Source organism: Biomphalaria glabrata, chromosome 10 (assembly GCF_947242115.1).
Source record: "Biomphalaria glabrata chromosome 10, xgBioGlab47.1, whole genome shotgun sequence".
Lineage (NCBI taxonomy): Eukaryota > Metazoa > Mollusca > Gastropoda > Planorbidae > Biomphalaria > Biomphalaria glabrata.
In genome coordinates, this window is record NC_074720.1 from 36,343,129 (window position 1) to 36,910,038 (window position 566,910).

The 566,910-nt window shown below is 36.1% G+C and overlaps 20 protein-coding genes and 1 pseudogene across 50 annotated transcripts; 11 read left to right on the forward strand and 10 right to left on the reverse strand.

Moving 5' to 3' along the window:
* Positions 1 to 6,332: 6,332 nt before the first annotated feature.
* On the forward strand, positions 6,333 to 19,645 carry LOC106066542 (putative ammonium transporter 1). 2 transcript variants are annotated; one of them, XM_056043317.1, is made up of 13 exons: positions 6,333 to 6,514; positions 8,194 to 8,378; positions 8,937 to 9,026; positions 10,122 to 10,349; positions 10,896 to 11,002; positions 11,152 to 11,289; positions 12,419 to 12,585; positions 12,872 to 12,935; positions 13,349 to 13,487; positions 14,558 to 14,652; positions 15,852 to 15,978; positions 16,725 to 16,832; positions 17,791 to 19,645. In XM_056043317.1, exons 2-13 carry the CDS (start codon positions 8,258 to 8,260, stop codon positions 18,507 to 18,509), a joined length of 2,103 nt encoding a protein of 700 aa, XP_055899292.1. In that variant the 5' UTR covers positions 6,333 to 6,514; positions 8,194 to 8,257; the 3' UTR covers positions 18,510 to 19,645. The 2 variants fall into 2 exon arrangements, with proteins under 2 accessions (XP_055899292.1, XP_055899293.1); XM_056043318.1 differs by lacking the exon at positions 6,333 to 6,514 and having other exon boundaries at positions 8,237 to 8,378; positions 8,789 to 9,026.
* A 1,278-nt stretch (positions 19,646 to 20,923) lies between these two features.
* LOC106059986 (uncharacterized) lies at positions 20,924 to 35,710 on the forward strand. Of its 3 annotated transcripts, none has more exons than XM_056043321.1 (6): positions 20,924 to 21,045; positions 27,079 to 27,171; positions 27,867 to 27,893; positions 27,999 to 28,117; positions 33,941 to 34,081; positions 35,659 to 35,710. In XM_056043321.1, exons 2-6 carry the CDS (start codon positions 27,102 to 27,104, stop codon positions 35,704 to 35,706), a joined length of 405 nt encoding a protein of 134 aa, XP_055899296.1. In that variant the 5' UTR covers positions 20,924 to 21,045; positions 27,079 to 27,101; the 3' UTR covers positions 35,707 to 35,710. The 3 variants fall into 3 exon arrangements, with proteins under 3 accessions (XP_055899296.1, XP_055899297.1, XP_055899298.1); XM_056043322.1 differs by having other exon boundaries at positions 20,960 to 21,045; positions 27,091 to 27,171; XM_056043323.1 differs by lacking the exon at positions 33,941 to 34,081 and having other exon boundaries at positions 20,974 to 21,045.
* A 14,473-nt stretch (positions 35,711 to 50,183) lies between these two features.
* Positions 50,184 to 52,605, reverse strand: LOC129928569 (uncharacterized). The gene is made up of 4 exons (XM_056043224.1): positions 52,588 to 52,605; positions 52,247 to 52,495; positions 51,523 to 52,114; positions 50,184 to 50,275 (listed from the first exon to the last, which is right to left on the reverse strand). The coding sequence occupies exons 1-4, from the start codon at positions 52,603 to 52,605 to the stop codon at positions 50,184 to 50,186; spliced, it is 951 nt and encodes a 316-aa protein (XP_055899199.1).
* A 24,800-nt stretch (positions 52,606 to 77,405) lies between these two features.
* LOC129928570 (alpha-1A adrenergic receptor-like) lies at positions 77,406 to 88,881 on the forward strand. The gene is made up of 6 exons (XM_056043225.1): positions 77,406 to 77,963; positions 83,779 to 83,920; positions 84,862 to 84,978; positions 86,702 to 86,795; positions 88,117 to 88,471; positions 88,873 to 88,881. Exons 2-6 carry the CDS (start codon positions 83,791 to 83,793, stop codon positions 88,879 to 88,881), a joined length of 705 nt encoding a protein of 234 aa, XP_055899200.1. The 5' UTR covers positions 77,406 to 77,963; positions 83,779 to 83,790.
* LOC129928598 (QRFP-like peptide receptor) lies at positions 88,867 to 94,281 on the forward strand. Its single transcript, XM_056043320.1, has 3 exons — positions 88,867 to 89,099; positions 90,577 to 90,707; positions 93,306 to 94,281. Exons 1-3 carry the CDS (start codon positions 88,916 to 88,918, stop codon positions 93,426 to 93,428), a joined length of 438 nt encoding a protein of 145 aa, XP_055899295.1. The 5' UTR covers positions 88,867 to 88,915; the 3' UTR covers positions 93,429 to 94,281.
* Positions 94,282 to 94,321: 40 nt separating this feature from the next.
* LOC106072325 (paramyosin-like) lies at positions 94,322 to 146,122 on the reverse strand. Its single transcript, XM_056043312.1, has 24 exons — positions 145,886 to 146,122; positions 142,447 to 142,486; positions 136,337 to 136,560; positions 134,498 to 134,638; positions 132,647 to 132,754; positions 129,983 to 130,108; positions 129,364 to 129,494; positions 127,651 to 127,795; positions 124,955 to 125,149; positions 122,854 to 122,991; positions 121,880 to 121,941; positions 119,212 to 119,309; positions 117,391 to 117,473; positions 116,025 to 116,216; positions 113,703 to 113,864; positions 112,743 to 112,838; positions 111,581 to 111,772; positions 109,874 to 109,979; positions 107,844 to 107,961; positions 105,145 to 105,250; positions 98,933 to 99,061; positions 98,216 to 98,311; positions 97,239 to 97,363; positions 94,322 to 95,586 (listed from the first exon to the last, which is right to left on the reverse strand). Exons 1-24 carry the CDS (start codon positions 145,946 to 145,948, stop codon positions 95,448 to 95,450), a joined length of 3,015 nt encoding a protein of 1,004 aa, XP_055899287.1. The 5' UTR covers positions 145,949 to 146,122; the 3' UTR covers positions 94,322 to 95,447.
* A 10,967-nt stretch (positions 146,123 to 157,089) lies between these two features.
* On the forward strand, positions 157,090 to 223,328 carry LOC106072326 (ras and EF-hand domain-containing protein homolog). 12 transcript variants are annotated; one of them, XM_056043995.1, is made up of 21 exons: positions 157,090 to 157,733; positions 179,857 to 180,104; positions 184,264 to 184,416; positions 199,243 to 199,392; positions 200,313 to 200,403; positions 201,483 to 201,578; positions 202,614 to 202,807; positions 204,257 to 204,325; positions 205,650 to 205,752; positions 206,251 to 206,274; positions 208,175 to 208,266; positions 208,872 to 208,981; positions 209,647 to 209,786; positions 209,918 to 210,139; positions 210,407 to 210,548; positions 211,483 to 211,564; positions 212,889 to 213,003; positions 213,250 to 213,261; positions 215,950 to 216,069; positions 217,101 to 217,177; positions 217,676 to 223,328. In XM_056043995.1, the coding sequence occupies exons 2-21, from the start codon at positions 179,905 to 179,907 to the stop codon at positions 217,773 to 217,775; spliced, it is 2,292 nt and encodes a 763-aa protein (XP_055899970.1). In that variant the 5' UTR covers positions 157,090 to 157,733; positions 179,857 to 179,904; the 3' UTR covers positions 217,776 to 223,328. The 12 variants fall into 12 exon arrangements, with proteins under 12 accessions (XP_055899970.1, XP_055899971.1, XP_055899963.1 ...); XM_056043996.1 differs by lacking the exon at positions 213,250 to 213,261 and having other exon boundaries at positions 157,093 to 157,733; positions 208,872 to 208,954; XM_056043988.1 differs by lacking the exons at positions 157,090 to 157,733; positions 179,857 to 180,104; positions 184,264 to 184,416 and adding exons at positions 188,729 to 189,030; positions 193,609 to 194,945.
* Positions 223,329 to 223,781: 453 nt separating this feature from the next.
* Positions 223,782 to 241,799, reverse strand: LOC106072336 (phosphatidylserine synthase 2-like). 2 transcript variants are annotated; one of them, XM_056043866.1, is made up of 13 exons: positions 241,542 to 241,799; positions 238,255 to 238,424; positions 237,791 to 237,892; positions 236,949 to 237,031; positions 235,968 to 236,035; positions 235,296 to 235,427; positions 234,009 to 234,059; positions 233,020 to 233,133; positions 232,484 to 232,602; positions 230,677 to 230,791; positions 229,711 to 229,856; positions 229,041 to 229,227; positions 223,782 to 228,745 (listed from the first exon to the last, which is right to left on the reverse strand). In XM_056043866.1, the coding sequence occupies exons 2-13, from the start codon at positions 238,398 to 238,400 to the stop codon at positions 228,611 to 228,613; spliced, it is 1,398 nt and encodes a 465-aa protein (XP_055899841.1). In that variant the 5' UTR covers positions 238,401 to 238,424; positions 241,542 to 241,799; the 3' UTR covers positions 223,782 to 228,610. The 2 variants fall into 2 exon arrangements, with proteins under 2 accessions (XP_055899841.1, XP_055899840.1); XM_056043865.1 differs by having other exon boundaries at positions 238,255 to 238,427.
* Positions 241,800 to 249,687: 7,888 nt separating this feature from the next.
* LOC106072327 (SCY1-like protein 2) lies at positions 249,688 to 278,316 on the forward strand. 6 transcript variants are annotated; one of them, XM_056043468.1, is made up of 19 exons: positions 249,688 to 249,827; positions 250,432 to 250,472; positions 256,959 to 257,192; positions 257,703 to 257,860; positions 258,756 to 258,897; positions 260,487 to 260,636; positions 261,170 to 261,385; positions 262,143 to 262,259; positions 262,678 to 262,803; positions 263,485 to 263,661; positions 264,722 to 264,844; positions 266,660 to 266,683; positions 270,346 to 270,459; positions 272,262 to 272,394; positions 272,539 to 272,657; positions 273,892 to 273,992; positions 274,447 to 274,516; positions 274,968 to 275,084; positions 276,315 to 278,316. In XM_056043468.1, the coding sequence occupies exons 3-19, from the start codon at positions 257,040 to 257,042 to the stop codon at positions 277,083 to 277,085; spliced, it is 2,811 nt and encodes a 936-aa protein (XP_055899443.1). In that variant the 5' UTR covers positions 249,688 to 249,827; positions 250,432 to 250,472; positions 256,959 to 257,039; the 3' UTR covers positions 277,086 to 278,316. The 6 variants fall into 6 exon arrangements, with proteins under 6 accessions (XP_055899443.1, XP_055899442.1, XP_055899445.1 ...); XM_056043467.1 differs by lacking the exon at positions 250,432 to 250,472 and having other exon boundaries at positions 249,690 to 249,827; XM_056043470.1 differs by lacking the exon at positions 250,432 to 250,472 and having other exon boundaries at positions 249,692 to 249,842.
* Positions 254,155 to 256,093, reverse strand: LOC129928628 (craniofacial development protein 2-like; annotated as a pseudogene).
* A 2,351-nt stretch (positions 278,317 to 280,667) lies between the features above and the next one.
* LOC106072328 (CD151 antigen-like) lies at positions 280,668 to 299,709 on the reverse strand. Of its 6 annotated transcripts, none has more exons than XM_056043473.1 (10): positions 299,584 to 299,709; positions 299,223 to 299,407; positions 291,395 to 291,463; positions 290,288 to 290,479; positions 289,535 to 289,609; positions 288,168 to 288,266; positions 286,754 to 286,910; positions 285,996 to 286,153; positions 284,963 to 285,046; positions 280,668 to 284,824 (listed from the first exon to the last, which is right to left on the reverse strand). In XM_056043473.1, exons 3-10 carry the CDS (start codon positions 291,440 to 291,442, stop codon positions 284,729 to 284,731), a joined length of 909 nt encoding a protein of 302 aa, XP_055899448.1. In that variant the 5' UTR covers positions 291,443 to 291,463; positions 299,223 to 299,407; positions 299,584 to 299,709; the 3' UTR covers positions 280,668 to 284,728. The 6 variants fall into 6 exon arrangements, with proteins under 6 accessions (XP_055899448.1, XP_055899449.1, XP_055899451.1 ...); XM_056043474.1 differs by having other exon boundaries at positions 299,186 to 299,407; XM_056043476.1 differs by having other exon boundaries at positions 299,650 to 299,665.
* Positions 299,710 to 300,751: 1,042 nt separating this feature from the next.
* On the forward strand, positions 300,752 to 317,180 carry LOC106072338 (F-box only protein 47-like). Of its 2 annotated transcripts, none has more exons than XM_013232697.2 (10): positions 300,752 to 300,807; positions 302,455 to 302,642; positions 303,676 to 303,843; positions 304,557 to 304,633; positions 305,135 to 305,321; positions 306,630 to 306,800; positions 307,765 to 307,926; positions 308,629 to 308,771; positions 313,367 to 313,526; positions 313,707 to 317,180. In XM_013232697.2, the coding sequence occupies exons 2-10, from the start codon at positions 302,465 to 302,467 to the stop codon at positions 313,805 to 313,807; spliced, it is 1,347 nt and encodes a 448-aa protein (XP_013088151.2). In that variant the 5' UTR covers positions 300,752 to 300,807; positions 302,455 to 302,464; the 3' UTR covers positions 313,808 to 317,180. The 2 variants fall into 2 exon arrangements, with proteins under 2 accessions (XP_013088151.2, XP_013088152.2); XM_013232698.2 differs by lacking the exon at positions 300,752 to 300,807 and adding an exon at positions 300,899 to 301,107.
* A 1,688-nt stretch (positions 317,181 to 318,868) lies between these two features.
* LOC106072332 (uncharacterized) lies at positions 318,869 to 331,924 on the reverse strand. The gene is made up of 5 exons (XM_013232692.2): positions 331,761 to 331,924; positions 328,669 to 328,839; positions 323,407 to 323,551; positions 322,106 to 322,240; positions 318,869 to 320,105 (listed from the first exon to the last, which is right to left on the reverse strand). Exons 2-5 carry the CDS (start codon positions 328,745 to 328,747, stop codon positions 319,910 to 319,912), a joined length of 555 nt encoding a protein of 184 aa, XP_013088146.2. The 5' UTR covers positions 328,748 to 328,839; positions 331,761 to 331,924; the 3' UTR covers positions 318,869 to 319,909.
* A 2,716-nt stretch (positions 331,925 to 334,640) lies between these two features.
* On the forward strand, positions 334,641 to 340,076 carry LOC106072334 (uncharacterized). The gene is made up of 4 exons (XM_013232693.2): positions 334,641 to 334,785; positions 335,413 to 335,515; positions 336,808 to 336,869; positions 338,979 to 340,076. The coding sequence occupies exons 1-4, from the start codon at positions 334,701 to 334,703 to the stop codon at positions 339,197 to 339,199; spliced, it is 471 nt and encodes a 156-aa protein (XP_013088147.2). The 5' UTR covers positions 334,641 to 334,700; the 3' UTR covers positions 339,200 to 340,076.
* A 2,132-nt stretch (positions 340,077 to 342,208) lies between these two features.
* Positions 342,209 to 400,806, reverse strand: LOC106072329 (DNA-binding protein RFX6-like). The gene is made up of 21 exons (XM_056045292.1): positions 400,626 to 400,806; positions 398,568 to 398,840; positions 385,629 to 385,824; positions 370,679 to 370,802; positions 364,793 to 364,854; positions 362,459 to 362,536; positions 361,224 to 361,251; positions 360,176 to 360,283; positions 359,334 to 359,411; positions 358,638 to 358,751; positions 356,390 to 356,439; positions 355,148 to 355,307; positions 354,411 to 354,567; positions 353,844 to 353,938; positions 352,398 to 352,515; positions 349,143 to 349,262; positions 348,027 to 348,238; positions 347,154 to 347,319; positions 345,111 to 345,659; positions 343,831 to 344,070; positions 342,209 to 342,650 (listed from the first exon to the last, which is right to left on the reverse strand). Exons 2-21 carry the CDS (start codon positions 398,668 to 398,670, stop codon positions 342,529 to 342,531), a joined length of 2,880 nt encoding a protein of 959 aa, XP_055901267.1. The 5' UTR covers positions 398,671 to 398,840; positions 400,626 to 400,806; the 3' UTR covers positions 342,209 to 342,528.
* A 19,843-nt stretch (positions 400,807 to 420,649) lies between these two features.
* On the forward strand, positions 420,650 to 445,752 carry LOC106072339 (serine-rich adhesin for platelets-like). 2 transcript variants are annotated; one of them, XM_056044865.1, is made up of 15 exons: positions 420,650 to 421,197; positions 424,153 to 424,358; positions 427,566 to 427,658; positions 429,428 to 429,572; positions 430,576 to 430,802; positions 433,392 to 433,469; positions 434,485 to 434,624; positions 434,891 to 434,928; positions 437,146 to 437,257; positions 438,522 to 438,692; positions 440,084 to 440,216; positions 440,947 to 441,078; positions 441,794 to 441,848; positions 442,845 to 442,994; positions 444,135 to 445,752. In XM_056044865.1, the coding sequence occupies exons 1-15, from the start codon at positions 421,101 to 421,103 to the stop codon at positions 444,581 to 444,583; spliced, it is 2,226 nt and encodes a 741-aa protein (XP_055900840.1). In that variant the 5' UTR covers positions 420,650 to 421,100; the 3' UTR covers positions 444,584 to 445,752. The 2 variants fall into 2 exon arrangements, with proteins under 2 accessions (XP_055900840.1, XP_055900841.1); XM_056044866.1 differs by having other exon boundaries at positions 424,165 to 424,358.
* Positions 445,753 to 451,936: 6,184 nt separating this feature from the next.
* Positions 451,937 to 473,126, forward strand: LOC106058770 (bifunctional arginine demethylase and lysyl-hydroxylase JMJD6-like). The gene is made up of 10 exons (XM_056044530.1): positions 451,937 to 452,004; positions 453,663 to 453,735; positions 455,421 to 455,632; positions 456,752 to 456,904; positions 458,132 to 458,232; positions 462,272 to 462,367; positions 462,548 to 462,695; positions 470,309 to 470,497; positions 471,778 to 471,941; positions 472,655 to 473,126. Exons 2-10 carry the CDS (start codon positions 453,681 to 453,683, stop codon positions 472,893 to 472,895), a joined length of 1,359 nt encoding a protein of 452 aa, XP_055900505.1. The 5' UTR covers positions 451,937 to 452,004; positions 453,663 to 453,680; the 3' UTR covers positions 472,896 to 473,126.
* A 5,146-nt stretch (positions 473,127 to 478,272) lies between these two features.
* LOC106058771 (U-scoloptoxin(05)-Er3a-like) lies at positions 478,273 to 483,092 on the reverse strand. The gene is made up of 3 exons (XM_056044187.1): positions 482,933 to 483,092; positions 480,328 to 480,507; positions 478,273 to 479,572 (listed from the first exon to the last, which is right to left on the reverse strand). The coding sequence occupies exons 1-3, from the start codon at positions 482,979 to 482,981 to the stop codon at positions 479,364 to 479,366; spliced, it is 438 nt and encodes a 145-aa protein (XP_055900162.1). The 5' UTR covers positions 482,982 to 483,092; the 3' UTR covers positions 478,273 to 479,363.
* Positions 483,093 to 486,323: 3,231 nt separating this feature from the next.
* Positions 486,324 to 518,609, reverse strand: LOC106058768 (uncharacterized). The gene is made up of 3 exons (XM_013216265.2): positions 518,222 to 518,609; positions 489,196 to 489,348; positions 486,324 to 487,995 (listed from the first exon to the last, which is right to left on the reverse strand). Exons 1-3 carry the CDS (start codon positions 518,286 to 518,288, stop codon positions 487,754 to 487,756), a joined length of 462 nt encoding a protein of 153 aa, XP_013071719.2. The 5' UTR covers positions 518,289 to 518,609; the 3' UTR covers positions 486,324 to 487,753.
* Positions 518,610 to 524,507: 5,898 nt separating this feature from the next.
* On the forward strand, positions 524,508 to 539,845 carry LOC106058767 (zinc finger protein 271-like). 4 transcript variants are annotated; one of them, XM_013216263.2, is made up of 4 exons: positions 524,508 to 524,980; positions 531,371 to 531,644; positions 533,941 to 534,100; positions 535,300 to 539,845. In XM_013216263.2, exons 2-4 carry the CDS (start codon positions 531,371 to 531,373, stop codon positions 536,285 to 536,287), a joined length of 1,422 nt encoding a protein of 473 aa, XP_013071717.2. In that variant the 5' UTR covers positions 524,508 to 524,980; the 3' UTR covers positions 536,288 to 539,845. The 4 variants fall into 4 exon arrangements, with proteins under 4 accessions (XP_013071717.2, XP_055900821.1, XP_013071718.2 ...); XM_056044846.1 differs by lacking the exon at positions 524,508 to 524,980 and adding an exon at positions 525,183 to 525,413; XM_013216264.2 differs by lacking the exon at positions 524,508 to 524,980 and adding an exon at positions 525,185 to 525,394.
* Positions 539,846 to 540,205: 360 nt separating this feature from the next.
* Positions 540,206 to 545,878, reverse strand: LOC129928804 (uncharacterized). The gene is made up of 3 exons (XM_056044852.1): positions 545,753 to 545,878; positions 543,252 to 543,380; positions 540,206 to 542,749 (listed from the first exon to the last, which is right to left on the reverse strand). The coding sequence occupies exons 1-3, from the start codon at positions 545,805 to 545,807 to the stop codon at positions 542,481 to 542,483; spliced, it is 453 nt and encodes a 150-aa protein (XP_055900827.1). The 5' UTR covers positions 545,808 to 545,878; the 3' UTR covers positions 540,206 to 542,480.
* Between the last annotated feature and the right edge of the window lie 21,032 nt (positions 545,879 to 566,910).

The window sequence follows — 566,910 nt, forward strand, 5'->3', positions numbered from 1 at the left end:
TTATTACACTAACCACTCGTATCAATTTGTTTAATTAACAATAGGAAAAAATGTATTTAGTATACATATAAGTCCAATAAAACTTTAAACAACATTTAATAAGCAGTATGTCCTTTCTATAAGCATGTCAACGAAAATCAATATTATTAACGTTTAAAAACATATATATTCATTAAGGCCTAAAATAAAAGATTGGCCTTATAAAAAACATCAAATCAGATATCATTCAATAGCGTCAATTGGGCACCAGTACGTAAACGGTATAATATCACTGCCTGGTATGGCAATCTGAGCATTAAAAACAAAAATAAACTTCATTGAATGTTGCTGGTATGGTAAAGTCATTGGCAAAAAACCAAACCCCATTTGGGCAGCTGTTTGACACAAGCATCCATAAAAAAAGCTAAAAAGATTCTAGAAATAAAGAATCACCTTGTGGGTCAGGATTTAGTTATTTTACCATCACAAAAGAGATACAAGACACCGATAGACAAACAGACACAAACACTCTTTTGTTCCCCTGGCAATCAAATCATTAAATAGAAACAATCTGATATAAACTTTGTCACATGTAAATTATGAGTGAGTCTGGTGTGAATGTACATTTTGTTTTTTTATAGTTACAGTGTTTTGTTTGGTGTAATGCACAAATTGTAAGACAAATTTCCATACGGACAATAAAGAATATTATGATTATTATATTATTCTTATTATAACTATCCCTACATTGAATACATATTAATATTAACAAAGTAATACTAATAACATTAATAAATCTACATATCTTGTGGTATCGTGTCGTTAGTCAAACTAGCAATAAAATAGAATGAATATAAGTGTTTTGTTATGTATATATTTTCTTTTTATCGACGGAGTTATGGTTATAGTTGTAAGTTTCTACTTCGTAGTTTCTGATATTCTTTCTGAAAATATTGAAACCTGCCTTTTTACCTGCCTGAGCGGACCACGTCGGGGGTCGATTTTGAGTTTGCGCTTCCACACAAACTATCTTTGTTACCTTGATTTTTTATCTGCGCTTATGTAATATCTGTAACTGCAGATTTTTAGTTCTAAAATGGGAGAGCTCCACAAACATCGCCATTGAATACATTCTTACCCATAGACCTATATAATACTTCTTAGCATGGAGGAGATTTCAAGACTGTTTCACTAATGATGTCCCTTTGTTTAAAGGGAACTTCACTACTGAGGTCGTTTTTGTTTCTTAATTCATGGTGCACTCTCTAGTGACGGTCTGGTTAAACAAACAAAAGTCTTCCTCTTACTCGACTTGCTTGAACGAAGGTCAAGTTTAAACTAGAAAACTGACAGTCTGAGTGTCCAGGCTAAGACCAGGTCAAGGTGACAGAACGATTGCAAACGTTACAAAACCAGACAGAAACATGAAAGTTATTGATAGACATAATTCTAGATCACAACTCACATTAGTTATTGTTCCTTGTCCCTCTTTACTCCTATCAGATCTGATCTTTATACACTAGATATTGGGCTTGAATCCGTAATTAAAGAGTTAAAGCCTTACTTACACAATCTTTCCAATGATACACATTTCTTTAGAGAGTTTGCCTTGAGGTCACCAGTTATAGTCATGTATTTCTGCTTTTAGTAATATTTTTTTTATATTAGTTAATTACTACTTCACATTGGCCAACGATTAACGAGCAGGGCTAGCACAACGATCAACCGCCTTTACTTTCCCCAACTAAATCCAGGTGCCCATTAGAGTTGGGTGGACTTGAGACGCCTTAAAAATGTCGAAATTAAAAATCCCAGTCTTCACCGAGTTTCGAACCCTGAACCCCAGGTTCGGAAGCCAAGCACTTAACCACTCATCCACCGCGGCACTCATACCAATTTGTATACAGTTTAAAAAATGTTTCATTTACACAGTATTTTTTCTTTCGACCCCTGTACAGAAGTCTACCAGGCGAATGAAAGTGACAAAGGCAACAGTGATAAGTGAATGCCTTCGACATTCTTTTCAAAATTTTCTGAGAACAGCAGACGACAAATCACAAATGGCTTTAATTAGCAAGCGGGTAAAGACTCAAACTGAGGAGATTGGTAGAACTATGACCGCAAGGTCAAGGTTATAGCACTGTCCAGATATTTTGCGATTAAGTTACCTTTAGGCTTTGTTGGCATATTTTAAAACTTTGAGCTCAACTTAAAAGTAAATAAATATATTTAATTAACCCCATATGTAGTTTAATGTCAAACTACTACTATGCCATTAAATGATCACAGCCTTAATTTTGTAGTGGGGTCTAGACTAACAATAATAAATATTTGCGATTATAAATATTATTACCGATTGTTTTTGTTTAGCGTGAATTTCATGCTTGTAGCTTTCTCACTGCTCTATGAATTAATGTAGTACAAAGTAAATGACTATATTAGCACATTATCGTCTGGTAGATCTGGTCCCTTAACTCATTTTGGTGTTTTGGTAACTAAGACTGAGAAGAACACTATTGACTAGCACTAACATAATTAGAATGTATTTTTCGCTTAAAATTCCATTCTAGATAAAAAAAAATTAAAACTACAAATTTCGTTTAGGGTTAGACACACATGAATATACATCAACATTTAGAAAAGCAATTTAGTGGATTAATGTTATTACTGCGAGAGGAATATAAAATAAAAGCTAATATGTTTTCAGTTTTTTTAATGTAACTCTTGTGAGGTGAGAAAAACATTTTGTTGGACTAGAAACTCAGATACTTCAAAAAAATATCTTTAAAAAAGTGTTGAACTACAAGGAGTCTTAGACTGAGCAAGTTTCCTAACGACCCAACATGTACATCCTGTATTACTTTTGTTTGATCATAATCACAGACAAATAAAATAAATTATTAAAAAATTCTTTAAATATACAAAGCTTATATTCACTGAAATCGCATCAGTTATTTTAAATTAATCATGTAATTCTTGAATTAATTTGTATTTTATTTTTTGTAATCTAGGCTAATACATTTGAGCGATTGGGAATAGTTTTATAAATTGTTTTGGTTTAAGCAGCTTTCATGTCCAGTGTCGTAGCATTTATGGCTCGAAGGGGTTCAATAAACCCGGGCCCACGGGTACCTTGCTACGCCACTGAGCATGCCCAGTACGATATGGTCCAATTTCTTTTGTGGACCAGTGAGAAGGGAAGAGTTTGGTATCTGGTAGAAGGTTGCCGTTCTGCTATTCTGCATTTTTTTTATGTAAGTTGCTCGATTCTGAAATTGAACTTGATCTCCACGATGTAAGGCCGAGCTCTCCAAGTTCTTATAAACGTTGAATGTATTATAGTCTATGTTAGTTTTAAATTATGGCGAACTACCTAGTTCTCTAAACAAAGCTTAGTGTCTCTATATGAGCTTCATGAACTAATTACGATTAATTGATTAACTGTTTGTTGTTTTTTTTTCATTTATTCGTGTGTTGTCATTGTTAATGAATAATTGTGCAAAGTTTCAGCTTGATCCGAGAATGAGAAGTGGGAAATATAAAGTGTACCAGATTGAACCCAGACAGACAAAAAGACAGTGAGTTGATGTAAATAGGCTGTTTCTGTCACATTCTTGTATCGTGAGGGGATTCAGAATAATGTGACATGGCTTGTTCTCCATGGAACTTATCTCTACTTCAGTGTTCCCCAAACTTTCGAGAGATGTGAACCCCTTCAATCATTTTCATAACTCTTAGTATCCATCGCCCCCCCCCCCCCCCAAACTAAAAAAAAAAGATAAACGTATAATAAAATTGTTCATAAAAAAAATATTGCGGTCCATTATCCTTTGACCTTTAGAAAAGATTTCTACCAGGCGTGGATCGAGATCTCTTCACCCCTGGTCCTGTCTGAAGATTTCACAATGGCAGCGACTATTATTAATTAAGATTGGATCGTTCCACATATGTAGTGCGCAGACTGCGGTCCCAGGCCCGCTTGCTACAAGCTGCCGAAGGTCGGGCTAACCATCATTCCTCTTCTGTAACCGCCACAAAGCCACGTAAGCACCTCAACTCCAGTCGCTGTCGAAATTTGGATATTTTTTAAATCTCACTTCGGTAGGCCCGTTTTTTTACATCAGCCGGGCCAGTAGCCCCCTTGTCCTGCCCAAATCCGGCCCTGGGTAGTAGACTCTTTATTATGTTTATTTTTAAAACTCCGACGTTTGCTCTTCTTCCGTATGCCAAACAAACTTTCTGAGATGGATCTTGTGTTTATGTTACACGGATATCTGATCCAGTCCATACTTTTGTTCGCTTTTCAAATCCATTAGCAAATTCTTCAACTGCTATTTTAGAGTATCAGCATCAATGTTAGTAGCCAAAATTGCAATCAACTCATGGAGAGATGGGAACGAGTCTACTTCTATATAACCTACTCGCTTTTGTCATAAGGTTTAGTTCCGTTATAATTTCGTTTTCTCCGTCTAGAGTTACTCTAGAGCATAAATCCATTAAATTTCTTTCTCTTGTAACGATAGGCTGAGGCAATTTAAATCACAGAATATATCTGCTAAGTATGCAAGTTTACAAAACCATTCATGCAACAATTTCTCATCTTAAATCTGCCATTAAGTTGACACACAGGTACATTGCCGGATAGTAGTGATGGCTTCTAATAGATTTCCCCTAGATAGCTAACAAACATCGGTATGGAAAAGAAGCTGGGTAATACTTCCCAATTCTTCATAAAATTGCAAAAAAGTTAATTTTTAAAAAAAATCAGCATAGCTAATGAGTTGTTTGTTTGTTAAAATGTTTTACATGTTTCGGATGTTCCTTCAGAGTTGACTATAGTTTACTTCCTAGTCCTAACCTCCCGCAGGACGACGGGGGATGGGAGCGGGAAGGGTTTGAACCCGGGACCATCGATAAATCCAAACGACAGCCCAGCGCGCAAACCTCACGACCAGGCAGCCATGGCATACGTACCCTATTCAAATTCTTCCCTCTAGGGGTACTCGTATCCCCAGTTTGGGAAACACTGCTCTACTAATCCTTTCATGTCGTTCTTGTTCCGCTTTAGGTTTATGTGAGTTAGGATTATCCAGAAAGAACCAGTTCTGGCTGGATTTACCAACTAGCACGGTGACTAAGATAAAAAATGGAAGATGAAAAATCTGGATAAATTGAGGGGGGGGGGGAATCCCCCTTTTCGTACATGCCATTAAAACATTTTTCAAACACATATTTCGTTAAAAAATCAATAAACAGTAGCTGTATTATCATAATAACTAATTAGCTGGGACACACGCACACACATACAAAGATACATTTAATTTCATCCCTTTTTTTTTACCATCTAACATTTTACAATTTTACGATTTTGCTTTTAACAGATCCTCACCTCTCCTTACTTAACAAAAAATACTTTTTAGAACTTTAAAAAAATAATTTTTGTCACTTAAATGTTCAAAATAAAAGAAAAACAATAATTAGCCTTCAGGTACACTCATGTCCGTGACAATAGACGAATCCATAAAAAGACAACTATTTAGTTAATTAGATGTAATTAATCTTGTTCTATAGGGACTCTTTTTTTAAGATTGTTAGAATTATTGTGATTTGGACTGTTTGTAATGTATACAATTTGTCTACAGCTTCACAGGCACTTGTCATCGTGTTTACCGCAACAGCCCCAGTTCTCTCTGCAGACGTCCAGCTATGCTGCCAATAAACTCCACTCTTGTGATGGCTAACAACACGCCGAACACGGTCTATGTTGACGTCCTTATACTTAGATATGATTTGAGAGTTAATTGTGATGAGGGGTTAGAGCTCTATAACAAAGTGCATGTTTTGATTGCTTCCAGAAGTTTATTTAAGCAGCAAGGATTCTGACGTCATAACCAGAATTATTGACTTCAGGGCTGCAAGGAATCACATCGACGAGGTTTTAAACTCGGGACCATAATAACCACAGTTTTGTATCTACTCGTGCGTGGAAACGTAACTGCTCGAATCGCTTGCTTATGAACTGCGTTAATACTTTTAAAAAATATCTATCTTACCTTCTGTCAACAAAACTGTAACGAGAGTTGTGCAATGAACCAGAACTCTAAGACTTGTCTGGTTTAAAACCTTTGAGGAATGCGTATTGCCAGGCTCAGCCAACGTCATACAGACCAAACAACGCTATCAGTCTATGATACTTCTTGTCGCTTTCTTTTAACGCGGCTTGATAACAATGTCAATCTACGTCACACACCCATCTACCCAACCACTGTGTCGATCTACCCCCTTCTGGTCTTGTTTACCTTTTCTTCTGTCTCGCTCCAATGGTTCACGTTTGTTTGGGTCACTCGTGCACGTGACTGTGCGGAACCGGATCTGACTGGTACGTGTAGGCCTCCGTCACTGGAGCTTATATCACAAATTGACCACTTGTTCTGTGTCACTAGAGGTGGATTTAATTCACGAGTGTCCCCATTTGTGACACACAATTCTTAATCTCGCATTTTATTCCAGGAGTCCTGGTTGTGAGGTCTGATAAGTAAGTACATTTTATATGTAATTTTTTTTTCTGTGAGTTTCTCTATAGATATTTTTAATAATTAGCTATCTGTATTATCACTTCTATCTATCTATCTATCTATCTATCTATCTATCTATCTATCTATCTATCTATCTATCTATCTATCTATCTATCTATCTATCTATCTATCTATCTAATCAGTCTATCTTTCTATCTATCTGTCTAAATCTCAAATTATTATTCGTTATGTTTTGTAGATTACACTGGTAACATTTTGGTTTAGGAACTTAATTAATTTATTTTTTTTAGTTTTGCAAATTCAATTAATTCTGTCAGAAATAAGAGTATCCTCTTCATTTAACCCTTTCCAGACGTATTTTCTTAAATAAGTTGCCATTTGTTAAATTACTTTTTTAAAAAATAAGTAGGATAGATGTCAAAATGTTGTTGTTTTTTTTCATTCCTATTCTCACCACGTTCAAATTATAATGTCCGAATAATTTTTTAGCGTCTCCCAGATAAGAACAAAAGGCTGTATAATTAGTTTTGTGTTGTCCGTCTGTCTTGTTAAAATAGCAAAAACTAGAAAGGGCTATTGGAATTCTGATTTCACCATATTTCGTGGCTTGCAAGTTTTAGGTACAGAGGCTACTTTGTAAGCGAACCGATATATTTTGTAATTGATTATGCAATAAGTCAGTTCATAAAATACTCTTTTAAAACTATAAGGGAGAATTTTTTTAAAAATATCTTTAACATTTCTACATATATCAAATTTTGTTAATTATAAAAAAAATGTATATATATTGGTATGCTAGCAACTAACAGAACGTTTAGTTTCGCCTATAAAGACGAATAGTGCACATTACATATACATGCATTGCATAAAGTTTTCATTATAGAGAACAGATTTAATACACAGCGGTTGGTTAAGATCGCTGACTAGACCTGCTATTATCTTGCTGCAATGCTACTTGTATCAATCGCAACGAGACCATGGCCTTAATATTTCTTGTATTCTACATCTATATATTTTGCAAAACAAGTTTTAATTATAACAACTTTGAATATTACATTGCCTTTAAGTATCAATAAAAATATTCTTTATTATCCATATGGAAGTTAGTCTTACAATTTGTGCATTACACCAAACAAAACATAATTATAGAAGTATCATCTCGTTCTTATTAGTACTATTATCTTAATTGCACGGGCCCTATTTGAATGTAGGCATTTACTGTGGTATGGAGTAATGTAGAACTAGAACCAATTAATGAAAACTAGACAAGGGCTTGAATAATCATTTGCCGTTGCGGACACGTCAGGGCCGCCTCTGAGTTTGGTAACACGAACTCGTGTAATCTTGTTTTATTTTAAATCTAGTGAAAAGTAAAAAGCGTGAAAATACGTTTTCGTACAATTTCAGAAAACTCAAAGTGTGGGAACCAATTTTTAATTATGATTTTACCGTTTCAAGTTTGTCCGTCCGTCTGCTAAAAATCTAGTACACACCAATGCTTCAACTTTTCATTCTCGGATCTAATTGAAACTTTGCACTATATTTATTGTCAATGACAACACATAAATAAAACAAAAGTTAATAAGATGTAATTTTGTTCTATAGGGACTCTTTTTAAGACTAATTAAGAGAATTATTGTGATTTGGACTGTTTATAATGCATACAATTTGTCTACAGCTTCACAGGCACTTGTCATTGTGCTTACCGCAACAACCCCAGCTCTCTCTGCAGACGTCCAGCTATGCTGCCAATCAACTCCACTCTTGTGATGGCTAACAACACGGTCTATGTGGATGGCAACTCAACGCCGGCCCATTACGCTGACCAGCTGTACTTGCTGACCTTCGGCATCATGATAGTTTGTATGTACATGACAATTTGACCATTATAAATGTTAAAAAAATTATTATACAAAGCTCATTTTCTTGTACAAGTAAAATTATTCCTTTTTGTGCTTGGGGAAGTGGAAAATGTTTATTCCTGTCTTTAAAGAGACACATCAAAGTAAATTAACTTTTGAAGAATAGATCTAGAGATTCTTACTTAAGCCAAACGCTATAACAAAAAAAAAAAATCCTTTTATAGCATTTAAGGGGAAGCTAAGAGGCCTTATTATAAACATTGTCAATTCTAACAAATACTCACAAATTGAAGACTAACATTATGTCAGTGATAACCGCTATAACACAATCAGTGTCGCTTATGGAGCTAACAAGCACATGTGAAGATATTTGTTTATATTTGTATTACCATTATATATTTCATCTTCCAGTGTTCAGCTGTTTATACGGTGGACGGTGCAGTTCATTCAATGCTCGGATGACAATGGAATACTATCACTTGTATGTATTATAACTTTTATGTGACCAGGTGGTTTGTACCCAGAAATGTCAACAGAAATTCTAATTTCCCTTTCGCAGTTATGGATGTCGGCTTTGGACTTCTGGAAGCAGGCAGCGTGAGAACTAAGAACACCACGCACATCTTAGTGAAGAATATTCTAGATTCGCGTAAGTCATTGCTATTGTTAAATTAACTTCCTCTGGTCTACAAGCTATTGAGTAGAAAGAAATTGTTAAAAAGCAGGGTGTCGTGTGGCCGGCACAATGACCAACCGTATTTACTTTCCCCCAACTAAAGTCAGAGTTGGGTGGACTCAGTGGTGCCCTAAGAGGTCCGAGATTCGAATCAAGGACCCATTGTTCGGAAGCCAAGCGCTTAACCTCTCAGCCACCGGGCTTGTTCTCGGACATGGCCTAAAGTGTCCCGATGTGCCAAAAAAAGCTCAAAACCCGGGTTTGTTCAACCCTAACAATATACAAATCAATTTCCTACTCTACAAGTTATGAACCATGACAGTACATAAGTACTTCTGTAAGGGACACTATCGTCGTAAGGTTATCTTTTACATTAGCAAGACGTTTTGTAGAACGAGTCTAATTTTCGTCGTACAAAAGTCGGCCACAGAACGGTTTAGGGGGAACAATTTCATCATTTTAAATTGAGAAAAGCGGGTAGAATAGCGTTGTTGGCTCGGTGTTGAAATGTCTTCTTTACAGAAAATCAAATCTTTCCCTTATTTCAAAGATGGAACTATGTATTTCTTAGTGATAATAATAATGAGTATCAATAAAGATTGATAATTACATTGCAATGCCTTCTCCCTTGCAGTTTGATAAAAGTTGTACACTAATACATGTTCAGAGGACATGTGGGCTTCAGAAAGTTTTTGTACTGACTTGAGACTCACAGCAAACACATTTAGAGTTAAATCAGAAATATTATAGTCGGGACTATTAAAGTTCCCCTTTCAGACCTTGTGGTCTATAGAGCAGATGATGTAAAGGTCATCTGATTCTGTGACCTACAGTTAACATGTGGCCAGCACAACGACCAACCGCCTTTACATTAATGTCAGGTACCCATTAAAGGTGGACTCAGAAGATCCAGAAATAAAAAATCCCAGTCTTCACCAGGATTCGAACCCCAGACCCCGGTTCGGAAGTCAAGCTCAGTCACCGCGCCTAGTCGAGACTAGAGATAGAAATATTTATGCCATTTTAAACCTATTTCTAAGATTATTATTGTTTTTTTTTTATTGACAGTGTTGGCTGGCATTGCCTTTTGGCTGTTTGGCTACGCTCTGGCTTTTGGGAAAGGCAACGGCTTCATTGGCTGGACCAACTGGGCCATGGCTGAGATCAAGGACACCGAAATATCCTTCGCTGTTTACCAAATCATGTTTGCTTCTACGGCGACGACCATCGTGGCCGGAGCCGTGTCGGAACGCTGCGAGTTTGTCGCTTACCTTATCTACAGCTTTCTTCTGACAGGTAATGTGATCGATAAACATAGACGAGTGATTCTAAACTTAAGGCTCGCGGGAAACATTTCCTGCTCTTGGCGTGGTGCTTTCTGGCACCAACGAACCTCTGCCCATAGAGAATTAGTCCTATTTGTGGCGGTGATACGGTCCAAGAAAAAAGTTTGTTACTGTGTATTTTGTATCAACACAAAATGTCTTAACAACATATAAACAGCATTATATAACAAATATGGCGGCGAATAAAAGATTGTTAAACTATGCCTAGAAACAAGAAAATGAATCTGGTAAAACTTGTACAATGTTGCTCACATTTTAAGTACAGAAATGAAGCCATTTTCCGACGCAAATAGTCAGAATATTAAATGGAAGTTTCTAATAAAATAATTTTAGGTCGATTTCATGTCGTTTTTGTACCTTATCATGTGGTCGAATTAAGTTGAACATCACTGGTTTAGACCACTGAGAAAAAAAAAAAGGTCATGTTATGAATCAACCCAAAAGATTTGCTTGAAAAGAAATGTTTTCACTTGTAAATTTTTTTAAATTTTCACAGCATTTATCTACCCTGTTGTCGCCCACTGGGGGTGGTCTTATGAGGGGTGGCTCGTCAACGGACACGACTTCGTCATAGATGGACAGACAGTGACCATCAAATACGAGGTAAGACATTGTGGACGTTTCATTAGTAGCTGGTCAGGTTTGGGCATGTAAACTAGTATTAAGGTCATTATCACATTTGTTATTGTCAAAAATTATTTTACCTCTTTACTTTGTTAATAATAGAAGTTTCGATTGCAAAAACATTACAGGATTTTGGTGGCAGCAGCGTGGTCCACTTGGTTGGAGGTACGGCAGCATTTGTTGCCACTTGTTTCTTAGGGCCTCGTATTGGAAGATTTCACAAAGAAACAGGAAAACCTATTCACATAGAGGGCCACTCTGTAGCTGTAAGTATATATGCGAGTCTTTCTTAGTTTGAGGACTTAACATTTTTAAAAATTTGGCATAAAAGGTAGCGGATGAGAAACAAAAATGGGATATTCAATTAAATGTTGATACGACAATAACTTAAGTGTAATAATGGTTAAGTCGTAAGGGAAATGTCTCTTTAAGCAGGTATTTTTTGTGTTAAAATCGGATTTATAAAGAAAATAGTGCCTGGATATAATAAACATAAAGACAGCACTGGGGACCAAAAATTGAACAATCTGAAAGATTATTTTCTTTGTGGGATCTAGATGGTCTTTTTTTCCTTCTTGGTACTGCGTTGCTTTTTAAGTTTTCAGTGTCTGAGGTTTGCCATTGGTCAGATAAAAAAAACTTCCAATTTCAGACCTTGTGATCTATTGGGCAGATGATGTAAAGGTAATCTGTTTCGGTGGCCCACGATTTATGAAGGTGTTATGTGGCCAGCACAACAACCAACCGCCTTTGCTTTTCCTGTGACGAGCTATCGGAAGAGGTCGGTCAGTCAGTCGCTAGTCATCAGTTCCATATGCTAGGACAAATATGTACAAATGCTCCTTCTTCCCTAGTGCTATTAGAGCATGGAATGGGTTGCCTGAGCCAGCCAGGAAAACCAGTGACTTGGCAGAATTTAAGTCATTGGTTAACTGTTTAACATGCATGACTAGATGCATGACGTGTAGGACGTAATCTTTTTTTTTTTGTTGAAGTAACGTCTGTATTTTATAAGATTAATGTGCTTTTGCTTTTTATGGATCGACTGCGATTTCACAGTCACATTTCAACATTATTTTACATCGGCAACTCATCATTAGGATTGATATTTTGTATCAGTTTCTTGAACGGAACTTAAAAGAATTAAAGAAAATGATATTCAACGCTGTTTCTTAAGTGTATCCAAGGAGTGAGTTGTAATAGATTTAGGGGCACCTCCGAATCCGTATGTCATGATTGAGACAACACAAGGCTCTCTCCAACATAACATCGTGACAAATGGACCATACAGACGATTCCTGCTCATGCTATTAGCTCCTATGACTGCTTCAGTGAGGGCGCACCGAACCTCTGCTATCGATTCTTAAAACGCATTGATTCTATGATTTATTTCAGCTTTGCACCGTTGGCATATTTGTGCTTCTGTTTGGGTTTATGGCCCTGAACGCTGGCTCGCAACATCATATCACCTACCCAGGAGACGCCCCTGCTATTAGCCTTGCTGTTTTGAACACGCTGATATCTGCCAGCGTCGGAGGTGTGGCCTCCCTATTGACACACAGGTAATGGCGCCCTTCATTTTCTAACAGTTAGCATAGAATTAGGATTTCAATGTTCGTATCTGATATGTATCTACTACAGAAACAGCATGTCATTGAATACTCTGTTTAACGGCGTCACATTTGAAATGTTTAGTTCTTATAGCAATAGACATGACGTAGTGGCATTATTCGGTCAATAGTAAAATCATAGCCATCACGGCAATTTTGAATTTGAAATTCCACAATAAATGTGTTAATACCATGAATATACACTGTAAAATTTCTTCTTTTTTTTTTTTTTTCAAAGATTTGGCATATTCGGCAATAGTTGGAGTTTGCATGGAGTTATCAACGGAGCCTTTGTTGGCATGGTATTAGATTTTTTTTATTTGAGCTTCTAGCGTAAACCTTTTTTATTTCATAACACTATTTAACTTAATTATATTGTTTAAATCAATAGCTATAAAATGCTAATAATACTAGCCTCAGTAACACAGGCCCTCCCCCCCCCCACTTGGTAAACGTTATAAAGATCAACTAAGGCGCCATTTTGCCCATAGAAGAAAGTAGCTGGCAGCAGATGGCCTCGGAAAGAGACAGAGAGCTCTCGTGAAGGCTGTGAGACACAATTTCACTGAAGTCCAATGAAAAGCCCCTATAGAAGACATGCACATAAGTCGTAAAGAAAACTCCCTCAACCGAATTCCCCTCAGTACCTACCACCTGTACAAGTTGCTCTCAATTCATAATTTTTAATCCCCAAACACGTATCTTCATTACACAGGTGTCTATCTGTGGAGGCTGCAACAACGTCCGCCCTTGGGGCGCCGCCGTGGTGGGACTTGTGGCCAGTTTCATCATGAAAGGCATTGAACTCCTGTTGCTTAGGTACAAAATCGATGATCCTCTGAACGCCTGTGGAAGTAAGTCTTTGATATCTTGTCTTAATGTATACATTGAATCTTGAATGACAATAACGATGGCAAGTCTATAACGAATAAGAAATAGCAATTAATTATAATTAGAGCTTGGTGGACACATAGGCGTCCTAAAGATCCGAAATTAAAAATCCCAGTCTTCATCAGGATTCGAACCCGGGATCCCTCGGTTCGGAAGCCAAGCGTTTAATCACTCAGCCTCCACGCCATTTAAGCTTATAGGTTAGGTCTTACCAGCTACAGAAGGCGCATTTCTTATTCCTTATGCTAGGAAACATTCAAGTGCTCCTTTTTTCCCCTAGTGCTATAGTAGATGTCTGAATCAGCGACGAAAATCAATGACTTAGGAGTTAAAGTCTGTAATTCTAATTAAAATGCATGACTAGATTATCACATGGATAAGCGTAGGACGTAATTATTACCCTCTCTTATAAGAAACGTGTGCAAACATCATTAAAAAAGCATCAAAAATTACACTCACAACATTACCACATTTAAAGGAACTTTTTGAACAAACGTGCCTAAGAAAAATCGAAAAAATCTTGGAAGACAACGGCCACCCGCTCCATCAGAACTACGCCAGGTCGTCGCGAAGTGGGCGACTGCTGTCAATCAAAACAAGAACGGAGCGGTACAAAAACTCGTTCGTACCTCACTCGGTCAGACTCTATCACCGCCACTCATTGATCAGGGAACATGAAATGCACCAAGATACCTGTGTGTAGTCGCTGAATGAACTCTTTATGTTGTCTGTTGTATTTATGTGTATTTTTCTGTTGTGTTGTCTTTATATGAGAAACGAGTCCTTGTAATCACAACAAATTTCCGTAAGGATCAATAAAGCAGTCTTAGTCTTAGTCTTAGTCTTAGTCAATTGATAAGAGAAGTTACAGAAGTCCTGCAAGATGAAAACTTTAGTTTCCCGCAATGAGTTTACTAAAGACCGGATCATATTTTAAAGTTTTTCTTTTTCATTTCGTCCATATCTTCCTTCTGATTGTGTTTGTTTTTGATACTTTGTACTTAACACTAATATTTTGTTTCTTTCCAAACAGTTCATTTCGGAGGGGGCTCATGGGGCGCTATAAGTCTGGCATTTCTGAAGTACGACACGGGTATTTTCTTTACTTGGTCTCAACGATCTGGAGCTGTGAGTTCAAAGCGTCTTAAAGGGAAACGCCGATGGTTTTTCAAATTTGAATTATTGACATATTTAAATTATGCGTAAAAAGTTGTAATAGTAAACTGTTTACCATTTTTTATTTAAATGCTTAGAAACATTTATATTTAATAAATAAGACACTAAATTCTTGACATCTCCAAAAAAAAAAGGGGTACATTGAGATTTTGTTTTAAGGTTAGGCATACGTCACTTCCCTCAACAATACTGAAAAGGAAACTAGATTTAACCAATCGTATCGCTTCATTCTTACAGTAGCTGTTAGGCTGTTAGGCTTAGTGACGGCCTAGTCCTGAGCTATGGTACAGTTATATATAGATATAGATAGATTTAAAAGCATTAGGATAACCAACTCGAGAAAAAAAGTAACATTTTCATCTAAGCCTCTTCCTGTCCCAAGAAGTAAATATATCGTGTGTCTCATTCGAACAAACTGGTTAGTGTAAGGCTAGTCTAGACTACTTGTAGTCGGTCATGACAAGACAACCAAGCTATAGTTTGTTGTGTGTTGAGTGGTCGGGCGATAAAATTCACCTTGCCGCGGTTAGTCAAGCTTGTAAATCTACTTTTAAAACGCATTTATTCTTTAATTATAAGATCTAGATCTAACTGCATAGGAGAAGATATATATCTCTTACCAGAATGTTAACTTTGCTGTACGGTTTTCCGTTATACAATAAGTCAATAGATTAAATTAATAGGTTTGTGTGAAACCCGATGAAAGTCTGACCGTTCTGGATGCGCAGGAAAATTACGTCAGAAAAACATCAATTACTAAGTTATTATAGCAAATAAAAAATAGAATAATATATTTATTATCTGTAAATCAAAACACATATTATATCAAAAATTCTCAAAACCATTGGAGTTTCCCTTTAAACACACTTTTAGTTTATATTTATGCACAACTATGTTAAACTTTTATATTACAATTTCTTTTTTGTAGAAATAAAAAGGATAATTAATTCTTCATAGTAGGAGTTTGTTACAAGATTTGAAAACAAAACAGATATTAATGATACCTAAGAGAAACGATGATTTCTCGCCAGTAACTTCCATTGGCAATACCTCATTGCTCGAGCCTTCCATGATAGACTTCTCAGATAAAATTATTTTTGAAATGTTCACAATTTGGGAAACGATTATTATCATGTTTCTTGTTTCAACAGATGCTAGCGTGGCAGTTTGCTGGAGTGTTGTCCATCATCACCTGGACTGGAACATTGGCTGTTTTAGTTTTCGGCGCCCTCAAATTTTTCGGCATATTTCGAGTCCCAGAAGAAGTGGAAATTAAAGGTAACCAAACCATGGCGCGGTGTCAGGAGGAGGTGGGGGTTGCTTGGGATAAGAATAGAGTGTTGAAAAGAGATCAGATGACCCCAACATCCGCTCAATAGATTGCAAGGTCATATATGAGGTACTATGGGATAGGCATCAATTAATGGAAGGACCCAATCTTTGCAATCTCATTGAGAACTGGCAATGGACATAGCTTAATGGCATGAAGTTAGAGAAGAATGAACACTGGTGCCCCAATGTCACTGATATATGGGATGGCTGCCTGGTCATGCGGTTTGCACGCTGGACTGTCGTTCAGATTCATAGATGGTCTTGGGGTCAAACCCTGCCCGCTCCCATCCCCCGTCGTCCTGCGAGAGGTTTGGACTAGGAAGTAGTTATCTTTAACTCTGAAGGAACATCCGAAACATATAAAACAAAACATGTTACAAACATATATGTAGCAAGTTGAAATAATTTGAACTATTTCGTCTGTGACACTTAAATTGTATGGGATAGAAAAAGGAAAAGAGCATTTAAAATATATTGAAATACAATTCTAAAAGAAATATAATTAGAATAAAATTTTGAACAGAATCATCTCGTCGATATAACTTTGCTTTTGTTTAGGAAAGATGTGTGTAGAATACTAGTGTACGGTTAGTTCTGAACTAAAATGACATATGAAGTGAAGTATTTATAAGACCCTTATGTGTATCTATAAAAGACGGACGTCTTCTAATGTCTTTCAACGTTATTTTTAGGTCTTGACGTCACACGGCACAAGCAGCACGCCTACCCAATAGAGCTCCATGGTCAGCTGCACATCATGTCAGTTGGGGAGCACACAAAGGTCTTGGCTCTAGAACAAGGTAACTGGGGCTCTCATTATATTCTGTAGTGTTACTACTAGCTAGATATATGTCAGGTGCATTAACAAAGAAAAGCTGACCAGCTGTCACATAAGTGATATAGATCATAAACACTTTTGCAAATTTAATGTTCCACATTTATGAGATAGTGCAGATGTCTCTTCTTACGCCCATTAGCGAGTCTGTTAAAATACCAAAAAATTGAAGTCATTCAATCATAAAACAACGAACTAAAACTTACAAATACAAAAAAAAAAACAAAAAAAAACTCAACCTAATAAACCGCTTAGAAAGACACAAAGATCAAGGCACATTTCTTACTCGTGTCGTAGCAAGGTAGGGGGGGGGGTGTCCAAAGTCGAATTTACCCCAAGGACCCCTCAATGTAATTATTTTTTTTTTACATTAATATAAAAAATTACGTCACTGTCATGTAATCTTGTTATTCACGTGGAGTAAAAAAAAAGTACTAGGCTGCTTTAATCCACATGTTATAAACGCCTTTGCTGCACAGAAAGCACAACGTGAGGCGATATGAATTGAGATTTGTCACTTGTGCTTTATCTCGCCAATAAACAAAGGTATTATTCATTAAAATTCACTATTTTTGTTTATTTTACTTATATACTTTACCAGTTGGATATAAATACATTATCCCGTGTCATAATGCAGAGGCCCCTAAAAAAGGTCACCCCCCCCGTACCCCCAAGTCCCTAAATACGCCACTGTATTCCATGTAAGTGCACATTCGTACAAGAACTTATTCTTCTCTGGTGCCATGACAGAATAGAACGAGTTGCCTGAATCAGCCATGAAAACCAATGACTTAGCAAAGTTTAAGTCTCTAACATGTACGACTAGGTGTATTGGCTTAGAAACGAATTATCTTCTTCTTTTTTTTTTGGAAGAGATGTTTGTTATTTAAAAGATATTTTAAAACTTGTGTTGTCTCTTTCAGGTTATGGGCATCAGGTGTTCGTGTCGAACGACGACGATAAGAGCATCCAGTCCAACATTCGAGCTTTAACTCCAGTGCCCTCGATGGTGGGAATGGATACTGAAAAGCATCCCAGCTCCCTGCTGGCTATTGAGTCTGCACCACCTGTAGTTGAAATGGACAGTGATAAGCACCCGGGTATACATTTAGCCATTGAGTCTGCGCCATCAACAGTCAGAGAGAACGCAAGTAACAAACATCCTCACTTTTACCTCTCCGTTGAGACAGCAACGTCTGGGATTGAACGAAAACTCTCCAGCACCATTCTAGCAATAGAATCCACATCAACGAACCATGCAGCGGACCACGAGACCCACACCAACACCATCATAGTTATTGATCAAGCATCCTCGATTGACATCGAGAACAAACGGCCCCACTTCTACATTACGAATGACTGCAACTGCACATCTTCAGTAGTTGAAATAGAATGCAAGAACTGCCACAACAACTTTCTGTCTAATAGATCTATGCCAACGATTGTTGAAATAGAAAATGACTCCCAGAGCTCCTTGCTGGCAATAGAATCATCCTCATCACTGGGAGAAAGAGACCATTATAAAGTTTCAAAAAGCTTTTCTTGTCCTCGAATAAATGTGGAGAATGTTGATTATATAAATAACGAAGACTCTGGCATTGAACTCGCGACATTTGGTGAAGAGCAGAGATTGATGAAATGACAAAAACTTCTCCATGATCTGAATCAATGTCCATGCCCCAATGACGACACGGAAACACAATACTCTGGGATTGACTCAATGATCGAAATCCGCTTCGATACGGCAACTGACAAAAACCTAATCAGAGGAGAGAACCAAGCGACAATTTTTCTGAATGAGTTCTCCGAATCTCTAAAAGTACCAGTAAGCTCTGAGCTTAGGTTTAACTCCGGAACTGAGGAGGCATCGGGCGCTTGCAGGAGACCGGAGATTTCAGCAACCCTTGCGAACGACTTCTCCGGAGCATTGGAAGGGCACACCCAGATCGATTTGTTGGGATCAAGAAGTGAGTTCGCTGTCAAAGATTTAAGAGAAATCAACATAGTCAAGGCACTGAATGAAAGGCCCTCTGAAGCATTGGAAGTGCTTACAGACAAAGCACAAGTCGGAACAGACTATGATTGCTCAGCTGACGGTGACAGGTTTGAGAAAAAATACTTGGCTTAAGACTCTGCTAGAGATGGTATGCAGTTAGTAATCAGTCTTGGTTTACTTTGCTTAAAATAGAAAGTTTGAATAGCTTCCGATCAATAAGATCTCTAACATTCCAACAAGGATTCCTAAAAGATTGGGAAATTTTAAGAGATTTTCTGCCCTTGTTCTGTTTTTAACATGGTCTGCCAGTCTAAATATGGATGTATTCTTTTTTATTTATTCCCTTCATTTTATCTTTTTATTTCTTTTTAATGGCTTAACATAAAAAAGGGTGTAACTTTTTTTTTAAGAATCTTGTATTTTGAATCTTTTATAATCTTATATTTCTTATATAATATAAAACCAATTATTTTAAATTGTACGATGTACATTTATTTACTTTTATTATAACATTGGTGGCAGTTTTACACTTATCATTATAGAATACTTACTTATAGTTGTTTTAGAAGACAATGAAGTTAATGGTTGGGGGGGGCCAACTACCACAGAACACGTGCACACGTCTGTTTGTTTAAATTAACGACGCGCGCGTTTTTTTTTTGTTTTTTTTTTAGACGTAACTAAGCACTGTAATTAATTTCATGTCTAAAATTTTAATATAAATGATTGTTTAAAAAAAGGCTTAGATTTGTATAGGAAGGAAATAAATCGTGCAATCTGAAGCCTGTGTTTTTATTCTTAGTTTTGTTAAGTGTGACCATTTGTGTGAGTACTAAACCATCAGATTACTTGTTTTATATTGAGACAGAAGATATTTTCTTTCTGGATTGGATCTAATTCCGGGTGTTCAAATTAAATGTTAAAGACGAGGAACGGAAGGTACGGTTTATGACATGATAGTACTGGCGATGTTTTGTTAAAACAAAAAGAAAACTTGCTTGTTGTCCTAGATGAAAGACATTATCAAATCGATAGAAAAAATATAAATGCACGGAGATTTAAACAACAGTGAACAAGCGACGTTTCCTTGTCTTATCAACCTACAGAGATGTCTGCAAGCGAGACATGAGAACCACGGGCACCGACCAAAGTATATATATATATATATGAATATAATATAAAGAGAAACATTTAAACATTCAAACCGTATAAGTGTAGTTCTATCAATTAGCGTGGATCAGTCATGTAATTAATCTAGACTGACAATAATACATCTGTGCGGTTAGAAATATTTTTACAAAGCTTAAATCAACTCTGTGTCTGTCTGTCTGGTAAAAAGTTTGCACACGTTATTTCTCCCACTGTCAATCTTAGATTAAGTTGAAATTTTGCACAAGCGTTTCTTTCACCTGACAACACAAACATCGACACAAAATAGAGCCAATAAATTAATTAACTATTGGTAATTAATTATTTCGTTTGGTATTTTGAACAAGGAAAAGAAATCGTACTTGGCAGATGTGATGGCATTAGTCAATTAGTCAATCATATAGTTCTAATTAATCCATTTAGTTTTTAATCAGCAGAAAGGAAGCTATACCCTGTAATTTTCAGATAAATGGTAGCAATACGCGCTTATTTCCCCTTAGATAAGCTTTGGTTTTTAAAAGTATTCATTTTTTTTATTACTTGTTGATATCAGTGTCATGAATCTTCTTGTGATGGTAAAATATTAACATCTTGACCCTAGATTGTATTTTTTTTTAAACCAAATAGCCCATTCTCGTATAATAAGACTTGGTTCAATAAATCATGACAATCCTTTTATCTCTACAGTGTGAGACTGAAACTATTTCCTCGACCCAAGTACAATCTCCCCAAAAAATGTCCCTCTATTAATACTGTAGCGCCGCTTCTGGTATGTAGTATTAATAGGATTCCCGATTACAAAACATCCAGCCTCGAGCTCAGGAGAATCTGATACAGGACGTGGCGCGTATTCAGGTCACCCTATTGGCACCTCAATAATCAATAGCCAAAACTTGAATCAACGTGATTGGCTTCGATTACCAGATCAATTTGCATTTATGCTATACGGGGTAATGGAAGAGGTTTTAATTCTGCATCACTTCGTATAGTTAAACTGAGGATTAGAACACAGAATTGAAATCAAATCGAAACGGTAAACGTAATTTATTGTCTTTATATTTCAAATTAAATAATTGTGTTCCTTTCAATTTTGCTTTATGTATAGAATAAGTAATAAAGGGAGAATAATAATCTTTTTATAAAGTATTAGGTTTAAGTACTAGTTTTTAATGTATTTAATATTTCATTGAAACCCTGGGCAATGCTTCTCAGCCTCAACTTGGCTCACTTCATTTCACTTAATTTGACCTTTTTTTTTTCAAAGATTTTATCAACTCCTTCTGTCTGTTTGGCCAAAAGTTTGTACAGGTTATTTCTCCGACACCCACTCTCGGATCAAGCTGAAATTTTGTCCATTTATTTCTCTTACCTGACAACACAAGAACTAATATTACAAATTAATAAATTAGGAAATATTGGTAATAAATTACTTTGTTTTGTATCTCAAACAAGGGAAAGAAATACTATTTGACTGAAGATGAATTAATCCTCCTCATATTAGGCTGCCTTCTCAGGCTTAGTGAACACAAACATGAAATAGAAACAATATTCCATGTTCATAGACTCTTCGCTAGCAGAGTGGTTAACGCGTTGGCTAGAGAAGCATGAGAAAGCTTTAGCCCACAAGTTCGAATTCAGCTCGTTCCCTTTAAAAAATACATTTAAAAAGCGATCACCCAGATACCCCGTTCTTTCTACTCCTTTTGAACTGGTCCATACAAGTGATAAGATTATAGCGTATTGAGAACGTTAAAAACATGAAATAGCGCTAAACAAATACAATAGGTAAAAAAATATTTCTTATCGCACATATTTATTATTGTTAGTCTAGATCTATTACAAATGTATTTACATGACTGATCGAACTCATTGATACACATTAATATAAGCTTTGTTTTTTTGAAGTTTTTTTTTTTATTTTGCTTGTTAATAAGATGGATAGTGAGTGGTAGACGTCAGGACAATGGGCTTATAAGTTTAACGATGTAAGAAAACGCTTGGCCCGGCCCCGGGCTAAGTTTTTTTTCAACCTCAAGGTGGCGCTCGTTAGAGACACTGGGTTTTACAGAAGACGATAAGGCCGAGGGGCAAAATAGAACTTCCGTTGTGTCCATTGCACTGACTAGTCCCAACAAGCAAGCCCCCTATCCACACACCGTCATCATCGGCCGTTTTACGTCGGACAACTGCACGACTGGTGTGTTAGAGAAAAGAAATATGGGGGAGTTTCCCCGGTTTACTCTGCCTTTGGCCTCACCTCGAATCCGAGCGTCTTGAATTACGAGCCATCGCAAATAAGGATTTTAAAAATTACATTATTCCCACACGGATATAGTTTTTTGTTTAGACAGGCAGATGAAATATAACAGTTGCTGAGTATCACTGAGCAAAGAATGACTAGCTCATTGGCCACATGGGAAATACTCAAGTTTGACCGTTACAGTTTTTCAAAGTAAATAATAAATGAAAGTTTGGCTTGAGCACTAGACTTAGATCTAGAGCCAAAATCGGTTTTGAAAGGACTATCGCGTTCGGGAATTTTCTGATGTAAGGCTTTATTGATTCAAGAATGTATCAATTAATGTTAATTGTTCAGGAAAATTGATTGTGCGCATCGTCATCGTCAACTAAGTATAGATTAAAAAGCCTAGATAAGGGGTTCTCAACCTGTGTATTATAATAATAGTGTAGGTCGATAGACGATTTTTTAGGGGTCGCTTAAGTCCATTGAAAATATGGATTTTTTTTTTGTCAATTCTAACATGTAAAGCTAGACACATGCAAAGTTTTTTATTATTGTAATTTACTATTTTTATTGTTATTCGAGGACAGATGTTGCAGACAACTGAATCAGAATTGATTTCAAACATTTTAATTATCGAAACAGAAATAATTTTAATAGTCTAAGTTAATGTGCATTTATGCATAACCTTTCGTTACGCCTGGTCGTGTAATTAAGCTCTGCACTGTCATCTGTAAGGTCAAAAGTAAATATCAATCTTCCTTAATCTATTCAACATTAGTAAAGTTTAAGGCCCGCCGAATATGCGATAAGTAGTTACGTAGTGTCAATCAAACAAACATTGTAAAAATGTAATACTTGAACTAAATTGTGTACGTTCTGAAAAAGGTTGAACAGTGCATCCATAAATTTCAAATTTCATACTCAAACTTTGTATAGAAATGCATAACGTATTGGAAAACATGAACCTTGGTAGTAGGGCAGGAAAGGCCTCCCGTAATACTCTGGTGAGTGACTCTGTTGTTGAAGGTAGTTCCTCATAGCTTCCATGCAGTTCAAGTGACCCCTTCAGTTGTCTCCCCCTCAGCTCTTGTACACTTCTGTAAGACATTCACCTCTCTTTCCTCTGCCTGCCCCATTAGTTGAAGCAGGAATTGAAAAACTCCAGTCTGTCATTTGTAAGGAAGTACTTTAAGTCTATGGAGAGAAATAACTTAAAATGTCATTTTGATAGCTAGCATACGAAAATAGTCGTGATGGATACACAGTATTTTAGACTTATACATGTTGGCCATTTAAAGATTTTTTGCAATCCTCGACATTATGTGTTAATGTTAGTGTAAGTTAGTTTATTTTTTAAAAGTGTAAAAATAGTTTTTTGAAAACTATTAGTGGTGTCTGGACCGATGGTGCTCCAAGTATCAAAGTATGTTGGTCTGATATTTCAACAGAATGAGTCACCAAAAGTCATTGGAATTCAGTTTTTGATTCATAGTCGGCTATTTATAACGAGGTCAATGTTCTTAAAATTACAAAAAGACACTGAAACAAGTCACTGCAAGGATCAAGTGCAATTGATAATTTTGTGAAAGAACATTTGCTAACACATCAAACTATCCAAATCTATTTAACATTCCATTTGCACTTGTTAAAGTTGAAAGTTTTTAGGAGACAGAATAGCAATGAAAAAATTCTCTATAATTACACAAATCTGGATCAAGTGTTTTGCAGTTATGTCCAACTTTGTGTCGCACTTTCCGTTTGGAATAATACATTATTTGTATAACAACCTGTTCATTATCAAGTCTGAATACAAAAACTCGTCACACTTGTATGACATGTGGATACTGTGACTATGAAATAGAAAGGTCAATAAATGCATGACATAAAGATATTATTTCATTTATTTGTAATTGGATGATGAAAACTGATGCATATTTGAAGACTAAGATATATTGTAGCATATTATAATACTTTGTTTTATGATAAAACATAAAGGTTTGGCATTGGAAATCAGAGATTTACATTGGCCTACATCTATAATATTGTAGGCCTAACATTAGCGAAAGGGCACAGTTACTTATACTTATGAACGAGAATAATTTACTGTTGGGGAAACGCGGCATAGTGAGGAATTATAGAAAGGTTGAGAACCGCTGGCATAGAGCTCAATCATTGGAATTATTCAATAAAAACTAAGCGTTGATTATTAAATTTAAAGTTGCTTTAAGTTTCTTGATAGATTATGAAATTTTGGCTTATATGTTTACCTCAGCCTAAGATAGATTTACGTGTAGATTATAGACGTGCTGGGATTCATTCCTTATACTTATAGCACCGTCCAGGTATCTGGCAGTGTTCTGTTGGGTTTGTCTGTCTCCATATAGGGAAAGGCCCCCGCATGCACCTTTTTATCAGTTCCAAGACTAGTCGTATCTTCGAATGTGTTTCTGAGCACCCTGCAGTCGCTGAGTATGTGTTCAACTGTCTCGTCTTCCGTGTGACAGATAGTGTGACATCTTGTTCTCCTGGATCCTGGTGTCCCGTGCGAAACCGTACCCAAAATTACCTGATCCTTTCTGTCTAACTCCCACCATTCGACTTTCCTCTTTGGGAGTTTGAGAACCTTCCAGACTTCGCGTCCCATGCCACAATGGTCCCAGCTATCGTACCACTTGGACTTGATCCATTCACAAATCCTTGCTTTTGCAGTCTCGTATTTTTGCGGCTCTTCTGGTGGGTCTAAAAGCGTTCCAAGCTTCGCCATAATGTCTGCCTCCTCGTTTACTTTGATTCCACAATGCGAGGTGGGAATCCATTGCATCGCCATACATACGTTATGTTCTCTATCTAGGCGCTCCACACACGCCATTATTTTTGCCATTGGGATAAGCTACGTATGTAAGCTCTATGGAGAGCTTGCAGGCAGGAATGTGAACCAGCTCATGGGTCTACCAGTTCATCGCTTTCTGTTGCATCGGGGAAACTGACTACCTCTCTATAGCCCGTGGATCCGTCCATATAGACCTTGATGGTATCTTTCGGGTATGTCACAGTCTCAGGTGACATTGCATGATCTAAAGTTCACGTCATGTTAATAGTTTAAAAGACACGTGGAATTCCTGATGTAGAAAACAGGAAGTAGAATGAAAAGTTGACTTTGAGTTCAGTCAAGTCAAGTCAGTAAGGTCTTGCTCCCGGTACAGGAAGGTTGGACGTTCCCTCCTGGACTGGTGGATATGTATGCATATAGCATGAGAGTCGAAGGACTAGTCATTGTTGATTAATAATATTTGAGAGTCGATTTCATAATGTGCTTATTGGATATTAAGGTATTATTCGTATTTCAATGGACATCTATAGTTGAAGCTCCAGTGTCACTAGTAATTGTTCTTATTGTTACCCGCTGAGATGCGGACGTGATTTGTTGTTAACGTATTGGATACTTTTGGTACCGCTGTTATGCGGATAGGATTATTATTTCTTGACTTGTAGCACTAACAAGGAGTGCAGTATATTATTATTATGTTGTAAATAAAATCTTCATGTTGTCTGCTGAACGGACTTGAGTCAGTCGTATAATGTTTGTCTCGTCACGTGTCTAGAGCACTTCAGGAAGTAAGAACCCAGTATTACACCATTCAATCAGTCTCTAATATTCAACGTTCATTGACATTCAAACGGTCATTTACAGGGTACTGGACTATGGTTTCTCTCGCAGTGGTGTTTAGTAGATTTTGTGTACATTTCTTGTTTACCTTAGGGTCAATCAGCCTTCTCCGCACCTCCGACAGCTAATGGGTACCTGACACTAGTTAGGGAAAAGAAAAGGTGGTTGATCGTTGTGGTGGCCACATTACACCCTCGGTAACCATAATCCACAGAAACAGATGACATCGCATAGTCCAGAAGGGAAACTTTACTTACATTTTAATGGAGTTATTGCATTTTTAGAAAATGTTTATATTTTAAGGCTTTTCTTGTTACCAAACGTTTTTGTTTAGCGCACATTCATGCTTTTAGCTTTCTCAATGCGCTATGACCCTACCACGTGTCTGGACCAGTTGGGAAAGGGGGTATCTGGGTGAATATTACCGTGAAAGGAAAAAAATATAAGTGGGCGGTAGGTCACAAACTGGCCTAGACATTAAAAATTAAACACATGAATGCTTTAAAATAATTAATTCTTCCTTTCATTTACATGTTGGAGGGTTCAGACGAGTAGTCAATCTATGATGAACTGTGTGGTGGTGTCCAGATTTGACAGCTCTTCGAATAGTTTTTTTTTTCATAGATTTTTTCGGGGGCCACTATCGGACCTCTCCACAAGGGTAAATCTCACTAGTTCCTATTTTTAGCTTCCGGATCGTTTTCTCATTCTGTTGGGTCCAGTTCTTAGATGGAGTATTATATATTGCTCATGCCGGGACATCTTGAAATAGGCATATTTTTTTTTTATTTGGGTGAAAGTTGGTCCATGTCTCATAATTGATGAAATCTGACTGAATGTAAGGATTGTTTTTGAAAAAAGTATTTTTTTTTATATTTTACTTATTATCGTTACCATCACCTTTATTTTCACCAATGTCTGAGTGACAAAATATGTGGGTCACAGGTGGATCTATGTGTGGACGTCTAATACATACACTCTTCATTCCTTTTTATTAGCCTCATTATCACGTACAACTAACTTTGCTTCCAAAATACCATTTGATTATATTATATCTTTTATTGCATGAAAAGAATGTTTATATTGAAAATAATAAATTGAATCTAGCAGGACTTGTATAAAGAGTTTTTTTTAATTCCTTTTACTTTCATTAGTGAATGTTACAGGGGAACAGACCATGGAAGGAGACCAGATACTTGCGTTGACTGTTCTGATGTTTATTACTAGTGGAGACTTCAGCATTGTCAGTGAGTTATACATTTATTAATGGTTCCATCTTTTAAAGACAGGTCTTACAAGTCTGGCCCACCTTCCAAGAGTTGCCTCTAGTGTATAGTTTTTTTTTTAAATCTTAATAATTTTGACTTTGTTTAGAATTAAAAATTGTAAAAAAAAATGCTTGTATAGTCTTAGAAAAATTGTACACTCCTTTTTTCTTCGTGCTATATATCCCAGTATATACCTAAAATTAAAAGTAGATTTTGATACGAATGTATATGATCAGTTCATTCTTCTTTCCTAAATAAAATAATAAATTAAGTATTATATAAGTATTACATCGCGTTCATCATATCACTGAAGACTGCGTGCTGCGCTCTGGTTCACATTTCTATTTTAGACCTGAGGACAGAAAAAGCAACTGGTAGAAGGTTTCTGTGTGAACTGTGGGCGTTAGGCTGCCGATATCTTCAAGTAAAAATTTCTTCTTTTACATAGGGATTCAAACTTGTGGCCTTTCAGTATGGTAACATGCAGTTTATTCCATCTAGGTGACCCAGCCACACGCTGTTTAAGTTTCTGATTAAAGTTTAAATCGTCCGTTGTTTATTTGCTGTTCAGTGGACGGACAATTTGTTTCAATATTTCTGGCCTCACCTGAGTTTGCTTAAAAACACAAACTCACTTAGTGATCTTGTTTTTTTTTGTTATGTATTTCTTTCAGATTATATGACACAAGCTCAGCCTTATGGTAAGGAACTAATACTCTTCCTTAAACTTAACAGATAGTTTCGCATGTGCACCTTTTATTTACTGCAATGTATTTCAAAAATATTGTATGTGGTGAACATTACAGCTGGTTGCGAGTGTAGCTGTGATTACCCAAACTTCACAGCTAGTAACGCAGCCGAGAGCAAGCACAGAGCTGAAGTGGATGCCCAGAAAATTGAAAGAGACCTGGCAGTTGATACGACGGTAGGTGTATAACTAGGAACATGTTAGTTTAAAGATTGCTGTTAAAAATTGTTAATATAATTTTATAGTATTTGTGTTAACAGCCATTAAGAAACAAGAATCTTTTTTTTAAATTTAATCGGCTATCAGAATGCGATCACCTTCACAATCACCTATCCCTTAGTTTGTTTAACCGTTGGGGCACCACAACTGAATTCTCCACCTACTTATAACCAATGACTTACTAATAACTAAGCACATAATATACTTATAACTAAATCTATAGGACTCTGTGGACATAAGAATTGTTTAAAGCGTGAAGACCCAATGCAAGGGAAGTAAGAAGTAAAATATTAGAAATTATCGAAGCATAGCAGGTTATCTTATCTTGAAATCTTAATTTTCACAGCTCTGGTAGAACAGAGCTATTGATTAGTACTCCCGATGACCAGCAGAGAATAAAAATCAATCAAATTTACCGAAATTGATTCTTTTTTTTTTTAATGTATCCTGGCGTGGTTCGATTAAGCTCCAGCAGTGCATATACAATAATCAATACAAAATATATTCTATTATTATTTCTATTTTTTTGTCGTAAGCTCCGCATGAAACTATTGATTCGTTAAGCTGATACTGAGCTGCCTGTGTTTAAAAATTGTTGTGTTCAGTATTGTAGACTCTATACAAATGTGATTGATGTGATAAAAGGTTCTCAATTTATTCTCCTTGTCTTTTGTATTATTTTTTTATTTTTATTTATTTATTTTTTGTTTGTTTTGTTTTTTTGTGGGTAAACTTTTTAACCAATTAAAAAATATATTAATGGGTATTTAAAATGTTTGTTAACTCTTTCTCTCCGTAATTATATATCACATTATAGTGGAATCAACGTTGGTATCGTCAGTTAGGAGAGAAAGAGTTAAACCGTTGTCATGTTTCGCAACCATAAGTTCAGTTGTTAGTATTAATAATAACAATAATAGTAATCTTTATTATCCGTAAGGAAATGTGTCTTATAATGTGTGCATTACACCAAACAAAATATTATAGCTATAGAAAACCAAAATGTACATTCACACCAGACTCACACATATTTTACAGGTGACAAAGTTTATATTTAATGATTTCATTGTTAGGGGAACAGAATAGTTTATGTGTCTGTTTGTTTTTGCTATCGGTGTCTTGTATTTCTTTTGTGATGGTAAAATCTTAAAATCCTGACCCAAAAGGTGATTTTTTTATTTCTAGAATCTTTTTAGCTTTTTTTTTATAGATGTTTGTCTCAAACTACTGCCCGAATGGGTTTTGTTTTTTGCCAATGACTTTACCAGAAGCATTTATTATTAGTACTATGTATTATGTAATGTTCTTATAGAGATCGTTAGTTACAAAAATAAAGTATTCGTATTCATTAAACTCCACATTGCCGGCTAACTTGTTACCAAATAAAGGGATTAAAAATTCCAGTATCTACGATTTACTTTGAACACAAAACTACTATAAATCTAGTGCACTGATTCATGAAAAATCCGACAATACTTTCAGGCCAGATAGTGATTCTATGGTTTGGCTGTAAGTCTAGAGGTAGTCAGTAATTGTAGGGATAGGTTGTAAGTCGAGGGTTAATTAGTGATTCTGAGGAAGACCCAAAGTCTAGGGCTAATCAGTGATTCTAGGAATAGCCCAAAAGCCGTTTAATCTAGAGCGAAATAGTGATTCTATGGATAGGCCGTACGTCTAGGGCTAATCACTGACTCTAGGAATAGCCCAAAGACCTAAAGTCTAGGGCTAATCAGTGATTCTAGGAATAGCCCAAAAAGTCTAGGGCTAATCAGTGATTCTAGGAATAGCCCAAAAACCTAAAGTCTAGGGCTAATCAGTGATTCTAGGAATAGCCCAAAAAGTCTAGGGCTAATCAGTGATTCTAGGAATAGCCCAAAAACCTAAAGTCTAGGGCTAATCAGTGATTCTAGGAATAGCCAAAAAAACTAAAGTCTAGGGCTAATCAGTGATTCTAGGAATAGCCCAAAACGTCTACGGCTAATCAGTGATTCTAGGAATAGACCAAAAACCTAAAGTCTAGGGCTAATCAGTGATTCTAGGAATAGCCCAAAATGTCTAGGGCTAATCAGTGATTCTAGGAATAGCCAAAAAAAACTAAAGTCTAGGGCTAATCAGTGATTCTAGAAATAGCCCAAAGACCTAAAATCTAGGGCTAATCAATGATTCTAGGAATAGCCCAAAAACCTAAAGTCTAGGGCTAATCAGTGATTCTAGGAATAGCCCAAAAAGTCTAGGGCTAATCAGTGATTCTAGGAATAACCCAAAACCTAAAGTCTTGGGCTAATCAGTGATTCTAGGAATAGCCCAAAAAAAAACCTTAAATCTAGGGCGAAATAGTGATTCTATGGATAGGCCGTACGTCTAGGGATAGTCAGTGATTCTATGGATAGGCCGTACGTCTAGGGATAGTCAGTGATTATATTGATAGGCCGTCAGTCGATGGATAGTCAGTGATTATATTGATAGGCCGTACGTCTAGGGATAGTCAGTGATTATATTGATAGGCCGTACGTCTAGGGATAGTCAGTGATTCTATGGATAGGACGTACGTCTAGGGATAGTCAGTGATTCTATGGATAGGCCGTCCGTCGATGGATAGTCAGTGATTCTATGGATAGGCCGTACGTCTAGGGATAGTCAGTGATTATATTGATAGGCCGTACGTCTAGGGATTGTCAGTGATTCTATGGATAGGCCGTCCGTCAATGGATAGTCAGTGATTCTATGGATAGGCCGTGCGTCTAGGGATAGTCAGTGATTCTATGGATAGGACGTATGTCTAGGGATAGTCAGTGATTCTATGGATAGGCCGTACGTCTAGGGATAGGCAGTGATTCTATGTATAGGCCGTACGTCTAGGGCTAATCAGTGATTCTATGGATAGGCCGTACGTCTAGGGATAGTCAGTGATTCTATGGATGTGCCGTATGTCTAAGGATAGTCAGTGATTCTATGGATGTGCCGTATGTCTAGGGATAGTCAGTGATTCTATGGATGTGCCGTATGTCTAGGGATAGTCAGTGATTCTATGGATGTGCCGTATGTCTAGGGCTAATCAGTGATTCTATGGATGTGCCGTATGTCTAGGGCTAATCAGTGATTCTATGAATAGGCCGTATGTCTAGGGCTAATCAGTGATTCTATGAATAGGCCGTATGTCTAGGGCTAATCAGTGATTCTATGAATAGGCCGTATGTCTAGGGCTAATCAGTGATTCTATGAATAGGCCGTATGTCTAGGGCTAATCAGTGATTCTATGGAAAGACCTTAAATCTTGAGATAGGTGGCACTGCTAGAGATATTGACTTGTTCTCCCCTCCCCACCACTCCCCATCCTTCACCCTCTCTCTCTTTATACGTCAATACTTGAAAGGCCACCTTCTATGTAATATTTACCTTTGTATCAACGAGTCACCGCTGGTTCTTATTAGCTTCAAGTGCATAGTTTCTTGTGACGTTAAACTGCATGTTATATGTTACAGTTTGGGCTACCCAATGTAGCCTCATTTACAAAATGATGCCATTGAGAGAAAAAAATTAATTAACTTCACAAAAAAGTTGCCAATCAAAACATTTATTTAGAGAGTATTTTAATCCATTCGTTTGGTACTGCAAAAATGATGTCCTCTGTTTACTCTGAAACGTTTTCATCAAGTATTTAAACAAATGCACTTGTGACTAGTTTAAAGGGAAATAACTCATTATTATGTGATCACAATGCTAAGAGATTAAGATTTGAATTATCTCTCTTACATCAATCGCCATAAACTTGACGGACACGTTCCTTGCACCAGTTAACTCAACTGAATCAACAATGTCAATCCAAAGCTGATAAAATGAGTGTTTTATATTACTTTGGTTTAATTTATATCTTCCAATAGGATTGCCAGACATCTGCACCTACGTAGGAGAAACAGGTAGCCACAGGTAGCCACATGTAGCCACAGGTAGCCACAGTCTTACAGATCCTTACACACGAAAAAAAAACAACATAAATAAGTCAAAATAAACTTAAAAAACTAAACTTACAAGCTCTTCAATAAGGCATGTCAGTAAATCAAAGGCTTTAAAACCAAGGTTTCCTATATTCTTAAACGAATCGATTTCTTAATGTAATTGTGCCGATTATTCGGGCAAAAATAGGCGTCTACATCTGTAGCTTCATGCACCTTTTCTTCACATTATGGAACTAAACTTCATGCGAAAAAATCTATCCCACTGTGAACATAGAGAGTTTATTTCTTTCTCTTAGTCGACAGATCATAGGGGCAAAATGCAGTATGTTCAGAAACTCTGACTAATCCTAAATATACTAAGATTAAAGATGAGTGCAGTGTTTCTCATGGCTACCCAGACTCAGTTAAGACCTGCATCTGTTGTAGACAAAGCCTTTGTTCGCCCGAGGTTTTATTTCAGCTTCCTTTACGTCTTCTGCGCCTTTCTTATACAAAGTGTGTCCCGCTGCCTTCGTGTTCTCTCTCCAACTGTCTCTTTCAGAGGCCAGCTGCCAGCTACTTTCATCTATGCCAGAGAGGGAAAAATGGCGCCTGAATTGTTTTTTATAACGCTTACATCGTCTTTCTTTAAACTCGTCAAAAATAGATCGCATTTAGAGTGCGGTTGTCCCCCATATGACACAAGTGTCCGACCCAGTGAAGCTGTTGAATGACAAGTAGTGCTTCTATACTGTTTACACAGGCCTCCAGCAGAACGTCGTTATCTGAATCAAAGACATCGCCATGAAGTATACGAACAGTTGTTTCTCTTATGCATGATTTGAAGTTTAAACCAGGAGATATGAAGTAAACAATTCCAGGGATGGAAAATAGGCAATTGTAGTAAACAACAGACTGCAAGCCGGACATTCTTTTACTTAAGGCAAAAATCTGCCGGACGAAGGATACGACCCTTAATAAAGGACATTCTTTTACTTAAGGCAAAAGCCTGCCGGACGAAGGATACGACCCTTCATAAAAGACATTCTTACACTTAAGGCAAAAGCCTGCCTGACGGAGGATACGACCCTTAAAAGAAGGACATTCTTACACTTAAGGCAAAAGTCTGCCGGACGAAGGATACGTCCCTTAAAAGAAGGACATTCCTTCCTTTTGTCTAGACGTACGGTATCCCTATCATCAAAGTAGAAACTATGTGTCTGGGCTTGAGGGGCTCATTTCTTTCTCTTAATTATTGATTCCATTGAAATAGGACATCTGTGTTCTTCCTACCAACTCTAAAACCAATTTCAACTCTATAATAATACCAAGGAAAGTGTACTTGAGAAACACGTAGACCGAACAAACATTGGCTTCGCTCTTAGAACGAGGATTACATGGGAGAAGAGAGACAAATACAAAAGCAGCAGGAAGTTTTCACTCCCCCTTGCACTTGTTCTCCTAAAAACCCCAACATTTTGAATATTGAAAAGGCTTGCTTGGATGGCTGCCTGGTCATGCGGTGTGCGCTCTGGACTATCATCTGGTTTCAACCCTGTTTGCCGCAATACGGGAGGTTTTGGCTAGGGCGGGTAGGTCGTGGTAATCTTCAATTCTGAAGGTACATCTAAAACATGTAAAAAAATAGTCTTTCTTTTCCTTGACTATTTTTATGTGTCCTATTAACCTTGAGCCAAGAAGACAGTATCACCTCTTATAGTTTTTATTTTTCTTTACTTGGTCATGTCTGTCCTGTTAATCTTGGAACAGAATGCGCTTTTGTATCTAGAGGTACTACACAGCTTCGTACAAACAAAATAATCGATAAATAAAATGTACATTTCAGAAACTATCAATTGAACATTGGAAGAAGGCAAGCGTCCCTGACAACAGGCCGACTGCTAAAGGAATCGGCTGCGTTGGAGTTGTTACCCTTGTTTGTGTGTGTTTGGTGATTGTCATCTCAGACCTACCACGTTTTGCTAAGGTACATGTCTATCTAGATTACACGTTGAGACAATGACCTTTTCACAGCTTACCCTTAACCTTTACCTTTACCTATCCCTTAGTCTGTTGGACCGTTGGGGCACCAAGCAAGACTCGTCGACCGTCTTTCTCCATTCCTCCCCTTTTTTTTTTTGCCTTGTTTAGAACCTCTCGCATTGGCAGGCCCGTACATTCTTTAATGTTGTCCTCCCATCGCTTTTTCTGTCTGCCTCTTCTTCTTTTTCTGGCACTGATCCCTGAAGGAAGGTCTTTGGGAGCCCCGTAGATCTTGTAGTGTGGCCATAGGTTTTAAGCTTTCGTCTTTTTACAATAGTTAGAATATCAAGTTATATGGGTCATAACTATGTTTGGTAAACAAAATATATCTCGAGGTTGCTAATTTTCGATGCTCGAGGTTTAATGTCTTCTACATTTTACATTTTTAGAAAATAAAATAAAAGCTATTCCATTTTTTTTTTCACATGATTTCATTATTATCTCCCTTTTCCTGCCTTGTGATCTTTTAAATTTAAAATCATTTGTGGCCAGGAGTCCCAACTTTCACATCAATTGAGAAACTGGTGACAAATGACCTCGCAGACATCATCGTAATCCTGAACATTCCTAGGAAGATTTTTATTACTTTTCAGAAGGCGGTACTGCTGCAGATCTGCTATATTAGAAAATTTCAAAATGGACACTCTTTAATGGGAAACTACCATCATTGTACTTGCCTTTTTATAAATCTTGATTGCGGCAGCGCCAGAAAATACGAAAGACGTCAATAATAATAATATCAGAATCAGCCTACCTAGTCGCAGTAAAGTTAATACACCAACACTTGGTTTTACACATAATTTGATCGATAAGGATACTCCTTCTTATTAGAGATACTCTGCACAAGAGGTTCTCCAGTCTACTTATCATCTGTTGTACTGGGATAGGCCTATTTTAACCAACAACACGATAGATTTTAATCACTCTGATCTTCTGTTCATTGATTTAAAAAAAAAAAAGGTACCATTATTGACATCGCCGTACCACTGTCTCATAATTTAAGAAAAACTGAATTGGAAAAACAACGAAGATTAAGCGTTTGTGGAAGTTGTCTAAAATAGCAATAGACCCCCATTCACATTGTCATATCAACCGAGGGGATAATAACAACTGACCTCACAGGTACCTTCAAGGCCCTTAACATTCCTAAGAAGATTCTCGTTGCCTGCCACACCACTAGAAAATTCCTCAGTGGAAACTGTTAAAGGGACTACGATGAATTTTGTTCCTCTTTAGCGAAACTCGACCCTGGCAGCGCCAGAGAATGAATACTCATTCGTTTCTAACATAATAATAATAATATACGTTTATTATCATTAAAATAATTGTATTAAAATTGTAAATTACACATACCAATATATTATAACGGTATTTAATGTAATATACATAAAGCTCTGCTCCAATCGGGGCACAATCACAACAGCAATCGAAAGATAGTTAAATAATTGACACTCCATTGCATGTTTAAATCTACTATAAAAGATTTTTTTATTTATAAATATTTTTTTTTCTCTTTTTCAGATGTTGAGTTTCTCCTGGAAAGCTTTATTCAAATTAAAACATTCTTAACGAGTTTAAGAGTCTCTTGTTCTTTAAATGGACACATCCAGAAACAAATCATGCCGAGATTATTTACTTATCAGAGAGACTAAAAGTCATCTTCAGGAAACATCACATAGAGAAATTTAGACTTAACACTTTTTCTAATATTAACTCACTATGTCAGTCCGGTAAAAAAAAGTTTGTACACGTTATTTCTCCCACATGCAATTTCTGGTCAAGCTAAAATTTTGCACAATTATTTCTTTAACCTGAAAAAAAAATTCAATTAAAAAAAAAAACTATTAATTATTTTGTTCGGTATCTCGAACCACGGAAAGAAAGTGTACATGACTGATGTGGTGGTATAAGCCTAAAATTCGAAGCTAACAAATGATAACGATAAAACCTCTCTATTTTCATAAGAGATTCGCTGGCAGAGTGGTTAGTTTGTTGGCTTGAGAAGGCTGAGCCCTCGAATTTAGGTCGATCATGGATGCTGGCGGCTTCCGATCGAGACAGCTGGAGATCACTTACAAAGTCAGGATACACATTTGAGAACTACAGCGAATCTAAATCTTCAACGGCAGATAATGTTTATGTCTGCCTTGGGTTGTGGCAAAATATTGTAGGTCGCAGCTCTGGCTGCGCAGCCACGTGAAATACAGCTCTCCTTATAAATCTTTAGACTCCAAGCAGAGCCGGATTTAAGAAAGGAGAAGGAGGGCTACAGACAGGGCGTCCACAAGAAAGGGACGTCCACAAAAAAGATTTCGATGGATCATAAACTTTTAAACATATACAGTTACGGAATTTCGACAGTGCGTCTACTCAAAAATGCTTATTAAATATTACATATTTTGAAAAGGAACTTGAGATCAAATTTACAAAAACTATATTTTTTTCTTCTAAAATATTGAATGCTTTTAGATATAACGTTTTTTCATGAATATGTGGAACTTTATATAATAAAGCTTTCGAAAAATTGTAGGGGGCCTCCAAAAAAATCATGCCCCGGGGTCTCCTCATGCTTAGATCCGGCCGTGACTTCACAGCAAACCTTCTTTTATTGCTTAAAAATCATAAGCCAAACAGAAAAAAATTATAAAAAATCACATATGATATATATATAAATAAATAAATATATATATATATATATATATATATATCTTTTCTCTCTCTCTCTCTCTCTCTCTCTCTATATATATATATATATATATATATATATATATATATATATATATTCTCTCTATCTATCTATCTCCTCTCTCTCTATCTCCTCTCTATCTATCTATTTATATATCTAGCTATCTATCATGGTTTTGCTTGCCCTGGATGTGGCAACATATGTAGGTCACAGCTGGGGCTGCGCAACCACGGGAAATACAGCATTCCTCACTAATCTTCGGACTCGAAGACAAGCCTTAGTATATAGATCTATATATAGTTTTATCTTATTAGTTAAATCCATAACATACACAATGGGTCTCAAGTACAGCTCCAAGTGTTAAGAGTTAATCAGTGTCGCGTTGACCAGCAAATCCATTACCCATTTCTGCTTTATTAAATTTGCCCATTGCCCTACATCTGAACGTTAAGCTGGAGTGCCCTTGGGGCAGTACATATTTGACACTTGCCCAGAGAAATGTGCTAAGTAATTAAGAACTATTGATCAGTGATGTTGTCCAGCTGAGCTTACTAAACTCAACTATACGTACCGGCGTTGACTAGAAAGGTAGGTTCGTTGTGGGAGAAAGACGATGGGGGGGGGGGAGTTGCATTTATGAAAAGGTCTGGACTTCAGGTATGTCTCAGATGTGCTGCTGTTACATTACGAATTTTTAAAAACAATATTCACAATTCACAGTTCTTTTGGGTTTTTTTTTTTTTTAGGATAAATAAATTTCTATGATTAGTTATATCTAGGTCATGTCTTTTCAATGTTTCTATAGATAACAATCGCACTATGTGCAACATTATATGATGACAATAGTGGGAGTGATACGTTATATTGATTTTATTTTATATTTAATTTGTTTATTAATCTTTTAAATCATCATCATCATCAAACTCCATTTGAGTGAGGGCTTGAGAGGCGCAAATCTTCTCTTGCAAAAGCCCTGGACAGAAACCCTGCTGTCTAGCGTAGTGCACACATGTCACCATACAGGTCGAGAGTTTTTGGTTTCCCAGACCTGTCGAGACGGAGATCAGCAAGTCTGGGGGCAGTCAAACAGAATATGAGGCACGGTTTCCTCTTCTTCCCCGCAGCGGGGACACCGTGAATCAAAATTTGGCCATAGCAGTGAGAAATATGAGCCTCCACTACGGGGAAGTGCGGTCAGGGCGCCTCATGCGCTCCCAGACTCCACGGGCTTTTTGGGACTTGCCCAGCACTCAAACCACTTTTCCATTTCTGTTTTTTTTTAAACTATAGCCAGAGCATGATGAAAACTAACAGCCTGTTCGGTAGGTAGAATTTGCCCTTCCTGGTGGGCCAAGGAGACTGCAATAGTGTTGCCAGTGACACCTATGTGTCTTGGTACCCACTGTATTATTATAGGGGGGGGGCCTTAGCGTTGCTTTATGTTGTGTGAGGTCATGATGACAGTGTCAATATTGGGGGGCCATGATCCAGGGCTTTGCAAAGCCTGTAGTACAGGTTTTGAGTCAGTGACCACAACAATCTGTGTTGCTCTCAGATGTCACTCGCCGAGTTGAGAGTCAATGACCTTTAAGGCTTCACAGACTGCCATGGTCTCCGCATCAAAACTGCAAATACTACCACATGGTCGATGTAGGCTCCATAGCCTGCTCTTCCAGAATCTATCTATGCCGACCCATCAGTGTATGCAAAAATAGCACTGGGCTTGGAGGCATTAACTCTTTCTCTCCTGATTGACGCTAATATCGTTGATTTGACCTCATTAAATTAATATTTGATTTTTATTAGCTTTACTTTGTGTTCTATAATTGGAGTTTGCTTTGCCCTTTAACCCAATATATAAATAAACAACATTTTCTGATAACAAACGAAAACGTTATTCAAGTAAAAAAGGGAATATTTCGTCAGAACGTGGAAAATAATACGGAGAGAAAGAGTTAAAGGTCTACAGTGATGGAATTAGAAGGTCGTTAGATGAACGACTTAGCTTAGTGGCATTAGGGTCTACTAGTTTTAAAGTATGTCTGGGGTCGTTGGGCGACACCAAGGGGGAAGGGGATGAAAGCGTTGAATGTTTTGTTGGTTGGTGGAGAGGCCAGCTTTATAAGATAGTCTAGTGGCATGATGCATAAAAGACTGCATTTGGATAGGTCTTCTGCATCTCCAACCATCCACTAGTTTTCTAGCTGGGAGGTATTCATCCAGCCTTTTATACCGCTCAAAGCACGTCATTACTGACCTTTCCCTCCTAAGGTTTAGTGGACCTATATTAGCCATTATTTCAGCCGCATTTACTGGGCTTCTCCTAAAGGTTAAACAGACAAATCTTAGTGCTTGGGACTGTATTTTATCAAGTTCTTCAAGAGCTCTCCTAGAGTCATAAATTTGCACAGGTAGGCTGTAGTCTATCTGTGATCGGACTGCTCCTAAATACAGTAATCGGAGCATGTCTGCTCGGGCTCCCCACTTTGTGGATGCCAGCTTCCGCAGAATGCAAAGTTTCCCTGAGGCCTTTATTGCAACTTCCTGGATGTGCTCATATATTTTTAGTTTGCGATCTAAAGTTATACCAAGGTACTCGGGTAGCTTTTCCATGCTGAGAGCCACTCCGTTAAGGGAGAGCCATTTTGGTAGTCGATAGTAAATCTAAAAGGCAGATCTACTGTAGATGGCTCGTAAAGTTAATTTGACGGCGATTTTGTACTCACTAAATCGTTTCGGATAGGGCCCCGTAATTTGTAGGGCCGGTCCTTCCTACAATCTTTAAAAAACTATAATAAAAATAACTAGAGAAAAAAATACATTTTATTAATATTGCAAGGTAAATAATATTTTTTTAAAGAAAATGGAATCCATTTTTACTTTAACATTTCATTTTCATCTAAATAGAATTAATTAAATTTCAAAATGGTGCATCATAATTGCTTTTGTATAGTGCCTCTTCCGTGTTTATAGCACGCTCTTATCTTATCTTATATAATACAGAAGTTACTTCAAAAAAGAAGATGATTACGTCCTGTCATGCATTTAGTCATGCATATTAACCAATGACTTAAATTCTGCCAAGTCACTGGTTTTTCTGGCTAGCTCAGGCAACCCATTCCATGCTATAATAGCACTAGGGAAGAAGGAGTATTTGTAAAAATTTGTCCTAGCATATGGGACGAGGAATGTGTTTCATCTTTGTGTCTTTCAGAGTATTTTATCTTATATTTTTTTGTATTTGAAGATTATGGTTCAGTGTCTTATGTATAATTGCTACTTTACTTTTGAGTCTTCTATCAGAAAGGCTTTCTAAATTTAGTAATTTTACTAAAATTGGTACTCGAGTCAAATGTGAATATTCGTTTGTTATTAATCTCACTGCTCTATTTTGTGTCTGTTCCAGTTTCTTAATGTTTTCCTTAGTTGAGGGGTCCCAACACTGACATAAACAAAAACCTCCGGCATACTTTAAACATGGGGTCATTGGATTTCACTTCTGAGATGGGGGAGGGGTTTAATGAATTAAATTCCTAATTCCACTGTAACGCGTATACTAATCAAATGACCAGTTTAAACCGCTGATTAACAAGCATGACTAGACTGACACATGAAACGCGTAGGACGTAATTATCTTCTCTTTTGAAGTAACGTCTGCAATGTATAAGATAAGGAGATAAGGTATCCCCCCCCCCCCCCAAGCCTGGCATCGATGCGACGTTTCAATGCATTAGCGAATCAATTCGCGATATGGCCATTTAACGTGTCTCTAAACTAACTGGTACATGACCTAAATGAGCGTACATACAGGGCAATCACATTCATTTTCATCTGGGTCAGGTCATGTTAAACTTTTGGAGGTTTCTTTTTTTCATTGTTTGAGAAGATTTTGTATTTCCTTGATTGTTTACTGATGACGTCACTACACGAATGGGCGTGAATAGAGGCACAGTGGGTGGTTCCCATTGCAAGAGTGCAGATAGTTTTGTCTTGATTTAATTTTAATCAATTAACTTAAATACAATTTGCCAGCTTGTAATCGAAGGTAGGCCAAATGTAATCTATCTATCTATCTATCTATCTATCTATCTATCTATCTATCTATCTATCTATCTATCTATCTATCTATCTATCTATCTATCTAACTATCTATCTATCTATCTATCTATCTAATCTATCTATCCTTGCATAGATACATAGATGGATAGATATATAGATACACAGATGGAAAGAGTGAAAGAGAGAGACAGAGAGATAGAGACAGAGAGACAGAGACAGAGAAAGAGAGAGAGAGAGAGAGATTATAACTAAAACAAAAAATACGAATGTATTGTTTTATTTATATAAATATTTTCTACATCCTTAATTTTTTGTATTTACGGGTAAAATGTTGTGAACATTTGAAGGTCACAAATGTTACTTGGACACCTGGACACCTGGACACTTGGACCACATTGATTGCTAGTGTGTTTGGGTTCAGATCGCGATGTCCTGCAGCAGATTCAATGTATGAGAAGGATTTCATGCTGGTTATGTTAATTATATTGATACATATCGAACATTAGTATTCGTCTGAGTGAGGACATTCAATTGGATAATTAGAAAGTGTTCCGAAATCTGGATTATTTGTTAATGTATGTAGACATTTAGTTATATGTGGGGGAGGGGGTAAATAGTATGCAAATGTTTGGAAAGAAAAGCAGATAACTATTATTTCTAAATAATTGTAACTAACATAGATTGATAGAGTTAGTTTGAAAATAGAAATATTTCTCTGTTCTACATTCCTTGTATATCATCCCGTAGGACTGATTGTCAGCCTTACTGTTGGTTGTCCAACTTACTTTTGATTGTCTATCTTAATGTTGATGGTGCACCCAAAAGCAATATTAAATTATAATAATAATAATAATAATAATAATAATAATAATAATAATAATCATCTTTATTATCCGTAAGGAAATTTGTTTTAAAATTGTGCATTAAAAAACGCTACATGATTGGAGCAAACAGTTGTACAACAGCAGACAAGTTATACGTTCATACCCCAGTTTCTCTTTAACATTACATGCGACATTCTATGGCAGACGTGCCCGCTAGGTAGCTCGCTCTAAATTTGTTAATGAAATGATCGATTCCTGGAAATATAGAGTAACAGAACCACACTTGGCGCGCCTGGGCGACCAGATCACGACTCAGTGGGGCATGGCGTTCGCGCCCTTCCTGGTAGGAGAAAAAAAAAAGTAATTGAACGAGGCGGTCATTGCCGCTGTCACGTTGGGCGTGTGTATGTGTGCGCGGGGGGATGGGTACGTGAAATGATTTTATGTCTGCTAAGTGCCACTTTTAGAACATATCATGACCATCTGATAAATGGAGGCGGAACCGTGAATCAGTGTTGAATGGCCTTTAGTGTAATAGAAATATTTGAAGGTCTTAGACCAAACCAAAGGCTGCGCCAAACATACACAAGCATGCAAAGTACTTGACCTTTGTAAAAAAGTTCATAAGCATAAATAATGAGAGTCAGCATCACGGTGAAGAGAATGTAAATAGTTATCCTATTTTAAAACTCAAGTCTTTTTTTTTTTAAACCCCGTTACTTCACTAGGCCCGAAACCACTCGTTATAGAAGGCCTCAAAACTGACCTGCAACGTCACAACCTACGGGCAGTTTAGACCAATAGCTCGCGGCCAAGTCACAGGTCTGTACGTCGTGGCAACGAGCTATTGGTAAACTGCCTACAGGTTGTGATGTTGCAGGTCAGTTTTGAGGTCTTCTCTAACGAATGGTTTCCTGCTATTTTCTCTCTTTTTCTTTTCTGTCTCTTTCTTCCTCTTAACTCTTTCTCTCTTGCTCGCTCTTCCTCTCTCTTTTCCCCTCTTTATCTCTTTCTTCTTCTCTATCTCTCTTCCCACCATCTCTCTTTCTATCTCTACCTTTCTTTCTTCATCTGTCTCTATTTTGCTTTTTCATTTTCTTATTTTATCTTTTTTCCTCAGTTTTTTTTTCTTACTCTGTGTCTGAAAACGTTTTTTATCTCTCTCTCTCTCTCTCTTTCTCTCTCTCTCTCTCTCTATGTTAATATCTTTCTCTTTCAAAGTCTGAACTGAACAATGTCATCATTGTCTAGCAACTTTCTTTACTCTGTCCCTTTGTTGTTCTATCTTCATCTCCTTTTTTCTCTTCCTCCCTCTTTTTCTCTCCCAATCTCTCTCTCTCTCTCTCTCTCTGTCTCTCTCTCTCTCTCCTTCTCTTTTTCTCCCCTTCTCTTTTTCTCTCCCCCCCCTTTTTTTCTCCCACCCTCTCTGCTTCTATCCATCCCTCTCTACTCTGTCTCATGACCTTTCTCTCTCTCTCGCTCTCTCTGCTTTTCTCTCTTTCTCCTTCTCTCTTTTTCGCTTCTTAATTTTTGTTTGTTTGTTTGTTGTTTTTTTGCTTTGCCTGTCTTCTATATAGAAAAATCGAATTATCGTGTTGTTTTGTGAATGTGTGTTAATATTTTGAAGACAAAAGCTCATTCAGAGGAGGATATCAACAATGACCCCACACTGGTTGATTACAAGATATAGATATAGACCCAAGGGCCGCCCAAGACTAACCTATAGAGATGTCTGCAAGCGAGACACGAGAACCACAGGCATCAACAAAAGTATGTGGGAAGAAATAGCCCAGGACCGGAGTGCACAGAGACAGACTGTACGCGCCGGTACGAACTTCGCAGATAGCAAATGAATCGAAGCTGCAACAGTCAAGAGAAAGTAAAAAAATGCTGCCCTGTCAGCTAGCCCTAGGACAGACGCATATACATGCAGGAATTGTGGCAAACTCTGCCGCTCCAGATTTCGCTTGAGTAGTCACACCAGATTCTGCCCGGTCTCAAAACCAAAACCGGCGACTCATCTGGGCGAATCCATTGTCTTCCCAGAGACAATCCGTAATTTTATTTTCTTTATAAACATATATATTTCTTTTCTTTTTTCTTTTTTTGACTTCTTTCTGAACCTTCACTAGCTAACGATTCCTGTCTTGCTTGTTACTTTTGTAAGAACTATTTAATTCAGCTCAAACATAAACAGCACAAATACAGAAAAGAAAAAGTTTCGCTTGGGTTAATTCCCGTGACGCACGCTCTCTGACTCTCGTGATTTGGAACTTTATACGCCATTTGTGTAGCATTAGGTTATAAACAGGGACATTACTCTCTCGGACTGCACTTAAAGTAAATGGCGAGACATAGTTCAGTGACATTGCGGGATTTTTTGTTTAAACATTTAAATGTGTATTTACTTTTTGTAGCGGGTAGCTTTATCTGGATGTTAAATTAACGTTAGTGCATGTTTTAACCAGTGACTCTCAATATAATTACTTAGTAGGAATCTTTTCTCAATGTGTTATACAGCGTTTCTAAAATTATTTATTACACAACGTCCCGTGAAATAGGCAAAATAGTGACCGGAGTTTATTGGAACGGGGGTGTAATTCGGTTGATTTGTTTATTAATGTTTATTTTTTCATTTGTCGTTATAAGTCGATGTTTGAATGTATAAAAAAATTAAAATATTTTTTTTTATAACTAGGGTATTTTAAAATGATACCAGATTTTCGAGAGAGGAATCTTCAACATCGATTTCAAACGTTTGGAAGAAGACATGCTAAGACGTCTCCTCTAACGCGATTCTTCTCGGCCAACCCTCAGTCAGAACAATCAGCTGTCGTATGTTGATGACTTTTACATAACAAAAAAAATAAGATCCGCGACCTAACGTCTTACGTAACACGAAGGTGATCCAAAGACGATCAGGCCCATCGATACCTCGAATGTACATTGAATAAAAGTACTGGCCAGTGTATTTCTTTTTAAATATGACACGCGTATTGGTCCGTCCCATCTTTTTATTTACCAGTAGTTTAATCATGTTCGTTATGGACTTGTTGTTTCTTTAAATGATAGTCTTGATCTAACAGAAGACAGAAGAGCTGCGGGTCGCTCACTTTAAAGGTATACTGATGTATGCAAACGCCACATGATGCTTTTCAAAATTGACACTAACTGTTGGGTAAAAGAGGCACTGGATATATCCACATGGAGAGCAAGTATACAGGAAGAATCCTATATTGCAGATGGCGTTCACACCACAAGCAGAAAGAAGGGTGAAAGTGCAACAGCCCCCGGTGATTACAGATGCCCAACCTGTGACGGCAGCTGTGTATCAAGGATTGGCCTCAGGAGTCACATGAGAAGTTGCGAGTCTCGCGAGACTTAGAATGCCACAGAAAGAAATGAATAAACATTTGCACTTTCTTTGTCGTACATTGGAAGCTTAAACCTATTGCTGTATCCAGGGCCTTCCTGACGTCCATAGGCCACTGCAACTTATGCGGCCGCAATGGGCCCCGCACTTTCGTAGGCCCCTCGCTAATTCTAGGTGTAAATTATTAAATTAAATCTGTAAACCTTATAACAGGATTCCCGTACCCTAGTGATTCTCTAGGAGCTCATAGAAATCTCCTGAAAAATAGACAAAATTGTTTTTTTGTGTGTGGGTGTCTTTCAATATAAAAAAAAAACTAATCCAACGCGCGATTTAAAAAAAAAGGGCATTGTCTGATTTCATTTAATAAAAATGTAATGCAGAGACTAATTTATTTTCTAATACAAATCTTAATTTTCACTAATCATCCTTATCGTTACCCAGAATGTGCCCCGCTCAATCCGTTTGGCATAGGGCCCCGCAATTGTCAAGGCCGGCCCTGGCTGTATCAAATCAGAGCTAATTATCAAACTGACTTGTCTAACAGTATCTAAATCTTTTTTTTTTTTTTTTAACGATGCGTTTTTTTTTTTTTTTCATTTTTTTTTTGGGGGGGGGGGGGGGGCGGGGGGCCTAGTTATTATTTTATTATTGGACAGTTAAAATTTATCTCCCTGGAAAATTGTATGCTTTCAAAAACAAAAACAACGTCTAGCTACTGCATGGTCATCCAAATAAAAGAACAACAACTCTAGAACCACTCTCTGTTACATTTTATCAAAAGATAATTATTATTTTATTCCATTAAAAAAACAAATGCCATTAAGATAGCGCAAAATCAATCGAACTCAAGAAACCATTTCTATCAGAGAGTTTGAGAGATTGTTTAAATACTTCACTAGTACAAGGACGACATTAGTGCTCTGGTCAATGACCATGGAAATGTCACATTCTATTTCTATTATAACCAAGGTCTCTGTCCATTTGACAACGATCGGTACACTCGAATTCTTATAAGATTAATTTTGTATTAGTGTTGTCATTTTTTTCTTGCTTATTTTTTTTTTATTTCCTCTTATCAGCTTGCAAATTCATCATGAGGTCAAAAACTAAAGCAGAATCCTGGAACCTGGACTCGTATGTCAAAAACGGTTCTAACGATTTTCCTAGACATTTGACAATGTATGTATATCTTGGGGAAAAGAATCACTAGCTAATTTGCCACACAGGAAAATCTCTATTTTTACTTTTATAATTTTAAAAATGTTAGCTTCTTAACATCAACTTTAGTCTGGAGGTCTAGAGAATCTATATCTTGAACACACGTACGTCAGCGGGTATTCCCACGACAGGAACATATTGCGCACCCTCTTCTAAGCCAGGATCTAACAAGCTTAACAGCAAACTAGAATCTTCTGTACCATATATCTAGGTTCAGTATTCTATTGTTTCCTTTCTGCCATGTCTGGATCTGTATCACCCAACCAGAATTTTGTATGCATATACTTTGAGTAGATTTATACATGGCCTTAACCAGGATGTTTTCTGGGTGGCCTGGGGGAATTAAGGCGGGAGGGGGGAGGGAATATCTTCCATTTTTACAATACCTCTATTCAAGTCATGACTTCATGGAGACCTGGACGCTGATCTCAAAAACGGCTCTAACGATTTTTTCTAGAAATGTAACAGTTGATGTATATCGCTGAGAAAAGATTTACTAGCTCGTTGGTCACACGGGGGGAAACTCTAGTTAGACCGTTATCATATTTCAAGTAAAAATGAAATAAATTTAAATTTGGGTAGAGATTTAGATTTAGGTCCAACATCGGTTTTGAAAAAAAAACAATTGCGTTCTTTAAATGATTATCGCTTTCGGGAATTTCCGAATGCAAGGCTTTTCTGACTGAAGGCTTTACTGGTCAGGAACAGTTTGCGCATCGACTTCTAAGTCTAGATCTAAATGCTTATCATTGGAATATTATAAAGTCTGGTAGATCTATACATTTACTTAACTTGGATTGTAGGGAGGGGCGGGGTAAAAAATGTCCCATTGTTTTTTAATTTTTAAGAAAAAAACAATACGTTTCGACAGTCATTCCCACAAACATCAAGGTAACGATTAGAGATGGGTAGACTCAGAGGCGCCTTAAAATCCCGAAATTCAAAATCACAGTCCTCACCATGATTCGAACCCGAAACACTAAGTTCGGAAGCCAAGCTCGTTACCACTCTGCCACCTCTCCTCCTATCACTATTTTACTATCATTAATATTTTTAAAAACCTGGCCAGTGGATGATGACCCGTGGAAAAGAAGTTTCATTTAATTGACATGCTCAACAAGAATTTGAAATTATTAATGGACAAAATCTTTGCTTTGATCTCTACTCTCTATACCATCAATGAATTATTGATGAGCCCGTGTCGACAAAAACTTGAAGATCTGTCTGCCGTCTAAGAACGTAATCATTTCTACAAATGATATAATCGTAACGATACATCATGGATGTTTACATAAGATTCAGTCTTATATTTACAGCATGAAATGTGAAGTATCCAAGAAGAACACAATTAAATTGAAATTTTGAATTAAGTAAATATAAACTTGTTTCTTCTGCGGTTAAATTAATAAAAGTACCTGAGATCTATAGAGGAGATGATGCAAAGGTCATCTTTTTCTGTGGCCGAAAGTCATCGAGGGCTTCGTGTGGCCTGCACAGAAACCAACCCCCTATACTTTTACCCAACAAATGTTTGGTTGGTAGGACTTCGCGAAATTCAAAATCTCTGTCCTCACTCAGATTCGAACCCTACACTCCTCGTTTCGGAACCTTTACTAGTCATCTCCCACCCGTTAAACTCGACAAATTATGAATGTATAAAAAGGGTGGAAGGGGTAGAAATTTCATATCAGGATCAGTGTCTAAGTATGTCACTAAGAGAGAGAGAGAGAGAGAGAGAGAGAGAGAGAGAGAGAGAGAGAGAGTAGGTAATCCTTTCATACCTTGCAATCTTTAGAGGCAGATAAAGTTGAAGAAAATGTGTGAGTTCTCTGCCTTGGAGACATTCTGTTGGCTGCTGACTCTTATCTTATATAATACAGACGTTACTTCAAAAAAGAAGATTATTACCCTTACGCGTCATGCATTTAGTCATGCATATTAACCAATGACTTAAATTCTGCCAAGTTACTGGTTTTCCTGGCTAGCTAAGGCAACCCATTCCATGCTCTAATAGCACTAAGGATGATAAGTGTGCTTTTATTTTTGTGTCTTTCTGAGTATTTTATTAAATTTTATTTTTGTATTTGAAGATTATGGTTCAGTGTTTTATGTATAATTGCTATTTTACTTTTGAGTCTTGTCCTGAAGGCTTTCTAATTTTAGTGATTTTACTAAAGGTGTTACTCTAGTCCAGTGATTCCCAAAGTGGTCTATATAGACCCCCATGGGTCTACGAGGACTTCCAAGGGGTCTACGGAAGTGAAAAAATAAATTGGGGGGTCTATGGCCTGTTAATGGGGGTCTACGAAGGCGGATCTCATTAAAGCATGACCATTCATGAAATTGACTCGTTCACATATGATTTGTACCTTAGTTAATCTTTTGAATTTCAACCCTGTTAGTGGAATGATTTTTTTTTATTTAAAGATTTTAACGTATTATTTTAAATACCTTAATTGTGTCTACATGAAAGTAATAATTTACATGGCCGAGTCTATAAAATAAAATGTTGACCGTAATTTGTTGGTTATTAAAAATTTGGCTTCATTCTTTCTTTGTTGAACAACTATTGCAGTTGTTCTTTATTTTTATGTAACAAAGTTTGAAGCTATGTCGCTATGAAACCATCGAAGCTGGAATATCGAGAAAAGTCAACATGAAATAAAATAGATTAAGATTTGAAATACTTTTGAACACTTTTAAATTCAGAATTAAGCCACAGTAGAAAAATGTTGATTAAACATCATAGAGCACAATAGGTTTGTGAGCGTCTTACAATAAATTTACTTAGGCTTATATCAAACTCTAAAAAACTGCACACTATAAGCAAAATATTGACTTTGCCAACCATTAAAGAGGTTTTACAATCTGTTTTACACAATCCTATATCTGATATCATTAAAAATTCCTCTAAGCAACAATACAGTTCAAAGGTGTAATGGTGAAATGAGTTTTGGACAATGAATGGTTATCGTGTTATTACGATTTACTTTTTTAAAAAGCTGGACTAGTTAACCTTGTCTGATAATGTAGTGGTATTATTATATTTTTGTTATGAATCAAAAAATTCACTTGCTTTTTGCCTAAAATTTTGATCAATTGCTCCTTCACACTGAAGTATGATAGTTTTCGAAAGGCTTATCTTTGACACTATTTTTTCTGAGTTCTTGGTTGCTAAGATCCTATTTTAAAACATAGAAATTAAACGGGAATCGGACATAGTCTATTTCACAAACTTGTTTCATAAATTGAATGAGGTTAACTTTCAGCTACAATGTGATAACCTAAATTTGATCAACACGAAGGCATAATCTCAGTGTTTCATGTGAGGATTAAATTAATAAAGCATACAATGACAATGATAAATTTTCTTAATTTCCAAATTTAACTCAGTCAGACATCATCTAATCGAGAAGATAGAATGTTAACCCGAACTAAATTGAAGCCCAAGATTGACATTTTATTATCAAAGCTGCCCACCAATAGGCGTTTTTTTTTTGTTGTTGTTTAGTTACTTCTTGTAATGCATATTAATTTTATTTTGCTTTATTTTGCTTTGAATGTCATCAATAAATATATATCGCATAGTAATCAGTGAGAAAGCACATCTGAAGTTAATGAATTTTCAAAAAAATGCTGGGGGGTCTACCGAAAACTTAAAAACATGGCAAGGGGTCTACGAGACAAAAAAGTTTGGGAACCACTGCTCTAGTCAAATGTGAATATTCGTTTGTTATGAATCTCACTACTATTTTGTGTCTGTTCCAAGTTTCTTAATATTTTTTTGAGTTGAGGGGTCCCAAACAGAGGATGCATGTTCTATTATTGGCCCGTCTATTATTCGACTCCTAAGTTGAAATGAATAACTTGTGTTGATTTCTCATCATTGCTTCTGTGCAGAATCTACTGTGATCAAACTGGATAATTCCATTGTGTCTCGAAACAAGGAGCCAACTTCTCTTAACTCTTTCACTTCTGCTTGAGCTCATAAAACTTAATTTGCAACTAGGGTTACTAGATACCTGCGTGTCAGGCGGAGGACAAGAGTTAACTTACACTGTACTTGATGGAGAATATTTGTGAATCATAGACTGTAGCACTAGTATATTAAGAATGATATTTCAAAGACCAAGCGAAATTTTCGCAGTATATCAACATTTCCGAAAACAAACGTTTTAAATGAAGACAATTGAGGAAACGGTGTATGGATTGCTACACGGCTGTAGGGACTCTCTTTCATCCACGCCAAAGTTCTTTGGCCGCCCCATAACGATGGTCTTGTTTTGCTTCCCTATTGGCCTAATAGCCTCCTTTAAACAGAAATTCCGAAGGTTTTTCAAATTTGAGTTATTGATATATTTAAATTCTGCGTGAAAAGTTGTAATAGTAAACATTTTACCATTTTGTATTTAAATGCTTAGAAACATTTATATTTAATAAATTAGTCAGTAAATTCTTGACATCTAAAAAAAAAAACGGGATTCTCTGAGATTTTGTTTTAAGCTATTTCAAACGTCACTTCCCTCAACAATACTGAAAGAGAAACTACATTTAACCAATCGTATCTCTTCATTGATACAGTAGCTGTTAGACTGTTAGGTTTAGTGACGGCCTAGTCCAGATCTATGATACAGTTATATATATATATATATATATATATATATATATATACTTGTATAAAAAGATCTAAAAGCATTGGATAACCAACTCGAGAAAAAAAGTAGCATTTTCATCTAAGCCCCTCCCTATCCCAAGAAGTAAATAGATCGTGTGTCTGACTGATTCGAACAAACTGGTCAGTGTAAGGCTAGTCTAGACTACGTGTAGTCGGTCATGACAAGACAACCAACCGATAGTGTTTGTTGTGTGTTGAGTGGTCTGGCGAGAAAATACACTGTCGTGGTTAGTCAAGCATGTAAATCTACTTTTAATACGCATTTTTTCTTTGCATACAAGATCCTAGATCTAACCGCATAGAGGAAGATATATTTCTTTTACGAGAATGTAAACTTTGCTGTATGGTCTCCCGTTATACAGAACTCAATAGATTAAATTAAACGTAGTTGTGACGTCACATAGAAACCCGGTGAAAGTCTGACTGTTTTGGAAAAATTACGTAGGAAAAACATCAATTATTAAGTTATTATTGCAAATAAAAAAAAAGAATAATATATTCATTATCTGTAAATCAAAACAAATATTATATCAAAAATTGTCAAAACCATCGGAGTTTCCCTTTAACGGTGTTTCCTCCAGGGTAATACGTTGAGGCTGAGAAGCATTGCCCAGGATGATACGTTGAGGCTGAGAAGCATTGCCCAGGATGATACGTTGAGGCTGAGAAGCATTGCCCATGATGATACGTTGAGGCTGAGAAGCATTGCCCTGGATGATACGTTGAAGCTGAGAAGCATTGCCCAGAGTGATACGTTGAGGCTGAGAAGCATTGCCCAAGATGATACGTTGAGGCTGAGAGACATTGCCCAGGATGATACGTTGAGGCTGAGAAGCATTGCCCAGGGTGATACGTTGAGGTTGAGAAACATTGGCCAGGGTGATACGTTGAGGCTGAGAAGCATTGCCCAGGGTGATACGTTGAGGTTGAGAAGCATTGCCCTGGATTATACGTTGAGGCTGAGAAGCATTGCCCAGGGTTATAAGTTGAGGCTGAGAAGCATTGCCCAGAGTGATACATTGAGGTTGAGAAGCATTGCCCAGGGTGATACATTGAGGCTGAGAAGCATTGCCCAGAGTGATACGTTGAGGTTGAGAAGCATTGCCCAGGGTGATACATTGAGGTTGAGAAGCATTGCCCTAGATGATACGTTGAGGCTGAGAAGCATTGCCCATGGTGATACGTTGAGGCTGAGAAGCATTGCCCAGGATGATACGTTGAGGCTGAGAAGCATTGCCCAGAGTGATACGTTGAGGCTGAGAAGCATTGACTAAAGTGATACGTTGAGGCTGAGAAGCATTGCCCTGGATGATACGTTGAGGCTGAGAAGCATTGCCCATGATGATACGTTGAGGCTGAGAAGCATTGCCCAGAGTGATACGTTGAGGCTGAGAAGCATTGCCCAGAGTGATACGTTGAGGCTGAGAGGCATTGCCCAGGGTGATACGTTGAGGCTGAGAGGCATTGCCCAGGGTGATACGTTGAGGTTGAGAAGCATTGCCCTGGATGATACGTTGAGGCTGAGAAGCATTGCCCAGGGTTATACGTTGAGGCTGAGAAGCATTGCCCAGGGTGAAACGTTGAGGTTGAGAAGCATTGCCCAGGGTGATACATTAAGGTTGAGAAGCATTGCCCTAGATGATACGTTGAGGCTAAGAAGCATTGCCCATGGTGATACGTTGAGGCTCAGAAGCATTGCCCAGGATGATACGTTGATGCTGAGAAGCATTGCCCAGAGTGATACGTTGAGGCTGAAAAGCATTGCCCAGAATGATACGTTGAGGCTGAGAGGCATTGCCCAGAGTGATACGTTGAGGCTGAGAAGCATTGCCCTGGATGATACGTTGAGGCTGAGAAGCATTGCCCAGAGTGATACGTTGAGGCTGAGAGGCATTGACAAGAGTGATACGTTGAGGCTGAGAAGCATTGCCCAGGTGATATGTTGAGGTTGAGAAGCATTGCCCAAAATGATACGTTGAGGCTGAGAGACATTGCCCAGGGTGATACATTGAGGCTGACAAGCACTGCCCAGGGTGATACGTTGAGGTTGAGAAGCATTGCCCTGGATGATACGTTGAGGCTGAGAAGCATTGCCCAGGGTGATACGTTGAGGCTGAGAAGCATTGCCCAGGGTGATACGTTGAGGTTGAGAAGCATTGCTCAGGGTGATACATTGAGGTTGAGTAGCATTGCCCTAGATGATACGTTAAGGCTGAGAAGCATAGCCCAGGGTGATACGTTGAGGCTGAGAAGCATTGCCCAGGATGATACGTTGAGGCTGAGAAGCATTGCCCAGGATGATACGTTGAGGCTGAGAAGCATTGCCCAGGATGATACGTTGAGGCTGAGAAGCATTGCCCAGAGTGATACGTTGAGGCTGAGAAGCATTGCCCAGGATGATACGTTGAGGCTGAGAAGCATTGCCCAGAGTGATACGTTGAGGCTGAGAAGCATTGCCCAGAGTGATACATTGAGGCTGAGAAGCATTGCCCAGGGTGATACGTTGAGGCTGAGAAGCATTGCCCAGGTGATACGTTGAGGCTTAGAAGCATTGCCCAGGATGATACGTTGAGGCTGAGAAGCATTGCCCAGAGTGATACGTTGAGGCTGAGAGGCATTGCCCAGAGTGATACGTTGAGGCTAAGAGGCATTGCCCATGGTGATACGTTGAGGCTGAGAGGCATTGCCCAGAGTGATACGTTGAGGCTGAGAAGCATTGCCCAGAGTGATACGTTGAGGCTGAGAGGCATTGCCCAGAGTGATACTTTGAGGCTGAGAAGCATTGCCCAGAGTGATACGTTGAGGCTGAGAGGCATTGCCCAGGTGATACGTTGAGGCTGAGAGGCATTGCCCAGAGTGATACGTTGAGGCTGAGAAGCATTGCCCAGAGTGATACGTTGAGGCTGAGAGGCATTGCCCAGAGTGATACTTTGAGGCTGAGAAGCATTGCCCAGAGTGATACGTTGAGGCTGAGAGGCATTGCCCAGGTGATACGTTGAGGCTGAGAGGCATTGCCCAGAGTAATACGTTGAGGCTGAGAACATTGCCCAGAGTGATACGTTGAGGCTGAGAGGCATTGCCCAGAGTGATACGTTGAGGCTGAGAAGCATTGCCCAGAGTGATACGTTGAGGCTGAGAGGCATTGCTCAGGTGATACGTTGAGGCTGATAGGCATTGCCCAGGTTGATACGTTGAGGCTGAGAGGCATTGCCCAGGTGATATGTTGAGGCTGAGAGGCATTGCCCAGGTGATATGTTGAGGCTGAGAGGCATTGCCCAGGTGATATTTTGAGGCTGAGAGGCATTGCCCAGGTGATATGTTGAGGCTGAGAGGCATTGCCCAGGTGATATGTTGAGGCTGAGAAGCATTGCCCAGGTGATATGTTGAGGCTGAGAGGCATTGCCCAGGTGATGTGTTGAGGCTGAGAGGCATTGCCCAGGTGATATGTTGAGGCTGAGAGGCATTGCCCAGGTGATACGTTGAGGCTGAGAGGCATTGCCCAGGTGATATGTTGAGGCTGAGAGGCATTGCCCAGGTGATATGTTGAGGTTGAGAAGCATTGTCCAGGTGATATGTTGAGGTTGAGAAGCATTGTCCAGGTGATATGTTGAGGCTGAGAGGCATTGCCCAGGTGATATGTTGAGGCTGAGAGGCATTGCCCAGGTGATATGTTGAGGCTGAGAGGCATTGCCCAGGTGATACGTTGAGGCTGAGAGGCATTGCCCAGGTGATATGTTGAGGCTGAGAGGCATTGCCCAGGTGATATGTTGAGGTTGAGAAGCATTGTCCAGGTGATATGTTGAGGTTGAGAAGCATTGTCCAGGTGATATGTTGAGGTTGAGAAGCATTGCCTAGGTGATATGTTGAGGTTGAGAAGCATTGCCCAGGTGATATGTTGAGGCTGAGAGGCATTGCCCAGGTGATACGTTGAGGCTGAGAGGCATTGCCCAGGTGATATGTTGAGGTTGAGAAGCATTGCCCAGGTGATATGTTGAGGTTGAGAGGCATTGCCCAGGTGATACGTTGAGGCTGAGAGGCATTGCCCAGGTGATATGTTGAGGTTGAGAAGCATTGTCCAGGTAATATGTTGAGGTTGAGAAGCATTGCCCTGGATGATACGTTGAGGTTGAGAAGCATTGCCCAGGTGATATGTTGAGGCTGAGAGGCATTGCCCAGGTGATATGTTGAGGTTGAGAAGCATTGTCCAGGTTATATGTTGAGGTTGAGAAGCATTGCCCAGGTGATATGTTGAGGCTGAGAGGCATTGCCCAGGTGATACGTTGAGGCTGAGAGGCATTGACCATGATGATACGTTGAGGCTGAGAGGCATTGCCCAGGTGATATGTTGAGGTTGAGACGCATTGCCCAGGTGATATGTTGAGGCTGAGAGGCATTGCCCAGGTGATATGTTGAGGTTGAGAAGCATTGTCCAGGTGATATGTTGAGGTTGAGAAGCATTGCCCAGGTGATATGTTGAGGCTGAGAGGCATTGCCCAGGTGATACGTTGAGGCTGAGAAGCATTGCCCAGGTGATATGTTGAGGCTGAGAGGCATTGCCCAGGTGATACGTTGAGGCTGAGAGGCATTGCCCAGGTGATATGTTGAGGTTGAGAAGCATTGTCCAGGTAATATGTTGAGGTTGAGAAGCATTGCCCTGGATGATACGTTGAGGTTGAGAAGCATTGCCCAGGTGATATGTTGAGGCTGAGAGGCATTGCCCAGGTGATATGTTGAGGTTGAGAAGCATTGTCCAGGTGATATGTTGAGGTTGAGAAGCATTGCCCAGGTGATATGTTGAGGCTGAGAGGCATTGCCCAGGTGATACGTTGAGGCTGAGAGGCATTGCCCATGATGATACGTTGAGGCTGAGAGGCATTGCCCAGGTGATATGTTGAGGTTGAGACGCATTGCCCAGGTGATATGTTGAGGCTGAGAGGCATTGCCCAGGTGATATGTTGAGGTTGAGAAGCATTGTCCAGGTGATATGTTGAGGTTGAGAAGCATTGCCCAGGTGATATGTTGAGGCTGAGAGGCATTGCCCAGGTGATACGTTGAGGCTGAGAGGCATTGCCCATGATGATACGTTGAGGCTGAGAGGCATTGCCCAGGTGATATGTTGAGGTTGAGAAGCATTGTCCAGGTGATATGTTGAGGTTGAGAAGCATTGTCCAGGTGATATGTTGAGGCTGAGAGGCATTGCCCAGGTGATATGTTGAGGTTGAGAAGCATTGTCCAGGTGATATGTTGAGGTTGAGAAGCATTGCCCAGGTGATATGTTGAGGCTGAGAGGCATTGCCCAGGTGATACGTTGAGGCTGAGAGGCATTGCCCATGATGATACGTTGAGGCTGAGAGGCATTGCCCAGGTGATATGTTGAGGTTGAGAAGCATTGTCCAGGTGATATGTTGAGGTTGAGAAGCATTGTCCAGGTGATATGTTGAGGTTGAGAAGCATTGCCCAGGTGATATGTTGAGGTTGAGAAGCATTGCCCAGGTGATATGTTGAGGCTGAGAGGCATTGCCCAGGTGATACGTTGAGGCTGAGAGGCATTGCCCAGGTGATATGTTGAGGTTGAGAGGCATTGCCCAGGTGATATGTTGAGGTTGAGAAGCATTGCCCAGGTGATATGTTGAGGTTGAGAAGCATTGCCCTGGATGATACGTTGAGGTTGAGAAGCATTGCCCAGGTGATATTTGAGTCTGAGAAGCATTGCTCGGGGGAAAACAGTAATGAGGAAAATATTAATTGTACTAGAAGTGGATTCAGCCCCTATGTCTTCAGTTCACTTATCAATCAGCCAAATTAGAAGTTAGAACTGCTCAAGGGAAGCAAATAAGTAAAACAATTACTCTATATTACTTTTTTTTTCTGATCAAATCAGAACACACAGTTTCTGCCACTTGAAACTGACTATGGTAGATTAGTCAATTCTCTCACGGGTTCGCATTGGTTTATCATGCGAATAAATCATTTCGTTTAACTGTTTGCATCCTACGGGATGGATCGAAAAGTAATTAGTCAATACATTAATGCTTCGTTAATTTATTTCTTAAACGATTTTTTCTGGACCTGACAAACCCGATACACCAGCCTCGTTCTGGTCCCTGAAGAAAACTAAAAATTAAGAATGACTTTATTATTCTCAGGGCATTGAAAAACAATTTTGATTTCTGATAAATCAATTTCATCAAGAGATATTCAACTACACGCCTTTTATAATACTTTTGATTCTTTAGAAAAAAAACACATGAAAACTTAGTGTTTGGTGTCTGTGTGATTTGTATGCTACTCTAGTTCTCTAGTTAAGTAAATACAAACTTTAAATTTCTCAAGTTCAATATAGTCCCTGACATCTTATTTTATTGAAGTATCATCATGTTCACTTCTGAGCCCAGCTTACAGCAAGTCATATTAGTATGACACCAAAGAGCAAAGCGGACTGGCCATGAAGGATTTCGGGCTAATATTCTTCCGGGCTAATGTTCTTTCGGGCTAATGTTCTTCCGGGCTAATGTTCTTTTGGGCTAATGTTCTTCCGGGCTAATGTTCTTTCGGGCTAATGTTCTTCTATACTAATGTTCTTTCGGGCTAATGTTCTTCTAGACTAATGTTCTTTCAGGCTAATGTTCTTCTAGACTAATGTTCTTTCAGGCTAATGTTCTTCTGGACTAATGTTCTTCCGGACTAATGTTCTTCCTGTCTAATGTTCTTTCGGGCTAATGTTCTTTCGGGCTAATGTTCTTTTGGGTTAATGTTCTTTTGGGCTAATGTTCTTCTGGACTAATGTTCTTTCAGGCTAATGTTCTTCCGGACTAATTTTCTTCCGGACTAATGTTCTTTCGGGCTAATATTCATCCGGACTAATGTTCTTTCGGGCTAATGTTCTTCCGGACTAATGTTCTTTCAGGCTAATGTTCTTCCGGGCTAATGTTCTTCCAGACTAATGTTCTTTCGGGCTAATTTTCTTCCAGACTAATGTTCTTCTGGGCTAATGTTCCTTTGGGTTAATGTTCTTTCAGGCTAATGTTCTTCCGGACTAATGTTCTTTCGGGCTAATTTTCTTCCTGACTAATGTTCTTTTGGGCTAATGTTCTTTCTGGCTAATGTTCTTTCTGGCTAATGTTCTTCTGGGCTAATGTTCTTTCAGGCTAATGTTCTTTCGGGCTAATGTTCTTTCGGGCTAATGTTCTTCTGGACTAATGTTCTTCTGGGCTAATGTTCTTCTGGGCTAATGCTCTTTTGGGCTAATGTTCTTTCGGGCTAATGTTCTTTCAGGCTAATGTTCTTTCTGGCTAATGTTCTTCCGCGCTAATGTTCTTTCAGGCTAAGGTTCTTTTGGGCTAATGTTCTTTCGGGCTAATGTTCTTCTGGACTAATGTTCTTCCGGAATAATGTTCTTTCGGGCTAATTTTCTTCCTGACTAATGTTCTTTCGGGCTAATGTTCTTTCAGGCTAATGTTCTTTCGTTCTAATGTTCTTCTGGACTAATGTTCTTCTGGGCTAATGTTCTTCCAGACTTATGTTCTTTCGGGCTAATGTTCTTTCGGGCTAATGTTCTCTTGGGCTAATGTTATTCCAGGCTAATGTTCTTTTGAGCTAATGTTCTTTTGGGTTAATGTTCTTTTGGGCTAATGTTCTTTCGGGCAAATGTTCTTTTGGGTTAATGTTCTTTCAGGCTAATGTTCTTTTGGGTTAATGTTCTTTCGGGCTAATGTTCTTCCGGACTAATGTTCTTCCGGACTAATGTTCTTTCGGGCGAATGTTCTTTTGGGCTAATGTTCTTTGGGGAGGGGAACAAAAAATAAAAGAGAAAAAGACGGTGAAAGAGAGAAATATGATTGGAAGAAAAAGATAGATAGAAAGAGAGAGAAAGAGAGAGAGAGAAGGAAAGAGAGAAAGAAAGAGAGAGAGAAAGAAAGAGAGAAAGAGAGAGAGAGAGAAAGAGAGAGAAAAATAAAGAGAGAGAGATAAGGGAGAAAGAAAGAGAGTGAGGGAAAGAAAGAGAAAGAGAGAAAGAGATAGAAAGAAAGAGAGAGAGAAAGAGAGAGAAAAATAAAGAGAGAGAGATAAGGGAGAAAGAAAGAGAGTGAGGGAAAGAAAGAGAAAGAGAGAAAGAGAGAGAAAGAAAGAGAGAGAGAAAGAGAGAGAAATAAAGAGAGATAGAGAGAGAAAGAAAGAGAGAGAAAGAAAGAAAGAGAGAAAGAAAGAGAGAGAAAGAGAGAGAAAGAGAGAGAGAGAAAGAAAGAGAGAGAGAGAAAGAGAAAGAGATAGTAAGAGAGAGAGAAACTCCATGATTTCAGTGCTCCTACGAGTTTGTAGTGAGTAGACCTATGTATGAACTGCTCACGTTTCACTTCCCCAGCTCAGCTAATGACCAGGACCTAACATGTAGTCAACTGCTCACGTTTCACTTCCCCAGCTCACCTTATGACTAGGACCTAACATGTAGTCAACTGCTAAATGCCATGTCTTCCTTGTACACTACGACTTTCTACTCATCAAGTCGTTGTTTTTTTTACAATACTATTTTACGTTCACAAAAAAAAATAAGAGTAAATAAATCGATGAATTACGACCATCCCCACTTCACACACACACACACACACACACACGCAAGCATACACCTAAAACTTTTAAGTGTACTATTGCTCTAAAGAGGTTGGAAGTCTTTTGGGAACCAGAATAAATTCGATTGTTACTTAATCCAGACATAGCTTGTTTATTGTTTGTATTGTTTTATTTTTATTTTTGATGCCTTATGGTAAATTGTTTTGCTTTCGGACCGAGAAGTCTCAAGTTTAAAAACTAGGCTTTAAAACTTTATAATTTTCAGTACTCGCCAGAGTCCAACCGACTTAAATGGATAACTGACATACATTGGGGATACCTGGCATACATTGGGGATACCTAACATACATTGGGGATACCTGGCATACATTGGGGATACCTGGCATACATTGGGGATACCTGGCATACATTGGGGATACCTGGCATACATTGGGGATACCTGGCATACATTGGGGATACCTGGCATACATTGGGGATACCTAGCATACATTGGGGATACCTGGCATACATTGGGGATACCTGGCATACATTGGGGAAGGTACAGGCGGTTGGTCATTGTCCAGGTCACCGTTATTCATCGGCCATAAAACAACATCTAAAATCGTACATATTGTAGGTCTAAAAAGTATCAAGTTCTTTTCTTGCCCTTTACATGGAACGATAACTCTTTCACAAAAATATCAACTGAAGCAGACGTAAAAAAGATGTGGGTGAGCATTACGATGCACAGGGTGCACAATTAAAGGCAGGGGTTCTAGAAAGAGAACATGAAGAAGAAAGAGAGAGAGAGAAAAGGTGAAAGAAAGAGATAGAAAGAAGAAGATGTAGAGAGAGAAGGAGAGAGACAGAAACATAAAGAAGAAGGAGAGAGAAAGAAATAGATAGTGAGAGGAGAGAGAGACAAGAAGAGAGAGAAGGATAGAGAAAGAGATAAGTAGAGAGGGAGAAGAGGAGAGAGATGTAGAGAGACAAAGAGAGGACAGAGAGATGGAAAAAGAGAAAGAGCGGTGTGCTCCTATTCAATTTTAAACTCTAAATTTGTTAGCATTGCTATGAGGAGGATGTACAATAAAAAGAAGGAGAGGAGAAAGAGAGAGGAGAGAAAGAACGAAAATGGAGAGGGAGAGAAGGCAGACAGAGAAAGAGAAAAATGTGAGAGTGTACCAGTAACCGATTTGCATTACAGCGAAATTATTCATGTAGAGTAAGACTTAATTTAGGTAAGTAATTACAGGTCTTTTATGTAAAACATTAGATTTTTTGTTTTGCTACAACGGCAGTCGATAATGTCATAGATTTATAAACTAGCCCTAATGACTATCTTTTTGGACTAGCAGGCTCAAAGCTTTAAATAATAAATAATAAGGTGTTTGACTCTAATTACTTATAATTGACATTTAGGAAAATTGTACAGTTTGATTTTTAAATGGTTGTAAAATACTCAAGCAGTATTCCAGAAATGGGGTTGGTGATATTTGATATTGTGTTATTTATTTTAAGATAGATAATTGGGATAGAGGATCCTTGTATCATTTTTCTGTCTCTAGTGGTTTCAATAGTTAGGTAGTATGTCTTTGATATTAAATAATATTTCTATTACTATTATTATATTTTTAGGTTAATCACTTTTCAATTGTTTATGATTTAATACTTGTGAATTATGAGAACTTACAAATAAAAAACTATATAAAAAAAAATGTAAAAGACCACAAAAGAGGCAAGAGGGCCCATAAAAGAGGCATATAAAGCCCAAAAAAGAGGCAAAGAAACGAGGCCTAATGCCCAAGGATTCCTATGAAGACAAAGCTAAAATTGAATAGCGCAAATTCTGAGGTTTCCTATAATGGCTATCTGACACTAGTTAAAAATTAAAAGGCGTTCGGTTTTTGTGCTGGCCACATGACACCCGCGTTTATTGTGGGCCACATAAACAGATGACCTTTATATCATCTGTCCTATAGTTCGCAGGGTCTGAAAAAAAAAAAGGGGGGGGGGTCAACAGAGGCTAGGCAATCTTGATATTTTTTTTTTATTAACAAAGACCAACATTTATGTATACGGTTTGGTTATTTGTCAAAATCAAGTAATATATCAAGTCATGTATATTTAAATAATTAATATGTTTTCTGTGGTTCGGGCTACTAATTTCTAAATATGTTTTTTTTTCCTTTAAAAAAAAAAAGAGAAGAATGAATTGTGTATTCACATAAGTGTACGCATTTGTAAAACTAAAACTGAATAGGTAAATGTTTATTAAATGTCTCGCAAATTTGGTGCATACCGAATGGTATGAAAATGATTGCACCCAGTGCCGGCCCTACCAATTACGGGGCCATGTCTGGGTAGGGATTAGGATAATGAGTGAAAATTAAGTGTTTTTTTTTTTAATGATAAAGTGAATTCGTCTTTGCATTTTATTCATTCTTTACTAAGTAAAAATCAAGATCAAATTAACTTTTTTTGAGGGAACCATGTTATAATAATATGTCATAATGGTTTAAGTTATTGATTTACAACTATAATTATTATCGCGGGGCCTATGAAAGTGCGGGGCCCACTGCGGCCGCATAGGCTTCAGGGGCCCACTGCGACCGCATAGGCTGCAGGGGCCCACTGCGACCGCATAGGCTGCAGGGGCCCACTGCGACAACATAGGCCCAAGGCTCCCGAAGATTGACTGGGGACGGAGGAGGCCAGATTTCTTGCGGACACAGTTTCGATAGATTCGCAGCCTGGGCGCAAAAATTTGCGAAGAATCTCAAGCTTTCTATAAAACATATGTATTTAATCTTCGATTTTTTACACACACACACAAAGCCGCAGTCTATTTATAAAGTCCAGATCGTGCATACCCCACGATCAGGCAGGCCATTCTGTAAGGGGAAGAAGAGTGCTGACGGATGATTATCTTCCATATTTACATTAGCCAGCTAAACACTACAACTACCTCGGTAAAAGTTTGGTCCCACCCGTGCGTGCATTGTTGTGGTGGTGATAGTAGATGGTGTCAATGTCAATTTAAACTGTATTTTAGTGTGGTGGTGATAGTAGATGGTGTCAATGTCAATTTAAACTGTACTTTAGTGTAGTGGTGATAGTAGATGGTGTCAATGTAAATCTAACTGTACTTTAGTGTGGCGGTTATAGTAGATGGTGTCAATGTAAATCTAACTGTACTTTAGTGTGGCGGTGATAGTAGATGGTGTCAATGTAAATCTAACTGTACTTTAGTGTGGTGGTGATAGTAGATGGTGTCAATGTAAATCTAACTGTACTTTAGTGTGGCGGTGATAGTAGACAGTGTCAATGTAAATCTAACTGTACTTTAGTGTGGTAGTGATAGTAGATGGTGTAAATGTCAATCTAACTGTACTTTGAAAATTATTAAAAACTCACACTCAGGCCTTGCGGTTTGCTAACACTCACCACACATATACATTTAGAAAAATGACTTGCTAGAGCTTGTTCAACTTAAAATATACTTATAATTCATAAAGAAAGGGGCACAGTCCATTGACATCAGTCCCTAATGCAAACAACGTCTTGACTCAGCTAGAAGAGTGCGTCTCCAACTGCCGTTACTATCCCAGAACTACTTCCGTCCAAAATAATGTGCAATTAAAAGTCTCGTCGCTAAAAGGAAATTTCCGATTAAACTAATCCTGCCCCAAACCTATAACAGTATGTGTGTATGGAGTGAGGACTGTGATTTGGAGATAGGAATCGAACCCATCTTTTAAAATTCGGGTTCGGTTCGGTCAGATTTTAAGCTCGAGTTCGGTTTGGTTCGATGAGGGGTACAGTTCGGGTTCGGTTCAGTTCGGCCGTAAGTGAGGGTCGAGTTCGGGTTCAATTAGTTTCCCATCTCTACTGTGACTGTTTGTATTTCCACACTTCATTGCTTCTTATAGTCGTGCTCAAGCCCGTCACTATTACCCTGCATTGCTTACCCAGTGACCCAATGATGGAGCACGAGGGCGTCGCTACCGAGATTGTGTTTAAATTTTCTTCACACTATGCAGGTAGTAACTCATTGACATTCTATTGTTCTTGATTTTTTTTTTAACCATCTCTATAACAGGTTTGAAATACCTTGAATAATGAGGTTTGAAAAATAAAGAAAGAATGTCGCAAACTGTCTAAAACAGATTCGACACACTTGCTGACCAGTTAACACAGTGATGCTCAAAATAAGGCCCGTGGGCCGCATCCGGCCCGCGACGTGGTTTCATCCGGCCCGCCGAAATGTCGGCACAAAATGTAGAAAATCGCTCATAAAAAAAAAATTTAAAAATGAAAAATGTATCTTTACCTACGTTAGGGCCTTTACTTCACTAGCTACATTGTTGCTCACATTTAAGTAGAAAAATATACTTCAAATTGCTCATTAATTAATGTAAGTCTTACATCCACGAGTTTCTTATAGGCCTAGTCTTTTCGGTCATGTGGCCCACGACATGAGTGTCGGAAATAAAAATAGCCCGCAGGTTGAATTAGGTTGGGCATCACTGACATATACAACTCGTTTCGTGTAGTAACGAGGGTTGGTTAGAAAACACTGATTCCTTAAGATATGCCAGTTTCTGTTTTGGTGATGGAATTTTGATAATTATGGTATACTTCACCACCTTAACCTATCCCTTAGTCTTAAGCATCACACAAGATCTGTTGACCGTCTTTCTCCATTCCTCTCTGTCTTTTGCCTTGGACAGAATGTCTTTCAATGACAGGCCCGTTCATTCTTTTGTTTTGTTTTCTTTTCGCCTTTCGCTGGTAAGAGGTGGTAGAAAGGGAAGTAATCGAACAAATGCGCGTATTTAAGGAAATACGGAAATAAGGAAAAATAATGATAAACCGTATTGCCGTAAAAAGTCAAATGGGTGACATATTGTGTTATTTTAAAAACAACATCGCCATCTTCCAGCGTTTCTCAAACTGTCTTTTTTAAGGGTGCAACGTTTTAACAAAAGATAGGTAAGAGAGTATAGGTGATAATTTGTTTTTTAATTACCAAAAAAAAATGTTATATTGACGTCGTGGATATAAATCCATTTATGAATGTTCGGTAAGTAAAAGTGACATTAGTACCAATGTTCAAGAAGTTTATATAGGCTAGTTAAATTAAAAGACGTCTTCTATCATCGAAAACAAGAAGTTGTACGTTATATTCTCGAGAGACGTCTACAACGAGATTATAAACATAATTTTGCAAAAAAAAAATCATGTTAGTAGGTGCACTCCCTAGTGATTCTATTCGTCTTTCTCACGACGGCTTTACGTAACAAAAACAGGCCCACTACAAGACAGAGATCATCACAGGACGATGACGACAGGACTTGCGATAAATGGATCTTGAATGTTCATTGCATTTTAATAGCAGCAAGTGTACTGCGCTTTTTTTTTTACTGGGTTACTGCGGTGTGCACTGTGGACACCAGGGAAATTCGTTCTGCAGCTCTCTCTCTCTCTCTCTCTCTCTCTCTCTCGCTTTTTCTCTCTCTTTCTTCTTCTTCTTATATATTACAGATGTTACTTCCAAAAAGAAGATAATTACGTCCTACGCATTTCATGTGTCAATCTAGTCATGCATGTTAATCAATGACTTTAACTATGTTAAATCGTTGGTTTTCCTGGCTGATTCAGGCAACCCATTTCATTTTCTAATGGTACTAGGAAAGAAGGAGCACTTGTACGAATTTATTCTAGCGAATGGAATAACAAATGTGTCTCTATCTTTGTGTCTTTCTGAGTATTTCATTGGGTTTTGTTTTTCTATTTGTAAGTTATGGTTTAGTGTTATATGTATTATAGCTACTTTACTGTTTATTCTTCTGTCCTGAAGTGTCTCTAAGTTTTAGTGGTTTTACTAATGGTGTTACTCTAATCAAATTAAAATATTCGTATGCTATAAATCTCACTGCTCTATTTTGTATTTGTTCTAGTTTCTTTATGTTTTCTTGAGGAAGGATCTCAAACAGATGCTGCATATTCTAATATATTAATTAATAATAAGGCTTTTCTTTTGAGTCCGAAGATTGATGAGGAATGCAGTATTTCTCGTGGATACACAGCCCCATATGTGACCTACATACTTTGCCACATCCAGGGCAGGCCTAATATATATTCTTTAATTTTCTAGGCGATGTATTTTTGCTCTAGTTCTACCATTACTTATCATTAAGGCCTTTGACATACAATCACTGACCTGATTCGTGACAACAGTTCGATTCTAAGCGTTAGATCTTCCACACCTGTTAGTGCCGGCTTGTGGCGCCTGTATTTTATCTACCCTTGAGAGTTAGTATTTTTAGATCAAAGTGCTAGGTAACGGAAGTTTATCACGCAATCAATGGGACATAACTCGGATAGTGGATAAGTGACAGAGTGGAAAGTGAATAACCTCCCCGTCCTGACAGTTTCCTCTCGTTCGACAGTAGATGGAACAGAACAAAGAGAAGGACTGGATAGAGAAAGGGCAAAGTAACTATGAATAAGGTGGGTAATGACGTCAAATAGTGTTTTTCTTTATAAACATATATATTAAGTCAGTCCGTCTGTCTGTCTGGTTGGCTTCTTGAACACATTATTTCTGCCTCTTCCTGTTCTCAGATCAAGTTGAAAATTTTTCACTATTATTTATAGTCGATGACAACACACGATTCAATTAGAAATTAACCAGTCAGTTAATCAATCAGTGGTTATTATTAATTTTTTCTTTATATAGAAAAGAGGGAGATGTGATTAAGAGCTACTGCAGCTTTCGAACGATGCTTTGCCTTAGCTCATTACAAGATTTCCTTTTTAAAAAGTATTTTGCATATTTTGTTTGTTTCTGGCTGCAGTACTTGGTTCAGATGGTTGTGATCAGGTGATTAGACCTAGATTTATAATTACATATGTCTTCTTCTGATTTGTGACGGATCAGCACTAACTGTCTGGGGGCTGCCCAGGTTGAGGCGGGCGGTAGCTGATCAGTGAGGCAGGAAGACATCTCCCAGCGTCAGAGACAACCTGTGGCGTCCATACAATACGCCAATCAAGTTGGACTTATAACTCGTAACTGTTGTCTCCCGTGTTGTTTAAGCCGCTTTGCAGCAGCACCAGAGTTTCCTCTTCGGGGAGCATTCCTGGGCCTTAAATAAAGGTGTCATGGATGGTCAATGCGTCATGATCCCTCTCTCGACCTTGCTGATGTGATCCAAAGGAACATTTACATTTGGCACCAACTCAGTTTCGGAATTTCATAGTTGATACTCTCAGCGCATAAGGGGCTTCACTCCAGATTTTTCCAGCTTAGTTTGTGCTGGGAGCAAGGAATAGTCCCGCAGGAAATGAAGGATGCCAACATAGTAAAAATCTACAAAATAAAGATGGCCGCTCCGATTGTAACAGTTATAGAGGCATAGTTGGGAAGACTTATGCCAGAGTAATACTGAAGCGGCTGCAGATCTTGGCAGAACGAGTTTACCCAGAATCGCAGTGTGGCTTTAGGGCCGGTAGATCCACAACAGATATGATCTTCTCCCTGCGGCAGCTACAGGAGAAAATAAAAATATGTCTCCTTCTGTGTCCAGATCAAATGGAGAAGTCCAGAGGAAGAAATGGCCCAATTTTTCTGCAGCAGCACCAGAGTTTCAGTTGAAGTGGAAATATTTGAAGGCCTTAGTCAGGGAGCATGGGTTACCTTTCTTCTGTTTAGTATAAAAAATAGTAACTCCTTATTATTAATAACCTCTTTTTTTTTGTGGGGGGGGGGGGGGGGTCTGATAACATGTGTGTTTAAGATATAGATTGTTTATTATTAGATGACTATACTTTGAAAAATCATATAGGTCAAACCAGAATTTTCACTTTGTAGCCAATTAGATAGTATTTTCCCCCAAAGTTATACATATCCTATTAGAGCTCTAGAAAAATTGTCAGAACCGCTTTCGAAATTCATGTAGATCAACCCTTTGTTTTTTTTTTGTTTTTTTTTTTTTGTTTTTTTGAATCGATTAAGAATTCGCTAGCTGATAAGAGAAACTGTAATAAGATTTAAAAAATAAAAAGAATACAAGAAAAGCTGATATAGAAGACAGGCACAGAAGACGGAAGAGAAGCTAAATAGACCGCCGGCAGACAACGGCTTTGTTGATGTGGAAAAATAATAGATAACAACTGGGTTTGCGTAATCATGTCAAACACTGCACCCTTCATTTTTGGAATCGAAGACATTGCCATATGTATATATATATATGTGTGTTATAATAATACCGTATCCAGAGGGGTCCTCGAACTAAATGCAAGGTGGTACACGTCGATCGGTTGTATCGGTATTGTGGAGAGGAGAGAGGAACAGAGTCAGTTCGGGACGAACAGACATAAGAAGGGGGCAGTGTAATGACCATGTTCTGTAGTGACTCTATAGCTGCGCACCAGCGCACGAGGATGGACGAAATCAATGGGTGGAGAGAAAGAGGAAGTGGGAGAAGATCTATTTTGATTAAACTTTGTATTGTCTTTGTTCCCATATATATATATATATATATATATACACCATTTGCGCTGCCTGTAAAAGACTTAAGATCACAGACTTGCTAACATGGACCAAATGAATAGGAAAAGCATTATGCTATGTTGAGAAATAATGCATTTATTTAAACGAATCACGGTATATGAGCATCAAGCCTAAACAATTTTATCGTCTGTAATTATGCTAATAAGTCTCTTTGGTCGTTTTCTATCATCAGGCTATACTACATCCCTTTCATAAGTCTGACAGATAATTATACTGTCATTGATTGACTTGTACTATCGAGTCCCTTTTAATATTATCAATGAAGCTCCGTTAAAAAAAAAAAGCACAATACACCTTTCAGACTTTGCGAGCTGTAGGGCAGATGATGTAAATGTCATCTGTTTCTAAGTTCGACGGTTAACGAGGGTGTCATGTGGCTAGTACAAAGACCAACCGCCTTTGCTTTCCCCAACTAATGACAGGTACCCCAATTAGAGTTGGAAGTCCTAAAATTTCCAAGATTCAAAATGTCCACCTTCACCGAGATTCAAACCCAATACCCCTCGGGTTCGGAAGCCAAGTGCTTTATCACTTAGCCACCTCTCCCCGGGTTCTCCGTTATTGAGATAGTTTTACCGTACGTCGGTACAAAACACACACACAGAAGATGTCTTTCTCAAGCTCCTTATAAGCTTTCTGCAACTACGAAGTCGGGAATACAAGAACTCTAAGCGAAGCCGTGGAACCAGATTCGTCAGTGCGACGTTAACAAAACCAACCCTGCTCCTTGGAAGGGTGGCCAAGGGTACTGGTTGCTCGCTACTGATGAATGAGCAGTCAGCAAGTTTAAAATGACATTAAAGGGGCTATGTCCAGCACCCCCCCCCGTGAGGTCCCGGTAAGTAAGTGACCTAACGGGATCTCTGAAAAGAGCATAGCGCTGGACACGAACTCGAGGGTTGGTCGGGATCTCCTGGGTCCCGGCTGATTCGCGGGTCTCTCTTTGGGCAAAGACTGGACTGACTGGCGCGGCCTTCGTGGGCTGTGTCGGGCGGTCTGGTTGACGCCCACGAGCTAGGCTCTAACTAGCCCGTTCCCTGGTGCGCTAGTGGAGGAATACGCCGCGATAAATGGTAGTTCCAGTACTGGGAATATCAAGATTCGTGTACCACCCCACTCCCGCCCTGCTGGAAACTATTTGGCTCAGATGTAGAGCATAGTGGACCATAAACCCTGGAGTCTATGTGACCAGAGATATAGTTCATTAGTTGACCACCTGTCTCTATCGAGAGGTCAAAGGGTGATAAACAATGATAAAAAAATAAATAATTTGAAACGTCTGATAAAATGGACATCACTGTGGCTAGGGTTGATATCTGCTCAGATGAAAATCAATAGAAACTTTATCTATTATCTGTGAGAAATTTAACTAGTTATTAAGAAAATGAAACAAGAAAACTAGAATTATTAGAAAAAGAATTTATCAAAGTATGGTATATAGTCATATACTCAGCAATCTTACTTCTATAAGTCACCGTTTTATTTTATTCAAACCCGGTGTTTTGGTCACCGCTAGGCTAAAACGCTGGAGGTTGCGAATCGCATAACACAGGCAATTTGTGGCTTCAAAACGTGAAATTTAAATTGCCATCTGGACGCTCAAACTTTGCAGTTAATGAGACGACATGCGATTCGAAATTCCTAGAATCTGAGCAGTGGAGAATGCGACGTTTTCAGTTGTGTTGAGTACTTTTGTATTTTAATTGTAGCATATATATTTTTAGAAGGGAAAAGGAAAAAATAAACCATTGTTAATAAAGAATACTGCGCGACAAATGAAAAATGTGGACTTAAATTAGAAACTTATTAGTGACATCCAATAGACTATTTTGCTTGTTTAGCCTGAAAAGTCGAATAGTTCTGTAATGTCTAAAGTTCTGACAATGTGTATTTCTATCTTTCTGCAATATTCGCCTTTCCTCTATGTATTTCGACCTAAGTCCATACATTTGTCATCTTATGGCGTTTGGCCTGTTCATTCACAGATGCTGTCATCATAACTTTGGTGATTCTCTATTGCTTGCGAGAAAACATTAATAATTTTACTACATTTTATTATTTTATTATTTATTTTATTTTTTTGCACAGGATTCCAGCAATAGTTGCGTTTTATCTGACTTATTTTCTGCTCCTTTTTTTTCGATTCTTTTGCATTTGCATTCCAATCAACACATTTCTACAATGTTCAATAATTATGCTTTGTGGCTTCGTAGCGGCTACTTGAGATCATGCCACAATTCCACCAAAGCAATAAAAATTGGTATGTGACTGGACAGGTCATCTATAGGACGTGGAACGTTGTTGGTTTCTTTATAGATTCATCCGAATATATTCACACCAACATCGATGTCTATCAGAAATATAAGGAATTGACGTCCACTAGAAGCACTATATACAGATGTAGGGTATTTACGGCAATACTTTAGGTTAGTATTAGACTTTAAAGTGTAAAAAGATTTTTTTTGTTAAATCATGACGATCAGAGTGTTACATTTAAAGAGAATGTTATAAAAATCTTTTTAAAAAATTGACTGACATTCATACGGCCCTTTTGGTGGCCCTACCGGGCTAATTGGGTACAGGCCCACCGAGCATTTGCCCGAGTGCCCATATAGTCCGTTCGCCCCCTGTTGTTAACGCCAGCGGTGTCAATGTTCTAGGTTTATCTGGGTGAGAAATGGAATTCCACCTTGATGGAGTCCATTGGACTGATAGCACCTGTAATCAAACATTGCAATCTACGTTGATTTGGTGCAACTTAGATCAGAAATAGCCAGGTAATTGAAGCTGATTGACGGAAGACTCGTTGAATACACACACACACACAGACGCGCACAGCCATGGTGATGTAGAGGAAGCGTCAGCCATGGTGATGGAGAGGTAGCGTCGACAATGGCGGCAGAGTTGGGAGGTAGTAAGGATGGGAGGAGGACAGGTGAAAATGTGTGACGTGTAGAGTGATAATTTTTTTAGGAATGGGGGTAAGGTAGATCCGTCTTCGTAATGTTTAGTACAATAGTTTCATGGCTTTATGTGTCTGTCTTAGTTGTAGAAGTACACTGTCTCTTGACTCCATGTGTCTTTGTTGTAGAAGTACACTGTCTCTTAGTTTCCATGTGTCTTAGTTGTAGAAGTACACTGTCTCTTAGTTTCCATGTGTCTTAGTTGTAGAAGTACACTGTCTCTTAGTTTCCATGTGTCTTTGTTGTAGAAGTACACTGTCTCTTAGTTTCCATGTGTCTTAGTTGTAGAAGTACACTGTCTCTTAGTTTCCATGTGTCTTAGTTGTAGAAGTACACTGTCTCTTAGTTTCCATGTGTCTTAGTTGTATAAGTACACTGTCTCTTAGTTTCCATGTGTCTTAGTTGTATAAGTACACTGTCTCTTAGACCCCATGTGTCTTTGTTGTCTGTCTGTCTTTCTTTGTAGTGTTACGACAGTTTCATTGCTTTTATTCAATGGAAAACAACAACATTTTGATGATTTTTGTTTACTGTTTCATACCTTAAGAAATAAAATTACATTGAAACGGATATGGTGTACAATCCAGAAGGGGAAAAAAAGGGCGGTTTCAATGACGTCATCGGACCCCTTCAAAATCATAATGTCAGTTGTTTTGTCCAGCTTACAGTTAGGACAAATGTCCTTGGTGCTGATTGATTTTCAACTTTCCAAATGTGGCGTAGGTGTTTTGGGGTGGTGGCGGGAGCAGGACGGAAGATAAGGGGGCAGACCTGTAAACATTGTGTACATTCGGTAATACATATTTGTCCCAGACTTACTGATCACAAGTCACTGGCTTTCAAGCGAAGTCATTTACTGACGTCATATCGGACATATTTGTTTACTGGTTTGCCCTTAGCAACAGCTTGAATTAAGAGAGGCAGAGCGGCTGTGTCATTAGGAAATGTTAAAGAGGCTTGTATTGCAAATGAGAATGGTTCTGAAATGCTAAGATTTTTCTTTCATTCTCTCTCTCTCTCTCTTCTCTCTTCCACTCGATCTTTCTCTGACTCCCTTTCTTTCTTCCTCTCTTTCTTCAACTCATCTTCGCCCCCCCCCCCTTGTTGACTTGTAGCGCCAAGCTAGACAACTAAACCCCTGAAGGCGTATTATACATTAAATTATACAACTTCAAATAACTTGAATAACTTATGTGTGAACAATACTAAATATAACTTTTATTACAATAGAGATAAAATCAACTCCAGATGAAATGAAACAAACGTCATTATATAAAATGGAATTTTGAACAAAATCTAGCTCACTACAAAAACATGTCTTTTCACTCTGGCAATCTGGAGTCACCTCTTCTACCTAGGACCGTGACGACAAAACTGCTTGTCTTGCATCATTTACGCTACATATCCAACAACCAATCGCCAACTTCTTCCCACCGTCACCATAGACACACACACACGCACCATAAACCCTCTCTCTCTCTTCTCTCTCTCCCTATCTCTCTACTCTCTCTCTCTTTCTCTCTTCTCTCTTTCTCTCTCTTTCTCTCCCTCTTTCTGTCTCTCTCTCTTTCTCTCTCTCTCTCTCTTTCTCTCTTTCTCTTTTTCTCTCTCTTTTTCTCTCTCTCTCTCTTTCTCTCTCTTTCTCTCTTTCTCTCTCTTTTTCTCTCCCTCTTTCTCTCTCTCTCTTTCTCTCTCTCTCTCTCTTTCTCTCTCTCTCTTTTCTCTCTCTTTTTCTTTTTCTCTTTCTCACTCAATCTTCTTTTATCCCTTCCTTTATTTTCTGATTCCCTTTATCTTTTCCTCTCTATTTATTCCTCACTCTTTCTCTCTTTTCTCTCTCTTTCTCTCTCTCTCTCTCTCTCTCTCCGTGTAGGTAAATAAAATCAATCAGGTAAATTAAAACTGTTAACTATCAATAGGATTTACCTGTAGCAAGTATCAACTATGAATGAATGATCATAGAAATAAAATCAATACACATCAGTATGTAATTAATGGAAGAGATCTCTGGGCTGTCGAGTATTTGTTCACCACTGCCCAGTAGTCTTCAATGGACTCCTGATGTAGACTGCCATTGTCACTAGAGATTTAAACTCCTAACATATTTTGATTTTGATCAAATCTCACTACATTAAGTGTTAAATATATGACAAGTGTGTGGTCATTACTATGAACACGTTATATCTACTATCCTGTTATTAAGGAAGTCCCGTTCTTCATCTGTCCCCAAATGATTGTCATTAGTTTCAATATAGTTTGGTAGCTTTATTTACTTTGAGAGACTACTTGCTTCTCTAGATGAAACTATATTGTTTTATAATGCGCTGTTGTTGATGCGGTTGAAACTATTGAGTCTTCAGTCGAGGCATCAAAGCCTCGATATTAGCTCAAGGAGTTTGTGATTGAGATTGATGTCAAGGAAACGCTAGCTTTCGGTCACCTCTCATGGCGTGAAGTCGTGAGTGTCGGAATACATGAGATTCGAGGCAATGTGATGGACCGTCATGAAAAAAAGGAAATCTTTTTTAAAAAAAAAAAGGCTAAGAAGTAGTCGCTGAAGATCCAGCCTACCAAGGCCATGGTCTGTGGTCATAGTTATAAAGTGAGGCCTGGACTCGGGGGCCATGAGAAACGTGCTCATCTTAGACCTGGAAGGAGGTGCTACATCTTGTGGGAGGCTCAAATGCCCATTATTTTAAGTGGCCATTTGATGCAGAGGGACTAGTGTCAAAGAAAAAAAGGAGGGAAGAAAGAAACGAGAATAGAGAGAAGAAAGAAATTAACACAAAATAAAGAGAAAGAGATTAACTAAAGAAAGAGGAGAGAAAAACGAATTAACAAAAAATAAAGAGAAAGAGATTAACTAAATAAAGAGGAGAGAAGAAAGTATTAATAAAAAAGAGGAGAGAAGAAAGTATTAATAAAAAAGAGGAGAGAAGAAAGTATTAATAAAAAAAGAGGAGAGAAGAAAGTATTAATAAAAAAGAGGAGAGAAGAAAGTATTAATAAAAAAGAGGAGAGAAGAAAGTATTAATAAAAAAGAGGAGAGAAGAAAGTATTAATAAAAAAAGAGGAGAGAAGAAAGTATTAATACAAAAGAGGAGAGAAGAAAGTATTAATAAAAAAGAGGAGAGAAGAAAGTATTAATAAAAAAGAGGAGAGAAGAAAGTATTAATAAAAAAGAGGAGAGAAGAAAGTATTAATAAAAAAGAGGAGAGAAGAAAGTATTAATAAAAAAGAGGAGAGAAGAAAGTATTAATACAAAAGAGGAGAGAAGAAAGTATTAATAAAAAAGAGGAGAGAAGAAAGTATTAATAAAAAAGAGGAGAGAAGAAAGTATTAATAAAAAAGAGGAGAGAAGAAAGTATTAATAAAAAAGAGGAGAGAAGAAAGTATTAATAAAAAAGAGGAGAGAAGAAAGTATTAATAAAAAAAGAGGAGAGAAGAAAGTATTAATAAAAAAGAGGAGAGAAGAAAGTATTAATAAAAAAGAGGAGAGAAGAAAGTATTAATAAAAAAAGAGGAGAGAAGAAAGTATTAATAAAAAAAAGAGGAGAGAAGAAAGTATTAATAAAAAAGAGGAGAGAAGAAAGTATTAATAAAAAAGAGGAGAGAAGAAAGTATTAATAAAAAAAGAGGAGAGAAGAAAGTATTAATACAAAAGAGGAGAGAAGAAAGTATTAATAAAAAAGAGGAGAGAAGAAAGTATTAATAAAAAAGAGGAGAGAAGAAAGTATTAATAAAAAAGAGGAGAGAAGAAAGTATTAATAAAAAAAGAGGAGAGAAGAAAGTATTAATAAAAAAGAGGAGAGAAGAAAGTATTAATAAAAAAGAGGAGAGAAGAAAGTATTAATAAAAAAAGAGGAGAGAAGAAAGTATTAATAAAAAAGAGGAGAGAAGAAAGTATTAATAAAAAAGAGGAGAGAAAAAAGTATTAATAAAAAAGAGGAGAGAAGAAAGTATTAATAAAAAAGAGGACAGAAGAAAGAACAAGAAATAGAGAGAAGATGTTTCATTGTGCACTTCCATTTTAAAAGTAAAGTAAAAAGTAAAGTTCGCCTTTCAGACCTTCTGGTCTATAGGGCAGATGATGTAAAGGTCATCTGTTTCAGTGGCCTACCGTTAACGAGGGTGTCATGTGGCCAGCACAACGACCAACCGCATTTACCCCAACTAATGTCAGATACTCAATAAAGCTGGGTGGACTCAGAGTCTTCACCAGGATTCGAACTTCGGTCTCCGGTTCGGAAGCCAAGCGCTTTACCGCTTACCCACCGAGCCTCCTTCTATTTGAAAAGAAACATTTCTTTTTAAAGTTTCTGAATTTTACGTAACGGCTGGGAGTTTCTTTATTGATCATCTGTCCACCTACCTGCAGTTCCGACTTGTTTGTAGCGACTTCCTTTTCAGCCTGGTCCAGGTAAAGAGATACTTTACAGGCAGACAATGAGAAGATTCTCCTGGCACAGACCAGGGTCAAAACATCAAGATAGCAGGCCGCATTTAGGAAGCTATTCGACTTTTCAAAAGTCAATAATGAAAATAGCATTGAGAGGGGGGGGGGGGGGGAGGAAGACTTCCGTAAAATAAAAAAAATCAGACAGTAATTTCATTCAAAGAAAAACAATAAAACCGGAAAAAAGGAAATAATGAAATGACAGTTTGACACAGATTACTTTCTCACACAAACAATTATTTTATAGAACTTTTTCAAACTGTCACGATTTGTTTTGGAGAGCAGTGTTACATAACATATGCCAGTTTAAAGGTGCCTCTATTTAAACCAGTGGTTTCCAAACTTTTTTTGTCTCGTAGACCCCTTATCATGTTTTCTGGTTTTCGGTAGACCCACTGCTTAACTTCTTTTTGGCAAATTCTTCGACATTTTTTTTAAACTGATTTCTAACTTTAGTGAGTTGAAGAGTGAAAAAGTAATTTAAAGCTGCATTATAAGTTATAGAGATCTATCTTTTTTATTGATAAAATTCAAATTTAACCCAATTAAAATAACAATTAATATGTAGCACTGGCGTACTGGAATCACCAAAAACAATGGAAATTTTTTTTCAGTTTTATCATCTGTTACTACATATATTATGTTTCATTTAGGAATCTGTAGTTCTATGAAGTAGTCCTTCAAACATTATATATTAATTAATTAATTTGTCTTATGTATCATTTTAAAAGTTTTCACAAAGAGCAGTTTCTACTATGTTCAGTATGCTCTTGTCTAAAGTCTTCTGTGGACACTTAGGTGATGGGAATGTCTAGGAGAAGGTCTTCACAGCTCAGCTGGTCAAATTCATTTAAAAATTCCTTTTTAACATCAGAATTTGAATTTGAGTTCCCATTTGTCAGATAGACGTGTGGCTTATGCCAGTTCAATGGATTTATAGGTGAAGATCCGAAGCTACGTTTGACTAGCATTTGGATGTGAAGCTTAAGGGTCTGATATCTCATCATTATTATTATGGTTATTGTTATGCTTATTGCGTATGTCAGTAAGTGACATATGACTATTAAAGATTATTTATTGTTTAACGAATGATCGACAATCCTGGTGAGGTGACTGTAGTGGTGTGAGGGTGTGAGTGTAGTGGTATGAAAGTGTGAGTGTAGTGGTGTGAGGGTGTGAGTGAAGTGGTGTAAGTGTGTGAGTGTAGTGTAGTGGTGTGAGTGTGTGAGTGTAGTGGTGTGAGGGTGTGAGTGTAGTGGTGTGAGTGTGAGAGTGTAGTGGTGTGAGTGTGAGAGTGTAGTGATGTGAGTGTGAGAGTGTAGTAGTGTGAGTGTGAGGGTGTAGTGGTGTAAGTGTGAGAGTGTAGTGGTGTGAGTGTGAGAGTGTAGTGGTGTGAGGGTGTGAGTGTAGTGGTGTGAGTGTGAGAGTGTAGTGGTGTGAGGTTTTGAGTGTGTGAGTGTAGTGGTGTTAGAGTGTGAATGTAATGGTGTGAGAATGTAAGTGTTGGATTGTAGTTGTGTGAGTGTGAGAGTGAAGTGGTGTGAGGATGTGTAAGTGTAGTGGTGTGAGGGTGTGAGAGTGTAGTGATGTGAGTGTGTAAGCGTAGTGGTGTGAGGGTGTGAGAGTGTAGTGATGTTAGAGTGTGAGTGTAATGGTGTGAGTATGTAAGTGTGGGATTGTAGTTGTGTGAGTGTGTAAGTGTAGTGGTGTGAGGGTGTGAGAGTGTAGTGATGTGAGTGTAGTGGTGTGAGGGTGTGAATGTATGAGTGTAGTGGTGTGAAAGTGTGAGTGTATTGATGTGAGTGTGTGAGTGTAGTGGTGTGAGGGTGTGAGTGTAGTGGTGTGAGTGTATGATTGTAGTTGTGTAAGAGTGTAAGGGGAAGGGGGGGTTGCATGGCTGAAACGAGTTTGTGCGGAAATGTTCTGTGCCTAGAAGTGATTGGGTGCGCTGTGATTCTAATGGAACTCATGTCCCGACCATCTTTAAATGGAATCGCATAAAAATGTCACGGAAAAAAAAAAAAGAAGCCTTAAAAAAATGTACTCTGCACGCTAATGGGGGTGATCGCTTATAAAGGTGCCGCGTATCATCAATTCACCTACGCGACCAAAGACCGTGAGTGAGTGGAGGCAAGGAGGGTGCAGAATTCATGACAACATTCCGCGTGACGCCGCTGTTGTCAGGGCAATCAATGCCACGATACGACTCTTTAGACTTTAGATCTAATTCACGGTGCAGCCAGCCAGGAGTTAAATGTCATGTAAGACTGCCCCCACGACCTGCAGATCACTTAGTCGGAATGTTTCTCGCCCTAAATGTTCACGCTGAATTAGTCAAGGCTCCAGAAAGTACTGTTTTAGTCGTAGCAGTATTTAACTTGGCTTCCTGGATATACACCATGATGGAGATTCGTTCAAACGTTGGTATATCTGTATGCAATGTTAGTATATTTAATATTAGTATATTTAATGTTAGTATATTTGATGTTTGTATATTTAATGTTTGTATGGGCCTATTTAATGTTTGTATATTTAATGTTGGTACATTTAACGTTAGTATATTTAATGTTCGTATATTTAATTTTTGTATATTTAATGTTTGTATATTTTATGTTAGTATATTTAATATAACTATATTTAATGCTAGTATATTTAATGTTAGTATATTTAATGTTTGTATACGCCTATTTAATGTTTGTATATTTAATGTTTGTATAGGCCTATTTAATGTTTGTATATTTAATGTTGGTACATTTAACGTTAGTATATTTAATGTTTGTATATTTAAGTATATTTAATGTTTTTATATTTAATGCTAGTATAATAACGTTAGTATATTTAATGTTCGTATATTTAATTTGTGTATATTTAATGTTTGTATATTTTATGTTGGTATATTTAACGTTAGTATATTTAATGTTTGTATATTTAATGTTTTTATATTAAATGTTTTTATATTTAATGTTAGTATATTAATGTTAGTATATTAATTTTTGTATATTTCATGTTAGTATATTTAATGTTTGTTTATTTAATGTTTGTATATTTCATGTTAGTATATTTAATGTTTGTTTATTTAATGTTAGTATATTTAACGTTAGTATATTGAAGATATCTGTGTAAAACTTACCGATTTGTTTCTTTATGAATTGATATCAATATATTGGAAGATTGTTCTAATTGGATTTTCTCGTTACTTTGTGTACACAGTGCACCGATTTTTGTTTATCTATATTATCGCCAGTGGGGATTTGATGCAACAATGTTCACAGCACTTCTAATTGTGCACACGTGTGTGAATCAACATTCACAGCACTTCTAATTGTGCACACTTGTGTGAATCAACATTCACAGTACTTCTAATTGTGCATACCGTTGTGAATCAACATTCACAGTATTTCTAATTGTGCACACGTGTGTGAATCAACATTCACAGCACTTCTAATTGTGCATACCGTTGTGAATCAACATTCACAGCACTTCTAATTGTGCATACCATTGTGGATCAACATTCACAGCACTTCTTATTGTACACACGTGTGTGAATCAACATTCAGAGCACTTCTAATTGTGCACACGTGTGTGAATCAACATTCACAGCACTTGTAATTGTGCACACGTGTGTGAATCAACATTTACAGCACTTCTAATTGTGCATACGTGTGTGAATCAACATTCACAGCACTTCTAATTGTGCACACGTGTGTGAATCAACATTCACAGCACTTCTAATTGTGCACACGTGTGTGAATCAACATTCACAGTACTTGTAATTGTGCATACCGTTGTGAATCAACATTCACAGTACTTCTAATTGTGCATACCGTTGTGAATCAACATTCACAGCACTTCTAATTGTGCACACGTGTGTGGATTTAACTTTCATTCAAAATCTGAATTTGTGTTAGTTTCTCTTTATTGAATGTTTGAGAGCCTCCGACTGTATTTAGATACTTGTTCTATTATCAATTAGGATGTCAAATAACACGGCTGTTTAAGTTACAACTCCATTGTATTGACCAGACAAAAAAAGTTAAAAAAACTAACAGGAGATTATAAAACACACTAATAACATACTTGAGAAAAACATGCGAGCATGTGAACATACTGAACAGTAGGACAAGGAGACAACAAGTAAACAAACAAACACACAACATACATACACATAAATACACATAAATGTAACAATACTTATATACCATTTAAATAACATGAACATTTTGTTCAATTTAGGAGCACTTTAATTAACACAAGAGTAGCGTAAGATGAGGAAGATTCTTACTTATATTCTCATTTACAAGATAAAGCCATTACAGTCAATCCTTTGTCATTCGAAAGCATGTGTCTTTGAATCTGAGCTAAGATCAAAGTGGAGACGTCTATTACAGAAGTGATATATTTTCATCCAATATCTTATTTAGAAAACATTTTATATCGAAAAATTAATTCAGGCAAGTAAATTAAAAATAATAATATAAAAGGGTTTACTGGCAGTTTCTGGTGAATTACATACTTAAAGGTCATATTTTTCAAATAGTTTATTACTATTGTTCTACTTTTTTCTGTATTCTGAGCTTAAGACGTCTAAACGCTTCTAAAAAGGGATTGGTCGAGTCGATTTTGAAGCGTTTTCTTGAATAATAGCGCACTATTGACTGGCCAATACTATTATGCGAGGGATATACAACAGAAGAATTCCCTATATTCTGATATGAAAAATGGCAATAATGATCACGTGAGCAAAGACATGTACAAATGCCTTCTCCAAACGTCTGGCGTCGGTATTGATTTAGACGATTTTCTCTAAAAATGTATACATTTGACAAAAATCCTTATTGAAACGACATGTCTTATTTTAAATGTTTTAATTTTTGAAACAATGGTAATAATCTAATTTTAATTGATTAACACTCTCAAAACATGGATTGATTACTAAAATGAAATTTATTTTTACTTTTTTGGCTTGAAAAAAAAATTATTAACCAGATCCTCCCTTTTTTATATTGCACTCATAGTTTGAGAAATGCAGTAGTAATGAATGTCCAGGGCCGGCCCTAACTCTGCCTGGCCCTAGGCGAAAAGTATTAGGCGGGGCCCAGTCTGGGTAGGGATAAGCATAATGTCAAAATTAAGATTTTGTGTTAGAAAATACATTCGTCTTTGCAATACATTTCAATTAAATTAAAGCTGACAATGCCCCTTTTTTATCTCTCGTTGGATCGGCATATATAATGACAATTTTGTCTAATTTTCAGGAGATTTTTATGAGTTCTCAGTAGTTTTTAATCATTTCAAAATATTTCCAGGACTTTTTCGTATATTTCGCAATTTCAAGAGATTTCCAGGAGGCCACAGAAACCCTGTTTTTATATATGTTATAACTGTCAAATTTAATCATTTACACCTAGAATTAACGCAGGGGCCTATGAAAATGCGGGGCCCACTGCGGTTGCATAGGTTGCAGTGGCCTAAGGCCGGCCCTGTAGATGACTATTTGTTAGAAATGTTTCTGACCTTTTTTTAAAAATTTTGTATCTTAAGAAAACTATCTTATAAAAAAAAAGCTAGATTTTTTATGAATGCAGTCTGTAAAGTTAAGGAAGTCTTGGTAGACTTTGTATAAAAATATAAATAAAAAATTGAGTGCACTTTTTACAGAGCTTGTATCTACTCACTCTATCTGTATATCAGTCTACCGTTTGTCTGGTAAAAAATGTGTACACGTTATTTCTCCCACACCCATTCTCGGATCAAGTTGAAACTTTTCACAAATATACATTGACATAGACAAGACATGAATCAATAAGAAAGAATTAACCGATTAGAGAATTAATTACTAGCAATTAAATACAGGTAGTCCTCGACTTACGGCGGTGTTCCGTTCCTACGCGGCGTCGTAAACCGAATTTCGACGTAAGTAGGATCATACATTCATACAGAGTACTGTACTGTAGCATAATAACAGTACTTTACTGTACTACAAACACATAGCCTATCCATACACCTATTCTAATACATAATTATCAATAAAAACAGTAAAATATTGTGCAGAAAAGTAATTTTAATAATGAAATACTGTACTGTACTAAACAGTACTGTAAGTGCTGTAACAGTAATAAACAGTGTACTGTAATAAACAAAAATAACAATGCCAAAGAGAGAACAAGCTTATTGGGAGGGAGCTACAGAACTTGCTGGAGATACTGGGACAGGTGAGTCAAGAGGGGCAGGTGAGGTAGAGGGTACAAGTACAGGATCTGTTGGAGGCTCTGCTGCAGGTTCTGTTGCAGGCCTGTCTCCCTTCTTGAAGTACTGCTGCAGGTTACTTTGGAAGGAGACCATCTTCTTCTCCTCCAATATCTCCTTGTAACACCTAAGGGAAACCATGACTCCTCTGGCAACCCTAGTGTACCTCTCCATGTTGGGATCCTCAGCCTCAAACCTTGACAACCCTTCCTCTATCAGGGCAAAACCTCCTGCCAAGCCCTGCCTAAGTCGGACTGAGCCGTCGTAAACAGCGTCGTAACCATGAAACGACGTAAGTCGAGACCGTCGTAACCCGAGGACTACCTGTATTTTGTTTAATAGCAACAAGGGAAACTAATACTTCAATATTCACTGATATGACGAAACTTGTTGGGTTTATTCCCCTAAAATAATTGTTAATGCTATTTCTCCCTCACGCATTCTCCGATGAAGTCAATCTTCAAACAATTATTTATTCTACCTAATAAAACATGAGTTAATAAACAAAAATACTAAATTAGTTAGTCAATTAATTATTGGTAATTCATTATTTTTTAAAATATGGAATAAGTGAAATAAGTTGCAAATTATTGGTAGATATAGTTTTAAGGACAGGGTTTTTCGCAAATGTTCAAAGTTCTTTTGTTTGTAGCACAAAATAGTTGCAATAGAAAGGAAACCGAGGATTTAAACTCTATGACTTCAACGTATTGAAAAAAAAATAGGCGATAATAATAGCGGTAATAATGAGATTTGATACCAAAAAAAAATGGGCGACTAAGTAGCGGTAATAATGAGATTTGATACAAAAAATATAGGCGACTAAGTAGCGGTAATAATGAGATTTGATACAAAAAATATAGGCGACTAAGTAGCGATAAAAATGAGATTTGATACAAAAAACAAATAGGCGACTAAGTAGCGGTAATAATGAGATTTGATACAAAAAATATAGGCGACTAAGTAGCGATAATAATGAGATTTGATACAAAAATCAAATAGGCTACTAAGTAGCGGTAATAATGAGATTTGATACAAAAAATATAGGTGACTAAGTAGCGATAATAATGAGATTTGATACAAAAAACAAATAGGCGACTAAGTAGCGGCAATAATGAGATTTGATACAAAAATCAAATAGGCGACTAAGTAACGGTAATAATGAGATTTGATACAAAAAACAAATAGGCGACTAAGTAGCGGTAATAATGAGATTGATACAAAAAACAAATAGGCGACTAACTAGCGGTGATATTGAGATTTGATACAAAGAACAAATAGGCGACGAACTAGCGGTGATATTGAGATTTGATACAAAAAAACAAATAGGCGACGAACTAGCGGTGATATTGAGATTTGATACAAAAAAACAAATAGGCGACGAACTAGCGGTGATATTGAGATTTGATACAAAAAAACAAATAGGCGACGAACTAGTGGTGATTTTGAGATTTGATACAAAAAACAAATACAAAACACTGAATGGTGTTGAAACTTTAGCTCAATTCTTCATTTTAGTTGGCATCAGTAGAGTTCAAGTTTAGGTCCTTGGCATTGTGTAGTGGATCGTGAAAATCTTCAATAAAGTGCAGACGAACTTTCGGGTGAGCAGATACACAGTGTGTAGTCTTGCATGGTGATTGTAAAGTAATCACAACTCATGATTTCAGAAGACATTTATTAGAAGACTTTCGTAAATACGAATGTCGGTTGTTTTACTTTGTTTTGTCAATTAATTTTTTTGATGTCACATCTTCAGATGTTTCAATTAAGTTTTTGATGTCACATCTTCAGAGTGAGTAAAAACTGTCTATTGCTTCAATTAAGTTTTTGATGTCACTTCTTCAGAGAGAGCAAAGACTGTCTATTTCTTCAATTAAGTTTTTGATGTCACATCTTCAGAGAGAGTAAAGACTGTCTATTGCTTCAATTAAGTTTTAGATGTCACAGCTTCAGAGAGAGTAAAGACTGTCTATTGCTTCAATTAAGTTTTTGATGTTACTGTTTCAGAGAGAATGAACAATGCCATTCATGATGGACGACGATGACATGTACATCTCCATGCCACTGGTCATCGGTATTTACATCGCCATCATCGCCTTCTGCCTGCTGGGGAATCTGGCAGTCATAGTCATTGTGGTGGCCAGACCAGGTAGGACTAGTTCTGTTTTCTTCAACGTCTTCTGACCAATCCTAAACATCCGGTCACTAAAAGCCCCACCAACTATTCTCATTTCATTTCTTGATGTTCCAAGCATGAACTGATGGGCGATGAGCAAAGTAAACGTAATTTGTAATAACAATTAATATTTACACATCTAGCCAGGGGCGGACTGGCTAGATGAGCATTTGGGCAAATGTCCGATGGGCCGATAATTAAATGGGCCGGGAGGCAGGGCCGGTCCTACAGATTGCGGGGCCCTATGCGAAACGGATTGCGCGGGGCCTATTCTGGCTTGTGCGAAGAGCAATAAGTGAAAAGATTTTGTATTAGAAAATAAATTCGTCTTTGCATTTTATTCCTACTTTAAGTACAAAATCCCTGACAAATTAACATTAGTTTTCCAACAAAAAGCCGATAAACATTCAGATCTGTCTTTCAGATTTACTATCGACTAGCAAAATATCGCTTTTGTTTAAGAGGTCGAGAGACCAGTGACTATTAAAATTCGCCTTATTATTTTGTTTTTATTAAACGAAAGCTGACAATACCGTTTTTTTTTATCGCGAGTAAGATTGGCGTTGTCCATATTGAATGACACCCCGAAATAATTTAGTCTGTTTTTAAGGAGAAAGAAATGGATGGTATAGAAATGCCAAGGGTCGATTTTGACACCCAGTCTGTCCCTAAAGGTTGTGGTATATGAAAGAAGGTTTTGGTGCTGCCTATAGGCGCTCAGCAAACGCAACTCTCCTGGAGTCGGATCGTTCCTTTGGAACACATCAGCAACTTTGAGAGCAGGGGAGGGTGACAACCTTCTGGTCATAGTTGATGCCCAGGTTTCTAAGCACCGAATGGAAAGGGATTAAACAATCGATTAGTTAAAACTGACCGAAAGAAAAAAGTTTTTTTTTTGTTTTTTGTTTTTTCAGTGCTTCATACCTCTACCAGTTACTTCCTGATCTCTCTCTCCGTCGCTGACCTCTTCGTGGGCGGGGTCGTGGTGTCCCTGACATTGGCGCACAAATTGAATCTTCATTACGCTTCAGGTAACACAATAAATTGTTTCTTCGTTGTTGGGACAGAAGTGAAATAAAAATGTCTGGAAGCGGACGATTGAAAATTGATAGGAGACTGGACGTTTTGAGGTTGAGAGATGGTTTGGTGGTGAAATTAAAAGCTGAGACATGATTTAAAATCAAAATTACGTATCATTCTCAGCTCCTTGGGGATCCGATCATTTTGTTGCTGGGAAACAAAATGGCAACGGAAAATGGTCGTTGGAAACTAGACAAGGGAAATTTGGCACATTTGGATTAAACGTATGTGCCCTTTTTTCTCGGTGGCCAAATATTTTCTGATGGCCATTTACTATTTTACTCGTGCTTCTATTTCCCATAGTCCAAATAACTGAAGGTCCCAACGTTCAAACTTCGTCCAGGCTCATACTTTTAGAGTTAGACAAACTTCGAGTTTTTTTTTGTTAGTTTGCTTTCAGTTATTACCCCATCAAATTACAGGAAGTAACTTTTTGTTTCTCTTTCTTATTCTCTCTCTATTTCTTTCTCTGTCTCTGTCTCTCTCTCTGTCCTCTGTCACTCTATTTCTCTGTCTCTGTCTCTCTCTATTTTTCTTAGTCACTGTCTTCCTGTCTCTCTCTCTGTCTCCGTGTGTATGTGTGTCTCTCTCTCTGTGTCTCTCTCTGTCTCTATGTATCTCTTTGTCTCTCTTTGTCTCTGTCTTTCTCTGTGTCTGTCTCTGTGTCTGTCTCTGTGTCTGTGTCTGTCTCTGTGTCTGTCTCTGTGTCTGTCTCTGTCTCTGTGTCTTTCTCTGTGTCTCTATCTCTCTTTTCTCTGTGTGTGTCTCTCTGCGTCTCTGTGTATGTGTGTGTATGTGTCTCTCTCTGTGTCTTTCTCTCTGTCTCTATCATGTCCTTGAACACCTGGACTCAGAACTAAAAATGTATTCAAGTTGAGAGGTAATGCCTGTTCAACTTTAGGTCATCAAAAAGACTTGATTAAAACACAGCTTATATAAGGGAACGAACAAGGCTGGCTGCCTGGTCGTGCGGTTTGCGCGCTGGACTGTCGTTCAGATTTATCGATGGTCCCGGGTTCAAACCCTGCCCGCTCCCATCCCCCGTCGTCTTGCGGGAGGTTTGGACTAGGATGTAACTATCTTCAACTCTGAAGGAACATCCGAAACATGTAAAACATTTTACAAACAAACATTTTTACGCCATCATTTCCATATCTCAAAATTCACGTCACATGTCAGTACGACGTGAAACGAGCTATTGGTCTAACCTGCCTACAGGTTCTGACGTTGTAGGTCAGTGCTCAGGCCTTCTATAAAGAATGGTCTCAGTGTAACCCCCTACGCGTTTTCCTTTAAATTTATTCGAGCTGGACTTTGACTAATTGGACAAAACAAAATATAGCACAACGCAAAGGTTCCTCTGGGAACTAACATCCATACACGTTGAGTTGTTCTAACAGAATGCAGATCTGGATCTAACTCTAGTAATGTGAAGGTACTACTCAGGAAGACGTTTTATTAGTCATGTGAAGGTACTACTCAGGAAGACGTTTTATTAGTCATGTGAAGGTACTACTCAGGAAGACGTTTTATTAGTCATGTGAAGGTACTACTCAGGAAGACGTTTTATTAAGTTCTTACTAAATCTATTTTTTTTTCACAAGCTTTTCTTGTTGTTTCAAGTAGACAAATAAATATTTCATTAGTTTTGTAAAGTTTGATCTGTATCCCCAGGATTTGGTCGACTTGCATGTGTAGTGCCACCGTACCTTGAACTGACCTGCATCACTGCCAGTGTCTACTCTCTTCTTTGTGTCAGTATTGACAGGTGTGGTAGCAGTAGAAACATTGCTTTAATAGCGGCTAATCAACTCAACTGTCTTTCCCATGCTATTTCTGTCCATATCAATTTAATATGTTTTTTTTCTTTATTGAATGATTACTTCAGCCTTCCTACATGTGAAGTGTTTCTCTCTTTCTCTCTCTCTTTCTTTCTTTCTCTCTCTCACTCGTTTTTTTTCTCTCTTTCTTTCTTTCTCTCTCTCTTTCTTTCTTTCTTTCTCTTTTTCTCTCCCTCTCTTTTTCTCTCTTTCTTTCTCTCTCTTTTTCTCTCCCTTTCTTTCTCTCTCTTTCTTTCTCTCTCTCTTTTTCCCTTTCTCTCTTTCTTTCTTACACAGTTTTTGTTTACAGACATTTGAATTATATTGACACAATCATAATTTCAATTTTTTATTTCCTTTTACCAACTTCCAATTAGGCAGCATCAAGAATTTCGAGCATTTCAAAAGTCATTGTGACCTTTCAAACATGAAGTTTAGATTAAAGACTGTGTCACGTGTCAACTGAGCATAATATATATATATATGTATATTCCTTTCTATCTACCTACCTACCTATATCTATCTATCTATCTATCTATCTATATATATATATATATATATATATATATATATATCGATCTATATATTTATCTATCTATTTATTTATTTGCTTATCAATCAAAGTAAAAAAAAAACTATTTAAAAAAATAATTTAGCAAACTTAAAGAAAGGAAGGAACAAGTTTTATTATGAACGAAAAGAACAATGGAACTAGAGACTTACATCCATCAGGACACAGAGATCAGTTTCTTATTTCTATCTTCAACACACAACATGGGCCTAATCGCTCACTGCTCACCACAACATTCCATCTATAATAATCTATATCCAGTCTTGAACAGTGCTCTATTGAGCACCGTAAACTTCGGCGCAAACGCAGTCATTACAATATGTTTAGTTTACACGTGAAGCTTGCAGATGTGTGAACTCTTTACACATTGTTTCATGTAGGTCACTGGTTCTCACCTTTTATATCGCCCTGAGGGTCGATTAAATCTCCGACGCACGGGCAGTGTCCTATGAAAACAGTCCTAAGTAGTTACATTATGCCTTTGTGGGCAAACGTTTAGAGGGGCCAGATAGCAACGCGTCAGAGGCCGAATTTTGCCCACGGGTCGTTGTTTAGGGATATATGAGGGCTGTCCATGACTATGTCTCGATCTTTATAGCCACCTGTTTATTCCATGATTCTATCGCCAACACTCCATTCTTTAATCCCCGATAACGTCAGTGTATTCCACAGTCACACCTCCTTGATATATTCCACAGATACCGAGCTATCGTCCTGGCCAGAAAGCCTGCAAGGGACGGCCTCATCATTCTAAGCTTCGCCATGGTATGGGTTGGGTCACTCTTGTACGCTGCCAAGGTCTTCCTCCAAGACTACTTGACAGTCAACAGCGGCGACCCAATCAGTGCATCGGACACAACCCCTGCTTTTCAGACAGCAGAAACAGCAAGCGGCAGTGCATCCAACACAACATCACCTTATGTCAAAGCAGAGACAACAAGCGGTGGCCCTGAAGACTTGTATTCACTGGACACGTCTTTCTGCAGTCTTCTTGTGGAGGAAGACACGGCTGATTTACCGTTTAGGTCATTGGTCACTTTTAGACCTCTCTCTGTCTCTCTTTCTCTATCTCGTTCTAAATACAGATAGATAGATAGATAGATAGATCATTTTAAATATGGTTAAGTATGTTGATATACGGCGCTTTCACGGCTTTCAGGTGTGTATTTAATCATTCAGTGTAAGCTAGACAGTGGGTTTTGAATTTCTGCATAAGTGTATTCTACAAATTGAACAATGAAAAGAGAAAGAGACAGACTGACAGACAGACAGACAGACATGCAAAGTAGAAAGAATGAGTAAATGGCAGTGATAGGCAGAGATAGACAGTGATAATATATATTTTGATAGACAGAGATAGACAGAGATAGACACAGAAGACAGAGATAGACAGAGATATATTTTTTAAATGATTTTTTATTTGTCTTTATTGCTTATTTCCTTGTTCTTTCTAGAATAGCTGATCTCGTAGTCCTTTTGATCATTCCTGTGGTCATCATGACCTTCATCCTGCTCCAGATACGCCAGCGACTCTGGGGCTCCAACATTGGGGTCACCACCAATGTCAGGAGGAAGAGGGCTGTCATTCGCTTCCTGGCATTTGACATCCTGATCTTTGTCTTGTGTTGGCTTCCCTTCTACACGACTGACGTCATCTCTGACACTGTCAAAATCGTTTCCGGTGAGCCTTTTTTTCACCCCCTGATTGGCAGCTCGTTCATAAACCAGATCACAACGGACTGCACATCAACTGTCAGGCATTGCATTTATTCACTGAAGAGTTGACCGATTAGCTATACAGATTTTGCTAAACAATACAGAAAAAAAAAAGATCTCCACTAACAAACGCAGATAAATTTTACCTTTATGAACAGAATCACATCCTAATGATTGTCCAGTATCTCAGATCTACTTTAAGCCACGCGGTTAAGATCATGCAAATAGCGTACTGTGAGTGGTAAGGTGATTAAGATCGATAAATCGGGCTGAAGGGCATGTCAGAGGCGTAGTGAGCAAAACGTGCTCCCGGGGAAGGTACTTATTGGCGCACCCCCACCCCCATTTTTCCTTTTTTTCAAAAACCATCACATAAAGATAAAAGCTTAGAAATAGATATATTAAATAATAATATAATACACATTACGTTCGAATATATGACCTAACTAAAATATCTGCAATAATTTCACTGCTACAAAATACTCGCCTGTTTTAAATGCTAAATGACCTAAAGAGGATTCGTGAACCTATATGATCAGTTTACATTACCTATTAGCAGGTATAGCTCTAAAGGTAGTCTATGAGATGTATCGTCAACAACAGTCCCCGTGAGACTTTATTGGTAATAACGAGCTCCCATGAGACTTGTAGCTAGATTTAGGTATTTTAGATCAACAGATCAGTGTTAAAGGTGTGCTGGTACATTGGTCCCTACTTGTACTGCCTAGGTTATAAAGTACCCATATTCATGTGCGTAGCCAGGGGGTGAGATTTTAATACTAAACTATCACTTGCCCCAGCACAACCAAGGGGGTTTTGAGTTTAAAATCCCCCTACCAGGGGTTTCGAGTTTTAAACACACTACCAAGGGTTTTTGCAGTTAAATCCCCCTCTTCTATAAAACAAAACAAACAAAAATCCCCAAATTCCAAGTGCACAGCTAAGGAAGATTTTGATTTTCAACCCCTCTCCAAAATTTACGATAAGCCTCCTCTTCAATATAAAAAAAGCAAACTGCACACTCAAAATTCTATGAGCGTAGCCAAAAGGGGTTTTGAGTTTACCCCTTCCTCTTCAGTAGGGTTTGCAGCTAAAAAAATACCTCTTCAATTAAAAAAAAAAGCAAATGACGCACTCAAAATATTATGAGCGTAGCTAAATGGGTTTTGACAGTTTTGAGTTTAAACCATCCTTCAGCAGGGTTTGAAGGTAAAATATACCTCTTCAATAATATAAAAAAAAAAGCAAATTACTCACTCTAAAATCTATGAGCGTAGCCAAAGGGGTTTTGGGTTTAAACCCCCCGCCAGTGAGGTTTGAAGCTAAAAAATACATATTCAGTGTAAGAAAAAAAGCCAATTACGCACTCAAAATGCTCTGTTCAAGCATATTTTTCGGTTGATGTCAATGCTCTAACAATGTTGTTGTTTTTGTCCATTCAGATGAGTCTGAGAGAATAGATGAGAACGAGGCGTACAGCGTTCTACGTTTTAGCTTCATCGTGCTAGCGCTCAGCAACAGTTTCCTCAACCCACTTATCTACGCCTTCTTCAACAAGAACTTTTTGAACGAGGTCAGATTCATCCAGTCATTTTGAGTATGCTTGTGACGATATATATATGTTTGAGGCCAGTGGCGTCACTAGGGTGGGTGTCACCCGGTGCGGTAAGATCAGGGTGTCCCCATTTCCTCCCCCCCCCCCCCAGCTTTCCACTTATTCTTCCCAATTAAAAACTATCTTTGTTTAGTTCTTTTTTGCACAATTATACAGTTCGTTAGATTACTGTTACACAACGTTCAAATGAGTGTTAAAATGAGTATTGATTCTATTTTATTTCTCTGACATTTTATCGTTAATTATTACATATATTAACATCTGCGATTTTAAAATTAGAAACAAATTAAACATCAAGTGAACATGCTTTCCTAAGTAAACATTAAACAGCTCTTAGTGGAAACTTTTAACATTATAGTCACATATAGTGGTAGTTTCCTGAGGACGTCTAATTGAAAAAAAAAAGCAACTTTATGAAAAGTATATTGATCGGTGCTAAAACTTAAAAAGAAAATATTTTTTTAACATTTAAAAGTTTACAATAACTTAAGAAAATAAAAACTTAAATTTCCTATTTAGGATTTCAACTTTGAAAACTTAATAACTTTAAACTCAATATATTTTGCGACTTCGTTTTCAATGGACAAACTTTTGGCTTGATTTGACATTCATTTTTCAAAAGCTATTAATAGTTGTTAATTAACTTTAGTTTTGAAAAGCTTCTGTTCACATGACGCCACGTAGACATGTATGTGCCAAGAAACAGTTCAAGATTTAAATCAAAGGCTGGTAGAGATTCGTTGACGTCCTTCCAAACTTTGCTGTATTCTAGTTTTGGTATTTCTGTTCACACATATCTTGTCGTCTGGCCCAGTACAAAAGAGTTTGATGCACTCAGTATGAACCTCTTGTTCTCTAATTGAATAGTGAATCCGGCATCTTAAGATTTCTCTCCTGATATTTTCATATTGTTAAAACGTATTTTTCTGTTGCAACTACATGCTAGTTTGATTGAACAAAAGTGATCTCAATAACATTTTGAGCTAGTCGCGCATTTCGTAGAGTAAATGTTGAAGTGCTCTAGCCACCACTTCGCCAAGAATTAACACTTTAATTTGAAGGTATTCTTGTGTTGTGTTGACTTTTTCCTCAGTACATCTGCCAACAAGAAAGTCAAGCAATGAAAGGTTTGCATGTATTCACAGTGAGCTGGCAACAATCTTTTCGCTGCTCCTCTAGTGTTTGTATTTTCAGAGCGACCGCAAAGATTTTCACCGTCACACTTTCATAAACTCGTTCTTTCATGGCTCTGCCAGCCACACGATGAGCACACCAGATTGAGGCTGTATGTGATGACGTATTTAGTGTGTCAGATGGCTGTGATGCCTCTTGATGTTAGGTTGAGATTGTGTTGATCAGACAATGCGTTTTAGATGCTATAATTTTGTATTGATTTCTCCTTTTAAACAAATGACTGAACACCTAAACAATATCGTGATGCCGGAGATACAAATGTAAAGTATAACTTTAAAATAACAGAGACTATCATACAATAAATACAAAGCTTTAATTCTGGCACAAGGAACCAGTTTCATAATATACACACCGTACTACTGTACAATATGATTTAATTAAACAAATTTACTGTCGTCGTTCTAGCCCCAACTGAATCTATCCGTCCTTTTAATACCTTTTTTACTTCCTACGGTTCTCCGCATTTGGAAACAACCGATCTTCTATTTCACGCGCTGAATTTTATAGTTTTCTATTATCTCGCTGTCTTAACCTTCCGATGCAAACATTCAACCAATGAAATTTGTTATTCTAAATGGCCTTGCGCTGCAGGAATACAATCTAAAATTAAATTTAATGCAACAGCTGCTTTATGTTAAGTGGCATGCTTTATAAATTAAATAACAGATGAGATGATTTTAAATGCATACATTGTATTCGGTGCACACCACTTATAAGGGAGGTAAATATGAAATCAATGGGTGTAGCAAATTATCTTGAGCTAGTTCCCTTTGACTATGTTTCTTTAGATATTTGTCCAAATGCAAACAAGTTAAATGTAGATAAACTTAAAGGTTTAGACTGAGTAGCTCGTTAATGAATGGAGCTTCAGTCTGACATATCAGAGCTGCAGCATACATATTGGCAGAGTTTGACTAGATTGACACTAGACGTCTACAATTTATAAGATAATATTCAGCGCAAGGAAGACGTAAGGCCTAGGACATGATTTTCTCTTAACGTCATCCTTACTGTTGTTCCGACAAATCAGTTCCGGAAAAACAAGAAAAAGACAACATCTCAATCTATATAAAAGTGTTATATACGATATCTGTTAAAGCCGTTTTATGTAGGATAAAAGGGCCAAGTATTTCCCACCAAAGGGCCTTAATGATCCAACTAACAACTTTTCAAAGTGTCTATGTAAGTTTAATAGGTCTTTAAAACACTAAGTAACCTTGTTCCGACATAGATCTCAAAAAATATTCTTGTATTATCGCATGAGTTACTTAAGAAAATGACATTGTCAGTTCTTTCTACTATTCAAAAGTCTGCTAGCTCTAATTCCTATTTTTTCTGGATTTTATTTTCTTACATTCTCAGGTCCGACTCATGATGTCCAAGAACAGGTTCTGCCACTGCTTCCTAAACAAAGTGGGGCCTGTCACTACGGAAGATACGCAAGCAAGCGCCGTCCCTGACGTGAAGACTCTAGGGGTCACGTGACTACAGTGTAGGTCATGAAAATAAAAAAGACCTAATCATCTCCCAATCTATTCAACGCGTACAGCGTACAAGAGAGATTATAATGAGCAACTTTTACAAACAGCGATTATCCCCTGACCTCTGACCCTGAGCAAGGTCAAGTTCGTGTGGTGACATTAATCACAGTGTTTTCCGCACCCAGTGAAGGGGATGGTCGAGATCTCCAACAATCTCTGCTGCTTGTGTACTGGCTCTGTTTCCAACAATCTCTGCTGCTTGTGTACTGGCTCTGTTTCCAACAATCTCTGCTGCTTGTGTACTGGCTCTGTTTCCAACAATCTCTGCTGCTTGTGTACTGGCTCTGTTTCCAACAATCTCGGCTGCTTGTGTACTGGCTCTGTTTAGTCCATTTCCAGGACTACAATGGAGATTTGGCTCATGATGGCCTTCTAAGCACTGTCAAAAAACTAAAGTTAATGACTGTACGGCCGTATAATGAGATCCTTAGGGCTCGCAAAGACTTTCCTGCAGGGAACAGTAGCTGGGAAAAGAAAAAGAGAGACAGAGGACGCAATGGAAGAACAACATTTAAGGAACGGACGGTCCTGTCTATGAAAGAGACTTGAATCTTGTCAATAGAAGAGAGAAATAGAGAGATAGACGGTCGACCATTGGATCAACAGACTGATGGACACAGGCAAAGGTGAACACAGGTCAACTCTATGTGTTTCATTTTAAGCAACCGTTAAAACCAGACTACAGGTCAGTCAGTCAGTCAGTCAGTCAGTCATGGTCACTGATTGAGATACGTGATTGACACGGCTTCATAGATGAAACCCAGCTTGTAGTCGCACTCTTGTGGTAAGTGAGATCGCAGCCAGGAATCTATTTCATCGAAAAGCCACACATAAAAATACTTTCATAATAATATTTAATATCTAAAATTGTATATAAATTGTGTAAATAAATATTTGTTAAAAAGTTCCATACAAAGAAAAAGAACAAAATAATTTTTTTAAAATAATACAAAATGGCAATATTTCAGTACATTATATTTTACAAAGAATGCATGATCGAGAGATATACTAGAAAACTAGATGAAATGAAATCAAGTCCATCTTTCTATTATAGGCATATTGACAGCTGTCTTACAGGCTAAGATATATACAGTGTAAAGTTACTGAAACTTCCGTAATAGAATAACTCTCCCCCCCCCCCATTCAATCATAGTCTCAGTCACAACGATTGACTTCTACTTCAACAAATCTACCAATTAAACCAACTGGACTATGCGATCTCTCTTCTGACGATCGACTGAAAAGCAGTTTGTAAATAATATGTCGAATGTCTAGGAGTCTGAAGATAAAGAAAGAGTGCCCTGTTGTAAGAGACTACCCATTGCGACAGCGACAAAGATGTATTATTTAAGAGAAATTTAAAGAAATAATCAATGAGCGTAGCGTGACAGAAAAACCTGTTCTATAACACAGATTCATTGATCTTAAATGTCTACACAGTATTATATGCGGACACATACACATCATGGCGCAAAGAAAATTTAAATGACTTTCAATCGGAGGAAACAAATGTTAGGTTATTTACTTAAAACAATACCGGGTTTCCCTGTTTAGAAAACAATTGGTACACGATTTTATATTTATAGGCCCTATATATAGTTTTAATTTAATTTTACGACCGTTGTAAAGTAAGATGTTTTCGAGGTATTGATAGGATGCACCTTCTATATACTACGGTAAAAATTTCATTGCGCAGATTAATTATTCTGAAATCCAGCAAATTTGTATTTCGCAAATTAATTGCACTCCCTTAAAGACTCTGCCACTACTTCTTAAATAGCATTTGGTTGAGCGCCTTTTTAAACACAATCTGAACTTATTATACTTAGACATAAATGAAGATGACATAAATGAAAAAGAAAGAAGAATAAGATTTCAGAGAAGATCGCTTCCTCGGGAGAACTCCACAATAAAAATCGACCCCCCGCAAGTGTAGCCAAGACAAAGCCTTCCAGCGTCTTTCTTACTTTGAAGTCAAGTTCAATGGGGTCAAGGTCGATGTGATCAAATTTGGCTTCGTGACATTCAACGTCAAGCACCCGCTCAACAGTTTCCTCTTGGACAATTCTGCGGATTGCTTGACACCCAGAGCAGGCATATTTCTGACCAACGAAATGAAAGTATATTTAAATGAAATGAAGTTTAATCTAGTAATAATTAAAACAAGAAGAAGGATCTGCCCGACAATGGCTCCAAAGTATAATACATCAACACCCAGTGGCGTAGCTATTGATTTGAGGGCCCGGAGGGCTTAGCCTCTTTAGGGCTTTAGGGGACCCTGCAATTTGACATCATGACATTATGCACATTATGCACTTAATAAATAACATGGCAGTGGCTAAATATTTAATGTATAACGAAAATGCCACACTCATTTGCTCGAAGGGGCCCGGGAGGACTTTGAAATTTGGACCTCCCACTTCCCGAGCCACGCCGCTGTCAACATCCGGCCTTGACACGTCCCCTTATTATAAATTGTCGCCACAAAATATTCTCGAACCAACCCAATATCTACTCTACCTGGATAGACCTATTTACACTAATGAGACGGTGGATTTTCATCAATCAGATTTAGCCTTTAGGGACTAAAAATAACATCTGCAATAGTCATCGACATCGCAGTACTACCGTACAATATTAAACGAAAAACTAACAGAGAAAAAAAAATGTCCAAATTCAAAAAGCTCAGCGAAGAGATAAAGCCGCAATGGAAGCAATACACGGTATTTTGTTATATCAACCGAGGAGATAATAGAAACTGGCCCTACAGACACGCTCCAATCGGTCCTAATAGGATTCTTATTATCTGTAAAAGGACAATACTGCTGCAGACCTGCCGCATTATTAGAAAATTGCTCTGTGGACACTGTTGAGGACACTACAATACATTTTGTTTCCCTTTAACGAAGCTCGACCCTGGCAGTGCCAAAGAATGAAAATGAATTCATTCAGGGGCGGACTGGGTGTCAACATCGGCCCTAGCATTTCTATATGATCAGGCCCATAAACTGTATGGGGATCCAATCATAGGTTTACCTGTCCTCAAGTTCATTTTGTTAACTTTGATAATGTACACGTGCATATAATGAACACTATATCCTTATAAGTATTGTTTTTTTTTTTTTTGTAAAACAATAGGTACCGGTACTCATTGATGGATTGCCTAACTTAAAACTACTAATAAATTAATAATAAGCGTTAAAATACAAGAAAAGTAATAATTTTTTCCCCACATTGAAAAGGTGCCGGTATGTATTTTCTTAAATGTGTTAGATTAAATTTGTATGCCCTATTACACTGTAGAGTCTGTAAAAGATTTTTAAAAAATAAATACTCGCTCAAAGGGCCCCTTTTATAAGAGAATATTATAAAACCTTTAATAATTTAATACGTGCCTTACTGACATCCATGCGGCCCTTATCTTGTAAAATACAGACGTGACTACAAAAAAGAATATGATTACTGTGGTCCTGCCAGCAAACCGTTTATTGTCCGAATGCCCATATAGCCAGTCCGTCCACTGAATTCATTTCCATAGTAAGAATAGATGGAAGAACAATTAATCCATTGATAGGACTCAAAAGCTACAAATTCGCTTCGATGGGTCTACAATGTATAAATACTACTCAACTGGCGGCTGTATCAAACTCTTCTAGAGCACACATACAACGTCCTATTTGGTGAAGGGAGGTAGCCAACATTTTACTGGCTACATTCGCTACATCAATGCTGCTAGAAAAGTAAAATGCCTTACACTGCTCTGCGCTTGTACTCGGCCAGTTGCCTCTTGTCACTCCTCATCTGGGCAAGTAACTTCTCCAGCGCTTGTTCCTTGCTGTGGATTTCATACCTTGAAGCGTTCAGCTCCGCCAGAAGAGACTAAAAGAGATAATACTAGGATTTCAGACTCAGGCTGACGTGGGGGGGGGGGGGGCTGTGTCGTACGAAAAGCGGAGTGAGAAAGAGGAGTTAAAAAGAAGGGGTGTGTGTGTATATAGTGTATAGAAGTGTGTGTGTATATATATATATATATATATATATATATATATATATATATATATATATATATATATATGTTTCTGAATTTAATGAGCTAACTGGCTGAACTAGCAGAGAATTATTAATAACACGGTTTGGTTGTTGATATTTGAATTACTATTTTTTCTGTTTCTACATGTTCTATGTACATTCTATTTGTCCATTCTCTTCTCTCTATATTTTCTCTCTATACAATCTCTTTGCAAATGCTCTTTGTAAATTCTCTTTGTACATTCTCTCTATATTTTCTTTCTAAACATTCTCCATGCCTCCTCATTGTACATATTCTTTGTACAATCTCTTTATACATTATCTTAGTAATTCTTTCTGCACATTCTCTCTATACATTCTCTGTATACATTCTCTCTATAAACATTCTTTCTGTAAATTCTTTGTGTACATTCTCTCTATACATTCTCTCTGTACATTCTCTATATACATTCTCTCTGTACATTCTCTCTGTACATTCTCTCTATACATTCTCTCTATACATTCTCTATATACATTCTCTCTGTACATTCTCTCTGTACATTCTCTCTGTACATTCTCTCTATACATTCTGTAAAATCTCTGTGTACATTCTGTTTGTACATTTTCTCACTACTTTCTCTCTACACATTGTCTCTGTACATTCTCAGTGTATATTGTCTCTGTTTTGAGCTGTTTCATTTCGTCTGCAAACAAGAGCATCACCTTTATTTCCTTGTCTTTCTTAGCCAGAAGACTTTTAGTGGCCCTCAGCTCACCGTAGCACGCAACGCCAGGTCTTTTAGCCAGCAACAGTTTCAACTACAGAGTGGACGAACATAAAATAGTTGAAATCTTGAGTGACCATTCCATTAGTGAGATGGAGAGGGGGAGGGAAGTTTTTTTTTTTTATCTATGGAGGGTAATCTATAAATATATAACCCTTGATGACCTCAGGAATGACCAAAGGTGACCAATGTGTTTTAATCTGTTTAAAATGATCGAAATACAGACAACCCTGGAAAAGCAGTCCCTGGCACCTTATAGACCAGGAAGAGTGGTTTATTTTTATGTCTGTCCTTGAGATTACAATGCATCCCCCAAAATTTGAGATTACAGTGCATCCCCCAAAACATACATATTCGCCCCCTTTAAAGTTTGGGTTCATTGAACATTTTAATAATTTAAATATTGCAAAGGTCAGTAAAGTACTCATTAGATTCTGGCTGATTTATTTATTCATTATTTATTTAATTTTTCCATAAGAAGTCAGAATTTCAAAGACACGTACCCTTAAACAGTTATGACATTATAGATTATATACCGTAACTTTAAGATATATAAATACATAATGCAATTACTTTCCATCTCGAAAGAATTAAGTTTTTAACATGTTACATATTTTTTATTAGTTTTAAAATAGGTTTTTAAAATTTTGAATACCTCAAGAAGCGCTTTATTCCTGCGTTGTATAACATTGTCTCTCGAACTGATTTCTTTGTACTTTATAATCAGCATCTTTTGCAGTTTTTGAATCTTTTGAATCATTTCATACTCAGACAGTCTAGCTTGCTGTAACCAGAGTAGGCAAACATGAGGAATGATTTAATCTTGGAAAAATCTCCTACAATGAGCTACTGGATTAAGACATCAACAACAGGATAGCTAAGGCAGTGTGCTCTATGTAAGTGCTACAGAAAAGAGTGTGGGGCAATACCAGAGGCGACCTTAGCAGAGCGTGGGGCCCTGGCAAGTGTCATATGCGGGGCCCTGAGCCTCAAACACTGTAGGTTTTATTTTTGCTACTATATATAGTACCTTCCGTAGGTACAGTACAATTGACCTTTTCGCTAATTACATACTGCGTTGTAATTGTTCTGCATGAAAGACTGGCCTTAAAGGTTAATAAACGTAACGAATGGTTCAAAAACATATTGAAAAATCAACAAACTAGATAGTAATAATTTCTGCTAAGCTGGGGTCGGAAAGTAACTATTAAATACAGAGGAGAGACAGAACTCTTGTAATAACCAAATAGTCACTTAGATGGCAACACACAGAACTCGTGTAATAACCAAATAGTCGCTTAGATGGCAACACACAGAACTCGTGTAATAACCAAATAGTCACTTAGATGGCAACACACAGAACTCTTGTAATAACCAAATAGTCACTTAGATGGCAACACACAGAACTCGTGTAATAACCAAATAGTCGCTTAGATGGCAACACACAGAACTCGTGTAATAACCAAATAGTTGCTTAGATGGAAACAGACAGAACTCGTGTAATAACCAAATAGTCACTTAGATGGCAACACACAGAACTCGTGTAATAACCAAATAGTCGCTTAGATGGCAACACACAGAACTCGTGTAATAACCAAATAGTCGCTTAGATGGCAACACACAGAACTCGTGTAATAACCAAATAGTTGCTTAGATGGCAACACACAGAACTCGTGTAATAACCAAATAGTTGCTTAGATGGCAACACACAGAACTCGTGTAATAACCAAATAGTTGCTTAGATGGCAACACACAGAACTCGTGTAATAACCAAATAGTTGCTTAGATGGCAACACACAGAACTCGTGTAATAACCAAATAGTTGCTTAGATGGCAACACACAGAACTCGTGTAATAACCAAATAGTTGCTTAGATGGCAACACACAGAACTCGTGTAATAACCAAATAGTCACTTAGATGGCAACACACAGAACTCGTGTAATAACCAAATAGTCACTTAGATGGCAACACACAGAACTCGTGTAATAACCAAATAGTCGCTTAGATGGCAACACACAGAACTCGTGTAATAACCAAATAGTTGCTTAGATGGAAACAGACAGAACTCGTGTAATAACCAAATAGTCACTTAGATGGCAACACACAGAACTCGTGTAATAACCAAATAGTCGCTTAGATGGCAACACACAGAACTCGTGTAATAACCAAATAGTCGCTTAGATGGCAACACACAGAACTCGTGTAATAACCAAATAGTTGCTTAGATGGCAACACACAGAACTCGTGTAATAACCAAATAGTTGCTTAGATGGCAACACACAGAACTCGTGTAATAACCAAATAGTTGCTTAGATGGCAACACACAGAACTCGTGTAATAACCAAATAGTTGCTTAGATGGCAACACACAGAACTCGTGTAATAACCAAATAGTTGCTTAGATGGCAACACACAGAACTCGTGTAATAACCAAATAGTTGCTTAGATGGCAACACACAGAACTCGTGTAATAACCAAATAGTCACTTAGATGGCAACACACAGAACTCGTGTAATAACCAAATAGTCGCTTAGATGGCAACACACAGAACTCGTGTAATAACCAAATAGTTGCTTAGATGGCAACACACAGAACTCGTGTAATAACCAAATAGTTGCTTAGATGGCAACACACAGAACTCTTGTAATAACCAAATAGTTGCTTAGATGGCAACACACAGAACTCGTGTAATAACCAAATAGTCGCTTAGATGGCAACACACAGAACTCGTGTAATAACCAAATAGTCGCTTAGATGGCAACACACAGAACTCGTGTAATAACCAAATAGTCGCTTAGATGGCAACACACAGAACTCTTGTAATAACCAAATAGTCACTTAGATGGCAACACACAGAACTCTTGTAATAACCAAATAGTTGCTTAGATGGCAACACACAGAACTCGTGTAATAACCAAATAGTTGCTTAGATGGCAACACACAGAACTCGTGTAATAACCAAATAGTCACTTAGATGGCAACACACAGAACTCGTGTAATAACCAAATAGTCGCTTAGATGGCAACACACAGAACTCGTGTAATAACCAAATAGTCACTTAGATGGCAACACACAGAACTCGTGTAATAACCAAATAGTCGCTTAGATGGCAACACACAGAACTCGTGTAATAACCAAATAGTCGCTTAGATGGCAACACACAGAACTCGTGTAATAACCAAATAGTCACTTAGATGGCAACACACAGAACTCGTGTAATAACCAAATAGTCACTTAGATGGCAACACACAGAACTCTTGTAACAACCAAATAGTTGCTTAGATGGCAACACACAGAACTCTTGTAACAACCAAATAGTTGCTTAGATGGCAACACACAGAACTCGTGTAATAACCAAATAGTCACTTAGATGGCAACACACAGAACTCGTGTAATAACCAAATAGTCGCTTAGATGGCAACACACAGAACTCGTGTAATAACCAAATAGTCGCTTAGATGGCAACACACAGAACTCGTGTAATAACCAAATAGTCGCTTAGATGGCAACACACAGAACTCGTGTAATAACCAAATAGTCACTTAGATGGCAACACACAGAACTCGTGTAATAACCAAATAGTCACTTAGATGGCAACACACAGAACTCTTGTAACAACCAAATAGTTGCTTAGATGGCAACACACAGAACTCTTGTAACAACCAAATAGTTGCTTAGATGGCAACACACAGAACTCGTGTAATAACCAAATAGTCACTTAGATGGCAACACACAGAACTCGTGTAATAACCAAATAGTCACTTAGATGGCAACACACAGAACTCTTGTAACAACCAAATAGTTGCTTAGATGGCAACACACAGAACTCTTGTAACAACCAAATAGTTGCTTAGATGGCAACACACAGAACTCTTGTAACAACCAAATAGTTGCTTAGATGGCAACACACAGAACTCGTGTAATAACCAAATAGTCGCTTAGATGGCAACACACAGAACTCTTGTAACAACCAAATAGTTGCTTAGATGGCAACACACAGAACTCTTGTAACAACCAAATAGTTGCTTAGATGGCAACACACAGAACTCGTGTAATAACCAAATAGTCGCTTAGATGGCAACACACAGAACTCGTGTAATAACCAAATAGTCACTTAGATGGCAACACACAGAACTCGTGTAATAACCAAATAGTCGCTTAGATGGCAACACACAGAACTCGTGTAATAACCAAATAGTCGCTTAGATGGCAACACACAGAACTCGTGTAATAACCAAATAGTCGCTTAGATGGCAACACACAGAACTCGTGTAATAACCAAATAGTCGCTTAGATGGCAACACACAGAACTCGTGTAATAACCAAATAGTTGCTTAGATGGCAACACACAGAACTCGTGTAATAACCAAATAGTCGCTTAGATGGCAACACACAGAACTCGTGTAATAACCAAATAGTCACTTAGATGGCAACACACAGAACTCGTGTAATAACCAAATAGTCGCTTAGATGGCAACACACAGAACTCGTGTAATAACCAAATAGTCGCTTAGATGGCAACACACAGAACTCGTGTAATAACCAAATAGTCACTTAGATGGCAACACACAGAACTCGTGTAATAACCAAATAGTCGCTTAGATGGCAACACACAGAACTCTTGTAACAACCAAATAGTTGCTTAGATGGCAACACACAGAACTCTTGTAACAACCAAATAGTTGCTTAGATGGCAACACACAGAACTCTTGTAACAACCAAATAGTTGCTTAGATGGCAACAGGCAGAACTTTCCAGGCTTGTCACTTTGCACTAATAATACCATTAAGTATCACCTCTGCCGATGCGCGGTATGAAAGGTCGAAGCCTAATTGATGTTCTTTAAGAGCATTGACGTTCGCAGATCCGACTTTCGCGGCAGGTCTATAGCACAGGTGTTTAAAACAAATAAGGAAAAAAAAAATACTCCCGCTGTTATTTAGTTACTTTGTTTGTTTTTGGTTGTTGTTTTTTGTTTTGTTTTTTTTAACACGTGTTTTCCCACGGTCACTCAACGTATATGCACAAGGAAAACAAGGTTACAAAGACAGTTTGTGTGGAAACACAAACTCAAAATCGGCCCCCGAAGTGGTCCACCCATGCAGGTAAAAAGGCAGATTTCAATATTTTCAGAAAGAATATCGGTATTAAATTCTATCAGAAGTGGTCCAGCCAGGCAGGTAAAAAGGTAGGTTTCAATATTTTCAGAAAGAATATCGGTATTAAATTCTATCAGAAGTGGTCCAGCCAGGCAGGTAAAAAGGCAGATTTCAATATTTTCAGAAAGAATATCGGTATTAAAAAAATTCTATCAGAAGTGGTCCAGCCAGGCAGGTAAAAAGGCAGGTTTCAATATTTTCAGAAAGAATATCATAATGAAATTCATTCAATTGCAAATGACAGAGAAGAATGGAGAAAGAAAGTTGACAGACCTTGTGTGGTGCCCCAACGGTCCAGCGGACCAGAAGATATGTGAAAGTGAATGTAAAGTTTGATGTAAACCTGGCCTAACTGATGTTTGATAATGGTTATCTAATTGATCTAATTGTTTTGTAATGGGTTAATCTCTTTTTCAAAGCCTCAAGGAAAAAAAGAAATTTCCGTAAAAAAAAAGAAAAAAAAATTCCTTTAGTTAAGTTTTCCATAGTAATAGTGCACTACTGCAGTTCAATCGATAATATGAATAATTGATTATTAATTGTTGTTTTAAATTATTATTTTCCACTTATATGTATAATAAATAATTGTTTTTCTCTTTAAAAAAAAGTAAACATTTTTTTTGTAAATGTAGTAGTTAGCATGACAGAACTTACAATTCTAAATAAAAATTTATTTTTTTTTCCAAAAAATCTAAAACCGAATGCATAAATGTTTTAAGAATAAGGTAAATCGTCATTTCCCTTACTAAATAGCCTCCCGTGTTTGTTACTATTAGTAGTGAATAGTTGTAAAAATGGTGTATTTTTATGAAAAAAACAAGTAAATACATCTCAGGATTTACGATTGTGCGTCTACCAAAGAAAACAATACACTATTGAAAACTAACGTATGCATATTAAATTTTTTTTTTTTAAACTGGAATTTCATTTACAAGAACACTCTTCTAAAATAGAGCATGCTTTTAGATATACGCTTTGGAGAAATTGTAGGGGCCTCCTAAAAGTCCTGTCCCGGGGCCTCCAAATCCGGCCCTGTTTTTAAATCCAGGTGTCTCCAATTAAAACACAAGTAAATAGGAAAATCTTAATAGATGCTACAGATGACTCTTCAGTGCTTACCTGATGCTACAGGTGACTGATCAGTGTTTACATGATACTGTAGGTGACTGATCAGTGCTTACCTGATGCTGCAGGTGACTGATCAGTGCTTACCTGATGCTACAGGTGACTCTTCAGTGCTTACCTGATGCTACAGGTGACTGATCAGTGTTTACATGATACTATAGGTGACTGATCAGTGCTTACCTGATGCTGCAGGTGACTGATCAGTGCTTACATAATGCTACAGGTGACTGATCAGTGCTTACCTGATGCTACAGGTGACTGATCAGTGCTTACCTGATGCTACAGGTGACTGATCAGTGTTTACCTGATGCTGCAGGTGGCTGATCAGTGCTTACCTGATGCTACAGATGACTGATCAGTGCTTACCTGATGCTACAGATGACTGATCAGTGCTTACCTGGTGCTACAAATGACTGATCAGTGCTTACCTGGTGCTACAGATGACTGATCAGTGCTTACCTGATGCTACAGATGACTGATCAGTGCTTACCTGGTGCTACAGATGACTGATCAGTGCTTACCTGGTGCTACAAATGACTGATCAGTGCTTACCTGGTGCTACAGATGACTGATCAGTGCTTACCTGAATGTAACGGTGGAGGTGGGGAACCTGCATCTTCATCTTCTCTATGGCAGCACGCTTGTCTTGCTCTAGTTGCAACGCACGACTAGCATCGACCAGTTCTATCCTGTTGAGGGTTAGTGAACAAGTGAGCACTCTTAGGCAGTCAGTAGTCAATAGTTGTCACAGTCTCAGTTGACTCTGCCTGATTTAATGTTCACGTCATGTTAAGAGGTTAAAAGACACGTGGAATTCCTGATGTTGAAAACAGGAAGTAGAATGAATAAAGTTGACTTTGAGTTCAGTCAAGTCAGTCAAGTGGTATACTTTGGACCGGGTGGTCAAGTAATATATTTTGGTCCGGGATGGACAGTAGCGACTTAGAAAAGATTGTAGTAAATACAGTTAGATAGTAACTTTTAGGCAGTTGTTGCCAGTGGTCTTTTTGAGACATGTATTATTATTCTGGTTTATTCTGTATAGTGTTACGCGCTGAGATGCGGACGTGATTTGTATTATACTCTGCAGACTTTAACGCATTGGATATATTTGATACCGCTGTTAAGCGGATAGGATTGTTTATTGTTTCTTGACATGTAGCACTAACAAGGAGTGCAGTATTATTATGTTGTAAATTAAACTTTATATTTGTCTGCTGAAACGGACTTAAGTCAATTTGTGGTGTCTATGTTTGTCACGTGTCAAGAGTACTCCAGGAAGCAAGAACCCAGCATTCCACGACATTCGCATTTTTCAACACTACACCATTTAACCTTTTACAATAGTACATACTCTTAGGCATTCAATTGTCAATAGTACATACTCTTAGGCAGTCAATAGTCAATAGTACATACTCTTAGACAGTCAAAAGTCAAAAGTACTTACTCTTAGGCAGAAACAGCAGACGAGTAACAAAATGACTGATAGTCTGACATAGTTCAGTAGACTAGCAAATAGATTGTGTAATGACTAAATTGTTAGACGCGTAGAAAAGTAAAGCTCCCCTTTCAGGCCTTGTGATCTGTAGGGCAGATGATGTAAAGGTCCTCTGTTTTTGTGGCCCACGGTTAACGAGGAAGTCATGTTGCCAGCACAAAGACCAAGAGCTGGATGGACTCAGAGGCACCCAAAGATCCCGAAATGTTAAAAATCCAATCTTCACCAGGATTTTAACCGGGGAACACGGTTCGGAAGCCAAGCGCTTTACCCCTCAGCCACCGCGCCTTAAGACGCGTAGAAAGTGGGACCGATCGGGGATTTCCTTAGAAACGCGACGGTAAATTAAAAACTTAGAATGAAAATACCTTAGAGACACAGACAAGGAGCTCTCTTGTAGTAGTGCTTAGGAAAGGACGTTTTTTTCTAAAGCAGACGAGTTGTGTGTCCTTCTTTTTGTGAATTAAAGTTTTTTTTTTTTGAAAGAGGATTTATTTATTCTATCTGTTGAAGCTGTATTCGTTTAAATGATATATATATATATATATATATATATATATATATATATATATATATATATATATATATATATATATATATATATATATATAATATATATATATAATGCTAAGATTTCGCGACTACAAATAACACCATCTCAAGTCAGCAGACACAAACAACCTCTCAACCGTAGGTAGCACTTACACGTAGGTTTTGTTATAATAACAGACGTACAAACATCTAGGTAGCAGCGCAGACAAACATCTAGGTAGCAGCGCAGACAAACATCTAGGTAGCAGCGCAGACAAACATCTAGGTAGCAGCGCAGAGAAACATCTAGGTAGCAGCGCAGACAAACATCTAGGTAGCAGCGCAGACAAGTAGATAGGTAGGTAACACTGTATCACGTAAGCCGGTTCCGGACCAATTTCGATGCCCGATGCCGACACCGAGGACAGTCAGTGGAAACTGGCGCACATCTTGCAAGAGTGTCCGCAGCTCCGAGAGCTTCGGGGCAATGTGTCTGCAGAGTCATTTGACCTGTATGGGAGCTATGAGGCACTACGCCGAACAGCAGAGTTTCTCGCCAAAGGCTCTACGGGAGGACTGGAAAACTTGGTCAAAAGAAACAGAAAGGTACTTAAAGGGAGGTAATGAAGAGGTCTTGTCATCAGAAAACTTCGTCAAAAGAAACAGAAAGGTACTTAAAGGGACGTAATGAAGAGGTCTTGTCATCAGAAAACTTCGTCAAAACATACAGACAGTGTTGTGGACGGTGGTAGCACCAAACCTGGGGTACACAACACAACTAAACCTGTGGTACACAACTAAACCTGTGGTACACAACTAAACCTGGGGTACACAACTAAACCGCTGTGGGCGTATTAGAACTTCACTTGTAAAAAAATGAAAAAACTTGATTAATTTCTTTGTGAAATATATTAAATATAACTTGTATTATTATATAAACAAAATAAACTTGCCATAAAATGCCAAGAATATAGTACACTTTAGTGATAATTTAGTATAGTATTTTGAACAAAAACACACTCACTACAATAAAACACATCCTTTCAGTTTGGCGTTCTGGAGTCGTCTCCCCCTATGCCTAAGACCGCTGACGTTTATTCACAACCAATCGCAGGCCTTTTCCCACCTTCGCCATAGAAACACACACGCACTCCATAACAGACAGGTAGAAGGGGAGAGCGAGGGAGAAAAGAAGGTATCGAGGTAGGTAGGAAGACAGGTGGGCAGGTAAGTTAGTAGGTAGGTGAACTGACCTGAGCTCATTGTTGATGAAGTTGATGCCTTTATAAGCTTGAAGCTTTCTCCTCAGATTCAGTATCTCCAACTTTAAGATTCTCATGTCCATTATTTGTTGTTGTGACTCTAGGAAACCTGGGCGCAAGCGAAATATAACTGCTATAGACATAGCACACGGCAAGCTACTAACATCTTCTTCTAAAGTGGCGAACTAAAAAACTCGTATTTGGTGGCACTATATTTGCATATTCTTAGTTTGTAGGATATTTCATTAATCCATTGATCTACTACATAACAGAATTAATTTAGAAAAGCTCAGTCTGTTTTTAGCCACTTACTAATGGTCTAAACTCTAAATTAAAAAAAAATGGTGGCACTTTAAAAGTGTAAGATATATTAAATGCCGTAAAACAGGTATTACTACACAGTTGTGATCCTGGTTGCCAGATTAGAACAATGTAAAATAATATTTAAAAACATTTCTAATTTACTTTGGTTAGATATCAAAGTGATATTTCTAAACTATCTAGGCATGTAACAAAAGGCGACACACACACACACACATATGCGCAGATAATAACTTACCAAAAACTTTTATTTTAAAAAAAAGGTAGGACATTGTGTAGCTATTAATTTGTATTATTTTTTAAATAAAATATTTGAATGGCAATTGTTCTTTTTTTTTTTTAATAGTACACTATTGGCTCTAAAAGAGACCAAAGCAGAAGGCCCAAGAGATACATGACCAGAGGCCATGATTGGCTATTCACCAATCCTTCCGCCCTAGCATCTCGCTTAACTTGATGTTCATTTACTGGCATACGTTTTGCTGGGACCAGAAGCATTTTGAAATTCGTGTTTAACATGAGCTTTATAAAGGCTACACAAGGGAACAAACGTCGATTGTGTCTCATAACTGTATCATGAACAGCGTCAGAAATAGCAACAAAATTGGGTTAGTTCTCAAAATGCGCAAGGTCCCAGTTGGTACTAGATCTCAAATATTAATACATCTCAGAATACACTAAGTCTCGGATCATCGAATAGCACTGATTCTCAGTTGACTCTAGAACTCATCTCTATCTGTAGACCACCAAGCTTTCTCCTACATTCTGAACTTCGGAAATTATTCATTCTCCTAGATGTGGGACGTGCCGATAGTGAAGTTTGAGCAACAGGGAAGCAGCAAACGTATGTTTCAGGTGGACCTGAGTGTCCTTAGAGTATAATCGTGGTCAGCAAGACAGTTGAAAGCGGATTAGCTGTGCTCAAGCTTGATGGCAAGTCACTCCTAAAGATTCCATCTCCCAAAGATAGAGCTCCCATACTCTCAACGTGTCGCTATGAAGGAAACGTCTAGAGATTGAACCTTGGTAGGCCAATGACGGGTAGCGAACACAGCCTATGTTACCCTGGCTGAACTGATTGTCTTTTTTTTTCTATTTGAGGGTAATGATGGAACAAAGACCTGACAACCTAGCCTAACAAGTCCACCACGCCGTTCCACAAAGAGGACCGTCTTCACGTGGGCTAGTAGGTATGGTGGTGGCTACTGAAAAGGAACATGAAGGAACTCCACATGATTAGAGCGGCTATGGACCGTTTATAGCGATCGGGCAGGACACGGAGGCCTTGATGGTCAAATATGGTGCGACCTAAAAACCACAATGGTTTCCACTACAGGGCCGGCCTTAGATAATCGGAGGCCCTAAGTGAACTGAATTTGGTGGCCCCAAATGATATAAAAAAAAATAAGCAGCAAAAACAAAAAAAACTAAAATTAAGCATTTTATTAAAACCTACTACAACAGTAATACTAAGGAAACGTTTCGATTTTTACTCTAAAAAAATGTAAAACATTCTGTACGAGGCCCACCACCAATGGGAGGCCCTGGGTAGCTGCCTAGTTTGCCTATGCCTAAGGCCGGCCCTGGCTACCGTTATGGAAACTTTAGACAGGATTTGGAGAGAAGAGCTCCCCGTCCTCGCCTGTTCGTTGGATGACCAAAACAAAAGGTCAGCGGTGGGTATTTAGAAAACTATCTACCTGCTTTTAGCAAGGCGTACACCGCATCCATTTTCTTGGCCAATAGATCGTTTCGAGTTCTGCCCTGAATTACCATGACGCCAAAAGCATCTCTCTCTTGCAATAGCTGCTCAGTTCAGACATTGTAAGAAATTATGAAACAAAATAAGCGTTTAAAAGAAGAACACTAGATAAGCGTTGCATAATTGTGTTATACAAGATAAATGTAATACAAGATAAGCGACATATGAGATATTACACAAGAAAAAAATAATGCAACATAAGTGTAATATAAGAAAACATATACAGGTTGCTAAAAGTAAGTTCCTTTTATATGGTTGAAAGTTTTTGCTTAGTTATGTTAAAGAATGTTGCAATGATGATGGACCATCATCTGAGTAAGTTGTATGTCTATGTGTGTGTGTGTGTGTGTGTGTTTGTTTTAGCATTTTAAATGTATTACAGAGAAATCTATATTTGTAAATCATTGTTTCTAAATAAGTTTTCTATATATTCATAATATAGAAACTATGACGGAATCGACAGTTCTTACTATGGATAAAAAAAAAAGAACAGAAGAATAGAGTGAGATCATTAGTCCGGGGGACAACTGAAGGGGCAGATGCTAAAGCTGCTAAATGTTTATGATAATATATTGAAATCAATACATTAATGAGACATTTTTGTAGATAGATAGATAGATAGATAGATAGATTGATTGATTGATTGATAGTGTTGTAAACTTGTTCCCCTTGACTGACCATTTTTCCCACTTGAGAACTTTTTGAATTTTGTTTATGTTTGTAGGAGAAACTGACCTGAGCGAGTGTGTTGATGTGTAAAGAACTCGAGTTATGATCGCGGATTTTTCAATGGAGGATTGTTTTTTTTAATCGGTTTTTGTGAATAGTTGTATGTACATTTGATTAGGAGAACTGTGAAATTATTTCTATTACTTGGATTATTGACTGTTCGTAGTGGATTGTGCTTCTGCAACCAGAAGGAAATCGGCGACCTGACAATCGGTGAGTTAGCTTTCTTTAGTCTACTCCAAAGTCGTAACGACAGACAGACAGACAGAGACAGACAGACAGATAGACAGACAGATAGACAGACAGATAGATAGACAGACAGATATACAGACAGATAGACAGACAGATAGACAGACAGATAGACAGACAGATAGACAGATAGATAGAGTTTGAGTTTTGAGTTTAGGCACATCGGCACAATTTAGGCCATGTCGTGCCCGTAATCCTTTAAGGATCACTCTCCCTTTATATAACAAGGGCTAAATTCTATACAGTTAAATCATTAAAAACAAGGTCTATTCACAGTTAAAATAGTAAAGGTAGTAAAAATTTAATATTTCGGTAAAAATCTTTTGTAAATATATGTTCACAATTCATAAATCAGATCTTCGTAGACAACCCCACCTCCCGGACAAAGCCCAGTACCTTCCCAGGGTCGACATTGTCAAATAGATAGAGGGAGAGATTTGAGATTAGGTAGATAGATAGATTTGGTAGGTAGAAGAGAGAGAGGGAGAGAGAGAGATGGGATATTCTTCCCCATTCCTAGAAAAGAACAAAAGGCTTAAGCGCTTCCAAATATTTTCTCTGTTCACGCCTTATAACAAAGCCGATCAGACCCATGACGCTCATGTCAAAAGCTAAAATTTGCGAAGTTTCCGACTTTGAGAAAGTTCACGGAACCGCCTGGTCTTACCGCGTAGTAGTTCCTCTTCAGGCCCTGCTGCTCAATGTCCGCTTCGTGCAGCATCTGGATCAGGTGGCTATTCTCGTGCTTCTCATGCTCCAGAGTCTTGACAAAGTTCTTGACCAACATCTTCTGGGCGTAGACGTCTTCCGAGAGCTTCAAAATCTCGTGCATCCTTTTGGCGCTCTCCTGCTTCAGGAGCTGTAAACCCGTTGGGAGTATAAGGGAAGTCAGATGGCAAAAACATATAACTGATATCTATAATCAGTTGCTATGCTCTGGTGCAGGGGTTCTCAACCTGTGGGTCGCGACCCCCTTGGGGGTCGATTGACGATTTGCCAGGGGTCGCCTGAGACCATCGAAAATATGGATTGTTATTGTCTTCTCTTCAATTGCTGTATGTTTGTGTGTTTGGGGGGGGGGGGGGTCGGCAGAGTGGGGGATTGTAAAAAGGGTCACGGAGCTTAAAAGGTTGAGAACCGCTGCTCTGGTACGACCTGTGTACAGATTATAGTAAGTGTTAATCATTTAGGTATCTTCAAATGTGTAAGCTTATTCTTGTATGTGTTCTAGGATTTTTCAAAAACTTCTTTACTTCCTATAAAGTCGACGAAGGACAGGAATTAAAAGATGCCTCACTCAGTTCATTATATCGCCCTTGCTATGCTCTCACTTGCTATCTATTCTGTATTCTGTTATGACTTTATTAGTTAGCTCGCGCGAAAAATTATTTGTTTCATAAAGTGGTCAAGTTTTGCGTAGAGACTAAGACTAAGACTGCTTACGGAAATTTGTTGTGATTACAAGGACTCATTTCTCATATAAAGACAACACAACAGAAAAAATACACATAGATACAACAGACACAACATAAGTAGTTCATTCAGCGACTACACACAGTGACCGTGACACGATTAGTAAAAACACAAAAAGACTAGGATAGAAGCCTTAGAGTCTAAGGTCGGCCTTAGTTTCGGAAGTCAATTGTTAGATAATACGACATTCGACATTTCCCTTCACTGTGTATTAAACGTCTTGTTCGACATCGTTTAAAAGCGTCAACTACCTTTATGTTGTTGACCTTTGACCGGTGTGTTCTCGTTATTTTCACTGTTACCTCCCTTTAGACTTATCTGTACAAGACACTGCGCAGTGGCGTAATACTACTCACAATGATAGAATGGTCTGCTTTACAGGCAATCTTGACTGCTGTATCCTTCTCCGTCTCTGTAAACCTGAGCATGTATTTCAACATGGAGAACAGCTCCTGGAAGTCAACGCAAAGAAAATTTAACAAAGTATCAACTCTAGTCTGTTTGCACTCCTAGTAAGAACAAATTCTTGAAAGTATATCTTATTTTATTTTCAGATATCTTTTGGCATTACAAAATTTAAACAAATATTAAGACAACTTCATAGAACTATAAATTGTAGTTAATTATATGATGAAGAATTTGTTGAAAAAAAAAATCGAAAATTAAATTGCCACAAAAAAAAAAAAAAAAATAGAATTTATGTTCTTCTTTTTATTATTGGTATTACATGATATGCCTGATTATGGGGAAGGTTTGCGGAGCTACTAATGAGGGGACTCCAAAAGAAAGGGGCCCCCACAATAGAGATTTTAATAAAATCATCAACGACTTTTCATCGTAAAAGCTCGCAAAGTTTGATTGTTTAATTAAATTAAGGCAGTAATTTAGTTTTTAATAAATTGTATTGAACTTCTTCAACAACATACTACATTCTTCGTTCAAATAATTTTATTGGCAATACATTATTGATAGACTGGTAGGAAAAAATGTTTGTTTTATTGGGTAAATAATTTGGGGCCTCCACTCCTTCGATGCCCCAGAGCCTACGTTCCTTTGTTGCCGCAGAGTCTCCCATTCTTCGATGCCCCAAGGCCTAAAGAGTTAGACATCCCTGTTTACATTTTTTGAATGTTTTACATGTTTCGGATGCTAGTGGATCTTGGCCCAAACCTCCCGAAAGATTCCGGAGATAGTGACGGGAGGGATCTAAACCCAAAACCTTCAAGACAACATTTCAGAGCGCATATTACACGACCACTTGTTTTCCATCTCCTAGCCCTACCCTTCTTAAATAACAACCCTCTGCCTCATATTACCGCCTGAAGGTGAGCCTCTGTCGCCGCTTCTGCGTTCTTCTGACGCAGCACTAGCATGTTATCGTGGGATTTCCTCAGGAGCTGCTCCAGTTTCTGAGAACTGATGACCAGTGAGTCATTCTCTGAGTCCTGAATCCTAATCACGTTCTTGAAATTGTGGCACTGGAGAAAAAAAAATGCAGATAAAATAAATTCGTTCAGTATTGTGTAAAAATGAAATTGTCATTATGTATTGAGAAACAGACATTGAATGTATCCCCGTTCTTTAAGCAATACAGCTATTACTAATGTTTACATATTAAATTAATCATTGCGATTCAATCAGTAGATCACCTACACCCCGTGGAAATTTTTGATCCCCCACTGTTAATTGTGAGTGAAAATTATCTCTCTCTAATCTTAAGAACAGTAGCAAAAAGTATAGTTCCCTTTTCAGAACTTGTAATCTATAGATAATGTAAAGGTCAACTGTTTGTTTTGCCCACTGTTAATGAGGGTGTCACGTCGCCAGCACAACGACCAAACTCCCGAAATTAAAATTCCCAGTCTTCACAAGGATTTGAAATCGGGACCCCTCGGCTCGGAAGCAAAGCTTTTTTACTTTTTACTGCTCAACCACCGCACAGAAGAGGCCTTTGTTTATACTAAAAATCTATTCCTGTTATTTCTTTATAAGTAATTCTTTCACGACAGCACTTAAAAAGACCATTTATACTACAATTGTATTCAAACATTGCATGTTAAATAGTTTATTCAAGAACTCAACCACCATAGGAGCCAAATTATGGAATAACGTTTTGTCATGGTTATGGCCCTTGCAGTAACTAAATCCAATCAGCCATCATTCCGTGTCTACATCTCGGCATTTCCTTCACCTTCACCTAGCCCTTAGGCTGTTGGACCGTTGGGGCACCACACAAGATCTGTTGAGCGTCCTTCTCCATTCCTCTATGACTATGTCATTTATTTTATTTTTGCATGGACCAGTTATATACTTTTCACTGTCACTCTTGTCTGTGACGGCAGACGCGGCCCTTGGTAACCCGGGCGACGGCCCCAGCCGGTGTGGGTTTAGTTATGGTCATAATATCGTGTGGGGGATAACGAGGGCTTTATATTTTACTTTGCGGCGCCCATCCCTTTCCATGCCTGATCACGGCCGAGTACCTCCAATCAGTTGGTTCGCCTTTGTATTGAACTCGTGATCAATTAAGTTAAAATAGAAACTGATGAAATGTAGATAGTTTGTAAAGCAGAATAGGTCTATGTGCTTCGAGGGTGATATGAGATCCGTGAAGAAGACGCGTCTTATGTTACTGTAAAAATTATGACGGTTCATGTGCATACACATGTCATTGCCGATGCATGTTCTTACCTCGGGTCAAACAAGATATTTCTTACATGCTGCCGGCCATGTGGTGACAGGACCAACCTAACAGACTTATTCTTCTTGACTCCCAGTGGAGCATAGACTCGCAACAGCACTTCTCTCTTATGTGTTTGGTCCATGTCCGTCCTACCGGAAGCAAAGATTTTCAGGAGGGACAGGGAGACATTTCACTTATTCATTTCCCAGGACATCCTAATTACTTTTTCCGGGATGTTCTAATTATGTTTCCCGGAACGTCCTAATTACTTTTCCCAGGACGTCCTAATTACTTTTACCGGAACGTCCTAATTACTTTTACCGGGAAGTCCTAATTATTTTTCCCAGGACGTCCTAATTACTTTTACCGGAACATCCAAATTACTTTTTCCCGGGACGTCCTAATTACTTTTACCGGGACGTCCTAATTATTTTTCCCAGGACGTCCTAATTACTTTTACCGGAATATCCAAATTACTTTTTCCCGGGACGTCCTAATTACTTTTACCGGGACGTCCTAATTACTTTTCCCGGGACGTCCTAATTACTTTTTCCAGGACGTCCTAATTACTTTTACCGGAACGTCCTAATTACTTTTACCGGGAAGTCCTAATTATTTTTCCCAGGACGTCCTAATTACTTTTACCGGAACATCCAAATTACTTTTTCCCGGGACGTCCTAATTACTTTTACCGGGACGTCCTAATTACTTTTACAGGGACGTGCCAACAACTTGGATGGCTGCCTGGTCGTGCGGTTTGCACGCTGGACTTTTGTTCAGATTTATCGATGGTCCCGGGTTCAATCCCTGCCCGCTCCCATCCCCCGTCGTCCTGCGGGAGGTTTGGACTAGGAAGTAATTATCTTCAACTCTGAAGGAACATCCGAAACATGTAAAACATTTTCCAACTTACAGCGAAAAAGTAAATAACTTTGTTGCTATGGAAACCTCTTACCAGTGCATCCATATGTCGAATGATGTTTTTTTTCTCTATGTTCTCATTGGTGCAACTGGTCATTCGGTAGTACACAGCCTTCAGCTCCGTCAGAAGATTCTGCATATTTTTACCCAGGTTTTCAGCGTGGGTTTTAGCCGTGTGGAGCATGTTTTTTTGGTGATTTAATTCCGCCACTCCGCTATTGGCTTTCTAGTTAGAATATGCAAACAGACAAAAACTAAAATAACAAAAAAAAAATCAATAGGAATGTCTTCGATTTCGCAGATAAAGGCGAGATTCGCCATGGCACATAATCGCTCAAACCCAGCTTCGACCTGCATATTTTGCCACTCTAATGCAGACAAAACCGTTACCCTCGTGTGCCTTTGTACAAAGATTATTTTAACTGACTCTTGTTTATTGTAGTATTATTAAAGACTCTTTTGATTAATTTTAGAACTTTCGGCAAGATTTGGTAATACTGAAAGAAAATAAGGAAGAGAGAAAATGTGAGATAAGAGTGGTAGAGAAAAAAAAAGATTGAGAGAGAAAGAGAGAACGATCACAAAGCAAAAGATAATGTGAGATTATTAGAAAGAGAAGCTAAGAATAAAAAAGAGAGAGTAAATGTAGATCACTACTCTCTTATATCAGATTTAACCTCCGACTTTCAAAAAACTTTCTGTACCGTGATCTGTTAGAAGGCAGGAGAGACTCCCGAAGCCCTTTCCATGTTTGGGTGTAGCTGCAAGGCAACAGAGGTTTGCATTCAGAGCTTTCCTATTTCTAGGTGGGTAGCCAGCCAAGGCTAACAAGCCCCTCCTTCTCGAAGCCTACAGGTTTAGAGTCATGCCTGAAGGCCAGCAGTTGTACTAATTTCAAGAAGGCATTAAGAACGCATGATATTGGAAACATTATAAGTAGCGGGATGCTTATTTTCATTAGTACTTCCAGCAAGGTCAACCTTATATGTTTGCATGTATTGCATGTAAGAGAGAGAAAGAGGAAGACAGAGATGATACCTTACTGCAGGGGTTCTCAACCTGTGGGACGCGACCCCCTTGGGGGTCGATTGTCGATTTACCAGGGGTCGCCAAAGACCATTGAAAAAATGGATTGTTATTGTCTATTCTTCTATTGCTGTGTGTGTGTGTGCGGGGGGGGGGTCGCGGCTAAGTGGGGGATTGTAAAAAGGGGTCGCCGAGCATAAAAGGTTAAGAACCGCTGCCTTACTGGGTGTTTTATATTGTATTCTATTTTTCAATTCTGATAAGATACATGGAGATTTTTTATACGGTAGGGATGTTTTAAAAAAAAAAAAGGTGTCAATGTTTGATGCTTGGCCACGCCATGCTACTGTTAGTAGAGACGTTCAGTCACTTACCGCTTCGCTGATGTACAACTTATTCTTGAGAGACAGTATTTGTTTGTTTGCCTTGTCCAGGACCTTTGCCATGTTGTCCTCTACTGCTTGCCAGGACAGAGGAAAACAAGAAAACAGGAAGAAAAAGGGGGGGGGGGGGAAACAATGAGGCGTAGTTTTAGAGCTTGATGAAAAATACAAAAGTTCAAACATTGTCTACATCTAGTATATATTTCTAAGTTACCCCTGACTGTCACATTCATTCATCAGGAGTCTCGTAAGACATTTCAGTACACAGGTTCCTTTTAACAGATTCGCAACCCAACGACCGCAATTCGCTAAAAACCGCACGCTCTATCAAACCTTTGTAATTTAATTTCGGTATTCCCCCCAAAAGGCCAAAGACTATTTAGAAAGCATACATAGAAATATGTCACAAATTTCGTATTTTTAAAGCAATTTTTTTTCTCTATTTCCCAAAGGCTGCTAATTTTTAGTATACCTTCCGTCATTTCCACTTCTATTTAGACGCATTAATTAATAAGATAGATCTAGAGTCTTTTTTTTTTCAAGAGAGAGAGAGAGAAAAAAAAAAAGAAAGAGAGAGAGAGAGAGAGCAATGAATGGTAATTTTAAACATTGTCAAAACAACTAAATCCTAACAGCATTGAAAAATTACATCGAAACCTATTGTCATTTCGCCATATTCAAAAGTGGCCAAATGAACAATTACAATTAACTAAACCAAATTGATATTTCTTTTTTTATTTAGAGAGAACAAAATACCAAGAGAAACAAAGAAAAGGGGAACGGGAATGTGTACGAAGGACTCACTTTTTGTTGTTGGCCGGGAGGGGGGGGGTCGGATAAGTAAAAGTGTTACTAAAAGTAACGGGCCCATAATATGAGAGCGTGTATGTGTCGGGGGAGGGGGGCATTATGAAGCGGGTCTTATCAAATCAAGTCAAAAGTCTATGTTGGAGAAAGTACAATGCGCATGTAAGAAAACAATGGGGGGGGGGGGGGGTTCATGAGAGCGAAAAAGAGAGAGTAAATGAAAGAGATATCGAGCCTTGTAACAGATACACTAAATCACGGGGTTAAAAAAAAGTCTGTAATTTGATCGTTAAAACATGGCCCGCTAGTTTAAGTTAAAAAGAAATAACCGAAGGGAAAGTTTCGGCCATTAAACAAATAAACACTATAAAGCCTAGGGACATATCAACTGGCGTAGCCGGTGTGTACTGCTATATATACACACATAACATTGTCTAAATGTAAAGATTTCATTTACAAATTATTCTTGTGACATGGTCTACACTAGGCGAGTTTTATAAACAAGAACATAAAAAAATACTTTAAAAAAAAACACAAAGCTTTGATTACGTGTAATTGTATTAATTAATTTAACGCTTATTAGCTTTCTCTATGCTCTAAGATCCTATCAGTTGTTTGGAACCAGCTGGAAAATTTAAAAGGGAGTGGAAGACGGGGGTATCTGTGTGAATGTTTCCGTGATCGTTTTTAAAATGCATTAAATAAAAAAAAATGTTCGACTTGATTTCGCAATCAGGGCTCAAGCCTCCTCAAGGGGACTAATTCAGCTTATACCACCACATCTGTCAAGTACAATATATTTCCTTTGTTCGATACCAAACAAAATAATGTATTCCCAAAGTAAATCAATTAATTGTTTGTTTTTTTTTATTCTTGTTTAATCAAGTACAAGAAATGTGCTAAATTTTGACCCGAGATCGGGTGCGGCAGAAATGACGTGGGCTAATTATATATTCATACAGACAGACGGAGTTTATATAAGCTTTGTAAGAAACTAATTCTAACATTGCCTGGATGCAGAGAGTTCAAAGAACAAGCGGTTAATCTCTGATTGTAAATCTTTATTTCGGACTTCTTCCTGGTACACTTTTTTGTTCTGGCTCCTAAGGAGAGATAAAATAAAATAGGAATTACAGACTTTGCATTTACAGTTAGAATAGATTTTGACAGCAAACGTTAATTAGAGTAATCTGCTCTTTGCTTTGCACTTTTGATTTCTAAGATCCCTAAATGCCTTCCCGTTTCAGTTAGGAAAATAATACTGAAGTTAAAAACTAGAAAAATATTTTTTAAAATACTTTAAAAAAAATGAATTTAATATTAAGTGTAGTATCGGTTAATTTGTCTAGAGTCTAGACTAACACTAACACTAATAAATCTGTGCGAGTAGAAATATTTTAACAATTGTTTTTGTTTCGCGCTATTTCATGCTTTTAACTTTTGCAATGCCCTAGGATCCTATCACGTGTCTGGACCGGTTGGGAAAAGGGTGGATGGAGAAAGAAGGTTGTATCTGGATGAAAGCTAACGTGATCGCTTTTTTAAAATGCGTTGTACAAAAATAATGAATTCGAACTCGAGGGTAACTAACCACTATGTCAGTGAAGTGCTTATAAAATAGAAGGTTTTATAATTATATATTGATAGTTTCAAACAATCTAATTCTCTACACAATTAATAAAGTAGACTAATTCAACTTATACCATCAAATCAGTCAAGTATCTTTCCCTTTTTCGATACCAAATAAAAAATTAATTACCAATAGTAATATAGAAAGCTATGGACAGCGAAAGAACATGAGCCTCGGCTCTGGAAGAAAAAGGTACAATGCGAAAAATGACCAGCTCCTCTACCACCGAAGCGTAAGCCACCTTAACCTGTGATATTTATGGACGGCAGTGTCTCTCCAAAATAGGGCTCCACAGCCACATGAGGAAGTTTGCGAGATGAACCATAGTCGTTCTACGACTGAAAGAGGCCCTTATATAATATATATATATATACTTATATATATATATATATATATATATATATATATATATATATATATATATATATATATATATATATATATATATATATATATATATATATATATATGTATTGTATATGAGTTTAACATTCTATGCATCCAAAAATAAGATAAAATAAGATAAGATAATTTTATCGATCCAATCAAATGGAAATTCAGTTTGACTACAATTAACAGCCTCAGTTGGCACTGTCATAGTCCGACTTATAAAGTGCCCTATAACTCAAATAGCTATGGCCTTGGGGCCTATCAAGTCTAAATCTGATGTTATCAGGGTCGCTACGAAACCAGAATTCGTAGCTACTTTGGATTAAAGAGACTTATCACATTCTGTGAATTTTGTCTTTAGGTGTGTAATTTTGTAAATCGGTTAATCATTTATCGTAGCTACTTGGGGTGTGGGTGGAAGAGGACTAACAGTAAAACAAAATGGCCAGGAGGCAGCAGCACTCAGAGAAAAAGTAAATCTTATAGGGTACGGTATTGTCCAGTCCTAATGTATAATAGAAATCTCTCGCTACGCCTCTGCATATAAATGTCGCCATTGATTTTTTTGTGGTATGTTTCACGTCCATATCATTTGACTTCATTGTTTTTTTAATTAAGTTAAACTCTGCCAAGGCACTGGTTTTCTTGGCTGATTCAGGCAACCCACTCCATTCTCTAATGGTACTATGGAAGAAGGTGCACTTGGTACGAATTTGTTTTAGCATATTGATTCTAGAACTATCTTTTTGTAAAAGGAATGCCTTTTATAAATAAGATAAGATAATATAAGATAAGATAATTTTTATTGATCCAATCAAATGGAAGTTTTGTTTGACTACAATTGGCAACCTCAGCGTAACTATTGCACAATAACAAATATAGATGCAAATACGAACAACATTCACACACGAGAACACATACACACTCATAACCAGCGCTTTATAAATTAGACTTCTATGTACTTCTCGATGACGACAGCTGATCTTGTAATACTCTGACCGAAAGTGGGATGAAGGAGTTTTTAAATCTTTTTAGTCCTCATGGAAAGGAGACTACCACTTCGTTCAGATCTTATGTAACAGTGGTTTAATGGGTGCAAGTTGTCCTTAAGCATCGAGAGTGTTTTGGAAAGGCATCTTTCTTGGACAAGCTCTTCAAGAGATGGTAGCTGTGTTCGAGTGATATACTATGCTTTTTAATTAGTCTGTTTAGTGTAAGTCTTTGTGCCAGCAGGTGATGTCAAAGTTAATTAGACTGCTGATGGTTGCTGTATAAGTTTAATTATTGTTTTGTCGATGTTAAACTTCCTTAGCTTTCGAAGATAGAAAAGACGTTGGTGAATTTTGTGTAAAGGTTTTGACAGTGTTCACTCCATTTCAGTTTGTTGTTGATAGTTGTACCTAGGTATTTATATTCTTGCACTTGGTCTACGGTTTGGTTATTTATCTGTATTTCTGCAATATGGCATTTATGTTTCCTAAAACTTATTGATACAATAGTATGGCTTGATTCGGTTTTTGTCATAGGAGTATTCATGAACCCGAGGCCACAGGGACCTAGCTACGCTTCTGTCTTTACGAAATAAAAAAAAAACAACTTTTGTCTGTAAACGTTTAAGACTAAAGTAGGCCATTAAAGTGTCCAGATACTTACTCAGCCTGGTTCAAAATATGATATTTCTCCATCTCGCACTTTTTTAAAGATGCTTCCATTTTCTAAACGATAAAAATATTTTTTACTTATGTAAATTAAACAATAACAGAAGCAAGAAGTAGATAAACATTAAGAGTTAAAGGGTGAAAATGCCAAATATAATTACTTATATTTTTTTAGTTACACACTCAAAGAAAATCTGGCCTGAACAAAAAAAAAACAACAACAGCAGACGAGAGCGCTAGCTGTAGGAAATCAAGTCTTCTCAAGACAATCCATTTCAACAATCCTTTCCTTTATGTATTTATAAACGCCGGAAGCGATTTTAATAAAAACTAATGTCATGCGAAATATTAATTACAAAACAGACGTCTTCGCAAGAGCTGTGAATCTAAGTAGCCTTTTTAATTAATGTTATAAGCTCCAACTTCTTTGAACAATATAAATAAATCTTAGATATACGATGGCAAGGCAAACCAAATACAATTCCACAGGGCACAGTGCTATGCGGAGAATAGACACAGAAGAACAGCAGATTAATATAATACAAAGTTTTCAAAACTTGTTTAGTATAACGCGGCTGCCTTATAATTTCTATATATCTATATATCTATACATGCTTAGAGTCTAATCCCTTTTGTACATATACGGTGAAGTCACATCTGGGTGAAGGTTTCCATACGGCGTTAGGCTCCAATAAAAAAAAAAAACAACTTCAGAGTCGACTCTCGACTGAAAATTTCTGATCTACATCGGGATATGAACTCGAATCCTTTGATATGTAGCCAGGCTGTTTCTGCTACCCAGCCACACTTCCAGAATGGCGCAAAGTAGTGAAAGAATCACCATCGGCGCCCTAAAAGCTAGCATTATGTAAAACAGAAAAGTTTCCTAATGATATGAGCAAGGTATCTATGTGGTTTACTTCATGGACAAACATTTGGGCAACATTCGGGGTCAATGGGATAACTTACCTTATAATGTATGCCTCGTCTAGTGTTTTCTGTGTTTAAATTTTGGGCTAGTTGGGTTAATTGCTCCCTGTTATTGTCACAATGTTCCAGACTCTGGTTCACTCTGCGTAATTTATCTTCCAGTCTCTTACACTTGAGCTGATCAGAAAGTATCAATAATCAGATGATTACCTTTCTTTTAAATTTATTTCGTTTATCTCCCTTTCGGACCTCATTCACTCTTCGTAAACAGATGAGCCACGCCCTTTCCTATCTCTTCTATACAACGTACCAGGGCCGGTCTTAAGTCTCTGCAACCTATGCGGCCACAGTGGGCCCCGCACTTTTATAGGCCCCGCGCGATGCGAATTCTAGGTGTAAATTATTAAATTAAACCATTTTAACTTGTTATTAAAGGTTCCTTGAATTCTCCTGAAATTATAAAATATACGAAAAAGTCATGAAAATCTCCTGAAATTCTTAAAAACTTCTGAAAACTGACTTCTAACAAACACAGTTGTCATTTCGGGATGTCATTCAATATGAAAAACGCCAATCCTACTCGCGATAAAAAAAAAACGGCAATGTCAGCTTTCATTTAATAAAAATGTAATAATAAGGCGAATTTTAACAAAACAAGAAGTTCAAATACTTAATATACTTTAATAGTCACTGGCATACAAATATAAATCTAAATCTATCTCGACCTCTTAGAAAAAAACAACAAAATCGATATTTCGCTAGTCGATAGTCAATCTAAAAGGCAGATATGAATGTTTATCGGCTTTTTTTTTTTTTTTTTGGAAAACTATTTACTGTAGATGGCTCGTAAAGTTAATTTGACAGTGATTTTGTACTTAGTAAAGTATAAATAAAATGCAAAGACGAATTTATTTTCTAATACAAAATCTTAATTTTCGCTTATTATCCTTATCACAAGCCAAATTGGGCCCCGCGCAATCCGTTTCGCATAGGGCCCCGCAACCTGTAGGGCCGGTCCTGAACGTACAACCCAATTCGAATCATCAATGGTTATCATGTGACCGTTCGTTTTGGTAAATGAGGTCCATGCAAATATTTTATGGCTATTGTCTATACTTTGATAGTGCTGTCTGAATATAAAAAAAAAAACAAATGGGGACCAGCCATCCTTGACTATTTAGGCTATTTACTTAGCGCCCACATAAAATAAAACATTTAGTATAAAAGAGTGAAAAGAAAAAGAGAGGGCGGTGGTGTGGTTTGCGCTCTCTTTTTTTTTAAACTAATAACATGTTAAATTCTCCTTTTTTTTTTTTTTGTCAAGCTTATAGGGAGAGATTGTGATGATGGTGAGTTAGCCAGGTTTTTTTTTTAACATACCATAGGTTTACTAAAAGATTATTGACTATTTTCTTTTTACCAAAGGCGTATCTCCTTTCAGTTGTAAGAACTATGACATTCGACCCAAAAGTTTTCTTCTATTTTTCCTGGTGAGAGGGGGAGGGGGAGCAGGGCCGGCCCTAGCATTTGCGGGGCCCTATGCGAAACGGATCGCGCGGCGCCTAGTCTGGGTAGGGATAAGCATAATGTCAAAATGATTTTTTTTTGAATTAGAAAATAGGCCTACTTTCGTCTTTGCAATAAATTTTTATCAAATAAAAGCTCGCAATGCCACTTTTTATTTATTGGCACCCCAAAATGTCAATTTTGTCTATTCTTCAGGAGATTTGAATAAATTAAAAAAAAAGTTCAGGACTTTATCGTATATTTTGCCTTTTCTTGAGATTTCCTGGAGGCCCTGGAAAATCAGGAGGTCGCGAAAACCCTGTTATTTTATATACGTTATAATGGTTTAATTTAATAATGTACACTTAGAATTAGCGAGGGGCCTATGAAAGCGCGGGGCCCACTGCGACCGCATAGGCTGCAGTGGCCTAATGTGTCGTCCACAGGAACTATTCACCTACACCTTCATCGTGCCATGTAGCCCATAAAATCCAGGGGGTTGGATAGACCGCGTCTAAGGTAGAATATAACCCGCCGGCCGTAGTTAGGGCATCACAGACCAAAGAAAGAACAAAGAAGCGAGTGCTTAATGAACGCTTCACACACACTCACACGCATGCACACGCACAAACACCTTTAGAGTGGACAAATTTTTCCTGAGCTCGGACATGTAGGTCTGATTGGAGTGGATCGTCTTCTCCAAGTTCAGGATCATCTTCCTCTTGTCGGTCAGTTCCAAGTGATATTTAAAATTCTCCCTCTTGATCACGTCCAGCTGATGGCGTGTGTCCTCAATGTCCATGTGGGTGACCACTGGAATTGCATCGAGCTAGTGTTTGAATGAAATATTAGAAGAAAATATACATGTTAGTAAAATGTAAGTAAAATGTTTTTAATATGTTTGTAAAATGTTTGCAAAATGAAGTTTACTACTGAAAAGACCACAGTCGAGTCTCTGCCTGTAATACGAAGTTATCCCCTTCAAGCCCTAACATCAACTGACTAATAATAACATAAATAAACTAGAACCCACTAATCAGTGACGTCACTAAATGATGCGTTCAAAGTCAAATTCACCAAATATCGAGTTATTCACCTACCTTTACCAGCAATCGAGCTATTATCTTATCTTATCTTATCTTATATAATACAGACGTTACTTCAAAAAAAAAGATGATTACGTCCTACGCGTCATGCATTTAGTCATGCATATTAACCAATGACTTAAATTCTGCCAAGTCACTGGTTTTCCTGGCTAGCTCAGGCAACCCATTCCATGCTCTAATAGCACTAGGGAAGAAGGAGTATTTGTACAAATTTGTCCTAGCATATGGGACGAGGAATGTGCCTTTATCTTTGTGTCTTTCAGAGTATTTTATTAAATTTTGTTTTTGTATTTGAAGATTATGGTTCAGTGTTTTATGTATGATTGCTACTTTACTTTTGAGCCTTCTGTCCTGAAGGCTTTCTAAATTTAGTGATTTTACTAAAGGTGTTACTCTAGTCAAATGTGAATATTCGTTTGTTATGAATCTCACTGCTCTATTTTGTGTCTGTTCCAGTTTCTTAATGTTTTCTTGAGTTGAGGGGTCCCAAACGGAGGATGCATATTCTATTATTGGCCTAACCAAGGTTAAATAACATTTTAGTTTTATGTTCTTATTTGATTTATAGAAATTTCTTTTAATAAATCCTAATGCTTTGTTTGATTTTTTTGTAGTTTCATCAATATGTGGATTCCATGATAGTTTTTCATTTATTATAACACCTAGGTATTTTGCGTTTTTAGTCTGTGTTACTGGTTTGCCATGAATAAGATAAGTGGAATTAATTTGTTTTAGTTTTTTTGTTACTCTTAACAACTGACATTTTTCTGGGTGGAAAGACATGCTCCAATTTGATTCCCATTTCTGTAAGTCATCTAATTCTCTTTGTAAAATATCTGTGTCTTGTGTTGTTTTTATTGTTCTATATATTATGCAATCGTCTGCAAATAATCTGACTTTTGTTCCTGAACTAATGCAATTTGGTAAATCATTTATGTAAATTAAAAATAGTTGTGGACCCAAGACTGTTCCTTGAGGTACACCTGAGTTTACTGTTATCGGTGTTGATTTAGAGCCATTTATTATTACAGTTTGTTCTCTCCCTATCAGAAAATCTTTAATCCACTGATGCAGTGGACCATTAATGCCGAAATATTTTAATTTTTTAAGCAAACTATGGTGGTGAACTTTGTCAAAAGCCTTAGAAAAATCTAGTAAGATAGCATCTATTTGTTCACTATTATCTAAACCTTTTGAAAAATCATCAATTAGTCCTATTAGTTGTGTTTCACATGATCTATATTTCCTAAAGCCATGTTGGTATGGTGTGAGGACATTATGTTTGTCTAAGTGGTTTATGATGTTGCTACATATTATGTGTTCTAGGATTTTACATGTGATGCTGGTAAGTGATACTGGTCTGTAGTTTCCTGGGTCAGATTTTTCTCCTTTTTTAAATAGGGGGGTGACATTAGCTTCTTTCCAGTCCTTTGGTACTCTGCCCTGGTTAAGTGAAGCCTGAAAGAGTATTTTGAACACTGGGGCTAGCTCATTGCTTAGTTCTTTGAGTAATCTAGCTGGAATACCATCAGGTCCAGAAGCTTTATTTGGTTTGGTGTTGGCTAATAGTTTTTGAATTCCATTTTCTTGTACTACTATATCTTCTATGTTTCTTACGTGGTTCAAATTCAGTAATATGTCTTTGTCTCCTGGGGCTGAGAATGCTGATGCAAAGTATTTGTTTAGGATGTTTGCTTTAGTTTCATTATCATTATGTATTATGTTATGTTCATCTTTTAATGGCGCTATGCCTGTTGTTTCCATTTTCTTAGACTTAATATTCACCTACCTTGGCCAACAATCAAGCTATTCACATACCTTGGCCAATAATCGAGCTATTCACCTACCTTGGCCAATAATCGAGCTATTCACCTACCTTGATCAACAATCGAGATATTTACCACCTTGGCCAACAATCGAACTATTCACCTACCTTGGCCAACAATCGAGCTATTCACCTACCTTGGCCAACCATCAAGCTATTGATCTACCATTACCAAAAAGAGTGCTATTCATCTACCTTGGCCAAACATTCAAGCTATTCACATACCTTGGCCAATAATCGAGCTATTCATCTGCCATTACCAACAAGCTTGCTTTTCACCTACTTTGGCCAACAATCGAGCTATTGACCTACCTTGATCAACAATCGAGATATTTACCTACCTTGGCCAACTATAGAGCTATTCCCCTACCTTGGCCATCAATCGAGCTATTCACCTACCTTGGCCATCAGCTCATCTTTCTCTTTCTGAGAGTCACGCTTGTATTCATAGAAGGCGTCTTTGGCAGCTTGCATTGATTGGACGAGCTCCCCAATCTTCTGCTCCTTATGCATGCTCAGTTCCTCCAGCTCTTCCATCTTTTTCCTGGGGGGGAGATATTTTTTTATTTTTTTATTTTCCTCCCTGTAAACTACACATAGTCAAAGCTGATCAATTGAACTTCAATGGTCCCAACTCAATGTAAAAAGTAAGTCGCTCCAAATACAAGAGCTTAGAACATTTGTTTCTGCATTGCTTAAAATGCACATAAATTATCATATAGCTTTTGACAGGCAACGAGAATCTTCCTAGGAATGTTAAGGGCCTTGAAGGTATCTGCAAGGACAGTTGTCTTCCCCTCCATTGATATAACAATGGGGTATACTATTTTGGATAACTTCCATAAACGCTTGTTCTCCAAGGCTAGGTTTCCATATTACTTGTTCTTCCATTTCAGTTTTCCTTTAATAATGAGACAGTGGTAAGGCGATGTCATGAATGGTAGCGTTTTTTTCCTTTTTTATCAATGAACAGCAGATCAGGCCGTTTAAAATCTACCGTTTGCCTATTATTATTATTATTATTATACCGTACCGACAATTTTGTTGAACGCTGAAGACATATGCCTAAAATAGCACTCAATAAGTCTCTTGGTCAACAGGCTATGAGGACTTCTGCGACCAGGAACAAGACCAATCTTACTTTTCAGCTGGATGTGAAGTGCTCACTTAAAATCAGCTTAGATGGACCCAAAAACCAAAGCTATTATTGAGACAGACCCACTAAGAGATAAAAAAAACAACAACAGCGAATGACTTTGAAATATAGCATTTCAAAAACAGAGTATAATTAACATTGGCATAACAACGACTATTGTTACTGCTCATTGCGCTATGGTTCAATCGTTTTTGTGGGCCAGTAGGTGGAGGTGGTATCTGGGAGAAGGCTTCCGTGCTGCCTTTAGACGCTCAGAAAACATAACTCTGCTTGAGTTGGGATTCGATCTCGAGCCCCCTAGGTGGTCAAGCAGTAGTCACGTAGCTGAAACCCATCACGCCTATGATCAAGACTAAACTTACAATTATACTCATCGGTTGCCTTTAGTACAAGATAAATGCTTAAAACGAAGTTAAAGTTATGCGATGCAAAGGCCGGATTTAAGGGAGGACAGTAGAGGAGCTAATTTCCAGGGACTCAACAAGAAAGCCATCCCCCCCCCCCCCCCCACAATAAAGAAAAGATCCATATTTCAACCGGTCAGAACTTTACGTTTTTGTACTACATTTTTGTCGCATTCTTAGCTACAACACTTTAAAGCTTAGAGTTGGAAACGTTGTTTTTTTTTAAATGTCCGCTTATAGTGTGCTTGTTTATTACAACAACATTGCTTAGATCCTAAAAATGTACTTTTTTGTTACTAAAATACGTATATTAAATAATTTTAATGTTTTTAAATGAACAAGCTTTAAATGTACTGTTATGTTACTCTCTTTCTTTGATAACAATTGTGTTTGATTTTAGATATTACTATTTTGTATTACTAAGTAGATTTTTATAAGAAGCTTTCAAAAAACTGTTATGGGAGGGGGGGACCACAAAAATCTGCCCTGGGGCCTCCACAAACATAAATCCGGCCTTGATGCTTTGCTTAGTTCCATTTAAATTCTACTTACTCTAGTTTTTTCCTAGAATCGAGCTCATCCGTCAGTTTCCGGTTGTTTTTCCTCATGTTGGTAAGATTTGTTTCCATCGTCCGGATGTCAGTTCTGATACTGTTCAACTCCGTCAGGTATTCATTCCCAATCTGGGCAGTTCAAACAAAAAGTAAACGACATATTGTTGTATTAAATATAGAGAGGGGCGGCCTGAGTCTAAAAAAAAAAAACAAGGTTACAAAGACAGTTTGTGTGGAGACACAAACTCAAAATCGGCCCCCGAAGTGGTCCACCCAGGCAGGTAAAAAGGCAGGTATCAATATTTTCAGAAAGAACATCAGAATGAAATTCTATCAAAGACAAATGACAGAGAAGAATAAAGAAAGAAGGTTGACAGATCTTGTGTGGTGCCTCAGCGGTCCAGCAGACCAAAGGATAGGTGAAAGTGAATGTGAAATTAAATGCGAATCTGGCCTAACTGATGTCTTATAATGAATATCTAATTGATCTAATTGTTTTGTAAAGGGTCAATCTCTTATTCAAATACTAAAAAAAAAGAAAAAAACATTTAAGTTATAAAAAAAAATTCCTTTATAGCTAGGTGGGGCCGCTAAACAATCTAGATGGACTAGATTACCTCCTCCGCTTCTGCCTTCTCTTGCCGCCAACGATGCGCCAGGAACAAAACTTTGGCCACTCTGGGATCGTGTTTCAGCCTCGCCGCCAGCTCCTCCACCTCGTGCTCCCTCTTAAACAACTTTTTCTGTAACATTACAAACAGGAAATTAGAAGCCAGTCTAGCAGCATGGTGCCTGGTCGTGTGGAATGTACTCTGAACAGTCGTCTTGTTGGATCCGAGTTCGAGCCCTGCGCGCCGCCATCCCCCCCCCCCACCGTCATGCGGGAGACTTGAGCTAGAGTGTAATGATATTTGACTACGAGGGAAGGTCCGAAACAAATAGTAAACTAGATCAGTGAGAGTGTACCTTGGCTGTATTAAGAATGAACAGAACACACGTATCAGGTGACTAGGGTGTAAAAAAAAAAGTAAAGTTCCTCTTCCAGACCTTGTAATCAATAGGGCAGATGATGTAAAGGTCATCTGTTCCTGTGGCCTGTGGTTAACGAGGGTGTCAGGTACCAATAAGAGCTGGGTGGACTCAGAGGCGCCCAAAGATTTTGAAATTAAAAATCCCAGTCGTTACCAGGATTCGAACCCGTGACTCACGGTTCGGAAGCCAAGCGCTTTACCGCTCAGCCACTGCGCCTCCGGTATCAGATGACTGGGGTGTAGTATTCCAGTAGATTATCCAACTTGTGCACAAGTCAGTGGAGGGGAAACCTTTATTCACGATGGAATCCCCTTCCTTATTTTGACTAGACTAAATGTAATAGGTAGAATGTAAACTACTTTAAATATAGGGCTTTTGTAGGTCCCAAATGGGGAAGTGGTTACTGAGTTGTTAAGCACTTGGCTACCGAACCCGGGGTCATGGGTTCCTATCTCGGTGAAGACTGGGTTTTTTAATCTCGGGATTTTTAGTGCGCCCCTGAGTCCACTCAACTCTAATAGGTACCTGACTTTAGCTGTGGGAAAGTAATGGCGGTTAGTCGTTGTGCTGGCCAGATGACACCCTGCTCATTAACCTTTGGCCAAAGAAACAGATGACCTTGACATCATCTGCCCTATAGATCGCAAAGTCTGAAAGGGGCAACTATTTTTACTATACATCAACAAACTCGTCTCTACATATAGGATTGTGTCGAAATCAAATTCCTTGTACATTGTCTTTAACACTAGTCTTCAAAATGCAGAATGAACACATAGAAGGTTAAATGGATAGAAGAGTACGTGAAATAATGCACATTTAACTTAAAATCATTATTTTTCATATCAAACTCACTTGGACAATCTTTTTGGGCCCCTTCCCCCAAGGCCCTTAAGCTATAGCTTGTGTAGACAATACCTAAACCCTGAGGAGCTCGTTATGTTTAGAGCCGACTTGTTTAATTCATAATGATCAACTCGTTGAAAGCCTAGTTCTCAACTTACAGGCAACTGTTTCTTCAGCAATGAAAAGTTACAACCATCTTCCTCTACCTTATAATTTAAACGCTAGATCTAGATAATAATAATAATAATAATCTTTATTGTCCGTATGGAAAATTGTCTTACAATTTGTGCATTACACCAAAGAAAAAACATTATAACTATAAGAAACCAAAGTGTACATTCACACCAGACTCACTCATAATTTACATGTGACAAAGTTTATACCAGATTGTTCTTATTTAATGATTTGATTGCCAGGGGAACAAAAGAGTGTTTGTGTCTGTTTGTCTTTGCTATCGGTGTCTTGTATCTCTTTTGTGATGGTAAAATCACAAAATCCTGACACAAAGGGTGATTCTTTATTTCGATGATCTTGTTAGCTTTTTTTTATAGATGTTTGTCTCAAACAACTGCCCAAATGGGGTTTGTTTTTTGCCAATGTTTTTATCTGCAGCATTTAGGATTCTATAAAGTTTATTTTTATTTGTAATGCTCAGATTGCCATACCAGGCAGTGATATTGAAACTTAAAATATTGCAGATGTGAGCGTGATAAAACATAGCCAAGGCCTTTTCGCTAACATTAAACGAGGATAGTTTTCTTAGTAATCGTAACCTTTGCTTTGTAGGAAAAGAGGTTTTCAAAAATAGTAACAGAATGCGGTTAACATTATGAGATCTCTCCTTTCCGCACACACTTAACACGTTTTACCCTCTGTTTCAACAATTCTTCAATTTGTTGTTATGGTAAAGCTAATGTGAAATAGCTTGCCCCAGTAAAGCACAATGGAATATTTATTCTTCTTTGTAATTGTTCTTAGAGATCAGTTGAAGAATCTTAAAACTCTAGACCCATAGTCCAGTCTAAAAAAAAAAACTGGTCTGTCAGGGAAAGATCTAACAAATGTACATTTGTTACGATATTACCGATGGCTTGTATCCCAAGACGTACGGGTTAGACGCGAGGCCGAGGGACGAGCACACTGGGGAAACAACTCCATGTTTCTTTACTGTATTACATCAGCAGTGACGGTGTGCACCATAAAACGGCTCCTTGGGGAAATGTATATTGAAAGTGGAATTTTTGCTGGGGCTCTCTTCTATCCACGTCCGTGCATTGGACTAGGCAACCCAAAGTGGGTTCTATTTGGCTTTAGAGGAAAATAAAACACTGCAACGACTTTACATTATTTCTATTGAGTAATAACAGAAAATGCCAAGTTCTGACACGAAAGACTAAAACGTTCACCTTCAGCTCCGCCTCGTTACTTCTGGCTTCGTTGACCACCTCATAAATCTTCCTTAACTCTGACCTGAACACGTCCAATGTAGCATTCTTGGAAATTCTGAGATTGGCCTGTACGATGTTTTGAAAAGAAAGATGTTACTTCACTTTTTTTATCGGTTGATAAATAGACAGACAGACAGACAGATATATATATATATATACTTTTGGTACCTTGGCTCCATCATATCCAACAACACTCTGCTGGATAAAGACATTAACAACAGGATAGCCAAGGCAATGGCCACCATGTCAAGGTTGCAGAAAAGAGTCTGGGACAACATATTGCTGAACAGTACTAAAGCCCAAGTCTACCGGACCTCTGTGTTGAGCACCTTGCTGTACGGAAGTGAAACTGGGTCAACCTACTCAAGGCAGGAAAAAAGCTGAATGTCTTCCACCTTTGATGCCTAAGGCGGTTCTTTAAAATAAGGTGGCAAGATAAGATAACCAACGAGGAAGTGCTACGAAGAGCAGGGTGCCAGGACATCCGCTCTGTTATCAGCATCAGACGCCTTGGCTGGCTTGGCCACGTTCGTAGAATGCCTGTAGGTTGACTTCCACAAGACATTCTGTATGGCGATCTAATAGAAGGCAGGAAAGCCGCTGGTCGCCCACTTTTACGTTCTTTGTATGTATGCAAAAGCTCTTCAAAATGGACACTGGCAACTGGGAAGAGGTGGCACTGGATAAATCCACAAGCAGAGAGAGCATGGGTCACGGATTGCAGATGTCATACACAACAGAAGCAGAAAGAAGGGTGAAAATGCAACGGCGCCGGGTGATTACAGATGCCCAACCTGTGACCACAGCTGTGTATCAAGGATTGGCCTCTTTAGTCACACAAGAAGTTGCAATGGGAAAAGATAATCTCTTGAGACGTAAAATACCACAGAAGATATATATATATATATATATATATACTAGACTTATATTACCCGCGGCCCTATGCATTAACGTGCATACAGCATATATATATTTATTTAATTTTTTATGTATTTATTTTAATTTAATAAAAATTTTTGCACTTTTATTTCTCTACTCGTTGTTTCTACATGGTAATTGTAGAGAGTTCTAATCGGTTGCAAAGTTTTGGTTCCAGAAAAAGCCCCCTTTATTTTAGTGCTAGATTCTCTCTGATAATCCAGCTGTATTTAGGTCTTCCTCTTCTTCTTCCCTTCGACTTGACATCGCGAGCTGTCGGCGAGCTGTCTTCGCGAGCTGTCTCCAATGTGTCCCCGTATTGTGTAGAGGGCTACTATCTTTTTCCAACGAGTTTTCTTTAAAAGAAAACAACTTAGCGCTCTAGTCCCTTTTTGTGATAGATGAAGAAAGAAACGTGAGGGTTAAGTCCAAAACATCGAGTTGCTTGATGCCTGACGTAAATGTCACTAGCATCAACTTGGCAATGTAGATGCACTTGAACAAACTTAGAGAGAGAAATACAGAAATATAATAGAAATATTAAACATTCATAGAGGCGAGTTGATATGAAAATCATCCGATCGGATAAACTGTTTTTTTTTAGAGAAGAATTTATTTTTAATGGTAAGTAGTTTTCATTATCCTGTTGACCCCTTCCGATCGTCTCGTGGACCTCTGGTGCTTCGCGGATCACAGTTTAAGAACCACAGATCTATACCATAGAATAGCAATGGCTCATGAGATAAAAATGAGAAGCCAGCAGTTTTTTACACCTGCTTTTATCCGCCTGAAGACCTACTCACCTTTTTCAAAACTCAATTCCACAACCATATCAGGGTCAACCTTCAAGTATTCCCTGGTAGTAATACCTGCAATGTATATTGTGCCTACCTTTTGATACATCTCGTCAACATCTGGGTACGGCGTAACGAAGGGTGGGTCACTTGTTACCTCGTAAATTCCTTCGTCGAAAATTTCCTTCAGCTCTGGGGCTTTGATGAAAATTTGAGGCAGCTTGTAACTTGCCTTACGCTGAAGGGAAAGAAGAGATGAAAGGGGTGAAAATTTTGACTCAATGTCATGACGCACTGATTAATGTCATGGCCCACTGTTTAATGTCATGGCCCACTGTTTAATGTCATGGCCTACTGATTAATGTCATGACACACTGATTCATGTCATGACACATTGATTAATGTCATGACACATTGATTAATGTCATGGCCCACTGATTCATGTCATGGCACACTGATTCATGTCATGGCACACTGATTAATGTTATGGCACACTAATTCATGTCATGGCGCACTGCACAGTGTCATACATTTTGATTCATGTGCTGGCACACTGATTATTCTCATGGCACACTGATTATTCTCATGGCACACGGATTATTGACACGGCACACGGATAATGTAATGACACACTGATTAATGCCATGGCACTCGGATGAATGTCGTAACATACTGCTCAATGTCACGACACAATGCTCAATCTCATTACACGCTGATTAATAACACGGCACACTGTTTTTTTGTCAAAGCACATAGATAAATGTCATGACACACTGCATATTTTCATGGCACTCTGCTCAACGTCATGGCATACTGATCTTACTTCTACACACTTCTCCGTGTGACTACACACCATTACGTGTTAATGCACACGTCTCAATGTTACTGACCTTTTAAAAAAAATGTTCACCGCACACTGTTCAGAGGCACAATACAACTTTATGTTAATTACAGAAACCTCAACGTTGACGCTAATTTATCATTTGATATTTTTAATTGCTTCTTCGTTTCTACAACACATACACTCCATACCGGAATCACACATAGTTTTCTCTTGAGTTAACTCTTTCTCTCCTAAATGACGATACCAGCGTTGATTCCACCAGAATAAATAATATATAATATAAATAATTACGGAGAGAAAGAGTTAAGAACTACAGCTATGCTCCACCTCTTGAGAACTTCCTCCAAGACTTTAAAACATCAAAGAGGAGGATTGCAGAACGAGAGAAAGGGACACGAAATAACCAAAACAATAAGCAGACAATATTGCCAAGTGAATTAGCTTTACGCTACATGAGTTTCACTTTGAGTTGTGAGTTTTTTTTGCACATCAGCACACTTTAGGCCATGTCGTGCCCGTAATCCCCTAAAAGGTTACTCTTCCTTCACACCACAAGATCTAAGGTTGTTACGAAACACAGAGGAAGAAGAGACGCTAAACATTTCTAGAAATTCAGACGCTAATGATGTCAAGAAACATTGAAGAAAATAAGACGCTAATGATGTCAAGAAACACTGAAGAAGATAAGACGCTAATGATGTCAAGAAACAAAGACGATGATACACTCAGGATGCCAAGGAAACAAAGAACATACTACGCCAACGATTTTGAGAAACAAAGAAGATAAGACGCTAAGGATGTCAAGAAACAAAGAAGATAAGATGCTAAAAAAGTCAAGAAACACTAAAGAAGATGAAGCGCTAAGGATCTGAAGAAAGAAAGAAGATGAGATGCTTAGGAACTTGAAAATCAAAGATGATAGGGATGTCAAGAAACAAAGAAAGATTAAATGCTAAGGATGTTGAAAATCAAAGATGCTAGGAATGTCAAACTTTTAAAAAGGTTCCACTACCGTGTCGTAACAATTACGTCCATTACACAATTAGCTCGGACGGACAGGGGGTGAGCTAATGAGTTATTTAGTTCACTCACGCTTTTTTCACGTTCACTGACACTCAACCGACTTTCTTCCACAGGTAACTCATTCCGCTCCTCCTCCTCCAGCGTCTCCACTAGATGAGTGTCCACGGCTTTGATGTCGTCAATCAGGTCAAGCAGCTCATCGTCCGGCTCCGTTGTGCCCTCGTCACTAGCGGACATCACACTCTGGGCAGTGGCCAGCACTGGGGGCTGCTCTTGTTCCGCTGAACTTGACCCTGAATAAAAAAAAACATCAACATTTGGAGGCGAGTTCTCAACTTATAGGCCTACTGCTTCCGTTTGAGACAAAAACAAGCACAATATATATATTAAAAAAAAAATAAAAAATAAAAGGAATTACTACCATATCCCTCGGTACTGAAATGTTTATCTCCCTTTTCTGTATAAAACAAAATTAATGAATGATCACTAATTAATAAACTAATTGGTTAATTGTTTGCATTGGTTCATGTGTTCTCATCAACAATAAATAATTGTGCAAAATTTAAAATTTGATCCGAGAATGGGAGGTGGGAGAAACAAAGGGTACAAACTTTGTACAAGACAAGAGTTGATATAAGCTCTCTACATAAACAAACACCACGTACTGCACAGGGTGATGTGTATCTTCCATGCAGTCTGAGCGCATAACGGTCCAATCTTTTTTGGACATTTGCGGGTAGATGGGAATATGGGAGATTTCCGAGCTGATTTTAGGCGCTTTTCACGAGTCGGGATTCGAACTTGACTCCCTTGATAGATAGCCCATTGTAAATATTGTTTTGGACAAAAGCTTTTAAATGATATGAAAATTGAAAATGTCTAGATCTGTAGGCTACATATATTGAATGGGCGCCACTATAAATCAGATATAATCTATGGATCGCGGGCAGCATACGACCATGAAGCGGTGTTTTCCGGACCCTAGTATCTTCACCACTCGTTTGTTTTTCACAATTTTGAAAAATAAGCTGAACTATTAAAATCTAGATCTGTAAAAATACTGAAAAACCTCGGTGTAATCATAAAGTTAACTCTGCCTTTTTTTCCAAAGTTATATCTTAACTTCTTATATAATACTGCTTTAATACAGACGTTACTTCCAAAAATAAGATGATTACGTCCTACTCGTCATGCATCTAGTCATGCATGTAAACCAATGACTTAAATTCTGCCAAGCCACTGATTTTCCTGGCTAACTCAGGCAACCCATTCCATGCTCTAATAGCACTCAGGAAGATGTCAGATGTCCAAATGGTTCGATGCAAGCACGCCCCTTTTATGAACCATGTGACCCGAGAAAGGCATTTATCTCGTGGTCAGGATGAGAAATTGGCTCTTAACCGATCTCTTTGTCAGGAGGCCCCCGTCGACATACGGAGCTTTATATTATTTTTGAATATATAACTTTATTACATTGTTTCTCATCATTATTCTTATATCGCGTGTGGCTACTGTTGCTGTCATGGATTGTAATTAGGTGCTAGATAACAATTTCACTGTTTGTGAATCGTGTGATCTGATAGTTGCGGCATTGTTGATCATTAAATATTGTTATAATTATCATTTATATTACCACTTGCATTATTATTATTTTCCATTTGTTTGTATCGTGATTATGTGTATATATTGTTATTATTTGTAATTCTGACTGCCTTTGTAGCACTTGTGCTTTGCGGTGCTAAGGCACGATTAGGAATTTGGTGGGGACATTTATTTGTTTCGTAAAAACGGAATGTTTTGACTTAGAGACCACAACAAGATGAATTTAAAAAATACGACCAGGTTTTTAGGAAGAATAGCGAAATGTAAACAGACGGCCTTAGAAGCAGGCAGCAGGTTGTATGGACCTGGAGATTTCAATTGACGACTTTTGACAGTTCCCTTCACCTTCAATATTATGGATTCCGAGGTCCAAATGGTTCGAGGCAAGCACGCCCCTTTTATGAACCATGTGACCCGAGAAAGGCTTTTATCTTGTGGCCAGAATGAGAAATTGGTTCTTCACCGATCTTTCTGTCAGGAGGCCCCCCGTCGACTTAGTGATCATTTATTCACACCCGTCTTGGCATGTTGCAAATTCTTCCAAATCTCTGCATGAATTCCTCCTTTCATGTGTGGCCGGAAGCTCAAGCCCCACGTGGGGGGGGGGTATCCTTGTGCCTATGCTGTCCCATCGTACCCGTGGGGGGGGGGGGGGGACATCAGCACACGTATGGACCCCTTTGGGAAACGGGCTGATGGGGGTTTCTGACTTGTTTAGCGAGCCTTTTTACCATCCCTACCACGTTTAATGTACCCTCGCTAGAGGATACATGTGGTAGCCCACTGAGAGCTATGTTAGCTACCATTCTTAGCCTATCCACTTTCCCCGGCGGACGTTTCCACGGAGGCGCCACGCTGAGACGACGGGAGCTGGAATATCCATCCATCCCATCCCAGTGGCGCTACAGCCCATGGAGGGCTCTGGCCTGCTTTAACACATCCTTCCATTCAGATCTCTCCTGGGCCTTTCGTCTCCACGCCCTAACCCCAAGCTGCTTCAGATCTGCTTCCACGTCATCTATCCATCGCATTCGGGGTCTGCCTTTGGGTCGCCTGCCTTTTGGTTTTTGCCTGTATACGATTTTCGCCCCTCTGTTGTCTGACATTCTTTCAAGGTGACCTGCCCAACGTAGTCTGTTCTTTTTTATTTCGTTCACTATTGGTGGGTCTTCATATAATTGATATAACTCATGGTTAGTGCTGGAATATCCTCCGTTCATTATTATTAAACTTGTTAATCAACCTCGTCCATCAGGTTTGAGCACCTTTGTACTGTTGGCCTGTCGTCCTGTGTTCTTTTGTTAGTAACCTTCATTTGGAATTAACACAAGACACATCGTGGAGGCGCCTGGCATTGGCAAAACAAATGAAATCGTTACATTTTTAAATTGTTTAAAAAATGTCTTCTAAAGAAGACTCGGAGTTTCGGTACCACTGAGCCAATCATGGGCGTAGCCAGGGGGGGGGGGGGGGTTCTTGGGGTTCAAACCCCCACCCGAAATGAAATTTAGTGACTGATTTTTTGCTTTGATTTTGTTTATTTTAGGTGAGATTTTAATACTAAACCATCACTTGCCCTAGCACAACCAAAGGGCTTTTGAGTTTAAAACCCCCTACCAGGGGGGTTCGAGTTTAAAAACCCCTACCAGGGGGGTTTGAGTTTAAAAACCCCTACCAGGGGGGTTCGAGTTTAAAAACCCCTACCAGGGGGGTTCGAGTTTAAAACCCCTACCAGAGCGATGACCTTTGAGTTTAAAAACCCCTACTAGGGGTTTTGAGTTTAAAACCCCCTACCAGGGATTTTGAGTTTTCAACCCCCTACCTGGGGTTTTTGCAGTTAACTCCCCCTCTTCTATAGAACAAAACAAAAAAAATGCAAACGAAAATCCCCTAATTCCAAGAGCACAGTTAAGGAAGATTTTGATTTTAAAACCCCGTCTAAAATTTACGATAAACCCCCTCTTTAATATAAAAAAAGCTAATTACGCACTCAAAATGTTATGAGCGTAGCTAAATGGGTTTTGACTCAGTTTTGAGTTTAAACCCCACTTCAGTGGGGTTTGAAGGTAAAAAATACCTCTTTAATAATAAAAAAAAAAGCAAATTATACACTAAAAATGTTATGAGTGTAGTCTATGTGGTTTTGAGTTTAAACTCTCCTCCAGTGGAGTTTGAAGCTAAAAAGTACCTCTTCAATATAAATAAAAGAAAATTACTCACTCTAAAATCTATGAGCGTAGTCAAAGGGGTTTTGAGTTTAAACCCCCCGCCATCTTCAGTGTAAGAAAAAAAGCAAATTACGCACTCAAAATGCTATGAGCGTTGCCGAAAGGGGTTTTGAGTTTAAACCCCCATTCAGAGGGTTTTGGTGCTAAAAATACATCTTCAATATAAAAAAAAAGCATATTACACACTATAATTATTTGAGCGTAGCCAAGCCAATCGGGGGTTTTGAGTTTCTTCTACAGATGGCTTATTTTTTAAAAGTTTAAAACCCCTCCAGATGGTTTTAAGTCTAAGATTCCCCTACAGAGCATTTTGAGGTGGAAAACCCCCAACAGAAGATTTTGACGATAAAACTTTTCTTTTCGATATAAAATCTAAAGCAAACTACAGTCACTTAATTCCAAGAGCGTATTCAAGAGAGGTTACACATTTTTACCAGTGGCAGGGCTCCATTAATAAACTGCAGTGAATAGTCATCTGCCGAAATTGAAAAACACTAAATGTGGCTCAACAAAGATGGCTAAGACAGATTTTAGGAGTCAGTTATAGAGATCGGATCTAAATCAAGGAAATCCTATGCCGAACTGGGAGTCGACCTCTTAGTAAGATTGTGAGAGAACGACGCATGAGGTTTGCGGAATATGTTCTCCAACAAAATGAATTACGCATAAGAAAAGTTGCAACGATATCCTAGTACAACTTGACGCCACTCATTCATGGAGGTCCTCATGGTAGGTGGGAAGAGGCTTCAGACATTACCAGTGACAGATTTTTATGGAAACTGCTTGACGTCAAATGCTCCGAACGGCGTGGAGGGTCTAAGTCAGTTAGAATAGCACATTAGGTTTTTGAAATAAAACTTTTTAATAGCATTAAAATGGACTGTAGATACCTCAGAATATGCATTTTGTTGGCTTTCAATACCAGAAATAGTGCTAAGCCCCGCGCTGGGGAGCTCCTGGCGCTCCCCCAGACTCCCTCGCTAGTAATGGCGGGGAGTCCACAATTTTATGGAAACAGCTTGATGGCAAATGCGCCGAACGACGAGGGAGGGTCTAAGTCAGTAAGAATAGCACATTAGGTTTTTGAAATAGAACTTTTTAATAGCAGGAAAATGCACTGTAGATACCTCAGAATATGCATTTTGTTGGTTTTCAATATCAGAAATAGTGATTGGCGGCGGGGCTTCGCCCCGCGCTGGGGGAGCTCCTAGCGCTCCCCCAGACCCCTTTGCTAATAATGTCGGGGAATCTACAATTTTTTCACTAACTCATGGAAGAACCTATTCTAGGGCACAATAAACGTCTTCCGAAAGAATGAAGGGTCAGAATGTAATACATATAATTTTTTTTTTCGCGAGGGGGGGGGAGAAAAAAATTCAACCCCCCAAAACCCCCCCCCCCCGAAAAAAAATCCTGGCTACGCCCATGGAGCCAATAGTCATGCGGCTAGTATCACGAGTTTCAAAAAGTTATTTGGTGCCCATCCTGAATAAGAGTTGAGCACCGCTGCTAAGAAGACAATCAAAACACTTTACATGCGATCTGCAATTCCAAGTTATATGTCCAGCTAGATAAGACATCTAGTATCGACTGTAGAGTATTCAAGCGATTCTCGGCAGATTCCGGTCGGCTCACTGCCCTATATAATCTTAATTAGCTAAGATTCGAGAACAAATGTCGAACTCAATGTTGATTAAAAGGATATCGACAAAAACGACCATGTGGGTTGTCGAGTTAGCCACGCGATTAAGAGAATCTTTTGTCACCATCATCCCAAATATTTCTGGCGATGACACTCTTACAGAGGCTCCCCCTCATACTCCCAGGGCCGCCTCTGATAACAATAATTTAAAGCACGTCCTGGGCATGTTCCGAGTTCTACGTAGCGACGAAAACGATTTTTTTTGGCAAGGTCATGTAAAGGTCATGCAAAGGTCATGCAAAGGTCATGCAAAGGTGAGGGAAAGGGGGTACTTAATTTACTGTAATTAAAAGCTTCAGCGCTCACATAATCCTATTTATATTAAGGCAACAGATTATTTCCCCGAACAATGTCACAAATTTAAACATTTGATTTGCATTCCAAGTGCGCGAGGTTTTGAGCGCTGTGATTGGTCGTTACTTTTGCCAGATGCCTGATGGCAGATTGTCGCACAACGTGGCAGGACTCAATCCTGTAACTATCGATACCTATCTTATACCCATCTCATAAGATAAGATACTGAGAAATGGGGATGCACTCCGATTCCTGAATATACGTTTCCCAAATTTACTTTAGGTTGATATTTTAGGGAGATATCGGTACATTCCCTTGTTGTGAGTACGTATGGCAACTCTTTTAACTTTTACCTATTTGGTCATTTGCGCTGGATTCACGAGGTGTCTTCAACTGTAGTGGAATAACAAACAAACAAGAAACAATTATTTACATCTTTTATTATTATTATTATTTGACTAACTGAAGACCTAAAATTCTAAATGGAATTAGTAAAGACTTATAACCAATGTGTTTTATCAGAGACCTAAATGTCCGCCAGTCAGGTAAACGTTAATTCAGGACTTGCAACACACACACACACACAACTGAAATGTTATGCTCATTTTGGTAATGGCCCAAGAATAACTAGGTGTCACGTGGCCAGTGATAGCGTTCTAAAGATTCTCCCTCCGCGATGACTGTCAGTTGCCCAATAGAGTTGGATGAACTCTGGAACTTCCTTTGGGGTCCCGAAGTTGTTGATCTTAGCTTTCAGCGGGAACGAATGACCCTTCGTTTCATTTCTCGGATGGAAAGGCCCCCAAGTGGACAGCTGTAAGCCTCGCTGACGGTCAAAGAGGGTGTGGTGTGGTCAACACGAAGATGCACGGCCTGAACCTTTTTTCTAGGCTAACTTTCAGATGCAGTCAAGGAAGTCTTTAAACTGAAGCCGATACCAGACGAGTTAACTCCCATTCAAACGATTTACATTTCAACAAAACAACAAAACACACACACACACTCAACATACGCAGTAGTTAGCAAGTGCAATGTCCTGACGACTGCTGCAACACTTTATGGTAGTTAAGGAAAAAAGGGAGTGCATGTAAAGGTTAAATTAAGGACGTAGGGACGGAAAAGTTGAACTCGTGACCTTATTGTCCTGATGGACTCTACGTCTTCTTTTTTTATCTGTTTTGTTTTTCTATTTTTTTTTCTCATTCTAGCTTACTCCTTTTCGAATTTCACTGCCCCCACCCTTTATCTCTCTCTCCCTCACTCTCAATCCAGCTGTGTTTCTCTCTCTCTTTCTCTCTCGATATATATATAGGGCTTTTTTTTTTTTTTTGGTAACAAATTAGGTGCCGGTACTCAGTGATGGATTGCCTAACTTTTAAATACTAATAAATTAATAATAAACGTTAAAATACAAGAAAAGTAATAATTTTTTCCCCACATTGAAAAAGGTGCCGGTACGCCGTACCGGTGCGTACCGTCACAAAAAAAAGCACCGTGTAATATGTGCCGGTACTTAGTAGTTGATTGCCTCACATTTAACTACTAAAAATTAATAATATTAATTAATATATATATATGGCTGTAGTGACACGGTTACTGTGTGGTCAACCGTGACACACGGTCAAGTGTTGGGTATCGAGAGTTAGGGGACTTGGGGGAGGTGACGAGTGTGTAAACAAGAAGAGAGGAAGTCAGTGAGTGAGGTTGGGTATCTGTATATAACGTTGCCGTGTATATATATTTTGTTAAAATGTTCCACAATTAAAAAGGCACTTTAAAGTAAACGGACTTGTTTCTTCACAATGGCATACTTTTGATTCACAGTGATGGCCAACCTAATTCGACCTGCAGGCCATTATAATTTCTGACACTTGGGTCGCGGGCCACATGAACGAAAAGGTACACACAAAAAAATTAAATGAAATTTACCTGAATTTGTAACTAATTGATTAGAAACCCGTGGATCTAGTACTTACATTAAGGAATTGGATATCTGAAGCGATGTTTTTCACGCGTCAGAAAATGTCTTAATTTCTCTACTTAAAATAGAGCAATATTGTAGCTAGCTTTACTACCGACATTTTCTTGTCGCTTTTTGGTAAATATTCCCATCGATCCTCCAATCTGTAGGCGTAGTTTAACAATCTTTTATTGGCGGCTCAAACCAAGAAGGTCGTCATGTTTGTTTCATAATGACGTTTATATGTTGTTCTTTTCTTTAAATAGCCACACTTTCTTTACACATCAGTGCAAAGCCCTCAGCCCCCTGGATGACAAAGTGGTCATCATCGAACCACGATGGACGAACTATAGACACATCAAATATGTTGGCTAATTATCAAGCTCCACAAAAATGTTAAGATCCGTCTTCTTTTTCTGATAGATTCTCATTTCATAAACACAATAATGTTAAATGTCATGGTATCAATCAATTAAAGAAAAATTGATGGCCCTAACATAAGTAAAGATACATAAGTCAACCTTTTTCTTTTTTTTTTTGAGGGGGGGGGGGCTACTCTTCGAGCCAACATTTCGGCGGGCCGGATGTAACCATGTCACGGGCCGGATCTGGCCCGCGGGCCGTATTTTGGGCATCACTGCTTTTGAATATTGCCAGACTAGGGCCAAAACTAAAATCAGAACCACCCTCGGGAGAGATATGCTATTCGCGGAAGATATAGCGGTAGTGTGGCACGTTCACAAGAGAAGCTCCAGTCACTAATGTCCCGCTTCTCTCAGGCCTGCAAAGAGTATGACCCAACCATTAACCATTACCTTCTACAGCACCACCCTCCATCCTCATTAGCGATAACAAGCTAGATGCCGTTAATAAATTCTGCTATCTGGGATCTACAATTCAAGATGACCTGTCTCTAGAAGAGGAAATAAAAAAAAAAACGCATAGGGAAGGCCGCATCCACCTTTTCTAGAATCAGACCAAGAGTTTGTGAAAACTATAAGCTCACTACAGTGACCGCAATGAAGGTCTACAAGACTAGGGTTCGTATCACGTTACTGTATGGCAGTGAATCGTGCACAACCTACTCAACTAGCTCAAGGCAGGAGAGACAATTAAACTCATTCCACTTTCGCTGCCGCCGAAGGATTCGAAAACCACGTGGTAAGAGAAAGTGTGCAACACTGAGCTCTGGCGCGAACGGGTCTTCCCAGCATCTTCGAAATCCTCGGACAACGCCTGCGCTAGTTTGGTCATGTTCATCAGATGGATGACAATCGCATCCCGAAAATCATTCTTTACGGGGCACTCACGTGTGTTTCAAGAAAAACTGGTCGCCCCTCCCCCCCCCCCCCCCCCCGAAATCGCCGTTACGTTGATATAATCAAACGGGACTTCAAAGCAGTGAATATTGATACTGACCACTGGGAAGACATAGTGTCATAGTACATAGCCTTAGACCACACTACGTGGAGAGACATGGTGACCAAGAAAGCTATGGACAACGAAAAAGCATGGTCCTCACCCCTGGAAGAAAAGCGTGCCAAAAAAAGGCTGGCTTCTCGACCACCAAAGCGAAAGCCACCTTGACCTGCGATATATTTGGACGTGTCTCTCTAAAATGGTCACATGAAAAGTGTTCTACGAGATGAACCATAGTCGTTACGATTTAAAGACTTACTTACAATATATATATATATATATATATCTTCTTGCTGCAATAGCTAGAGTTCAGACTTTTGTTCAAATAGATTTTCATTACTGTAAAGATAGTTTGTATTAAATCTTCGACTAGACTAATCTACATCTAAAATAAACATTCAACAAAAACTTACAATAGATCTAGATCTACTTATAGCAGGAAGGAGTGGCTTTTTTGAATTGGTTTTATTCGACATTCTGGTCACAATGGAAATGTTTCTGACGGTCAAACGGATGTAGAACTAGATCTAACTAGATTACAAATCTTATTTTATTCTCCAATTGCGTATATCACAAATCTAGGTCGTTTTCATAGTCGTTATCACGTGTGTGTCTTTTTCAAAGGGCCAAGAAGGAATATCATGTTCAGATTTCTATGCACCAAAAGTCTAGTTCAGAAACGTTCTAAAGACTGATGCTGAAAGATAGGAAATCCCCGAAATAAAGAGCATTTCTGTTGGTGCCATATTAATAATAATTCATGGGCTTGTCATCGAGTCAGAAGATTAGTGAGGAATTTGCAATATTTCCCGTGGATACGCAGCCCCAGCTTTGACCTACATACATACCTACATACCCATTGTGTATGTTATGGATTTAACTAATAAGATAAAACTATATATAGATCTATATAATAAGTCTTGTCTTCGAGTCCGAAGATTAGTGAGGAATTTGCAATATTTCCCGTGGATACGCAGCCCCAGCTATGACCTACATATTTTTCCTCATCCAGGGCAAGCATAACCATTGTCCGCCAGAGGTCGAGTTTCTGTCCTCGGCAGCGGATTTTCTTTTGGTCTCATATGTGTATACCGCTGCTTTTGTAATTGACCTCCAACTGTCTCGTTATAAAGCCGCATGCAACCATGTGCTCTATTCTATGTCTGCTAAGGCAAGTTGGCGGCTAAGCTGGTCTTTAAAGCGTTTCAGTGGGGCATCTCTGTTACCTCGACCACCTTTCAGCTCACCAAAAAGGACTGCTTTTGGCATACTTTCGTCCCCCATACGGGATACGTGCCCTGCCCAGCGTAACTGTCGGACTATTGCCTCAGGACTAGTACCTTGGCTTGTCCAAACAAGCCCCTGTCTTTCCTTTTCGGACAGTTCTACGCAAAACAAGATGCGATTCTACTGCTGGTCTCCAGCGCACACTGCATCGGCTCCCTATGAATACAAGAATCGATTACAAGATGGCTACAATTGTCATCAGGGTATACACAACAAAGAAGTGTCATAGTACGTACCTTAGTGAACTAATCATTCCACAAATCTCGCATAAAGCTATGCACTCCATTGATTCAACACTGTGTCGCGTTTTTCCTTCACAGGTTTACAGGCTTTTTCAGTGCATGGGCCAAAGATTTGGAACTCACTCCCTATTGAGCTCTGACAAACCACTTTACTACCTTCAAGAACATAAAGCCTAATTTGTTAGAAATTTAGATTTGCTAACAGTTAGCTTTATCTAAGCTTTACCCAATTTTGGATAAACTAATATAGATATTGATATCCAAAGGAATGCTCCAAGAATTCTGTTTCTTTTAATATTTCTAAAACATATGATTGAAACTCTAGAACAGGGATTCTCAAGCTGTGGGTAGCGACCCCCTTGTAGGTCGAATGACGATTTCCCAGGGGTCGGCTAAGGCCGTCGGACTGTCCCAAAACTATTGTGACAATGCATTCAACTACTGCTCCGCCATGCTTTTCAAATGGTCACATAAATATGAAAGTGAATATGTAAAATTTTAAAAATGCTAATCAAAGATAAAATTCCATTTATTTGCATTTAGATATGAGAAATATATGTTACAAAAATATAATTAAATGTTCTTTCGTGATTAAACACTGAATATCAGATATTTACATTGTAATTACGATTAATTAGGTTTGTGAACGAAAATAATTTTACGCGAGAGGGGAGTCGGCGCATAGTGGAGAATAGTAAAAAAGGTGTCGCGAGCTTAAAAGGTTGAGAACCGATGCTCTAGAATAGTCTAGAAGGATTTATTTCTAGCTTCACCATAAACGGGTTGCCCATTATCCATCTCTCAGTTTACACATGCTATGTATCTCATAGGAGAAAGTGCATATCAGGTACAAGCACTCACGCCCAAACTGAATATTGCGGCTAAAGCAGTTGGCAGTTTGGATAGAATTCTTAATTTCTGCATGTAGGCGTCTATCGTTTGACCTTGCTCTTGTTTGCAAGTAGCTAACCTGCGCCTAGCAAACACCTCATTCTTTGGTTGAATTTAGATGCCATTTAGAGTCTTGATTGCTTCATCAAAAGTCTCTTTATCAAGTATCATTTGATATACAGCAGGAGAGATGTCAAACTTCTCTGCCCGCAATATCCTATCCTTTTCGAAATTCTTACAACTTCACAGTTTTGGATTCGGTGTATTAAATTGTTATGAACATAAAGATAAGAGAGTCGAGAACCATGTCTGTATAGTATGGCTTTAATACACTGACTGACTACACAACACACATTTCATGAACACATTCTTACGGACGAGTTACAAGCACATGTAAACATAAGAACGACAACAGATACAGAATATAATTTTCATAACAAGTACAATAGCAATCTTAATTAGTACAAATAGAAAACTTTATTACATTATCGTAAAATCTTAGGAAATTAGAGAATGAACTGATTGAAGCATGACACTTGAAACTGCGCGACATTAAAAGTTATTTCTACCGTATACATCAACAAAGAGAGCGCGGTGGCTGAGTGGTTAAGCATTTGTTTCCGAACCTGGGATCATGGGTTCGAATCTCGTTGAAGACTGGGATTTTGAATTTCAGGATTTTTAGGGCGCCCCTGACCTGAGTCCACCTAACTCTAATTGGTAGGCCTAGATGACTTTAGTTGGGGAAAGTAAAGGCGGTTTGTAAATTTTTTTACATGTTTTGGATGTTCCTTCAGAGCTGAAGATAGTTTACTTCCTAGTCCAAACCTCCCGCAGGACGACGGGGGATGGGAGTGGGCAGGCTTTGAACCCGGGACCATCGATAAGTCCGAACGACAGTCCAGCACGCAAACCGCACTACGTAACAAACATATTCTTCGTGACGTCAGCCTGTGACGTGGCAACTAGCTACTGGTCTAAACTGCCCACAGGTTGCATCGTCGCAGGTCAGCGTGCAGGCATAGGGTGGTAAGCTCAGTCATAGTTTGTTCTGGCATATATGCACCAGCTGATGCCCACGGATTTTATTTCTTCTAAGACGGTTTGACGTGGACAAAGTGGGAACTTTCCCTTTGTGTAGAATTTTGTTTTCAGAAATCTATACATTTTACTTTGGTATGAAACACTCTGAAAGATTTTAGTAAAAAAACAACAACTGTATTTTCCTATGACAATTTATCATCTTGAAATAGTTTTAAATGTTAATGATTGAACCCGGGTTCTCTAACCCTAACCCTTCCTGTTAGATGTCATGTGACTACATTAAATTGTAAACCTTGTTGCTCAGTTATTGTGAAATTACCCTCTTGTACTAATAGTATCGATTCTGCATTTCTGATACCCGCCACATGTTGCAATCCGACATTATACACAATACCTACTGTATATTTGGTCAATTGGCCATAGAATTACAGCTATAGACACCTCCGTCAACAATCAATAGTCTAGGACAAGGATTCTCACATTGTGTCCCAGTGTATGGATACACAAGCGTCTTTCTGAGTTCGCCGCTTTGTTTTGGTTTAAGGCAAACAAAAACGATGAGGACCCATTAAGTCATCTCCTGAGGCATCAGAGAATTAGAATTGATAAAGGGCGCTCTGCTTATAGTCTAACAATCTCCCTAAGTATCAGAGAATTAGAATTGAAAGAAGCTCCTCCGCTTATATTCTATCACTCTAATGCAAGACATGGTCACTCCACTTGGAAATTAGGTTGTAAGACGAACAGCATGGCCGCCTGGTCGAGTGGTGTGCGCTCTTGGCTATCTTTAGGTGACCTCCATGGACCCTCGTTCGAATCGTTTCTTGTGGGAGGTTTGGGCTTGGATGTAATTATCTTCAAAATCTGAAGGAACATCCGAAACATATAAACGAAAAAACAAACATACAAAGGGCCGGATTTAAGTATGTGGAGGCCCCGGGGTCAGAATTTTTGTGGAGGCCCCCACAATTTTTCAAAAGCTTAAATAAAAATACACTTATTAGTTAAATTCTAATATCTAAAAGCATGTCATATTATAAAAGAAGGAGTACAATTGTGATGCGTAAATTTAATTATTTAATATGCATATTTTAGTATAAAAATATGTAAATTTTTAGGGTTCACGCAATGTAGTAAATCCGGAGTATATAACGAGAATACAAGCACGCGATAAGCGGCCAATTTATAACTATGACAGTGTTGCCAACTGTAAGATTTAAACTATCTTAGGAAAAAAATATTGAATAAAAACGCGTGAAGTTCTGACCATTTGAAATATGGATTTTTTTTCTCTTTTACTGTTTCCCCTTTCTTGTTGAGTCCACTGGGCAGTAGCCCCGCCTGCCCTCACTTAAATCCGACCCTGGTGTTTAGACTACTATTGCTCTACATATATTCCATCCCTCTCGTGGGATGGCGACAGTTTGAGATACGTTGTGGCTACGAGTCAGTTTGCTTCAAAGTAGATTTACGATATTGACTACAAATAGAAAGAATAAGAGAAGCAAAAAAAGCCAACGTTGCGCAACACATCAAGATCTAGATCTATAGTTGAAACTTTCTATTGGAAATCTGATTCCTATCGTCTGCTACCAGTAGCTAGTTAATCCAAACATTCGCGCCACCTACGGGCCACTTTTTAAACTTTTGTCAGAAAGGATTGGCTCTAATTAACAAGCAAAATACAAAAAACACTTTTAAAAAACAAAGCTCATATTCTCTCATTGGCCTCCTTCAGTCGTAGAACGACTATGGTTCATCTCGCACACTTCCTCATGTGGCTGTGGAGCCCTATTTTTGGAGAGACATTCCCGTCCACAAATATCGCAGGTTAATGTGGCTTTCACTTTTGTTGCCATTTTCCGTTTGGCACGCTTTTCTTCAAGATAAAATACCTTTTGAAAAACAAAGCCAATATTAATGTGTAACAATTACCTTGGATCAGTCATGTAATTAAAATTGTAATAGATCTAGGCTAACAATAATGAATCTGAATAGAAATATTTTTTCTGATTGTTTTTGTTAAGCGCAATTTCATGCTTTTAGCGTTCTCAATACGCTATGATCCTATCACTTGTCTGGACCAGTAGGGAAAAGGAAAGAAGGAAGAAGGGGTTTCTGGGAGATCGCTTTTTAAATTTATTTAAAAACAAAAAGGGAGCGACCTGAATTCAAATTTTATGGGCTACAGCGAGCTCTGCTACTGAAGAACAAGAAAGATTGTATATGTATCTATTATTTCTATTTCATGTTTGTATTCACTAAGCCTCAGACGTCATCCTGATATAAAGGGGAATAATACAGCTTATACCACCACCTCAATCAAGTACTATTTCTTTCCCTTGTCTTAGATACCAAACAAAGTAATTTGTTAAAAAAATAGTTAATTAACTGATTGGTTAAATTTTTAAAAATTAATTCTTGGGTGGTCAGGTAAAAAAAAATTATTGACGAATATTTATTTACATGTATTTATTGACGTGTATTTATTGACGTGTATTTATTGACGTGTATTTATTCACGTGTATTTATTGACGTGTATTTATTGACGTGTATTTATTTACATGTATTTATTTACGTGTATTTATTGACGTGTATTTATTGACGTGTATTTATTTACGTGTATTTATTTACGTGTATTTATTGACGTGTATTTATTGACGTGTATTTATTGACGTGTATTTATTGACGTGTATTTATTGACGTGTATTTATTGACGTGTATGTATTTTTCAAGAAAAAGGTAGTAAGACAAAATAAAACAAAAATAATTCTTCTATAGATTAAAAACACCACACGCGGTCGTCTGTTGCGACAACTGTCACGAGTTATGTGTCCTGAGGTTGGGAAGTCCCGGTAGATAGTTCAATTGTGTTGTCATCAATACCCTTACCTCTAAACTCTCAAGCAATGATACTCAAGCTGTTATGACCCGGGGACCCCTTTATGTAATCAAAGCTTGCTCACGGACCTCTAAGTTAAAAAAAAGCTACAGAGATCTATAAGTATATAAATTACAAATGTAAAAAAAAAATTGTTGAAAGAGTGTTTATAAAAATTATTACTTTTGTGAAAAATACAAATTTTCAAAAATTAATAATAACTTGGATAAGTTTGATAATGGCAACACTGTTGCAGACTCCTTGGCCCACCAGGGAGGGCAAATTCCACTCACTGAACAGGCTGTAAGTTTTTATCAAGCTCTGGCTATAGTTTAAAAAACAGAAATGGAAAAGTGGTTTGAGTGCTGGGACAATTCCCAAAGGGACCTGACCGCACTTCCCCGTGGTGGAGGCTGTCCAGGCCTGAGCAAGCTATTATAGCACAGTGCAGGACAGGCCATTGTCCTGTTGGCTCATATTTCTCACGGCTATGGCCAAATTTCGATTCACGGTGCCCCCGCTGCGGGGAAGAAGAGGAAACCGTGCCTCATGTTCTGTTTGACTGCCCCAGACTTGCTGATCTCCGTCTCGACAGGTCTGGGAAACCCAAAATTCTCGACCTGTATGGCGACATTTATGCACTACGCAAGACAGCAGGGTTTCTGTCCAGGGCTTTTGCAAGAGAGGATTTGAGCCTCTCAAGCCCTCACTCAAATGAAGTTTGATGATGATGATGATGTTTTATGAGTGCATTTATGTCTGATTCTAGTCGTTTCTTTTATCTTTTAATTATAATGTCTTTCGTAATGGCATGGAGTCCCCGTTCTACAGTGCATGTATAGGATACTTGTTTGCAGTTTTTTAAATATAACCCACAATGCAGGATATAAAATTGGTGTCTTATATTTTTGTAACCAGTATTTGTGCTCTCCTTGTTTGCACATTGGTTTATGTTCTTCATTTGTGAATGTCTATTCGCTGCTCTTGTAATGGCATGAATTCATCTGTGTTTGAGATATGACGTTGTCCGCAAAGAGCTCAACACTCAATCAGGAATATCGAAGTAAAGAATGTCTTTGGTTGAGGTCGTCATAGAATTATGTGTAACATATTAAACATTAGACAAGAGCGAGTTGATTATTATTAAAATTATCCGATTGGATAAGCTGGCTTTTAGCGAATAAGTTATTTTAATTGTATGTAATTTTCTTCTTTCTGCGGACCCATTAGTATGTCTCGTGGACCCCTGGGTTGTTCACAGACCACAAATTGAGAACCACTGCCCTAGAACAGCATTTCTTAAACTGTGAAGGGTACACCCACAACTCCTAGAACAGCATTTCTTAAACTATGAAGGGTACACCCACAACTCCTAGAACAGCATTTCTTAAACTGTGAAGGGTACACCCACAACTCCTAGAACAGCATTTCTTAAACTGTGAAGGGTACACCCACAACTCCTAGAACAGCATTTCTTAAACTGTGAAGGGTACACCCACAACTCCTAGAACAGCATTTCTTAAACTGTGAAGGGTACACCCACAACTCCTAGAACAGCATTTCTTAAACTGTGAAGGGTACACCCACAACTCCTAGAACAGCATTTCTTAAACTGTGAAGGGTACACCCACAACTCCTAGAACAGCATTTCTTAAACTGTGAAGGGTACACCCACAACTCCTAGAACAGCATTTCTTAAACTGTGAAGGGTACACCCACAACTCCTAGAACAGCATTTCTTAAACTGTGAAGGGTACACCCACAACTCCTAGAACAGCATTTCTTAAACTGTGAAGGGTACACCCACAACTCCTAGAACAGCATTTCTTAAACTGTGAAGGGTACACCCCCAACTCCTAGAACAGCATTTCTTAAACTGTGAAGAGTACACCCACAACTCCTAGAACAGCATTTCTTAAACTGTGAAGGGTACACCCACAACTCCTAGAACAGCATTTCTTAAACTGTGAAGGGTACACCCCCAACTCCTAGAACAGCATTTCTTAAACTGTGAAGGGTACACCCAAAACTCCTAGAACAGCATTTCTTAAACTGTGAAGGGTACACCCACAACTCCTAGAACAGCATTTCTTAAACTGTGAAGGGTACACCCACAACTCCTAGAACAGCATTTCTTAAACTGTGAAGGGTACACCCCCAACTCCTAGAACAGCATTTCTTAAACTGTGAAGGGTACACCCACAACTCCTAGAACAGCATTTCTTAAACTGTGAAGGGTACACCCACAACTCCTAGAACAGCATTTCTTAAACTGTGAAGGGTACACCCCCAACTCCTAGAACAGCATTTCTTAAACTGTGAAGGGTACACCCACAACTCCTAGAACAGCATTTCTTAAACTGTGAAGGGTACACCCACAACTCCTAGAACAGCATTTCTTAAACTGTGAAGGGTACACCCACAACTCCTAGAACAGCATTTCTTAAACTGTGAAGGGTACACCCACAACTCCTAGAAGAGCTCGACGTCCTGAAAAAAATATTGTTAGCGTCTTGTCTTTTTCTAATAGGTACATTTACCTTTTAAAACGTACACTATCTTTACAACAGGTGTCTATAAATTATCGACTCAACACGTGATTTTTTTCGACTTTGTGTTAGAATTGTCGAAATTCACTCGACTGTGTAGTCTATTTTAGACGATTTTTGTTTGACAAATATTTAAAGTTAAAGTCCCTGGCAAGACGTCTTACTTAACACACCACGTCCATTCCAGACGTACGGGCGCTGTATGTACCTCGGATGTCCATCTGCTAGGTACTGCTCCTTCAATCATTGGCAAAAAAACAAACCCCATTTGGGCAGCTGTTTGAGACAAACATCTATAAAAAAGCTAACAAGATCCTCGAAATAAAGAATCACCTTTTGTGTCAGGATTTTGTGATTTTACCATCACAAAAGAGATACAAGACACCGATAGCAAAGACAAACAGACACAAACACTCTTTTGTTCCCCTGGCAATCAAATCATTAAATAAGAACAATCTGGTATAAACTTTGTCACATGTAAATTATGAGTGAGTCTGGTGTGAATGTACACTTTGGTTTCTTATAGTTATAATGTTTTTTGTTTGGTGTAATGCACAAATTGTAAGACAAATTTCCTTACGGATAATAAAGATTATTATTATTATTCTTAATTAGACTTGATTTGACCTTCGACTTTTCCACTTTTACTGAAGCCTTGAGCCTTCTGCACACGATAATTATGAATCGCCATATGCGACCACGCCGTCCGGGAAACACGTTTAGAAATTTGTATGGCCGCCGGAGGGGGGGGGGGGGGGAGGGGGTTGATGGCTGAATGGTAGAGCACTTGACTTCCGAAACGAGGATTCGAATCTCAGTGATGACTTGGATTATTCATTTCGGGATTCGTACGTCGCTCCTTAGTTCACCCAACTTTATTGGCACCTCACATTAGCTGGGAAAGTAAAGTCGGATGGTCGTTGTGCTGGCCACATGACAACCTCGTTAACCGTCGGCCAAAGAAACAAATGACCTTTATATATATTGACCATTAATTTTATAAGAGAATTAAAGCCTGGAACTCTAGACAGGGGCCTGAGAGTCTTGTCTCCCAAATGCAACAGGGTCAATTTCATACGTATCACGAGATCACACCTAGGCTTTTCTTTCACACTACGTTGCTTATCAAAAGACGGACCCAAAGGGGCAGCCTACACATTTCAATACCGAGTTTTAACACAAACTCACTTTTCACTTTCTTGATTTGTTAATATCGCGTTTTCCAGACATCGCCCATTCTCTGATGACTGTCTCTCTCTCTCTATCACTCGCTTTGTCTCTCTCACACGCACATACACACATTCCTCACTGACACAACTTATACCTACTTACTCATCTCCCTACTCTTAACTCTTTTCCCCCCCTCCCCCTTCCACACACACTTTTGATTTCATCCTCCCTCTTCACACATTCCTAGAATCGATGGTCAATTTAATTACCAGCTGACGTCAATATCCCACGTCATTTCAAACTGAAATGTTGGTTACAATGTGACCTGTATTAGCCAATACAAACACTCACTGTCTTGACACGCAACCTGGACAAAACAAAACAAACGCACAAACACATTAAAGTAGGTTTGTGATGTGTGATGTCCTTATCAAACATACATAGGACAGACTCACACTAGTGCAAGAACTGTAGCAAAGTTTGAGTCTTCAGAATAGGGTCTGTTTAGATTACTGCAGCTTCCCCCCCCCCCCCCCCCCCCCGATTCAAGGAGAACCAATCAATACCAGTGAGTCACTGTTAGGGACATATACCAACTGACTTTCTCTCCAGGAAAAAGAGCCTTATATGAGAATATGAAATAAAGGTGTCTAGCCTAACATCTTTGGTTCGAATCTGTCCTACCTGTATTTGTTTAGGGCTGGAGGGACGGGAGTACTCTCAGTTTATCGCTGGCGTTTAGATCGCCCTCTAGACGTAACGGCCTACTAGTTATCACCAAGGAGGCGCTGCGGTTGAGCGGTAAAGCGCTTATCTTCTTAACCGGAGGGTCCCGGGTTCGAATCCTGGTGAAGACTGGGATTTTTAATTTCGGGATCTTCGAGCGCATCTGAGTCCCCCCAGCTCTAATGTGTACCTGACATTAGTCGGTGAAAAGGAAAGGCTGGTCGTTGTTCTGGCCACATGACACCCTCGCCAACAGTGGGCCACAGAAATAGATGACCTTTACATCATCTGCCCTATGGATCGCAAGGTCTGAAAGGGGAACTTTACTTTATAATTAGTTATCACCAAACACTTTTTTATAACAATTTTTTTTAGATAATTGTTCTTGTCAGAAGTTAAAAAAAAAATTCCCAATTGTGTACATTTCGTTGAGTACTTTCAATGTTACTGGGAGTAGGCGTATCCAAGATAGATACACTGATGCCCAGAGTGAAAGGAAGGACTATATTAGCAAAGGTATATACCAGGCTCTATTTCTGTAGTATTAAAAAAATTGGATACAAAAAAAACAAAAACAATCTCTCCAGAACAATATAGAGCTTAATAACCAGCTGACGAAATACAAACATAATTATAATATACACTCAAGGAGTGTGTCAGGAAGTCTATATAAGGATAAGGGGGGGGGGGCTGTGATGAGGAGGGGATTAGCGTTTTATATAGGAGACTGGGAGGGAGATTCAACAGGTGTGTAGGTTAATGCAACCAGCTGTTGCAGCGTACAGCCTCTGTCTCCGTGCTAAGTCCTGTTGAGTGTGTATGTGTTGGTTGGTTGTTTTTTTTCCCTCTTATCCTCATTCATTTTTTGTTCAATCTAGATCTATATTGTTGTCGAGATAGTCAACCGTGTTATGGAGCAGGCCCATCTCGTTGGTGTGTGTCCCAGCTAGACTTTCTTTTATGTGTCTGAGAACACATCGCCGTGTCACGTGACCGAGCTGTCTTATTAGGCTAAGCCAAGCACTCTCATTACAATAATACAGCCTACAATTGCCAACTGTTTGTTTATAGTGTCTCGTCGCGTCTACTCCTAGCCCTCTGATTTTGAGCGCACACAAGGAGTATACTTCTATAGAGATCGACATCTATATCACGTATTGATCCTGATCCCGCAGTGGCGAGATAATCCACTCGTTATAATTCCAAGGGGAGTAATTCTAAAAAGCTGTTGTCAGCAGACAGTGCTCGCGCCCAGTGTTTGACAAAAATACGGAACAATAAATCGGCGCAAATACTTCCTGTTAAGGAAACAAAACGTCCAACTATTAACGCGTGTATACAGGGATTTTTTTTTTCTATACGAGACAGTGTTACCACTAGCAGAAGTTACTAAGGTTCAGTAGCAAAAGTACAGTGTGACACAGAAGGAACATATATTAATAAACCTGTTTTGATTTCTGAATATTTGAAGGTAAGTGGGAGTTTGGTGTTTGTGTTGTTGGCCACTGTATTCAACATGAAATCTAGATCTAATTTAGCATTAACCATTGTCTTTTTTTTTTAAATGAACAAGTGTCTAAATCAGAGGCGTAGTGAGAGGGGGGCACGATGCCCCGGGCGGCACCCTCAGGGGAGTGCAACACGCAGAGAGGCGCCAAAAAAAAATTATTGTAGATATTTTAGTTAGGTAATACATTTTAAGGTCATTTATATTCTATTATTATTTATTAAGTTCTTTTTATTTAAGAGGCCTATATATTCTTTGTTATGTTCAAGGAAAATTTGTGTGTGGGGGGGGGGGGCGCCAATAAAGTTTTTTTGCCCTGGGCGCACATTTACTCACTACGCCTCTGGTCTAAACTGTCATTAGTATAATCATTAATGGCTCATTAAGGGTAGGGTTATGATATTAAGCCTGCATTGTATGAAGGACTGCATTAAGCCTGCATTGTATGAAGGACTGCATTAAGCCTGCATTGTATGAAGGACTGCATTAAGCCTGCATTGTATGAAGGACTGCATTAAGCCTGCATTGTATGAAGGACTGCATTAAGCCTGCATTGTATGAAGGACTGCATTAAGTCTGCATTGTATGAAGGACTGCATTAAGCCTGCATTGTATGAAGGACTGCATTAAGCCTGCATTGTATGAAGGACTGCATTAAGCCTGCATTATATGAAGGACTGCATTAAGCCTGCATTGTATGAAGGACTGCATTTAGTCTGCATTGTATGAAGGACTGCATTAAGCCTGCAATGTATGAAGGACTGCATTAAGTCTGCAATGTATGAAGGACTGCATTAAGCCTGCATTGTATGAAGGACTGCATTAAGCCTGCATTGTATGAAGGACTGCATTAAGCCTGCATTGTATGAAGGACTGCATTAAGCCTGCATTGTATGAAGGACTGCATTAAGCCTAAATCTGCAGAGAAGAGGGATATTATTAAACGAATTTCTTTAAGCAACAATACACTTCAGGGTCACATAGCTGGGATGAGATTTAACGTTAAAAGCTTTTTGTATGATTCTTCGCAAACGACATATACAGTATAGGATCAGCGGCGTCGCAGGCTCTGACAGGGTGTATCGCTGTGTAATGCAAACTGCCCAAAGTTTACTGGTATAGGCGCCAGTTACTCACCTTCGATCATTCTCTGTTAGTGAAAACTGTTCCGCGTACTCAATATTTGAGCCACATGTGAAAGATTTAGAAATACACGAGAACCTGCTCTTTCGAAAACTTTTACAATGATACTTAAGGCCCATCGATTAATTAATTAATTAATTAATATTTAATGTTTAAAGACTACTTCATAGAAAAACAAATTCCTATATGAAACATAATATCCGTAGCAACGGATAATGTACCTTCAAAAAAAATCCAATGTGTTTGGTGATTCCAGTTATACATATTAACTGTTATTTAAATTGGTTTAAATTTGAATTTCATCAATAAAAAGATACATTTTTAACTTAAAATGTAGCTTTAAATTATTTTTTCATTCTTCTACTCACTACAATTAGAAATAAGTTTTAAAAATGAAGTTGGTGAATTTGAAAAATGCAATATAAGTTAAGCAGAAGGGAGAGGGTCTACTGAAAACCAGAAAAGATGGCAAGGGGTCTACGAGATAAAAAAGTTTGGCAATCACTGGTATAGATGGTTTTAACTTATCCTAAGCACCTCGCAAAGATCTGAGGAAAATATGTGCTAACTTTCATTAGCATGGATCAAAAGGTGTTTATTTCTAATAACTACGTCCATACAGACACATAGTTTTTTTTGTTTTTTTAATTATCTACTGGAAGAAAACCCTCTGAAAACTTTCTTAGTTTTAAAACTTGCATGGACTTTAATATTGTTTTGATGTTCAAGAGACATAACTAGTATGGATTCTTAATTATTGTTTCTTGGGGTGATCGATCCTACTCTAGTTTAGGGCGATGCATTATTTATATTCGGGGCGATCATATCTTCGTATTCGAGGCGATCTATTCTTCTTATGAGGTCCACGAATATTTTGACTACGGGCTGATGGTGCTCTAAGGCAGCCTCTGGCTCATTTCTCTGCCCATTCTCGTTTAAGCTTGACATGATTTTATCTCGATTATCATTTCATTTGTCTTTCTACTGTATCTGATTTCTTGGTATATAGTTATCTACAAGTTTGTTTTAAAAGAAGTCTGTTCAAGTTTATATAAAATTTGATATCAAGTATGTGATAGACCTACATCTATGGGCGTAGCCAGGATTTTTTTTCGGGGGGGGGGGGGAAATCACCATTTCCGGTATTGAAAGCCAACAAAGTGCATATTCTGAGGTATGTACAGTGCAATATCCTGCTATTAAAAGTTTTATTTTAAAAATCTAATGTGCTATTCTTACTGACTTAGACCCCCGCGTCGTTTGAAGCATTGGGCGGTAAACTGCTTCCACAAAAATCTGTCACTGGCAACGTATGAAGCCTCTTCCAACCTGCTCTGAGGACCTCCATGAAAGTGTGGCGCCAAGTTATACTAGGATGTCCCTGTTTGCGCTTTCCTAGTAATGGCCTCCATTATGCCTCTTAATATGCGTAATTCATTTTGTCGGAGAACAAGTCCCGCAAACCTCATGCGATGCTCTGTGAAAACCTTACTAAGGGGTCGACTCCCAATTTGGCAAAGGATTTCCCTGATTAAGACCCGATCTCTTAAACTTACTTCTAAAATCCGACATAGCCATCGTTGTTGAGCCACATTTAGTTTTTTTCATTTTCGGCAGTTGACTATTCACTGTACTTTATTAATTGAGCCCATCTACTAGTAGAAATGTGTAACCTCTCTTGGCTACGCTCTTAGAATTATGTGACTGTAGTTTGCTTTAGATTTTATATCGAAAAGAGAAGTTTTATCTTCAAAATCATCTTTCTGGGGGGGGGGTCATATGGAATAGGTATTTTTTATCTTCAAACCCCACTGGAGGGGGTTTAAACTCAAAACCCCCTTTGGCTTCGATCATAGCATTTTGACTAGTTTTCTTTTTTTATATTGAAAAGGTACTTTTTATCTTCAAACACCGCTGAAAAGGGGTTTAAAATAAAGAATCCCTTTGGCTACGCTCATAGAATTTTGAGTGTGTAATTTGCTTTTGTTATATTGAAGAGGTGGTTTTTTAGCTGAAAGCTCCGCTGGAGGGTGTGCTATAAACACAAAAATCCTCTTGGCTAGAATCTGGTGACTGATGTACGGATAGATTTATATATTTTGAAGAGAGGGTTTTATCGTAGATTTCGGAGGGGGTCTTAAAATCAAAATCTTCCTTAGCTATGCTCTTGGAATTTGGGGATTGTCGTTTGCATTATATTTTTTTTTTGGTTTTGTTTTCTAGAAGAGCGTGTTTTGACTGCAAACCCCCCTGGTAGGGGTTTTAAACTCAACCCCCACCCCGGCTACTCCCATTCCTACATCGATTTAGTTGTATTAGATGTCTGTAGCTACAAATCAAAGACTGGGCAACAAAAAAAATGGGCTATTACAGTGGTTCCCAAACTTTTTCCTTAACGGAACACTTTGCACATTCTGAGTATTCAGCGTAACACTTAGCTTATTTTTATAGAGGTTGTTTCACACGGTGGCCTAGTCTAGTTCATTATTCCAGTAGTTCATGGAACTCATATTAATGGCTTGAGGAACACAAAGGTTCCATGGAACACAGTTTGGGAAACACTGGGCTATTACATTTACATTTTTGTTTTTTTAAAGCTCATTCGCTATAGGAAATGATAAATGTGACCGCTCACGTTTTTCTCCTCTCGCCAGCTATGTCTTTGTAATTAGGAAAGATTAATGTTTGGTTTTATTATGTTGAGAATTGTATTTATGGTGATGTAGTGTTGTTGTTTTTTAATTTTAAAAATGTCCATGTCTCATTTGTGTCTCTCTTTCCACCTCTCTCTCTCTCTCACCCTCTCTTGTTTCTTTCTCTCTCTCTCTCTCTCTCTCTTGTTTTTCCCTCTCTTTCTCTCTTTTATCTTTCTCTTTTTTTTATTTCTCCCTCTCGCTCTCTATTTTGTCTTTCTCTTTCTCTCTCTCCCTTTTCTCTTTTTCTCTGTCCATATTTTCAATTTCTATGCCTTTCCCGCTCTCTTGTCTTTCTTTGTCCTATTATTTCTTTCTCTCTCTCTCTCTCTCTCTGTCTTTCTCCTTTGTCTGTCTCTCTGTCACTATTTAGTCTTTCTCTCTCTCTCTCCTCTTTCTCTTTCTATATCTTTTTTGTATCTATCTTACGCCCTCTCTCTTTCACACACACACACACACACACATATTCGAGCACATATCTTTACTCTAGAATTTTTCATTTTAATAATTTACCACACTGTACTATTGTACGTTCACGTAGGATTACGTCATCCTCAGGCGTCTCATCTTACTGGCGTTCTTAGTTTATCCCTTTCAATTCGCACATTATCTCATGTCATGATGTCGAATGTCAGAATGCTGGGGCCCCTAAAGAGGTCAAGGCCCCCAAATCCCTAGCTACTGTGAACTGTTAGGATTTACCTTTCAAAATAAGTGTTATAGTTGTGTGTTTGACTGAATAGTTTCCTAGGCTGAGTCAATGTTTTGGGTTAGAAATAGGCCCCTAGGGCCCCATACGTCTACATTTAGTAATAATTTGACTAGTAGTGTAGTAGGTCATACGTTTTTTTAGAGTCACTTGTTTCACCCCCACATTTCTCTCTATTGATTTCTCTTCGTTTATATAGAATATATTTTATATTATATATTATGTTTAAAACCACTCGCAGGCGTTGCAGCATTTTTAACTAAAAAATAAATTTAAACAATTCCTCAAAAATAAAATAATCCAATTAGGCAACACTTCTGTACTTATTTTATCTTATATGCTACAGACGTTACATCAAAAAAGAAGATAGTTCTTTTAGTTCATGCAACCCATTACATTCTCTAATGGCACTATGAAAGATAGAGCCCTTGTACGAATTTGTTCTAGCTTATGGAATAAGAAATGTGTCTCTATCTTTGTGTCTTTCTGAATATTTCATTGGGTTTTGTTTTCTGTTTGTAAATTATGGTTCAGTATTTTATGTATTAGCTACTTTCCTTTTTATTCTTCTGTTTTGAAGTGTCTCTAGGTTTAGTGATTTTACTAATGGCGTTACTCATGGCGTATATCCCAAGCAAAACAATGGAAACGCGCAGGTCATCTTGAAGTGGCTATAACATTTACTGAAGTATTTTAAAATATAAAATATTCCATGAACTCTATTTAAAACAATATTCACGTCTATTTAATGTACCTAAAATTATATTTTGCTTACTGTCAGCGTTCTGCTTATTAGTGGTGCTGAATTTAAAGATTACAACAATGTGGTCATTTTTATACACATTTTGTCGTGAATTTTTTCCACCGATTCACTGCCAATCAATAACCACATACTGTAACCCAGTTGCATAATTCTTTTCAACGACCATACTCATAGCATTGATATTGCGACAAACAATAAATATATCATGCCATAAAATGCGGGGGTTCTCAAAACAATGCTCTAGGTTGTATCTCAATCTATTCCTGATGTTAAAAAAAGTAGCTCTATCGATAATTGTCGTAAATAATATGGTGTACACCGGGTAGTCACATGTCTTATATTTTATATCTCGCTGTTTATTTTATATCGTTTGGAAGAGGCGGTGTGGAGGCAATAAAGTAGCCCATAAAAAAAAGAGACAGCTGTTGTGTGAGGCAATGTGGTTAATAGGAAGTCTTAATGAATGGTATGGCCAGAAGCTGGTGCGACGTAGGCAGATAATAATAATGGCCAGTTTGATGGATGTCTATAGAGATGTAATTGCAAGTGTGATAAAACGATACAATATGTGTATCGATAGAGGTCTACACTTTTAGCTAGCTGGTGATACTAAGTAAGGAAAGAGCATCGGATTTCATTATTTACTTTTATCAGAATATTTCTTAGCTTCGTAACAAAATTATGTCAAATGTATTGGATCATAAGATAATTTTATTGGACCAAATCAACGGGAATTCTGTTTGACTATAATTGGCCACTTCAGTATAACTAGTATAACAATATGTAGATGCAAATGCGAACAACATTAACACACGAAACACTCAAACATAACCCCAGCGTTTTATGAACTAAGCAAAACCCAATAGCGAGCATTGTTTTTATTTTTTAAAAATTAATTAATTAACGATTGCCATGATGCTCTGCAATTTTGTGTGTGCCTATTTTAAATTTTACATTTAAATGTCAGTCACATAGCTGATTTGGCGAATCCCACTTGGTTCATATTAACAGCTAATTCATTCAAAACTAAAACAATGCCCTTATGGTATAAATAAAGATGAGACTGTTTATATCATTTTAGAAGATAACTGAACTCAAGATAAATAAGTGGTCGACAAAAAAAAAAGCTTATCTTAATAATGAGTTCTATGACATAATGACGAGATTAGCACTTGTTCATGCACATTACTGACATCAAATGATACATACAAGATGACGGAATTAAAATTTGTTAGATGTAGCAAAATTATTTAAAATGATTTTTATCATAGCGGGCATTGATTGACAAATAATTGAGATGGTGTGAAATTTAAACCCTCTAGTTCTATATATAGCATTAGAAGACAAGTTGAAAGCAAGATTTATATGTATAATATTTGATACCAACAAAATGGTGGAGTGTCGCTCACATGCCATTGTCTTTCATATCTTAATGTCTGACACTATTGGATAATGATAATCTTACTTTCTGTGTTAACATCCATTTAAAAAAAAAAAAAAAAAAGCTATACCGCTATTAGAATGAATCAAATATTCAATTTTTATTTCTTTAACTTAATTCAACACACTATTTTATCTTTTTTTTAGCCAAGGCAATAGAAGGATTGCACGACGAACTATGCAATAATGAAAACAATAAAGCAACAGTAATTGTTACCATACGAGATATTTGAGCAAATGTTTCGAGATCTGAACGTTACTCGTCTACATGATTTTACGAGCCCGCTCCTCTCCACCTTTCATTCCCCCCCCCCATCTCTGTAGAAAGTAGATTTTAAAGCGGGCCCGGAAAGTACAATTGTAATTTCACTTGCTTCAGTGGATATAATCTGGGGCGGCAGAAAATGTCTAACCCTAAGCCCAGACCCTGCATCTATATTTACTCTATCTTCAATTTTTTTTTTTAAACGGCCCAAAACTATTTTAATTAAAAGTTGTCTCCCTAAAAAGCCCCACATTAACATAAATGTTGATGATTCCTTAAAGATGTCCTGTGAAAATATGGCCCTAAGGCGAGTGTATTTATATCGAGAGTGTACGAGGGTTTTCTTTCCCCCTTGAGACAGAAATCTCGACATATATCTTTTCGTATATGTTTGTGTTATTCCACATATAAGGGCGCGTGACCTACTTTGGCAACATCGTAAGATATAAACATCTATAAATAGAGTTGTCATATTGATGTCCCAGGTGAAGATCTAACCTATCGATCTGATCTCCTCAGCAGATGTCTCCTTTGGGGGGGGGGGGGGGGGCAGGTTCAAATGTTTCAAGACTGAGCTCATACCCAACTTTTTAGTACAGAAGCTTTTTTTTTTTTTCTACATTTTTCTATTTTTGTCGTATAAAGATGTTTACAGTCTTTCTTAATATATACTTATGAAATTACTGGCGTTCAATATTTCCCCGCCCTCTCCTCCCCAATGATAGGGCGATGGTCACGTGTTTCCGGGTCAGCTGCCAAAACGCTCTATGGGTTTTAGCGCATGCTGCAATATTGAAATTTTTCCTGTAGGCGTAGTCAAAAAAAAAAAAAGATTCAAACCAGAAGCAAATTTGAAATTGACAAGACCCAAAGCTATTTCATATAAGAGGCCATGTGTAATCAATATAAGACAAGTTGTCTTCAAAATGATTGAAAAATGTCCATGGAACCTTTCTTTTCAAGGGAGATGAAGCCAAAAAAAAAGAAAACAAAGGGGGACCCAATGTATAGCTAGTTTTGTCTGTAAGTAAATCAATGTATGGTGGAACAAGACATTGTATATAAAGTGGAAACATAATTTTTAACATGTTTTGCTTATTATATGAGCTTTAATATGAGCTGAGCCCCCGAAGGCAACAGAAAATAACAATAAAAACATAAAAATACTTTAAAAAAAAAGACAACTTATAGAGCTAATGGAAAAACGTTAGAGCCGTTTTCGAGATCCGTGTCCACTCTGGCTGCATCCATGAATATCTGGAATAGAGGTATTGTAAGAAAAACTGAAAAATTTTTTAAACGCCTATTCCCCCCCCCCCCCCGGGCAGTCCCTCGAGAAAAAAATAATGGGTAAGTGAATGAGTAAATATAGTATATAATATTCTAATAGACTATAATATCCAACAGACTATAGTATTCTAATAGACTATAATATCTAATAGACTATAATATTCTAATAGACTATAATATCTAATAGACTATAATATTATATTGTATATATGTTCGAAATGTAGTCTTTGAAGTAGGTGCTCTTAATGTTCTTGAACTATCCGAACTATTTTCTAGTTTAAATTAATTTTTTTGTATACTTTGAAAAATTATAACGCTCAAACTGGAGCTGGGAAAATCCTCGCACGCATCCTACTAAATCGGCTCATGCAACACCTAGAACATGGTCTACTACCAGAAAGCTACTGCGGCTTTAGAAAAGAGCGTGGAACCATTGACATGATCTTTGCAGCAAGGCAGCTCCAGGAAAAATGCCAAGAACAAAATGCTGACCTCTTCTCAATATATGTCGACTTAACAAAGGCATTCGACACTTTTAGCAGAAAAGGACTCTGGAAGATTATGTCAAAGTATGGATGTCCACAAAATTCATATCCATGGTGAGACTATTTCATGATGACATAAAGGCTCGTGTCCAGGAAATTGGATAACCATCAGAGGCCTTCGAAGTATCAAACAGGGTGAAACAAGGCTGTGTCCTAGCACCTACACTGTTCAGTATCATGTTCTCTGCTATGAGAAAATAACGGGATAAATATAACAAACAGATTTGATGGTGGCCTATTCAACCCGAGGCGGCTCAAAGCAAAAGCATAAATAAAATCAGCAGTAATCAGGGACTTGCTATTTGCTGACGATTGTGCCCTAAATGCCTGCTCTGAAAATGATTTGCAAAGCATCGTCAGTGACTTCTCAAGAGCATGATCAGACTTTGGCCTTACCATTAACACAAAAAAGACTAAGTCTTATATTTGCCTGCTCCAGAGAAAGCCAACTCGGATCCAAGCATCAAGATAAATGGACATGATATAAATGCAGTGGACAGATTCACATATCATGGCAGTCTAAAAATGTCTGGAACAGACGAGGTATCACCCCAAATACAAAGCTAGGGATCTATCGAGCTGTCATCCTCCCTGCATTGCTCTATGCTTCAGAAACGAGGACAGTATACAGAAAGCATGCAAAGAAACTGAACCACTTCCATATGACATGCCTAAGAAAAATACTGAATATCAAATGGCAAGAAAAAATGCCAGATACTGAAGTCCTTCGAAGAGCGGGTCTGCAAAGCATCCACGCAATCCAGATGCAGTCCCAGCTGCGCTGGGCAGGTCACGTCTACAGAATGGAAGAACGCCAATTAAAGGAAGGAAAGCGCTCGCAAGGCGGTCAAAGTAAGCGCTTCAGGGACACCCTCAAAGCTTCTCTGAAGGCGTTCAGCATAGGCCCAGGCACCTGGGAGACAGAGGCACATGACAGAGCATCATGGCGACGCGCTGTGAAAACTGGCGCACAGGTTGCTGAGGAAAAGAGAACAACGCTGGCAGAAGAAAAACGCCAAAGAAAAGCAAGGCAAACGACACTAGCTCCAGCTGGAATAACCTGCCCAGTGTGCGGCCGAACATTCCGGGCTCACATAGGTCTCACCAGCCACATGATGAGGCATAAAACCCCAGTGCAAAGCCCTCAGCCCCCTGGATGACAAAGTGGTCATCATCGAACCACGATGAACGAACTATATCTGGGTATATATGAGTAATTCCTTCCCCAACTGTCATATTTCTTGGAAAATCGTTAGAGCCGTTTTCGAAATCCCCGTCCAGGATTTTACCACCCTCCAAGAAGGTTTTTCCACGAAGGTCCAGTAATGCATAGTATTTAAGTTTTGTCAGGTACATTAATTTTAACTTATTTGACAACACCCCCCCCCCCCCCGTCTGTGTTTTCTCTCTCTCTCTCTCTTTCGTTATTCTAATATCTACACACCACTCTGCGTCCTGTCAATTGAAAGATATGATTAACCACTCCCCCCCCCCCTCCTCTATCACCACAGGGCAGATTTTTTATTCTTTTTTTATTTTTTTCAAACTCAAAACTTTTGATCCAAAGCTCGTTGGCTAGCCTTCACGAAGGGACGAAATCTAGTGCAGGTGACCCAGTTCTGTCACACCTGCTGTCACGCGATTTCTTTTTTTGACACCCCACTTCATTGTGGTCATCTTACATTCTAGACGTCACTAGAAACATAATAGGAAAAGAAAATAAGGCTTTTTTTTTTAAGAAAAGAAAGGCGATTTCCATTTCAAGGTAAGAGCCTGAGATCTTATCGTGACCCAAGATGTGGACAAACGAGTCAAGTTTTGCTTTGCTCCGCCCCCTTGTGTTTGTTTTTTATGGTTGATCAGTTATGTCATATAATTTTATTTTTTGGAATTATTTAAATATTGTTTCCCTTTTTATAAGCGGTTAACTTAAAGAAGTTTGTTGTTGTTTTTTATGGTGGTTGTAGTTGTGGTCGTGGTTTATTTGTAGGCCTGCTGCCAGTGTGTCTGTCACATTTAGGTTTTTAAAAAATTAAAAGCACTATTGAAAATCCGATTTGACTAGTGCCCCATTTTGCCTGTATCATAATTAAATAGATGTATGCTTGTATCTTGCTCGAAATATTGTCGACTACTTTTGGTATTTTGCATTAATAGTCTTTTAAAAAACAAAATGATTATGCATATTATATTCACAATCATTTAAACCATTTTTAAAACAAGATCGAACTGGCTGTTCTTATAATACTACATACTATTAATTACTGCAAAAGACATTCATTCTCTAAAAAAAATATCCTACTAATATTTTTTGTTGTCACTTGTCGATTAAGCCATATAGCAGGCTACTCAATGCACGTGCTTTGAGTAGATTTCGTGAGCAGACTACTTTGAAACAGATGGTGACCATCAACTTTGACCTACCCACGCGTATTCTCACCTGCTAACCTAATTGTGCTCACTTGCGTGCTCACACACGGGGTGTGTGTGACGTTTTCAATTAACCAGATTATTGGAAAACCTTCAGCCTCACTGTAGTCCACCCAGTTGGAAAAAATTAATTCCAAGAAACTTTAAGTGTCACTATATTTTCATGGCACTTATTAGTGTTTATAAAGGTCTCTGAATGCAGTGGATTGTTCCAATGACTTATTGACATTAATGACTAGGACTTAGAACTATTAGGGTATGATAACTAAGTATACAGATTAAAAATGGTATAATAAAAGTCCTAAGAGCAGTCAGTTGTCTTTGTGGTTAACTGCTATAGTGGTAGGATTTTTTTTTTAGTGGCAGTATAATCCGGAGGATTCAATTCCTCGCGGTGCGTCTTCTGTTGCTAAGAAGGATAATACTATCTTTATTATTGCTTTTTGGATAGCGAGTCTATCATGCTGTAGCAAGCTATTAGCGCTCTGGTCCAATCGCTTTTGTTGAAATGTGGTGGGGGGAATGTGTTGAATAGGGCCCCCAGTTAACAGCTTAGTTATAAATGCCTTAGTAAACGATTAAACATTAAATGCTATATTTACTCTCATGTGCATTTTACTAAGCCCTAATACAAATGTATCGACGTTGCTTTAAATTATTATCTCGGTATTCAACTATGTTATTATTTTTGTTGTTTCTATCGTCGAATACTGAGGTACAACTGAATACACCTGAGTTGAATTGTTATAAACAGATTGGACTTTTTTAATGGTGTTACTTTTTTTTTACAAAGCTTGTATCAACTTACACTCTATCTGTCTGTCTGTCTGCCTGTCTGTCTGTCTGTTGGTAAAATGTTTGCACACATTTCTCCCACATCCATACTCGGATTGGCATAGACAAAATACCTATTTTAAAAATTAAACAGTTAGTCAATAATTAACTGGTAATTGATTATGTTTGCTTAAAACCATTAAGGGAAATTAACCTTAATTATTCACAATTACGGCTAAATATTTAGGGTTTGGTCCCCTTGGATAATAGAACACTGTAAATTCTCCCACACCCTTTCTCTGATCAAGTGGAAACTTTGAAATAGTATTTATTTTATCTAACAAAATATGAATCTTTTTTTTTTTAATTTACAAATTCGTCAATTCATTATTTTGTTTGTTACCGAATAAGGAAAATAGCTTCTACATTATTGAGAGAGAATTTTTAAGTGCAGGGTTCTTCCACTTACATAAGCTTTATTTGTTCTTTATTTTATATATTTTTTTTTACACTTTGCTTTTTAATAGTGGACACTCGATAGAAAGGAGGGAGTTAAGGAAGTCGATGTCACAGCTCAATTAAAATTAAGAGTAATTGTCTGATTCAGTGCGATTAGAAGTTGTCGATTTACTAAAAGAACTGTCACGTATCTATTTCCTCGGGGGTACTAATGGACCCAGTGGGCGAACTCAAAACAAATAACATAAAGGGGCTGTAAGGCACTCATCTATAATATAGACATAATGTCTAATAATTTAATATTATTTCAGTATTTTCTCTACCTGCTCCCCAAAAAGTCACATCTTTCACATTTGTATTAGTCTAGCCCAGTGACGCCCAACCTACTGCGACCTGCGGGCCATTTTAATTTCCGACAGTTCTGTCGCGGGCCACATTTCCGAAAATGTACATTAACGAAATGGATTCGACCTGGAACTATTTCATGAGAAACTTGTGATATTTAAGTTTTTTTTTTTTTTATTTCGGGTTGAAAAATGGCTTCAATTCTCTACTTAAACCATGAGCAAAATTGGAGCTCACTTGACCACCGCCATATTGTTTTCATAATGACGTCTATATAGGCTTTGGCGTCATTTTTGACAGCCCCTTTCTATATGAAACGAATATGTTGGCTAGTATCATGTTCCATAAAAGTAAAGGTCCGTTCACTTTTTCTGGTACATTTGACATCGAAGTGTTAAAGGTCATGGTGCTAAACCATCAGAGAAAAATTAAGGGATCTAACATTGGTCAAGCTATATTTTTTAACCTTTTTTTTATACATAAGGGAGATGAGGGCATATTCTACCTCTTTGTGTCGACGTTTCAGCGGGCCTGATGGAACCAGGTCGCGGGCCGGATCTGGTCCGCGGGCCGTATTTTGGGCATCACTGGTCTAGCCCATCGCTCACCTGAAACTAAGCAAACACTGCATTGACTCATTGAAAGAAAGTAACAAGAAAGATTGCAAATGCTAATGAGAACGATAAGAAGTCTTTGTTTATCTGTGTGTAATTATACGCGCCACAACTTCCGGTTGAACACTTCATAAGTTCTGTGGACTACTTTTCATCAAAAATATGACTCACAATTGTAGTTGGCAGCTACTAGATCTCGATCTGGATCAAACATTTGCATTTTTCTTACTTGCACTCTAAAAAAAATACGAAGTTGAAGTCTGCCAGGTGTTGACCTCGGAACGGACCTCTGACTCAAAATAAATAAAATAAAACAATGAACTAGAAAGAGGATAACTCCCGTGGAGCAGCCAAGGATAATATATTCGGAGGTGGGACAGAGCCGGAGCTAGGAGTTGGCGACCAGGGGCGGCCGCCCAATACCTCGCTATTAAAGGCGACCCTATGGTTAAAAAAAAAAATTTTTTTTTTCACTAGCACTTTTTTTTTGGACAATCCTAGTTAGATCTCTACATTTAGGAAGTCTAATACACTGTTTGCACTAGTCCAGTGGTTCTCGAACTGTGGTACGCGCCCCCCTCCCAGTGGCCCACGAGACAACCGAAGGGGTCCTCAAAAAGATTGTTTACAGTTAAAATATTTTTTTTCGCTAAAAGCCAGTTTAGCTGATCGGATCATTGGAATAATAATCCACTCGCCCCTCAATACTGTTTAATTATTACGAACTTTCATTGTCTACCTAGAGACCTAAACCAAAGATGTGAAGACATTCTCCACTTGAGTATTCCCAACTGTTGTTGCGCATTGACGGAGCCCAACCCGGATAATGCCTTCCCAATGCAGGAGCGGATTATTGAAATATCTACAAACGAAGGACTTAAAGCAATGTTTTTTACACGGGTACCACAAAGTCTGGTTAACAAAAAAAAAACAAAATTTCAATTTTATATCCTGCTTTATGTGTCCCTGTACAGAAGCTGTTGACTGCTTTCCCCTCTTCTTATTTTGGAGAACGTGGATTGAATGCAGTGTGAATGTATATTTTGGTTTTCTGTGGTTATAATGTTTTGTTTGGTAATATGCACAAATTGTAAGACAGATTTCCTGATAGATAGTAAAGATTATTATTACTATTATTATATACTAAGCATTTATGTAGATTTTTCTAATAGAGGTCCATGGATAAGTTTTGACTACAAAAAGGGGTACAAGGGTCAAAAAAAGTTTGAGAACCCCTGAACTAGGTGGGCTGTTATAATACTAGCTTAAGGCATTCACATAGAACACAGTAGAGAATGGTAGGTAACAGACTAAGGTAGTGATGCCTGACCTACGGACCGCGGGTCATGTCTGACCTGTGCTATCCGTTCCGTTGAAACTTTTTTTCTCCCTGTGTACTGGGGGATTCAAAACGTTTGCACCAAATTCATCACGTTTTTATTTAGTTCGCAAGCATTGTAATGAACTGAATTAGTGCTCTTTCGATATGGAGTGAATGTCAACTCGCCAATTTCAATCTGACTTTGTGGACAGGGACATCCTGAAGCAGGTTTAGGAGGGAATTTTCGGCTTGTTGTTGTGGTCACATTGAGCACTTGTAAAGCATGAAATAAAACCTTGAAGTTATATACAATTTTTTTAATCATAGTTTTCAAATATAGAGCAATGGTTTTAGCGCATTTTTTTAAAATCACACTGTATAATGGTGGCCTGCTAACTATTGTGAAAAAAACGCAATAAAATCTATGGCCATATTACAAGATCTTCAGGGCATGCAAAGACCTTCCTTCAGGAAACAGCACCAGGAAAAAGAAGAAGAGGCAGACAGAGAAAGCGATGGGAAGACAACATAAAAGAATGGACTGGTCTGGCATTGAAAGAGGTTCTAACTAAGGCAAAAGACAGAGAGGAATGGAGAAAGACGATCGACGTGTCATGCATTGTGCCCCAACAGTCCAATAGACTAAAAGATAGGTAAAGGTAAGGTGAAAAAGTTATAATGAAGCCCTAAAACTGTAAAAGCATAAGACATTATATGGCTAAGTGGATTGAACCGCATGGATACCTATCAATAGAGTCGAGTTGTATCTCAATGAAAACGAAAGATTCCCAGCAAACGACAACTTCATCTACCTGAAAATCTAGGTCAAATCTCGGTCGTCGTGATCCTGAAAATGTCCTCGTATAACTTGGCGCCACACTTTCACGGAGGACCTCAGAACAGTGGACACCAGGTAGGAGGAGGCTTCAGACATTGCCAGTGACATATCTTTGTGGGGACAGCTTGCCGCCCAATGCGCCGAAATGCGTGGAAGGACCGTAGTCTAAGTAATTAAGAAAATAAGGGTGAATGTGGACTTGCCAAGAAAATAAAGGGCAGCTTACATTGTCCTTAAGTCCTCCCCCCACCAAAAAAAAAATTATACATGGGCCTTAAAACTAAACCCCCCACCTTTACAGAAAAAGTTCTTTACGCCCATAATCATCATATAGGTTAATCTTAACTTTTTAATTCTGAACTATTTTAGCTCTACAGTAAAATGTGCTAGCTCCATCTCTCTACAGTCTACACGACTCACTCTGACGACCCATTTCTTCCTCAGCGTGTGACCACCCACGGCATGTCGCACGTACAAGTCCTGTGCTATCAGAACTGATTTATTACACGGCTTGAGTGTCGTAACGAAAACACGTATTAAAAACTTCTAAGGTAAACATAGAAACTTATTCTATGGGCGTGGCCTTTTTTGTATCCAGCCAATCGATGAAAGTATAAGTGTGACTCATTACTGAGGTATTTTTTGTTCTCTCTGTATCCGTCAGACAGTTTTGATGATGATATCAACAATATGAAACATTGGCCAGGGAGAAAAAGTGAATACAATCTGCACTGGGGGAGGGGCGTGGGGGGTAGAGGTTCAATGACGTTGATGTCTAGTTCATAGCAAGTCTAAGACCCCCCCCTCTCCTCATCGTAACATACAGATACTTTATTGAAAGTAGGATGCTGGCTAGGGAAAGGGGAGGCTTTGGCGATCTCATCAATGACCGGCACGAGACAGCGACGCACGTGTACGGCCGGCGTACTGGATCGTTGTACTTGAAGCATGTGGGTTTGTGCACCAGAAGGTTTTGGGATTACCTATATACGCCGAAAACATGCGAGACATTGGGACGGTATGCTCTGCAAACATGCAATTTTGATGGCTGCTCTTCTCATACGAATAACAGAACGCTAGTCTGCTAGCAGTCTAGCATATCCTTTCACTGTTCTGATTAATTAAATCTTATTGCCAACTAAGAGTTTTGTTAGCTAAACTGTTAGCCTATTGTTAGCTACACTGTTAGCCCATGTCTGACTTCTGTTAGACGTTTCCGCTAAGCAGCCATATTTGAGGCTATATTCATCTCAAGGAACATCGATGGCTGACCACCCAGAACTCTTGAATCTCTATAAGAGATACTCATACATCGAGGCTAATCTAAAAAAAAACAACATGTTTTTTTGTTGTTGTCTCCAGTATACATAATACGGAAGTGTTGATAAACAAAGTATTGTAATCAACCCTATAATAATTAGTGAGCACTATTCATCGGACTAAAATCAATTTTCTAAGCTTTTTACTCTTGTCACACAAAGTAATTGTTATTTTTTAGTTGGCAAGAGTGGGGCGCGGTGGGTGGCTGAGCTGTGGAGCGCTTGGCTTCTGAACATGGGGTCCCGGATTTGAATCATGGTGAAGACTGGTATTTTTAATTTCGGGATATTTGAAATTATGAGTGATGTAAAGGTCATCTGCTTCTGTTGCCCACGGTTCAGAAGTCAGCGCAACGGCCAACCGCCTTTACTTTTCCCCAACTAATGTCAGGTACACATTAAAGCTGGGTGGACTCAGAGGCGTCCTAAAGATCACAATATTAAAAATCTCAGTCTTCACCAGGATTTGAAACCGGGACCCCCTCTGTTCGGAAGCAAAACTCCTCCTTACTTAAGAGTGACATTGCAATGTTGCTTCCTTGACATTGTTCATTTTACCTATGTATTGCGCAATTTCTTTCACTATAATCTTATGTTTTTCAATTATATCACCACCACATTTCTTCATAGAGCTTTTTGTTCTTTCTTTATCACGTAACGCGTACATTTATTAAGTTTGTTTATCATCATAGTGATTCTAAGTTGTAGAAAAAATGTTTGGTATTTATTTGAAGTGCATTTATATCAAAGCTTGAATGGGTAAGAGGCGATGTGGCTGAGGGGTTAGGCGCTTGGCTTTTCATCCGGAGGTCTCAGGTTCAAATTCTGCTGACTCGGATTTCTAATTTCGGGGTCTTTGGGCGCCTCTGACATTAGTCTGGGAAACGTAAAAGCGGTTTGTCGTTGTGCTGGCCACATGATATTCTAGTTAACCGTGAGCCACAGAAACAGATGACCTTTACATCATCTACCCTATAGATCGCAAGGTCTGAAAGGGGAAATTTTATTTTTACTCTCTATTAATTTGAAAAATATTTCTGTTTGAATTTATACTTTAAATTAGTATCTCCGGCATTACCATATAGTTTGAGTAATCAGATTTTGTTTTGAAGGGAGAACTATACAAAATTGAGACATTTCAAAATGAAGTTACAATCTATGCAATCACTTTGTCTTATCTACACAAGCCCATCGTAACAGCTTTAAGAACGTAAGCAGGATCTTACAAACCCAAGTGAAGACAAAAAGCAGATTACTGTGATTAACCTTTGATGAGAAAAATCACCAATTTTAGGGGAGCCTCTTGCACAGGGCTGATGGGTTGATACAACCAGAAAGAAAACTATAAACAAATAGTATAATGCAAAATTTCAAAATATTGTTGTAACTCTAAGGCAGGAACTCAACGAAAGGCAGGAGGTAACACTAAACTAGGTATTTATTTACAGTACAAACAGACATGGACTTCAGCTATTAAGTCCCAGAATGTCCTATCTTAAGTGACACCAGTCCTTTCCTACCTACATTCCAATACAGACCACCGACACACTTCCCATTGCCGCCCCAGGTCCTCAACACAGTTCATAGATAGCACAAAGGACAATCTCTTGAGTCAAGACAGCTTAGACTTCCATAACTTTAGCCAGATCCACAACAGTCCTTCTTCCTGTCTAAACATGTCTTCTACAACTTGTGTTGAATGGCGCTCTGATGCGCACCATCAGTTTAGCTCGCTAGCGGAGTTACAACACTATAGATCATTTTTTCCCAAACTGTCTTACGCTAGTGTTTCGCGAGGCCTGAATAGGTGTTCCAAGACTTACTTATTTAGACTTAGGCCCTCCCGCGCCGTTTGCTGCATTGGGCGGCAAGTTGTCTCCACAAAGATCTGTCACTGGCTATGTCTGAAGCCTCCTCCCACCTGGTGTCCACTGTTCTGGTATCCTCCATGAAGGTGTGACGCCAAGTTATACGAGGACGTCCCTGTTTGCACTTTCCTCGTATTGGCCTGCATGTCATTGCAACTCTGTCAACTCTGAGAACCTGTCGCCCAAACCTCATGCGATGCTCTGTCACAACCTAAGTGTTCGACTCCCAGTTCGGCATAGGATTTCCTTGTTTGAGACCCGAACTACAGGAATAATTAACTAGTAGGCCAACACGTAAAATTAATCTAAGTAAAAAAAAAATGCAAAGTGTTCCGCTAAATACTCAGAATGTGCAAAGTATTCCATTAAGGAAAAAGGTTTTGGAAACACTGACCTAGATAATTATTGAAGAAATGATTGAAGAAAAGGTCTTTCGGATAACCCATACCAAAATAAGTTTCAAAATTCTTTTTTTTTTTTGCTTTCTTTAATTAGTAAACTTTGCTAGAAATCAATATTGTCTCTACAGGACGAAAATTAGCAATCATTTTAAGACTTTGTTGAACTCTCTAGATAAAAAAAAAAGTGAATGCTCAGAAATTGCAATCTGCGCTATGGTATGTACAGTTGTGAGTGAAACTTTTGGGTTTCCATCTTCCGATTGGTCAAGTGGCCTCATCTTTTTTGGCGTGGGTGCCTCCTAGAGGCTTTATGGTCTTCCTTGCCAGAGACGTGTTTGTTTGTTATGCCCAGTTCATGCGAGCTACAGAACCTGATTGGTCATTGTCCTCCCTCTTACCAAAAGCATGATGATACAAACATTATCGGCTCCTCCTCGAGCATTGATGACTCAATTGAATATAAAAGGCAATTGCTCTTCAGGAAGTATTTAATTACCTCCTCCACAGCTTGGAATAATTTGTCTTTGTCCTCTTCCGGTGCAGTGAGGATTGGAGAGTAGGCACAAAGGATAGTTACTTTATCTTGTGAGGATGCAAGTTTCAAGTGTACTACCATTTCATTGCCTATGGCCCGCGGGCCAGATCCTGCCCGCAAAGTGTTTCCATCCTATGGGGAGCATTGCAATGTAGGGAAAGAAGCCAACGCTATGGGCTTTGTTCTGGCTTCCATTGCAAGTAAAATAATTTCTGAAGAGACACTTGCAAATAAATACAAGAAACTCAATACAAACCTGTTTATTTACAGACTTTTTATCACATAAAAGCTGCGCCGGGTCCTGCATTGTCTCTATCCCACATACATACTCACACACAGCCTTTGATCGATGCCACCCAGACATCTTAACCAGATCTACCAGTGTCAGACAATTTAGATAAAGTCTGTGGAGTTTGTTCCCATGTTTAAATTCTAAACTCATTTTAAAAAATATTTAAAAAAAAAGGGTTGGGGGATAGCAAAGTATTTTAGTAAACATAATTGCAATCTCGTCATTTCAACTCTTTGCCCCGTACTTACACTTACTATATCTTATTTTATTTTGTAACAAGAAATAACGTCTGTTTTTTTATGGGTGTAGTTTGATAACTTCACTCAACATGCGGTAATGTTTTTTTTAAAGTTCAAAGCTTTTTTTTTTTTTTTAAAGTTGAACTAAATCGATCTCTCTGATTTTGTTCATAAAACAAAAACAAAAAAACATTGCAGTAACCTTTCATCGACCAAGCACAAGTAGCTTTGACTTCAAAATCGATTTAGCGTCCTTGAACATGTGCACACCTATATGTGTAATCACAAAGAACTTTTCATTGTCCATTGAAATTTAAAACGGGGGTCTGTAACATGTTCATAAGAAAAAAAAATTCACAACTGAAAATAAAGAGTTTGTGACCTTGACCTCTCACTTTTGGGTATCACGTGATGCTCGTCTGCAATTAAAAAAGAAAGTGTGTTAATGGTGACTTAAAAGAGAGAGGAGGCGGGTACAGAGAGGGGGCGAAAAAGATGGAGAAGAGAGAAAATGAGAGAGAAAGAGAAAAAGGGTGTTAGTACTTTTAGTAGTGACTTTAAAGAGAGAGAAGGGGGAGTGAGAAGGAGGGTGAGAAAGAGTTGTAGAGGAGAGAAAGAGTGAGAAAGAGATCGAGAGGATATAGAGAGAAAGAAGCAAAGAATGAGGGAGAAATACAGGACTCACCTAATTTATTCAGAAAATGTTCTATGTCATTAATTTATATTACAAATAAACGACACAACGGGAGATGACCACTAGTACCCATGAGCTCAATTCCCATGCCCCACGTGCTCATTACGTCACATCCTGTCTAGCGGTGTTCACTTTATAAAATAGCCACTAAGACGCAAAGTAATTACTAAAACATAGCATCACTACTTTTAAAGAATTTTAAGTGTAAGTGAGACTATAAGACAGATTAACATAGTGAACAACAAATAAAAAAGAAAATTAGAATATAGAGCTGGAAGAATGAGGAGGGGGGGGGAGGTAGGGATGATGAAACATTTAATAGCAATACATTTTTATACCTTTTTTTCTCTCTCTCTCTCTCCGAAATCTCTATGATGCAAACCTTCAATGCCAGCTACTCAATACTTCAGAGTTTCAAAACTAGCTTTGTTGTCATTTTTTTTTTAGGAAGATAGTTGTTTTTTTGTTGTTGTTTAGTTGGAGAAAAAGTAAAGGCGGTTGGTCGTTGTGCTGGCCACCTGACACTCTTGTCAACCGTAGCACAGAAACAGATGACCTTTGCATGATCTGCCCTACAGACTAGAAGAGGAACTTCACTACTTTACTGTTGTTGTTTGTTTGTTGTTGTTGTTGTTTTACAAAGGTATGAACAAAGGGCAGATTACATAGGGCACTGAGAGTATTTGTGATTTTCACACCAGAAAATATCACAGTAATCTGCCCTTTGTTTATACCTTTGTAAAATTGCAACAGTAAAGTAGTGAAGTTCCCCTTAGAGACCCTGTAGTCTATAGGGAGGATGATGCAAATGTCATTCCTTTTTATTTATAAGCCTCTCTATTTCTATGTGATGTTCATTGAAAATGGGGCGTGGGGCTCCAATAAAGCTTCTTGCCCCTGGTGCACTATTTGCTCACTACACCTCTGCCAAGTCATTTGAGATTTGGGGCCCTTCGTTAGTCCAGACATTATATGTCAGTGCTAAATATCTCTAGGGGGCGCCCTAAGCTTTAGCTTGTGTTGCCTATAGGTAAAGCCGGCCCTGAATACACTCCTTAAACAGAACACTTTCTTCCGTTTATAAGTTAACATTATTTCTTCATGTTTCAGAGGGTGGACAAATGCAGGGCTAACATTCAACCCCACCGTCGGCTTGCCATGAACCATTCAGAGAGTGATAACCAGTTAGGACGCCTGTTCCACGCCTGTGATCTAGATGGGTCCGGGTACATCGACCAGGAGGAGTTGGCTTCCATCTGCAGTGAGCTGTCACTGGAGGATCTGGGCGATGTCTTCAAGCAGCTGGACAAAGATGGAGACGGGAGAATCAGCATTGAGGAGTTCGCTAAAGGATACAGGTGCGACTTCTATTTTTCTGCATGGACGTTTCATGTTAACACGAAAACATTATGAATTTCAGTGTGCATGATATTGATATGTGTGTTAATGTTTTTTTATTGTTATCTAAATTAAAGCCGTTCAAAAAAAGGTATAGGCGTATAGAAATATGTTATCAAAGTATTTGTTATTTAAATAGGGATTTTAAAACGTTACTGTCATGATCTTCTCTCTCGTACTGCCTCCTTCGCCCCTTTATCTCCCGTTCTCTTTTGCCTTGCACGACATCATGTGACCAACAGGGGCGGGCAGGGTGTCAAAATCGACCCTGGCATTTCTATACAATCAGGCTCATAAATTGCAGGTCATAGGATAGGCATTCAATTATAGGCATACCTGTCCTCAAAATCATTATGTTAAGTCTGAGTATTGATATCTGTACACATGCATGCAGTGAGCTCTATATGTTTATTAGAAATATAGGCCTTATGTTGCTTTTAAATTGCTCAGTGTGTAGCCCCTAAAAGGATGAAGCCTACTACTAGTAGCACTGTCTACGGATGTAGGCTATGACATTATATCGGAATATTTGTTAGATTAAATTAGTAATGCTCTGTAGAGAGATGTTTTCATATTATTTTGACTTATAAAATACAGACGTTACTTCAAAATTAGTGGGCCTTTTTTTATACAAGAATATTATAAAACTTTTAACAATTTAATACATCGTGGCATCCATGCGGTCCTTTTGGTGGCCCTACCCGCCCATTTTGGGTACCGGCCCTTTGGGCATTTTCCCGAATGCCCATAAAGCCATTCCGCCCCTGGTGACCAAAAGAAACCAGTCATAGACGTTGCTTCTAAAAAGCAACTTTGTTCAACCAGACATTTATCTGATGACCATGTTTGTTCCTTCTAAGAAGTAACTTTGTTCAACCAGACATTTATCTGATGACCATGTTTGTTCCTTCTAAGAAGCAACTTTACTCAACCAGACATTTATCTGATGACTTTGTTTGTTCCTTCTAAGAAGCAACTTTACTCAACCAGACATTTATCTGATGACCATGTTTGTTCCTTCTAAGAAGCAACTTTACTCAACCAGACATTTATCTGATGACCATGTTTGTTCCTTCTAAGAAACAACTTTGCTCAACCAGACATTTATCTGATGACCATGTTTGTTCCTTCTAAGAAGCAACTTTACTCAACCAGACATTTATCTGATGACCATGTTTGTTCCTTCTAAGAAGCAACTTTACTCAACCAGACATTTATCTGATGACCATGTTTGTTCCTTCTAAGAAGCAACTTTGTTCAACCAGACATTTATCTGATGACCATGTTTGTTCCTTCTAAGAAGTAACTTTGTTCAACCAGACATTTATCTGATGACCATGTTTGTTCCTTCTAAGAAGCAACTTTACTCAACCAGACATTTATCTGATGACCATGTTTGTTCCTTCTAAGAAGCAACTTTGTTCAACCAGACATTTATCTGATGACCATGTTTGTTCCTTCTAAGAAGTAACTTTGTTCAACCAGACATTTATCTGATGACCATGTTTGTTCCTTCTAAGAAGTAACTTTGCTCAACCAGACATTTATCTGATGACCATGTTTGTTCCTTCTAAGAAGTAACTTTGTTCAACCAGACATTTATCTGATGTCCATGTTTGTTCCTTCTAAGAAGTAACTTTGTTCAACCAGACATTTATCTGATGACCATGTTTGTTCCTTCTAAGAAGCAACTTTGTTCAACCAGACATTTATCTGATGACCATGTTTGTTCCTTCTAAGAAGCAACTTTACTCAACCAGACATTTATCTGATGACCATGTTTGTTCCTTCTAAGAAGCAACTTTGTTCAACCAGACATTTATCTGATGACCATGTTTGTTCCTTCTAAGAAGCAACTTTACTCAACCAGACATTTATCTGATGACCATGTTTGTTCCTTCTACATATCCTAAATAACAATCTTTGCAAATGAATCATGTCAAACTGTGTATCCAAGCAATTCCTATGTTGTTAAATTCTCCCAGCTAGTGTGGACACTTGTAGATGTGTCTCATGACCAGCTCGCTTGTCTTATTTTCCCCTGTTTTCCTAATCTTAACAATCTTCGTATTTCTCCAGAACGCTAGACTACGTCATTTCTTTTATGTCACGTGGGCACAAGGAAGCTCTCTCTCTCTTTCTCTTTCAAAACATTTTTTTTTTGGCAAGGTTCTAAATGGTCTGCACCATAAATACCCGTGAGAGTAGAGTTAAAACAATATTTAACTTTTATATTGTAGTAACTCCAGTGGCGGACCGAAATATAGAATAAAGTCTCGAGTACCAACAACGGCTAAAGATCAGTTTCGTAGACTTTAAGAAAGCGTTTGATAGTGTCCACCGAGATTCACTATGGAAAATAGTTAGAGAATACAGCATCCCAGAAAAATTCTTCCAGATCCTACGACACCTATACAGTCAGTCTAGTTGCTACATTAAAACAGAAGAAGGAACAATTGAGTTTTTTAGCTTTGAGACAGGTGTGAGACAGGGGTGCATCTTATCTCCCTTCCTCTTCCACCTAGCCATCGACTATATAATGAGGAGAGCAATGAACCAGAATGCCTTAGGTATTCCATGGCGTGAACAAAACCGAATGACGGACTTGGACTTTGCTGATGACGTTGCACTACCCGGGGCTACAAATAAATGCATACAAGAAATGACGGAGAGCCTAGATAGAGAGGCACCCAAAATTGGCTTCCGCATAAACTTGGATAAGACTAAAATTTTGCGAGTGGGATATAAGGCAAAGGGTGTTCCCGTCAGATTTGGTGAGTCAAAGCTTGAAGAGTTGGACAAGTTCACATACCTTGGCGGCATCATAAAAAATGATGGGGATGCCTACCATGATGTAGCGTGCCGAATAGAAAAGGCAGGGAGCATTTTCCAAAGACTGCAGCCTATTAGTACAAGCCAAGCCATTGTTACCTTACCTTACCTTACCTTACCTATCCCTTAGTCTGTTGGACCGTTGGGGCACCAGGCAAGATTTGTCGACCGTCTTTCTCCATTCCTCCCTTTTTTTTTTGCCTTGTTCAGAACCTCTCTCAATGGCAAGCCATTGTACTCAAGACAAAAATACACCTGCTCAACACAATCGTCATTCCAACAGCAACATATGCATGTGAGACATGGAAGTCATCTGTCAAAATTGAGAAAAAACTTATGTGGCTCAACAAAAATGGCTGAGACGGATTTTAGGAGTCAGTTACACAGATCGGGTCTCAAATCCTATGCCGAACTGGGAGTCGAACACTTAGTGAAGTTGTGACAGAGGGTCGTGTGAGGTTTGCGGGACATGTTCACCGACTAAATGAACCACGCATACCAAGAGTTGCGATGACATGGAGGCCAATACGAGGAAAGTGCAAACAGGGACGTCCTCGTATAACTTGGCGCCACACCTTCATGGAGAACTTTAGAACAGTGGACACCAGGTGGGAGGAGGCTGCAGACATGTCAGTGACAGATCTTTGTGGAGACAGTTTGCCGCCCAATGCGCCGAACGGCGCGGGAGGACCTAAGTCTAAGTAAGTCTAATATACGAGAAGACATATTGATTCAGTGAGAAATATTCGAAGTTTATAAACCTGGAAATACTCTGACGTTGAATTCGTTTGAATTGACATTTTCTTATGCAGTACCGTCTTGTCTTGAAGAACATTTTAGTGCCACTTCTATCATCATTCTATGTCTATGAAATCTGTTCATATAATCCTTGCGGTCGATATTATTATTACAAATACTATAGAAAACATGACATTGATAGTTTTTCCCTAGCAATGTTCAGATTTTCCAAGGAAAACTAAGTTCATTATTATTAATAGTAAAATTAGAAAATATATATTTTGAGTCCAAACATCATAATTAATCAATATTTTGTAAAACAAAAAAAAATAGTGTTGCAGTTTCTTAAGACTTATGGACTAAAAATAATAGCAATAATATCATCTACATAAAATTCCCTTCATTAGTTAGTCAGTGTTAAGTTCATACTGTGCTATTATTAAGCGTTGAACATAACAACTCACTACTCACTACAACTCACTACTCCATGGATGGCTCCTACTTACCTCTTACTTCTTATACTCTCCTCCACCCCCCCCCCTTTATTAGGGAGATCGCCATGGCCAAAGAGACCAAAAAGCGTCAGCTCATTCGACAGAGACTGGCCAGCGCAAAGTCCGATGAAAATTTGGCGGATGGAGGTAATGAGGACGCGGAGGAATACGCCAGTGGACTGGATGAAGCCCTAAAGGCATTGTCTTGGTAAGTACAAATTACCTTGTGGCACGTCAGGTTAAAGGTCCAGTCTGGGTCAAAATGGAAAAAAAAGTGAGAATATATTGAAAGAAACAGCTTTAAAAAAAATAGATCGTCCTCCTCTTCACTAGATCTTCCTCCTCTTCACTAGATCGTCCTCCTCTTCACTAGATCGTCCTCCTCTTCACTAGATCGTCCTCCTCTTCACTAGATCGTCCTCCTCTTCACTAGACCGTCCTCCTCTTCACTAGATCGTCCTCTTCTTCATTAGATCGTCCTCCTCTTCACTAGATCGTCCTCCTCTTCACTAGATCGTCCTCCTCTTCACTAGATCGTCCTCCTCTTCACTAGATGGTCCTCCTCTTCACTAGATCGTCCTCCTCTTCACTAGATCTTCCTCCTCTTCATTAGATCTTCCTCCTCTTCACTAGATCGTCCTCCTCTTCACTAGATCTTCCTCCTCTTCACTAGATCGTCCTCCTCTTCACTAGACCGTCCTCCTCTTCACTAGATCGTCCTCCTCTTCATTAGATCGTTCTCCTCTTCACTAGATCTTCCTCCTCTTCACTAGATCGTCCTCCTCTTCACTAGATCTTCCTCCTCTTCACTAGATCGTCCTCTTCTTCACTAGACCGTCCTCCTCTTCATTAGATCGTCCTCCTCTTCATTAGATCGTCCTCCTCTTCACTAGATCGTCCTCCTCTTCACTAGATCTTCCTCCTCTTCACTAGATCGTCCTCCTCTTCACTAGATCGTCCTCCTCTTCATTAGATCGTCCTCCTCTTCACTAGATCGTCTTCCTCTTCACTAGATCGTCCTTCTCTTCACTAGATCGTCCTCCTCTTCACTAGATCGTCTTCCTCTTCACTAGATCGTCCTCCTCTTCACTAGATCGTCCTCCTCTTCACTAGATCGTCCTCCTCTTCACTAGATCTTCCTCCTCTTCACTAGATCGTCCTCCTCTTCTTCTTAAAGTAGCCAATTTTTGTCTGCTGACCTGTAAGCTCTTTTGCAGTCTGTGCCAGGAAAAATAGCTCACTACCATAGTGTTGCTTATGCAGGGTTGTTGGGGTAAGGAGAATCCTACTGGGGCATTCAACAGAGTCTGATAGACGGTTTCGTAAGTGTGGGTGTAGTGTCTACATTGGGGTGTGGGTGTCTGAGTTTATTCTGTCTTATCTTATTTTTTTGTAATTCTTTCTCTGTAATGGGGAGCTGTCACATAATACAATATCTTTATGGCTTCGCTCTAGCTCTGTGATGAAACACGAAACACATATTTTGGTTTTCTGTTTATCTATTGAGTGGTTAGAGCGGCGAAATAAGAACGTTTATGTTCGAGTCTTGAGTCCTTTTTTTAAGCAAGGCTATTTTACAGAGCTTGTATCAACTCACAATTTGTCTGGCTGGTTCTTCTTCTTCTAGCCAGCTTTATTGCTGCTGAGCTGTGAGCTCTTTTGCAGACTGTGCCAAGGAAAAAAAGTGTGCTGTTTTCTTCAGTTGTTCAGCACTGCCGTACAGGGTGTTGGTTATGTTGGGCTGTAGTGAAAGTAGGGTCTACCTAAGGTGGATTAGGAAGGGGCATTCAAAGAGGCTATGGTTTATGGTTTTTAAGGGGTGGGCGCAGTGTCTGCAAAGGGGGAGTTGTGTGGAGTTTATTTTGTTCAGATGGTAATTTAATAGTGGTGTGTGTCCTGTTCTTAGTTGGAAAATTGTAGATTGCTCTTTACGGGGGAGGAAGTTAATACTGTCCAGTTTGTTAGGCGTAGTCATTTCTTTGTACATGGCTCTGCCTGTGTTTCCTGATGCCCATTGGTTGAGCCACTCCTCTTTGTGATTGTTGTCTGTCTGGTTCAAATTTTGAACACGTTATTTCTCCCGCTTCCCATTCTCAGGTTTATATTGAAGCTTTGCACAATTATTTATTGTTACTAACACAACGTGATTCAATAATAAGAAAATAAGAAGGTCCTGAGACCAATAAGTTATTAAATAGTGGTAATTTATTAATTTTGTTTGATATCGAAAAGGGGGAAAAAAACTATTACAATATTCTTTTCCTTAGATAAGCTTCTTTTTTTTTAAACATCTATATATATATAATTCTCTTCTTCGCTCAAGAGTTTAAACGAGTAGTAATGAGTAAAGGAAAGATCCCTCTCTTTTTCTGCATTTTTTTTTTTTGAGTTATCAAAAGATTTTTATAATTTCCGGATATTTCCATGACTTTTTCGTATATTTTGTTATAAGTTATAAAAATGGTTTAATTTAATAATTTACACCTAGAATTAGCGCGGGTCCTTTGAAAGTGCGGTGCACACTGCGGTCACATAGGGGCCTTAGGCCGGCCCTGCAAAATAACGGCATATGCTACGCCGTGGGTCGCCTAGTTTTGTATATTTTGCTTTTTTTTTTCTCCTATGTCATTAACGTCATAGTGCCGTTGTTTTGTTGTTGTTGTTTTTTTTTACTTTTTTGTCTTTTCAAGTTCCTTCGTGAGCTAAGTTTGTTCAATGTAAAATCTAGACTCCTGGCACGTCATTGTATCATTCTATTGGACCATCTGTTGCTGTTGGAATTCGGAAAATGTAGCACATGATCGTCATGTCATTTGACGCTTTAACACTGTGGACTTAGGAGTTTTGTATTGATTCGTTTCTATTTTATTTTGATTTCGTCCCTTGGATATGTTTATTATTAAAACACAACTTGGGGAGAGATTTCTGAAAATCGTCTATACTCTATACTAGTCTATACAGATCACAAGTAAATGCCAGAGCCTCATAAATACGTCATTGTACGACTTTGACTTATCTGTTTCTATGGCCGACGGTTAACAAGGGTGTCATGTGACCACCACAACGACCAACAGCCTTTATCTTCCCACCTTTACCTATTCCATAGTCTGGTCAACCGTTGGGGCACCACACAAGATCTGTTGATCGTCTTTCTCCATTCCTCTCGATCTTTGGCCTTGGATAGAATTTCTTTCAAAGACAGGCCCGTCCATTCATTTTTAATTGTCTTCCCATTGCTTTCACTGTCTGCCTGTTCTTCTTTTTCCTGGTACTGTTCCTTGAAGGAAGGTCTTAACGAGCTCTGAGGACCATGTGATACGGCCATATAGTTTTTGTGTTTTTTGACAGTAGTTAGCAGGGCATCGTCTCCAACTTAGGTGAGAAGCTAGAGTTGAGAGGACTCGGTAGCTCAGTAAGTCCGAAGATTTGGACTCGAGACCACTTGGTCTAGAAGTCAATAGTTTTACCACTCAGCCACCAAGCCTTACATAATCTGCCCTATAGTTCTGAACGTCTGAAAGAGGTACCTTGTTCGACTAGGTGTTGTCAACATTCAAGTGTAAGAGAAGCGCTGATCTTAATCTTATTATTATTATTTTTTATAGATAGATATATTTTACTTTTCCACTATTTGTCTGTTCCGATGTGTTGTGGAAGTATTGTTTTATAAAGCCAAAGAATGATGCATACATGTAACATAAGTAAATGCAGCACTGGTAACTAAATATAGCTGGATTGGTAAAACACTACCGATCAAAAAGATTCTTCTTTTGAATTCATTCTGGATAGTCGAGTGGTTGGTACGCTTCTTCCGGTGTTACTTCTTGGTTTCGTGCCATGGTCAGGACTGTTTCTTTAGTTCGCTACGTTGACCATTGCCTCTCATTAGAATTGTGGTCCCAAGTACTGCCTTTATATATGCAACATGTATCATGCTAAAGTTGTAGAATATTTGTATTACACAAATAACAAAGTAGTGTTAAAGTGGGAAGACATATTAAGAACTCTTTTATTTTGTCTTGGCCTTATGTAGTCTTTTATTTTCTTAGATCTTTAGCATTCCAATTCAAGATTGGTTGCTCAAAATAAAAAGAAGCCATTATTAGAAAAATAAAAACCTTTGTCTGGACAGCTTTTTTAAGTTTTCTTCTGACACCATGTAGATATCTGTATTACACAAATAACAAACTAGTGTTTAAGAGGGAAGACATATTAGGAACTCCATTTATTACGTAAACAAAAGCGGTGTTGCACTGACGCGCTAGTGTGCAAATGTACATATAATGTATAATGTAACATATGTTACAATAAGTCCTTGAACGGAGACTTGCGCGAGGGAGGGTAGTGTTAATGTCCCACGAAGCGTAAAGGATAACTCCCAAATACCAAAGAAGTACTAAACAATATGACCATATAAATTACAGAATCATAAAAATTGCAGAATCATAAGTATACTTTATAACTAACTTTGCGTACTTTTTCTTTTTCTGTGAAGTCGATATGTGCAGGGGTGGGGGAGTTGTTTTGTGTGTGTGGGACAACAAAGAAAATGGAAAGTTTGAACAAGGATGTGAACTATGTGCAGACGTACAAGAGGACTAACTAATCGATCAATTTAGATCTGACCCTCTCGTGATCATGTCGCTCTGACACAAAACTATTACTGTAAAGAAAAAAAAATGGGAGAGAACTCCTATCAAGGATGTGTTGTTTAGGATGCTGAAGGGTTACTTAACCTAGCACTGACCTAAATCTATTCATCGGTTACGTCTGCGTTAAAATTTGACTTTTTTAAAGTGCTTGTGTTAATTTTCTGAAATCGGTAATTAATTTTAATCTAAATTTAGACAATGTTGGTGATGTTTTGTTTTTCTTGACGTTGATGTATAGGTAATGTGGTCATTTTGACTTATTCACTGCTCAAGTATTTTATCTTCGCTTGTTTCAAAGTGTGTGTGTCCCAGATGGAGTTCTTCCCATCGTCTTGTGTCGTCTGCACCGTGACCCTCGCTTATCTTCAAACTGTATCTGAACTCCAGTTCTAAAGTTTTTGTTTTGAATTTCGTTTAAGGTTAAACCAGATTGCGTACTGGCGCTTAGCACATGCATTTGTTGTGTGTGTGGCTAATAGACGTAGGTGCCATAGACAAGAAAGAGGACAACTCTATTGGAATCTAGAGTGATGTGTTCTCTGTTGTGTGTCGATACTCTTCTCTAGTCCTCTTCCATGTTTAAAGTGATTTTAATGGAAACTATTTTCTGACTAAACGAAAACGTCTTTTAAGTTGTCGTTCTTCTGTGTATTTCGATGCAATGGAATTATAATAATAATGATAATAATAATAATAATCTTTATTATTCATAAGGAAATGTGTCTTACAATTTGTGAAACAATGAAGGATAATTCATATCTATCATTTTTTTTTGTATTTAATGAAGAGAATATAGTGAGTCTGTTTACTACATTAAAAAGTTATGTTGTAAACCTTTGATGAAAAGTTTCCAAAGGCGTGAAGTGCAGAGACGTCTGCGTTTGTTCTCTGGATTTATTGTACACATGTTTTAAATTTTTATTTCAAATCATAAATTAGCAATGCAACATTGCAGTTTTTCACAGGGCACAACTCTGCCTTCCGTACTTAAAAAAAAAAAAACAAGATTGTATTGGTTAATTTATTACACTCCCAAAACTTACCTAGATCCGTAATACAATTATACTCATGCAGAATTTAAATGACGTTTTTTTCCTATCTTTATAGTTTGTGTATTCCTAAGTATTAAGATATATCTCTTTTTTTAAATAAGAGTTCAGTAGTTAAAAGAGTAGACTTAAAGGATAAAGATATATGGTTCAATTAGACCATAATTATATTTTTGTGTACAGCATGGGCGTAGCAAACGACAATCCCCATATTCCAAGAGCATAGCTAAAGAAGGTTACGATTTTAAAACCCCCTCCGAAATTAACGATAAAACCCCTTTCAATTTTTAGGCTATCCATTCATCAGTCGCCAGACTCCATGAGCGTAGTCAAGAGGAATTTTGTGTTTAAAACACCCCTCCCCAAAAAGTACATTACGCACTCAAAATGCTTTGAGCGTAGCCAAAGAGGGTTTTGAGGTTAAACCCCCCTTCAGCGGTTGAAGCCAAAAAATACCTTTTCAATATAAAATAAAGCAAATTACTCAATATTCTACGAATAAACCCCAAAGGGGTTTTGAGTTTGAACCCCCCCCCCCCGTCAGCGGGGTTGAAAGCCAAAAATTACCTCTTCAATATTAAAAAAAAATAGCGTAACCAATCAAATATTATTCTAAATTTAAATTCTAATTTAAAAAAAAACAAACTCCAGAGATTTTTTTAGTTGACGATAAAACTTCCCTTTTCGATATAAAATCTAAAGCCAACTACAGTCATGTAATTCCAAGAGCGTAGCCAAGAGAGGTTACAAATTTTTGCCAGTGGCTGGGCTCCATTACTAAAGTGCAGTGAATAGTCATCTGCCGAAACTGAAAAAGCCTAAATGTGACTCAACAAAGATTGCTAAGACGGATTTAAGGAGACAGTTATAGAGATCGGGTCTCAATCAAGGAAATCCTATGCCGAACTGGGAGTCGACTCCTTAGTGACAGTTCGTCGCAAGAGGTGTGCGGGACATGTTCTCCGACAAAATGAATTACGCATAATAGGAGTTGCGATGACATGGAGGCCATTTGGAGGAAAGCGCAAACAGGGACAACTTGGCGCCACACTTTCATGGTGGTCCTCAGAGCAGGTGGGAAGAGGTTTCAGACATTGCCAGTGACAGATTTTTGTGGAAGCTGCTTGCCGCCCAAGGCGCCGAACGGCGCGGAAGGATCTAAATAAGAAAGATTAGCAGATTTGGTTTTTGAAATAAAAAGTTTTAATAGCAGGATAATGCACTGTAGATACCTCAGAATATGCACTTTGTTGGCTTTCAATACCGGAAATAGTGCTTGGCTGCGGGGCTTCGCCCCGAACCCACTAAGAATCTCACAGCGCTCCCCCAGGCCCCCTCATTGGAAAGGGCGGGGAGTCTACAATGTACGCACACACACACACACACATATTTATTGGCGGGGTGGATCCTCCCCAAACCCCCCCCCCCCAATCCAGAAAAAATCCTGGCTACGCCCATGGTGTACAATAGCTCTATGTGAAAAAAAAAAAGAAAAAAAGACTTCACTATTCTCTGTAGGCCTAATTCACTATTCTCTGTAGTTCACTATTCTCTGTAGTTCACTATTCTCTGTAGTTCACTATTCTCTGTAGTTCACTATTCTCTGTAGTTCCCCAATAAGTGTAGTTCTTTCTTCAATGGCAAGTGACAAAGTAAATAATGCCGATTGTGCAAGAGCTAATGTGGCAGCTTGGGAATTAAGTAGGCGGTTGTTGCCAACTCATATGTCTAAATTTCCTTTTGTTATTGTAGGCAGATTATGAAACAATAAACCAGCCGTTTTAATCTCGGCGAGCTCTTTCTCCACACACCACCCCCCTCCAACTCTCTCAGCCGTTTCGTTTCGTTTATTTGTTTAAAAGTATTTTTCATTGACTTAACTTCAAGGGCATTTAATTGTTTGATTTATAAGTTTCAGACGTGTCTTCGGAAATAAAGATTACTAAGTCCTAGCCCTAAAACTCATGCTTATTGGCAGTGGATGACGGCGTACAGGGTTCGAACCATTGTTATGACAGCCGAAACATATGTCACACGGTCAGGCAGCATTTCATATTTTTTTTTACTGGATGAGGTGCGAGAGTAAATAGGTCAGTGATGCGTGGCTCTGTGATGGGCATTCCATATTCGGCCGTTGCTTTGGCTTTATGGTAGAGCACGTAGGTGTCGGGCAGAGGGTCTATGGTTCGAGTTTTGGTGAAGCTTGTAACTTGTTACTTGGCAGTAGACGGCGTAACGGAGTACAATCAGATCTGGTGGATCTATGACGTCTCGTGAAACTTTGGATAGATCCAAAAGTCTAAAATGTGTTTGTTTCGTTTTAGGCTACATACAGTTTCCGTTTGATTTCGCCATTTTGTTTTAAATGTTTCGCATTTTCTTTTACAATTGAAGATTATTACATCCTAGCGCAAAACTTCCACAGGACAGATGGGGTGACGCGGTTAGTGTTTGAACCCGGGACCATTTTAGATGACAGTCCAGAGCGCATACCACTCGACCCTATTTGTTTTGAGGTGGTTGTATATTAGAAGTTTAACTTTTCAAAAATAGAGCCTCCCACGCGATTTCTCAACCCAACGTTCACTTTTAAGCTGCATCCTTTGACGAAATTCTCTAGAACATACACAATACACACACCAGATCCCCTCAACATAACCTGTCAACCACATTTTAAAGAAAGAAAAAAAGTATAAATAAAAAATGTCGGTGGAAAAGTGGCCGGGGAGGGGTTGGGAAGGAATGCTGTATTGAACATTTCTTTTCCAGCTGTCGGCTCACTCCGAATGGCCGGCTGAGATTGGTAAACTTGCTTCTGTCTGTCATTTCCTTTAGTTTCCCTCTTCTGGATAATTCACTCCTTTTACTATTGTATTAACTAAGGTAAACCAAAACAAAAATCGATAATGACGTCATCAAAAACGTCATATTTTTACATAGTGTCTCAACTTGAAGTAATTTTATTTTCGAATATTAAAAGCGGGAGGGAAATAATCGTTAGCAATATGTTGTTATTCTTCGGCATTTTCCGTTTGAAGTACTCTCCCCTTGCGAGCATATAGATCTCTACAGTTTGTGTAACTGGAGAACTGAAAGCTTTCCAACATTAGGAGTTTGTATTGTGTGCTTGGGCTGCGTCAGGGAAGGATTAAAATTATTGGCTTTCTGTGGGCTGATTATTCTTTCTCTTCTTTCTTGAAATGGATCATGACCAAAACCATCTCGATATCGGAAATTCTCATTTGGTTTCAGTGTTTGGCGTACTGAGTAAGGTTAAACTTGTGAAATATGATATTAAGTCTCAATATTGGTTTGTTTTTTTCTTATTTTGGCTTTTTTTAAAAAGTGCTCACAGTTTTCTTAGAGATCGATATTAGGCAAAATTATTTCAAATACCTTTTATATAACAAATTAGTATTAAATTTAATCTTATAAGAAACTTCACAGTTGTTGTGTAATATGCATAACTACACGTAAATATCAGCCTACATTTATTGCTGTTTGAGTGCCCAGTATAGTTTATATTGGAATTTTTTCTTTAACTGAAGGATGAATAGTTTTGTGGTGATAAGGTTATTTTCAATAATAATTACAAAATCAGACTTTGAGATTTGCCTTTTACTTTGGATCTCTTCCTGTTTAAATTCTAACGATATTTTTTTTAAAACCGAAATGATTGAAGTATTTTGTTTTCCTTAGCTCGTTAAAAGTAGTTCTATGAACAGACAAAGAGCTCTCAAACTTCTCCTGAGTTAATGTTCCAATGCTATGTGTCTTCCTTCCGTTCACGTTACAACAGAAGATATAGAGCTACGGGTAGACTTGAATTAGATTAAACAATGCGCATAGTGACTAAGTTCCTTGAGCAACTTTAAATTTACAATGACCTAAAAATGTTGAGATAACATGAAACTGTGTTGTATTAATTAAAAGGAAATATTTTGATACACAAGAAGTGCTTTGTGACTAACTGAACGCCTATAGCTCAACAGGACGTCTATAGCTTAACTGGACGTCTGTAGTTTAACAGGACGTCTATTTCTCTCGTGTGTAGTCCAACAGGACGCCTATAGCTTAAGGAGGTTGTGATTCACACTGCATTATGCTAATCGATATTTTTTTTTATCATAAGCTTACTGTGATAGAAAGCTGGTTTCAGTTTTAAGAAGGATTGTATAAATTTAAAATAAACACACCAAGATGGCTGATATGTTTACAGTAGATGATATGTCTGCCATACGAAGCTATTTTAAGCTTGAAGCAGATGAGAACCTCATAACGAAATCGAGGTTCTCAGAACTGTTTGCTGATTTGACGATGACCAAAGAGGAGCTTGGGGCTATCTTTGAGGCCTTGGACACTGATGGAGATGAACTGATTACCTTGGATGACCTCCTGAAGCACTACAATAAGCCGTCCGCAGCGTCTCCCACAGCGAAGGAGGCGAAGATGAACCACAATTGGCAGCAACACAACCACAGTATTCACGTGGTGGATTACAGTACGACGGACAAATATGGCGGGGAAGAGATGCTCTTTTCTGAGTCCAATGGCACAGACTTCCCCAGCCGGAATCCCACGAACTCTCTAAGCCCGCTTGGTAACAAACCTTTGCGTAGACCGCGAACTCTTGGCGCGCGGCGCAGCAGACGCTGCATAACCGATGCCAACAGAGAACTGAGCAGCGAGACAAGCATGTCGGACGGCATGGGGGAGGACAGCGAGCTGGACAGCCTCTCTCCAATCAAAAACAGCCCGTCAGACGGGATGGTCAGGAGCGGGAGTCTGACTGCCAGAGTCGGCTCCTCTCTGGCCAGAGATTCCATATCGCCGAGCGGGCGACAAGGAAGATTGACCAAATCTGACCAATCGGGAAGCGAGGAAGATTTTTCCATGAGCAGTGACAATGGGTGGGCGGACACTCAAAACAAACGTGAAAGCCCTAGCAGAACACCTGTCAGAAGACAAAACCTGGTCCCGGAAAGTGGTCGAGCAGAGACCCCAGTAGCAGAAATAGGTCTTTTATCCCCGTACAGGTCTGTGATATTTTGTTCTATAGTCATTCACCTTTTATTTTAGAATTTACATTCTTTTTTAAGTGGGGTTATCATGCAAATAGCTGTAAATTAATAATGCATTCAAATTTAAAATTGTATGTAAATCAGAAAAGAAAAACTGTTCTATGTCTTTTAATATTATGATAGTGTTTTTACTGTAGGCCTACACTGAAGAACAAAGCTGCTTACATATCATATGTCATATGCTTATTTAGAAACCAGATTACGTTCAATGGAAGATTTTACTGTAGGCCTACACTGAAGCATAAGCTGCTTACATATTCTTATTTAGAAACCAACTTACGTTCAAACCAAGAACTACCTCCCTGACAGCAGTTTTTATCTGCGAAAGGAAAAGCTTATTGTGTGTGCTTACTCAAATATGTTTTATGAAATTTATGGGGTTGCAATCAGTAAAATTAACGAGATATAGAGAGTGAAAAAAGATATGGGTAGCTGGTAGATGAAAGATAGTTAGAATGTATCAGTTAATACTTTCTTTACACTAAATTTTTTTACAAATCTCATAGGCCTATCAACTCACTTTGTCTGGTACACATTTTGAACACGTTATTTCTCCTAATTCCCATTTTCGGTAAAAGTGGCTCACAGACAAATGTAAAAAAAAAAAAACTGAAAAAAATCTAGTTATAGTGTAAAAATTATAACATTTATTTATAATAAAATTAAAAAAAAAATGAATGATTTGGACGAGGTTGATGTGATTGTATGAATATATTTGATGTCTAGCTCGATGACTTTGAGTAGCAACCGCTAATCCCTACAAGCACTAATTTCTAGTCGGTTTCTTTTATTTGTGATGAGGTTCATTGCGGCAATGAATCCACATTGTACCAAACAAGAGGCTGGAACCCAGTCAACAACTTCTGTGCAATGACTTCTTCTTCTTTTTCATCGTTCTCATTGTTATGCCGGAGTGTTCATATGACTAGACCAATATATGAGATGAACTGCGCAGTGGTTTCCAAATCAGGGAGCTCTCCATAGAGTTTTCTTTCTATTGGGGTGTTTTGGGGCCAATGTCTTATACGGGCGTGCAATGACTGATAATGCAAGATATAAAATTGGAATCGGTTTTTGTCACCAGAATTTGGAGTCTCCTTGCTCAAACATTGATTTTAGGTTCTTCGTTTGTGGATACTTCAATAAGCTGCTCCTGTATTAATATGGATTCATATCTGCGTTTGTATACTCGGTTCAATTCTCAGTCGGTAATATCCAAGTGAAGAATGTCTTCAAATCTTTGGTTTAGGTCGTCATATAATGGTACTTAACAGACATACATATAAGTGAGAGGCGAAATCGGTATTCGTAAAATTATTCGATCGTATAAGGTGGCTTTTATCAAAGAAGTTATTTCAATTGTATACAATATTCATCTTTCTGCGGACCCTCTACGATCGTGTCGGGGACCCCTGGGGGGGGGGTCCACGTACCACAGTTTGAGAACCACTGGTGTAATGTGGTGATTTAGCGTCTGCTCTTCAAGGCTCTCTTTAAACATATATTTGATTTTCTTGTTATAAAAATAGTTTACAATAATGAAATTCTAAATCAAAGCCCTTTTGTGAGAAAAACACAATTTACAAAATACAATAAAAACTTGTCGAAACGTCACCCGATTGGGCTGAAGGTGGGTGAGAGTATGGAAGCATCTTTGCGAGTCAGTGAAAATAGACCTTGGAAGATTATTGTATGTTTCTTCAGTAGACAAAGATTTTCCTTTGCATCATTCTTCCCCAGTGTGGTGTAACGGTTTATCAGTTTGAGAGCCTCTGGGTAATGAACTTAAATACTGGAACAAAAATTGTGCATACGAGATAGGCCTACAGCGATAAACAAATTATAGGCAATCTATTGTGCTTTTATTAAAGGTTCATTGTTTACGTTTATGTTGTAGGTAGGTTTTAATTGAATCTTGTTAGTGCCTATCCGAAATCCGGAACGAAGTTTTTAACGAAAATGTATGGCGTTTATGACACAGGTGTCTCGCTTGGCTGGTGTCAGCAGTGGTTCTCTTATTGTTTTTTTTTTTACATCTGTGTTGGTAGATTGAACATATGGTCAACAGCTGATTCAAGCATATTTTAAATTGTTAGCTACTCAAATGTATGACGATAAACTTAAGCAATGGATTCGCTAACCTTTTTTTGTTGTTGACATAAAGAGGAAAGTGGTAACAAAGCTTTTTGTTTCTTTTAATTAATTTCTTTTTTTAAATTGTCCAATATGGATTTTGAAATAAATGGACAAATTAAGCAATGTCAAGGACGCCACACTGAAAGATCAACTGAATAATAACAACTATTAAACTAAAAGAGGAATGAGCCTTTAGAGATGCCCTAAAGATACAGAAATTTAACACCCCAGTCTTCTCCATGATTCGCTGGAAAATAAAATTGTATGATTTATTTTTATAATACTTCACTTGTAAGTTCATTCACATTCTGTACAGATGCACTAAAGAGATTCAAAAATTTGAAACTATCGATTTATGTTTTAATTCGTTTCGCAACTATCAATGATTTCATTGTCTTCAATCGGAACTGGCCTTCGTGGGTACTATATATATATGTATATATATAAGGCTTGTATTCGAGTCCGAAGGTTATAAAGAGGAGTGCAGTATTTCCTTTGGCTACGCAGTCCCAGCTGCGACCTACATATTTTGATTCACCCAGCGCAGACATAACCGTTGTCTGTGGTCAGTTTAGGTTCTCTTTCCGCCGTCTACTTCTGTCCTCAGTTGTAGATTTCTTTTTGGTCTCAATTGTGTATCCCGCGGCCTTTGTAACAAATCTCCAGCTGCCTCGTTCGGAAGCCGCCTGATGCCAGGTGCTCTCCTCCATGTCTGTTTAAGGAAGCTTGCGTCTAAGTTTGTCTCTAAAGCGTTTTCTGGAGTCACCACAGTTACCCCAACCACCTTTGAGCTCATCAAAAAGAACTTCCTTTGGCATACGGTCACCCCCATAAAGGATTTGTGCCCTGCCCAGCGTTGTTGTCGAACTATAAGCTATCCCTCGAGATCTATACTGTCCATACCGGCATTCGCAAGTAGGGCCTACATCGTTATTTTGAGTGCACTCTTGCCAACGTACGCGGGTAACGTATGCCCATGATGGATCACAGACATCCTTGGTGAAAGCGTTCAGGAAGTCTTCGATTAGTTGCTTTTTTGTATAGCACACGTCCTCTGATCCATATAGTAGGTTTGAGAGAGCCACTGCTTGGTATACATTTGTGTAGGCAGGCGGAACGATTTATTCGTCAAACTCATGATTGAAAAGCGCTACTGGCCTTAACTAAATGAATAGAAAAAAAAAGTTAATTTACATAGCCTAATTCACTATCGTTCTTGGCATTTTTTTATTTCGTTAAACATTTTTTTCCCCACTCTATTTCACGTAGACTCAACTCAAGTTACAAATCACTGACATGACATTAAGTGGTAGATCAAATTGTGAAGATCTAGCTACTATTGTTCATCCACTTTATAATAAAATTAATCTATATCTAGATCTAGTAGGCTCCTACGATTACTCAGAAAAATGTCCTTTTTTATACGTGTTAGTGAACTTCGTGAGAGCTCTCCAACTTATCTTTTCAGAGGCTAACCGCTTCCAGCTACTGTCCTCTCTGTCAGTGCGGTCTAAATGGCGCTCGAGTTTATCTTTATAGCGCTGTTATTTCGGTTTTGTTGTTTTGTAAAATGTTTTACATATTTCGGATGTTCCTTCAGAGTTGAAGATAGTTTACTTCCTAGTCCAAACCTCCCGCAGGACGACGGGGGATGGGAGCGGGCAGGGTTTGAACCCTCGACCGTCGATAAATCCGAACGACAGTCCAGCGCGCAAACCCCACGACCAGGCAGCCATCCTGGAGTGGGAGGCTCCCAACAATAACGCTTTCCTACTTCCTACACCGGGCTACAGACAACATCTGTAGATTTAGGCCCTATATAACTAGATTTAGTTAAACTTATAAGTGTAGAGAGGAGCTAAGTCCCATAATCATGCCTGTAGGCACAGTTTGTATTATTATTGTAGAATCTATGCAATTTCTGCAAAATGAAAAGTTTCTACTCTGCTGTCTAGAGACTAAATCTAGATTCTGTATATCTAGATGATAGATGTAGTTCTACATTGGGAGAGCCTGTAAAACTCATCTAGTCTAGAAGTCTAGATTTAGATCTAGATTTAAATGTTAACGAAATAACAATTTTAGGCCTATAACATTTTCTTCTACTTTCTTTCAGTCAAGAGCAAGTTTGTGAACTTTACCAGAACCTCCACAGTGTAGATAAACCAGAACTTGTTTCACAATTTGAAAGTATTTTACTGAATGTTATTAATGATGTGCGGCAGTATCAGCTGGAAAATGAAAGACTTGAGAAAACATACAGAAGGTATACATCTAGATCTATAATCCAAATGTACTCTGCATGTTTGTTGTGCTGTATTTGGTCTTTAGTCTAACTAACAAAAAAAGAAGTAAAGTTCTGCTCTTCCCGTTGACCAAGCGTATTGCGGTCTCTATGGCAAATGATGTAAATCTGATCTATTTCAGTGGCCCACAGTTAACGAGGGTTTTATTTTGCCACCACAACGACCAACCACCTTTACTTTTCCCCAACTATTGTCAGGTATCAATTAGAGCTGGGTGTAGGCCCACTCAGAGGCGCCCTGAAGATCCTGAAATTAAAATTTTGCACAGTCTTCACCAAAATTTGAACCAGGGATCCTTTAGTTTACCAAGTGCTTTACCACTCAGCCACCTTACCCCCTATAATATAACTATACATGCATAAAATATAAAATTCTGTATCAAATAGGACATTAATTAGTTTGAATTTTAATGCACTCTGTAAATTATATTTCAATATGTTGTTATCAGACTGGGTAGTCAAAAACTTGTGAAATTTTGTAAGCACTGTGGCACTACAGACTATGGAGGACTGGAGGACCATTTCTCTTGTGCCCTTTGGCTTTATACCTATACTCTGAATTGTAGATCTGCCTCTACAGGATCAAGACCTTTATTTTTGTCATTAAGTCATTTCTTAGAATTAAGAGCAAATATATATTTAAAATACTTTCATACTGCTTATTAAACAGACTGTAGTCTGAATTTAAAAAAGAATTTTAAAATGCTAACATCCAAGATGATTCAATCTCAACTCTTTTGGATTGGTATTCCTATTGTCACCTACAAAATTATGTTACTTAACACTACAATACTAAGTCTTTGACTTTCACATTCTTTACAGATCACTATTGTAAATGTTTAATGTATGTTCAGCAAATGTTGTTGTTTTTTTTTTCTTAGAGAAAAAGATGAACATGATAAACATTTGCGGAGACTTGAAGAGGAAATGGAACAACAAGTTCAGAGCATTGAGGAAAGGGTCAGGAAACAGGTATGTTGGTATACAATTTGTTCAAATTTTGACAGTGATTGATAAATGCTAATTACTCATGAAAGATTACAAATTAAATTTTACTTCTTTTTTTCTACAAATTTTATAATATCAACTCACTTTGTCTGTCTTTCTGTCTGGTAAAAAGTTTGTGCAAATATTTATTGGAACAGGCAGAAACTTTGCACAATTATTTCTTTTTACCTGACAAAACTAGAATCAATTTTTTTTAAAACTTGACCAATTAGCTAATTAACTATTGCTAATTAATTATTTTGTTTGGTGTCAAACACGGGAAAGAAATTGTACTTGACTGATGTGGTGGTGTATGTCAAATTAGTTCCTATATATACTTTGTACTGTGAAATAGGTTGCTGCTTCAAAGTTTGAAATTAACAATAGATAACTATAAAACGATCTATTTTCATAAGTGCTTTGCTGGCACAGTGTTAAGAGTGTGGGCTTGAAGAAGCTTGAGGGTTTGGTCCTTCGAGTTTGATTTCTGGTCTATCAACTTTTTTTTTATAAATACATTTAAAAAGCTATCATGGTAGCATTTACATAGATACTTATTCTTTCTCTCCCCCCCCCCCTCCTTTTACCAACTGGTCCAGACAAGTGATAAGATCATAGCAAATTGAGAAAGCTAAAAGTATGAAATTGTGCAAAACAAAAACTATTGGTAAAAATATTTCTAATCACACTGATTTATTATTGTTAGTCTAGATCTATTACAAATCTATTACAAATTTAATTACATGACTGATCCAAAATAATTGATCCAAATATGCTTAATATAAGCTTAGTTTATAACAAAAAAGTATTTTTTATATTATTCTTGTTATAAATTTAAATTTCATAATTTTTTATTTTAAAGTAATTTTTTTATCATCTAGATAAAAAAAAATGAATTCATGAACATTTAAAGGTCTATAATATTAATAACTTTAAGTTTTTATTTTTTCTATTCAAAGATTATTATTCCTTTTACAAATATTTAACATTTTTAAATTAGTTAAATAATTGCTGCTTGTTTGTTTCTAGCATTTAAAGTCTTTCATTTTTCTAACAATCTTTAGGAAAAAGAAAGGCTGGAATCAGAAAAAATAGAGCTAAGAAATCAACTCGATGCAGAAATCATCATGCTCCAACAGAATCTCAAAAAATTACAACGGGTAAAAATAGATCATTGGCATTTTAAAAAATCTATTAAATATGATTTTAAATCTCTATGTTATCGGATTTTAAGATTGGCCTACTTAATAAAATGAAAATTGTATATAATAATTAAATTTGATAAAAGTTAATTGCAGTGTTTGACTTCCCCTAAAAGGTCAAATTAATAAGTTCATTTTTTGTCCAGAGCACTAAAATTCATTATTATGAAGAAGAAAAAAAAAACTCAAGATAAAAGAGAATTTTTAATTCCATAAGCTGGAATAAAAACATATAAGATATCTTTTTTTTTAAGTACCCTTTAAGCATGGAAACAAATCACCTAAATTTAACACACTAACAAAAAATAACAACTATGAATTAGCCTTATTTAATTCTCTTGTTAATAAAAGCAAACTGAATAGCTTATTGGTAATAGAATATTTTTTTTTTCTAAAGAATTCCTGTACATTTTGAGACTATTAAAATTTAGATGCGTTGAAAATTCACTTTATGTTGCTTCACTTTACAAATAATTCAATTGACATGGTACTTAAAAATTAAATAAGCTGTTTTATCTGGCAGCTCACTATCTGGTGCTGAAACTTGAACCGAAAATTCACATTTCGTAATTTAATGTTCAGCCAAAATGTTAGTGTTATCACTAATACTAAATACAATTTAATCACTTCTTGAAATTAAGGCAGTGTATAATTATTCCTCTGAACTAAGTACCCCTTTCAGACCTTGCAATGATGTAAAGGTTATCGGTTTCTGTCGTTAATGATTAAAAAGGGTGTCAAGTGGCCAGTTCAACGACAAACCACCTTTTTTTTTCCTCAACCATTGTCAGGTACCCATTAGAATGGGGTGTACCATCGTATGAATCCAGAAATTCTAAATCACTTGGTTCACACTCTGAAAGACTTGACCTAGCATTATTTCATTTTTATTCCCCATTCAAAATAGTTCTTTAAACCTCTAGAGGGAATTTAGTATTCAGATAACTCTTTTTTTTAAAAGCATTTAATTGTTTTATGGCATATGACTATTAGGAAGGAGAAAACAGACTTGACAAAGGTCAGGAGGAACACTTACTCAACTTGAAGAAAAGATTGGAAGAAATTGGCTCTGAAAACCGAATGCTGAAGTCTGAACTCACAGACGCACAGACTAATTTGGCACTAATCAGGAGTCAAATGACCACAGTCAAACAACAACTGGATGAGAAAAACTATGAGCTTGAGATGTGAGTGCTTGAGTTTTTATACAGGCGTTTTTTTTAAAGTGTTATATATATTACAAAGTATTAATGCTAGCTCTGTTAAGCTTCTAGCCTACTAAGCAAGATATATATACAAAAAGAAGTAAACAACCCCTTTCAGACCTAATCTAATAAAATAGAAAGACACAAAGATAAAGGCTCATTCCTCTTTCCATATGCTAGGACAAATTTTTACAAATGCTCCTTCTTCCCTAGTGCTATTAGAGCATGGAATGGGTTGCCTGAGCTAGTCAGGAAAACCACTGACTTAGCAGAATTTAGGTCATTGGTTAATATACATGACTAAATTCATGACACGTTGGATGTAATCATCTTCTTTTTTGGAGTAACGTCTGTATTATATTAAATAAGATAAGACCTTCCAATCTATATGGCAGATAAATTTCATCTATTTTTATGGCTGGTGGTTAATGTAGCAAACACAAGGACCAACTGCCTTTACTTTCCAAGACAAATGTCAGGTACCCATTAGAGTTGGGTGGATTTAGAAGCCTCATAAGAATCCCAAAATTCAAAATCCCAGACTCAAACCCAAGGCCTCTTGGTTAAGAAGACAAGCACTTTAACACTCAGCCACCACAACCCAATTATACTTGTTTCTTTTTAGTCTATTTTAGACTAGGCTACATTTGAAAATAAATTGTTGATTTTACACATTTTAATATCGAATGGCAGAAATTATGTTGAGATTGAATATAATCTATCGACATAGATGTGATAGCTTTAAAAAAAATTTACATTTCTGTTATTTATTCTTATGATAGGGCCCAGCTAGGCCCATATTTTAAATAAGTGACTTTTTAAAAAAATTATGTTGTAAGTAAACACATTTAATATTTCATTTTATTACATTTTTTTTATCTGTTCATTGAAATAATATTGCTAATAATATATAAATTTACTATACACTGTGTTACTGGAAATTAAAGATACTGGTCAACAAAATTACAAAAAATTTACATTTTAAGCCCTTGTATTTTTACTAAATTGATTTCTTGTTGACAATATTTATTCAAAGTCAAAGTTGATTTCATATTATTTTCAGTTTTTATTTAACAATGTTTTCTCAGCTACTCAATGTGTAATGCTGCAATGCATTGTAGTTTATATCTGGATTCAACTTTTAAAATGGTATTGAGATAGTCAATTATAGATTTAAAATACTTAATATTTAAAGAAAGTATTTAATGGAATGCCCCCTCCCCGCACTGCTAATATTATTATATATTTGTGTGAAATGATGTGCATACTAATTGTTGTTAATTCCAGTGGTAGTAAAACGCTTGAAGACTACTTAAATGAGACAGAGAAGTTGAAACGGCAGCTCCAGATGCTCTAGTGAGTTGGGTTTGTTCATTATTAGCTTATGCTCAAGACACTCATCTTTTTTTCCCACCCCTTTATACTTTGCAGTGAGACCAAAACCATAGAGGATTATGTAAATGAGCAGGACAAGTTAAGAAGACAATTACAGATGTTACAGTGAGTACCTGGGGTTGTGTGATTGTATATTATTTCTTCATTTCTAAGACACATACAATACTTGGTGATGGCTGGAAAACATTTTGCTTGCGTTAAAACATTACATACGACTTATAGGAAGTTGTTATTTAGCAAACAAAAAAACAAACAACAAACTAAGTTGATATACACTAAGACTAAGACTCCTTTATTTCCTTTATGGAAATTTGTAGTGATTACAAAGACTTTTATTTTTCAATTCAAAACAAAAACAACATTCCACAAAAGGGAACTGATAAAGATGTTAAAAATAAAATTGTAGCAATGAAATAAGAACTCAGATCGTATTTTACAAATTCACAGTCTTCTTCAGCTATAATAATACCAGTATATTTTGATGATTATATAATATTCATCATCTTTATTTGTTGTCTAATTTTAGTTACTTCAATACTTTATCTCAATCAAAGATAGCACAATATGGAAATACGTTGTTGTTTTTTTCACTCAATATTTAAAGCATAATAAACCTAATGTAATAATGATATTACTAAAACAATGCAAGCAGAGATTATTTTTTTTTAGTAAGAGTATTGATTGAAATTATAAGTTTTCATTACTCAGTTTTTTTAGGAAAAGGTTGTTTGAAAATAACAGTTTTGCTAAAATGTTTATCTAAAGTTCAAAGTTAAAAAAAAAAAGCTTTGATTATTGAAGAGTTAGGAGGATTGTCTTATGACCATAGCATTTTTTGCTGTTTTTTTTATGCATGTAAAACTCTGGTAAAGGTCTTTTGTGATCATTTTAAATATTTTTATGATTTATGAAAGCTAAAATTTGTTTCAGTTCAAAATGTTTTATTAATGACTTTTTGCTGTTCATTTCCACTTGTCCTGCTTATTTACAAAACATTTCTTTGTGTTATTGTTTATGTATATACTATAAATAATTGTTTAAACTTATCTATTAAATGTAGATGCTAAAAACAACAACTAATATATTCACAAGTGAAAAAAAAGGAAAAGTTTCCCTTTCAAACCTTGTGATCTGTGGGGCAGATGATTAAAGGTCATCTGTTTCTGTGGCCCATGGTTAAAGAGGATGTCATTTGGCCAGCACAACGACCAACCACCTTTACTTTTCCTAAACTAATGTCAGGTACCCATTAGAGCTGGGTGGTCTCAGAGGCGCCCTAAAGATCCCAAAAGTAAAAATCACAGTCTTTACCAGGATTCAAACACAGGAACCTGGTTCGGAAGACAAGCACTTTATCCCTCAGCCACCACCACATCTTTCTTTGCACAAGGAAAAAATGTTTTAAACTTCCTTTTTTCTACATTTCCAGTGAAGCCAACAAAACTTTATTGGATACCAATGATAATCTAAGAGAAATGTTAGACTCGGTGCCAAATGGGTCCCCTGGATTTAAGAGGACAGCTTCAACGGATGTAAGTGTTAATCTTTATTACCTAAGTTAGAAACCTGAAATAGTTTGTGAAATTCTGTTTCTTAACCCTTGGTAGATCAGCTAGATGTCTTTTTTTGTTTGTATTACATTTTTTTTTAAAAATCATTTAAATATCATTGTTTAGGACTAAATGTTTTTGCAAAACAAAAACAAATGTTACTCAATCATGGTTGTTTATTAATCATTTTCAGCAAAAATATGTTTTTAATTTAAAATCATAAACTTTGTCTTCTATTTATTAAAAAGCAATAACATCAGCAATGCTGATTAACACAGTTTCATTAATATGAGAACCAGTGTTTTTAAACACATTGCATACATTTGTCTGTAGATGAGAAATATATTGCATTTTATTTTTGGTTGGTTATAGCCCTTTAGTTGGTAGAAGTTATGGAACTTTTTTTTTTTGAGAACCATCTCAATTTGTTGTGCTAGATATCTATAAGTTTGTTTGTTTTCTTATATTCATGACAAATAGTTTGAGCTGGGGGCATTGTATAAAGTAAGTGTCATGCTGGGGCTGTGGTTCACTTTTCAATTTTCTTTACTTCTTATGCATATTTTGCATTTTATTCTTTTTCTCCTTTATTTCGAATTGTTAATATTTTTACTTTAAACATCTATTGTAAAATATAAATCTAAAAAAATAGAACATATTTTTTTTTTCATTTTTAAATTTCAATATGTTTTTAATAAATATATCTCTGAAATAATTTCTCTATGCTTCACAATATTTAAAGTGCATATACATTTTAAAGGAATAGATTTTGATTTTTAAAGTATAGAAAGCTTCTTTTTTTTTTTTAAAAAAACATACATGAAAAAATAATATTATAGGCTCTACCTATGTTACAAAAATACTCATCGCCAACATGGAAAAGTTTTTGTTTTTAAAGTAATTTATTGTAAAATTAAAATGAAATTTCGCCTTTTTCGTTAGCATAAAAATGTTTAAAAATTCAAAAAATTATACTAAATAATTGCTTAGTATTGTGAGATTATTTTGAAATTATTGTCACTTTTGATATCTTTAAAAAGTGGAGTACCTGGTATTTAACTTTTGACACCCCACTATGCATGTTCCTTACTAAATATTATTCAAGACATTGATGTAACAATGGTTTACAATTCAGGATTTCATTTATAATTCCATATATGTTTCAGCTTCTCCTACTACTTTTCTTTTAGCTTTCTGGGACTAATATTTACTGATTTTGTCTAAGAATTCTTATGAAATGAGAAAAACTGAATTGCTATGTAATGAGGAAAGAAATATTTTCTTGTTATCCCTGAAATTAAACCAAAGTCTGATCTGAACCCTCCGACAAATGAGAACGAAGAAGAAGAAACCAAAGTCTTTGGTTTGGCAAAAGTTAATATTCTTCAGCCAAAAGGAAAATAAAGTTTCTGGTTTTAAACTCATACTCACCACTTACCTGGCTAAGGTCAAGGTCATTCCATTATTCATAATCAATATTTTTTAAATGTAGTCAAATTAAAAGTAAAAAGTAAAGTTCCCCTTTCAGACCTTGTGGTCTATAGGGCAGATGATGTAAAGGTCATCTGATTCTGAATGAGGTGAATTAATGTTATGCTTATATTGGAGATTTGAACTGCTACCATATCTATTACTGGTGCATTATTTTAATTTTTTTTTTTAAGATCATTAAATTTAAATTTTCTTTTCACATTTGTTAAAAATAAAATAGTAAAAGTGTTAAAACATTGTGCTCCATTTTAATCACCTTGTACATTTACTCTCAATATTTGTTTCTTGAACAATCTTAATTTATCATTTAGTAATTAACATTTTATTTCTATTATACTAATTAATCTTTGCTCTTTATCTTATCTAGACTAGAGTTTTATTTAGATATTTCTCAAATGTATTTCACATTTATAAATATTATAGAGATAGATGCACTAATGTTGCTAAGATTAATACACATTTGATCTTCGATGATACATAACTGATTAAAAACTATTGGCTTCCCAAAAAGTAGCATTGAATAAAAGTATTGTGTCAATAACAAAAATAATATTGGGCCTAAGTTTTGAATAACTGATCCATGTCATTAAGGTGTTGTATTCTTCATATTGAATATGGCAGATTTTCCTTATTAATCTATTACCCATTCATTTAAATAAAGATTTTATCTATTTACGGAGTCTAAATAAATATGGATTTGCTTCTTTTAAAATGAATAATAGTTAAGCTTTTTAAGTGAGATTCTTAGTTTTAGTTAATTTTTGAACAAAAAGAAATCAGTGTGATACAACTAACTTCAATCAGCAATATCAATTTCTTTTGCAATGTTTCATTGTGTTAGATCATAAGCTTACTGGCTGTTTGGTGTTCATTTAGTACTAATTATATTTGTTCACATTTATCTTCTCCACAGTCAGGAGCTAGTGCTAAAAGTAATAGAAGTTTGTCACCTAATTTCCCAAGGAAAGGCTCTGTCATGAGTGACTATGTTGAGGTTCATCCAGGGTAAGGAGGCAATTAATACTTAAACTGTATCTGTGTATGAAAGTGAAACTTTTTATTACACCTAGAGACCTTCAAGGTGGGAGAAGTTTCTGTAGTCAAATGTTAACTATGGTGCCATATGGCCAGAACATTTGTAAACCACTTTTAATGTCCCCAGCTAATGTAAGATACCTCCACTAGAGCTGGGATGAGAGGGGTCCTCGGACACTTCCTAAATTATATCATTTTTAGCCTTCACATGGATTTCAATTCATATTTTTGAAGCCAATCACTTTACAACTGATCCATGATATAATGTTGTTTACATAAATCTAATGTAAGCATGCAGGTATGTGAGACTGAGTGTCATAAATTACTTGGCTTCCTATCAAGGGATCTTGAGTTCAAATCCTAACTCATACTGAGTTGTGTTTACTTAATGTCTAGGCAGCACAGAAATGTTCACTCAGATGCCCTCTCCCCCATAGGATTTGAGATTGGAACAAAGCCCACTCCTGCAAGCTACAGCATGAAAGATTTGCTATACAAAATATTGGTAAATACTTAATTGAATAATAATGTTACACATACAGATTAATTTTTTATTTCTGTTTCTTTCACTTCAGTAATCGTCCCCTATTAGAGTCCGGAATGATGCCAAGGTTTCTGAGTGAGAGCTGCGAGGATGACAACATTGCTGAGGATCTAGGTGACCATCCTGTTTTACTCTCTCCTGGTATTTCATTTCCCCTTAGAATTTTTTTAGCATTTATTGATTCATATTGTTTTTTTACTGAAGCAATATCTTATCAAATATTTTGTTGTCGTCTTTTGTGCGTGTGTGTTATCAAGAGGATAAAAAATGTTGGTGGTGATTTTATAATATATTAAAACACTTTTCTTTTTTTTCCCCCATCTATTTTTTTTTACTTTTTTTTTCTACTTCAAGAATTAACTGTGATTTTTTTTTATTATCAATTTCATTCAAGTTATCAGAGAATATTAAATTAAGCAAATAATTTGTCATTAAAATATTAGAACAGTGGATTCTACTTGTCCAGTATTAAAAATCATTGTTTTAAACATTGTAGGATTGTTTCTATAAATATTTTATTTAATGATATAGTAGATGTACATTTGGATTTTCATTTCTTAATCATAAAAAATGTTATTTATGGACTAAATAAAATTGTACAGGGTAAACTATTTCATTTAAAAACATATTTGAATCAACTAGCTTTTCAAATTGTTATGCAAAAGTAATGAGTCGTAGTGCTTAAAAATAATTTTTTTTTAAGTTTCCATATAGACACTATATATCCTTAATTAGCACTTATTTGACATGAAAATTATTGCCTAAAATAGACCCTAAATATTTCCAGTTATTGTTTTTAATTGCAGACAGTGGACATTCAACAATGAGAGACATGAATGACGTCAATGACGACACAGAACTTGACAGTGTCAGTGTACAGAGTGACATGAGAAGAAGTCGCAGACACAAAAGGCTTCGAACTGGCATGCGAGTTCAAGAAGAAGAAGTGGGTTTTTGTGCTGAAAATCTTAACCAGTTATTTGTTATATTTATTTGATTTAAGAATTTTGAAGTCTGAAACTGTACAAATGAAATATTTCATTGTCATAAAAGTGAATTCTTTTTGTATGTCATCAGCCTGATTCCCATGATGAAGAGTCTGATACTGAAGTGACCAGGCCAGGCAGTCTGGAAACATTTCGTTTGCCCAATGACCACAAAAGATCACCCTCTGTGGGCAGCAGGGGTTCTAACCGCAGCCAAAAATCCCTGAACAGAGACGAATCAATATTGAGTCAGTCCTCCAAGTCTAGTCGAGGCTCATCTCGGCGCCAACTTCCTGCTGTTCCAATTAAAGATGTAAGTATTTATTCTTTCAATATTTGTTCAAATGTACCTTTTAGCCCTATGTTTTTGAAGGGCTAAGTTTAAGCTTTTACAACATTCAAATTTTACCAGATTTGGTCTTAGCTCTGAACTCGTTTCAATTGTAGTTATGATGTCATTAGGTCATTAATGGGGCTGTGTGTTTTGTAAGGCCATTCTATGTTTTTATGTGTATTAAATGCACAGAATATTTTCTCTATGCCTGTATTCCATACTAAAACATGTGATCCTATTGATCAGTTCACATCACCAACCAAGGTATCCAAAGAGCCAGAACGCATGTACAAGATTGTTCTTGCTGGAGATGCTGCTGTTGGCAAGTCCAGCTTCATTGTCAGGCTGTGCAAAGGAAAATTTGTCCCTAATCTCAGTTCTACTCTAGGTTAGTAAATTGGGTTTAATTTTTTTTTTCTTCTGTTAAATACAGTAAACATATAGACATCATTTTTTGAGTGTAGCCTTTCTTATGCCTTTGATGATGCAAAGATAGTTACAGTCAGAGCTCCTCCAACTCTTCTCTGCCTTGCCAGAGTTTTTCTTTTGTTTTTTTTTGTTTCTACAGCAGAAACTGAAGAATATGGCAGAAACTATTACAACATTTATATTAACTCGCTAGTATTACCCTATGCTCGTTGATTTGTTCCCAGGCTATATATTGTTGTTGTTGTTTTACTGGAAACTCTTCCTTCTTCCTTTTTTTTTTGCTCCTCCGATTAAATGGCCCACATTTTAACTATCCCACTAACATTCTTTTTTTAGTCTGTTCTGTTTCATTGAATAGTAACAGCCCTCTCTCTCTCTCTCTCTCTCCCCCCTTCTCTTTCTCTGGAACTCCCATTTTAAACTCTTGATTTGAATCAGAACAACCTATTTTATAATGCCTCCAACACACACACACCCATACACACACCCATACATGCACCCATACACCATACATACTTTTTTAATTTCATTTTAGCTCGAACTAAACACAACCAACATTTTTTACTACCAAAATTATTCTCTTCTTTAAAGTGAAATTTAATTTAAGTGTTGTTGTTGTTTTTTATTTTTACTATTTAATACTTCATTGTCTAATTGTTAATATAAAATCATTTCATTGTGAACTCCATTGTTTGTATTTATTAGGTACCAGTATGTTACTTCTCATGCAGTAAAATTCATACTTTCCAAACTTGCTCTCTTAACTTTTTTTAAAATATAACTTTTCATGAGATGGTGTAGTATTGAGATATAGTAGACAGTCTATTTTCTATCTATGAAGCCAGATGAAATGTAATTAAATAAGTAACATCAGTTTATATCTCTTTGGCTAGGGGTTGACTTTCAAACAAAAATGTTGGATATAGATGGACAGCCCACAGCTTTGCAACTCTGGGACACAGCAGGACAAGAAAGGTTATTTTACATTTTTACTTGTACCCTATCACACAATCTTAACTCTTTCTCTCCTAACTGATGATACCAACGTTGATTCCACTAGAATGTGGTAAATAATTACGGAGAGAAAGAGTAAAGTTTTGGACATTGTAAAGCACTTAGTTTCGTAACTAGGATATTTTGAGTTCAAAAGTCAGAGAAGGTTCATCTTAAATGGATAACTGACATTTGCTGGGGAAAGTAAATTTGATATTTGACATTTTTCTTTATTGGCCACATGACATCTTTGTCAACTTTTAAACTCAAATAAGTTATCTTTACATCATCTGACCTAAAGGGGAGGGTAAACTTTGCTTTTTTTACATACAATATTTAATAATAATAAGCCTTGTCTTAGAGTCCAAAGTATGACAAATGCATAAAGCAATATAAATCCAAATTACTTAGTGGGTCATGTCCCTTGGATTGATGCTAAATGAAGCTCAGTATAAATGTTTTGAAGCCGTACACTGCTCTTATTTTGAATTCTATGCACAGGTTTCTATAGCTTTTGAATTATCTATAAATCCATTATAATTAATTTAAAAATGTAGACAAGTTATACAACTTCATATGAGTGCTATCTCTGTTCTGTTTACCTAACTCTTTCTCTCCGTAATTATTTTCCACGTTCCAACAGAGTTCTTTATTTTGCTAATTAGTATTTTTCTACACTGCTATGATTAAGCTTGAACAACTATTTTGTTTGTCACCAGAAAGTGTTTTATTAGGTATAGAATTAAAGGGAAATGCATGCTCTTTTTATATAGCATAAAGTAAAGTTTATATAATCAAACTTTAATTTAATGAGGTCAAATCAATGATGATATCATCAATTAGGAGAGAAAGAGTTAAAATGTTTGGACTTTTTTTTTTTAAAATCTATTTTAATCTATTTTTAACTGCATATAAAATTATTTTAAAATAAAATTGAAAACAAAACCTTATTTAGAAAAATAGATGAAGTAAAATTAAAAAAATATTTAATTTATAGTTCCCATTATTTTTCTTCTAGAAAGATTTGGCAATGAACCCTAAGCAAACTGACATATTCAAATTTAAAAGTGTGATTTTTTTTTGTTTACAAGTTTTGGATGTTGCTTTAGAATTAAAGATTATAACAACCTAGCTTAAACTTCTTGCAGAATGACGGGGGATAGCAGCCTACAGGGTTTGATTCCAGGACCATCACAACAGCAATTCAGAGCGATTACCAAATTAAATTAATTTTTTTTTCTTTTTTTGTTAGCAAAACTTAAAAATATACATTTTGAATTTGAGTATGGATCAATTTGTCTAACAGATTTCGAAGTGTTGCAAGGACTTACTTTCGCCGAGCTGATGGTGTGTTGTTACTTTATGATGTCACCTATGAAAGATCTTTTCTCAACCTTAGAGACTGGGTAGATGCTATAGAGGTCAGTTTCCTTAAGCTATAAGTGTATTCTCTCTTGTTACATAATTTATGCAGGCACACAACAGAAGCAAACTGTATTGTAATGCAAGATTCATTGTCACCATTTAAATTTGTATCTGTATCATATGTGAAACACTACTGAGAGTAAGAAGCATATGATTTAAACATGCATTGTTGAATAATGTGAAATCACTTGTGAATACATTTTTATAATTAATTTTAATTTTCTATTTCATTGGTAAAACAGACCAATAGTCAGGTATTTAAATTTAAGAAAACTAGTGGGCCTCTTTAAAACAAAAATAATTGCTAGAATGGCTTGTAGCTGTTCTTTTTCTAATTTATTTTTTGTCTATAAAGCTTTTTTTAACCCAATAACTACTATTGTGATAGAATGTGGTTTTTATGGCAGTTTATTTCTTTTATAAAAAAAAAAAAAAAAAGAAAAAAAATTGTTGATGTCACATTGTAAACTGGAATTTGTTTATTTTTTTTAAGGTATTGAAAGTATTTATTTTTCTAAACTGACAAATTGTTTCATTTTTTTCCTATATTATAATTTACAATTGCAACACATGTGTTTTCAAATTTTATTTTTGTTAGGCGGGGTTTTTTAAATGTGTAAATAGAATTGTAGCTATTGGGTTAATAGACTAACATTTTAATACAGTGCAAGCTTATAACAATTAGCTGTAGTAATTGTCTACCTTAGTCTATATAAATAAATGTATTAAAGATAGCTAAATTGCTTAAATTGTACTAATAACTAACAGTAGTATAATCTTTATATTTTTCTTGAGCGTATAATAGTTAGCTGTAGTAATTGTCTACTTTAGCCTGTATAAATAAATGTATCAAAGATAACTAAATTGCTCATTTTAATAACTAACAGCAGTATATTATACTCTTTATATTTTTTTTTTATTTCTCTTGTCTTCCCATCTCCGATTAACTAAATGGGTTAATTACTTGTGCCATTATTAACAAAAATTACATCATGATCATTACTGAAAAAAAATATGTACATGTAAATTGATTGCAAAGCTTTGCAGTGCATAGATTTTTTGTTTGTATGAATGAAGACATCCTCTTGAGTTTTACATATGAGACTGGCAGATAATGTGTTGTTAAGACATTAATACATGACAGAATAGAGACTAGAAAAACTAAAAGCAGAAAATAAAGTAAGTAATAGAGATTGGGAAGTAATAGAAAAAGAAAATATGAAAAGGAAATGAACTAGCCAAGTTGAACACAAAAAAATAAAAGGGCTTAAAATTGTCTAGTTTTTATCTTCAACTTGATTGTTATCATTTATGTTTTAGTTTTTAGTCTGTAAAATTTTTATCAGTATAGTTTACTGAAATCATAATTGAAAAATGAAAAGTTTAATTGTTTTTTTGATTTTTTTATTCATTCTAATTTTAATTTTTGTTGTTTTTTCTTTGCCTAATTTTCATTTTCTTCTGTTAACAATTTTTTAAATAATTTTTTAGTAATCCCTTATCAGGAAAAAGCCACTGTTCTGTTTTTTCTCCAAAATGAAAAGAGCTATTAATAGTCCAATTTTACGATCAGCCTAATAACACTGAGAATTGTTTAAAAGCTAGTCTTCCGAAAGCATATTAATTTGTATTTAAAAATTAAGGACACAAATTCTGTGTACATACTTATGAATCATTATTAGAACAATGTAATAAAGAGCAACTGTCATTATGATCTTCCATAAAAGTAATATTTTGTTTTTAAACTGAAACTAGCCTATTTTATGCATAAACCATTTTTAAAACAATATGAACGAGAAAAACATAAAATATACTTTTAAAAAAAAAACAAAGCTTATACACAGTGTAATTGTACCAATTATTTCGAATCAGTTGTGTAATTTTGCAATTGATCTAGAGTTCTAGACTAATAATAATAAAACTATGTGATTAGAAATATTTTTACCAATTGTTTTTGTTGAATGATATTTCATGCTTTTAGCTTTCTCAATTGGCTATGATCCTATCATTTATCTGGATCAGTTAGGAAGTGGTGGAATCCTAGCCACTCTCCTAGTGAGATGCCTATGAAAATAGAAGATTGCATAGTATTCTATTGTTTGTTGCAAAATAACTTTAAAGCAAGGACCTTATAAAGGGGACTAATTAAGCTTATACCACCACTTCAGTCAAGTACAATCTCTTTCCCTTGTTTGAGATACCAAACAAAATAATTAATTAACATTAGTTAATTAACTAATTGGTTAAATTTTATTATTGATTCTTGTGTTGTCAGGTAAAAGTTGAAAATGAATTGTTAAAAATGTTAGAAAATGTTAGCTTGATCCTAAATTGGGTGTTGAAGAAATAACATTTAGGCCTACAAACTTTTTACCAGACAGACAGACAAAGTGAGTTGATATAAGCTTTGTAAAAAGGCAATTCATGTTATTCAATAGCCTTATAGAAATGGAGAAAGACAGTTTACATTTCTTGTATGGTGCCCCCATGGTCCAACAGACTAAGGGATAGGTGAAGGTGATTTAGGAACTATAGATTGACTTTATTTCCCACAAGTTTACACATAGCCTAAAATATCAAAATTTACTCCTTCTTCATAACTTATGAGTTTTTTTTCAATTTGTCTTCAGTAAAATGTCTTAGCAAGCATTTGTTTTTGACACTGCTATTTTTGACTGCTAATGTGTTGATAATCTTTCTATGGTCAATGTCATTTGTTAAATTAAATTTACAATCTAAATCAATATTGATATTTTATAAAAAGCTTTCAATAAATCTGGCAAAAAAAATACAATTGAATTTTTAATTTCATTTTTTTTATCATATCTAATTAGAACATTCATTCTTTTTTTGTATTTAGAAAAATGTTCTACTAGTTTCATAATTACGTTTTTTCTTTTGCTGTAAAATTAGTAAATAATTTATTTTTCTTTGTTCGCCAGGAAGGAGCTTTGAAGAAGATCCCCATCATGCTTGTTGGCAATAAAATAGATGCTAGGCCTGAACTAGAACACCAGGGTAGGAGAGTGGTAAAACATGATGATGGAGTCAGACTTAGTCGGGTAAGTAGAGTCTCAGGCTGTTACAAGCTATCAATTTGAAAAAAAAAGCCCTTGTAAAAAAAATAATTTTGCACATCAACCAATTTTGATCACATTATGGGATACCAAAGGTAGTTAGGTTCATGGTTTACCTTATTACAAAGTCAATGGAAAAGAAGAGGAGATTAAGCTAAACTCTTGTCTTAAACACATCTCAATGGTAAAGATCTGTGTTATTCTTTGGTCTATTCTGACACAGCAGCTGGAATTGATGCAAAGATGAAGCAGGATCTTGACACATTGTTCAGATATACATTATTCCCATTTTTTTCCAGAATCTTTTTGTTTTTTTGACATTTTTTAACTGAAAGTGTATTACCCCTTAAGTTGTTGCAGTGCAACAGGTTGGCCTCTTTATGAAGCTTTACAATCATCCTTCTGCTAGTGTTCAGGGACATCTTCTATTTGCCTGTAAAGATTTAAAAAATCAATCATTTATCAACAAGGCACTATCCTCAATGTTTTAGCATTTCTGCTGACACTACGTCTAGCCCTAGTGTTCTTCATAGCCATTACAGCATGGAACATGTTGCCTAAATCAACCAGGAAAACCAATGATATGGCAGTTTTTAAGTCTCTTTTAACATGCACGCCTAGATTAACAGATGGATATGCATAGGACAAAAGTATCATATTTTTTTAATGAACATATCTAATTTTTAAGATGAGAAGCCCTATAGCCATGTAAACCTTTTATGAAATGATTAAATCTATTTGTCCGGAGAGGGTCTGAATATAAAATAATTTGGTGGTTGGTTGATGGTCTACTAAACTTTGCTGACTATATCGCACTACTGGGGCTACAAACAAGAGTTTGGATTAGAAATAATTGATATTGCTTCAAGAAAAAATTGTTATTGTATAATCTTTGTAGCCTACACATAGTAACTGTAATCACTGGTTTAGTGTCTTTCATTTATTTTGATTTCACACACAATCTTGTATTTGTCTTGTCTTACTTAACTATAAAATGGTGACTGATCTGTCCTCAGGAAATTGATGCTTTGTTTATTGAGACCAGTGCTAAGGATGGAGCAAATATTCATGAAGCTGTTATTGAGCTAACCAGGTAGGGAGAGATGTACTAAGTTTGATAACATTTTAAAAGGTAAATTACTTTGACTAAAGAAAGGAAATATTCCTTTTGGCTCTTATACCATCTGTTAAGTCACTAATGTTTCCAATTTTCTGTCATGGTTTAATCAATAGAGTCTTTGATTTATTCTTTGTCTTTCTGGTACTGTGTCTCTGAAAATATTTTGTGAGGCAATGAGATAATTCACTGATAAGCATATTGTTTTGTCTACTTAAGACACTTTATGTGGATTTCTATGTAAGACCTGCTAGCAGCTGTTGCCCATGACTTTGATCTTATGTTGCTTATTTTATGCCACACTCTTATCATTGGCTTTTTTTTTACTCTACTCTATTTTTTTTCCTTTTGTTTGGAGCTAATACCTAAAACTTAAGGAAAATTCCCAAGCTTTTGTTTCATCTATTAATTGCCTTTGAAAAAAAATGTACCAACTTTTATTGTTTAAAAAATTGGCAAATTTTTTCCTTTTAGATTGTTGCGCACTAATGAAGATTTAGAAGTCAAGACAGTTGGCATGCAGCTACATGAGATGAAAGATAAAAAATCTGGATCCTGTTGTAAGCGATCATAAACCTAAGACCCGCAGCACTTACATGGATTGGTGCAAGGCTAATCAACAAATCTATTTATTATACATGTGATAAATTGTGTAATAGCCTCTCGTCTTTGTAACTCATGCAATGGTGAAGGGAGTTTCTTAATTCACACTTCATTATAATATTTTTTTACGTTCATACAATGTATAATGTATCAGTATATTGTATCATTCTAGTAGTTGTAAGAAAAATATTATGAAAAAAACAAACCCTAGTTTTTTTTTTGTTTGATTTTCTGAAACCATATATCCTTCTTCAGGGCACCATAACTTTAACATATTTGGGTTCTGAGGTCATGGGTAGAGCCAAGCACTGGCCTTGGGTGTAGGTGTATGGAACTTCTGGACATATACTTAGCAGTTGGATATCTAGATTTAGCAGTTGGATATCTAGATTTAGCAGTTGGATATCTAAATTTAGCATTTGGATATCTAGTCCTCTGGCTTATAGCTTGTAGATGCTGAGACTACTTGCTTATAACCAGAGCCTTGAACAGAGCATAAAAGTGAAGCAATTTTAAAAGTGTAGCAATTTTAAAAGACCTAGGGGCACAGTTCATTGTCTGGCTTGCCACTTCCACTCAGCAGCATGTGTATGATATGGTAATTGATTTAGTTAACCTTGACCTGTGTACCTTTTCAATAATGTTAGGTTAAACATTTTCTGTTTTCATGTGTAAATATTGCATATATCATGTAAATATTTATGAATGACATATAATGTAACTGGTACAAATATTAAATGTATGTGATATTGTTATAAATATATCAACCACAAAGTTGTTTAATGTTATTGTCCCATGTCTAAATTATAGTGAAGATACTGAAAATTTTACTCTGAACTTTAGATCATGCAGAATTTCTTGATTGGCACAGCTCTAACTAGGTACCTTATACTGTTTGGGGAGAAGTATGACTGTTAGGTACTACAACCCACATAAACCCTGCTTAACCATTAACCACTGTAACAGGTCAACTTGATCTGCCTATTGAATCATATCACTCCAGGGAAACTTTTTGGGTATAAATAAGTCTTCATTTAACTCCCTACTTAACATGTTACTAATCTTGCTTCCAAAACTAAAAAATTATTTTTGATTATTTAAAAAAAAAAGAAAGAAGTGCTGTGAATTATTTATTTTATTCAAATTTGTAAATACATTCAATTGATTTAAGGTAGAAATACTCCATGGATATAGATATAAATTAAAATTTTGTGCACATATTAAGTTTAGCTTACATGACTTTATCTGTGCCTTAAGTATTGACCGCCTTCTGTCATACGAATCTTGTTTATCTCCTAGAGCACTTCTTATTGTTGTGGTGCCCTTTTCTGGAAAAACATTCCTACCTACAAACACCACAGGTAAAGGTGGCACCTGCTTGAGTATTAAGAGGTTCCAGTCTTTCTCATTTTTGTTTCAAGCCTTAGGTCTTTGTGCCTTGCGTAAGTTGGTAATAATGCTTCCTAACTGAACATTCAGATGTGTACACAATCATGTTGTTTTCAAATTGTTGCCCACTTGATGGCTGTGGTACTATTGACTTGTATATTACTATATGTTATAGTGATGGATTGAATCTAAATAAGGAAATGTATTTTTTTGTGATTTAATTTACACTTTCTATTGTCTATTTGTTAATATCTCCAAAGAATATCTATAGCGTCTATGACACAGTTTTATTTACTGTTATATATTGTTTTCAAGAGAATATCAATAACTCTTATGTAAGCATGCAATATTTATTATATATTTCTTTTTCTAAGAAAGAGAATCCAGTGCTTAGAGCTGGTTCTAATTGTCTGGTCTGCTTACATAATGGAGACATGTAAAACTGGGCAAATCTGCAGTGGGATTTACAGTTAACATGGTTGCAAGTGTAATATGTAGGCCTATGTTAGCTATATCCCATTCAGGGTGAGCTGGTTGTTAGAGATAAAACGTATTCAACACAATTACACTTGCTTACTTCAAGTTTTAACAAATGTTGAGGATTCAGTGATTGCTCTGCTTAAACAAAAAACATTTTTACAATTTCAAACTGAGGCTCTCATGCATTTGGAAATATTTGCATTTTTAGACTGCTAATCTATTTGATAACAAATATGATTATTTGTATTTTTGCTTGTTTTTTTTTTCCATGACATTATGTTTTGACTGTATTGAAAACATTAAGGAATATATAGTGCATGCTGTAATGCTGACACTAGTCTTCCCACAAAGCCTTGTAAGACTTCTACATTTCAGTTATTAGTCTAAGAAGTTATATTTTATATACATATATAAATTAATGAAAGATGCTTCTACAAATGAAAAAATTTGTGATTGTATGTAATAGCAGATGTTATTATTAGTCCCATCATTTGAAAGTCTCATGTTGAATAGAATTAGCCCATCATGCAAAGAATCTCTCAATAAACTCTTTTGTTGGATGAAACTTGTGACATTGATAAGTTTACCCCCCATTGACTCTCATTCAAGTTATAGTCAGTGTGGATAGACTTAGAATTATCTGGATTTAAATTATGAATATTTGTTGGGTTTTTTGTTGTTGTTTTTTTTTCAGTTTTTTTTTTTCAGTTTCTATGTAACCAGTATACTAACACAAATATTGAGAACGCAGTATATAATATGTGTTTTTAGGTATTTGAATAATTGATAATTTGCTTTTGTTGTCAAGAAATTTAAAATTTGAAAAAAAATTCTTTGAATAGTTTATATAGTTTCTCTGGCATTTATACTCATAGAAAGAAGATTATATGGACAAACATATTTCTTTGTTTGAGAGGATGGTTGAAGCATGAATACTATGTCAACAGTCCAAAATGCTGATTGTGCATCCTGGTATGCAATGTCTCATCTATTGGGAACTCTTAAACACACTGAATTTATGATTAATTGAATTGAATACGAAAATAAATATTTAAGATCTATGAAGAAAAGTGGAAATGTAATCCTTTAGTCATATTTGATTCATTCATTTAGATTACAGTAATGCTGTGTCATGTTGCATATTGTTTGTTTTTTACACTTGGATCATATTAAATGTCTTCATCAAAAACTGTCTCATTACTAGTTGAAAAAACTAAGTGTGCCTTTAATACTCTGGACATTCTTCAGTGTCACTTCCTTAGCAGGACTTCCAGTTTTGTACTTTTCTTTTAGAAACTTGATGCATTCTTTGTAATCCTGTTTGTCTTGTCCTATCATTAATAAGTCTTGTGTTTAAACATGTACATGTAATTGAAATGTTAACTTTTGTCTGGTCCTTGAAAGACATTCAAAAGGCTATCAACATATCAAGAGAGACAGACTTGCATGTAAAAATAACGAAAGTCTTCCTTATAAAGGCATTTAACATAACAATAGATACACTTAATTGTAATATTAACTTTGATCATTTAAGAGACATATAACATATCAGTCAAGAGATTCTAGATAGTACCATTCACTTGGTAAATACATTGTATAGTACTTGCTAGGTATCAATGAGTAACTCATGTCCTGCTTTAAACTGGGTTGTCTAGCTAATCAATTGTATTAGCATTCTGTAAGTGTACTTAGAGTTTTTATAAGATATAGTTAATATATTTTTATGTACAATGATTGTCAAGATTTGTAAGAATTGTATATTGTCCTAAATCAGTGGCTAAACTTTGTGCTGGCCACAAGATACTCCTCCCATCTCTTCTATTGAATTAAACCACTCAAGCTGTAATACCAATTTGAGAAGACTCTATCCTACAGAAGATCATCCCTATAAGAATGGTATTTAATTCAAAGTTGTGTGGATACTCTAGTCATTGCAGCATTCATGTTTAATGTTTCCACTGTCATATGTCTTTTATTAAAGCCTTAAAGTACATGAACTTTTCATACTGTTTGATATAGGGTATTTTTACAATGTGTTGTGAATGTCACTTGAAATGTATTTTTTTTCTCTCAACTTTGATATTCATCTTGTCAATGCTCTTATTTTTAATGTGCTGGTCATGTTAAAAGTAATTACTTTCAACATTCCACTCATTTCTACATTCTTATGTTCTCACATTTCTGGTCCTAAGGCTTTAGAGCATTTTTTCCCCTAGCTCCAGAAGACACACAAAGAAAAAGAATGTATATATTTTATTTATAAATTGTATTTTCCTCATTTTTTGAAGGAACTTCAGCTTAAGCCAAAATGACTTCAAGTTCTGAGCAATTTGAATTGTCACCCCAGATATTGCTTTTTATCCAGAAGTCCAACAGTTGACATATCATTGAAACAGCAGCCACATTCCTTTAGATTTCTGCCATTAATCTGTAGTCCCTCTAATACATTAAATACAAACAGTGGCATCACTAGGGTCAGTGTCCCCGCCCGCTAAACTTTTTTTTTTCAGAAATAGTGCTATGTACATGATTTTTAACTGTTTTGTATAACCGAAAAAGTTCTTTCTGAAGATAGTGTTAGAATGGCATCAAGTTCCCTAGCCATCCTGCTAGGTGGTCTGTTGAAGTGCTGTTAGCTCCTCCAAGCCTTTTCCTTCGTTCTCAGCTTGTGTTGTCTTCAGCGTATTTTTCTTCCCGTAGTAAGAGGAGCCCATGCCAACTTTAAATTATAATGAAGTGGGATGTTCCTATAAAGAAATATTTTCTTGGAATCTGAACTCACTATTTATGCTAGTTTAAAAAAAAAAAAGTTGCTCAAATGATGTTTTGTCTTGGAAGACAAGTATAAAAGTTAGGTCTTTGTAGTACGTTTTTTTTTCTTTGCTGAAGCATACTGATTTTTTAATAGCAACCAATAATAATAAAATAAAATACTAATAATAAAACCATTATGTGAACATAATTTGAAGCATCGTATAAATAAAACCCTGTATCTTAAAACATTGCAAACTTTTTGAACTAAATCTTGTATTAGTTTGTTAGCAAATATTGCATGTTCTATGATTGCTGAGGCTATGTTGCTTGGTATTTTTTTCTGAAAACCCCCAACCCATTTTAAGAGACTCATTGGCTAGTATTGAATTATGCTGAAAACACCTGTAGCCTTTAGTAGCGTTATTCTCATTCTTGAGTTCAAGTTTAAATCATTTTTAAAAATCTAGACCAATGGTTCCCAGGTGTTCTTAGCCACTGTACCATTAAAAATATTTCAAGCAACGTACATTTTTTAAAAGAAAAGTTTCTTAACTGTGATTTCTATTACTAACCACTCATTGTAATCAGCTTTAATTTATTCTGTTTTCATACGCCATTGACAGTCTATGCAAATATAATTCTGTTTGTTCTCGTTGTACTAATTATCACCAGGGTACAACGCATGTGGATTGTAAGATGAACCACACATAAAGTGTTCAATGTCCCTCTGAGCTAAGAGTGCTGATAATCAGGTCTCTGAAGTGTACATGTCTCAACCATATCTTTTTATCTACACATTATTAACATGCAACTGATTCATATTTCATTATATTGATAATGTGACATTTAACTGATTAAATATTGTTTTAAAACAAAAAAAGTGAATAAACTTATAAATAGATACCAGTGTTGGGTCATTCTTTGTGAACCTCTGAAAACAAGCCCATTAAGTCAGTAAATGAGGTAGTTTACAAGTAGACTTTGAAAACACTACTGTAGTATTAGCAGTGCCAGATATGGAAAATGAGATTTGAGTAAAAGCTGTTCTGACATGATGGATTAGTAAAATATATATATATATATATATATATATATATATTTCTAAATTGCTTGAATAGCACCTATCTTTCACCAGTGTGCTCTGGTCTTAGTGAGATACGGGATAGGGAGTATCTAGAAAAGGTTTCTGTGCTGTCAGGTAGCCAAGTGGTTTATGCCACACATCCCATAAGTATTGAATATGACAAATTAATTACTTCCAAGTATTTGTAGATAAAGAAAGTGTGAAATTTAAAACAATTATTTCATTAGAAAAATCTTTTATTACAAACACATGACACACAGGAAGAATATCTTGAAATATAAAATATGTTTTTATTTGTGAGGATACAGTACAATAACAGTTTGTCAACTGAGACATTGAGCCAGTCACCAATGGTTTAATGCTACAGTCGAAGTCAACCAGAAAAGAACAGCAAAGTAGACACACTGTCACAACAGATTTTTTAAAGTGACAGCATGTGAGAAAAATTTTTAAAGAGTCACAGAAAAATCTTCTTTATGGTTTGCCAATCACTGACATATTAGGACACAATCAGTGTAAAATGTGGTAACAGATGTATCCAACATTCTCATACAGTTGAGACTGAATAGTTTTTAATTCATTTTTTGAGACCCTTCTAGCTGCTGTCATAGAATTTTTTTTTAAAAGGCTCTTGTCAAAATTAGGACTGAAACTGTTACAAATTTTTTTTTTCATTTTTAACCAAATGCATTAACATGAACCCCCAAAAATGGGCAAATATTATCAAAGTTTATAATTTATATTTCAAATTTAAATTGTCTAAAAATTCCTTCAAAAATATTTTTGATTTCACTCATTCTCTAAGTTAGCTTTTATAAATGCCTTGCTCACTGGGTATAGAGGCTGACAAGAAAAAATGTGTTTGTATAACAGTTTGAATCTATTCCAGGATATTCAGGCTTGCCTAAAGATTCAACTAGACAGTGGGCAAACTTCACTTCAGTTTTGGCATTGTCAATAGTCAAATGTTTTGAATGCGACAGCATTAATTAAACAACAACTATTTCCCTTTAAGCATTGAACTGTTTTAGCTTAGTCCATTCACCTTGAACAATCAATAAATAGTAACTCTTCAACCAAAGAAATAATTTAGGAATGGTGTGTGAATTATGGGAAATTTCAAACATTCAGAAACAAATCTTGAACACTGAGTAGCTTGCAAGCAGGGAAAGGGTTGCAGCTGGGTCAAGCAACAAAATATGTCACCAAATAATGTCAAATTGTTCTTACAAGAATAATTTTGTTCACTAGAATAGAACACTTAACACATACATCAAACAATGATCATTATAATTACAGCAACAATCCCAACAGTAAATACACATTAAATATATTTATCTCTATGTGTTGGTAAAACCCTGGCAAGGACACTTCTGACAATTTGTTACAAAAAAATAAACAATGGTAGCAAAACTAACAATGTAATACAATTTTTGTTTATATCTCTTCTCTTTTGAGTGCAATCATTGCAATGTTAACCTAAATATCAAACATCATATTAAAGTAACACAAGGTGATAATTAGACATATCTTGTGATAAAGTAATGTTTAGTAATACTGTTTTCACATTTGAACCATTCAATTTAAAATGTAATGTTTTTTAGCCATGAATAAATAGCGGACATCAAACTCTGAGACTTCAAATGAATGGTTTCTAGTAATAAAGACAGGAGAGATGTGAGGAAAGACTTGAACAAATGTTTAATTCAACCCGTTGTTCACATAGTCCTTCACAATTTCAGGTTCTTGTATAAAAAAAAAAAAAGAGAAAGTATATCTTGGAGGGAATCTCTAATTCTTTATTAGACTTTAAATTATAACTATATCAAAAATGGCTATTTTGGCAAAACAATTAAGGCATTTTAGTAGCCTTGAAAAAAACAAAATGTTCTGTATTTAACACAAAAGCTGATAGCATCTTGTAGGTTGTTTTTGTTTGTCATTAGTCAATGATTCAATGGTATGTGCATCTATACTTCAAAATATTAGAGCCTAAGTTTGACTTTTCAAGTTTGTTCATTTTCACTATCAGTATATCAAGATTAAATCAAAGGATCTTTAAATATTCATACACTTTGTAATGACCCTTTTTTTGTGTGTTCCCATACAAATAAAGGAGCCCCCATCTAGATAATCAAGTTTAATGCATGCATTTGTAATGAAAGATGGCAAGTTGTTTCTATCAAACTTTTTTTTTGTGCCCTTCCATACCTGAGTTCAAAACTAGCGTTCATTTCCTGTCATGTGCTTGTTTGGTTTAAACAGTATTATGCCTTCATATATATAAAGAATATTAAAATAGATAACATTTGTTTTAAACACTATAAAATGTGCTTCCAGATAGACAATTATAACAATATGTAACAATCAAAACAGATGGTGTACCATCAGATATTTTGTCAACATGAATTGAACATTAAAACAAGACATTCCATAATGACCAAAATGTGTGCCACCAGTGCCACCACAATTCTAACACAGATGACACACACACACAATGTTTGTAGTTACACTTTGAATGCCCATGACCCAGTTTTCTGTTTTCTAATTATTTATCTATCATTTTTATTAAAGCAATTGGATGTTGATCAGTTGCATAGATGAGTCTGGGCTAAGGCACATATTGATGGCGGGTTGGTCTTCTTTGGGCAGACATATAGGACTTAAAAAGAACTACACCCTGCTGATTTGTGTAAAATAAGGGTCACAATAGGGCATAGGGAGATACTTTTGACACACAAACCTACTGGGACACTCCTAGACCATGAAAATAGGTGCACTACTATCCCTTCCAATACAAACTAACACGGCTGAGGCCACCATTCTTTCAAATATAAAAATTTGCTAAGAGCTGATTATAATATGCAAATTAAGTGTCAAATGAAAAACATTATGTCAAAATTTTATAATAATAATAAATATGTCCTGAGAAGAATTTAGCTTCTTTGTACTTAGAGGCAAAACAAAAGTAAACATTTGTCCAAAAAAAAGAAAGCCATTCTGTAAGTTAGTCAAGCATATGATACTATGGAATTTGTTTTCTTTGAATGTGAATGTCAGCATGGCTGCTGAAGTTGATGGTCTAGAGCTAGAACTCTACCTCAGCTGTGTGAATTTAAATTCAAGAGGTTAACCATTAACCAACCTACAATAAACAATCATCTTTCTCATAAACATCCAGGTCACTTAGAGAGACGTACTACCTTTATAGCTTTGAAATATACACTGGATAGATTTTAGGTATATATAAAGTTTTTCCTATCAAAAAATGTTCACAAAAGCAGCACACCAAGAAAAACTTAGAGGTCACTTCTGCTCTGTGGGCAAAAGCAAGTAAAAAGCATCATTTGTCTTTGAAAACTTGAACAGGGGTCACTTAGCAATGTCTCAGGGAGATGTTTAATGCTAAACCTTTATAGAATTCTACAAAATAAAACATGAAATATGATGAAGAGAAAAATGAGGGGGGGGGGGGGGGGGGGAGGTAAAAAAACCAACAAGGTAAATGTAACTGAATTGTAAATGGTATTAATATCATTGAAAAACTAGCTTGATCAAAATGCAGCAAAACTGAACAGCAAGCATAACTTCTGATGAAACAGATTGAAACCATCCTTGTACAAAGCAAAGTAGATCTAATTTGACCTCAATTTTGTCACCCTTATCCTTCCTCAATCATTCTGATTGTTCAAGAGAACATCAAATATAAGCTCGATCAAGTGAGCTCCAGTCTTATTCAACCACGCATTTTGATTGTTGTATCAAGAATAATTTTTAAAAATCAATGAATAGTCAAAATAAAATAGCAAGAAAAACAAATTCTCCAAAAACAGAAAAGAAAACATTACTTTTACAATCAAATTTAAGGAAATAAAAAAATTGAAAGTTAAAAAGTTAAAGAGAAAAAAATGATGACCTGTTTAGATATTCCCTCATTTTTGAACTCCACAAAGAATAGTTATTCAATAACTTGTTTCACACCCCATGCCGTTAGCTGAGTGGGCTAATCTTCTCTGCCAACACAATTTTACTAGCACTGAATTGAAATGTTAAGTATCACCGCATAAAATGGCTAGATTCTGGAACCAAAAAGGTTCTAACCATAACTGGACAACAAGAATAATTTTTAAAAATCAATGAAGAGTCAAAATAAAATAGCAAGAAAAACAAATTCTCCAAAAACAGAAAAGAAAACATTACTTTACAATCAAATTTAAGGAAATAAAAAAATTGAAAGTTAAAAAGATAAAGAGAAAAAAATGATGACCTGTTTGGATATTCCCTCATTTTTGAACTCCACAAAAAAAAAAAATTCAATAACTTGTTTCACACCCCATGCCGTTAGCTGAGTGGGCTAACCTTCTCTGCCAACACAATTTTACTAGCACTGAATTGAAATGTTAAGTATCACCGCATAAAATGGCTAGATTCTGGAACCAAAAAGGTTCTAACCATAACTGGACAACAACAGCTGTATATCACCTCCCAATGAATGATTGTCCTTACAAACAATACTATTGATTGAAGCTCTCTGTAATAAGTAAAGATAACATTATGTAAGCAATTGGCAATAAAAAGGATTGCAGCACATTTGTTTTTAAAGAATGAATTACAAACAATTTCCTTCATGTCTTCACATGCTGGTGAAACAAAAACAACAACTAACAACTTACTTTACAGATAATAATATGTAAATCACATGAACACAGAATAATACAAAGATTCATGACAACTTTTAGCATTGGGCAGTATAGAAGTATGTCTCACAAATTGGATTCTTAATTTTTTTGTATAAGAATTTTTTTTGTTACAAAATTGGTTCACACTCAAGGCATGTCATAAATAGGCTCTTCTCTTACATCTTCCCCACCCCCCTTTCCCCCTTACACATCAATCTTAAAATTAAAGAGAAAAAAAAACTTTTGACAGCTTGAAATTGCAAGTTTCCATTCCGAGCATAAATATATTATAAAATATTTCAATTACCAAAACAATATATTACAAGTAAGGATATCTTGATCTAAAAATAGATTTTTTCATTAGCTTTATATGGAATCAGGCTTTCAGTTCTTGCCCATCCAATTAGGCACATCACAGTTTCAGTCTTTCGTCCTCATCTGGCGTTGCCTGAGCAGAGGTCTGTCCAAAGTCAAATTGTTCATTAGGTTGTTGTTCTCACTATTCTTTGACTGTTCACTCGGATTAGAAATATTTGGTATGTCATGTTTCACATCCTGAAACAGTCAAGAAAGAAATATTAGATATGTTTCACATCCTGAAACAGTCAAGAAAGAAATATTAGATATGTTTCACATCCTGAAACAGGCAAGACATAAATATTTGGTATATCATGTTTCACATCCTGAAACAGTCAAGAAAGAAATATAAGATATATCACATTTCACATCCTGAAACAGGCAAGATGTGGAAAAATATGTAGGTCACAGCTGGGGCTGCATAGCCACATGAAATACTGCACTCCTAATTAAACTTCAAACTCGAAGCCTTATTATAAATGAGATAGCCTACCTTAAAAATATAGAACTTGACAATTGTCCATATGAAAAGTCCCAATGCTCCTATTAACCAAAAAATAGCCACTGGCTTGGGGAGCGGCTTTGTCACTGTGTTCCAGTCAAACTTCAAGACAATCAGAAGCTCTGTGATTATAATGCTCACGATTACCCAAGACTGTCGACCAAACTTCTTACAGTTGCTGAAAAAAAAATATTTTTTAAAAATATGACTATAGGAGATTTCAAGTGTAAAAAAAAAAGGCTTCTAAATATGTGTCAAAAGTCTCTAAATAAATTTTCCCTCTTGAGAAAGTAAGTGAGAGTAACAAAGAAAGTTATGACTAACTTTTACTGCATCTTAATTATAACTACTTTGACCTGTCCCTCAACTTTTATTTTTTTCAAATGGGCAATGCTGGTTTGTGATTGGTATTATAATATTAATTTTTAGTGCCTGTTTTGAAGCAGACAATATTGTTTTATATATTTCTCTTGCTATGTTTTCTATATTTCTATCCTATTTCACAGTTATCCCAGACAAGGTCTGGGTGCCATAGCCACATGCGATTATGTACTTTTCTTTTATCTTCAAACTTAAAAAAAATGCCTTCTTGTTATTCATAGTTTAAGACCATTATACATTTCTAGAAAAAATTTTTTAAGAATGTCCTCAAACAACTTACGGATCATCCAGAAACTGGAAAGTTTCTCGCATGGCTGCTGCTCCCATGAAAAGGAAGACGACAAGCCTGCTTAAACACAAGTAGTGTTCAGGTGGGATCCAAAGAACAAACTTTAAGTAAAATGTGTTTAGCTCAGCTAGTAAAAACTGAAAAATTCAAAACAATAAAAAAAAAAAAGATTAAATATTTATGAATACAATGTTTTAAGTAAGAAAAGAGTGCTTGGTCTCAGTGGCCAAGTTACCTGTTGGACTAATTCATAACAGTTAGTGAACTGACTAGAATTTTATTTGTGTAAACTAAGAATAGTAAGGAATAGTATAAGGATGTGTATTAACCTTTTTCTTAAAGGACATTATTTTTAAAATGAGCATTAGTTAACTCCACACGCTCTTTCACTCACCATTTCCTCTTAAATATATCTCCATTCAACATAAATATGTAAAAAGATTTGAAAATAAGCTCTTAAAGAAAAAACAACCTGTTACGTTATTAAACATTTCTCTTTTACAACCACAATATCAACTAGAGCCTTTCATTTGTAAGCCAATATACAATAAATCATACAAACTAAAGTTTGAGTGCCTTTAAACTATTAATTGTTTTTTTATCTGCTGTCTTGCATAGTGCATAAATGTCGCCATACAGGTCGAGAATTTTGGGTTTCCCAGACCTGTTGAGACGGAGATCAGCAAGTCTGGGGCAGTCAAACAGAATATGAGGCACAGTTTCCTCTTCTTCCCCTGAGCATTAGTTTTGCTGAGAATGATGCCCATGAAGCAGTAGTCTCCTCTCCAAAAGAACCTCAGATATTTGAACTAAATAATGTGGTCCTGAGACGTCTATCTTAAACATTTTTACTATATATCCTAGCATGGTTTTTATTTGTTCAAACGAGTAGCTTATCCTTGCTTTAGATTCAGCAACAGATTAAAAACTTTCTTTTTTTTTCCACGAGAAACTTACCATGCTAATAACACCCAGCATTGAAAGCCATCTCTTCAAGCTTGAGGTTGGTTTCCAGTCATAGTCTATCCAGCTGTGAGGTGTAAACTGTTGAGCAAGTCTCTTCAACATCCCTCTAACAAGACATAATAAAGACATTTTAAAAACATATTTTGTCTTTAACTTCTACATCTTCCCTCCTTCACACTAATACAAAAAAACAAAAAACAATATACAATGAAATACACAGTACTTAATAAAGTACTACATTTCTTTGGCAGCCATGAGGATAATGAGGCTGAGTAGCAAAATCTGCTTGGGGCTAGAGTTTGAATACCGACTCGAGCTGAGTTATGTTTGCTGAGTGCCTAAAAACAGCCCAGAAACTCTCCCCCCCCCCCCCCCCAACTGGTCTACAAAAGAGATTTGACCATACTGCTCTGAGTATGCTATAAGCATGAAAGTTGCACCATACAAAAGCCATTTTAAAAACAAATTCTAAAAATTATATTCACAACATTCAGTTTTGATTTTGAAAAACTGTATGTTCCTATTTTAAATTACCAGTTTAGGCTATAGTGGCTAATTTGTAACTCTAAAAACATTTCTCATATGTTTCAAACCAAATACCACCAAAGGGACTATGGAGATATCTAATACATCAGCAATCAGTACCTAAACATCATCTTGATGAATAATTCACTAAATTGGAAACCATGGAGAGGCACCCACTCAGAACAAAAATCCACAAAACTGGCACAAAAAAACGTCTCAAAAGGACCAATTTCATACAGGAATCTCTAAACCTAAAAAAGAAACACCAACTTGAAAAAATTACTCTGGAATCCTCGATACACTATAATGAATCTCCATCCTGGGATGAAAGCCCTCTTCCTACTATAAGGGACCATATTGAAAGCATAAAAAGAAAATCTGATTACAGACCAACAGAGCTCAAGAAAATAGTGAACTGTTTTCTACATACTAATTATCCTAGCAATCAGTGGATCAGAGTTTACACGGATGGCTCAACCCATAAAGCCACCTCAAATGGAGGAGCTGGAATACTTATCGAATGGCCAGATGGAGGAAAACTAGAAAAATCCATTGCAACTGGAGAGCTCTCTGACAGTCACAGAGCAGAAAGGGAAGCACTAACACAAGCTGCTACCATGCTTGCAAATCATCCAAGTTCCACACACAGTCAGATTGTCTTTCTAACCGATGCAAAAACAACACTCCAAAGCCTGCAAAGCTCTGATTCCTCATATATTAAAAACCTCAGAACAGCACTTACAAAGCTCAACAACAACAGCAAAAAAACTGTTATTCAATGGATACCAGCTCATATAGAACTAGAAGGAAATGAGAAGGCTGACACACTCGCTTGGAGTGGGAGAACTAACTCACTAATAAACTCTGCACTCTATCCAGAAGAATTGAAGAAATTAATCATAAATAAAATAAATGAGAAATGGACGAGCTCTCATCCAAATCACAAGAAAGATGACGCTTACTATAAGCTATCCCGACAAGACCAACGTCTAATCTTTCGACTCAGGACTGGACACAACAGAATGCGACAACACATGTACCGGAAGCTCAAAATTGGAACCAGTGAAATCTGCCCATGTGGAGTATCACCAGAGAATGCAGACCACGTCCTCCAAAACTGCTCTCTTTACCAAGAGGCCCGTATAAGACATTGGCCCCAAATCACCCCAATAGTTCATCTCATGTATTGGTCTACTCATCTGAACACTCCAACATAACAATGAGAACGAAGAAGAAGAAGAAGAATCTTGATGAATGAAAAATATTATCTTACCTGTATGTGGGAATGTTCCACATGCCCCTCCAGTGGTAGGGCTTCATGCTTAAATACCTGAGTGTTTTCATGCCGAGGTAGATGCCCAGTCCATTACACACAAGGGCATCCATGATCCACTGAAAAAATATATAAAGATATATTGCATTTTTAGATGTTGACTAGTTCACTTTAGTTAGGCCAAAATTACAATATGCATCCTTGGTTTGGAATCCTTTAACTCAAGAAAACATAAAGAAAGTAGAATGAATGCAAGATTTATAACAAACAAATATTCCAATTTGATTAGAGTAACACCATTAGTAAAATCACTAAAACTTAGAGACACTTCAAAACAGAAGAATAAAAAGTTAAGTAGCTATAATAAATAAAATACTAAATCATAAATAGAAAACAAAAGCCAATGAAATACTGCAGACCAAAAAAGGTAGAGCTTCTCACTGCCTTATTTATCTCGATATAAGTAGAGCTCTGGGGTTTGGGCACTCCCATTTGCATAAGTTCAAATATTCTGACAGCACTGGCTAGCTACTTACATGGTCCCACCAGCACTCACTGAAGTTGGGCAGCTGGTGTTCTAATGTGTACTCTAGCACTTCAAACATGATACTCAACACAGTGCACAGCCACCAGTCTCTCAAAACTAAGGTCTGGAGGACAAAGCAAAAGGGCAGGACATAAATAGTGCGTACGAAATCTATAAATAGTCAAATGAAATGAAGAGAAATCAAACTAAATCAAATAAATATGAAAGAGTAGGTTAATCATATCAACACTAGGAATGTTGTTACAAGGTAGAATGATTCCCTTAGCCAGGGAGTAAAAACTGTTATGTTGCGTCCCATCATATATTGTGTAAATGAAGAGAGATCATAATTTCGGTATATAAAGTTTCCATTGTTTATTGTTTTATACAGCTTTTGTTGGTATTGTTTCTTGTTTGTTAAGTTTATTTAAATTAGGCTTCTGTTTTTATGCCATCAAAAAATAATCAATTAAAAGGTTATTTTTAAAAATTATCTTCAAGAAAAAAACAATTAATATGATTGCCCAAAGGTGATTCTGAACTTGCCATAAAACGTTTTGAGATTAAGAATTGTTTCTAGAGCCTCAACATTCAACACATTGAAAAGTCACTCACCAAAAGTTCTATAACAGGACAGCACAAATAGTAAAATAGTATCACTGCATGATATTTTGTTTCTGGGTGAAATAAACACTTTGACAATTGTTTCAAAGTTTTTAACTATTTCTGGCCAAACATAATTATATTCAATGAATTGGTCGTGTAATGTGTTAATGTGAGGATTGACTATAAGTTCAACTTGCTTGTCCAGTCCATTCTTTTACTAAAAAAAATATTTCAGTGCTACATTGGGGTACTATTACTGGAGGTCAATGCTAGTGAAGTGTCACAGAAAAAAATGACCTCACCTCCTTGATAAATACAATATTTACAAGTGTTGAGCCAATTATTGCATTAAATATTTTAATCTGAACAAGTTTTGCTAAGTCGAATACTTACCTTTAACCACCATCCAATAAAATGTGTGGGAACAAAGCCATCCATTTTGTCCTGAAGCAAAAAGAATCAAGAATAAAATTGTTTTACGTGTCAGAGTATTGCAATCGTATTGTTCTAATATGAAATCATATATATATATATATATATATATATTGCTAAACAATTATTTTTTTTTTATTATACAGTCCAGCAGCACAAGAATTTGTGATAAACAACATTTATTTTGTGAACTGATGCAGCTGTGCTTTACAAACAGAGAACCATGCTAAGATTTACTGATCAAGGATAAACAACTAGCCTGCCAAACCCTTCTTCACACCTTCACCTATCTCTTAGTCTGTTGGAACATTGGGGCACACAAACAATCTGTCAACCATCTTTTATTATTCCTTTCTGTCTTTTGCCTTGACTAGAATCTCTTTCAATGTCAGGCGTGTTGATGTTGTATTCCCATGGCTTTCTGTCTGCCTCTTCTTCTTTTCCCTGCTGCTGTTTCTCTTCATGATTTTTGAGGACCTGGTGACATGGCCATACAATCAAAGCATGCTTCCATTTTTTGACAATTTGATCCTGTTTCGAATTTCCTCATTTGATACCTAGGATTCTTCTGTAGCATCTCAATTCCATTGATAGGATCCTCTGCTCTAATTCTGAAGTTAGCATCCAAAATTCTCAAGCATACAGGAATATTGCCATGACCAAGGAGCATGTCAGTCTCTCTTTAATGCTGAGACTTGACCATCCAGAATTGCCAAACTTTTAATATAACAATTTTTTATTACTATTCATCTAATAACCTAAATCCTAAAAAATTCAAAGACCGCATCACAAACCAAGAAATTAGAGACAGGGTTAATGCAGCGATTGGACTCCATGATGACCTGCTAACTATCGTAAAAAAAATGAAAGCTAAAAATCTATGGCCATATTACAAGATCTTCAGGGCTCGCAAAGACCTTCCTTCAAGGAACAGTACCAGGAAAAAGAAGAGGCAGACAAAGAAAGTGATGGGAGGACAACATAAAAGTATAGATGGGCCTGCCATTGAAAGAGGTTCTAACTAAGGCAAAAGGCAGAGAGGAATGGAGAAAGACGGTAAATGAATCTTGCATGGTGCCCCAAATGTCCAACAGACTAAGGAATATGTAAAGGTAAAAACCTAAATCCCAAATGGTTTTGTGTCAAAACACTTGCTCATATTCATTTGTTTGCCTAATACCTCTGCATTGCTCTTAAAGATACAGTGGCAAAAATCAAATTGTGATATGAGCTTGTCAAGTGACTTACCCAAAAATTATGTAAAGGGTCTGTATGGTTGGCATCATATATAAGGCAATTCCCACCATAGTCTTTCTCTGGCAGCGGTTGCCCCAGAGAGGAGTCAAAATGCTTCATGATAAGCCTTGCAGAATGGACATCCTAAAAACAAATAAGGTCAAATATACTCCTTTAATGTTGACTCACTAGCATAATTGGTGATATCTCAAAGTTTGTTCATAAATCTATTGATTGAGAACTCAAAATGTACCATGCATTGTGACAATAAAGTCAAATTATATCACAGATATCTTTTCAGTCATATTTATAAATATGTATCACATCCAAGACTTAAAGCTACTATAAATTTCTGATTAACATTATTAACTATATTTTATTTCTTCAATAGACTTCTGTTCAATTAGTTCAAAAGAACTAATAAATCATTACTGGATTAGAATATTATCTAGTTATGAAAATGGGTGAAATTAAAAAAACAAAAACTTTCACATCACAATATTATGTGATAATTTGTACAAAAATTATATATATTTATATTTATATCTATAATATTACATTATATTATATATATATAAAAAAGATAACATTCTTAAATGATGCCTCATTTAAGAAGTATACTGCATATCAATTTTATTTAGTGAGTTAAATGACAACCCTGAACCCATGTAAAGTAAAATTTACCTGGAATAGTAAAAACACTAGACACAGCTCATATACAATACTAATACATAGGATCAGTCTCCAAAATACTGAAGAAGAAAAATACAAAGTTAGATAAAAACTATAAAGACTAAGAGCATCAAGGTTAAAGCACAACAAACTTGGTAATTGCTTGTTTACAAAAGCATTTATAACAATCTTCTAGCACATTATTAATAAAGGTGCGGAGGTTGAGTGGTATAGCACTTGGCTTCTGAACCAGAGGATCCTGGGTCTGAATCCTGGTGAAGACTGGGATTATTAATTTCAGGATTTTTAGGGCACCTCTGAGTCCACCCAGGTGTAATGGATACCTGACATTAGTTGGGGAAAAGTAATGGCGGTTGGACGTTATGCTGGCCACATAACACATCTGCCCTAAGGACCCCATGTTCTGAAAGGGGAACTTTATTTTACATTATATATATACCAGCCAACTGCTGATCAAACTATATTTCTTTATTGAAATAAAAAGAAATATCTGCACAAATGAACACTAAATACTATGCTAATGTTCATCATATCTTGAATCTAGATCTATCAGCCATTTGTTAGTCTAGGCTCCCCATAAGATACTTTGCATGAATTAAGTTTGGGAGATAGTCTAGTCATTTTGTAATCAGTAGCTGTCTTTACAGAAGCATTTTCTGAACTTAATTTCAAAAGCAATTCTTTTATTTATGTTTTAAAATTTTAAACCCATACATAGTAATCTAAGTAATATTATGTTAAAAAAACTATATAATTTTTAATCTTATAACAGACTAGTTCCTACATAGCAATCAATTTATTATTGGAATGTATCTAGAAATGATTGAGAGGTTGAAAACATATTTAAAGTATCCACATCATTAGTTTATAGTCAACTCCAAGGATTTAACTATTTTCGAACCCCCAGCAGCTCCAGGTATGGCTTATAACAAACTATATTTAAAAATGAACTAAAGTCTCACACAAACTCACCTGGATGCGGTCTGATAAATGGCCCATCAGGGGTATTAATAATACCAAATAAAAGAAAGGCCAGGATAAGGGCAAACAATCCTCTGTAAATACATACAGGAAGAAATATCATAGCAATGGTGTCAACTGTAATGAAGCTTAGTTGTTGTGGTGTTGGAATTGTTTGTATATCATGAATTTTTATAACTAAATTGAAATGCTCAACTTGCAAATTGTCACCTTGACCTGCCTCATCATAGCAACATTTCTCATGTTTTTATGTTCCTATCTTTGACAATTTTAATTCTTAACATACAATTTTCAACATGTCTTCATCCATTGCTCAAAATTAATATTTCCAAATACTTTTGGATCGCTTATGAAACTTATTGCAAAACTGTAGCACCCTGCTCAGGTACTGTGAGAATACTGTACAGTGTCAAAATGAAGATTGACGCCAGAATGTTTAAAATCAAATCATTTAAAATGTTATATTTTCAAAAATAATGTATTTTTTCTAAGTGTGCTATGAGTGTTTTGGAGGCACAGTGACTGAGTGGTAAAGCACTTGGCTTCCGAACTGAGAGTTCTGGGTTCATATCCTGGTGAAGAATGGAAATTTTATTTCAGGATGTTTAGGGCACCTCAGAGTTCACCTAGCTCTAATGGGTACCAGACATTAGTTTGGGAAAGTAAAGACGGTTGGTCGTTGTGCTGAGCCACAGAAACAGATGACCTTTACATTATCTGCCCCATAGATTGGAAGGTCTGAAGGGGAACTTTACTTTACTTTGAGTGTTTCAGACATTGAAATATCTTTAATTTTTAAACCAGGAACATTATGAATAGCTCTTACAACTTACCTCTTGGCATTGTAATCTCTGTCCAGTGAAGGTTCTTCAAAGAGAGCTACATAAACCAAGATAGCACTGAAAACCACCAGCGCAGTGATTGTGTGTGCTCGCCTTTTGGGAAGAAATTTGAACAAAAGTTTTAGTTCTCAAATTTAAGTGTGATAAATTATAAGGTGAGCATTATGCATAATGAGAGATAGGAAAAAGGATTTAATAGTGCATTTACCTTGAGGTGTTAAATATTCACTGTAAGATAAATTTAACTTAAATACTAATTCGAGTTATTCTCCATAGCTCGCAAGAAAAATTTAGAACCAGTTAAAGACTTAGGGTGCTAGCCCAAGCAGTCGAGTAATAACATTATGGCTCATCATATCATGAGTAGTGCTAAATAATTTTAAAATTAGTTAATAATTAAGTTTTTGTTGTGTGTGTAATTCTTTTTGTAAATGAAAATGTACCATGAAGCTTACCAAAAAAATGTTAATGTCCCATCATCATAAAAATCTTTATGAATACGTTTTTCAGTCTGCCAGTCATGAGCTGTAGAGCTGTGAAGTTTCACAAGATCTTGCCCATGTTTCACAGTTTCAGCTTTTTCTTTCTGTGCTGACGCCATCCAATTAGGGCTTCAGTAATCAAACTGCTAGGAATAAAGAAAAAAAAAATACTAGTTTGGCACAGAAATATTTTTAACTATATCAGTTCAAGATCAATGCCATGAATGTATGTATGTACCTCTAACCTTCCAAGACTCATCATAGGACCACATCTTATATAACGTTTTTTTTAAAGGTTTATAATTTTGTTATCAGTCAAAATAATGTACAAAATGTGTGACATTGGTAATATGCACGGAGCTGAGCAAGTGGAGTTGTGTTAGAAAAAAACAATTGAATGTTAAAAGTGTTATGTTAATGTTTGGACCACCAATTTATCCTCCTTCACTTCCCTTCTAAATTAGTCTCGCAATGGTGGCATTATTTTTACTTTCGAAATGCAGCCAGCTCAGGGTAAAACTGTGTGATTAGAAACCTTGTTGTGTCTTCAGTAAACAGCCAAGAATGAAAATGTGGAGCATGGGAAAAGTGACAACAGCTTGTGTCCTTCCGCTGGTGTAAAAAGAAAATGATTTGAAGGATGGAATTTGAAAATAAAAACATACATGTTTTAGATATATTTCCTTTGATGTGTCTGATAGATCTCCAAACCATGCGATAACTTTTACAGGGGGTGAGAATCATGAAAAACTGTACACACATGATTGGGGTGGGGGATAACAGAGACTCACCATGAAGTAAATGCATGCGCTGAATTCGTCAATATTTTTATTTTGTTAGTGCAATGTTTTGAGGATTTGTTCACATCAGTTATTGATCGACCAGGTCCAATTATAAACTATCATGGTCAAGGTGTGATATTAGTCTCAAATACTGATTCAGTCACAAACATGAAGCAGTTAGACTTGTGGAGCCATACTACATTTTTTAACACTATTTTATTACTATTTTGCCACGATTATTTAATAAGTAGATATATCAACTACGTAACTCAACTTTAACATTTGACCTGGGGGGGGGGGGGGGGGTCTCGCCTGGCTTAGCCAGGGACAAGATTTTTTTTTTCACACACGTGAACTCAGGCGATGGACAAGGGACAGTACTATGATTACACGCAAATACGACCAATGTTATGGTCATGTGATCGAAAGCCTGCGTGGACCAGAGACACAGTGTGTAAGAAAGCTGCAGTTCAAGACAGGACAAGGAGGAGACCAGGAATATTAGTCTGCCATGAAGTTGGTCCTTGTGGAGTCCTGAAGTCAATGTACGAGTCCAGGAAGAGATAGAGACAGTAGAGTTTATATTTATTAGTTTAGTACGGTGAAGTACAGTATAGCATTTTTAGTGTTGATGTATTGCCAATTGTGTCATATTGGTTTTTTAATTGCACCAGATTATTTTGAGCTTTTGTTGTCAGGTTTTTGATGTGTGTTAGATGTGCTGTGTTTAGCAGTGTTTACAGAAGGCCTGATTAGGAGAGAGAAACGTAACAATATATTAATATATTATATATATATATATATATATATATATAGAAAGCAAGTGTAAGACACTAACTTGACTAAGACTCAGAGTCAGAAGTAAGAGTAAGAGTAAGACTAGACTAGTAGACTCTAGACTGATAATAGTGAACAAATAGATGCTATCTTACTAGATTTTTCTAAGGCTTTTGACAAAGTTCACCACCATAGTTTGCTTAAAAAATTAAAATATTTCGGCATTAATGGTCCACTGCATCAGTGGATTAAAGACTTTCTGATAGGGAGAGAACAAACTGTAATAATAAATGGCTCTAAATCAACACCGATAACAGTAAACTCAGGTGTACCTCAAGGAACAGTCTTGGGTCCACTACTATTTTTAATTTACATAAATGATTTACCAAATTGCATTAGTTCAGGAACAAAAGTCAGATTATTTGCAGACGATTGCATAATATATAGAACAATAAAAACAACACAAGACACAGATATTTTACAAAGAGAATTAGATGAATTACAGAAATGGGAATCAAATTGGAGCATGTCTTTCCACCCAGAAAAATGTCAGTTGTTAAGAGTAACAAAAAAACTAAAACAAATTAATTCCACTTATCTTATTCATGGCAAACCAGTAACACAGACTAAAAACGCAAAATACCTAGGTGTTATAATAAATGAAAAACTGTCATGGAATCCACATATTGATGAAACTACAAAAAATCAAACAAAGCATTAGGATTTATTAAAAGAAATTTCTATAAATCAAATAAGAACATAAAACTAAAATGTTATTTAACCTTGGTTAGGCCAATAATAGAATATGCATCCTCTGTTTGGGACCCCTCAACTCAAGAAAACATTAAGAAACTAGAACAGACACAAAATAGAGCAGTGCGATTCATAACAAACGAATATTCACATTTGACTAGAGTAACACCTTTAGTAAAATCACTAAATTTAGAAAGCCTTCAGGACAGAAGACTCAAAAGTAAAGTAGCAATAATACATAAAACACTTAACCATAATCTTCAAATACAAAAACAAAATTTAATAAAATACTCTGAAAGACACAAAGATAAAGGCACATTCCTCGTCCCATATGCTAGGACAAATTTGTACAAATACTCCTTCTTCCCTAGTGCTATTAGAGCATGGAATGGGTTGCCTGAGCTAGCCAGGAAAACCAGTGACTTGGCAGAATTTAAGTCATTGGTTAATATGCATGACTAAATGCATGACGCGTAGGACGTAATCACCTTCTTTTTTGAAGTAACGTCTGTATTATATAAGATAAGATAGACTTAGTCTTAGGACTTAGTCGACTTAGACTACTTATAAAAACTTATAGTTATAGATCTAGATCTAAGACTAATCTTACTAATCTTAGTCTAAGTCTAAGTCTTGACAGCTTTTTAGTTTTTAGTAAAATTCATACATAATGATAAATGATATTAGACTAAATGATATTTTATTAGATCTAGACATTCTAATTCTAGAATCTATTTCTAAATGTGATTAAATTTAATCTCGTCTACTCTGACTCTACACTGTAACTGTAACACTACAGTTACAGTCTAGATTTGATTAGACAATCATTAGAAAGACATTAATATGATTAATTAGACATTAGATTTTTATCATTCAAGAGGAGAGCCGGTGTAGAAGTGTAGAGCATCTGACAGATCATCATCATGATCTGTATCTTATTCTGTTTACCTCAGACTCAGACTCAGTCACTACAGTCAGTGTGAGTGTTGACTGTTTCAACTGTTTGGATCTTGGTTTCTCTAAAATGGTCTAAAACAAAACAAAAATGACCAGAGTTCTTGAAAGTTATGAAAGACTAGATCTATTCCTAATCTAGATCTAGAGTCTATTCTAGATAGATCTATATTTGTTTTTAAAGGAGTTTCGATAAAGAAGTGTCTAGATCTAGAACAGATAAACACAGTCAACTGCAGATCACACCATATTTTTTTTTATTGTAATGAAAAGAAATGGCTATTGGTATCGACACGTAAACTATCTTCACTAAATACTATGCTAACGTTAGAATCCAGATGTTATATATTACAATCCAGTCAATCCAATCATGCATGTCAAACAATGACATAAAATTAAACTCTGCCAAGTCGTTTCCCCTATGTTTTTTTCTAGAAAAAAAATTCATTAAGACTAAGCTGGACGCTGCACCAAAACCGCCCTTTGATTTAAAACAATTTTTGAAGACCATTAGTTTTTTTTTTTGTTGTTGTTTTGTTTATATTCACACCGTTGTCGTATCCCCCATGCACCTCTCAGATGTTTTAGTTCAATTTTAACTTTGCATTTAATCCATTACAAAGTCACAAAGTCCTTCTTCGGTTGTATTAGTAATTGGCTGAAACCCAAACAAATGTTCATGTATTTCATCATGAGGTGTAGATCTATAAGAAACAGCAGCAATAATAGTAGTGTTTAGTTCGGTATGAGACATCTGGTGTAGAATCTATGATTTGATTTTATTATTTAATTTACATTTTGAATTTGTCTTTATTGATTGATAAAAATAAACTTTTTATTTTTGTGTTAAATAAATTATTCATGAATCCTCTGAAAGTGAGAAGTTGTCGATAATATTTTTTTTCTTTTCAAAAACATGCTTTCTTTAATGTGGTACATCATAGACTATCTGTGTTACATATTTTGTTGTTTTCTTTTCAAGCGCAATTTTAAACTTTTCTTTATATGATCTGTATTTTAATAGTGTCTTCTCAGATTTAATATGATCCTAATCTTCTTTTGTATCTGTAATGTCGTCTTTACTTATTTATTATTTAAATAACCGACATAATATTAGTCTCGGAATAAAGTGAATAAAAGTCGTTGAAGGAGAAACTTTTTCAAAGTTCCGCAAACTTTCATAATGATTATCACGATCTTATTTTGGAGAGATGTGCATTAATTTGTCTCCACAATCATCTGACATACGTGGAATTGGAATTTAAGTGCCTTATACAAATTAATCCACCACAGAATGAAGCAACTCTGCGCTGAATATTTATATTGAACTAATACAAAATAAATTATCCTAAGTAGGCCTACAAGTCACTATCACAATGATTTAAAATCAAACACAGTAAGGCAGTGTTTAGAAAAAAAATTCCGGGTGCGACCCTCACATGACAAAATTTTCGTTGGAGCCCTATAACTTAGAAGCTCATGGGGATCTCTAGAAGTGATGTAGGCTCCACGCAGTCAGTTCCATGAGTTTTTGTTTTAAGAAAGTAATGAAAACGAAAAAAAAAGTTATTCTTAATAATAACAAAATTTTAGGTTTTATTTTTCATTTTTAATAATTTAACACTAATTTTGGAATCCAAATTTACTTAAAGAAATTTCACAAGACGAGTTCATTGCTTTTTTTTTTCGGAAATAGTGTTGGCTTTATATTGTTAAAGTTTTGTAAAAAGTTCTTTTTGGAGACAGAACTGAAGATGCGACAGGTTTCCGCTCAAGTCGGCAAGGAGTTTGATTTCGGGACGGGGTCACGGTGCATTCCGGCGTTTTCAGTTTCAGAATATCTTTCTCCTGGGCCTTTTATCTTGTAGTAAGAAGGTCAAAATGGCCAATATTGATGTGTTTTCTTTCAGAACGCACTATTCATCATAGTAAAAAAAAAGTTGAGGGCCATATTAAGTCTAATAATAAAGAGGTAGCGCTGGTCAATAGTTTATGCAAGGGACATTCTTGGTACATATTGCGCACGGAAGAATGTATTGGGCGTGATCTTTTTTAAGATCATCTTCGTGTAAAGTACATCATTGTCGAGGACCTTGTATCACACAAAAGTCGTCAGAGTGAAGTGCAGTAGTCGGAAGAAGAACAAGAAATCCGTAAGAATCACACTAGCGGAGCAGACGTTTTGAAATGTTGTCTTCAAAACTTTTGACCCATATTGTTGCATACGCCTCTCGCAAAAAAAAATAGGTCTACATTTGACATTAAATTAAAAGACGACGTCTCTTAAGATATTGTAATTTTTAAAACATTGATAATAATGTAATTTTAATAATATTCAGACATGGATTAATATATATATACAATGTAGGCCTATATATAACATATTCTATAATGTTAATAAATACACTTGAAATAAGTTGAACAAACGTCTCTTGTGAATTATAAAACTATTATTACAATATACAGAGATTTAAATTGCTTAATTCACAGCCATTTTTCAAATAAAAGTGAAAATGTTTTAAAGTTTTTAAAGGATGATGGAACAATTAGAATTCATATAAAATATTTAAGTAACTTTTTTGATTAAACTAAAATTTTTTTAAAAAGTTAACCTTGGAATAATGATTTGGCCGCCCCCAACATTCGGCCGCCTGAGTGCAATGCACACATTGCACAATAGGTAGCGTCGGCCCTGCTTGTACCAATTTGTTCTAGCCACCTAGCGTATGAAATAAGAAATGTGCCTATCTTTAATTGTATGGACTACGCAAGACAGCAGGGTTTCTGTCCAGGGCATTTGCAAGAAAAGATTTTAGCCTCTCAAGCCCTCACTCAAATGGAGTTTGATAATGATGATGTGTTTTTCTGAGTATTTCATATCGGCCTTGCTAAGCCTTTATGAGCCTAGGATCCGCAGGTTTAATAAGTTACTTTGAATAAATCTAGACTCTAGACCTCAGTGAGTGTCAGATTAAGAACGAGATTGTGGAGCCCTATTTCGGAGAGACACTCCAGACCACATGGTGCATTTATCGCAGGTTATAATAGGGTGGCTATCGCTTTGGTGGTAGATCTTATCTTATATAATACAGACGTTACTTAAAAAAAAAAAGAAAATGATTACGTCCTACGCGACATGCATCTAATCATGCAAGTTAACCAGTGACTTAAATTCTGCCAAGTCACTGCATGGTTTTCCTGGCTGGCTCAGGCAACCCATTCCATGCTCTAATAGCACTAAGGAAAAAGGAGCATTTGTGGGTTACAAATTTGTCCTAGCATATGGAACGAGGAATGTGCTTTTATCTTTGTGTCTTTCAGAGTATTTTATTAGATTTTGTTTTTGTATTTGAAGATTATTGTTCATTGTTTTAGCCTATGTATAATTGCTACTTTGCTTTTGCGTCTTCTCCCCTGAAGGCTTTCTAAATGTAGTGATTTTACTAAGGTGTTACTCGAGTCAAATGTGAATATTCGTTAGTTATAAATCGCACTGCTCTATTTTATGTCTGTTCCAGTTTCTTAATGTTTTCTTGATTTGAGGGGTCCCAAACAGAGTATGCATATTTTATTATTGGCCTAAGGTTAAATAACATTTTAGCTTTATGTTCTTATTTAATTTATAGAAATCCACATTAGATATAGATAGATGATGATTTAATCACATACGTTATTATGGGATACATCATGATGTTCTGTGACTTAAACAATGTTAAGTCGTTGGATTCCCTGTTTGACTCAGGCAACCCATTCCTTTAAAAGATTAGAGAACGCAGAACGGTTAGAGAGACACTTAGCCTACATTAATGTGGAAATCTTTTGCTTCGTCCTAGTACATTTTCTAAAAAACGCGAATTGTATATGAATATACCGTGACCAATTATAATTTAAAATATAAATATAAATCTCCTTTCATTAAATATCGCATTTGACAGCGCTATATAAAACCAGATTTCACACTTCACCTTTAACATAAGTATGCCATTAATTATGATAGCAAAAAGAAAAAATAGAAATTATTTAGACCTAGATTTGGTTTTTTAAAACATAATTATTTTTTTTTGTAAGCTTAAGTGTAGTATTTTTAGATCAATGTTATTAAAAATAAACAAAAAGAATGCTTACTTTTTCTCTACAAATCGCAGAAAAAGGAACTCCATATCCATATTGAGCTTAATAAAAAAAAATTTCTTTGGTCGCGACCAGACCGGCCCATTTGGTGCCGGCCCACCGGGCATTTGCCCGTTTATCCATATAGCCAGTCCGCCTCTGGGATACGTATCCACCTATCCCATCGCCATGCAGGGTCCTTTGTCCTAAGCAAAGGCGACCGGAGGTCAAGTCCACGAGGCGTTTCTCCGTGTTCCTATTATGTAACGCCACTATCCGTAGGAGGACCACGTATGACCCTCTCTGAGGAATGGCGTGGCGGATGGAATGAGTTGGCGAGACTTTCTTACATCCTCTCCAGGTGCAATTGTTTGTTCGATAAAACGTACTAAGGAAGCACTGGAGGCCCATATCCGTCTCATCCCCTAACGAACGTTTTAATGGGGATGCCATATACATTGAGACACGCACATATAGGCATGTATTATAGGTCTACACTCGCAGTTCTAGACATCTAGAGCTATAATCAATATTTTAATTCAGGGGCTCTCTATGTTAACACCATGTAGCACAAGTATGCCTAATAGATCTACGAGTTTCAATAGGTAAATGAGATCTAGAATCTAGATATGTTATGTGTTTTTTTTTTCAGCCTTTAAATTAACCTAATTTATAATACCCTATTCAGTGTAATATTATATATATGCCTATATTATATTATATAACACTTAGAAAGTCCTAGCCACTGCATACATTAACATATCCACATAAAGACAAGAAAAAAAAACATACACAAACATTTATGATTTTGTTTATAATTGTGTCCTAAAGGCCTACGTTTTTATGTAGAACGTCGACTTTATCTTCGATAAAGTCCAGTAGGGAATCGGCCCCGGAAGGCGCCATTATCCCGTTGATAGTTGGAAAGGCTTTTATCCAACGAACAGGCTTGTACCGGGAGCTCTTCACCCTTAGTTCTGTCTGACGGCTCCCAGCAGTAACGGCCATGGAGCGAATAAGGGCCCGGGACCGTACCGCGTACACGGAACGGGTCTGCTCGCAATAAGCAGCCGGAGGCAGCGCTAATCCATGGGGAGTTGACATCACATTCCTATAGCCTATAAGCTACTGTAACCGCCAGGTTCCATGCGGTGACCGCCACTTCTATTGCACTCATTATGACGGCGCCCTTTGTAGAACTGTGTGGCGGACTTTTTTTTGACTGGGTTGCTGGCTTTTGTTCTATCCCCAACCCCAAGCGAGATAAAAAAAAAAAAGCTCACCCAGGGTTACCTGCCGAGGCCTTGTTCGTTTCCCGTTCTTAGCAAATCTAGTTTCACTACTAGACGTTTCAACGGAGACACCACGCTAATGCGAAGGGGGCTGAAACAGTATCCAACACGAAACATTGTAAAGGTTCTTATGTCTTGATGCTTGATCCTCAATAGACTACTGTACACGCGATATATAAAAACAACAAACAAACAACAACATAAAAACTTGTAATTCTACGTTCTAGAAGACATATGCACATTTAATAGGTAAGAAAAGTAAGGTCTACTAAGTGGGAGAAATGGTATTAATAACCACACACGCACACAAGAATTAAAACACACATAGTCAGTTAGTCATAGCCACACAAGATCCGTGTATAAATTATTAAATTAAACCATTGTTTAACATATTTCCCTCGGCCTCCTGTCAATTTACCAGGAGCTCCTGGAAATCTCCTGAAATATACGAAAAATTCCTTGAAATATCCGGAAATTATTACAATCTTTAGAAAACTCGTAAAAATCTCCTAAAATATATAGACAAAAATTGTCATTTTGGGGTGTCATTCAATATAGAAAATGCCAATCCTACGCGCAATTAAAAAAAAACGGCATTATCCCGTAAATTTGGAATCTGGTTAAAGAAGCTTCTCGCGCCTCAAACTAATGAAGAATTACTTTAGTTTAACAATTATCGTAGATAGATTGAAACATTTGGTAATTCATGCTATTGAGCGTGATCTATGTAGGAAATAGAATTTTTATGATATACTGTATGACTTCGCTACACGCATGGCTCGTAAAGTAGTTCTGTACGTAGTAAAGATTGAATAAAATGCAAAGACGAATTTATTTTCTAATACAAACTCTTAAATTTCACTTATTATCCGTGGCGTAGCTCTAGTTCGTCCGACTTGCAGAGATAAGATAGTGATTTTTCCTTTACTTCTTCTTCTCGTCCAAACTCTTGCGCGAAGAAGAGAATTATATATATATATATATATATATATATATATATATATATATATATATATTATATATTATTATAATATTATATATTATTATATTTATTACAGACCTATATTCACTTTCACCTTCACCTATCTCTTAGTGTGTTGGACCGTTGGGGTGCTACACAAGATCAGTCAACCAGGGCCGGCCTTATGCCACTGCAATTAATGCGGCCGCAGTGGGCCCGTACTTTCATAGGCCCCTCGCTAATTCTAGGTGTAAATTCTTAAATTAAACCATTATAAAGTAAAACATGGTTTCGCGGCAAAATCGAAAAAGTCCTGGAGATCTCCTGAAATTATTTAAAATCTTTTGAAAACTCAGATGAAAAATATACAAAATTGTCATTCAATATGGAAAACTCCAATCCTAGGCGCAATAAAAAAGGCATTGTCAGATTTCATTTAATAAAAAGGTAATGCAAAGACAAATTTATTTTTATAACACAAAATCTTAATTTTCACATATTATCCTTATCCCTACCCAGACTGGCATAAGACCCGAAAATAGTTAGGGCCGGCCCAGCTGTCAACCGTCTTTCTCCATTTCTGTCCTTTGATTGGATATAATTTAATTCAGTGATAGGCCTGTTCATTCTTAGATGCTGTCTTCCCATCGCTTTCTCTCTCTCCATCTTCTTCTTCCTGATATTGTTCCCTACAGGAAGCTAGGTCTTTGCGGGCGCCATCAGGACCTTGTGATGTGCACATAGAGTTTGTGTTTTTTTTGACAGTGGTTAAAAGGTCATCATGGGGTCCAATAGTTTCTAATCTTTTCATTCGTGATGCGGTCTTTGTGACAATTCCTAGGATCTTTCTGTAGCATCTTAGTTCCATTGCTAGGATACTCGAGATCTTCTCAAAATCTGCAGTCAGCGTCAAAGATTCGCATGCATTATATTTATAAGAATGTGGCAGTGACCAGAGAGCGCATCAGTCTGATTTAAGTGTCGAGGGTTATGCATTTGTCTGTCCAGATTTTTTTTTTTGAGTTTTGCAAGTGCTGCTGTAGACTGTGCAATTTTGGCCAGTAGTTCAAGTTTGGCTCCTTAATATGAGACAGTGGCTCCAAGGTATTTAAAGTTTTTGACACTTGTCATCTTTTCGTCACCAGAGCTGAAATCCCTTTTAAATCCCTGTTGGCTATTGATGTGTTTTTTTCGGCATCGATTTGCAATAATTTGCATACCACATGCTGCGGAAGTCTTGTCTATAATATGCGAATCAGCTAATTCCTCTTCTGTCCCTGCCAGACCATCTATATTTATGTCGTTGGAAAAGCGCAAGTTAGTAATTTTTCTTCCTCCAACGCCCACATAATCCTCGTAGTCGTCGAGAGCATCTTCCATTGTCCTTTCAAGGAGGATATTGAAAAGAGTTGACGAGAGTAGGCAGCCTTATTGTCTCCAACCTACACTGCACTATAGTGGCCTGCTTATAGAGGTTTTGGGTAAATTTTTATTATGTTTTGATTTATATTGTATATTCCATTGTTGCACAGAGTGCTCCATGCCATACTCTGTCGAAAGCCTCCTTGAAGACCATGAAGACATATGGAAAAGGTTCTGACGGCGCTGGAGGTAGATCTATTTCTCGCAGAGAAACCTATGGATACTCTGCAATACAGACCTATATAAACTTCAAAAAAGACTATATAAATGTATAATATGTAGATCTAGATTCTATATAGGTTTGTGAAATATGACTTTTGTTGTTTCTTTTTTTGTTTGTTGTAAAAACGAAACTGTAAACGTTGATATCCGTTTTCTATGACTAAGTCTATGGAGATCTACATCTAGAATCTAGCTAGACGATCAGATCTAGAATTCTAGATCGTGAATTACATGAAATACATTTTGAAATGTAGATCTAGAATCTGAACTCCAGTGCGAATCAAAATAGTTACAATTCAATACATGATTGATTGATTGATTTAATTTATGTCTTATTTTATCTGAATAAATTTATCATCATTCAAATTTCTATCATTGATTAATCATATTAATGATATTTAATATTTATTTAATTTATTAATGATATTTTATTATTTTTATTCATATTCATTTAAATTTTAATTCATGATTTAGATCTATATAGGTTTTATTTCGGGATTCACTTAGATCATCATCATTATGATAATGTCATTAATGATAATAGTCATAAATAAGTTTAAGAAGACATCGGTATACCATACCGACAATGCGACATATCATTAATTAATTATCATATAATGATCATGATTGACATGATAATTCAGATAATAATAAATCATGAATGAATTGATTGACTAATATATATTTATATAGTTATATAGTCTATTATAGTATAGTAATATTAATTATATTATATTATTATATACTCTTCATCTATTGAGCTGTCTAGACTAGTAAATATTATTTTATAAGTAAGTCATAAATAAGTGACTATAATTAGAATAGATTATTAGATCTAAAAAGTTATTTTAAAAACATTTTCACTTTTATTTCAAAGTTGAATGTAGAATATTTTTGGGTGATTATAAAGTCTATAGAGTGAGTATAGTCTGTGTAGTACACTATATCAAGTAGATCTACATAAAGTTCTTTTTTGTTCTTCTATCTAGATCTAGAATCTAGTTCTAGTTTAACATAGTACATTTATTTTTAACTCTGTTCTTTTCATAGTAGATTCTCTAAATTATAGTAAATTTTAATTAAGTAAAATGTGATCAAATTATTCAAATCACTTAAAAATGGTCAAGTGACTCAAGACTAGCTGTTTTCTTAGACCTAGACTACTTTATATTTAAGTTTATTTAAATTTTACTAGCTGTTTGGAGCAACAAGCCAACAACCAACCAGCAACAATGGAAGGGTAGGGGAAGTCCTATTTCATAAAAAAATTTTCATTGTAATTTATCCATATTTGAATATTAGTAAAATGACTATTTTTTTTAATTATAAAAATTAAAATATATATCTAAAGTAAGAGGTATTGTTTCATCTTATAATAAGATCTTGTCAAATGTAGACCTATTTTTGTTTTGTTTTTGAGAGAGGTGTATATAACAATATGGGTCAACAATTTTTGAAGAAAACATTTCAAAACGTCTCCACTAGTGTGATTCTTCTGGATTTTTTGTCCCGAATACAGAACAATCCTTGCATTTAATAAAGGAACGGTGTTGGAGAAATATGTATGTGGATGTCAAACACTGTATGGACTTGCTAGTATAGTATAACTGGATTGTACAAGTAGAATACATAAATGTATTAGGTATTAATCTTGAACCGAATTGTGGTATTGATGAAAGAAACTGATGATGGGTAGAGATTAGATAGAAAGTAATAGACTAGGAGGGCATATCATCCTTATAGTGAATAAACCTTGTTAATTTTAGAACATGAATGTTTTGAGAATTACTTATGGTTAGTGATTAACTATTACTGCTTTGGATTAAATCACAATGTTCATCAACAAAGAATCCCCAATATACTTTCCTGATTAAGGCCAACATTTTTAATGCAAAATTGGCTAGTGGTCTTAGCTTTCAAACTACTATGACTGTCACGACCCTCATATCAGCCCTCTCGTTACTACTTCATTTTACCTCACTTTAATATATATATGTACCAGTGGCTCTTGATGACAAGTTGTCTACTATGATTCTCGCTCTTGGTGCGTGTAATTACTTTGAATGTATATAAATTAAACTAATGACAACAATGTCACAACATAAATGACCACATAATGAATAATCATAATAAAGTCAAACTCTCTAATTAAAACTAATATTTAATATTCTAAAAAGGCATCGATGGCCACTTTAAAATAATGTAATAAATGTAATGATAGATTGATGAAATGAATTGATAACTACAAACATATATTATGAATAACATAAAATTAATAACATAAGACAAGTGGCTTCAATACTATGTACTAATAAAACTATGATATCTGTTAACATAATAAACAATAAAGACATAATCAACAATACAGCAATTAATCACCCATGCCAATCAGACCACCACGGCTACTCCATCCTCCATGCACTGGACCCAGCGCCGCAGACTGCATCAGAGTTCAGTACCGCTGTCCATGTCATCTGATGTCAATCACTGCATGTCGTTCATTGTCTTGCTGACTACGCCACTGTCGCTAACATCTATTCTGTGTCTACGCTAGACTGCCACATGCTCAAGACTGCCACCCAGACTGTCAGACTGCCACTAAGACTGTCACTCTAAATAGACAAATAATCAAGATATCGCTAACAACTCGCTAAAGCGCCATTCTATTTATTCACAATCAACTAACATCTAAAGCTAGATATATAACTAATAAAAACATGTCTTCTTACCCTGGTCCCTAAGAATTAGTTCCTACATGTTGTCCCTGGCAAACAACTCACACCTATTGGAGCCAAGATCGCGAGCCAACCTCGGCGACTTGCTCCCAATGTCTGTATGTGTCATTCACCCGAAAACGCCTAGCACACGACACACGCCCCTGCTAACACTACATGGCGCTGTGTCCCGACTGCCCCAAAACTCTACTCTATAAAGGCTGAGACCCTAACCCACGCCTAAACTAACGCTACTAAATCGTCCGTGTCTGTCCCATCCTACGGGTATCGAGTCGCCCTACCAGGTATAAATCTAAGTGTCACACTATTCCTACCCTTTGTCTGTACTCTGTCAAGTCTGTCGGTGAGCCGTGGAAACACCTTACAAAATGATTAACTTTGCTCACACACACACACACATATCTGTGACTATGACTATGAACAATATCACAACCAACATGTATTAAATTAATACTTTGTGTCGTTCATGTCTGTGCTTAGTTGTTTGAAATTGGCTTTCCTTGATATTTTGAGCTTACTTTCTACTCTTACTTTAGACTTAGACTTAGGTCCTCCCGCGCCGTTCGGCGCATTGGGCGGCAAGCTGTCTCCATAATGATCTGTCACTGGCAATGTCTGAAGCCTCTTCCCATCTGGTGTCCACTGTTCTGAGGTCCTCCATGAAGGTGTGTCGCCAGGTAATACGAGGACGTCCCTGTTTGCGCTTTCCTCGTTTTGGCTTCCATGTTATCGCAACTCTTGGTGTGCGTAATTCATTTTGACGTAGAACATGTCCCGCAAACCTCATGCGACGCTCAGTCACAACCTCACTAAGTGTTCGACTCACAGTTCGGCAAAGGATTTCCTTGTTTGAGATCCGGTCTGTGTAACTGACTCCCAAAATCCGTCTCAGCCATCTCTGTTGAGCCACATTTAGTCTTTTCTCAATTTTGACAGATGACTTCCATGTCTCACATGCATATGTAGCAGTTGGAATGACGATTGTGTTGAGAAGGTGTATTTTTGTCTCGAGTCCAATGGCTTGGCTAGTCCAAATAGGCTGCAGCCTTTGGAAAATGCTCCCTGCCTTTCCTATTCGGCACGCTACATCATGGTAAGCATCTCCATCATTTGTTATGATGCTGCCAAGGTACGTGAACTTGTCCAGCTCTTCAAGCTTTGACTCGCCAAGTCTGACGGGGACACCCTTTGCCTTATATCCCACTCGCATAATTTTAGTCTTATCCAAGTTTATGCGGAGGCCAATTTTGGGTGCCTCTCTGTCTAGGCTCTCCGTCATTTCTTGAATGCATTTATTTGTAGCCCCGAGTAGTGCAACATCATCAGCAAAGTCCAAGTCCGTCAATTGGAGTTGTTCATGCCATGGAATACCAAAGGCAGTCTGGTTCATTGCTCTCCTCATTATGTAGTCGATGGCTAGGAGGAAAAGGAAGGGAGATAAGATGCACCCCTGTCTCACACCTGTCTCGATTGTAAAAAACTCTGTTGTTCCCTCTTCTGTTTTAATGCAGCAACTAGACTGACTGTAAAGGTGTCGTAGGATCTGGACGAATTTTTCTGGTATACCGTATTCTCTAACTATTTTCCATAGTGATTCTCGGTGGACACTATCAAACGCTTTTTTGAAGTCCACGAAACTGATCGTTAGCCGTTGTTGGTACTCAAGACTTTGTTCTATGATATTTCGTAAAACGAAAATCTGCTCTGTACATGATCTGCCTCTTCGGAAACCTGCTTGTTCTTCTCTGAGCCTTTCATCTACAGACTGTTGAAGCCGTCTCAACAAAACAGTGCTGAAAACTTTGCCTGGGACAGAGAGGAGAGTAATGCCCCTCCAGTTTTTAAAGTGCTCTACCCATCTTGCATCCTGTTCTTCTTTCGTTTACAAAGTTTTGCCTTGCTTGTCTTTTATTGGTGCCCCATGTCCACTCTTTGCTCCAGTGAGATCTCGGACAATACGATGGAGGGTTTTTGTGTCATTTCTGCTTGCAGCTGCTTGTGCCTCTTGTCCCTTCTGCTCAATCCAGTCCCGTTTATCTTGCCGACAGCTTCTCTTTACTTTCAGATCTGCTTCCCTATAGGCTTCTTCTGCTAGGCTGCGATCCTGTGTTTCATTTTTCTGATCTCGTCTACGTTTGGCCTCTTTCCTCTCATCTATCAATTTCCATGTTCTGTCTTGTATCCACCGTTCCTTGTATGAACCTCGCCTCCTTCCGATAACTTCTTCTGCGCACCCAATAGTGGTATATTTGAAGTTGGCCCACTCTTCTTCAAGGGTCAATATATCTGCAAGAGCCTCAAAGCGGTTCGTTAGTTTCAATTGGAACTGTGCTGCAGTATTGCCGTCTTTAAGCTTCTCTACATTAAATGGGCGGGGGTCGTGTGGCTCGTTTTGGTTGGCGTTTCAATCGGAGCTTACATTTGCCACTGACAAGGTAGTGGTCTGAGCCGATATCAGCTCCTCTGCGGGTCCGCACGTCTAACAGAGATGACCTCCATCGTTTGGAGATGCAAATGTAATCTATCTCGTTGAAGGTTTCTCCATTTGGTGATCGCCATGTTTTTTTGTGTATTTGTTTGTGCTTAAAATATGTGTTTCCAATTGAAAGGCTGTTGGATGCGCAGAGAGAAATCAAACGCTCGCCATTATCACATATTCAAAGCCAGTTCGGTTGGGATTGATTTTGGCGTTAAAATCTCCCATCAGTAGAATTAGGTCGTGAGTAGGTGTTTCATCAAGAGTGGTTTGTAGTTGATTATAGAACTGATCTTTGATGGTATCTTCTGCATCCTTTCTACTCACATATTTAAAAAAAAAATACATTTTCTCACTTAAATTGTAAAAAATTTTTTTTTTAATTTTAAGCTAGACAGAAAAAACAACAACTAATATCCTTCTATTAAAATTTATTTTCAGACTCATTTGTCAGACTTTGTAGATTAAAATAATATGTCCATAATTATGATTTTCTTTATTTGATGGACTAAGCAGTGTTTCCCAATCTGCCCAGAACCCTAGTGTTCTGCAAGGCCTGAATAGGTATCCACAAACTACTGGAATAATTAAATAGTAGGCCACCATGTTGATTAATCTCTCTAAAAAAATAAGCAAAGTGTTCCGCTAATACTCTGAATGCGCAAAATTGTTACTCTTTGGAAGAAAGGGTCAGTTTATTTATAATGTTACATTATTTTACGTTTTACGTCATTGAAAGGATTTTATCAAAACTTTTTCTAATTACATTTTAAAATGTGCTATTTTATTGTTTTTGTACCATCAATAATATATGTTATATTTATTTATTAATAAAATTGGATTTCCCCTAACCTGTCATTATGATCAATACCATATTAACAAAAAAACAATTAAACCATTCTGTATCCAAAGTGTTTAAAGACATTATTTTGCAAAGGTTGAAAAAAAAATAAATAAATTATAGGAACTAAAACTAAATCAATAAGTCAGTGGGAAATATAAACAATCCAGACTCTTCAATAGTAAATATGCCATTTTCTATAACAAGTTCTGATTTTCTGAATCCATTTTACATTTAGTGGTTTAGTTAAAGTAAAATAAAAATGTTACCCAAGTGAAACAAATCTCTATTTTTGCATTTTAGGAATATTGGAGTTTAATCAGTCACGAAAATACATTTCTGTAACATAAATATTGATAGTGTCTATTGTAATGAACAGTTTAGTACGCTTGGAGTTGTTTTCTTTTCACTGTGTATCCAACAATCGCATTGATCAGCTGTGCGTGTTGCTCTGTCACTTACCCAGTGTGTGTGTGTGTGTGTGTGACATGTGGTGTTCAGCCACACATACACACAAAATGAGCCATACTTTAGCCACCAAGTGTGTAAAATTGAAGTTTCAGTAGACATTAATCACAGGCTATATTAAATCCCATCCTAGACACAGCTGTTACTTCTTTGTGCTTGAGTCTCATCCTAATTGTATGTGTGTTTGCTCCTTAAATACACACAAAGGCAGTGAAATGGGGATTGGGAGGCGATATGTGTTCCCTGATGTTATATTGATGTAGGATAGACAGATATTTTGATGTTAAAATGTCATTTGTTTTTATAGAGAATTATGATTTGAAATATTGTGTGGAGAATATACATTAGTATTAAGTTTCTCATTCTTTATTCTCTTGAGGATAATTGCATTAATTTTCTTTAAAAGAAATGGAAAACCTTTTAGATAATGCTTTGAAAAAAACAAAAATTTCACAATGGATGGTGAGTCATGTTGTATTATTCAATATTGGCTGCAAACTGTCATCTTAGTATTTGTTTTGTCAAACAGATTATTTCTATGGCTTTAAGTATTTTAATTGTCTACAATTTTATTTGAAGTGACCATTTGCTTGCTATTTTAATTCTAATCACTCGCATTTGAAAAACAATTAAATTACAGCATTGTGTATGTACTTTTTTTATACTAATAATTACTATGAAATCTTTTTTTCAACATTTTACAGAAATAAAAAAAATTAAAATAAAACTAAAATAATCCTGAACAAAAATATGTTTTGCATTACTACATCATTTTTTTTTAGTCAATTGTTGACTTTAATTCAATTTATTGCAATGGTATAAAATTTTATTAATAAAGAAACTATTTATTGAGCAATTTATTTATGGATAGCTCTCTTTTTCAGGAGGAAAGAAAGCAGCAAAAGAAAAATTTTGCTGAACTCCAGCTAAAGAAAGAAGACTTTATTACTGATAGATTAAATAAGATGGATGTGCTGAACAGGCTTAAAAATGCAGTGACTAGCGTAATTCCTGGCAACCCACTGGCTAGAGATTTTGACATTCATGGGCAGGTGGCCAGCACAGGTCCAGGATTGCTGTGGAAAATTTTTTCTGCAGTCAAAAAAAGTACCAAAGAGGTAAATACATTACTGGTAGTGCAACTTTTAATAATAGATAAATCTGTTTACACTAGCCTGTTATGCTCCTGTATTTCAAAGCCCATTTTTATCCTTTGTAAACTCAGTTCAAAAAAAGGAATTGATCTATCTCAGCAGTCTCTGTCAAAAACAATAGGCCTAAATGTTAATTTGAAGAACCCAAATCTTGTTTCACTTAGTCATAGAATTTGACTATTCTTGTGAATCCACTAGCTAAATTAAAACTATATATTGCTGTATCTTGGGATTTTTTTTTTTAAGTTGAATCAGATTTTTTATATATTTGAGTGATCCATGGATATTTATTATTTATGTCTTGTTAATTTAGTTGTAAATTGTTTATGAATCCATACAAATAAATAACTTCCATCTTCATTAGCTTCAAATTATACTATTGTTAATTTATTTTTATATTTGATGCTATTTCAATTGCCAAATTATTTCCCACTTAACTCTGTCTATAAATTAAAAACCATCTGTTTCGAACAGGAAGCAGCAGTTTTCTACTTTGAAAAAAAAGTTCTAGACAAATATCACAAGAGAGATAAAGAAGTAATTATAGAGTCTTTACGCAAGGGTGTGCAGCAGCTAACAAAGTTGAGGCATCCCAGAATTCTCTCTGTCATACATCCCTTAGAGGAAACAAGGTAGTTCTCAAAGTCTTTCTACATAATTTTATATTTGATAACCTTATTCTGAAATAGCTGAAACGTATGTGTGTGATGCATTAAAGCATGACAAAATAACTTGAAAGAAATGGACATCCCCAGATAACTAATAATGACTATAACACTAATCAATCAGTCTATGTGGATACTTGAGTAGGAAAGTAAGAAGGACGGTCAGACACAGTATTGAATTAGAAAGCTATTACTAGAATAGACAAGAAGGCGCGGTGGCTGAGCGGTAAAGCGCTTGGCTTCTGAACCGGGGACCGGGGTTCGAATCCTGGTGAAGACTGGGATTTTTTATTTCGGGATCTTCGGGCGCCTCTGAGTCCACCCAGCTCTAATGGGTACCTGACATTAGTTAGGGAAAAGTAAAGGCGGTTGGTCGTTGTGCTGGCCACATGACACCCTTGTTAACCGTAGGCCACAGAAACAGATGACCTTTACATCATCTGCCCTATAGACCACAAGGTCTGAAAGGGGAACTTTACTTTACTTACTACTAGAAAAGACAAGAAAAAATGAAACTTCTTTTGTTTTGTTTTTTTCTAAATATATCAGCTATGTTATTTTAATAGTGTTAGTAAATCACTGAAATACTTTATTATATATTAATTTTACTTTTTAGTGCTTTGAGCTAGTAGTTACTCTGACCATTGTTTTAGAATGTTCTGTTAATAGGTTGTTGAACCAGGAAGTAAACTTTTTCAAGAAAAAGACAGTGAAGCTAGACAGTCTTATTGAATAATAAATATATTCTAAGACTAGTTGTAGTGGATAGAGGCATCTATTTATTTAGATGTGTTTGAGTTATTGTGTTTGGAAGTCGTTTATTTCATGGATAATATATTCAATACAAATGTTTCTATTTCAGAGAAGCTTTGGCATTTGCCACAGAGCCAGTGTTTTCAAGTCTGGCCAATGTTTTAGGCTCTTGTGACAACCTGAGTGGTGGCTCCAAAATCCTCTCTGAGTTCCAGCTGTATGAGGTGGAGATAAAGCATGGGTTGCTTCAGGTTGGTTGCTTCAGATTTTTACAAAGCTTATATGAACTCACTCTGTCTGTCTGTCTGGTAAAAAATGTGTACTTGCTATTTCTCCCACATCCAATCTTGGATCAAACTGAAATTTTGCACAATTATTTTTTAGACAAAAAAAGAATCAATCCAAAAAAATGTACCAATTAGTTAATAAATGATTTTGTTTGGTATCAAACAAGGGAAAGAAATTGAACTTGACTTATGTGGTGTTATAAGCTGAATTAGTCCCCATTACAAACATGCTTAGCATACTGCATTATGTGGAACCGTCCAGCAAAACATAAAAAAAGCTCACATGTTCCACATCGTTCCTCATTCACGATATTTTGTTCCACCAAGTATGAATTCCAACCAAAAAAACAAATTGCTGTTATTTTCATTATTTATTAATTATGCGAAATGAAAATACTGAATGCTAAATTATATATATATATATATATATATATATATATAGGTCTGTGTTTTTTATTTACATTTTGTCTCCTCCTGGACCTAGTGTGTCTTAGAAATAGAATTAAATAGATCTATATGGTTGAGCTAAATTAGATCTACTTACTTACTTACCATCTACTACTTACTAGATTAAAAAGATACACAAATAGCAAAAGCTTTGGTTCAAACCTATCTTTTGGCAACATATGCTATGTGTTAGTTTTTGTTTTATTTTCTTGTCTCTGAGTACCACAAGCTAATAGTAAAATGTGAAGAAACAAATCATTTGAAAACATTAAGAAGGTTGCGTCTTTGAAAGATTGGGATGAAATGTAAAATGTTCTATGCAATAGTTATTTCTAAACATTTGTTTTGTGTTGGTAATAGGCCTTAAATGATTTTCCTTTCTGTTGGTTTTGAATTTCAAGATTAAAACAGATTTATAGTATATGGGTATATGGTGTTGTCACTATTAATTTAGCATCTGAAACAGAATGTACCAGGTTTAAATCCTGTTCAATTGGATTGGGATTCTTATGCATCTGGCATTGGTTGCAGAGAGAGAGAGAGAGAGAGTAAATATAGGTCAATGGATCATCAAAAAAAAAGTACCTGTTATGACTGAGATTCTGTAGTATCATTTTTTTTAGTTGAGACTAGCACTAACGTAATGATTTAATTCTACACACTTGTACCACACAAAGTTTAATTTACTTATAGAAGTCAAGCTTACAGTGTTACCTTAGGTTAAGCATACAAACAAAAAGGATCATAAACCAAAAATGTGTGTGTAATAGTAATGTTTTCCTGTTGTTTTCTTTCACCCACTCACCACACAGCAACTCAGTGAAGAAAAACAACTAAAAGCAACTAATTTTATTAGTAAACTACAAGCCTTTATATAGATCCTAGTTCTACATGTTTCTAACACATAACTCATTCAAAGACCAAAAAACGTACATTAACAAATCATGCTATCAACAATCTAGCCAGTCAGTCTGGTCCCTTCAGGTCACTAAGTTTAAACATATCTGTATGTCTGTCATCAATACTCTTACAGTATTCTTCTGCACATATAACTATAATTAATATGAGTGTTATTGTATCCTGTGTCAATATTTTTTGTTTGGTAGATCCTTGAAGGGCTTGGATTTCTTCACAATGATGCTAAAATGTTACATCGAAACATTTGCCCTTCCTCTATAGTGCTGGCTAAATTTGGAACTTGGAAATTGGCTGGCTGTGAGTTTGTCCAGCAGGCTGGGGATTCCCAGGACCAGAAGGTTAGGCTACCACATTTTAGAGGCATCATTTTCTCTTAGATAGCTCTTTTCATTTGTGACTTTTTATTTTTGTTTTAAGGTGTATAATTTAAAATTTAAAATATTTTTAATTCTTCATTATGCATTGTTTTGTTTATTTTAAGATAACTTAATAAAAGAATTTTAAAAATAATAGCACTGATATTTTAGCATTGAGCTATGATATTTTTACTCAAGACAGTAATATTTATAGATTTTTGGACATGCTATTAATTAATTCTTTAAATTAAAAAGTACTATGGCCAATTATTAAGTAATAATTTTGACTCCATCCACTTGGTGGATTCTTTTTTACAATACTTATATTAAGTCTCTCTGTATGTTTCTTGTATGTTTGGATTTTTTCAATCTTTTTTTCAACCACTTCTACTCATCTAGTCATCATTAAGAAGATTTTTGACATTGATACAAGTATTAGGCTCTTGTGAACCAAGTGACTACAACTGGATCATTAGGTTAAGAAGATTTAGTTAAAACAACAATTTTTGTCATAGGCATTCTTCACATGTCATGAATGGAGAAGTGACATGCCAAGAGATGCTCAACCCAACTTGGACTACATGGCTCCAGAGTATGAATTAAACCACACCTGCTCTCCTGCCAGTGACATGTTCTCATTTGGAATTCTTATGTACGCACTACACAACAATGGGAGACCACTCTATGAATGCGAGGGAGAGTTGAGAACTTTCCGTCAAAATGCTGAGGAGGTAATTGCAAAAAAGGTTGTTGTGGTTTAAAAAAAAACCCAGTGACGTTGATTTTAATTATGACCTGTCCTGGCTTCTTTAAGTGTTATTTTTAATTGACTGTTACACAGCATGGGCTAAGAGTTTTTATTATGACCACTATGAGCTCCTTTAAGGTCAGAACTTGACCAAAAATGTGTTACGGTTGGTTGACTTTTATACAGAAATGGCCAATATTGAATAAATCTTCGGAAAACTAGTAAAATTTATTGACTGCTTTAACTTTCTGGGAACATTGCTAATGCTTGCTTGTATTTAAAAAATGTATTCAAAGTATCAAAAAAATAATTTTAAGCAATTATATCAAAATACAAAGGAATTGTTTGCAGCATTTTTGTCTTGTAAATGCTTATGCTAGTTTACTTTACTTATAGAGTTTAATTGGTTCATCTGGTACTTACATCTTTGAATAATATTTTTATCCCAACACTATCTTTTCCCAATCTACATAACTTGAGGTTTGGTAAAAATCCTGTTTAGCACTACCTTTGTTTGTTTTACATGTTTCAGTTGTTCCTTCAGAATTGAATATTTGAATAGATAATAAGGTGGTTTTAATAGGGGGCGCAGGGTTCAAACCTGTAATTGTTGAGGCCACAGCAATGGTGTTAACAGCTACTTAAACTTAATACATTTTTTTTTTCTTCTTCAAAACAAAATGGAAATAACTGTAAATAGTTTTCTATATAAATCAGTTCTTACTTGTTTTCATTTTCAGCTTGGTAGCATGCGAAACTCTTTGTTGTCCAAAATGCCATCCCAACTGGCAGATCATGTGAAACTGTTACTTAACTTAGAGCCAACTATACGGCCAGATGCTGCTCAAATGATGAAGGTGAAAATTTTCTTTTAAAACTGACAGTAATTTGAGCTTTAAAATTATTGGATGCGAAATGTGTATTCCTACAGTAATATGAAATAATTTATAAACAACTATTTAAAAAAATATTATATAATTGTTCTCTGGATATTTAGCTCAACAGTAGCCTTTAAGTAGCTATTTTCCTATTTTAAAAAATGTCTGAACTATCATCTCACTCAATGAAGTTGATGCTTGCTGTTTGCTTATCTCTGCAAACATAACTAAATATTTTTTCTGCTGCCTATACATCATAGTTGGTCCTTTTATTTTTGAAGGATGCAAGAACGGATACTTAATATAAATAATAGAAATATATGTGACTGGAATTATGAATAACCCATTTCTGGAGCCAGAAATTATTAATGAGATTTTTAAAATCATATTTTACCAGATTCCTTTTTTTGAAGACATGGCGTGCATTGCGCTCCAGTATATTGACTCACTTTATCAGAGAGAAAATATTGAAAAGTCCAATTTCTTCAAGGGTCTTCCAAAAATTATAGAATGCTTGCCAAAAGTAAGTTTTACTTTGTCTTGAAAATGATTACTTTGCTATTTTATTCTATTTTATTTCAATATTAATTTTGCAATTTTAGACAAGTTACTATAGTCAACGCAAATATAAAACACCCCATCAGAAGCAAATTGTTGTGGTATTTCATTTAGGGATATCTTAGTTAATTACATGACTATGGTTACTTCTAAACATGCGATATGTATTAGGGACTGTTGTTGTATTTTCGACCCTAAGACTAAGATGTAATAATACTCATTTCTGTCATAAAAAAAAAACTAAGACAAAGACTAAGACTGCTATATTAATTCTTATGGAAATTTGTTGTGATTACAAGGACTCTTTTCTCATGTAAAGACAACACAACAGAAACATGCACATAAATAGAAACGAGTTCATTCAGCGACTATACACAGGCATCTTGGTCCTTTTCATGTTTCCTGATCAACAACCAAACATTTAGTAGTGAGACATAATAAAGTTGTTTGGAAAAATTACTTAAATAGATTAGGTTTCTGATTAAAAGAATGAATTAATTGTGATCGGGCTGATTTAGGCTACTGTTAAAAGGATTCTTTTTTTTTTATTATGAACAGAAACAGACAGATGGACAGATTATGGACATTGATTGTTCTATAAAACATATCATAAGGTTAGCTAAAAATATTTCTTCAAATTTCACAGCGAGTAAGTCAGCAGAGGGTGCTGCCAGCACTGTTCAAAGAAGGGGTCAACGCCAACATGGTGCCCTTCATTCTACCCAGTATATTCTTGATCTCAGAGCAGAGCACCACCGAGGAGTACAGAGAGATGGTACTTCCAGAGCTGATACCTTTTTTCAAGATAAGAGAACCAATACAGGTAAATGGGAGATGATTGTAATAAGCGCAAGGAGTCTAAATAGCTCCTATGTGCCTTGCTACCTGGTTGTTTGGTATGTGCTTTGGACTGCTGTCACAATAGTTGCATTCATTCGAACCCAGTCTGCTGTTAACTCCTGTCATCATGGAGGAGGTTTGGAGTAGGGCCAGGTAATCTTCATTTCTGAAGGAATTGTCAGAAACTTATAAATCATTAGCCATAAACTATAACTAGTGCAAAGCAGACTCTATAAACTGCATTTTGGAGTTTGACAAAAATTTAGGCTTGAGATGGAAGGGCAGCCAGATGAGCAAGTGTTCCTTATGACTTTTATGGAACCACCATCTTCAAGACATTCAGGGGAACATTTGTCACAGCGGGTCCAGTAAATATATTTATCAATTTTCAAAGTGAACAAAAAAAGTGTTTTATTGCCTTTTTTTTAGTTTGTACCTTGTGTGTACGTTTGTGTATCTAAATTGTGTTGTTTTTGTGTATTGTATTTATTTTTGTATTTGTATATATTTGTGTGTCTAAATGTTAGGCAATGCTAGTAACTCTTTCTAAAAATTGAACATGTGAAGGTCATCTGTTTCCATGGCCCTTGGTTAATGAGGGTGTCATGTGGCCTGCACAACGCCCAACCGCCTTTACTTTTCCCAAATAATGTCAAGAGAGCAGTAAATAAAAATTATGACTAATACAATCCATCTAATGCAATTTATTGAATTCATGAAACAAATAGAATTGAAATATAAGGTTTTGTTTGGCATGCATTAATAACATAGAATCTATTCTAGGAAAAAATGAAAAATACTTTTAAGAAATAAATTCCCAGTAATTTAAAAAAAATGTTTTGTTGTTGTTATTGCTGTTTTGTCTTACTATTAAAGTTTAACTGATAAATTACTTAATTAAAATTCATGTTTGGGTACATTTTGTTGTTGTTTCTACATGTGCAGGTTTTCTTGATGTTTATATATTTTCAAGTTTTGTTAATGTGCAAGTTATATTATTGCTTCTTATTATGCAGCTTATTATGTTATTCCTACATGTGCAGGTTATGTTGATGTTTCTACAAAACATGAACCTTTTGCTGAGTAAAACTCCAGCTCAACAGATACAGACTTATGTTTTCCCATTGATCTTTGCTGCATTAGAGGCAGACAGCCCACAGATACAGGTAATTTGTTTTTTGCTTCTGTGTGTCCCTTCTCTCTAACAATTACATTAACTCTTTCTCTCCTAACTGACGATGCCAATGTTGATTTGACTCCCATTAAACTAAATTGGTTTTTGGATTTATAAACTTTAATTTGTGTTGTGTAAAAAGAGCATGCATTCTCCTATAATGCAATACCAAATATACCATTTTCTGGTAACAAAAAAAAAGGTTATTGAAGCTTAATCCTAACAGGATAGTGAAATACAAATGAGCAAAACGAATATTACTATCGGAATGAAAAAAAATAATTACGGAGAGAAAGAGTTAAATATGAATAGGTTGAGGATATCTTCTGTTAGTACAGAATTTGTTTGCTTACTGGTCATGGTTATAGGAGCAGGGTATTTTATTTTCAACTTTATTATGAGCCAACTCAAATGTCAAAACATTTTTGTTTCTCTAATATTTAAATGTCAAACTTGCTATTGACTTGCCCTCTTCTAATATTTCAATGAAGGAAAACTGATTCCAATGTTAATTGTTCTCACAAACTTTTTGTTCACTCACATTTTTTTTTTTTTGCTGAAGATTGACTTTTTTGTTATCATATTCCACTTGTATTTTAAATAAGTCATAAATTATGCAAGAACTAAATAAAAAATAAAAATCTAATCAACATTCATTATGTAGTAAATTTCCTTTGTACAATTTGTCTAGTGATGCTGCTTAGCTTGCCAATTCTTTTTTTTTTTATTCCTTACCCCTCCCCACTCCAACAATTTAACATTGATAGAATTTAAAAAAAAAATGTGTGGTTATTGATGATAAGAAGAAAATAACCAAGGTTGAGTATAAAATGTAAGACTAATCCCATGGATTTGTCTGTAATGCTTAAGATACAATCTGGAGAAAATAAAGGTCCTGACAAAATTAAGGATATAGCTTTATTGAGTGACTTTTTTTTTCCTTTTCATCTTCCTATTCTGTCAGAGGAAGTATCTTCAATGATTTATTAGCATTAATCTCTGACTTTTAATCCTGACTTTGTTTTATCTGGGTGTCTGGACAAAGGCAAAGGGAAAAAAAACTTGGCTAAATAAGATTACAAAAGTAAAACAAAAATCTAGTAATACTTCTAAATTAATGCTTTTTCTTTGTGGATATTATTTCTTGTGTTGCACATTGGTTATTCTCTATACCTTTGTTAGCTGGAACAGGGTTCCCAATCTTGTAATAAAAAAAGGCATTGTTGTCCAGGCTTAAAACATTTTTCATTTTTATCAGTCCAGTATTTCGTTAATGCTTTTATAATATTTCATTTTGTAATGGAGGCTGTGCATATTCATCTGTAGGCAGGGAAAGGGATTCCCGTTACATCTCTAAGATGTAAGACTAATTCCATGGATCTGTCTGCAACACTAAAAATACCCTGGGGTAGATGGATCTACTCCTAACAATGCACCTATGATGATTTTGGTCATCCCTTTATATTATATTGCCCCAGTATTATCTTAATGTTGTGCATTTTATCTGCCTTCTATCAGTCTTCTGTCTTCTATCAGTGAAATCCAGTTAAGCAGGCCACATCTGGACACATTTGATTTGGTCCTAATAACAGACTGGTCCTATTAACCGGTGGTCAAATAAATGGATTTGATTGTAGTAAAAACTTCAGAAATATTATTTTATAATAGTTAACTTTTTAAGTAGATTTTTTTTTTGAAATATGTGTAAATTGTGTTACTTATATTTATGTGGTGATAAGTATCATAAGTTGTAATGGATGTTTTTTTTATATCATATTAGAAATTGAAGTTGAAATGCTTGTTTTAGTCGACAGATGGTGTTTCAATGCAGGTGATATCCATTGGGATTTTTAAAATTTTCATTATTTCATTAATAGCAATTTAATATTGGACATGTTTAGTGGGCACATACCTACTGACATTTCAAACATTTTGACTATTGCAACAACTTTCTATCAGTTTACTTTCTCTAGACTAAAATTACTTTCTAGTAGTGTTGCAAATCTTACCACAGACTTTTATTTGTGACTTGCATAGTGGGCAGGACAGGCACACTGGTTTACACAGTAAATGGTTACTAGACAAAACTGGCTTAAGAAAAAATAATTATTATAGCCATGCTTTTCTTTTGTAACATGCTAGATTTGAATTGATGCTTTGATCTCTTAATATGCTTTACTTTCATGTATAACTAACCTCAGCCAGGGAACAAATATTTGTGCATAAAAGAGTGGAGAACATACAAGGCACATTTATATCTTAAATTAAATCTTATTAAATTTTCATGATTTAACATGAATGCCTTAAGACATTCTTGACTGATCCAATCATATGTATTAATCACTTTTAGACTCCCAAAATAGTAGTTTAAAGTTCTGTCTTCGAAAGCCAAAAATGGAATTGAACTTGGGACTCCAACTTACTCTACTTAATCTTTCCCTTCATACCATTTCAAGATGTGATACCATTTATTTGATCAATTCATGTTTTTCTTTTACGCGATCTTGGCAGCCATAATAATTATCAATATTGTTAAGGCTCCTATTATTTTAATAGATTTAAAAAAGTTGCCAACACACACAAATATATTGTTTTTCAAGAGTATTATAAAAGAAAAGTTTCAGACCTTGAAATCTATAGGGCAGATGATGTTAAGGTCATTTATTTTTTGCCCAATAGTTAATGAGCAGGGTTTCATGTAGTCAGGACAATAACCAACCCCCCTTTACTTTCCCCAACTAAATTCAGGTACTCTTAGAATTGGAGTTCAGAAGCCAAGCACTTAGCCACACAGCCGTTGCAACCCCCAAGAGTATTATAGTTATCACAAAAGAATGTCACGAATAGATAGATTCTTTTATTGAATAAAGAAATAACCTCTCTATGGACATTTTTGCCAAACATTTTAAATATTTAATCTTTTATCCCTTTAAAAAATATTGAACTAAAATTTCTATAAATTTCCCAGGCATGTTTATCATTTGTTTTCTGAAACTTTTACTATTATTGTACAATAACTTTTAGGATATAATGTAGAATATAGTTTTCTAAACCTCTTATGTAATGCAGGCTAGGAAAGCTTATATTATACTCTATCCTGCAGTTTTATCTAAAGTGAACTTTATGTTTATTGATTGTCTTCCTTGTTGCTAGCGGATGAAAGCGTTTTAGCCTAAACGTCTTTGTTCTTAACTTGTAACATTTTCACACATGCGTTAAAAAAGTAATGGAGTCAAAGCAAATGCTTTGCTAGCTGATTTTGCTGAGGACAAATCATTATGGAGATGCCTATTGCCCTATTAAAGTCAGATCCCATAATTCCTGCAACTTCCTCACACTCATTCAGCTGTCTCTTAGTGAGCACATCCAATGAAATATAAGAAAGCAAGGAGTGCGTAATTATTCCATATGTCCCCTGTATAGATTTGGTTTAAGTTGTGCGGATATCTCACCTTTGACAGTTACGCCTTTCTTAACACAAATTATTATAAAGTTGATTTGTTTGTTTTAGACAGCAGATAGTGCATCTCTGCAGGTGATATGCTTATGGCCATTTTTTGTTTTAATTACCATTTCTTTTGATAATAATGGGACAGTGGCCTTTTGGAAATGTTTAGTGGTAACACATGGGACAATGCAAACATTGTGGGCAATATTAGTAGTCATTTCTTTGTTTGAAGTCACTAGAATGCTGCCATGTTCTAGTCATAAATGTGAACTTTGCTGTAGACATTCACTTGTCTAGTGGGCATATTCCATTTAGTTGCTAGGACAATACATTTTGTGTGTGTGTTCAGAATAACATTACTGAAAGAAATCAAGGAAAACTGTGTTAGGTGGACAAATCACAAGTCGCAGTTAAGTCAGAAGAGTGATGCCCAGCTAGTTAGAAGTAAAAAGGGTAACTTTACAACAGTTTCCTTTTCCTAAGCTCCACCTGTTCTCTGTGTGCGCAAGAATGGAGTATAATGGGGTTATACTTTTTCATCAGTGCATAAGCAAAGACAACATCTGTGTGGAATTGACTATCGATAACCTGTTCCATTCATGAATTGAAGCCATACAAACCACTTCAAGTTTAGACAAGTCACATATTTGACTTATTTAAAAATTGTTACAAATTTACCTTCATCTGGTCACTATCATTACTGTTTTTTCCTTTTTGTTTTCATTCAGTATAATTCAAACCTAACATTACCCTGTGCATGTATCTAGGTTTGTCCAGCTGCCCCTGTTGCGATTATAAAACTGGCTTAAGCTTACACTATGATAACAAGGCTATGTGAATGACATTAATAACATTTCAAGTTTTACTATTAAATGAACAAATATTCAATTCAATGGGCAAAATGAAATTCCTAAACCATCAAGAATTTCTTTTATGCTTATAGCTTTAACATTTTTAATATATTTTCATTATAATATTAGGAAGCAGTTTTGAAAAAGAAAAAAAAAAATCAAAGTTACATTTATAGTTTGTGAAATTGGATGTTTTTAGATTTACTGTTTATTAATGGAAGTTTGTTTTTAAAAAATCCTAACGTATGACATACACTAGTCATTTTTTTTTTAAATTGTAAAAATAACATAGACTTGATCAAGCATTAATTTAGCTAAGCATTGATATTAATAATCACATTTTTGTTAAAATATTATTTGCCGTTCTTTTATTTCGTTATCACCCCATCAGATTTGTGTGTGTTTCTACTTCTTCCTATTTTTATAGAATTTTATTAACACATAGTGTGCTTAACTAATTTTTGAATTGTTTGTATTCTCTTTGGTTATTGATTAAGCTAGTAATTATGTTGACATCTCTAAATGAAACATAAATAAGAACAAAGGTTAATAAATAAACAAAAAAAAAGAAAAGTAAGATTGTATTTGTTCACCTTTTCACACACCCCTTCCTCCTTTCTACTTGGCCCTGCTGAATTGGCCATATCATAACTCAGTTATAGTTCCTACATTTCAAAATCTTTTAATGAATATACCTAAAACATATGTTTATTTGTAAGTGTTGTTTTTATTATTGTGTATATTACTGAAACTTACTCTATTACTACTAAAAGGTGACATGTAAAGAAAGTTGATTTAATGATCAGGTGGAAAATCTAAAAATATAGTAGTAGCTAGAAAAAAAAAATGTTTTAAAATTTCCCACTGTTGTGTCAAGCCTTGGGTCTAATTTTTTTGTGAGAACATGGATGATGTAGCCAAGTAAAATGTATTGGCTGTTCAATAACCAATAGACTTTGTCAAAGACATTCTTAAAATCACTCATCTGTTAGGGAAAAAAAAATGTTGCCAGATAAACTTCTGAAAATGTTGCCCACAGAAACTTGTTTCATCTGCCCTCTGGTCCTTAACTTGATCAAAAGATGAAGCACTATACAGATAGACATTTCAGTAACAGAACTTGTTTTTGTATGATATTGTTTTGTTTATTCTTGCCAAACTAAATTTTAATTTTCATCTTTTGTGTCTATCCAGGAACTGTGCTTGTCCATAATACCAACATTTGCAGACCTGATAGAGTATACTACACTGAAGAAGTCTATGATACCAAGAATCAAGAAACTGTGTCTTGGAACCTCTGTGCTGAATGTGAGTTGCTGTTGTGATCTTAATTAGGGTAAATTAACATATAATTTATTCAACTTTATATTGAAATGTTCTGTTATGACTGTTTGACTCATTGTCCATTTTCTTTGTCTCATTCTTTTTGGGGAAAGCTTGGAGTTTGAGGTCTTGAATTATTGATAATGTTTCTTTACCAAACTTGAAGGTTTGAAGCTCTCTTACACTTGTGACTTATTTAATATTGCGTGTGCAAGTCTCAGCCAGGGCTAAATCATAGTAGACCTCATCTGTGAATTGTTCCTCCTTTTATATTGTAGAGACATTGACACCTTTGGTGTAATGCACAAATTGTAAGACAAATTTCCTTACGGATAATAAAGATTATTATTATTATTATTATTATTATGGTAGCTCTTCTTCTCTCTAGCATCTTTGAGAAATGACACCAGTAGCATAGCTCTTCTTCTCCCTAGCAACTTTGTGAACTGACACCAGTAGCATAGCTCTTCTTCTCCCTAGCAACTTTATGAACTGACACCAGTAGCATAGCTCTTCTTCTCCCTAGCAACTTTGTGAACTGACACCAGTAGCATAGCTCTTCTTCTCCCTAGCAACTTTATGAACTGACACCAGTAGCATAGCTCTTCTTCTCCCTAGCAACTTTATGAACTGACACCAGTAGCATAGCTCTTCTTCTCCCTAGCAACTTTGTGAACTGACACCAGTAGCATAGCTCTTCTTCTCCCTAGCAACTTTGTGAACTGACACCAGTAGCATAGCTCTTCTTCTCCCTAGCAACTTTGTGAACTGACACCAGTAGCATAGCTCTTCTTCTCCCTAGCAACTTTATGAACTGACACGAGTAGCATAGCTCTTCTTCTCCCTAGCAACTTTGTGAACTGACACCAGTAGCATAGCACTTCTTCTCCCTAGCAACTTTGTGAACTGACACCAGTAGCATAGCTCTTCTTCTCCCTAGCAACTTTATGAACTGACACCAGTAGCATAGCTCTTCTTCTCCCTAGCAACTTTGTGAACTGACACCAGTAGCATAGCTCTTCTTCTCCCTAGCAACTTTATGAACTGACACCAGTAGCATAGCTCTTCTTCTCCCTAGCAACTTTGTGAACTGACACCAGTAGCATAGCTCTTCTTCTCCCTAGCAACTTTATGAACTGACACCAGTAGCATAGCTCTTCTTCTCCCTAGCAACTTTATGAACTGACACCAGTAGCATAGCTCTTCTTCTCCCTAGCAACTTTGTGAACTGACACCAGTAGCATAGCTCTTCTTCTCCCTAGCAACTTTGTGAACTGACACCAGTAGCATAGCTCTTCTTCTCCCTAGCAACTTTGTGAACTGACACCAGTAGCATAGCTCTTCTTCTCCCTAGCAACTTTATGAACTGACACGAGTAGCATAGCTCTTCTTCTCCCTAGCAACTTTGTGAACTGACACCAGTAGCATAGCACTTCTTCTCCCTAGCAACTTTGTGAACTGACACCAGTAGCATAGCTCTTCTTCTCCCTAGCAACTTTATGAACTGACACCAGTAGCATAGCTCTTCTTCTCCCTAGCAACTTTGTGAACTGACACCAGTAGCATAGCTCTTCTTCTCCCTAGCAACTTTATGAACTGACACCAGTAGCATAGCTCTTCTTCTCCCTAGCAACTTTGAGAAATGACACCAGTAGCATAGCTCTTCTTCTCCCTATCACACAGCTGAGACTATCTCAAAGAGGTTTAATCCCAGTGATGCTAATTTAAATGGCTTCTTTAAGGTAGTAAGTAATCTTAGTTTCTCTTGTTGTATGGTATTATTTCAGGTACGTGTGAACTGTCTGCTGTGTATTGGTAAATTGATGGACCAGATGGACAAGTGGTTTGTCTTGGATGAAATCCTTCCATTTCTGAGAGAGATTCCTTCTAGGGAGCCAGCTGTGCTGATGAGTATCTTAGGTGCAGTATTTACATTTGAATCAAACAAATTTAGTTGGACCTTGTCCTAGTAATCTGCTACTAGTCATTTGGAAATGAGTTTATATTATTTACTATTAATCTGAACAAATCCAAGCAGTTCATGAAATTTGATGTTTTTTGCAGGCATTCACAAAGTGGCCCTGTCGGAGCCAAAGCTCGGTATCACCAAAGATGTCATGGCTAACAAAGTGCTGCCTTTCTTGATTCCACTTTGTATAGACAACAACTTAAATTTAAACCAGGTAACTGGGGCCTCACTATGACATGAATATGAATAACACTGTAAATGAGCTGGGCATGAATGTTAACAGAATACAGATACTTCTTTGACCTCCCTTTTTTTGTTGTAACATATTCAAAAGAACATGTAAGTAATTTGAGGCATTGATTAGAAGTCTCAGAAGATAGATACATTTCCATTTATAAGAAAACTTCTATTCATGGTAAAGTGTCCAGAAGAAAAAAATCTAAGTTATTGTGGATTAAGACATGACACCATGCTGTTTTGTTTTAGCACACTGCCTGATAAGGTTTGGTGAGTCCTAAGTAGGGTTTAGTGTGAGTTACTTACAATTTTTACCCAGTTTAGTTGCCATGGGAACAGGTTAATTGAAGTAGTTTTTGTGATACCTAGGTGTTATGTGAAAAACTGTCATGGAATCCCCATATTGATGAAACTATCAAGAAATCAAACAAAGCATTAGGGTTTATTAAAAGAAATTTCCATTAATCAAATAAGAACATAAAACTAAAATGTTATTTAACCTTGGTTAGGCCAATAATATGAATATGCATCTTCTGTTTGGGACCCCCTCAACTCAAGAAAACATTAAAAAACTGGAACAGACACAAAATAGAGCAGTGAGATTCATAACAAACGAATATTCACATTTGAATAGAATAACACCTTTAGTTAAATCACTAAATATAGAAAGCCTTCAGGATAGAAGTCTCAAAATTAAAATAGCAATTATAAAACACTGAGCCAAAGTCAAAACAAAATTTAATAAAATGCTCAGAAAGACACAAAAATAAAGGCACATTCCTTGTTCCATATGCTAGGACAAATTTGTACAAATGCTCCTTCTTCCCTAGTGCTATTAGAGCATGGAATGGGTTGCCTGAGTCAGCCAGGAAAACCAGTGAATTGGCAGAATTTAAGTCATTGGTTAATATGCATGACTAGATTCATGATAGGTAGGATGTAATTATCTTCTTTTTTGAAGTTACGCCTGTATTATATAAGATAAGAAGATTATTAGATTAAGTTTCATTTTTCCCAGTCAAAGTTTAAAATATTTCTCTTTGTTAGACACTATTAGAACTAAAATATTTTTCTTGCCATTCTTACCCACTTCCTCATGGCCCCTCTGTGGTTTTATTTAGTAGGGACATGCCCTAGACTTAACTAAAATAAATATAGGCAGTGGATGATGAAAACCTAATGACTGAAATCTTTATTTTCTGCTCTTACAGTTTAATGCCTACATGGGTGTGGTCAAAGAAATGTTGTCCAAAGTTGAGACAGAACACAGAACTAAACTGGAACAGTTGGACCAGATACAACAGGAACACAAGTAAAGTGGTTTCTATTTTTGTATATCACCTTCACCTATCCATTAGTCTGTTGAGCTGTTGGGGCACTACACATCACATGATCTGGTGACCTTCTTTCTCCATTCCTGTCTGTCATTTGTCATAAATAGAATCTTTTTCCATTCTTTGATGGTGTCTTCTAATTGCTTTCTCAGTCTGCCTCTTCTTCTTTGTCCTGGTGTTGTCCCCTGAAGGAATGTCTATGAGACTTGAGGCCATAAAGTTTTTGTTTGTGTTTTTTTAACAGTGGTCAGTAGGTCATTGTAGAGCCATTGAAATTCTGTTTCTAATCTCCTCATTTGTGATGTGGTCTACAAAGACCACATTTTGCTTATATAAAACAACAAATAGAATAAACAATAGAGTTTTACAAGAGCTGCTGGTAACAAATTTCAGTTAGTAATGTATTTTATTTTTTTATTTTTTTCTATGTAGAACTTTAGAAATCAGTAAAATTGTTGGAGAGAATGGAAGTTTTGGGAAACAAGGAGAAGGAAAGACATTTGTAAGTTTATCAACTTTTAAACATTTCTTTTGTTAAAAACTCATGCATTCAATGTATTATTTAAAAAAAATAATTTTAATTAGAAGACCTTTTATACTATCTCTTCATGACAGCTTTTTAGCTAAACTTTTCAATTTTAGCTTTTATTTTGAAATTTGGATTTTTTTTTTTTTATTATATTATATCTATGATCATGGCATGAGGGAAATTTTACTTTGAAATGTCTGGTTTGATTTACTTCTAAACTGCATGAATGATTTAGATGTTATTGAGATAGTTAAAAATTATATAGCTATGTTGGTTTTTTTGTTCACGTAATGTCAATTACATTTGCATTAAGTTAGTTCTTATTGCATTATAGAAATTGATAATTTATCATTTATTGATGCCATAACATGAAAAACTATGTTAGAAATATGATTGGCATATATAGTCATAATTTGTTTTTCAGATGGACAAATTTTGGTCTGGTATAGGTTTTGGAGGTGGAGGAGGTGGGGAAAGTATGAAGGTCAATGCCAGCTCTACTCCAGAAGTGAACTCTGGGGTCAATGTTACACCAAAGAAGGTAATTCACTTTTCGTTCAAACAGTTCAAGTTTTAATAGATTCCTTTTTTTTTTTGAACGTAAGTGTAGTGCTTGCCCACTGCCACTTTTATGCAAAGTGTTTTTAGTACAAAGGTACTGTGTGTCTAGTTCCATGAGCAAGAAAAGCCAATTGTAGCTGTCTGATTTCAATGATACCCCCAACATTTCTTAAATCTCCACCAACATTCAAACTCAAGTCTCTCTCTTCCTTATTTTTTGTTACTGAATTACCACATTCCACCCAACTAAAGCTAACTAAATTTATAGGATCGCTTAAAAGTGGCTAGATAAGCCCAGAGACTAATACAACTTAAGAATCACTAGAAATGGTTAGATAAACCCAGAAACCTTCTAACAGTTGTGCCTCAGATGTTAAGCACATAATGATATACAATGTTTTCACACAGTTATATGTCTGTTATATATATTTTTGTATAACTTTATTTAAATATTTGGTGAAGTTAATGATTTATTCAAAAACAATTTTTTTTAGCTGAACCTTTTATACCAACGTATTCCAGGCATTAGTTTTAGCTACCAAGCATTCAGCCTAGACTAATAAATATACTAAGCAACATGTATTTATAAAAATAGTTAAAATAAGGTATCAGTTTAAATAAACCTAAGCTAGGGTAATAAACTTAGTATATTTTTATCCCAGTATGGAAAACCCCACGTGCAGGTGCATAGAAAAACCCATGAGGTCATCAGACATGCGTTAGGTAGCGCCTCCTAGGGAATGATTGGATTGGTTAAAGCAACGTTTGGGAGGAGTTAAGGAAACGATTTGATAAAGCGGGATTTAGAGAAATTAGTTTGGAGATGTAACTTGAAGTGACAAGTCATATATTTTATTAGTTGTGAAATTAGATTGAGTATTAATCTGAATCTAGATATTCATTTGATACAGTTTTATTTCTGTATATTCTGTACATTATTGTGATTCCCAGTTTTTGAATTGAAATTCTGTATTTGAATTGAAAGGATCTTTGTTATTTGAATCTCTAAGACATATTTAGATCTAGAGATATATCTACAGAATCCCCGGCATCACAGTTACAACATATTAACACCTTCGAGGAATAAGCATTTTCAACAACAAGAAAAGAAGAAACATAACTGTGATAGTTATATTTTGCTTTAAGAAATACATTTTTACTTTTTTTGTTTTGTTTTATACTATTTTATTTATTTTGTAACCTATTGCAGACCACTCTGTCATTGGAAGAAAAGCAAAAACTGGCTAAGCAACAAGAACAGGAGAAAGCGCTGAAGTCCCAGCCACCGCTAGATCCTCAGTCAAAGACCCCATCTACTAGTAAGCCAAGTTCTGTTACACCATCTTCTGGACCACGGGACCTGACCTCCACATTGATGGAATCCAACATGCGTAACCTGAGCATGAGCTCAAAGTCTAGCTCCGGGAGTAATATTGGTTCACCAGCTGGAACTCCCATGTCCACATCTGGAGGAGCTAACTGGCCAGGCGCAACAGGCATGGGTGGAGGAGTTAACTGGGCATCTGCTTCCTCAACCAACTCACATTACATGACCCCACAGCCATCCTTATCTTCATCAAACACATCTTTTCCTTCAGCTGAAAAGCCTAAGGTTGACCTCTCCTCCTTTGATACTCTGCTGACCACACCATCCTCTGCTAAAAAGGTGCCAGTGAACCAAATGGGCCAGACCACAGGCATGTGGACAGCCTCACAGCCAGGCATGACGCCTCGACCATCATTGGGCATGACTGGAGCAGGAGGCATCTCTAACAGCCAGGGCTGGGGACAGAACACAATGCCCAGCTATCAGCAGCCCACATTTGGAGCCTTTACAGCAAGCCCATCCACCAATCAAAGCTGGGGGGGAAGTGGCATTAGGCCCATGTCTGGAGTAATGCAGCCTATGCAGGCATCACAGCAGAACAGTGCAGCCAATAAATCTTTAACTAGTGATGACCTCAAAGACTTACTTGGATGACAACTTTAGATGTTATAAAATGTAGGACTGGAAGACTTTTTTTCGAATCCCAACTTTTGATTGAGGGATTAGTGTAATCAGGTTTTTCATTTTGTTGTATTTATTAATTGCATGTAAATTTAAAACATCATACTAAATTTACGGATTCAGTTTGATTTTTGGCAGGTAACTGAAGTGTAAAACAGAAGTTTGTTTCCAGGTCTCAAAGTATATGTTAGGTTTTAGGTTTGACCCATTTATTGGTATGAAGTTAGTGACACGCCTGCACAGTTACTTAAACCTCTTGCCATTATTCACAAGAGCCACAATGTTATTCAACAGCATATTAGAAAAACAAATGTAAGTTTAAAAAAAAATCCTCAACTTACAAAAAAAAATCCTCCTTTCTAATGGAATTAAAATGTATGAACTTGGGGTGTGTAGCCAAATGCTACTTGCCACCTTGGCTTATGCTGTTCTAGGACAAATCATTTTTTTTTCAAACCAGGTCTTTTATTCCTATTAACTTTCACACTTTTGAAATGTAATATTGAAATGAACATTAAAAGGTCCAAGTGTTTTCACTTGTTTCTGTGAAGTTTTTGTTTGGCAAGCTCATTTGACCTGAAGGTCTGTATTTTCCCCATTTTGTCTGATGTGCTAATGCTAAATGGTCTCCAACATGGAGTAAACACGATTAACCTTTAAGAGGATTCCAAACAGAGACTTTAACCCCTATTGGCTTCAATACTGCCACTTTGGTCCCATCAAATTGGAAACAAAAAATATATTGAATCCCAGCATTTTCCAATGTGCTTCTGTTAGGGGCTTTGAGATGCATTTGAACTTCAGTGATGCAATATTGAACAAAACATCCATGTCACATCATGGTATGCATAGTCAATGGAACACTGAATCTAGGAAATTTGCTAATTTTAAATCAAACTTTTACATTCTTAGAATTATTGCTATTAAATTATAACACTTACAGAGCCAGATTTATGACTGGGCACTGCCTAGGGCCTCACCCTGAAAGGCTTGAGGCCTCCACATTTTAAAAATATAAAGTTTTCACTAAATATACATATTAAATATGTGGGAAAAAAAAGAAAAATTCGGTAAAATATACTAGAACTCTTAATTCTTTCTTCACAAATACTAGTTTTTAGGTTTATTAATATCAAGAGCATTTCTATTGAAGCTTAAGAAGTGTAGTGTCCTTCAAAAAAATACTGCTCAGAGGCTCCACTTATGAAAATTCTGCACTGGTTATCAATGTATCTATTTCTTGCTAAATTTAAAAAAATCATCTTAAAAATAGAAAATGTTAATTCCATTTAATTTATCTTAGATAAGGATGATAAATAGTTGTAATTTACACCACAAGAAGTTAAATAAATCATTCTTTTTTTTTTAACATTTCACTTTTAAACATATTTATTCTCTTGTTTGAGTTGTCTGGCGCTGTACTTTACTACACCAGTAATGTAAGAATTTTGAGATATTGATATTGTGATGTAACAAGAATGCCAGTCCCTGAAGTAAAATGGAGATTCAATTTTGTGCACCATATAACAGAACAGCATTTATTCTGCATGCTAATGTGACTAGCCCTCTTTTCACATCCATGGAAAAAACAAGCATTTGCCAATTCTGTGGGCATATATACATAGTAATACTTACAAACTTCCAATATAAATTATGTTAAATGTAAATAAGACAACAGTAATGAATTTGTGTTGAAATGACGACCGCAATATTTTATATTCTGCTGGGCTTATCCTTTTTATCCATTCCACATTGTTATGATATCATCCTAAGAGTTACCACTTTGTGTTTCTTCATGTTCTTCTTCAGTTTATTTGTGACATTGTTCAAATGTGTTATATGCTGTGATAAAATATAAACATTTTTATTTCAAGAATTGTGTTGGCACAAGTTTCAAAAGATATTTAAGAAAACTCTTATTGTTGTTATGAAATTGTCAAGTGCTTTATAATAATTTGTGTGTACATTGTTTTTATTTTAATTTTTATTTTATGCTTCATATCGTGGACTTGTTTCTGTATGTCTGTTTATGTTTAAAGAAATTGAGTTTAAACAAAAATTAAGTCTTTTAATAATAAAACATATAGACTTCTATTCATTAAATATTTATAATAATGATAATGATAATAAAAAATATTCTTGAACTTAATCAGTGTTTCAAGAATGTCTATATTATTATTATTAAAAAAAAGATAGGTTTATTAGGAGACAAAAAGAGCAATTAGTTTTTGAAGTGATTTCCAACCGAAATAGACTTATTTGAATCAAGGCTATTTCTCTTAGAGTGTGAAACAATCATATAAATACTAATTAAAACATGTCCATTAGTGTTGAGGCTAAATGTATTTCAATAGTTACCTGTTAGGTATGAACATTGTCTTAGGAATTTATTGTCATATCAAAAGTTTAATGCCAAAAAGGTATATATCTTCTGGACTTGTGAGACTACAAGGTCACACACTTAACTGACCATTATCATTTGAATTGTTTTTTTTTTTTGTATTTCATTATTTTTCCATTGCATTATTATCACTACCCCATGTATTTTTTTTTTCATTAAACATAGAAAGTGTAATCTTGTTATAATATGTTATTAAAAAGTTGTGACATTTAAGTTGTCTTTGTCTCTGTTATTATGTAATGCCTATATATTAATTTTTAATTTGCTTTTGTCTTCCTTACTAAAGAACCATTATCTTATACAAGACTTAATGCACTCATTGCAAGGCCATTGTATCATCCACAAAGCTGAAATTTGATGTTTAAAACTAGAAAGTTATGTGGATATCACTTAGACCAATGGCTATTATATTCTCCCTACTAAGTTATAGTCAAATATCCTTTAGAGCTGTGATGATAAATATTACCTAAAAAAATGTAATGTAAAGGTACAAATGCTAGGCTGTAATAAATTTTAGTACAAACTAACTGTCACTTAGTAGACTGGCGAAGTCTATTTTTAGTCCTCCGCGGCCATCTCCTTGCAACTAGCTCTGGCTGCGAGCCAGTGTTCTCAGAATTAATAGAATTTAACAACCATAAAAGGAAGCAGCTATAACATCATGATGTGATAGGCATGGCTTATTTAAGGATGCAGAAGTTTTGGAAGAAAGACAAGTCAGTTGTAAGAAGAATCTCATCGAGTCGTCATGTTTTTTTTGAGTTGTAGAACCAGTACTATTATTATATAATATCTAGTTTATTACGAGCTAGAACGAAGATAGTTAACTTGTATAATTTTATTGTACATTGTGTAATTTATTTAAGTGATTTCTAGTTCCAGAATTAAAGCTTTTGTATTTATTGTTGAAGGATCTTCTTTGTTTGAATCAACAGTTGTATTTGAGTCTCCGGCATGAATATCTTGTTTGAGTGTTTAATAGATGTTTGAAATAGAAATCTTCACTAAATTGTAATATTAGAAGACCATTGTCTGATCAACACAATCCTATAGTAACCTCAAGACATCTTTACATTGAAACAAAAGATTTTCACATCTAGCACTCAAATAAATTGATCTTCACACTAACATTCATTAATATATACATTACAAAGTTTATGCTCAAGAAACACTTTTATTTCAAACTTGATTCAAAATTGAATGTAAAAAAAAACATAATATGATGATACTGAAACAAAAAATGGAATGTGCATATACATAAAGACAGAAAGTGATCAGATTCATCCATCAAGTACAAGAAGTACAATACTTACACCTGTTGTACAAACAATTTCTACACTTGACAAGAGCAAATTGAGATTCTCAAACTATATGCATGTTTTATATAAAAAGGAGTCTCTGGGATGGGAATAGGAAGACGTTGTGGGTTCAAGGTACTAGGTTTATATCCAAGAGACTCATTTCAGTTATTACAATGATTAAAAACAAGTCCCACTAAAAATTAATCGGATCACTCTTCCCTTTTGTAAATATATTTTATCACCATTTGTTAAGATGACCTATGGAAGTAATATCAAATGAAGTGAATTCAAATACCTCCTCATGACTTAAACACATTTGTAATTTAATTATTAGTTTAAAAGTATAAATTTACAGTAGTTTCTGAGGAAAATTGGAAAGAAAAAAATTTTGTTTTAATAGTTATTACCGTATTTTCATGCATATACCCCACATACGAGTATAACCCAAATACGCATATACCCTGCACAGATTACAAAATAGGTAAAAACAAAATTGTAAAACCTGCACCTTTGTACTTCCCACATGTCAAGAATCTATTGATAACCCAACTGCTGCTGTCAACATGCTTCGCTTATTGGAAGAAGAAAATGAATATGATAAAAGTTTCAATGGCTTCATTAACTATAACAAAGACAGTGACATTAGTGAGGCGGTGATCGATTGCCAATGTATTGCATGCATTGTAGTCTATACGTTTCAAAATTGGTATATATTAAAGATTCTCTGCTGCATTGGTATTATTTTAATTAGTTTTCTTGAGGTTTATAATGAGATGTTTACAAGGCTTTCCAATGTACATTTCACAACCACACAGCGAACTATAAGAGGTATAAAAGACCCACTGGTATGTTCATAGTTTTTGTTATGCTATGTTTATTAGTAAAATAAATTGTGTAAACCCGGAACATTTGTATACCCCACACAGCTGTTTGTAAAAACTTGAATAACCCACGGGTTATATGCATGAAAATACGGTAGCCCAGATATTAAATGAGAAAATTTGCTTAAGCGGCTGACATTCCCATGGATCAACACATAAAGCAAAGGACAGCACAATACACCCATACATTTAAAAAAAATGTTTATACTAATTATCAAAAGATTTTACAAGTATTGCTAAAAGTCTCATCAATAAGATATTTCTACATATTCTTCTAGTGGAATGTAGAGATCAAAATATAAACAAAAGGGGAAAACTATAAAGGTCTAAGCCAGCAGAAGTACAGGAATATACAAAGTGAACAACAAAACAATGTCATTTGTAACATCCAAATACAATGAAGAAACTATACAAGTATTGCAATAAGTTTACCTGGCCATAAAAGAAATGTTTTAAGAAGATTAGGTAAAGTTCTGTTTTCATTCCCAATGGCATCAGCACTAAATTAGTTTTAATAACTATATAGCAATATAAATGAATAGTAGAAAAAAAAAACTGACATGCATAAAGAATAAAAAAAACCTTTGTTTTTAGCAAAGTAAAAATTATGTAAAAAATCTTCTTGAAATATTTGAGCATTTGAACCAAAGATTGTTTTACTTTTGTTAATGTTTTGATTATCTGTAATATTATAAAGAGAAGAGAACAGCTCTGGAAATATCCGCCAGGTCAATTTTTGTTCTTTATGAATGTTATAGTACAATCATTGCAGCCTGACATTAAATGAAAAAAATATTTTATATCAAAACTGAAATAGTCAGAGAAGAAATATTTATGAATATGACAATATGTTAAAGACATTTATTCTGTTGTTGGAAAGTTCTTTCAAATATATTTTTTTTTCTATATTAGAAAATCATAAAAATAGAAAAAAATACTTGTGACTGTCCTTTTATTATTCTCCCATAAAAGATTTAAAAAGAGCTAGCACTTGTAAAAATTCATCTACTAGTTCCCCTTTTAGATCTTGCAATCTATACAGCAGATGATATTAAGGTCATGTTTTTTTGGCCAACGGTTAATGGACAGGGTATCTTGTGGCCAGCACAACAGCCTTTACTTTCCGCAGTCAAAGTGGACTTGAGGGCGCACTAAAAATCTCAAAATTTAAAATCCCAGTTTTCAACGAGATTTGAACCCAAGACCCCAGGATCAGAAGCCAAGTTCTCAACCACTAAGCCACTGTGCCCTATAGTTAATATTCTAAATTTTTAAAAACTTGATGTATTTTTTAAATATAAAATAAATGCGAAACGTAGTCAAACAACAGTTTTTAAGGTGATTTTTTTCTTTTGCTACTTTATATTTGATTCAAATGGAAATATGTTAACCTGAATAGATGCTTCTTATCTCATTCCATTTGATTTCTCAGCTTACTGCTAAATTTCATCTTCTAGAGAACATTGAGGATACCCATGTTAAGAATATTTATTCCTCAGCTTAGGACAGACTTTACATCAAGGTGCATGACAAGAACAAAGATATAAGACAAAAATATATTTGAAAACACAATTACAGTAAACACACCAAACTTGAATATCATTTGCTTAATACCTGACAGGCACACTAGCATACCACAATGCTAGGCGTTCCTTATACATATAATACTATAACAGTATCATGTTTACTCATGACCCAGTATGGAGTCTGCATGGAATGTGGAATGTTAAGATTTTAAACCAATGTAACATTCAACAAGTATATATGTGGCGAGAGTAAGGCTGGAGTCAGAACAAAAACATATACCTGGGAACCTCAAACAGAAAAACTTGATGTTGTTTATTTATTGTTTTAAGCAGGCCACAGTAAATTATTCAAATCTTCATAAATGTATGTCATCTAGTCTAGTTATACCAAGTAAGCAGTTAAGTGGAACTTATAAAGGAAGAAGAAGAGAGGCCATCCAAGAAGTAGCCAGAGATAAGACAAACATTTAGTCTACACCTGCCACTTAGAACAAACAACAAGTAGTTGAAAGATGACTAAAAAATTCTACATGATTTGTTAAGTAAAATAGATATTTACTGGATCAATGAGATCCTTTCAAAAGCACAAAAGAAATAACAAACAATTCGATTTGTGAAATTTCTAACAATTCATAAATTCTTTCATCAGTTATTGGTTACGAAAATCTAATTCGTTTGGTTTGGTTCCCAAGGTCTGAAAAGCAACAACAGAAAAAATATGAAGTAGAGTTAGAACACTTTCCAATAAGCACCCAATAGAAAATTTACTTATAAAACACTTAATTGTTTAATCTGTCTCAGTAGATCAGAAAAATATGGGTAGTGGGAATGCCCATATAAAATGAATATACTACATTGTAATACAAACCATAAAGCTTATTCAAACAATGTTACAGGATTCTCAGATTTACAATTTATATGGTTAATACATGTAAGCTGAATATCTTCATTGTTCTATTGTCCAGAAAATAAACTTAGAGGTTCAGCTGAACTGCGAATTTCACCAGTGAGGCCCACATCGCTTTTTTTAAAAATAATAGAACAATCATGATAAGATCTTCCATTTATACATTAAATAAATATGAATAGCAGATCACCAAGGAGATGACCACAGACATACAAGCATAAGAACCACTTCTATATGGCCGGATTTTCTGATCAGAACTAGTCTGGGACCCCAACTCATTCAGTATCAATGTTAACACTAAGTATGAAAGAGAGATATCTATACCTTATGTAAACCTAATTAGTAATTAGTAACAACCACATCAACCATGTTTGGGTCATATCTTCAAACAATAGTAATAAACTAAGACTCAGGGATAACATACTGTAAAATATCCTCAGCAAACCTCAGTTCAAGCCAAAGGTTATTAAAAAACATTGTTTAAAAAAAAACTTTTGGGCCTAGATTGTAGCATATGGAAGTGTTAGGTAACTAAAAAAAACGAATTTTTGTTAAAAATTTACAAGGCCTTAAAGATAAAAATGCTAAAATAATTTTGAATTATAAATTATCTGGCTCTCGTCTACGCTTGACTTCATCTTCTGCCTCGTCATTCAAAGATCGAAGAAGGAAAAATGTCACTACCATCCCAGCAACCTAAAAAACAAATTAAAATAGAAACAGATGTTTTCATCCTTAATGACATTAAATAACATAACAGCAACAATTTCATTAAAAGTAACTAAGACACTTCCATTCTTATCAACACAAATGTTTTTTTTACAGAGAACATACCATTAGGAAAGCAAACACGAAGCCCAGAGCAACAATGATATCAGATTGTCCAAGAACCAATTCTTTAGCTTTGTCATAACAGCCCTGTTTACACAAAAATAAATGCAGGTAAGATAATTTTATTGGTCCAAACTATGAAATATTCAGTTTTACTATAAATATCCACCTCAGCATTACAACTATAACAATAACACTATAGATGTAAACACAAACAACATTGACATTCATAACATATGCGATGCACACACAGCCAGCGCTTTATGAATTAAGCTTCTGTTTATGTCTCAGTGGCCATGAATTACCTATACTGTGAGATAAAGGAGTTTTAAAATCTTTCTGTTTTAGCCTCAATAGAGAGAAGCTGACCACTTCATCCAGATCTGATGAAAAGTTCCCATTTCAGACCTTGCGCTCTATACGGCAGATCATGTATAGGCCATCATTTTCATTGGCCAAGGTTAACAAGGGTGTCATGTTGCCAGCACAAAGGCCAACTGCCTTTACTTTCCCCAACTAATGTCAGGTACCCATAGAGCTGGTTGGACTCAGAGGCGCCTTAAAGATCCCAAAATTGAAAATCTCAATCTTCACAAGGATTCAAATCGGAAACCCCCTCCCCTCCCCAGGTTCAAAAGGTAAGACTTTACCACCTCCAGATCTGTTGTACATATACAAAATATTGTAGATAAATAAAAAGCTACCAGTACTTGAAAGCTTACTCTACCAGCTTATTAATACTTTATAGCCCATAAATTAATTGAATCCTATAGCTTGTTTATGCATACATTTTATTTTAGAACAAAGCAGAACAAATCAGCTGATCTAAAATTATTTTATGATTGACTTTATACTAAACATATTTTGTGTGTGTGTTCCATGTTTTTTTGTAGTAACTATATGTGACAGAAAGATTCCAGAGAGCAAAGAGTTCCTCAAAGAAAGCAACTTTAGTTAAGAGATATGAAACCCAAATTTAGATTCTGTCTGAGAAGCAAAAAAAGATGAATCCAAATATTCTGATTAAAGGTTGTACCTGGTACAAGAGATAATCATTAGTAAAAGTGGACTCAAAATTGGAAGGAGGTCCAGTGGAGAAAAACTGGCAGTGTTTCAAACTCTTGTAGTCTTTGGTCTTTTTGTCCACAACACAGCAAGATGGCGGAACATATTTTCTATCTCCGTCACCTATTTCTGATTAATTTATACATAAAATTACAAGGCAAATAAATATCTTCCATCAATGTTAGCAAATAAATATCTTCCATCAATGTTAGCAAATAAATATCTTCCATCAATGTTAGCAAATAAATATCTTCCATCAATGTTAGCTTAAAGAAAAAGAGACATTTCTGTGTAAGTCCAACAAAAATTTTAATTGCAATTTATGTTAAGATTTAAATGCAAACAAGTTTAACTCTTTGACTTCCTAACCAATCTCCCAGCATTGATTAGACACAGATCAATGCTGGCAGCGTTGGTGCTTTGAAAATTATCATTAAAATTAAATATATAATTTTCTAATTAAAAACAAAGTAGTTATTTAAGTTTAACTAAAGGGCGAAAATATTGATACCGTCTATATATGGAATATAATTTGGAGTCAAAGAGTTAAAGGTGCTATTCGCATAGATAAGCCTATTCGAAGACTTGCAGAATGCATTTTAGATAGGACACTAATCTTTTGATGAAGAAAAGGGGGTAGAATTAAATAAAACAATTGCATACAAAGCTAGATGAGGACTTAATGGGTTTTAAACATTTTCGACAGTTATTATTCTATGTTATACTTACTCAGCTGCCTGCCATAAAACTCTGTTCTTTTGTAAATAGGCCAAGAGTCCTGACTTTCTATTTCATTGTCATTTTTAGGATTTAGACCATCTTTGTATGGAAAGTTGAAGAGGACATAGGGACCAAGTGATTTCCTACTTATGGCACAGCATTCAAGCTGAAAACACACATTTAAATTGTCAAGAGTGTTAGGTTCAGATGTCACAAACATCTTCTGGTCCTGACAGTGTGGGCAGATGTTGCACCACACTGTTCATAACAGAGCGGGAATGTGGTGGCTGAGTGGTAAGCACTTGGCTTCCAAACCAATGTCTCTCGAGTTTGAATCCCAGTAAAATCTGGGGTTTTGAATACCATAATTTTGAGATTGTCCTTAAGTTCACCCAAAACTATGGGCAGGTGACATTAGTTAGGAAAATTAAAAGGGGTTGGTCGTGCTGCAGCCCACATGACACAATTCATTAATCATAGGCCATAGCAACAGATGACCTTGACATCATCTGCCCCATAGATTGAGATATGAAAGTGTTACTTTCATTTTTTACTTGACATTACAAGCATTTCATTTGTAAAAGAGTTACAAAGTAAATAAAGATGAGATTATTTACAATAACTCGACAAAAAGTAACAAATAACAGATTTGTTTTCAAAAACATTTACCACAATGTACTTCCCAAGTACAGCAGTATTTCAAGAAGAGCTTGCATATGTTTAAACGAGCTACTAGGAAAATGCACAGATCTAGTAACTGCAAGCAGGTTGCAAAGATCACAAGATGACATAAACACAAAATAATGTTCAGACAGTTATCTCTAATTAATTCCATCTTGATCTAGACTGATCTTCCATTCAATACTATGTGCACCACCATAACATTATTTGTGCATTATTTACATATCAGCACACAGGCGAGGTCATGGTCATTATTATCTTATAATAAAGTTGAACTAAGAGAGTAACCTTTATTTCAACATAATTTGTATAGATAATATGTGAAGATTACAAGGAAATAGTTATGATGAAAGAAACATCAAATTCGGCCTTTGCATAACTAGATTGTGGAGATCATGATAAAACTATGATAAATTATGTTGCATTTATTCAAATAATAATAATAATAATTATAGCTTTTATCTAACGCTACTTTCGTGCTTAAAGCATGCTCAGAGCACTGTGGTCCAATATCATTTGTGGACTGGTGGGGAGAGGGGGTATCTGAGAGACTGTTTTCCGTGCTGCCTTTGGGCACTCAGTAAACACAACTGTGCTCGAGTCGGGTGTCGAACCTCAAGCCCCCTTTATAGGTAGCCAAGCCAAGCCAAGTTCAAGCATACTTAGCCTCTCGACCACGCTTCCCACATAAATAATAAATAAATATATCTATACAAATATAATACTAGACACTACAGCATACCTCTGTCTGTAACTTGTCCCAGGAATCAGTAATGACCTTGTCAGAACCATAACTCTCGATTAAACTTTTTCTCATGCTGTTGACCATAACACTTTCCACCTGGACACAGCAAAAGAATGGAGTCAAAGAGTTGTTATGATTGAAAGAATAACTACTACAATTTTGAGCATCCTTCTGTTGAAGTAAGCATAGGACTAAAAACTAATTCATATGGCCGTCTCTAATTTTTTAAAATGATCTTTTCGACTATATATTTAAAACAAAAAGTACTCTTGCCATTTTGTTTAAACATATTTGTTGTTCTATTAATACATAAATAAAAAGTTCTTTCTAATCCTCAAAATTCAATTTTACGTTCTATGTTTTATTCAAAGCTTTATTTGAAAAAAAACACATTAATTTAGTTCTAGTAAGAAGGGTACAGACATTTTCTTTAAAAAAAATTTGCATTTTCACATCACAAATTTACATTGGGTATTTTATAATTAATAATTATAATAATGCAATTCCTAGAGCACTGTTAACAAACAAAAAATTACAAATATAAACAAGAGATCTAAAATGACAAACTAATCTAAAAAAAGTTTTTAACAAATAGCTCTTAATGTTCTTTTTGAGTGTATTGTAGCATGTTGTCTGTCTGAGATCATGTTAATCACATTAATTTTTTCTTTGTTTACTTTTTGTTTTTTAAGATCCAGTCCAAATTTTTTAAGCCACAAAAAAAAATACAGAAACATAGAAAAAGAAGATAAATGATATGAAGAGATGTGATGATGAAGTCACAGAATCGAAAGAAAAACTTCAGAAAGTGAAAAGAAGATGAGAAATGTTCAAATAAAGGATGCAAAGCTGAAAAGATCAATGTTGCCAAATGAATCTTGAACAGTTATATGCCAAATGAATCTTGAACAGTTATATTCTAAATGAATCTTGAACAATTATATCTCAAACAATTGCAATAGATCTTCCAATCAACTGTGCTTTATTACTGTTAGTTGCAATTTTTTTTTTTTTTAAGTTTTTACTTCAATAATGATCATATAGCGAACATAAACTTTTCCCATATTGATACTATTTGTGCTAGAAACAGAAGAGTTTAGAAATAGTGCTAAAGAGAGCACACAAAAAAATTATCATACATTTTGTACAACACATTACTTATCAACATTTCCTATATCATGTACACCAGATATACCAAAAAAAAAAAAAAAAAAAAGCTAACTATTGGAGTCAGATAAAAATCTCCTATATCAAAGTAATTTCTTTACCATAATAAATAATAAAGAAAAATAATTGGAAAAAAAAAACAGAATTGTATACATAAACTGCATGGCTTGTGATATAAAAGAGCAGCCCATACTAACCTCTCCTTTGAAAACAATGGCCAAAATAGCTGCTACAATCAAAATTAGGAATCCAAATATGAGAAGTCCAAAGTACTTCATGAAAAAAATAAAAAGTTCAAAATTAATATATATTAATGCAATTTTCTTCCATTAGCCCTTTATAAATATTCATATCTATGTATGAAATATAAAGATAATAGGTTTACAAATAACAAATGATCCTTTTTTTAAATTTATTAAACAAAACTATAAATTAAAACATAAACAAAGCAAAAAAAACAAAAAACTTTATAAAACAAATATAATCCAGGGGGAAAAACTGTACTTATTAATAATAATTAATTGACTAATTGGTTAATTTTTTAATTGATTCATGTTTTATTAGGCACAATAAATAATTGTGGAAAGTTTTAATTTGATTTGAGAATGGGTCTGTGGGAGAAAATACCAGTACAATAACATAAGTGGACCCAGGTCTACATATTTGTCCATATCTGTGAATACTGAAGGATTAATTTCCCTTGTTGGTATCAAACAAAATAATTATTTACCAGCAATTAATTGACTAATTGGTTAATGTTTTGTATTGATTCATGACTTGTCTATGCCAATGAATGCAAAGTTTCAACTTGATCAGAGAATGGGTGTGGGAGAAATAACGTGTAAAAGCTTTTTAGCAGACAGACAGATAAAGTTGATATAATTTTGTAAAAAGAATATTGAAAATGCTCCCAAACAAATGTATTCTTTCATAGACAATATTTTACTTACAATCTTTAGCCATCGTTTGTTTTCTTTAAGGACAGCCAAAAGTCCAACAATACTTATGCAAATAACAACAAAACCCACAGCGATGAGAAGGTACGAAGCAGCACTAAACAATGTGTCTCCAATGACATTTGAAACATAGAGCTTGGACACTGCAGTCCATATTCCAACAGCGAGAAGTGCGATACCGACTAGCTACAAAAATTGAAATATGTTTACTTATTAATTTAATTTATATAAATGTCACATAAATAATTTTTTATATTTAAATGTAAGCTAGCCTGTTATCATTAATGCAAAATAGATAAGCTTAAGCAAAACTGCAATTTGTAATGATCTTTAAAAAACAACTATTAATTTATTTTGTTCTAATGATAAAGCTGGGGCACAGTGGCTGCGTTGGTTAAGCTCTTGGCTTTCAAACAATAAGCTGAATAGATCACTAGACATAATAGCTAATGATCTTCAAAAACAAAAACAAAATTTAATAAAATACTCTGAAAGACACAAAGATAAAAGGCACATTCCTCGTCCCATATGCTAGGACAAATTTGTACAAATACTCCTTCTTCCCTAGTGCTGCTAGAGCATGGAATGGGTTGCCTGAGCTAACCAGGAAAACCAGTGACTTGGCAGAATTTAAGTCATTGATTAATATGCATGACTAAATGCATGAAGCGTAGGACATAATCATCTTCTTTTTTGAAGTAACGTCTGTATTATATAAGATAAGATAAGAAGAAGATAATGGTCAGGTTTTCATTTTAATTTCTGTGAGACGACCTATCACAACAGAAAGAAGCCAAAGAATTCCATAGACCAATAGTGAAGTTATATTTTAATTCAAATGCCAACTATTCAACAACAATTCATATCACCCAAAACTTGGTGAAGAAGGTGAGACAGGATTAAATCCCAAATGATTAAAATGAAATTAAACTGCTTACTCTGATAGATGCACAACTGACTGAAATGGTTACAGTCATTACCTATACAATTTTTGCTGTCAAAAAGACTGGTGCAGCTAGCAAGATAAATATTTTTTAAAACAATGGAAATAAATTAAAAATAAGGATAAAAATATAAAAGGATATAAATAGATCAACTTACAATAAATATAATATTGAAGATGGCTAACAATAGTTTAAAACAGTTCATTGTACAAGCTTTTCTTGAAACCTAGGAAAGAAACATTTAAATATCTAGTTCATAAATCTGTTCATGTAGGATATAAGGAATGGAAGAGTAAAAAAAAAATATTATAAAACAAAGACACACATAACAAATACTGTAAAAGTTATTGACTGCTTATCATAAGGAAGAGCTATCAGTCTTGATACCAAACTTCCATATCATTTAATTAAAACCATATCATTGACTTAAGTATCTGAAATTCCTTGAAAAACAAACCAAAAAAATATCAATATTAATCCAAACCTCCTAGAGGATGAGAGAAGATTGTGTAGAGAATTCAATGATGATTGTGTGAAGTTAAAACTATGGACCATTGTGGCAACAGTCCAAAGTGCAAAAAAACATGGCAAAGGTAGTCAACTATAACATAATTATCAAATATACAGGGGTAAGGTTTCAATTCTGGACCACTGTGTTAACAGTCAGAATGGCATACAACATAGACTAGCATCCATAAAATTATTTAAGAAGAAAATTTTAAAATCATTTTTATAATGCTAACTTTATTAAATTAACTTGAAGGACTGTGAGTTGACCTAACACTAGTCTAATGAATGTAACAAATTATAAAATCACTTTTACAAAGCAAGTAAGAAAGAAATCTAGCTCATTTTAACCACCCAAGCAATAGTTTTGTTAGAACATGTACAGATTTTTCAGCCACTTTTGTGATATCCATCTAGCACGCTTACATTAAAAATAAAATGAGAATAAAAGTGCTATTAGAAACTCCATATCATCATCACTTGCATCATGATCGAAATACATGCAATGGTTACTTTTAATCATCTGAAAGAAAGATCTTTTAAAATTAAATTTGCAAACATAAAGTCTTAAGGAGTATTTTATATAATCAGAAGGGATATAACCGTAGTGTCTTTAATGACAAACACACAGCTCTGTGTGTGTGTGTGTGTCTGTGTGTATGTCTGAGTGTTTTAATATTTTTCGAATAAAATGTAATCCAAAAAAAAAAAAGTTTAATATCAGAAAGCCTGCCTATTGTTTTTAAAAATGAATGCATATTGTATGCACAGATATATTTTTAATTACTAAGACTTAAAAAAGGTTAATAGGCAGTTTTTATTAACCCACAACCACCCTATAAGTTAGATGTTATTTAAATGTAATATGTTACTCTTCATTTTTTTCAAACTTAAAAAAAAAAAGTATAATATTTTATTTGTTGCCCTGAGATGAAATTGGAACAGAAAGCTTGTCAACTAGCACTACAATTGAATAAAGTTCAGCAAACCTGCTTCTCTCTAGTCACTTTTTCAATAGTACTAATTTCCATTTCACCATTTCTAGAATCCTTTTCAGAATCATAGTTTTCAGCTCTCCGTGGCATTTTAACAGAAATTTTTTTTCATCAGTATAATCCCATGATATTTAATGGAAAACAACAGTTTAACAGAAAGTTATCCTTTATGTCATAAAATGTATTATTACTAATATAATTTACACACAAATAGCACTGAACTACAGAAACATTTCACTGTGCATGGTTGAATACTGATTAGATGACATTATTCAGTAGAATGATTTATGGCCTTTTGAGATTTTTATGGTACCAATGTACACTGAAGGGGATTCCCCTAAAAAGTCCATGACATCACATAGTAAGGCATGTAAATGACTGCAAGATTGTGAATGATATAAAAAAATAGAAATATAACCCTAAACTGTGTCACATCACATAATTAAACTCTACCACAATGAAAGAAGCTTAAAAAAGTTTTAAAGTGATCTGCAGATTTATTCCCCCTTTAGAATGATCATGTTTGCCAAAGGTGTTTGTGTGTGTGTGTGTGTCTGTGTTTTGACAGTCTGCAATCTTTTCAGTCTTGAGTTCAATGGGAGTTGTAACACTGATCCTGCCCACTTGTATGGAATGGAACTGACTGGGCTGTGCTATTTTTATGTCACCAGAAAGACGTGTGCACTATGCAAGCTATTGAGAGGCACAGGTAACAGAAAGAAGGAAATGGCCAAGTCATTGACCTACCTACATTTCTACCCATGCCTTCTCTGTATCCAATATTTATCAGTAATAACACTAGGTGGGAAATAAGAAGGCATATGCATGTTTAAATGTGTGTAAGGACTGATTAGAATGATTAATTAAAAGAGTACTGTATAATAAAAACTTGTTTTCAGCCTAAATTTTTAATATAATCTTTAAAAACAGGTGAGCCTCTTTAGGAAAGGAAAGGGGGGAGGGGTGTAAAAAGGAATTAATGAATGAAGATATATAAAGACACTAACATTCCATATTTAGACAATAAGATGACAAAGCAAACATCCAATAGATCCTGTAGTAAGGAATTCATAAAACTAAGGTGCAGTTTACTGTTTGAGGAAAAGGTGAATAGAGGAGTGGGGCTTTGTAAGATTAAGGAGCAATATAACAACAAAAATGGAAAATGTTTATAATTGTCAGAGCGATTTTACATCATAGTATGTTAATAGAGTTTCATTTTACAAAAGAACAACATGCAATTTTTTTTTTTTAAGTCTTTGATTTCCCTATCTAAAACAAAGCCACACACTCAGAGTGCTCTCACACACAAGAAAATTATTAAGTAGTTAAGTAGATAAAAATTTAAATATTTTGTAATTTAAATTTCAAACAAATATTTTATTTTTTAAAGAAATCTACAAAATTACACAGAGAAATTTGATTATTAACATGAACATTAATAAACATAACAAGTTTATCACATTATAAATTTAAAATGAAAGAAAAATTATAATAATTAAACTGTCCCAGTTATGCAAGTTCGATAACATTATAAAAACTAAAAGTTCAAATCCTTTGTAAAAGAGGATGAAATTTTCAAAATTCTTTCTTATTGCATCATCTTACTCCTATCCGCTTATATTCATATCATGTCATTTTGCCTAATTTATCTGGCCAGGACTGAGATCTAAATAGAAAGTGAAAACAATAGACAAGCTTTCAATACATAAATAACTATTTAACAATGCAAACTCTGAGATTAAATAATATGTGTATTATAGTTAACTCAGAAAATCTCAATCATATTTAAAAAAAAAATACTCCACAAATAAACCCAGAGTCATTTTACTAACAAGTAAAGAATAACTTACAGTCATACTACTAATAAGTAAAGTAAAGCTTATAAAGTGATATTTCTAATACTTAATTAGGGCATATTTATACAATGAGAACCTATCAATAATACTTAATAATATAAATCAAGATAGTGCATAGGCACTAAAATTTCAACATGATTATTATGATTGTAACAGTATGTATTGATAACTGACAAGCTGATGTGTGTATGCTGTCTGAACATAGTGGCATGGTTTCTATGGTGACAGTGGGAAGAGGTTAGTGATTGGTTGTGAATCATGCAAGATGTGACTGACCGTTTTAAAAAATGTTTTGCACTTTGTCCCGAGATACAATACAGCTTAATGTTAATTGCAGAAACATCAACCTTTCATATTGCTCATATGGTATTTTGCGGCATTGTCAGCGGTCTTAGGTATGACAGAGGACTCCAGAATGCCAGAGTGAAAAGACATGTTTTTGTAGTGAATTAGATTTTGTTCAAAATTCCATTTTTATATTACTAAAGTCTACTACAGTGTTCCCAAACTTTTTCCGTAACAGAACACTTTGAGCATTCTGAGTATTTAATGGAACACATGTGGTGGCCTACTAGTTAATTATTCCAGTAGTTTGCGAAAAACACTAGGGTTCCACAGAACATAGTTTGGGAAACACTACATTTATTTATTCATCTCAAGTTAAAATGTGTCTATATTGTAATAAAAGTTATATAAATAATATTGTTCACAAAAGAAGTTATTCAAGTTATTTCAAAGTTTACAAGTTAAAATATTTATACGCCTACAGCAGTTTAGTTGTTACCAGCAGTTTGGCGCTACAAGTCAATGACTGACCACAACAGGGGGATCATTCAAGACAGACTGTACTAATAAAGTTGAACATCTGGTTGTTTATATTTCAATGTGTAATATGTTAGGAACATGTAGACCTAGGATCTATAGGAACCTTCAGTTGGAATGTAAACTTCGTTTAGTTTTGAGTTAGAATTTGTAGAGATCAGTCTTGTATTTTTATTAAATCTAGTAGTAAATTTGAATATTTTTATTTTGAAATTTGAAACAAAGTTATTTATAATCTGATACAGTTTCTTTATATGGTGATTCCAAGTTTTGAATTAGAGTTCTGTATTTGATTTAAAAAGGATCTTCATTCATTGAATCTCCAAGATAGCATTTAGATCTAGATATATATATACATCTATAGAATCCTTGGCATCACAGTTACAATTCGGCAAAGATCTTTTCAATACAAAAGCTAAAGCAAAACTATAGTTTTACCATTTTCTACCAGTCGCTGGACTACATTAATTAAGTACAGTGAATAGCATATTTGGTTTTTGAATTTTTTAGCGAAAGAGTAGCAGGCTAATTGCACTGTAGATACCTCAGAATATGCATTTTTTAAAGCTTAAAATAACGGAAATAATGCTTGGATCCGGGGTTTCGCCCTGGACCCCGCTGGGGAAGCTCAAAGTGCTCCCCAAGACTCCCTAGCTGTCCCATGTCTACAGTGGCGTCACTAGGGTGGGTGTCACCCAGTGAGGTCAACTCAGGGTGTCACCCCCCTAAGTAAAATTTCGTGTTTTTTTTTGTTTGTTTTTGAGCCATAATACAAACATTATAATTAACTACACTACTTGATTGTTAAACAACTATAAAATGAGTGTCAATTAATCTGGCAATAGATCTTAAACTGCATCTCTAAAGGCTATTATTTTAGAACAAAAAAAACAGTTCCAATGTACCAAATACTTGAGGCAAAAAGCATTTTCTAAAAAAGAATGTTGACCACATAGATTAAGAGAATGTTATACACATCTATTAAATAGCTTTTCTGTTGGTTCTTAAGATTTCCCACATGATGGCATAAAGGCTGGTGTTCAGGAAAGTGGAGAACCATCAGAGCCCTTCGAAGTATCAAACAAGTCCTAGCACCTACACTGTTCAGTATAATGTTCCCTGCTATGCTGACAGATGCATTCACAAATTGAGAAAACAACGGGATAAATATAACATACAGATTTGATGGTGGCCTATTCAACCCGAGGCGGCTTAAAGCAAAATGAAAAATAAAATCAGCAGTAATCAGAGACTTGCTATTTGCTGACGACTGTGCCCTAAATGCCTGCTCTGAAAATCATCTTCAGCACACTCTCCAGAAACGGAAAGATCGATAATGAAACCAACCTGCATATTGACAAGGCCAGTGCATCCTATGGCAGACTGTCTAAAAGCGTCTGGAACAGGCGAGGTATCACTACAAATACAAAGCTAGGGATCTATCGAGCTGTCATTCTCCCTACATTGCTCTATGCCTCAGAAACGTGTACAGTGGACAGAAAACATGCAAAGAAACTGAACCACTTCCACATGACATGTCTAAGAAAAATACTGAATGTCAAATGGCAAGACAAAATACTAGATACTGAATTCCTTCGAAGAGCGGGTCTGCAAAGCATCAACACAATTCTGATGCAGTCCCAGCTGTCATGGGCAGGAGACGTCTGCAGAACGGAAGACCAGCGCAAATGACTCTTGTATGGCTAACTAAGGGAAGGAAAGGGCTCACAAGGTGGTCAAAGAAAGCGCTTCAGGGACAACCTCAAAGCTTCTCTAAAGATGTTCAGCATAGACCCAGCCACCTGGGAGACAGAGGCACATGACAGAGCATTATGGCGTCGCGCTGTGAAAACCATAGTGCAAAGCCCTTAGCCCCCGGATGACAAAGTGGTCATCATCGAACCACGATGGACGAACTATAGGTAAAATTTCTTGTACTTCTTTTTGGCTCCACCGAAGCTAACAAGAAAGAAAAGAACGCCCTTCAGAACTTGCATTCTATGGTGCAGATGATGTAAAGGTCGTCTATGTTGCCAGTGGTTAACGAGGGTGTCAGCTGGCCAGCACAACGATCACCTTTACTTTTCCCCAACGAATGTCAGGTACCCATTAGAGTTGGATGGACTTTACGACTTGAATCCCAGTCTTTTCCCAGCCTTCACCAGGATTCGAAACCGGAAGCCAAGCGCTTTACCACTCAGTCACCGCGCCTCCATACATCGAAGCTGTATTTTTTATATTCCTGATCTCGACATATCATAAATTCAAGCTCACTCATTTCTAGAAATAAAATAGATATACAGATATTAAGTAGATCTCATCAGCTTTTTTCTCCCTTAAAATCTTATTAGTTATGAATCTGATCAGTATGTACTATGACAGGTGTACTTTCGAACAAAATACTATTATTATGACTTTTCTAAGTATATCTTCTATGTGGTTTTCTAAAACATTTATAAACTTTTCCAAATTATAGATACACTTTCAGTAGCCTACACAACATTTCCAGCATCTTAATGGAATTTCTATATTCAATAAATACTTGTCGTTAATATGGCCACGAAATGTCAAATATTCTGATTTTATAGAATCAACCCATGCAATATATCCTTTCATTGTTTTCTTCTTTACAACAATCATAGCAACGACTTCTTTGTCAATTGTTTTTGTAGCCGGATGTTTTCCAATTTTCCAATCCTGATGACTAGCTTTCATACGTCTTTTAATATTCTAATTTCGGACTTTATTTCCACCACTTATTAAATTAAGTTACTAATTACTACAAATATTTTTTAAAATGTAAATAGATCTATTTATTAATTGTGAATAATATGTTCCATTATTTAGCCACTGACTCTACTTTAAAAAAAAAAAAAACTATTCCAAAAGTGCATTTTTTCACTTGGGTGTCACCCACTAACGGGACTGCACCCCCCTAGTGATGCCACTATAATATAGTCTCTCTATATATATATATTGTGGAAGGGGGGGGGTAAAAAGAAAATCTCCTCCACACCAAAAAAAATCCTGGCTCCGCCCATGATATGACATCATGTATGCCATTTGTGGGTTGGTTTATATGGTAATGCCCCGGCCGATTTTGATTGTAATGGGGTCTAGTATATATACGTTTTCCAAACTTCAAGCTTCTCGATCTATTATGGTTATAAAGTTATAATGAGTTAAACGAAAATTATTTTTTTCGATCACAGTTTTTTTATTTTTACATTTTTTATATATAGGCCCTTCTATTCCATTTTTATACACATAAAACGGCATAACTTCACTCCTACTCCTAGATATAACATACTACATACATAGTATACTACAGTATAGAAAGATTTATAAATTTTGTGTGCTTTTGAAATGTAAACCTCTCAGCAAACTCTACGTAACTAGTTAGTTTCTGTTATATAGATCTATTATTATTATTAATTAGGCTATGTATTTAATATCAAAGTACCTATCATTAGATGATTAGTCAATCATTATTTAGATATAGTTCATATAGTTTACTTTAGTGTGAATTTTATTTGAATTATTAATTAGATTTGTAAGCCAAAAGAAGCCGGCAATTTGAATTTTTTTAGTTCAATATTTTGAATATTAATTGGTAAGAATATAAAAAAAAAAAACAACTAGATATAGACTCAAATACAGTTAACATTTTTAAACGGGGGATAATCTAGACAATTAAAATAAATGGATTTGAAACATCAATGTTAAAGAATATTCAAGTATCTAGATCTACCACCTTTGACACACCTTTATAGTGCTTGTTTATATAAATCGTATTTCTCACCTGTGCACCTCTTCGGTGTCTAAAATTAGGCAAAGTTCGGGACGCGGAAGTGTGCCAAGCTAGGTCAAGATAAATCTAGAAGCCAAGAGAGACTACGGGAATACTTGAGAATAAGATTCAAAGACTCAATGATTTTCTCTTTTATCCACATCCCAGTAGAACAGAAGTTTTCCAAGATACAAATCCTGCAAAATAAATATATAGATCTATAGATTTAGTGACCTGTGCTATGGCCTATGACTCGCCATGACCTACTTATCCACCTCGGTGATATTTCTAGAAGCGTAGGGGCCTAATATAGAATCTAGATTATCTATCAGAATCAAGTTCATTAGTAAATAAAAATAAATAAAGTACCCACTGCCATCTATTAAAGAGGAGAAGAAGCTATCTTAATTTTATTTCATACTTTAGTAGGCCTACATACTAGCTTGCAGGTCTTAGTCCGATACCGATACGTAACGTAGCCTACCGTAGGTCTCAACTATCAAAGGGATGGCAGCCTTTTAATAGTAGGGGGCGCCAAAATGGGTATAGAAAAAAAAACTACATAAAATATCAACTAAAACGAACTTCAATGGGACTTGGAATTGCTAAGCATAGAGAAGGAGCTGGAAACAACTTTGTTATTGAAAACTTCGCTATTGCGAAGTTGTAGCCTATACTTCTGTAAGAAAATATGACTGTTGCTAAAGATTGTTCGTTCGTAAACTTCGTTTACACTGTAAGTTTTGCATTTGGAGTGGAGCCGTAAGACACCAAAGGTGCCAGTGCTAGGCACGCGTGGGGCAGCAAAAAATGTCGCCCCCCCCCCCCTTTTTTTTTTCCCAATATTGTACGCCGGTGTTTCAGAAACTTTACAAGAGGTGAAAAAATCGTTCGCGCCGTTCGTTACCTAGGCCATCTGGGGTCTGGTAGAGTTCTCTAGTCCCCCGAGGTGGGTCCGGGTGGATTTATTGAATTGAAAAGGGTTAAAAAATTTAAGACATCTAATTATTTAAAAAAATTTGGTTTTATTTTGCATATATAATTACCATAACCGTATGTTTGGAATCCGAATTTACGTCATGGTTGTTAATTAAAAACCGTCTCGTTTAGTGTTTTTTTTCCCCAGGAAATAGTAGTGGAGATATACAGCAGCTTCTCTTCCAGCCAAAAAGGGGTCTGCCATGGGAGTGCGCTAAAAACTTCCCATCCCCCAGCCGGGTCTGGGGCAATCTCTGGCACAAAGCATTTTCCTGCGTTAATGCATTCATGTGTATTTAAAACAATTCGTATTCTCAAATTGATGTAAATTCGAGGGTAGTACTGTGCCACATCACCAGAAAATTTGTCTGTGGACACTGTTAAAGGGACTACAATGAATTTTGTTTCACTCTAACGAAGCTTGACCCTGGTAGTACCAGAGAATGAGTATTAGTTCGTTTTTCATTTAATAATATTAATAATCATTATACGGTAGTGAAAAAAAAAAAAAAAAGCGAAAGTTTTTGAGCACCCTTTTAAGGGAGGCTACTTTAATTTCAGCGTTTGCAAAAGTAAAACTATTGTCTTGGTTCAAACAGCTCAAGTTAATTAATCATTGGTAATTTTTTTTTTTTTTTTTTTTTTTTTTTTTTTTGAATATAGATTACAGGCTTACTTCCATCTTACATTAACTCTATTTAAAATCTAGATTCTAGTAAAATGTTGACTAAATGAAGTAATTGGGCTTAGGCCAAGTGGGACAATGCCACAGGCTGGCACAGGCCCATCGCTTGGGCTTGAGGCTTGAGTGATTGAGTCATGAGTGGCTTGAGCCAAGTTGAGCAAGTTCAAGTTGAGGGGGCCCTGCGACAGAACGTCAGAATTAAGATACCCTTGTCAGTGGCGTCAGTCACTCAGTGTGAGTGTCAACTTCGGAAACCAGATCAGTTGTCATAGTCATAGTTAAAATTAGTTAATTTAAAGACTAAAGTTGTTATTCAATATTTCAGAAGCCTTTTCCGGCTTCCTTCATGATCTCTAGTGACTCTAGAGACGAGTAGATTTAGAATCCAGATAATGCAGATATCTTTATACTTTTTATACTATTTATAGGTACTATGATTTACTCTTGGGCCTGTCACCCTGTGTAAAGCGGCATATCACCGTATGACACTTGCACCGGGCCCCGCATACTGCGAAGGCCACCTTGTGTTAAACTGATATAATCTTGTAAACTCTATTGTCTCTATAATTAATATAATAGTATTAATACTCTCTGTAGGTCTATATTTATATTTAGTTATTTAGTATTTTAGATTCTATAATCTAGACATAATAATTTCATAGATCTAGATTCTAGATCTAGATCTCTATATCTAAATCTAGATCTCTTGATTAGACCAACTCCCCTACTAGAGTCTAGAGGTCTACAGAAATCTATAGGCTAGATCTAGACATTAGACTCTAGATCTAGAGATGATAGATCTATTCTCATTTATCTTGAGTCATATTTTTCATTTGTTCTAAATTCTTTTTTAACCTCTTAAATCTTTCTCCAAAGCTAATTTGCTTCTACAATAGGGGAATGCTGATGGACAAGATATTTGAATACAACCCTGTAAAGATTCTGATATGTCAGACTATCATATTCTGCTTTACTGTGTCTTATTGGTGAAAATTCTTGACTTCTCATACATATTCATGTTCACACCTTCAGGATATATTTGCCATTAAGCACTAACTCTTTTAAGGACTTCTTGTTCTGAAGCTTCTAGTTTTGATAAGATTCCCTTTTTTTTTTTTTTGCTGCATCACTGTATACCTTTGTGCTAGACTTTAATGAATCCATCACAGGTATAAATGTTGATTCAGTACTTTTCTCTTGACCCAAGATTCTCTTCAGCATTGCCTTCATTATCATTGCCTTGCCTTCTTTTATATAACTATAATCTATTTTATTGTAACCCATATCAGGCATTTTTTCTTTGAAAAGAAAAAAATATCCCTTGAACCTTTTATGCGGGTCCCCAAGAAAGTATAGCTTGTGTAGTATATTTGTAAATTCTGCACCAGATCTAATAAAATTCTCATATGTAGATCTAGATTAGACACTAGATATAAGATTTTAGATAGATTTACCATACTATATCTATTAATAAGCTTGACTATTGAGTTTTGATTAACCCCCCCCCCCCCCCCCTTTTTTTTTTTTTTCTAAAAAAAAAAACACAACTTGATCTGGACTAGGTTTTTTTTTTTTCTGCAGCTGTGCTATTATGGATATAAAATTTTACTTACTCTCCAAGAAGCCTAGGCGCTCCAGCAGATCATCAGTTAAAGAAAAAAATGTTCACACTGTCGCTAAAAAGGTTGAATCATTTCATTCTTGCCCTCTTGGATATTTTGATGCAATACCTATTGAATTACGCTTCAGTATTTTCCAGTTTTTAACAAGTAAACATTTTTTTAAATGAATTAATGAAGTTACTATTACTTATTACTCTGAATATAGACTTGTAACAATTTTAAAATAGATTTATTGTTATATTTTTGTGCACTATATATTTGATTTGTAGACTTACTTTATGCAAATGCAATAATCCCTCAAACATAATCACCTTTTAGTAAAATCTCCTCCAGTATTACAGGTCGTAACTGGAGGAGGGGGGGGTGAAACTTAAACATTATATAATAATTCATTTTCAATGTGAATATATCTCATTCATGACCCTAGACGTTTTGAATAAAAAATATCAGCTTATGGCTTCTCCGGGTTGATCAGATGATCAGATATCATTAGTTGTCCCTTGGCGATTGTGCTAATTTCAATAAAATGTTTGAGGTTGCTTGTTTTTTTTTTTAACATATTAACTACACTTCCTCACTTCAGAATATAGCTAAAAGCTTACATTTTGCATTCATTTAAACAAATTACTGCTGCTTTATATATAAATAAATGATTTATTTATTATATTATTATTATTTATATTAATTATGCATTAGGCCTACTTACTTGTTTATAAGAATCTGATTAATATGCTATTGTCGCAGACATATATCGTTTTAGTTTTTTATTACTTAATGTTGTGAAGATTGAGTTATCACAATTAGATTAATTTTTCATGCTCCTTTTGATATACTGTAAATAATCACTTTAACATGAATTTAAGGCTATTTTTGTTTTCACAATTGAGCTAATTTAAAACTTCAAAGACAATGTTATCAAAGACAATGTTATATACTAATTCAGACATTATTCAAAAACAAATTAATATTTCCAAAAAAATTTTGTCTTGTTATTTTTATATTACTGACTTTATTTTTTACATTTTTTTTTTAATGGAGATAGGTCTTATTCATTTTTAATTATCCATTTGTAGACATTTTGATAATTCAACTTCACAGTTTTTATACATAATATCATTATAAATGTTATCTAATTTAAAAAAAAATGTTTAAAAAAGCCCAATATATATATTTTATTCAGTTGAAGACCTCAGCATTTTAACTATTGTCTCAAAAACAATGAGGAACTTGATTGAAGGTTACAGAGTAACTCGATTCTCTGGCCCCCACTGTATGTCTTATCGTGATCTCCATTTACGCCTGAGTCTTGAACAGCAGACTGAAATGTTAAGCAAATATCATAAACTAGGTAATGTACTGATGACATCAATGATTTGTACCACATGAATACATTTGTAAAAATGGTCCACTGAAAGAGAATAGCTAATGCTATTTCTCGAAGAAGTTTCTATTTCTTTTTAATTGGTGATAACAAAATGTATAATCAAGCAATCAACTATAAAGCTAGATAAATGAAATATTGACAAAAATTAAGTTCCTTATTTATTGTGTGGATATAAATATTTTTGAAAGTCATTTCTTAGGCACTTAGTTGTTTTTTTTAGTGATATTCTACACTACAATTCAATAAAATCATTCAGTTTTCAAATCATTTAGACTAGTGAGAATGAAGTTTAACTTCACTATACTTTCTTGAGGCCAATCATATTCATGGTTATTATAGCCTATATAAAATACAGCATATAATTTAATAAGATGCCTGGGATTTGCTCTGGATTTTCCTCTTGATGGTCCCAGATTTGAACTGTGCTCACCATCCTGGGGTTTAGGGTAGGATGTAATACTCTTCAATTCTGAAGGAACATCCAAAACATTTCAAACAAAAGAAACATATTTAACTACTTATAAATAAAGAAGAAAGCCCATTAGTCAAGAGATGAAGAAGGTATTATAATTGTTTTTATTTAAAGTATTGGTAGATCTTTTTTGACATTGAAATTTCAATAAATTGTTCTTACTCACATATGTTGTATACTAAATGCTTTATTGTTTACATTTCAGGCTTGTTGGTTAAGCGATCAACTTGTCTCTATGCCACAAAAGATAGATTAAAAATCATAAATGAATTCCTGACTAGGGTAAGGTTTTTATTTGTTTTGGTTTGCATTAAATGTTATGATTATCAAGTTGACAGATTCTTTATTAGAGCTATATAGATTTTAGAAACCAACTCCAATGGACACTATACTAAATAGCTCTTATCTTATTTGAAAAGTCATATGAATTTGCTACTTAACCACAAATGGCCATACATTCAATTATGTCCTGAGTATACATTTTATTGTTTTATTTTACCATTTAAATCAAGGCCACTCATGTAAACTCCTTGGCTAATCTCTAAATAACTAATTTCTTTTCAGTTAAGTGTTCATTTAAGCTGATCAGATTAACTGGGTTTGGCTATATTATAGGATTTGTTTCAGGATTCTCTCAAATTAAGCAGCAGGTTCATTTAACCAGTGGTGTGCTTAACCAGATTCAGCTATATTATATAGCCATGACTAAAGACTTTGTTTAGAGTTAATGAATTCTGAATGTTTGATGTGAGCTATAGTAGTACTAAATCTTCCATTACACAGATAGCCTGTAGCAATTCTGACAATTGTAAAGACCCGTCACGTTGCATAGCTCTCTTGTGTTTTGGAAAGTTTCTACACACAGTCATTGCTGGCTGGGATGACAGTGAGTGCCAGAGAGCATTTGACACAATATGCCAGCACATGTGTATCACCAAACATGTCAAGACAGTAGTGTCAAGTAAACCAGGTGAAGTTTCAATACCAATATTTTGGAAACAATTTATATCTTTATATTGTAGATAATCATGTTTATACTTCATTAGTAGTAAAAAAAAAAAGTTCCCCTTTTAAACCTTGCCATTATAGGGCAGATGATCTTAAGGTCATCTGTTTTCTTCTTTGCCCTTGATATAACAAGCAAGGTGTCATAGAGCCTTTACTTTCCCCAACTAAAGTTATGTACCTGTTTGAGTTGGGTGGACTCAGGGGCGCCCTAAAAATCCTGAAAATTCACCCAGACTTTACCTAGATTTGAACCCATAACCCCAGGTTTAGAAACCAAGCTATTATCCACTTAGCCACCATGTCCCCAATATACTTCAGTTATGCTTAGTTAAATTCTTCTGATTTTCATTTTAAATATCTTCAAGTAAATTCAAACATTTTAATTATATATCAAACATCTTATTGAATCTACCTGACTATAAAACAATTATTCTTCACATTTAAAAACATGTATTTCAAATTTACATTCAAATTACATTGTAAACATTTTTTTTATATATATTAATATTCCAGACTTTTGCTGTGTAAGTTTTTGATTGGTAGCTCATTTCATATAACACTTTCTTGCATGATAAGTAGAATCGTTGTGTCTTGGCTGTGGAGTACTAATTTTAATTAACAAAAAAAGAAAGAAAAATTAACTCTATGCTAATAAAATCTATTAACATTTTACTTTGCTTGCAATTCTGTTAAAATGTGACATATACATTTAAAAATCAAACTAAAATGTGAATTAACTTTTCTAATAATATATTTCTTAAAGATGGTTTAATAAGCAATTAATGTATGAAAAGAAATTTATTAATGAATACTTTTCTTTTAATGATATTCATTTAAAAAAAAATAGAATATGGATTACATTTTGAAATGAAGCCCTATAAAAAAAAAGATAGTTTTTAGCAAGTGTTATTTCAGTAAAACAAAAAAAACATTTTAAAAATTCTTGTTATGCTAATAGGGCTTTATAGATTTAAAATTTCAATTAAGAAACTTGAATCACTGTCTGTATAACAGCTGTACTAGTTTTGTTCTTTCAATATCTTTGAGACTTCTTTCCTTATTAAGCTGATTAACATTCTACTAAGAACCTTCTTACTAATCTAAAATATTAATGACATATTTTTAACTTGTTTAATTAATATTAGTATAACAGATTAGTGTATTCTACAGTGTAGCATATTACAAAGACTTTGTGTTTAAGTATTGAGAACTGTATTTTAAATTGTACCTTAATTTCTGTGATGATAAATTTGAACAACTTTCATTACAGGCTCCCATGGCCACCTGGAAGGAGTTGTTCGTCAGTTTTTTAGATGGATATTCTTAGACCAATGTACAACTATACCAGACAAGGCATTCTGGATCAGTCGAATTTTAAAACCATGGCCCATAGTTTTTCAAGCCAGATTGCTGTTCATTATTTATTCTGGAAATTTTACATGTAAAGTATTTCTTTAATTAGTAAACTGCTATAGTGTTTAATATATTTCAAGTTTTGTAAGGTCTATTTGAAATATGTGATAGAGTGACCTCCCCTCTCCTCCTTCTCCTTTCTATATCAGCCAAATGATCTTGTCCATTCAGAGTCCAATTACTTCTAGTGCTAGAGCTGATTGGACTCAAAGACTTAAAACGTTACTTAAAAATCACCTCTTCAAGGTTTATTTTCATCAGTGTACATTTTTTCTTTCCTTTAGACTGCAGAGCCTGTCTCACATTGTAGTTCATACTTTTTTAGCATCTTGAACATTAGGTTGCTGTTTGCTTTTCTCTAGCCAGTGGACTGTGGAACTCAAGTCTCTTTCTAGTCATAGTAAAATGTCCTCTCTTCATCGTCTCATCAGAAAACTATGAAATCATTAAGCAAGAAAAAAAACTTATTTGATATTGTTATTTGTCTTGTATTCATTTTTCACAATGTTGGCGTAATAATAGTGTAGAAAATGAGGTAATTTCTGGTTTGAAAAATATTTTGACAACTATTATTTTCCTTCTTTTTTTTTTTTTTTTTATAACATACTGAGTTGCATTGATGAAATTTCTTTTAAAGCAATCATCATGCAGGATTTTTATCAATGCAATAAGAGTAATGTGATAGATCAATAAAATTAGATGTTTGTAAGTTAATTTTTCAAGTGAGGGTTAATTTTATCAAAAGATTTTAGTTACAAAACATAAAAGTATGCAGGGGAGAGCAATAGAAATAATGCAAACAGCAATACTATATTTGTATTCTTATTGCCCCCTTATCCTGTTTAGACTCAGCTACCCAATATTTTTCTGTTATCATTGAATTGTGGGTTTTTTTCATTACTGTTCAAAATATTGGTGAGTAAAGGTAAGTACTACTGTCTGAGTATAAAACTTGAGTAAATTATACTAATTAGGCTGTTACTATATTTCAGCTGGTGAGATCCAGTGGCATGAGATGAGTGAGACCACTCCAGTGGACACAGAGCATTCATCAATCTTCTTCAGCAGTATCTCCAGCATTCTTCAGCTGCTTCACCTCCACAGCACTGAATGGACCAGTGATGAAATCATAAGTATTATTGATGAAATGACTAGTAAGTACTAGTTTTGGAGTCCATGCTTATTATCTACCAATTATAGTATGGAAAGGGGAAGGAAAGGCATATTACCTTCTACTAAGTTGAAAAGAATAGGGCTTGTAATAAAGTAGTTAGCTTCAATACTAAGTTGAAAAGAATAGGACTTGTTGTAAAGTATTCAGCTTCAATACTAAGTTGAAAAGAATAGGGCTTGTTATAAAGTAGTTAGCTTCAATACTTAGTTGAAAAGAATAGGACTTGTAAAATAGTTAGCTTCAATACTAAGTTGAAAAAATAGGACTTGTTGTAAAGTATTCAGCTTCAATACTAAGTTGAAAAGAATAGGGCTTGTTATAAAGTAGTTAGCTTCAATACTATTAATTTAGTTGTTGTTTTGTATCTTGTTCCGTTAAATCACTACAAGTCTATATCTTCTTTTCTCTAAAGAAAACAGTAAATTAATAATTGAACCAAATGTCCTAGAGATAAAGGGGTCATTTGTTTCAGTGTCTATTGGTTCATTGAAGTTTAACTTGAGTCTTTACTTTTCCTTGTTTCCACAAAAATTCGCTTTACAAACTTTTTAAACAATATAACTATTCATTATGTATATTAGTTGTGAATTCTTCTAAAAGAAAAAAAAAATCATTGTATTAATAATAATTGAAGATCTTTTGGATATGGCCTTCTGACTGATGTGGTTGATATGGTTGTTAGGTACTCCAGAAGATTGGTTAGTAGAGAATATTGCTGGCTTACTTCTTGCATGTGGAGAATGCTTGGCAACAAAACTCTTAGCCAGCAAAGCTATCAATGGAAAATATGTGGAACTTGCTAGCATCATTGCATCATTATGTCTTGTGAGTATGCTAGTAAATTTGTATTTCATAATATAGTTTTAATGCTAGGGACTTGGATATAAAAAAAATATTGTTAAATAATAAACAGCTAAAACCAACTAAAGAATTACACATTTTATTTAGTAAAATGCATGCTAATTGTTTTACTTTATGCCTCTGTATTATTACTTAGGAGTTAGGTTGCTTGATATGAATGCATAAAGAATCATAAAAGATAATGTTGTAAATCTATAAATAGAGTGGGGCATGGCTTTCATGTAAAAGTGTTTTTACGTTCATAGTGTTTTCAAGAATCAGGTTTTCTAATGTCTCAGTCACTTTATCGCATTGGCCTCAAATCATTTATAATTAAATAGGGGGAATAAATTATACAAAACAATCTATGAGATTATTAGGTACAGTTTAAATGAAATTAGCTCATCACAAGGTATAGACATTATGAGTACAATTATAAAGCAGTAAAATAAAAAGCCCACAGAAAGATTGTGCACACTGACTACTTAATAAATGCAATAGATTAAAAATATTGTTATGACTCTACATTGCGCACTGTCATTTGGCGCGACATTGTGTACCAGAGGACACGATAGAGAACAGAGGAAGAAAAAAGATGGCCGATGATTCGAGATGAAAACGACTCTTGTGATGTGATTAGTGTAATTCTAGATCTAGTTTCCTATTTGGTTATTAAACATTCTATTTTGTTATTTCATAATCCTTTCGTTGAGGTTATTTGGCTAAGTTATAGCAATTGGTGTCAGAAGTGGGATCCTCAACGAAAGGGGAGAAGATGTTCTAGATCTATGTATGGGACATTGAACGAGTCCATTTTCGGGTAAATCAACATAAGTTTTGATTTTAGTTGATCAACGTTTTAATACTAGATGGCGTCTAAGAAAACACTTAGTCAACTGTCATTACAGGAACTTAGGCAGGAACTCAGAGGTAGAGAGCTGAAGGTGAGCGGCAACAAGGAGGCACTTATGGAGCGTCTTAGGCAAAGCATGATAGAGGAAGAACAGGACCCGGAGACCTATGAGTTTGAAATAGAACCGACTATGATGGAGCTTTGGAACATGATGCAAGAACAAGGCAAAACAAATACTGACATAGGGAACTCGATGAAAGAAGACATGAAATCATTAAAGGATGAACTTAAAAAAGAAATGGGTAATGAACTGGGCTCTATAAAATCATTTGTGACCGAATTGAAAAATGGCATAGACAGTTTCAAACAACAATTAAGAAATGAGGTCGCTGAATTAAGGTCCCAAATGGTGGGAGATGTTGATTCTAAAATTCAACAATTACGAAATGAAATGAAGACTGAGCTGGAAAAGAAACAAGATGTGGGAGCTACTGTGACTGAAATGACGGGGAAGATTAAACCACCGGTGTTTGACGGCTCTGTGTCTTGGTCAGCGTATCGATTACAATTCGAGGCGGCGGCGCAAGTCAACAGATGGGTTACCAAGGCAGATAGGGCAACTGGTCTCATGTTGGCACTCAGAGGCAAGGCAGCCGAATTGATACAGACTATGACGGATCGGACAGACTACGATGCCATGGTCAAAACAATGGAACTACGATACGGCAATGAACACCTGCAGGAAGTTTTCAGGATGCAATTAAAGAATCGACAACAGAAAAACGGAGAGACATTACAGGAATTAGCAGCAGACGTGGAACGTCTCGCCCGTCTTGCCTACCCATCGGCAACACAGGAACTTCTGGATGTTCTGGTCACAGATGCTTTCATAGATGGAGTGCGAGATTCGGAACTTAAGAAAGCCATCCGAATAAGCGGAAAACGGAAAATCAACGAAGCCCTCATCTATGCCCTGTCCTACGAGGCGGCCGAAGTTTCAGCGAGGAGCATACACTATTGTCGGACGTTAAATGTGGCGGAAGAGGAGGATCTGCCGAGGCGGATTCGAAGAATGGTAGAAAAGGCTTTAAATGAACGGGAACATTATCAGACCTCAAGGCGTAGTAAAAAGACTTTTCGTTGTTGGAATTGTAACACTCCAGGTCATTTACGGAGGAATTGTAACATGTTGTTTCAAGGCCAAGGCTGTGCATCGGAACGTCAACCGCTACGATTCTACGGGCTTAGGGAGCAAGAACGGGCAGCCCAGGAAATCGAAACCCCGAGAATAAAGACTCCTTTCAGAGTGTTAGAACAAAGCAGAACCTTGAGAGTGCAGGGAAAGATTGGCGCTGGTTCTTATAGGTTCCTCTTGGACACAGGGGCTACGCGGTCGATAGTTGGACCCAGTCTGATTGGTGATCGGGAAATAATACGAGTGAATGGCTCTACTCTTAAAACGGCAGGTGGCGAACTGTTACCTATATTAGGACAGGTACGGCTTAATTTTGAAATAGGAAGTCAACCATTTAGTCATGATTTTCTGATCGCCAATGTTGTCGACGATTGCATCCTTGGTCTGGATTTTATGCAGGAATTCGGTTTATCTCTAAACATTGGAAGTGGAACTTTACAATATGGACACATAGAGTTCCCATTGCTTGATGATGGTGTGGAAGGCATTCAGGTGAAACGAATCGAACATACGACCATACCAAAGTGGTCTAATCTGTCAGTAAACAGGTATCATAAAAGGGACAAACTGAAGTGGATCGAACTGGAAGGCCAGCTACATCCTAGAAGAGCGGAGATTGAAACATCAACCAATCACTGTTGTGGCTATACGGGTAGTTACAAGGAAAGTGTTGGTGGTGGCAGCGCCGTCGATGATCATAATGACACATCAGATGCGTCTAGCTTTCAAGATAAAGAAAGTGGCAACCTTTTCAACGATAAGCGCGGACCCGAAAAGAAAACGCTAGATGAAGAAACTAGAAGAGTGACCTACAGGCAGAGTGAAACTATTGCTTTCGATGTCCTTGATATGAGTGCTTCAATGGGCATGACCAAATCAGACAACGTTGGGTCTGTGTCCAATACTCCTGTTTGGCTACCACTACTAACTGCAGACAGAAATTTAATAAGAACTGTACGGGCGGCACCTCGAATGAAGAATGCAAATACCAGAAAAACCATCAACAGGTCTTGACTTGACAAACGTGTGTACGTCTGCCTTCACAAAGCAGAGTAAAAGATGAATCAATTTCAGCGGAAACTGGACACTGATAATGTGGTTAATGGACATGTGTAGACAGGCCTACCTTCTGGAGATGGCTTGAAATGACAGTGTGTTTATGACCTGGCCTCCAGTGGGACTATAACTTTCTTGCCAGAACTTCATCTGCACTGACAATTCTTCAGCCCTAGCGAAAATCTGGTCATGTTCGGGACGAACATAACTAAGGAGGGGGCAATGTTATGACTCTACATTGCGCACTGTCATTTGGCGCGACATTGTGTACCAGAGGACACGATAGAGAACAGAGGAAGAAAAAAGATGGCCGATGATTCGAGATGAAAACGACTCTTGTGATGTGATTAGTGTAATTCTAGATCTAGTTTCCTATTTGGTTATTAAACATTCTATTTTGTTATTTCATAATCCTTTCGTTGAGGTTATTTGGCTAAGTTATAGCAATATGATGAAAACTTTTTTGTTTCCAGGCTAAAAAAAATACAAAGATAAAAGTTTATTATTGATTTTGCTACAATATGCCAGATGACAACTACCATAATTTAGCTACATCCAATTTTATGTGTGGCTGGTCTTGTCTGATTTGTATGATTATAATTAATAATTTTCTCATTTTAATAATGTTTCTTTTTTTCTTCAATTCTTGGGCTAGTGGTACTATACTTCAATAATTTTTTTTTATATGATTGAATAAAATAATTACCAAATTTTCACCAACTGAAAGAAAACACAAGGAAGTCATTTACTTCAAGCGTAAGAATATTTCTACTTCACCACCATGTCTCTACTTCCTGAACTGGACATTGAACAACATCATTTAATTTATGATTATAAGGGAATTAAAATAACAACTATAGAAAAAGTGAAAGGCAATACTGTTATAATCTTACACTGTTCACAATTATAACAGACTAACTTACATCATCATGAGAGCAAGATTTAAGAAAGTAAAACATCTGATGAGAACACTGGTGATATATTTTTTCAACATTATATAGTTTTTCCTTCAGAAATAAAGATTATATTGTTCTAATCCAAACCTCATACAGGGAGCTGGAAATAGTATTGGGCATTGTTTAAGCCCAGAACAACATGTGATGACAACCAGGCATCCATTCTAGTTAATTAGAGTTAGAAGGTAATGGGAAAAAGGACATTAATAATAATTATAATCTTTATTGTTCCTAAGGAAATTTGTCTTACTATTTGTGCATTGCACCAAACAAGACATTATAACTATAGAAAACCAAAATATACATTCACATGCCACAATCACTAAAGAAGACATTGGTGGTTACAATGGTTACAGTTTGATTGACCGGAACAGTTATCTATCTTGACATGCCCTGGATTGTTGGAAATTGAATTTTGGGGCTCAAATATGTTTAACTTTTTCATATTAAAAATCTAGCCTGTTAAACCTGTTTTTTTTACTTCATGGAACCAGTCTGTTCAATGACTATTGTGTTTCAGGTTTGTGTTAAGCACAACCATAGTATCAATCAAGTGATGACCATGATGGACTGTATCATTGCTGTCATAGAGAATCCCAGGGAGAAACTTGTCTTTCTGAATAGAATCTTGGACACATTCAAAGAGCTGGTTTTAGATACACATGAATTTACTGACTCAGGCAAGCTTTTTTAAAATTTTCATTTCAATGTTAGATTTTCACATTATTGTACACCTAAACAGGTCTAAGGAAAGAATTATTTTTTTTATATTTTAGTAGATATAATTAAACAAATGTTAGAAGAATTTTATTTACTGTAAGAGCCTACTTTAATTGTGTGTGGGTTATCTTTCTGCACAGATGATGCCAATGACAATGAGTTCTTCTTTCATGTATCAGCCTTGACAGAGTTCACTAGAAAACTTGCCCATCTAGCCTACAAACACATTCTACCTCATTGATGCTGACACCATTGTAGTACCATAAGTGTCCTTACATTCAATCTTCAGGAATGATGGTAAAGTGAACAGCCATAAAAAAGGTGCTTATATTAGTATTTTAAGACCAAAGGATTTATGAATATTTTTTTAATATCTGATTTTCTCCTGAACATTATTGACAAAAGATTAAAAAAAACATGTAATTACCAAATATAAATTCACCAGTACTCTTTTTTCTATTGTTATCTCGAAATACTGCATGCTCCTTAACCATTCTTTATCTAAACTACTGATGCAATAAATAATAATAAATATATTAATTGTGAAAAGAGTAGACTACACATGTACCAGCTGAAAGGATAGAGCCATTCGCTAGAACATGTCGCCAGGTTGTTCTTGAAAGGAGAATGCTTAAATAATTATTTTTAATTATGTTGAAAAATTAATCATTATCTGAGCGTATCTGTTCTTAAGAAAATAGCAGTGGCCAAAACATTTGTTTTTAAATGAAATGTCTCATAGATAGGCCAAATTGTGCTGAAGTCAAACTGCTCACAGAAATGTTGCATTTACTTAGTTTTCTTTTAATGTCCAATCATATCCAAGTACTCATTATTAAACCATTCATTTCATTGTACAAATTTGGCAAGATTTGAACATTCCTAATGTGTTTTTAATTAGGCAGCTTTCCCCTCTTTCTCTTTGTATGATAATGTGACTTCACCCCCAAAATGTTCATGAAATGCTTTGTCCTAAGTTGACATTTCTTGTTAAACATTCTGGTTTACATTATTGTAGAACAAGAAATGTAGCATTGAAACCAAAGCTCTATGATGATTTTTTTTTTGCTTGTCATGTTACTCACAACTTGTATATATTTTGTTAATCTGTAATATTTGGTTTTGCTATATCTTGTCTCAGTATTCTCAGAATGTTCTTGTTATTTGAATGCCTTTAAAAAAAAAAAAACTATGATGGAAGAATGTCTTTTAAGATCCAGGGCTAAAACCTTGTACATTTTTCATATTTTTGGTTTAATTTTGGTTTTAACTAAAATGACTTGGAACTAGGATTTCAAAAATGTGTAGTCTGAAAGATTTATAATGATTTTTATTGAGCTCTAAAGACAAAACCCCCTCCCCCTTTTTTTTTTCCCAAACACACACACACAATTTTACATTCACGTATTAGCAACGCAGCACAAAAAGATTAACTGCATGGTCAATTCTGAGGGTAGAAAGCTCAATAAACACAGTGTGACTTGGAATGAGGTCCTTCAAAGAAAACAAAAGCTTCTAATAATAGAAACTTTAAAAATTTATTTTTGATAAATGGTGTTTGAGCAGTAGGTTTGTTAAATGGAGGGTATTGGGTTTAAAACCATATAAAATGTGGACAATCTTACTTTGCACACCCATGCTTACATAAGTACCCGTCATTTGTTTGGGAATAGTCAAGATGGCTGTTAGTTATATCAAACAAATAATATCTCAGTATTATGATGGCCACAGATCAAATGGGCTCTAATACACCTCACCCAGATGATGAGGAACTACTATCATTTCATTCCTATTAGTGTATTTTATAGTATTATTCATATTTATATTACTTTCTGACTTTGTATTAAGCATTCATTAGATAAGTTGTTTTTTTTTAAATCTTAACCCACGAAGCGTCGTCGGCCGATTATATCGGCCCACATTTCGTTTCTGTGGCGTCCCGGCCGATATAATCGGCCGACTTTAGACTGATGATTTTCTATTCCAATCCACGTTTTAAAGTGACCATTTTTAAACTTCAGATCTATTAGACATTCTTCTTCCTGTCAGATCCAAAAATAGCCCATTTCCCCATCTGTTTTTGTGTTTACATGCTGATTATTCACCGGCGAATTTTTCTTGCAATGTCCGATGCTAGCCCAGGTCCATGAGATGTTACAAAACATAAAGTTTCAAATACTTTTAGTTGTTCTTTTTTAATATTACAATTAGATTTAGATCTAGGAATAATGAGAATATTTTATATATTAGATCTAGATCTATTCATGAAGTGGCCGATGATTTATGTCCGTACTGTCCGTAGTCATCTAAAGTCTAGAGTCTATATCTAGACTCTATATCTAGACTCTAGACTAGAGACCGGACTGGATCTGCACCTAGACCTAGTCAAAATTTAGTGAAATTTAAGACATTTTAAGATAGATTGAAGCATATTAATGATAATATTGACTTCTTTATGCATTAAGTATTCTATTTTTTCAATCTTTAAATGCTTTTAACTTAACTGAACAAAAAAAAAAGATTTTTATCTATTTTTTTTTCCTTCACTGTTACTTGTATTAAAAGGGTAACCAAGTCACTAAAAAAATTTTTTTTTTCAAATCTAATGGTCCATTTTTAACAAAATTATATCTATTTATAAAGGAAAATGAATGGGCTATCCAATTACATCAAAACTTTTGTTATAGCTCTAAAAATGTTTCTCGCAGAGGTCAGCAAACAAGCTTTTTTGTTGATAAAAAAAATCAATCATACTAATTAGGTCAGGGTCAAGGTCAACTGATCAAATTCAGGTGTTCAATATATGATCTATAGTGTTCGCTGTCCAATTACCTTTCAGAATATATATAAAACATGGATATCAACCTTCACTTTATGGCATTTTAAGACCATTTTCTAACATGCATTAAAAATGCTAAAACTCCCCGAACGCCACAGAAAAGTTTCTTAAGACGCTTCGTGGGTTAAAACACATTTTAAAAGAAATGTGATGTCTGGTACGTAGTTTTGATGGCTATTAGTTTTTTTGTTTTTTTTAATCTCAGGAAAGCCATCACTTTCCACTCAATGTTTTTTTTTTGAGTGTTTTAGAGAAGCACTCTGCGCATACAGCAGCCATGTTATATTAGAACAATATGTACTCTATTGCCATCTTTCTGTTCATCATCTAAACTTGATAGCCATGTTCTGTGATAAGTAGGCAGCAAGCCAATGCCAAATAAATTGTGTACATTTTCACAACTGTGATATTTATTTTTCAATTCAACTTGATATGTTGTTTGACATGTTAGGATGGAAGAGCTTTCTAAAAGCTTTTTTGTTTTTAATGTACATTTTATTTATTGATGGTGGCCATTCATTATTTGATTCAAGTCTCTTTTAATTATTTATATCATTTTGTGTATAGTTCTTTTGCCATTTTCTTTGGAATGTATAATATTGTATTCAACATTTCACTGCACATACAAATTCAGAAGCCAATAGTTTGTTTTAAAAAAATCAAAAAAAAAAAATCATTGTTTGGAATCATTTAATAAGCCTTTTTTTTCAATCTAAAGACATTGTTATTCATGTTAACCTCTTCTTTTGTTTATTGTTTCAAATTAAATACTGTAGAGTGATTCATTTCCAATGATTTCGTATTTTTATTTCAAATTGTCTCACTTGTGACTTTGTCATGGATTTATATTGTTTACATTTAATGGTTGCTTTGTTAATGTAGATCTGCCAACATGATGTAAACTTTGTAAAGACATTATGTGATGGTGTTGGCATCTAGTTGTTCTATAATCTCTGTGCTAGTCTAAGTAGGTTAGGTTAGGGTTTTAGATACCTGAAATTCTGATTTCTATGTCAAGTGGGAGATAGGTAATGATGATAAAGTTCTTCTTTTGTTTGTTTCTAACATTTAATGGTGATGTTGGTCAGATCAACCAATAACATTAATCTTACCCTAACATATTGGTTTTAGCCTGCTTTGATTGATAGGAATTCTTGGCCAGGTTTTATACACAATTTTAAACCCTTACATAGTTTACACATGCTTAAATGACTTGATTCACTTAGAGACTGTTGTTCAGGTTATTTCAAACTTGATTTCCAATCATTTAATAAAGAAACTATCATACTCTTAATGTCAAACTTGCCAGCATGAATGACATTTGGCACAAAGTAAACAGACTAAATGATTGCCCCTTTTTGTATTAATCTTCATTCACAATATTTTGGAACATCATATAAAGTTCAATAGTATAATATTGGGAAGCGTGGCTAAGAGGCTAAGTACGCTTGAACTTGGCTTGACGACCTAAGAAGGGGGCTCTAGGCTTGACACCTGACTCGAGCAAAGTTGTGTTTTCTGAGCGCTTAAAGGCAGCATGGAAAACCTCCCACCCATCCAATTGGTCCACAAAAAACATTGGACCATAGTGCTCTAAGCATGAAAGTAGTGCTACAATTATTTATTATTATTATTAATATCAATCCTTCAACTCTGAAGTTTTACTAACTCCAATTGAGCATGGTCTGAACAAGTCATTTATTAAGTACAAGTAAAGTTTAGATGTCTTTTGAAGACTATATTTTACATTTTGAGAAGGCTATGACTATTTACTGTTAGTATCAAAGATCCTGGAGCAAAACTTTTCTAAAATCCAAGTTGACTATGTCAATTAGGGGGTGTGGTGGGTAAAGCTCTTGTCTTCTGAGCTGAGGGGTGTCAGGCTTGACTCTTGGTGAAGACTGGAAGGTCTTCAAGGGGTGCTTAACTTGACTATTTTAATTAAGATTTTTAGACACTAAATAGTTCATTGAAGTGTGGGTTAGGGTTAGTGTGTGTGCTTTTAGTTAACAACACACTCTGCTATTATGTGTAACATCAGATATGAGTTCTCAAGTATCTATATGTTTGGATAGTTCTTCCAATATTCCTAGTTGCAGTTGGTTCATTTTAGTCACATGTGTGTTTCAGTAACAACATAAATTTGTTAATAGCGTCCTAGAAATAAAACAAGTTGGTGTCAATGATAGGCTTACAATAAGTGTCATTTCTCAGCTGGGATAGATGTAAGAATCACATTTTTTTTCTGTATACAATTTCATTTATACTTGATGTGTTATGGTTTACACTTGTTTTAAAAAATATCAAATGTAGATCTAAGAGGTCTATAAAACACAATAGCTAAATGGTTAGATGATAGGAAATTTAGCTTAATTTATCAATGTTTGTATTGGTTTCAAACTGATTCAATGAATTGTAAGAAATACATGTCACACATCATCAATAACAAGGTATATATATAAGTATAAATTTAGTATAACAATGTATTTAAAAAAAAAACACAATTTTTTTCAGTAATATCTAGATAATAAAAAGATCATTGTTTTGTTTTATAAATTGGACATTCTGTCTGAAATAAAGATTTTCACATTTTAGGATAGCAAGGGATGGAAGTGAACAAGCTTCAAACTCTGGACCATCATGGTGACAGTCCAAAGCACATACCAGAAAACCAGGCAGTTCACCATTCCAATTTGACTGTCAAACATCTAATTTCAAAAAAAAAAGGTCATCCTTAAGAAAAAAAATAATTCTATTCCAGGGTTCTTGTTTTAGCTTTAGAATAACTACACAATCCCTTGGTGACAAAACAATTGCATTAACAATGTGTATTAGATACTATGTATGTAACAAACTCCATTTGGATGAGATATTAAGTCTTGACTTTAAAGCTGTACTTAGACTTGTCTTTTAATGGAAAATGATTCCAAATGATACAAAAGGTCAAGACCAATCAGCACTAAATGTACAATACAAGAAAAAGAATTACTATGTGACAAATACCAATCAATGCAATACGTACATTACAATCTTTGAAGCCATGTGCTAGCACACACAGCCTTGTCTGTAAATACACTGAGTGATAATTCTAATCAATGACAACACTTTTAATCAGACGACATACTCGATGGTTGGATATATCTAAGTCACTAGTGCACCAGTACACTTTTTAAGCCCATAATAGATCATTAAAGAGAAATGCTAAGGCCTACTGTTCTGCTCTATCAACTTTTCAAAGTACCCTTTTGATCTGTTGGTAATATTTCACCAATTTTTGTTTTAAAAATAAACCATATTGGTATTTGAACATTTTTGTTTTCTCCCCTGAGTTTTTTCTCGTGGGCTCAAAGTTGTCCACATTTTATTTCCTGAGGTTTTCTCGTGATTACTAATAAACTTCCTGATTAAATCAATAAATACAGAATTCATAATTTTCTCCTTCAAGTAGGCTACCAATGTTTTTTTTGTATGATTTCAAATGAAAGGAACCTTATCGCCCGCGTACTAGGCATAAGACTGATTAGAATACATTTTGTTGCCTTTCAGTTCCTCGATGGGAGGCAGGGGTGGAAATTTGTACGGATCTTTTTCGTAGTAATTGTTGCTGGGGCCGTCGCCAAAATCTCCGGCTGGGTTGTCATAGTACTGGCCAGGTTTTTCATTTTCTAGTGTGTGGGCTTTCTTGTTTTTACCTCTGTTCCTGGATACAAAGATATAGAGATGAAATCTTGTGACATACGAGAAACATAAGGGTCGACAAAACAACAACAGCAAAAAACGTTAAATTAATACACGTCAAGAATAGACCGATACGGGCAGTGGCGTAGCAAGATACCCCAATAAGACAAATACAATGTATGACAAAACAATTGAGTAATCTGAATGTATAGGTACATGGACCAAAAGACATTCCAAGGCAAGAAGAATAGCTTTTTAATCATCTTATTACGCTTAACTCTGTTAAAAGTCTCTAACACGAATTCGAAGTCAATGTTTGTACAATTGTAAACAGAATGAAACGAGTACACGGAGCTTCAGATATATAAAGAAGAGTTCTAGTTCCCATTCTACACTTCTAGACGTAAAACTTTGAAGCATTGATACAAACTATTATCTAGTTCTACGTCCATTATTTAACAGTAAATAGATCGAATATTTATTGACTAACATTTTTCTGCCCTTCTAAGTAGCAAAGTAAGAAACCAGTGCATCTATTTCTTAATGCGCGAGCGGCTTCTTCTGATGAAACAATGCCTAAATGCCATTGTAGTATCCAGTCATGTTTTAAGCACCATCATAGCTTAAGCCTTGCAGTTTAGTTAAGGATAAATGGGGATTTTTTTAAATTACTTGGAGCATTTGTTCAGCAAAGTCTGCTGACGTCTGATTCTAACAAATATTAAAACCTAGAAATGACTATCTAATTTCTTTTTCTTTCGGATGTTCCGTCATAGGAGATCACTAGCAGTATCAACAAAAAAAAAATAACACGAATTTGGTATCAACTTTGTATTTGTCTAGAGTTCTGCCACTAATAAAAGAGACAAATGGTACAGAATGGATGTCCTAAAGTACCAGTATTTTAGCAAGACACCGAGAGGTCCTGAAGTTCTGTTAGAATCACCATAGACTGAAAAGATGTCAGTATTAATTTGTTAATTAAGAAATCGAAAGTAAAATATGAGAACTAAAGGATGTATTTACATATTTTAAATACAAAACAAATATAAAACACACTAAAGCTTTGAAAAAATTGAATAATTTGCAGCTGTATCGAAATTTTAATTAGTGACACTCGGGACTATCCCTACTTCTTAACCAAACTCTCTCCATCCCCCACCATCCCTGTACTACCCATAAGTGTATAACTAGAAACAGACAAGAACAAAAAACGAATGGGACGATATGGAGACGATTGTCACCTCAAACGCACGATTAGGTCTAGCCACCATTTCAATTCACAAAACCTGATGGAACGCAAATCCTTACATTAAAGCTTAAAACACTGCTTTTTAAGTTTATATGAAGTCTGGGACAAAGCTCAGGATATTTTGAGGGATCTTTTTAAATTCTATTTTACAAAAGTGCATTTATTTTTTCACTTTGGTGTCACCCCAAAGTTCTCAACTAGTCAAGAGTCATGGGCCCAGGCGCAGTGGCCCATAATGGTCTTTGGCCCGGGTTCATTGAACCTCTTCGCGCCATGGATGCTACGTCACTGGATACGGGGTATCTGCGCGTATTGAACCTAGACCAATCGGGCCCGAACACAGAGCTATGATGTGGAAGCCTGTGGTAAGAGGAGACCAATAGCTCGTTGCCATGTCACATGACTGTGTTCAGGACTACTAAAATGGTAGGTCTCGGTTGAACTGTGATTATGTTGTGACAATATTGGTTAGCTTGATGAGAAATGAAGGCGTTTTGTAAATAAAACCAATGGTTGAGAAAAGTGTTTTGTATTTAGTTATTATAGTCAAAAGTTCATAACCGTATTCCTGTATATTCATGAGAAACGCAGGTCTATGGCTGAGAATCATGACTTGTATTAACACAAATATTTTAAAAGGTATCAAAGTAAAACTTAAGAAGCTCTCCAAAGACAGCGTCTTCACAAACTTCACAGGCTCACACATTATTTAAAGGCGCCAAATGAAAGATAGTCTGTGCCACCAAACAGTATACGTATCTATGACCTACCTGCATCTATAGCACCTCTCCTTGAGTGTGAGATCACTGTTGCAGAAGCTTATGTCATTCTTGCAGCAGATGAATAAGATTGCAATCAAGATAATCATGCCAGCAACGATGCCCCACAATTGTAGCTGCTCCTTCCTAGAAAACAAAAGCACCATGAGATTAGTCTCGGGTTGGCAACATTAGGTTATATTTGTTTATCTTATTATCTTATACACTACAGACGTTCCTTCAAAAGAGAAGATAACTACGTCCTACGCGTTTCTATGTGTCAATCTATCTGTAATTATCTTCGTTTTTTTTTAAAGTAATCTATATCATAAGATAAGATAGTCATGCATGTTATTCAGAGTTTCAGAGACTTAAACTCTGCTAAGTCACTGGTTTTCCTGGCTGATTCAGGCAATCCATTCCATGCTCTAATTGCATTAGGGAAGAAGGAGCACTTGTACGAATTCGTCTTAACCCTTTGTTATTACGAATAGTAAATATATTTTTATCTTTGTGTGTTTCTAAGTATTTTATTAGGTCTTGTTTTTTGTATTTATCAATTATGGTTTATGTATTATTACTGCTTTACTTTTTAGTCTTCTGTCCTAAAGTGTCTCCAAATTTATGGGTTTTTACTAAAGGTGTTACTTTATTCAGAAACAATTATTCGTTTGCTATAAATCACAAGGTTCTCTTTTGCGTCTGTTCTTGGTTTTCTATGTCTTCTTGAATTGGGGGATCTCAAACAGAGGAAGCCAATTCTAATTTTGGCCTAAGGTTAAATAGCATTTTAGTTTTATGTTATTGTTTTATTTTTCAAAATTTAGGTACGCACGCCGACTCTCTAACCCTCAATGAAAAAGTCATGGAAAGATAACTCGTCGGACTACAGTTACACCACGTAACTTTCGGGGCGACAGAGATCACGGCTCAGAAAAAAAAAAAGAGGAAGGGGGGGGGGAGGACAAGTAATATTCTCTGTATATATAATTCTCGCCCAACAATGCAAGACACCACGCACGCACGCCGACTCTCTAACCCTCCTCCCACCCGCACCCGAGCCCTCCTCGTACTCCATGCATGCGCACACATCGTTTGCCCAAACCCACCCCATTTGGACAACTGTGTCTTTCAGGAAGTGTTTACCCTTCACTAAATAGCGGCGTATGCTACGCCATGGGTCGGCTCTTTTCTTTTAATAATGGCCAAAAAAACAAAACAAATTAAAAATTAAAAATTAAATTAAAGGAGAAAAAAAACAACACTTATTATGATTCGCATATTATTATGGATTATTAAAAGAATCTACTTACATATTTTTTTCTGCTATTTCCACACAGCATGTCCTCTCGCTGTTCTCTGTACAGCATCGCGTCAGGCCTGCAGCATTGCAAAAGTAGACATTCCCTTCTGCATCACCAAGTGATTCTTCTTTGTAGCATTTCCCGCCACTTACAACTTAGGAGGGGAAAAAAACAACAACATCAACCTCTCATCATATTTTAAAAAGTAGCATTAGAAAATTCAACATGCAAAGAAGAAGAAAATGTCACAACATTTATGGCCTGCGTTTGAAACAATGAATCCACAACATTTTCCACATAGCTTCTGTTATCTTTAGAACTATTAGGCTTCTTGGTGAAGCTAATAATAGTGGTAATTAAAAAAATACTTAAAAAAAACAAATCTTAAGTATGGGAAAGAGCCGCCTAATTACTGTAGTTTCTCTCAATATTGCAATATTTATTTCCCTTTTATATATATAAAAATAATTAAAACAGTATTTTATTTGATATTGAAATGACGTTCGATGTACATCGAATTTGGCAAACATGGGGGGGGGGGGGAGGGTTACGGTAGTAGCGCAGCATGGTGTGATGACAAATGGTGCGAATTGGGTATTGAATGGAAGTGAGGTTAAAAAGACGGAGCGGAAAAGACGGACATGAAGAAAGTTTTAAATATTATTATTACATTCTTTATACGAGTATTAAAGTATAGAAAAAAGAATTCTAGAGTGTTTACTTATTTTTGAAGACGATCATGCTCTTTAAAAGCGGAGCCTGGACAGACAGGTTAAATTATTGAGGCAGGTGATGTAAAGGTTCCCTTTTTCTGTAGCCCACGGTTAAACGAGGGTGTCATGTGGCCAGCACAACGACCAACCGCCTTTACTTTCCCCCAACTAATAACAAGTACCCATTAGAACTGGGTGGACTCAGAGGTGCACTAAAGATCTCGAAATTAAAAATAAACAGTCTTCATCAGGACTCGAACCCGGGACCCTTCGGTTCGGAATCCAAGCGCTTTATCACTCTGCCAACGAGCAAACCTCTATGAAAGTCTAATTAGAGCTTGGCACAGATTGTCTAAATAAACATTTCGATCGTGATCGATTAACAAACACATCGATTAGTGGCGTAGCTAGGGGAGGGGAGAATTTGAAAATCCTCCCGGGCCCCCACTTCAGAGGGGCCCCCAAATGTGTGTTTTTTTACACTAAATATTAACTATTACGCAAAATGCAGGGGTCCCCATAGAGGTCAAGTCCCCCGGGCCCCAGATGATAGCAAATTCCTAGCTACGCCCCTGACATTGATCTAGGCTATAACGATCTACTATTTGAAGGAATGTTCTCAGTGTAATAGATATGACCACCACTTCCAATAAGCAGAGACGTAACAACGTCGCCCCCCCCTCTCCCCCACCCTGGCTACACCATGATGGGAATGTTCTCTCCAGAACAGGATTCTAGTCACACGAAAATGTGCTCTACGAGATGAACCATAGTCGTTTCAATTCTGAAGGAGGCCAATATGCATTACAATAAGAAGTCTTTCAGTCGATACTTTGAAAGTCCTGTCTATATAGCAGTCGTTGGTGTGTTTTTGACGGTGTTTGTATCATTTGTATGTGTGTTTTACCCTACACAGTGTTAACGCTTGTCAGCCATTTTAAATAAGTTTTCCCGAAAACAAAAGCGTTTATTTTCTACGAATTTTATTATGATTTTCGATCGTCGTATCTGCAGACGTCTTAATGAAATATTAATGCGATACACGTTCATTACATCATTCGACGATATTTTGATATCGATACTGCCACCAACGATTGCAGAGAGCTAAACAAAAATGTTTGATTTTCTTTGATGTGTATTCTTTCGAGAACATAAAACATCGATCACTATTGACTGCAGATATTCGAGTCGTGTTGCTTAGCAACCAGATCAACAAAGGCTATGAGACAGCAATGAAGGCTAGGTTTTTCATCGATGACCTATCGATTGTTACAGCAGTAGATGTGACCGAGCACAGCGGTATTGTCACACTATGTGACGTCAATGTCCAATGAGTACTTGAATGGAGCAGAAGATCATAAAGATGCTTTTCCTGTTTTTCATGCAACAAAGACTTCGCTTCTCGTTGCTATTTTCTTGCAATGAATTACCCCATTTCATGATTGGTGTTGCAACATCTTGTAGGTATTTGTTTAGTACAAACTATAAAGACTAGACGTACAAGATTGCTTGTTATTATAAATTGACACTGCTGCATCGACCTTCGCTAGACTCAGGCCAAGAATTTGGGAAAACCAGAAGCTCACTACAGCGAATGTATGCTGTGAGTCGTGGACTACCTTCGCCAGACAATAGAAAAAACTAAACTCATTCCACTTGCGTTGCTTCCGAGGGATCTTCAAAATTACATGGCAAGAGAGAGTGTGCAATACAAAGATCCTTGCGCGAACGGGTCTTCCCAGCATCTTTACAGTCCTCAGACAACGGCCTGCGCTGGCTCGGACATGTTCGCCGGATGGAGGACAATCGCTGAAGTTTAGAACAGTGTACAGAGAGTTTGTCCACAGATGGGGGGGGGGGGGGGGGCTATCATGGCTGCGCCCTGTTTCTATTTGTAAACATTAAGAGACAGATTTTAAAGTTGATTCAAATTAATGTTTTTCTCAGGAAACAAAGTTTTTATTTCAGTAAACAGTAAAGCGAAAAGTTTCAAAACGTTAAAAAAAAAATTATGGCTTTTATATAGCGATACTGTCATGCTTATAGCATGCTCAGAGCGCTTTGGTTCAATCTCAGTTGTGGACCAGTGGGGTGGGGGGTATCTAGGAGAATGTTTTTCCGTGCTGCCTTCAGGTGCTCAGTAAACACAAATCTGCCCGAGTCGGACCTCGAGCCAGGCCAAGCCAAGTTCAAGCGCACTTAGCCTCTCGACCACGCTTCCCACAACCAACCAACGAACTTGCTAATGTAGCAGAAGATCTGCATATTGTAACTCTCTACCTCATTTAGGAATTCTTTAAATGCCTGATGGCAAAGAGATGGAGTTAATAATGGAGTTAATAATGGAGTTAATAATCTGAATCACTAATTCCATGCATTGCACTTGCCATACTTTTTGCTCTGTTGAATTTGAAATTAACTCTTTCCCTCCGTAATTATTGTCCACGTTCCAACGGAATTCTTCATTTTGCTCATTAGTATTTTTTTACACTGTTGTGATTAAGCTTGAATAACTTTTTTGTTTGTTATCAGAAAGTGTTTTATTCAGTATACAATTAAAGGGGAGCTATATATAACACGAAGTAAAGTTTATAAAATCAAGCATTAATTTAATGAAATGAGGCCAAATCAACGATGATATCGTCAACTAGGAGAGAAAGAGTTAAGGCAAAATCTTCTATTAGAACATTAGCTATATATCTACTTCAAGCGTTTGTCCTTTTAGTTAAGGCAATGATTCCAAATGTTCCTCTGTAGGGCCTTAGTGGAAATAATAACTCACGCAAGAATTGCATGCACCTCCCTCGCCCCCGTCGTCGTCACGGTCGCCCGATGGTGAAACAAAAGTCTATTTTTTTTTTTAATGTGTACCTACGCTGCTTTGTTTGTCGTTATGATTGAAATGTATTTCAGCTATGCAAATATGCAAAAGAAATAATTATACACATAATTGCGAGCTACTATCAGTGCTTTCTAAAATTGTGTTTGTTATATGTAGGCATACATGCCTCTTACAAAGCAAAAATAGTAAATAATATTTCGAGCCTGCACTAATCATTTCACTTATTTGTGTTTGTGAAAGAGCCGAATCCGGCCCGAGAGCCACAGTTTGTGACCACTGCTCTAATGCCTTTCAATCATAGTAATGCCATTTTATGATCAAATTGAAAGTAAAAATGAAGTTATAATTTAATTAGTTGATGAAATAAGCTTTGTGAAGTCAAGTAGTTGACTTTGTGGTATGGCCATGTTACAAGGTAATATATCGATAATAAGGCTTGTCTTCGAGTCCGAAGATTGGTGAGGAGTGCAGTATTTCCCGTGGCTGCGCAGCCCCAGCTGTGACCTACATATTTTGCCACATCCAGCGCAGGCATAACCATTGTCCGCAGGTGGTGGATTATATTCATCTTTTATCTTCATAGATTTGAGTTTATGAAAAATAAACATCACGTTTCATCACTAGTAGTTCCGAGTTCCAGTCACGTTGTTATCCAGTTTCAGTACTGCAATGATGCTTATGAATGAGAAGCCACGAATAATAAGCCTACAAGCATCCTATACAATTTATGTCATGATAGTCATCACATCATAGACATTATAATGGTGACATTTTGCAAGTGACATTTATGAAATACAATTGCTTATCACATAAATTCTACTTAGGCACTCAAGAATACTCATTCTCCGGATATTATGAGAATGATTAATAAACAGGGGAGGACCGGTGGCTGAGTGGTAAAGCACTTGGCTACCGAACCGGGATCCGGGGTTCGAATCCTGGTGAAGACTGGGATTTTTAATTTCGGGATCTTCGGGCGCCTCTGAGTTCACCCAGCTCTAATGGGTACCTGACATTAGTTGAGTAAAAGTAAAGGCAATTGGTCATTGTGCTGGCCACATGACACCCTCGTTAACCGTAGGCCACAGAATCAGATGACCTTTACATCATCTGCCCTATAGACACAAGGTCTGAAAGGGGAACTTTACTTACTTTAATAAACAGGGCCAGCCTTACGAATTGCGAATCTACTATTGTTTTTTACAATAGCTACTATTAATCATGTCATTATGACAACATTTGTTATACAACTTGCATAGGAAGCAACTCATACGCAATAGGCGCCAGTGAGTTAATTAAAGTTACCTGAATCATACGATTCATTAAATATGTTAACCCTTTAAGTCCTACATCTTTAAAAGCTTGTGACAAGAGCCATGACTGATAATGATATGCTTAATATAAATTGCGGGGCCCCTGTCAGGTGCGGGGCTATTGGAGCAATCGTTCCAATGGACCTCATTCACAAAACAAACAACATTTTGCCACGTGGTTCTCTATATCTTCTATACAAATTACGGAATCCATAAAGGCTGTCACGTGATACGTAATTTTAATTGTTTATCAATATTATCACGTGGCTAAATGTTGTTTGTTTACGATTGGTGAATGATGCCCATTGGGACTAAGCCAGACCCTGTTAATAAAAATATTAAATTTATGCCCCCTTCAAAATAAAAATGTTTTAATTGCCCACAAACATATTAAGCTACTTACCTTCAAACAAAGCAATGACCATCAGAAACAAAGATGTCCAGACGGCAGACGCCAACATTTCTGTTACTCCGTAACTCATGTTGAGATCAGTCCTATCTCCAAAGTGTTTGTATTCACTACTGTTTTATCTCTAAGCTAGGCTAGTTTGTCGATGTTCATGGATATAGAACTCTGAATCAAAAGAAAATCCTTTTAATAAGTTTGAAGTAGTTTTTTAAAAAGGTTTCTATTTAAAACAGAAAAATGTTTACAATTCCTCACTTTTGCTTGCACACTTTTCATGGGTTCAGAAAACAAAAAGTTGAAAACTGACATGAAACTATGTGGGTGAAAATGGCTCTAACGATTTTTCTAGAAATTTGACCTTTTAGAAAAACAAATAACTAATTGGCCACACAGTGAAAATGAAAACTCTGATTTGACCGTTATAAATTTTTTAAAATCAACTTAAAATTTTGATTTTGGCTTACATTTTTTTAAACACGGCATCAGCGGAAATTACCAAACTCTTTGTATACAGTAAAGAATTGAATAAATGAACATTTTGCACACCGTCTTATGTAATAGAAGATTCAACATGAACTGTCATGAACAGTATCAATGCCTCGGTAAAAAGGTCCCGATTTCGATGGACGGGACATGTAGTTTGCATGCTAGAAAATCGTTTTACCAAACAACTTCTGTACAGGGAGTTGTGTGCAGGAAAGCGCTCCCAGGAAGGTCAATACAAGCGCTATAAAGACACTCTTAAGAGCTCCTTCAAGGAGTGTGATATTGACATTCACGGCTGGGAAGCACTAGCTCTCGATCGCTCCCCATGGCGTGAAGCTGTGAGTGTCGGAGTCACGAGATATGAAGCAAGAAGAGTGGCCAGCGTGATAGAGCGCCGAACCAACAAAAAGCTGAGAGAAGAAGCAGGTCTATCTACAACTGACCAAACCCACCCATTCCACCTATGCGGCCGGCTTTTTAAAGCGAAGGAGGAGCTATTATATTAGAAGAATTTTATTGTGCAAATCTCCCTGGGAACACACCTGGCATAATGAAGCATAACATTACAAGACATGAAATAGGATGTCTGCACCAGCTGCTAAAAAAGTTTTTTTTTTACCAAAATATTTATCATCATCATCATCAAACTCCATTTGCGTGAGGGCTTGAGAGGCTCAAATCCTCTCTTGCAAAAGCCCTGGACAGAAACCCTGCTGTCTTGCGTAGTCCATAAATGTCGCCACAAAGGCCGAGAATTTTGGCTTCCCAGACCTGCCGAGACGGAGATCAGCAAGCCTGGGGCAGTCAAACAGAAAATGAGGCACGGTTTCCTCTTCTTCCCCGCAGCGGGGGCACCGTGAATCGAAATTTGGCCATAGCCGTGAGTAATATGCGCCAACAGGACAATGGACCGTCCTGCACAGTGCTATAATAGGTTACTCAGGCCTGGACAGCCTCCACCACGGGGAAGTGCGGTCAGGGTGCCTCATGCGCTCTCAGACTCCACGGGCTTTTTGGGACTTGTCCCAGCAAAATATTAGAACACTTCAATAGTGTCTGCTCCGAAAGTTTAAATGTTAATGGTGGAATAAAACAAGAATGTGCCCTGGTCCCAACGCTCTTCGGAATACTCGTCTCCACCGAAGGCATCTACCTTCATTCCAGATTTGATGGCAAACTTTCGAATATAGACAGGCTGACAGAACCACCCTTCTTAGATATTAATACCAAGTTATTGCAATTTTAATAGGATTAAAGTTATATATAATAATATATTGACAGTTATTTTAGATTATAGGTTAGTGTATTCATAAAAAAATATCCTAGAATTTTAGCACTTTTTAAAAGTTTTTTGTTTAGTTAACATTTAGGGCCAATTTAGTATCCTTGACACTGCTTAGTTGAACTTGAACATCTCCAATAAGTTGAAAGAATTTTTCATTTTCGTAACAAAGTAATGTAGCTGTTATTGTAGCATATCAATTCATATAATAGGAGCGCTCAGTACAAACAAACAAAATTTAGCGATTCGATTTTATTTGTATTATTTCAAAAAGATACAAAGTGGAGGATATCAATCACAATGCAAATGAAATCATATTGAAGACATGCATTTACTTAATAAACTGAATGGGGCCATGAATATCACTAAACTATTCCTATGCTAGACTGAGATCCAAACAGAATATTGTTCACACACTCACGTAAAAAACAGATCATTTATTTTTGTGTAAGTCTCCAGTTATCAGTTTAACTAAAACCTTGCGATGATCGTATAGTATGCTCTTCAGACTAATCGAACCCAACACCTTCGGCTAGGCGCGAAACGCGCAACCCTTTAACCATAGATTATATATTTGTGACTTATCCCTATCGCCCATGATCTGTCAAAAAGGCGTGAAAACCATCGATAAATATTAATGATAACAGGAAAAACATAAAAGATACTTTTTTTGTAGTTAAAAGATAATACCTCCTTTATATAATTTATAGACCGACTTTTTCGCTCTTAATAACCAATGGATGTTTGATTTTTTTTTTAAAAGGGACATTTTTTTTACCACGAACCATGCCCCCTCCCCTCAAGGAAAAACAAAAATCCTGTTTAAGCGAATGTATAAATCTACTAGACTTTATAATATTCTAATGATAATGGCATCTTGCGGAAATACCCGAAGATGTAAAGTTTGTTCAAGTTAAATATTTCCTCGTTCTCTAGCCAAATTTAATTATTTTTTTTTTACTTTAAAAATTATGACGGTCAAACTAAAGTTTGCCCGGTCTGGACAATAGTTAGTAGCTCTTTTCCTAACGATATAGGCTACACCAACTGTCAAATTTCTCTGAAAATCGTTAGACCGTTTGTGAGAACCGTGTCTAGGTTCCAGGTTCCATAAAGGTGTGACTTGAATAGAAGTATTGTAAAAAGTCTTTTTGAGATCTAGATCTAGATATAACTCATATGGCAAAGAGATAGTTCGAAAATGTGTTTTTTTTAATATAATAAACTTGTTTGCTTGTTTTAACTTGAATAATAAATTGACACTGACAGTACTCAGTTAAACACTTGATTATTAGTAGATCTAGTCCTAAATACTCACATATATTAATAACGCTGTTTCACTGCATACACCTTTATATAAAAAGCACGCCACAAATACCAAGAGCTGTCTCTTGTGCTATTCTGAAAATATAACTAACGAAATTCAATCGATACACAATCAAATGATTTCCCGATGTTGCTCCCTCTCCATTTCCCCCCCCCCTGCTCTTTTATTCTTGTTCATTCTTCACCAACGTCGATACTCAATGTATTGATTTTATTGATATCATTTCCATCTTGTTTGTGTCGGCCGATGCAGACGACAAGAGGCTGCCACTGTGACTCCCGCTTTTCCAAACTCGCACGTGCCAGGTACGTAACGTCAGCGTGCCCTATGTTTTCGTCATTTTTTTTCCGGAAGTAGCATTCCACCATATTTAACCCAGGATAGTGTCGCAAATACTTCAGGATAGGCTATATAGGGCGGATAACTATAAAAGTTAGCTATACGGTATACGGTTTACAGAGTATAGGAAATGTGGATTAACTAAGTATTTTAAACTTATGATAGACCTTGATCTTGTAGTTGTTGATGGCTTCTTCTTCTTCTTCTTTGTTCTCATTGTTATGTTGGAGCGTTCAGATGACTAGACCAATACATGAGATGAACTGCGCAGTGGTTTCCAAATCAGGGAGCTCTCCATATAGTTTTCTTTCTAATGGGGTGTTTTGGGGCCAGTGTCTTATACGGGCCTCTTGATAAAGAGAGCAGTTTTGGAGGACGTGGTCGGCATTCTCTGGTGATACTCCACATGGGCAGATTTCACTGGTTCCAATTTTGAGCTTCCGGTACATGTGTTGTCGCATTCTGTTGTTGATGGCTGAGTTCGACTGATTACTCCGGAGATGTCTTGAGTTTCTTGTAAGGGTGTATTAGATGCGTTTAAACTCCTTATGAACAAGAACTATACATTAACAAGTACAAATGACAAAGTCCAGACCTTGAGATATTTGAATAAAGTTTAATGCATAAAGGCCACAGTCCAGTCTCTGTCCGCAATGCGATGTTGCCACCCCCAGCACCAGCTGACTAAAAATAACATACATAAACTAGAACGCAATAATCACTGACCTCACTAAGTGTCACGTTCAAAGTCCGACAACTATGGTGAGTCAAAAAGTGTCTAACAAAATGGTTACGATATTTGTGTGTGCTGTGAATTTTTCAGCGCCGTAGAATCTTAATCTCTATCGCTTGTAGCATAAACTATTTGTATTATTTAGTTGCCAACTGTGATCTTTTACAATAGGGTCATTGATGAAATGTTTCGTGAAAATCTGAAACAGTAAATTATTTTCTTCATTCTGACAAACAATATTGGAGATCTTCACGATGACCTAAACAATGTCAAGGACGCTAAATTGCCAACTAAAAAAAAAAGAAAATTAGCTAAAATCCTGAGTGTATTTTTTTAATGAATGCACTAGCCTATTGTTCTAAAATGCCGAATTTCAAAGTATTTTTAAAATAGCACCCTTTTACAAAAACATTAGCAGTGCTGGATGGGATAGATTTTCTTTGAGCGCCACTGTCAAAGGGTGAAGGTCAAATGGTTCCTCAATGTTGAAATTCTTTGTGCTTGAAGAGAATGCTTCGAAAGTTTGACTTACAAAAAAAGACATAGCTTGTCATCACGTCCAATCTTATGTACACTAGATCCCTAAAAGAACCCATGCTATTTATAGTTTTTTTCCGCCCTGTGTAAATAGCTCCAATACACGGACTGAATTCTGATGTTAACATGGATGAAAAGCAGCCAATGGAGGCCTTGAAATCAAACTCCAAGATAACCGCTGGACAGTCGAGCCATCCATGTTGATTAGAGACTCAAACTCTGCCACTCATTGATTTTCATGGCATATTCAGGCAACCCTTTCAATGGACCTCATTCACCAATCGTAAACAAACAACATTTTGCCACATGGTTCTCTATCTCTTCTATACAAATTACGATGTAATTTTAATACACAGTGGCTGTCACGTGACAGTTTTTTTTTCCCGTTGTTTTATCAATATGATTACGTGACTAAAAATTGTTTGTTTACGATTGGTGATGAGGGCCATTCTATAATTGAACTAATAATATGTGGAATTGAAGAAGAATCTGCCTTCGCCTTTATGCCTTTCTGAGTATTTTATGTTCGCTCTCCATCTGAATCTATCCAGTGCCTCATTTTCCCAACTGTTGGTGTCGATTTTGAAGAGCTTCATACCGCGTGTGCATACATCAGTATAGCTTAATAGTGGTCGACCAGCGGCTCTCCTGCCTGCTATTAGATGACCATACAGAATGTCTTGCGGGAGTCGATCTGTGGCTTTCTGCGAACATGTCCAAGCCAGTCAAAGCGTCTACTGCTGTTAACAGCGCGGATGTCCTGGCACATTGCTCTCTGCTTTTCCCCACTGATGATTGTATCTTGCCTTCTTATGTAAAAAAATCCGCCTTAAGCATCAGAGGTGGAAGATATTCAGCTTTTTTTTTCCTGCTAAGGGTAGATTGGCCATTTTTTACTACCGTATATCAGAATGCTCATCACACAGACTAGGGCTTTGGTAAGAAGAACGCGTAAAAGAGATGACTATTATGTTATTGAAAAAGATTCTATCCAAGACAAAAGACGAGAGGAATGGAGAAACGTGGTCGACAGAGCATGTGTGGTGCCCAAACGGTTAAAGAGACTAAGTGTTAGCTGAAGTCGAAGGTGAGCTGTTTCACTTCGGTGATGGAAAAAAGGATCATCATGTTGATTAGCCCTACCGATCTTTCTTCTATACCAAGTATTTTATTGAATGTTTCATTTCGTGTCGTTTCTTTCAGCTTTTGTACAACTTTTTATTTAAATTATAAAAACTTTTTTCTTACGTCACCTTGGTATTACAAAATTGTGAATCCAATGTGTCCCAAACATCAGCACATCACCTCCTCCTAGTGTCGCGATGGAGTGGACCGCTCTGTTTTTATTAATTGCTATGTTCTCTGGGTTTTCAATGTTACTAACACTAGATGTACACTTACATTTTGGTAATGTAACTTTGACTTTTTCTATTTTCAACCTCATTGTCAACATTTTACTATTCATATACTAAGGATATTAAGTTTAATCTAAGTTTAATATATAATAATCTTATTTATTAGTTATCTTAGACTTAGTTCACTTAGTTATTAGCGTTCTTTAGAAAGTAGAGCTGTTAGATTTAGATATATCTAACATCTAGTCTATGCCCTAGGCCCTAGGCGCATTCGTATGTCAATATTATCTAGATCTAGTCGTTCACATTTATAAGAGATTTAAATGGCGACATTCGTTTATTTTCTTGACTAACTCTGACGATTTCTTCCACGATCTAATGACATAGATCTAATTGAGAAGTAGGCCTTATGGATCCCTAGAATGAAAGGTGACCAATATTCTAAATGTTTTTAGATCTCTTCAGAAATTTTGGATCGACTTAGTAAAATAGGGACCTTACCACTCTCACACTTTCACAGTTTCATTGATTACTCTTCCCCTCTATATAAATATATCTTCTAGATATATGTATGGTGCCTTTACAACTTCCGGAGTATTTAAAATTTGTTTTTCGTTTAGTATTTCCATTCACTAATTCCTCGACCAAGTCTGTTACTATTGATTTCCTACTGTTACAGATATGGGCCGCCCATCTGAAGACTTCAAGTTCAAGGACATGTTTAAGTTGTTCCATCCCTCGACTACACCAAAAACTCCGGATAACTTCACAAATATCTGTCCGTAAGTTACTCCCCTTTGTAAATATGTACCAGCATTATATTTACCTCTGACATAGAAGAGAGCACCTGGTTGCATGCGGCCTCAGAACGAGACAGCTGGAGGTCACTCACGAAGGCCGCGGGATACACATTTGAGACCAAAAGAAAATCCGCTGCCAAGGACAGACGCAGACGGCGAAAATATAAAACTAAATCGACCACCTGCGGAAAATGGTAGTGCTTGCCCTGGATGTGGCAAAACATGTAGGTCACAGTTGGGGCAGTGCAGCCACCGGAAATACTGTATTCCTCACTGATCTTCGGACTCGAAGACAAGCTTTATTATATTTACCTCTATTTGACACGATGGCTATAATTATACCTTTTTTATAGATATGATTTTTTTTTTTAAATATGAATTATTTTTTTTAGGTGGGGGGTGGGAATAATGCAGTTTTTCTAAAACAAAACAAAACTAAAAACTTACATTTGTAAAAAAAAAAAAAAAAATTAATTTAAAACAAAATGGCCAAGTGAATATTCAATATAAGTATTACTTCTGCTACTCGTTCAAGGCTTGCACTGACATCCATAATTCTCAGAAGATTCCAGCTCCAGTCGCCCGAGACCATTCGGTATGGAAGGCCTCAACACTGACCTGCAACGTCACAACCGGTGGGCAGTTTAGACCAATAGCTCGTTGCCACGTCGTACAGACCTCAGCGTGGGAAACGTCCGCCCGGGGAAGCGGAAAGGCTAAGAACGAGAGCGAATATAGCCTCCAGTAGGCTACCACAGTACACTCTAGCGAGTTTGTACGTTGTAATGATGGAATAAAGGCTTGCTAACCCTGTTGGACATAATTTAAAACAACAATTAATAAGTAGTTTTTCATATTATTGCGTGAACCGCAGTGCTAGCCAACGGTAATAGTACACTTAACTAATTTTGTTTTTTCGGAAATGTTTTTTTTTTCTTGAGGATTTGAATAAGAGTATGACCCTTTACAAAACAATTAGATCAATTAGATATTCATTATAAGACATCCGTTAGATCAGGATCACATCTAACTTCACATTCACTTTCACCTGTCCTTTGGTCTGATGGACCGCTGGGGCACTACACAAGATCTGTCAACCTTCTTTCTCCATTCTTCTCTGTCATTTGTCTTTGATAGAATTTCATTATGATGTTCTTCTGAAAATATTGAAACCTGCCTTTTTACCTGCCTGGGTGGACCACTTCGGGGGCCGATTTTGAGTTTGTGCTTCCACACAGACTGTCTTTGTAACATTGTTTTTCTTGTGTGTATAGATTTACAAAGTATCAAGATGAATTGTCTCACTATGGTACATTAGACGACTTCTCTTCAAATAGTAAGTATACCAGAAGGCTATTTGACTAGTTACAGCGTAGACCAGAGTCAATTACGAACACAAATGTGATAAATGGTAACTTAACATTAATCAATGTTATTACTATTAACTCACACTTTCAAATACAATTTAAAAAAAAAATTTATACTGCCAACTTTTCATTGCAGTAACGAACTGAAATTTGGCTCATAAACTCGTGCTGCGTGCACTGGCGGATCCAGGAAAGGGGTGGGGGGCGGGAGGTCGATAGAAGAGGGGGAGGGGAGGACGAATTGTAGTTAAGAAATCACACAATTTGTATACGAATTTATTAGTTATGCTAATAATATATACTAATTATTTATATTTCAACCTATTTTTATAATATTTTGCCCACCCCCCGCCCACTAGCTATCAAGAAAAAGGTCTCAACATGGCTGGTTTTTTTTTTTATTTTTTTATTTTCGAATATTTTTTTTGTCGGCGATCCTCAAAGCCTTAATCTAATCATGTGGGGTATCTTATCTTTTTCCTTTAAAAGATAAGATAAGATAATTTTATTGAGCCAATCAAATGGAAATTTAGTTTGACTACAATTGACAATATCAGCGTAACTACTGTACAATAATAGTATAGATGAAAAATTCGAACATCATTCGCACACGAAACACAGACACATTCACAACCAGCGCTTTATGAATTAGACTTCTATGTACGTCTCGAAGACGACAGCTGATCTTGTAACACTCTGACCGATAGTGGGATGAAGGAAATTTTAAATCTTTCAGTTTTAGTCCTAATGGAAAGGAGACGACCACTTCGTTCAGATCTGATGTAACAGTGGTTTAATGGGTGCAGGTTGCCTTTAAGAATCGAGAGTTTTTTGGAAATGCATCTTTCATGAAAAAGCTCTTCAAGAGATGGTAGCTGTACTCGAGTGATATGTGATGCTATTGTTAGTTTTAGATCTAGATCCGTCTGTTTTTGTTTAACCGTTTGTTTCTGGTAAATGTCGTTGGTTTGTCCTCCATGGTAGCCAATCTTTTTCTCTCTTACTAATTGGTTGTATTTGCAATGTTGTAAAGGCCTGTAAATTCATATTAGAATATTTTTTTTAAAGTAAAACATTTTCCAACGGTCCTTTTTGAATAGGATGAATAATGAGCTGTAGATGTCAGGAGAAAGGCCTCAACATGGATTTGTTTCTTTTGCTTGTTACGCAAAGGTTGAGAAACAATGCCTTTATAAAAAATCTACTATATATCTATATCTATATCTATCTATATCTATGCTGTACGCGCGTTTATGCTTATGGTTAGGGTTTACTGGGCGTTAGGGTTAGGGTTTGGAACAAAATCGCTCTCCACCCCCACTTCAAAGTTCTGGATCCGCTAGTGGCTGCGTGACTTTTTAAAATTTTGGCATGTCAAATTATGTGGAAATAAGCAAATTTGAATTTAGATCCGTATGTTTATGTTTAACCGTTTTGTTTTTGTTTTTTTTGTAAATGTCATTGTTTCGCTCTACATGGTGGCCAATCTTTTTCTCTCTTACTAAATTATGTCAACAAGGGCTATAAGTTGTTTTTTCCCCCCTATAAACTATAATTTAGAACATTTAAAATACAATTGGAAATTATGTTGATAAAAAAAAAAAGATTCGTGGGGGATAATCATATTTTTGGATACGTTTTTTATTTTAAAGAAGTTATATCCCATACCAAAACTAGCTGCCCAATAAATTCTCAGTTATGCTTTAATATTATGATCTTTGAGGGACAGTCGTATTTATTTTTTTACAAAGCTTATATAAACTCACGCTAAACAAAAACATTTGGTGAAAATGTTAGTAATGGCACAGATTTATTATTGTTGGTCTGCATAGTCTGCATCTATTACAAATTTAATTACACGACTGATCCAAACTAATTGATACAATTACACTTCATATAAACTAGTTTTTTTTTGTTGTTTTTTTTTTAATTTTTAAAATGTTGTATTTGTACAACTGCAGGCTATGTCTAGTGGTCTATGTCTCTTTTTTAACTGGTATAACTTGCCTAGCACCTTGAAGCTCATTGTTTTATATCATATGACTTGAAGCGGCACTCACTCCAATGAACTGTTGCAGGTCGTGATACAGCAATGTTCGCCTCAGGCCCTGTCTGCAGAACTGACGCTAAACGCCGCAAGTCCAGGATCAAGTCGTTCCTGGTCGAAATTTCCTGGCTGAAGGTGCCGTGGCCAACCGTAGTCACGGCCGTGATCTACGGAGTGGTCACAGCTGTTCTAACCTACCACGCCTACGCTCAGGTCTCCAGTGTTGTTAAAGAAACCTTCTCCTATTTGTAAACAAGGACAAAGAAGTGTACACTAGTAGCTCGCAATGTTTCATTATAGCTGCTCGCTTGCTTTGGCAAGGGAGGTTATCAGTACTGTTGAATGTTTTTTTGTAGTCATGTTATTATAGTGCCCTATTCAGTATAAGTACATAATTTAGACTTATTCATTTAATAATGTGTGATAAGGTCAAACCACAATACGTCACAGCTAAATACCACTAGCTTACAATGACTTACATAATACTAAGATCTTCAAATAGTGAACATGCCGACCTAATATATAAATTGCTCTCTCTCTCTCTCTGCCTCAGTTTCTCTCTCTCTGTCTTAATGTCTTTCTCTCTCTGCCTCAATCTCTTCCTCTCTCTTTGCCTCAATCTTTCTCTTTCTCTCTTCCTCAATTTTTCTCTCTCTCTCTTATCTCAATCTCTCAATCTTTCTCTCTTTCTGTCTCAATCTTTCTCTTTCTGTCTGTCTCTCTAACTACTTCAATCTCTTTCTCTCTCTTTCTCTCTCTCTCTCTCTCTCTCTATCTCTCTCTCCAACAAGTGATGGTAATTTTTCCTCTCTCCTACTTCGATACCGGAAACCCGAACCAAAAGGCGCACTAGACTATATAAAAAGAAGTGTATAAAGCTTTAAATTCTTCTCGAATGATTGCTTCATTTCTTCTGTTACGAAACTGCTGAAAAAAGCAAAACGAAACACAAATCTATCAGTTCTTAACATTTAAATGTACACGTTTACCATCATGGTCTCCCTGAACAGTCTGTCCGACGTTAAAGCGTGCTCGTTAGACTGCATACGTGATGTTTGCGTGGTAATTTTTTTGTTAGCTATGATAATGATGAAATAAATAATACAGGAAATATAAAACCAGAAAATATAATACATGTAGTTGTTCATTGTTTGTAAACATCCTTCTTTATAGTATGTATAGTTTTTTAGGATATAGACCTAATGATGGTAAAATATAACTAGACAATAAGGTGACCATTTGTCCACTATATGTGAAGTTCTCTACTTCATTCATTCTAAAGAAACAATTCTTCTAGAAACGTGATACGGAATTTGCAGTTGGCATGTATCATGGGCGAGTCTGAGTTCATCTAGGGCCATCTAGGCGGAGCCACCGATTGAAGTAAATGGAGGCCCTGGATAATTTTGTTTTTAGGAGGCCTCTACCCTCTCCGCCAAAATGAATTACGCATACCAATCGTTGCGATGACATGGAGGCCAATACGAGGAAAGCGCAAACAGGGACGTCCTCGTATTACTTGGCGCCACACTTTCAAGGAGGACCTCAGCGCAGTGGACACCAGGTGGGAGGAGGCTTCAGACATTGCCAGTGACAGATCTTTATGGAGACAACTTGCCGCCCAATGCGCCAAACGGTGCGTGAGGATCTAACCCTAAGTCTAAGTAAGTCTACCCTCTATTGGATTCTTCGTTAAAAATGCAAGTAAAAATATTAAAGAAAGAAAGAAATAGTATTAATTTAAAATCATTTCCTTCTAATTTCATATATTTAATAGACATATTTTTGCATAGTTTAGATTTTTACGTTTTGGATAGGCTTCTTTTAAGGGTGAGACTCTGGATGGCTTCTTTTAAGGGTGAGACTCTGGATGGCTTCTTTTAAGGGTGAGACTCTGGTCTTCACTACCTGTTGGACACATCTGTGTTGTGTATTCAGTGTTGACTATGGTCAGGAGTAGGTAACTACTAATTGCACCCAACCAACTGAACCCAGGCGAATGGCCAACAACGAAATGAGATAATCAAGAGTGTTGACGAGTCATTCAGTTCATCCGATATTGCAGGGAAGCAGTCAATGTCGTCACTGTCGGTTGACCAAATAACACAAGTCCAAAAACGTCTCGATTAACCAAACTTGACTGTCTCTAAAAAAGCTAATATATGAACTGCTTTCATTTCATAGTCTTTCTTTTTATTATGACGTATATTGTCGCTAAGCTTTAAAACCTAAACCAAAAATCAAACAAAAAATGAATCCTAACCTTTACGCGGCAAATTTCTATAGTTATGCGGATATGTCCGGCAACCCTAAATCCGGTTCTGTGTTTTTTTGAAAGAGAGTATGTTTTTTTTTGTATTCCCATCAGATGAGACATTCCTATTGCTTGAAATCTTGAGAAATATGCTATCTTAAAAAGGGGGAGTACCCAGGAAGCTGAGTCGAAACTACACATTTAATCGAAAGAACATTAACGAACAAGAACTGCATTGCGTCAATGTCTTTCCTTTCCTTTGAAGTTATAGTTTCGTAATGGAAAAATTCAGTTCCGACTTAATACAAATAAAAGTATCATTACACGAGTGTAAGACGAGCAACGAAAAACGGGATTTGAGTTGAAAAGAACAACTCTTTAAAAGTTAAAGATTCCAACTCTTGCTATTTACAGAGATCCGACTATGTGCGTGTTCCAGAGTAAAATCTCTGAAACTTCCAGAGGTCACGCTCTCTGCGAATTGCAGGGAGCCAACTCTTTGCGAGTTCCAGAGGTGTGTTTTATTTACGTTTAGTGGGGGGGGAGTTGTCGGACTGAGTCGGCGAGGAGCTCTTCTGGCGCTCGGCCTATTTTATAGGGGGCTTTGGTGGTAAAGGAGCCGGCCATTTTCCATATGGCATGCTGAGGTCCATGTTTTCTCGCTGTCCATAGCTTTCTTGGTCACCGTCTCTCTCCAATTAGTGTGGTCTAGGGCTCTGTCTTCCAAATGGCCAGTATCAATGTTCACTGATTTTAAATCCCATTTTTACACATCCACGTAACGGAGATGGGAGCGACCTGTTTTTTTTTTTTGGGGGGGGGGGGGGGGGGGCCAGACGTAAGACGCGAGTTGCCCGTACAGAATTGTCCTCCATCATCCGTATGTGTCCGAGCCATCGCAGAGGGGTTGCCTGAGAACTATAAAGATGCTGGGAAAACCAGTTCTCGAGAGGATTTCAGTATAGCTTATGTGACTATAAAACACAAAGATACACATTTTGTTTTTTTCATTAGTACAGTCGGTATATTAACAGTAAAAATATGGCGATTAAATGCATAATTAAATTTTTACTACATAAGAGCAACATTGATTAACACATACTTTAAAAAAAAACAACATACTCCACAAAAAGTAACACATACACTGATAGGAAGAAAAAAAAAACAACAGAAGATATAAAAAGAGAGGTAACTTAGTAACAACTTAGTAACATGAGAGAAAAAAATTGTTCTGATTATCTCCCCCCTCCCGACCGGCTTGATAGCATGTACATTCTCAAGTAATCGACATAGTTAGATTTGTATCTAGTTTCTTGTAAGCCAGCGGTCAATTTTCCGAATACGGTGTGTAGATGTCCGCTTCTGCGTTTATGACTGTGTTCATTTGCCTACTTATGTTTGACAAGTAGTCATCACTTGAGAAGTGGGAGTAGGTCTGGCCTGGATGATCTGTAACAAAGATAAACATGCGCTCATATAAAATCAATCAGTTAATCAAACATATAAACCTTTCTATGTAACATTTTAAAATAAATTGTAAAAATATATTTATTTAAAAAAAAAATTACTCTATAAAGGTTGCAAATTCATTGGCTAAACCTGCAACCTGGACACGGTTTTCGAAAACAGCTCTATTTTCATAGAAATTTGACAGTTGAAGTATTACTGGCTAATTGGCCACACTGGAAAAACATCTAGTTTCACCTTTATAATTTTTTGAAATATTATCTTCTAAAATTAAATTTGGTATAGGACACTTTATCTAGAACATAGTGGGTATTCCCGTTGGCTTCATTAATTGACTAATAATTATAATAATGATAAATACAGACATAGAGGTACACAAATAGTTTGCGCACCATCCTTCTAAGTCTGGAACGCAGACCTATATATATTATACCTAGACTGGACCTCAAGTAGGAGACCGGGGGAATTTTCAAATCGCCCCTCTTCCCCTCACCCTAGATACGCCACTGTTCAGGATAGACTTAAATTATGCTAAGCTGGCAATGAATGAAGAGAATTGGTCTAAATATAACTAAGTGGACCTAAGGGAGACCACGTTTCAGCCAAGGGATTGCAGCATGTAAATTTAAGAGCTGGATGTCATAGACTGAACGCTAGTTATTATTGGTAAAAAAAAGTAATGAAGAGTTATTACATTCACATAGGTGTCGCTAATTAGCATAGTTAAGGGCCGCAAAAGCTGTACAATGTGTCCGAATGTGATTTTGAGATTGCGAAGTAAATCTATTTAAATCTGATGTCAACATTGCTAATTGAAGTGTATGTCATTATAAAATGATAATGCAGGTACCTGGATTATCATGTTGGTCAAAGATTTAATGTCACTAAATAGCCTATATATATATATCTATATATCTATATGCGTGTCATATGGGCCAGCTAGTAAAATGTAAATTAAATGATGAACTATTGAACTACAACAAAGTTATATATTTCTAATTAGTAGCACTGAATTAATATATATAAATAAAATTTTGAGAACTATGTCTGACATATGGCAGGTGTATTACTAACTAAGGCGTGAGAACCGCTGCCCGATGTCATCTCATATACACAGCAATTGATCTAGAAATCCCATCAAGTAAAATAAACAAGAACTGACCGTGGCCGACCCCGCACTGATGTTGGGAGACCAATCTGGGACTATGACTTGATCCGTAGACCGTCATGGACTCTTTGGGTGCTGAACAGTAAATATCTTTGCTCCTGTAGGACTTATCTAACAGGTTGAGTGGATCTGTAGCCTCGTTGTGAAAATGAGAGGAGCTTGACTGAAACCGAGGCTGAATCACCGGAACATGCTCCACTAAAGGCCTTGGAAATGTTGAACTTGTGAAATAGTCTTGATTTAAATAAATACAGTATTTGTGTTAAAGACTTAACAAATAAATAATAATTATGATCATAATTATTTTCACAAAATAGTACTAATCTCTATCATGAGCACTAAACACAACTCACTGATTTATGTACCTATATTTTATGTATCAAGAGATCTCTGAAACCAGCAATCGGATTCGCGTGAAGTCTCATACACAATTTCCTTTTACCTCTTAGAGCAGCGGTTCTCAACCTTTTTAGCTCGGCGACCCACAAATACGATTCACCAGTAGGCCGCGACCCCTGCCTTAAAATTTTATTTCGTTCATAGGCCTAGTTAGGCTTTTAAATGTGATGTAATAAAAATCAAATTTTAATTATATGATGTATGTACATAGCAAAAGCTTTACATCATCGTCTGCGACATGTATTTTGGAATGACAATTATATTTTTAAGGAAAACAAAAAGAAGTAGCTATCAATGTCTACACTCAAGCAAAAGATCGTTCTGTATCTTCTGGTAATATGTTCGTGTTCTTAAATAGCCCCCCACTCCTTTTTATTTCATTGTATTGACGATACACAATCGTTTTGTGATGTATTTTGTAACGTCCTAATCTGAGTAAAAGTCCCGTACTTCCTACATTCGAGTGTCAATGTCTACTATCTATGGTAAAAGTGTACTTGTTACAACAAATAACAAATGACCAAAGTAAAACTCTGAAAAAATAGACGAAAAACTAAAACTTCCAATGGTCTTAGGTGACCCCTGGCAAATAAGTTATTCGACCCCACAAAGGGGTCGCGACCCACAGGTTGAGAACTCCAGTCTTAGAGGTTAGATGCTTGCTAAGACATGGTACTTATAGATTCACAGCCTGAACGCCGATATTCGCGTCAAACCTTTTGTATTTTATTTTCGGCATTTCCCCAAAAGGCCACAGTCTATTACTTTGTGTTTGTTTTATACATGTTATATGTTAGTAGCACATAGTTCTCTTTCTATACGAGAGACCAATAACACATGTGTGTAATGACATAATAATAATACTCAAATTTTACCTGAATTCGGGTAGATATGTCCTTGGCCAGGTGGAGGCTGCAGGGAAACCAGATTGAATGCACTCCCTGTGCCGTGGTTCGTCGGCAGTACGGGGCTTGGGGAGCCACCCAGGGCGTATCCGTGTTGTATTGTCTGGTTGTGACAGAAGGGAGAGAAGTAAGGCGTTACATCGGAATGAAAATGATGCCCGTTGGCGTACGGGGTGGTGAAGTGGGCGGCCTGGTTCAGCTCGGTCATGGCGCCGTAGGGCGCTTGGTGGTACAAGGCTCCAGAATATCCGCCGGGGTGGTGGGCGATGAATGAGGTCGGTTGGTAGGTGTGGGGGGCGTAAATACCTCCCCGACTAGCCAGAGAGTTACTGCTATGGGTCAGGTAATCAGCGTCTCGTGAGTCGCATGTTGTAGGGGGGTTTACAGCGGCGTTGGTGTTGCTGGGGCCCTTCGAGGAGTCGTTGTTGCCCTGATGGGCGCTACTTAGTGATTCAATGTTGTAATTGAAACTGGAATGGTTGTTCTGTGTATGAATATAGTTCAATCCTCTCGGTGCATCTGTCAATGTAAAAGTCAGAGTCAATCACAGAACAAAACGGAATTCCACTAAGTGCTTATTCACCTTAATGGCAGTGGCGTAGCAAGGGTGGGGAAGGGGGGGGGGGGTTCCAATATGAAAATAACCACGGGCCTCCACTTGAGGGTCCCCCAAATGAGTGTCCGAAATTTATTTTTACATTAAATTTTTCGACATTATCTCATGTCATGATGTCGAGTGTCAATATGCAGGGGCCATTAAGAAGTCAAGCCCCCGGGACACCTAATTCTTAGCTACGCCACTGCTTAATGGATCTATTACTACTAGATCTACTAATAATAAAAGGTGACATTTGTTTTTCCTGAGCGAGTCTCAACAGTGGCAGTGCCAGAGAATGACTGCTTATGTTTTCAATATTTAGTAGTCAATAATCATACAACTAAGGCACCATTTATCACTCGTACACTGCTACCATCCCCTTATTATGAAAACGCCTTTCCAAAACACACACAATTCTGAAAGACTATTTGCATCTTTTAAGCCACAGTTACATCACATTAGAACGAAGTGGTCGGCCCCTCTCCATTAAGGCTAGTATGAACAAATGTACAGAGAAGTTGTTGGTGTTTGCATCTATATTAGTATTGTTATATTACTAATGCTGGGGTGGACAATTGTAGTAAAAACGAATTTCTATTTGTTGTGACCAATAAAATTATCTTATCTTAATAATAATGAGCTTATATACCATCTTTAACTAATACAATGTTGGCTAAATGAAAAACGGAGGCGCAGCGGCTGAGTGGCAAAGCTCTTGGCTCCCAAACCGGTGATCCCGTGTTCGAATCCTGTTGAAGACTCGGATTTTTAATTTCGGGATCTTAAGGGCGCCAGTCAGCCCAGTTCTAATGAGTACCTGACATTAGTTGGGTACAAGTAAAGGTGGTTGGTCGTTGTGTTGGCCACATGGCACTTTCGTTAACCATGGGCCAAAGAAACAGATGACCTCTACATCATCTGCACAATAGATCGCAAGGCCTGAATAGGGAACTAAATGAAAAGCAACTCTGACATCAAATAAATCAAAAAAGCAAATTAAGATAAGACTTGATTAAAGAAACGGAACGAGAAAGAATACCCATTAATATTAAAGAGAAAATTATACAAACTTATTATTATAATTTATTATTTGTTTGTTATGTCCTAAATAAACGATCGTGCTGAAACAAAATCAAGGCCCTCTCTCTGTATGGGTAGGTTGGATCTGTTGCATTACCTTTTTTTGATTTCTCTTTGTTCTTAGCTGTTGCCAGTCCTTTTCGCCTCGTAGCTCCGGTCGTGAAGAGTTATCAAGGGATCATTTCCCAGTCACATTTCTAGAAGCTCTTAAGAGAGCCTTTCTATTTCTTGCGTTGTTCCCCCGAGGGCGCTTGGGGAGGGGATTCTCAGGCATACTGACTACATGACTAGCTGTAGCATGAATACTGATCGTCATACGGACCAAATGCACTAACCTGTATAACTTGAATGAGTCTTATCCATGTAGTTGGGCTTGGGGGTTGAGTTTTCAAATGTAGCCATCGGACCTTGACTAATGACGGTTGACCTCTGACCAGCGACGCTCTGCAAGACGGGAGACACGGGTGGCGTCAAGAGGTGGTGACCGGATGCAGGGAGGCCCTGGGGAATGATAGAAAGTGACAAGATTTTAACAGGTATAAAGAACACTCGATACAATATCATGTTCTACCTCGCACCAAGCACCCGAGAGTCGACGTTTGGTTTGAACCTGACGAATAGGAACCAAAGGTTGGATGACCATTGAGAAGATCACTTTATTTTAGATGTGAAGATCTTTCGTTTTGATGTAAAGATGTCTTGAGGTTACTAAAGGATTGTGTTGATCAGACAATGGTCTTCTGATATTATGATTTAGTGAAGATTTCTATTTCAAACATCTATTAAACACTTAAACAAGATCTTCATGCTGGAGATTCAAATATAACTGTTAATTCAAACAAAGAAGATCCTTCAACAATAAACACAAAGCTTTAATTCTGGAACTAGGAATCACTTGAATAAAATACACAATGTACAATAAAATTATACAAGTCAACTATCTTCGTTCTAGCTCGTAATAAAATTAGTTATAATAATAGTAATGGTTCTAAAACTAAAAAAAAATAACAACCCATCAAAAGGGCTTTAAAATTATGTTGTTCAACCATGGATAGCCGCCACCTCACAAGGTCCGACAAGGTATTTCCTCCAACATTGAACCCATTTATTTCTCTTCCAGCTTTTAAATGATCACGTGGGTCTGATGAAAGTTACTAGGCAGCTCGTTGAAATAAGATTAAATCTTGTGTGTGCATCGCGTTTGTTACCTGTGGAAGCGGTGTGAACTGAGACATCTGGGAACCTAGGCTGAAAGCATCTCTGCCATTGGTGGGTAGATGGGAGTGCGGGGGAGCTGCCACCACCTGCTCAGGGTAGTCCTCCTTCTTCAACACATCGCCCTGTGTCGGAGTTTTGCTCTGACTCGCCACAAAACAAGTTCCGGCCGGTTGCTGTAGGGTCAACTTAACCCCGGTATCGTCTGTAGAATAGATGGCAAATATTTTGAAACATATTGACCAAAAAAAAATATCTAATAGTTAAGCAAAATACAGAACATGAAAAGAGAGCACTGGTCTGCATTCACTCAGGCTTTAAGCTGATGTTGAATACATTATCAGATATGGTCTCATCGCTCTACTTAGTATTAACTCTTTCTCTCCTAATTGACGATGTCAACGTTATTTGACTCCCATTAAATTAATTTTTTGGATTTATAAACTTTAATTTGTGTTGTGTAAAAAGAGCATGCATTCTCCTATAATTCGATACCAAGTCTAACATTTTCTGATAACAAACAAAAAAGTTATTGAAGTTTACTCATAACAGGAGAGTGAAATACAAATGAGCAAACCGAATATTATCTGAACAACAAAAATAATTACGGAGAGAAAGAGTTAAAACTCAATGTTTCTTAATCTTTCTTTTCTTGTCTGGCTCAATCTATGTTTAAATGTTTACTAAACAGTTTTGTCGTCTTCAGTGACGTAGCTAGTGATGATGACATCTGAAGCGGTTAGCCAATAGTGTCATCTTCAAACTCAATACATATATATATAAACAGGACTTGAACGCAATTCAAACATTTGATCATCCGACCTTATGCACGTGTGTAAAATAAAAACAGCCTAGATCAATGTTTCCCTAACTTTTTCCATACCGGAACTTTTCGCACTTTCTGAGTATTAAGAGGAACACTTTGATTATATTTTTTTAGAGAGGTTAATTCACGTGGTGGCCTACAAGTTTATTATTCCAGTAGCTCGTGGAATACATAGGCCTCGTGGAACACAGTTTGGGAAACACTGGCTTAGATTATCATCACGAGTTATCGCTCCTTCCCATGCTCCAACTAGTCCTGCTGAGTCTGGGGGTAGACTTCCTACCTGGCTTCACGTGCTTCTCCAACAAGGCCTGCAACTCTTGTTCTTTCTCATTATGCAACTGACACTCCACAGCCAAGAGGACATACTCGTCCAGTAACATCCGGATCAAGTGAAACGAGGCTGTAAGAAGTGAATAGGACCAATCAAAAATATTGCTGTGTGATGGGAGTTTGTTTACCTTTTATCCATTGAAACATCCACCCAACTATCCAATCATTCATCCATTCTGACTTACTTCCTAGCTACCTAATGTTTTAATCAGATCTAATCTAAGGTATTGTAATCTTATCTTATCTATACGGAGGAGCGCCAACAGACCTGGATTAGTAGTTGATTATGATATTATCCCTGGTCTATCAGACCATAAGATCATAAAAATACACAGTCAGATAAAAGCAGTAGCCAATACAAAACCCAAAAGAAAAATCTTACTCTGGAATAAATGTAACCTAACACAACTACACCAAGCTGCATTAAACTTTCAACAAACATTCTTATTAGAAAAAGACATTAACCAACCAGTCGATGACCTCTGGAATTTCATTAAAAACCATCTTAAAAGCATTATAGAAAATCATATACCAACTAAATACACATAAAACAAAATAAATAAATGCTGGTTTAATAAAAGACTAAAGAAGCTTTGTAAACAAAAGGAAAACCTATATAGAAAATTTAAAGAAACTAATGCAGAAAGAGTTTACAAAAAGTATATACAAATTAAACACTTAACCCAAAAAGTAAGCAGACAGCTGCAGAGTGAATACATAAACAATGTAATATCTAAAGATAACAACAAAAACCTATGGTCATACATTAAGTCTAAGAAAATGGAAACAACAGGCATAGCGCCATTAAAAGATGAACATAACATAATACATAATGATAATGAAACTAAAGCAAACATTCTAAACAAATACTTTGCATCAGCATTCTCAGCCCCAGGAGACAAAGACATATTACTGAATTTGAACCAAGTAGACAACATAGAAGATATAGTAGTACAAGAAAATGGAATTAAAAAACTATTAGCCAACACCAAACCAAATAAAGCTTCTGGACCTGATGGTATTCCAGCTAGATTACTCAAAGAACTAAGTAATGAGCTAGCCCCAGTGTTCAAAATACTCTTTCAGGCTTCACTTAACCAGGGCAGAGTACCAAAGGACTGGAAAGAAGCTAATGTCACCCCCCTATTTAAAAAAGGAGAAAAATCTGACCCAGGAAAAAACAGACCAGTATCACTTACCAGCATCACATGTAAAATCCTAGAACACATAATATGTAGCAACATCATAAACCACTTAGACAAACATAATGTCCTCACACCATACCAACATGGCTTTAGGAAATATAGATCATGTGAAACACAACTAATAGGACTAATTGATGATTTTTCAAAAGGTTTAGATAATAGTGAACAAATAGATGCTATCTTACTAGATTTTTCTAAGGCTTTTGACAAAGTTCACCACCATAGCTTGCTTAAAAAATTTAAATATTTCGGCATTAATGGTCCACTGCATCAGTGGATTAAAGACTTTCTGATAGGGAGAGAACAAACTGTAATAATAAATGGTTCTAAATCAACACCGATAACAGTAAACTCAGGTGTACCTCAAGGAACAGTCTTGGGTCCACTACTATTTTTAATTTACATAAATGATTTACCAAATTGCATTACTTCAGGAACAAAAGTCAGATTATTTGCAGACGATTGCATAATATATAGAACAATAAAAACAACACAAGACACAGATATTTTACAAAGAGAATTAGATGAATTACAGAAATGGGAATCAAATTGGAGCATGTCTTTCCACCCAGAAAAATGTCAGTTGTTAAGAGTAACAAAAAAACTAAAACAAATTAGTTCCACTTATCTTATTCATGGCAAACCAGTAACACAGACTAAAAACGCAAAATACCTAGGTGTTATAATAAATGAAAAACTGTCATGGAATCCACATATTGATGAAACTACAAAAAAATCAAACAAAGCATTAGGATTTATTAAAAGAAATTTCTATAAATCAAATAAGAAAATAAAACTAAAATGTTATTTAACCTTGGTTAGGCCAATAATAGAATATGCATCCTCTGTTTGGGACCCCTCAACTCAAGAAAACATTAAGAAACTAGAACAGACACAAAATAGAGCAGTGCGATTCATAACAAACGAATATTCACATTTGACTAGAGTAACACCTTTAGTAAAATCACTAAATTTAGAAAGCCTTCAGGACAGAAGGCTCAAAAGTAAAGTAGCAATAATACATAAAACACTGAACCATAATCTTCAAATACAAAAACAAAATTTAATAAAATACTCTGAAAGACACAAAGATAAAGGCACATTCCTCGTCCCATATGCTAGGACAAATTTGTACAAATACTCCTTCTTCCCTAGTGCTATTAGAGCATGGAATGGGTTGCCTGAGCTAGCCAGGAAAACCAGTGACTTGGCAGAATTTAAGTCATTGGTTAATATGCATGACTAAATGCATGACGCGTAGGACGTAATCATCTTCTTTTTTGAAGTAACGTCTGTATTATATAAGATAAGATAAGAGGGCGCGGTGGCTGAGCAGTAAAGCGCTTGACTTCCGAACCGGTGTTCCCGGGTTCGAATCCAGTTTGGGAAACACTAGCTTAGATTATCATCACGACTTATCGCTCTCTACTATGCTCAAACTATTCCTGCTAAGTTTTGCGTTGGACTGCGATTTTTAATTTTGGCTCTTGAGTCCAACCAACTCTAATGAGTACCTGACACTAGTTGGGTAAAGGAGGTTGGTCGTTGTTCTGGCCAAAAGACAACCTAGTTGACCGTGGGCCAAATAAACATCTATCCTATAGATCACAAGGTCTGAAAGGGGTACTCAATCTATCAATTTATCTATCTATCTATCTATCTATCTATCTATCTATCTATCTATCTATCTATCTATCTATCTATCTATCTATCTATCTATCTATCTATCTATCAATCAATCAATCTATCTATCTATCTATCTATCTATCTATCTATCTATCTATCTATCTATCTATCTATCTATCTATCTATCTATTTATCTACTATCTATCTATCTATCTACTATCTATCTAGCTATCTACTATCTATCTATATCTAATCTTATCTTTCATCTGCGTTTTGCTGTTTCTCTTGGACCCGCACCCCCCCCCCCCTCTTTAGCGCTAGTTCTTGTACAATATATATGTTAAATTAGTGCCGAAGAAATCGCATGAACTTACCAAAACTCTGTGCGTTATTTAAAGTGAGATTATGCATGACTCTGGCGCCAAAGAATGACCACTTGAGCAAATAGTCCTGGGCTCTCTTTTTGAAGTTTTTACCATTTTGTTTGCTCGGCTTGAACAAAGGAGAAAAACAAGCGAAATATAAAAAAATACTTAAAAAAAAGACTTGTAGAAAGAACCGCTCTCAATAATGGAAAATGTCTGTCTGTCACAGTCTCGGTTGGTTATATGTTCCCCTCGGGTCAAAGACACGTGAATCCTCTGAGATAGAAAGGGAAAGTAAGAATGACTAAATTGACTTTTAGTCAGTAGTATCTTTTGGTCACTTGAAGAGGGCAGTATCTTTTGGGCAGTCGAAGACTGTAGTCACTTGAAGTCTTTTGAGACAGTACAGGTATTTTTAATAGTTGTTTTCTGTATTTAGAGTTTATTATTGAAGTTTATTGTTACCCGCTGAGCTGCGGATGTATTCTAATAGTGAAGTTATAATTTAAAGGACTTGTATATTTGATACCGCTGAGCTGCGGATGTATTCTAATAGTGAAGTGATAATTTAAAGGAATTGTATATTTGATACCGCTGTGTGCGGATGTAGTTTTATTGGAACTGGATATTTTGGTGTACCGACTAGAAGTGCAGTACATTATTATTATTGAATAAACTTTATATTTGTCTTCTGAAGATCGACTTTGTTTACTGTTCATGTTCGTTGCGTGCTAAGTGGACACACGAACCCCGCATTCTACAGCATTACACATTCAGCATGTTACAATGTCCCTTTTTCAATATAAAACGAAATTAACAAATTGCAACAAATTGATTAACTCATTGATAATATCTGTTTCGTTTTTCTTTTATTGATTCAAGTGTTGTCTGTCCACTATGAACATTTGTGCAGTTTTAACCAGGGTTTGAACTTGATCCCAGAATGGAAAGTGGCAGAAAGAAATTTGTTTTGTACAAGACCGACAGATGGAGGGAGTTGATAAAAGCTTTGTAAAACATACCAAGGGGAAAAACTCCACATTTTACGGCACTGTAAATATATGTATATCCCTTTTCGATATCAAACAAAATTAGTTAATTTCTACTATTTTAATTAACTAATTGGTTAATTTTTTGATCGGTTCACGTTTTGTTAGGTACAGTGAATACTTTAACGAAGTTTCAATTTAATATGAGAATTAATGTAGGAGGGATAACATGTAGGTACACACTTTTTACCAAACAGACAGATAGAGTTGATATAAGCTTTGTAAAAATCGTCGTTTTATTTCTTAAATTTAGTTTTACCTTGACACACCTGTAGAACATATCTATGGTTCCAGGCAGAAAAAGAGTGGGCAGCACTTGACCATATTAATGCTAAGAAGATTTCTTAACCACTATCGTTAGAATAAAGACTGGTTTTCAGTTAGGGTATAAGTTAGCTCCCGTTACCTTGATCACTTTTTGTTCCACCACAAGGTCAAGCCACTCAGTAAAAGCCTCAACAGTTGCTTGTTTCCGTAGGACTTCTTTAATATCTCGTAAAACTGGGGAAAGAATTCGAGAATTGTTTTCTTTCTTAGCCCTCTAAGTTTCAAAGTTTAAATTTCCCAACTAACGATATCATCAAGGCAAAGGCGAGCCACTTGTAAGTCCATGTGTTATCTATTTATTGATTATTTTACACCTTTCAGGAATTCCTTCTGAGTTGATGTTTATTACATCCTAACCCAAACCTCTCTCAAGACAGCGGTGAATGTTGTCGGGTAGGATTTAAACTCGGTGCCGTCCAGACAGCAGTCCAGATCGCATACCACACGACCAGGAAGCCATCCAATGTTAAAAAAACAACATTGTTTTGGAACTCACGAACTCGTGTTAAAACATGCATATATTTATTATAATATACTTACAAAAACAAGGGGGACAATGAACTATTCTAAGTAGTTTGAAGTGACTTTGAAACGATGTCAACAAAACAAAACAACGTATGACGAGAGATAGTCACGTGATACTCACACTCAGCACTTAGCTGCATGTCCTCATCTTCAGCGCTGTTGTTGTTGCTGCTGCTGCTGTGCAGAGCCTGCGAGTCGATGCTGTGGATGTCAATGCGGTCCACGTCTGCTATCATGGCGTTGACCAGACTGGCATCATAGAGAACTGGACGTGCCGTCTGCAAATATCAATGGCGGGAAGGTCACGAGAGAAAACGAAATTCACGCTAACGACAAAAATATAAAAGAAACGTGTAAAAGACAAACGTATTTGTAGTCAGGGGCGTCCCTTGGATTGTAGTCTCCTCGTAGGGTTAGGTCATAGTGTATTCCCGCACTCAAATCATACAGGCTTTCTTTAGAGTTCAGCAATACATAAGAAGACCTTCAAACTTTTGATAATTCATGAATGTAACTGAGGCGCGGTGGCTGAGCGGTAAACGCTTGGCTTCCAAAACGGGGGTCCTGGGTTCGAGTCCTAGTGAAGACTGAGATTCTAATTTCGGAATCTTTGGGTACCTCTGAGTCCACCCAGTTCTAATGGGTACCTGATATTAGTTGGGGGAAAGTAAAGGCGGTTGGTCGCTGTGCTGGCCACATGACACCCTCGTTAACCATAGACCACAGAAACAGATGACCTTTACATTATCTGCCCTATGGTCTGAAAGGGGGAACCTTATGAATGTAACTAGTTTATTTTATCAAGAAACACAAAAGCGCACACAATATGTTTTCGTCGTCTGACAGTGTGTGACGTACCTGGGCCAGGTGAAGGAAGGAAGTTTGCCTCTTCAGTGACTGGGCAAACCTTCTGGCCACCTGCAACTTCTGCTCCAGGAGTCTGTCTGGGAGATTCTCGAGGGCAGACGATACCCAGCTCTCCCAGTGTTTGGCGAAGTTTCGAATATTGCAAAGTAATCTGAAGGTCAAGACATGACATGAGAAAAATAGGTTAGCGTCTACAACTTTTAAAAAATTGGTTTTGGGACGTCTTGGAATTTTCAAACGAGTTTATAATGTTAAATAGTTTAGAAAAATCAAAGGGCGTGGTCGATGGATAATTTTTGTTTTATTATAAATATTTAACAATCACATTTCATTAACACAGTTTAACAACAAAATTTCTTACAGAATCAAATGCGCTAGCTATTTATCAGAATATTTTCAGAGATTTTCAGGTGTAATAACTAAAAATTATACATAGTTAATTATTTTTTTAAAATATTTAAATTTTTATACATAGTTCTTTGCCTGATTTGTTTCAATGATTTTCGAATTTATATTTGTTTAAAATGATCTGGACGTATGGGAACAGCCGGAACCTGCACTCTAGTCTCGTTCCCTGCTCTGCCCATTTTTTAAACCCTAATAAGGCTTGTCACAGATAAAATCTTATTGTACTTTGGGGGACTTTGTTAAATACAGAGCATCGAATTGTAAATAATGAACAAAAGTTTATGTACGACCGTAAGTATGGTCGAGAGTTTAGTCAGTCGACGAAATAAGTGGATGAAGTTCAGTCAGTGCAGTCAGTTGCTGTAGATAGTCTGTTGGTAACAGCTGATGCAGTCAGTCAATTTAGTCAGTTGCTGTAGATAGTATATTAGTAACAGTTGATATAGTCACTTAATAAGTTGATGAATAAAGTTTTATGAATTGAATTAATAAAGTGAAATTGATGAACATGTAACAACTTAAGTTTGAAAGTTAACCAAGTACTAAAGGGCTAAAAGAGTCATGTACAGAGTAGAGTTGTATATTGAAGTAAAAGTGTTTAGTGTATTTTAAGACATAATGGATTACATGAGATTGTTTGTTAAAATGTAACTAAACGTCATGTTCTACAGGGAAGACTTAAGTCATGTCACGTCTGCAAGTAGTTCCTGTGATTGCTTTGTCCAGTCTTCGGACTGTAATACTGGCCTCACATTCTTTGCCTACAACCGTCCTACAAATTGAATGTCCATATGTTCATTATATCACTGAATGGGCTCTACTTACATTTCTGGCATCTCTTGCATGGTCGAGGGGATCAGTACATCAGTTAGCACCTGGAGATTATAAAGTCAACCTCTTGTTAGAGAATTCAGAATCAATAAATGCACACACTTCTGTTATCAGATACACACGTTTCCCTAATTGTTTGCACTGATCTTCTTATCTTATAAGTTACAGACGTTCCTTTGAAACAGGATAATCACATCAAATGTGTTAATCTAGTCGTGTATGTTAATTAGAGATTTAAACTCTGCTAAATCATTGGTTTTCCTGGCTTATTCAAACAGCCCGTTCTATGCTTTTATATCACTGGGGAAGATGGATCACTTGTACGACTATGTCCCAGCATTAGGAATAAGAAATATGCCTCTATCTTTGTGTCTTTCTGAGTACTTTATTAGTTTGCTTTTTTTGTATTTGTAAGTTAAGTCTCAGTGTTATTGCTACTTTACTTTTTAGTCTTCTGTCTTGAAGAGCCTCAAAGTTGAGTGATTTAAATATGGCGTTACTCTAGTCCAAAGTGAATATTCATTTGTTATCGATCTCACGGATTGCATCTGTTCTGGTTTCTCTATGTTATCTCGTGTGCCAAACAGAGGATGCATATTCTAATAGTAGTCTAAACAAGATTAAATATTATTTTAGTTTAATCTTGTTTTTTTTTTAATTTATAAACATTTCTTTTAATATACACTATACTTTGGTAGATTTTTGAAATAATGTCGTAAATATCTGAATTATAATTTCTTCTTCATTTATTTTAACACATATGTATTTTGAGTTTTTAGTTTGTGTACCTTTTTTACCATGAAAAAGATAAATAATTTTAAAAAAATTTTTTTATGTTAATTATTGACATTTTTGCGATTAGTAATACATGCTCCAGTTTGATTCATATTTCTGTAATTCTTCTAATTCTTTTTGTAAAATTTCTGTATCTTGTGTTGTTTTTTTGTTCTATATATTATCCAATCATCTGCAAATAGTGTAATTTTTGTTCCCGAAGTAATCCAATTAGTATGTCAATTGCGTAGGTCATTTTGGTACATTAGACTGTCCCTTGAGGCACACACAAGTTTACTGTTAGTGGTGTTCATCTGGAGCCATTTAATATTAGTTTGCTCCTTTGGACACTCTAGCTGCTTGGATAGGAGAAAAATACTTTCTGGACGACACACACACCTCCAATTTGATTCCCATTTCTGTGACTTCTGTAGTTTTTATTGTTCTTTTTATCATGCAGTCATCTGGATGGCTGCCTGGTCGTGCGGTTTGCGCGCTGGACTGTCGTTTGGATTTATCGATGATCCTGGGTTCAAGCCCTGCCCGCTCCCATCCCCCGTCGTCCTGAGGGAGGTTTGGACTAGGAAGTAAACTATCTTCAACTCAGAAGGAACATCCGAAACATATAAAACAAACAACAAACAGATAGTTTAATTAACGCAATTAAGTTGATCATTTATGTAAATTATGTAAATTTGAAGTTGTTTTAACATTCGTTCTCATTTCTCATTAACACTGGTTGGCATTTTGAAGTTGTCTCCAGGACGAAACGTTGTCATAGTTCATCACTTTGAGGTTAAGTTTATAAAGACAATGTCTGCGATTCCGAAGATTACATAAGTGAAATGTTTCACATGACTACGCAAACCCAGTAGCGACCTGCATCTGACACAGACAAAGCCGTGGTCTGCCTGGGGGTCCATTTACTTTATTATTTGTTTTTACTTTTTCTGCCTCTGTCTTGTACAAGGGCTTATATTCGAGCCGCAAATGTGTGTCCCGCGGCCTTCATGAGAGCTCCTGAACTGTTTCTTTCAGAGGCCTGCTGCTGACAGCTACTTTTCTCTATGCCAGTGTCAGTGAAATGGCAACTGAGTACATCTTTATAGCGCTTACAAATGTCACTTCTGTTAGGCCGTTCTCCTTTGGCATGAGTCGTTCCCAATGAGGTATAAATGTTCGACTATGCGCAGTTGTCGAATATACTGTCTACACCGGCCTCCAGCAGAACATGGTTGGTTATTTCTAAGAGTATTGCCAGCGTGCCATTTATAAAATTTTTGTTTTTAAATCTAATTTAGCATCATTTTTATCTGACCAAAATGTAATTTTTCAGAAAGTTTCAATGTGACATATCTCCTAAAGACACAAATTGTAATCACACCAAAACAAAATGACCAAAGCTTTTGTTATCCATAAACACATAAAAAATAAATAAATAAATAAATATATATATATATATAAACACCTTGTAGAGTATGGAGTCACACACACAGAGAATGTCTACAATGACGTCATTCTCCACGAGACTCAGCAAGTGTTCGGGTAGACCTTGCCAGAAGTGAAGAAGGAAGTTCTGTATCTACACCCAGGGGAGATAAACAAGAGAAAGATTTTATGGCTATATTTTGGTAGAGTGATGAACCTTCTATTAGAATTAATTTAGCTCCATTAGGTTAATGAGTTTAAGATATAATGTCAATGCCTGCCGATCAATGTTTAAGCTAAATTGTAAAAAGATACATTTGTTACTTTCTAATGAGTAAATACTTGTTTGAATACAGACGTGCTCTTTACACATTGGACAAAATCAAGTTTATAAAGAGAGAGTGAGTGAGCGAGAGAGAGAGAGTCAGAGAGAGAGATAGAGAGAGTGAGAGAGAGAGAGAGAGAGTGTGAGAGAGATAGATAGAGAGAGTGTGAGAGAGAGTAAGAGAGAGAGAGCAAGGCGACGTAGGCCTACAATAAACATTTGTTTCGGAAGAGTTCCACTCGGGTTAGTTTACCCCATGTTTATTTTATAAGTCCACCTCTGGCTAAATTTTAAAACGTCATAAAGAAATTTAAAAAAAAGATAATTGAAAAAATCTATTTTCCTATAAAAACTGTTTAGGTCGATTGGTGCATTAAAGGAGTTCTCAAACTGTAAAAGTAAATAACTGACCTCTTCAAAATTTCCGTTGATGGCTGTGTCAAGAATACATTGACAGTGTGTCTTGTACATCATAATGAGCGTCTCCACCTGAAATAATGGACACCTAGCATGACATGTGACATGTTTCAAATGTTGCATATGATAATGATAATAACATCTGAAATTTTCTAATGAAATCTACTGTTTTGCTAAAGGAACATGTCTATAACATTTTCCTAACACAACATAGCATTTTTCTGATTTTACACAAGTTAAAAATGACTTGTTGCTAAGGAGACTTAACACAGTTCATTTTGCAAAAAGAAAATCTTTCGCGGCCTCTGTGTTTCTTATTATTCAAAAATGAGCTCATTTGTGTCAACATGACATTTTATTGCGCATGTTGGTCTGTTAAAAAAAGGCAACCTAAGACAGTGGGGGAATGGACCTCATTCACCAATCGTAAACAAACAACATTGAGCCACGTGATAAAATTGATAAAACAATGAAAAAAAAACGTATCACGTGACTGTCCTTATGGATTAATTAATTTGTATAGAAGAGATAGAGAATGACGTGGCTAAATGTTGCTTGTTTACGATTGGTGAGTGAGGTCCATTACTTTGCAACATAGAAAAAAAATATATTGTTAACGAATGGGGAAGGAGAATGTAAGTTGTTAACCTCAAATTAGTCTGACCTATGTATTTTGATTCTCTAAGATTGTTATCCATAAAACATTTTAACTTGTTTGCTCAACCATTGGAATGATTTTCATGTGTGTATGGGTGTTTGTGTGTGTGTGTGTGTGAGTGACAGAGAGAGAGAGAGAGAGATAAATGTAAATATCATCTAGGCATTATTAGACGCACCTTCTCTCTGGGCAAGGAATTAGGCAGGATCAGAAACTTGGCATTCGGAAAGTCAGGCAAGAGAGTTCCTGTTTTAGAACTTAGTGAATACTTTCTGGTGAATCCTCCCTGCAACAGAGATAGGGGGAGAACAAATGCAGGCCTACACTCAAACAAAACAAAACAAAAAACATAAGTTAGCATGAATTTAATAGGGTTGTTGTTATTGTTGGCCTCCTTCAGTCGTAGAACGACTATGGTTCATCTCGCACACTTCCTCGTGTGACTGTGGAGCCCTATTATGGAGAGACACTCCCTTTCACAGATATCGCAGGTTAAGGCGGCTCTCACTTCGGTGGTAGAGAAGCTGACCATCTCTCGCATTGTAAGTTTTTCTTCCAGAGCTGAGGCCCATGCTTTTTCTCTGTCTATAGCTTACTTGGTCACTGTCTCTCTCCATCTGGTGCGGTCTAGAGCTAAGTCTTCCCAATGGTCAGTTTTGATGTTCACTGATCTGAGGTCCCGTTTTATAACATCTATGTAACAATTCAATTAATATGGTTACACGTGCACAAAACGTAGTTAACATATTTTCCCTCTTGGCAGCGGCAATATTATTTCTTAATTTGCATTTTTAGGCAATCTTCAATGCTGGTCTAGGAAAAAAAAATATTATTCGGATGATATCTAAAATGAACTTAAAAAATCGCAAGAAAAAGAAATGTTAAGTTTTTTTTTCTTTGTACCGGAAAACTACAATCGGTAGTCTGGAACCCTTGTGGAAAATTCGCAGAAAATGTACCGCTAGATATTTAGGATGGTAAATATGCAGATTAGCTTGCTGTTTCGACAATTTAGGACTTTATCCTATTTGGTATATGTTCATAGTTAATATTTATGTAGAGGTGGTTTCATTTGGTAAAATAGTCAAGTATCTTAGAAATAAAAATATTTACATTGACATTGCATATTGTAACAATACCACACACACACACACACAAATACACACACACAAATACACACACACAAATACACACATACAAGAGAAAGTTATTTTGACCTCACTGACCTCGTTTTTTAACTTGCATCCCGAAAATCTGTAAAATAAATAATACAAAAAAAATTAGTTTTAAGGTATCAAATGTGTGTCCCGCAATCCTCGTGAGAGCTGTTCCCAGAGAACTTCTGCAGCCAGAAGTTGCTCTACGTAATTGACTAGGGAAAGATGCCCTGACCTAATTGGCGCCCGGATGGAAACCGTCATAAGAGAAAACGACTAGGCAAAAGGGGAGCAAAACAAAACTCCATTGGGGGTGCCCAAAGAACGCGAGAGCGTTCCCATTTCACTGCCTGGGGTTGTAAGAGAGTCCCCATGCGTCGTTCGTCAAGGGACCGTTTCAATAATGGCGAGTCCCGGATGGTAAGCCTGACAAAGTAATAAGAAAATGGCGTTGGTTGCCGGTGTGCTTTCAGCCATCTACTAGCTCGTGAGTCGGGAATGTCCAAACCACTGGAATACTGTTGTCAATACGTTTGTATTTTATATTTATACGATTCTATTTATAATAGCATTGTAACTTAAAAATAAAGTAATTAAAAGAAACAGCAGTTGGAATGCTCTATTTTGTGTCTGTTCCAGTTTCTTAATGTTTTCTTGAGCTGAGGGGTCCCTAACGGAGGATACATATTCTATTATTGGCCTAACCAAGGTTAAATACCATTTTAGTTTTATGTTCTTATTTGATTTATAGAAATTTATTTTAATAAACCTTAAAATGCATTGTTTGATATATTTTTATTGTTCTAGAAATGTGGGGATTCCATGACTGTTTTCCCTAGGTATTTTGTGTTTTTAGTCTGTGTTACTGGTTTACCATGAATACGATAAGTGAAATTCCATTATTTTAGTTTTTTTGCTACTCTTAACAACAGACATTTTTCACGCTTCAATTTGATTCCCATTTCTATAAATCATCTAATTCTGTTTGTAAAATTTCTGTATCTTGTGTTGGTTTTATTGTTCTATACAATATGCAATCGTCTGAAAAATAATCTGACTTTTGTTCCTGAAATATCTGTAAGGGTAGCAATTGCAAGAGGAGTTAGAATCGGTTAAAGAAGAATGAATTATAAAAATATTTTTTTAGATCTGCGAGGGAAGCAATCTGATTGTTAAATAGGCAGTATATATATTACGAGTTACCCCTCTTTTACATACTAGTTATTGGTGCATCCTTTTATAGTGTAATATCATCAGCTGTGTCGAAACAATAGATGCAAAGTAAACTTATTCTCGGTACTCACCTTGTAAGTCCTTTACCAGAGTAGACTGAATGATAGTACTGGCTGGTCTCTTTTATACCAATCCCGTAGTAGTGATATCTGGACAAGCAGTGGGAAAGTAAAACAGGACTGGTTTAATTTATACTAAGTGGCGTCTCAAGACTATTATAAATTTGTGCTTCAACAAGTCACAGAATGGGAAGCAATGTGAACACCCTATGGTCTAGGTTAGGGGTCGGCAGCCTGCGGCTCGCGAGCCACATGCGGCTCTTTGTATGTTAAGCTGCTGCTCTTTAGTTCCATGAGCAAATATTATTTATTTTATTGAAAAAAAAACAACTTTTTAAAAATTGTTCAGATTCGATTCTATCTCTCAGCCACTTGTACTCGCTTTTCACTGCACCCCTCTCCATGTCTTGGAATGTAACATATTAGCAGGTGGAAGATATTCAATTTTCTTCTGCCTTATCACGTGATATAAATGAGTCTTATGACATAAAAGACACAGCACAAGTTGGTCTTTTTGTCAGGTATATGTCTTCCCAAGTTTCAAAAGAATAACTTCTAGGATTGCTACCTCTCTCGTGACAAACCAGAGGAAAAGATAGAGCTAATGTTGTGCGAAAATACACTGAAGACAATAAAATCGATATAAATAAATCGTTTCAATAGAAACAGATGGAACCAGAAGTATGACAGGAAAAAATAAAGGGGCAACTACGATTCTTTGGAGCAAAATTAAACAATGAAAGTTTTACGTTTCATTGCATAACATACCAAGAAGCGCTTTGTGTTCAAACATTTCCGGCCGAAATAGTTGAGGTCATGAATTTGTTAATCAAGATTTATAACAGCATCTTGTTAAAAGCACTCTACCATCGTCAGTTGAAAGAATTCTTAACGAAGTGTTCGGAAGAAAAAATTTTTTGTGGCTCTTTAGAAACGTTGAAATTTTGTAAGTTGTAATTTTTGGCTCTTCCGACTCAAAAGGCTGCCGACCCCTGGCTAGGGGAATGTGGCAAGTGTTAGGAGTAAAAAAAAAAAGGGGGGGGGGAAGATGTTAAAACAAAAAAAAAATGAAAATAGTGCAAAAGATACCTCCCCCTTCCTTTTAAACTTAGCGATGTACAGGGCAGATGAGGTAAAGCTCATCTTATTCTGTGCCAGAAGGTTAACGAGGGTGTCATATGATTGGATTTAGAACTAGGCAAGCAGTGCAGACAATAACCCAGTAAATAGAGGAGAGATTATATAGTCGATTATAGTTATGCCACTTTTAATGCCCTGGAAGTATCACGTAAATCTATATTGAAACTATAAACAGAAGAGAACCACTATATACAAAATGAATTTTACTATTTTCGGAAATGTCTAATTTATCATGTGTTTAATTGTTTAATATTTGTTTGTGTTTGTTTGTTTGTTGTTTTTTTAAGTAAACTTCCTATTTATTTTATACTGGTCGATAAAATGTGTTCTTTAAGGATCTATAATAAACCAAATGACCTCGTATCAGGCCAAGTGGTATTAGCAGTAGGCTTTAATTGATAATGCTTTGATTTGGAGTTAGAATACCACGAACTTTCTTCCTATGCAGTGTAATACTAGTTAGTGGCGCACCAAAGGAGACAACTTTGAAAGTGACACTAATAGTGACGTTATTTAAAAAAGTTAGTACACATTGTTTGCGTAGTTTTTTTTTTACAGTACTAACGTCTATTAGCTTTGAGACTCGACTGTGGTACATTAAACATAAAAATAAGTTAACCGTTTGTACTTGTGTCTTTAGACCTTTCACTCTTGTACCTTTGTTTCGTTGTTTATCGGCGAGTTGAACGCCTCGGTTCGTAATTCACTTATTTATCGGCGAGTTGAACGCCTATGTTCGTAATTCACTTGTTTATCGGCGAGTTGAACGCCTATGTTCGTAATTCACTTGTTTATCGGCGAGTTGAACGCCTATGTTCGTAATTCACTTGTTTATCGGCGAGTTGAACGCCTCGGTTCGTAATTCACTTGTTTATCGGCGAGTTGAACGCCTTGGTTCGTAATTCGCCCGAACATTATACACAGGTTTCTTCTATGAACAAAAAAACACAAAACATCGCAGGAGGACTGCAGCGCTGGACTGATGTCACGATGGTCTTGGGTTCAGACCCATCCCGCAGCCATCCTGCGGGAGTTTTTGGGCTAGGAATAGGATGTCGATTATCTTCAAAGGAAGAAACATCCGAAACATCTAAAACAAGCATGTTTACCAACGTTTGACTAAATAACTGTAGTGCACGTCGTGTGACTGTCAGGGAGAAAGACGACACTAGAAATAATAGATTACTTTGACAAATTACTTCTTACTTTGAATGGCCTCGTGTTCCCAAACGTCGTGTGGTTAAATGCGGAAACTTCTGACGAATGGTCTGAAAAAAAAAATCAAATATTAAAATGTCTTTTAAAAAAAGTATTTGCTTATAGTTAAAGATCGCTACATTAAAAGATTGAATTAATGTGTTTTCAATAAAGTTCTTCTCTAAGTCTCTAAATATGAAAAGTTATCTAATAAAATTTAGCAAGAACAGATGTCTTTGTTCATTAATTTATTCCAAGAAAAACATACTTCAAAGTATACACTTCTTCTTACAAACTTCAATACAATATAAGCTGATCAATACTTTGGTATTCTGGTTGTGTTTTGTATTTGTTTTTTAGAAACTTAAAGTTCAGTGTTAGGAAGTAAATTTGGGTAAGTAGCCTACGTAGCCTTCTGGCCGCAGAATGAATTTAATTGTAATATTATGATTAGTTCTGAATATCTTAAAACATTTTTTTTTCTTACATGGCGTCTTATTTTATTTCAATTTTCAAGTCAAAGTTTTACGCATTAATTGTTGCTAATGAATCGTTTCATTTAATTACGTATCAACATTAGTGCTAAATGCTAGAACACAAAAGAAAATCTTTGTAATAATACTTTGTCTCGACAAGCAGAAGGAAATATAACTGGATCTTTCAACATGGATTATTTCCCTTTTGTACTCTGTGAACCCCCCCCCCCCCCCCACGCCCCTTCGAGGAGCAGCAAGGCCAGATTATTGCGGCTCTAAGACACGAAAGTATTTGAATCTAAGTCATCTGTCCAAGTGTCGAAAAGAGGTCTCTAGAGATTGAGAATGTCGTAATTTTTTTTTTATTCATGTTGTTTGTCCTTAAAGATGTACCATGTATTAGACGTATATTTATGAATGAGATTTCTACGTAGAGAGGTTCACACAATGATCCATACAGCGAGTGCGGAGAGATTGGTTGGTCATCCTAGCTGGAGAATAGAAACATTATCTTCCACATTTTCCATCATAATAGAGACTGATCTCAATTTGAGTCCAAGGGCAGGGCCGGTCTTAGTCATATGCAAACCAGGCAGCCGCCTAGGGCTTCAGATTGGTGTGGACTGTGGACCTCGCATAGTATATGGTGTGTGGTCTTAAGTGATGAACTAACGAAACTTGTCCTCAAAGTTATTGGAGTACAATAGGGTTTTAATAAATTGCATATTTTTTTAGCTGTATATTTTTTTTTTCACTAATTCTATTCGCTTAAGGCTTCCAATTATCTAAGTCCGGCCCTGCAGTAGTACTTAAAACCTTTTTAGACAAGGAGGTCATACATTTCCATTACGTGTCACAGCCAAAAAAATCGTCGCGTCCAATGGAGCTGAACCTCTGCGGCTTCGTAATGTCTTGCGGGCAGGCGCATCGTTTGGTCGTATAGCACCGCAACATGGATATAAAGCTTATAACAACACACTCCGTCTGTCTGTCTGTCTGTCTGGTACAAATTTTGTGCACGTTTTTTTTTTTGCCCCCTCCCGTTCTCAGATCAAGTTGAAACTTTGCACAATTATTAATTGTCCCTAACAAAACATGAATCAATGAAAAAAATTAACAATTAATTAATTAATAAGTGGTAATTAATGAAGACTTTGTTTGGTGTAGAAAAAGGGAGATAAATCATACATTATTGAGACATATTGTTTTAAATGTGCAGTTCTTTCCGTTATATAAACTTTGTTGTTGTTTTTTTAAGTATGTTTTTTTTTTTGCTTGAAAAAAAGGTGGTGGAGGGAGACATTGAATTTGAAGGAAGCAGTAGCGGAGAAGGCCCATTGGGTTGAGGACCACATTTTCTTCTTACAATTGGAAGGAAGCAGTAGCGGAGAAGGCCCATTGGGTTGAGGACCACATTTTCTTCTTACAATTGGAAGGAAGCAGTAGCGGAGAAGGCCCATTGGGTTGAGGACCACATTTTCTTCTTACAATTGGAAGGAAGCAGTAGCGGAGAAGGCCCATTGGGTTGAGGACCACATTTTCTTCTTACAATTGGAAGGAAGCAGTAGCGGAGAAGGCCCATTGGGTTGAGGACCACATTTTCTTCTTACAATTGGAAGGAAGCAGTAGCGGAGAAGGCCCATTGGGTTGAGGACCACATTTTCTTCTTACAATTGGAAGGAAGCAGTAGCGGAGAAGGCCCATTGGGTTGAGGACCACATTTTCTTCTTACAATTGGAAGGAAGGGAATGAAATCTCTCATAGCTTAGCCATCAAAGTTCATTGTCCGAAGAGCCTGTAAACTTTTAGAGATTTCAACTAAACTAGAATACTGAAAGTTAAGTAAACATTTGGACTTTTTGAATTTCTATTAATAATTCCCTCTGTAAACTGGTTAACAAAGAAAAGAAAAAAAAACTTAATAAAGATCCCCCCCCCCAAGGGCCTTAACCAAACAAATAAACAAAATATGAAAATAAAACAAAGATTCTTCTGTCTCCTTATTTCCCGCGCATATTAAGTGATACAAGGGATATTTAGAGTGTAGCTATTTATAGAACTCCATATGATGTCATCTTGACCTGGTTTATTGAGTTTGGCTCCCAGACGATAATAAGTCTCTTACTTCTGTCAATTAGCTCCCCTTTGCAATCTACCTTAGTGCGCATGTAACTAACACCGGATAACATGATGAATGTCCTTGTTGCCGGCCTGCTGGCTCGGGTGTTTGGCCAGCAGTCTGGTAGAGATGTAAAAGAAACTCCCCCCAAGCCAGACGCGAACAGTAGATTGGGGAGAATGACCCTGTTTGGCCGAAACTTTCGGGTCACATCTCAAGCGTGCAGTGGGCGTTTGGTCTGACAGACCCCTTATAGCATATGCGCGCGTGTGTGTGTGTGTTTATGGTTTCGTGTTTATGAGCAATAAAATGTTTTTGTTTTTCTAGTTTACAAAGCTTATATCAACTCACTCCCTCCGTCTGTCTGCATGGTAAAAAGTTTGTACAAGTTATTTCTCCCAAACCCAATCTCGGGTTGAACTGAAATTTCGCACAATTATTTCTTTTACCTGACAACACAAGAATAAATAAATAAAAAAAAAACCAATTAGTTAATTAACTATTGGTAATTAATTATTGTGTCTGGTATCTTGAACAAGGGAAAGAAATCGTATTTTATAGATGTGGTGGTATAAGTTGAACTCCCTTTAAGGAATCTTAAGCCATGAGTGAACATTTTTTTATGCTTAACAAACGATAATGTAAACATTCACCAAGATACCCCCTTCTTCTCTCCCCCTTCCCAACTGGTCCAGTCAAGTGATAGGATCATAGGACATTGCGGGCACAATTGCGTCACTGATCCAAATAATTGATACAATGACACTTAATATAAGCTTTGTTTTTTTTTTAAAGTATTTTTTATGTTTTTCTTGTTTAAAATGTGTACTTTTTTTTAAATGTGTACTTTTTTAAACTGTACTTTTTAAACTGTGTACTTTTTTTAAATGTGTACTTTTTTAAACTGTACTTTTTAAACTGTGTACTTTTTTTAAATGTGTACTTTTTTTAAAATGTGTACTTTTTAAAAATGTGTACTTTTTTTAAATGTGTACTTTTTAAAAATGTGTACTTTTTTTAAATGTGTACTTTTTAAAAATGTGTACTTTTTTTAAATGTGTACTTTTTAAAAATGTGTACTTTTTTTAAATGTGTACTTTTTAAAAATGTGTACTTTTTAAAAATGTGTACTTTTTTAAAATGTGTACTTTTCGACCCTCCAAAAAAAAACAAAAAAAACACGAACATAAAAGAAAAACAGAAAAATTATTTAATTTAATTTTTTTTAGGGGTAGGGGTGGGAGCTGTTTTGCTTTTACAATCAGTGACAGATATGAGAGGGACAAACTCATTGACCAAACACACTGGGGAGTTATACTCGTAACTTTTGTTACATCCAAGGATGTTGTGTCACTCTCAATGGCCGTGCGACGTCTTTCTATTTTCGCGAACTTGCGTTTTGATGTAAACACAAATTAGTCTCGCGGTGTTTATGTTATGTCAATGCAATAAGGCAGATGGCGTTTCATAAAGGTCAAGGTTTCTCAAAGAAAACAAATGTGTAAAACAGACGTTGTGATCGTCAGGGGCGGGGCAAACATACGTCATCATCTGATACCATGCTCTTTCTTCCCTCGTGTCATCAGAACATGGATGGGCCTATTAGTCTTATTTTGTATGAACGAACGTCTGTAATTTATAAAATATGATAAGGTTATTAGATCTCAGAATGCAGTTAATTGCATAGGCTACTTTCAAGTGTCTTGTTAAAATTAAGAGATAGAGCCAATGGGTCCGTGATTCCTTTGTACAAAATGTGATAGACTTGACTCCTACTGAGCAAGGCGATTCTAAGTGAGGAAGACGAAGAAGATGACAACCAGGAGAACGGAGACGACGCCCATGCCCATGCCCATGGGCCGCAACAACTGAAGCTGCATCAACAGCAGCCAAATGGCGATAAGAAAACCGTGGCGCAGATCATGCGTGACAAGAAGAAGCAGACTCACATGACTCTGATGGTATTGAAAACTAGTTCCAAAATCTTGACGTCCTAAAATTTGCTTTCTAATTCCACAATCAAGTCATCCAAATAAGTCTTGTAATTTCATCCATTTCACTAGAAATAGTTTCACCTTTCAGCTAAGGAAAATGATAAGACCCGATTTCACTCGCTGGCTCGAGAAGTGGAATAACGTTGTTTGAAAAGATTTAAGATGCTCATACATTTCATTTGTAAACAAAACATTGCAATGTCTCCGATGATAAACATGAAGTCTGTCTTCAACTCTTCATAAGAAATGTTAGCAACAAAGTCACAGTCAATGGCCTTCAATGAACCTAACTATTTCTTCCTTGAGATTCCATATTCTTCCAGGCAAGCGGATGCTACTGTGTTACCGAACATCGGAATGTTTTCTTCCAAATCTTCAAGTATTTCTTGGAACTGCCAAGTCATGGCCGGCAGATAATTGGAGGCCCTTGGCAAAGTGAATTTGGTGGCCTCAAATAAAATTTAAAAAAAAAAGCGACAACTGTAAAATTATTCAATTTATTAAAAACCTATTGTACTTCAACAATAACATTGAGGACTATTTCTTCTCTAAAACAATAGGCCGGTACCTACAAGCTTCTCACCAATTGGGGACCCTAAGTAGTTTGTCTATGCCTAAGGCTGGCCCTTTCCAATAATAAGATCATTGAGAAATCAATTCCAACAATATATTTGATATTCAATGCTTTATTTTATAAATAAAGCCTGTTTTTCTTAGTCAAAGCACCAGCTCCATTAGTTGTTACACTTGCCATCTTGTACACGCCAACCTAACACTTTCAACACAGTTTTTGATAGAATTGAATAAATACTGGCTTGTTTTTGTCTTTGACTGAAAATGTTTCGAAATATTGCCATTTTAGATAATTTTCGTTTACTTGAAACTTTTCAGAATGACGTTTAAAGACAATGTTTCTTTAGCCTCTTCATAAAAAGTGATAAGAATCAAAAGTTTCAATAATTTCTAGATCTATAGATATTTACAATTATTTATTTGAATATATTTGCATTTTTATATGTGTAATGTGTGGGAACATCTGATTTCTTTAGGCGTCTTCGGGCCGCATAAAAACTTTGGCGGGCCGCATGTGGCCCGCGGGCCGTAATTTGCCCACCCCTGGTCTAATTACTTAAAGGGTCTATATTATATTCTGTAGCTTTTTTTTTTTTTTTTTTATAAGGCCAGAAACTGGTAAGATAGAGCAGCAAAGAGTTAGATAAAGGGAAAGAATTAGCTCCTTATAATTGGATCACTCTGTTGGTACAAATAGGGGGAGACGACAAACGGCTACATCTTTTGATATTACCTTTCCAAAAGTGGCTGCGCATGCTGGATAAAGGTGCTCCTTCCGGCAGAAGTCTAGGTAGTGAGAGTACAGGATACATCTGGGCAGGCACACTCCTTCACAGATGCAGTAATTCTCTTCTAGCCTGGTAAAGATATAGATATTGACGTAATTTTTTAAACTATTTTTCTGCTAATTGACGATACCATCGTTGATTTTATCTCATATAAATTAATTAATGTTTAATTGTATAAACTTTATTTTTGTGTGTTATATAAAAAGAGCATGCATTCCCCTTGAATTCTATACCAAATACAATATTTTCCGATAACAAACAACAAAGCTATTGATGCTTAATATTAACAAGGTAGTGAAACAGTAATGAGAAAAAAGAATAATTCTGTCGAAACTTGAAAAAATAATCACGGAGAGAAAGAGTTTTAACGTTGTGAAGAAAACATATAGTGATTAGTCGTCTGTGTGATTTCTTTGGGTGGTGGGAAATGGGAGAGGCTGCATTTTGTTGGAACAGGCGGTTTGTCGTTGTGCTGGACTCAGAGGCGCCCCAAAGATCCCGAAATAAAAAATCCCAGCCTTCGCAGATTCGAACCCTGGATCCTCCGGTTTGGAAGCCAAGCGCTTTACCACTCAGCCACCGCGCCACCCCCGACATTTAGGTCTATAACATATACATGTGGTAGATAGGTATAAGATTTGTAGACTCTATACTCTATGTCATTGACATGCAAGACAATGTCACGCAGCTCCTTACACTGCCAGACTGATATGGCAAAGCAAAGAGACTTATGGATCATCTCTAAAAATGAGACGAATGCCGGAGCGTTAGTTATGGCCGGAACCATGTCCGCCCAAACAGTAGACCCCCCCTACCCACACACACGCAGCTGTCCAAAGAACAGACAAATGCAAACACAGATCATGATTTATTAAAAATGAAAATGTCTGCTTATTTGCCTACCTTATGAATTTTTTTACAATTTGTATTGTACATTTTAGTTTTGTGTCCCGCCCTGTGTTCATGTCACCATGTCACTTTACAACTACTTTAGGCTGGCAGTGACACACTTCAGTTCTAAATGTCGTTATTTTTTGTAGGCCTAATGTCATTTGTCATTTGGTAGCAGTTGTTTCGCGCTTAGTATCAATCCTTGCAGATGTCAAGTATGTGTGTTATGGGGGCTTAAGGGAGGGGGTAAGGAGGGGCTAAACCACTGATAGGACTGGACTAGTATTTAGGTCAATAACACATTCAGGCGCGGTGCATGCCCTTATCCCTTCTCATTCAGTATTTCTCCCTTTCCCCCCCCCCTCTGTTTCTCCCTCTCTCTCTCTCTCTCTCCCTCACACTCTCTCTTGTACTGGATTCTCCCACAGACACTTATACGCGCTTATCATCACACACTGACTGACTCACTGCTAGCTAGCCTCCAGGTCTTTAATGAAACCGCTGGCAGTTTCTATTTATCTGATAAGACACGACAACAGTCCCTGTGACCGGCGCCCTCCGACTTTCACTAGACGTAATTATTACAGTTTTTATTTGAAATAATCACGATATCAATTGTAAAGTCTGCTCAGTTAAAACAAGGGCGTGAATCAGTTCACTTAAACAAAAAGATTCCCTCCCCTTTACTCCAAATCGCCATTACGAAACGAGAACGAATAAATAAAAAAAATATATATATATAGTTTTTATACGATCAAAAAAACTGATTTTGTGTAGCTGCAAAGATCTTGAATCTAGGAGATTTAAACACTGGAAATCTAGGCACCGGATATTTAAGCTATGGAAATTAAGGCACTCAGAAATAAAGGTACCCAGACATTTGGGCAGCCGGAAATTTAGGCACCGGTAAATTAGGCACTCTTTGACAAGGTGGAAAATTAGGCATCGGAAAATTAGAGACTCTTTAATAGCCAAATGTCCGGGTGCCTAAATATGCGGTGCCTAAATTTCCAGTACCTAAATTTCCAAATCCACCATAGATCTTATAGATATTATTGTACTGGTATATCCAACGACAATGTCTTCGTTCCCAGGATTGAGGATAAATGCAGTGTTTCATACGACTACTCAAACTTATGCAAAGCCAAAATATTCCCCAACATCAGATGCAGATCATGCAGACAAAGGTATTTTATAGCTATAGTTATATTTAAGGTTGTATTTATCGTAATGAAGATAATTACAGTTGAACAACATGGACCAATTTCATATTTCTACCATATTGAGTAGATGCATTGCTAATAAAGCTGGTTTAAAGGCAGCCAATCTTATAACTTTTGGTACCATTTTGGAACTAGACCAATATTGGGAATGGAAGTTTTATGTCATATTTGAATAAGACTGATATTAGAAAGTTCATATAAATATTTGTTTTATAGGGAAAAAAAACAAATATAGAATATGGAAAGAGACAAACAATTCATGCACTAGACATTTGAAGATCTGATTGACTGAACCAGGAAAACCAAGGACTTAGAAGAGTTTAAGTTTAAGATACTGATTAGCATGCATGACTAGACCGACACATGGAACGCGTGGGGCGTAGTTGTTTTCTCTTTTCTTATTTATAAGATAAGATAAGAATGAGGTAGCAAAGTAGAAAAAAAAAAAGAATTTAGACGACGAGAAAGAAAAGGAAAAAAAAGAAAGTAAAGAGAGAGTATACAAAAAAAAAAGAAAGAGACAGTCAGAGTAAAGAAGAATAAAGAAAGAGACAGTCAAAGTAAAGAAAAATGAAGAAAGAGACAGTCAGAGTAAAGAAAAATAAAGAAAGAGAGAGTAGAAAAAAAAAAAGAAAGAGACAGTCAGAGTAAAGAAAAATGAAGAAAGAGACAGTCAGAGTAAAGGAGAATAAAGAAAGAGAGTAGAAAAAAAAAAAAAAGAGACAGTCAGAGTAAAGAAGAATAAAGAAAGAGAGAGTATACAAAAAAAAAAGAAAGAGACAGAGTAAAAGAGAATGGAGAAAGAGGGGGAAAAAGAGAGAGTGATACATTATCCGGAAAGATTAATACAATTGAGATACATTTTACAAAGGAAATATATTTGAGAAAATAACAAGAAGAAAAAAAGAGAGTGGGGGGGGGGGGGAGAGAGAAAGAGTAACCCACTTGAGTTCTGCCCACACAGATGGCGCCAGGGGAGATTAGAAGGTGTAAACGCTTGCCAGGGCTTTTAATTCTTCCTCGCCGACTTTTGGAGGGTCAAATCGTTGACCACGTCGATAGCTCTCTCCTCTTTCTCTCTCTCTCTCTCAGTCCGTTCGGTCATATCCCTCCCCCATCATCTCTTCCCGGCTGCCCCCCCCCCACTGCCATCCATTCTAATCCATCATTTCCCAGTACTCCTCGCTCGAGTCTTGAAATTGTGAATAAAGGTGGGCGTGCCTATGGGCGGAGCTACATTGTTTGTTTACTTCTATTGCCCTGCCCCTTTTCCTGATTTAGTACACAGCTTACATCTTGTCTCTTGCTGGAACACAATAGACCCAACAATGGTAAAATATTGATTAAAACAGAAATATATATGAAAGCGGACCTTCAATAGCATGATCCAAAGTCTAGCACAAATAGTGTGATAGGATTGGCCTGGCAGTAGAAAGACATACTTCTATACAAACAATCAAAGTATAAATTATACTATAATAATTAAATTGAGTCAATATTTATTAAAACCAGATATAGGCTATATGAAAGAAAGAGGGCCTTCACTAACATGATTCAAAGTCGGACACAATCAGGACCTGCCTTTCGCCACTACAGCCTATGCGGCCCGCGCTAATCCTAGTTGTAAATTATTAAATTAAACCATTTTATAACTTATAACAGATTTCTCGCGGCCTCGGGATTTTCCATGAGCTCCTAGAAATCTCCTGAAAGTATTAAAATCTCCTGAAAGTATTAAAATCTCCTGAAGTGCAAATAAATCTCCTGAAAAATAGGCACAATTGTCATTTTCTACCAAATACCGCCAACACCCCAGTGTAAATTTTAGCTTATCTGTTTACTAAGAAAGATACACTGCTTTCCTTATCTACTTTGTTGAACTCGGAATTATTTTTTAAAAATTTAAACAATACCCTGAATTGCGGCATCTGGTAAAAGAAGCTTCTCGCGCCTCAAACAAATCAAGAATTACTATGAGAAAAAAAAAATTACCAAAATAGATTGAACGATTTAGGTAATTCTTGCTATTGAGCGTGATATATGTGTAGGAAACAGAATTTTCCTGTATGACTAAGCTACACACAAGGCTCGTAAAGTAAATCTACTTTTAATGCGAAGACGAATATATTTTCTAATTTTCACAAATTATTCTTATCCATACCCAGACTGGGCCCCGCGCAATCCATTTCGCATAGGACCCCGCGTTTTGTTAGGGCCGGCCCTGGACACAATGATTGTGAGGGCTTAGTCTTCCAGTAGAAGGAGATGCTTGTATACAAAAGTAATTAAATGAAAGCACTGTTACCTACTTAGCATAATTGAGCACAGTATTTAAGAGCTCTTCTTTGTTTGCCAGACTATAAACCTATGACATGATGAACTCAACAGTTATTCATCCATATAGCCACAAGACACAGTATTAATGAAGTAGATTTAGTTAAAGCGCTACACCTCTGTATTTGCTACGATTGAAAAAAAAGTTGTTCATATTGCGTGGCGGTGTAGCTCTACATCTAAAAACAATAACCGCATACTTTAGGCGACTCAGAGAAAACTACGACCTTGCAAAGATCATGCAAAGACTGCAAAGACCATGCAAAGACTGCAAAGATCATGCAAAGACTGCAAAGACCATGCAAAGACTGCAAAGACCATGTAACACGCAAAGACTGCAAAGACAATGCAAAGACTGCAAAGACCATGCAAAGACCATGTAAAAAAAGACGCAAAGACTGCAAAGACAATGCAAAGATCATGCAAAGACTGCAAAGACCATGCAAAGACCATGTAAAAACCACGCAAAGACTACAAAGACAATGCAAAGATCATGCAAAGACTGCAAAGACCATGCAAAGACCATGTAAAAAAACACGCAAAGACTGCAAAGACCATGCAAAGACTGCAAAGACCATGTAACACGCAAAGACTGCAAAGACAATGCAAAGACTGCAAAGACCATGCAAAGACCATGTAAAAAAAGACGCAAAGACTGCAAAGACAATGCAAAGATCATGCAAAGACTGCAAAGACCATGCAAAGACCATGTAAAAACCACGCAAAGACTACAAAGACAATGCAAAGATCATGCAAAGACTGCAAAGACCATGCAAAGACCATGTAAAAAAACACGCAAAGACTACAAAGACAATGCAAAGATCATGCAAAGACTGCAAAGACCATGAAAGACCATGTAAAAACCACGCAAAGACTACAAAGACAATGCAAAGATCATGCAAAGACTGCAAAGACCATGCAAAGACCATGTAAAAAAACACGCAAAGACTGCAAAGACAATGCAAAGATCATGTAAAGACAATGCAAAGACTGCAAAGACAATGCAAAGACCATGTAAAAAAACACGCAAAGACTGCAAAGACAATGCAAAGATCATACAAAGACCATACAAAAACCACACAAAGACCTGAAAGAACATGCAGGACCATGCAAAGATGACGATGACACAATATGTCGCTCGTCACTTAAAGGGTTTTAGATCAGACCTAAATTCTAGCATTACATGTAGGTTCCAAATTTTGTTTGAGGTATTGATGTGCGTCTTGTGACAGAGCACCAGGCATCAAATCCTATCTACCCTGTAAGCGTTTTTGATTACTTTGACACACTCAGTGAAAACATGAAATTTTTCTTTACAAGAACAAAAAACACCAACACCACCAGCAAAAACAGCAAAACTACAAAAAAACAACAAACTCAATATTTATTCACGAACAACTGCTTGGGTGTTTCACACAAAAAGTTAAATCCTACAAAAATCTGCTCTTTCTTTACAATTGTGGTTGTAAGACCCAGCTGACATTCTTTTAGCGACAACATTCAGTTAGAGACAAAAAAAACACAAAAAAACAACAATCTCCTTTAAACAACTTATAGAGCCATTATTTTTCTTTGAACTCTTTCTCTCCGTATCAACGTTGGGATAGAAAGAGTTAATAACTTGTGAATGTTAGATTTTTAAAAAATGCAACACTAGATCTAATGTTCTGACTTAGAACTCTTAAGATATAGTTTAGATCTACTTCTAGAACTAGAATCTATATTAGATATACGTAAAAATATTGACCTAGATTTAGTCTATTTCCACATTTACATTTATTTATTTTTTTCAGCGACATACATCGGCACCTTCACGGAGGTCACGCATACATCAACTGTTAAATTTATAGAAGAATAGTTAGAGCAGTATTCGAGAATCGCGTCCACCGAAGTTCCATGAAGGAGTGACTTGAAATAAGGTATTGTAAGAAAACGGTTTGAAGAAATGTGGTGTCTATGTAATGGAATCTCAAGAAACTCCAGAGAACACGATAAGAGGAGAGGTAAACAGAGATTCCGAAATCAAATGAGAACGCCATACAAAACAATTTTGTTGTCATTCAAATAGAAAATATTACTTTGTGTTACAAGCGAAAAAGTTACACAATTTTATTCTTCATTACTGAAAAAAATTCACACCAAGTATTATGCGACTGATTGTTATTCTTCGTTCATAAATACTTCCGTATTCTGTGCACCGGATACCCCAAAAGTTTGCTATTAATGGATCTGCCTCAAAGTATGAAAATCTCCAATTAAAGACTTTCAGTCTCAGAGCAGTGATATTGAAAATACAAAATAAATCGCAAGAGGTTTCAATTATCTCAGAGCTCATTTATATCTACCTGTAGTCGACATCCACGCACCTCTCTCGCCTTTCACCATCAACCACTCTCTTTTTAAACACCGCATGTGCAATTTATCCTTACTTTAAAAATAGCTTCTTAGTCATACTAACTCGTACGTTGTTAAGATACACATTTGCGAGATCCTCGTGTAGTAATCTCGGGACCAAAAGAGTAGATACAAGACATTTGATAGATCTTCGTGTAGTAATCTCGGGACCAAAAGAGTAGATACAAGACATTAGATAGATCTTCGTGTAGTAATCTCGGGACCAAAAGAGTAGATACAAGTCATTAGATAGATCTTCGTGTAGTAATCTCGGCACCAAAAGAGTAGATATAAGACATTAGAGAGATCCTCGTGAAGTAATTTCGGGACCAAAAGAGTAGAAACGACATTTGAGAGATCTCATGTAGTAATTTCGGGACCAAAAGAGTAGAAACGACATTTGAGAGATCTCATGTAGTAATCTCGGGACCAAAAGAGTAGATATAATTAAAGAGGAAATAAGCCATGTTTAGAGACGCCAGAAGGAATGAAAATAGAGGCGCTTTGCGTGGAAAACCCAACGAACATTTTCCCCTGTAAATAAACGTTTTAAAGGTTTACTAAAGCGGTATTCTGTTCTTTAAAGAGCGTCTCAAAAGCAGAGCAGCCGCTCGGATTCGCTTGTCTGTCTTGATTGGAGCATAACAGATGGCGTTTTTTTTTCTGGTGACCCCGACACATCTCTGGGATGTGTGGCTGGGTGACCAATACCACTTAGTTACCTATCCAGGCGACTACAGCTTGAATCCCTACTCGAGCAGAGTTGTATTTGCTGAGCGACTACAGGCAGCATGGAAAACCTTCTCTCAGATTCCCCCCACACAGCCGACACTGGTCCACAATAGAGATTGGATCATAGCGCTCCGAGAATGATATAAAAATAAAAATTTCACGATACAAAAGCATTATATCTAGACTGGACATGGACATCTCTGAACCAATGACATACATTATATCTAGACTGGACATGGACATCTCTGAACCAATGACATACATTATATCTAGACTGGACATGGACATCTCTGAACCAATGACATACATTATATCTAGACTGGACATGGACATCTCTGAACCAATGACATACATTATATCTAGACTGGACATGGACATCTCTGAACCATGACATACATTATATCTAGACTGGACATGGACATCTCTGAACCAATGACATACATTATATCTAGACTGGACATGGACATCTCTGAACCAATGACATACATTATATCTAGACTGGACATGGACATCTCTGAACCAATGACATACATTATATCTAGACTGGACATGGACATCTCTGAACCATGACATACATTATATCTAGACTGGACATGGACATCTCTGAACCATGACATACATTATATCTAGACTGGACATGGAAATCTCTGAACCATGACATACATTATATCTAGACTGGACATGGAAATCTTTGAACCAACATAAAAAGTTGTGAAAAACTTCAAAACAAAAAAACTGAAACAAGGCGTTGTTTTGTAAAGTAGTTATAAGAAGTATTTTTTTTTAAACCCTAACCTTTATAATTTATTGTATGGATCTTGAGCTAGTAATTGAACATCGAAAATAAGAGTACTCTCGTCTCATAATTATTATTTTGTAATTTTTAGATATATAATCTAGAAAGATCTAGGTTATCAGTCTATTTAAATGTACAAACAAAAAAAAAAGATGAAAATCAACAGACTTTTTTTTTTTAGGATTTTCGAAACATTATCTCTATGGAAACTAACAGGAAATGGCTTTATTTCATAGATTAGCCAGTTGTACTAGTTGTTTGGAGTTACAAGCCAACAACCGACCAACAACAAGGAGGAGGGGGGGGGGCGGCAAAAAAATGTTCAGACCCGTTTCCGACTTGAGCGGAAACCTGCCGCAACTACAATTCTTTCTCCAGGAATAACTTTTTACAACACTTAAAAAAATTATGTAGGCAACACAATTTCCGAAGAAAAAAAAACAACAACAAAACAACAACAACGTTTTAGTGAACTTTCATGGCCTAACTTTGGATTCTATACACACAGTGTTCAATTAATGTAAATGAAAAATAAAACCTACAAAATTATGACTAAGTTTCTTTTCTTTTTTATTACATTCTTTAAAAACTCAAGGGCCTCACTGTCGAGGCCTACATCGCTCCTCTGGGCTCTAACTTCTATTGTGGACTTAAACGAAAATGTTATCTAGGGAGTCGCCACCTGGGAATGTGAGAAACACTGCCTTACTCTGTTTTTTTACAAGTCATTGTTTAAGTGACTTGTAGGCCTACTTAGGATTATTTACTTTCTTTAAACTCAAGAAAAATATTCAGCGCTCAGTTGATTCATTTGTTGGATAAATGTATAGGCAACTTTGAATCCGTGTATGTCAGATGATTGTGGATACAAAGCACATCTCTCCAAAATACAATCGTGATGATTATCTTGAAAGTGTACAGAACTTTGAAAAAGTTCCACTGTCAATGGCTTTTGTATATCGAGCTTTTTTATCGGATTATGCTTTATTTTAAATAACAAACAAGTTAACATATCAGAGTCCAGACCATATAACACTGTTGAACAAAGTTATCGAGAAATGGTATATAGATCATGATCATTTCCGCTGCTTATTGTAATATACCCGCCGCAGCTCATCAATTATAAATTCATCGTCGCAAATACAGGAGCATAAGCTAGTAACCTAAACGAGATAACTTTTTTAAGTCTATCACAAAAAAAAAAAACAAAATACAAGATGTCAGATCTCTGTTGGCACGTATGTCCGAAATTGTTCCTAGAGCATGGTTCATTTTTCATAGTTGTACTTGAGGGGTACAACAACTGTGCGAATATAAAAGGGAAAAAATAGAATGGCCTTTAAAAATGGATTTTAATCCAATGCCTTTCTAGGAACAGTGTCCAGCTGAATTTTTTTTTTAGATAAAAAAAGGGGGGTGGGTGGCATTTTAAAAATTTGCACGCAGGCGGCCACAACCCTGTTAGGAACAATTATTGCGACTAAACCAGAGCCTTCACTGTGCGACTAATTAAGTAGTTACTTTTTTTTTCAGAAACATACACATAAATTCAAATTTCTAGGAAAATCGTTAGAGTCGGCCCAGTGTCCAGTTTTTTTTTGAAGCAATGAAGAGTTTGCAAGCTAATAAGAGGAAATGTAACAAAATAAAGCTTTGATTTGTTTGTGTGTGTGTGTGTGTGAAATAGTAAGAAATTAAATAATAACACAAAATAAATTAAAATAATTCTAAAATAAAGGCATTAGGGCGAGGTGGCTGACTGGTTAAGCGCTTGGCTTATGAATCTTGGGTTATGGGTTTGAATCTTGGTGAAGACTGGGATTTTGAATTTCGGGATTTTTAGGGCGCCCCTGAGTTCAATCAACTCTGATGGGTACCTGATATTAGTTGGGTAAAGTAAAAGCGGTTTGTCGTTGTGCTGGCCACAAGACACCCTACTAGGCAGGCCAAAAAAAAAAAAAGGGATGACTTTAAGATCATCTGCCCTATAAATCGTAAGATCTGAAAGGGGTACTCTACTTTAATTTTTAAATAAAGTCATGGCTCCCCCCCCCCCCCCATTTTAAACTTGACTTAGGAAAATACTAAGGAGAAATGCACTGTTTGTAGATGTAGTAATCTTAAGCTAATAACCAAAACGAAACAAAAAGACCTAGACAATCTTGATTGTTTAAAGATGTGGTAACCTCAAACTATTTACCAAAACGAAACAAAAAGACCTAGACAATCTTGAATGTTTGTTGATGTGGTAACCTCAAACTATTTACCAAAACGAAACAAAAAGACCTAGACAATCTTGAATGTTTGTTGATGTGGTAGCCTCAAACTAATTACCAAAACGAAACAAAAAGACCTAGACAATCTTGAATGTTTGTTGATGTGGTAGCCTCAAACTAATTACCAAAACGAAACAAAAAGACATAGACAATCTTGAATGTTTGTTGATGTGGTAGCCTCAAACTATTTACCAAAGCGAAACAAAAAGACCTAGACAATCTTGAATGTTTGTTGATGTGGTAGCCTCAAACTATTTACCAAAGCGAAACAAAAAGACCTAGACAATCTTGAATGTTTGTTGATGTGGTAGCCTCAAACTAATTACCAAAACGAAACAAAAAGACCTAGACAATCTTGAATGTTTGTTGATGTGGTAGCCTCAAACTATTTACCAAAGCGAAACAAAAAGACCTAGACAATCTTGAATGTTTGTTGATGTGGTAGCCTCAAACTATTTACCAAAACGAAACAAAAAGACATCTTTACTGCGTTTTTTTAAAAGGCACGTCGTGTCATCCTACAGTGATTGAGTTTTTCACATGTCACATCAGAAACAACGTGCCCCCGTCACAAATCCAGTTAGTTTGTTTTCACACAAGTTTAGAAAAAAAAAGTCTCTACTGTTCTAGCATCCCGAACAGTCCCACCCCCCTTTCCCCTTCATTCAGCCTGGCTACTAGATCTAAACAAAAAAAAAAAACACAAACTTTTTTTAATGTCTCAGGTCCATCTTACCTTGACGACTCCGGAATGTCAACCTTTTTTTTTTTTAAAACCTGACGTTACGACTTATCGGGAAATAGACGAGACGGGTCCTCTCCCCTCCCCTCGCGTACACTGGCTCTCTCTTTCTTCTTTCATTCTTTCATCTCTTCCTTCTTTCATCATGATAACGCTCTTCTATTTTCTCTCGCTCCATCTCTATATTATCATCAGCATACTCTCTATCTCCACTGAACTCGGACTGTCCGCTTTGTTTGTACTCTTCAATCCTCTGTCTCCACCAGGGGCGGACTGGCTATATGGGCGTTTGGACAAAAGCCCGGTGGACCGGTCCCCAAATGGGCCGGTAGGGACACCCAAAGGGCCTCATGAGTGTCACTATAGAACGTATTTAATTGTAAAAGGTTTTATAATATTCTCTTGTAAAATGGGCCCTCTGAGCGTCGTGTTAAAAAAATATTTGACAGACTCTATACAGTGTAATACTAATTTAATCTAACACATTTTCCGAAATGATATACATCCTTAGACTGTGCTACAGTGCTACTGTGCTACTAGTTGGCTCTATTCTTTTGGTGCCTACATGCTTAGTGATTAAAAATCAGCATAAAGTCTATATTACTTAAAAATTCATTTTATGCATGCGTTCAGTTATCGATACATTATCAAACTCAACAGAATGATTTTGAAGGTAGACCTAGAATTGGATGTCCATCATATGATAACAATTTGTGGGCCGGATTGTATAGAAATGCCCGGGCCGATATAATCACCCAAACAGCCTCTGGTCTCCACTGAAGTCGGACTGACCGCCCTCTTTGTTCAATGTTTGGGGGACTTTCACCGATTGCGACAAAAATGTTTCTACACGAGCCAATGGGTTAAATTGGGGGGGGGGGGCACCTGTCTTTACAGTAGGTAAGTGTAGAAAACATCTAGAAGGTCATCATCATCATCATCTGTCCTTTGTGCTCCTGATGGAACATAGGGCCTCGGTAACATCACGTCACACTCCATGGTCTCTTGCTATTTTTTTAATAGCTTCCCCGCTCTTACTTGTCCTCTCGGCTTCATCTAGTCGGCGCCTTCGGTCACGGAGGTCACGATCTAGTACACTTAGGATGTGACACATCGATCTTAACTTTCTTTCTAAGATCTGCACCTCTACATTTTTCTGTCGTTGTGCTGGCCACATGACATCCTCGTAAACCGTGGGCAACAGAAACAGAGGACCTTCACATCATCTGCCCTATAGATCACATGGTCTGAAAGGGGAATTTTACTGCCACTATATCTCTCTGTCCGCCTATATAATCTGCAATTACTAGTCCACAGCACTTACTGGTCTGCTATTACTAATCCTCAGCAGATACTGGTCTGAAGTTAACAATCCATCATTGGGCTTCAACTGCTACTCCAAATCAGGTACTAAGTTGCAATAAATACTTATAAGCAGCTATTGGACTTCATCAACTGTGGAAACTCGTTCATTCTATGTTGGTTGATTCTCTAGTAGATACTACTTTGTAAATAAAGCGATACTATTTATCAACCTCATTTTGGTCACGTACTAAATCTAGGTCAATACTTTCTATCATAAAAGACCATCCAACGGTTGGAAACACAACTGGAATTTTTCTACTACAAGGCCACATTTGTAACGCAACTACTTCTAATACACAACACGTTGTGGCTACACATCTTACGCGAAGCATTTCAACACGTCTGTCTTGACAGATACACGAATACCTGGCCATCAAAGTTGACAAGTGCCATTGAAAATTTTTTTGCCATACTGTAAAAAGAGTTTAACGTACGGATCACAGAGAAATGGGGGCCAATGTTACGGACGATGCCAAATTTTAGCTGAGGGAAACCCTGGGCAGGATTTTAGTGGATGCCCTTAGCCCTTACCCGCCCAATCCCCCCACCCCACCCCCCGCCAGGAAACCCTCCTCAAGGCTCAATAAAAATGCGCTTAATAATATTAATAAATCTAAAAGCATGTTTACCTTTACCTATCCCTTAGTCTGTTGGACTACCATGCAAGGTACCAAGATTTGTCGACCGTCTTTCTTCATTCCTTTCTGTCTTTTGCCTTATTTAGAACCTCTTTCAATGGCAGGCCCGTCCATTCTTTTATGTTGTCGCTTTCTTTGTCTGCCTCTTCTTCTTTTTTCAGGTAATTTTCCCTGAAGGAAGGTCTTTGCAAGCCCAAAAGACCTTGTAATATGGCCATAGATTTTTAGCTTGCGTTTTTTTTATTACGATAGCAGGTCATTATGGGGTCCTATCACTGCAGCAACCCTGTCTCTAATCTTTTGGTTTGTGATGCGGTCTTTAAATGTGATACCTAGGATCCTTCTGTAGCATCTCACTTCCATTGTTAGGATCCTTATGTAGCATCTCAATTCCATTGCTAGGATCCTCTTCTCTAGCATCTCAATTCCATTGCTAGGATCCTTCTGTAGCATCTCAATTCCATTGCTAGGATCCTTCTGTAGCATCTCAATTCCATTGCTAAGATCCTCCTCTCTAGCATGTATATTTGTATTTATGAATTTCATATTATTTCCTCATTTTATTAAATTTAATAAGCATATTTTGAAAACAAAAAATGTAAATACGGAGGCTACCTTCAAAGATGAGGCCACGGGCAGACACATAGTACTCCGTTATCCGGCCCTTCTTAGGGAAACTTATCTTTTTTTTAAACAAAGCACATAGAAGAGCATCGAGCAGAAGTAATATGGCGGCCTCACTGTGAAACAAATGTTGTTCAGTGACTTCTGAATACATGTATTCATTATGGCGAAATGTATCTGTACCAAAACATTTGTACTATTTTGTACACCTGATGAGATGTAGTCTCTTTAAAGAGGTTGTTGATAAGTGGAAGATAATTTTATATGCTGTGAGGGCGTCCAAAGCCCGACCGGAAGTTCGATTCCAGATACATGACAAGCCCTTCAATGTAAAGAAACTAAACCTGGCACTTGGAACGTATGATGGAGTTCCAAAAAAACTTGGGCAGCAGCTGGAAAGAGATTTCGTAGTCGCCTATGACTGATTTTTGTGGAGAGAGCGTGCCGCTCTATAGGCCGAAACGGTGTCTAAGTAAGAAGTCTGTAAAAAAAAAGGTCACCCATAGGAACTTCAGTTTAATCACTAGTGTCACCTAATCTATGTCACAACAGACTTCTAATAGTGACAGTTGTACTCCTAACTTATCCAGGAGGCGCGGTGGCTGAGTGGAAAAATGCATTCGAACCCGGGGGTTCGGGTTCGAATTGTGGTGAAGAGTGGGATTTTTTAATTTCGGGATCACCAAGCTCTAATGGTTACCTGGCATTAGTTGGAGAAAAGTAAATGCGGTTGGTCGTTGTGCTGGCCATATGACACCTTTACATTATCTGCCCTGAAAGGGAAACTTTCTCTTCCTCAATAGCTAATATTACTCACCTGAAACTGCTGACTAACTTACACTCAGTGATACAGTACTAAAACAATGCCAGGTCTACTTACCATTGCAGAGTCATATGAGTCTGTTTCTTCTTGTCACGCATGATCTGCGCCACGGTTTTCTTAGCGCCCTGTGGCTGCTGTTGCTGCTGCTTCAGTTGTTGCGGCCCATGGACATCGGCGTCGTCTCCGTTCTCCTGGTCGTCATCTTCTTCGTCTTCCTCACTTAGTATCGTCTTGTTCAGTTTCTCATTGGACTCTGACACAGAAAAGAAAGGAATCAAAACTTTGGAAGTCTTGTGACATTGTTTTTAGAAGTATTACAGTAAGACTTGGCCTTGTACCTCAACCACAATACCAAGCCAACATCTACCACTTTGATACAGATGCACTTGTTGTTGATATATAAAACATTTGTAGATCCACGGTCAATCTACACCAATCACTAATAGTATTAAGAATTTAAAACCGCAATTACATCGGAGTTTATAAATATCACAGACATATATATATTTATATATATATTTACCACACCTTCACCCATCCCTTGGGGCACCACACAAGATTTGTCGAACGTCTTTCTACATTCCTTTCTGACTTTTGCCTTGGATAGAACCTCTTTCAATGGCAGCCCCGTCCATTTTTTATGTTGTCTTCCTATTGCTTTCTCTGTCTGCCTCGTCTTTTTCCTGGTACTGTTCCTTGAAGAAAGGTTTTTGCGAGTCCTGAAGACCTTGTTATATGACCATAGAGTTTTAGCATGCGTTTTTTTACTATAGTTAGCAGGTCATCGTGGGGTCCAATCTCTGTAATAACACTATCTCTAATCTCTTTTTGATGCGATTCTCGAATGTGATTCCTAGGATATTTCTGTAGCATCTCAATTTTATTGATATAGTTATTTTATCAGCCAGTGGAACAAAATTACCACGACAACAAAAAAAAAAAATAAAAAAATAAAAAAATGTGTTGTTGTTTTTTCGTAAAAAATTAAAAATAAAATAGGTGCCGGTCCTCAGGTAATGATGTATATATACATCTTTCTTCTTGAATGACGAATGGAACACCTAGGGCGTTTGGGAAAAGTTGTCGTATTCAGATTTTTTATACTGAAGATCTAAAGTCTACTTTTGACTGAACATCGAACTCAAACATACCATCGCGCACCATCGTAGTTACTTACGTAAGAACCCTGAACCAATGCGGTTAACTGGCCCAGCTTTTACATAGCCAGTGACAGATTGTTGTGGAGGCAGCTAGCCGCCCATGGCGCCGAACGGTGCGGGAGGACCTAAGTCTTAGTAAGTAAGTATAAAAATAAATAATACAAAGATCAAACAAAAAGCGATTCGTTCAACCAGTCTAGGTCTATGTTTATGTTACAGACGCAATGATAAAAAACTCAAACCTATTACAATGTGGAGAAACGGAAGAATATTGGAAACAAAAGAATAAAAAAGAAAAAAAAATACATTTTGGTTGTGCCTAGAGACTAACGCAAACAAACACTTTAGAATTACTAATGGCCAGGAAGTTTAAAACAACAAAACACATACTGAACGTGTAAACTAAACAAGTCACGTGGCGTAGGCGTATGACTTTCACAAATGAAACCCTGGCCGACAATGATTTTTGTTTGCTTTTATTGTGGCCAAATATGTAGGTCACAACTGGGTCTACGTAATCACGTTAAATGCTGTATTCTTCTTTAATTCTCAGACGGGAAGACAAGGCTGAATTGAACAGTATTTAAATGAAAACATACATCGCCAATCACACGCGGAAAAAAAAAGAGAAGAAGAGATTTTTAAAGATTTAAAGTACTTTGACTATTGTACCGGTAATGTCTGTCTATTGAAATTTGGGATTTTATCAGCCAGTGGAACGAAATTACCACAACAACAAAAATAACTTAAAAAAAAACACTATTTTTAAATTTTTGAAGATTTGTCATAACGGTAATGTCATGGGTCAACCATGTAACTTGCTAGGATTAAGAGTCACATGATGGATCTTCAGGTATTCTCAATGTGTATTGGTTGTTACTGGTTAAGGAGCCTGTTGAAATTGTCCTAACCGGCTCAGGACAACACAAAACAATGTCCTAACTGAATGTTTTACGCCAACTTCACAGGAGATAAAAGTTGTTGATGCCCTTGTGTTAAGCTCGTTGTAAATCGTACTCAGTCGAAAGTCGATGGTTTCAAAGTCGTCTTTGCATTTCTAAATTACTTTGAATCATTGGAAGAGTCGTCGTCGAAAAGTGGCTGAGGTTTGTGCTATGGAACATTGTGGAATTGACGACTGATAACAAAAAAAAAAATGATTTGCATTCAGCACAATTTTCTAACTGTTTTTTTAAGCAATTTGTATCCAGTATTAATAGCTTTTACATTCGTCCTAACACAGAAGACAAAAGTAAAAAACACAGTCTTGCTCCTCTGAAAATGTAGCCTGGTCTTCAAAGAACAAATCACAAACAAACAAAAACAACAATGGGATCATTTCAAATATTATAACTAGGAGTCAGCTTCACGGTAGATTAAACAGCGTATTTATCCCTACTGTCCCACGTGAATGACACGTGAGTGAATTGAAGGCTTTGAAAGAAGACATCAGTTTTTGAATCACAAAAGTAAGCCGAGCTAGGTCACGTGAGCTGCAACATTAGGAGAAGTTGTTGACGTTTGGACATAAATTCGAATTTTTGTGACATCTGCAGTGGAGGATGTTCACGTTGGTATCAATCATGGGGCTCTCAGGCACCAATCTTCTAAACAAGAATTTTTAATTTGATCTCAATATTAAATTGTGGTCTTCTAATGTCCTCCTGTGGGCTGATGTTACACAACCTATGGAACTTTGTAGCGATGCCATTAAATGCACATAGCTTCAGTAGCAAGCACTATAAGAGAAATTCAATTTTTATAAGCATTGTTTTAATACTAGAATTACTTGTCTACCACATTATAAAGAAAATTTTGATGTATTGTTTTATTCATAACATTAATTTATGTATCACAACAAGTAAATACATATCGTAATACTAAACATAGATAAAATAAAATATAATCTATTATTCATTAGTTATTAAGAGCAAAGCTATCGCTTTTATACAGGTTGGTTATCTGCCTAAAAGAGAAAGTTTTTTTTAAAAAGGGTATTTTTGTTACTTGTTATTTTGTATAAGTGACATTAAATAATATCCCTACTGGAACTCTTCAGGCACATTGTGTACTTTTATTTCTAGACGAAGAGAGATAGAAAGAGAATGTCAAAGTTTAAAGAAGCAGCACATTTTTGCCAAACAGAAGAAAATAAAAGACGCCGCAAGCTATGAGACATTTGGGTTCTGTGTTACGGTGTAAGACATTTGAGTTCTGTGTTACGGTGTACGACATTTGGGTTCTGTGTTACGGTGTAAGACATTTCCTTATCGCGAGTTCATTAATTATGGAATGATGCTCAAATGCGACATAATGTGTCCTGAAAAAACCAACAATTTAATGAAGTCCATCTAGATGTATGTAACAAGTTTGTCATTTGTAATCAGCGTCATAAATCTATGTCGGTATTAGTTTCTTTAGGTTCTACTTATTTCTAATATTGGTCTTTCTAATGTTAAATAGCAATGTAGTTAGATGTTTTTGTTTGATTATTAACATTGCTTCAATAAACCCTACTGCATGCTTAATTAAAACAATATGTTATTGGTCTCCTGTGTACATTTTGTGTATTTTATTTATTTACATTAACCACATATAGTCTATGATTTTAACAAATGGTTATATTGTGAGGTTTAGTCAGTTAAATTGGTTTACAATTTGCTGAATAAAATAAGTAGTTATGCTATATAGCTGATGCTCTGGATTTATCTAATTTCTATGAGATGAACCATAGCCACCTCGCAACTCAAGAAGGCTAGAAATTGATTTTTCTAGCTCTGAAATTTGTTAATCTCACTAGGTGGAAATACATTCAATAATGTGATTTCATGTGATTTTAATTTTGTTTCTCCACTGATTCTCTTTTTGAAAACGTCTGATTCTCATGTTGTTTTTCTTCTTAATTTCATGCAATCGTCTGCTAAGAGTCTAGCTTTCTTTTGTTCCCGCCCGCACTAATGTTATTAGGTTGGTTATTTCTGTACATTAAAAACATTAGAGATTGTACAGTTATTATTGTCGATTTGGAGCCATTTCTAATTACTGTCTGGCATCTCCCTAAATGGGCCATCGGTGTAATGAGAAAGAAGATATGGAATTTTAACTTGATAAGTAATAAGTTACTATGTACTCTTGATTGCTGTAGAGAAGTCTGGCCTGTGATTTAGCTTTTAAATCATTTTTTTTTATTATGTAACACTCCTTGGCTAAATCTATGTAGGTGTTGAGTTTGAATACTATGACATTATACTGTATAATATATATTTGATATGGATTTTGTAACGTTAATACATTTATCTTTTTAAAATAAAGTAAATACGAAATGTATTCATTTCAATTATATACTTTTAGCGGCCCCCGAAAGGGGAAAAGAAGCTATTAGATTTCTGTGAAATGCCTGTCCGTCCGTCCGTCCCGTTTAGATCTCGTAAACTAGAAAAGATATTGAAAATCCGACATCGTGATATTTTAGACCTTTCAAAGTTCTGATGCAACGGCTACTTTTTTCTTTTCTGAAAGTGAAAAATTTAATGTTTAAAATCAACTATGCAAGCAGTTTTTTTTCCTAAAAATACACCATTTTTTTACAACTATTCACTATTAATAGTAAGAAACACAGGAGACTGTTTAGTAAGGGAGACAGCTATGTACCATATTTCAAACACATTTATGCAAACGGTTTTAGATGTTTTTGTAAAAAAAAATATTTTTTGTATAAATGTATTGCTAAATTATTTAAGTTCTGTCATACTATCTACTTAACACACAAAAAAATGGTTACTTTTTTTCAAAGAGAAAATAATCTATTTAATATTTGCCTACATTTAAGAGGAACAAAATTTAAAACAACAATAAATAAGTAGTTTATCACATTATCGTATGTACTACAAACTGCATACTGATAATAATTTTTATATATTTTTTTTTTAGATTGACCCTATACAAGACAATTAGATCAATAATGTAATGATTATATGAAATCACTTAGGCCAGGTTCACATCTAACTTCACCTTCACTTTCACCTATCCTTTGGTCTGCTGGACCGTTGGGGCACCACTCAAGATCTGTCAACCTTTTTTCTCCATTCTTCTCTGTCATTTGCCTTTGATAGAATTTCATTCTGATATTCTATACCTGCCTGGATGGACCACTTCTGGGGCCGATTTTGAGTTTGTGTTGCCACACAAACTGTCTTTGTAACATTGTTTTCTTTTTTTTTTTTCAGTCATATGGTTTAAATCTACCACTACTTTATTATAACGTCAAAATGTATCTATAGTATTAATAAAGTAGTTGCATATTGCCATCTTTATGTTGGTTATGCTTCTTTACATCTTTTAAACTGATTCATTACCAAACATTATAATATTATAACATAATAATATTATATTATAACATTCTAGATATCCAATATGAAATAACCTTTAACCTTTTAATTTAATGATTTTACTAAAAAGTTACTCTAGTCAAATGTGAATATTCGTTTCTTATGAATCTCACTGCTCTATTTTGTATCTGTTCCTGTTTTTAGTGTTTTCTTGAGTTGAGGGGTCTCAAACTGGGGATACATATTTTATTATTGCCTAACACTAAGGTTAATAACATTTTATTTGTATGTTCTTATTTGAATTATAGAAATTTCTTTTAATAAAACCTAATACTTTGTTTGATTTTTTTATAGTTCCATCAATATTGCGATGTCATGACAGTTTTTCATTTATTATAACACCAAAGTATTTTGCGTTTTTAGTCTGTGTTACTGGTTTACCATGAATAAGATAAATGGAATATATTTGTTTTAGTTGTTTTTTTGTGTGTTTTTTTACTCTTAATAACTATATCTTTCTGGGTGGAAAAACATATTCCAATTCGATTCCCATTTCTGTAATTCATCTAATTCTCTTTGTAAAATTTATGTATATTGTGTTGATTTTATTGTTGTATATATTATGCAATCGTTAGAAAACAATCTGACTTTTGTTTTTGAACTAATGCTATTTGGTAAATCATTTATGTTAATTAAAAATAGTAGTGGACCTAAGATTTTTCATTGAAGTACACCTGAGTTTAATGTTATCGGTGTTGATTTAGAGCCATTTAATTACTACAGTTTATTCTCTCCCTATCAGGAAATCTTCAATCCACTGATGCAATGGACCATCAATGCCAACATATTTTAATTTTTTTAAGCCGACTATGTTGGTGAACTTTGTCAAAAGCCTTGTAAAAAATATAATAAGATAGTATCTATTTGATCACTATTATCTAAACCTTTTGAAAAATCATCAATTAGTCCTATTAGTTGTGTTTCACATGATCTATATTTCCTAAAGCTATGTTGGTATGGAGTAAGGACATTATGTTTGTCTAAGTGGTTTATGGTGTTATTTTTGTTTATAACCACCAAGTCTGAATAATATATGCAAATATATGCATAGCCATTTTTTATAACAAAAAATTAATAGACTGCTCTTGTTAAAAAATTAATTACCAAAGCATACGGTAATTCACTCTGTCTGTCTGTCTGTCCGTCTTTTTGTCTTCTCAAAAGTTTGTACACGTTATTTCTTCATCACCCAATCTCAGATCAAGCTGAAAATTTGCACAATTATTTCTTTTACCTGACAACACTAGAATCAATAATAAAAAAAAAACAAAAAAACAAGGTTACAAAGATAGTTTGTGTGGAAACGCAAACTCAAAATCGGCCCCAGAAGTGAATCACACAGGCAGGTAAAAAGGAAGGTTTCAATATTTTCAGAAAGAATATCAAAATGAGATTCTATCAAAGGCTAATGACAGAGAAGAAGAGAGAAATGTTGACAGATCATGTGTGGTGCCCGGGGGCCCCAACGGTCCAGCAGACCAAGGGATAGGTGAAAGTGAATGTGAAGTTCGATGTGAACCTGGCCTAACTGATGTTATAAGGGTTAATGTAATTGTTTTGTAAAGGGTCATACTCATATTCAAAGCATCAAGGAAAAAAATCATTTAGTAATGTTTTTCGTAGCAGATTGCATAGTATTGCAGTTCACGCGATAATATGCAAAAACTACATATTAATTGCTTTTTTAAATAATGTTCCACTTATATGCATACTAAATAGTTTTTTTCTTTTTAAAAAAAAATTAAATATAATTTTTGTAAATGTAGTAGTTAGTATGACAGAACTTACATAACTTAGCAATACAAATGCAATAAAAAAATTTTCTTCAAAAAATCTAAAAAATATGGTAAATTGTCATTCCCCTTATTAAATAGCCTGCCGTGTTTGTTATTATTAATAGTGATTAGTTGTAAAAAAAAAGTTTATTTTTATGCAAAAAACTGCTTGTATAGTCTATTTTAGAAATTTTTCGATTTCAGAAGAGAAAAATTTAGCCGTAGCATCAGAACTTTGAATGGTCTAAAATATTATGATGTCGGATTTTCAGTATCTTTTCTAGTTTACGAGATCTAAACGGGACGGACTGACGGACAGACAGTTCACACAAAAACTAATAGCTTCTTTTCCCCTTTCGGGGGCCGCTAAAAATAGTTAATTGATTACTGGTAATTAATTTTTTGTTTGGTATCTCAAACAAGGGGAAGAATTTGTACTTGACTGAAGTGTTGGTATAAGCTGAATTTGTCCCCTATATACACCATCGTAAGAGTCTTAGTGAACACAACATGAAATATAGGAAGAGACTATAGAAACAATAGATAACTATACAATCCTGCATGTTCATAAGCTCTCCACTAGCAGAGTGGTTAACGTGTTGGCTTGAGAAGCCAAAGTTCGAATTCAGGTACTCTCCCCCTCCCTTTTTTTTAAAATTGTTATAAATACTATTTTATTGTTAGTCTAGATCTATTACAAATTTTATTACATGACTAATCCAAAGTTTTCGTTTTAAGTACGCTTATTATAAAGCTTTGTTTTTTTAACTCTTTCTCTTGTAACTGACGATACCAACGTTGATTCCATCAGAATGTGGTAAATAATTACGGAGAGAAAGAGTTAAAAGAATTTTTAAAATGCGTTTTCTTGTTTGAAGCGCCATTGAAAAATGGGAAACCCTATGTATCAAAACATATTTTAGAACGAATGTGCGCTCCAAATGTTTGAGACACACCAAACCTTTCTGTCATGTTCTCCAAAGAAAAGATAACTGAATTAACATTTCCATTTCCAGTCCACTATTATCTCGCTCAGCGTAAACAAATGTCGATTTCCGGCATGAAAGTAAAATGCCTGCTTTCTGTTTGTTGTCCAAAGCCAATAATTATATCTGGGATTAGAGTCAGGCGATTATCTGGAGCGCACTGACCTGAGCACACAGATAAGAGATACTGTCAAGTAGACTGAAGATGCCCTCAGAGTAACCATCAGGATTACGCTGTGGTCAGTATGGCCACATGCCCAGGAAAATATTTTCCATTTTGACAAACACTTCAAACTGTGAACAGTTCCAAATTGAACAATAAATTGTTCACGAGTCATAATATGATTCGTATGCATTTTTTTTCGACCTTAAATGAGTCAAGTGCCAGCCTATTGTAAAGTCTTTTAGTCCCCCCCCCCCCATTCCACATACGACATTGTTTTTGTATGATTTTTTAATGTATTGAAATTATTCAGTATGATCTTTAAAATTATTTTTTTTAGAAAAGAAATAGAGAAAAGAAAAAAAAAAGGCAATAATTTAACACTAATTATCTTAATAGTGCTAATGTATCATACATTAGAATCCCTTTATAATAATAATAACGCTTTTCTTCTAGGCGGTCCTAGCTAAGACCTACATATTTTGCCACACCCAGTGCAGACATAACCGTTATCAGGCGGCGGTCAATTTAGGTTCTGTTATCGCCGTCTGTCATCGGCAGTGAATTTCCTTTTGGTTCATCACCTTATACTATAGTGGTTACTTTAGTACCTCGCACTAGTTAACTAATATAAGTATACATATTTATTTACTTTTCCGTAAAACATTGGTTCTATGGGGGTTATTCAAGATCAGGTAAACAATTGTCAGATGCCAACTAAACGAGTTATCATTTAAACAATATCTGAATGTGTATCACTTGATCTTCGTATCAAATCTGAATGTGTGTCATATGATCTTCGTATCAAATCTGAATGTGTGTCAGTTGATCTTCGTATCAAATCTGAATGTGTATCAGTTGATCTTCGTATCAAATCTGAATGTATATCAGTTGATCTTCGTATCAAATCTCCCCTTCTTGACACTTCTATTTTTCCCGTTGGCTTTTAAATCAATTTGAAGCCAAGAGCGAAAGTCTAATACCTCCTCTACATTGAAGTTATTTTGAACATTAAAATTATTTTGAACATTGAAATTATTTTGAACATTGAAATTACTTTTGATCTACAAACGGAAGAAAAATTAGAAAATTGGATTCAGCAGAGCAAATAAAAAATATCATTTAAAAAAATATCACTTATCAACAAGTCAACTAATTTGTACACTCGATAGAAAGAAAACTCTATGGAGAGCTCCCTGATTTGGAAACCACTGCACAGTTCATCTCGTATATTAGTCTAGTCATCTGAACGCTCCAACATAACAATGAGAAAGAACAAGAAGAAGAAGAAGAAGCAGTAAACTGGATACACCAACCAGCTAGCTCATAGACTTATATAGACGTATATAGACTTATATAGACTTATACAGACTTATATAGACTTATATAGACGTATATAGACTTATATAGACTTATATAGACTTATATAGACTTATATAGACTTATATAGACTTATATAGACTTATATAGACTTATATAGACCATATCTAGACTGGACATGGAGATTTTTTAACACTACAAAAAATGTCGTAAAAATTTTTATTAAAAGTTGAAACAAGGCGTTGTTTTGTAAAGTAGTTATAACAAGTAAAGTTGTTGTTTTTTTTCAACCCTAACCTATGTAACATATAGGCCCCTAATTTAATTTTTAGATCTAGATCTAGTAATTGAATATTAATAATAATAGTACTCTCGTCTTATAATTATTATTTTGCAATTTTTAGATACATAATCTAGTTTGAGTTTGAGTTTTGACTAGGTAATCAATCTATTTAAATCTACATAAGATGGTTAAAAGCAACAGACATGAACTATTTCGATCTAGGATTTTTGAAACATTATTTCATTATTTCAATGGAAACTAACAGGAAATGGCTTTGTTTCATATATTAGCCTGAATATATAGTTCTGTGATTAATAGCCCATTCTAAAGAAAATTCGAGATATGATTTTGCATTATTTCTAAACTTTGAAAACTAAAGATCATTACTTTCCTAAGACAGAAAAAAAAATGATTGGGGCGACTTCCCTTATAGCCTGAAAAAAAGAGTTTACGTACATAAAAATCTAGATATGTATAGGTCTGTGAATCGATCAATCGCGGATAAGAATTTATTTCCGGTTTCCAGTCTAGTATAATATATAAGTCTTTGAGCTAGCTATTTTTACTTGTTTCCGCCACTTATGAAAATCTCCCATATAAAATTTATTATCTTAGAATTATTTAAAACTTCCATTTTATTTCTATTCAGTGATCTGGAGACAGAATAAACAGTTTATGATAGAATCTAGATCTAACCATTTTAATAAACTATTTTCTCAGAGGGACATTTCATTTTATCATACCCTTAGTGAATCTCTATCTCTTCAATACAAATTACGTAATGCACAATGGCTATCACGTGACAGTTTTTTTCCGTTGTTTTATCACTATTATCACGTGGCTAAATGTTGTTTGTCTACGATTGGTGAATGAGGTCCATTGAATGTAAGACCAAGGTGGGTGGGTGTCTCGGTAAACCAAAGGTTGGCTCTACTTCAAGGTCAATTATATTTATGACGCAAGAAGGAAATCTCTTGCACTTGAAGATTTTTTAAGGTAAAAATTTTTTTCAGAAATAAAATACACATAGGTGAATGCGATCTAGAGAAATATGGAGGCGATGCAAGGAAACCTAAAGATAACCATACGAAAATAACAAGCAAATACCAGACAGACAGACAAACAGAGTGAGTTGATGGAAGCTTTGTAAAAAGAGGAAGTTTGGGAGACATTTGAAGCAATCGAAACAATGTCAAGGACGCTGTTTTGAAAGATTGTTGTAAGCTACTAATTAATATCAGTTACTTTGTGCTGCAAGCGAAACAGCTTATAGATTTGATCTTATTAAAGAGCTGAAAAAAATTTCAGTAGACATTTAAAAAAAAAACATAGTGCATAAATTATCAACACCTGCGATCTTCTGTACACTGGATGCACCAAGGGGTTTGCCAAAAATTTAAAACCATAGCAATGGTAATGATATCTGTTATTTTGATTTTTTTTTAAATGAATATGAGTACATGTGTTTGTGTGTATGATACAGTGTATGTGTAATAACTTTGTAAAACAGAAATAGGACTGGATATGCTGGAGCCTGGTCATGTTGTGTCCGCTCCGAGCTGTCGTGGTGTTAGCCGCCACTATCCCCCCTATCATCCTGATTTAGGTTTGGACAGGAAAGTAATAATCTTGTTTCCTAAGGAAGTGCGGAATTTATTTTGGGTTCATGACTTGCTAGACAACAGACTTTAAAGGCTTTTTTTTTAAAGCAGGATCTCAATCCTTTCGAGGTACCGGAGCCTGAAGGGGGGGGGGGCATGACCAGAGCGGATTCGCATATTACTAATAAGCTCTATTTTTGTTGTTAGATTCCTTTAGTAACCTAAACTAATATTTCTGCCCAAATGTTTCTGAGTTAAATGGCTGATTAAGGGAATACAGATACGTCTTTGTCAAGCATTGGTACCATTGAGCTACTTTCCATTGGTTAGGGTATCTAATCAATAACAATTGACACTAACAATTATTATACTGTCCTGTAAATTGATTTTATAAATTAAATGCCATTGCTTCTGCCAAATAAATTCCGATGAAATTTGATTATATATAGATATAGTTTTTGTGTTTTGAGAAAGGTTTAAATATTAGTGAATACTGAAATTATTAAAGATGAATTTTGTTTACTAACATTGGTTTCAATATGTCAATAGTTCAGAATTAAAATATCTGTTAATGTATATAGTTTTTGTTGTCTATTATAAAAAAAACCAACCAAACAAACACAATTAAAACAAATCAAATAATCAAACTACCTCTACATTTCTTAGAAACCACACAATAATGTGCTCTTTACTTAATCATAGCTTGAGGGCACACTTTGGTAATGTAGATAGGATGTAACATAATGTATTAAAACTATACACACGCAATAATTGAGTCCATGAGCAATAATTAACATGTCCATTGTTTTGCTATTAGACTCAAAGGCTGGTCTAGATTATTCCAACGTCCCTTCTTTCAAGTACATACTTTAAATAGTTGGCATTTGAACTACAAGATTACAAACTAACAACAACGAATATATTGAAATGGAGTAACTCAGTCACTCAAAATTGATAGATATTCAAATTGTACCCCGTCCCTTATGTTAACAGTCTATAATGTAATGTCAGCAATAGTAATAAAAGAATGAATACTTCAGTTTAGGTAACAATATTGCTTTCTAATTACTTTTTATATAACTCTATTTGTAGATAAATTGAATTGTGTATGAAATTATTTGGCAGTGTTTTTTTTAGAGTTAAAACTAATGAATTATTAAAGTGTTATATTGATTTTAAAGCGGTTGCCAATAATTAACTATTATTGTTTTTTTTTTTAAAGATAGATCCCTGTATTACAATTTGGGGCAAAATCAAAAAGTTTTAAAAATATAAGAATTTTTTAAAGTTTGAACAAAGAAGCATGAATGTCCAACTTACCGAATTTCAACAGGCAGTCAGCCTTTAGTGCATCTTTATCCATTAGATGACCGATAGAGTCCGAGCGGTCATGTTTAGAACAATGCGTCATCGCCGGGGACATGCTTAGACACACACACACACACTTTGTTGCGCAGTAGTTCACAATTTAGTAGCTTTAACTATTAACTAAACATAGCCACAGTATCCCACGGAAATCTGAGACATGGAGATTCTTAAGAACACACTATTAGATATAATGATGAAAGTTGAGTTTACTGTTTTAGATCTGATCTGTATCAGATATATATAGAATAGATGTCAAAATTCTAGATTCAACTAAATATCTTAATGAAGTGAATTGCGTTGTTTCATTTATGTACCGTTCAACTTTTTTTTAAAATGCAAGCAATAATTACAGTGTGCATTGAGACATTTCAAGTACCGGTAATTCTATTACATACTTACATCGGCATAAACACCTATGATTTTAGAGATTACCTAGCTTAAAACTGTTTTTAATTATTATTTCATGGAGCAGTCTAGATATTGGAGATAGAAGTATACACACTAATATAGCTTTTGTTCTGGGATATATTTTTATCAAACTTTATGACAAAAATTAAATAATTCATAAATTAGTTTGCTAGGCTTTAATACATATTTTTATTGGGTTATTCTGAGTAGCCACGGGAAATACTGCACTCCTCATTTATCTTCGGACTCGAATACAAGACTTATTATTATTATTATTATTGGGTTATTGTTTAAAATATAAAAAAAGAGAATTAGAAATGTTAATTATGACTTTAATTTTAAATATTGATTTGGAAGACACGTACCCCCATTACCTTATATTATTGAAATTATAATAAAAGGTGTTGCCTTTATTAAGTTTCATTGAAGTGTTTTCTTTAGAAATAAAACATTAAAAATAAATATCCATTGCAAAAGAAGAATTGTTGTACTTGGATATCATACTCAGAAATAATTAATATTTCTGTCTTTGTCTTTTCTTTTTAAAATAATTATTGTTAAAGTATTTGGTACTGATATTTTAGTTCTTACTGTTGATTCCATGACATCAGTTCGAATAAAAGAAGCACATTGCATTAGTTGCATGTCTTGATGGACTATAATGCACAAACTATTTCTGTGACCACAATTGAGTTACCTTGAATATGAGTATTGCACAGAGTACAATGCAAATATATTGTATATAGTATAAGATAATTACCAAATTATATACAATTAATTAGTAATATGTCCAGAAACCAAAAAAAAAAAAGAAAGGTATTAAAATAAAAATTTTTAAATTTAAATTTAGTTGATATTTTTTTATAAACAAAATTTCTTGAGATTGTTTTGTTTTGTAAAGCTTCTATTCGATCAATTTATTCATTTATTTATTTATCAATTTATTCAACTTCAACGTCACAGTATAAATAATCCTTTTTCAATAAATCGCAAGAGATAGCCGTTATTCCGCAAAAATATGCAATACTATAAAATCCAACCATTATTCTATTAAAGTTTTCAATAAATTTTAAGACTATCTAGACTTTGTTATATTAGCAATCTTTAATCCGTTATAAGTATATCGGATCATTATTATTTATACCAGCGTCTTCTAATAAATTCTAAGAAGATCGGCTATTACTAATCTAGCCTTTTTAATAAATTTTAAGGATATTGGACCATAATTAATTAAACTAGCCTTTTTTAAAATTCTAAGTAGCTCCAGTTTTCTATTTTTGTTTAAAACCCTGAATTTGACCTTTGTTAACTTACTAATATCTAATAGCACAGATAGTATTCAACAAGCCTTAAAGATCAACTATAACTACATTTGAAGCAGTTTTCATTCAAACAAACGTCACGGTGAATAACAAAGTTCGGATGTAAGGTAGGCCTACAGATGCAACAAGAGTATGTATTATATTGATCTAGCTATTTCATTTTATTTTATGAAGCCTCGACTATATCGCCCTTTTTGTGCACGAACAACAAGATGTATAAGTAAAGTCCAATTTTTTTTTTTTTAGAACCGAGTCACACAAACACTAAGATTGTCCACACCTTGAGAATCCGAACACAGTTTTAAGGCTAGTTTCAGCTCAAGAACCAAACATCCCAATACATTAAAGACAATAGATATGCAGGTAGTCCCATAGATCTGCTTCAAGTGTAAGGATCGAACTCGAGAACACAAAAATGTCGGACATTCCGAAATCGGTAGGAAGTCTCCAAGGCTGGGCAAGAATCATGGCGGCCAGGATTTATCCCCCACCCTTTTCACCCAAGACAGGCTATATTCCCCCCACCCGTACTGTGTCAGCCAATGAAAATGTTCCAAACATCAAAGAAAGGCGGCCATTTTATAAACAAGAGCGTTTTCCCCCTTTAAAACTATGACACATTTTTTTTCCAAATCTATTTATAGATGACACAAAAAAAAATTAATAACACCATAAAGATTTGTTTTAATACACGAAAAATAAATCCATTATCCTTGCAATTAAAATTAGTCATAATATCTACAGTTAATATGAAACTCTAAAGTATGAATACACATTATCACGCCAGATCAGGACTTAAACACCAGTATTCATATTAAGTTTAAATTTGGAGGAAATAAAATCATAAGAATCTTATTTTAGCATAAGGTTGGATGTTTGTCTACAGAAGTTTGACTAAGCTGCGTAGGTTTATACATTAAACAAGTAATAAAATTTACTTTTCAAAAGCCGATTTTTTCAACTAGCAAATTGGCCACGCAGGGAAAACTCGGGATTGACCGTTATAATTTTTCGAAATCATATCTTCTAAAAAGAAATTTTGTCTTCAGGTCAATCTATGTCTTGAACACAAATGCGTAAGTGGGTATTCCCGCATTGAATAGTTAAAGAGTGAAATAAATAAATTGATGTTTAATTTGCGCACCGTTTTCTAAGTCTGGGTCTATAGGATCTATTATTAGAATTTTATATACATTTATACATGCGCTTAAACCAGGATTTAAAAAGATCTATCATTCATTAATTAGTTAAAGTAAAGTAATGGCTCTTACAAAGTGTCATAATCAAAAAACTTTTTTTTTTAAATGTTACTTGTTTTTTTTTTTACTGGTTTTGACCATGTTTTCACTTTGCTTTGACCATGTTTTCACCATGTTTTCATGTATTTGGAGGCGCGGTCGCTGAGTGGGGATGCACTTGGCTTGATTTCCGAACCGAGGGGTCCCGGGTTAAGATCCTGGCGAAGACCTGGATTTTTAGTTTCGGGATCCTTAGGGCGCCTCTGAATCCACCCCAGCTCTAATGAGTACCTGACATCTGAGAAAAGTAAAGGCGCTTAGTCGTTGGACACAAGACATCCTCGTTAAGCGTTGGCCATAGAAAACGAAGACCTTTAACATCATCTGACCTATAGATCACAAAATCTGAACGGTGAACTTTACTTCGTGACCGTGTTGTGAACATGTTTTGGCTATGAAGAAAGTGTGACAGTGTGAAAGTGTGACAATGTGAAAGTGTGAAAGTGTGACAGTGTGAAAGTGTGACAATGTGAAAGTGTGACAGTGTGAAAGTGTGACAATGTGAAAGTGTGAAAGTGTGACAGTGTGAGCTAATTGTAGGAATCTAAAAAAAACAACAAAAAAAAACATCAGTTTGTTTGGGAAGCAAAGCTAGGTGCTAAGAGTTAAGCGTCAGGTGCTATCAACTAGGAGCTATGATCTAGGAGCTTTATGGACAACTCGCAACCGACTCAAGAAAAATGGTCGACTCCAGCTCCGCTAGAGAAAAAAAAAGTAAAATAAAATAAAATAAATAAAATATGGCTTTTATATAGCGCTACTTTCATGCTTATAGCATGCTCAGAGCGCTATGGTCCAATCTCAGTTGTGGACCAGTTGGGAGCGGGGGGTGAGGGGGAATCTAGGAGTTGGTTTTTCGTGCTGCCTTCAGGCGCTCAGTAAACACAACTCTGTTCGAGTCGGATGTCGAACCTCGAGCCCCCTTCATAGGTAGCCAAGCCAAGCTAAGTTCAAGCGCACTTAGCCTCTCGACCACGCTTCCCATTTCTGAGCTTGCAATCTTTAGGCTAAGCTCATCCGTTTCTTTGGCCGACTGTTAACGAGGTCGTCATGTGGCCAGCACAGCAACCAACTCTTTTAACTTTCCTCAACAAATGTCAGGTACCCATGACAGTTGGGTGGAGTCAGGGGCGTCCTAAAATTAAACAAATCCCAGTCTTCACCGAGATTCGGACCTAAGACCTTTCGGAGCGGAAATCAAGCGCTTTACCCGTAAGCCACCGCGCCTCCTCAAATAAGCTTGTGCTTATCATTGTAGCCTGTACCAGTTTATGTAATTACAAGTTGAATTTCATAATTATGTTTATTTTTTGGAGTAATTTAGCTTGATACGAAATGGGTCCGGTCCAAATCCGCCTAGGACTATCGGGACTCTGTAGTATAATGTGACGATAAGATAAATATACCAACGACAGATCTTAGTGATTTTTTGTTTGTTTTGGGCGGTGACAACTTTGAATTTCAATGTTGCCAAATTAAAAAACAAAAAAGAATATTGAGCTACAAACGAGAAATCTTAGAAAATGAAAATTTGATTTTTCAGTGCTATAAAGTACCCCTCCCCCCCCCCCAAAACAAAACAAAACAAAAAAAAACAACTTAAAAAAACAAACAGAAAAAAACAAAACAACATATCAACACTTCCTGTACACCGGATACACCAAAAAGTAAGCTATTTATAGTTTTCCCGCCGTACATGAAAATCTCTAATAAGATGAGCGAATGGAAAATCATGTCGTTGTCAAGTCTATATCTCTGTAAGTCTATGCATAGCATCTTCATTAACCGTTGTCTTTATCCAGACCTTGCAGTTTCCGACTTTTGAGTTCGAAGCCCCCACGCTCTATCTTTCTTCTCCAACGTTTATTTAAACTTCGTGTCCTAGGTCCTCTAGCCCACACCAACTGATAGGAGGTCCTATCTATAACTTGTGACAGCAGACTATAAATCTAATTTGGGCATAGATTCAGCATAGATTTGGATATATGGCGTCAGGAACAATAAACAAGGGTTAAGGCGATATCTTTTAATCCGAGTGACATCCCTTTGTCTATTGAGGGATTATTGTTCCAACAGGCAGGGCAGTTCTCCCGAGGTCCTGGACGCCATGTCACGGAGTACAGATACTCAAGACAGGAACTAAATCAACTAGTCAATTTAGTATCACTGATAAAAATAAAAGAGATTTTTTTTTTCTTATTGTGAAGGAAGTAAAAGAAAAAAAAATTTAACACGCATGAAATTATGACAAATACATGCACAACTTATTAATCCAGTCTATTTTTGGCTTGCCAGATAGCACTGATAAGCTGCATATATATTAACAAGCCCATACTTATTAAATGATTAAAAAAAACTTTTTTTTGACGGATTTTCAACAAATAAAAATCGTTTTAATAATAATAATAATAACCTGTCAGAGGGCGGTACTGCTGCAGACTTGCCACATCATCAGAAAATGTATTAGTGGACACTGTCAAGAGGACTACATCCGAAATTGAAAAACAAAGAAAATATGGAATCCTAAGCTTGGAGGTTAAACGCTTATGGAAGTTGTCTAAAATAACAATATACCATGCTGTTATATCAACTGAGAGGATGACAAACTGACAAATGACCTCAAAGTCATCTTGAACATTCCTAAGAAGATTCTCGTCAGAAGGGCGGTACTGCTGAGATTGTCAAAAGAGCTGAGCAGAAGGCTCTTCGAGCTCCAGGCGTGTAAGCCTGCCTGAACAACCGTTCTGTCTGGAAGAGATCCAAGTCAATCCCTTTGTAAAGCATTGCTATATCCGACATATCTGGCACTCCGGGAGCATGGACTAGAATGCATGGCCGACGGCCGAGTACACCGGGAACCTCCGCCATTTTCCTATGTTGTACTAAGCTAACCGTGCAGGACTCGCCATTAGTGTAACGGTCCCTTGAGGAACGGCGCATGGATTATCGACAGGGACGTGGAAGCTCTCTTTCAACTCCGCACCGTGCAATGGGAGAGCAATCTAATTAAATGTTAAAATACAAAGAAAAAACTAATTCTATTTTCAAATCAGCTCAAATCCTGTTTTTGCAAATTTAATATGTAATTCTCAGAGAATTAATGCATTGTTTTCATCTTTGTACATTTGAAAGCAGTTTTTTTTTCAGTTAAGATACCTGAAAAAGCTGTGATAGATTAACCTAAGTTCACTCTTAAGAATTAAGACGAACTTTTATCAAAACAATTGCATCTCAATACATCGCATGAGTTTAATTTTGATAGCATTAAATCTGATACTAAACTTCTGTAGATAAAAAGATATAATAGTGTGCAAAATGCTTCCTTTGAGTTTTTATCCCTCTTCTAAAAAGTTTTGCCCATCACTGAGTTATACGATAGCACACACACACACACACACACAACCACGTTCTTACCACAGTTTCATCTTAACATTACATGTGAAGTTTACATCAGAGAGTTGCATTTGAATCAATGATTTAATTGCTATGGGAACAAAAGTGTTTGGTGTCTTGTATTGGGGCCTTGTATTGGGGCCTTGTATTGGGGCCTTGTATTGGGGCCTTGTATTGGGGCCTTGTATTTTCTCTGCCATGGGTGTTTTTTTTTTTTTTTAATTTTCTAGCTCTCTTAACTCTTTCTCTCCTAAGAGGATACCAACGTTGATGATTCCACCAGAATGTGGTAAATAATTACTGAGAGAAAGAGTTAAGAATCTTTTTCTCGAATAGTTATTCAATTTTGACTTGATTTGTTGCCAATGATCTTACTAGCAGCGTATAGAATTTTACGAAGTGTATTTTTTATTCAATGTTCAGATTGACATACCTGGCAGAGATGTTCAAATATAAAATACTGCAGATGTGAGCATGGTCAAACATTGACAATGCTTCTTTGCTAACACCAAAGGAGGACATTTTCATTCGTAGCCTTATTTCTGGTTGTACTTTTTACGAAACCTTTTATTAAAATGTGTAACTTCGTGGAAACTTTTGTGTGGGTGGACGCGATTCTGGAAAACGGCGCTCATGATTTTTCTCGAGAATTGACAGTTGCTGTATATAGTTTTAAAAAGACTGACTAGCCCGTTGGCCAGGAAAACTCTAGTTTGATCATTATAATTTTTTCAAAGTAAAAAATAAATTTAATTTGGCTAGAGAAGGAGAGATAATTTTGTCGAACGGACTCTACGTCATCGGGTATTTCCGCATTCATTGAAGAATTTAATAAATTAAGGTTCATGAGAATTTTGTGCATCGACTTCTAAGTCTAGCTCTAAGACCTATCATTGGAATATTATCAAGTCTAGTAAATATGTGCATTCGCTTAAACAGGATTTTTGTCTCGGGGTGATGGTGGTCAAGAAGGCGGTATGGGGCTGAGTAAAGAGTATTCCTTTTGATTTTGTAATTTAAAAAAAAAAAATCTAGCATTTAAGTAAACTCGTTTGGCCGATATGCTGGCCACATGACACCCTGCTCGTTAACCGTTGGTCAAAGAAACAGATGACCTTAACATCATCTACCCTATAGATCACTAGGGGAACTTAACATTCATTATTTAAGAGCAAAATAAAAGTAAAAAGTTAAGTTACCCTTTCAGACATTGCGATCTATGGTGCAAATGATGTTAAGGTCACCTCTTTCTACGGCCAACGGTTAACGAGCAGGTTGTTATGTGGCCAGCACAACGACCAACTGTCTTTACTTTCCCCAACTAAAGTCAGGTACCATTTAGAGTTGGGCGGACTCAGGGACGCCCTAAAAATCCCGAAATTGAAAATACCAGCCTTCACCGAGATTCGAGCTCAGGACCTCAGGTTCAGAAGCCGAGCGCTTAACCACTAAGCCACCGCGCCCACAAGAGCAAAATAGTCTCTCTATAAATTGTATAAAGGAGGTATTGTCTTTTTTTTTAAAAGTATTTTCATGTTTTTCCCGTCAACTTGTGTACTACTTTTGTTTTCATATTTGTTCTTCAAGTGACTTTCAGGTGTCTGGTAACCCTAGGCTGAATCTTGCTAGTGCAATGTTGTCTGGCTTGGACATATTTATAGAATGCCACAAGGCCGAGCCACAAGACATTCTCTATGATGATCTAATAGAAGGTGGAGGAGCCACTGGTCGCCCACTTTTAACTCTTTTTCTCCGTAATTATTTTTCTCGTTCTGATAGTATTATTAGTTTTGCTCATTTGTTTTTCGCTATCCTGTTAGGGTTAAACTTTTTTGTTTGTTATCAGAAAATGTTTTATTTGGTATTGAATTATAGGAGAATTCATGTTCTTTTTAAGCAACACAAATTAAAGTTTATAAATCCAAAAATCAATTTAGTTTAATGGGAGTCAAATCAACGTTAGCATCGTCAATTAGGAGAGAAAGAGTTAAGGTATTCGTATGTATGCAAACGCGGAAGGAGGCTCATCAAAATCGACACTAGCAGCTGGGAAAAAGTGGCACTGGATCCGCATGAAGAGCAAGCATAAAGGAAGGGTCCTGGATTGTAGATGAGTTACACACCTGAAGTAAAAACAAGAGTGAAAGTGCAACAGCCCCTAGTGATTACAGATGTCCAACCTGTGAACCAGCTGTGTATCAAGGATTGGCCTCTTTAATCCCTTGAGAAGTTCCAAATGGAAAAGTTTTTCTCTCTTAGCGTAAATTGTTACAGAGACGTTGGTGAAAACTTTGTACTTTAACAAGAAGCGTCGACAGAAGGTGTGAATCATCTGAAGTGATAGGCCAAGATTTATGAATGGAGTCCATGAGAACATTTTTTTTAACATCCTATAAAATAGGAACCAGCAAGGATCATAGCTAATATCTTAATCTTTAACACTGACTGGATTAATCTCTCTTTCTTGGGATCATTACAAAGAAGAAGGAAAAAGAAAAAAAAGGGAGGGGGGGGGAGTAAGTCAAAAGGTGAAGGGGTGGTTACTTTCAAAATTTCAAAGCAGTGAAGCTGTACTCGAATGTGTCAATGGGCGGTATTGACATTGTGGTATAGAAGTAAAACTGCAGCCAGTAATGGAGCAGTATCGATACGTTATCTGAGAACAAACAAACCTTCTGAAGCGCTCAGGAGTCGTAGCGATACCCAGAGCTCTTTTTTTTTTTTGGATGAAGTATAAAAAGGAAAAGAATACGAACTGGACGGTCAAACGAGGCAGGTTCTGACAAGGATACAGGGGGTAGGAAGAGGCAGCCATCAGAGGAGTGGAACCGGAGGCGGGGAAAGAGAGGGGGAAATACTATATCTGTTTCACGTACTAGCCTTTTACTTTGACAGTCTCCTTCTGTATCTGTCTCTCTCTCTCTCTCTGTTTCTCTCTCTCTCTGTCTCTCTCTCTCTCTCTCTCTCTCTTTCTCTCTCTCAGCCTCAAAAAAAAAAAAAAGTTCACAAAAGAAATGGGCGATAACCCAGAGCGACGTAATGGATGATCAAAAAACAAAAAAAAAAAACTTCTCTCAATAAACAGACTAGACCAAGACACGGGGACTCAGCGGTTATCTTTCCTTTCTGTCGGTGGCAGAACACGGAAGGCAAACAAAAGTCCCAGAGATTTGACCGCTGCTCTAGTAGAAATGTGTGACGACGGACAGTCCCCCCCCCCCCCCGGATATAAATCTATTTAACCACAATTTGTTTCTGTCTCAGAATCAGATGATATATGCACATTTATTTTTATCCTATCAACTCTGCGTGATAAATGGTCTACAAGGGTGCTTTACTTAGACTTAGGTCCTCCCGCGCCGTTCGGCGCATTGGGCAGCAAGGTGTCTCCATAAAGATCTGTCGTTGGCAATGGTGCTTTACTTGACCTAAAATAAAAAGATAGACCCCCAATCCTCCGTTATCTAAGTTGAAGAACTTGGTGGTTTGTTGTAGGTCTGTTTTAAGTTTTAGACAAAGCGTCTAGAATTCTAGAATGAAAATTATTGTATTGTAGTCTAAACGTCCTACAGAGTGACAAAGGATGATGTTTGGCAGAGTTTAAACTTAAGTGTATAGTATCGAAAAGCTTAGACTTACCATATGGAATGGTAGTCAACCAATTTTATTATTAATGGATTATACTACTATTATATGCTAGAAAAGAGATGGTTGCAGGCGCATCAAAATGAGACAGCTGGAGTTTCTACGAAGGCCGCGGGTTACACATTAGAGACCAAAAAAAAATCCGCTGCCGAGGACAGACGTAGACGGCGAAAGGAAAATCTAAATCGACCACCGGCGGACAATGGTTATGCCTACGCTGGTGTGGCAAAATATGTAGGTCGCAGCTGGGGCTGCGTTGCGACTGGGAAATAGTGCATTCTTCATTAATCTTCGGACTCGAAGACAAGCCTTATTATTATTATATACAATTAAAGTATTTATATACGTATTAACTGGAGCTTAATCAACTAAGCTTCGTGCAGGAGGGGCTCGTTAGCCTTGTCTAGCTACCCACCTAGGAAAAGCTCTAAATTCATACCTCTGCTGCCTCACAGCTGTATCCAAACATGGGAAGGGCTTCTGGAGTCGATCCTGAGAGAAAATCAGGAGCTGGAAACCCATAAGTTCCTTGCATCACACCCTGGCAGAGCTTGCGACGCTGCTGATTCCAAACTGTATCGGCACTCTTGCAGTTCTATTGGATACATTAGCAGCTTGGAGAGGGAGGAACTGCTGTTGACGACACCGATCAGTCCATAGTTAATGCCCAGATATTCATTTCATTTATATCATCATCATCAAACTCTATTTAAGTGAGAGCTTGAGAGGCTCAAATCCTTTCATGCAAAAGCCCTGGACAGAAATCCTGCAGTTTTGAGTAGTGCAATAGATATACTGTTCAAGTATCTATATTTGTATCATTTCCTTTTTTCCCTCTATATTGTTATAACCCTAGTGGCGGACTGAAAGGGTTAATGTGTGTGCGGCCTACTGACACACATGATTCAGGCCAATCACACAGGTCAAGGGCTGGTGAACAAGGGACATTACTGCTAATGCACGTAATATGACCAATGTTATGGTCATGTGACCAAAAAGCCTTTACAGACGAGAGAGTGTGTTAGAAAGGCCAGTTGAGTCCAGGACGCAAGCATTAAAGGGAAACTCCGATAGTTTTTCAAATTTTAGTTATATTGACATATTTAAATTCTGCGTAAAAAGTTGTAATAGTAAACATTATATCATTTTTTATTTAAATGCTCGGAAAATTTTATATTTAATAAATTAGACAGAAAATTCTCCACGCCCCCCAAAAAACGGGGTTCTGCGAGATGTTTTTAGTTTTTAAAAACGTGACGTCACGAGGGTGCTGGCTAAATATAGATCTAGACCTATATAACCGATAAACTCTCTAGTCTAGATCTAGACCTATCGGATCGCATTTATTGTTACGCTTCACAGCTAGATCTAGTCTCCACGTTGATTTATAATCGGTCATTGTTTATAAACCTCTATTTCTACTTGAAGAAAATTAAATATTGTTCTTCAGCTTGTTGCAGTAGTTCCAATCACAAAGATAAAATCAGCAAGTATGCTGATACAGAAATTAGTGTCTCTTTTCATTTGTTTCCAAGAGATGAAGTTTTTAAGGGAAAATGGGGAAAATTTATTCGCCTGAAGAGCAAATATTTTACAAAGGCATTAGCTAATTCCTGTTTATGCTCAAACCATTTTGAGAGAAGCTGTTTCAGCAACTTCATTGCTGTGGAAATGGGATTTAAAAAAAAAATTGAAGTTAATACCAGGTGCAGTACCAACAATACATTGGATTTCCAGGCCAAAGAATTCAATTAATGATACTACTGAGACATTTTAAACAACTGAAGTTCATAAATATAAATGAAATCAGATTTGTGAGCTAGAAATTTACTACGAATACTAGATCTACTCTTAAATTTCTTTTTTAATAAGTAGATCTATCGTCTACGAAACTCAATTCCAACTTTTTAACTTTTGACCTTGGGGGTGTGTCTCGCCGGCTGAGCCAGCGTCAAGCTCTCTCATCACTTTTTCCATGTCAACCAATGTTAGGTCGAAACAGCACACAAAAATCATAATTTTCTTACGGTCAAACATACAGTCATAATTTATACACCATTAGAAATTTCTTTTAAAGTATTTTAATGATGTAATAACGAAAATTTTTTTTTTATCAAAGATAATTTCTTTTTCGCCTCCCTATCAATGAGTATCAATAGGATTTGAGTGCACCGTCGTGACGTCACACAGAAATTCAGTGAAAATCTGACTGTTTTGGATGCGCAGAAAAATTATGTCACAAAAACATCAATTACTAAGTTATTCTTGCAAATAAAAAAAAAAGAATAATATATTCATTATCTATAAATCAAAACACATATTATATCAAAAACTAGACATATGTTACCCGCGACCCGCGGGTCTTTATTTGCGCATTACTGTCGATATAGTCACTGAGAGTGTTTGTAAACAATTAAACGAAATAATAATGTAATAAGTAAAGCGAATGTGTCAATGTAAAAATAGTGTGAATGAAGCTATCAGATCAAAATAGCTAATAGGGGAAAATCCATTTTTTTTAAAATTAAAACATTTGCTTTTGAATAATCTAGTGGATTGGATTTAGATGTATGTTAAACGTAGCTAATGATCCTTTCACGTTATTTCTCTTTCGCTACGAAAATAAAATTAGTTTTGCGAAAATGGTTTACCCGAAGTCGATACATTCTTATCTATTAAAAACGAAAAGAGCGATAGCTTTGTTAAATGAATGGGATTATAAAGTGAACAATTAAACGAAATAATTTTTAGTACGCGATTCATGAATGAATATAGATCTAGGATTCTAGGCCTATCTCACCTCGGCTTCGCAGCTTTCGTAAACGAATGTAGATTTAGAAAACCAAATTTGAATGTTTATTTGATCAAAATATGAAATGAATGGACTTTAATTAATATATTTATACGATAAAATAGTTGGATTAGAGTTTTAGATCTAGGGATGGTATTATAAAGTGAACAATTAAACGAAATAATTTTTAGTACGCGATTCATGAATGAATATAGATCTAGGATTCTAGGCCTATCTCAACTCGGCTTCGCAGCTTTCGTAAACGAGTGTAGCTTTAGAAAACCAAATTTGAATGTTTATTTGATCAAAATATGAAATGAATGGACTTTAATTAATATGTTTATGTGTTAAAGTATAAAACTATCTGTGCGAAGAGAAGTTTTATCATCTTAGAGTTGAATTAGAGTTTTAGATCTAGGGATGGGATTATAAAGTAAACAATTAAACGAATTAATTTTTAGTACGCGATTCATTACGGTATTGTCTAATGAAAGAATGTTCGTCAGGAAATCTGTAGTCACAGATATAAGGAACTAATTAATGTAAAAAATGCTTTTGAAACACAAAATTGAAAGTTAATTTTATTATATAATGAAATCAATGGATCTTCTTTTGTATTTTCATGTGTCAAAGTAAAAAACTATCTGCGCAAAGTGTATTTCTTAAAATTAGATCTAGGTCTAAATCCTTTCTATCTTTTCTCATGTCAACATTGTAGACATGGCCTAGATCCATAAAATACTATAGCTGTAATAGAGTCGGACAACTTTATTTTTTTTGAGGGTCTTAAGTTTGTTTTAGGGCTACAATACATACACTACGGTCTAAGTTGGTACCCAAGGAACATTCCTGCCTAGTTTTATCAAGATTGGTCAAGCGGTTTTGATGTCTATAAGTAACATACATACATACCCCTCACATTCTACTTTATAATATAGATTGTCAAAACCATCGGAGTTACCCTTTAAGGACTGTGTGAGAAAGTGAGTCCTTGAAAATGTAGCTGTACTAGTCTAGAAGTAGACAGAGAAAGACGTGTAGTGTTTAGTAGGAAGTTCTATTGTACAAGAAAGTATTTGAAGTTAGTGAAGCCAATTGTGTTTATTGGCTGTCGTTGATGTATTTGTCATTAAACCGCCACATTGTTTATTGAATCTCTTGTTGTCAATTTCTTGTGTTAGATGTGCTGTGTTGTGTTTAGCAGTGTTTACAGAAGGCCTGATTAGTAGAGATCGTAACAAAATGTATATTATAAACAATGATACTCAAATAATAAGAAAAATTTGTACATTTCTAAGACCTTTAGGATTATTAAAAAAGAGCTCAGCTGTTTCTGCCACTCTCGTTTGTATATTCCACAACAAATAACAGATACCTGTACTTAGAATTGAGAATGGCAAATTCCTTCTTCCAAAAATTCCCATAGTTTCGTTGAACTTATTGCTTTGGGCGTTAATATTTATAAATGCGGAAAGTGTATTGATTTATTGTAATTGTGTATTGATTTATTGAAATAGTGTATTGATTTATTGAAATTGTGTATTGATTTATTGAAATAGTGTATTGATTTATTGAAATTGTGTATTGATTTATTGAAATAGTGTATTGATTTATTGAAATTGTGTATTGATTTATTGAAATAGTGTATTGATTTATTGAAATTGTGTATTGATTTGTTGAAATTGTGTATTGGTTTATTGAAAAGTAAGTATTGATCTATTGAAATTTTGTTTTGATTTATTTAGATGGTGTAAAGCTGTGCAATGGATCGATCAACTGAACTTTTTAAAAGTTTAACTCATTCTCTCTTAACTGAGGATACCAACGTTGATTTGACCCTATTTAATTTAATTAATTTCTGGTTTTATAAATTGTTATTTGTGTTAGATAAAAAGAGCATGCATTCTCCTATAATTATATACCTAATATAACATTTCCTGATTACATACCAACAAAATAATTGAAGTTTAATAATAACAGGGTAGTGAAAACACAAATGAGCAAAATGAATAATCCTATAGGAACGTGGAAAATAATAACGGAGAGAGAGAGTTAAATATTATGTGGGTCGTCAATTACATTTCTTCGCAGCTTATGATATATCCTATAATTTCTATGCATCGATATTTTTCACATTATATTACTTTTGCTATTAGTTTTACACCAGCTTATCAGGACTTATCATATAAATAACATACGGTCGTTAAAAAAGATTATAAAGATCCGTTGTCAAATCTATTCCAATTGTTCAAAACCGCTCTTGTTAACTAGAGACTTTAACTCTATTACTTCATCGGTTTTCAGGCTAGATTCAGGCTATTGTTACATGTTTTGATGATACTTGGAAAGAAAATACATATATAATAGATCCTAGATTATGGAAAAAGAAATACACCTCTATCATCTATCATTGTGTCATTCTGAGAATTTTAGCATCGTATATTGTTTTGTTTTTTTGTGTTTTTTGAGGGTAGTGTTTTATTAGGCCTATATCTTTTAGTATATTGATGTACTCTAATATGTATTTGGGTAAAATATGCACTGAATGGTAGAGACATCAAACCTGTAATGACATACAAATAGAAAGACAATACAATGATCATATACAAACATGCTTTTCAATAACAATATGAACTACAAAGGTTTTATTAACCGAACCATTTTTCTTTTACAGTTAAAATAGTAATACAGAAATATAATATTATCTTATTCTTATAAATAACATAAGCTTGAGTCAAGAAAAAAAAAGATGATAATTGCGTCCTTCGTGTAGTTGTGTGTAATTTTGCATGTTCATTAGAGACTTAAGAAAACCTATACGAAATGTTCCCTGGATATGTATAAATATGTAAGTAAGGTTTGTTCTTTGTTTCCTATTGTTAAAATTTAGTAGCCTACTCTTAACAGTATTTGTTTTTACATGATCGTAGTAAGGGAGTTAAACAAAATTACTAATAGTGATCAACAAGGGAAATAACTAATAAATACATTTTTAAAATCTTAAATAATAAATAATCATTGACATCCAAAGATTATTTTTTCAACAATAGCATAGTAAACTTAACAAATACCAACATTGTGTAGTTAGTGAATTACAATATTTAAATTATCACAGATTGTCAGTAAAGTAATACCCATGTTGACGGTCCCACATCGATATGTTCAGATATGTCATAATATGCCTGGTGATCTGGATATTCACCAAAGCAAAGTTTAAAATCTGCTACGTGGAAAGGTATTTATCTATACAAAAAATGTAAATAAGAAATAAATGCAAGATGAACAACTGGAAATCTTTTTATTAAAATACATTTGTATGTATCTATACAAAGTTAAATTGTCAGATTATCAAATTCAGATGATCAAATAATTTTTAAAGCAACTAACCATATTGAAAAATATTAATACACATGAGGAAAAACAACTAAAAGATGTATAATTTTCATCTTTCATACCTAAAGGGTCAAACTACTAACAGATACACATTTATTGTACAAAATGTAACTCCACAATCATCACGAAGAATATAATCAGCCAGCTTATAGATCTAGATCTTGTCACCTGGAGCCCTCTTAGTAGTTATATTAGTTTAGATCACTTATATCATTCTTCTCTTCCTCTTTCCACTACAGACATCGGCTGTTATCTTATCTTATATAATACAGACGTTACTTCAAAAAGGAAGATGATTACGTCCTACGCGTCATGCATCTAGTCATGCATGTTAACCAATAACTTAAATTCTGCCAAGACATTGGTTTTCCAGCTGTTGTAATCAAGTCATCATCTCATTTGGTCAGTGGCGTACTATTGTAGACGGTCGTTGACTTGTAGCATGGAACCTCTGGTAGACAACTTAACCGCTGTAGGAATATTATATTTTAACATGTAAAACTTGAAATGGCTTGAATAACTTCGTTTGTCAACAAAACAAAATATAACTTTTATTACACTAAAAACAAATTCAACTTGAAATGAAATGCAATAAATAAAAAAAAAATATTATTAGTACCGTAATAATATAAAATGGTATTCTCAGTAAAATGTACTGTTATAACCCTGCTATGCACACCGTCATCCAAGATAGTGCAGAATGTGCTCACTATTAGTGACTAGACGAGGAAGGATGTTGACATCAGAGGAGAGAACGATTTCCGCCTAAGTCTAGAGCCGAGATGAAGATGCTGTGTTCAAGGCAGATGTCCTATGTGTTAGTCATGTCTTCGTGTAAATAAACACCTATGTCTCATTGAGTTGCCTCCCTCCAGTTATTACAGTACGTTTCAGTCATGCGTTCTGGCGTGGTCTGTCCTACCAAGACAGATGACAACACCGCTTGTCTTAGATCACTCACACTGCATAATCACCAACCAGTCGCTAACATCTTCCCACTGTCACCATAGAAATACATACACACTCCATTACACGTACTGAGGGTGCTGGCTTTCGAGGCATTAAGCTCTGTCGGTGCTCCCCCATTTCTTTTTAGTGCAATAGATATTTATATAAGAACAGTCACCAGTAAGAACTATAAAAATTATATAGAATGTGAACGAAGTTAACGGAAGTAATGACAGAACTATGATATTTAATGTAGTGTTTTAATGCCTATTATGGCAACAACTACGCTCCGGCGTCCGGGTGCGGCTGCGCCAGCCGCCCTCCCCTGAGTACGCCACTTTATCTATTTATCTGTATCTATATTCTACCTTTTGTCTGTTTCCATCTAATAAAAAATATTAAAAAAAAAACACAGAAAGTGGGAAATGTTTGGAATATGTAATGGACAAATAAATAGTTCAAGATCTATCACTTTATCCCACAATGTGAAAGAGTTTGGTAGTAACAGAGAGCTAGTTCTCCTAAATGCTGTCATCTGCTGGAGATTTGCATTTACCATTTTGTTACGATTCTCTCCTACTCAGGCCTTCTGTAAACACTGCTAAACACAACACAACACATCAAGAACTTGACAACAAGGCTCCAAATAATCTGGTACTTTAATAATGGTCAAATCAAACAGCCAATACGACACAATTGGCAACACAATCAACTTTAATAATGGTCAAACCAAACAGCCAATACGACACAATTGGCAACACAATCAACTGCTACAACGTTAGACCGTATATCACTGTACTAAACTCATAACTCTACTGTCTCTTCCTGGACTCGTACGTTTCACTGGAGGACTGCACCCGGACCGACGTCATGGCTGACTAACAGTCCCGGTCTCAACGCTCTCCGATCTTGAACTGCCGCTTTCCTACACAATGTGTCTGGTCTGCGCAGGCTTAGGATCAGATGACCAAAACACGGGCGCTATTCACGTGCAAAGTTCATGCCAGTACTGTCCCTTGCCTTCCAATATAGCACGCTAAACTGTATTGCTGGCCTGTGTCACCAATGTCAGCTGATCACACACAGTTAACCCTTTTGCGTCGCGAATAGGGTTATAACAATATTAACCAAAGTAATCTGCTGTTTGTTGTCAATTTGTTGTATAAGATCCGGTCTACGTTCTGCACTAAATTCAGCAAGAGAGTAAACAAGAAAAACATGTTTAAAATGTAGTGTTTTTTTTTAACACAATATCTCCTTTATTAAACTTCAAATAAAATAAAATAAAATAAAAATAATTTAAGAAATGTGTTGATCAGTTCGAGTATCAAACCCGTAACACCGTCAGCTGCTATCGGCCTGCGAGCAAGATCTAACATTTGCGACTATTTATTGGTATGTTCATTATTAGGACATCTAGATCTAACTCTAGACCTAAAGTTCTGATTTAGAACTCTTAAGATCTAGTCTAGATCTACTTCTAGGTGTAGAATCGAGATGTAACTGGCCTATATATTAGATTTACGTAAAAATATAAGCAACGCTTATAAACTTCAATAAAATTGAAGCAACTTTAAATTTATTCAGTTATCGCATAATTACGGTGATATGGCTGACTACACCATGTTGGCTCTAGACCTAGATATAGTCTCCAACCAAATTTACATTTATTTATTTTTTTATTTTGAAAAATTAATACGTTCAAACTAGAGTTTTCGCCGTGCGGCCAACGAGCGAGCAATTCTTTTCTTAGCGATATACACCAACTGTTAAATTTCTTGGAAAATCGGTAGAGCCATTTTTTAAATCAGCCGTCCAGGTTTCCGGATCCAGGTTTCTGCAGGTTCCATGAAGATCTGACTTGAATAGAGGTGTTATAAAAAAAAATTAAAAGAAATAAATATGGTGACGACGTAATAGTTAAATAGAACATAAGAAAAACGAAAGAAAGTGAAAAGAGGAAGATTTTGTTGAGATATTTCAATAAATAGACAAAATAAAACTCAAGGACCACAGACCTATATATATTATACCTAGACGGAAAAACAAAGACAAATTCGTATCCGATCGTTATGTACTCTTTTTCAAGCTCAAAGAGAATGCCCACTGAATCTTGGAAATCGCTCTTTTCTATCTTAGAAAAGTAATGATTTTTAGTTTTCAAAGTTTAGAAATTATGCAATCACATTTTGCGGATTTTAATATAGAACTCCTCAGGGCCTGTCCTACAGATTGCGGGGCCCAATGCGAAACGGAGGATTGCGCGGGGCCTAGTCTGAGTTGTGATAAGGATAATAAGTGAAAATTAAGATTTTGAATAAGAAAATAAATTCTTCTTTTCAATTTATTCATACTGATAAACATTCAAATCTGCTTTTAGAGATTTACTATCGACGAGCGAAATATCGCTTTTGTTTTGCTTTTTTTTAAAGAGGTCGACATAGATTTAGATCTATATTTGTATGCCAGTGACTATTAAAGTAAATTAAGAATTTGAACTTCTTGTTTTGGTTAAAATTCGCCTTATCATAATTTTTTTTTTAAATTGCTAGTAGGATCATATTGAATGACACCAAGAAATTAAAATTTTGTCAGTTTTTAAGGAGATTTGCATCAGTTTTCAGAAGATCTTAATAATTTCAGGAGATTTTCATGACTTTTTCGTATATTTTACAATTTCAGGAGAATTCCAGAAACCCTTTAATGATAAATTAGAATTGTTTATTTTAATAATTTACACCTAGAATTCGCGCGGGGCCCACTACGGCCGCATACGTTGCAGTGGCCTAAGACCGGCCCTGATAGAACTATAAATTCACGCAAATCTGTCATTTAAGTCATTTCCTTTTAGTTTTCATTGAGATATGTTTCGACAATATTAGATCTAAATAATTCAAACCTGTTGATTCAATAACCTTATGATTTTAGATTGCAGATCTAGATTGTAGAGCTAGACTAGATCTTAAGAGTTCTAAATTGATTGATAACCTAGATTTTTACAGATCTAGATTCTGGATCTAAAAATTGCAAAATAATATTTTTGAGATGAGTGTGCCCATATATATGATGTTCAATTACTCGAACTAAACATTATAATGATTATTAGTATTATGTTTCATATGTTGGGCTTGAAAAAATACTTTACTTCTTACAAACCAACATCTTGTTTCAGCTTTTTGAAGTTTTTTCACGCCATCTTTTGTATAGTGTTAATCGTCTCACCCAGTTTAGGTATAATATATATATGGGTCAGTGCCAAAGACTGGGTCAGTGTCAAAGACTGGGTCAGTGTCAAAGACTGGGTCAATGTCAAAGATGGGTCAATGTCAAAGACTGGGTCAATGTCAAAGACTGGGTCAATGTCAAAGACTGGGTCAGTGTCAAAGACTGGGTCAGTGTTGGGTCAATGTCAAAGACTGGGTCAGTGTCAAAGACTGGGTCAGTGTCAAAGACTGGGTCAGTGTCAAAGACTGGGTCAATGTCAAAGACTGGGTCAATGTCAAAGACTGGGTCAATGTCAAAGACTGGGTCAATGTCAAAGACTGGGTCAGTGTCAAAGACTGGGTCAATGTCAAAGACTGGGTCAATGTCAAAGACTGGGTCAGTGTCAAAGACTGGGTCAGTGTCAAAGACTGGGTCAGTGCCAAAGACTGGGTCAGTGTCAAAGACTGGGTCAATGTTAAAGACACTATATTTAAAAAAAATACTGTTGCCAAGTAAATACTCAAACATTATTTTTGCTACGAACAAAAGAACTTACATCAATGATTCTTCAGCGCTGAAAGCTACACCAAAAGATAGAGGATTAAAATACTTCACTTAGCCAGATTTTTCCGTATTCTGTCGACACGCTAAAAAAATGTCTGTTCATTGATTTGCATTCATGTCTGAACCTCTCCACTAAATGGGCTTAGGAACTGGAAATCAGACTTAGCACGGCTATTGCTATTAAGTCCAAACACACAAGTGCAGTCACTAGAGCAGAGGTAATGAACATAGATTTCTCTTTCAATTTCTCTTTTGAAAGAGTGTGCATAAAGGCCGCTTTATCAAATAAACTTGTCTTTTAACCAGTAGACAACTTTTTTTCTTTAGAAAATCTGTCCTTTATAAGCAACATTTCTTTCCAGTCCTCTTCCCGTCGGTCTTTAACACTAGTAAATTTTCTGTCCTATAGCCCAGAGGTTTTCAAACTTTTTTCTTTTTCCCGGGGAGCCCTTTATATAGTCCAAACTTGAACACGAATCCCGTAAGTGAAAAAGCTAAATAAATTTGGAATATGATTTTGTAACCAGAATTTGTAGTATCCTCGTTTGAACAATGCTTTAAATTCTCCGTTTGTGGATAGTTCAATAAGCCGCTCCTGTATTAGTAAGGATTCATCTGAGGTTTAAATCTGAGTTTGCCCACGCGCAAAAGGGCTCAATAACCAGGTCAGGAATATTCAAATGAGAAATGTTTAAGTAGTCGTAACATATTACGTAATAGACGCGGGACGAGTTGATGACTTTTCAAATGATCCGATCAGATAAACTGGCTTTTATCGTAGAAATGTTAGTTATAATCAATTTTCATCTTTCTGCGGACCCGTTTTGGTCGTCTCTCGGACCTCTAGGGGTCCTCGAACCACAGTTTGAGAAACACTGCTATAGCCGATAGGTCTCAAAAGAAACTCAGCCTTCTTTTTTGTTAACTACCAGAAGGGTCGACCAAAGACTTACAGGGTGTCGTGACATATAGATTCTAATTTGAGAAACATGACCTTTAAAGATATAAATAGATTGTGATATACAGCCTATACTTAATACAGTTTCATGCACTGATTACGACACAAAGGGAGTGGCAATGTTGTTATGTCAGAGGCCAATTTTGTTTAGGGCCTAGTTATGACATCACTTGTCTTATAAATGATACAGGCCGCCCATGTCATAGAATTAGTTCCCTCAATTAGCGTAGTTACCACTAAACCCGCACCTTTGACAGTGACGTTAACACAGAAGTCAATGATACGCAACAGTGATTTCTGTAACTTTTCAATGCATACCGCAAAGCGTTAGTGAAACACTTGAAAGCTAAATACGCATAACTCTAGACTGTTGGAGTCACTCATAGATCTGGCTGTAGACGAAGTAGGAACTTTTTCTTATTATGAGTGATCACTTCACATCCGTTGTTTTTTCTCCCGTATCATTTTAAATTAACTACCGTAAACACCTCTTTTTAAGTGATTTGAGAGACAAAGTTTTATCAATATTTTGTCTGATAAATTAAAACAAGGATTTCATAAATGGAAGGTCAATACATCTTTATTTCCCTAGTTAAATATTGTGTACTCTACGTCATCCTGTTAATACTATGTGCTGGGAATATTTCTTCTATAAAAGGTGAGTTATAATCCTATTAACCCAGTGATGCCCAAAATACGGCCGTCGGGCCAGATCCGGCCCGCGTCGTAGTTCCATCCGGCCCGTCGAAACGTCAGCACAAAGTGTAGAAAATTCCCCTTTCAAAAAAAAAAATTAAAATGTATGTTTACCTATGTTACTTTTGTTAGGGACCTCACTTTTTCTCTGATAGATTGGTACCATGACCTTTGTGTGTATGAACTAGGACTCTAAATGTAGAATCTTCTAGGAAAAGTGAACAGTTCGTTGCTTTTTTTGTGTGTAATATGATAATAAGCCAACATATTTGTTTTTATAAAGCAAGTGTGACTATTTTGAAAAAAAACAACAAAAAAACAACAACAACAACATATAAACGACATCAAATAAATAGGACGGCATTCTTGATTTGAGCTATGAAGAAAAGATTGTTAAACTACGCCTTGAGATTGGAGGATTGATAGGAATATTTACCAAAAAGAGACAACAAAAAATGAGTCGGTGGTAAATTTAGCTACAATGTTGCTCACATTTTAAGCAAAGATATGAAGACATTTTCAGATGCGTAAAAAAATAAAATAAACATAAAAAATTTCATTTATTAATGTAAGTACTAGATCCACGGGTTTCTACTAAAATAGTTTGAGAAAATTTAATTTCGTTTTTGCACCTTTTCGGTGGTATGGCCCGCGTCACGAGTACTGGAAGTCAAAATGGCCCGAAGAACGAATTAGATTGGAAATCACTGTATTAACCGAACTGTCTATTCGTCGAGACATGATAGATCGACAAAACGAAACACACACGAGATTATCTTTATCTTATATAATACAGACGTTACTTCAAAAAAGAAGATGATTACGTCTTACGCGTCATGCATTTAGTCATGCATATTAACCAATGACCTAAATTCTAGATTATCTAGTGTCTGCAAGGCAGCATGTCAAATATGTCATCCATAGACATAGAACAACATAAGCTGGTGGACAGGAATTGGTTTCCTTAGGTAAATGACACATTTTTATGCGTGTAAAATCTATGATATTCAAATTAAAAAAAACAACTTTCCCCTCAAATTGCCCTGTATCTAGATCTATATTTGTTGATGGTTTCCCCAATAAATGGCCACATATTTGGGAGCAGTTTTTTTTCAATAACAATACTTAGAAAACGTTGTGTTCGAAAGAGATTGATGATTTGACAACTTAGTTCACTGTTAAGAATAACTTCAATCTAACATGAACCAAATTATAATGAACTATTATCAAAACACACCCAGATTCAAATATCACATTAATGAAACTTTACCATGAAATGTAAAACTAAATTACTTTTTTTTTTTATAATACCTCTATTTAAGTCACACATTCGGAGTGGGCAAAAAAACTGGAACCCTCTGGGTTTTCAGAAAATGCATCCAACGCACATTGGCCAAACTGGGAATACTCTAAGTCAAATCAGACCTCTATAATTTCTTTAAAGCATGAAAAAAATAATTTTAATTTGGCTAGAAGACTAGAAACTACTTATCTTGAACTGACGATACGCCCTCGGTTATTTCCGCATGTAGAGTTTAATAAAAAAAATTATGTTCAGGAAGATATTGCTCACAGTCTTTTAAATCTAGAGCTAAAGGCCAATCATTAGAAGATTATAAAGTGTATCTTATCTTCTTATATAATACAGACGTTACTTCAAAAAAGAAGATTATTACGTCCTACGCGTCATGCATTCAGTCATGCATATTAACCAATGACTTAAATTCTGCCAAGTCACTGGTTTTCCTGGCTAGCTCAGGCAACCCATTCCATGCTCTAATAGCACTAGGGAAGAAGGAGTATCTGTACAAATTTGTCCTAGCATATGGGACGAGGAATGTGGCTTTATCTTTGTGTCTTTCTGAGTATTTTATTAAATTTTGTTTTTGTATTTGAAGATTATGGTTCATTGTTTTATGTATAATTGCTACTTTACTTTTGAGTCTTCTCTCCTGAAAACTTTCTAAATTTAGTGATTTTACTAAAGGTGTTACTCGAGTCAAATGTGAATATTCGTCTCTTATGAATCTCACTGCTCTATTTTGTGTCTGTTCCAGTTTTTTAATGTTTTCTTGAGTTGAGGGGTCCCAAACAGAGGATGCATATTCTAGTATTGCCTAACTAAGGTTAAATAACATTTTAGTTTTATATTCTTATTTGATTTATAAAAATTTCTTTTAATAAACCCTAAAGCTTTGTTTGATTTTTTGATAGCTTAATCAATATGGGAATTCCATGACAGTTTTTCATTTATTATAACACCTAGGTATTTTGCATTTTTAGTCTGTGTTACTGGTTTGCCATGAATAAGATAAGTGGAATTAATTTGCTTTAGTTTTTTTGTTGCTCTGTAATTCATCTAATTCTCTTTGTAAAATTTCTGTGTCTTGTTTTGTTTTAATTGTTCTATATATTATGCAATCGTCTGCGAATAATCTGATTTTTGTTCCTGAACTAATGCAATTTGGTAAATCATTTATGTAAATTAAAAATAGTAGTGGAGTGTAGTAGATCTATACATTGGCATAACCAGAATTTATTTAAATCGCGGAGCGGGGGTGATGGGGCGCGGAAAAAATGTTCAATTTTTTGTTTAAACATAACACTCCTTAGTTATTAATAACTTATTAAGAGCAATATAATGGCTCTATACGATGTATAAAAGGTATTGTCATTTTTTAAAGTATTTCCTCTTAGTTTGCTTAAAAATATGTTTAACATTAGCAAAAATTTAGATGACTGCGCGTTAATTAAAAAAAAAAAGTATGTCACACTCATAGACCTAAATATATTATTTTAACACTACAAAAAATGTTGAGAAAATTTTTTTAAGTTGAAACGATGCGTTGTTTTGTAAAGTAGTTATAAAAAAGTACAATTTTTTTTTCAAACCTGACCTATGTAACATATAATTTAGTTTTTGCTTCAGTTCAGTTAAATTTCACGTGCTCACCGGAAGCGATACCAAGTGAGGTCAACTTGACTTTGAACTCTGAATTTTTTTCTGTTGATCTTCACCTTAAACGACAGACCAACGTGAATCCGGACCTTCCTGTGTACACCCTAAATGTAGACAGTACTGGAAAGCATGTGCATCAAAGAGAAGTCCTGGACACTTCACAGGTAAGTCTTTTAGACTGAATATATTATAAAGGAAAGTAGCTGTCAGCAGATGGTCTCTAAAAGAGACAGTTTGTGAGACCTCACGAAGGCCTCGAGACACACATTTGAGGCCAATTGGAAAGCCTTTGTAAAAGACATAAAGAAAACTCACGCAGGACAACCGCTTTGTCTGCATCAGGTGTGGAAAAATATGTAGGTCGCATCTGGGTTTTGCAATGTTCCTTAATCTTCGGAATCGAAGACATCACCATTGTTATTTATACTTTATACCCAAGTCGCCCACAGTGCTGTTTTCCCCCTCTCCAAACAGCTGAAAATGCAGATACGACTTGGGATAGCAGCGTCGCAGGTTCAGCCTGAGTGTAGCTAGAAGCCGCCCTAGAGTCGCCGGCTCCTATCATCTGAATTGCCTTCCGAAGGCTTTGCTATGTTTGGTTATAGCTGCAAGGAAGCAGAGGCTTGAATTCTGATTTTAATACTCTTTAATACTCATAGATTACATAAATGCAAAGGTATATGCGATGTATGCAATAACACAGTTGTCAGGTGTAATTAAAAAAAATAGGAGCATTTCTTACAGAAGATCCATGGTAGAGGTATATATATATTGGCCTCCTTCAGTCGTAGAACTATGGTTCATCTCGAACACTTTTTCATGTGGCTGTGGAGCCCTATTTTGGAGAGACACTCCCGTCCACATATAACGCAGGTCATGGTGACTTTCGCTTTGTATATATGACATTTTACACGTTCAAATCGAGCATGAAATAGGATTCTGATAAGCACTTTAAGGTTCTGCAATTTAAATTTGACCGATATACAGACAGACGGATGGACGTCGTGCTGAAACTAAAGCCTACAGCAGCTACGAGGGCAACTAAAAATATCATCAGGTGACAATAGGTAGGTCTATCTCGTTTGAAAAGCCGAAACGTAATATTTAGGTGTGTCTTAAAAGTCTGTTTCATCCCAAAAGCAGGGTTTCTCAAACCGCTGAAATGTCCCTTTGATGGCCAAACACCGAAACTGCTAGAACACAAATAGTGCGAACAACGGTTACTTTCAAAAGTGACTTAACTCATTCTCTCCTAACTGACGATACCAGCGTTGATTCCACCAGAATGTGGTAAATAATTACGGAGAGAAAGAGTTGATGTTAAGAAGGGCCACGCGACTGCGTTACACGCCATGTGTGTATGTATGTATGTATGTATGTATGTATGTATGTATGTATGTATGTATGTATGTATGTACGTATGTATGTATGTATGTATGTATGTATGTATGTATGTATGTATGTATGTATGTATGTATGTATGTACGTATGTATGTATGTATGTATGTATGTATGTATGTATGTATGTATGTATGTATGTATGTGTGTATGTTTGTGTGTATGTATGTATGTATGTATGTATGTATGTATGTATGTATGTATGAATGTATGTATGTATGTATGTATGTATGTATGTATGTGTGTGTGTATGTATGTATGTATGTATGTTTTTTGTGATTTACATGTTTCGTATGTGTTCCTTCAGAGTTGAAGATAATTTACTTCCAAGTCCAAACCTCCCGCAGGACGACGGGGGATGGCAGCGAACTGGTTATTAAACCGGAAAAATCGAGACGACCGAATGACAGTCCAGCGCGCATACTTCACGACCAGGCAGCTATTCAAATATATCAAGTCCTCGGGTCTCTGCGACCGGGGAATCACTGTCTTAAAAGTAATAGTATCCAGAGGGTTTCAGATTGTTTAGTCTAGATGGAGACTGACATTTTCTACGTTTGACATTTCTAACTTTCTCTCTATCTCTAACATGTATCTGACGTATTAAGTCAAAGTGATACATCCTTGAGCAAGCCACACCTCCCCCTAGTGCACTGGCGGATCCGGGGGGGGGGCGGTAGGGGCGATCGCCCCCCCCCAACTCGGCGGACCCCTACCAAAGAAGGGGGAGGACAAATTGTAGTAAAGAAATCACACAATTTGTATACGAATTTATTTGTTATGGTAATAATATATACTAATTATTTATATTTCAACCAATTTTTAGATTCTTTCGCCCCCTCTCTAGTATTGTGGCCGATTTGGTGGGATGGGGAGGTGGCGATGGCATCAATCCCACCCCCCACACCATAAACTTTCGAGCGGGGTGGGCGGTCCAATTTATTTGTATAAATCATGCACAGCTTGTTAACAGAATCAATTAAATATCTATATAATTAAAACTTGTTATTGATATTTTAACCGATCTTTATATTATGTCGTTTCCCTGTTAGTCGATTGGGTGGGGTGGGGGGTGGACGAATACATCTACTGCTCTTTCCTACTTTTATTTAGAAATCATCGTTTGTGAATAAAATTAGTTGCATTAAGATATACTTTTTATATTATATTGCTACACTTCTGGACAAACCAATACTTTTTTCTTTTTGTTTTGTAGTTAAGAAATTACAAAATTAAAATAAAATATCCCTAATATAATTTATATATGCTATAAATTAAATTCTTACATCGAGTCGCCCCACTCCCTATTTTTTAATGCCAAATGCAATCATTAGCAGAAATTTGAAAAAAAGAGCGAGGATTAACGTTTTCACTCTACCGCCCTCTCCCCTTTCCAGACGAAAACATGACGTTTTAAAACAAAATAGTCAAATATGGCGACAGAGTTTCTGTAATTGCACACGATATTTAAGAAAGACTTTGGAAAATTTAGAATTCATACGAAATTTTTCATTATAAGAGTAACAATTAAGATGAGTTCTGAACCCAAATAGGCTATTATTTTCCTAGTCACCTTTTTCGAACCTTTACTCGTACTGATAATTTTCTATTTTGAGACTAAAACTCACAATATACGTTTGAATCCTAAAAAATGCAAAAAAAAGTTAGAGTAGAATCTAAATGACCCACTTAATTTCTCTTCCCACTTCTGAAATTTTTTGTTTAGAGCTTTGAATTCTAGTTCTGTTACAAACATGCCTATTGAACAAAATCTATTAAATGTTACATAGGTTAGGGTTGAAAAAAACAACAACTTTACTTCTTTGAACTACTTGACAAAACAACGCCTTGATCCAACTTTCTACAAAATGTTCACCATCGATCAGTCATCGATAAGAATTTATTTCCGGTTTCCAGTCTAGTAGTATATATAAGTCTATGATACACTTATTTGGTAATCTTTTTTATTTCAGAAAATTGGTTTCTATCATGACCTTACCTCTGGCGCTGTCTTTCAAATCACAAACACAAGTGACGTCATCAACCATGAGCTGAAGTTGTTATTTGTAAGAGAATGATTTTTAGGTCAAACAATTTTGAAGTTATGATTTTTTTGTCTAGCGCTACGGCTAGAGTCTACGTGCAAAAGTATGTTTGGATTGTAGTAACGTTAGATTGACGCACAGTCGTCCGATCTTCAAGTTTGAACAATATTTTGCTATGAAAGGAAATTTGTTTTATGGTGTAAACATTTTGGACAATCTTGACTGAAGCTAATGACAAATGAGGGTGAAAGTGTCTCATTCTCAAAAAGTGGCACCTTGCACATACTAAACAAACGAAATCTTGAAAATGAAAATTATTAGTGCCACAGAAATATGACCATCAATCAATACCATCAAATATAAAGAAATAGAAGAATCATTAGAGTAAGATCATTAAATATTACCATTAATTAGTAGATTTTACCATCAAAGGGTAACATGAATTAGTAACATCAAATAGTAACAGCTAATAGTAGGCCTATTGTTCAGAATCAACATCACTAGACCAGTATGGTCATTTTAAAAAATGTTGACCTACCAACAAATACAACCATCAAGAAGTACCATGAAGTAGGACCATCGTGTATAAGTACTAAGTAGAACCATCAAATAAAAGTACCAACGAGCAGAACCATCAGATAGACCACCAAATATGATCATCAAAAAGTACCATCAAGTAGTACCATAATATATCCGGTAATACAATCTTCATTACGAAAATATAAAAAAACAAGACAAATTTATATTTATATAATGGAACCTAGTCACTGGTGTCCATAGCTTGATCCGGATGTAAACATGATCTTGTTTTTACAAAGCTTACATCAAGTCACTCTGTCTGTCTGGTAAAACGTTTGAACACGTTATTTCTCCCACACCCGTTCTCGGATCAATTTGAAACTTTGCACATTTATTTAGTGTACCTGCCAAAACAAATATCAATGAGTTAATTAACTATTGGCAATTAATTATTTTGTTTGGTATCGAACAAGGGAAAGAAACTGATGTGGCAATATAAGCGGCATTAGTCCCCTTTCTACTTTGTGTAGAGTTAGTTTAAACTAACAGTAGATAACTATAAAACCTTCTATTTTCATAAGAACTTTTCTGGCACAGTGGTTAGTGTGTTAGTTCGACGAGACTAGCACCCTGAGTTCAAATTCAAGTCGTTCAACTTTTTTTTTTTTATAAATGCATTTAAAAAGCGATCACGGTAATATTTACAAGACAAGTGATAGGATCACAGCGCATTGAGACAAATGATAGGATCATAGCGCATTGAGACACGTGATAGGATCACAGCGCATTGAGACAAATGATAGGATCATAGCGCATTGAGACACGTGATAGGATCACAGCGCATTGAGACAAATGATAGGATCATAGCGCATTGAGACACGTGATAGGATCACAGCGCATTGAGAAAGTGATAGGATCATAGCGCATTGAGAAAGTATTAGGAAATTTAGGATCATAGCACATTGAGAAAGATAAAAGCATTAAATTGTGCTAAACAAATTCAATTGGTAAAATAATATTTCTAATCGCACTAGTTTGCTGCTGTTAGTCTAGCTAGATCTATTAGAAATTTAATTACACGACTGATTCGATCCAATTACACTCAATAAAAGCTTTGGTTATTTTTTTTAAGTATTTTATATATTTATCTTGTTACTTGGTTTTTAGTCATCACACTTGGAAGGAATTTATAAAAAGAGAGTATCACTTAAATGAACAGATGTAGACCTATGTCTCTTTTAAATTATAATGGCGATTGTTTGTTTTTCAAGAAAGGTCAGTTCCGTTACGACGATAAAACTTACTTTGTCACACATGAAACACGGCAGAAGAGAGAAGCAACTTCAACAGATGGCCCTCTATACAACCTCGAAGTCCTTCCAGACCCTGAACATCGAATGTTTGACTACGTCAAAGGTAATACATGTGTATGTGTGTGTCTGCACGTGTGTTTGTGTGTAACTGAGTGTATGTGTCTCTCTGTGTGTGTCTGTGTATATGTATGTCTGTTCATCTCTGTGTGTGTCTGTTTGTCTATGTGTGTATCTATGTGTGTGTCTATGTGTCTGTGTGCGTCTGTGTGTCTCTGCGTGTCTGTGTTTGTGTAAGAGAGTAGTATACTTATTTATCTCTTAGTTGCCAAAGCAAGTGTCTTGTGTTCATATTTCCCATTGCATGCTGGTTATGTTTCACTTTAAGTGTCGGAGACTTCCTGGGGGTCCAATGATCTAGCAGCGTTCTCGAAAATCTATGAATATTTATCAAATATGCTTTTTAGGGGTGTGGTGGTAATGCACTTTGAAACCAAGAAGTCTCGAGTTCGAATCCCGGTGAAAATTTGAATTTCTTGGACCCCTGAATGCATCCAACCTGACAAAAGATGGAGAAAGTAAGGTTGCATCCAACCTGACAAAAGATGGAGAAAGTAAGGTTGCATCAAACCTGACAAAAGATGGAGAAAGTAAGGTTGCATCCAACCTGACAAAAGATGGAGAAAGTAAGGTTGCATCCAACCTGACAAAAGATGGAGAAAGTAATGGAGGTTGATCGTTGTGCTGGACATATGGCACCCTCGTTAAGTGCTGGACATATGGCACCCTCGTTAAGTGCTGGACATATGGCTCCCTCGTTAAGTGCTGGACATATGGCACCCTCGTTAAGTGTTGGACATATGGCACCCTCGTTAAGTGTTGGACATATGGCACCCTCGTTTAGTGCTGGACATAGAAACAGATGATCTTTACATCATCTGCTCGATAGATCGCAAGGTCTGGAAGGAGGGTACTTACTATACTTATGTGCTTTTAAAAGATTTTGTTGACTCTTTTTTTAAAGTGGGTATCGTATGTAATATAATCATATTATAATCATAATATAATCATAATATAATCATAATATAATCATATTTGACTTATTGCAGACATTCCAGGTCATTTGTTTTCCAAGAAATTGACCAAATTTCACACTTCTGTGTCACGCAGACGTATAGCCGAAAGAACTAGATCTAGAAGACAGACACCTACATACCATGTAGACCTTGTCGCTGTGGTGGACTTTAAAGCTTACAGTCAGTTTCTATCAGCTGCTGGGAATAAAACTTTAGCGCTGCGTGACTTAAGGCAGTATTATTCCTTCATTATAGCTGGAGTAAGTTGATATTTTACAATCTCCTGGGAGTAACTTGATACTTACATTTCCTTGACAGGTCAATTAGATTCTTGACATCACTTATGTGTTGTGATATTACCATTGAAACATAAGGGATGTTTGGCTGAATATTTCCTTTCAAAGGAGAATAATTAGAGAGAATGATTTATTAAATCTCATTGATAGGTAAATCATATTCTTAATGCCACTTATGTTTTGTGATATTATCATTGAATCAGGGATGTTTGGCTGAATATTTCCTATCAAAGGGGAATAAATAGAGAATGATTTCTGTGAAAACTTTGATATCAAGGGCCAACCGTGGGGCCGAGTTCATGAATTTGATGGTGGCCTCTTCCTCCTCCAGACATGCTAGACGGTTGAATGTGACGAAAAAAAAAATCGAATCTTCCTGTGTGTATCAGAACATTTACAAAAGACACTTGAATATACATGTGTACCACATTTTGCTAGTTGTCATGACACCCAATTTTTTACCTTTACCTTTACCTATCCCTTAACATATAGGACCGTTGGGGCACCATGCAACATTTGTCAACAATCTTTCTCCATTCATCTCAGACTGTAGCATTAGACAGAACATCTTTCATTCCATTCTTTTGTGTTGTCGTCTTCCCATCGCTTTCTCTAGCTGCCTCTTCTTCTTTGTCCTGGTACTGTTCCCTGAAGGAAAGTCTTTGAGAGCCCGAAGACCTTGTAATATGGTTATGGATTTTTAGCTTGTGTTTTTTTAAATTTTTCTTTTATTTGGCAGGTCTTCGTGGGGTCCAATTGCTGTAGTAACCCTGTCTCTAATCTCTTGGTTTGTGATACGGTCTCTGTGGATCCCTATTAGTCATGTGACCAGACTCAATGACACCCCCCCTTCCTATCGCTCCATGATTATTGCACCACTGCTTGATAACCAATTTTTTACAAAGCTTATATTCATTAAGTCTGCATGTCTGTCTGCATGTCTGTCTGGATAGATGCGTACACTTTTTTTCTTCCACTTCCCGTTATCAAATGAAGTTAACAATTGGCTAGAGTATTCATTGTCGATGAAAACATACATACATAAAATATTGACCAATAATAAATTAGTGGTATTTAATCGATTTAGTCTTATCTAGAAAAAGGGGAGATTAACAGCGATTGGGCGGTCCTCTCCCATAACTCAAAATAAACTTTTTTTAAAAAAGTCCTTTTTTTTAAACAAATTTTGCTTGTTTTGTTTAATAGTAAAAGGTCTATTACTATTGCATGATTTTCAAGATCAAATGGCATTGTTTTGTTGATACCTGCAAATATGCACACATATAGGTGCTTTCTTTCAACTGTACTGACAACATAGAAGAACAAAAAAAGATCTTTTCACATCAATTGGATTAAAACAACACCAATCGTCATAGTAGACCTCAGCATTGACCCATGACGTAGCAGCCTGTGGTCAGTTTGGGCAGCCTGTGGTCAGTTTGAGACCAATAGCTTGTTGCTACGTCATATGTCAGTTTTCAGTCCTACTATGACGATTGACCTTGGTTACGCTCAGTCATACTTTTCAGTTGGCCGTTAGACAATTATTTGGGTAAATATCTTTTTCTCCTGGATTATTCTTCCATAGATGGTCAAATAGTTTATGGCATTCCCCTGGCGTTCTTAAACTTTGTTGCATACTGTTCATCAAAAACTCTAGGGTGTATAGCCAAAAGTGGATTATGGCAACAAATAACGGAGATTTAAATTATAATCTAAATCTATATCTGGTTAATTTATTAATTGGTTGGATGGATTCGTGAGTTTCTTAATTTTTAGAACGCTTGTTATTGAAAGTGTAGGTAAATAGATAAAAGACGCTAGGACAAATTTGTACAAAAGCTCCTTCCCTAGTACTATTAGAGCATGGAATGGGTTGCCTGAGCTAGCCAGGAAAACCAATGACTTGGCAGAATTTAAGTCATTGGTTAATATGCATGACTGAATGCATGACGCGTAGGACGTAATCATTTTCTTTTTTTTGAAGTAACGTCTGTATTATATAAGATAAGATTTCTGCCTGTTTATAAAAATATATGTTTTAAAATTTTTTTTTTCATGTTTCGGATTTTCCTTCAAAGTTGAAGATAGTTTACTTCCTAGTCCAAACCTTCCGCAGGACGACGCGGGATGGGAGAGGGAAGGGTTTGAACCCGGGTCCAATGATAAGTCCAAACGACAGCCCAGAGCGCAAACCGCACGCTCGATAGCCATCCCGACCAGGCCGCCATCATGATCGTGTGGTGTGCGCTCCTGATTGTCTTTCGGTGGTTTCGATGGTGCCGGGTTCGATTGCTATCTCCCGTCGTCCTGCGATAGGTTTGAGCAAGGGTGTATTATTGCGTAAAATCGGAACAAACATTCCACACACGTAAAAAAATGTACAAACATCTCTAGTGAATAAAATAGGTCAATACAAAAATAGATTCGTATAATAGACATAATCAAAATCGTATGTTTTGAAGATATTTTCTTATGAATAGGTCAGTGATTATTCATGATTTGTATATGTGCCAATTATCTTCTTGCTTGTTTGACGACTATTCTAAATAGGTAGATTTACTGTACCAAGGCATCACCTCTACACATTTCATCACTCGTGTTCACCTTCTCAAAGTTATCGTTGCTCAGGTAAGCTGTCACGCGGTTTAGCTTCACTTTATAGTGCAAGTACGTCGAATCCACAACGGATTGTAACGGATGTACCGTGTACGTGTCTAAGTTGTTTTTGAAGTATTTCTAAATACTGTTATAACCCTGCCATGCGCACCGCCATCCAAGCTAGTGCAGATGGTGCGCACTGTTAGAGAATGGACTGAAAAGGATGTGGACATTAGGGAAGAGGAGAACGATTTCCGCCAAAGTCTTGAGTCGATGTAAAGAGACTGTGCTAAAGACAGATTTTGTTACTATGTATTTGTAAAAAAAAAAGTAAAGTTCCCTTTCAGACCTTGTGGTGGATGATGTAAAGGTCATCTATTTCCGAGGCCTACGCTTTACGAGGGTGTCATGTGGCTAGCACAACGACCAACCGCCTTTACTTTTCCCCAACTAATGTCAGGTACCCACTAGAGCTGGGTGGACTCAGAGGCGCCCAAAGATCCCGAAACTAAAAATCCCAGTCTTCACCAGGATTCGAACCCGGGACCCCTGGTTCGGAAGCCAAGCGCTCTACCGCTAAGCCACCGCGCCTCCTATGTATTTGTGATGTCCTGTAAATAAATATCCTTGCCTCCTTGAGTTGCCTCCCCGAAGTTATTACAAAACCTTGATAATTCTAGATGCGTGAGTACCTTGTAAGGTGTATTACAGATGCGAGTTCAAACATACTCCGTCAGAAGACAGAATACAATAGAATAAAGGATCAAAGACTCAATTAACTAAGTTCACAATCTTTAATACAGAATGGGCCACAGTCGAGTCAGTCACTACAATGATGTTATCCCTTTGAGAGCCTAGCAATAACTGATCTAATAGTCTACACTACTCTCTAACCCCCACCTCTATGTCGTCACCATAAAATGTGCGTTCACTGTCAGTCTACTCTAGTGCATAACTAAACTAAGTCTCTAGCAGGATTTACATTCAAAACGCGTTTTGTTTACGCTATTTATTTGTTCACATGTTCATATTCGCACCATCGCAGACCGCCGAGACTTCGGACTTCACAGAGCGTTTCAAACAAGGCAACAAGATCGATGCTGATCAGAGTCTCAACGCATCATATTATTATGTGGCTCAAAGTGAAGCTGTCTTGCCTTATGACCACGTCATGGTCTTTACTGGGTAAGCAGTGTGTGTGTGTTTGTGCGTGCGCTTGCGTGTGTGTGTGATTTTTACATCTTTGCACAAAACCTTTTTTTATTTAATATGGACACACACACACACACACACGCGTGGACACACACACACGTACACATGGACATTGTGGGGCATCTTGTAATAACTCTTTTGAGTGCTTATTAAAGTAAAGAATAACCTGAAACATTTTTAAAAGCTAACGCTATGTAACGATTTAGTATTTATTGTATGTTACATTCTATTGTTTACAGGTTTGATTTGGTAAGAGGTGGCAACAGTGGCACTATAGGTAAGTCAAATGTTCGAACAGATCTTATTAAACAAAAAAATAATAATGCAAATGAAAATCCCCAAATTCCAAGGGAAGAGCCAAGGGGGATTTTGATTTTGAAATCACCTCCGAAAATTATTTTACGATAATACCCCCTGTTCAATATAAGACTAAAGCATACATCAGTCACATATTCTATGAGCGTAACCATGAGGGGTTTTGTGTTTAAAACTCCCCTCCAAAGAGCTTTAAGTTAGAACCATCTCTTCAATATAAAAAGCAAATTAAATACTCAAAATGCTATGATCGTAGCCATAGGGGGTTTTTAGCTAAAACCCCCCTCCAGCGGGTTTGAAGCTAAAAACCACCTCTTCAATATAAAAAAAGCAAAGTACACACTCAAAATTCTATAAGCGTAGCCATGGGGATTTTGAGTTTAACCCCTCCTCCTCCAGAGGGCTTTAAGTTTAAAACCCCGCCAGAACGTTTTGAGGTTGAAAACCCCCTCTAATAATATTTTCAAGCAAACTACAGTCGCCAAATTCTTTGAGTGTAGCTAAGATGATTTTGAGTTTGTTTTTTAAAAAAATCCGGACATTTTTAGTTTAAAACCCCCGAACAGATGGTTTGATGATAAACTTTCCTTTTCGATATAAAATCTAAAGCAAACTACAGTCAGCAAATTCCAAGAGCTTAGCTAAGAGAGGTTACACATTTCTACCTGTCGCTGAGCTCCATTAATAAAGTCCAGTGAATAGCATGGAAGTCAACTGCCGAAATTAAAAAAAAAGAGTCATTTACTGAGATCGTGTCTCAATCAAGGAAATCCTTTGCCGAACTGGGAGTCGACCACTTAGTGAGGTTGTGACAGAGTGTCGCATGAGGTTTACGATCATAGCATTTTGAGTGTGTAATTTGCTTTTTTTTATATATTGAAGAGGTATTTTTTTTAGCTTCAAACCCCACTGAAGTGGGGTTTAAACTCAACTATTCTCTTGGCTACGCTCATACTTTTTTAGTGTGTAATTGCTTTTTTTAAAGGTATTTTTTTTAGCTTCGAACCCCGCTGAAGGGGGGGGGGTTAAACTCAAAACCCCCTATGGCTACGATCATAGCAATTTGAGTGTTTAATTTGCTTTTTTTTTATATTGAAGAGGTAGTTTTTCTCTCAAAACCTCGCTGGAGGGTGGGGGGGGGGGGGAGTTTAAACACAAAACCCATCTTGGCTACGCTCATAGAATCTGGTAACTGATGTATGGATAGTCCTATATTGAAGAGGGGGTTTTATCGTAAATTTCGGCGGGGGTTTTAAAATCAAAATATTACTTAGCTATGCTATTGGAATTTGGGAACTGTCGTTTGCATTCTTTTTTTTTTTTTTGGTTTTATAGAAGTGGGGGATTTAACTGCAAAATCTCTTGGTAGGGGTTTTAAACTCAAAACATTGGCTGCGCTGGGGCAAGAGATGGTTTAGTGTTAAAATCCCACCTAAAATAAGAAGAATCAAAGCAAAAAATCAGTCACTTAATTCCGATCCCCCCCCCCCATGCGTTCACCCCCCCCCAGGTTACACCCATGATTCGCACATGTTTTTACACATAAATTACCATTTTGTCATGTGCAATGTCATTTTCCACATATAGAGCACATAAGTTGGCAGCATGTTTTCGTCCAATTTTGTTTTGGAAGGATTGGAATTTTTCCCCCAACAAATCGATGTATGTGGTATTTGATCATTTTCTAAACCTGGATTCTTTCTCTGGAGGGGGGGGGGATGTGACGGGGTAAAAATGTTCCTTATTTTAAAAATTTAACACTCATTATAAGCACGAAGACCGAAGGTCTCCTGATGAAGACTGGGATTTTTTCTTTCGGGATCTGCAGGACGCCTCTGAGTCCACCCAGCTCTAATGGGTACCTGACATTAGTTGGGGAAAAGTAAAGGCTGTTGGTGCTGGCCAAGCGACACCCTCGTTAACCGTGGACCACAGAAACAGATGATCTTTACATCATCTGCCACATAAGATCACTAGGTCTGATCACTAGGTCTGAAAGGGGTAATAACATTCATTAGTGATTAAGAAAATTAATCGCTCTATAACTTAGGGCTAGGGTAGAAAGGGTTTTAAAGTATTTTTTTGTTTGTTTTTCTTGTTGTGGCGTTATGTAAATAAATACCTCTCCTACTTCCCACAAAACAATTAGTACTATGCAATGAAACATTCTCTTGATCAGGTCTGGCCTATCTCAGTACAATGTGCGAGCAGGACGGTTCCAGTGTGTCCATCATAGAAGACTTAGGGGACTACTCGTGTATTAGTACTTCCGCCCATGAGCTTGGGCATAGGTAAGTGACTGTATCATTTTCTCTTTCTCTAAACCTGCGTAAAGATTGCCCAGTGCTAGTGCTAGTAGGCTACTTTACAAATCAGTCTCTTTAAGGCTTGTATTGCCTGTTAGTAGGCTACTTTACAAATCAGTCTCTTTAAGGCTTGTATTGCCTGTTAGTAGGCTACTTTACAAATCAGTCTCTTTAAGGCTTGTATTGCCTGTTAGTAGGCTACTTTACAAATCAGTCTCAAGGCTTGTATTGCCTGTTAGTAGGCTACTTTACAAATCAGTCTCTTTAAGGCTTGTATTGCCTGTTAGTAGGTTGCTAGACTGACAGTCTTTTACAAAAGCATTTTGACTTATTACAAAAGTAAATTTTAAAAGGGTAAGATACCATGTTTTTAGAATCGTAAACATTTGGATGTAAGTTTAATCTAACATTTTAAATTCTTTTTCTCATTACAAATCATCGACTTGTTTTAGCTTTTAGTGCTCAGACCTCGAAATGCTTGACAGATCTTTCTTCAATTTTTTTTTCTTATCTTTTAAACTATTAAATGCCTAAACTTGTAGTATGCGCTTTGGGTTGAATCTCAATGGTTTAGGATTTGAACCCAGCAGCCATCATACCCGATCGTACTGCATGAGGTTTGGACAATCTGTACCTATCCGAAACATGTCAAATATCCTAAACATGTCAAATATCTGAAACATGTCATATATCCGAAACATGGCAAATAAACAAACAATGAGCTTTAATCGTCTCTTTTTAATAACTTTCAATCATTGATATTTCTTAAATCCATTTCTCTCGTGTGTCATTAGAAAAGCAGCATTCTACAAAGTACTGTGCAAGTCACAGTCCTCTCAATGTCAATAGATTGCAGCTTTTTTTTTTAGATGTCTCACTCCAGGTGATCTTGGGTCTTCCATGTCTCCATTTTTTTTTATATGTCAGTGTACTTTCATTCAGAGAAAAAGGACTGTAACTCTTTTTTTTTTCAATGTAACATCCTTTTCGGTTGTATTATTCCCCAAGCAGAGTTGTGTTTGCTGAGCGACTATAGGCAGCACGGAAACCTTCTCCCCTATACCCCCTCCCCACTCACTGGTTCAAGAAAGAGATTGAACCATACCGCACTGAGCATGCTTATAAGCATAAAAAAAATAATCTCTCTCTCTCTCTCTCTCTCTCTCTCTATATATATATATATATATATATATATATATATATATATATATATATTTAAGCAATGACAAATTTTGTTTCTTTCCCCCAGTTTTTCCATGTCCCACGACGGAGAAAAAAACGCCTGTTCTCTGACAGACCGCTACATCATGGCAGCATACATCGTCGCACCAGCAAATGCAACAAAACTGAACCCCTGGAGATTCTCCACGTGCAGTCTCGATGCTATGAAAACATTTATTTCCACGCTAATGACGAAAAGGTGATAAACTCTTACTAATGTAATGAAAACACATTTATTAAACAGAAAGAAAAGAAAAATCAAAATGCTCCTAGTGTATACTTGGGTCGTTAGAACGAGATAAGTGAATAAATCCTGCTAAATTACACAATTATTCATAGTATAAGCCGATAGATATCGACCAAATCTAATCTTTTTAGCTATAAAAATGGTATGTGCACTACTTTCAAAACCATTAAACAGACAATTCAGGACAGAAGAGTTACAAGAAAAGTAACAATAGTGAAAAGCAAATCAAAACATTAAAACTTACCAACACAAAAACTTATTCAATTACTATTAAAAATATCAAGAAATTATGGAACATATTCTTATGGATTCTATAAGCCTTGATAAAATCGTATAATATGTTCTTTCTTCCTTATTTCATTACAACATAGAGTGGGTTGCCTGAATCAGTCCGTAAAATTAATGACTTAGAAAACCATTATGTCTCTAATTAATACGAGATTAGTACTTGGATACACGTAATAATATATATATATTTTTGAAGGAACGTCTGTAATTTATAAGATAAGAGACATTCATGAGTAATCTTATTTGTGGACCAATGTTAAGTTTAATAATTTAATTAAAAATAATTTCAGCACCTGTATTGTATATTAAACTGCAATTTAAAAATGCATTAAAAAGTTTATTTATTATGCACATTATAAACTCAGTTGTTTGACCTTATACCTAGCAAACACAGTTTATTGATAGCCCATTTAAAATACATATTGTAAATACATTGCATATCTTTAGCTGCAGAACTAGTGGAGAGAATCCTAGCAATAGAATTGAGATGCTATAGAAGTATCCCAGGTATCACCTCCAAAGACCGCATCACAAATGAGAAGAGTCGAAACAGGATCATAATGGCAATTAGCTCCAATGATGACCTGCTGACCACTTAAAAAAAAAAAACGCAAACTAATACTTAATAGCCATATCACAAGGTCCTCAGCCCTCACAAAGGCCTTCCTTCCTGTACCAGGCAAAGAAAGAAGAGGCAGACAAAGAAAGTGATGGGAAGACAACATTAAAGAGTGGACAGGCCTACAAGAGAGTCTACTTATAATAAAGACAGAGAGAAATGGAGGAAGAGGGTCGACAGATCATGTGTGGTCCCCTAAATGTGAAGTGGAAGAAATAACATGTTCAAAATATGTAACAGACAGAATGAGTTAAGCTTTGTAAAAACAAAAAGCCATTTAAATTTAAACGTTAACAGAGTAGTATAGATAAACTATCGATTTTAAATTTTGACAAAAAATCAGCACAATTATTGTCACTACATATTGATAAGATATGTTTTCATTATGATTTCCATTATGGTCTATCATTGCTTAATGTTCAGTTATATCTCTTAGGGAGGAGTGCTTGTCAGCTCAACTTACAGTTTCCTCTGACGTACCGCAGGTTGGCTCTAACTTGCCCGGCCTCAATATATCGGCTAATGATCAGTGCAAAATGACTTATGGAAATCAGTCGTTTGTTTGTCATGTAAGAATCATTCTCTGTGTGTGTCTATGTTGAATGTCCGTCCCAGTCGTTTGTTTGTCATGTAAGAATCATTCTCTGTGTGTCTATGTTGAATGTCCGTCCCATGCGTTTGTTTGTCATGTAAGAATCATTCTCTGTGTGTCTATGTTGAATGTCCGTCCCATGCTTTTTAAAGCTTTGCTATTTTGAAGGTGGAAAGTTCCCATGAGACTAGATTATTTTGCCCACTTTTATAATGCTAACCGCGCCTTTGTGAGTTTTAGTAATCAGGTAAGGTCAACTTCAAAACTTCTGATCATCGTGTTGATTACCCAAAGCAATGAGATTGGCTTAGAACACACACACATAAAATGAGAATATATATATTAAAAAATTCCGTTGTGTATCTACTGATCTAAATTAAAATAAATTTATTAACATGAAAATATCAAAGTAAGAAACAAATACCAGAAGGGAATAAGAAAATTAATAGTATTTCAAATGTGCTGATTCTTGAAGTTTCTCCTTTAGTTATATATAGAAAATGCAATATTGTAGGACATATACACAGCATAGAATACAATGTTAACATCCTCAAACATCTTATTCGGAAAAGCTTTGAAAAAGGCTACAATTTTACTTGCAAGTTTCTAAAGAACTTTTTCTAAAAAATCGTAATTCAAAAGTTCACTCTATAATTTCCGAATATGTACTAAGTAATTTGAGAGACATTTTTCTATGTCATTTTTAGAAAACGTCTGATGTCGACCTGACCCTCACACCGTCTGCCATATGTTACTACCGAGCCTGTTATCAACCTCTGTCAAATAATTGTGCTGTGGACTACGAGACATTAACTGGGACTGTATGTAGCAGTGGAAAGGTAGCAATCAAACTAGAAGTCTTAATGTATAGTATAAAGTATATGTGGGCCTACACAGGTTAATTGGTCTAGGGTAAATGCTTAATATATTCTGCCAGCCTTTATGCTTCCAGGCCAATTGTAAAAATTTCTCTGGGCCATTAGGTTGCTAAGGCCAACATTAAAGATGCTCTGCTGGCCATTATGTTGCTATTGTGAACGGTAAAGATGTTGTGCGGGCCATTATGTTTCCAGGACCAACGTTAATGATTCTCTTCGGACCATTATATTTTCAATGGCAAACTCTGGATGAACTGTGGACTCATTATGTTGACAGGGGCAATGGTAAAGAGGTTTCATGGCCCTATATGTGGTCAGGGCTAAAGATCTGCACTGTGGACCCATTACGTTGACAGGGCCAATGGTAAAGTGATTTCATGGCCCTATATGTGGTCAGGGATAAAGATCTGCACTGTGGACCCATTACGTTGACAAGGCTAATGGTAAAGTGATTTCGTGGCCCTATATGTGGTCAGGGCTAAAGATCTGCTTCCTTCCATTTTTTTTTTACAGCAAGTGCCTAGAAACTTTAGCAAAACCAGCCTCTAAACCAAACCAAGCTATTTATCATAGGTGTAAACCTTTTTTTTTTTTTTGGTATTAACATTTTTAACAATTCAGATGTTAGTATTTGTCTTTAATAGTGCTATCATTTGTGCTTGTGCTCTTCCTACAGCTGTGCAAATATGGCGAATGTGTATCTGATCCTAGTGCCCCTATTGTACAGAACGGTAAAGTCTTTACTTTGATCATATTCTTCTTCTTCTTCTTCGTTCCCATTATCCTATTTGACTGTTCAGATAACTAGTCTAGATCTATATTGCTGTGAAGGCCCTATTGTTGCATTTGTATAACTTTCTATTTTAAAGTACTTTTGTACAATTTAAATAGGTTTCTGAAAAATGTTTAAAGCTGATATATAACGTTACTGTCAGTAGGCCTATTTGATTTTGTAGATAATAGCCCTCTAAGACAACATTTTACTGAAATTTAAGAAAAATGTTTAAGAAGAGCTTTAGCTGGCAAGAGTAAATTACTGTAAGCGAAGTGTTATTTATGTGATAGTGTTTGTAATAGATCACTAATATTAATTAACATACTACATTGATTTTCTATTATCACGTTATAGTAAGCCTACAGCATTTTCTGATAGCGTATTCCTTACAAGTAGATCAAATCGTAAATCTACGATCAAATAAATCTGCACCATTAAGCCGTTCGAAAATAAGCATTAAACGTATCCCTGTGATAAGCAGAAATATTAGGTCTACTGTTATTTGTTTAATTTTCTTGCCAAAGGTCAAGAAGTCTCATATCGATAGTAGATTGAAAAACAACGCCAAATGATTCTTTGAGATCGCTCCTCTGATTTGTTCCATTTGTTTTCAAGTGAAAAACCAACGCCAAATGATGATCTGAAATGATGATCTGAAATTGCTCTTCTGACTTGGATTACATTTAGTTTTCTGCCCAAAAGGTCTAGAAATCTCAATATTGTTCATTTTATTTTCAAGTGAAAGACATCGAAAAAATGATTCTTTAAAATTTTGTTACGTTAGATAATCAAAAAGAAGTCCATGGTTTGAATATTCCTTGTCCATGGGCGCATCTGGGGGGGGGGGGACTGCCTTCGCTTTGTAATCTAGTTTTATATTATATTTATAAGGGTACGATTGAGAGAGCAACAAATGGAAGATAGAGAGAGAAAATATTCATTCTCTTTCCAGAAAGATGTCTCTTTGGTGATAATCTATTTATAACAGTGAATAACATGACATGCTCTGAGGCTGTAAAAACTCAACCGAGCGTCTGTTACAATGTTAACGTCAGCTCTGCTTGCTGCGACTCGTGCGCTTCTATTTATAGATCTCAGCCTGGTAAGTTGGAAATCTTGTAGGTTTAGAGACATAACACAATTCTGTTCAGTTATTTCCTTTTTAAATTAAAAACAAAATGTGTCTTTATTAGTTAAAACCATGTTTCCACATAATTTTTACACTAATGTTGGTCTTAGCAATATGTGTGCATGGCCTTAACAACATGTGTGTTATCTTAACAATATGTGTATTGTAATAACTGAAGTGAGGCAACTCAACGAGGCACATATATCTTTATTTACACGACATCACAGGTACAAAAACAACATCTTTCTTAGGCACAGTCTTTTCACTTCGGCTCTCAACTTGGGCGGAAATCGTACTCCTCTCTTCCTAATGTTGACATCCTTTTTAGTCTAGTTTATCACAGTGCGCATCTTCTAGCTTAGATGTCGGTGCGCATGTCGGAGTTATAACAGTATGGTCTTTACAATATGCCTGTGATCTTAACGATATGTGTGTGATGTTAACAATATGTGGGTAATCTTAGTAATATGTGTGTAGTCTTAACAATATGTGTTTGATCTTAGCAATATAGGCCTATGTGTGATTTTAATATGTGTAGGGTATTAACAATTTGTGTGTAATCTTAACAATATGTTTGTAATATTAATAATATGTATATAATCGTAACAACATATATGTGTGGTCTTAATAATATGTGTGTGATCTTAACAATATGTGTGTGACCTTTAACAATATGTGTGTGACCTAAACAATATGAGTGTGATCTTAACAATATGTACGTAATCTTAACAATATGTACGTGATCTTAACAATATGTACGTGATAATATGTATTTGCTTTTTGTCTTTACTCTTTAATCTTTTTCTTTTTGAGCTCTCAACGTCACCGATTTCTGATAAAGTTAGTGCTTCGTCTTCGTTAGATTTGACAAAATATATAGGCCACGGTAGGGGGGGGTCTCCTTATCCACATGATACATTGGACTAAAAGGACATATCTTATTTGAGTTTTTTCTTCGTAATGCATCTATTACATTTTGTACATTTTTTTATTATTTTTTTTTCATCCTATATGACGTCATTATGTTATTTTTTTTTTATCTTATAAAGCTACAAAATCACATTAAAAAACAGGTTAACAAGTATACGTTTGATATTATTTACATTTTGGCAGGTTGCGAATATGGTGACAAAAGAGTATGCACTGCTTCATTATGTGCTCAATACGCTAAGGAATGCTGCCAAACATGCAACTACAGCATATCCACCACCACCACCACCACAACAGCGACATCCAGAGCGACATCCACGCAGCCCGTAACATCAGCTACAACTTCAACCACCTCCAGCTCTGTCAAAACAGCGCCACCCTCCACGGTGTTATCGTCAACGTCTTCCGCTCCCCCAACATCCACCACACGGTCGACGCCTATGGATGTTGGTGCTAACTCCACGATGTCTTCCACGACCAAAATCAGTTTTATGGAATCATCCTCAATACGTATTAACTATGTTGCACCCAGCACTTCAGTAAATAGTCCAAACAGTGGCTTATCAACACCATGCCACATTGCTTTGACATTAGTATTGTATAGCGTAATTATTGTAGTTCTTACTAGTTGAATCACTCGACTCAAACATAGTTCAAGAAACAGTGTTTTCCATTTGTTGATTTGTTGAAAACAGTTTTGTCTGCGTAAGGAGCGACAAAATATGTAGGTCGCAGCTGGATCTGCGAAGCCACGAAAAATCTACGAACTCGAAGACACTGACTTCTTCTTCTTATTATTATTATGTTAGAAACGAACGAATATTCATTCTCTGGCGCTGCCAGGGTCGATTTGTTATTATCCCATTGGTTGATATAACAATGGGGTATATTGTTATTTTGAATAACTTCCATAAACGCTTTATCTCCAAGCCTAGGTCCCCATATTTTCGTTGTTTTTCCAATTCAGTTTTTCTTAAATTATGAGACAGTGGTAAGGCGATGTCACTAATGGTAGCGGTTGTTCTTTTTTTATCAATTATTATTATTATTATTATGGAAGTACATTTATTTTCAAACTATGGCACTGCCATGGTTGAACTTCTTTAAAGGGAAACAAAATTCATTAGAGCCTCTTATTTGTGTCCACTGAGAAATTTTCTGGTGATGTGGCAGGTCTGCAGCAGTACCGCCCTCTGACAGGCAACGAGAATGTTTTTAAGAATGTTAAGGGCCTTGAAGGTATCTGTGAGGTCATTTGTCATTATCCCCTCAGTTAATTGATATAAAAACAGGGTATATTGTTATTTTAGACAACTTCTACAACCGCTTAATCTCCAAGCTTATCATTATTATTATTACTGCTACTACTATTCAGTGATGGATTTACCTATATAAGCTAAAGCTTAGGGCCCTCACTTGCCGGAGGGCTCCAAAAATTCCTTTTGAGGATAAAGAAAAGGAATAAGTTACCTTAAGTTGATCACTAAAGGTCCTATATCTCAATAGCTTAGGGCCTTATCAAGCATAAATCCAGCACTGGTATTATTTATTATTATTAGACCTATTATTAACACAATGTGTTGCATTCGTTATTTACACATGACCTTTGACTTTCCATGGGATGGCATTGATGAGAGCAGCCACACATTTTTACCATTCCCTCTCAGAAGGCGTCCGCACTTGAGTATCCAGTAAGAAGCCGGCCTTCTTTTCCCCACTATTCCTCTTATGTTTGGAATACAATGACTATGACATGATGTTCAAAGCTAAGAAATAAAAGCATGTATTAATGAAGGCTGCTTAGTATTGAGTTTCTTATTTTTTTTTATATTTTTATTTTTATTTTGCATAGTTGAGCACCTGGCCTGGAAATGCATATCATAGTCACTTACATAACTATTTGTGTACATTTGGACAGCACATAAAGCAACACCGTATGCTACGTAATAAATAGAGCTTCAAAACTTGCATTCCCTCACAAACACTTGTCTTGTCAATGTATTGTATCGTTACACTACAACATTAATAATGTAATAAGACGAAATACAATCAGGTAAATAAACGAAAATTGTCAGATTTGGAGTTAGAAAGGAATGCACAACTGTTATGGAGTATGTGTGTGTTTTTATTGGCTGAATAGATTCTGATGTAGCCATAACTAAGATTATCGCAAATAAGGTGATAAAAGGGGCCCGGGGGTGGGAGGATAAACATATGTTGAAAGTCAGTTGAAGTTGGAATCACAAGAGCACCACTTGTGTGGTTGTGTGTTTTTATTGTATGGGAAGCAGTCGTTTTGAAGTGAAACATAGTTCAAATCGTTCGACATCTTGTATTTTTACAACGCTTCTATCAACTCGCTCTCTCTGTCTGGTAGAAAGGTTGAACACGTTATTTCTACCACACCCATTCTCGGATCAAGTTGAAATTGTGCACAATTATTCATTAGCTTACACAATACACGAATCAACAAAAACAAAATAACCAATTAGTCAATGAATTACTGGTTAATTATTTTGTTTGATAACATAGGAAATAAATCCTTCAGTATTCACATATATGGTTAAATATGTCGGTTTTTTTTTCTCCTTAAATAATGTACACGTAATGTCTACCACACCAGAAGACTCAAAAGTCAAATAGTAATTTTACATAAAACACTGAACCATAATCTTCAAATAAAAAAAAACAAAATCTAATAAAAATACCCAGAAAGACATAAAGATAAAGGCACATTCCTCGTTTCATATACTAGGACAAATTTGTACAAATGCTCCTTCTTCCCTAGTGCTATAAGAGCATGGAATGGGTTGCCTGAGCCAGCCAGGAAAACCAGTGACTTGGTAGAATTTAAGTCATTGGTTAATAGGCATGACTAAATTCATGACGCGTAGGACATCTTTTTTTAAAGAAACGTCTGTATCATATAAGATACCAACATATACATATACCAACATACAATTAGATGCAGTGCTTGATTTACCTATAGGCAACATAAACTATAGCTTAGTGACCTACTCCCCCCCTCCCAAAACAAAGGAATGTTATGTTGATTACAAGAGGGTCCATATCTCAAATAGCTTAGTACTTTATCAAGTCTAAATTTTGGTATTGATTAAATGAAATAAAACCTTGTGTCTACTGCATATAAAGCAGTATCACTTTAAAAAAAAAAATTTTTTTAATTGAGTGAATCCCAAGAGAACATTATAAAGATCTTGCGTTCTTGTTGTTCAACATCTGGATCCCTTATTTGAACCAACAAATATCAAGCACCAGCTAACTGTGAATCGTCTTCTTCTTCCTCGTTCTCATTGTTATGTTGGAGGATTCACGTGACTAGACCAATATAGGAGTTAAACTGCGCAGTGGTATCCAAATCAGGGAGCTCTCCATGTAGTTTTCTTTCAATAAGAATGTTTTGGTGCCAGTGTCTTGTTCGGGCCTCTTGACAAAGAATGCAATTTTGAAGGACATTCTCTGGTGACACTCCACATGAGCAGATTTTGCTAGTTCAAATTTTTAGATTCCGGAACATATACAACAATTCATATATGGACTTAATATTTGAAAGCGAAATATCCTAAGAGAGGTAATCATGACACACTTCAGCAGTGCATAACTATTTTGTGGTTGCGTCCCCTTGACCACAGCTGTGGGGATCTCGGTACAACATCTGGAAGCAGAACCAACGCGTGGAACTCTTGAAAGGAAAAAAAAATGAATTGTAAATTTGTAGATTGCAGGATCGGAAAAATGAAATTCCTTTTTTTTTCTCAGATATCTATTTTCGGCCGATGTGTCACGTGTGTTTATAGACCAACAACTGGAACTGTTCGACTTGAAAAAGCTAAAAATTCCTGTTTGACAAAGTTCGAGAGTTAAAGTAATAATAATAATAATAATAATTTTATTTATAAAGCGCTGTTAACAAACAAAATGTAGGCTCAAGGCGCTGTAACAACATTACAAACAAAGTAGGCTAAATTGATTCCTAAGCCGTTAGTCTGCAGAAGGATGATCATCATGGATACATTAGGCTTTTAGGAAGATGTGTGAATAAGACTAAAACTTCTTTTCCCACAGAGAATCTCTTTCTGCCGTCTACGTCTGTCTTCGGCTGTAGATTTCTTTTTGGTCTCAAATGTGTATCCCGCAGCCTTTGTAATAAATCTCCAGCTGTCTCATAGTGAAGCTAAATATATTTTTAAAGCGTTTGGGGGGGGGGGCACCTCTGTTATGCTAACCACTTTTCAGCTCACAAAAAGCACTGCCTTTGACAAACAGTCGTCCCCCAAACCGTGTCCTGACCCGCATAGCTTTCGATCTATAAGAAGCCCCTCTATACTGTAGGGCATGCACACTACATTCGCAAGTAGGCCTACATCGCTTTCTTTGTAGTGCGGTTTTGCCAAGGTATGCACATGATGGAGCGCAGACATCTTTGGTGAGAGCGTTCAAGAAGTCTTAGTTGCTTTCTGTAAAGCATCGATGTGTCGGATCCATAGATCGAGGGTTGAGAGAACCACTTCTTGGTAAACGCTTTTTTTTGTGTGTGTAGGTAGTTGGAGTAATTTAGGCCATTCCACCATTCCATAAGTGTTACGTATTCTTGCCTTAGCAAGACGATTATCATCTTCTCTTGAAAGTTTAACAGATATGTAAAGTGATGTACCACGTGGGATGTCCATTCACGGCGATCTTTGCAATCTAACAAAAAAAAAAAAACATAGCCTACCAGGATAATATTGGCCTGTAAAGTGATTCAGGGCTTTGAAAAGGCTGAAAAAGGGAAAATCGGCCGGAGCGGGAGGAGAAACTATGATAAACGCACTCTATATGATTTGCAACAAGATCTGGCAATCAGGAGATTGGCCCAAACCCTGGACCCAATCTCTCATAATAACCCTTCCAAAGAAAGGCAACTTACAACTCTGTCAAAACTATCGCACCATCAGCCTCATAAGTCATCCCAGCAAAGTACTGTTAAAAATCATATTAAACCGGCTAAAACCGATAGCAGACAACATCATATCAGAAGAACAAGCAGGTTTTAGACAAGGTCGCAGCACAACAGAGCAAATCCTAAACCTCAGAATACTCTGTGAGAAATATCTCCAACACCAAGAGAATCTTTTCCATGTCTTTATTGATTTCAAGAAAGCTTTCGATCGAGTATGGCACGGAGCACTCTGGGCGACAATGGAAAAGTACAACATTAATAAAAACATAATCAAAGTTATCCAGAACCTCTACAAGGAGGCCACCAGTGCGGTGTACTTCAACAATAATATTGGGGACTGGTTCAAAACCACAGTTGGAGTAAGACAAGGCTGCCTACTGTCACCAACACTCTTCAATATCTTCCTTGAAAGGATAATGGAAGATGCCCTCGAGGGCTATGAAGGTACTGTTAGCATTGGAGGAAGAAGAATTACTAACTTGCGCTTCGCAGATGACTTTGACGGCCTAGCAGGGACAGAAGAAGAACTAGCTGACCTGGTGATGCGCATTGACAAGACTTCCGCAGCATATGGCATGCAAATAAATGCCGAAAAAACTCAAATTATGACCAATAGCCATCAGGGCTTTAAAAGAGGCATCAGTATTGGAGGTGAAAAGCTAACTAGAGTTAACAGCTTCAAATACCTCGGAGCTATTGTCTCAGATGAGGGAACAAAACCCGAATTATTGGCCCGAATAGCACAGTCCACAGCAGCCCTTTTAAAACTTAAAATAATATGGAAAGATAAGGGCTTAGCCCTCGGCACCAAAATCAGACTGATGCGCTCTCTGGTCATGGCCACATTTTTATATGCTTGTGAGTCGTGGACGTTGAATGCAGAGCTTGAGAGGAGGATCCTAGCAATGGAATTGAGATGCTACAGAAGGATCCTAGGCATCACATTCAAAGACCGCATCACAAACCAAGAAATCAGAGACAGGGTTACTGTAGCGATCGGAGCTCATGACGACCTGCTTACTATTGTGAAAAAACGAAAGCTTAAAACCTTTGGCCACATTACGAGATCTACGGGGCTCGCAAAGACCTTTCTTCAGGGAACAGTGCCAGGGAAAAGAAGAAGAGGCAGACAGAAAAAGCGATGGGAGGACAACATTAAAGAATGGACAGGCCTGCCATTGAGAGAGGTTCTGAACAAGGCAAAAAAAAGGGAGGAATGGAGAAAGACGGTCGACAAATCTTGCCTGGTGCCCCAACGGTCCAACAGACTAAGGGATAGGTAAAGGTAAGGTAAAAAAGTGATTCATTTAAGTCCCAGTTAGCGATCAGCGCTGACAATAGTCTCAGTGTAAAATAAATGAGTTTGTATAGCGTTCGGCTCATGTCACAATGAAAAGGCAATGTAACTATAAGCAAATCCGTCTTTGATAATTGCCTTACGGACGAACACGTAGATTCAGTGCTTTGACCATTCTTTGGTTATGATGTCTCGACGATATAGTTGGACATTCAGAAAATGGTTTTGAAAAAGGAACTTTAAAAAGGCACTTTATAGTCTACCTCAGAATTAAATTTTATGGCTGCCTGATACACTGGCGGATCCAGAATTTAGGAGTGGGGGGGGGGGCGATTTTTTTTTAAACCCTAACCCTAACGCCCAGTAAACCCTAACTCTAACCATAAACGTGCGTACAGCATAGATCTATCTATCTATATATATTAGAACTAACAAAATAAAGCAGTTTTTTTTAACCTTCGGCGAATAAACAACAACAATAACAAAAAAAAATAACAGCCATGTTGAGGCCTCTCTCTTGACACTAAGTGGTCTGGGGAGCGCTGCAAGCCAAAAGCGTTTTCTTGCATTCTTCACTGCAGAAACCCATTCTCCTGACATCTACAGCTCATTATTCATCCTATTAAAAAAAAGGGACCTTTTGAAAAAGATTTTACTTGAAAAATATTCTAATATGAATTTACAGGCCTTTACATTGCAAATACAACCGATTTGTTCCTTGAAAAAATACAATATTCCACATGTTTAGATTAAGACTTTGAGGATCGCCGACGAAAAACAAATATTCGAAAAATAATATTTAAAAAAAAAAAGCTGATTTGTAAAGGCAGTTGTTTAATAGGCATGTTTGTAACTTTGTTTTGTTACAGAACTATAATTCAGAGCTCTTAACAAAAAATTTCGGAAGGGAGAGGAGAAATTAAGTAAGCCAATTAGATTCTACTGTAAATTTTTTTTGCATTTTTCGGATTCAAGTATATATTGTGAGCTATAGTCACAATTTTTTATACAATAAAAATATCAGTATGAGTAAAGGTTGGAAACTGGAGACTAGGAAAATACTATAAAGATCAGTTAAAATATCAATTACAAGTTTTAATTATATAGATATTTAATTGATTCTGTTAACAAGCTCTGATTTCTACAAATAAATTGGACCTTCCCCCACTCGAAAGTTTATGGTGGGGGGGGGGGCGAAATAATCTAGAAATAGGTTGAAATATAAATAATCAGTATATATTATTAGCATAACTAGTAAATTTGTATACAAATTGTGTGATTTTTTTACAAAAAAATTGTCCGCCCCCCCCCCCTCGGGGGCCGAGTGTGTGTGTGTGTGTGTGGGGGGGGGCTATGGCCCCTACCGCCCCCCATGGATCAAATAGTGGTAGGAAAATTTGTATGCATGATTAGTTTATTAAACCAGTGGCTTTATCTTAATTTTATATAGGTTATACCAATTCTGTAACTAACCTACGAATAGGCCTAGCAAAAAATGTGTTATTAAATGATTTAGCGTTCCTTCTATAAATGCATTTAAAATTCCAAATTTTTAGATTATTTATTAATCATCACAATATCTAAGAAAAATAATAAAATAATTAATATTAATTAAGATAGAGTTTAGTTATTTAGTTTTGAATGTAATAGAATACTCGTAACCAAACGAGTTATAAGAAAAGAATACTACTGTTATTGAATGAAAGATTTTTTAAAATCTGGTAATTCGGACTTTCCCGATAAAAATAAATGTGTGTATGGTAAATACATGTACCGTGTGGATTTTATTATAAGTAAATATGTCTTTTAAATATATTATTTTATAACGATCCTTTTTGTGGATTGTTTACTTATTTAATAAGATCTATATATTCTAGATTAGTATATATCTAGACTTCTATGTCATGATCTAGATCTGTGTAGTACTGTAGTTCGGTTAACATTTTCCATGAGATTACTCATTTAACTCATTAGCCTAGGCCTAGCCATCATCATTAATTAAATTATTAATTCATTCAATTCATTGTGATTGTATCATTGTTGTGACTGTGTTGTCTCATTGATTATGACTATGACTACTATGAGTATGAATACTATGATTAGCGAGCCTTGTCTTGTATAGAAGTCTAGATCTATATACTAATACTTGTAAGTTGTAAGCCTTGTTTTGATTAGGTCACATAGTGACATAGTTATGATAGTACATGACATAGGCGTCATATAGTCATAGGTGAGCTAGATCATACTAGAGTAGATTTAACTAGATGATTGATCTAGCACTATACTATAATATGCCATAGTCACATAGTCACGGGTGACTATGCTAACACTAACAGCTAGAGCTAGACTAGAAATATACTATAATTAGTAGATCTATAATACTATAAACTATAATTATTATTAGATCTAGTATAATATATAATATAATATTATTAATATAGATCTAGTAATCTAGTTGAAAGTAAGAAAGTAGATTCTTTGAATCGATTCTAGGACTAGATAAATATAATATAAAAAATATGTAATATAAATATATCTAGATTAGTCTTAGTCTTTTAGATTTGAAGTTGCCTTTCTAGTATTTACCCAAGTTGGGCCAAGTAAGGCAAGTTCAACTGAACAATACAAGTCTAACACTCAACACTTACAGTGTCAGTTACACTATGACTACACTAGACTTCACGACTAGAGACACTAGCTCTAGAGTGACTAGATCTAAAACTGTGTAACAGTAAGTGTAACACTTTCTACAGAGTACAGGCTGCTTACACTTCACTACACTCTACACTCACTACAGAAGATAAGATTCAGGATTATAAGGGCTTATAAGGCATAAACAGGGATAAACCAGGCCTAAGGCATAGAGTGGGATAGAGAGTCCACTGTCTCCAGGCTAGATCTATCTAGTCTAGATTATTCTAGATCTAGAATATTTAATATAGATCTTTGTCTTGAAATATACAATAATTTTATAAACACCTGGTCAGTGTCAGTGATATTACTAGAGTTACTAGAGATATTTATTAGATCTAGTATTACTATCAGTATCACAACGTAAATACTATTTCTATTATTAGATCTATCTAGAATTTAAATGATAGAAAAAGGAAAAGTATAGCAAATGTAAGTTTAGACTATAGATCTAGAAGATAAGATACTCAAGATCTAGATAAGAATATAGATTAGTTTCTAGATTTACAGAGTGGCTAATAAAAAGAGGCCTGGTATGAATAATAAATAATTATGATCACAGGAAAACCTAAAGATCTATAAATTTTGTATCTAGAATCTAGATCACTATAATATGTACATAGAGAAGTTAATTTTATTTACCACTCCATAGGAGGCTTCTCTGTTTATACATTTTTTTTTCAAATTATGTTGTCACAAAATCTAATTGGATTCTAAATTGTTTTCAACTATTCACTATTCTTTGATTCAACTTTTTTAGAAAATTACAAATATTTCTATGGAACACAGAGCTGGTAAAAGAATAAGAGAAGCAAAGTCAAAGGCAAGACCTGGTAAGTTATAATAAAAAGTATTATTATCCGTAACGATTATTCTGTTGCACACTATTGAACATATATATATTTTAAAAAAAAGAGACTATTAATATGTGTGTGTAAAATTCACATAAACATGAAATTATACTTAATATATTTATATATATTATATGTAAGTTTGTTGATGTCCCTTTTTTTTTGGCAGGGGAAAAGATGCTATTATTTTTGTATGGAATGTCTGTCCTTTCGTCCCATTTAGATCTCGTAAACTAGAAAAGATAGTGAAAATCTGACATCATTATATTTTAGACGATTTAAAGTTCTGATGCAACTACTACTTTTTTCTTTTCTGAAAGTGAAAAATCTAATTTTTTAAATCACTTATATTAAATGCAAGCAATTTTTTCATAAAAATACACCACTTTTACAACTATTCAATATTGATAGTAACAAACACAGGAGGCTCTTTAGTAGGGGTGTAAATGCATGTTTAGAGACATGGCGTTGATATAGTGTGACTATAGAGGGACTGGTCACTACTACTGTGTTGCGAATGCATAAAGTGCTGGGTTCATGCTTCCTGGAGTACTCTTGACACATAGATACTACAGATTGACTTAAGTCCGTTTCAGCAGACAAATATAAAGTTTATTTGACGACAATAATAATATTACTGCACTCCTTGTTAGTTACACAAGTCAAGAAATAAACAATCCTATCCACATAACAGCTGTATCAAATATATCTAATACGTTTAAAAACTCTCCAGAGTAGATTACAAATCACGTCTGCATCTCAGCGGGTAACACTGTACAGAATAATACAGATTAACTGCTAGAAATAAATGTCTCAAAAAGACCACTGGCATTAACTGCCCAAAAGTTACTACCTAACTGAAATTACTACTCGACTTTTTAAGTCGCTACTGTCTGTCCGGACCAAATATACTACTTGATTGCCCGGTCAAAAGGATACCACTTGACTGAACTCAAAGTCAACTTTATTCATTCTACTTGCTGTTTTCCAGATCAGGAATTCCACGTTTTGAACATTAAATCAGGCAATGTCAACTGAGACTATGACAAGGGGAGATGACTATTAACCATATTTTTAACACTTTTATGCAAAAAGTTTTAGATTTTTTTGTCAAATTTTTTTGTTTTCGTTTACATTCGTATTGCTAAGTTAAGTATTCTGTTATACTAACTACTACATTTACACAAAATATGTTTACTTTTTTTTTTTAAAGAGAAAAAATCTATTTAGTATGCATATAAGTTTGACATAATTTAAAATAACAATTGATAAGTAGTTTTTCATATTATCACGTGAACGGCAGTGCTGCACCATAGCTATAGAACACTGAACATAAGGAAATTTTTCTTTTCTTGAGGAATAAGAGGTTGGCCCTTTACAAAACAATTAGATAAAGTAGATATTAATTATAAGACATCAGTAAGGCAGGCATTTAACTTCACATTCACTTTCACCTATCCTTTGGTCTGCTGGACCGCTGGGCACCACACAAGATCTGTTCAACCTTCTTTCTCAATTCTGTCATTTGTCTTTGATAGAATTTCATTCTGATGTTCTTTCTGAAAATATTGAAATCTGCCTTTTTGCCTGCTTGGGTGGACCACTTTGGTGGCCGATTTTGAGTCTGTTTTCTTTGAAAGTAACTGTTAAAAATAATTTTCTTTCAGAACTGTACAAAGAGTCTAATGGCTGGTATGCACACAACTACGTGGAAACATTTGATCTTAGTAAAGAACTAGTCAGAGACAATGTAGAAAGGGTGGATGCCTCACTCTTAAGTGTTGAGGAGTTTCAAGGCCTATATGAGAAAACATATACACCAGTAGTCCTTACAAATTGTCAGAAAGATTGGGCAGCTACATACAAGTGGAGCACTAGAGTAAGTGAAATATAATATGTTTATTCTTTGTTGCCTTTGGAAAGTTTAGTAAAGCTGATGAATTAAAGATTTTTTTTGTTTTGGCCAATAGTCATTTGCTAACAATTTTATTGAGAAAAATAGAAACATAGCCATTAAAATAAGAAAAACTTTTATTTTAATAAATTACACAGGAAGGAAAACACTCACTACTTTTGAACTTTTTGAAAAACTAAAATTGATATAATTAAAATTCCAACAACTTTTTGTGCATGTCAATTTACCCACGCATCCTTCTCTTGTGGACTACTGTTTCTGGACTAGGATTTGTTTGTCTTGGTATTTTACATTTTTTTTTCTTCACTAACTGGTCTGCATTAGACCATTGACTTAGGAATTAGTGTTTAACTTGACATGAGTGTCTGAATATGTGTATATAATGGTGCATTGGGTATGAAAGTCAATATTTTTGCATGTTAGTTTACTTCCAAAATTTCACAATAATTTGCTTAAAACAGTTTATTGTGTATAGTAAGTCTGTGCCTAATATAAACAGTCATATATATTGTATATTGAATGTTGAGCTTCTGTTATTTTATTTGAACATAATCTGATAAATCTTGCATCAAGTTTTAACTTCTTTATATGTTAATAGTGTTCATAATTATAGTCAGTGTTTTACCATGCTCCCATCTGCAGTATTTTAAATTTCAACATCACTGTCTGCTATGGCAGTCTGAACATAAAAGTAAAATAAACTTTATACTTTATAAAATTGTAAATGCTTTTACTAAGATCTTAGGCAACAAACAAACCGCACTTGGACACCTGTTTGAGAAAAACTTTGCTAAGAAAGCTATAAAGATTTTAATCATAAAAAAGTCAAAACACAGGTTACAAAATCTTCTTTGTTCCTTTGGCAATAGATCGTTGAACAATATGTAACTTACTGTTGTAAATTTTGCATATGATGTTAAAGAGAAACTGGGGTATGAACATATATCTTTTATGCAATTGTACAAATGTTAACTAATGTCTAATCATGAATTTTTTTATTTTTTTTTTGTAATGCGCAATTGTAAAACATTTTCTCACGAATATTAAAGATTATTATTATTATTATTACTATTGATTTTTCAGCGCTTGGCCAAAAAATATAGAAATCAGAGATTCAAATGTGGGGAAGATGATTCAGGCTACTCTGTGAAAATAAAACTGAAATATTTTGCTGAGTATATGGCACACAATAAAGATGACAGTCCTTTGTATATATTTGACAGTAATTATGGAGAGGTTAGTTGTAAACAAAATTTATTTTCTTAATTCAATACTTAATTTATCAGCAACCTACCATCTTGAAACTTAATGCAGAATCTAAATCTTAACAAAATACTTGTGCAAAACTTTGGAAAAGAGAAAAGGGGGGAATATGGTTTAAGTGTAGAAAAAGAGGACAGAATGTCTTCACTCCACCCATGTATGCTGGCTATGTAGGGTTCATACACAATAAGATGGAGAAGTTTGAAGGTTTCTGTGATCCCCTCTATAAATTTCAAGAGCGTTTGTTCATGTTATACTGAAACCTGGCGCAAAGCTACAATACTTGACTCTTTTGTTGATATTTAATTTCATGTCTATAGAACAAATAGAATATGTAATGGCGAGTCAAAAACAATGTTAATATCAGAGAAAAGGTCTGTGACAAAAACTTAGAACGTTTGTATGTCACACTTAGGCCGTACTATTTGCTAAGTTAATTCATACATTTGCATAATGTAATTGTTTACATATTACCACGGTTGACATAATGATTTTCATGGACTTTATTTAGGGTACCATTCAGGATGTTGAATCAAAACGCAGTTGCCCCCCCCCCCCTTTCCACTGTAATTCATTAAAGCAAAACTGCACACTACAAAGTCTCATTCAATCCTTATCTGTAAGACTATCAGCGCTACTTATCTTATAAAATACAGTCATTACTTCAGAAAAGAAGATGATTTTGTTCTAGGTCAATCTAGCCATGCATGTTAATGAATGACTTAAACTCTGCCAAGTCATTGGTTTTACTGGCTAGCTCAGGCAACCCATTCCATGCTCTAATAGCACTATGGAAGATAGAGTATTTGTACAGATTTGTTTTAGCATGTGAAACTGTGTTGTTGTTTTTTAATGCAATTTTCTTGTTTTCATTAAGAAAAAACTGTGTAATCAAAACATATTTCTACTCTTAAAAATATTTTTAAATCCTGGAGATTTCCAAAATGTTCTTACAGCTTTACAAATTTCAGTTCAAATACCCATTAATAGTTGAGTGTGTCACCCTTATATATATAGTTCATGTCTAACATTAGTAAATTGCATTTCAAAAGGTTAAAAAAATAATAATTTCCAGACCTTTTAAAAGTTAACCTCTTTTTTTTTCATATATACCTGCTCATGTTTTTGAAATTCTAGTTTCAAATTAGAATAAAAACAATTTTTGTTTTTTTTAACATAGTTCTTTTATATTTTTTAAAGCATCCCAAACGCAGAAAACTTTTAGAAGATTATGAAGTGCCCAAGTTTTTCAGAGATGATTTGTTCAAATATGCCGGGGAACAACGGAGGCCGCCATATCGGTAAGAAGTCTGTCAATGCTATAATATATGTTTGGTCGAATAGAGACTCATAACAACAGGGTTCGTAGCCACCTTGAAAACCTGGAAAACACCTTGAATTTCATATTAAATTCAAGGCCTTGAAAAAGCCTTGAATTTCGTAAAAAAAAAATGGTGAAAAAAACTTGCATTTTAAAACTGGACCTTGAGTTCTTTCCCTCCCGATACCTGGTGTTTATTTTCGTTTTTTTCCCCGGTTACATTGAGCTGACCAGTGACGACGCGTCTACACCGCCTTTCACCCACTTGTGAAGTGCGACCTCGTGATTGAAAACTGTAATAGACTAAAACAACACGAGCTTCAATAAACACAATGATTTTATTTGTCCTTCTTTATGCTCCTTACTCCAGCCACTTGTTCTCTATACTCTGACTTCCTTTTACACACAGTCCCTGACACACTGCTGTTCACTCAAGCATGTACACTCAAGGTCCACTGGTCATTTCATACACTGGCACACACACTGCACTACCAGCCACGCAAAACACATACACTTACTATCACATCTTAAAAGCTTTGAGATATCAATTGACTATACAAATGATTTCTGTCTCACTATAAACAAATGAGTAAACTGAATACATGTTTAACACAATAGAATGTTCAATTGTTAATATTATCAATAGTAACAATATAAATTATAAAATGTGTAGTAAAAAAACAACAGTCTAGGTTTACAAATAGACATTAATTATATACAAATTGCATAATAATAAAAAGATATACATGTATCTAATTATCTGCATCAGGGTAACGTACTGGTGGCCGAACTTGCCTACCATATCGAGTTATTACAGGCGACGGATTGGTAGTGTTAGTCTGTTCCTGTTGCACATTTGTATCGCTCACGTTCTCTGGCTGTGTGGTTTGACCATTAATGACTGTCTCTGGGGTGTCCATTTAAAAAATATCAGGCATGACCCTTGATTTTGTACATGTGTCTCTTAACATCCTTCTATTTCTTCTGTAAGTTATCCCATTCAGTGTTTTTACCCAGTATGATCTCGGGGTCTCCGCTTCTGAGATGACCACTGCTGGTTCCCATAAATCACCAGGCTTCTTTTGCATCCACACTTTGCTCCCAGGCTGAATGTGTGGTCGCTCGGTGCGCCTCACTGTTTTGTTGTAATATTTTGCTTGATTACTTTTTCTTGTTTTCCAAGCATTTTCTTTTTTGTCTGGGATTTGAGGTCTGAGATAGGCCTCTGTTGTCGGAAGATTTGTCCTCAGACGGCGGCCCATGAGCAGCCGTGCAGGTGAAGGTCCATCAGGGCATGGAGCATTTCGAAATTGCAAGAGGGCTCAAGCAAGCATTTCACTTAGCATTATTTTTCTGAAGAAATGGTTGTTTCCTTTCACTGTTACGACTGAAGACGCGCTAGATCTAGTCTGTAGTGACTATTGTCTATAACTAGAGCAATTAGCAGCCTAATGTGAAGGCTACACCCCTCCGAGCCCTCCCTCGCCGAAAATCTTCTTGTTGTAACAGTAAGAGTGACTTCGCGTGGAAAGTCCGTATATCATCTTATCTTTGTGTCTTTCTGAGTATTTTATTAGTTTTTGTATTTGGAGATTATGATTCGGTGTTTAAGTATTATTGCTACTGGTACTTTAATTTGAGTCTTCTCACGATCCATCCTTCTCATCTAGCTAGAAATAGTATCTAGCTTTAGATCTAAGTTAGATCTAGTGAAGATAATTCATGCTTAAAGGGAAACTCCGATAGTTTTTCAAATTTGAGTTATTGACATATTTAAATTCTGCATAAAAAGTTGTAATAGTAAACATTATATCATTTTTTATTTAAATGCTTAGAAAATTTTATATTTAATAAATTAGTCAGTAAATTCTTGACATCTAAAAAAAAACGGGATTCCTTGAGATTTTGTTTTAAGTTATTTCATGCGTCACTTCCCTAAACAATACTGAAAGAGAAACTTGATTTAACCAATCGTATCACTTCATTCTTACAGTAGCTGTTAGGCTTAGTGACGGCCTAGTCCAGATCTATGATACAGTTATATATATATATATATAAACATGTATAGATAGATATTTTCATCTAAGCCTCTCCCAAGAAGTAAATAGATCGTGTGTCTGAATGATTCGAACAAGCTGGTCAGTGTAAGGCTAGTTGAGACTACGTGTAGTCGGTCATGACAAGACAATCAAGCGAATGTGTTTGTTGTGTGTTGAGTGGTCTGGCGAGAAAATACACACTGCCGTGGTCAGTCAAGCATGTAAATCTACTTTTAATACGCATTTTTTCTTTGCTTACAAGATCCTAGATCTAACTGCATAGACAAAGATATATTTCTTTTACGAGAATGTTAACTTTGCTGTATGGTCTCCTGTTATACAATAAGTCAATAGATTAAAACACCTTTGTGACGTCACATAGAAACCCGGTGAATGTCTGACTGTTTTGGATGCGCAGGAAAATTACGTCGGAAAAACCTCAATTACTAAGTTATTATTGCAAATAAATTTAAAAAAAGAATATATTCATTATCTGTAAATCAAAACACATATTATAACAAAAATTGTCAAAACCATCGGAGTTTCCCTTTAACATGAAAACTCCTTGAATTTTTGTTAATTTAATGAACTAGATACAGGTACATCTAATGTCTAGATTGCTCTAGAAATACGCTAGATTCTAGATTTACACTAAATCACTAGAATCTATTGAAGATAATTCTCTCACAGCCGTTAAAAGTCCGCGAAGTTTAGTGACATTGAGTTAGAATCTATACAGTCTAGATCTTCGATAGATTCAATGAAGATAATTTGCACACAGCCGTAAAAAGTCCGCCAATTTAGTGACTTAATTAGATTTAGACTGTAGAAGCAGTGACAGCCGTGGAAAGTCCGCAAAATTAGTGACTTAGAAAAAAGTCAGCGAATTTTAGGGACTAGATTTATGGTGATTCAGTGAAGATAATTCGAAAAAAGTCCGCGAATTTAGTGACTTAGACTTAGATCTAGACTTAATTTATGCTAATCCAATAGAATAGAATGAAGATAATTCTCTCACAGCTGTGAAAAGTCCCTGAATTTAGTGACTTAGAGTCTAGATCTACTGTAGATTTAATGAAAATATTTCGCACACAGCTGTAAAAAAGCCCGTAGAGTTATTTTGGTTGTAATTTACTTAAAACTGACGGAAATCAAGTCAACTGCTATAGTAAGAATACAATTTTTTTTTTGACAAATCTATGTCAATTAAAGAAAATTTCCAACTTCAGATAGCGACAGTTTTAGCTGAATTACATCTCATATTTTAAAAAAGTTATTCTTCTGTAGTGCAAGCTTGTTTGTGTTTTGTAATGTATTAAAAAGTTGCATTTAAATGCTTAGGAAACGCTAGAGATGAATTTTGGAGGTATGATTTCAACTTATCAGCATACATTTTAATTTTAAATTTAATATTTATATATATTGTTCTTTTTACATATTTATGTCATATGTATGTAAATATATATACATATATATTGCTTGCTATGGTGCGATACATACCTTGAAAATCTAAAACTCTACCTTGAAAACCTGGAAAATCATTCATGAAATTGGCTATGAACCCTGTAACAAAGTCAAACCAGTCCTGTGACATTTTAAAATGGTTTCACTTTGACTTATAAAAGATTTCTAGCAAACAGGAGTTGGGTGATTGTTTCTTAATGAGACTTTCTCTACTCACTGGACCCCATCTTGCACTGTGGGGATGCTATGATGATGCAGATTAAAAACTAAGCAACTCTCTCTGTGTGCTCACTATAATTCTGCTGAGGATAATCTTCAGCAAGAACTCTGTGTATGTTATGTATGTATGTATCACAATATTGAGGCGCCTTTTTAGTTGGTCAGCTGGACTTACGATTTGTAGTATGGAAAACTAATTATTTTTTTTTAATATTATATACGGAGCAATGTATTACTAAATTCTGTTTTTGTTGTTTTAGTGAACTAAATGACCTAATTTTTATTTTTTATTTTTAGTTGGTTTGTTATGGGGCCAGCAAGGTCAGGAACAGGTATTCACATTGACCCATTAGGGACCAGTGCTTGGAATTCTTTAGTTGTTGGACATAAGAGGTAAGTTAATTATTTTGCACAGTATTTTAACATTTTCAGTTTTATCCTACTCTTGTCAAAAAAAAATTAAAATTCGTACCATCTGGTACATGGGGCTTTACCTACATTTCGAAGGATCATTAATTGCAAATATATTTAAAAGTTAAAATTTGAGTATCTTTGGATTTTTTATTATTTCAGATGGTGTCTTCTACCAACTTGTACTCCTAGAGAACTCTTAAAGGTTACATCAGAAATTGGAGGCAGACAGAAAGATGAAGCCATCACCTGGTTCAGATACATTTACCCCAAGGTCATCAGCTCTGACTGGCCAGATGCTTATAAGCCTGTGAGTCTTTACTTGGAAGATTTCTGCATTTGAAATGTGTAAACTTTTAAAATGTGTGAAGCTCTAGTATGGTTTCTGTAACTTTTTGGTTGATGGCAGACATGTAAAATAATCTATAGAGCAGATAATGTCTTGTGTTTAAGGTTAACAAAGCTTTCATGAAGCAAGCATAACATGCGACCGGTTTGGTTCTCTAGTTCCGTCCCGAGACATGACGTTAAACTGCGCTCCTCTTTCCTTAGCACTTTTGGAGCTCAAAAGTGCCCTACTTCTGTTCTATCATTGTGTCTGCCTCCCCTTTTCCTAAGTCTGCCTTCATTGATCATCACACTGTCTCCTTAACTTTAAATTCTCACTACGTCCTAGACCAGTCCGTTTGCCGTGGACTGCGACGGGTAAGGGGGGATAAAGAGATCCTGGTGTTTGAGTGGTGGCTATCTGAGGATAAACCACAACAACACAATACTTTGGCTCCAAGTTCCCCTAGACCTGAGACCCAGATGGCCCGCTCTGGGTCAACCGGCTGGTCATGCCGAGCTACCAGCATAGGTCGTCGACCTATGCTGGAGGGCGGTGGCTGGAGGGTCAATCAGGGAGCTGCTGTATTGGACACATGTCCGATGTAGCAGCTGACTGAGTATAGCACCTGTGTAGCCCTGGCGGGCTCATTCTGGACATCCGAATGGCCCGTCCCCTTGTTGGACTCGATGGCGGGTGGGGAGCACAGGTGCCGAATTAACCAAACTATATATGGACCAAAAAACACACACAAAACTACTTGCCCCAGACCTATGTCTGGGCAAGAAACGACGAATTGACGATAAAAAAGAGGAGGTCGCAAAAAGCTGTGCCACCTGGCCATCATTTCTGGTGGTTAGATGCACAGAGGAGGGAAAAAGCCTGACCAAGTTGAGCCCTTTTATTATCTATAAGGGACTCAAGTCAGTAGTGGGAGAGCCCAAGAGTGTGTCTAAGCTACACAAAACAATGGAACTCCTTGTAGAAGTAGACAGCAAGACACACTCTGATGGGCTTTTAAGATGCAGAAGACTCTGTGATCTCCAAGTGGAAGTCATGCCACACAAGAGTCTGAACACCAGCAGAGGTGTAATCAGCTCTAGGGACCTACTGGAATGTTCCGAGAAGGAAATAGTGGAGGGCATTGAAGGAGTCACCCATGCCCGGCGCATTACCAGGCGCAGGGAGGGTGAGGAGGTCAAAACCGCCACTATTATCCTCACATTCGGAACTAGGACACCGCCAGAGTATGTGAAGGCAGGATACCTACGAGTTCCAGTGAGGCCCTACATACCTAACCCCATGAGGTGCTTCAAGTGCCAGGGTTATGGACACGGCGCGGCAGTCTGTAAGAGGAACACTGTGTGTGCCAGATGTGCTGGAGAGGGTCATGAGGACAAGGGCTGCACAGCCCAGTTCAAATGCCCAAACTGTCAAGCTGGCCACTCAGCCTACTCCAAGGACTGCCCTGTGTGGAAACAGGAGGTTGCCGTGCAGGAGTACAAGGCAAGAAACGGATGTACCTTTAGCCAGGCGAAATCGGCTGTACTGGCCCTACCCAAGGGTCAATTCGGCTTGACAAAGACCTACGCCCAGGCTGTTGCTAAGAAAGGAAGATCCATAGCCACACAGACGGACACATTGACCCCACCACCCCCTCCTCCTCCCCCAACTCAGAAGAAAACACCGCCAAAGAACACACCTCTGAAGAAACAAGAAAGCCCTGTTGTCATGCTAAAGAACAGGTTCTCTGTGCTCGCTGATGAGAGCATGGAGACTGAGCAGCATGTCAAAACCAATACTCCGGGAGAACCCGGAGACATCATGTCTGACACAGGTTCTCCTCAGAGAACCCAGCCAGACACCCCAACCTCTACTGAGTTAGAGGTTGACCAACTCCCTAAGGGGAGAAATCAAAGCGGAGAGGATGCCCGAGGTGAGAGAGGAGGAAATAACCTCCGCTCTAACCAGAGGGATCTCCCCTCTCCAGAGAGAAAGACTTCCCCCAAAAGGGGGTTGTCCTCCTCTCCATCCAAACCCAAGAATAAAAATACCAAGGTCACTGGAATAAAGGGAAACCCCCCCCGGGGGCCTCCCAAGGCCAAATAGCTCCAAGTAGGTCATCTAGAATAAGCCATGGATTCCAGAATTGTACAGTGGAATTGTAGAGGCCTCAAGGCCAATTACGAGGAAATGCAGCTACTGATGGACTCTGAGACTCCTGTAGCTGTCTGCTTACAGGAAACATTTCTAAAAGATTGCATCAGCTTCCGAAGCTACCGTGCTTACACCAAGAATGTTGAGGATGCAGAGAGAGCATCAGGTGGAGTCTGTATCCTTGTGAAGGATAGCATCCCCCATGAGGGGGTAGAACTACAGACCACACTACAGGCCGTAGCAGCTAGGATAACCCTTCACAAGGTTATCACTTGCTGCAGCCTGTATCTACCACCAGGCGCTCCATTAAACCGAACAGACATGGAGGACCTATTGAAACAACTCCCCCGGCCTTATTTAATCCTTGGGGATTTCAATGCCCATAACACCATGTGGGGATCCAACAATACCGACACAAGAGGTCGTATGCTGGAGGATATCTTCCTCCAACATGATTTATGCATACTTAATGATGCATCACCGACCTACTTGCACCCAGGAACTGGATCATTCACATGCATTGACCTCACCGTATGCGTCCCCGGACTTCTGGACGATTTTAAATGGTCAGTTAGCAATGATCTACGGGGAAGTGATCACTTCCCAATCATCATTACTAACAATATCCCCTCATTGGGACGACCTCAGCGGTGGAAACTGAATAAGGCCGATTGGGAACAATTCCAAAAAAGATGCTCTGAGGATATCACAGAAAATATCCTCCATGAACAGAACCCAGCTGATACCTTTGCTAGCAAGCTACTAAGTATAGCCAGGAAAGTTGTACCCCTAACCTCTGCAAATCCAAAACGGCCTAGCAAACCATGGTTTGATACAGCTTGCAAAAGTGCTATTGGTGATAGGAAAAAACGACTGGCTGCATTTATAAAGAATCCTTCCCAGGAAAACCTAAAGCTATTCAGGATAGCTAGAGCAAAGGCTAGACAAACCATACGGTCAGCCAAAAGGAATTCCTGAAGAAGTTTTGTCGGCAGTCTGGATGCCAAAACTTCTGCTAGAGCGGTTTGGAAGGCAGTAAGGCGAATCAAAGGGAAAGAATCAAATGCAATAGGGCATTTGAAAAATCAAGGACGAACTGTCACGTCCCCCAGAGAAATAGCTGACTGCCTTGCATCCTCAATAGCAGAAAAATCATCCACTGCACACTACACGCCAGAGTTCCAAAAAGTCAAAACCAGGGAGGAAAGACACCCCATTGATTTCAGGTCAGAGAACAATGAAGACTACAACAAACCGTTCTCGCTTGAAGAACTGAGGGAATCGCTGGACAAGTCACATGACACAGCGCCTGGAGAAGACGAAATCCATTACCAGTTCCTCAAGCACCTTCCCGAACCCTCATTGGCAGTCCTGCTAGGGGTCTATAACTGTGTGTGGCAAACAGGCGCTTTCCCAAACAGCTGGAGGAAAGCCACAGTTATACCGATACCTAAACCGGGAAGAGACGGCTCTGACCCAGCTAACTATCGACCAATAGCACTAACAAGCTGCATCTGCAAAACCATGGAAAGAATGATTAACAGTAGGCTGGTCTGGTACCTGGAAAGGAATAAAGTGATCTCAAACTACCAGTGCGGATTCCGGCAGGGGCGGACAACAACTGACCACCTGGTAAGGCTGGAAGCTTATATTAGAAATGCATTACTCAGAAGAGAACATCTAGTAGCTGTATTCTTCGATATAGAAAAGGCCTATGACACAACCTGGAAACATGGCATTCTACGTGACCTGGCGCTTATGGGGCTTAAGGGACACCTCCCCCGTTTTGTGGAGGAATTCCTGAAAGATCGAAAATTTCAGGTTCGAGTGGGCAACTCCGCTTCTGACACTCATGACCAGGAAATGGGTGTACCCCAGGGCAGCATTCTGTCAGTCACCCTGTTCAACATTAAAATAAATAGCATCATAAATGCGCTGTCCCCTGGCATAGAGTGCTCTTTGTATGTTGATGACTTTGTCATTCTTACTTATGGGAAAAACATGAACACCTTAGAAAGGAAATTACAGTTATGTTTAAACAAAATTCAGGGTTGGGCAAACTATAATGGTTTCAAATTCTCAGACTCCAAAACAGTTAGTATGCATTTTTGTAATCTAAGGGGACTCCACCCAGACCCTGAACTATTTATACACAAAAAGAAGATCCCTGTCGTGAAAACTACAAAATTTTTAGGCCTCACCTTAGATTCCAAATTTAATTTTCTCCCCCACATTAAGGAACTTAAGAAGAAATGCCAAAAGTCATTAAACATACTAAGAGTACTCAGCCATACGGACTGGGGAGCTGACAGAGATACCTTGCTGCTGCTCTATCGGAGTCTAATTCGATCCAAGCTAGACTACGGATCCATAATATATGGAGCAGCAAGGAAGTCGTACCTAAAAATACTGGAACCAATACAAAATGCTGCCCTGCGTCTCTGTCTCGGCGCGTTTCGTACATCACCTATCCCAAGTCTCCATGTGGAGGCTGGAGAACTCCCCATGGATATAAGAATGAAAAAGCTTGCAATGCAGTATATAGTCAAGCTAAAATCCAACCCCACGAACCCTGCTTTTGACTCCATATTTAACCCCACAGAGGTAGAATTATACAATCGAAGGCCTAACGTCATACAGCCGCTGGGCCTTCGAATGAGAGAACCCATCCAAAATTTAACCCCACCCATTGACCAAATCTCTAAAATAGAAACCCCTCAGAATCCTCCTTGGCTAATGAATAAGCCCAAATTAAATTTATCCCTCCTTAATTTCAAAAAAGAAAATACAGACCCAAGCATACTACAAGTCCACTTTAGGGAACTGCAGGAGAGCTACGGAGATTGTGGCACCATCTACACAGACGGATCCAAAATGGAGGGAAAGGTCGCGTGTGCCTGCTCCTTTCGGAACAAAACAATCTCCCGTAGACTCCCCGATGGCTGCTCCATCTTTACGGCCGAATTGCACGCAATATTGCTTGCACTTATGGCCGTAAAAGCATCAGAAAGGAGGAAATTTATAATCTGCTCCGACTCCAAATCTGCATTGCAAGCTTTGGGGCGGATGAAGACTGACATCCCATTGGTACATAAGAGCCTGAAGCTGTTGGACCTAATAACAGCCGACCGTAGGGATGTCACCTTCATCTGGGTCCCCTCCCATGTTGGCATTGAGGGAAACGAAGCCGCAGACAGAGAAGCAAAGAGAGCCCTAAATCATGCGGTGTCAGGAACCCAAATCCCCTACTCGGACCTGAGACAAAGTATTGCCTCTGCCACCTATCGAGAGTGGCAGAACCGATGGGAGGCTGAGACTCACAGTAAACTCAGGCAGATTGTGGCGGATGTCAGGTGGCGGCCCACATCTAAGGGTCTGACAAGGCGTGGTAGCACAACCATGTCCAGACTTAGGATTGGCCACACCTACATCACGCACTCTTTTGTACTGAAGAGAGAGGAGCCCCCACTTTGCGAGTACTGTGACTCTCGCCTCACCGTGGAACATATCCTCGTTGATTGCCCCAGATACCAGGATGTCAGAGCGAAACATTTTAGAGCCACTAATCTAAAAACACTATTTAATAATGTCGACCCTGGGAAGGTACTGGGCTTTATTCGGGAAGTGGGGCTATCTACGAAGATGTGATTTCTGAATTTGTGAACATACACTATTTACATTAGATTTTTACCAAATATTTAAATTTTTACTACCTTTACTATTTTAACTGTGAATAGACCTTAATTTTAATTATATTACTGTATAGAATCTGGCCCTTGCTGTTTAGAGAGAGAGTAGTCCTTAAGGGACTGCAGGCACGACATGGCCTAAATTGTGCCGATGTGCCTCAAATCAACAATCAATCAATCATTTGGTTCTCTAGTTGATTTTTTTTCAAAATTATATAGACCAATGTGTTTCATTTTGCTATCTATAGATGTGTGTCAAGCATGATTAGAAATAACTATTTCATTTTAAACATTCTATTTGAAACTACTCTAATTCTAAGACACTTTATTTTTGGAATCTATTAGTCATCCTCTGACTTATGTAATTCTAGAAACTCAGGTTTAATCATCAGTACACATTGTCTCAACATGCATAACTAGATCTACCACCAAGTCATAAAGCTTGTTTAGTTACATCTACACCCCCAATGAATCACATCTACAACTCCAGCTTTATGAGAAGTTTAATTTCAGGGTTTACTTAAAGAGTAAGTGGCACCTCTGATTCCAGGTTCCTTGGTGAACAGAGGCACTCTAAAACCATAATCTATGCCTGCATCATACATAACACAGTTGAGAGAATTTGTTATCATGAGAAACTTCTGATTAGCCTTAGATCCTTCCTACGTCGTTTGGCGCATTGGAAGGGCAAACTGTCCCATAAAAATCTGTCACTGGCATGGTCTGAACCCTCTTGGTATCCTCTACTCTGAGTCATGAAAGTGTGGCGCCAAGTTATATGAGGACGTCCCTGCTTTTGGTTTCATCATATTGGCCTCCGTGTCAGTGCAACTCTTGGTATACATAATTCATTTTTGTGAAGAACAAGCCTCATGCGGTGCTTAGCCACAACCTTGTTAAGTGGACAAGTCCCAGTTCCGCATAGGGTTTCTTTGTTTGTGACCTGATCTCTGCAACTGACTCCTAAAATCTGTCTTAGCTATTTTTGCTGAGCAATTTTTAGCTTTTTCTCAATTTTGGCAGATGACTTCCATGTCTCACGCCCATATATCACTGTTGGGATGACGATTGTGTTAAGTAGGTGTATTTTTGTTTCAATTACATGGTTTGTTCTAATAGGGTGCAGCCTTTGTAAAATGGTCCCTGGCTTTCCTATTCAGCAAGCTATGTCATAGTAGGCACCCCACATCATTTGCTATGATGCTTTCTAAGTATGTGAACTTATCCATCTCTTCAAATCTTACTTACTAAGTTTGACAGGGTCACCCTTTGCCTTATATCCCATTTGCTTAATTTTAGTTTCATTTAAGTTTATGCAGAGGCTAATTTTGGGTGCCTCTCTGTCTAGGCTCTGTCATTTCTTGTTTGCATTTACTAAGTAGAAATGAACAAAAGTAAACTTGTATTTTAACATTTGAATAAATAAAATGGATTAACAAACATTGTACTAAATGGTTGTGTTAAGTCAGTTTATAAATTGTGTGTGTTCCTTGTATAGTGTTAAATAAAACAAATTTAAATGCAACTTGTTCAATGTCAAATTATCTCATTAAGTATCATAATCATTATTTTAGTGACCTGTAAATGGCTTGACTGTTTCACTATACAGATGCAATAACTATAACAAAAGAATAAATCAATTGTAAAGGGCTTTTTGTTTTGTCATTCCGGTTAAGTCCAAGAAGTCTCATGTGCCATTTAATTTAGTTTTATTATGATGTTTATTGTGACTTCATCCATTTTCCTCAGCTTGAAATTCTTCAGAAGCCAGGTGAGACAGTCTTTGTGCCAGGTGGCTGGTGGCATGTTGTCATTAATTTGGATGACACAATAGCAGTGACACAGAACTTCTGTAGCATTATAAATTTTCCAATAGTATGGCACAAGACAGTCAGAGGAAGGCCTAAGCTGTCTAAAAAGTGGCTTAGGGCTCTGAAGGTTTGTTATTTTCAAGTGTTAGAGTTTTAAAATGTACTTTTATGAATCTGCTTTTCTATGACATTAAATCTATTTAATTTAATATATATTCTATTAAAATTATTTACTAGAGATAGGTCTAATGATTATAATTTGTTATATTGAAATCTTTTAAATACTTAAATAATTATAATATAAATGATCATGGCCTAATGAATGATTTTTAAGTTCAGGAAATTAATAGAGTTTGAAGCAGGTAGATCTAAAATTGCATATGATAAAAATTTAAGCAAATCGAAATTAGAATAAGTCTTGGCAATGGATTCTGAAAAAAAAATTTATAACAAAAAAGTATTTTGTTATTGTATCTTATTTGACTTTTGTCATAGGGGTGCTGTGACAGTTCGCATAACCAAATCCCTCCTCTTTTTCCCGGCAAGCAGCAGAAAATGAAGAGAGAGGCCGTTCCATTTTTTTTATGTTGTCCAGCCAGCTTTTCTTTGGACAACCCTTTCTTTTTGCTCAGTCTGTATTAGAATTGTAGCACACATTAAAAGAAGACAATGGCTATCAACAAATGACTTCATTCTTTTTTTACTTTCTGTCTCTATTAGGACATGCTGTCTCTCCAGCACTCCACTGATCACTAACCCATTTCTATGCAGTCATACCTAACACATTGCAAGCAATTCACTTATTCAAATAAGTAACAATAAAGGCCAACTAGTTTGTTCATACAGAGTCACACAGAATACAATACTAGTCACTCAAAAAAACAACACCTCCACTGTATCTTGGAGGATGACTTTTGACAGTGAGTCATGTCTTACAATATGACCCAAACAGCTCAGCTTTCGTCTCTTCACTGTATTAATAATAATAATATTATTTATTATCCATAAGGAAATTTGTGCATTACACAAAATAAAACATTGCAAATGTAAAAACTCATTTGTTTTCTTTTTCTGATACCCAGCATTTTAATTTTAACATCTAACAAAAGTAAATAAAGTTGTTGTTTTACTCTATTTATGAATTAAAAACACAAAAATACACTTGGAGGCCTTTGTTTAAAAATATTTTGCTAAAAATCAGCTTTGGTAACTGCTGTTTGATTCTGTTACCTATAACCATGTCATTTTGTAATACAATTTAGATCAGTTAATCCATTAACCTTATTAGATAAAGAAAAAAGGATGTCAAAATTATTTAAATTTCCATTGCAGTCTTTCTGGAGTGTCTGCTTAATTAACTGTTTTAGCATATTACTGAGGGAATATTTAAACTTTTTTTTCTCCTAGAGTTTAAGACCAGAGGTTGCAGCAATGGCCCACAAGATTGACCTGAGTAAACCAACTGGCTTCAACTCAGACAGCTCAAGTTCAGCCTCCAGCTCATCTAGCGACTCAAGTTCAGAGTCTGCAGACAGTGAGAGTGACTCTGAATCAGAGTCTGCCAGTCGATCGTAAGTATCTTTAATATTGAATATTTGTCATGATCAAATTAACAATTCCGGTTTCTACAATTTTCTATCCAATGGTTGAATATTGGGTCTTTCTTTGTCTATTGTAGTGGTAATCATGAAACTAAGCCCACTTAAGCTATCCATTATCATCTTATCTTCCAATTCTAATTTTAAATTCACTTGTAAAAAGGACAACATAACAAGATGATCAAAAAATTCAATAATGCCTGTACATTACATCACACACAAACTGACAACTGAACAGCATTCACAATATCAAACATGAATTTCATAGCAGAAAAAGATCTATGTTGTCTTCATTTTATAGACCAAATTCCGTGCTTTCTGTAAACCCACATTTTGATCATGGTGAAGAGTGAAATAGTCATTACACTTTTTTCAAATATTTTCAATAGTGTTTTTTAGTGACAGAAAAACAGCACAAGCACAATTACAGCTTGAAGGTTAAAAAAAAATGCATTAAAATAGATCACGTTAAATCTATTCAAAAGCTTGTTTGCTGTTAATTTAATTTAAATCACTTATATTATATTTGTGATATAATTTTGAAATACATAAATTACATGAATAAAATTTCTGAAAACATCTTTAATAGTTTAAATAGTACAATGATTCTACAACACTTAAGGCTTTGTAAACCTTAAGAATAATTTTTAAGGGTTGGTTAAAATTTTAATGTTTATGTTTTATAGAAAAAGGTCCAGACATTCACGGTCACTCACTCCCAACGGAGGATCCATGACAGATGTAACCACCCCTTCAACGCCGACTCGTCAGCACCATGTGAGGTCACGGTCCAAATCACTTTCGAGGTCAAACATCTGCCTGGCCAAAGAACGAGACAGGGGAAGCTATCAAGACCACAGGGATAGAGACAGCAGGGAATACAGGGACAGCCGAAGCATCTCCAGCACACCCAAAAACTCTCGATGACCTAAGCTTTGACATTCTTAGTTGTTTTTAATCTTGTGTCGCTCAGCCAGTTTTAACTTTTGTTCATGTTGATCTCTGTAGATGCAATCTACGGAAAATATTTCCAATGGATCATACTGCTTTAACATTGTAATGGTTCTGAAACTATTTGTGTAATTCATAAAAAAATATTTTATGTGGAGGCTTGGTGAATGTGTATAAATCAACAAATAAAAAAGTTCAATTTTAATATATCGTAACTCTTTGTTCCATTATTTTTGTTAGGGAAAATGTAATGTTACTATCATCTTATTTTAGTAATTCTTTGACCTGTTTTTATTTTTTTTTATTTTATTATGAAAGGAAACATAAATTATTACCAAAAATGTTATTAGTCACATGAGTTGTGAAAATAACTTCAACTTTTTGTTATTGCTAAATTACAAGTAATTTAAGTGTAAGTCACACTAGTCCTTAAAGTATGTTAGAAAAATAGGACACACACTCTTATTGTTTTATTCAAAAATATTTGAGGTGTTTTTTATGGCTACATTATAAGCATTTTTACTTCCAGTTTTGTTTTTATTTTCAGTATTCAGCATTGTTTAAATAAAAGTATTTTTCCTTTTAACATCATCAGCCCTATAGGCTGCATGGTCTGAAAGGGGAACTGATTTGATTGCAATAGCACTACAACATCATTAGTCTAGTAATCTTATGGACAAGGTGGATGAGATCCAAGCACTTGCTAAGTCCATGTGAAAACGAAGCAGCATGTCAGCTGTAGAAAACAGCAATGTTGCTTTAAAGGAAATGAAGATAATAGATGAAGACTTGAAAAAACATTTCTACTTTCACAAAACATCATTCAAGCATATTTTTTTTTCTTTCACAAAGCAATTATATCTTTCTAAATCATTTGTGAATTCTAGTGCATTTTGCTAGTTTGATTAGCTTACTTAAATGGGTTGTTTTATTTCAAGGTGCAAAAATTGAAGTTAATATAATATCATCGAGTTTATGTCATATGATTCCAAGTACTGACAAGTGAAAATGTTGGAGCTAAATGATAAGATCTCATTTGACTTTAGACATAACCCGGTACCAAGGCCCAAATTATATTTGAACTTTTATTGCTGGATCTATTTAAAAATAATTTTGAAAGCTCTCAAATACATTAATATAGTATAGAGTGAAGTAAAGTTCCCTTTTCAGACCTTGCGATCTATGGGACAGATGATGTAAAGGTCTTCTGATTCTGTGGCCCACGGTTAACCAGGGTGTCATGTGGCCAGCGCAACAACCAACCGCCTTTACGTTTTCCCTAACTAATGTCAGGTGCCCATTAGAGCTGGGTGCATTCAGAGGTGTCCAAGGATCTCAAAATTAAAAATCCCAGTCTTCACCAGGATTTGAACACTGGACCCCTGGTTCCGATGCCAAGTACTTTACCGCTCAGACACAGTGCCTCCTTACTATAATATATCCTACAATAATCTACACACAAGGAACAGTTCTTTCAAGGTATTTGACTTTTATTTTATTTTAATTTCCAGACCAGTGGTTCCTAAACTTATTGACTCATGGACCCTTTTTTTTTAGTATCAAAACTTACCCGCTGACTCTCACCCTTGTGAAAAGCTACATAAATGCGTAGAATAAAAATTACAAATTAAACTAAAACATTTTGTTGAAGTAATTATGGAAATTATAACTTGTTTGAAAACAAAAGATAAATGACTTCAAGTAGGAAGAGAGAAAAGCAGTCAAAAACTTCTACACAAATAACTTGTGATCGGTTTTTGTAACCAGAATTCGTGGTATCAAACGTTGGCAATTTTAATTGTGTGGTTATTTACAAAAGTTGCTCTTTATCTTATAAATTACAGATGTTCCTATAAAAGAGAAGATAATTGCTTGGCCATGTATTAATCTAGTTGTGCTAAGTCATTGGTTTTCCTGGCAGATTTAGGCACCACATTCTATGCTTTAATGGAACTAGGGAAGAAGAAGCATGTGTAGGATTTTGCCCTAGCATATGGAATAAGAAATGTGTTTTTATCTTTTTTGAGTAATGGTGTTTGTATGGATTCATCTGTCTTTGGGATTTGAATTTGTCCAGTTACAAAAGGGTCAAAACCAAGTTGGAAATATCGAAGTGAATAATGTTTTTAAATCTTTGTTCAGGTTTGCTTGACCATTGACAGTAAGTAAAGAAATCTTTATTTCGAGAGAATGTTCTACTCTTCCCAAGTTTTGTGCACATAGAAAAACTTTTTAAACACATGCACCTTTCAGTTTTGATTAAATTCAATTGATCACCTTGAAGTTTCAAAGTAGATTTGTTAAATTTGGCTAATAAATTGGTCTTGTTTGCTAGATTTTTAGTGCCCCCCCCCCCCCCAAATGGGAAAAGACGCTAATAGTTTTGTGTGGAATGTCTGTCCGTCTGTCCCTCCATCTTGTTTAGATCTCGTAAACTAGAAAAGATAGTGAAAATCCGTCATCATAATATTATAGACCATTCAAAGTTCTCATACAAAGGCTACTTTTTCTTTTCTGAAAGCGAAAAATCTAATTTTTAAATCACTTATGCGAGCAGTTTCTCCCTCACACGTTGATACTGTAAACAATTAATTATTGTACCTAACAAAACAATAACACAAAAAAACAACAATTAGTCAATTAATTATTGGTAATTATTTATTTTGATACTGAATAAGGGAAATAAATTGCACATTATTGATACTTTTAAGGGCAGAATTCTTCCCCTTTAGATAACCTTTGCTTTTTTAAAAAAGGATTTTTTATATTTTGCTTGATGGCTTGTTTTTATTGTACTTTTTTGAGCTAATTAAATTTTGTCTTAAGTCTTACTGACCAATGTCAAAAATAGTTCTTCAAAGCCTGAAAAACTCTCAGCTCTTGTAAACCTCAACAACAACTGTAAGGAAGCTATTCTAATTAATCTGTGCACATATTGAAATAGAAGGCTATGATGAAACAAACATACTGGCCAAAAATTGGAGAATGAACGAACAAATGAAAATGCCTCGCAACCCGGAAGAAATTAAGAAAATGATAGAGAGTAGAATAAATAAGAAATGGACCAGCTCTCAGCCAAATTTGCAAGAAAAGCCTTTTAGAAGCTATCCCGACATGACCAACATATAATTTTTCACAGCAACAGAATGAGACAACATAAGTTCTGGAAGCTTAAAAATGGGACTAGTGAAACTTGTTCTTGTAAAGTGTCACCAGAGAATGCTTAACATGTCATTCAAAGCTAAATACTCTATCCAGAGGCCTGAACAAAACACTGACCCTGTAAGCCCCCCTGTTGGAGATTTTCATGATAAACAAAACATAGCCAGGAAATCCAAAACTGAATCAAAGAGATCATAAAATTGATTTCAACATGCACTTTTAAATAATTAACATAGTTTTTTTTAGTCTTCATTATTTTCTAAAGCAAAAAAGCCAAGATGTATAGAAAAAACACTTTTATCCGATTGAGTAGAATTGCTTAAATTATTTTGAATCAATCATCTGGAAAAAGGTTTCTGTAATGCATTTTCAAAAGCAATTTAAAAAAAAAAAGGTCTACTCGAGCCTGAATTCAAACTACAGCCTCAATTATTGGAGGCTATTGTGTTTTGCCACTGAGCTTTTCAAGTGCTTATTAAAATGAAATTAGTCAATTATTTTCAAATTTTTATCAAATGACCTCATCCCCTTTCCATATTAAAAAAAAAAAAATTAATTACAAATAATTGATTATATAATTGAATAATTTTTTGATTGATTCATGTGTTGCCAATGACATTGAATAATTGTGTAAAGTTTCAACTTGATCTGAGAATGGGAAGTGGGAGAAATAACATGTAAAAGACTTTGACCAGACATTGTGAAGTGGGTTGATATTAGATTGGGAATAAAAAAAAATGTCTATGCACCTTTTCAACAATCTTTTTTTGAGCCATACCATGACTCAGATTTTTTTTTATAATGTCCATGACTTGACTTACAGATAGTAAAATAAGTTCTTGACTTTGGAAATGTTAACAGAAGCATGCAGCCCAATGTCATTCCACTTAGGTGTGTTCCTGAGTTGTTGCAGTGACAGGGGTTTTAAATAGATTTTATATGACTGATTGAAACAAATTTTCAAATAAATTTTATATGACCGATTGAAAAAAAAAAATGTTCCAAGTTTTATCTTTTTTTGTCAGTATTTATTAAATGTTTGGCCTACTCTAGTATGGAAAGTTTCGTTGAAACATTTGACATAGTTTTTTTGCATATAAGATACACATGTAAAGTACTATCTCCTGGGGATGAAATTAAGCCACGTCTCAAATATTCAGCATTGCTTGGTTGCTAAGTTACTAAAATAGTGTCTAGAAATACAGAATCATATTTACCACCCAATACCAGAGTCATAGATCATAATTGTTTTATTTTATCCTTGCTCATACTTTCCTAACAATTTCAGGGATCTCCAAATCAATTTAAATTTTCCATGGACCTCTGAATCTGGGGGTCAGTAAGGACCACTTTAGGAACCACTGTTCTAGACAATTTTTTTAATACATTGATTAAAAAATGTGTCACTAATGCAACAAACTGAAAATGTCAATCAGTAGATGGTCATTTTAGTAGGATATTTATAATTAACAATTATCATCATTTTAAATGCTATGTTTTCCTACAGTTAAAATGTGTTCAGTCTTTAGTGTATGTCTGTATATGTTGTTTTTTTTTCAATCTTTCTAAATTACTACTTTTTTTTTAAAAGGAAACAAAGCATTCATCAAAAAGAAAAATTGTGAGATGGAGGTATAAATTTATTTAAAAAATAGTAAGATTTATGACAGACATGACACCTCACTTATAATGATACAAAATTTTGAAGACAACTCATTATTTACAAATAACAGTAACTCAAAAACATTTCTAGGAAACTATACATGAATAAAATCTTCTTGAGGAATGTACTGTACAGTAGAACAGCTCAATAATGTGAGTCTCAAAGACAATGAACAATTTATTACATAAATGGAATGTATGTATAGATAGCATAATATGATGGCTTGGAATAATATAACTGAAGTCGTGTTCAATGTACTTCTTTATCAGACAAATAAAAGATGCAAAGATGGAATGTTTAGTTCATCACTAAGAAAACATCAGATCAAGTATGGTCTTAACAGATCATTACAACAAAGAAACTAAGTCCAAACTCTACCTAAAATGTGATAGGAACAAGTGTTACATTTGAGGTGAAGATAAAGAAAAATACTCATGCAAGGTTGCAATTAACTGCTGCCAACTACAAATAGAAATTCATGAATGTAAAAGGCACCACATACAGTCTGGTAGCAATAAAATATTTAAAAAAACACAGAAAATATATTGCTATATAGAAATGTACAAGTTTACATGGGAGGAAAAAAGCTATAAATATAGTTGATTTCTAGACAACAAAATATTCTTCAAATAAAAAATGTTGACAAGAATGATATAATTTGTTCTTAGTTCATAGTTTCAGTACTGGATAATCCTATATGGTTGACTGCTAATTTTTTTTAATATTACAGTTTCAAAGTGTATTTTTTTTTAGTAATATAAATATAAGATGCTATAGCCTGTTCACATGTATTTGAAAAAAAAAAAAAAAAAAGCAACCTTTCAAGTAAAACCAACATCTTTTGTTTTTCTTTGACCCCTTGGCATAATGTCAAGTAAAAAACCCAAGTTTTACAGTTAATGTTTCCTTATAAAATCTGATGGGGAGGTCACAGTTCAAATAGTTGGAATATCAAAGGTCCAATATCATATTATCTGATATATTTACAAACATCAATAAGCATAGTTCTTTCTTTGAAAAAAAAAAGCAGCAAAAACTATTTTGATGAAATGTAGAGAAGTTTTTCTACCTGAATCAGACATATAAATGTAGTTTTGATATCACTAGACAGTAAAAATGTACCAAACCAACAAGTCCGCTCAAGAGTAAAAAATAGTCTTGCACAATCAATTTAGTCCAATGTTCAAATATTTCCATTTTTACCAACAGCAGTTTTAAGAAAAAAAAAAGATTCACAAATCAAATCATGTTTCATTATTTGCATAAAAATATACAAAAGAAATGGTGCATTATGTACATGAATATACAAACACAAGAAACAAATGTAATGATTTAAAAAATTGATACAAACAAATGTAATGAACACTCACAAAGACTTGTGCAACTCATCCATCAACTTCATGCCTTTAACCTACATTGACTGACATACATTTAGTATCACCTCTTAAGAGGAAGATTTCTTTCCAAATTAAGTAGTGATACAAAAGTGCCTTTCTTTTGACAATCACCATTTCTTAAATTATAAACAGTGGCACAAATTAAAAAAAAAAAGAAAAGATTGCTCTCAAATTCACAAGCACACACAAATATTCCTTTCAAAGTAACAACACACTTTGTAATTAATGCTGCGCTACATGTAAACTAAGAAATAAAGCCACAGCGATAGAAACAACTAAGGAAACAAGTGATGGAGAGACAAAATGGCTGGAATTGCAGCCATCTGTTGAGCAGTAGCATTTGATGGTGATTCCTCCATTATTCTGCCAACCCCGACACCCGTCTGGCTTGCCTGATTTCGCTTCGCAATAACGAGACACAACCTTAGAAGCTGTTAAAATGAAATATAACTTGTTAAAAATTTTAAAAAATCATGGTGATAAAGTGATATAATTTGATGTTGACAAGATGATAATGATGAATTGTTTTGTTTTAGTTGAGTGCTTCTCATAAAGGCAAAACATGTTTGATTCATATTCCAGCAATCTTTTTACTTTTATCCAAATATCTAAAACAATATTTGAAATATCAGGAATAGTAAATATGGCAATTGGGACAAGGAGTTTTTTTTATTTTACTTGATGAGAAGTGAAAAAAAAAAAAAATAATAAAATTAGGGGCAAAATCTCCCCAGTCTTAGAAAATTTTGTGGTATTTGCAGAAAAAAATAGCATTTTACCTTACAGACTACTTAGTAAGTATAAAGTGGTAAAAATTCGTTAGATCTCCTAAATATAACTGAAACCTGTTACTTTGTAAAAGATGTCACTGTTCTGAAGGCCTATTTGAAAAGCAAATAACTAAAAGCCAGAGACTTAGAATTCCATCCCCAAGTAGCCTATTGGTTGATTACTTGGACAAGTGTTAAAACTATTTGTCATATGAGGAAAATCCTCTTTATGATCAACACAGAAAAGATAGAAATGGAAAGCAGACCAGGGAAAAAAAAAGGAGTCATTAAAGAGGAATCCTCTAGACCCACCACATCCTTACTTCAACTGGTTTACCAAAAAAAAAAAAAATAATAATCTGAGATCGCTCAATTCAGCTAGAAAGTAAATCATCCATTTATCAGCATAACCCTACCTCTCTCCCAGCCTTGAATGTAGCCAGAGTCCCTGATCTTGACTATTGTTGTCATCTTGACACATACGTTGTCGTCCCCACAATCACCATTGTAGGTGTCAAAATCAGCTTGTGAGATCGGATCTTGACATTCCTTGTTGGCTAGCTGTTGACAGCTTGCACAGGAGATAGCTTCACACACTGAAAGTGATCAAATGCATAATAGTTAGTTGTTGTTTTTTTTTTTCAAATTGATTCAGTTGTACCATAGTTCATCTTTCAATTATATTGTCGAAAATCCAGTGAATTTCTGAAGCATTAATATTACTATGAAATTCTGAGACATTTGACTTTATTTAGGAAATCAAGAAAAAATAGGATGGCTGCATGATATATGTTTTGGCTTGTTGTTCAAATGTCAAGAAAAAAAAACTAGAAGAGGTCTTTAAAAGGGATGAATTCATATTAAACTGGAGTAAAATCATTAAGCTTAGAGGCACTCCTGATGATATTCCAGCTAGATTACTCAAAAGATTTAAGCAATGAGCTAGCATCAGTGTTCAAAACTTTTTCAGGTATCACTTAATCAAGGTAGAATACAGAAAGACTGGAAAGAAGATAATGTCACTCCCCTATTAAAAAAAAAAAAAGATAAATGTGATACAGAAAACTACAAACGAGTATCATTCACCAGCACCACATATATAATGCTAAAAAATATAATATATTGTGGCTAAATTAATAACCACTTAGATAATCATAATGTCTTTACTCCATACCAACAGGGTTTTAGGAAATTTCGGTCATGTGAAACTTAATTAATAGGTTTAATGGATGAATCTTTATAAAAGTACTCTTTCTTTCCTAATGCCGTTAGAGCATTAAATGGGTTGCCTGAATCAGCCAGAAAAACCAACAACTTCGCAGAGTTAAGTCTCTATTCAATAAGCATGACTAGATAAACATATATGGATGTAGGCCTTAGTGTAGGGCATAATTATCTTCTCTCGAAGTAATGTGTCTGTAAGATAAGATAAAATTTATAGAGCAGAGGACGAAAAAGTAGAAATAATACATACACACAACACTGAATTATATAAAAAAAATGATTAAAAATAAATATAAACATTATTTAATTAATAGCTTATCCTCCATACTGAACATTTTTGCCTATCTGGGAACTAGGGTTAGTTAGCAAAGACAATATATGAAATCTCATTAATGTTACGTTAGAGCTAGTTTTGCCTTTAATACTAAACTGCTCTTTAAACAATTTGGCACTGCAAAGCAATGTCTTATTACAGAACAAGATCTGAAAGGTTCTTTTATACAGTTCTGAGACACAGAGTCACAAAGACAAATATGAAAAACTCCAGACCTTTGCCAAAAGATGCTTTCTCTGAATATTGGGAACTAGGTGGCCTGAAAAGATATGGAGTCAACTTGTGAGGGAGAACCAAACAAAAACAAATAGCCCCCATGGGAGATATAAGAAGCGAAAGTGGAGCTGGACCGAGACTAATCATGATAGAGGGCAGTTTTTTTTTTATAGTATAGAGCTGTTTAGAGCAATAGCTAGTTGCTATGTCACATGTCTGTACAACATGGTCCAAACTGCCCATAGTGCATTGCCATGTCAGTGTTCAGGACTTCTAAAATGAATGGTCTCGATTGGACACACCCTGAGAAAACCAGCAACCAATGTTGCAAGGCGCAGCAAGGCAGACATTTGATTGAAATCCACAAGGAAAGAGAAAAGTGGGCAGACTCTAGCAAAACTAGAAGAGATTGGTCATCAGCGAAGCTAAGGATACTGAAACGACATCCGGGAGAAGATTAAGAAAGCTGCTCAGAACCAAGTTCGATTGAGAGGTGCAGTTGTGGCCCTATCATCTCTGTTCCCCTGAGGTTTCACAGTAATAAGTCAGTTTTAAAAGCAAATAAAATACTCAAAGATAAAGGAATATATATAGTTCTAACTGTCCATATTGCTAGGACTATGTTAGTGCACAGAAGATGTTGCAAGAATTAGTCAGGAAAATTAATGATTAGGATGCAGAGTCTCTTAGAATTGAAATGTATGACTAGATTAATCATTATAAAATTATTTGAATTATAACATATGGATACTTTGCATGCAGTGATGATGCTAATTGCCCAAATTGTTGTCTTTTCTTAAAAAAATGTCTAGATTAAAAGAGGGAGGGCTAGTACTAGTAGAACATGGAAATAAAAAGACATTTCTGAAGTGTCACTGTCACTCACTGTGCAGTGTGTGACCTATAAACAAATCATTGATATATGTAATCAAAAGTAAGTTTTAAGGGAGACTAATTAAAACCTTTTGAGCAATAGTATTATACATTATAGTCACTATAGATCTACTAGTAGAGACTACTTATTTAGGAATCAATAATTTGAATAATAGATCTAGACTCTAGTAAAGAATTTATATAAATTATATTCTTTAGAAATGAAAGAGGTCATTTCCTGGTTTACACTTATAATTGTGAACTTTATGAAGGCAGGTATTTTGAGTGCAGGTAAACAACAGGTAGACTTAGAAATCAGTCATTGCGACTTCCAAATTAAAACTAAACAATTTGTATTGCTTTCTAATAATTACCTAAAGGCAAAATTGTTGCCGAGACAACAATTAAGATTAAATAATGCATGTCCTTTTTTTCCTCTTATGCGATAAATAGCTCTTATAATAGATCTACAGGTATCTAATCGAAAAGCGGAAGTGTTAGGGCGACGCCGGCGCCATCTCGTGGACAGGTAAATACAAATTTAAGAAAAGATCAAAGCAATTGATAAAAATATAAATTTGTTGGTGAACTTCGTTTTGATTTTGCGGACTTTTTTTTTTTTTTTTTTATGTAAACAGGCTTTTCAATAGTTCTTTTTTTTTTATTTGGTAGGGAAAAGGGGGGGGGGGCTTCTATTTATGTTTGTGGTTAAAACATTTTTTTCAAAGCTTCGAAAATAGTTAAAATAGAGGGGAATGGGAATGATGGTACAGCAATTCGCATGAGTAAGTTACAAATAATAGTAGGCTATAATAATAAGATTAAAAAGAGAGTCTGTGTGACAGGTGGCCCCAGAAAGATCCGTCCAAGGATAAGTAGGCCTAATATTCAAACCACAATTTTACCTTGTTAGAAAATTGCAGATTTAGGCCTACATTGTAACCTAGAGCTCTAGCGACATATGGTGTAGAATGTAGATAAAGCTAAGACCTTTTATAGGCCTACGTAGGGCCTATGTCTTAATGAATACCGAACATTATATAGAAGTTCTGCTTAAATGGTCCTAGATTTCATACAAGAACTGCAATGTAGGCCTCATGGGCGTAGCCAGGGGGGGTTCTTGGGGTTCAACCCCCCCCCCCCGAAATGAAATCCCCCCCCCCTTGGGAGTCGGAATTTAGTGATTGATTTTTTGCTTTGATTTTGTTTATTTTAGGTGAGATTTTAATACTAAACCATCACTTGCCCTAGCACAACCAAAGGGGTTTTGAGTTTAAAACCCCCTACCAGGGGGGTTCGAGTTAAAAAAACCCTACCAGGGGGGTTCGAGTTTAAAAACCCCTACCAGGGGGGTTCGAGTTTAAAACGCCTACCAGAGCGGTTCGAGTTTAAAAACCCCTACTAGGGGTTTTGAGTTTAAAACCTCCTACCAGGGGTTTTGAGTTTTAAACCCCCTACCTGGGGTTTTTGCAGTTAACTCCCCCTCTTCTATAAAACAAAACAAAAAAAATGCAAACGAAAATCCCCTAATTCCAAGAGCACAGTTAAGGAAGATTTTGATTTTAAAACCCCGTCTAAAATTTACGATAAACCCCCTATTTAATATATAAAAAAAAGCTAATTACCCTCAAAATGTTATGAGCGTAGCTAAATGGGTTTTGACTCTGTTTTGAGTTTAAAAATACCTCTTTTTAATAATAAAAAAAAGCAAATTATACACTAAAAATGTTATGAGTGTAGTCTATGGGGTTTTGAGTTTAAACTCCCCTCCAGTGGAGTTTGAAGCTAAAAAGTACCTCTTCAATTTAAATAAAAGAAAATTACTCACTCTAAAATCTATGAGCGTAGTCAAAGGGGTTTTGAATTTAAACCCCCGCCATCTTCAGTGTAAGAAAAAAAGCAAATTACGCACTCAAAATGCTATGAGCGTTGCCGAAAGGGGTTTTGAGTTTAAACCCCTCATTCAGAGGGGTTTGGTGCTAAAAATACATCTTCAATATAAAAAAAAAAAAAGCAAATTACACACTAAAATTATTTGAGCGTAGCCAAGCCAATCGGGGGGTTTTGAGTTTCTTCTACAGATGGCTTTTTTTTTTAAAGTTTAAAACCCCTCCAGATGGTTTTGAGTCTAAGATCCCCCTACAGAGCATTTGAGGTGGAAAACCCCCAACAGAAGATTTTGACGATAAAACTTCTCTTTTCGATATAAAATCTTAAGCAAACTAGTTACTTAATTCCAAGAGCGTATTCAAGAGAGGTTACTTATTTTTACCAGTGGCAGGGCTCCATTAATAAACTGCAGTGAATAGTCATCTACCGAAATCGAAAAACACTAAATATAGCTCAACAAAGATGGCTAAGACAGATTTCAGGAGTCAGTTATAGAGATCGGATCTAAATCAAGGAAATCCTATGCCGAACTGGGAGTCGACCCCTTAGTAAGATTGTGAGAGAACGACGCATGAGGTTTGAGGGACATATTCTCCGACAAAATGAATTACGCATAAGAAGAGTTGCAATGATATCCTAGTTCAACTTGACGCCACTCATTCATGGAGGTCCTCATGGTAGGTGGGAAGAGGCTTCAGACATTACCAGTGACAGATTTTTATGGAAACTGCTTGACGTCAAATGCTCCGAACGGCGTGGGAGGGTCTAAGTCAGTAAGAATAGCACATTAGGTTTTCGAAATAAAACTTTTTAATAGCATTAAAATGGACTGTAGATACCTCAGAATATGCATTTTGTTGGCTTTCAATACCAGAAAGAGTGCTTGGCGGCGGGGCTTCGCCCCGCGCTGTGGAGCTCCTGGCGCTCCCCCAGACCCCCTTGCTAGTAATGGCGGGGAGTCCACAATTTTATGGAAACAGCTTGATGGCAAATGCGCCGAACGACGAGGGAGGGTCTAAGTCAGTAAGAATAACACATTATGTTTTTGAAATAGAACTTTTAATAGCAGGAAAATGCACTGTAGATACCTCAGAATATGCATTTTGTTGGTTTTCAATATCAGAAATAGTGCTTGGCGGCGGGGCTTCGCCCCGCTCTGGTGGAGCTCCTAGCGCTCCCCCAGACCCCTTTGCTAGTAATGTCGGGGAATCTACAATTTTTTTACTAACTCATGGAAGAACCTATTCTAGGGCACAATAAACGTCTTCCGAAAGAATGAAGGGTCAGAATGTAATAAAGATTATGTACACACACACACATTAATACATATAATTTTTTTCCCGGGGGAGGGGGGAACCAACCCCCCCCCCCGAAAAAAAATCCTGGCTACGCCCATGGTAGGCCTATATTAAACATGTGAAAGTGACCGTTCTAGAAGTTGTGCTGCATATACTTTTTTCTAAGCCATTAATGGACCAACAGTTTCATGAAAAATCAATGATACCTTCGCCCCATAATGGGCATAAGCTGGCAAGACTATATTACTAATAACAAGTTCTTGTGGGGGTTGGTGTGGACAGTATGCCTATGTAGAAGCAATACTTAATCCATTCAACAGTTTCGCTAGGTCGGGACACGTCCATTAGAATGCCCTTGTCGGAGATAGACGCAGAAGGCGACAAGAAAACTTGAATAGACCTCAATATTTTTTTCATCTTTTCGTGAATTAAATTTTAATTTGGTTTGTGTAATAAGGGAGAACACGTTTATTAATTTTTATTTGATTTTTTTTTTTTTGGTAATTTGAATACAAAAATAATAGCGATAAAAATATTATGAAAACTAAATTGAAAAGAAAAGATTACCTACCTTGATTGATCGACGTCAAGATAGAGAAATCAGCTTTACATTCCAGACCACTACACCTTTTTTTTTCTGTAGTTTTTCTAGGACTAAAGATGTTCGCACCAACTAGGTCTCAATCCAGACACTAGAAAGTAAAATGTTCTTTTTATCTTCCTTTTTTCTATAATCATACATATTCTCTTTTGTTTACATGCTAAAGAGATTAAAGCATTTTAAAATGAGCCATGTTTTTTTTTGTCTCTTAGGTCCTATTCTCTGTACATCATAATAGATAGATCATTTACATTTTTCAGACGCCTTCATCCAACCAATCATATAATTTCAGAAAAAACACAGAAATACACAGTTTTCTTTGTTCATTTTTACAGGTATAATTGTATGAAATAAAGAAAAAACTTTATCCATTTCTGAAGAAATAATCAACTTCATCATAGGTGTATCCATTGATCCGAATCGCACTGCATCTCGTGGAGAGCTCTGGCCTGCTTCAACGCTTCCTCCATCTGCGATGTCTTGTTTTATTTTATATGTTTCGGATGTTCCTTCAGAGTGGAATATAATCTACTTCTTAGTCCAAACCTCCCGCAGGACGACGGGGGATGACAGCTGGCAGGGTACGAACCATGGACCATCGAGAAGTCCGAACGACAGTCCAGAGCGCATACCGCACGACCAGGCAGCCGAAGTCTAAGTGAATTCTCAGTGAATTTGTAATATCAGATTTCTAATGATAGGCTTGAGAACCGCACTGTCATAAACATACATAAACACAAACCGCACTATCATAAGCATGCATAAACAAAAGTTTTTGAATGAACGTCACTTTACACGTCGTCCATTGTATTGTGCTTAAATAGAATATAAGCACAGCCAGATCACATATGTCTCAGGCAAATATTAATGTCAAGTTTGCTCAATATCATAGACCTTCAGTCAATTATTTGAAGATAAGATTGAATTGAATGAAAACAAGAAGAAATATACATGTTTTAATATCGTCAAGTGTTTCTGACGTTCTGTTAACGTATAAATGAATCGGTCTCATGTGTCTCAAATACAGTTATCTCACTCCTAAGACACTCCCCCCCCCCCTGCAAAATATCACCCAAAATAGCTTTAGAAAGAAAGTTGAAAACAAAAATGACATTTAAGCGAAAAATTTTAGCTAAATTTGTTGAAGTCTGTAAAAAAAAGATATATTTTTTTTTAGTTTAAAGGGAGGTAGCTCGTGCTAACTTCTGTATTATCATTGTTGTTTCCCTTGTTTCCCGCTTCTTTGGTAGCGGTCAACGATTCAATTTAAAATATATACAGATATAATATATTTCCTTAGGACGATGAATCATCTATAAAACATTTTCTTTCAACACGTGAATACTATTGTTGTCAATAACGTAGATTGTATTGTAATGTCTTCTTGTTGTAATGAATCAAAACTACTAGAGTGTATGTAATAAAGACTGCCAATGTCCAAAAGTCAAAGAAGACAAAATTGTCAATAATGCGATCCACGAAACCAAGGTTCTTCCAGTGGCCAATGTGTTAGCCTTTGAGTTACAGTTGTCCGTAAAGCAGAAGCAGCGTTCCGTGTATCCGCCGTTGTTTTGTTGTCTATAGCATCCTGCAGGTTTGATAAAAGTTGAACCAGGTCTCATGCACACACGGGAGACAACCACCGACACTGGAATAGAAATTTTATTTACACAGTTATATACCTTACTTTCATGTGTTTATTAATCAATATATAAATTAATTTTAGTAACGTGTCAACTATGTATACATTACTTAAATAAGTAAGAAAATATATATTTGTACGATTCCTTCTATTAGCTTGTAACGTCATGGATTGAACCTGCATGGAAGATGGAACCTACCTTGGTAGACACGTATCTCAAAAAACGTCTCTAACGATTCTCACACTATGTAACAGTCCTTGCATGTCTTTGGGGCAAAAAAATACTAGCTTATTGGCCACACAGTGAAAACTCTGGATTGACCGATATTTTTTTTTTCAAAGTATAATCATCTTAAAAGGAAATTCCCGCATGTATTCATTAAAAATTAAAATAAATAATAGACGCTGGGGAACATTTTCTGCACCGTCTTATCTAGACTTCATTAGCTGGACAGCTAGAATCAATTTGCGACAATAGACATAATGTTTTAGTTGGCGTTTTCTTTACTGTGGTCAGCAGGTCATCATGGGGCCCAATAGCCATTGTGATCCTGTTTCGAATCTCCTCATTTGTTTTGCGTTTTTTGTAGGGGATACCTAGTATCTTTCTATAGCATATCAATTATTGTTGAAGCTCTTGTCTTGTCGTCGCACTGCTGATTTTCGGTCAACCATTAGTGAAGTTACCCCCCCCCCCCCCGCATTTGTTGAGAACTGAGAACGAATAGTCGCTGAAGAAGTTGTTTCTGTACCCTTCGTGAAACCATTCCCGCAACTCACCCACTCCCTTCTTTACAACGATATCCCGCGTTTTTTATTAAAAAAAAATAATTTTGTCACATGATGGACAGCGTAAATCCATACATCGAAATGCTCATGTTATTTTTATTTTAAAGAGTTTGTCACCTTTCTGTTTAAAAAAAAAGACGCAAACTAAAACTTTATGGCCCAACCAGGAAAAAGAAGAGGAGACAGACAGAGAAAGCGATAGGAACACAATATTTAAAGAATGTACTAGTCAATCTTTGTAAAGAGATTCTATTCAAGGCCAATGACACAAAGGAATGGAAGAAGACGATGGATAGATCACGTGTTGTGCCCCAACAGTTCAACATACTAAAGGCTAGGCAAAGAGGAAGGTAAACTTTCTGACATGGTCAGAGGGCAGCAATTATTGCATGTTTATCTCCCTTGCCAACAACGTACGTTTCTCCCAGCCGTCCATGTACCCAGAATCTCTCAGCTTGACTTTGGTCAAGGTCTTCAAGCATCCGATGCAGCCAGTCATGTTCTTTGGGGACACACAGGTATTGGGAACACCTCCAAATCTGTTATTACACTGGAAACAGTTCAGCGCACCTGAAACATAAACAAACAAAAACTGAAATAAAATTCCAGGCATTTAACTGTAGCTTATTGCTGCACAAAACTAAAGACAGTTTTTAACATCTCTTTTTTTTTTTTTTTCACAAAGTAAGACAAACATTTTTTTATTACAAAGCTTATATCAACTTATTTTGTCTGTCTGATTGTCTGTCTATCAGTCTGGTATAATGTTTGTACACGTCATTTCTCCCTCACCCATTCTTGGATCAAGCTGAAAATGTGCACAATTATTCATTGACATAGACAAGACATGAATCAATAAAACAAAAAATAAAAAAGACAGAATTAGTCAATAAATTACTGATAATTAATTATTTTATTTGATAACAACAAGCGAAACTAATCCTTTAGTATTCATAGATACGGCTAAAAATGTAAGGTTTCATCCCCTTAGATAATTGACCACGCTATTTCTCCGACACAAATTGTCGTTGAAACTTGAAATGATTATTTATTGCCTAAGAAAACATGAATCAATTTTTTAAAAATTAACTAATTAGTCAATTTAGAATTGGTAATTAATAATTTGTTTGATTCCGAATTAGGGGAAATAACTTCTACGTTTTTTTTTTGAGGGATTTAGTTGTAAGTGCGGAGGTCTTTCCATTAGATAAGCTTTGTTTTTAAAAATGCACTTCTATATATATATTTTTTTTTTGTTGCTTCGTACAGTATCAGACAACCAGTAAGAGCCATCTTTAACTAATGTATTTGATAGAGATAGGAACACATCAGAAGGAGGGAAAAGATTTAAAACGCTTCAACCTCTGTGTTATGGAGTGTGTTTGTATGTCTCTGTGGTGACGGTGTTAAGAGGTTAGCTATGCAGCAGGGTCGGACTGGCTATATAGGCAAATGGGTAAATGCCCGGTGGGCTGGTACCGAATGGGCCGGTCTGGTCGCGACTAAAGAAAAAAAATTTCAATGCAGACAACTTAAAAAGGTTCAAACTCATTAGGCTGCTATTGTATTGTTTATATTTTTCAGACTACATACATGTATAAATAGAATACAGTATGTAATCATACGAATGCATACATTCAGTTTTTGATGCGTTATCAAACTTTATATATTTTGTAGAGAATTAGGCTTACACCTATAAAATGACACATGGGCGTAGTCGGGAGGGGAGGGGTTCAAACCATCACTTGCCTCAGACCTCATTGTCTGAAAGGGAAACTTTACTTACTGCCCCAATGCAGCTAACTTAAGCAAACTACAGTCACCAAATTTCATGAGCGAAGCCAAAAGGGGTTTTGTGGTTTCCCTTCCCCTTCCAATACAAAAACTAAAGCATTTTACCATTGTCTACCAGTTGCTAAACTCCACTGAATAGCAGATTTGGTTTTTTTTTTTTTTTTTTAGCGGAAGAGTAGCGGGCTAATTGCACTCTAGATACCTCAGAATATGCATTTTTAAAGCTTAAAATAACTGAAATAATGACCCCCGGACCCCACTGGTGGAGCTCACAGCGCTCACCCGGACTCCCTAGCTGCCCTTTGGCGGTCTGTACTGTCTTTTCACTAATTTTAGGAAGAAAGTATTCTAGGGTAGAAATAACGTTTGAAAGAATGACAGATCAGAATGTAATGAAGATCAATTACATATACACATCTTAGTGTGAATGTGAAATGGTGCGATTGCGTGTTGAAAGGGGAGAAGAACCAAAAATGGAGGAATATGAACAAGAAAGTGTTTTGAGTGTTAATAAAGATTAAAGTATTTATAAACTGTGATTGTCGTTTTTATGTCTAAAGAGTCTCATCCAATATGAAGACGTAACAAGTATCATGGGCGTAGCCAGGGGGGGGGGGCTTCTTGGGGTTCAAACCCCCACCGAAATGAAATCCCCCCTTGGGGGGGGGTCGAATTTAGTGACTGATTTTTTGCTTTGATTTTGTTTATTTTAGGTGAGATTTTAATACTAAACCATCACTTGCCCTAGCACAACCAAAGGGGTTTTGAGTTTAAAACCCCCTACCAGGGGGGTTCTAGTTTTAAAACCCCTACCAGGGGGGTTCGAGTTTTTGAAAACCCCTACCAGGGGGGTTCGAGTTTAAAACCCCTACCAGAGCGTTTCGAGTTTAAAAACCCCTACTAGGGGTTTTGAGTTTAAAAACCCCTACCAGGGGTTTTGAGTTTTAAACCCCCTACCTGGAGTTTTTGCAGTTAACTCCCCCTCTTCTATAAAACAAAACAAAAAAAAAATGCAAACGAAAATCCCCTAATTCCTAGAGAACAATTAAGGAAGATTTTGATTTTAAAACCCCGTCTAAAATTTACGATAAACCCCCTCTTTAATATAAAAAAAAAGCTAATTACGCACTCAAAATGTTATGAGCGTAGCTAAATGGGTTTTGACTCAGTTTTGAAAAATTAAAAAAATTGTAAAACTGTAAACTGTAAAAAATACCTCTTTTTAATAATAAAAAAAAACAACAAATTATACACTAAAAATGTTATGAGTGTAGTCTATGGGGTTTTGAGTTTAAATTCCCCTCCAGTGGAGTTTGAAGCTAAAAAGTACCTCTTCAATATAAATAAAAAAAAATTACCCACATTAAAATCTATGAGCGTAGTCAAAGGGGTTTTGAGTTTAAACCCCCCGCCATCTTCAGTGTAAGAAAAAAAGCAAATTACGCACTCAAAATGCTATGAGCGTTGCCGAAAGGGGTTTTGAGTTTAAAACCCAATTCAGAGGGGTTTGGTGCTAAAAATACATCTTCAATATAAAATAAAAAGCAAATTACACACTAAAATTATTTGAGCGTAGCCAAGCCTATCGGGGGTTTTGAGTTTCTTCTACAGATGGCTTTTTTTTTAAAGTTTAAAACCCCTCCAGATGGTTTTAAGTCTAAGATCTTCCTACAGAGCATTTTGAGGTGGAAAACCCCCAACAGAAGATTTTGACGATAAAACTTCTCTTTTCGATATAAAATCTAAAGCAAACTACAGTCACTTAATTCCAAGAGCGTATTCAAGAAAGGTTACACATTTTTACCAGTGGCAGGGCTTCATTAATAAACTGCAGTGAATAGTCATCTCCCGAAATCGAAAAACACTAAATATAGCTCAACAAAGATGGCTAAGACAGATTTCAGGAGTCAGTTATAGAGATCGGATCTAAATCAAGGAAATCCTATGCCGAACTGGGGGTCGACCCCTTAGTAAGATTGTGAGAGAACGACGCATGAGGTTTGCGGGACATGTTCTCCGACAAAATGAATTACACATAAGAAGAGTTGCAATGATATCCTAGTACAACTTGACGCCACTCATTCATGGAGGTCCTCATGGTAGGTGGAAAGAGGCTTCAGACATTACCAGTGAAAGATTTTTATGGAAACTGCTTGACGTCAAATGCTCCGAACGGCGTGGGAGGGTCTAAGTCAGTAAGAATAGCACATTAGGTTTTTGAAATAAAACTTTTTAATAGCATTAAAATGGACTGTAGATACCTCAGAAGATGCATTTTGTTGGCTTTCAATACCAGAAATAGTGCTTGGCGGCGGGGCTTCGCCCCGCGCTGGGGAGCTCGTGGTGCTCCCCCAGAACCCCTTGCTAGTATTGGCGGGAAGTCTACAATTTTATGGAAACAGCTTGATGGCAAATGCGCCGAACGACGAGGGAGGGTCTAAGTCAGTAAGAATAGCACATTAGGTTTTTAAAATAGAACTTTTTAATAGCAGGAAAATGCACTGTAGATACCTCAGAATATGCATTTTGTTGGTTTTCAATATCAGAAATAGTGCTTGGCGGGGGGGCTTCGCCCCGCGCTGGGGGAGCTCCTAGCGCTTCACCCCCCCCCCCCCCCGAAAAAAAATCCTGGCTACGCCCATGACAAGTATATATATATATAAATTGCGGAGTAAAAATCCCCCCACCGAAAATATATGACATGCCATTTGTGGGCCGGTTTATATGGTAATGTCCGGGCCGATTAAGATACGCTGTCTGCCCCTGCTATGCAGTGTGAATGACGCAAGGTAAGCAGCATCGTCGTCAGCGTTCTTTTGTGGGACAGACGACTCCAGAACGCCAGACTGAAAAGACGCGTTTTTTGTAGTTAGATTTTGTTCAGAATACCATTTTATATTACTATTATTAAAGTCTACTACATTTATTTCAATATATCTCAACTTGTATGTGTCTATATTGTAATAAAAGTTCTATTTAGTTTTGTTCACAAAGAAGTTCAAGTTATTTAAATTTGTAAAAGTTAAAATATATAATACGCCTAGCGGCCTACAGAGGTTTAGTTGTCTACCAGAAGTTGACTGCTACAAGTCAACCACTGTAATTAACACTCTAGTGATCTTAAATTCCCAACAAGTGGCTGTGCTTGTGTAGCAAGGATGTTTTTTTTTTGGTCATATGAGAAGTTGCGAGGAAAAAAAGATTGTCTCCTGAGACTTGAAATTCAGTTATTTGATGCTTAAAAAATTTAGATGCATTAAATAGCTTATATTTAGTCCTTACATATCTGGAAAAAAATGAATCACCACATATCACATGCTATATATCACATACATCATATCAAGTATCACATATCCTATATCACATACCACATATCAAATACCACATATCACATCTCCTATCTCCTATATCACATACCACATATCCTATATCACATACCACGTATCAAATACCACATATCACATATCCTACATCACATACTACATATCCTATATCACATACAAGGTATCAAATATCACATATCCTATATCATACAATTTATCATATATCGGTATCAGTAAATAAAAAAGCTAAAATTTTAAAATTAAAATATACTATCATTAAGAATTCATTTATATCGCTATTTGTGCTAGACAATGAGGTTGTTTGGACATATGTTCGAGTTTCAATTCATCATCCTGCCATATTCTAATTACAAGTTCATGGTTAGGATTAGGTTATATTTATCTCTTACCTCATTATCATCACGTGACTACATCTTCGTACCCATTCGTCCCGCCCCATCCCCCTTTTTTTTTAGAACTCTCTTTTTACTATGGAATTGTGTGCCTTAAGGTTGGGCATCTGTAATCACCAGGTGCTATTGCACTTTCGCCATCCTTTTTTTTTTATGAGAAAAGAGTCCTTGTAATCACAACAAATTTCCGTAAGGATCAATTAAGCAGTCTTAGTCTTTTACTACTGTTGTGTATGGCATCTGCAATCCGGGACCCTTCCTTTATGCTCGCTCTCCATGTGGAACTATCCAGTGCCACTTTTTCCCAGTTGCCAGAGTCGATTTTAAAGAGCTTCATGTTGCGTTTGCATACATCCGTATACCGTAAAAGTGGACGACCAGAGGCTCTCCTGCCTTCTGTTAGATCGCCATACAGAGTGTCTTGTGAGAGTCGACCCTTCTGTTTATAAGACCAAGACAGCCAGCGTCTGCTACTGACAACAGCGCGTGCGCGATGGACATACAAAGCCACCATCAATGCTAACTTTTCAATGACTGGGCGCTCTGATGTCTTCCATCATAGTTGTATGCTAGTCGACTAAAATGTGAATGGAAACGAAGAGAAATGAGAGAAAAAGAGAGATGAGAGAAAAAGAGAAATGAGAGAAAAAGATAGATGAGAGAAAAGGAGAGATGAGAGTGAAAAAGAGATGAGAGAAAAAGAGAGATGATAGAAAAATAGAGATGAGAGAGAAAAAGAGAGATGAGAGAAAAAGAGAGATGATAGAGAAAAAGAGAGATGAGAGAAAAAGAGAGATGAGAGAGAAAAAGAGAGATGATAGAAAAATAAAGATGAGAGAGAAAAAGAGAGATGAGAGAAAAAGAGAGATGAGAGAGAAAAAGAGAGATGAGAGAGAAAAGAGAGATGAGAGAGAAAGAGAGATGAGAGAAAAAAGAGATATGAGAAAAAAGAGAGATGAGAGAGAAAAAGAAAGATGAGAGAGAAAAAGAGAGATGAGAGAGAAAAAGAGATGAGAGAGAAAAAAGAGAGATGAGAGAGAAAAAAGAGAGATGAGAGAAAAAGAGAGATGAGAGAAAAGGGGGGAAAAGAAAGAAAGAAAGTAAAAGAAGAGAAATGAAAACAAAAGAGAGAAAAGAATTGAAAAAGAAAGAGAAACAAGGAAAGGGAACAAGATGGTAAAATAGAAAGAGCAAAACAAAAAAAGATTTAGGTACGATAGAGAGAGAGTAAAGGAAATAGAAAGAACCAGAAAACCAGAATCAAATTACAACTACCGAAGCAACCACAGTAAGTACACTACAAGTATCATTCCATAATCTTCAGTAGGGCCTATAAAAATGCCAATAAGATATGACAATAAGAAATAAAGTCTGCTAAACTTGAACTTTCTAAACTTCCGGTAATTGGTGCAATGAACGGGCAAGACGTTACAGTTATTAAAAAAAAAAAACATTACCGTTTTTTTTTTTTTTTTTTATATCCTTTCCCCCCTAAAGATTTTTTTTTATTAAGAGAAACATTTCAGCCCGAATATAGATCGTAGTTAATCATAAATGAATAATAAAATTTAAGTGGCTGGTTATCGACTACTTCGTTCTTGTCTTTTATTGTATTATTGGCGATGTTTGTTTATTTGGTTCGCTTCATTGTTAGAGGTCCCCGAAATGTAAAGAAAAATTACATAGCACAAAGTGCACTATTTACACATTTATTAAATAAATATTTAATAATCTGTGTTTAGTGTTTGATCACACTGGCGCGGTACATTTCATGGTATCCAAAGACTCATTAGACACTTGACCAAAGCGAAGGACTTCTTCCAGAGGCCAGGAATAAAAGATTGGACATTCACCAATCACCAACCTCTTTGTCAGTAGGTCGACCATCGAATTGATTATCAGTTGATCACATCCGTTAGAATCTGGCTCACGCTGAGTCAGAGCTTCATAAAAATAAGTTTCTAAAGATACTTTAGACAATCTGTTTCTTTGATTAACGAGCAGGGTGCCATGTGGCCAGCACAACGACCAACCGCCTTTACTTTCCCCTACTAAAGTGAGGTACCCATTAGAGTGGGTGGCGCTCTAAATATCCCAAAATTCAAAACCGTGATTCGAAACAAGGACCTCAGGTCTTGAAGCCAAGCGCTTAACCACATAGCCACCGCTCCCCCCGAATATTGACAAAGTAATAAAAAAATAATAATAACGTCAGCCGGCCAAGCAATGTTGGCAACTCTTTTACCCTGTAGACATCTGTTTTGTATGGAGGTAGATAGAATTTTGTTTGGGGATATTTTGTTCTTTATAGCCTCTTATATTTGTACTCAAAATATTGAATCCTACCTTATTACCTGCATTTCTCACCAAACAAATGACCCATGGGTGAATATTTCGCTGGTCCCCTTTGAGTTTGCGTGAAAACACGAACTCTCCTTGTACTATTTTCTTTTCTTTTTTTTTTTTTTTTTTTGTTATTTTTTTCGTTTGTTGTAGTCATCATTTTTATTTCTGAACTTTATTAAATCATTTTAGTTATCTTCTCCCGTCATTTTTGATCCCAATTATATTACTAAGTAGGTATTATTAAAAGTATAGATCTAATGATAATTAAAACATCAGTTCTAAATCTGTTTTTCTTTGGTCTATTTCTAATGCACTTCAATTCTTACTGTTTGCAAATTAAACTTTTCTTCATTTTCATTATCAAGTAGAAGAGTTCATCTTAGATGAACGGCATAGTGATCTACAACATAAGCAGCTCTCCCAGCAGTTTTTTGGGGGTTTTGTTTTTGGTTTGGTATACGCCCTTACCTAACAACCAACAGCTACGAATAATAGAATATCTTGACCTTTAATAGAACCAAAAAAAAATCAATATGAAAAAAAAAAAATGTGATATTTCTAGCGTGAAGATTTTTTTTTTTTTTTTTTTTTTAGTAGATATATTTTATGTTTTTTCAATAGAGAGTTTTAAAATACCGTGAATGGGGACTTATCTGGACCATAAAACTCGACAAATACAGCATGGGATAAATTATGTTGGCACTAGCCTTCTGACTAAATTATAGCTTTTGAGATAATGAAATACCAGATCATTGTGGACGATAGAGTGACTTCTGTTGTAAATCAAAGTTTGGCCAAAGTTGACGCCCCAAACTTTTTTTCGATTGCCTGATAGGCTGAATTGATACCACAGCTTGGGAAAGTTGCAGTGCAGGGATATAAGGTCGAATTTCATGCTTTTTATTGGCCCATTGGTCTGCATGTTTGTATGCGTAGATGTGTGTCCGTGTATGTGTGTGTGTGTGTGTGTTTTATTTTGCAGACTACAAGGAATACGAAGTTCCATTCCCTATTAGGGCTAGCAAGTTTCCGTCTGCGAAAAAATTTACTCAATGCTCGAAACTCTGCATTTAGTTAAAAGAAGTGTAAAAGTGTAAGGCCATAGACTTAGAATTTGTTCGTGCGCGTAGCCAGGATTTTCGGGGGGGGGGGGGGAGGGGGTTGGGGGATTTTTCTCTCTACGCCCATGCTTCTAAGATGGCCAACGAAACGCTTTTTAATTCCGTCATTTATTACGCAATCTATCATTGTAGTTAAAAATAACATGTATCTGTGAATTTGCCTTTACCCCTCCCCACCCAAAAAAAAAAAAGATTGGGATCCTTAGATTTAAAACAAAAAATATTTTAAGAATCCTTTAAAACATACCAACAAACAAAAAAAAAACAAATCTTATCTAAAAAGGAAGAACTCGCCCTTAAAACTACATCTACAATAAAGTACAAGTTATTTCCCTTATTCAATATCAAACAAAATAATTAATTATTAATAATTAATTGACTAATTGGGTATTTTTATTTATTAATTCATCTTAGGTACAATTAATAATTGTTTAAAGTATCAACTTTATCGGAGAATGTGTGAGGGAGAAATAGCGTTAAAAAATTTTTTTAAAGGGAATAAACCCAACAAATGTAGCTATATCTTTCAAAATATAATTATCTTAAAGTTTAATTTCTTCTTTTTTACAAGCTTTCAACGGGTATTTCCGCACTCGACTCTTTGTTTCTTTGTTTTCAATAAAGAGTGTCGGAGAAATAACGTGTTCAAACGTTTGGTCAGGCTGGAGAAAAAAATAGTACTTGACTGAAGAGGTGCTATAAGCTGAATTAGTCCATTTTATATTAGGTAGTCTTCTGATGTCACTGGCGGATCCAGGGGTGGGGGGCGGTAGGAGCGATTGCCCCTCCCACTAGTAAAGAAATCACACAATTTGTATACGAATTTATTAGTTACTAGTCGACCCACGGCGTAGCATACACCGCTATTTTGTAGGGCCGGCCTTAGGCCACTGCAACCTATGCGACCGCAGTGGGCCCTGCACTTTCATAGGAGCCGCACTTTCATAGGTACCGCGTTAATTCTAGGTGTATAAATTATTAAATTAGACAACTTTATAACTTATATCAGATTTCCCGCGCCTCCTGTCGATTTACAAGTAGCTCTTGGAAATCTCCTGAAATTGCAAAATATACGAGAAAGTCGTGGAAATATCCGGAAATTATTAAAATCTTTAGAAAACTCGTACAAATCTCCTGAAATATATAAACAAAAATTGTCATTTTAGTCCGGACTTAACCGTTTTGGGGCTCTATGCGAAACGGATTTGGCGGGGCCAAGTATGGGTAGGGATACGGATAATAAGTGAAAATTAAGAATTTGTATTTGCATTTTATTCCTTCTTTACTAACTACAGAATTACTTTACGAGCCTTGCGTGTAGCGAAGTCATACAGTATATCATAACACAGAGAAATAGGAAAACAACCAAAAAAAAACAAAGGACTCTGATCCAACTTACTGACGAACTAGCCCTAAAACACCACCTACCCAATAACAGAGAAAAAATTACCAGGTTTTCAAACATTACACCCGGACTAAACTACAAACATCAATGCTGGTCTTGGTGCCTTCCTGGTCTTCCCTAAAAATAAACACTTTGAGATAAGCGCACACTGTGGCGATTGCTGCTCAAACTTCCAAGCCGAAATTGAGGCAATTACCATAGCACTACAGACAGTGGAAAACAAATTATATGAAGGAGTAAAACCACCATCAGATATTGTTGTCTTTACAGACTCCCAATCTACTCTGCAAGCACTTAACAGCAGCACCTCGAACAGCCCAAGAGAGTTGACAACACTCATTGTGATAATCCATCAGATGATATCAAAATTAAAAATTAAATATCAATATCACACTACAGTGGATCCCTGGACACATTGGCATCATGGGAAATGAAAAGGCAGATAAGCTATCAAAGGCAGGTTCATCTATGGAACAACCAGATAGACCTGTTAACTACCTCACCCTAAGGTCAATGTTAGTCAACAATCACAAAGAGGAGTGGCTCAACCAATGGGCATCAGGAAACACAGGCAGAGCCATGTACAGAGAAATGACTACGCCTAACAAACTGGACAGTATTAACTTCCTCCCCCGCAAAGAACAATCTACAATCTTCCAACTAAGAACAGGACACACACCACTATTAAATTACCACCTGAACAAAATAAACTACACAAAACTACCCCTTTGCAGACACTGCGGCCACCCCTTTGAAACCGTAAACCATATCCTCTTTGAATGCCCCTCCCTAATCCACCTTAGGCAGACCCTACTTCCACTACAGCCCAACATAACCAACACCCTGTACGGCAGTGCTGAACAACTGAAGAAAACAGCACACTTTTTTTCCTTGGCACAGTCTGCAAAAGAGCTCTCAGCTCAGCAGCAATAAAGCTGGCTAGAAGAAGAAGAAGATATCATAATAATTCTGTTTCCTACATAGATCACGCTCAATAGCAAGAATTACCAAATGTTTCAATCTATCTTCGAGAATTGTTGACCTCAAGTAATTCTTCATTATTTTGAGGCGCGAGAAGCTTCTTTCACCAGATTCCACAATTACAGTTGTTGCATAATGCAGTTTTTTTTCATCGCGCGTAGGATTGGCGTTTTCCATTTTGAATGACACCCCAAAATGACATTTCTTTCAAGAAACAAATTGATTGTATTTGCAATGTTGTAAGGGCCTGTAAATTCATATAGAAATATTTTTGAAATAAAACATTTTCAAAAGGTTTTTTTTGAATAGGATGAATTATGAGCTGTAGATGTCAGGAGAATGCAAGAATGCAAGAATGCAAGAAAACGCTTCTGGCGTAGGGGCTTCGCCCCGGACCCACCTAGCTGTCAAGAGAAAGGCTGTATGTTTTTGTTTGCTTCTTTTTGGCCAAAGGTTAGGCAACACTGCTTTTCAAAAAAAAAAATCTAATATATATATATAGATATATATGCTGTACGCGAGTTTATGCTTAGAGTTAGGGTTTACTGGGCGTTAGGGCTAGGGTTTGGAAAAAAATCGCCCCCCCCCCCACTCCAAAGTTCCGGATCCGCTAGTGTCTCAGGTTTACTGAACACAAACATGAAATAGATAACAATAGATAATTATACAATCTTCCATGTTCATAAACTCTTCGCTAGCCTCTTTATCTCTATAACAGATCTTTATTGATAAAGAAAGTGTAAGCTTGAAATTAAATATCCAATGTAGAAAAAAAAAGGGTTATATTACTATGATAAACTTATTTATGAAAATTACATTTTTATTTGACAATTTAAAATTTACTTTATGCCAGGATTTCCTTCTACCTAAAAAAAAAAATCAAACTTGTGTAAAAGATAGCTTCAAAATTTACTGCTTGGATGCCGACCTTGTGAAAAGCGGTTGTTTGTTCCTGTCTGAGCAATTATTTAGGGTGACTCGGCTTTATAAATAATATGAAACAATGACGTGAATACTCAGTCCTGGCCAGATTTAGCAGCTGTGTGACAGAGTTATTGGGGGGTGTCGTAAACAGACTCGCAGAATACAATGCTCGTGTCTCAGTTTTACGACAATAATCGTGATTGGTTTATAACGTATGACGACACGACTACTATCTCAACACGGCCAACACACCCTTTAAACAGCTGCCTCTAAATCTAGTTGAGCTAACCCCACCAATGACAAGCGAATTCTCTCTCTCTCTCTCTCTCTCTGAATAATGTCTGAGGGTTAGGGTTAGGGTTATTTTCATTCGGATCCTGGACTGTGATCGTTTCCCCAAATTCGATTCCTAGTGACATGAAGAAGAGCGGGCACATACACACATTCCTGATGCATTACCAGCTGCGGTGGGCCACGGCTGCAGGATGGAAGACTCCCGCATCCCTATAAGACTCCTTTATGGTCGATTAAAGAACTGGAAGCGATCACAAAGTGAACAAAAGAAATGCTTCATTGCACACTATCAGAGCATCTACAAAAGCCTTCAATATTGAACCTGCCACATGATCTGGCATTTAGTAGTCACAAATATTTAACAGAATTCGCATTTTTTCAAAATTTCTTCCAATCATCCTCTTTTCATTTTTTTGTTTTTTTTTTATTTTTTTACATTCTACTTTAAGCCTCATATCGTTTTCTGTTCTTTATCTCTCTAACCGAATTTTATTGATTAAGAAGATGTCTTTGGAATGTAAGCTTGAAATTAAATATTTAATGTGAAAAAAGAGCATATATATATATATATGGGCCTTCTTCAGTCGCAATGACTATGGTTCATCTTGTAGAGCACTTTTTCATGTGGCTGTGGAGCCCTATTTTGGAGAGACACTCCCGTCAAAATATATCTCAGGTTAATGTGGCTTTTGCTATGGTGGTAGAGGAGCCGGCCAGTTTTCGTATGGCACGCTTTTCTTTCAGAGCTGACGCCCATGTTTTTTCGCTTTCCATAGCTTTCTAGGTCATCATCTCTCTCCAGGTCTATGGCTATGTCTTCTACGTGCTCAGTATCAATGTTCACTGTTTTTTGAGGTCCCGTTTTATTACATCCAAGTAACGGAGGTGGGGGCAGATTTTCTGAAGCCAGACGCGAGTTGCCCGTAAAAACTTTCGGGATGCGATTGTTCTCCATTCATCGAACATGGCCGACCCAGCACAGGCGGCGTTGTCTGAGGACTTTCAAGATGCTGGGAAGACCCGTTCGCGCAAGGATCTCAGTATTACACAATCTCTCTTATCGTGTGATTGTCAAGCTCCTTCGGAGGTAGCGCAAGTGGAGTTAGTTTAGTTCTCTCTTGCTTTGTGTAGATATTCCACGACTCTCTGCTCAGAACGCATGCCTTGTAGACTTCCATTTTGGTCGCTGTATTGAGCTTCAGATTTTCCAAAACGCTTTGGTCTGAGTCTAGCGAAGGTCGATGCATCATTCCCTATGCGTTTTTTCATGTCCTGTTCTAGAAACTGAATTAGAACTAAAAAATCAATTAATTCCCAATCAGTTTGAAGCAAGATCTGCAAACATTTTAAATCTTCGCGCGTAAGCGTGCGAAGAAAAAAAAAAAACGAAACTAGCTCATGGTAGATCTATTAAGAAAATTATATTTCCAAGCATAACGCACTGATCTATATATATGATTAGCAACAAATTGTTTTTTTTTTTATTTCATTTTTTATTAGCGGCCCCAAAAAAGGGAAAAGACGCTATTAGTTTTGTGTGGCCTGTCTGTCCGTCTGTCCCGTTTATATCTTAGAAACTAGAAGAGAACATGAAAATCGGACATTTGATATTTTAGATCATTCAAAGTTCTGATGCAACGGCTACTTTTTTCTTTTCCGAAAGCGAACCATCTAATTTTTTAAATTATATATGCAAGCAGATTTTTCAAAAAATTACACCACTTTTCAATGAAAAACTTCAGGGGAGGAAACTTGTTTTTTAAAAGGTCATGGACTTCTTCATTGGTACAAAAACTTTGCATCTAAGGTTACAATGGTAACATTATAAAATATATTTTCCATCTATTAACTAATTCATTGAATAAAATACTGATTCAAATGTTGTTTTAAAAACGAATTGGGATACGAACTTCGTTTTAGTTATAAGTTTCAAAAATAACGAACTTCTTTTATAGCGCGCAGTTTTGACATATCCTTATTATAGGGTACTACGCTTGACAGTCCAATGCAGACTAAATAGAGCCCAGATCTAGATATATTTATAATTTATATATTTATAATCGAAAAAAATGTCTTCTTCTGTACGTGAAAAATATGTCTTAACACAAACACTCAAGCAAAACATAAATATGCATAATTCTTTTTAAAGAAATAATGGTGCATAATGTATTTCGCGCCAAAACGTCCCTTGCGCCAAAACGGTGGCGCCAAAATGAACTTCGCGCCAAAACGACGGCGCCAAAACGACGGCGCCAAAACGGCGGGGCCAAAACGTCCTGCTCCGAGCTAGCTAACTAAAATAGGTCAAGAATTGTTTTTGTGTTTTGCTAATTTATCTAATTTTGTAAGAAGAATAAATCTTTTTTTAGTTTCTCTTTATTAAATGTTATTAATTTTGAATGTATGGATAAGGTTAATAATTTTTTTTTTTTAAATATAAATGTACGCTAAATGAATATAGGGAGATGCTGTGGCTGAGTGATAAAGCAATTGGAACCAGAAGTCCCTTTTCGAATCCTGGTGAAGACTCTAAGTAGACCACTTCGGGGGCCGATTTTGTAACCTTGTTCTTTTTGCTTTTGTGGGGGAAATGCTTATTTTTAAATGAGAAACCGTACTCGCGTATTTTAGAGTCAATTTGCGTACAAAATAGCCAAGATGCGTACTTGTAGGCAAGTCTGTAATGTGGGACCAGACGCCTTGATAACATAACAAATTGGAATGTTTTTTTGTGTGTTACGTAAAAAATCTTCAAGCTTGTAACATGTTTGTAAAATCCCCTTCCCAGGGGCGGAATGGCTATATGGACAAATGGGCAAATGCCCGGTGGGCCGGTACCAAATGGGCCGGTCTGGTCGCTACCAAAGACATTTTTTTTCAATGCTGACAACTTTAAAAAAAAAAAAGTGACAGCAGCAAGACACAGATGCCAGAACACTTTTTCTTGTGTTTTTTTAAATTATTATTAGTACAATTAATTTTGTTTGAAATTCAACTAGATTATCAAAACATTGACACTAAACACTGTACGTATTATTATTTGCAAAACGATAGACAGTACTTTTTGCTATAGACGAGCGGCATAGACTTCAACACTGTTTTGATGTTTGGCCTAATCATTTAGCTCAGTGATGCCCAAAATACGGCCCGCGGGGCACATCAGGCCCGCGAGGTAATTCTATCCGGCCCGCCGAAACGTCGGCTCAAAGTGTAGAAAATTCCTCTCCACATAAAAAATGAGGTTTGAAAAAAAAATCTTTCCTTAAGTTAGGGTAAACGGATTTGTACTGATAATAAGCCAACATATCTGCTCTATAAAGAAAGAGTGGCTCTTTTGAAAGAACATAAAACAGCTCAAATTAATGTAACTACCAGATTCATGGATTTCTAATAAAAATGGTTCATTGTCTATTTCCTTTTTTACAAAACTTTTTGTTGATGTGGCCCGCGACACGAGTGTCGGAAATTAAAATGGCCCTCCGGCCGAAAAAGGTTGAGCATCACTGATTTAGCTGGTCGGCATGGACGTTTGATGGCACTTACATTTATTTTTGCTCCTTCCCACTCCCGTCTTTTGATGGTTCCATTAAAAGTTAACGAAAAAAAGAGGGATGAGAAAGGTTAAGTTAGAAAACATTAATATATAACGCAGAAAATAAAATAGTGGCGACAATTAGCTCTTTAACAATACTGAAAAGAAATTAAATTTAACACACAGACGCGAAATTTCAAACTACCCAACATGTCTATGTACCCAACTTATTCAAAGTTCAATATGGATATAGAGTTCTTCTTTCTGCGATTTGTAAAGAAAAAGTAAGTTTTCTTTTTTTTTTTTTTTTTTAATACCATAGATCTAAAAATACTACACTTAAGTCTTACACACACATAAAAAAATATGATTAGTATGAAGTCATCAACGAGCGAAATTCATATAGATCTATATAGCGGCGTTAGCGCTGCCACATCTGATATGTAATGAAAGGAGATTTATATTAATATTTTCAATAATGGGTCATGATATATTCATTTACAATTCGCGTTATTTTGAAAATGTACTAATATGTGCATCTTTAACCGTTCTGCATTCTCTTATCTTTTAATGTAATGGGTTGCCTGAGTCAGTAAGGAAAACCAATGACTTAGTATATTTTAAGTCACAGATCAACATGCATGACTAGATTGACACATGAAATGCGTAAGATGTAACTATATTATTTTTTTGAAGAAACGTCTGTATTCTATAAGTAGGCTAATACCAAAAAAGTTTCAAACTCATTAAGTCTGCTAATGCATTGTTTATAGTTTTCAGACTACATAATGTATAGATCTATATAAACTACATTAAGTAATCCTATGCAAGCATACATCCAGTTTCGATGCGTTATCAAACTTTATATATTTTGAAGCATTACTATAAATGGACAGGATATAAACGCAGTGGACAAATTCACATATCTTGGCAGCACATTCTCCAGAAATGGAAAAATCGATAGTGAAATCGACCTGCGTATCGCCAAGGCCAGTGCATCCTATGGCAGACTGTCAAAAAATGTCTGGAACAGACGTGGTATCACCACAAACACCAAGCTAGGGGTCTATAGAGCCGTCATCCTCCCTACATTGCTCTATGCCTCAGAAACATGGACAGTGTACAGTAAACATGCAAAGAGACTAAACCGCTTCCACATGACATGTCTGAGAAAAATACTAAATGTCAAATGGCAAGACAAAATACCAGTTACAGAAGTCCTTCGAAGAGCGTGTCTGCAAAGCATCCACACAATCCTGATGCAGTCCCAGCTGCGATGGGCAGGTCACGTCTACCGAATGGAAGACCACCGCATCCCAAAACGACTCTTGTATGGCCAACTAAGCGAAGGAAAGCGCTCGCAAGGTGGGCAAAGAAAGCGCTTCAGGGACACCCTCAAAGCTTCTCTGAAGGCGTTCAGCATAGACACTGGCACCTGGGAGACAGAGGCACACGACAGAGCATCATGGCGTCACGCTGTGAAAACTGGCGCACAGGTTGCTGAGGAAAAAAGAACAACGCAGGCAGAAGAAAAACGCCAGAAAAGAAAAGCAAGACAAACGACACTAGCTCCAGCTGGAATAACCTGCCCAGTGTGCAGCCGAACATTCCGGGCTCACATAGGTCTCACCAGCCACATGAGGAGGCATAAAACCCCAGTGCAAAGCCCTCAGCCCCCTGGATGACAAAGTGGTCATCATCGAACCACGATGGACGAACTATATATATATATATTTTGAAGAGAATTAGGCTTACACATATAATATTACTCATGAGTGTAATCATCACTGCATCAGACCTCATTTTCTGAAAGGGAAACTTCACTTACTGCCCCAGTGCAGCCAACTTAAGCAAACTACAATCACCAAATTTCAAGAGCGTAGCCAAAAGGGGTTTTATGGTTACCCTCCCCCTCTAATACAAAAGCTAAAGCAAGCTATAGGTTCTACCAGTCGCTGGACTCCATTAATTAAGTGCAATGAATAGCACATTTGGTTTTTGAAAAAAAAAATTGGGTCGGAAGAGTAGCAGACTAATTGTACTGTAGATACCTCATAATAAGCATTTTTTAAAGCTTAAAATAACGGAAATAATGCTTGAATGGGGCTTCTTCCTGGACTCCGCTCCCTAGCTGTCCTTTGCACCTGGCAACTCCATGATATGACTTGCCGTTTGTGGGCCGGTTGATATGGTAATGCCCGGGCCGATTTTGATACCCAGTCCGCCCCTGCCCCTCCCCATTTCCTGTTTCATTCTTATGATATACAACATGATGTAATCTCTAAGAACTACAACCCATTGTTTTCTCAGGGAAAAAATATATGGTCTATGCCAAGGGCAGTAGTTACTTCTGAGTTCAACCCAAAAAAATTTTAAAAATTGGTCCAGTTTCTTTTGAAGTATTTATTAGTTAGTTGTTTTTTTTTTTTTTGTTTATTTTTTTTTAATAAGATCGTAAATTTATATTCACCTGAAAGATAAATTTGAAAATAAAATCTTACACACGCACACACACACACACGCTCTCACACATTTGCTGACGTCACGTACACTAGTACTAAATGTGAATGATTTATCGCAACGCTAAGTATACATTTAGTGCGGACCTACTATTCAGGACATAGCACGCTGGGTTCAAATAGAATTCAGTTTGCGCCGTCTAAACGATGACGTATATATTTCAAACTTTATGACGCCTTTTGAATTATTCCCGGGCTTTCCTATTTAAAGAATTACATAGGTGTATCAAAATGTGGTAAATCTGTTCCCGATTAAAATGTGAACGATTCGTTGTTTAAATTCTTGATATTAACTGTTTCAATATATTTTTGTTTGCAGGTATAACGTGTATTAATTTATTAATTTAGTATCATTTATTAACTACATTTACATTTAGACAAATGATAATAATAGCAATGTTTTCGATTCCGTAGAGTAAGGATGAGTGCAGTATTCCACATGACTACGCAAACCCATTTGTGACCTGCATATTCTTTCGTACCTCGTGCAGACAAAGCCGTTGTCCACCGGCGGTCTATTTAAGTTTTCTTTCCATCTTCTGCGTCTGTCTTCAATAAGGTCTTTCCTTTGGGTCTCATATGTGTGTCTCGCATCCTTTGTGAGAGCTCTCAATTCTATGTCCCCACGCTACTGGCGGAACCGGACGCGAAGAACAAATTCTATGGTGACTTGAGGCGAGTCTTGGGAAAGTTGAACATCATGGACAAACGTCTTTACTGTAAGAAGTCTCCAACATCCTTTGTCCGTTTATTCTGTCTCCCAGCTAACCTGCGTTATGATTATAATCTACGGTAATATGTTTTTAGCGGCCCCCGAAAGGGGAAAAGTCGCTATTAGTTTTGTGTGGAATGTCTGTCCGTCCGTCCCGTTTAGCGTTTAACGAGATGTTAGCTAGAAAAGATATTGAAAAACCAACATCATAATATTTGAGACCATTCAAAGTTCTGATGCAACGGCTACTTTTTAATTTTCTGAAAGAGAAAAATCTAATTTTTTAAAACCACTTATGCAAGCAGTTTTTTTTTCATTAAAAATACACCACTTTTACAACTATTCACTATTAATAGTAACAAGCACGTGAGGCTCCATGGTAGGAGAGAAGACTATTTACCATTATTTTAACACATATATGCAAACGATGCTAGATTTTTTGTTTAAAAAATATTTTTTTGCATTTGTATTGCTAAGTTAAGTAAGTTCTGTTATACTTACTACTATATTTACACAAAAATAAATTTACTTTTTTTTAAAGAGAAAAAAATCTATTTAGTATGCATATAAGTTGGACATAATTTAAAATAACAATTAATAAGTAGTTTTTCATATTATCACGTGAACGGCAGTGCTGCATCGTAGCTATAGAACACTGAACATAAGGAAATATTTTTTTTTCTTGAGGAATAAGAGGTTGGCCCTTTACAAAACAATTACAGCAATTATACATGCATTATAAGACATTAGTTAGGCCAGGTTCACATCTAACTTTACATTCACTTTCACTTATCCTTTGGTCTGTGGACCACTGCGTCACCACACAAGATCCGTCAACCTTCTTTCTCCATTCATCTCTGTCATTTGTCTTTGACAGAATTTCATTCTGATATTCTTTCTGAAAATATTGAAACCTGCCTTTTTACCTGCCTGGGTGGACCACTTCGGGGGCCGATTTTGAGTGTGTCTCCACACAAACTGTCTTTGTAACCTTGTTAATCTAACATTTTTCATCTCTAATTAACTTTCTTTACATGTTTCCTATTCCTATTCTATGTAGAATATAACATCTTCGAGAAGGCAAGGTGCAGATAAACTTTCTGTTTACACATCTCTTGAGACGCGTACACCGCCTGACACACGCATTGTGGGATTGCACAGAGTTAACTAGGCATTACTGAATCATGGAATAAGTCTTGGTGTTGAGTCATTTAATTGTTTACAGACTCTTGGAATGAGGCGTGATACAGATGGTGTGACACGTGATCTATAAATAGTATGGGATTGTTTTTTTTTTTTCTCTTATTCCTTGACAGATGCATATACAATAGCTAGGGAGAGTCAATAACAGTCTAACATATAGTGCGTTTAGTCATTTAACTACCTTCATAATACCGTTCTTTAATGTAACATCATTCTTTAATGTAACATCGTTCTTCTTTAATGTAACAACATTATTTTTTAATGTAACATTTTGTTTCTCTTAAATGTTACATCATTCTTTTTTAATGTAACATTTTTTTTTCTTTAATGTTACAACTTTTTCTATAATGTAACACCATTCTTCTTCTTTGATGTAACATAATTGTTCAAGATTGCCATGTTTCCTAAGGTTACAAGGGGGACATATCCTCCTTTTCGAAGTCGTGTCCCCCGTCTGATAGGCCTAACGTGTGAAAATGCTCGCGTCTAATAGGCCCCTATGACAATTTTTGCTATTAGGGCCTACTTTACATCCATCCATCGAATTAAATGTTTTCATATCTTTCAATGCACTCGGTCATACACAGCAGGAAGAGGATACAATCTTTGTATTAACAGGTGATGGAAAACAAAACTGTTACTCAGAGATCCTCCAGATCCGTAGGCTATATTTTCTTCTGCATTCCCCTTTGCCCTTTCAGACCTTGTGGTCTATAGGGCAGATGATGTAAAGGTAATCTGTCTCTGTGTGTCATGTGGCCAGCACAAGTTTTGTCCCCACTGTTGTCCTCCTTTGTCAGGTGTTATCCTCACTTTTGTCCTCCTTTGTCAGGTTTTGTCCTCACTTTTGTCCTCCTTTGTCAGGTTTTGTCCTCACTTTTGTCCTCCTTTGTCAGGTGTTATCCTCACTTTTGTCCTCCTTTGTCAGGTGTTATCCTCACTTTTGTCCTCCTTTGTCAGGTTTTGTCCTCACTTTTGTCCTCCTTTGTCAAATGTTATCCTCACTTTTGTCCTCCTTTGTCAGGTTTTGTCCTCACTTTTGTCCTCCTTTGTCAGGTTTTGTTGTCATTTTGTAACCTTTCAAGCATACACCTTAGAGCTAAATTTACAATCAGGACCTGCTTTGCCTACAGGCAACGCAAGCTATATCTTAGGGCCCCCAAGAAATATTTAGCACTGACATATAATTTGGATTTATAAAAGGTCCCATATATCAAATAGCTTATGGCCTATTCAAATATTATAACGGCACTGTGTACAATGAATTATAACTTCGCCAAGTCACAATAAGGCATATTTTATACATGTACTCTTATTTCCTGAATAAAAACGTTTGCGCGTCTTCGGGGTCACCAAACAGATCAGGGTCATGAAATAACGATGGGGTCACCAGATAATTTTTTTTTAAAATGTCCACTTTATAAATTCAGCAATTTAGGTCTAAGTACTGCCTTATGGGAGATAAAAGTAATCGGATGTCAGGATAGTGGGCCAACTACAGAATGACTCAGGTGTTGGTTTTAGTAACATTACTAGAGCTAGAAGCCTAGATCTAATCAGAAGGCTTATTCTTGCTAAAAAAACAACAACATTTGATCGAATTTTTATACAATCAAGTTGCGCTTACCCCCTCCAATCCCCTAACCCACCAAAATGCTGAATCAAAATAGTCTATAAACAATCAGAAGAGATCGGAGGCGTAGCAAGGGGGGGCGCAAGGGGTGCATACCGCATTGAACACCTCTGGCAGAGAGGCGACAAAAGGTTTTTGTTTTCTTTAATTAGGTTCTGGAAAATATATTTTTAGTTAACATTGTCAATCTTTTTTTTTATTCTTAATCTGTCATTTAAACTATAGGCATGCTATTTTTTAACTGAGAGACTTGGAGAGATTTTATAAATGTTATTTTATGTCATTGCTTTCTGTGTGCATCAATGGGAATAAAAAAATATACTCGGTTTTCAGTCATAACATATAATATTATTTACAAAGCTGATACCAGGGCCGTTGCGAGGGTTCTGGCCTTCGTGTAAAATAAAAAAACGGCCGAACCCATTTTTTTTAGAAAATCAAGACTGAGCTGGACTCTGTACCTAAAGCGCTCTTTGATTTAAATACATTCTTATAGACCATTCCTTTTTCCTTTCATATTCACATCGTAGTCGTATCCCCATGCCCTCTAAGATGTTTTATGCTCAATTTTAAATTTGCATTTTTTTTTTATGCAATGTAAAAGAAAAGAAACTTGGTCTTAATTATAGCACAAATTTTAGGTTTCATTAATATTTATCAACACTATGAATATAATCCAAATTTAGGTAATGAAAAAATATATATAGGTCTATGGTCCATGGTCCATATTTAGTCTAATAATGAAGAGGCAGCCCTGGTCAATAGTATTATGCGAAGGACATTCTTGGTAGGCCTACATATTGCGCTCGGACGTCTGTAATGGGCTTGATCTTTTTAAAAATATTCTTCGTGTCGCGAATGTTTTTTTTCACACAAAAGTCGTCACCATAAAGAAGTGATATAGACCGAAAAAATTCGACCATCCTGAGACCAAAAAAACCCCAGAAGAATCACACTAGCGGAGACGTTTTAAAATGTTTTCTTCAAAACGTTTTGACCCATACTGTTGCATACGCAAAGAGCGGTCGTTGGTTTTTCGCTCCAAACAGCTAGTACAGCTGAACCAATATAGGCGTTTTATATTTTTAATAAATAAACTTTAAATAACTTTAAAAAAAAACTCTTATGTAAACATAAACTCAGTAGAACTGCTATTTCAATATTCACAGATTTAACTTGAGATAAAGATCTAATATTAATGAAATAAACTAATATTTAAACGAAATCTAGCTCAGGACAAAACGTCTTTACTCTTTCATGGCTCAAGATCGTCTGCCGTTTCACTTATTTCATCATCCTCAATGCATAACCACCAATCAATTGCTTAACCTCTTCTTACCGTCCCCTAGGAAACACACAAACACACTTTATAACACCCCTTTTCGTCAGGAAGTTGCCCTCTCACCATAAGAAGTACTCGCCCCCCCCCCCTTGGAACCCAAAGTTTTAGAAAGGCTGCATTAAAATACAGATGATCAGTAATGTAAAACAGAATAATAGTAATAATAATCCAATACAGAATACTTGCACATTAAAAAAAACACTAACAAAATTAAATAGGCCTACTGTTAATTATAATAATCTATTAAGTAATCTTATATGAAATGAAATATGAAATATGAAATTCGGCATTATGTACATTGACACCCGATCTCTATAACTGACTCCTAAAATACGTCTTAGCCATCTTTGTTGAGCTACATTTAGTCTTTTCAATTTCGGCTGATGACTATTCACTGCACAGACACAAACACTCTTTTGTTCCCCTGGCAATCAAATCATTAAATAAGAACAATCTGGTATAAACTTTGTCACATGTAAATTATGAGTGAGTCTGGTGTGAATGTACACTTTGGTTTCTTATAGTTATAATGTTTTTTGTTTGGTGTAATGCACAAATTGTAAGACAAATTTCCTTACGGATAATAAAGATTATTATTATTATTTTTATTATTGGAGCCCAACCACTGGTAGAAATATGTAACCTTTCTTGGCTACGCTCTTGGAATTAGGTGACTGTAGTTTGCTTTAAATTTTTATATCGAAAAGGGAAGTTTTATCGTCAAAACCATCTGTTGAGGGTTTTAACTTAAACTGGAGTTTTTTTTACAAATTCCAAACCCCCTTAGCTACGCTCATAGAATTTGGTAACTGTAGTTTGCTTTAGAATAATATTGAAGAGAGAGGTTTTTCAACCTCAAAACTCTCTGAAGGGGGATTTTAAACTTAAAAACCATCAGGAAGGATTTTAAACTTTAAAAAAAAACAACCTCCGGAGGAGGTTTTTTTAAAACTCAAAACCCCTCTTAGCTTGGCTACGCTCATAGAATTTTGAGTGTGTAATTTCCTTTTTTTATATTAAAGACGTATTTTTTAGCTTCAAATCCCGTTTAAGGGGGGTTTAAACTCAAAACCCCCATAGGCTACGCTCATAGCATTTTGAGTGTGTAATTTGCATTTTTATAATGACGAGGTGGTTTTTAGCTGCAAACCCTCTGGAGGGGGCTTTAAACACAAAACCTCTCTTGGCTACGCTCATTGAATAGGGTGACTGATGTATGGATAGTCTTATATTGAAGGGTTAGGGGTTAGGGTTAGGGGTTAGGGTTAGTTAATGCTTTTGGATTTGGGAACTGGGATTTAACAGAAAAACCCCATGGTAAGGGGTTTTAAACTCGAAACCCCCTTGATTGCGCTGGGGCAAGTGATGGAATAGTATTAAAATCTCTCTCAATAAAATCAAAGCAAAAAATTAGTCACTAAATTCATTTCGGGGGGGGGGGGGGGGGAGGGGAGGGGGTTGAACCCCGAACCCCCCCCCCCTCCTGTCTACGCCTATGCGTGGTTGTATTCCCTGGTGTGGCTGTAACCTCGTAGTCCCTGACTGGTAGCAATAATCTTTTAAGACTTTTTCTTCCTATTTTTTTTTTTTGGAAAACAACATTTTGAGTAATAATTATATTTTGTTTTTTTAAGGAGCGGTCATTACTATTGATATTAATGTTAAACAGAGTTCAACTGGTGAATGGTATCTGATAAGAGAAAGCTACAAGAGACACTTACGGTGCGTTTACAATCTTCAGTGTGCTCAACTCATTCAATTATCTTTCAAAACAAAAAAAAAAATAATGCGTAACACGTAGAACAGGGATTCTCAAAACAATTCTTCCTATCCTCGAGTTAAGTAAGTTCAGAAACTTCTATAAATCAAATAAGAACATAAAACTAAAATGTTATTTAACCTTGGTTAGGTCAATAATAGATTATGCATCCTCTGTTTGCGACCCTCAACTCAAGAAAACATTAAGAAACTGGAACAGACACACAATAGAGCAGTGAGAGTAATAACAAACGAATATTCACATTTGAGTACACTAACACCTTTAGTAAAATCACTAAATTTAGAAAGCCTTCAGGATAGAAGATTTAAAAGTAAAGTAGCAAAGTAAAGTAGCAATTATACATAAAACACTGAACCATAATCTTCAAATACAGAAACAAAATTTAATAAAATACTCAGAAAGAGTGAGACACAAAGAAAAAGGCACATTCCTTGTCCCATATGCTAGGACTAATTGGTAAAAATGCTCCTTCTTACCTAGTGCTATTAGAGCATGGAATGGGTTGCCTGAACCAGCCAGGAAAACCAATGAATTGACAGAATTTATGTCATCGGTTAACATGCAAGACCAAATGCATGACGCGTTGGTAGTAATCATCATCTTTTTTTTAAAGTAACGTCTGTATTTTATAAGATAATATAAGAAGTAATCAGTTTTCGAGTATTAGTCTATTAGTTGTTTATTAACTCTGCCCTTAATCACATTCATGACATAATTTTAACTAAAAACAAGTAATATATATATATATTACTTGGTGGGAAGCGTGGTCGAGAGGCCAAGTGCGCTTGAACTTGGCTTGGCTTGGCTACCCAGAAGGGGGCTCGAGGTTCGACAGAGCGCCTAAAGGCAGCACGGAAAATCAACTCCTAGATACCCCCTCACCCATCACCGGTCTCACAAATGAGATTGGACCAAAGCGCTCTGAGCATACTATAAACATGAAAGTAGCGCTATATAAAAGCTATAATAATAATATATATATATAATATATAATATAATTTTCTACTCCTGTTCAAACAATATAGTACAGTAGACTCAAGGCTCAAGCCTCCTTAAGGGGACTAATTTAACTTATACTACCAGATCTATCAAGTACTACTTCTTTCCTTTATTTGATACCAAACACAATAATTAATAACTAATAGTTACTTTACTAATTGGTTATTTTTTTTAAATTGATTCTCGCTCTGTCAGGTACAAGAAATACTTGTGCAAAATTTCAACTTGATCGGATCATTTTGGGTGTGGGAGAAATAACGTCTGCAAACTTTCTACTTTCTACCAGACAGTCAGACAGAATGAGTTCATATACGCTTTGTATCAAGATTAAAAGACAGTTAATGTTTTCACACAAACTAAGAGGCGGCCCCTGATGTCCACCCATGCATGTAAAAAGGCGTTTTTTTTAACCCAAAAAAAAAGGCTTGCATAGTATTATTAAAAACAAAACAGTTCTCTTTCAGAAGAAATAAATGGTAGCCTTTGAACCTAAATTTTGAGCGCTGCACAATATGAAATCGAATTTTCAATAGCCTATCTAGTTTTCAAGATCTAAATGTGACGGACGGACAAACCTCAAAGAAACTATTAGCGGCTTTTCCCCGTTAATGTTTTTGTTTATAATTACCCGAATGTATGATCGACTTTTGCTTAAAAATTAAATAATTTTTTTGTCTTTAAATTATTCACATTTTTCCCTTGGAAATGTCTTTAAATAGCAAGAGAGATACCTGAAAGAATGTCACCTGACATTTGACAAGGGAGGGGGGGGGGGGAAGTTCGCGGCAAGAGACTGATGGCAGTGACACTTGGACCTTGTAAGTCTGCGCAATGGTAGCAGAACTACTATTTAAAGTCTACTTCTTTTTTATAATAGCTGTTGTTTTTTTTTTGTTTGTTTGTTTTTATTTGTGCATGTGTGTGTCGCTGTTGCTTTGTGTGTATGTGTGTGCCTGCGCGTTTGTTTGTGTTTTACGTTGCAATTTTTATACAAGGAGAAAATGTGCGTACGTGTTTTGAATGCAAAAAATTCCGTTTTTAAACATAATAATTTGGAGAATTTGGAGTAGCAGAATAGCGAGGTGTACTCAGCTGAGAAACTGAATACCAGTGAGTTGGCATGAGTAACTAATATAATACTTCTTGAAGAGTATACAGACTGAAAAATTTCTTCATTGGTTAACAACTATATAGAATAATACAACAGACATTCATATAGGACCAAAGTAACAACACAGGACTTTAAGCAACAATGGCTTCATCGGCTACAAAATAGAATAATACAACGGACATTCATATAGGACCAAAGTAAAAACACAGGACTTTAAGCAACAATGGCTTTATCTGCTACAAAATAGAATAATACAACGGACATTCATATAGGACCAAAGTAAAAACACTGGACTTTAAGCAACAATGGCTTTATCTGCTACAAAATAGAATAATACAACGGACATTCATATAGGACCAAAGTAAAAACACAGGACTTTACGCAACAATGGCTTTATCTGCTACAAAATAGAATAATACAACGGACATTCATATAGGAGCAAAGTAAAAACACAGGACTTTAAGCAACAATGGCTTTATCTGTTACAAAATAGAATAATACAACGGACATTCATATAGGACCAAAGTAAAAACACAGGACTTTAAGCAACAATGGCTTTATCTGCTACAAAATAGAATAATACAACGGACATTCATATAGGGCCAAAGTAAAAACACAGAACTTTAAGCAACAATGGCTTCGTCGGCTACAAACATACGAAAATAACCAACAAAATAAGCTATCTGTCCGATGTTGTTGATGATATTTTTTTATTAATTGTGCTGGCTTAGAAAGGCAGCGTTATATTTTTTGCATACAATTTTTTTTTTAATTTAAGGAATACATCTTCACGCTCAAAAAGATCGTGAATAATATAAAACAAATTTTAACGATTCCATCGCAACTGGTAACTATTCTATAACGACTTGTAGCCTAAATGACACTAAAGGACAATGTCCAGAAAAGGATGTTGTCGTGAGTGTATTTCAAAAGATATAGTGGTAAGACCAGTACTGGATTTAAAAAGGTATAGTGGTAAGACCAGTACTGGATTTAAAAAGGTATAGTGGTAAGATCAGTACTGGATTAAAAAGGTATAGTGGTAAGACCAGTACTGGATTTAAAAAGGTATAGTGGTAAGACCTATGCTGGATATACCTGAAGGCAGCATAAGCAATAGCTTAGGGTCCCCGACTGCCTGGGGGCCCCAAAAATAGTTGCAGGGATATTTTAAATCCTTTTCAAGAAAGAGAAAAGAAAACATCGCGTTACAAGGGACCTTTAGGGCGTTATCAAGTCTAAAATCCGGCCCTGGCTAGGACGCAAGGCTGTGATGTAGATCAAGAAAGAGAATCTCACGTGTAGGCGAGGAGCAACTTTATGACATTACCATGTTGCTTTGTTCAGATACTTTGTTTCTGGCCTTGTTAACTTACATAAATATGCCACTAATGGGCATCTATGATCTATAGGCAAGTACCAGAGTCTTAAAAAGCCAGTCACTTTATTTTTTTAAAATACCCACTATGCTATATGTCTTATCATCCAATCATTTTTTGATCATTTTTATTAGCATTTTTTAAAACCCATTTTTGCCTAATCAATATGTTTAGAATATTTGTATTTCTAATATCGGCCTCTACTTGAATATAGGCCTATTTACATATTTTCGTTACTAAAGTAATTTAGCGGAATCGTGATAAGAAGAAAATATATTTGTAAAATTTTAGGAAATCTATTTTTGGCTTCTTTTTCTCTAGCCTTGACGTAGAAACAGATAATTTTAAATGAATGTATTGCATTGTAAACGGCTTGGAGCTAAATTTTTTAATCATATAAAAACAAATATAAAATATTTTTTTATAACCTAAATTTTGTTTTATGGAGTAATTGATAAGAAAATAAACATTAGCCAACAAAAGGGAAGATATCGAATTATTTTCACCTTAGTGTTATTTAAGAATTCGTGTCTGAGGTTCCTGTAGGTCAATATGTCCATATTATTGTTTACAAGTAGTTTTAAATAAAATTTTAAAAATAATGATGACTACTACTTATTTGATCTACTTACTTGATGCGCAAACATAAAAAGCAACAATTATGAAACTCTTGAGAATACAATTTTCGTACGGCGACATCGTGGACAATTTCTCTGAAAATTTGAACGTTCACCTTTTTTTTACGACATAAATTTCAAGCCCTGATTTTTGCTAAGAGTTTTTTGTTCTATTCTTTGTCTCTAGTCATATCCTTCAATTAGAATGTAGCTAAAATAATTTTTATCTCTGCAATTTTTCTGGCCTTGTTAAATCTATGTGCCTGTGAAACTAAAACAAACAGATGGGTCTACGGAAATCAGTTTGAAACAAGAGCCGCTCATTTAATTAGAACTGTGCCTGCGCTGTGACTCCACCAATGACAGCACAGCTGCGGGTTGAACAGACGACCTGCACTTATCGCCGTGGCACGTGATAAGCGGCTGTCGTCCAGTAGTTTAACAACGCTGAGACTGAGTTGGCTACCTTTCTTGTCGTTATCAATCAGCATTCTATTTTAAAATCGGAGATAGAATCAGGGTAGACAACAAAAGACATTTAAGTTTTCCACCCACTGGAGTTGTCGTCCTGAAAACCCCTTAGTTCAAAATCACAGTGTTTATGGAGATTCGAACTCGCGACCCTCCGGTTAGAAAGTCATGCGCTTTATCCCCCCGGCTACCTGGCCTCGACAAAAAGAACACATTATAATTATTAGAATTTTAGGTCCTAAATATCGATAGATACCCAAATTTATCATTTCAAATGTGCTGTATAAGAAACTGATATAAGCGGATTATCGTAATGCCAATAATGAGATAACAGCAACAACCCTGCTATGTTGTAGGTCTATCTATTACTGACAGCCATAATTATGTTTCCTAGCTGGAATCTCCGCAGGGGCGTAACTAGGGATTTGGGGGCCCGGGGGGATTGACCTCTTTGGGGGCCCCTTACATTTTGACATTCGACATATGACATGGGATAATGTACGCAAAAATATATACGCCCCAAATCCAATTGGTTCAGTATATCAGTAAACTTAACAAAAATTAATCAAGACTCTTTTAATGAATAATACCTTTATTTATTAGTTAAATAATGCACAAGTGACAAATCTAAATTGATATCGCTTCACGTAGTGCATTCTGTGCAGCAAAGACATCTATAATATCAACTACATCGATACTTTCTAGTATTTGTGACTTCACTGACATTAAAGCCATGATAAGCCTTTCTTGTGTCATTGTGCTACTGAGATAGCTTTTGATGAACTTGAGCTTTGAGAATGATCTCTCACATGACGTAATGGAAGTGGCCTGAGTTAGCAGTATTCGGAGGAGGTTGCAAAGTTTGAGAACGTAATTACCATATGAAGCCTGTTTCCTCAATATGTCTATTGGTGGTTGTATTACTGGTTTGTTGATGAAAAGAGCTCGTGCATCAATGACATCATTGAAAAAGCGATTTGCCATTTATTTCATCATACAAACAGGAAAAGTAGTACAGTTTGTCATAAGCGGGTCTTCATCTAACAGGTGTCTTGGTTCAAGAAGAAACCCAAGGATATCCATTTTCTTTCCAACCTCTGAAATCTGCTCTTCATCTCCATATGAAATCTGTCCAGCACTTCTGTCGCAACACGTTTGAATTGCAGTTCTATTGACAGTCCTACATTATAACTCAACTTCACATCAAGTCTTTTCTTTCTTCTGGTTGTTTTGATTACAGGGAATCCATAGTATTCACTACCTTCTTTTGCTTTTTCGATGGATTGTTTTTTTGTCAGTTTCTCATCATTTTGCAGAAAGCATGAAAGGGTACTAATTTCTTTAGCAGCTTCCCGTATATGCAGTCCAGACTTTTGTAGTTTCTTCTGAACTATATTAATTGGGCGCAAGAGCTTTGACCAGAATTCAAGATAGGCAAAAAATTCGTAATTTTCCACTGCATGAAGAAGATTCTGTGCTAATATTATATGGTATTACGTCATTGTTGGTTGTTTATGTTTTGTGCGCAAGAAAAAGGATTCAGAAAATACAAAAGTGGGAAAGATCCATATCTCGTTATGCTCGAGTATAGAAATACTCCGATAAGTGGACTGCCGTATTCACCATCACAACTGCTAACGAGTAGAAGACTAAGGGAATCATTCCAACTGATCCCAAACTATTTAAACGGAAAAACATACAGAAGAAATCAAAGCTTGTTGAATAAGAGTTTCGATGAAGACATCTCTGGGTACTATGATACCGATGGAGACAACGAACTGCAAACTGTTGGAACAAACGAAACAGACAGTTATAGACCAACGTCTAGAGAACTTGTTGTGCCAGTCAAGACAACCAGAAGTGGACGAATTGTTAAAGTTCCTAGTAGACAGGGCCGGCCTTAGGCCACTGCAGCCTATGCGGTGGCAGTGGGCCCGCGCTTTCATAGGCCCCGCGCTAATTCTAAGTGTACATTATTAAATTAAACCATTATAATGTCTATAAAATAACAGGGTTTTCGTGACCTCCTGATTTTCCAGGGCCTCCAGGAAATCTCATGAAAGGCAAAATATACGATAAAGTCCTGAACTTTTTTTTAATTTATTCAAATCTCCTGAAGAATAGACGAAATTGAAATTTTGGGGTGCCTATAAATAAAAATGTGGCATTGCGAGCTTTCATTTGATAAAAATTTATTGCAAAGACGAAAGTAGGCCTATTTTCTAATAAAAAAAAAATAATTTTGACATTATGCTCATCCCTACCCAGACTAGGCCCCGCGCGATCCGTTTCGCATAGGGCCCCGCAAATGCTAGGGCGGCCCTGCTAGTAGATATCACTTTTAAGAACTTTAAAAGGAAGGGTGTGATAATAACTTCAAAAGGAATGGTGTGCTAATATTATATGATATTACATCATTGTTTGTTGTTTATGTTTTGTGCGAAAGCAAAAGGATTAGATGGAAATAAAAATAGAGTTTCCATTGGATTGAGGAACGATGAATAGAGGGGTAATAACTCGAGTGTGAAGTTTAATTCTGAAATTATAGACGCCAAACCCGAATAATGGACTATTCTAGCATTATTAAGAATAACTTTTGGATCTGTTATACTCGATTCTGTAAATTTTGATTCCAGGTTAATTAGTGTAGCCATAAATTACTCGACATTTAGATCTATTATTTGTAAAGGTAACAAGATACCTGGAATTCGCTGTATATCATGCAGTTTTATTCGTGGCAACAAAGTTTAAAATGTAAAACTAACTTTAAAAAAAACTTTGATCTCTGTGGGAAAATTTTTTTTTTATTGTCAACAAAGTCAACGTACTGATCTAGGTTTAGTCTTTGTGATAAATTTAATCCATAAATGTTGAAAAAAAAAAGACACCAGTTGACCCTATTTGTCAATCAAATATATTAATTTATGTATTTACAATAAATTTCGGACACCCATTTGGGGCTAGGTGGGGGCCCGGGGGGATTTTAAAATTCTCCCCCCCCATCCCCTCCCCTTAGTTACGCCACTGAATCTCCGTCGCAGACGTTCCCTTGGGTTCTGTCATAATTCCATTTCTTAATCTTCTTTTTTTGGAATTTAAAAAAAAACGCCGCAAGTTTAAACACACACACACGCACACACGCGCACACGCGCGCACACACGCACATGCACATGCACACACGCGCGCGCGCACACACACACACACACACACACACACACACACACACACACACACACACACACACACACACACACACACACACACACACACACACACACACACACACACACACACACACACACACACACACACACACACACACACACACACACACACACACACACACACACACACACACACACACACACACAAAACAAACAAACAAAAAAGGACACCGGAACAAACCCAAAAAAAAAAAAAAATTTTCAAAGGATTTTAAAAAGTTGTTGTTTTTTTTTACAACTAAAACAAGAATATTTTACTTTCGTTAGACCAACATTAGTCTATAAGTTTTACATGTTTCCAAACCTCCCGCAGGACGAAGGGGGATGGCAGTGGTTAGGAAATGAGCCCGGAACCATCGAGACGACAGTCCAGCGCACTTAACGCATGACCAGACTGCCATTCTTATTATTACAAAGCTTAGATCAACTCATTCTGTCAGGTAAAAAGTTTGTACACGTTATTTCCCCTAGACCCATTCTAGAATCAAGTTGAAATTTTGCACAATTTTTTCTTTTACCTGACAACAAAAGAATCAATAAAAAAAATCAATTAGTTAATTAACTATTGGTAAATTAAGTATTTTGTTTGGTACCTCGAACAAGGGAAAGGAATTGTACTTGACTGAGGTGGTGGTATAAGCTGAATTAGTCTCCTTTATAGGCCGCCGCTTTAAAACTAAGTCTGAAACAAACAATAGATTACCATACAATCTTCTATCTTCATACACACTGTGACACTACACTACTGGTTAGAATGTCAGTTTGAGAAGGCTTGACCCATGACTCTCTTTTAAATAAATGCTTTTAAAAAACGATTATGGTAAAATTTACCCAGATATCCCTGCCTTTCTCCCCTTCCTCATTTTACCAACTGGTCTAAATAAGTGATAGGATCATAGCGTAGGCCTATTGAGAAAGCTAAAAGCATGAAATAGCGCTAAACAAAAAACAATTGGTACAAATAATTATATTAATCGCACAGATTAATTGCTGTCGGTCTAGGTCTACTACAAACTTAATTATATAAATGATCCAAACCAATTGATACAACTAAGCTTAGTATAAGCTTTGCTTTTTAAAAAAATGTATTTGTTTTATATGTTCTTGTTCGTCTCTCAATACACTTAGGGGTGGTGCCTATGCGTACAGCTCCTGACCAATCTTAGAAACCACAGACGTTCCTTCAAAAAAACACTTTGACGCCCTATACATATTGCTAAACACTATGCCAATTAGATTAATGTTAATTAATTGCATGTTAATTAGAGACTAAGTCAATGGTTTTCGTGGTTGATTCAATGAACACGTTCCATGCTCTCATGCATGGGGAAGTGGAGTAGACAATTTGGGATACGCTGTTACAGACACCAACTCCCACCACGACTATATTCAAGGATCAAATGCTGCAACTAAAGGTAAGGGGGAAAAAAACTTCTACTATCCTGAATTAAGAGTTCATTTTTTTAGATGTATTTAGTTGCATAAAAAAATATCACACTTACTGAGTTGAACGTTTACATCTCGAAGTATCATGGCGCGCGCGTGCGTGCGTGCGTGTGTTGCCAGAGTGAAAAGACATGTTTTTGTTGTGAGTTAGATTTTGTTCAGAATACTGCATTTACCTCATTTCATTTCAAGTTGAATTTGTTTCTATTGTACAAGAGTTTATCTTTAGTTTTATTCACAAAAACGTTATTCAAGGTTTTTCAAGCTTTATAAGTTAAGGAAGATTTACGAAAGAGGGGGGAGAGGAAGAGAGGGGAGGAGGAGAGAGAAGAAGAGGAAGAGAGAGAGAGACAGACAGACAGATAGAGGGATGAGGAAAGAAAAAAGGAAAGAGTGGGCTATTCCAATTAATCGTAACAGGCCTACAAGAATTCACGGGCTAAAAAGTATGTTAGATGCAGGGCCGGATTCACCTACAGACAACATAAAATACAGCTAAGGGTCCCCAAGAAATATTTAGCACTGACATATCTAAACTAGCTTCCAGTGCCTTTTTCAAGTATATAGCATATACGGCTCTAGTAAGATGGGAGCGTCAAAATGCGGGGCCTTTTATTGAAAGTAGAAAAATAAATCAATAAATAAAGGGGGGGGGGGGAGGTTCCGTCAAAACAAATCAATATAAAGCCTGGGTACAATTAAATCAACGGGCGTAGCCGGTGTGTAATAATAGTATTTCAATATATGTATTACTTATGAACGTCTACTCTACAAGTCTTGGGTAATTTTGAAAGACGAGAGCATTAAATTTGTGTTAATGCTAAATTTAGCCGAAGTTTTTATGTCATGAAAAAATTATAAAGCCTTCATCTCTCATAATAGTGTATGATTGATATATTTAGATCTTACTCTATAAAGTAAACTATATGTACGTGGTAGGCTACTATGATGTATATAAATTTTACAGTGAACTAATATAGATCTTATATAGGTAGGCTATATATCTTTTGATCTAGATCAGATCAGGTGTTTCCCAAGCAATTATTCCTTCGCACATTCTGAGTATTTAGCAGCAGAGCACTTTGTTTTTTTTTTTTTTAAGAAATTAATTCACGTGGTGGCTTACTAGTTAAATATTTATATATATAATATAGTTTGAGGAACATCTATATAGGCCTCCCGGAACACTATAGGTTTCCGCGGAACACAGTTTGGGAAACACTTATCTAGATTTATAGATAGGCAAAATGATGACATCCCTTTGCCGCTAGATGGCCCAACAACGATGATTTTAATGATGACAACAGCGATAATTACTTCCTTCATCGGAAACAAAATACATAATTTTAGATTTCATTCGGTTGTTATTCTAGATCTATAATATTAAGTTTTAAAATGAAGAAAAGTCTGCCCGAAAGTAGCTTAGATCTAGATCTATTATATCTAGATCTAGGCAGATGACGATAATTTACATTGCGGTTATGGGATTACAACTGCAGTGCTAGACAGAGTCAGCTAGATCACCGTAGTCGTAGATGAGATAACTTTCTGTTGTTGACAAAGACAGTAGATTTGAGTAGATCTTCTAGAATATCTAGTGAGACATCTTGCTAGTTGAACTGTAACTCAAAATGTAAGCATACATTTAGACTATTAACAATGATTGATTTATTTTAAGTAATTACACTACAGATTTTAGTAGTAACGGGGCCAGTTCCTGGTCTATTCCTTAAAATAATTGACCCGTAACTGTAACAATCTAGGCATACATACATAACAATATTTCGATTCCGCTTTTTTATTTTACAATATAATCAAGGGGCGTAACTCTTAAAACTAAACAATACCAAAACAAAAATCTTCATTCTAGATATATCATATAGATATCTAGTAATAGAGTCTAGATACATTTTTCTACTCTATAGATCTATAATATTAATTAAAAATATAAAATCTAGATCAAGAATGTAGATCTAGATTACATCTCTAGCTTAGATTTGTATTGATCCAGATTTATTTTTGTTAAGATTCTTAGAGACTTGAGTCAGTGAGTAACACAGTAATAAGTAATGAGTAACACTTTATTTTTTAACTTTAAACTTTAAGTTAATTTATAATTAAGTTTAACTTTTTTTTTTAAATTAGATGTAAGTTAACTTGTACTTTTACACTAGAGTCTAGTAGTTAGTAAATTACTCTAGTACACTAGTACTGGAGTAGATCTAATACTAAGTGAGTAATCTAAAATACTAAATCTATTATTATAATTATCTTAGAGACTTAACTTAGTTATTTAGACTTACTTACAGTACTTACACTTACATTTAATTTACATTTAAATATTTTAAATCAATAACACTAGATGACTAGATTTACAATTCGCCATTTCATTTGTCATTTGAAATAGTATTATTAAATTGAATAAATAGAGTATAATAGAGTAGATTATCATAGTTTTTATGCTATTCGAACACCTACCTATAGTATAGCCTCATAGGCATAGGCCAAAAACTCATTATTTGATAATCATCATAATGGTTTGGCAGAAAAGAAAATGAAGTATCAAAATCTTCTTTAGTTTAAAGGGAAACTCTGATTATTTTGACAATTTTTTTTTATATAATATGTGTTTTGATTTACAGATAATGAATATATATTATTCTTTTTTTTTTAATTTGCAATAATAACTTAGTAATTTTTGATGTTTTTCTTATGAAATTTTCCTGCCCATCCAAAATGATCAGATTTTCACCGGGTTACTATGTGACATCACACTAACCTATTAATTTAATCTATTGACTTATTGTATAACGGGACACCATACAGTAAAGTTTACATTCTCATAAAAGAAATGTATCTTCGTCTAGGCAGTTAGATCTAGATCTTGTGAGCAAAGAAAAAAATGTGTATTGAAAGTATGCTTGACTAACCACGGCAATGTGTATTTTCTCGCCTGACCACTCAACACACACAAACACTATCACTTGGTTGTCTTGACCGACTACATGTAGACTAGACTAGCCTTACACTGACCAGTTTGTTAGAAACACAATCTATTTACTTTTTAGGAAAATGTAACTTTTTTTCTCGAGATGGTTATCCTAATGCTTTTGGATCTATTTATGTACCATAGCTGTGGACTAGGCTGTCACTAAGCTTAACAGCCTAACAGTTACTGTAAGAATGAAGCAATACGTTTGGTTAAATATAGTTTCTTTTTCATTTTTTTAAGAAGTCTAGAATTTACTGACTAATTTATTAAATATAAATGTTTCTAAGCATTTAAATAAAAAATGGTAAAATGTTTACTATTACAACTTTTTACGCAGAATTTAAATATGTCAATAACTCAAATTTGAAAAACCATCGGAGTTTCCCTTTAAGGAGAATAAGGATGACTACTTATATTTGTGCCCCAAACCTATATTTGTTATAAATTATATTTAAGGTCAAGCAGACCATGTGTCTTCATTTTTTCTTCTTCGTCGTTCTCATTGTTATGTTGGAGTGTTCATATGACTAGACGAATACATGAGATGAACTGCGCAGTGGTTTCCAAATCAGGGAGCTCTCCATATAGTTTTCTTTCTATTGGGGTGATTTGGGGCCAATGTCTTATACAGGACTCTTGGTAAAGAGAGCAGTTTTGGAGGACGTGGTCAGCATTCTCTGGTGATACTCCACATGGGCAGATTTCACTGGTTCCAATTTTGAGCTTCCGGTACATGTGTTGTCGCATTCTGTTGTGTCCGGTCCTGAGTCGAAAGATTAGACATTGGTCTTGTCGGAATAGCTTATAGTAAGCGTCATCTTTCTTGTGATTTGGATGAGAGCTCGCCCATTTCTCATTTATTTTATTTACAATTAAATTCTTCATTTCTTCTGGATAGAGTGCAGAGTTTATATGTGAGTTAGTTTTCCCACTCTTGGCAAGTGTGTCAGCCTTCTCATTTCCTTCTAGTTGTATATGGGCTGGTATCCATTGAATAACAGTTTTTTTTGCTGTTGTTGTTGAGCTTTGTAAGTGCTGTTCTGAGGTTTTTAATATAAGAGGAATCAGAGTTTTGCAAGCTTTGGAGGGTTGTTTTAGCATCAGTTGGAAGTGTCTTCATTTAATTCAAACAAATTTTGTCACACACTTTTGATTCCAAACACCAAAATTTATTTCAAACAGTCTCTATATTTTGGCATCAATAAACTCAGATTTTAAATCTATGTTAATATAAACTAAATTTTTAAGATCCCCATGCATAGCCAGGCACATGAAATCATAAAGATGTTTTCAAATTATGCATAAAATGCATAACACAAAAAATACAAATTTGAACTCATTTATTCTACCAAAATTAGGTCACTGGGATCTATAATAATAACTTCTACACTGACTTTTAGAATTATTTTATGTTTGCATAATTAGATGTGTGTTAAATGGTTTTTTTTTTGTTTATTCATTTAATAAATACAGATGATCTTTTGTAGTCTAGTACAGACTAGGATGGCCATTCTTGCCTAAATAGCTGAATCCTCTATATTCTCTATATATAAATCTAGATCTATCTAGTAAGTTTAGATCTATTTAACTTCATTCAATGTATCAAGCTCACTCCAAACATTTCCCATTTATTCTCTAATTTAAAAAAATCAACAAACAAACAAATATAATATTAGATCATTAACATTGATGTCTCAAACTGGTTGTTTGGAATACATTTTGGTACAAGATAAACACCCTATTAATTTTTATTGTATGAAATCAAACAACTTGGCTTATGAATCAAATAAATCAGCTCCGCAAACAGAATAAATATTCTCGGGCTCATAATCTTCTAATAGACTTGGCCAACCAAAAAATATTGTCTTATCCCTAGGAAGAGGTAAAGTCATCCGGGTAACAGAAAAAAACAACACCCTGAGTTTGTCACAGTCTCAGTTGACATTGCTTGATTTAATATTCACGTCATATTAAGAGGTTAAAAGACACGTGGAATTCCTGATGTAGAAAACAGGAAGTAGAATGAATAAAGTTGACTTTGAGTTCAGTCAAGTCAGTCAAGTGGTATACTTTGGACCAGGTGGTCAAGTCAAGTGTACGAGGCAGTTATGCATTATTACTCTGTTAGTCGAGTTGTAACTTTGAAGTTAAGAAGTATCTTTTGGGCAGTTGATGCCAGTGTTCTTTTTGAGATATGTATTAGTATTATGGATTATTCTGTACAGTGTTACCCGCTGAGATGGGGACATGATTGGTAATATACTCTGGAGAGTCTAACATATTAGATACATTTGATACCGCTGTTATGCGGATAGGATTGTTTATTATTTCTTGACTTATAACACTAGCAAGGAGTGCAGTATTATTATGTTGTAAAATAAACTTTATATTTGTCTGCTGAAACGGACTTAAGTCAGTTTGTAGTATATGTGTTTGTCACGTGTCAAGAGTACTTCGGGAAGCAAGAACCCAGCATTTCATGACATTCGCATTCTTCAACATTACACCATTTAATCATTTACAGAGATATAAATTTAAAATTCTTTTTACTTACGTAAAAAGACAGCTAAATGGAAGGAAATTGGGTCAGAACCATTGGAAAATGGACACGCACATTATACAGCGTGCTAGTGTCATATTAAGTATCAAAATAAAGATGTAATAACCACAAAAACAGCAAGTTGTGCTGGTTCATGTCCGGAATAAATAAAGTACTCTAGATCATAGACCCCCTATAGATTTTACATCTAGATTAGAATTGATTTGATTTTTAGTAGCTTAGCTTAAGTCTTAATATGCCTATCTAAGTAGCTATCAAGCTAAAATCAGCTAAATCTATTTACATAGATCATCTAGTAGTACAACCGTACCAAGGTTATGTTAATCTACAAGTGTTTATATATTAGGATGTTACTAATTAAAGATATTAGTATAAATGTTGAAAGGAAGTGCACTATTCAATTTTTTAAGTACTAGATCTAGAGTCTATATTTTCTTTAAAAGTCTATAAAAATATGCATTATTGATAATAGGTCATCTTGGGGTTTATATTTTGTTACTTTTTTGTAGGAATTCCTAAAGGGTTGTTGCCACATTTAAATAAAATAAATTTGGTATCATCACAGAGCTGGATTAATTTTCTAGATCTTTGATATTTGAAAATAACATATTTTATAGGTCTATTCATCTAGGTTTAGTCTACGTTCATTTAGTTTCTGAAGAAAAAAAAATCGGGGCCACCTAGTCATTAGTAACTTAGATTTTAAGATCTTGATCTAGACTAGAGATCTAATCTACGTATTTGAAGTATTTCTACTTTATCTAAATCTATATAATTTTAGATATCTTTACCTTTACCTATCCCTTAGTCTGTTGGACCGTTGGGGAACCATGCAAGATTTGTCGATTGCTTTTTTCCATTCTGTCTTTTGCTTAGATAGAACCTCTTTCAATGGCAGGCCTGTCCATTCTTTTATGTTGTCTTCCCATCGCTTTCTCTGTGCGCCTCTTCTTCTTTTTCCTGATACTGTTCCCTGAAGGAAGGTCTTTGCTAGCCCTGAAGACCTTGTAATATGGCCATAGATTTTTAGCTTGCGTTTTTTTGATAGTTAGCAGGTCATCATCTAGGTCTAGATATACTATATACTACTAGTTATAATGAGTAATAGTTTAACCAGCCTAGATTCTAGACTTATGTTTTAATTCATTGTCATTGATTATGGTTGAGTATGAATTGGATTTGAATCTATAGATCTTATCATCTAGAATCTGATCTAGTTTCATTGTCTAAAAAAAATATTATTTTTTTGTATCAACCCACACTACCTTTTATGGAGTGTCATGGCTAAGTGGTAATGGGCTTTGCTTTCTAAGCAGGGGTCTTAAGTCTGGTGAAGACTGGGATTTTGTAAAGTAGGCCTGCTAATTTTTTACTTAAACACTACCTTTCATATTTCTGACCTAATTTCCTTTAAAAGTAAACTGTTGATTAGTTTGACCTTTTAGTATAGCCGCAACTGTTCAGGCGACCTGTTCCTCTCTTTCCTCTTTTCAGTCTGGAAGCTTGTATACTTGTTGTATATATACTTTAATTAACAACATTTTTCTTCATTTGAAATATGTTGAGAAAAGTTTCAACATTAAATCAGCATTATCTTTTATAGTTTCAAGGAAAATTTATGAACAAAAATGCTCAGGATCACAAGTCTTAATTCATTTCATCATCTCTGCCTGTGGTCCCATCACTCTAATGACATTGATAAGCATTTGTGATTAACCTAAACATATATTTTTCAACAAAATAAGTCAAATAAGTTCATAATAAAAACTTTTTTAAAAAATTCAGTGATACAGATTTTGATTTATGTCATGAAAATGACAGACCATCGCACCTTTTTTTTTTTCATAGTGTACCTGTGACTAAAATAATGTGATTTGCTCTGCTCAGTCATTAGATCATCAAACATGTAGCTACAAATTAACATAATGCCTCAACTTTAAAGGCTCTAGGATAGTAGACACAAATTTTGTCTGGATTGCAAAAGAGAATGAAATTTTCTGCCAGTGATTTCATTAATCAGAATTTAATAAGTTTGCAAAATATTTTATAACAGAGAAATGTCATTAATTAATTAAAGTGAGGATTTTTTTTTTATTCAAAGTTATTTAACATTCATATGTATCAGATATTGTTTTGTTTTGTTTTGTAAACAAGTTTTGGAGGTTACTTCAGAAATAAAGATTATTACATCCTAGTATCAATCTCCTGAAGGATGGCAGGGGATGGCAGCTGGTAGGGTTTGAATAATGAACCATCAAGATAAATGTCCAAAGCGCATGCCATGCAGTCACCCATTATAGCTTCAACTCTCATTTGTTTTTTATTTAAAATAAACTTTCAAAGCATTAGGGTATTAACTTTGACATCTTTCATATGCTTACTTAAGATTCATGTTAAGAGGTGCTAATTTAATTAGACCGTTTATAATTTTTTTTCATTTCTTTAACTAGTCTTATTTACCATTGATACAGATGGAAGCATCAACCATGTCCAATAAGCCTGTTCATTCCTGTACCTACTGTGGACTGGTATTGTCCTCAGCCAATGCTTTGATGGAACACAAGCGAATCCACACTGGAGACAGACCTTTTTCATGTCATATATGCAACAAGAGATTTACCCAGAAGGCCCACCTCAACATTCACAAGCGCACACATACTGGGGAAAAACCCTACGCTTGTCACATATGTCATAAAAGATTTGCACAGTCGTCCCACCTCAGCAGCCATAAGCGTATTCACACAGGTAAAAGTCAAACAAAGAAATAGAACTTTACTTTTTTTACTTGATTAAGCTACTATGACTATTATTGAACGGACAAAAACGTAGTTTGAATTTTCTAAAACCAAATTTTGGATGAGTGGTAAAGCATTGGGCTTCCAAACAGACGGATCTCAGTTCAAATCCTGGTGACTGTGAAGATAGGTATTTTGAAGTTCAGAATTTCAGCTTTTAATGGGTACCTGACATATGTTGGGGAAGTAAAGGTGATTGGTTGTTTGTCTGGCCACATGACACTCTCATTAACCATCAGTCATAGAAATAGATTGACTTTACATCATCTGCCCCATAGATCACAAGGCCTGATAGTGGTTCATATAGCTTCCTTCATATATGTAAAACACATTTAAAAAAAAATATTACCATTTAAATATTATTATTAATGAATGACATCATGCACTTTTAAATACAATTAAGTGAAAGCATTATTTTAAACTGGCAATGTTTTATTATGTTAATGGCAAGATTTATTTCTTTTTTCTTTGAAATGACTTCTTTTTAAAAATAAATATTAATAACTTTCCCATTTCTGTTTTTTTAAATATATAGTATATAGTATTCACAGTTTTGTAATAATAATGATAATGTTATTTTTATTTAATACAATATGTATAAAACATATACCTAGGTCCTGCAGCACTGTGATTACTTTCACTATATATACAGTTGTATTATTATAGTAAAGTCTTTAAGATAAGATGAAAAATTCGAACAACATTCACACACGAAACACATACACATTCACAACCAGCGCTTTATGAATTTAACTTCTATGTACTTCTCGATAACGAAAGCTGATCTTGTAACACTCTGAAAGAAAGTGGGATAAAGGAGTTTTTAAATCTTTCTGTTTTAGTCCTAATGGAAAGGAGACGACCACTTGTTCAGATCTTATGTAACGGTGGTTTAATGGGTGCAGGTTGTCTTTAAGAATAGTGTGTTTTGGAAAGGCATCTTTCATGAAAAAGCTCTTCAAGAGATGGTAGCTGTATTCGAGTGATATGCTATGCTTTTTTTAATTAGTCTAAGTTTTTGTGCTAGTGAAGTATTACCATACCAGCAGGTGATGGCAAAGTTAATTAGACTGCTGATGGTTGCTGTATAAAAAAGTTTAATAATTGTTTTGTCAATGTTAAATTTTCTTAACTTTCTGAGATAGAAGAGTCGCTGGTGAATTTTTGTGTAGAGGTTTTGACACTGTCACTCCATTTCAGTTTGTTGTTGATGTTTGTTCCTAGATATTTATATTCTTGTACTTGTTCTATGGGTTGATTGTTTATCTGAATTTCTGCAATATGGTCTTTATGTTTCCTAAAATCAATAATCATTTCTTTAGTTTTCAGAAAATTTAAAAATAGAAAGTTATCTATACACCATTGGTAGAAGGTGTTAATTGTTGAATGGTACAGATTTTCATCACCCGCAATAAGGCCAATGATTGCTGTCTCGTCAGCAAATTTTATGATGGGAGTGTCAGCTGATAGGCTCTGAATGTCATTTGTGTATATGATATACAATACTGGTGACAGGACGCACCCCTGCGGCGCTCCAGTGCTAAGCTCTCTCGTGCCTGACACATGCCCATTCACTTTTACATATTGTGGGCGTTTGATAAGAAAGTTTAGAATCCAAGCTTGTATGTTTTTGCTAAAGTTCAATTCAGATAGTTTCTGTATAAACAAGGGGATATTTTTTTTCTTCTTTCTAGATACTTCTTCAATGAAAGTTATACCTTAGTATTTTCTTTTGTTCAAATTGATCTAAGGAACATACAATTATTGAAAGTGCTTAAAAGTTGAAAATCCAGTATCATTAACTACCATTCTGAATACCAGATTATGAAAAAAAAGCCAACTCTTTCTGCTTTCACAAAACAAGTAGAATTCCCCTTTCAGACCTTGCAATCTATTGACAGAAGATGTAAAGGTCATTTGTTTCTGTGACCCACAGTTAAGAAGGGAGTCATGTGGCCAACACAACGACCAACCACCTTTACTTTCCCCAACTAATGTCAGGTACCCATTAGAGCTGGATGGACTCAGAGGCACCCAAAGAGCCCCAAAATAAAAAATCCCAGTATTCGAACCTAGGACCCCTGGTTTAGAAGCTAAGCGCTTTATCACTAAGCCACTGCACCTCCATTCTGCTTTCATAGTTAAGATATTTTACTCTCTTTAAGTGTGTACATTCAGTTTCCATTGTTCAAAGATTTCAAAACATATTTTTTCTTCTTTTTAACATGCTTCTCTTCTATCTGCAGGTGAAAAGCCATTTGTATGTGGCATTTGTCACATAGGTTTTACACAGAAACAGAGGCTAGATGCTCATCTAAAGAAACATTTAGAGAGACCTGGTCAGGAAATTGTTGTGAGGCAGAGGCTTGTTACAAACTCAAGGCTCACTGAACCATATAAACAACAGTAAGACTGATTATTTTTACCATCCATCTACTATTGACATTCCGAGATTTGTAAAATTGAAGTCAGCTCTATAGTTGTGTTAGATGTGTTTTTGTAAGTTTTCAGACAGTCTTTCAGAAAATTATTTCATCCTTGCCTAATCCTCCTTCAGCGAGCAATGTTCAAACCTGAAGCCATCTTAAGAAAATACCACAAGTCCATGCAGCCATCTCTTACTCTTTCTGTATGTCCTTTTATTTTTCCTTGTTACCTTTCTCCTCCCTTCCTTAACCCTAAGCCTTATGGCTTTTTTTTTTCCCCCTGGCCCTTCTCCCCCTCTCCCATCTTAAGCTTGGTTGTAACCTTTTTTTTAGTAAGACTATTATTTAACGGTTAAATATGGCTCCCTTTCATTTGCCCTGCACATCTTAGAAGAGCTGTTTAGTTAATGTGGAGCAAGGGGAGTAACTCAAACATTTGATGAAAGGGGAAAGTGATGTAATGTCTGAATCATGCTTCCTAGATTCTCACACAAAATGTAACTTAGTAATAGTTGTGTCCAAATTCTGAAAATCTTCCGCTAATAATTAAATAGTAGAAAGGCTAAATTTTTTTGTCCTGATATATATATATTTATATGATTCTCTTTCTCTCCCAATCAAGCCTTCTGCAAACACTGCTCAACACAACACATCTAACACAACAACTTGACAACAAAGAGTACTAAAATAATCTGTTACTTTAATGGATAAATAAAATAGCCAATACGACACAATTAGCAACACAATAAACTGACTACAAATGTTACATTGTACAATATTGCACTGCTGTACTGTCTTTCCATCTTATCCTGGACTCACACTGCTTCACTCGAGGACTCACTCCACCCCAGACTGACTTCATGGTAGACTAACAGTCCCGGTCTCCCCTCTTACCTGTCTTGCACTGCCTTACACACTATGTCTCTGGTCCACAAAGTCTTCAGATCACATGACCATAACACGGGTCATATTTACATACAAAATTCATACCAGTACTGTCCCTTGTCCATCGACATAGCACGCTAAACTGAATTACTGGCCTGCGTCACGTGTTAGCTGATTGTACACATTTCGCTGCCTATATGGTTACAACATCATACATACATACATCATAAGATAGTTTGTTTCAGTTTCCTAAAGTACACAAGAGTTAATCCTCTTCCCATTTTTCACTTGCAGCTCTGTCCAGTTGGATGATATCAGCTTTAAAAAGATGTCAGTCAGAAGCACATCAAGCATTCCATCTAACACTGACAGGTCCAGTATAGTCAAGACTGGAGATGGCTCAGAAAAACTTTATCAACACTCACTTGTAAAAACTGAACCACTTGGTGTTTCAGGGGAATCCAGTGGGGATGATGCAGACAGTTTGTCCGACTCAGAGAGGAGCCCCAAGTTATCAGCACCCAGCTTCTCTTCTCAAGGATTATTTCTTCACCCGTCCGGCTATGTAGCATACAGTCAAGCAGGAGATGACTTGACGGATGCAGATCCAAGCTTAGTTGTAAGCCCATCCGTTAACCACAGCCACAGGCGAAAGCCATCAGTGGTAAGAAAGAGATGCAGTGAGTCACCTACTAAGGTGTCTGCAGTTAAAACTAGCTCTTCACCTCTTTCCCAGAGGATTGCACGGGCAGAAAATGAGTTGAAGGAGGAAGATCTGAGTGAGAATGAAACGGATAATTTTAGTAGCCCCTGCGAGCTATTAAATGATAAAAATGACTCTTCCTATGTTACAAATAAATCTTACAATAATAGTCCTATGTCAGCACATAAGACACAAAAATCCATCCGAACTGTCAACACAAGATCTAGCAACAGAAGAACTATCAAGGAAGATAGAAACTTTGAGATGACTAATGGTTGTAGTAATGGTCAGCATGCTAATTCCACTGAGCAGACTCTCTCCGATATGTCACTAGTCAAAGTTAACAACAGGATTTCTTTGGTCAACTTTACAGCTGAAGAGTTGGTGGCTCATATGATGAAAAGAGACGATGTGAACAAATGTACATTCTGTTGCCTTATCTTTCAAGATGCTGCAATGTACCACATCCACCGCAACATGCACGACAAGTTTGACATTCGTAAATGTAATATGTGTGGGAAGCTGCTGCAGGATAAATATGATTTCACTGCACATTTTCTCAGCACACATCAAAATTAAGATCAACTTTTGGGGTGAACATAATTAAATATGCAATTTCTTGTTAAAGATTAAATTCTTAAGAAGTTTTTTTTTTATCAATACATTCACTTGCTATTTCTAATTATATGATTTTTTTTTTCATTTTGTTTTTAATGCTGAACATCTATCATAATAATTGAATGCCTGTGATACAAAATGCTATGCCAAAATTCCATTCATACAATTTTGTTAACTTCATTTTTAAATTTCTGAATGTGTATTTTTAAGTTAGTTTTATTGCAAATCATTTTTAAAACACCAAATATGCATATTTTGTTTCTTTAAACAAAAAAAATGTTTTTTTACATATTGCAAAGGTTTAAAAATATAAGTACTCAAGGATAACTGATAAGCTGTTATTTAATAGTCCTTATGTTGTTTTTTTAAAGCGTCATTGTGCTACTAGTCCAAAACATATTTTGTTTGGTTGGGAAAAAATGATTTCTGTCTTAATTTCTAAGTCAGGTTGGAATAAAATTGTGTTTTGTTTCTAGATATGCAAGCAAGATAATCTTTCCATACATACATGTTATATTTCTACTCATGTTTGGTCAATATAGTCATTTATTTATGCAATTCTGTTTATGTTAAGGTAATGTGTTGCTTTTTTTTTAAAATATTTTTACTGTGTTCATGTTTTAAAATGATTTGATAGAAAACATTGTGATGCACAAAATTAATCTCTATACAGCTTGCCCAAGCTCTTCACTAGCTCTTCTCCTTGAATGCAAAAACTAATTCAGCCTCCACTTTCCAGCCCCACATCAAAAGATATGTTACCGGCAAAGTGCAAAATGCAGGCATTCAGAATGCAAAGCGCAAAATAATTATCAATTCCTACTTTGCCTAGGCATTCTATTGAATGACTACAACTGCTTTAGGCAATGTATAAAATGTCGGAATTAAATAGATATTTATGGATAAATTGTTCACAAAATAAAAAGAAATATGAAATGAATAACAGGCAATCTGAAAATATAAAATATATTTATTATGTCTTTATTAATTAAAGCAACAAATAATATTTTCAAAAGTAATAATCATTATTTTAAAAAATAAAAATTTTTTGATTAGTTTCTACTAGATTACAAATAGAAATTAAAAGATTCATAAGCATGTCACAAATCACTGATAAATTAAAAAAAAAAGGAAAATAAAAATATTTAATTTTTCCCTTAGTTGCTACAGTGAAGGCCTAATGGAAAACTATAAATCAAAGAAAACAAAAACAATTTTTCTTTCCTAGGAGTACAAAGACATATTCTGGTATTTACTCCTTGTTGTAGCATGAAGGGCTAACATGGCATTTTGAATTACATTTAATTTGCTGTTTTATGCAAAAGCTTCTGTTCTTTTGTCTTATTGTCTTACTCATACACCATGGCTACGTCAAGTAGACTGAACTGTATCAGCTGATCAAAGAGGTATTTCCTTGTCAGGAATATTTGCAACATTGAGCACACTTTCTGACAAAGCTAAACTGTGATCTTGACAATGTGATCATCAGTGTCTTGGTTTCATTTTTTCTTGGCCTGAACTTCTAGTTGCAAATTTGCTTGCCTTTTACATTCTACCACATTCCCAAATGACTTCTGTATGGGCATTTTTGTGTTGGAAAGTGCTCCCAGGGAGGTCAATACAAGCACTACAAAGACAAGTCTCAAGAGCTCCTTCAAGGAGTGCAACATCGCCATTCACGGCTGGGAAGCACTAGCTCTCAATCACTCCTCATGGCGTGAAGCAGTGAGTCTCGGAGTCTCAAAATTTGAAGCAAGAAGAGCACCGAATCAACAAAAAGCTGAGAGAAGAAGCAGGCCTATCTGCAACTGACCATACCTACCCATGCCACGTATGCGGCCGGCTTTTTAAAGCGAGGATTGGACTTTACAGTCATCTTCGAGTCCATAGTATATGAGAAATGTGCTCATCTTTGATCACGAAGGAGGAGCTATATATACCACATTCTCAATGTTGAAGCAAAACATGCATAAAATATCAATCCCATAAGCTTCCATATTCTCACTGTTATCACTGTGCATGATACATACTTTCTGCACTTGTGGGTGCCATTGTTTTCCTTAAAGCAAACACAGTATGTTAAGAAAATGAAGGTTCTTAAAAAATCCATGTCTTCCATGCCACTTAGGTCTCCTGAATGGATTTAAAGCTTGTTAGTATCATGTACAGTAACAACTTTTGTCTTTTAGAAGCTGCAAACTTATGTTATGAGTTCAACATCCTTTACAACCAATGTTTCTTACTTTACCTAAGAGTAATACAATAATAATAAAAGTATTATTAATCATTCTATAATATGCTTAGTTAAAATAGGAAACCAAGGATTCATTTTGTACTTTGCCTGACATTTTTTAGGTATTCTATAGAATGACGGATTTCACACTTTGTCTGTAACATATACAATGCAACATAAACAAAATATATACAAACTGTTTAGGTGAATTTCTTATCGCCCAGAAGCAATCAATCTTTGGAGATTTGCATTAGTTGACAAATAATGGATCTTTCATCATTTCTAAATTAGAAACTGCAAAGATAATGTCTGCCAAACTTAGAACTGTCAATATATGTAGTTCCTAGCTTAGCTAAGTCTGCATGACGTTCCATGTAACAATGGTGGTGGTGGTCCTGGTAGAGATAGCCACCTGATATACTACACTCTTCTTATTCTTCAGACTCAAAAGACAGTTTTATTACAGTACAATAGAAAATGGTTGAAAATTGCAAAACTAGGGTTAGATTATATTGTAAAAACTAGACTAGCTTTTGAGTAGAAGTAGCGAAAGGTAAACCGATGTAAACAGAAAACTTTTGGGTGGCTTTAGAGATACTTGATGGCATTCGACGGTTCCCTCCGTTATTATTAAACTTCTTTTTTTGATATTCAGTATCAGCGTTAATTACCTTATATTGTTGGCCTTTCATCTGAAGTTCATGATTTGAGCGTTACCTCTGTTTGACTTATCTGCATAATAAACAGCGTTGAAGCGCCTAAAAACTGGCGACTACTAAATCTGATCATTGCAAAGTTATGACTTTCTTTCTGAGCCATATCTTTGATTTTTTTTTTTAATAAAATGATTCGCAATTATGACCTCTTTTTCTGGTTTGCAAATATATTGAGCTTTTTTTTGTTTTCTTACATTTTCACTACTACTTCTAGCTTAATGTTCCACAGTTGAAGTATTTTTATGAGACATTTTAATGTAATCTTTAATAATATTTTGGTACTTAGACTCTTTAAAGGTCATGCATCTTCATACAAATGTTTTTTTGGAATATATCTAAATGTCATTCACACTGCTTTTGAAGGTATACACTCCTCTTATCAATTGTTTTGATAGGAGGCTCTAGCTGATATTCCTCAATAGAAATTGTTATCAAACACTTTCATTCGACACATTGATAAATCACACACTAAAAATGTTTCACTGAAATAAAAAGTTCCACTTTTTTTTTGTTACCTATTCATATTTCTTGTATACAATGCTCTAATGAAATTAAATATTCAGAAGTATTTGTTGATGTTTTTATTTCCTCTATGGCAGAATTTAATTAATTGGTTAACATGCATGGCGCATAGAATGTTATCATCTTTTTTGAAGTAACGTCTGTATTTATATGATAAAAAGATGTTATGATCAGCAGTTTAAGTTATGTGACATAAACTGTAGAACTATTGAACTAAAACTACACTGTGTAATTGGGGAAAGGATTGGAGGGGGGGGGGAGGAGGAGGATCCATTTTCTGAAAAGGTTGAATGTCTACTTTACATTAAAAAGGCTCTTGAAATGTCAAATTTCAAAAGTGAAATAAGTTTGGTTAACATCTGAATTTGAATTCTTCACATGAGCACACATGAAAAAGAAAACACAATGTTTATAAATCATACTATTTATTTCCAGTAGACAATAGTAGAAATAATTTCCAAACACATTCAAGCATTCAACATTTACTCACTCAAAATTGCATAGTAACAATATTACTCGATTAGTAACAGAATACAAGTATATTACACTAAGACTTTATAAGCTGCAAAAGGGAAAACAATTAGAAGGACAAATACATTTCTCTGTATAGTAGTTGAATTCTATAACTGGTTACACACTAAACACTCAGATATCTGCACAATCAGCTTAGAAATAACTGTGATAAAAATATTCCAAAAAAATAAGTTGATATTAGAATTAATCCTAGCTTAATATAACTGACTGAAAACATTCATTTCCATAAAATATTATGAGCACATGAAAAAAAAACTGAAATTATCATTTTTGATATTATGAGATTAGACTATAGTACTAGAAAATAGTATACCAAAGATACTAGAGTCAGAAGAGCTAATTAAAAATATTGTCTGCATTACAAAAGCAGCACTTAACAAGAAAAAAAAAATATGAACAATTACTGATTAATGAAAAAAGAACTAAAAATATATACAAATTTGCAGTTATACATAATAGAAAGCTTATCTTAAGTTATAGAACCAGTCCTGTTGACCCAAAGGAGACTTGAAACTGCCCTGAGCAAATAATTTTGACAAAATATGATAGCTTGGCAGACTGTGTGCAGCGAAAAATGGATTACAATTTCAGCCCATTAAAAAATCCTGTGGGCATATAACTTTTCATCCCTGACAGGTCTGGCTGGATAGTAGAACAATTTTGCCTAAAAATGTCCCCTGAATTATACAATAGTTCATTCACATTTGACAATTTTTCAAGGCTTGGAATTAAAAGTAAGATTTACTTGTTTTCTTTGTTTGTTTTTTTTTAGAAACAAAAAAAATGTTTTAATACAAACAACAACAACAAAAAATTAACTTAGCAATATTAGCCATATTTGTTTTTCAATGTATATATGAAATGAAAAAAATACACAATTGTAAATACAAAACATTATATCTACTTACAAGACTGGATGAATGTTATACACAAAGGACAAATATTCATTCATTCAAAGTCTATTATCATTTAAATCAATGTGTCAAACAGGTGCATGGGGACTTAAGAACAATAACATTACAGACTCTTTATTTGAAACCCCTTATTTATTTAAATATAAGACTTCTAATGCATCAAGAGGCTAAGTACACTTAAACTTAACTTGGCTACCTATGAAGGGGAATCAAGGTTCAACACCCGACTCGAGCAGAGTTGTGTTTACAGCGTCTAAAGGCAGCACAGAAAACCTCCTCCCAGATACCCCATCCCCGGTCCACAAATGAGATTGAACCATAGCGCTCTGATCATGCTATAAACATGAAAGTATATAATAGCTATAATTATTATTGTTAAAAAAATTCAAATAGAAATTTAGTGGGACATTCTGAGCTCTGAAAGATCACTACACTTCTTACACCAAAAAAGTATAAAACACTGTTTAATATTTTGTTTACTAGTAAAATTCTATCATGTAGTGTCAAAGCAAAGATAAGTTTTTAAAATAAAAAAGAAGAAAATCTAGAAAACAAATGTTTTCTTTCCTTATGAAATGTAATGTGTAGCAACTAATGACTACCTAGCAACTGTTCATGAAAATGATGCATTCTGGGGGTTCAAGCTCAGCTATATGCTCTCCATGACCTGACCATGAACTGCAAATCTTCTTCTTTCAACATTAATTAATCCAAACAGCAGCCATAGATTTAAAAAAAAATATATTGGAATGTATACTGTACATCTATTTACAGGGAATTTTTAAACAGATGAGCATTGAGAAGCAACTAGAATCTAAATGGTCTGCAACAAACAGAACATGACATGACCATTTTAGAATGTTGTCAATTTGAGAATTTAAAAAAAAAAAGGAAGAAAAATTGCTGTTGTAAATTCAACAGTGGAATGTCCTAAATACATTCATTAATTTGATATATTTAAAAAAGAACTTTTTCAGAAAAAATATTGTGTATAAAATTGTGTAATATTAATTGAATGACAAACTTTGATGGCGTTACATTTACATGTACACATTTGCTATATATTTACATAAAATTAGTAGTGGAATGCTTTGAAACTTAAAACTGTAAATAAAAAATATTTCTCATGGAATAAACGTGGGCAGACGGAAATTTTTTTCGTAACCAGATGCAAGATTACATTTTTTCGGCTCTTAGAATTTAAATAACATTAGGAAAAAAAAGATAAAATGAGTTCACAACCATTTAAACAACAGAACAGCTGCCAAACTAGCTAAAATAAAGGACACTGATATTCTAACTGTCGATACACTGTTGCATCCATTCCAATCATTGCAGAAACAGTAAGTATATCTTGAATCTATGGAATCATTGGGATTGTATGGATCATTCTTACGAGCTGGAACACAGTATCCATGACGACGCAGAACAGGCATGCGTAACCTGTGAATTGTGGACTTTAGCAAAGTGTCTTCACATTCTCTGAGGTAACGGGGTTCTTCACCTATTGAATTTTTTAAAAGTGTTTAGTGAACTTCAATTTATAAACAGAAACACAATGAGAAAATGATTTTTAATTTCAAAGGTTTTCAAAGAATATATTAATATTGGCAGCTCACAGACAATGTAAAAGATTTAGATTTTGCAGATATCTATTATTCATTTTGCCAACATTTTTCTGCAAGGAAGCTGATGATAAAAGAAAGATAATCTAGATAATTTACGGAAGTCACATTGATAATCTAAACCAATACTACCATATAGTTTTTGGGGAAAAAAAATTAAAACCAAATATATATGCAGATGACTCTTGATAGAGTGAAGGATTACTGAAACCAACAAATTACCAAAGGTTAGCTATACATCAAAGAATTTAATTGTATATATGTCATTAACATTCTGATTATTATGTAATAAGATATTCTCCTGGACTTTTATGGCTGAAATATAAACACTACATGGAAAAAGAAAGAGATTCCTTTTGCCAATGTTGCTCTGTTATTTACCTGGAATTTTTTCAATGACTTTAACACAATAACTATCACCACAGTCTTTCCATGGATACATTCTCCAGACCACATCATCACCACAGCCTCCAAAGGCACTCAAGCATCTGTGACACATAATGGCTTCCCCTAGATAGCAGAACCAAAACTTTTTGATAGAATACAAGAATCTGATAAATAATAATAAATCAGCTGTTTGACTTGTGGCTTTTAATGTGCAGAAAAAAGACTGAATAATACGGTTAAAAATAAAATTGATTTGAACTATTTCTGAGCAAAGAATAATCAGGATGTCAAATAATCAAATCAAGCAAATTTTATTATAATGTTGAAACAATATAATAGTTTTAAAAAATAAATAAACAATGTCAAAGTATAATTTGGTATAAAAAGAATATATATATATATTGGCTGAGTGAATAAGCGCTTGGCTTCCGAACCAGGGGTCCTGGGTTTGCATCCTGGTGAAGGCTGAGATTTTCTGGATCTTTGGGCACCCCTGAGTCCACCCAGCTCAAATGGGAACCTGACATTAGTTGAGGAGGGGTAAAGGTTGTTTGTCACACAACACCCTCGCAAACCAGAGGGCACAGAAACAGATGACCTTTACATCATCCGCCCTGTAGGCATATAGAAGACAACGAGACATGAGAACCACAGGCAACAACAAAAGTATGTGGGAGGAAATAGCCCTAGACCAGAGTGCATGGAGACAGACTGTGTGTGCAGAGAGCAAAAGAAATGAAGTGGCCTTAGTCAAGAGAAAGAAAAAAAGAGCTGCCCTACAACACACGCAAGACTGTGGCCCAATCTACCGGCTTGATTAGCCACACCAGATTCTCCCCTGTATCAAGACAAAACCAAAACCAGTGACTCATCTGGGCGCATCCATTGTCTTGATAGTGTAAGATAAAGATTGGAAAAACTTAACAAAAGTTGAGGATTAAATTTGGATTTCCTTTGTTTATTCATTTAGCTTGATAAAATTAGTCTTGGTGAAATTATTACATTTGACTGAGTATTAAAATTCATCTATACTACTGTACTTGTTGGGTTTATATTTAATAATTAAAATAATTGAGTTTCAATTTAAGGATTGCATTTCTTTATTCCTTATGGTTTTGTATTATGCTTGAATAGGTATGGAAGGTGAGGTGGGTAAGTGGTAAAGCGCTAGGTTTCCGAACAGGGGTTCAAATCCTGGTGAATATTGAGATTTTATATTTTGGGATCTTTGTCCACCCAGCTCTAATGGATAACATAAAACATTAGTTTGGGAAAAGTAAAGGCTGTTTGTTGTTGTGCAGACCTCATGACACACCCGTTAACCATGTGCCAAAGAAACACATGATCTTAACACCATCTGTCCTATAGACCTCAAGGTTTAAATGGGGAACTTATATGGGTATAGAGCAGCTTATTTCTAAACAGGGGAAATGAGGTGGGTTGATATCTTGACAAGGGGGGAGCAAGTGAATTTATTTTTCAGAGGGACAAAAGAAAAATATTTGCATTTTCACTGTAGAAATAAATTCACATTTGAATAGTAACCAAGTGAAATGATATTGTCAATGTTTCAAAGATTCAAATATTTGAAGCCAGAGATGTTTCAACTTCTAAGTGGGACCTTTTAAAATGTAGACCATTTGTATGAGTCATATCTGCAACTTTATATAATATCTATATTATCTACATAGACATAGTCATAGATCTAAAAATATTTCTAGAGTCTAGTTCACAGTACTGAGTGAAAGAAGATAACCATTTCCTCTACTCTAGCTAGACTATAATACTATATCTACATTACCATAATTTATGATAATACCATATAAATAAATTTATATTATATATAGCATTATTAACAATTATTAACATATCTATAGTCACTATAGTATAATTGACATACTAAAAATATTTCTAGTCTAGTTCACAGTACTGAGTGAAAGAAGATAACTTCAGAAATCATGTATAATATTTCCTCTACTCTAGCTAGACTATAATACTATATCTACATCACCATAATTTATGATAATACCATATAAATAAATTTATATTATATATAGCATTATTAACAATTATTAACATATCTATAGTCACTGTAGTATAATTGACATACTAAAAATATTTATAGAGTCTAGTTACTAGCTTTAGTAACAGTCTAGACTCCTCTACTAGTCTAAATCTAATCCACAGTGCTGAGTGAAATAAGATTAATATAGAATCTAGATTACTAGTTATAGTATTACTTATTTACTAACTTTACTTAGATCTAGATATACCAATAGAGACATTATAGAAACTAAAAATAAATTAAATTTCAATGATTTGTTGAATACGGAAGTCCGAACAAAAAATGTGTTAAACTTGACAATAACTACAGTCTTAGAGTCTACATAAACATTATAATATACGAGTGTGGACTCTGGTCTTTGTTAAAAACAAATAACTACTTCAACTCAAAAGTCTTTTCTGATTCATACCAATTCTACACTGATACTCACCGTAGTGTACTACTAAAATTACAACCAACAGCGTTCCTACGACATACGCCGCCATTTTTGCTAACCAGTATCTAAACACTAATTTCTTCCTCTACCTGTAGTGACCTACATTTACAGATAACTCCAGGTAATATGTTATTGTCAAGGGAGCTAATACAACGATCTCACCTGAACTGATCTATATAATAATTTGTAATTTGTTCTACATTAGGAAACATCTATTTATGACGTTCTTATCAGTATTACGAGTTTAGGAAGTGTATCATTTGTAAACATTTGTAGCCCATTATGTGGACTCGTGGAACTAAAAGATCGAAAGCTCAAAATCTATATCAAGTAATTTTGACTTAAAAGAGGCATTTTTAAAATAAAGCGATGTGATATAATAGGTCAACTTTTAAGAATGCATTAATTTGTGTTATTTTCTATTTGAACAGTATTTAATTTATCCATTAACTATAAGTGGCCCAGTGTGTTTTTTTAAATGTTTAATTGATGCGTATGACTAATTATCTTTTTCTCCGTTAGTCCTAATTAAAAAAAAAAAAGATTTACATATTATTTCATAGCTTATGGGCTGTAGCCATATAGGCCTACAAAGTAAAAATAAAATTGATTACTAATATTACACTTACAGAAAGAATGTAATTTTTAAATTAAAGGCTTTTTGTGTATTGAATATTTTCAGAAAGAATCTAACCGAACCATACCTATCCCTTAGTCTGTTGGACCGTTGGGGCACCGTGCACGATTCGTCGACCCTCTTTCTCCATTCCTTTCTCTCTCCTTTGCCTTAGAACCTCTTTCAATGGCAGGCCCGTCTATCCTTTTATGTTGTCCTCCCATCGCTTTCTCTGTCTGCCTCTTCTTCTTTTCCTTGGTACTGTTCACTGGAGGAAGGTCTTTGTGAGCCCCGAAGACCTTGTAATATGGCCATAGATTTTTAGCTAGCGTTTTGTCAACAAGGGGTCCAATCACTGCTATAACCATGTCTCTAATCTCTTGGTTTGTGATGCGGTCTTTGAATGTGATACCTAGGATCCTTCTGTAGCATCTCAATTCCGTTGCTAGGATCCTCCTCTCTAGTTCTGCAGTCGCGTCCTAGACTCACAAGCATATAAAAATGTGGCCATGACAAGGGAGCGCATCAGTCTGATTTTGATGCCGAGGGCCAAGCCTTTGTTTTTCCTTATTACTTTAAGTTTTGAAAGGGCTTCTGTGGACTGCGCAATTCGGGCAGTAGTTCAGGTTTCGTTCCCTCATCTGAAACAATAGCTCCAAGGTATTTGAAGCTGCTAACACTAGTCAGCCTTTCACTTCCGATAAAGATGCCTAATAAAGCCCCGTTGGCTATTGGTCATAATTTGTTTTTTTTCAGCGATTTATTTGCATACCATATGATGCGGAATTTTTGTCAATGCGCATCACCTAGTCAGCTAGTTCTTCTTCTGTCCCTGCTAGGCCACCAATGTCATCTGCGAAGCGCAAGTTAGTAATTCTTCTTCCTCCAATGTTTACAGTACCTTTAAAGCCCTCAAGAGCATCTTCCATTATCCTTTCAAGGAAGATATTGAAGAGTGTTGGTGAAAGTAGGCAGCCTTGTCTTACTTCAACTGTGGTTTTGAACCAGTCCCCAATATTATTGTTGAAGTACACCGCACTGGTGGCATCCATGCAGAGGTTCTGGTATAACTTTAATTATATTTTTATTTATGTTGTACTTTTCCATTGTCGCCCAGAGTGTTCCGTGCCATACTCGATCGAAAGCTGTCTTGAAATCAATAAAGACATGGAAAACATTCTCTTGGTGTTGGAGGTATTCTAAGGTTTAGGATTTGTTCTGTTGAGCTGCCATCTTGGCTAAAATCCACTTGTTTTTCTGATAGAAATGTGTCTGCTATCGATTTTAGCCGATTTAATATACTTTTGAACAGTACTTTGCTGGGATGGCTTATGAGGCTGATAGTGCGGTAGTTATGACAGAGTTTTTAAATTGCCTTTCTTTGGAAGGGTGATGAGGAGTGGTTGGGTCCAGGGTTTGGGCCATTCTCCTGACTGCCAGATCTTGTTGCAAATTATAAGAAGTGCGTTTATCATGGTTTCTCCTCCCGCCTGTAGAAGTTCACCAGGAATGTTGTCAACTCCTGTCGATTTTCCCTTTTATCAGGGCTTTAACTGCTGATGCTACTTCCGAGTGAAGAATTGGATAGTCGTCGATGTTGGATACTGGCGGGACATTAATTAGTATCTCTGTATCTCCTGAGATTTCAAAGTTATACGAGTCTGAACAGTATTCCGTTCATCTCCATTCCGAAAGAATGTAGCTTTTAAATTAAAAGCTGTTTGTGTATTGGGGAGTTTCATGATAAACTAAACAATGGACTCTAAACTAGAAAGTGGCCAACTAAATAAAAGATACAGAGGAGCTTTACAAATTTGACTCTGCCGTGATAAAATATGCTCAAAGGTTACCATGTAACTTAAAAAAAAAAAAAAAAAACATAGTTTATCAACACTTCCGTTATTTTATACACCGGATACACCAATTTTTTTTTCTATTTTTAGATTTTCCAACATGTATGAAAATCTTCAATTGAAGGTTGAAGCAGGTTGAAGTCACTGTCTGTGTTTTGCCCTTATTATATAATTGTATTTATAAAGCGCTGTTAACAAACAAAATGTAGGCTCAAGGCGATGTGATAACATTACAAACATAAACACGAGAGCTAAAATTAAAAAAAAAAACTATTCTTAAAAAAGTTTTTAACAGGTAAGTATTAATGTTCTCTTTGAAAATAGTGTAGCATGTTATCGGTCTGAGATCAGTGGGAAGTGAGTTCCAATCCTTTGGTCCGTGGAAAAGAAAAAGCCGGCAGACCGTAACTTTTGAGGGAGAAACCTGGCACCACTAGGTGCGTTGAATCCAATGAGCGCAGGGCTCTCTGAGGAACATGGAGTGATCAGATCGCTAAGGTACAAGGGCATTTCTTTATTATAGATACACTGATGACAAAGTGTGGCCACCTTGCAGTCGATTCTCGCTTTCACGGGAAGCCAATGGAGTGTGCGCAAGAGCGTAGTAGCAGAATCTCGTCTTGTTTTTCTATTCTTAGGACTATATTTCATTATCATTATCATATTTGCATTGAATACACTGTGCTAAAATACTTGGGTGTTATAGTAAATGATAAACTATGACGTAGGCTACAATTTGTTATTACTAATCATTATTTTGAATGAACAAGAACATCGCCTTCCCCTATCCTTTAGCATGTTGAATCGTTGACGCACCACACACACACACACTTTCTCCATTTCTCTTTTGTTCCTTCAATAGAATCACTTTCAATGACAGCCCCGTCCATTCTTACTAAACTTATATCAACTCACTCTATCAATCCGTCTGGTTAAATGTTTGTACACGTTATTTCTCACATACCCGATCTCGGAGCAAGCTGAAATTTGACACAGTTATTGTTTTATTGTTGAGTCCACCAGTCCACCCAAATCTAATGGGTAGGCTACTGACTTGAGTTAGGGAAAGTAAAGGCGGTCGGCCGTTGTGCTGGCCACATAACACCTTGATCGTTAATCGTTGGCCAAATAAACAGATGACCTTAACAACATCTGCCCTATAGATCACGAGATCTGAAAGGGGCCCTTTTTTTTTTTTTTTTTTTTTTGCTTCTATTGTTTTACTCGACAAGACAAGAATCAATGAAAACAAAATTACCAATCAGTTAATTAACTATTGGTAATTAATTATTTTGTTTGATATCGAATAAGGAAGAGAAATTGTACTTCACTGATGTGGTGGTATAATTTTAATTAGTCCCCTTTATACTTTGTAGAATAAAAAGCTTTAAAGTTTGAAATTAACAATAGATAACTATAAAACCTTATATTTAATAAGCACTTTAATGAAACATTGGTTTATTTGTCAGCTTGAGGAGGCATGAGCCCATGAGATTGAATTCAGGTCGTTCAACTTTTTAATAAATGCATATAAAAAGCGATCGCGGTTAACATTTAAACACATACCCCCCTCTTTATTCTTATTCACCCCTCTTTGTCAACTGACTCGGACAAGAGATAGGATCATAGCGTGTCGAGAAAGCTAAAAGTATGAAAACGCGCTAAACAAAAACAAAAAATTGGTAAAAAATATTTCTAATCGCACAGATTTATTGTTGTTAGTCCATATCTATTACAAATTTACTTACATGACTAATCCAAAATAATTGATACAATAGGGTTTGTTGGACTAGTCCGTTTCGTTTCTTGGATTAAAAAGTATTGGGCCGGAAGTCGCTTTTTTCCCTATATATCTTTGCATTTTTCAGTTCTCTTTTTAAATTAAACTGACATTATTAAGCTATAATTTTAAGTGTACCTGATAGAGAAAAAAATTCTGCACAAAAATACGGGTAGTTGGGATATAACGCGATAGAGGCTATAAAAAGAAAAGACCTGAAACTAGCGCGTGAAACTACACATTTACAGTACTTTATTTGATGAGTATTTTACCCAAGATCTGTGTTGTTTTTTTAGGACTAGCTTATTTCATGTACCCGGCATTTTCCGATACACAATTTCATACACAAAATAATTGTTGAAAAAAATTGTTGTGATTTTAAACTGTAAATGATTACTTAAAAAGGTGTTACTATAATCAATTTTGAATAGCCTTTTGTTATGAATGTCTCTTCCATAAAACTGTGTACTTAAAAAATAAATTTATCCAATGCTTGAAATCCTGCTTGTATACTTAGGCCCTATTTAAATCGATCCGGTATCAATGTATTAAGTAGCAATAACCCCGCAAAAAAAATTAAATGAAAGAAGATTAAGATATACTTATATTTTTGTGACGGTACGCACCGGTACGGGGTACCGGCCCCTTTTTTCAATGTCGGGAAAAATGATTACTTTTCTTGTAATTCAACGTTAATTGTTAATTTATTATTAGTTGAAAGTTAGGCAATCTATCACTGAGTACCGGAGCCTCTTTTTTATTTTTACAAAAAAAAAGCACTTTATATACTTTCAGCCGACATGGCGTATTATTAAAAACACCTCTATGTGAACTTCTCAATCATCTAGAGTCTTAGACAGTCATTATTTTAGACTAGATTTAAGTAGAGTCTAGACCTAGATTTAGTAGGCCTATTATTATAAAAAAAAATAAAATAATCAGTCATTATAGACATCATTCGCAATTTTATTATTTGGTCTAGGCATTGAAAAGTAAATCTATTAATAAACTATAATAGATCTAAGTCTAAGTACTAACTTATTAAATAAGTCATTATAAGTAGAAGTATTATAATGAATATTGTATAGATCTAGATTGACTAGATTATAGATAGATCTATAGATAGATCTCTAGTTTAGTAGATTAAGTATAGAGTATAGTAAACGTATTACAGTATTATTAGATCTATGTCTTATGTCTATATCTAATAATCTAATAATTAAAAAAAACTTTAGCCTTTATTAATATCTAGACTTTTTTCTAATAAAAACTGACTATAGGCATAGCATAGGCTAGACTCGGCAATCTAGTCTCAAGATAAAATCTATACTATTACTATCTAGATCTATTCGATTTTTATATATAGATCTAGACTAGAATTAGATTATAGATCTAAATATACTAATGGAGAGATGATATGCGGTGTTAGCTGATAGCGCTGCACAAGAAACAAACCTGGGTTTTTTCTAAACTCTAATACTTGGTATGTAATAGTAAAACAGCACCTACCTAAATAAATCGTAACTAGCAATCAAAAACCTATATTTATTGTAGTATATATAGGTCTGTGATTGTATTTTATATAGCCTTCGTAACTTCTTCTATAGAGAAATGACTTTTGTAATTTCTTTTACTGAAAATTGGGCTATTCGCGTCTGACACATATATAATTTTTATGTTCAGCAACAAACCCTATAACACTTTTATTTTTTAAAGTTTAAAAAAAAAATGTCTTGTTGTTTTCGGTCGCTTTCTCTGTCTGACCTACTTTTTTTTCCCTGGTACTGGTATTTGCGAGCCCCGAGGACCTTGTAATATGGACATAAAGTTTTAGTTTGCGTTTTTTTTATTTACAGTAGTCAGCATGTCAATCTGAGGTCGAATATCTCGAATATGCATTCTCTGGTTTGAATTTTTATTTGTTGGTTTGTTTTACATGTTTCGGATTTTTTTTCCCCAGAAATTAATATTAGTAGGCCCAAACCTCCCGAAAGATGGCTGGGGATGTCGGCTGACAGGTTTTAAATCCGGGACTATCGAGACGGCAGTCCAGAGTGCATATCGCACGACCAGGCAGTAATTTTGAATTCACACACTGACAAATACAAAAGACGAAATAAAAATAAAAATCGAAATAATAATAATAAGGCTTGTCTTCGAGTCCGAAGATTAATGAGGAATGCAGTATTTCCCGTGACTACGCAGCCCCAGCTGTAACCAACATATTTTGCCTCATCCAGGGCAAGCATAACCATTGTCCGATGGTGTTCGATTAAGATTTTCTTTTCGCCGTCTGCGTCTGTCTTCGGCAGCGGATTTTCTTTTGGTCTCTAATGTGTATCCCGCGACATTTGTGAGTGACCTCCAGCTGTCTCGTTCTGAGGCCGCATGCAACCAGGTGCTTTCTTCTAAGTCAGCTAAGGCAAGTTGGCGACTAAGCTGGTCTTTAAAGCGTTTCCGTGGGGCACCTCTGTTACGTCGACCACCTTTTAGCTCACCAAAAAAAAGACTGCTTTTGTCATAAGTTCGTCCCCCATACGGGATACGTGCCCTGCCCAGCGTAACTGTCGGACCATAAGAAATCCCTCTATACTGTCCATACCGGCGTTCGCAATGATAATAATATGATTAATAACAAATATTAACATTAAAAATAGACCAATTTATCGACTGTCCGTGGCATAACAAAAGTTGTGGACATGCAGAAAATTCTAAAAAACGAACTTGTTAAAAAAAAGGAGAAAACGCAAATTTAAAATAGGCCTACTCATAGAAACACTATGATAAAAGAGTAAAAATAAATAAATACTTAATCTAATTTTACATATTTTCAAAATCACGAAAATTTTGTTGAAGTGAAGGCTTGAGAGTCTCAGATCTTCCCTTTTTAAAAGCCAGGGGTGGGAACACTGCCGTTGCTCGAAATGCGTGCATGTTTATATACCGTACGTCAAAGGCAAGTGTCGTCCCCGAGCAGTCGAATCATAATTTGACAACTATCGGACAGTTATAAAGTACACGATCTACGATGATCTCCTCTTCTCATTCATATCGAAACATTGTCTCTTCTATTGGCATTTGATAACTGCTCGTTAAAAGTATTCAGACGTTCTAACCCGTTTTGAAAGTGTTTCAACCAACAAATTATAATAATAATAATAATAATAAAAAGGAAGTAACTTCATGTAACTTGAAAACATGTACATCTATTGTATTCGGATTTCCAAGATATGAAAAGTTGCATGATCTTCATTCTTAGAGATTAAACAAAACTACACTGCCTCCTTATTTACAATATATATAGGTGTGTATAGATATGAATACTTAACTTTTATACTGCTCATAAATGCTGTATAATAAAGTACACAAAATTGCAAGTCACAAATTTTCGTTTCATAAAACTCTTTAATTGGCCAGTCTATATTTATTTATGTCTATGACTATATTATACAGCAGTGTAGTTTTGTTTAATCTCTAAGACTGAAGACCATGCAACTTTTCAGAATTCGGAAATCCGACAACAATAGATAGGCCTATACATCAAGTTACATGAAGTTATTTCCTTTTTCCAGTCAATATTTATTTATGTCTATGGCTACACCACATCAATCTGTACACATTGTAGTGTTGCTGTTTTGCCCTGAATGAAACTTCAATTGGTAGCTCTAAATCTAGATAGTGATACAAATTAACAAAAATTACATAAGGATGATGTTTAATGATTTAAAACGAAGGTAGGTATATTTAATATTTACAACATTTATTTAAAAGTCTTAATGACACCTTGCCATAAAAAAAAACCTCATTATGTTTTTTAATATAAAAATGAATCCAATCATTATCAAGAAACAGTACAACAGACCTGACGAAGGGTAAACCTATACTTGGTATTGAAACAAAAATAAACAAAGAAGCTCAGCGCCCCGTAGGTACTACTCATGAAAACCACTACGTAACTCAAAATAATATTGACATTTTTGAGTTCATAGGAATCCATCCCAGGAACAATGACCCTTGCCCAACAATAAACAATCTGAGGCATGGTGGACACAAGGTACATACTGGCCAGGACCAATATCATCCTGACGACGTCCTTCTCTCTTTTCGACAGACCATTTATTCCAGTTTTGACTTCGACGTGAATGTGCCTTGAATTTTTTAGTTTAACTGACTGGCGTAGTCCTCTGTGCATCAACACTGCGCATATAAAAATACACAATTGGCAAGCCGCTGCCACAACAACACCAAAGGCTATGTCGTTGTAGCGTTGTAACTCGACACACAGCTTGGAATAAAGCAACACCGTCACCGTTGAGTTATTTTCTGTATAGCTCGAGGATTCCAGTCCAAACGTGGAGAAGATAGGAACGTAATTGATGACCACGAACAGAACCACTCCTAAAATGATCTGCTTTGTGTGTCTGGCCATGAAACTAGATTTGAAATAAAATGGTAAAGTTATGCACGTGCACCTTTCAATAGTTATGAAGACTGTTAGTGCCGTTGAAAGATCGTAAAAAAGGTTCCTAGTCCAGTTGACCACATAAATATATAGATACCATTCTACCATCATTTCCGGGTTCCAGTGGTGGGCGATAAACCCTTGCACGACTGTAGTCAGGGATACCGCGCCCAGGAGATCCACAAGAGACAGGCAGAAGAGGTTAAAGTTGACCCGCTCTTTGAGGCCCTGTGTCACAAAGACCGATACATTGACGATATTTAAAACGATGGACATTGTGGTCAGGCAAAGATTGGCCACCACTGAAAACCCCAGGTGAAAAAAGTTCATTGCCTCTTCAGAAATGTAAATGTTTTCTTCAGACATTCTGGGTAATGTCACCAGTAATTAGTACTGAAACATAAAGTCTTGGTAACGTGTTACCTTGTTCCACTGTGACTTCTAGAAATATTGGCCTGCCATTTCTTTTTATGTGAGGTGTTCTTTCTAAAGAATGAAAAGAATGAGAGCTATCATAGACTTATATATAGACCTATTATATATACTAGTCGACCGGCGGCGTAGCATACGCCGCTATTTTGCAGGGCCAGCCTTTGGTGACCGCAGTGGGCTCCGCACTTATGCGACCGCAGTGGGCCCCGCACTTTCATAGGATCCGCGCTAATTCTAGGTGTATAAATTATTAAATTAAACCATTGTTTAACATATTTTCCTCGGCCTCCTGTCAATTTACCAGGAGCTCCTGGAAATCTCCTGAAATATACGAAAAATTCCTTGAAATATCCTGAAATTATTACAATCTTTAGAAAACTCGTACAAATCTCCTAAAATATATAGACAAAAATTGTCATTTTGGGGTGTCATTCAATATGGAAATGCCAATCCTACGCGCGATAAAAAAAAACGGCATTATCCCGTAATTTTGGAATCTGGTGAAAGAAGCTTCTTGCGCCTCAAACTAATGAAGAATTACTTGAGGTCAACAATTCTCGTAGATAGATTGAAACATTTGTTAATTCTTGCTATTGAGAGTGATATATGTAGGAAATAGAATTTTTATGATATACTGTATGACTTCGCTACACGCAAGGCTCGTAAAGTAATTCGGTACGTAGTAAAGGATGAATAAAATGCAAAGACGAATGTATTTTCTAATATAAACTCTTAATTTTCACTTATAATCCGTATCCCTACCCAAACTGGGCCCCGCAATGTTTAATTCCGGCCCTGCTATTTAGTGACGGGTGAATATAGAGTAGATTACTTGTTATATATATATTCAACCCACGGCGTAAGATACGCCGCTATTCTGCAGGGCCGGCCATAGGCCACTGCAACCTATCCGAGCGCATAGGTTAGAGTTTAAAACAAAAGCTTTAATTCTTATAACTACTTTACAAAACAACGCCTTGTTTCAACTTTTTTTGAAGTTTTTCACGACATTTTTGTGCTAAAGATTTCCATGCCCAGTCTAAGTATACTATATGTCAGTGAAATCTATATTTTGTTTCTTTTAATTCGTTTAGCATTAAAAAAGAAACAACTTCCAAAATCCACATATGACATCGCTTAAAGAGATATGTCTCAGACAATTATAAAGAATCTTCTGGCTTGATATGAGTCATTAACAGTCGATAAAACACTGACTCTAGTGATGTTTTCTGCAAAAGTTCAAAGACATTGATTTTTTTTCTCAAGTAAAGGAACTAACGATAATAATGTAGAATTCCATTCCCCCTAGAGTGTTTATTCTGTCTGTTTGTGTTAACCAAACATAATACTAGAGCTACAACTAGAACATATCTTATGACAGACATTTAAAATCTATAATTAAGATTAAAAAGTAGCATTGGTTACACACCAAAATTTTATATATATATATATATATATATAGGTTTTGCGAATAACATTATAACATATAACTGAATATATTCAAGTTTACTTGCAAAACCTTGTTTAAAAGCTAGAATTTAACAATAAAATTGTTTTTGGTGTTGTATTTAGATATCTGTATATCTATTCACTCTGTCTGGTAAAAAGTTTATATTCTTTATTTCTTCCACACCCTATCTCGGATCAAGTGTAAATTCTGCACATACATTTCTAGTATTTGACAAAACAAGAACCAATAAAAAAAAAAATTAACCAATGGGCAATGTTGGACTAGTTCGTTTCGTTTCTTTGATTAACAAGTATTGGGCCGGAAGTCGCTTTTTTCCTTATATATCTTTGCATTTTTCAGTTCCCTTTTTAAATTAAACTGACATTATTAGGCTATAATTTTAAGTGTGCCCGATAGAGAAAAAAATTCTTCACAGAAATACGGGTAGCCCGATAGAGGCAATAAAAATAAAATACCATTTGCATGGAGGACGACGAGACAATGGAACACATTCTTTATGAATGCAGAGTTCTGCTCGAAAGGCGATTGGGACAAGGATTTGATAGAGAGATAACTGGTACATGTCCGACACAAAGGCTGTCCTTGTACGGGGACAAGGCAACCTTAAAACTCACTGCTCGCTTCCTCTCACATGCTCTAAGGGAGTAATTTCCAGCATGTTTTTCGCTGCCAATGGGGTTTCTGATTCGGAGGAGCTCGTTAGCAAAAGGAGAAGGAAAACCTCTGCTGTCTTGCAGCTCTACCCAATCATTGGAAAGGCTTCAGGAGTCAACCCTGAGGGAAAATCAGGAGATGTCGACTCTAAGGCGGTTTGCAACATCCATAGCTACACTCTGACAGAACCTGCAACGCCCTTAACCCCAAACTGTATCGGCACTGCCGTTTCTTTGGGCACATCAGATGCGTGGAGATGTGGGGGAAATGATGTGTGTGTGGGCGACATCGTTCCGACCACAGCTAATGCCCAGGTATACATCTCATTTCCATGAGATGATCCATAGTAGCTTCGCAACTGAAGGTGGCGATGGTAGTAGTAGTTGAATATTCCAATTTGTATGTGTGTTTAATCTGATTTTAAATATGAAGGTCACAACTTGGGTTGCGTAGCACTCCTTATTAATATTAGGGCTCGATAGAAGTCGAAAGAAGACGTATTATTATTAAGTATAAAGGGCTATGTTGTTGCAACTAAACATTATATATGTCAGTCGCAAATAGCCCAATTTTTATGTAAAAGAAATTATGACAAAACACGCACGCTGGTCTTTAAAACATTTTACATGGATCTTTGTTACGCCTATTAACATTAATCTTGCCAAAAAATGTGTCTTTGACGCACAGTCCCATACAGGATATATGCTCTCTGTAGCGCAACGGTCAAACTTTAAGCTTCTTGCTACGTCAATTAATAGGAAAGAAAGCAATTTTGTAACACTCTTATGGATCGTATTCAACTTTATCTAAAGTTGGGTTTCACTTACATAAGGGTAATTGTTGGCCAGTCTACCAAATTCTTTTCATAATGTTGGAATGACAGAGAAAGATTTTAAGTACGTAACGCACTGCAACTTTATTGTTATTCTTATCAATTTTCAGATTTGCTTTGTAATCAGTTTATTTATCACAATGTATGTCTCTCAATAGTAAAGAATTATAATGATTTATGTAATGCTATCTAATGAAAGATGAAATTTCTTCAAGTTTTATAAAGAACATATTCTACTTATTCTGGTTTTTGTTAGAAAATGTGCATGTTAAAAAGTTTAATTTTGTTTTTAAAAGATAAATAAAATATAATTCGTTTTTTAAAATTTGTTATAATATAGAATCTTTAATCATTTTATACTTGTTATGCTGTTTGAACTACTCACTTTAAAAAATACATGACAAAAAATGCAAAACTTACTTAATAAAAATTTCTCTATGTCATTGCACTACGAAAATAATTTACCAAAAGGTCATTCATCAAAGGCTTATAAATGTAGGACAAAGATGTCATCTATTTTTAATTTATTTCAGTATTATTAGATTTACAGTTTTAAAGGTCAACCGCAAAAAAACATAATCTTTTTTATTACTAATACTGTTTTAAATTATATATTATGGTTTAATTCATATACATTTCAACATTTAGAAGTAGTATTTGTTAAAAAGTGCAGAAAAACAATTAAATTTTTCCCTCAAAAAATTAATTCAAAGTGTGTTAATATAATCTTGATTTGACATCTTCATATCGACCTTGTGACAAGTACGTTGAACTTTGGCTTACAGAGGCAAAGGTGCCGGGTTGTGATACCAACAGACGGCACATTATTCTTACAATTTTGTGTGTGTGTGTGTGTGTGTGTAGGCCTATGTATATCATCTAAAACTCTGTACTACGAAAACCTTAAAAAATGATAACTTTGTCAATATATAATATATATTTTTTTTATTTAGCAGAAAATCAACAGATAGGTCTATTGGTTGTTTTACATTGTTCATTTAGCTTTCTTTGTAGTTTTATTACTTCAGATGTATTGATGACTGAGAAGATAGGGCTCAATGCCAACCTGGCAAATCTCCGTAAAGATGAAGATGTACTTAATAAACATATCCTGGGAAAAGTGGGGAAACAAACCACTCTCGAAATTCCTGGCATAAGTTCAGATTATAAAGGTTAATCTAACTATGTGGTCAAGTGCAGATCACGTTCCACTTCTGACAGCTATGTTAAACCAAACTACAGTGGTTCCCAAACTTGTTTGTCTCGTAGACCCCTTTCATGTTCTCCATTCTACGGTAGACCCCTTGCATTTTCTTTTTGAAAATTCATCAACTTCAAATGTGTTTTTTTCTCACTGATTTCAAGCCCATATATATTCATTGATGAAACTGAAATTAAAGTGAAGCAAAAAAAAAATTTGTATGCATTACAAGAATTGATTAAACAAAAACAAAATATTAAAAAATAATGTTGTTTATTTATGTTTCTTGTTGTGTGTTGTAAACTGATCTGTACTGGTGAGTCAAAATGTCGTGGTGTCCAGGTCAGCTTGTGTGTGTGTACTGATTTATTATGAACTGTACAGTACAGCCTAAGATAAAGGCATGATTTCCTGTAGTGTTTTATAAGGTTACTACACACATATTGGTGGCCAGCTTTGATAATAAAATTGCAATATTGGGCTTCAATTTAATTATGCTTATCATTAAAACTTCTCGATTAGATGATGTTTGTCTGTTTTAAATTTGGACATTGGAAATTGGGGAAAATTTCATCCCTTCCATTGTATACTTCATTAAATTAATCCTCACAAGAAACATTGAGATCATGCCTTCGTTTTGATCAAATTTAGGTTATCACGTTGTAGCAGCAAATGAACCTCCTTAAATGTATGAAACAAGTTCTGTTACAGAGACTATATCCAATTTAACAAAGGGAGGCGGGGTGGCTGAGCGGTAGAGCGCTTGGCTACCGCACCGGGGGTCTCGGGGTTTGAATCCTGGTGAAGATTTAATTTCGGGATCTTTAGGTGCCTCTGAGTCTACCCAGCTCTAATGGGTACCTGACATTACTTAGGGAGAAGTAAAGGCGGTTGGTCGTTGTGCTGGCCACATGACACCCTCGTTAACAGTGGGCCCAAGAAACAGGTGACCATCATCTGCCCTATAGACCACTAGGTCTGAAAGGGGAACTTTTATTTAACAAAGCCTCCAAATTTTCTTACCATCTGCATATATGGGGAGCTATGTGTATTTTTTTTTAATTTAAATATTTGAGATCGACAATGGAACAGATGACACTTTCACAACCGGCAATGTTATTCAAAAGAAAATCGTAAAAGACATTAACTTTGATCAAGTTGGTGATACGTTTTTAAGGTCTGCAATCCAGAAAAGAAAAACAAATGTAATTTGCTAAAATTGAACTAGAGATCAATTGTAATAAATGTAATTTTAGAATAGAAGACATTCATTTTGTTGTTGGCTATTTCTGGAAAAAATAAAGCTTGGGGAAGGAGTTCCAATTTGTTTTTTCAAAAATAATAATTTGAGTGGCTAGGGGTCAAGGTTAAGGAAATAGTTATAGTTTCCAGTCGAATGGTGATTACATCGTCCGTTGTTGACTTGATTGCTTGTAAGCCCCTCACTGAGTGGCACTACGGGAAGCCCTAGAGGTGGGTCTCGGTGGACGTAACGTGTTTGAGCACCTGGCCAGAAATTCTTTGTCTGTAACGACCGAGTCATTTTTCACTCTTGAGATCAGTAGGATACGGGACAACCATAACGCAAGAATTGTCTGCCCTGGCTAAGGTGAGTTATCTTTTCAAAATAGACTACTTTTTAAATATATATACTTTTTAGTTCTTGTTATATGAAAGTGACCTTGCAAAAAAAACAACTTGTCTTTGTTATCTTGTTTGATTTTCTTCCCTATACATATATATATATATATATATATATATATATATATATATATATATATATATATATATATATATATATATATATATATATATATATATATATGGCAAGCAAAGAAAAAAAAGGATTGACTTTCAGAAAATCACAAGAAAATGTTGCGCGAATTTCGAGCTTTATCAAGTTATAGGTTAAATATTTTGTTCAATTTCGCTTTTAGTTTTTGAGATGAGACAAACAAACAAACACCATACACACACACATATATATATATATATATATATATAAAGCAGAATGTAAGGAGCATGACTGTTTGTATGTGCGTATGTATGTATGTATGTCCCGAATAGAAATAAAAAACGTTTGACCAATTATGCTTTAGGTAACCCCCTACGACGGGATGGAGGAGCCTAAAAATAAAATAAAAAACTAAATTTATCTCTATTAATAGAGACAAACTTTTAAACAATACAGTATTTATATTTGATCATATGAAATATGAATATGTCGTCTACGCGTGAAAATCTGTTCTCATACTCTACTTTTTTTTGTGGCAAAATAAAAGTATGAAGGTTCATGCGCCATTTTGACATGGGCCTAAATCCAATCCAGTAAATAGTAGTACCCCAACTAAGGCCGCGGGAAATATTTGCATACGTACCTATAACGACATTAACCTTTAGGTGTGGAAAAAAAAATCGAAGAATTCTTCAAAAAATAAGGCTTGTTAAATCCTTAAAGCCAAAACTTCGGCACGCGGGCCATTAAGACCCGCGACACGGTGCTATCCGGCCCTTTCATTATATGCCCAGACTGAATTATAAAGCCTCAAAGGAGCTATTTCGTTGCATTACAAGATTTTTGCTCAGTGCTGCCGATTCTGAGACATGTGTCTTAAGTTTATTTTGCGCATATGCCGAAAAAAGGCTTGTTCACCGCTGTATTACATGATACAATAATATATATGTAAAACTATTAATTAATATAACATTTCTGGAAATAAGGACGCTAGTTCAATCGATTTTCTTTTAAAATGTAATTACGTTCCTTAGCAAATTGTTTAAATTATAGTCATATAGCCCCCAAAAAAACAGTATGGCCTCTTTTTACAAAGCTTATATCAACTTTCTATGTCTGTCTGTCTGTTTATATGTCTGTCTGGTAAAAAATGTGTACACGTTATATCTCCCCCATACCCATTCTCGGATCAAGTTGAAGTTCAAGTTTTTTTTTAGTACTATTTAACATATAGATAATAAAGTTATGTTACCATTACAAAGAGATAATGTAACAAATTGTTATTTGTCATTAGAGTCGTGTCCTCCAATACAATGTCCGATACGGAACAGCGTCCGGGATCGGCGGACACAATGGTGTTGATTCTGAAGCCTCGAGAAGAGGATTATAAACAAGTTTCGGCCCAGTTTCCAGGAACAAAAAACGAGCAGCACGCCTACAGGAAAAATAGAGTGATTCAAATGAGGTTGAACACATACTTAAACGAGGTCAGCCTGAAGGAAAAGCATTCAGCCAGCATCTTTAAAACAGAGAAACGAAGGTAAATTAATTTGAGTTGAATCATATTAAAGCTCTAGAATAGAAGAAACTTATTTCAGTTGCCTTTTTTAAGATAACGTTAAGGAATTTAATGACGAACAGTAAAAAAAAAAAAAACGCAAAGTAACAAAATAATTTTGAATTACTTTTGTCCACAGGTTTCTACAGAAATGTTCCCAGCGTCCCATCACTCCACCATCAGTTCGAATGATGGAAAAATTAAAGAGATTAAGACGACAGAAATGTCCAAAAAATGTCATCGGAACTCAAGAAATTCCAAATTTAAAAAGCAAGGACGCTGTGGATCCCATTGTACAACTGGTTAAAGAATCAAAAAGTCATCAGGGTGATTTGAAAAGTTTAGATTTGTTTTCTAAGAACAAACCATCGACTTCCGTTTTTTCACACGACCGGAATGTTCTGGACGACAAGAACCTTTCTTCCAAGAAAAAAATATGTGCGATGTCGACGTTGGAATTGAAATTTCAGTTTCCTTCCGTCAAAAGAAACTACAGAGATTACACAAAACAATGGAAAGATTTACACCCAGTAAAACCTAGCTTATCCTTTCCTATTATCACAGCTAGCAGAAGTGGGTGCAAGGATAAGGAAAAGTTTAAAAGTCTTTTGGATAAAACAACGAGTGATCTAAGTCAGGTCAAACTTAGTGATCTAAGTCAGGTCAAACTGAGTGATCTAAGTCAGGTCAAACTGAGTGATCTAAGTCAGGTCAAACTGAAGGTTGCTAGCGTAGACACAAAATTAAATGACATCCTTCAAGTAAAATCGTTTGAAATACTCAAAAGCGTTTCTAAAGGAAAATTCCCATCAGGCTCAAAACCTTCTGCAAGATCCTAAATAACTTTCAAACAAGGTAGTAAGACAAGATTCTTAAGGAAGAGATATTTATCTTTGGAAATATTCAACGCTATTTACCTCGTTCAATTCACGTATGTGATATAGAAAAGAATATAATTTTATTTTAAAGGGGAATCTACATCGAGAACCCCGTAATGATTGACATTTATCTTTTCTTAAATAACAGAGAGTTCGGTAACCATATTACATATCTACAAAAAACGAGTATCTTTTTCTGGTGTTTATCAAATAAAAAAGGGGGGAGTAAATGTGCATATTATTGCTAAAAATCAAGGCATTTGACTGTCAGCAGACAAACTAATATACACATACATATCTGTATACGTTATCTTATAGATCTAATAATATTATAAATTCAGATATATAGTTGATGACACACTAAATCAAGGTAAAGGCTTGCATTTTGTCTGTTATTTCTCTTTTCTATTTTAATGATTCAGAAATAGTCTTAAACAGTGGATTGTTTTTTCTTTCTCGTCATTTAATACAAAGTATTTTTTTACTCTAAATATTATACATCTTGTACAATTACATATAGTGTATGTAAGATTCTCTAATTAATAAACATGTTCTCAATATCCGTCATTTTGTAATGAACCTAATGTGAGCGTGCGACCCCAGGTCTATTTGTTATCTATTTTTATCTGTATTTCGATCTGTTTACTTTATATAGGCCAGGCTAGAATAATTTAATTTAGTGTCTTTTCTTCTTGCATAGGTCAGTGCTGTGTGTTTGTAGTTTCCGCTATTTATAACTTCTGCTAGTTTTAGTCTTTTTCTGTTATTTGTGTTTTGCTCGTAGAGGAAAAGTAGTTTTAAAAATAGTTAACTAGCCTTAGAGTTGTTGGCACTGTTTCCATTTCTTTGTCCCTGATTAGTTCTATGTATTTTTGTCTTTAGCGCTTAGGTTAGGTTAGTAGTTATTTTCTAATTTCAGTCTAAGTGTAAGTCTAGAAGCTGTATAGGGTCCCTGTACGAGTTTAGAACATAAATATCTTTCTTCTTCCTTTTTGTATTTTTGTAAGATTTAATTTTTAAGGTTCTCTTTTTTATGCTGTTTAATTTGGTATATAATGTTGTGTAGTCCGTGTCTTGTGTAATTTTCTAGATTTTATTATAGCGTACGGCTAGGTACAAATTAGGCGTGTCAGTAGTCTAGTTTAGTTTTAGATAATTAGCGTGACGTCATGCTCTCCGATATGTTCGCGCTGACCAGTTATAGCTAGCTCCGGAACCACGTTGAGCCCTCTTTTGTCTTGACCAGTGGTCAGTGCTGACAGTGGTGCCGGTGTAGAGTTAATTGTGTGTAGTGTAATTTCAGCTGGGACCGCCTGCTATCCTTACTGCAGTACTGCTGTTGTTAGTCTACTGCCTGTAGGCTGTTGTTAGTCTACTGCCTGTAGGCTGTTGTTAGTCTACTGCCTGCAGTACTGCTGTTGTTAGTCTACTGCCTGCCATTAGTCTGCCATTAGACTGCCATTACCTCCCTGTACCTTTTTTTGTTATATTTTATTAATTCTAAGCTTAGGTCTAGGGTAGTAATAGTTAGATAGTTGGTTTGGTTAGTCTGTTAGTGTTTGTAGATTTAGAGGGTTTTAGTTAGATGCTGAGTTCAGTTGTAGTGTTAGTGTAGCTCTATATGTTATATTTTATTATTGATTTATTTGTGTATGTAAATAAAGTTTCTTTTTGTTTTATTTATCCTAAAGTAAAAGTTTCGTTATTGCTTTCTTTTAGTTAGCTAGATTAGTTTAGTTTAGTTTAATTGTGCTGTCTGGTTGCTTAGGCGACTCTAGCCCCTTGGTCGCAGACCGAGGTGCACAGATTGGGCCCACCCAGTAGAGCTACCACCTGCCTACTGTTACAAATGAATTTAATGTTGAGCAGCAGAAGAGAATAGGCCATCACAGCTCGCGCCTGCCTGACCTGCTCACACTAAGGCATATGTTTGGGGCGTGGGGGCTGAGTGGGACTTCTGAGACAAATGGTCTCCGATTCAAAGTCCGCCGAAGACTGGGATTTTTGAATTTTGTGATTTTTAGGGCGCTCCTGAGTCCACCCAGCTCTAATTTGTACCTGAATTAGTTGTGGAATAGTAAAAGCGTTTGGTCGTTGTACTGGCCGCATGACACCCTCGTTAATCGTGGTCCACAGAAAAAAATGGCCTTTAAGTCGTCTGCCCTATAGATTGCAAGGTCTAAGAGAGGTACGTTACTAACTGTCAATCATTATGATGTGAAACTGTAGGCATATTTGTTGGAAGCTTTAGCTTAGAAGCAAAAACCAAAATTAGAAAACTAAAAGCACAGCAAACTTTTTAGTAGAATCAGCCCTTCTTCTTCTTCTTCTTCATCGTTCTCATTGTTATGTTGGAGTGTTCATATGACTAGACCAATACATGAGATGAACTGCGCAGTGGTTTCCAAATCAGGGAGCTCTTCATATAGTTTTCTTTCTATTGGGGTGATTTGGGGCCAATGTCTTATACGGGCCTCTTGGTAGAGAGAGCAGTTTTGGAGGACGTGGTCAGCATTTTCTGGTGATACTCCACATGGGCAGATTTCACTGGTTCCAATTTTGAGCTTCCGGAACATGTGTTGTCGCATTCTGTTGTGTCCGGTCCTGAGTCGAAAGATTAGACGTTGGTCTTGTCGGGATAGCTTATAGTAAGCATCATCTTTCTTGTGATTTGGATGGGAGCTCGTCCATTTCTCATTTATTTTATCTACAATTAATTTCTTCATTTCTTCTGGATAGAGTGCAGAGTTTACTTGTGAGTTTGTTCTCCCACTCTTGGCGAGTGTGTCAGCCTTCTCATTTCCTGCTAGTTGTATGTGAGAGAATCAGCCCAATAGCTAAACATTTTCAGGCAAACATTGAATACCGGTACTACACGAATGTAATGTGAAAATGTTTATGTTCAAGTAATTAAACAGATGAAGCTTTCCTTCAATTTAAATATATGCATATAGTCCTAGACCAAATTACAATTAAAGAAAGGAAGCTGCACAAAAAGAAAAAATTCTGTTAAAAAATTTTGTAGTCTCAATTTTGTCTAAAAAACAACTTATAAATTGACCAAAACATGTATTTATAAAATATCCGCTATTAAAACACAGTGCAGGGCAGGTAATAGGCATGGGCAAACTAGGCAACCGCCTAAGGACGCCGATTGGTGGAGGTTTCGCACAAACCTAAATAAAAAATTTTTTTTTGATAAACCAAAATTTTGAAACTTGATCACATTTCCAGCTTAGCACCACTCTATGAGTCTATGTGTACAATGTATTATTAATTCTTATCTTATCTTATATAATTATAATTATATTTTTTTATATTAAAGTATTATTGATATTGTAGTGAGGTAGCTCTTCAATTCGCACCGATCACCAATAGACAATTAACCTTTACCCAAAATAGCTGCCAAATGTCCGCATATAAAAAGGCGAAAAAACATGGACACTATCTATTCCCTCGACTCCTTCGTCGCAGCATGTTACTAAATCTACTTTTAATCTCGATTTACTAAATCACTAAAACACATCATGTCGATTAACTCGAGATCAAAACAAATGTTATGGGACCACCTGCTACAGCACCACCCTCCATCCTCATAGACTATAACAAGCTTGATGCTGGGATCCACAATTCAAGATGACTTGTCTCTAGAAGAGGAGATTAAAAAAAAAACGCATAGG

Coding starts and splice junctions, on each gene's coding strand:
- LOC106066542 (XM_056043317.1), top strand. CDS start 8,258: ATGCTGCCAATCAACTCCACTCTTGTGATGGCTAACAACACGGTCTAT. Junction 8,379..8,936: donor CTTCGGCATCATGATAGTTT/GTATGTACATGA, acceptor TCCCTTTCGCAG/TTATGGATGTCGGCTTTGGA. Junction 10,350..10,895: donor CTACAGCTTTCTTCTGACAG/GTAATGTGATCG, acceptor AAATTTTCACAG/CATTTATCTACCCTGTTGTC.
- LOC106059986 (XM_056043321.1), top strand. CDS start 27,102: ATGGAAGGAGACCAGATACTTGCGTTGACTGTTCTGATGTTTATTACT. Junction 27,172..27,866: donor TGGAGACTTCAGCATTGTCA/GTGAGTTATACA, acceptor TATTTCTTTCAG/ATTATATGACACAAGCTCAG. Junction 34,082..35,658: donor ACCTACCACGTTTTGCTAAG/GTACATGTCTAT, acceptor TCTCTTTTTCAG/ATGTTGAGTTTCTCCTGGAA.
- LOC129928569 (XM_056043224.1), bottom strand. Junction 52,115..52,246: donor AGCCTCAACGTATCACTTTA/GTCAATGCTTCT, acceptor CGTATCATCTAG/GGCAATGCTTCTCAACCTCA. Junction 50,276..51,522: donor GTTAAAGGGAAACTCCGATG/GTTTTGACAATT, acceptor GAGCTCAAGCAG/AAGTGAAAGAGTTAAGAGAA.
- LOC129928570 (XM_056043225.1), top strand. CDS start 83,791: ATGCCATTCATGATGGACGACGATGACATGTACATCTCCATGCCACTG. Junction 83,921..84,861: donor CATTGTGGTGGCCAGACCAG/GTAGGACTAGTT, acceptor TTGTTTTTTCAG/TGCTTCATACCTCTACCAGT. Junction 86,796..88,116: donor CTTTGTGTCAGTATTGACAG/GTGTGGTAGCAG, acceptor TATATTCCACAG/ATACCGAGCTATCGTCCTGG.
- LOC129928598 (XM_056043320.1), top strand. CDS start 88,916: ATGACCTTCATCCTGCTCCAGATACGCCAGCGACTCTGGGGCTCCAAC. Junction 89,100..90,576: donor CACTGTCAAAATCGTTTCCG/GTGAGCCTTTTT, acceptor TTGTCCATTCAG/ATGAGTCTGAGAGAATAGAT. Junction 90,708..93,305: donor ACAAGAACTTTTTGAACGAG/GTCAGATTCATC, acceptor TTACATTCTCAG/GTCCGACTCATGATGTCCAA.
- LOC106072325 (XM_056043312.1), bottom strand. CDS start 145,948: ATGTCGAATAAAACCAATTCAAAAAAGCCACTCCTTCCTGCTATAAGT. Junction 132,755..134,497: donor TTGACGAGATGTATCAAAAG/GTAGGCACAATA, acceptor AACATCGTACAG/GCCAATCTCAGAATTTCCAA. Junction 119,310..121,879: donor CATATTTTGAACCAGGCTGA/GTAAGTATCTGG, acceptor ATCTCTCCTTAG/GAGCCAGAACAAAAAAGTGT.
- LOC106072326 (XM_056043988.1), top strand. CDS start 194,110: ATGGCTGATATGTTTACAGTAGATGATATGTCTGCCATACGAAGCTAT. Junction 210,549..211,482: donor TAATCTCAGTTCTACTCTAG/GTTAGTAAATTG, acceptor CTCTTTGGCTAG/GGGTTGACTTTCAAACAAAA. Junction 211,565..212,888: donor GACACAGCAGGACAAGAAAG/GTTATTTTACAT, acceptor TTTGTCTAACAG/ATTTCGAAGTGTTGCAAGGA.
- LOC106072336 (XM_056043866.1), bottom strand. CDS start 238,400: ATGGCGTCAGCACAGAAAGAAAAAGCTGAAACTGTGAAACATGGGCAA. Junction 232,603..233,019: donor GTGAGTGCTGGTGGGACCAT/GTAAGTAGCTAG, acceptor ATATTTTTTCAG/TGGATCATGGATGCCCTTGT. Junction 229,228..229,710: donor TTCCAGTTTCTGGATGATCC/GTAAGTTGTTTG, acceptor TTTTTTTTTCAG/CAACTGTAAGAAGTTTGGTC.
- LOC106072327 (XM_056043465.1), top strand. CDS start 256,483: ATGGAAAACCTTTTAGATAATGCTTTGAAAAAAACAAAAATTTCACAA. Junction 262,804..263,484: donor TTATAGAATGCTTGCCAAAA/GTAAGTTTTACT, acceptor CAAATTTCACAG/CGAGTAAGTCAGCAGAGGGT. Junction 270,460..272,261: donor TTGGAACCTCTGTGCTGAAT/GTGAGTTGCTGT, acceptor GTATTATTTCAG/GTACGTGTGAACTGTCTGCT.
- LOC106072328 (XM_056043472.1), bottom strand. CDS start 292,829: ATGCCACGGAGAGCTGAAAACTATGATTCTGAAAAGGATTCTAGAAAT. Junction 289,610..290,287: donor ACAAACGATGGCTAAAGATT/GTAAGTAAAATA, acceptor TTTTTCATGAAG/TACTTTGGACTTCTCATATT. Junction 288,267..289,534: donor CCATTGTTTTCAAAGGAGAG/GTTAGTATGGGC, acceptor TGCTGTGTCCAG/GTGGAAAGTGTTATGGTCAA.
- LOC106072338 (XM_013232697.2), top strand. CDS start 302,465: ATGGATATAAAATTTTACTTACTCTCCAAGAAGCCTAGGCGCTCCAGC. Junction 305,322..306,629: donor AGTAGTGTCAAGTAAACCAG/GTGAAGTTTCAA, acceptor CTTTCATTACAG/GCTCCCATGGCCACCTGGAA. Junction 307,927..308,628: donor TATTATTGATGAAATGACTA/GTAAGTACTAGT, acceptor TATGGTTGTTAG/GTACTCCAGAAGATTGGTTA.
- LOC106072332 (XM_013232692.2), bottom strand. CDS start 328,747: ATGAGTTACGGAGTAACAGAAATGTTGGCGTCTGCCGTCTGGACATCT. Junction 323,552..328,668: donor GGTCATTGCTTTGTTTGAAG/GTAAGTAGCTTA, acceptor TCCCCTCCTAAG/TTGTAAGTGGCGGGAAATGC. Junction 320,106..322,105: donor GAGAGGTGCTATAGATGCAG/GTAGGTCATAGA, acceptor CTTTGTATCCAG/GAACAGAGGTAAAAACAAGA.
- LOC106072334 (XM_013232693.2), top strand. CDS start 334,701: ATGGAGTGGACCGCTCTGTTTTTATTAATTGCTATGTTCTCTGGGTTT. Junction 334,786..335,412: donor AGATGTACACTTACATTTTG/GTAATGTAACTT, acceptor CTACTGTTACAG/ATATGGGCCGCCCATCTGAA. Junction 336,870..338,978: donor AGACGACTTCTCTTCAAATA/GTAAGTATACCA, acceptor GAACTGTTGCAG/GTCGTGATACAGCAATGTTC.
- LOC106072329 (XM_056045292.1), bottom strand. CDS start 398,670: ATGTCCCCGGCGATGACGCATTGTTCTAAACATGACCGCTCGGACTCT. Junction 361,252..362,458: donor TCTGGTAAAGGACTTACAAG/GTGAGTACCGAG, acceptor TTTATTTTACAG/ATTTTCGGGATGCAAGTTAA. Junction 359,412..360,175: donor ATTCCTTGCCCAGAGAGAAG/GTGCGTCTAATA, acceptor CCATTATTTCAG/GTGGAGACGCTCATTATGAT.
- LOC106072339 (XM_056044865.1), top strand. CDS start 421,101: ATGGAAGGTCAATACATCTTTATTTCCCTAGTTAAATATTGTGTACTC. Junction 430,803..433,391: donor ATTCCTTCATTATAGCTGGA/GTAAGTTGATAT, acceptor TATTCTAAATAG/GTAGATTTACTGTACCAAGG. Junction 434,625..434,890: donor CACGTCATGGTCTTTACTGG/GTAAGCAGTGTG, acceptor TATTGTTTACAG/GTTTGATTTGGTAAGAGGTG.
- LOC106058770 (XM_056044530.1), top strand. CDS start 453,681: ATGGAACACAGAGCTGGTAAAAGAATAAGAGAAGCAAAGTCAAAGGCA. Junction 462,696..470,308: donor GGCCAGATGCTTATAAGCCT/GTGAGTCTTTAC, acceptor CATTTTCCTCAG/CTTGAAATTCTTCAGAAGCC. Junction 470,498..471,777: donor AGTGGCTTAGGGCTCTGAAG/GTTTGTTATTTT, acceptor TTTTTCTCCTAG/AGTTTAAGACCAGAGGTTGC.
- LOC106058771 (XM_056044187.1), bottom strand. CDS start 482,981: ATGCATTATTTAATCTTAATTGTTGTCTCGGCAACAATTTTGCCTTTA. Junction 480,508..482,932: donor GGCAACAATTTTGCCTTTAG/GTAATTATTAGA, acceptor GATCACTTTCAG/TGTGTGAAGCTATCTCCTGT. Junction 479,573..480,327: donor CATTCAAGGCTGGGAGAGAG/GTAGGGTTATGC, acceptor TCATTTTAACAG/CTTCTAAGGTTGTGTCTCGT.
- LOC106058768 (XM_013216265.2), bottom strand. CDS start 518,288: ATGTCGCCGTACGAAAATTGTATTCTCAAGAGTTTCATAATTGTTGCT. Junction 489,349..518,221: donor TTTTTATGTTTGCGCATCAA/GTAAGTAGATCA, acceptor TTTATGTTTCAG/GTGCGCTGAACTGTTTCCAG. Junction 487,996..489,195: donor CATGGACGGCTGGGAGAAAC/GTACGTTGTTGG, acceptor TTTCTATTCCAG/TGTCGGTGGTTGTCTCCCGT.
- LOC106058767 (XM_013216263.2), top strand. CDS start 531,371: ATGGAAGCATCAACCATGTCCAATAAGCCTGTTCATTCCTGTACCTAC. Junction 531,645..533,940: donor CCATAAGCGTATTCACACAG/GTAAAAGTCAAA, acceptor TTCTATCTGCAG/GTGAAAAGCCATTTGTATGT. Junction 534,101..535,299: donor ACTGAACCATATAAACAACA/GTAAGACTGATT, acceptor TTTCACTTGCAG/CTCTGTCCAGTTGGATGATA.
- LOC129928804 (XM_056044852.1), bottom strand. CDS start 545,807: ATGGCGGCGTATGTCGTAGGAACGCTGTTGGTTGTAATTTTAGTAGTA. Junction 543,381..545,752: donor AATTTTAGTAGTACACTACG/GTGAGTATCAGT, acceptor TCTGCTATCTAG/GGGAAGCCATTATGTGTCAC. Junction 542,750..543,251: donor AGTCATTGAAAAAATTCCAG/GTAAATAACAGA, acceptor AAAATTCAATAG/GTGAAGAACCCCGTTACCTC.